This window comes from Clarias gariepinus, chromosome 6, assembly GCF_024256425.1.
Source record: "Clarias gariepinus isolate MV-2021 ecotype Netherlands chromosome 6, CGAR_prim_01v2, whole genome shotgun sequence".
Classification (NCBI taxonomy): domain Eukaryota; kingdom Metazoa; phylum Chordata; class Actinopteri; order Siluriformes; family Clariidae; genus Clarias; species Clarias gariepinus.
The window spans coordinates 11,544,670-12,117,073 of record NC_071105.1 but is presented as its reverse complement, the minus strand read 5'-3'; the positions used below and the strand labels follow the sequence as shown (position 1 = coordinate 12,117,073).

Genomic DNA, 572,404 nt, shown 5'->3' with positions numbered 1-572,404 from the left:
ACATTAAAAATAGATTAAACCTCTGGATCGTGATCATGATTAAACCTCTGGATTAAATCTCTGGAGCTGTGAAGCATCAACACCACCCACACCATCATGCTTTTATGATGATGGTGAAGATGATTAAAACTTCTTCCAACATTTTCTAGTCAATGAGTGTATATCAGTTGAGTATACTGTGTATACTATGTATACTAGTCAAATGTTTGGACAACCAGTCAAAAGTTAGATTAACTTTCTACATTGTAGAACAAATACTTATTCTAAATGAAATAGCATTCTTATTCTTATCATTCTTATGAAATAGCACATATGGCATTAGGTATTAAGTAACACCACCACCAACAGTTAATTGTTAGGTCAGTTTTAACACATGAAGGTCTGGAATATTCTGGAATAGTTCTTGCAAGAACAGTATTGTCAAATGCATTTGTAAAAACCATCAAGCACCATTATGAAACTGACTCTCATGAAGATCATCCCAGGAAAGCAAGACCAAAACTTCCAGCCTCAAAACTCACCAATTAACAAACAGCACCTTAGATTACAGCTGTTATAAAGGCTTTACAAAGCATAAGTAGCAGACATCCTAATATTAAAAGTTAGAAATAATTGCATATTTTAAATGTTTTCAGCATTGTTTGACAATTTATCTAGAAAGAAAAAAAATTTGATATTATATGGTGTATCTAAACTTTTAACTATGAGGGTATATGTAAATATATTTGTATGTATTGTAGGAGAATACTAAAGACATGGAAACTATTAAATAACACAAATGGAATTATGTGTTAAACAAAAATACTGAAATATCAATTTTTAATAATTTTTTTTAAAGCCACAGTTTTCCTTAATAACAGCTTTTTACACTTTTTGATTTACTTACTTTTTTACTTACTACCTAATCTATTATGTCATAGTGTCCATGCCTTCAGTATTTATTTTACAATGTAGAAAATAGTAAAAATAAAGAAAACCCACGAGTATGGTGTCTAAACTTTTGATTGATACTTCATAACGGGGGTTTCATTTAATCTGGCAACCTCCTCACGACTCACCTTACTGGTTCTTTTCAAGTTCAGCTGAGTCTAATGGTGAGAGTTGCTTCTGTGATTCACCCTACACAGTGGTACAGTACTTACATTTTTTTTAGTTAATTACCACCCTACAGTATTAACATTTACACTAACATTTTTTAGTTTATATTCAACGTATAAAATAAAAATAACATCAATAATTTATAAGATTAAGTGTTTTAGGAAAAAAAGGGTTAAAACTATTATAAACTGTTTATTTAAACCTCCTCATTAAAGAGTCGTTAAATGAATGAATGAAGGTGTTTGGTGGAGTGGGAGGTTGGGAGCAAGATCTAAAATTATGATTAATAACTAAATATTATTTTATAAACTACTGATCAGCCATACTATTAACACCACATAACATTAACACATTAACATTGATTCTCAATTATATACTGTATCTGTAAACTGGTGACAGGATCATGGGAAGCTAGGGCTCACCAATTCCTGCTGGAACCAAAAGCCAGCCCGTCCAGTTCGATCCCACAAAAAAGACAATGGATCACAAATTCACAAAATAAGTCAATGCTGGCCATAGTAGAAACACACCAGAGCACCACAGCCCATGCAAAGAGCCCAAGACTGCTGACGCAACCTTTCAATCCCCAACACCATTATCTGATTGGACACCCATGGGGTACAGCAGACAAACAAGCCTGATTCACAGAGTTCCCCACCCACCCAATCCCCAGCATGACAAGATCCACTGCCAACATCCTGGTGCCAGACACCACATAACACACTCAGATGCCCTGCGGAGCCACAGCCCGAGGGGGCAAAGCCACCCTGGTGGCACAAGGGAAACCAACCCAATACTGTTTTGTGTTGTAATGTTATGGCTGATCAGCTTCTACTTTACATTATATTAGATAACAGATCTGTCAGATCCCTCTATCTAAGATGCTTTGGTAACAGTAAAATATGTACTTTAAAATTTAATAATTTTTATATTTTTACATTTTTATATTTTTATAATTTTTTATAATTTTTTTTAATTTTTATATTTATATATATATTTTTCCTTCCCCGCCATATTCCTATATTTCTATATTTTGTAATACTTTTATTATGCCCTTACTTGTACAGTTTATTTTACTAGTTAAATTTTCTTTCGTATTTCTTTTTTATTAATATTTATTCCTTATATATAGTTTTTATTTTCTTTTTAAGGTCACTGGCAGTCGTACAAGCATTTCACTGCATATCGTACTGTGTATGACTGTGTATGTGACAAATAAAATTTGAATTTAATTTTACTTTTATGTATGAAGCACATTCAAAACAAAAAGAATTACCCAAAATATTCTAAAATCTAATCTAATATAAATTTTAATATACAAAATATTAAGAATAACTTACTAATAGAAACACAAAACACTGATAAGAGAAGGAATATTCCTATCACAATCACAATGTTTAAAATGCTAATTTAGAAATCTACAGTATGCATTTAGTATTGATTTACAGACAAAGACAAAGGGAGCACATCTGATGTCCAATGGGAGGCTGTTTCATAACCAAGGCACAGTCATTGTAAAGGCACAGTTATTTTTGAGATGGGTTCAGGCTGTTACAGCCACATGAAAGCTATAATATACAGTAGCATTGCAATATTGCTGATATACAGTATTAAACAAGTCTTAGCATTTCTATTACGGTGGTGGGAGTGTGTGAACATGTCAATCAGTCCCTTGCTACATAAAGGCTGGGTTTTATTACATACAATTTCAGTTTCCTCCCTGTGGAAATCCCCATTGTTACTGTAAATGCAGTTTCATTACTTTAACAAGATCAAGTTATCTTTGTTAGTTTAACCCACAGAAGACTGAAAAATCAAGGTAACCTAAAGACTAAAAATCATTGGAAAACTATAAAATAAACAGGCAAATATAGTATAAATGTAAGCAGAGACATTACAATACTTAATCATTTAAAAACACAACATCCGAAGTGTTTTGTTTATAAAGGTTTTGATGGGACCAGATATTCCACTAGTTAGGAAGCATATATTATACAATAACCACACATATTTTGATGAAAATTGACAGTGCAAATAGACAAGGAAATTACTTCTAGTAAATAGGTGCCTGGAGCTAAAGAAAAAATGCTTTCCAGCAAAAAAAAAAAGTTCCTTTTCTAGCTGCAAGTCGGTCACTTTTGTGACCCAGGATATGTAAGCGTGTAGATGATAGGCGCTTCGGTGAGAGAAAGATGATGAGCCGTGTTGAAAACAGTAATGAAACAGAGCTTAGAATTTAAACTGTAAAGGATGTATGCAATACAAATTAAATCAGTTCCTAATGATCCCTTATATCTGATCTATGTGGATGCCCACAGTAGTACTTTCTGTGTTTCGTTACACAGTGGGAAACTCTTAATAGGAACAAATAGGGTTGTTGTACACTATGCATTTGGCCTTGAAAATTAAGCTTTGAATTAAGCCTAATTTGTGGTCTGAGAAGAAAAAAATCTAGACAAAATGACACATGAAAGGCTGCATAATGTATGAAAAATATGCATAAAGTAAAATAAAAAATGTAAGTGGGGCAAATACTTTTTCATGGCACTACATATATATACACGACCAGATATGATCTGGTCCCATCAAAACCTTTATAAACAAAGCACTTCGGATGTTGTGTTTTTGAATGATTAAGTATTGTAATGTCTCTGCTTACATTTATACTATATTTGCTTGTTTATTTTATAGTTTTCCATTGATTTTTAGTCTTTCGTGATTTGCTAAATTATGTAAAATTGTTATTTTTGGAAAGCTGAGTAAAATTTATTTTGCCACACACAGGTCTGATTGCTGCCAGACCAATTGAATCAAGAAACTTAAATAGTCTTAAATCAATACACCTAAAGCACTTTCAGACAGAAACTGTCTGAAAAAGTTAAGCTAAACCTAAAGGAACAAAAAAATTAGCACATTATAAATACTGTAAATTCAAGAACACATGAGAAACAAAGTAATTTACAAGTATCAGTCTATAATTTGTTACTAAGCAATTTCTAAGGCATTGGGACTCCAGCAAACACAGTAAAAGACATTATCCACAAATGAAGAAAACTTAGAACAATGGTGAACCTTCCCAGGAGTGGCCGGCCGACCCAAATTACTCCAAGAGCACAAACAATGACTCATCCAGGAGCTTATAAAAGAACCCAGAACGACATCTAAAGAACTGCAGGCCTCACTTCCCTCAGTTAAGGTTATGATTCAGCAAAAAGAAAGGGGCTGGGTAAAAATGGCATCAATTCAAGAGTACCTTTTTGAAGTTTGGAAGTGCACGGCTTTAAATCTGGCGTAAAACTAAAACAGCGTTTTAAAGAAATAACATCATACCACAAGTCAAACATGGTGGTGGTAGTGTGATACTCTGGGGCTGGCTCCCAAGTCAAAGGCCCTTTATGCTGGAAAAACCCTCCAATGGTGCTGAGTTAAAACACTTCTGCATCATACGTAGAAGATTGGGCCAAAATTCCTCCACATGTGAAAGCCAGTTATCACTAACGTTTAGTTGCAGTTGCCGTAGGGCCAGGCAGGGTTATTATTTTTTTCCTTAATAAATAGGGTCAGGCAGGGATATTATTTTTTTCCTTAATAAATAAAATCATCCTGTAAAACTGCATTTTGTACTTACTTGGGTTATCTTTGTTGTTGTTGTTGTTGTTGTTGTTAGTCAATCTTCCCATTTTATCTGGGCTTACATCCAGTGGACGGGGTTTGGGCACTAGTTGGGAACTGAGCCAAGACCGTCCACATATAATATATATATATATATATATATATATATATATATATATATATATATATATATATTCAGGTCATTTGACCTGTCTTAAGAGATCTTTATTTGTTTTATGTAGAAAAAGAATAATATAGGAGTTTGGAGCTCGGCCATTTTTAATTGTAAACCTGAAAATGAAGGATGTGTCACAGCAAGTCAATAGTAGATGGAATGAAAAAGGTATGCGTTCATTAACAGTGGAACTTGCCTTATAACATAAGATTAATCCTGAAATCCCCCTGAAATATGCACCTTCAAGAGTGCACTGATTAAGTGCCTCAAATATTTATAAATGATCTTAAGAATAGAACATTTGGTTCATTATAAAGATCCATCATAAATGTATGAAGTCTCCGACTGCTTTGAGTCTGATTAATGACCTTAATTAAAATTGTATAAAGTCTATTTTGGGGGACACATTATATGGGTTTACATTCTCATGAATGTACTGATGTATAATAATTACTGTATGCTGCTATAGTGAAGCCCTCAGAGACACATATAATATCATTCAGGTATTACTGCATACAGTACACCTGGCACAGATCAATTCAGACAAGGCTGCTTCCAGCCTCAGAAAGTATGAATTCAGGTCACATTGTGTCTCAGAGGTATTAATATGTTCTGTCAACACAATCCAATCATTATGTAGTATGTACAGGTATAGAGAACACAGCACAGCCACTGAATGTCGCTTGTGTTTGTGTGTGCTGTTGTTTGGCTATTAGATATGCTATTGGCAGATCCCCAGTGTATGACAGTAATACCTTCAGCTTGGAGTGGAGAGTTTCCACGGCAGGATGGGAAAAGTGACACCACAGCATGATAAACAAATCATTTAGAGCCAGGAAAGATGGGAAGTGTGCCTGTCATCACTTTTGACCTCACAGCAAATTATGTTTGCACAGACTAGTTGTAGAAAACAAAAGAGGATCATGAACTGAATTCTAGCACATATTGTACTGTTGCAAATTTATATTTATAAGTGTTTTGTAATTAGCCAGTGTAATTCATGGTGGTAACAATATAGGTTTAATTAAATGGTAAATGAAAAGTGATATGATCTGATGACCAATAAAAGTCAAGAATAAAACAAATAGGAAAAATAACTAAAAGAAACCTGTACATCACTCATAGTGTACATACAATTTTATAATGAGGTTTATGGTAAAATAGAATTAGTTAAAAGTTGTATAATTCTATTTTGAATTATATCTGTAAATAGCATACAGTTGCCATAAAATAAAAGTGAGGCGTGTTGTGGTTGCACACTTGAATGGCCATTGCCCACAGTTAACTTAGAGTTGGAAGGTACCAGTCAGGAGAAGGATATAAAATAATATGAAAGCAATTAAATATACTATGGGGAGGTGTAAATACTATATGGAGAGTGTGGAGAAAATGGGACAATAATGTTGATGACAGAAGGAGGAGAGGAATTTAGGAATTACTAGTCTCATGAAAATAACAACAAATATATATATATATAAAAAAAACACCACAATATAATGTCACAAATTTCTGTTTTATGGTCATCTTTCACAGTTTTTTTTTTTTTTACTACACTATACATGATTGATGATCTGTAATTGCTACTACATTGCTACTTTTTTGTATATTATGTGCCTATATTTGTTACTGGATGTTGGAAATTTTCTTCAAGATCATTAAAGTATCTGTCGATCTATCTATCCATCTATTTAGTATGAGTGCATTGGATCTTTTTGTGCAAAAGCTCACTGAGTCAACGGTAAAAAAAGTAATAACAAGAAAGATGATGCAGGAAATAAACAGTAGAAAGAAGCTGTCAGACTATACTAAACATTATCTAGTACTATAATATGGTATATATTATACATGATCCCCAGATATAGAACAAAATTTTCAAACTGCGCTTTTCTTTAGGTTTCTTTAAAACAAACTTTAAAAAATATATATAAAAAAAAAATAAATATATATATATATAAATATATATATATATATATATATATATATATATATATATATATATATATATATTTACAGCGATCAAACCATACACGGGTGAGGCAGACATGCTATTTTTTTTCCCCTTTCTTCTTTTGCCAGCAGTCTGACTGTGGCTGGAAAGAAGCTGTTTTAGAAAGATGCTTTTTGTGTGATTCCACTGTGTGTGTCTTCAGTGTCTGAGGTTGTGTGTTGTGCATTTGTGCATGACCTGAGCTGATGTGTGTATCCCTAAAGATACTTTGTACTTTGTTCCTTGTACGCCGTGTTTATAAATTTGCCCATAGATGGGAAGTCGGATCCAGTGATCCTCTCTGCAACCTTTATGACTCTTTGAAGAGCCTTCCGTTCTGCATGGTATTTCCAAACCAGAACATAATTCCACATGTGATGATGCTGTCTGCAAGTCCTCGGTAGGCCTGAATGAGGAGTGACAGCTGAGTCCATCCTTCTTAAGCAGTCTAAGGCTGTTGCTGGGCCCTTACTGTAGCGACTGCGTTTTTGGTCAAGCTCTGGTTTTCTGTCATATGAAGGCTCAGAAACTGATCGATCCTCTCCACCCCTTTGATGATGAGAGGGAGCAAGGGTGGGGTTTCCTTCTGAAGTCTATGCTTATTTCTTTGGTCTTATCTTTGTTGATGATGAGATTGTTTTCTTCTTCAGAGAGAATAATGTTATTGACAAGCCCACAGAAAAATTCCCACAGAAAACATAGAATGTATTTGATCTGTTTTGCCCTAATAGCACTAATATATTGGTTGCATTTGAACCAAGTCTTTTAGTGTCTCAAGCATCAGTGTCTGTTTAGATGCCAGTGGTAACATAAGCCTGATTACTGAGCCTGGTTTGGAAATTGAGATGGTATTGATATCCCAAATAAGCATGGAGAGCATGGGGGCATTTATTCTTACTTAAAATTTATGAAGCACAATAAAATCAGGATGAGAAGAGTTAATGACTGTTATGAATGCTGTCTGCCTCTGTAACTAAAGTTTATATTCACCAGTGATGCTTTAAATTATTAAAGTAATTAAATTACTATGTGCATCTTTTCTCAGGAATATTAGCTTCCACTATGGGTCCATTAAAGACTCTAAAAACCTTATAATTACATTCTGGCATTTAGATGGGCGTTTTCCTCTGATTTGAAAGCCAAAGCATTCATTGTATGTGGCCTACTCACATCCTTCTCTGGCATTAAGCTAGCACCCTAACTGTTGTGAAATCCACACCAGTACACTGTGATCTCATCACTGTGATCATGTTGTCAATGTCAAACAGTTCAGTTTACAGTTACCTAAAGCATTGACACTGTGGTTATCAATACCATTGTTCAGTTTCAAACAGCAAACGTCTAGTAGAAGATAAATAAGATAAGAATCTTACCCCTAATAGGATGATAGGAAGGAGGGTAGATAGCCACTGAAAAGGAGAAGGAAGTCGAATGGAAACAGAAAGAATCCATGTGTACTGCACATCTCCCCCATTAGGGCCTAAGCTTCATGATGAACCTCTTGCAGCTTGTCACCAGGGATCCAATCACTGTGGAGGTCGTCACTGAGAAACACTCACCTCCCCACTCACACTCTGACAGAGCTGTAATTAGCTGTGCTTTCTTACACTAATATATAAATTTTTTTTATTTTTCCAGTAATATATATATACACTATATATATACACTATATATATATACACTATATATATTTATACACTATTTAATTTTATATATATATATATATATATATATATATAAATATATATATATATATATATTTGTTGTTTTTTTATTAATTAATTAATCTAATTCAACAGTTCTTAACCCAATTTTAATAGTTTGTGCAAGTTTTTTTCTTGGCTTGATGAACCACAATAATTACACCATTCTAAAACAGAGTAACACCACTGCCTCAATAACATTATATGTCTTTTGTTTTTTGGTTTATGATTGTTTTACAGTTAAATAATTAGTTGCCCGCTGATCAATTTTAATCACTGCAGTATTTATCCAATTGAAAGCTTCATTTGCTTAGTATATATATATATATATATATATATATATATATATATATATATATATATATACTGTATATATACAGTAAAAAAGTGACTGTGTAAATACACATATGACTGTGCGGCCACTTCCAGCACCACCACCATCATTAAGTTTTGCCTGATCTCTGACAACGAGGAGTCGGCCTACCTGAAGGAAATTGGGAATCTGGAGAACTGGTGCCAGAGGAACAATCTCCTCCTGAACGTCAGCAAGACAAAGGAGCTGATAGTGAACTTCAGCACTAAGCAGGAGAGGAACAGGTGAAGGACCTCAGCCACCCCAGCAATGGACTCTTCTCTATGTTGAGGTCAGGAAAGCGATTTCACTCCCTGAAAACCAACACAGAGAGACTGAGGAGGAGCTTCTTCCCGCAGGCGATACGGGCTCTCAATCACCACTCAGTACTGATCCATTTTGCACATCCACACACATGGTTTCTGCACTCACTGTGGACATTCTGGACATTCACTTACACTAGTGGTCACTGCACAACACATTCGTGGACATTAGTTAAGTTAAATTATCACAAGTCACTTTAAATATGTCACTTCAAGTATATTTGCACAACCCCTGGACATACTGTTACCCGGATGCACAGTCACTTTAAACACTTTAAACACTTTAAATCCGTGACATTTCTATTTATACTCAATTTATATTCAACCTCATTCCCACACATAGTCCTAAATTCTATATCTTTGTATTGCACAGCTGTTCTTATTTTCTTATTTACCATATATGTTTCTAATATTGTATATTTGGTCCTGTACAGTACAGCTGTCACTTATTTTTCTATATTTTTCATATACGTCTCTTTTATTGCATATTTTGTACTGTATAGGTATGTTATGTTATTTTATTTTAATTCTATATTTTATTTTATTCTTTCTTAGTAAAATTTACCTTCTGTTTTCCTTTTCATATTTATTTTTCTATTTCATAGTCTTTTATTTTAAGGTCACGGGCAGTTGTCTAAAGCATTTCACTCCATATCGTACTGTGTATGACTGTGTATGTGACAAATAAAATTTGAATTTGAATTTGTATATATATATATATATATATATATATATATATATATATATATATATATATATATTACAGTTTTATTTACTGTATGTATATAAAACTGGTAAAAAAAATTATATTATATATATTGTATCTACATATACTGAACAAAAATATAAATGCAACACTTGTTTTTGCTCCTATTTTTAATGAGAGGAACTCAAAGATCTGAAATGTTTTCTACATAAACAAAATAACCATATCTCTCAAATATTGTTCACAAATCTGTCAAAATCCGTTACGATGAAGACCTGGAGTCAAGTCGAGACCCCAATGAGGATGACGAGCATGCAGATGAGCTTCCCTGAGACTGTTTCTGACAGTTTGTGCAGAAATTCTTTGGTTATGCAATCTGATTGTTTCAGCAGCTGTCCGAGTGGCTGGTCTCAGACGATCATGGAGGTGAACCTACTGGATGTGGAGGGCTGGTGTGGTTACACGTCGTCTGCGGTTGTGAGGCTGGTTGGATGTACTGCCAAATCCTCTGAAACACCTTTGGAGACGGCTTATGGTAGAGAAATGAAAACATTCATTTCACGAGCAACAGCTCTGGTGGACATTCCTGCTGTCAGCATGCCAATTGCACGCTCCCTCAAAACTTGTGACATCTGTGGCATTGTGCTGTGTGATTCAACTGAACCTTTTAAAGTGGCCTTTTACAGGTGGCCAGTCTGTGCAATAATCATGGCACACCTGTGCAATAATCATGCTGTCTAATCAGCATCTTGATATGGCACACCTGTGAGGTGGGATGGATTATCTCGGCAAAGGAGAAGTGCTCACTATCACAGATTTTGACAGATTTGTGAACAATATTTGAAAGATATGGTTTTTTTGTGTATGTAGAAAATGTTTTAGATCTTTGAGTTCATCTCATAAAAAATGGGAGCAAAAACAAAAGTGTTGCGTTTATATTTTTGTTCAGTATATATATAAAAAATTTATATATGTTTATGTGTGTGTGTGTATTGTGATGGATTGACATCCTGACCAAGGTGTCCCCCTACCTTGTGTCTCCTAAGATAGGCTCCATGCCCCCTGAGATCCTGTACACAGGTGTAGAAGACAACACGCACACACAAACACGCACACACACACACACACACTGCCTGGCCAGAAAAAAGTCACCATCAGGATTTAACTAAGCAAATAGAGCCTTCCATTGGATAAATACTGCAGTGATTAAAATAGTTCAGCCGGCAACAAATTATTTAACTCTAACTGTAAAACAACCATAAACCACAAACAAAAGACATATAATGTTATTGAGGCAGTGGTGTTCCTCTGTTTTAGAATGGTGTAATTATTGGCATGCATCAAGCCAAGAAAAGAAACTACTTGCACAAACTACTAAAATTGAGTTAAGAACTGTTGAATTTGATTTAAAAAATCAAAAAAAAATTTGAAATAGAGTAATCTTAGATCACTTAAATGCTTTGTGATATCAAATCATAAAAAAGACCCCAAAAGTAAAACTGTTTATAGTAAAACTAAGAGCATTTCCACATACACAATGCAAAAAGGGGATTGAAACTAAATGGCTGTGTAACCTTAAGAAAACTACTTATCAGTGAAAGAAATTGGAAAAAGCAGGCTTCAGTTTGCTAAAGTGCATTAAGAATGGACAGTGAAGCATCGGAAACACGCCTTGTTGTCTAATACATCCAGATTCATTCTGTTGCACCCATCATGTCTAGTGCTTACCTTACAAGCATGTGGGAGCGGTGTTATGATCTGGGGTTGTTTTTGTTGGTCAGGTCTAGGTTCAGCAACATTATTATTATTAACATAAGGTCAGCTGACCTTATATATTTAATAAATATATTTAATGACCGGTATTTTCGTCAATGTATTTTTATTTCTTCCCTGATGGCACAGGCATATTCCAAGATGACTATGCCAGGATCTTTTAGGTGTAAATTGTGCCTGACACAACATTTTCACACATGAATTGGCCACCACAGAGTCCAGACATTAACCCCATTAAGAATCTTGGAGATGCCCTGGAGAAGGCTTTATGCAGTGGTCCAACTGTCCCATCATCAATAGAAGATCTTGTCGAGACATTAATGTGACTCTGGATGGAAATAAATGTTGCATAAACCTTTTAAAAATATGCCCCAACAAATACATGCCGTAACCAAAGTAAAAGGTGGTAAACAGAATATTAAAGCATGTGACTTTTTTTTTTTTTTTTTGTCTGCTTGTGTAACTCATAAAGGTCACATTTTTGCAATGGTTATTTAAATCCTTTAAAACCATACACTGTGAATAAGTATAAATCACCTCACTGAGCCCTTTTTAATATCCCTTGCACCAATTTATTGTGCCAGTAAAATAAAAAGACATATGCACACCAAATGAAGGGCAGCTTTATGGGAGATTTACAGCAGGCGATATACCTTTCCTTGCTTTCTGTTCTAAGCAATTTTGACCATAAATTAAAAAACAAAAACAAAAACATAGTCCCGTGCAAAGCTACAAATGAGTCTACGTGAGAAAGCTAATGAACACTAAAATAAAAGTGAGTGTCAATTGCTAACCCAAACATTCACCTCATTCCACACCCTCATCAATTCTGTTATTGTATTTCAACCATGGTTGGAGCTCATTAGGAAGCTCTCATCAATTCACACATGACCAAATGCTTTGACACACCATGATTTTTACCTATCAATCACCCTTGCAAAGGGTACTACAAAAAAAGAAAAAACAAACTAAGGTAAAATCAAGGCAACTTGATACTTTAGTAATTAAATTGTTCATGATATGCCAATGTACTGCATACTCAAGATTCATGAATGGTGAGTGCTATTTATTACATCTGTAGATAAACATTTTAAAATGTAACTAGAAATATGTTTTAAGGTATGTCCCTTTTCCCAGCCTCTACATCCACACAATTTACAGGAAATCAGTTCATCATATGAGTTGATTTTCTGATTTCTAGCAGATACAAAAACATGCATTACTTTGGTGTTAAGGGAGATTATTATATAAAGCCAAGAGAAATGGTTATGCATTATGCATTATGATCAGCATGTTAACATCTTGTTACACATTTGGTGATCTGAGGCATGCTTGTGTAATGGGTTAAGGTCATTTGCAGATACTGGTTATGTCAATAGATCATTTTGCTTAGCATGTTTTCATATTCTTTACTCCCCTTTCATACAATTAAAACAATAAAACAAATAAATAACACTCAATATGGCAAATGATGAACTTATTACGTATTCAATAATCCTATTAATAGTCCTATAAGAAGAGATAGCTATAATTCTGTGGAGAAAGACATCTTTAGGTTAATGATACTACATGCTACCCTAGGAAAATCCTACTCATTTGGGTAGGGACATCCATAGTCTTATGGGCAGAGATATCTATAGTCTCATGGGCCAAGTCTTATGATGAAAGACATAAGACTGTACACACACTGTAACTCTAGTTACAGTGTGTATAGAGCAACCTCAGTAGTATGGAGGGAAGATATCTCCAGTCTTACATAGAGAGATACGTAGTCATTATTTCTTATCGCTTATCCTGTACAGTTATAGGAAACCTGGAGCCTATCCAACGGGACTCGTGGCACCAGGTAGTATATGTGCTGGATAGGGTGCCAGTCCATCAAAGGGCACAAGCACACATTCACTTACACCCTACTGGCATTTTGATAACATAAGTTAGTCTAATCTACATGTCTTTGGACTGTGGGAGGACCAAGCATGGGGAAACAACGTACACACACAGACGCAAAGGCAGGACAATACCCTCGACCCTGGAGGTGCGAGGCCACAGTGCTAACCACAACACAACCATGCATAGCTCTTATCTTGAGGGAGAAATATTGTAATATTGTCAGTGTTGATCAGATGAATTGGGTTTGGTTAGATCCATCAATATGTAAAACATGCAACAAGAGTGTCAATGCATGGTTCATGTGCTAGGATTAGGCACTTTTAACAGAGCACCAAGAATGCTGCACACACAAGTCCTAATCCTCATGATAAATAATTATTAACATAACAAGGTTTATTACAACACAAGTTAAAGAGAAGCCCAGCGCTGAAGGATAAAGAACCTGAGAGGCAGTGATTACAGAGCCGGTGTACATAACAATTACAAATCACATGCCATAAAACAAGACAAAGCGCCTGACTACTTTATATAATTACAATGGAAATGTCTTGGTGTGTTGCCAATCAGAGATTAATTGTGGAGAATTTTCAGCAAGATACTCCAGAGTTCTTACCGAGGGATGGCTAATTCAGAGCTGCAGGAGCCAAGATGGATTTAGGTAGACAATTTAGAAAATTAGTTAACAGCCAGGCTCTTATCATTTGCCTTGAATCGGTACGTTTAAGAAAATGTGAATTTTGTGGACGTGAATATTGTTTTTTAGATTTTGAACAGATATAAAGAAGTGAAGAAGCAAAATAGGAAAGTTACAGAATAAAAGAAAGAAAGATTGAGCCAAAGTTTTGTTTTTTGAAGCATTATGCAAGATATTAATATCCTTCTTGAGCTCAAGTGTTTATATCTCCCATCTGTCACCACATTTGATATAATCCTTAAAAAATGAGACTGATTAGAAACACAACAGCACTCTTTAGAGCAAATTAGTAACAAATGACAAAGTAAAGCCATTTCCCGTAACTCAGTAACAAAAGGCTGTACCCTTCATAATAGTAAGATTCAAGATCGATGAGGACATTTATATAATTGATTAAATGTTAAAAAAAATTCAATCACACATTTCCACAGATATTTTTTGTTAAGTGTATTCTGAAAAATTAATCTTCTTTTATACTTTAGCATTCCTGAATTCTCTAATTGGATTGATCAGCTGGTTAATTAATTTTGTGTTTATAAGGTGTTTCAGTTTTTGCAGTCAAAACAACTCATGTACAACCTACGATTCAGATCTTTAATCATGACATCATGTAAGTTTGGTAATAAATAGTTAGTCATGTTATTTATAGAAAAGTATATAAATGGTTAGTAAATAGAATTTTTAAAAATCCTTACAGGAAGCTGAAGTCTAATTGTGGGTTTGGTGAAGACTTCTCTAAATATGCTAAATTTATTTAACATTTTATAGAAAGACTCACCAGTTTCAGCATTTTTTTTAACAATCAGTAAGTTTGTGCTGTAATTAATTTCACTAGAGAGAAAAAAGAGTGGATGGTGAGAAAATGGCTTTTTAAAGCTGTTATACTGCATGTGAAGACTAATTTGGTTTAAATGCAGCTATAAATTGTTAAAAAGTAGGACTCCTTATTCAGTAATACAAATGTAAAAAACATAAGTATTAATTAGAACAGAATACAGAAGTTTTAATAAAGTGTGCACTGTGAGGAGAAATGTTTGTGTGTGTTTATGCATGTATGTGAGATGAGTGTGGTATAAGAAGCCTGAAATCCAGACAGACTAATTTTCCCATTAGACCTTATGCTGACATTTGCGCAATTTGGCTTACTTGAAGGGAAAATTGCTTTACCTGAAGAAAAAAGGGCATCTTTTCTGAATATTATCCACAAATGAATATACATGTATTGTATTTATATTTAAGGATGGATTGACTAATATGAATGATCATGTATAGGATTATATTTCCATATACAATATACTTTATATAATGCCTAGCCAAAAAAATTATTACATTTTTAAGATTTCACCAGAAGTTTTTAAGAAGTTGACCACCATTAGCTTCGATACTAGTGCACAGTGCGGATGCCAATTTATATGTAAAAATGATTCCTCCTGATTCCTGGTATGGTCCTGGTTCCATCAGGTAAAAAAAAAAATGCATTGACTTTTTTTATTGCCACATAATGTTCCTAATGTAAGTCTAGACCTAAACAACTGAAACAACCCCAAATCATAACACTGCCTCCAGAGGCTTGTACAGTGGCCACTATGCCTGATGAGCCCTCATGTCTGTTTCCTTCTGGCTCTACCTTTTAGTTATGCTGTCATAGTTAGTCCTGCTGGAGTCCCTGCTTGCACTCTGAACTAAATATACATTTACCTTATACATTATGTGACTGTGACCATACTGAACTGTTTTCTCTTCTCCTCTCCCCCATCTCCTCTTCTCTCTCTTTCTTCCTCTCTCTCCCCCTCCCTGTCTCTATGTAATTGAATTTAATTGAATTGATGAGTGCTGCTTTTCTTCTTGCCCTGATGCACCAATCACTCCAGAATAGGGTCAAACTGGACACATCAGACCCCTGACCATTTTCCATTACTCATACAGTACAATTGTCACTAACAAGTGGTTTTCTTATGGCCACACAGCTGTTCAGTTCCAGTCCTGTGAGTTCTCATCACTTTGTGCATGTGAAAATGTTTTTGCCTTCATTATTAATAGTAGCCAAGCATTTACATGGGCTCCGATCTCAATCATTTATGAGTGTTTTCTTCTGAGAAGTTGACGGTTCAGCACTATCCTTCTTATCCTTAGATGCACTGATATGATTGCAAAGCATGTTTTTAGCCCGGAACATTATAAACATACCAAAACATTTACAGCATGCATTCTTGCTGATAAGGCAGACATGCCATAAAAGTCATATAGTTTGACGACCTTTAGATTTCTTCACTGATTTGACAATTGCATTTTTCCAGTACCTTTTCATTACCAAACAGCACTGTCTAACAGTTAGCCTATTTAACCTCTACAAATTGACTAAACAGTAAGCAACAGCAATCTGTCTTTATATCCTTTGTCTCTTCCATTTTCGCCTCATGAGTTTAAAAGATGAATCTATAACATCAATCGCTTCAGTGACTCAGCTTCACAAGGATAACTTGCATTTGTTGATCTCTTTATTGCACAGTCTATAAATTAGAAGGCTTATATAAATAGACATTCGGGCTTTAAATGCTAATATTGTTTAGCTTTATCTCTCGTGACACTTTGCCATTCATTATCCTGCCTCTCTGCATGACCTCTCTCAACCTTCGAGTCTGAATTCTGATGGGGAATCAAAGGGAGAGTGTTCATTGTGACATGGAGGGATTGTGCTGATTGAATTTTGATCCTCTTTGCTAATTAGAGTCTGTTCCTGCATTTGAGTGGTTACTGAAGATAGATTTGTGCTGTCCTAAAGGGGCAGAATTTAAAAAGAAACCTTGCTGGCTTGTGGAAATAAAGTAAGCATTGCAAAATCAAGACAAGCTGCCTCTAGAGAGCTTACGGTGCTTGTCCAACTCAATTTTACTGCATGCTTGCTTCAATGCGTTTGTTCCTTGCCAGGTTTAGAGAGTAAGTTCAAGCAAGAAAATCATTAAATTTCACTGGACTACAAACAGAGTTCAGCTTGTCATGTCTAGGCTAATACTAAAAAAGTGCTAAAAGATGCTTTACAGTGGTCTCAGCATTGGGCCCGTTTGAGCCGTTATACCATTTTTTTTAAATTGATTTTCCAACAAAATTGCTCTGATTCATTAATGTTCCCACACACTATGAGTGGAATAAAGTGGGAGCTTTAAACATCTATACAAATGAATGTTTAGTATTTGAATCATTTTGTAATACATATACTTTTGTTCCAGTGTGACCCAAGAGGATTAACCTACCTTTGGCGGCACAGTCGAGTAGCTCTTGAGATAAATAATCAGACTGGGTGGCAGGCTAAACTGTAAGTTCCAAGTTTAGCCACAGACCAATTCACATTCCAGACCTCAGTGGAGCTACAAAGCAATTAGCACAGACATATGCCTGCCGATGCACGACTGAATCAGAAAAGGAAAATGACTGTGACCAGAGTGGGCTCTGTTAATGGCTTTCTCATTCCCTTTGACAGGTCTGAGAAAGTAACACTTCTGGGGATAGAAATATACTCATTTTCCAGCAGAGGGTTATTGCTAATTTGTCCCGGCCTGACCTGGTTTATATTGATACGTCAAGCAGCAGCAACTGCAAACACTCAAGAACAACTGAGAAGCATTTTTTTTCTCCTTTTGCAAAATAAATAAATAAATAAATAAATAAATATGGACATTGTTACATATAATAAGTGAGGCTTTGTAATATATAATGCAATAATAGATCCCCAAGTACAGTATATCGCATACTGTATGCATATTATATATACAGTCAACATTTTGGACACACCTTTTAATTTAATAGTCTTTTCTGATTTTTGTTTCTTTCTACTGTACATTGTAAAAACAATACTAAAGGCATCCAAAATATGCAATAATCAGTTGATATTGAGATGTGTCAGCTATTTATGCTCTGTAAATCCTACAAAATGGTTCTAATCTGAGGTGCTGTTAATTAGTGATTCCTGAGGCTGGTAACTCTAAATGAACTTCTCCTCTCCTACAGAGGTAAGTTTATTCTTGCTTTTCTTGGATGTTCTTCATGAGAGCCAGTTTCATCATGGCGCTTGATGGGTTTTATAAACGCACTTGACAATACTGTTCTTGCAAGAACTGTTCCAGAACAGCTGTTCTCCATGTCTTAAATTAACAACTGATTGTTGTTGTTGTTACATAATTACCTATATGTATGTATGTATGTATGTATGTATGTATGCACTGTGTGTGTGTGTGTGTGTGTGTGTGTGTGTGTGTGTGTGTGTGTGTGTATTCACACTCCATCTGTTAATGAACATAAGTTAATGTACTAAATCTGGCACTTCTTAATGATACTTATAAATGCCATAAAGCCAGCACAGATTGTTACTAATTATGGAAACTGTAAGAATAAATAATAATAATAATAAAGTTTTTTCAACTGCAGATTCATTCTTTCCTTTTGAATATCTGTCTTAAGAAGATAAGCTGATCATGATATAATTTAGTCACTCTTATTAATTTTAAACACAACTGCATGATGACACCTTATTTTAATTGAAAAAATAGCTTTTTACATCATGTGTTGATTTAATTCACGCCTAAATCTCAAGTGCACATTTCTAAATGTTCTCTAAACCCAGATATACTCTACTGTTTAAAAATTGTGCTTTGTTTTGACATTGTTATGTGTCTGATTAGGGTTGTTGTATGAAGCATATCCCAGGGATCACCAGCTGTGGGGTATATATACAGGCTGGATTGGACACCCATCCATCACATAGCAGCATGCACACACACTCATTTACACCTTGGGAATATTTAGAATAACCAACCCACAGACTGGCATGTTTTTTGGAGGTGGAGGGAAGCTCAAACCAACACACTGAGAATGTGTGAACTCCATGAAAAAAGCAGCTGAAGCTCAGGATTGAGCCTGGGACCTTGGAGCTGTAAGGGGGCAACACTACCCGCCGCACCACCATGCCACCCATTTCTGTGCCATGATGGTCATATCAAAAATGATTATAAGAGGCAACCTTGCCATGTAATTGGTTACTATCTTTATAGAACCAAACTGAATAATTATTTCTTATTCTTCACTCAAGTGAAGTTCAAATCTGACTCCTTGCATTTAAATAAAATATTCTTTGCTTCTTTTATTAATATTAGGTGTGCAAGGCACTAAAAGGACAGGCTCGATTTATATCAGAATAAAGCAGGGTTTAGTGATCTTTTAAAGTGGAATTATACTTTGAAGTCTTTTCTCTTTCACTATTTAAATATAACGATCAAACACTGGCAAAGAACTTTTATCATTCCATGAAGGTTAAGCATAATAGCGCTTTGATTTTCACAAGAAATTCCTATATAAGAATAAACAAAGATTAATAACGAAGATCCTTTCATGAGAAAATATGCCGCTATAATGAACTCTATTTTAAGTTTGGAATGATAAAATTCAGGTGTTTTTACTGTGGCTTCTAGCAAAAATAAATAATAAAATTTTATAGACTCTAAAAGCCCAAAGAAAATGAGGGCTTAAAAGCACTGTGCACATACAGTAACATATGCCATGTATTAGTTTACCCCGTGCACAAACCAGGTAATGTCACTAACTAGTTCTCGCCCACTGTACTGTACAGTATATGGCTGAAGAGATGTGTTAATTAAAATCAGTTGGTTTATTTCATGGATGGAGCAAATATATGGCAGGAAATTTTACTTTCTGAAGCCAATTGTCCACTTTTGCACAAAAATGGCTGAAACTAGGAAATTCTCAATTGACTTGCGAACTTGTGTGGCAAATTTCTGCACATCATCTTCAGAAAGCAATCAATCAGGCACTAAGTGAGTGACACCAGAGTATTGCAGACATCTTTCTGGCTCTATGCCTAGCAGAATCCAACAGGTCTTGACAAATGAACATCATACTAAATATTGATTGGCATAGCAATCTCTTTGCCAATTATTCTTATCTTCATTGTCATTGTTTAAAAATAAATAGTGTCCTTAAAACATTTAATTTCAATTATGTCTTAATACTTTTGCCCACCAGTGTACATGCTACAATTTTTTATTTTTTTTTACTTTTCCGTCCAGTTGTATTTCAATTTGGATGTATATGACCTTTTGCACAAATGTCATGATAGACACCTAGAGTAAAGGGCCTATACTGTAACTAAAGTAAAGTTATAACTTTTAGAAAAACAAATATATCACACACTGGTAAACTGTACAGAACATGCAATTAAATTAAAATAAAGAATTCATATCCTAAAACATTTTTGCTGAAGATATAGTGTTCTTATCCATATAAAACCAGACGGGAACTAAAAAGCAATAAAACTGCAAAGGAGGATAAGGGACAGGTAACGTGGATGTTGCTTTTGTTATGGTTTGATTCTTATAATCCCATCACTCTCTGAGCCATTAGATTTCTTCTGAGGAGGTTAAGAACCTTGTCAAATGACTTGCTATGAATGACAGTGAATACTACAGACTCACCGCCTAGTCTGCCTAGCAGATGTTCACACTGGTTGACAAATTGAGTTTATTGGTGAAGAAAGAGAGAGAAAAAAGATACTGTATTTTAGCTCTGACAAGAAAACTGTTCCACACACATTCTCACAGCTATTGTAATGCACCACTGGAAAGAGTTGCATTATTCGAAAGCCCAAGCAATGTATTTTTTATGCCACATTGATAAAAACAAAACAATAATAAATCCAGTGGATACAATGTGAATATTTCCCTAATGGGTTACACTTCCATACTTGGACTAGTTCCAGGCTTGCTGTAAATAAGTGAAAATACAGAATGTTTGAATCATATTAGAGCTAGGGCAATATAGGTTGGAAATGAAATGTCTGATGTATAGGTATTCTTCATTCTATATATAGTGAAGCAAAAAACTATTTAGTCAGCCAACAATTGTGCAAGTTCTCCCACTAAAAGAGATAAGAGAGGCCTGTAATTTTCATCATAGGTATACCTCAACTATGAGAGAGAAAATAAGAAAAAAAAATCCAGAAAATAACATTGTAGGATTTTTAAAGAATTTATTTGCAAATTATGGTAGAAAAATTGGTGGCTGACTAAATACTTTTTTGCCCCACATTACATGCTTGTCTCTAATTCTACTACTTGTATCCTGTCCAGGTCTGTTCAACTGCAATCAATGAATACCAGCACTAAACAGAAAGAAGCCCATGAGTCATCCTCTTGCAGAGGTCTAATTAGATCACAAATTTGGGATCACCATGATGGCAATTCCCAGAAAAAGCAACATGCTTCAGCTGAAGTGTTAGGCACTTCACAATGAGGAGTGCATTTTTCTCACATGGTAGTTCTAATAAATTAATTACCAGGTGCTCAATCAATAGGTGTTCTGCACTCTCATCAATTTGATTATTTTTTTCATTTATATAACACCCTTAACAACAAACAAGTCTACAAAAATTATTCCATCTGAGAAAACAGATTTGTTCATTTTCTGTACAGTCTTGATCTCACTTCAAAAGATTTTTCCATGTTTGGGACATTAATGGAGTTCCTGGGAGGCTAGTGTTTTAGACATGAAGTGAGCAGCCTCAATCATGGCTTTGTTCAGAGAAAACTTTCTACCTCAATGGTGTCCAAGCACTGGTGAAACGCTTGACTTTGAGCGTCACGGTTTGACTTAAATGCCGCTCATACATTTCATAGTCAGTGGGTTGGCACAAAAAGAACTTTGCAAAAATTACCTTAAAGTCATCTCAAAGTGTACCCAGACCCAGCCCAATAAGAAGGAAAATAGTATTGAAAGTGTTGTATATGAATTTTATAATAGCGGGGGAAGTTTAATACAGGGGTAAATGTACAGTACATTCACATGCATAAATTAACAATAAACTAGCATTTAAAGAACAAGGCTAAACCCGTCAATATCTCACAATATCTCTAAATAGGGGGAGGTAACAAAGCCCTGGTACAGCTTCAGATCAGGCGATAGTGATGGTAAGGCTAATGATTAGTTGGTCACGGTTGTATCTGTATGGGAAAAAAATCAGTGACACTTTCTTGTGACATTGAATAAAATGTGCTAAAGGTTAATATCTACGCATACTCAGTCCATATCCATGGTCTGTATACAGGGTTGCGGGGGGCCTGCAGTCTATCCCAGGAGGGGAAGCACATAGACACACTTACATGCTTATTCACTAACTAGGGACAATTTGGAAATGCTAATTAGCCTTGGTGGCCTTTGGATGGTGGGAGAAAACCAGAGGAAACCCACCAAGCACGGGAAGAACATGCAAAGTGCATGCACACAGACCCAAGGCGGGATTTGAACCTGGATGGTGCAAGGTGACACAGGTGACCACTACACCATTCCATATTTTAAATAATCTATACGCTAAGGACTTTAATATGTCACAAGGGCTCATTAATATTTTATAAGAATGACATGGGGGAAACTCTTAGCCACACAGCGAGTCTTATTTGCTATATATTTTTATTTAATAGTCCATAAGTATCTACTTTACTTCCTCCAAATACCAAACAGATAAAACTTACAAATATCCTTTTTTTATTGTAGCACAAATACATTTAAAGTTTTTAACTTATAAGCAAAATCAACACTTACGACAGTTTTAATAATAGTCTTCATTTAGGTAACACAAATTATGTCTAATGCAAAGCTGTGGACCATGAAATGTGTCATGGCAGCATTCCTCATTTAAGCTGTTTATCGAAGCATACAATGCACATATTATTTTCAGAGTTGTTTCTATCCTGCACTTTTTCCATCCATTATCAGTACATACAACTTTCGACTGAGTCACCTGACTAGACTACATGATGATGTTTTAATTTTCTCTTAGGCTAAGAAACTAAACCATGCCTTAAGCCAAGGCTTGAGTAGAAAAAAAAATTAATTGCCAGAGGCTACTTTATAAAATGAGACAAAATACAAAACACAGAACAAGTTTCTCCAATACCAGCTTGTTATTTTGTCAGATATAGATTTTTTTTTCATTAGGTGTGCACATACTAAGGCGTCCGATGTATGTCCTGTTTAAATTTCTGTCAGAGATATAAAGACAACTTAGCACCCAATTACCTAAACATTTACTTACCATTCATAATAATTTGTAATAATTTCTGATGAACTTGCTGTTGTAAAGTTGGACATCCAATAGAAGCCACATGGGGAGGTTTGAGGTCTGATCTGGTTTGGAAACAGGGATCTCTTGCGATTCGGTAGGTTAGTGTAATTTATACTTTAATTGTAGAATGAGTGATTGGTTTATCTGATTTTAGTTCCTTATCCAAAGGCTTTTTCTAAAGAAGTTTCACCTGGCAAGAATGTTACTGATGGGCTGTATGGTTCTACAGTCTTGTCCGGACAGAATTCAGCTCCAGCCTATATGTATGGCTTCATATCACCAGTCAACCGAGGCTCACTTTTGCCTGCAGGGACCAAAAGCCAGCCCATCCAATCTAATTCTGCAGAGAAGTTAGTGTTGAACAAAGTCAATGCTGGCCATCTGAGAGAGGTTTCAGAAGACCCAATGCACCAGGGCCCACCATGCTTGGGGCCCAGCAAGAAAATAAGCCAAATAAACTGACCCAGCCTCCAAACTCTGCAAATCCCAATCTTATTAAACACCCATGGTGATACAAAGGGAACCTACACAGTATTGGGCATAACATCTAACAACTTAATATCATACCTGATCAGTGCATTTGTATGCACATTTTTTAAAATTGGGATTAGTTTTGAAGACAAGAGGACTTTTGCTTATTCTTATTTCATAATTCTATCACGCACACAAAACTTAAAGGCATAATAAATATGCAGGATAACTATTGTAATTATTTTTTCTTTTATCCTGTTTTTAATGAAAGTACATCTATCATGTAATTTTTAAAATTAGATAATGTACGACTGGGCTTTTCAAAATCATCCCATGTGTATTGTGTAAGAAAATGGTGTTTGATTTCAAAATGTTTTCTCTGATCAAACAATGTTATCTGTTTTCATGAATAATAAGCTGAGTGTGTGATGCCCTGAGTTCCAGTGGAACATTTGCCAAATGTTGGCTTTTGCATAAATTAATCAACATCCAAAGTACAAACCTCATTTGAGCTTGGCCTGTGTACAGTGGACTGAATGAAACACCTTTTTAATCTTGCATGAGAGCAGCTCAGCATAAACTATTGTCTAACCCTTATGAGGGGTCATATCTCAGGGTGCTTGGAAAGAGATTCCTGGGATGTTTACAGATGTCTCTATCAATCCAGCTGCTTTAAGCATTTCACATTACAGTTTCATATTGCATGCAATTTTGCAATTCAAATGCATATTTTTTGTAAATTGTTAAAAAAATTAGTCTGTCCTTTACTTTTTGTTATTGGAAAAATGAAAACATGGAGGATAGGTTACTGAACATTAAACTCGCTGGGGAAGACCATGAAGTTTTGCAACGAAGATCATTAAGTTCACACTGCATCCTAAAAATACTCAAGAACCCAGTGGGAATGGGGTCCAAATGTGCATTGATCAAGTTCAAACTATTTCCTATAGCCACATCCTTGTCACTCTGTCTGATCAGTTCACATCGCTCTCTTTAAGGGCACTTATTTCTTGCTTTTCAACATGAAGTGATGATGTAAGGTACTGGATTCAGGATTTATACTAAATTCTATAGACATGAAATAGATTAACTGATAACCTGTTGCATGCGCGTCATAAACATAGTAAGCAGTAAAATAACGTTATATAAACTAAAGTTAGTGCCCCTCCTTTTTAATTTTCTTTGTTTATTGTGTAAAAACATAAATACAAATATACAAATCTTCTTATCATAGTAGGTCTCAGTATTAGGCAAATACAATCTCAGACAAACAACTGCAGATTACTTTTTTTCAGTATGCCATCATTTGTTTAACAAAATGATGCCAAAAGAAAAACACTGTATGTAATAAGTATAGGGTACTTAGTATTTGGTCTATGATTTGATCTGCCTGTGGGACATTGTTCCAGAAGTCTTGTGATTTGTTCAGATGTAGTTTTATAAAGATCAGTTGTGCTTTCATGTTCTTTTTAGACAAAAGAGGTTTTTTCTAGCAACGCTTCCAAACAAACCATACTTGTTCACTGTAATTGTGCTATCATGTATTTTAACATTTAACATGTTCACTGAGATGTTGCTCTTGTTATTTATTTATTTATTTATTTATTTATTTATTTTTCTCTGTAACTGTCTTGAAAGCTTTTCAGTTGTGAATAATCTTTCTCACTGCAGAATGTTGATTTCCAAATTGTTTTTTTTTAACCCTTTCCAGATTGATTTGCAGCAACAATTGCTTCTATTAGACCACTGTGTACAGTATGTTATTTTCTCTTGGCATTGTGTTAACACACACCTGAATGCAGGAGACCAGCAAACAGCCAAAACACCTGCTTTTATAGAGGTCTGCACACCCGCTGATGATCATTTAATCATAGACTGATGATTAGCAGCACCTGCACCTGCAACTAACTTAAATACTGTGGAAGCAGTAAGGAGGTACCTAGCATTGCCCGCATGTTTTTTTGGCTTTATTTATTTGAAATAAATAATGGCATGGTGAAAAAAGTTAGATGTTGTTCATTCGAGGTTGTATTTGCCTAATGCTAAGATCTGCTATGAACAGATACAAGTAAAGATACTATTCTATATAAAAGCTATTCTTTTCTTTTTTAAGACATGATCTGGCAACCTAATTATTTAACAAATGTTTTAAAAATAATTAAATGTGCAAGAATCAGACACACATCTTGTTTTGATTTTTTACATCTTAATGTTAATTAATATTAATTTACTGGTTTCCTAACATTTAGGATTTTTTCTTACAGTACGTGCACATTATGTTGTTTGATGTTAAATGAAAAACATGCAGTTTTAATAGGACAAACTCTTTACACCCAACCATGTTAATAAATGCAGTCTTGCTTTGTCATGCAAGCTTCATATGTGACCTTTCTCTCACTCATGAAAGTCATATCTGTCGTATCTTTGTTTCCTTTACAAGCTTCGTATTTGACCACTTGTGATTTTTTTTTGTTGCATCATGTAAATGCGCACCTCTCAACCACACGTCACATGAACCTTTCTGAATGGTGCGCCTCCTATTCATATCTGTATTTGTATCTGTTTAGAACACCTTATCGGTTCATTCTGAATAACGGATTGGTATTCAGTTGCATCCTATTATTTATAATCCCATTAGACTGTACGCTACATTTCTGCAGCGGTGCATATCTATTTCAGGGGCATGACCTGTGTGTGTCAGTTATGCTTAGGTGTTCAATAGCGCCTTCATCATTGTCTCTTTGAAGTATGGTCAGTGGAATTGGCTTCCTGTTATATTTGTGCTATAACAGTGAAGGATGTTCAAAGGGATCCGTCTCTTAGTTCATATGAAGCAGCTGGGTTTGCACCTGTTGCATGTTGTCTCCATGGACACATTAAACACATCCTCAAAGGCCTGTTTCTGTGTGTGCTATATGAGGAAACACTAACATTAGAACTACAATACATTCTACTCTAAATTTTTCGATGGAAACTATATGCTTAACTTTAACAACCAAATATTAAAACATCGTTCACCATTACCATTAAGCAGATACTTCTAAAATAAAATCCAAAGTGCAAACATCATATTATATTGAAGGCAATGTGTTCAACTTGTGTGTTGAAACTTGGTACACCCAAGCTAAAAGCTGTAAATGATTATAAACAAATATTTATTTCTTTTTTTTCCTAACTCTAGACAGAACACACAAGAGGCGGTGATGCCAGGCACTTTGCCCAAGGAAAGCACAGGCCAAATGAAACAATGGAGTCTCAGGACTGTTTGTAGAAATGTTCCAAAATGGAGTGCAGAAAACCAATTGCTTCAGAGGGCACTTACTGAAAGGGCCAAGTCATGGGTAATTTGCTTCCAAGATTCTTTGCAGTGTTCGACTAGCCTAAATGAAAAAAAAAAAAAAAAAAAAAAAAAGGCAATGAACAGGAAAAAAGATTTCAAGTTTAGGTATAAAACATAAAAATGTTACATTTAGTTTTGGTTGATTGAAAAATCAATTCCAAACAGAAAAAGAAACATTGTTTTTATACATACTTTGGATAGTTTGCACAGTTTAGGTTTAGCTATTTGTCACTAAAAGACCACAACTCTAAGAAAAAGAATGAGGACAAAAACAACAACCAAGCAAGCAAATTATTTAAACTATTTTAATGGAGCATTTTACTATATCAGACATGTCTCAGGATAAAGACAAAATCCAGCTCTTTTCAGGAACATTTCTAGCAATAATGAAAGTAAACAAAGATGCTTTGCAGTCTTTTTATGGCTTAGAACACTAACAGTGGAAACAGTGAGTGCACTCTTTAAGGCTGATTGATGACTGCAGTAAATCCTTTCTTACTATTTAGATACACTGTATTGTTGTACATTCTACAGTCATTTACTGGCAATTTACACATGAATCCAGTACATTGGATCTTACTTTTAAACAAAGTGACACACAACCAAAGAAGTACTGTATACAAACTGAATATAAGTATACTCTATATAAGTACTGTATACAACTGAACCAGAACACAATGGCTGTGGTTAAGGACACAAATGGTTACTCAGTTGTGCTAGGATTCGATCACCCAACCACCTGTTTTTTTTATACATATCCTTAACCACTGAACCACCACAACTAGTGCAGCTAGTGTTTGCTTTGATTTAATCTTTTTGTGCAAGTTTGATGAACGTTATAACTTGGTGACTTTCTGTAGGTTGGCTAAACAAGTTTTGATGGCTTCAGCTTAGCATTACAGATACAAAGGTCTGGATTTAAATCCCATAATAAACTGTCGTGGTTAAGTCCTTAAGCAATACTCCTAACCTTCAACTAAGTCATATTGTGTATCAAATAGAAATTATTTTAAAGCATCAGGCAAATAAGTACATTGTGATTTTATATTATGTAAGATAGATAAATATGTTGAAAGTTTACACAAATATGTTTACAAAAGAAATCTAAAGATCAGGCTACCTTAGGCTTAGCAGAATTTTAGCCATGAATGCACTTATAAGAGAAAATGTTCTTTACCTGAGAAAAATGTTTAAGTACCATAAAAAAACTGTTTTGTAAATGACTAAATTATTTTCGATGTAAAACTACATGCTATTTAACTGTACATAAGTTATATGAATTTACAAAGTCTGCTCTGTTACAGCTTATAATCCAGTTTTAATAAGAGGCTATGGCTTACCTTAAAATCTGAGCCACATTAAACAGGCTCCCTTTTAAACCAAGCCAAGACTAATTTTACGCATCATTTGCAATTAGACCATAAGTAATGGAATTACAGAATTTTCCCTCCGTAGAAGAAACAAATACGATATTCCAAGTAGGGTGTTTCAGGAGTTTATTAATTCTTACTGGGTTAAGGGCACAGTTCAATATTTATTTTTACAGAAATTATATGTACTTCTTTTATATGTACTTCTAATTATATGTACAACAAAAGCAGAAACGTTATTAAATCTTGTGCAAAACAGTTTGATGTGTACTTTTACCATGGTGAACTTTGTTGTTGAATGTGTAGGACCTGCATTAATAAATTATATAAATATTATGTCATAAATAACAATGATGATGTTAGACATTTATTAAAAATAAGTATAAATGGACATGATGCAATAAGTTATACAATTAATATGTTTCCAACAAATGCAAACACATTGATGCTAATAAATAAACATACACGTCTCACAAACATTCACATAAACATGTTATAGAGAATGTTGTGAAATCCCACAGAACTTGCACTCTACCAGTAATAGAATTATAATCTTGGCCATGTTGAACTATCCAAGGATAATGTTACACTCTTACTGAAGTAAAGCACACCTTGCATTGATAATCATTATAGTAAATAACACTTACTTTAGGTGGATTGTTCCCTTAATCAAGACAACTTCGTTAGCAATGCAAAGATAAATTAAAGTGTGTCATAATTTTGTAAACAGCTCGTAAAGTCATGGTCCTGAAAATGAGAAATGAAACCAAGCTTTTTAGCTGACTCCCCGTATTTTAGCCATAAAAATGTTCCACATGATCATAAATTAGTTTAATGGGGATTTTTATTTATTTATTTATTTATTTTTGATAATGTGGATTATGTATGCTCTTGCCTAAAGCTTATATATTATACATGATGTCTTCCAGGAAAATCAACCAGCCTTTTTTTTCTCTATTTTAGAACACTTGTGAAGGCAGAAAGTAAATCCAGCATAGAGATACTTTGCCATGCATGCTTAATGCATTTCCCCCAAACACCATGTTCCTCGCAGTGGATCTGCATAGAGTGTAAAAACGCTCATATGAATTTCATTCAGCAGCCACTGTAGTTAAACCGTGAGCACTCCTAATCACTGTATATTTTACCATATTTCATGTTAAACCTGAATCCTACAGTACTCCACACAGATTTACATAAAACCTAACCAATCAAAAGGAGCTTACTTGCAACCTGACTTCATCCATCTGGGTATTTAAATGGCTAAAATAATCCAATTTCTGTAATAAATCCTGTTAGACTTCCTGACACAGTTTCCAGACTCACAGTAGAGTACAAATGTATTTGTCATCTATTTTATTAAAACATTACTTAAAAAAAAAATTCTTTTACAACATGAATAAAGATTTATCAAAAATATGTTTACTTATTAAAAGCAATTACATCACATCACATAACACACAATGCATAGAGGACAGTCTTTTTAAAATTAAATATATTGTTGGATGCCACAGCTTGGAAAAACAGCTTGAAAAAAATATTGAAATGGTGTGGACTGGATATTCAGATATCTCAGATTCAAATTAGCTAAAAGCAAACTGGTCTTAGACTTAACTTATGTTTTAGTGAATAGTAAGTTAAGTAAAGTGATCCAGCTGCCAGTGATCCAGACTTCCTCTGCCCTCCGGACCTGTCTGACCCATCCTGGTGCCCCGCTTCTGGTTGGAAATCTCGTCACATAGATGCCCCATGTGTCTCTTTGGGATGCGTCTGGGGATAGTTTCACTCTACCATGACGATGGTTTTGACCTCGACTGGTGTTAACAGCTGTTTCTCTGAGGACTTAACAGTTCGATAGTTCAGGACTGGAATTTCCTACAAGTCTACCTAAGTCTCCAATAACTACCTGGACTCCATATTAACATTAATTACCATCAACTGTTATACTTAACTGGTTGCCACCTTACACACTGTATGAGTGCAGATCAATCTCTGCTCTCTGTTTCACCCAAATGGGGATGGGTTCCCTGTTGAGTCTGGTTCCTCTCAAGCTTTCTTCCTATTACCATCTCAGGGAGTTTTTCCTTGCTACTGTTGACCTCGGCTTGCTCACCAGGGACTATCTGACTATTTTGATTCATACACATTCCATACAGACTTAAATAATTCTTTGATTGTGTAAAGCTGCTTTGCGACTATGACAATTGTTAAAAGCGCTATACAAATAAAATTTAATTGAATTGAATTGAGTTAAAAGTTTTTAACAGTGTCCAGTATTAATCAGATTAATCCTTAGAGCAAACTATGGCATTAATAGTTGACGTCTTTACACTGTGGCTCCTCTGTGACCTTTATCTGTCTCCTACTTAGAACTGGATTAAGACTGCACTCCTGGCACACACAACTCCCTCTTCACTTTTTTGACCTTTTATTGACAACATACTTAATGCTCATCTACACACTTCAAATTATTTTAGTTTCTCTTGTGCACAGGATTCAGAAGTCATGCTCAGTCTCCCTTAACTAACGGAGCAATGTTCGGAAACATACTTCTGATAAATCACTACAGCCCTGCTCAGGATAAAACCATGTAAGGTCATTATTATATTGCATGTTGGATCACACACAAACACAGAGTGCTGATAAAGATGTCCAAAGCCTTGGCTGTAATTCACACTGGCACTGTACATCTGTCTCTGTTATGTCCTGCCAGGAGCAAAGACAGGAACAGCAGGTGGTCAGACATAAAACATTCCCAAAACACAGCGGACAGTAAATGGATTGGACTCCATGAGACATCTTCAGTGCATCACAGAACATGCTTTCCTTATTGTTTACATTCTGTCAATGTCATTAAATTTGCAATTGTGAACAAATGAAATGATTAATTCAGTTAAAGACTGACATATTAAATGATATATGTTAATCATCCAAGATGCCACAGCTTTCACCTGTCTTGTTTCATTTAACGATAGGTGTACATTTGTTTTCCTCCAGTTAGAGTCATGATGTATAAGCAACCTATCCTGAGAACACTGGATCTATGGTTGTGTGCAACAGAACACCTAGTACACGCTAGAAAAATGGCATTTATCACATTTATTCATGCACAGCTGTATAAAATGGATATTTATAAATCCTACACGTGCTAAATTGCTCTGCTTGTGTGTTCAAAATCCTTAAGAAAAATACCCATCAGTCTTTTGATACACCTTTTTATATGCACCATAATTAACATGTAGTGTTAATATTTCTGACATTATTGACAACCTGTCAGATGGCATTTAATCATAATCAGTTTACATGCAATTACATTATGTTCCACTAGGGGCTTCTGCATATACATGGTCAGGAATATTTCTAAATATACTGTATAGACATCGTTGCACACAAAAATAACCCGATTAATTACATTTCTGCACAATTTATTTGCAAAATTATGTGTGAACGCTAATAAATGAAACTTATGTTCAGTTTTAAGAGAGATGTTGGAAGACATCTGGACATAATCTTGTAGTGACATATTCATACAGCTATAGCATAACATTATCAGTTTACCTTTTACGATCATTAGATCCAGATTAGTACGTATGTACAGTATATTTATCATCATACTGGTATACCAGCACACACTTATCCTATTGGTTCTCATTAAACACCTTGCTTGCAGATGGACATAAAAACTTTACTTGAAGGGAATGGATTGTAATGTTGCTGACTTGTATCCATCAGCTTTTGAAGATGATGCAATTTATGGTACAAGATGAGAAAATACTCTATATGCCGAAGTTGATGGAAATTTGGGAAGGTTGTGTACACTGTAAAAAATATTTTAGAAAATGGAGAAAACAAATAAGGAATATCATGTGTTCCTTAAAGTTGATGGGAACAGGAAAAACTGAAAGAAAGATAATGCAACCATATATAATGCAACATCTCTTGACAATGACATGTGCAAGTTAAAGGAAAAATAAGGATTATTTGAATAATGCAGATAATATATAGAGGAACTAGGCTTTAAGTGTATGTAGATATTGGTCTAATTTATAGCATTAGCTGAGCTTCACAGAGAAGAGGGTGTCCTGTTCGTCTGACTATTGAACTTAGGAACATCTGAAAGATAGGAGCCTCCATTACCTACCTCCTTACCCTCCTTTTAGAGTTATTTTTAGTTTAGTTTTGCTTTCAAAACCATTATGGCCATTTTCACCATTACTGGACAACAAAACAGCCGAATGATGTTCAGCTTGGAGAGTACCATAACTGAAAGAACATGGATTCATAATAACAGTAATAATATACTCATGGCCAAAAGAAACATTGCACTATAAAAGATTATACAGAAATTTGTACTTATTTTGTACCTATTTTTGTTTAATAGGCCTAATATAATTTAGTTTGCCCTGTTAAATTAAGAATAAAGAGCATTACTTTATTGTAACAATCTAACTCGCATTGCATTAAGGGACATGTGACAAATTTACTCCAGCAGAAATGTATTGCAGTTAAAAGTAAGGAAACCATTCTGACTGTGCATTTTGTTTAAACACTCTTAAGGCCTATTTAGACAATGCTGCACATACAGATGTTGCCAGATGGTTTGGAGTTGCCAGGAATACCATTTCCAGGCTAGGGAGGAGATTATGAACAACTGGTTGTCCTGCTAATCGCCACGGGTCTGAAAGCTCAAGACATTTGATGTCATTTAAGAATCATAAGAAAGATTGAAGCATAGTTGCTAAAAACATAATAAATCATGTGCATGCAAGATGTATAGTAGGTGTGCCATTACAATCTAACTGCTCTTTTTTATTGTCTGGAAAGTCATGTGAAAAGTTAAATGAGACACCCACTTGATCAAAAATGTTACAGAGAGTTTACACAGAGCAATGAGAGGGAGAAGGGAAATGAGATTTGTGGGATCGTAGCCACCATAATGGAATTTTAGGAGCTGATTAAAAAAATAATAATTATTATTATTATAAAATTCACTCAAGCAGAAAAGGATCCTTGGAAAAAATCAACATGTCTGTGTTATGGAGAGAAGCGTCCTTTTCCATTAAGCAACAGCTGATTACCAGATGATGATATAATTCACGTTCAAGAGGAAAACTGACAGATGCAGTTGAGCTTGAATAACACAGTTCATTACAGTTTCTTGTTCTCCATGTTACTGAAAATGTTCACTATCAATACTGTAGACACACTGTGCATATTCACTATGAGCTGTTTTAGTCTAGCTACTGTAAATTTATTTTGTTAGTCGTTAGTTTTAAAGAGCCATTATGCTTATTAGCCCTAATCCTGTCCAAAAAAAGAAACTCGACATTCAATCAAAATATTTATATCAATCACAATTTGATCATTGATCTTATTAGGTTTTTATAGTTATTTTCATTGTCCAGTTTATTAGTTATCCTTTTGATTTTTTTTCAGGAGTCACTAAATATGTTTCTAAAATCTCAGAGCATTGAAGTGCCTTCCTCCAAACCATATTGAACTTTTGATTCTTTGAACAGTTCATGTTGTAAAATAAAGAAGCTGGCCACAGAAACAATGGATTCCTTTAATAATGTATTGAAGATTTGCAGTGTTTAATAAAGGCAGGAATAAAAACATTCTCAAGGTGACTTTATAAGAGACTGTATGAATTTTTTAATTACTCTGTTCTTCTTATGCTATTGTCATAAGATGTGGTAAGAGAAAAGTGTTATTTCCAAAGAGAATATCATTACGGGGAATTTTAGATAGAGATGAAAAGATAGAGAGAGTTTTTTATCAATTCCAGAGACGATTCTAGGATTCTCAACTCCTAATGAGAATGTACCATGAATAGCAAATATTATTTTATTATTGATATTATCTTATTACTCAATCACTCACTCACACACTCGAAGGCCACTCACTGACTCACTCATTTATTCTCTATACTGCTAATCCTGTGTATGGGGTCACAAGAGTCCTGGAAACTATCCCAGGGAACTTAGGGCACAAGGCAGGCTACACCCTGGACAGGGTGCCAATCTATCACAGGGCAAAAACTCACACACTCACCCACACTATGGGCAATTTTGCCTGCATATTCAAGTATGCATATACAATTTTATTCTTGTTAATTGTTGTGACTGATAATAATAATGGTTCAGAATGATCAATCACAGATGTTAATGTTATAAAGCAGCTACTTAATGTTAAAGTGCATTGGCACTGTGAAATTAACATTACATCAGAACTGATCTTTAGCAAACTATCCCTAATGTACATCAGGTATCACTTACTCATGTTTTAATTTATTTGCCTTTAATCCATATATAACACAGTTTACCTGTAATATAATTTCTATCTCCCTTATATCAACCACCTGAACCAGAGTGGTAGAAAAAATTCTAAACGTTTCCAACTTGAACCATCCAATAATTACTTCTTCCCACTGGCCTTTGTACTACTAACATTGTACAAACTATGCTGTCACCTACTATGTTAGGGTTCAATGTCACACCAAAATACGTAAGACATTAAACTAGAGCACAAAAAATAAAGATAAAGATTTTATAAAATAATGATGCATTATTATTATTATTATTATTATTACTTAGATTATTATGGATGCTTAAGCAAACTTAAAGAAATTTCTAACATAAATACCAATAAAAAATTCTATATTATGGGTAAAAAAATAGTCAACATAAATACAAGATCACAGCTGACACATGGCATTTGTTGTTTAAAAAGTTAAATGAGCTCGACTTGGATTGAACCTGGTTCTGAACACTGGCCCTTGATCCATACATTACACACCTACACCAAGAGACAAATTCACTACCACCCATGAAACAAAGTATTCAGCCAAACACATGCAAAACATAAAGAAAGGTAAAGAAACACATGTAATTAGAAATTACACTAATTTCAATGAACTAGAATATTGTGAAATTTAGCCGACATGGATAATGGGAAGAGGCTGGAGAAAACAGAATGTGCTTGAATGTACTCAGCAGATTAGTTGCTTTCTAAGGAAAAAATTCTGTTACAAAAAAAAATTATAAAATCTGGCTTTGTGTAATTCAATTTATACTTAATTACAAATTCCCATTTTTACCAGTATTTTTTTATTGTTTATTTTGTTTAACATAAATATTTTACTTGACCAGAAATGCTGCCCATAATTTAAATATTTTGATACGTTAACATTTTTTTGTGATATAAAATTAAGTTTACAACATAGGAGTCATTCCAGCTGTTTTGGAAGCTAGCAAACAAAAAAAATAAATCATGATGGCCTAAGGATCATTTTAGATTATATATACTGTATATATTTTAAATAATAATAATAAAAAATAAAAAATAAAAAATCTGATGCAAACAAATATTCTTCTATTTTAATAGTTTTACTGATTATTTTTTTCTAGTCAATATTTTTGCAGGCTCCACCACAGTCATACATTCTCTCATTTTAGGCTATAGCTGTAGTTAGTGTTCCTTGTCATTGCTGCTCGATAACTCCAGGTAACGAGCTGTTTAATAGAGCCGTCACAGTCTGCTTATCTTCCAGCTGCAACACCCTGTCTTAATGAGCTTTACTTCATTTCCCAATTTCTTACTCCCCGTCTTGTTTGGCTACAACATGCAATTTTCCCCCTCTCTCTCTCTCTCTCACTCACTCAAACACACACACACACACGCACACACACACACACACACACACAAATATACATAAACACACATACATACATAAACGCACACATACATAAACACACACACACACACACACACACACAGTACATTACCTGTGCAGCTCCATTTCCGAATAACATTAGCGGATTCAATGTCTCTAGGTACAGAGATTTTAGCGATAAAGGAATATTTTGGTAATTATTAATTTTTTCTGTAAAAATGGCACAAATAGATACCTGAAATTGTGTGCAGATGTTGAAAACTTTTGCAGATTTGGTATAGACTAGGCAGGCTAAAATGCACATACGTATAAATGATAATAGAGGCCATAGAGTAACATGAGTGCAAAAAGCATAGTTGATAAGAAAGTTAAATTCCCCTCACCCCATCCTGAACAATCAAATAGATATACTGTACATGAGGAAGTGATAAGGAAATTAAAAAAAACTTGTAATATCTCTGTACTCAAGAAGAAATGCCTTACATAGAAGCAAACTTTGTTAAAGCTCATGCATTTATTGCATTCTCTAAAATTGTAGCCTAAAGCAAACTTTTGTTTCCTGATTCTGTTATGCTTTATTTTCGGTATAAATACAGTATATTGTAATTCCAAAGAAATTATCACTCTACTGGTCACATTTGTAGAATTGCTTAAGGGCCAAACAATGGTTCTCTTGCTATTCATGAATTTGACTTTACAGAAAACTTCTGCCCCCAAACTGCTGAATTAAAGATGGTTTTAGACAACACAGTATTTTGCTTAATTTAATAAAACTTTATTATGTTTATAACACTATGACAGAAACTCCAGAGACATAAAATCATGTTTCATTTGTCTGTGGTATAATGCAATATGTGTTTTTTTATGGCTAATGTGGACACAGTGAACACAGTATGCTAAGCTCTAATATGTCTAATAAATAATGAAAGACACACATAGACAGTAACAACATTTTTTTCTTTAGTTGATAAAAGTAAACTAAAACATAAACATGCTCTAAATCTTCCTATAAGCCAGTGGTTGCTTTTTGTTTAGCATACAGGAAATTGCACATAAGTGTTGCGCTGTAATTAACTTCATTTCTCTTATTCTTGTTTTAACCTGTGATTTATAGACTTTATTTATATGCTTCTTATATATCTTGTGTTTTTTTTTTTTTTTTTTTTGTACCTAACATTGCACTGGTAATGTCTGGTCAGTTCTCACATTACCATGTGTATAACGACATATATGTAAGTGTTATGACATCTACAGTACAACCTGTCTTTGTGTTATTGTCTCTATTGCTGCTGGTTATGTGAAATTTTCTTTGGGATCAATAAAGTGCCTATCTACCTACCCACCCAACCAACCTATTTACCTACCTACCTACCTACCTACCTACCTAACTAACTAACTAAGTAAACATTAAAAAATAGTTGTGTAGATAACTTAGCAATGTTCTGTAGTAATGGATGTCTTATAGTTTTTAAGAAAAAAAGTTAAGGTTATTTAAAAAAGAAATCCTCAATGCATTTTTCATTTCTCCTTTCACCTAGTTCTGAACTCTTAAATAAAGGCTTTTTTAATTTAAATTGTTAGTTTTCTGCTTTCATGAATAGGCTTTTTACCCCACAGAAATTTAATAGAACTTGGCAAATTGAGACATGAGAATTGTCTTAATATACAATAGCATAGACAAAAATCACTGCTTAAGCACAAGTTGTACAATAATGCACAATAATCTCAGCACCATGTTGAATATAACATGATTTCATGGAGAATGTATTAGGACTGACTGTATTTCTGTGTACTGTCCTCTGCATTGTTTAATACAACTGGCACAAAGAGATTTGTTAAGCTGTTGTTTCACTTTTAACCACTCAAATAGGATATATATATATATTTTTTTTTTTTACAGATTTTTGGATTGTTAATTGAGCGTGAATTGGTAGAAACCTATTTAGACCTTTAATTTAACGGTGCATCTATTTTATGATAAAAATAAACAATTCAGTTGACCGGAAGTCCTACCACAAATGGTAATACAGTATATACACAGCACCTACTGTATACACAGGTTTCTAACAGGAAATGGATGGAAACAACTCAGTCATGTTAGGAAGATGGGGTCAGAGCACAGGGTCAATCATTGCCTCCATGAAGCAGTGGCAGCTTGGCAGTGCCTTAACTTGAACTTTCTTATCTTATCATTAAAAGCCACCAAAGAGGCTGCAACATATCTGGACGTACTGCAATACCTAGTCGATGCAAGGTGGATATGGAGAAAGAGGCAAAATAATCTAGCACTAGAACAAATTTTGCGTTACACATAAGATTCAATAATATTAGTCTGGCAAAAAAATACAATGTTTGCCATTTAGATTTAAGTAAGCAAATACTTAAAAGCTTTTGATTCTCCTTTCTTAAACAATGTCAAAAGACAAATCTCATGGCTCTTAGAGGGATTAGATTATTAGATTCATTGAAACCGACTCATTTCTCTCCAACACGAGCACACATACAATAGGGACATTTTATACGTACACACTGAAAATATTTACATTTAGGAGACGCTCTTATCCAGAGCGACTTACATTTTTATCTCATTATACATTTGAGCAGTTGAGGGTTAAGGGCCTTGCTTAAGGGCCCAACAGGGACAACTAGGTGGTTGTGGGGTTTGAACCTGGGATCTTTCAAACCGAAATCCAATGCCTTATCCACTGAGCTACCCCTATTATACTTTTATAATTGTAAATATTGGTATCTGATGCACTGCAGTATCTATTTTTGTAAAATACATATTAGCTACTTCTGCAATTTGTTCGCATCTACGAATGTTTATAGATAATAGATCACAGACTGTTCGCATCTGTGGAAATTTATAACCAGTGTTGGGATAGCTAATTACATAAAAAAAATTACTGTCATTAAAAAGTAATCAGTTACATTACAGCGTTAATTTCTGATGAAAGTAACTAGTCAAAGTACTTTTCCATTGCAAAAAATTAAAACTCCTTTGTGATTCCTCATGCATGTTTTTTTTTATTCAAGACTTTTTTAATTACTCTATCATCATCAATCAGCGAAGTTTGGCCCATAATCTGTTAACTACTAACAGCAGGAATAACAGAGGGGGGCGGGTTATCGGGGTGGGGGCAGGGCTTGTAGGACGACCTTAACACAAACACACACACACTAACGGAATCACTGCTGTCTGTCTCACGGATTACATAAATTGTCTGAATAACAGATTACTTTTTTGAAAATACAACTAAATAACTACTTAAATGGCAGACCTAATGCGTTAGATTACTCGTTACATCAAAAAAGTAATGTAATGCTTTACTCCCAACACTGTTCATAACTCAAATGTTCGTAACTCGAGACTTACTGTACTGAATAACCAGGTTATCACATCATTGGAGTTTTTTTTCCCTTATGGTATGGGTATATTCCAGGACTCAAACTGTGGTTCTGAGAGCATGAGAAATCATTTTCACAAACAAACTGGCCACCATAATGAAACACTCTATTTCTTATTGTTTTGGGTATGTGATGGATTTATTTTCCCTATCATTGATAAAAGATCTCAGCCAAAAATTGGACACACGTTACTTGTTTTGAACATGGCAAACACGGTCCCTTCTGAGGCTGGTTTAGTTCCTGTGTGGAGTTTCACATAAGGAGGTTAAAGTGATAGCAAGTTCAGATTCAGTGGGTTTGAATTTGACATAGTTATTTTTTATTAATCTATTTCATTTAAGTGACCAGTTAATTAAACATATTGAAATTGAAAGTAAACTCATATTACAATGGTTAAAAAATAATAATCCCCACAGTAAGCCACTCTCACCTGACTATACGTCTCATTTTCCCTTATCTTTTCTCATTATAGGTCTCTGGTTTAAAATTCTTATTCTTATTCCCTCAGTTTTCAAGATACCGTTGTTCCATCCATCATTGACAATCTCCACCTCGGCCACAAGAGGGCAGCGTCACTGCTTTTTTTTTTCAACATTATATGTTTTTTATTATCATTATTATCATTATTACATTGCTGTTGTCTGTAATTACTTCCTGTGTTTGTGCACCAGTTTTATGCTCTCTTTATTAGTTATCCCATATATAGTCAGGTATTTGGACAATTACATTTTTGTTCCTCTGTAAAACACCACAGTGCATATGAAATGAAGCCATCAAGATGTGACTAAACAATAAACTTTTTTTTTTTTTTATTTTGGTTAAAGGAGTTTACAACCATTTTTTAAAACAAAGGGTCTTAATTTTCACAGGCCAAAAATAATTGGACAGTTGAATGACGATCAGCATGATAGCTATTATGTGTGGACTGCTTGCAGGAATTTAAAATTTTATCTGTGTGTTGAATTTGGATTTGGTAGCTGTTTGTGGGAATTCCTAATAGGGAATTAAGTACTGTCCAAATAGGCATTGATGCAAGTGAAGAATACCATCATCTGTCAAACATATGTAAAGCATGTTGCAGTATGACTGTTGATGGAACTGTGTCACTGGGGTTTACTAATGATATGACTGCTAGAGCTACATTTAATGCTTACATTTAGATAAATGATGCAAAACGTATAAGACAGTCTTCACAGTATTCAATTCAATTAAATTTAATTTGTATTGCGCTTTTAACAATTGACATTGTCGCAAAGCAGCTGTACACAATTAAAAGAATTATTTAAGTTTGTATGAAATGTGAATGTGTATGAATCAAAATGATAAGATTGTCCCTGAAGAGCAAGTCGAGGACGACAGCGACAGTGGCAAGGAAAAACTTTCTGAGATGGTAATAGGAAGAAACCTTGAGAGGAACCAGACTCAACAGGGAACCCATCCTCATTTGGGTGAAAACGGATAGCAAGGATTGATCTGCATGTGAGACTGGAAGTTTAGTATAACAGGAGATGTGTTAAATTAAATGGAGTCCAGTTTGTTCCTGGAGGCTAAGGTAGACTGAAGGAAATTCCAGTCCTAAGCTATTGAGCGACTGAAGTCACAGGTCCTCGAAGAACAGCTGTCTGCATTAGTCGAGGACAGGACCGTCTTCGTGGAAAAGTGGAACCATCCCCAGTCACCACACGCATCCCAGGCAGACCACACGGGAAAACTATGCGACAAGATCTCCAACCAGAAGCAGGACTCCAGGACGAATTAGACAGGTCCAGAGGGCAGAGGAGGTGGATCACTGGCAGCTCAGGAGCAACATGTATAGCTCGACAGAGAGATAGGTAGAGAAAAAAGGAGAGAGGGAGAGAGAGCGAGAGGAGAGAGCAGAAGAGGAGAGAGCAAAAGAGATGAAGAGATGGCAGTATAGATGCATAATGACCAAAAACATACAACAAAAGCAATTAAAGGCAAAGTAATGGAATGCTTTTCAATGACTGAAGGCAGAAAAACCCACAAACAAGCAGAAACTGAAGGCTGCTGCAGTATCGGTCTGGTAATGTATCTCAAAGGTGAAAACTCAACACAGAAAGAAAGCTAAAATCACATCTTGATTGATTTATTTCTTAATGCATTTTGATAGTGTACCGAAGCAAAATTTGGAAATTGTGACACAAATGTGATCTTACATTAACTTGTACCACATGATAATGAAGATATAAGGGCTTGATTATAAAAATTGTGAATCTGTCTATCTTCTCTTGTAACCTAGCACCCTTCTGTGGACATATTGTGTAATTACAGATCAAGATAACACTCTCTGAAAGAAATTAACGCCTAAAAAAAAATACTTGGATACTGTAGCCTACAATATCCAAGGCCTTTAACACCACTGTAGTAATACAGTAAAAAGTGAATACACTAACATTATTTTTACTGTAAAACTATTTAAGAGCATTCACCTAACGAGCAATGGAACCTTATTGAACTATTGTCCATTATTTATATTCTACATTTGTTGTTGTGTCCACTCTTCTTGGAAGTCTGTCCACAAGATTTTGAAGTGGTTTTTATGGGAACTCAAATGCCCATTTATGCCCATTAAATGCCCATTTATTCTGTAGATATTTTTTTTAGGTTAAGCACTGATGTTGGACGAGAAGGCCTGGCTTTTAAATCTCTGTTCCAGTTCATCCCAAAAGTTGCTTGATGGGGTTGATGTTAGGGCTCTTTGTTAGCTGGTCAAGTTCTTCCATACCAAACTCATCAAACCATGTCTTTATAGTCCACGCTTTGTGTACTGGAGCACAGTCATTTCGGAATAGAAAAAGGACCTTCTCCAAACTCTAGCCACAAAGTTGGAAGCATAGCATAAGGGGTCTGATTGAAGGGAATATGGGGTCTGATTGAAATGTATTAAATTCGATAATTTTAAGATTTGGCCAAATATGTTGTCCACATAGTGTATCTTTACTGAAATATGTGTCTTCACACTCCAAACTTTTAAGGCCTGTAAAATCTAGTTCAGGTGTGTTTATGTGTTGGGATTAAAAAAAATAATAATAAAAAAAAGATGTCTGTGGGAAAGGACTTGAGCAGTCAGGGGTACCAACTTTGTTAGCGAGAGAATAACATTTGTTGTTGTCCCATACGACTTGCCGTAGTTTGCATCCGAACGACCTTTCAGTTGCCATCGGTGACGCGTCCCTTGTCAACCGCAACCCGCCCCTAGTCCCGCCTCTTGACGATCAATGGACAAGTGCTTACACAGGCCTTCATATGTTTGGGTGATTCAGCTGTCAATCTCAAACGGAGGATCTATTTACAGTAGGTTGAGAAGAACGTTCGAGTCGATCCCTGTTCAGATTAACGCAGCGCTGTAGATTAAAAAGTGTTATATCCGACTGGGTAAATTATTTTATATTATTTTAAAGAAAGGATTTAGTTTTTTTTAATTGACCAACGCGGACTGTTTTTTTAAAAATATGTCTTCGGCTGAAGACCGAGCAAAGGAGATTCTGAAGGGCTTTAAACTGTATCCTTTAAACTTGTGGTCCAGGCTTGGGCTGAATCCCAAACGGCTGTCTAGTCTGCTTTTGAGGGCAGTACATAGGACGTGAAATAACAGCATTCTAGAGGTCATGTAGTGAACTAGATCACTAACAGGGAGCCGTTTGGAATGTAGCCTCTATCTGTTAGCGGTACCAGTTAGCTTAAATGAATGGCTTTGTCTATCTTAGACAGCTAAACTTTTTAAAACATGGAGTAAATTAGACATTTGTGTATAAAACAGAATACCTAGTTATTTAGTTTGCCAGACTAGGCATATTAGTAACGTGTGTAATTAATGAGTTAATGTGTATTGTGAAGCTAGCTAACTCTTAATGATGGGTCACCATCAACGCATCCTGCATCCCTGCCTCTTGTGCCTGCGGGTTTGTGATTTTTATTTTATTTGCACTTTAAGTTCTTTTGCATCTAAAGGTCTATTGTTAGCTAACCAGCTAAACCAAACCGCTTTTCTCTTTAAGTAGGCTAATATTCCTTCAATATTCGCCCTAACTCTAGCTAAACTGTGATTTAACTTAATACCTGGTGATACAGTAGTTATATGTATATGCATGTCGATAGTGACTTACAATCTATTATATGTTATTAATTATATTTTATACTAAAATGATTCTTGTTTTTAAATGTCCTTGTCACTGATGTTTAGCTTTAACCTTACTTACTTACTTTTTGCACCTTTATCTTTACTCTAAAAATAGGTATATATTTTTTTATTCTTAAAAAATGTAATATATATTTTTTTAAGATGCACTATATGCACATTTCTACGTTACATATTAAAGATACAGCATATAAACACACAAAGTATTTAATTGATTACTCAAAATGTGTCAAGTTTTTAAGTTTGTCATATTGTTCTTTAAAATAGTCTTGTTAACTAATTAGTTTTCTGCCGTGGTTCATCTAAATCCAGTGATCAGTCATTAAGAAGTTCCTGGATAAAACATGATCCAGGAAATATTACTGTTCATGGCTTTACATAACACAAGGCGCACATGATCCTGATTTTGTCCTGTTATTGACCTGAGAAACTAATATACTGTACATTTATTAGTGAAGCTTTGATATGTTCAGTACACCATTGTTTTTATCTAATAGTTTTCCCAATGTTCCATTTCATGTCTTGTGCGTGTGACCTTCCTCAGTCTCGTAATTCTTAAATCCTTCAATGCAAGGACAGGGATTTGTTGCCTTATGTTCCTCGCTGGCTTGTGTGTGTGTCGCTTAACATTCTGTTGTCCTGTTTACTTTAAGTCATTAATATCGTAAATTTTATTTTAAGTATATATAGATACTCGTTTCAATTATTTGGAAGGAAGCAAGTTCTGATTAGAGTTAACTTTTATCCTTTGGGATATTTATGAAAAGCTCTAAAACATGTGGAGGGTTATTCCCTGTGTTTCTTGGATCATCTGTTCATTGCATAACATTGAGTTCACTATGATGAACATACGGTAAAGTATGTTATTATTGAAACTAGACATTTTGGCCATTCTATTCTATAAAAGCTCAGGCCTCATGTATGGAGGTTCATAAAGTTACGAGGATGTGTTTGTTTGCTCTATTATGTGTCTGAAGTGTTGTGCAGCTGTGTTTCTCCGACCATGAGCCCCAGGAGTAAATGGAATGTATCCTTAGAGAAGTTCCAAGTAGCATGAGGGTAGAAGCTACATAAAGATACAGAACTTCCTGTGATTTTTTTTTTTTTTCTCATTCATTGAATATTTTCAGCATTTGTAATAAAACAAGTTAGTTTCTTAATTAAAAGATATCTGAATAATTTGAGAGCAGCTGAAACACAGGAGATGACTGGGTTGCCTATAAAAACAGAATTATTTATTTATTTATTTTGACCCAATTTAGGACCAAACATCTAAAAGGATATTGCATGTATCTGTAACTAACCAGGCAAAGTCTTGAATCCTTTATTTTTCTGTCAACACCTCATTCACCTGCGTAACTGTTAAATCAGAAATGCCAATGATTTAAACCAGTAGGTCACTTCTTTTAAAAAATGTATGCTACTTCCATGAAAGCAGTGTCACCCAGGGACTAATTACCTTGACTGTGTCATTGTTTGCAAGTAAAAGGCTCCCTCCCCTGCGGCACTCACTGTGCATCACTGCTGTATCTCAGCAGGTGTGATCCCACAGACACCTGTCACCACGAGCACTAATCTCCAACACGATGGCCTAGCCTGCTAGCAGCAGAGCCGTCCTTTTAATCAGTTCTGCATTTTAGCATCTTTATGCCATTTTTACACACAAAGAAATTTGGGATGTTCTCACAGGCTATTAATAGTGCCCTATAATTTTGCGCAAAGTTTAAGCATGTGTTAAGGAAGTCATTAAGTATTTCAATTCAAAAGTGATGAGTATAAAGAATTTTTTTGTTTGTTTTTTAACTAAGTGATGTTCTTTAAAAGAAATGTTCTTTAAAAACAAATTTTGAGCCAACTTTACATGAATTTCAAAGTGCTCACTAGCAAAGCTAAAAATAAAAATAAAGCTATATGGAACGGGTTTGTAAATGTCCTATTTGTTAGCCATAGGTCCTTTGGTGGTTGGTTTCCAGGGCGGTGTTGTGGCCTGGCATTGACACACTCAGCCCACTGCGCCTGTGTGTCTCATGGAGAGGGCAGTGAGTGACACGCAGGTGGTCTAATGATGGAGGGGTCAGATGTCCCTGACATGAAGCATGGTAGATTGTGACATGCCATTGATCTAATGTCTTTTACTTCAGGAAGACTTATTTAAAGTTATTTGCTTTCTCATGTTTGGTGATCATTTTAGGGAGTGAGTAAATTCAGGGTACAAATCTCATCAATTCAACATGAGGTCATGTTGTGTAATGGTAATTAATAATATAACATGGTCTTCACCGAACAACACATTTTGAGTTCTTTAGCTTTAACTTCTCTGCAGAAACTGGATGAACCTAAGGGACGCAGAGACGGGGAAAGTTCTCTGGCAGGGAACTGAAGATCTCTCTGTTCCTGGTGTAGAACATGAAGGTATGAAACCTTTTAGGCTGTAACACTGAACCTGAGAAGTCACATACTTTATTAGTAATTGATTTATTCACAGTTTTACTATTATAATACTGTGTAGAATTTATTTATTTTATTGTGATGATTATCATTATTATTATAATTATTGCTTTATTAAGCTTTGACAGTTCATTGGCTTTTGGTTTTACTTTGGTTTAAGTTTAGGAGGAAAAAGAAAATACATTTAAAACTGGGTTGCGATTCCCAGTGGACCCCCTCTATTTTTACCCCATTTTAATTTACAGGCTAAGCATCCATTTTGGACTGTCTCTCTCATCTCTTCTAGCTCGAGTTCCCAAAAAGATCCTCAAATGTAAAGCTGTCTCCAGAGAGCTTAATTTCTCCTCATCAGAAAAGCTGGAAAAGTTTCGCCTGGAGCAGAAAGTTCTCTTTAAAGGCCAGTGTCTTGAAGGTTGGCATCTTATTGTTTTTATCTATCTTCTACTTGTGTTTCAGCTTAGACAAAAACAGCAATTATAAAACCACACAAGTTCTGGTTTACTATTTTATGTAAAACGTGTTCTCTGCTACATCATTTTAATGTGATAGAGTATTTGAATATGCTACTTTATTATTATACTGCATGAACAAATCAAGCCTACATCAAGATTTAAGTTGATGGTTTATTATAACAATTATTATTTCATTTATTATCTATATCGGTACATTTTTCGTGTCTTACCTTGAATATTTATCCCTCTTTTCCTCATTAGAGTGGTTTTTCGAATTTGGCTTTGTGATCCCGAATTCTACAAACACGTGGCAGTCCTTGATAGAAGCAGCACCTGAGTCACAGATGATGCCTGCTAATGTGTTAACGTAAGCCTCATTTACTTATTTTCATAGGACTTTATAGTTTAATAAGATATCTCTAGTAGGTTCATTAAAAAAATTATTGTATAATGCCTGGCCAAAAAAGTCACCACTTAAGAAAGGTCAAATTACATTTCTATTTATTTTCAACTTAATTTCTACACAAAAATTCCATAAATTCTATATTTTCTATATTATACAGCTAGGTTTTTCTTATTTTTCTTATATTTTTCTTATATTGTATATTTTGTATTGTACCGATATTTAATTCTTTGCTAGTTAAATTTACTTCAATTTTCTTTTTCATATTTATTTCCTAATAAAATCCTTTTTTTAGGTCATGGGCAGTTGTCTAAGCATTTCACTGCATATCGTACTGTGTATGACTGTGTATGTGACAAATAAAATTTGAATTTGAAATCATTGGCCTGCATCACTCACCAAAAATCAATTAGGGAAATTTGAAATTGCTGGAATTGCTTTAAGAGCTGTCCAACACACTATTAAACCTGTAAGGACTGCTGAAGCAGAAGAAAATAATGGATGTAGATCACTTAAATGCTTAGTATAGATACATTAGATACAGTAAGAAATTCATGGTAAAAATCACAGCTATGGTTAGTGGTGAAAGTAAAAGCATTTCCGTAGGCATACAATGTATTAAGAACTTACATGATTAGAACTAAACAGCTGTGTAACCGTAAGAAAACTAATTGTTGGTAAGACTCATCAGGACAAACAAACACTTACATTTGTTGGGGATCATTAAAAATTGGAATTTGGAGCAATGGAAAAAGGTCATCTGGTCTGATGAATCCAGATTGACCCTTTTTCAGAGCGACGAGTGCATCAGGATTAGAAGAGAAGCTCATGAAGTGATGCACCCATCATGCATTGTGCCCATTGTACAAGCCTCTCAGGGCAGTGTGATGATCTGGGGTTGCTTCAGTTACTCAGGTCTAGACAATGTTATTAAGTGAGCTAATGACCTGAATGTACTGAATCACCTGATTATCACACCAATGGAGCTTTTTTTACCCTGACGGCACAGGCATATTCCAGGATTCACATTATAAAAGTATGGTTCTGGAAGCATGAGGAATAATTTTTACACATGACTTTACCACCACACTGTGCACCACAATCATGGCTAAAGGTAGTCAATTAAAGCTTTGAGTATGTAATCCTTTTGGCCATGCAGGGTTTTTTAGATGCTTCTTTCCATGGTCTTTGCAGATGTTTCAAAATATTAACTTTTTTTCCCTTTGTTTTTGCAGTGGAAATGTTGTCATAGAGACAAAATTTTACGATGACGAGCTTCACGTCAGTACCTCTCGAGTACGACTTTTCTATGTCTGAAATATGGAGCCTCTCCTTTTTGGGAATTCTGTCATTCAAAAGGATGCACATATCGCTCGAGGTGTTTTTTTTTTTTTTTTTTTTTTTTTTGGCCAGATGAGACTCTGCTTAATGAGTATTTCCGTGGCACCATGACAACGGCACTAAAGGAAACAAGTCGAGCAAACTAAATTTCAGGTTAAACAGTCACACCAGTTTAATGACGGATAAAGACTTGGAAACAAGGCCAGGGATGCTCATCTCAACCTGACATTGTAAATTGTTTTATTTGTACTCCCCCCCCGCCCCCCCCTTCTCTTATCCTTTTAAAATTTTAATTTCATCCTGCACTGTATACTGCTTCCATGCATTCTGTTTTTAAATATTTGCTGCCAGTTTGTGTGGTTGCTAATATCATTGTTTTTTTTTTTTAACTTGTAAGATAGGCAGTGTTTAAATACATTATGTAATTATGGGTTTAAAACTTGATATCATTAAGTGATGCCTTTTTCATTTGTCTCCGCTGTTGTTGTTTTTAAATGGGTATATTCCTATACGACTATCAGTACCAGCTGTATTAGCTCTTCCATCTGGGGGGGAATAAATCTGTGTAAAACAAACTACTCTGTGTAACCTGGCCTACCAGATTTATTATAATAAATCTTTCTAGCCCAGGATGCTCAGAGCAGCTATTCATTACAAATTGTCTCACTGTTTGTCTATTTGATCATCTTTATTAAAAGCAATGAAATGTTGTATATTAATGAATGTCTCGGTTTGTGGATCTGATCAGTGATTATGTCTGAGGGGGATATGGCATTGCAGTTTGTATTAACTTATTATAACAGTTTATTCAAGAACAATACACAGACATTAAAATTCACCCACGTAAAACTATTCATCTTAAGTAAGTACATGGTTATAGCAGATCCTGAGGCCAACCCAGGTAACGCTGAGAGTGAGACAAAGATAAATCTCCGGTCTATTCATCTTAGGACCCTACACACACATTCTCACATTTGCATCTAGGGGCAGTTTAGCATAGCTGGACTGTTTATGGACATGTTTCTGGAAGATGGTAGGAAAATGAGGAGAACAAGAATGCTACACAGACAAAGCTCTTAATCAAACTGGACCCCTTTCCCATCCAGCCTTGCAATGGAAACAAGCATGCGCGCGCACACATTAATCTGCATTTCTGGAGGAAACCCACCAAGCACAGGTAGATTCATCCTAGGTTAGTATCGGACCATCAATCCTTGCAGTGTGAGGCTATAGTGCCACTACAATGGTAAGAAACCATGCAATAACAAGCCTTATGGATCACATATTGTAGATAGATAGATAGATCCTGAAGACTAGCATGTGCATGAGTTCCTTGTTAAACACCTAATTTAGTTAATCATCTCCTAAACAAGGCCTTGTTAAGATGGATTCAGTGTGTTACAAAGTTACAAACACTTAATCTCGACAAAACTGAGTTTGTGTCCCTTAAGGACCTTGAGTGTGACGTAACTGTGTGAAACTCAAAGCAATAAACTACATATCCCAGAATCCTCCGTGCATGCGGAAGTTGTCAGGTGCCGACCTTGGGAAAACTACAGTGGGAAAGCATGGCGAATAAAGAGCCAAACGTGAGTAACTTACACTTTGAAATTATGTTTTACCGGAAACATTTGATTTTACGGATATGTTCAGATAACCTGAGTATATTTGATAACGTTAAGAGAATTATATATTTTTTTAAAAGCGAAGAATTAGCTACTAAGTCACACTGTAGCACTGGTGCTTTAAACTAGCATATAGGACTACAGTGCCGAGCTTAAATTACGGTCTATGGAGGTGTTTAGAATCTGTGTTGGATATTCGTATTAATTTATTACAGTCTTTCCTTATATGCGTCCTCCTGTGTGAAACACCAGACAAACTAATGCAGCTCTACATCATCTCCAAATGTCTTAACTGATCACACATACTGTATATATGAAGGAGAAACAGTGCAGTTTATTCCACAGGTTCCTAATCCTGGTCCTGGAGAACTCACTCACTCACTCACTCACTCACTCATCTTCTATACCGCTTTATCCTGTATTCAGGGTCACAGGGACCTGGAGCCTATCACAGGAGGCTTAGGGCACGAGGCAGGGTACACCCTGGACAGGGTGCTGACTCATCGCAGGGCACACACGCACACACACACTCACACAGTCATTCACACACCACTGGCAATTTGGGAACACCAATTAGCCCAAACTGCATATCTTTGGACTGTGGGATGAAACCAGAGTACCCGGACGAAATCCAACAAGCACAGAGAGAACATGCACACAGAGACGGGAATCGAGCCTGGCTGGGAATCGAACCCAGACCCACCATACCTATTCACACAAGAATAAATTATTTGTGTAGAACTGGAACAAAATCCATTCATTCATCGTCTATACTGCTCTGTCCTGCATACAGGGTCACAGACGGCCTGGTGCCGATTACGGGAGACTTTAAGCACGGAACGGGGTACACCTGCAGATCTACTGCAGGGCACGACATGCACAAACGCACATACACACGCATGCACACTATGGGCAGTTTTGGGATCACCAACCACCCAGCCTAATCTGCATATCTTTTGCACTTCTCACACACAGACCCGAGGCAGGAATCGAACCCCATCCATAATGCTTTTTGTATTGGGTAATCTCTGATGATTCTCATCCCTACTAACCATTGTAAAAAATTTTCTTATGCAATAGATTTTTCAGCATTTAAGGGATTTTGCTGGCCGCATGTCCTCTGGCCCTCGGGGTGCAGGGCTTGGATTGAAGTTACTAATCGGCGCAGGTGCACTTGCTTATGGAATCAAAGAGGCCACATATACAGGTACTGCCCATGTCTATATGTTCTTTTATCATTTGTACACTAAAAGGCCAAAAGTATGTGAACACTTGACCATCACACCCATACATGAGAGAAACATGCTTTCCTAAATTACACCCATTTTTAGCTTTCCTAAAACTTAATTTGCACACACACACTTGTATAGCATGTCTTTGTATATAATTTCCATTCACTGTTACTAAAAACTTGTTTAGACCGCCATAAAAAATTATTAGATTTTTAAAAAAATCCGATCTGAATCAAATCCAGACGTTTAATATCAGATTTTGATCGGATACCTAAAGATGTGTCTCAGTCTGGACACTTCACCACTCTACTTTAAGATGTCATATCCAATTACGTTACTCACAACCTGAAGTGGAATTTCAAGCCCACACAAACACATGTATGAAAAAAGGGCAGGCAGACAATAGAAGAAATGAAGATGAAAATAAAAATATATAGTTTTGTAGAAAGTTAAGTTGAGTCCACATTTCCCACATTCCATTGAGTCTTTTTCCCCTTTCGGTGCTATTACCAATTAATATGTAAAAAAAAAAAAAAAAAGCCCCACCCTTGAGATTTCATTAAATTAATTGTGTTTAATTAAACACAATATATATACAATGTATATATAATTATAGACAATGTATGCTATATATACAATCCGATTTGGGCTGCCAGTCTGAACAGGGCCAAATCCGATCTGATTACCATTAAATAGCAGAGTGGATAGCCAATCTTAAAGATCAGATTTGTAAAAAAAAAAAAAAAAAAAATTTGCTTGCAGTCTGAACAAGGCCTAAGGAACCCACACCAGTTCCATTATGACACTGCCCCGGTGCATACAGTGGGCTCCATGAAGACATGGTTTGAGATTGCAGTGAAAGAGTTCAACACTTTTGGAATGAACCACTAAATGCTAATGCTTTTTACTGCTTTGAGATGTAATACAAGAACATACATACAGAACAAGAAAAACAAAAAGTACTCTTCTCTGTTAATTTCTAATTAGTTTAATCAGTTTAATCTGCAGAGAGGTGCACACATCAGTGAAAACTACGTGAACGATTTTTTAACAACATTTAGTCAACACTATTGTATGTTTGTCCTGAAGTGGAGGGCGGTCAGCGAGCGATCATCTTTAACAGAATTGGTGGAATGCAGATGGACACGGTCCAGTCTGAGGGGCTACACTTCAGGTAGCAGTTGTACAAATTACAGTTTCTTTCACTTTACTACTCCGATGTATCAATCCTCATCATTACTTAATCCTTATTGTTTTCTTCCTTCCCTTAGGATACCATGGTTTCAGTACCCCATTATATACGATATCAGAGCAAAACCACGCAAGATTTCATCTTTGACTGGAAGTAAAGGTAGATGACATTCTAAAGATTTGCTTTATTAGCCTTATTCTGAACTACCCCAAAATATCTCATCATATATTATAAGGAATTACCAAGGACATAAATAAATTATATAAATTTAGAGCTTCACTTATTCAATATCTTTTACTAGAGAATTCGCATATGTTCTGAAAATGTTTTGTTATTGTTTAGTATAATTTATTTAAACACACATCATGGGAATTATGTTAAATAAAGTACATCCATTACTAGTATGTTTTGTAGTTACACTTTATGTTAAATTATACACTGGTCCTTTATCTGTTAATTAAACTAATGTAACCTTCTTAATGGCAAATCACATGTAAATAACAGATTTTTTTAAAGTAGCAGTTTTTCTAAATGTGTTTTTTTTATTATCTTTTTTTAACATCCTTTGGTAAATCATTTATAAAATCTTCTGTTTAAATATTTGAGAATGTAGCATGTATATCACTAAATGGCAGACCGCCTGACAGTATGGATACAGCCCGAGTGACAGTTCTATTCGGATCCTGATGCTTTTCTGATAAATGAGAATAACTAATGTACCAGTAATATAGCGCTTTTTCACTTGAATGTGGCAATATGCGTCACTTAACAGATCGAATCAACACGTTAGTTTACCGTGTACAGTATAGCCAGAGTGTGCATAAGAAACAGAAACAAAAGCGTGACACAGCATGGCTTATTCCAAGAAAAGGAAAGTAGACCATGAAAACTGAAAAAAGTGAATGGACAGATCAATATATGTTTATACTTCCTGCAGGAAGTTTAAAACCAGTTTTTCATATGTTTAGAAATAATAAAAAGCAGTAATGTTGAGCACCACTATGAGATAAAACACAAGTTGTTAAAGCAAACATATCCACAGCAATCCAAGGTGAGGGAGGGTATAATACCCGAACCTAGAGCCCACTCTGATGAAGCAACCAGAGTCCTATTACATTTATTTACAGCCCAGCAGTGTGCAAACAAAGATTCACTAAAGATTAATGGAAAATTGTTGTGTATATTTCGTACAAATACAAGGAATTATATGAAGTTCCAAATGTCCACATGTTTAACATAGTTACTGAAAACTGACAATAAATATTATTGAAATGCTATGGACATTTTTAATTGCAGAAGAGTTTAGATAATTAATTTTCTCTTTTCTGGTTTGTTTTTCACGCCGATTGTTTTTTATGCATTTGTGATTAGACCTTCAGATGGTGAACATTGCGCTACGTGTGTTGTCACGGCCCGTGGCCTCCAATCTTCCTTTCATGTACCAGCATCTGGGGCAGGATTATGATGAACGTGTCCTTCCATCCATAGTCAATGAAGTCCTAAAGAGCGTTGTAGCCAAATTCAATGCCTCACAACTCATAACGCAACGAGCTCAGGTACAGTAAAACAATATTATATATACAGTAGTACAGTATGTACACTCGTATTGTAAGACCTTGCAGTAGTTGACATAAACTACCATACAGTATGATGCAAGGATCATATTTGACTTGATCTATTTCAATAAACTGATCATAGATGCTTTAGTTTACATACGATTACATGTTTGGTTAACAAATTCCCATATGAGATTACAGAGCTTTGCATTACACTTCACTATATCGACACCTGTTCTCAGATGTCTTTGGGGCTTACAGATAATATCACACAAACATGTCACCCTAATGCAAACAGGGCTTAAAGGAAGGGAATTTATTCATAGAATAATTAATTGCATAAATGCAGAGAATGGAGCGAAACATTTTAGTAAATGTGGTCACACAAGCGTGTATGACCTAGCAATGATAAGAAATCTTCCCCCAGATAGCTTTTACTTTCAGTTTTTTGTTTACATCAGCAATTAATTTTTACATGATCAATTTCATGTCAAGGTTCCTGACTCTGACCTGTACACGCCAATCTCTCTGCATTCAGGTTTCATTGCTGATCCGTCGGGAGCTGTTTGAGCGTGCTAAAGACTTTAACATCATCCTCGATGATGTAGCCATCACTGAGCTGAGCTTCAGCAGAGAGTACACAGCAGCTGTAGAGGCCAAGCAAGTCGGTACGTAACACGCAGAGGTGCATAAGGGCAGCTTTTAGGAAGCATTTCCAGTATGAAGGGTTGCAGGCGGAGGGTTAAGATGGTCTTGTTGTCTTTTAGCCCAGCAGGAGGCCCAGAGAGCTCAGTTCTTCGTGGAAAAAGCTAAGCAGGATCAGAGGCAAAAGATCATTCAAGCTGAAGGAGAGGCCCAAGCGGCCAAAATGGTGGGAATGATTTCTCTTAAGTTTTAATAATGATCTAAATATTATAGAATCTTACCTAGGATGTGTTCAGTAGAGGAATGGGGATATAATGATTTTATTAATGTTTGTTTTTACAGTTGGGAGAGGCAGTCACAAAGAATCCTGGATATCTAAAACTCAGGAGGATCCGAGCAGCACAGAACATCGCTAAAACCGTATGTTGATCTATAATGCTTACTCGTCCTAGAGCTGCAAAGATTTTACAGTTTACCATTTAGCATTTTTGGGTTATTCCTTCCTGTCCATATAGCCTACTGTTTATTTAAAATAATGTTATCTAATACTAGATGATGATAATGATGATGATACCATGCTTTACAGTTAGTAGTTTAAACCCGTGCATGTTTAATGCTCTTGTCTAAAAGCATTTCTTCTTGTATTTCAGATTGCATCTTCCCAGAACAAAGTATATCTGAACGCAGACAGTCTAGTCCTGAACCTCCAGGACGAGTCTTTTAATAAGTATGTCTTTTGTCTACTTCATATTATTTTACTTATACTTAATATTTCTAATAATAGTTAGCGCTGTGTCCTCCCATCTCCTGGGTCAAGGGTTCGATGCCCACTTTGGGCTTGTGTGCATGGAGTTTGCATGTTCTCCCCATACTTGGCAAGCTTTTTCCAGGTACTCTCGTTTCCCCCCCACGCAGATTAGACTAATTGATGTTCCCAAATTGCCGCAATGTATCCCGCCTTTTGTCTGAGGTTTCCTAGGATAGGCCCCCGGTGTGCTGCGACCCTGAACAGGATAAGAATTATAAAAGATAAATTAATGAATGAATGAATGTAGATGTTATGTTTGCTTCATGCCCAGTTCATGAAAGGTGACCTTTGTCTCATTAGCTGGCCAAAATATGGAGAAGTCACTAACTTACATTTAGGCATTTGGCAGACACTCTTATCCAGAGCGACTTACATTTTTATCTCATTACACATCTGAGCAGGTGAGGGTTAAGGGCCTTGCTCAAGGGCCCAACAGCAGCAACTTGGTGGTTGTGGGGTTTGAACCTAGGATCTTCTGAACCGTAGTCTAATGCCTCAACCACTGAGCTACCCCTGGTCCTCAGTAATTTGCATCAGGGTCATGTTAAATTTTTTCTCATCTGAACAAATATTTACCTAAACATTCCTTTAAAAATTACACCCATCAAATGCATATGCATTATGTGGAGTTCAACCACTACATGTTTTATAATTTATTATATGAACATAGAACTGCTTCATTCCCTGACACGTGCTCTCAACCCCTTTTTTTTTTTACTTTTTGCAGTGAAATTTTCCCTTTCTTTTCTGTCTACCTGCTTGATTTTTCCTCTTTGCACCACTACTGCCTGCCCAAGCCAGATGTGTTGTCTATATGATAATCTGACATGATTCAAATAATACCTCATTTATAATGCCTGCACCATTATGTTCCAATAATGCTCATAAACGGCAATTTTGAAATATTCTTCTGAAGGTAATCTTAATATCTCTGTTTTGTTTTTCAGCTTGTCACTGGATAAAAAAAAGAAGTGAGCTTCCCAGAGAGTGCTTTCTGTATGAGGTGTGTGTGCATTGACATCAATGTCGTTGCAGGATCATATTCTTCAGATGCCCCTTTTTGTGTTTCGGAGGGCGTAATCCAACAATCACTTTGAATTCATGACACACATTTGTCAGTACTTATTAAACAAGATTTATTTAATGAAGTTTACTTATATATTCAGTTGTATATTGCAGTTCTATGCAACAGACATTTATGAAGTTGGTAATGAAATGCCCCCACCTCACCATCACTTTAATGATTTTTCTCATCTCAAATGTATTAGCGTGATTTACCAATTTTACAGTTTTACCAATTTTCCAAAAATAGTCTTTGTCTTTGCTGTGTCCCTGTGCGACTTAGTCATGAAAGGACAGCAAAATAAAACCTGTTTGTGTCCAAAATGTCACTTGGAATGTGTGCTTTTTTAAAAAAAAAAATTTTTTTTCGTTTTAAAGATGAAATGGTCAGCGCATCAAAAAGATGTGAAATGTCAGTGTGTATACTTGCTTGACCCATTGCCGTTCTGGATTTATGTAGCGGACATGTGCCCGTGACTAGGCCTGGGTGAAAAGGACAATGTCTTTCAAAGGCTATAAATCACTACATCATTCATTTATGCAGCTTAACAGTTCGTAAATGAAGGTTGTGAGGTTAAATGTATGGAGCCTGTGTGGGCTGCGCTATGCTATGTGCGTGAATTATGTTGTGCATCACCTGTAAGCCGCTGAAGATGAAAGTCCTCATTACTTTCGATCCCTCTCAACCTCACGCTTGCATCATTCAAGCGGGAACTAAAAAAATTTTAAAAATCACTAGAGAATCACCTGCTCTGTATGTATGGATCTGGATCAGTGCTCAACACATCTCATCTGTGCTTGTTTCCGTGTCTATTTTTATTTTTCTGTTCACAGATAAAACTACTTAGTTTGTCTCCACATCTGTCTATCATACTGACGTATGCGAAATATTTTCAGCATGCGAAAACATTCTTATTTTCTGTGAAACTTTGTCTATTTTAACCTGACTTTTTATAGCAAACTGAAGCAAGTGGATGAAGACAGGAAAGTTGCTGACTAACTGTTTAAGAGTTCGTCAGCACTCTTGTTCAAATTCTTAACAAGCATTTATATTGTCTTTATATAATCAGATTGTTTTGACTTTTTTTGCACATGTAAAATCTGGGATAATATGCCAGTGGCAACACAACTGATGTGATAACCCGGTCAGAACATTCAGGAAGCTGACTTCATTGTAGTGCCAGATAATATTGCAACTGAAGCAAACCCAGATCATAACACTGCCTCCAGAAGCTTGTACAGTGGCAATATGCATGATGGGTTCATCACTTAATGTGCTTCCCTTCTCACCCTGAAGATCCCATCGCTCTGAAATAGGGTAAATCTGGACTTATCAGACCACCATTTTTCTGTTGCTTGAAAGTCTTAATCGTTATGCTCCCTAGCGAACACAAACCTGATCATGGTGTCATTAATCTTATGGCCACACAGCTGTTTAGTCCCAATCCTGTGTACTAAGTAAATTATATTAATCTCACCCTCATGGTTCAAGAGAGCACTAGGTGGAGCCAAACACCAGTTCTTTCAGTCCAGACATCCTCCAGTCTGATTCACGAGTGGGTGGGATTGTTTATTTATGGACTGTAGCATAAGCAGGGTTTTACCCAAAGACACACGCCTCTGGCTCGTGCATGTAAAGAAGTGTGTTTGTTTCTGTGTGCATGTGTGTGTTTATTGCCTCTTGTTTCTAAGGCATGCATTCATCTCTGCTGGCCCCCATACAATATATGTCTGATGAAAAGCCCTATTGAGTGTAAGAAGGTGGGGCCACATGCTTATTCATGAAGGTCTGTTGAACAGAAGCCTGTGCAGACGTCCTGCATCTAATGCAGCCTCCTCCTGCATGGATAAAAGAGAATGCACTTCCTGTTGATGCTGGATGCTGTGTCGTATCCCATTCCATAAACATCCCAGTCAGGATTGATTATTATCTAAGATTCTTTATTATTCTAAATCCATCACAATCTGATTGTTTAAATTGTTCCACAGATTCACTTACTCACTTACTAACACAAGGTGCCAGTGTCCTTTTTATCGCCTCTCGGATGAGCTCGGTGCTTCAGCTGGTGTGTTTCCATAGCAACACTGCTGACCTCACGCTGCGACAGCCGCTCTGAGGCCGGTTGTCATGGTGACTTGTCGTGATATCAGAACTGAGCTCCGGTTGCTGTGGCAACTACACCTCCTGGCTCAGCAGCTATTCCTGCAGAGCCTACAGGCAGAAGTACTACAATGTCAGTTTTTTTGTGTACATGTGTGTGTGTGCATGTCCATGTATGTGTTTATATCTTGGTGGGGACAAAATGCCCATGTAATTAGAGGAATATCTAGCAGTTTTGACCTTTCGGGGATGTCTTTAAAAGGAAAACCACTTTTTTCCCCACTAAGGTTTACTAAGGTGTCTTTTTTGTTCTTTAGGGTTAGGGTTTGTTAATGAAAGCTCCTCACAAGGTCAGTATGTCAAAAAACGTCTGCGTCCCTTGTCAGGATCCCTTCACTGCTTTTATATTCACCTTATTTCCCTTTCGTGCATTTGTGTGACATTGTGCAGGGATCCAGGTAATCTTATCTCCACTATGGACGAACATCTGAACACTTATTTGCAAATGCAACGTTCACCTTTCAGTCATTAATGTAGCTTTCACTTGTCACTTATTAGTTCTGTTAAATCTAAGTTGCAAACAGCTAGCAATGTCTAATGCGTTCATTTATTTTGATCCTGTTTTAATCCCATTTTAATCCTTCCTGTTCTTTATTTACTTCCAGTCTTTCAGACCGCTCTGAGATCGGCTGTGTTGTGTATGAGAGAAAGAGAAGGTGTAAATGCAAGTAAGCCTCATTGAGCGGCAGACCGTGAGTCACTTAATGCTTCTCTCAAATCTGAAGAGCTTTTCAAGGGCAGTGAGTTAAATCTAAAGATGGCGCTCTAGGTTAACTAATACACAATGGCCATAGCGCATCTTTATGCAAAGGATATAATAGTCTCGTTTTCCTACTGAGTAAGCATCATAGACATGTAAATGACTGTCTACACCACACTAGGTGTCCTTTAAAAGATTGCTCATGTTTTTAAAAAGGTAGCTTGGTGACACGAAGAAGGGAACATTATTATGTGTGAGTGTGTGTGTGTGTATGTGTGTGTGTGTGTGAGAAAGAGAGAGAATGTGAGCCAGTTTCACATCACAGTGACAAGTCACGATCACGTGTACAGTCTGTGTGCCTGTATGGTTTCTGTGGCTCATTAAAGGTGTGTGTGTGAGTGTGTGTGTATGTGTGTTGGGTCTCACATGGCAGAGGTGTGGGACACAGTGCTGGCCCTCCCCCTCTCTGACACGGTGATAAAGGAGTCCGGTGTATCTACTCTGTCTGCCCCCTTTCATCCTATTCTTTCTCCCTCCCTTGTCCTCTCACTGCCGTCTTCTTGTCACACCACCTTCTTCTTCCTCTCCTTTTCCATCTCTCACTTTTCTCCATGTGTCTTCTTCGCTGAATGCTGTACAATAATGTTTAAGTGGCTTTGGTGGCAGTAATCAGGCTAAAAACGTTTCAGCCCGGGCTGTTAAACAAAAATCTTCATGTATTTGAAAGAATACACTGGATGCATCGATACTTAATCTTGCATGAGTATGCATAAAACCGATCATAAATACATTATTCAGAAGAAACAGATAATGTTCTAAACTGATAAACTTACAGATATTAATAAGAGGCACACTTTTCCTTTTTGTTTGTTTTAAACGAAAGCTTGAAAGTATGAGCATCCAGGATTTCTTTTTCTTTTTAAATTGCATCCAGGTCAGCAGTCAAACATAAAGCTCATTTGTCAAATATAAAATTCATTATCATTCATTATCATTATTAAATTCATTATCATTCATTATCATTATTCATAGCATTGCATTTATATTATGTTCCTTTTTTCCTTTATAACCTGATTCTAGCCTGATCAGTGTTTTATTGATTAGAAATAAACTACTACTTTGCAAACAGTTTTTGGCCCTTTTTAAAACTAACATACAGATGCAAAAAAAAAAAAAAGCTAATGCACATGTCTATTTAAAGAAGGAAAGGCAGACAGATAGACTTGTGTGATAGGCCATGCACACTTCTGGTTTATCTTTGACTACAAATACAGGCATTTATATTAGGAGCACAAATGAGATACAGTGAATATTTGAATTGTGTTAAACCTCTAGTGCACACGTAAGAGCCGAAATGTCAGCTGAGTAGTCTTTAACATAAACATAATTAACCTGCTTTGCATGCTCATTACCAGAGCAGACAACTGTGTCCCAGGTTGGAGCACATCACTTGAGCTTATTCCATTCACATTCATCCCCATCTCCTTAATAGAATGTAGTTTATACATATATGTGTGTGTTTATGTGTGTGTCTGTGTGTGTGTGTGTTTGTGTAAAAACGCTTAGCTTATGCACCTCATATCTTAGCTTCACCTGACTGCAGAGGTAATGTGGTATACTGTATATAATGAGTGTTCAAGTCAAACCAGGACTTTTGATTGTGCAGAAAAACAGAACACAGTTATGTGACTAAAAACAACCTTTATTTCGCTATAGAGTCCCCTGCTACACTGCATTTCATTTCATTAGTGATTGGATACCGTCAAGGTACAAAGTTTTATCAGTAAGCCGGAGCCATCATTGCACTGTCTTCTTCATGTCTGAAACTCTGGCCTCCCAGGAACTCCTTTAATCGCAGAAACATGTAAAAATGGCTTGGTGTTTGATGGTGCTTGGTGTTCAAAGTGGTGTTTGTGAATGATTGTGTGCATAGTTTCCAAAATCGATGGACAACTTGTTTCTTTAGCAAGTTGGTTTTCCATCAGTTTTCAAGGATCAGGTGTTTCCCTCGCTGAAGTTTCACAGAAACAACGATATCGGTCTTCAAGCCAGTTTGAATGTGATCATCATTCATGGACTTACAGGTTCTTTAAAATGTTTTACCCATTTAAATGTTTTACTGTAAAATATGAACCTAAAACCAGGTCAGGAATAAAACATAAAAAAATATTTAATTTATGAAAGTATAGGATAAAGTTGTTGGGTAATGTTGGACAGTGCAAAATGGATTTCCTTTAACCTTAAAGTTGATGGTTTTCCAATAACAACACATCATAAAGTATTTTATTCTACTTACACCACAGCCATTATTATTATTTTATTTTTTATTAAGAAACACTTTGTAGTTACATTTAATCATGCACACCATCCACAAGTCACTTTCTGTAGTGACTTGCATTCAAGCAGCTAAAAACTGTAGTACCCTGACTTTCTCTTCAAGCTAATAAGGCAGCTTGTAAAACTGCAGCTTGTCATGTTGCCAAGCAAAACAGAAAGCACAAAGTCCCCTATCCTGAAAACATTCCTGTGGTGTAAAATGTAGTGACTGTTACAAAGCACTGATGATTACACCATATGTTTTTTTTCCTATTAAATTTAGGACCATTATTTTATTTATTATTAGTCATAGATTAGTTTAGTGTGAAAAGTGTATAAAACAAAAATATATTATATTATGAAGAGAATAATATTAATAACGGTATAATAGAATAACGGTTGGTAATTATAAAATTAATATTACTATGTTATGTGACAAAACATACTTATACAACCCATGAACCAGAATAGAATGTTATGTAAATTATGGACCGATTGTACTATTATATATTTATACTACAATACCATTCTAGCTAATAGAATGTTGCATAACTGTTGATTCATATAAGAAAATCTGATTTGCTTGTTTTACGCAGTAATTATTGAGTTATGTTTATTTAAAGGGAAGTCACTGATTTGTCTTTGGCCTTAATGGTTTGCAGATATGAGCAGAGATGGGTACATCCTACAATCACACAGTGGCAGTAGTGGTCTAATGTCTGAGTCTAGGAGAACTTCCTGTTTTTATGTGCACTGCTTTCCTGTGGCAAGGACAAGGAAATAAGCATATGACCAATCATAGCAAACACACAGGCTGTGGTCAGCGCTGAGGCTCAAAGCTGCAGAAGTTCCACGCGTGTATAGAAACAGCACTGTATAGTCAGGGCTTGTTAAAGCGCTGAAAAATTATACTTAGTTAAAATATAGATAATGTGTCAGTAGTACTCAATTACTCAATTAAACCCAGGAAACAAAAACAACCTGCTGATTCATCTCTGTGCTGAACTGGACTTCATGTTAATTTAAATAACTTCTGTTCAATTGAACTTTCAGTTGCATAACACACATGATGTTATATAATTTCTATCCGTTATCACCCAAATGAGGATGGGTTCCCTGTTGAGTCTGGTTCCTCTCAAGGTTTCTTCTTATTGCCATCTCAGGGAGTTTTTCCCTACCACTGTCGCCGTCACCCTTGGCTTGCTCATCAGGGACAATCTCATTATTATCTAGACACATTTTTCTCACACACACACACACACTTCCATAAATTTTCTTTTCATTTTCGTGAAGCAGCTTTGAGACAATGACTATTGTTAAAAGCGCTATATGAATAAAATAAAATTGAATTGAATTAAATTAATGTTTGCAAAAAATACCATGAGCATGATTTTTGTCTCCAGTGATCAAGTGCCATCAGTGTGTTTAGTAAAAACTAACACAGTAGACTCGTTCCCACGGATATTTGAGAAATGAGAACAATATTCAGCAGCTGAAGTTTTTATGAGTACTCCTTATACTAAATTTTACTCTCATGTCTGTTTATAAGCAAATAATTACTGTCTTTGTCGAAAGGAATACTCCTTACATTTTTTCCAACAGCTCTATTTTTGACTACCACAAACAACAATTTGCACTCATTCCCACGTTTATTGAGAAATACCTTTTTCTTTTTTTCTTTGACTGTATTAAAATGAGTTTTTAGTTATGTTCAATATGCTTGTATCCAAAATTTTTACTTCCATCTAAAAAATTTTAAATGTCTTTACCTGTAAGTGTCAGGATATGTAGGACATAAACATTTTAGGATGTAATTCAGTAGTGATTGAGCATTTTCACCCTGTGACTTTTTTTCCACCGAAGATACACTCATAAGACTGCCTTTTAAGTTGATATAAACAAAAATCCTTATAACCATAGCAATGCTCTTATATGAATTATAACAAGTATTAACAAGAGTTAACTAAATAACCTACCTAGTCACAAACTCCCCAAAACATCGGAAAAGGAATTACCTTCATTTTTGGCCTAATTTACTAATACTTTTAAGGAAAATATTCAAAAAAAAATTTGTTTACTATCCTAATATTAGCAGGTAGACTTCTCTTATCACCGTGTTCAATCCAAAGCTTTTTTTTTTAATTACAGGGAAACATGACAAATTGTCTACAGTGATCACACATGCCCTAGAGATGTGATTGAAAGAAACACTTTAGTATTCCTTTAATCACTGTTGCTTTTCTTCCTTTGAGCTCAACTGTTTTTTGCCTTCTAAACATACATACAGGGAAATCTAGAAACTGAACCCTGTACAATTGACTATAAATTTGTATTTACTGTGCACAAATTCATTCGTCTTGTGGCTCTATTTGATATTTGCATAATGTTTATCGCTTCTTGCTTATCTAAGTTTGAGGACATGATTTAGCTCTGATTATAGAAGTGCTGAGTACATCGCTCATTCTCAGTAATGACCGAAAGAGTCTTTTCCCTAAAAAAGAAATAGCTAACTACAGTATGAGGTTAAAGCAGCATGGAAACCAGCTTGTTCTTATGTCTTGCTACTGAGTCATTACACAAATACAAAGTTCTACATGCTGACTTAAGAGGAATGTATGAAATCCTGTCCAAGTCCAGGTGTGTAGAAAGTGTTTGGAAAGAGGGTGTTCCTTTACTGTTTTGTTTTGCATATTTATTAAGATCTTCGTTAGATTTTTCCAAGGTTGGAAAAGTAAAGGTGCAGTCAAATCCTCTTGCTTTTGGAGTGTTAATGGGGAAGTTTAAGTATTTACCATGAAACTGACTTTGTTATATACAGTACAGTAACTGTAAATCTCCAGAGGTCACCAGTGTAAGTCATTTTTCAATAAAATAAAAAATATTTAAAATGTATTTATTTATTTATTATTATTATTGTTGTTGTTATTATTAATAATTTTATACACAGCAGCCATGTCTTCTTTTTTTTTAGTGGATTGTTTTGCTGGCCTTCATTTAGTTAGAGAGCATAATGATAGCTCTGTTGCTTCTGGCCACATGTGTAAAATGAAGCTGTGGGAAAACTGCCTTGTAATGATGAACTGCAATTCACCTGAAAAGCTTGAAAGCTTTTTGTCTTAAGTACAGTGGTGGGTGCAAAAGCATTATGTGCTCTATTTCAGTGCTGTGTTTGAGGCACTTCAGCCTTTTCAGGTACTGTAGGTTGCATGGCCATTCATTGTATCCATTTATTCTTTTTTTTTATGTATTTGGCAGCTACAGCCTTTTAGAATCTGAATGCCATTTGAATGACATTTCTAAAATAACAAAACAGAAAGCATACTCTATTTCTCTATTTATATATTGGCCATAGTAGGCAGTCCTTTAAAGCCTGGTGGAAGATCACCCTTACAGGATTATGTGTGATTACTACTCGCTGTGTTTAGCTCGTCTCCAGCTGCTTTAATCGGCCCTAATCCTGATTTAATTCTCAGTGTTTAAAAAAGGAGGACACAAACACAGTCATATACTTGAACCTAAAATAATGGTCTTTTGTCCTCTAATGATGGCAGGTGATGTAAAAACCAAATCTCATGTGTTCACACACAAAATACTATGTGGTTTTTGAGAAACAGTTGTTTAGTACAGGAATCAGTCTATAGTGATGGTAGAGCAATGGTGGCCCATTCATAAATATCAGCTGTTTAACAAATGACAACATACTGTACATTCACGACTCCATGCAGTTCACAACTCCATGCATTTTAACAATTAAACCAACAATTAAAGAAAAAATATATGTTACTAACATATATAAAATAATATTTCATTAAGTTTCTTGCCTCTTCAGATGGTGTATGATCGTGGGAAAGCATGCTTACTGATCCAAGTAATTCTATAGAGTTATAATTGCTTATAAAAGTGTTCAAAAACATGAACTGTATCAATGACCCACTGTGTCAGGACTGACACAACTCCATGCTTCCCCTATGAATATTTTAGTAGAGGAGGAGTAGCAGACAGGACAGTAAATTGACGGGGTTGCCAGGTTCACAGTTTATACCAAATTAGGAAAGTTGCTGCCAAGGTCTCGTCGTAAAGCAAATAATAGCCTCATCACTTAATTTTGTTTAAGACTTTCTGCTTCACCATGATCAGAGCCGTTGCTAAGGTAGAGCAAGAAAATGTGTTTTAGCTGCTTTTTCTGGACTCTCATTTGCATAGTGTCAGCAACCTGCTAGACCAGAATCAACAATCAACACATCATATCTGCAACTGGGTCTGTAAATATAGTCCTTTAAATTTTCCTTTTGTGCAGTTTACCTGATCACGTTCAAAATGAGGTCAAAATTACTTCACACCTTGATTTCAGTTTGACTGAACCACAGGTAGACTGCATACTAGACTGCATAGAAACTTCATAATAATGCATGAGAGAAGGTGTACTGCCATTGTTGTTTTTTGACATCTATTAACCTCCGCACATTTCTTCCATTTCAAATAGACAGAAATGAAGGAGCAAAGCAGGACCAAAATGTATGTACTGTATAAAGGAGAATAAAAGATTTTTTTTCTTTAAAAAAACTGCTAGAGTAACATCTTATTTTATTATTAGCACAGTATCAAAAGGGAGACAAACAGAGGTGTTTTTATGTTCCATATATGAGACATTTCTGATTCTGAAACTGATTATCTCCATTGTATACAGGCTGCATTTTTTTCTTACTTTTTAGCACATTAACTTTATATTACTTTATTAAGGCTAAGCTTATTTATTAATTCCTCGAGACCCTCTTTATACTGGTCAGAGTTTGTGATGAATCTGGACCCTATCCCACGAACACTATGCACACCTGGTTAATGTCATTTTAGTTTTGTGTCATCTACTAAAGGAATCTGAAGGACACCCAAAGGGGGAAACAATCTTACCCAGAGAGTAGTACCCTGATCTCAGGATCAAAACAGGGATGGTTTTAGGAGGTTTTAGATGGCTGTATCCAGTGTGTTTGGCAATGTTTCCGTAATCATCTAAAAAACTTTTCTTGTCAATGCCACCCTCAGATTGCTCATCAAGGACAATCTGATCATTTTGATTTATAAATATTTTCTCACATCCACATTTTCATGATTATTGTTAAAAGCGCTATACCAATAAAATTTTATTGAACTTAAAAATTTATCACCGAAAAGTTACTGTAGCACAAACTGCATATTATTATATTAAACTATTGAGTAAAATGAAAATTGACACAGGCAGTGTGATGCTCCAGCCAATTCCTGGCATTCTTGTGAATGTTACTCATATTATCTACCTAAACATTGTTACAGACCAAAAACACCTCTTGACTGCCAAGGTATTCCCTAATGGCAGTAGACCCTTTCAGCAGGATAATACAGTCTGCCAAACTGCAAAATTGTTCAGAAATGGTTTAGGAAACATGACAAAGTGTACAAGTGTTGACTTTGACTCCAAATTCCCCAGATTGCAATCTGATACACCATTTTTAGGATGTGTTGGACAAACAGTCTGATCCATAGAGGCCACACCTTACAACTAACAGGACTCAAAGGATTTTAATGTTATGGTTGGTTATGGTAATTTTATATATACATTTATTTTCTGTATCCAACATCCTGCACCATTTACACATTCCATTGAAAGTAATAATTTCTGTAGAAGTATAACCATAATAAAACACTAATAGCTCAAACAACAGCCAAATGCCACTTTTTATGCTAACGTGTGGACAACATGATTTAAGCAAGTACTCCCTCCCTCTATCTACATTAACTGGTAATCATCATATTTTCTGCGTCTCATTTGGGCCAGCCCTGCTTAGGATCTTCTATCTCTTATAAGATAGATCAAAAGGGCTGCATAAATAAAAGCATGTTAGGTTACTGGGAATGAGATGTTTGTTTCATACAAAAAAACAGCTTTGACCCTATCTTGTGTCTAAGTTAGTCAGTTATGAGAACTGCAGCATGGTTTCCTGCATCTCATTCTAACAGATTTATCATGAATAGATTTCTATAACACGAGAGGGTCTTTGAGTTGAAGCTAGAGAAAAAGAAACTGCAGGTGACATATCTGCTTATTATTTCCTTCAAAATTATTTAGGTTGAATTAAATATTTATGAAATAGCAGAAATGTGTGTGATGTAAGGCCAAGTCATGCTAGTTCTCTGACAGCATATTTTATATTTCAATAACATGCAAACTTGGTAGAATCGCCCATACTCCCATAATGTAATCTATTAATATGCACAGAATATTCTTTATAAATGTTTGTTTCATAAAACATAATAAAATGTTTTTGGTTCTTTCTGGTGTGAGAATTATTGTACTGTATAATGATTCAGGAAATTAGCAGAATATCAAAAATGATTGCACATAACCCAAACTCTGATAATAATTAAATGCTCATGGCCAGCTCATGAAAGAATAAAACCCTCCTGAAACTATAAGTTATATCATGTTCATTGAAATATTTATGAACTACAGTACATACTTGAAAAGACGTTATAATCATCTCTTTAGGCCACTGTGTGTAATAAAGGAAATTCCTTCATGAAAGTATGCCAACCTGAGGCAATATTGCTCAGTGAAGCAAAAAAAAAAAAAAAAAAAAAGAGCCATTACCTGAGCCAACAAAACCACTACAGTGCATTGGTTTTTGTGTTTAAATGGCAATGACCAAAAGGGCCTAAAAATAGACACTGGTACTGAATGGATGGATGGATGAATGAATGGATGGACAAATGGATGAACAGATGAATTTGTTTTGAAATGAAGGGAAACTCCATTAAAATACTGTATTGGTCACATTGGGCTGTTGTTCAGAATAACAACACTGCTAGTGGGCAATGCAGAGCTATCAACAAAGCCTGATTGCCATGCAGAGGAAAGTTCTAATAGTGTGATCCTTAGCATGCTTTTGCTAAAAGTGTTTTTCTGTTTAAGTGTTATAAATGGAATTTAGGTCATTGACGATAATGGCAGGCAGCCTCCAAAAAAAATCCAGTTCGAGCCATTTGGGCCCAACTACTGACAGGTGCACCGATTTAAAATATAAATTGTTCAACTGCAAGGGTCCAGAACGTACATAAAATAGATATAGATGTTAGTTGACATATTATAAATAGGATAAAAAATATATGCTTATGACGAAGTGAAGCAGAAAGTATGTATAAAAAGAATATTATATAGACATACACACTCAAGGAAGCACAGTGGTGCAGCCAGCTCAAAGTTCCAGGGTTCCCAGTTTAATCCCAATCTTTAGATATGATCTGGGCTTTCATTCTAAGTTTCATGTCTCTTCCTTGAATGTGTATGAAATGCCGGATGTTGCATCCAAAGTGTATTAACATTTCATGTTCAGTGTTTCTATATAACCCTAACCAGTAAATGACAATAACTGAAAATAAATAAATTGTAGATTGCAGTATTTTTAGAGACCTAAAAACAGTTTACACAATGTTGTATGTAATGTGTTTGAATTACTTTAAGTTCTGTATCATAGTGAATAGAGGGATTTGGCTGATGAGAGAAAAAGCTCTTGGGAAAGGCTGTTTTAGACATCTCTAATTTAATCCTGTTGTTGCATTAAGATCAAGGCAAAGACATATCAAGCATGGGACGACTCACTTTCAAATGCTTTGAAAGTGAGTCAGTCATGTGCATGTGTTACAGTTAAACTTTTATATCCACACCCAGAAAGTCCAGGAAACTCCCTCACAACTGTGCATGCTACGATGGACGTTCAAGTCTTTACAGGTCGGGAAAGAATGAGTGATGAAATTTTGGTTTCATCGCAGCTACAGTTTGTGTATTACATTTCTCCGGCACTTTTAGCTGTGTGCTTTTTTTATTTCTGTCTATGAGGAACTGTAATTGGGCCACAGCAGAGACGTTTTTGTGGATCCTCCTCCTCCTCCTCCTTTTCATGCACAGAGCCGTTTGAGTGGCAGCTTGCTGCTTCCTGAAGCTGCCTTCTGCACTTCGCTCCTTTCCTCAACCAAGTCCATGTATGGTAAGGGACCAATAGAGTAGATGGGAGGAGGGACAGCTGGGAACAGTCAAGGCCCTAGAGGTAAAATTAACTCAAGAACAAGTATTTACTCTGAGGAATAGCATATTAAGGACCGAAGAGGAATTGGAACACTAGGAATACAGGATCATACAAAACAAATAGGGGTAATATGCTTGTTTAAGTTACATAATATATTACAAATCCTTAAAACAGCTTTCCAAAAATGGATGAAAGTAATGTTCATGACACCCACAGATGATGGTCATAAATGTTCCCTAAAAGGTAAAATTATAGACAAATTGTCATTGGACCAAGACAATTTGTCTTAGGGAAAAGAAAAGTAAAATCATATCCAAGTATGCAACAGGATTGGATGGGTTTGGTGTTGATCATTTCACTTTCTCCTTGGCATGTCTTGGCTAGTACAAGACACCAGGGAGATTTCTCAGAGAACCAAACACCACAGCAGGAGAAAGCGGGGTTTCCAGTGTGTCTGTGGTGTGTGCACATTTTTTTCCCTGCTTTACTGGCATTTCAGTCAGATGTCTGAAAGAGGACATGAAGGACAATTCTCTTCATAGAAACGCATCTCGCTCTTTTTTTAAGGAATTTGCATGAATATAGTCCTTCTCTGGTGATAAAACATTACTTGTATAGACTTGTGAAAAAATTATTCACATTCCTTAGTTTACCATGGCTGGGTTGCCTATATGAAGCTTAGAACTTAGATGTGGAGTGCTGGGAATTTAGTGCTAATGGGGAATTTGCGTATAAGGATGCCACAAAAAAACATTTATAGTTAGACCAAGACTTTGAATCCACATGGGACAGAAGCAAAAGTGTTTTATTAGGGTTCATATTCATAACATCGCTTCTCATCCAGTGCTTTTCATCTCAAGTCCTGAGGAAACTCAAACAGGACCTCAAGGTGATGTTTAAAAAATATAAAACGGAGCAGCATAGTCATTGGGACTAGCGCAGGCGCGCAGGCCATAATTCTGTACAAGTCCAGATCCATGAGAGGAGTTTTATCCATATTTTCTTTTTATCCTCTTTAATGGCTACCGACACCTGCGCAGTGTCACGTTTCCCCCTGTCTCTGCCTCCCTATTCACGCCGCGCATGCGCGGCAATACAAATTTGCGCGTGCGTACTGACAGCTCCCTCCTCTGCGTCCGCCATTTCGCAAGATCACGGCAATGAGCTTTGGTCTGCCGTGTCATGGTGGGGGAAAAGCGCTGTTACAGTGAAAAAACACACACACATACTGCACGTATACGCTGCCGTACAATTGTTCAAGCAACTAAAAGGCATGTGTTTATTTACTTATTAGGGCTAAATAACAGTTATAAAGTACAAATTGTACGATGACATTTCAGGCTTGTTCACGCGCCTCCCGCCATTTTCTCGAATTTTCGCGCGCGCAGGTGTCTCGCTCTAATAGCTTTAGTCTCACTTCAGGTTTCATCCAGCTGTATTTATTTATTTATTTTCTGGCACCTTTACATAACTAGAGCATTTACATATGCTTATTCCAAAATCTATATGTTTTTAACACTAAATTGACATAAGATATGCTTAAACTAAGGGAGTTTTTAAAGGGGTATGTGAGGTTATTACTGGGGTAATAAACCGAGGCAATAAACTACACCCCCGACCCTTCCCCCACCCAAACAAATGTCAAGGTTAAAATAAAAGTGCATGAAAACTTCAAGAAGATTAGGGTGATCCTCACTCATCGTCTATACCACTTTATCCTGTATACAGGATCACTGGTGGCCTGGAGCCTATCCCAGGAGACAAGTCAGGGTATACCCTGGACGAGGTGCCAATCCATCACAGGACTCGCTAACACGCTTCGGGAATGCCAGTTAGCCTAATCTGCATGTCTTTGGACTGCGGGCAGAAAGCCACCAAGCATTAAGAAGTACATGCAATCTCCATGCACACAACCGCCCAAGGTGGAAATTGAATCTGGACACCGAAGGTGCAAGTTTATAGTGCTAACTGCTAAACCACCATGCCTATTCTAATCCTAATAAGGAATGATTTCCTGGAACAGTAACTGCATCATACTAATTAGGCATAGATATACACAGTAAAACTTTAGGGTTGAAATTATTTAGTTTGGTTAATGATAAGCTTATCTCTGTAATTTTATTTAAATACAGACTATAATCACATGCATCAAACCTTTATTAAGAACATATATATAAATAAAACAGGTTTATGGTAATTGTGGCATGGTGGCATAGTGGTTAGCACTGTCCTAGTGGTTGAGTTCTCCCCGTGCTTGGCGGGTGTACTCCGGGTACTCCAGTTTCCTCCCACAGTCCAAGGACATGGAGATTAGGTTAATTGGCATTTCCAAGTTGTCCCGTAGTGTGTGAATGAGTGTGTGGGTGTATGTGTGCGTATGCCCCAAGTCTCCTGGGTGAGTGAGTGAGGTTTATGGTGTATTAACATGTGCCTTTTGTTAGATGGTATGCTCATTGTAATATCTTTTGCACATTTACTTCAGCGGTATCTTATAGTTTTATTTGAATAACCCATCCAAAAGCCCACTAATGTACCATAAATAATTTACAAATGCATTCACATTACCAGGTAAGGGATATACACTAAGGGTAAAAAGATGTTCCTTGTGATATACAACCCTACTCACAGGGAAAGGCATCCTGTTTCGAGGAATGCAAAGATAAAGTTGAGTTATTTATTTTCTTTCATCGGCTATGTATAATAAGCACTTACTTATAAACAGTAATATTGCAATTTATAATATGTAATTTCTGTACCCTGACTCTAGGAAAGTGGTTTGCCATGGGTGTATGTCACCTATGGCACTACAGGCATGTTTCATATGCTGAGATTTGTTTTGCAATTAACAATAAAAAACAGTTATTCACACATTCATTCAAACAATACATGTAAACACAAATTGGTAACACAAATTAGCCTAACCTGAGTGTCGTTGGCCTGTGGGAGCACCACCAAGCACAGGGAGAACATGCAAACTTGCAGAGGAATCGAACCTGGACCCTGAAGGCAACAATGCTTTGTATAATTCCTATAATCTGGTGAATTTGATTTACAAATGAGTTGTTCTTTCTATTTTGTAAACACATGGGAGTCTGATTATTTAGACCTTGTGAAAACTAAAAGCTCTAATGAGACAATTATATAGGCCTATTGTGCAGTAGTGAATATGCCGCGCAGAACCACTAGATGGAGACAACGTACACAATATTGTCTATATTTGATTTATGTCATGCCAATGATCCCATGATTAAAAATTGTTTTGGTTTTGCATAATCATATTTTGTACCGTTGTTTTCAGGGGCATCAGTGGCTGTTTCTGACCACGTGACCAGTGAACTCATGTAAAGAACAATTTTTTTTCTAGGGCAAAATAATAGTAAAATCAATAGAAATCAATAGTTTTTTGCACCTGTTATTAAAATGGAACACTGAGTGTGCACAATACAAGACAAGCACTGCACCACAACTCTGTTACATGTTATAAGAATAAGTATTCATGTGTCATGCATTCATAAAGATTTGTCTAAGCACTACATATAGATTTGTGTTCAGTGAATATACCCATTTATAAACAGTTGGTGTGTGTGTGAGAGAGACTGATAGAGACACACACTTAAACTTATTTTACTGTTCTGCCCTTTAGGAAAGAGTGGTGCTACTCCATGGTTGTGCGCTGAAGGAAGCTGCTCTAGATAGCTCTTGTCTTTAATTCTGTATTTGCAATAAAATCAAGGTGTTCTGGCAAAAGATCCATTGAACATGCTATGAATTGTTTTAATGTTAGTCATTTCACGTTAGTCATGCGCACCTGCAACAGTTAATAACTTTTACATCCACACCCAGAAAGTCCAGTAAACTTCCTCACAACTGTAAATGCTACAATGGAAGTTCAAGTCTTTACAAGTTGGAAGGAATGAGCGAAGAAATCTTGCTTGTATAGCAGAAGCTATAGTTCCTGTGTGACATTACTGCAGTATAAATATACATACTGTAGTGTAATAATGAAAAAAAGGAAACAAAACAGTACAACAAATAAACGATAACTATTCTTTTGAATCTCTGCATACTGTAGGCGTGTGCATTCTTTTTAAAAACTTAATACAACAATGTTACATTATACATTGCCTAAGTTTTTAGCACAGTTGCATTTTTAAAATAAAACTACATTAGAAATTGAAGCTATGTTTAATAGTGAAAGTAAGAGTATTTTTACATGAACATGTGACAAGAACTCACAGGACTGAACTAAAAAGCTGTTTGGCTATAAGAAATCCACTTTTTAGCGAGACTCATCATGAAAAAAACATTTACATTTGCAATGGAGCACAAAGGTGCACCCGTTATGCAAAACACCCACTGTACAAGCCTCTGGAGGCAATGCTATGATGGGATTACCTCAGTTTATCAAGTTTAGGCCCAGTAAAATTATGTGGCAGTAAAATGATGTCAGCTGACTAAAACATTCAGAAAATTTGCTTCTATGTTTTGTTAGGATCTGACATGCTTGTTGTCACTGAAGTAATCAATTATTTACTGCTAATGTCATAGAAAAAAGGAGGGGATAAGAATATAAGATGGCATCAAGTCAGTTAAGATCAATGTCATTTGATGTTTCAAGATTCTCACTTATACCTCAACATTTTTTAATAAGTAATATTTTATTTTAGTAATGAATCAATGTATTCAGTTCTCACTGAGTGGATTTACTCCCAACATTTAATGACAGGCGTCATGTGTCTACCACTAGAAAACGGCCAGCTATATAACTGTGTCTTGGTGTACTCTATGGTCTTTATAGTGGTCTTCTCTACACTATCGGCAGTGGCAACCATTACATCCACTGTCAGACATCAAACACATCAGATACCCCTGTCTGTAGCTCAGACAATATCTAGCCTCAGACATCTGTGTCATGAGTAAAGGTCGTAACCCGAAATGGCTTTTGATCCTATTATCAGTGTCATTTTATGTCCTGTGTGAGGTGAGTAGAGATGGGTTGTGTGTGCCAGAGTGCTCCTCTGTCATCCATGGTGTGTCCAATCGGACCAGATTTAGTATCACTCCACTGCTCGTCTGTCTTGAAAGCCTATTTTTGTTTCCATCTGATATTATATACCTGTTCTACAGTATACAGTTAATTTTACAGTAAATTAGTCATTAAATAAAATCTAAGACATTTCAATGAAATTTTAGGAGAATCTGTTTTACTTTACCTTAGCATGTACTGTATCATTCTCTTAACCTTATATATGTCAGCATATTTCAGTTCCTCTACAGTTTGCAGACACAGTCTAGGACAGGTTCAAGCACGATTAGACTCATTCCTAAATATCACATAGGCATCCTCCAAACATCCTGCAGCCAGAGCTTTACGAGAAGTGTTTTGTTATTTAACCCAATCTGTTAACATCTTTATAATCTGTTATATAAGTATACCACTGCTGATATGCTCTTTAAGGGCCAGCATCATATGCCAAGTACTCCTTACACACTACACCATGTGCTGTAGTTGAGAAAGCCTTTTATGACGGTACTGTACATTAGCATTTGTCTAATGAAATAGTAATGACTGTTATAATTGTTATTATATACTCTTTAACCTCAGGGTTACTAGATGACAGGTTCAGAACAGCATGCCAGATAAATGTTTGTTGTGTTCTTTATACAAACCTGTCAAGGTTAAAGTTCTTGGTGTGTATCTGTGCCAGCTGACACAAGGTTCCAGCCATTGTGTCACAGTGATTCCAGACGAATTTGTTCACCGTGGATTGCAAACTGCTCTTTCTGACCTGGTTCAGGCCATGTAGTGAGATTGCGATGCGAGGCAGGTATTTACATTTGTGGATCATGAACCATGAACTACAGTACATTGATTGAATTGCACTCTTTATAAATGCTCAAGCATGATCACCATAAACAAAAGAAAAATCAAGAAGAAGACTTATTAAGTACTTCTAATCATTATGCAATCAGTTACCCCTTCCATATGGGTAACTCTGTAGGTTTATAACTATAGAAGAAATGGAAGCTGTTGCTATGTACAATCCGTCATCTCCATTATCAGATATCATACTGCCAGTATTGAGAAGATTTCCAGCACAGCAGTGAAACCAACATGTTAGAGCTATGTCATAACTCTGATTTGCTTGTATTATAAATTGTTTATGTCTGCACACACAGATTGTAAAAGTTTTTGTTCATTTTCTACTGTATGTCATGTTTCTGGTTGGTAATGGACTGTTTAAACAGTGTCGATATCAAGTACAGATAAATGTGCCATTATAATTTATTGCAGTACATCTTTCTGATGTATCATTCAGTCTCCTCATGTGTTAGTGTAAGTAAAAATATACATTCCCCACTTTTCTTATAATGATTACTCTTATGTCTTCAGGGTGCCCTGGAGTGCTTGTTATTGTTTGCAGAGCAGTAAACGACACATAATGAATAGATTAAATATATATTAAAAAGCTATCTCTATCATTAGCTTGAGGTTAAAGTTTTCATTTTAGCATTACAGACATCACAAGCTGCAGCTAAAACGTGCTGTCTAAATTTGTTCTTTGTATTTCAGATGATTGTCTGTTCCAGGAGATCTCTAACCACAGCACGAGGCCTTTAAAACGTCTCTTCATGCTTTTCTGTTTTCTCGTGTTTGACAGTTAAAGAGTTGTGTAAGAGTCAGTAGCATCTGCATCACTCGAGTGTGTGTTGTGGGGCACAGCTGCGTAGCATCTTGATTAACACCCGTGACTGCAACTGTATATTCCGTTCTCTGAACCAGAGGCATAGCCAACAATGTGACAGATGATCTAAGAACACAGCATTTTTAATGATAATAACAAATTAATAATATAGTTAAATAAATCTTATTCATATAAAATAGTATTAGCAGTAATATTAATATTTAAAAACCTCATCAGTCAGAAGATGTTGATTAATTGTCTATAACAACAGCTCTCATGATCATATTTTTATATTAATAATATTTTATAGTTGTTTATAATTACATCTTACTCATAGGAACTTCTGTAATAAAAAGGTCTAATATCTGAAATAGTGAGACTGATTTAACCTTTGAACACCAAGATGTTTATAAACATTTATGGAAAGAGTCTCTAATGTCTGGCTTTGTAGTTTTCTGCCACTGGAAGATTTTCAGAACACATGAGTCCGTGACATCTTAGTAACAGCTGCTTTTATTGTCCTTTTAAACTTCACAGAAGAGATTAAATAAGAAGCCCATGATGGAACAATCATGTATAGCTGCAAAAATATAAGAAATGAATTGTTTCATGGCTGTTTCACAATGTGGTTTTTTATTACATTTAAAATGGTATTGCTTTTGTACAAAAAATTAAGGTTTCCTTCAGGTTTTATTCTTTATGTGTTATATATTCTGGGTCGACAGTTTATTAAACCATCTATCTCAACTCATTGGCCATTTGTACAAGAATTTGTTGGTAAATGATGTAGCCCATATCTTGCTATGCACAAATTGTCACCCCTTACCTTTACTGTAAAAGGACTGCTGACACAATATTATTTGGGTGTGGCCCTTTTTCAGCATAACAGAGATTGCAGTCATAGAAGTTTGCTTGTAATGCTGATACAGGTATATCAGACACAGCTGGAGGTTTTTAAACACTGGTATGTACTGTGTTTGTGTACCTTTAGACACTTTGTGAAAAACTATCTTGTTGCCCTTTATTAGTATCAGTGCATGGAACCAACATCGCTGTTGTCATTCTGCTGAGGTGATATTATATGATCAGTGGTGTCCCTATACCATATATTAGTATATACAATTAGTAAAATAAGTCAGGGGTACAGAAGGAAGTTGAATTTTACTTTGCCATATAGACTTTTGTCAGGACACATAGCTTGCTTGTTTTACAGAAAGTTTACTAAAGCATTGATACCTGCAGTTGTTCCTGTCATATCTTTAAAAATAGCATAACCGTTCTCTTATTTCAGATATTTCAATTTTGATGAACTTTTAGCTACTGTTTTACAGTAAGTGGTCGTTTATTTTTCTTTATTCAACAGAAATCTGTATATATATATATCTCCTCGTTCAGTCTTTCACTTGCCTCTTAGGTCACAACCACAAAGAGCAACTCAGTTTTGTTCTAAACGAGCCAACATTATGGCAAAGGAACAATGTTCCAGTCATTTAGCAAAGGAGAGGAAGTGGTGCGAACAAAGCACCTTTATCTGTGCCCAGTGGGAAGTGCTCCCGATGAGACCACCTACAGTTCACTGCCCTGCCTTACATCATCATTGTCATTTGTTTACAGTTGCTTCACTGAGCACTTACTCCTGACTGACTGATGCATGAATAACATGTGCCAGTTTAAAAGTAGACTCAAGACACATCTCTTTAATCTGGCATACACATAATTCATCCCATAACCTCATATTCCAGTACATCTATCCTTAATGGCAACTATGCTAATTCTTTCCACCTGTTCTTTATTTTTCGACCCATCCCGAGCCACCTGGAGATTGTGCCAGCTTCAGTAGACAAAGGCCAACCCTGCGAGGATCCTGAGGCATCCAGAGAAGGACCAGCTCCAGCTGGATTCTGCTTTATGATGGTTGAAGCTACACATGCTGCTTCTGTGCTCCCAGTGATCCAGACCCCATCTGCCCTCTGCACCTACTGACTCATCCCTATGCTGAACTGGACTTCATGTTAATTTAAAGAACTTCTGTTATATTGTACTTTCAGCTGCATAACACACATGATGTTATATAATTTCTATCTGTTATCACCCAAATGCTGGCTTATTAGGGACAATCTCATTATTATCTAGACACATTTTTCGCACACATACACACTTCCATAAATTTTCTTTTGTAAATTTTCTTTTCATGTTTGTGAAGCTGCTTTGCGATAATGACCACTGTTAAAAGCACCATATAAATTAAATTGATTTGAATTGCCATTTCACCCAGTCCAAATCAAAATGCTGCATGAATGTTATACAACTTCAAGCTTCTGTAATGTAATATCTACTGCTGTCTATTATTAAATGTATGAGGCAGCCAGTGTATAGAAACAGTTAAATCTATAATATTATTCAAAATTACATTTACATTCAATTGCCTGTCAGTTAGATAAATATGCACTGGGTTTGAGGTACTGTTTGTATTGTATTTTTCTGCTATTGCAGAAAAAGGTCTTAGTGGCATAAAAATTCTGTCTTGTGGAAAGGTTTGAGACATACATTTAATTATATAACTATGGTAATTTATTGTTGTGACGCATTTAAGCAGTGAATAAACTTTGCCGTGTCAGCCTCATATATGGGTGCGTTGCTTTTCTTATCACTTTCGGCATCTGAGTGTGTGGCATGAACTAGTTGAGATGTCAAACAGCTATTGGCAGTGGGACTATGGAAGAGAGGATTATGTAGACTTGGTATTCTGCTTCCACTCTATTACCCTCTGAGGGAAAGTGGTGTTGCCCATTTGAAAGGTGCCCTGAGGCTCTCAGAGGCTTTTCCGTCAAGCTGCAGCTTCTGATGCGGATAAGCATTAATCCAGTGTGTTATCCAAAGCGCTCCAGCTGAGTCAGGTGGGAACACTGTTCATAGGGAACTCTTCCTATTATAGCAACATCCTAAATCCTTATTGTGCAGACATAGTACTAATACCCAGAATGAGAGAGAGCTTGTGGCCCTGCATGATGCTTTGCGAAATATTGATTTCCGATTACTTTAACGCTTGGAATGAATTGCTCGGTTTGCCAAAAATCTGATGTTAAAAACACAAGACCTACACTTTCACTATTTATCAACAGCAGCCTATGATTGGAGAAACATACAAATCTGCCATGATGCAATCGTCAGGACTGGTTGCCATGGCAGCACTTAGCATCATTTCTCTTCAGCTTCAGCACTCCCAGGAGCTTCATTACACCGCCATTAGAAGTAGAAATGGGATCGCATGATGTAACATTCATTGCTCTTACAGGCAGGTCATATCACTGTAACCACAGAAGAACAAGAGGAGATGGAATTCATGCTTAACATTAAAACTGTATCCATTAATATTTTGTATAGACTGAAATGATATCTCCTTTTACTAGATGGAGTAACCAGAGCTTTGACAACCAGTGCCTGGATTGCTATATGGAAAGGTTTACAAAGCAATAAGACCTTCACTTGTTTCTGCCAGGCAGAGCAAATCCCTCTTAGTGATCAAATAGAACCTGTCAATAAATAAATAAATAAATACAGTTGGAAATCAGACATTTGTGTTCCCTCTTTGGAAATTGCAGCAAGGTAATCTGCAATCTGCTGCAATCAGCCTTTCGCCTGTCTCATTATCAAGGTCAGCAGGTCATAGCACTGTCAGTACACATATCACATGACTGCAAGGTTGAAAGCAGAACCAGATGATAACATGCAGCTTGGTGCATTTTATTCCATTGTTACTGCTACTGTCCATGCAGGGAAAGATTGCATATTGTGACTTAAATGTGAATTGTTACAGAGAGTAAACACGTGAGATGTTTGTCCAGTTCAATACGATTTTATTTTTTCACAGTTACAGTTAGGGTTGACTATAATCCAAAGCATTATAGTGTAATTAATCCTGCTAACTAAAGTACATTTCTGACAATAAAGCGAAAAAATAAATGTTCTTATACACAATTGTACAATTTAAACAGTAGATGGAAATGCATTTCATATCATACTGTATCAGTATTTCAGTTTATTTTTATGCGTTAATATTGTATCTAACATACAGTATACTGCACGCAGAACTAGGATTTATTAGTGTGTGGTTTCTGTTGTTCTTACAACTATCTTTATGTCTGGGTTTTTTTGTACTAATTCTACCCCACTTTTTTCACAGCTCTATGCTTAGACTGCACACTTTGTTCTCTTGTGATTAAAAACCTCTGTAAAATGTAAACATATTTCACTCACTGTAGCATTTGCTGGACATGTACACTGTAATTCTTCGCTCTCTGAAAGAGATTCTGTCTTTTCCACAAACAGCTATTTAGAATATGTTCAGTGCCCAATGCAAAATGTAATACTATGACTGTAATTACCATGTGATTTCTTGCAGTTTCCTTAGAAGATCGCCACTGATGAAGCACTCCCATTTCCTGTAATTGCTTTTTATCTGTTGTATAGTTTGGGAAACTGATTGGGAAGAAAGAATTTTTTAGCCTCGTCCAAACAACAATCTTTACTAACACTTTAATTAAAGGCAATCTTTATAAAATCACATGACGCCTTTATAAGTTGTGCATGACAACTAGATAACAAAATATCAAAGCTGGTTACTTTCCTACAGAGAGTTTTATTTCTCTTAAAACACAGCACTTTGCCCTCGCTTGTGATTTTTATTTTACTAACGAACGTGTCCTACTTTTTTTTACATTTGGTGTTTTTCAAGTCATTTCCTTGAAACTAATCAAAGAAAGAAAGAAAAATGCCATTCGTCATGTCTGGAACAATGAAATCAAGAGAAATCTCAAATGGAAGCATACTTTTAAAAACATTATCAGCACCAGATTAAGTGCGCCATCCTGAAAGTGCCTCTGAATTCACTTGTACTACAAAAATTATAACACATTAGAAGGAGCACATAATTATAAACCTGTGATTTAAATTATAGCCAGCATTACTGTCAAATCTTATTTAAACACGCAACAGCGTGTCCATCAAGTCCATCAAGAGTCAAGTCCATCAATATTCATCACACCCTCACTTACATGACCACCAAACTCATAGCTTAGTGTATTCCATGTTATTCTTAAGTTATTTTGTTTTTGTATACTGCTTTTCCCCCTCTAAAGTTTTACACTGCTTTATAGTAAAAGTGTTAGGACAGTGTCATGACATTTCCAATCCCTTCCACTATGTGGAGCTGGAGCAAAGCAGTAGAGAGGAAAAATGGATAACTTATAGGATACAAGTGAGAAGCTACTCATGTATGTGTATACTCTCTCTCTCTCTCTCTCTCTCTCTCTCTTTCTCTTCCCCTCTTAAGATTAGATCTAGATATAGGCATAGCTTTAACTAACTGCATCAATAATTTTTGTTAATGGTGTGTGTGTGTGTGTGTGTGTGTGTGTGTGTGTGTGTGTGTGTGTGTGTGTTTTGGACAGTTGCCAGCTACCTCAGGATGTCTTAATATGCCCAGCTGCCGAGATTGGGTCTTTTCTGTAAGAAGCAGAGATCCACAGGAGTTAGAGAGACTTACAGTTGTAATATTTTGTTATAACAGTTATAAAGACAGGCAGAGAAAGAGGTTAGGCAGGCAGAATACAGACTGTATTCTGTAGCTCACTAAAATCTCATCGCTTCACTACATATATTACTAATAAAGGAGCCTTTTGTTGTTGCATTCAAAGTACATCTAATTGAACTGAGTCATTTGCATCAAATGATTTATATCATTTGGAGCATCAGATTATAAAGCATTAAATCATTACAATCTGTCCAAATAGACAATGTGTTGCATGTGATAATGACCTTTAAAATACAGTATAACACAGATATGTTTCTGTGTAAGTGTGGGAAATACTGTATGAAAGACTTGGAAATCTTCAAAATAAAATCATAACCTAAGCACAATAACAATGTTTAAAATTGACTTACCCAAAAAATCAGGGCTCAGTGTAGTCATAAGGATGCAATTCTGCCATGCATGATGAAAACTTGCTGTGAGCATTCCTTTTACCTGTCACTCGTGAATAAGAGCTGAAACTGTGAGGTCTGCAGCTTTATACTGTTCCAACGGCTCTCAGTGCTCACCAGCACCATCTAGGCACTTGAACAAGGACAACTGGTTGGTTACTGCTTGTTTAGGATGTGCTCTGGACACTTAAGATATTTCACAATTATTTACTGATTTGTTTTCCTGTATGACATGGAAGAATGACACACAACAGAGTTAATCTTGTTAGCAACAAATAATTCACATTACATTAACAGGACATCAGAATAATGTGCAATGTACATCATTTACATGCACAATATCTCATACAAGACCAGCCAGAAGAACATCTGTGTTACAGTGCATTATTTTTTAATGCAGTAAAGTTGATGACTTGCCTTGACCTGCAATAGCTGTTTTTCTAACATGCAAAACGTTGCACAGGAAGGAATTGCGTATCACACCGAGGCCTCAGTTCAACTATTTTAGTTTCATTTTGAGACTCACAGCACCTCATTTTTTTTGAGTAAATGGCAAAATAGGAGCATATATTAAAGTTATATATTAAATAGTATATAGTTTTCACTGTTTAGACCTAAATCCAGGTATGAACACTTAACTTTTATTTATTCAGATAGCTAACAATAACACTTATGTTTGGGTCTCTAAATTGCTTTTGGCACATTTAATTAAAGGAAAAGGACAAACACAGTTTTGTTGTCTTTTGTTGCTCATTGCCTGATATGGTGGTGGTTGAATCTGTTCTCCTTTGCTCCTTTTTCTTAATTTACCAAATGATTTTTTTTAAATAGGCCTAATTTAATCTAAATTTTAAGAACAGAATTTTAAAATGGAGTGTGCCAAAGTAATTCAATTTACAAATTCATCTAACATCAGGAAAATACGGATGTGTACACTTTACATTTAGCTTGAGTAATTGTATAATACATTTGTTGAAAAAGCATAAGTGAAAAAGCCTGGGTAAAAAAAAAACCTCAAACATGAATAAATGCAAACATGCTTATTATGCTTATCAGCTTTATCATTCCTCCAGCCCTCTGCTACTCATAATAAAACCAGATGACAAGCTAGACTGAATTAGAAATGACCGTAATGCAGTTACAATGGCCATGCACAATGTTCTGGTCTATTCCAGGAGAGGTGGTTTTGTTTGTTTTTGTGGGTTGGAGGGAGGAGACAGTGTGCACCCGGCCTGAATAATCCTGTCCAGAGTTTAGGGGACGGCCTTTCTGCTGCTCTCCTAGCTGTGGGAAAACTGTGGGAGCAGCTGCTAGAAGAATGAAGTCTATATTTAAATAAAAATGAAAAATGAGAGAGGGATAAGAGGCAATGGGGCAGAGTCTTGGCAATACTGCTACTTCAGTGGAAGAGAAAGCAAGAGAGGGAAGAAGGAGAAGAAAAACAGCTCTGGAAAGTTTTTGTCGTCCAGAGCAAAGCCCAAGATGAAGATTGTTGACTGTGAAGAGCATTCAATCCAGAGGAAACGGTGATCCAAACACGGATGCTACTGATATTTAGCACTGACATTATGTGATTTCAGATGCTAAAAATAAATGTACCCACAAAATTGTCTACACACTGCATCTATATATAGTATTACACAATGGAGTTTTCTTTCCTTCTACCGATCTCTGTTTCTAAAACAGTACCAGATGCATGCATGAAATATGATATTAGATCAAATCCACATACTGTAAGAATATGTTTTCTAAATATATTTTAATTGTCTTTTAGTATATCACAGAGGTTGTAGTTTAACCAGTATGTTTAAGGTTGACAATATTCATTCTAATGACAGTTTTAGTGACAGTGCTGAGTGCATGATTTACTAAATATACTAACTGAATGATTTTTTTATGTTTCCTCTGTGAGTCTTCCCATAATTAAATGGGAAAATACCATTACTTGCTATAATTAAATGGGGAAAAAAGATTGTAATAAATCTAAGCAGATTATTTAAATGAACACAAATACACTGGTCAATCTCCCACATCGTGAAGGGGCAGTGCCTGTCTACTGATAAATGCTGGCGCTCCACATTCCTCCCAAGAGACGTCTGGTCCTGTTCAGGAGTAATAAGGGTGTCTCAGAGGTAGGGGGCAGAGGCAGATGGGGAAATGAGGGCCTTCAGAACTCTGTGCCTCTGGGACTGGTTAAAATCACGTGACCTATCGTACCAGACAGCAGCAAGGCAGGGGGATTTCCAGCCAGGCTATTATTGTAACTCAAAATAGTCCTTATAGTAGGAATCTTACCCCAGATACTGCCCTCTCTTGGTTCGACTTTAGACCAGGCAGAGTTCTAAGAGAGGGGAGGGAACTGAGAGTGTATGTTCTTTCACATTTCAGTAGAGGGCAGCCAATAAGCCCTTTTCCTTGCCCTGATAATTCGAACTTAAGTAGAACAATCGTGTATCGGCTATATAGTGCACAGTTTTTTGCATGTCAACTTTACAATGTGGGTGTGATCTCACTATATAAATGTGTATTTTAGAGTCAAAATATCACTTTCTCCTCTCACTGGGCACCATACAAACACACACATACACGTACACCTGGGGCAATTTAGGGTCACCAATCCACTACCAGTATGTTTCTGTAAATTGGGGGAAAAACAGATAATGCAGATTGAACCAACATGGATATAAGGCAGTTCAGCTTCACACAAACAGTAAATCACACTCAGGGTTAAACCCAGCTGTGAGGCAGCAATTCCACCCAGCACTGCTGCACCACTCTTGATTGATCATGCAAAAAAATCACTGATTTGGATCAAATACACAATTACTTGTATTTGAGTATGAAATCATAGTTTAATTCATTGTTTTTTTTTTTTTGGTTGTTTGTTTGTGTGTTTGTTTTTGTAAATACAAATCCTAAATCTGGGCAACAGGGTTTCTGTGGCAGCCTTGTGATAGGAACTTACACTCACCCAAGCATTCAGAACCAACACTGAAATAAACCTCCCTTTCCTGTGGAGTGTGTAGATTCTTGTAACTGCTCCTGGAGTTGTTATTTTAGAAATGCTGCTATATTTCCACCAGGGGGAGAGCTAAGCAAATGTACAAATATAAAGAATAGTAAAATAAGATGAAAAAATTGGGGAGTTGTCTACTTAAATATATATTTAAAAAAAAATACTGAAAGCCATGTTATTTATTAATATTTATTCCCCTTGAATAAATTTAAACCCATACATAAATAGTTGTATGAAAATTATGGTTAGTGTTAACAATAGTTTGTGGAAACTAAAGCAGCTTTAATAAAGAATAATTCTTTACTTTTCCACCATGAATCTAAACCCTAGAAATATATCTACTGCATTGTAAAATAGAAAAAAAAGAGTCCTGGGAAATCTTTACATCAATTTACTCTATAAACAGTTATATGGAAATGTATGCAAACTAAAAGTGAAAGTTTTCCCATCAGAATGGAAAATGTGAAAGTTGCTGCAAAAAAACTGACTAAAGCACCGAAAGTAAAAATTTGCAAGCTTGGCTGCAATGGTTTTACACATAACCCCAAGCTTTTTTTTCACTTCTTTATTCTTTAGTTGTTATCACATTCAGATACATGTATATTGTTAGGAAATTGCTTTACAAGTATGTGTGAAAATAGCTTCCACAAATGCAGTAATCAGTGATATTGTATGGGGACATTATTCATTCATGAAATTGTATTCATGAAGTGGGTAAAAAGAATTACATTCAGTGAAATTATATTTTATTATTTATGCAGAGAGGCGAATACAAAACAGTGTAATATAATATAAAATGTTTAAGATGTTAAGCATACTCTCTCTATTCCAAATAATGTACTCAGGTCTTACAAAAATGTACTTAGCTGGAACTTTTCTTGTCACTGGAGTGGTATTAACTTTAATCTCACACACAAAATTATTTAGGTACATAACTACATAACATAGACTGTAATTACATTACAGGGTGAAATTTTACAGGTACACTATTTACACCTCTTTAGGTAGAGCACAGAGATTAGTACAAATGTGTACTTTTGGGGCACCACCCTCGAAACAAAGTAAGGTAAAGCTTCGTGCCATTTTTTCGAAGAGTGTAATAGCATTCAGTTTATCAAGACAATACAGAATTTAACCCACTGAGTAAATTTTTAAAGGGTTTCATTAAAGATTTCGATGTTCCCCTTTGAGGTTTAAAGATCACCCAGACCCATTCCGGACAAAAACAACACCTCCACATTTTCCATGAACCTTCAGCGCGGTATCGTCGTTTAATTGACATTTTTTTATCCAATCCTTTTTCGCAAAGCGTCAAGCCTGCGTTCGTTCCTCAATACTGTCCAATCAGAAGACTTCAAGACGCCATGCGGAGCCGTTAGTCGGCCATCTTAGTGAGGAACTATGTTAGCTTCCTTTTCTTTCTTATTTGCGTGTACGTGTTGTAAGGACTTGTTTACACCTAATATGGTGAAACAATAAAATATTAATACGATGTCTACAAAATGGAAACAAAAAATTGGTCATTTCAATCGTTTTTATTTTCGTTCACCAGGCGTCAAGTCGTCCATTTTTGTTGTTGCAGCAGGAATTCGAAAGCGAGGCGTTATAAAATATGGACACCGTCTTATGGATGGTCCATAGCTCACGGACTTATCAAATTGAAAATGAATTCGTGGATATATTATTAATCGTACTCGCTTTTTTCCGTAAAAAAAATTCGCTGTTTTCGATGGTTTTCGACGTTACCCCTGGTGTGTTTCTGTACCGCTTTCGGATCAGTTTCATCTCGCCCATCGACACCTGTGGGTGATTAAAAAAAACAACAGACAACTGTTCTGAGACCTGCACTTTCCTCTAACGTTAAATATTTACCCAACCGTTAGCGGCGCGCGCAGATTTCGGTAATGGGCGGAGCCAGCACATATCAATCAAAAAAGAGGCGGTTTTAACTAAAGCAGTCGTGCTAAAGTACTGCAACGTTATCCTCTGATCTTTCAATATGTGACCTTGTTTATTAGACATTTATTTATTATTACATAGTGTCATTTTTACGATAAGAATGTGACGTCTAAGCGTTCTGGACTCAACTGTGCATTGTGTAACGATCACCTTCTCACTTTGTAGGATAAATTAAGTTAACCAAACAAACAATCACGGGCAATTTTAATAGGATTTAAAGTTGTACTTTTCTATAGTGTAGCTTACACTTTACACATAGGTTTATAACATATGCACAACAAATGCATCATTTTATATGGGGTAACTAAAACCTAATTAACACGATTTGAGTGTATTTATTTATTTGGTGGACTTGTTAGTCCATAGGTCATCACCTCCTTACCGCCTCCCCGCCTTTCTCTCTCTTTCTCTCTCTCGCTCTCTAAAAAAATGCATCCTAGATCTAAATCTCTTTCTTATTGAGGTGAGAAAGCTCATACAAGCTCAGAGCTATCCATCACAAGCAGACAGGAGAGCAGCAATACAGTTACTATAGGCACATAAGTGACCCAGAAAGGTTGGCTTGTAAGCACTGTAGAAAAACTGTCCATTGTTCCAGAGTAGCGAATTAGACACACGGACTACGGGACATCTCGCAATATCGGCCAATCAGCAAACGCCGCCCGCCTCTTGATCCCGCCCCACGTCCTGATACCGCTGCTCGAGCCCACGCCCACTCGTAGACGCCACCGCCTTCAGGCTCCGCCCACTTGTCTATATTAAGCGCTCCGCTGGCGGAGGAGTTTCGCCACAGGCACCAACTAAACGTTCATTTTTTCCGAAGCGGCTTTTGGACATCCCTTCTTTTCCCCATTATTTTTATTCCGTGACCCGGATCACATATTTTTCACGTTCGGACAGAAATGGCTGACACTAAAGTCATCAACTCGGAAACATCCGCCAAGGTAGGTTAAAAAACAAAAAGCAGGAAAAATAATAATCTCTCTTGTTTGAACTAATCTAATGGTCTTGGGAATATTACAAATGATGGCACAGGATGCATAAACGAGATTAAGATTTTGTTCCAGTCTTTTAATATGTTGTTGTTTTTTCTTTTTCATTGACGTGGACGCACGTTTTCTTTCCGTGCACCCTTGTTAATGTTGAGGAAATACAGCAGCCGTGTATAAGATGCGCTCTAAAGTTGCGTTTGCTTCAAGAAAACCAATGCATTGTCCTAATCTAATCCGAGTCTTTTGTTAGACAAACGTTTCGGTTCCTTTTTTTTGAAAAGTACCTTTCAACCTTGGATATCATATCATCAACTTCCGTTTGATCGAGTGTTTTCGTGACTGATCGCCCGCCGGGTCGCACAGCGTTACAAATGTTTCATTTGCGGATCGGTGTTTGCACGCGCCTGCGCTCCCGTATGACAAGTTCCCCACGCAGCTCTCCCTCAATCCTTCGTGTCTCCTTCCTTATGATGATGATGAATGATGCCAGTAGATCAGATCGGGGTTTATACTTGTCTATACGATGCCTTGTCCTCGCTGGAGAGGAATGAGAATCTAGTCGTTATCCATAGTTAGGGGTTGTTTAATTAATTTGGTGCCCGCACCTCTCATAAATAATCTGGCTCGGATTTGCGCGCGTGCATTGGAGATTTTGTGCATGCATCCTGCATGACGCATTTCATCAGAAGTTCATATCATGGTAAACACAAGTTTAAGAGTGAGAAATAGCTACATAACCGACCTAATGTTTTTTTTATATGTATATATGAACCTTGCATATTTATTAGACTATTGCTGCCAACCTGTCGGGTTAAATCTGGCATGCATACGTTGATGCAAAGCGATTAAGATGTCTTTTAATTTCGAAAGGAAAAAATATGCATATTATAGCATGTTTTTATTTTTGTTTATTTGTTTTTTCACTCGTTTCCTATGTTGAGTTTGCACGCGTTTCATACATAGAGCAACCGCCAAAGGCAGGATGCAAGTCTGGTTCTCTCGGTTCTAATCTGATTCAAGAAGTTCGTACCTGTTTGAGGTTTAAAGAAAGAAAGAAAGAAAGAAAGAAAAAAAAGGGAGCGCAAAGTAAAGTAGCGTTCACGATCAGTTAGTTGTCCTTTGTTAGTCTGTTTGCCGTGCGCCTTTACCTTGAGCTGTCTAATCTACCGCTCCGATCAAGTGCCGATCTGTAGATCACTTTTTTTGTTTCGCTTTTTTTGTTGTTGTTGCTTCAATAGGAGGAATATTTGATTTTCCCCCGCGAGAGAATTCACCGGCAGAATGTGGGCTGTGCAAGATTTATTCATCTGAGTCATTAGGGTTTCTAGTGTTGGTGTGAGCCTACAAAGCGTTGGCATTACATGTAATGCAATGGGGATGGTGTAAAGGAGGCGTAACTATAGCACTAAACGGCTTAAAGCCCAAGGATTACCACCTTAATGTATTAATACGAGAGATCTGCCACATCTAGAGTAGAGACTATGCCATGAAGCGTTTCTGAAGGGTAAAACCTGTTCTGGTTTTTATTTTGGTTGAGCGAAAAAAAATAATAATTCCACACCTGAAAATTATAAACTATATTTATAATCACGAGATTACAATTAATCATAAAGAGATTCGTTTTAATTATGAATAAAGATAATGAACATATCGGTTTTATGCATGTCGCTATTGTTCTCTCTCTCTCTCTCTCTCTCTCTCTGGTTAATCTATCCGAGCCTCTTTCTGGTTGTTCTTTCCAGCGTTTTCCTATTGGCCATGCTAAAATAATCCCCGCAATGCATTCCGGGAGTTGTAGTTTTGACGCGGGCGTGACTCCCCCCACACCCCTCCCAAACCCATAATGTAGTTCCCTTTTCTTTGGACTACAGCTCATTGGCGCTAACGGGAGCGACCTATCAGATTACAGAATTTCAGAGAGGCAGCGTCAAGTGGGCGGAGATTGAAATGTTGACCAGCCAATAGGCTTCGAGAATCGAAGTTTAGCGGGAGTTTTTTTCTTTGATGAAATAAAAACAAAAAAATGCAAGCCGGAACATGAAGTCTGAATCCCACCAGCGTTAACCTGTGTCATATTTCACCCTCCAGGACCTTAAAGAAAAAAAGTTGGTTGAGGAGGAGGAAAAAAATGGAAAGGACGCACCAGCCAATGGGAACGCAGTAGGTTTTCTTCAACTTCTCTCTTTTTCCTTTGAATGTTTCGACATTAATTCAGGCACATCCATTAGACAGGCTCCTGCTTAATTACAAAGTAATAAATAAATACTAACACTGTTTTGACAGGATAATGAGGAAAATGGAGATCAGGAGAATGAAGTAGAAGATGAAGAGGAAGATGTTGGTGAGGAAGAGGAGGAAGATGATGATGGAGAAGGTGAGAAATTTTAGAGGCTATAGTGGCACTGGCTATATATACTCATACACGCACACCAATATGAACCTGTCACATTGATGCAGGTGATGAAGAAGAAGAGGAAGACGAGGCAGAGGGTGGAACTGCGAAGCGGGCAGCTGAAGATGACGAAGTAAGTAGAGTTTGTTTGTTTTGACAATGTTTTGCACAACCTGATACAAGCGCAACACATTTATAATCCTTTAATTTTCAGGATGATGTTGATCCTAAGAAGCAGAAGAAGGAAAATTAAAATGAGGACATCCTGCTGAACATCCTCCCAACCCTCCTCTCCTTAACTCGTCCTCTGGGGGAAGACAGAAATGTGGTCATCATCAAGTAGAGTTCAGCATCTGTGTACACACACCTAACTGCAAATTTTGTAGAAACAACCAAGACTTCAAAGCTCTACCTTCTTACAAAATACTTTAAAAGGAGAATTTGTTTGTATTTTTATTTACATTTTATATTTTTGTACATATTGTTAGGAGGTCAGCCATTTTTGACAGTGATCTCTGGTTACCAAACGGTGCTTTGAAGTTGAAGCCTCTCTATGAAATAGATTTTACTTGTGGTCTGACCATGTCATGTTATCTCAAATGAAATTGTAAAAAAGAAAAAAAAATCGAAAGCCGTTTAATTCAAAGCATTCCAGTACTTTGTGTATGTACATCAGTTGTACCATACGTAGTTGGTTTGTATGAGATGGCAAGGCTGAGGAAAAGAATTTTCTTTTCTTGCTTGTCTATTAAATTGCTATCTATTGTGGCCTGTTTGATGTATGTGTGAAATTGTTGTGCGACAATAAACCGAAATTTTATTTTGTGAGTTCCTAATTTATTTTCTCTATTTTTTGGTTTTGTTTTTTCCTTTTTTTTCTTCTTTTTTTTACATTTTACAAGAGCTTTTAACGTTGCAGGTGTTGGAGACTCATAACCAAGCATCATTTTCAGATATGCACTTCACATATTTCAAAAATATGTCACAGGGAAATGTACGTCAATGTAAATTATTCATGCCTTAAAACCTCAAGATCCGGGATATAAATTATATTGAATTAAATAAATTTGGCTGTGTGAATTCTTCCATTTATGTACACTTTATTTCTTGTGAAGAAATTTGTCTTTCAGAGGATATTAAGTATTTTTTCTCTCTCTTGTGCAGCAGTTCCCAGTTCTGCCCCTTGGAGGTGATATAGCGCACAATATACTTACTCCCCTGTGTTTTTCACACTTGATTACTCTCTTCAGTGCATCATAATCAAGCACTCAAGGGTTGGCAGGTTTTACAGATTGTTGTTATGCACTCATCTCAAAGGATCTCATAATATAAATGATTTACAGAATTTTTATAGGATAAAGCATTCTAGAAATACCTCTTTTAAGAATGTTATTTCACGTTTACACTGAGATTAAACTGGAAAAAATTAATAGAGGAAATATTCAATTCAATTTTATTTATAAAGCGCTTTTAACATTGGTCATGTTTCAAAGCAGCTTTACAAAAATGAAAGAAATTCTTTAAAAAAATAATAAAATAAATAATAAATTGTGTATGTGTGAGGAAAATGTGTCTAGATAATAATTAGATGAATGAATGAAATGTCTGATGAGCAAGCCAAGGGTGATGGCGACAGTGGCAAGGAAAAACTCCCTGAGATGGCAATAGAAAACCTTAAGAGGAACCAGACTCAACAGGGAACCCATCCTCATTTGGGTGATAACAGATAGAGATGATATAACATCATGTGTGTTCTGCAGCTGAAAGTAAATATAACAGAAATTCTTTAAATTAACATGAAGTCCAGTTCAGCACAGGGAGTCAGTAGGTGCAGAGGGCAGATGGGGTCTGGATCACTGGGAGCACAGGAGCAGGATGTGTAGCTTCAACCATAATAAAGCAGAATCCAGCTGGAGCTGGTCCTTCTCTGGATGCCTCAGGATCCTCTCAGGGTTGGCCTTTGTCTACTGAAGCTGGTACAATCTCCAGATGCCTCGGGATGGGTAGAAAAGTACAGAACAGATGGAGAGAATTAGCGTAGTTGCCATTCAGGATAGATGTACTGAAGTATGAAGTTATGGGATGAGTTACGCGTATGCCAGATTAAAGGGATGCGTCTTGAGTCTACTTTTAAACTGGGAAACTGTGTCTGAGCCCCGAACACTGTCTGGAAGGTTATTCCAAAGCTTTGGAGCTAAATATGAAAAAGCCCTACCTCCTTTTGTAGATTTTGAAATTCTGGGAATTACAAGAATTCCAGAGTTTTGTGATTATAATTGCCATATCACAGCTAAATTACTTACATACTTACTTCATCTGTAAGCTTAACAGATAAAGAATGCAATGAGTAAAAAAAAAAAATTAATAAAAAATGTCAGTTTCAAGAAATACTATCATAGCACTTTTGTGCCTGATCTCCAGGTTTTTAAAATTGTGCTTGCCTCTTGGATTCTGAAAACTGTACGGACGTGACCGAGCATGCCTGTGTATCATGGTATCGTCACTTTTCCAATGTCTATGATTTCTGGACAACAAATGAATTTTTTAACAAATTAACTAGCCAAATTTATTACTCAAAAACAGTTTCAGTAAAACTATTGTTACAGACATAAGCATGCTTATAAACCACAATTTAAGTGTTTTAACAACGCTAAAATGATATAAAAATGTATGCATTTGTTTTATTCACATTAAATGTAATCTTTTTGGCGCTTTTAACAATGGACAGTGTTGCTTTCTGGAAATTCAGATGACTGCCTAATAGACAAACTAGTGGATACTGTGGTAAGAAAAAGATGATCTAAGGAATAAACCTTGAAAGAAACCAGGAACTCACTTTCTTCTGCAACATGTCATTGGAGTATGCAGGCAAATAGTGGGCAGATGTATTGTGTGAAATTTGTGGGACATCCACATGAAGTAAGGTTTGAGCAACTTGTAAAAAGGAATCTTGAGATCAACAAGCAGATAAATTGACGACATAAAAAGTTGCGTATTTCGGTATGGCACTGTATCTGCTAGTAACTACACATGTGTCACATGTTAATTATGGTAAATAACATAGTTACACAATTACATATTATTATTATCAGTAGTAGTAGTAGTAGTAACCTTTCTATTATGGCACAGTACAATATTATCATACCGTTACACCTCACCCCTACAAACAGTCAGTCAGGACTGAAACATGCAAGCATGGATTCCAAAATTTGTACGGTGGGAGTGGGGGTTTAACACTTTGTGTTAAAGAGTCCTGGCTGCATAAACTTAAATGAAATCAGACTACATCACACGTTGCCATGGATAATTCTCTGGTGTCTGATAAATGCTGTAAATGTAAATGAGAGCTCCTGTTCTAATTGTCTAAATGTGGGCAGTCAGGAATAATGATGCAAATTAGCTTTTTTTCTAAAGAGAAATGAAATTCTTTTTTATCAGGCATCAAAAACATGGCATAGGTCTTCTTTCATGTACAAAGGGGGCCGTAAAGAGCTGGTATTTACAAAGCGTAAAAGTTAAATGCATAGCTCTTTATACACAATCCTAAGACACATTGCTGTTTGATTAAATTGACCAGAATATGGTGATGAAAGTAACTGGATACAGACGTAGATGTTAAACACTTACCACTACACAGTGAATGCAGAAATGTGTTTGCATAAAGTACGTGCACAGATTCATTTTGCATGCAGTTCAGTTTTGAGCCAGCTCTGTGGGACAGAGACACCAACAGTGTCTCATATTGGCTGAATAAATTTTGCAATTTGCTCTCAGTAGGTAAGATGTGACCTCTCTTAGGCAAATACAGACAGGAAACCATAATAAAATAATTAAGCCTGGAACATGTGATAGCATGATGACAAAAATCTATCAAATTAAAATGGGAAACAAGTAATAGTAAGGGAGTGATAGTATGTTGATTGTCTTTGGAGCTCACTCTTGTGGTGATCATCACTGGCATACAGCAATGCTTGAGCACATCTGATGTATCCTTGGCCAGTAAGGACATAAGTAAAGAAATAATTGCAGAGGCTTTAATATAATTACATTATTACATTAAACTTAGCATAAGGTGATTATGTGAAGATGATGATTATGTGAAGAATTTAAATGCTTCCTACCCAAAAAATAGATGGAGACTTACTGTAGACTTACTGGATTTACATTATCAGGAGGTATGAAAGGGCAAAAGTGGTTTAAAGTATTAGTCAGGGGGAAAAAAACAGATTAGTGTAAGGATTTAGAACTAAAGTCTTAAATTATACATAACCTTTATCAATAGATACAATTCTGTCTCATTTTATGTTCACTTTCTGTTACATTTCTTGAAGCAAGCACTATCTGTATAACAGCGTTAAACAAAATTGCAAAAAAATACAGCATCATTTTTTTTTCATTAAAAGTTTATGTCTTTTAAATTTCATGGTATTTTATTAATTAAAAATCACAGAGCACACTGACTTCCAAAATCTGGACCTTACGAGAAACATGATGTAACAGTCCAGTTACAGGAATCATATTTACATGTAACTCACATTTCATCAAATTCCTCCTGCTTAAAGATCCAGTAGTTTCCAAAGTCTCTGAGCCTAGATGCAGGTACTGTGAAGCCATGTGCTGGATCAGTGGATTGCCTCCTATACTGCTGCTCATGCAGAATAACATCTTTTGTCCATAAGCCTAGCATGCGCATCCTGCATTTAATCAAATATAACAATATTCTAAAATGTTATTAGAGAATCAATCCTTACAGTTTTGCACTGAGAACAAATCCCAGTCTCACTCTGTGCTCTGGTCTGCTTGCAGATTTTACCAGCCAGCCTACCCAACCCTCGCCTCTGGAGGGCATTGATGCCAGTGTGGCACCTCCTCCTGCATCAGTTTTGCCACCTGGTGGTGAATAAAGGTCTCTGTTTCAGCTGCAATTTAGAAGTATATAGACACTATCTTGAAGATGTATTGGTTATCTGAGTCTTTTATTTTAAACAGATTATATTACAAATTTAAAACGTTATAGTGATGGACATTCAAACAGCTTTGGCTAAGTAAAACATAATTAAATACTTCACTTATGTAATTCAACTTCTGAACATATACATTTTAATATGTTTTTTAATGCCCACAACGTCCATAGTTCATTACAGCATCATGTGTATGTGAATGTGATTAACAGCAATGCTTGTGCGTTTCCTCATTTGCATTCTGCAGCACATGGCGCAACATGACTTTGATGAATTTGTGCCCTTTCATGTACGTTGTAAATGATAACAGGCAATGCAAAGAACAGCTCAGGGCACTGCTCAGATACAGTACCTTTAAGCATCTACCTAATTACAGAGAAAGATGCCTGATAGAGGGAAAGTATTATTTATGTAAACTAATATACACAAATTGGGTGTCAAACACTACACTTAAGTAAGTATGCCCAGTGTGTGGCTTTACAGGGCCTGTTGGGATGTGCTGTGGTGTCTGGCACTAGGATGTTGGCAGTGGATCCTTTGGATGCAGTGGGTTGCAGGGAGGGGCCTAGGTGGATTGGACTTGTTGCTCCAGTGTATCCCATGGGTGCTCGATTGGATTGGGATATGGGGAGTTTGGAGGCCAGGTTAGGCTTTTTGCCTGATGGGCCCTTTGCATGGTGGGCTGTTGTGCCCTGGGTGCTCTGGTGTCTTACTATTGTGGGCAGCATTTTCTTTTTTTCTGGAATTTGTGCTGGATTTGCTTTTCTGTGGAATCAGCCCAGTTGGGTTGGCGTTTGGTCCCTGTGGGCATGGGTGAGTCTTGGGTGCCCATGATCCTGTTACCAGTTTCCTGGTAAATAATAATCATCATGTTATTCAAGGGTAATGTGTTAATGTCATGTGGTGTTAATGTTTGAAGTTATTATATGTTGTTTGTGTATTGGTAATTGCTCTGAACTCATTATTCATCTGAAAGGAATTCTCTTCAAGCGAAAAATGCCTATGTTGTGCTTAGTAATGGACAGACCAGTTGTAACAGGAGGTTGAGTCTTACTTGTGTTTTCTCATACTGTCATTTGGCTGTATGAAAAGAAAAGCTTCAAAGGACACGAGTTTGGCTGTTATTATCCAGAAACCAGTTTTACGTTATTGACACTTACAGTTTAATGTGTGTTAATAGTAATACCTGTCAGTCTGGTTTAATACTTTGACAAGTCATTTCTATTCAAACAGTATAAATTAAACTAAAACCATTGTGTGAGAGGTTTAGCTGAAAAGAAAGAAACACAGGACAAAAAAAATGCTTAGACAATTTATGTAAATTTTTATCAGGTTAAATTGTCTCTTGCTATGATTTCCTTTTGTGTAGTTGTGTATTTCTGCTTTGTCAGTAGTAAAAAATAACTTCTTGACAGTGTGCTTGCTATTGACACACTCAGAAACAGATCTGGAAAAGCTGTCAGTGCTTGTTGGTTTTTGGGGTAGATTACATATGGTCACAGACTATGGCTGATATATCTAAAAGAGGACTGAAATATTCTTAAATAATTGCAGATCTTTAATATTTGTCCTGCACAGAGACCTGAACACCTTCACTCTACTGAACACATTCTGGATGAATTTTCATCCCAGAATAGTGTCAGGAATTATAACAGCAAACTGAGACTAAATCTAAAAGACAAACTTTTGGCCATATATAATGAATTTTGCTATCATTTAAATATCATCTTAAACACATCGAACAGAACTTAATGCATGAAATGTCTGATAAAGAGAAAATCCATTATCTGTGTAAACTGATATACAAAAATCGTATGTCAAACAGTAGACTAAAGAATGTATTTTTCCAGTCGATTGATTTGTATACAATAAAATTGCATATAATTTTACTCCGGGCACAGACAGAATATCAAGGTTATAAGGAACATTAAATCACTTATAGGTTTTGGGTTCCCCTTGTGCCACCAGAGCAGCTCTGGCCACCTGGAGCGTGGCCTTACAGGGCCTCTAGATATGTGCTGCGGTGTCAGACGGGAGTTTTGGAGGCCAGGTCAGCAGCCTTGCATGGTGGGCTGTTGTGCCCTGGTTGCTTTGGTGCCTGACTATTGTGGCCATCATTACCTTTTTCCCGGAATTTGTGCTGGATTTGTGCTGTTTCCCTTTGGATCGGACCAGGCGGGCTGGCATTTGGTACCTGCAGACATGGGTCTTTGTATGCTCAAAAATTTGTTTTAGCATAATAATGTCCCTGTGTACAAAGCCATAATTTGCTGTGGTCAAAATAGAAGCGCTCAAATGTCTTGCACAGAGCCCTGAACATTACATTGGATAAATTCTCAAAATTCTTACTCCACATCAGTGCCTGATTGCAGTTATGCTCATGTAGCTGAATGATCACAAATCACGTAATGGTAATTTCAAAAACCTAATAAATTGTAAAAATGTTTTATGTTTTGGTAAGTACTATCAGCACCAAGTGCTCATATTGAGGATGAATTTAACACACTAAGTACTGCTTAACTTTACTCCTCTACACCTGATTTATAATCCCATTCTCCAAGGTTACCCAGAGGAGGAAAGGCTTCCTTTGGTGTTTGGTTCCTTTCAAGTTTTCTTCTTCTTGTCATCACAGGGAGTTGTTTCTTGTCATTGTTGCCTCTGGCTTGCTCATTAAATCTGCATCTATATTTTTGTAAAGCTGTGTTGTAACACTAGGTATGGGTATAACAATGTCTAAACTCGCCATACCAATAAAGATTCAAATGAATTTAAATGAACAGTGCCAACTTCATGCTCATGTTGCAAATCCTTACAGCAAACGGTTTCACGTGCACAAATATACAAAAATGCATTTGTTAAAGTTAAAACACTTTATCTTATCATTACAGAAATGGGCTTTGAAGCTTAAGCCAGACTGACTGCCTGAACCAGACTGTCTTTTTTAGGATGCAGTGTTTCAGCTCCCTGCATACAATGATTTTACAGTAAGGTCTCTAGTCTAGTGTTGAGATGGTATTATGAAGCGACTAATCATGACTAACAGACTTTCAACATGTAGAAGACAAAGACACCTTTATATCTTTGTGCTATGACCAGAAATTAACCAACAGCTAGGTACAGTATATAAATGTAAATAACCAGTAAAAATGTACACCATTGTGTTTACATCACTGTATTTACAGAGCCTTAAACTTTTCCAACCCTTGAACTCATTTTGTCATTTTTTTATGATAGACCAACACAAAGTGGCACATAATTGTAAAGTGAAAGGGGAAATTATAAATGTTTTTTTATTATGTTTTTTTTACAAATAAAAATCTAAATACCTAAAACCCCCGTGATACCCCTAACTAAAATCCAGTGGAACCAGTTGTCTTCAGAAACCTACCAAGACATGGCTGTCCACCTAAACAGCCTGGGCAAGGAGAGCTGCAGAGATCCATAGCTCAGGTTGAAGAATCTGTCCACAAGACAACTATTAGTTATACACTCCACAAATCTGGCCTTTATGGAAGGGAAACATGAAGAAAGCCATTGTTAAAAGAAAGTCATAAGAAGTCCCATTTGCAGTTTGCGACAAGCCATGCGGAGGTCATGTAGAAGAAGGTGCACTGGTCAGATAAGAAATTGAATTTTTTAATCCTTTAATATTTAAAGGAAATTTTTAAGAACCATGTTTGGCTGTTTTTGCAATGAAAGGTTTACAACATTGGGCAGAATACATATAAAGGCCACATTTTCCATATTTTAATTTGTAATTGTTTTTTTTGTTTTTTTTAATGTTACCTTTGGAAGGACTTTGTAAAGATTTGGGGAAATGTCTCCCTCTGGTGGCAGAATTAATCTTTTTCCTTACAGTAGACAGTAAAGAAATCCACTGGCCAGATTGGAAATAGTTTAACTAACATTTAAGGCTTTTTCTATCAAGTTTTAAACATAGTACATCACTTAGAAATACTACATTACAAATACTTAACACGTCTCCTATAATCAAAGCCTAGTTTATTGGTACAGTATTCTCTTTATTTAAGAGGAAACAGGAGCACCATGAGGAAACCCATTGAGCATGGGGAGAACATGCAAATTCCATGCATGCACACCGGAGACAAGATTCAAACCTCAAACCAAGGTTTAAACCCTGGAGACGCGTGTAGACAATGCTAACCACTAATCACTATGCCACAACATTAATATTCTTCCATATTTTCATAATAATCATGCAATCATTAAGCTTTCATAACATGCAGGGAGTTTAAACACACCACATCTAAAGGTAGTCAGGCTCTTTGTTATGTGACATTTTTGTTTTCATATAAACTGACAGAAATGAAAACCACACATTGTTAAAACTTTTATCTGTTTCCTTCTTTTCAGATTATAATATACCTATCTTTAAGCATGTCTTGAAGTGCAAACTGTAAAGGAAATTCTGATTTAAAAAAAATGACTAAGGGTGGAGTGCCAGAACCACTTTTAACATAATTATTATTTAACATAATTAATAACATGAAATGACTCATGACCTGGTCTGCCTGTGTCTTATAAATATATATATATATATATATATATATATATATATATATATATATATATATATATATATATATATATATATATATATATATATATATATATATATTTATAAGACACAGGCAGACCAGGTCTTATATATATATATATATATATATATATATATATATATATATATATATATATATATATATATATATATATATATATATAAACTCTCATTCTTTACCTAGACAGGGTGTTGCTCTCAAAGATGCTAAAGACAAGTCAACAAGTTACTTAAAATGTATTACATGTTTAAAAATATACCACATTTTAGGGTATAAGTTTTATCATAAAATTATGTGTGTCTGTTTACTTCTTGTATATGTGTGTGTACTTGTCTGAGTTTTTCAGCTGCTTAGGTGTGACCTATAAATAGAGGCAGATGAAAATATTCTCCTGTCAAGATATTACCATAGAAAATATTATCATTAGTCCCAGATGTAATTCAGGTCACTGGCATTTTTATTGGCAATAAAGAATGCTATATCAGAGTGACGTGTAAGCCTATTACACTGCTGTCAGACAGAGAGTACCAGCACATCACTTTTCTGGTATAATGCAGCAATACAAGGTGTAATAACATTGATCAATAATAATAAAAAAAAAAAACTATATCTGCATGGTGGCTTATAGTGGTTAGCACTGTCGCCTTGCACATCCATGCTGAGGGTTCATTTCCCAGCCAGCTTTGATTCCCTCCTCTGTGTGCATGAAGCTTGCATGTTCTCCCTGTGCTTGGTGGGTTTCCTGACAGTGGTGAGACCAGCAATGCTCTACAGCTTAGAGACAGTGGCACTAAAGAAAAGACAGGAGGCAGAGTTGGAGGTAGCAGAGATGAAGATGTTGAGGTTCTCTTAAGAAGTGACAAGGATGGATCGGATCAAGAATGACGGACAACCCATGTTAGATGTTTTGGAGATAAAGTCAGAGAGGCCAGATTGAGGTGGTTTGGACATGTTCAGAGGAGAGATTGTTTATATATCGGTAGAAGGATGCTGAGGTTGGAACTGCCAGGCAGGAGGTCTAGAGGAAGACCAAAGAGGAGATTTATGGATGCAGTGAGAGAGGACATGAATACATACATACATACATACTAAATAATATATATTTTACATTTTTACATTGAACCAAGGTCTGAATGGTAATGTCACATACTTCATGGCCAGTAAAAATATAAAAACATACATCAGGTTCATACAGAAAACCTTAATGGACCATATATACAGTATAAATATATACATTTGTATGCTTAATTAGTTGGAATTTTTCACTTATTTTCACAATATTATCTATTGACTAAATCCTCCAACCACACAGCTTGTGTTATATGCAGATGATACCATTGGGTGGCAGTATAAACTCAGTAGTTCATTTTTTTTTTTTACTTTTGACATGGTAAAAGCATGGCAAATAAAACTAATAAAAGGTCTACTGGAACAGAATAAAGATTTTTTTTTTTTCTAAAACAAAACAAAAAAATGGAACATCTATCACTATAATTATTATTTCATAAGATGTGGTAAAGCTTATTGGGTATTTATTGTGTAATAACATTGAGTTTCTACTAACAGATTCCAACATTTTCTTCCTATTTGCAGATGAAGTTTGAAGAAGAGGTCTATATTTGCCACATATACACTACAGCACAGTGGAATTTTCTCCACATATCCCAGCATGTAAGGAAACTGGGGTCAGAGCACAGGATGAGCCATGACACAGCATGATAGAGTTAAGGGCCTTGCTAAACAGTGGCAGGTTGGTGGAACTGGGGCTTGAAAAACTGACCGTCTGATCAGCACCCGAGGGCCTGAACCCGCTGAGCTACCACTCCCCCATAGTTTGTCAATGTTTAATGTGCATCATCCTAAACCGTGAGTCTGTTCACCTGGGAATATAAGATTTGGTGCTTTATGTCCACTGAGTTGTCTAACTATTTCACGAAATATTTCATGCTTTTCTCTCTGGTGTGACATAAAGACCCTCTAATACCTACAGTATATAATATTAGGAATGTTCTTCTAAACTGCACTACCAGCCATAATTTAAGTTGTTTTACCAACTTTCCATGTGACTGTCATGACTCAAAGCACATCGTCTGTTTATCAGATTTTGAAACATCATATTTGCCTTTCTATGGTTTTGAGAAATAACAGATCTGATTAATTGCCACCCTGCTAATTAGAGATTTCTGGTTTGTCCATTTTGTCATTCTAATTAATATTTCCTGTCTCTCTCTATCTCCTTCTCCTGTTTATTTATGGTATATATGAACATGGCAGATAATATGCACTGCCAGTTTGGTGTATAGTTTGATGGATCCTCTTAACTCTGCATGCAGTATATTACTACTTGAATATAATACAAAATTCTACCATAAGATGTTTTGTTGCTTAAGGATATTAAATAATGATGATCACTTTTCTTGTCGTCAGCACATCAAAGCATATTAAGAAGTTAGGAACTTTAGAGAATGTGCTGTCTATAAAATTCATAATTATTCAATATTTAACGGAATCTTAAAAAAGTAATAATCAAGACCAATTCATTTTTAGGTCTTGGAAATTCTCTACAAATGAATCACACCCACTTTCATTCTGTGACTCTTTAGAATAAATGTATATTTAAACACACTACAGTACTGAAGTACAAGACGCACTTTGTTGGATTAACTGTCATTTAAATAGTCATCTAAATGAACAAAGTGCACCTTGTTAAACTTTTACAGGGTTTAATAGCTGCTTACAATCAAATACGTCAGAAAATTTATATAGTTGAACGGCTGGCATTGTGTGTTAGCCACAGATGTAATGAGCTGGTTTCTACCATCAAACCCATAGTAGGTGGCTCAGAAGCAGTCTTTGTTGGTTCCAAAAATCTCTAAACTACTCTCCAACCACAGCCAGGATAAGTCCTTCAGCAAACTAGTCTTGACATCTGTCTTGACATCTGAAGTGTCTGAACATTTGGAACAAACCTGAATTGTAGAAAGCTTGATAGGCTTCATAACCGTTTTTCTGTTACATGGATTGCATGCATTAAACATGTAAATTAATTAATTAATTAAATTCATTCATTGTTTATACCACTTATTCTGAATAGATTCCTAAAGTAAGGAACACTCTGAATGGGTTGCCAACCCATCACAGGGCACAAGCACACGCACCCAATCATGAACTATGGGCATTTAAAAACACCAATTAATCTACAGTGCATGTATCTTTTGATAATATGAGTAAACTGGGTTATGTAAAGGAAACACAGCAAGCACAGGGAAAACAAGCAAACTCCACACGCCCAGACCAGAGGCAAGTTTCAAACAACAAACCCCAAACCCCATAGGTGTGAAGCAACAGTGTGCCATAATGCTCATTTTAAATCTTTTACATTTTATTTTGTAATGCTTTTAAGAATGCACATTTTAACAAATCAGGATAAATAATATTAAATGTACATTTATCCTCTATAAGCAAGTCAGAGAAAAAGTGGAAAGGAAGCAATCCTTAAGACAACATAAAAAAAAAGACAAAAAAGTAAACCCATGCTCATGTGGGTGACGCTGTAGTGCAATTATAAACAGCATCCAACAACAGAGAGTGTTCTTCAGGTGATCTAAAGGGATTGCACTGATTAAATAAACCTCAGCAGAGGCTTCTCCTTCTCTGCTTTGTGACAAAATGTGGAAAACATAGCCAGTTGTGCAGACATGATACCTGTCTTAAGACAAAAAAGAGAGGGATATTCCATTATTTTCCAAGCCAGGATCTGCTTCAGGAATACTAATTCGTATTTTTTTTTTATTTTAAATTGTATCCCTTGTTTTTATATACATGTTTGTAACATATTAATTCTGATTGCTTCATCATTTAGACTTAAAAAATGCTTCTCAGTTGCCTTGCAGGAATAAATGATTGTTGGCATGAAATTCTGTTTGAATAGAGAAAATAAATAAATATGAATGCTGTAACAAGACCAGCAGTTCATTTTTTTTTCACATTCTAGCCTGCCACTATGATCATCCATATCATTGTACTCTTTGTTAACCTACTGAATAAATGCTTTGTTCTTTAGGTGTTAGGGGAAAAAAGAGTCCACTGTCCTCTGTGTGTGTCAGGCTTCATCTCGCCCAAACGGGCATTGTGTTGAAATCATGTGACTGGCATTCATCTCTTACAACAGCAAATAACAGACTAATACAACTACTGGACGTCAAGTCATGAGACACCAGCTGGGACATTTTATTAAATTATTATTCATCATTTATTAAATATACTAAAAAATCTATATATTTATTACACCAACATAAAAACATATTTCATTCTAAAGAGTTAAAAAATGCCATCACTTGATATTCTCACTGGCAAAATCCATAAGTACAAATCTCAACTTCAATACATTTGCTTAGTTAAATCAGGCCCACTGAGACAGCTCAATAGTTAATTATTTTAACTAGCCTCAGATAAAAATAGCTTTACATTTGGAAAGAATACAGAGTGTAATAACATAGGTATAACAATGCCTGCTTGCTCATGATTTATTGATTGATTAATACAGCTGTAAATGAAGGCATGAACTTAAAAACAATTTTATACCATCTGAATGACTTTTGAAGATATCTATCTATCTATCTATCTATCTATCTATCTATCTATCTATCTATCTAGTACATATTTTTATTATTCTCTTTGTTTTTTACAAACACATTCTGTAAATCTGGTAATAAGATTATAATAAAAAGATGTGAGTCTTCCAAGGAAAATGTGTCACATGCCTGACCCTGCCTCTTAAAACAAAACAAAAAAAACCCTAATAATAATAATAATAATAATAATAATACATCCATCTAGGAACCTCTGTAGTCCAACTTAGGACCACCAATTAGCCTAATTTGCATGTCTTTGGACAGTGGAAGAAAACCCAGCAAGCACAGGTAGAACATGCAAACCCCATGCACACAGTCTCAGGACTCAGGATTTGAACCTGGGACCTGGAACTGCAAGGCTACAGCGCTAACCATTAAGCCACCATGCCGCCAATAATGAATAATAATAAACATTTTTAGACAAAAATGTAATTTATTAGAAAATGAAATGGCTTCTGTAAAGGTTTGTTCAAATAGCCATGAATGGTTTAGGATAGTTGTGAAGAGAAGTTGCAGACATGTTACATGTCACATCGCCCCAGCCTAATCTCCCAGTACCAGCTGCATAAAAAAACATCCCCACTGCATGATGCTGCCACTGCCATGTTTGACTGTAGGGATGGTATTTATGAGGTGATGCGCAGTGTCAGATTTTATCCACAAATGATAAAATGAATAAAATGGTAAGCAATTGTGTGATCAGACCAGAGTATTTTGCTTCTCATAATCTGAAAGTCCTTCATGAGCCTTTTGGCAAACTCCCAGCCAGCTGTCACGTCCCTTTTAATGAGAAATGGCTTTTGTCTGACCACTCTACCAGAGACCTCTTCCATCTCTACAACGTTACTCAGGATCTTATTTATGGTGGCTCTTTGTCCCACCATAGTACAGATTACTAAGTTTGACTGGGTGGACAAAATGTGAAGAGAATAGACGCTACTGTGAATTTTCTTTTTCTGTATTCTTCCATTGGACAAAAACCTGCCTCACAGGTCTACAGATAGTTCTCTCGAACTGATGGCTTTGGCTTCACTTTGACATACACTCACACACTGTGAGATGTTATATAGACAGGTGAACGCTTTTACTAATTATGTCCAGTAAATTTAATTAGGCACAGGTGGACTCTTAACTAGTGGTTAAGGCTATGGGTTACTGATTGGAAGAACACCAACACCACCAGCACCACCAGGCTTCCACTGTTGAGCCTTTAAGCAAGTAGCAAAAAGAAGAATTATGTAAATGAAATATTTTACTCATTCCCTATATTGCTTATGCTGTACAGAGTTGTGGGTGGCCTGGAGACCATGAGGCAGGGTCCACCCTGGACCAGGTGAATCCGATCACACTCACATGCTGCCAATTCTCCATGTCTTTAGAGTTACCCGCAGGAAGCCCAAGCACAGGGAAAACATGCAAACTCCGCACATACCACAAACAGACCCGCTAGCAGGGGGTAACCCACAACATGCATACTACATACACACTATTCAAGGAAATCAAACCGTCGACTCTGATGGGAATTGAACCTAAAAGTACTGTATTTGGCCCAAACTGTTAATTATTTATTTCAGGTGTTTCAATCAGGCCCCCTATCTTAATGCTTAAGCTTACCAAGCCATTTTGGACAACATTATGTTTGCAACTTTGCGTAAACAGTTTTGATTCCAACATGACTGTGTTCCAGTGAACAAAGCAAGAACTGTATTCTTGATGTTACCTGTCACCTCAACCCCATCGAGCACCTTTGGGATGAACTGGAATAGAAATTACGAGTCAGACCTTCTCATCCAACATCAGTGCCTAACCTCACACAGTAAATGTACTACAGAATGAATAAGCACTTTAAAAATCAGTTTTAAAGTGTAGCTATATATTTGTGTACATTGTCACTGCAGTGTTCATGTGTATAATATAGCGTGTGTGTGTGTGTGTGTGTAAATCACTGAAATACCATTCAGTGATTTATTAGGAATGCCTCACTATCAGTAACTAACCCAAAAATCTTCATTTACTTCTCTTACATTAGCTAATATGGCTAATGAATTAGGGCTGAACCCTAAATACTCTTCCCGTAAGGTGTTTAGTGCACTCGCTACGACCCTGAACTCTCTAAAACACGCACTACAGAGTGCACCTCCGTAGGTAGTTAAGTGTATATTTGGGCGTGCTTTATTTCCATATCCGCCATTTTGGAGGAAAGTTTGGCTTTTCTGGAGGCAGGAGAGAGGAGCGCGGAGGCGGGGCAGAGCCCGAGAAGTTTGTCACCGGACCGTGTAGCGCTCCATGGACAGGGTACAGGCGGATCTGTCAGGACGAGTCATTTAAAGGGACGAAAAACTTTCCGTGGCTTACTTACTTTATAGAGAAGTTTGACAGGAATTAGTTTATTTTTTTGTTAATGCATTTTGAACAGTTCTCTATTCGGACATCACTGGGACTTTACTCTTTGAATGGTTGAAATGCAAGTCTTTGCAATCTTTACACTGAGTGTTTGAACAGATCCTGATCCTGATCCTTGGATGTGATCATGCCGGTGAGGAAGAAAGGTGAGATTGCAGTCATCATTTACATCTTCATACTAACATGCACATTTATGCATTTATGTCTGTAAATGACATTGGATTTAACTCCAATTTAAGTTCTCCTTCAATAAGAATGTGAAGCACAGTGTTTGTGTAACTGCGAGTCTTTTATCTTGTTATTTATTGTTTCAATTAATGATACAATGTATATACACTCACCAGGCACTTTATTAGGAACACCTATACACCTGCATGATTATGCAATTAACCAGTGAAACAGTCACGTGACAGAAGTGCTGTGCATTTTGTGGAAAAAGTAGGCGGCATGGTGGTGTAGTGGTTAGCACTGTCGCCTTGCACCTCCAGGGTCCGGGTTCGAATCCCAACCAGGCTCCATTCCCGTCTCTGTGTGCATGGAGTTTGCATGTTCTCCCCGTGCTTGGTGGGTTTTTTCCCACAGTCCAAAGATATGCAGGTTAGGCTATTTGGCATTCCCAAATCGCCCGTAGTGTGTGTATGCCCTGCGATGGGTTTGGACCCTGTCCAGGGTGTACCCTGATAGATCCTTAATACAAGATAAAGCGGTATAGAAGATGAGTGACTGAGTGAGCGGATTGTTGCTTGTGCCGGATGGACTGCTCGGGTGGCAGGTTCGCTTAGTGGTAAGCCCTGTTGTCTTGCACCTATAGTGACAAGGGTTCGATTCCCACCTCGGGTCTGTGTGTGCTGCTAAGTATAGTCTCCAGGCCCCCCACAACCCTGTATACAGGATAAAGCAGTATACACAATGAGTGGCTGACCCTGTTTAGATTCTCATTCATACTTTTCTCTAGAGTTTTAAAGTATAAATGGTGTAAAAATTAAACAAACATCAGTGGTGGTTCTGCAGGCAGAAGCTTATTAATAAGAGTTCACAGTCTTGCTTGAGTTTACAGGAAGGCTATAGTAGCTCAAGTATCCACACTTTTCAGATCAGAAAAGCATCTCAGAACACACAACACATCATAGCAATGAGGCAGATGGGATACACCAGCAGAAGACCATGCCAGGTTCCACTCTTTTCAGCCAAGAACAGTATTCTCAAGCTAGACAGTTAAACACTGGAAAAAAAATGTCACCAGATGGTAAGGTTAGATCAAGGCATCAACAGCAAGAATGCATGGACATGCAGACAATGCATGCAGCCTTATGTCAACAGTTGAGGAGGTGATTGTGGTGTAGTGGTGTGAGGAATGTTTCTTGGCATACATAATATACCTTCATACAAATCAAAGTGCCTACCTGGGTGTTGTTGCTGGACACATACAGTAGCAGTCAAAGGTTTGGACACAAGTGTGAATTAAATTTCTACATTCTGGATCAATATTGGATTTTTTTCTTTCAAAATTAGTGTATGAAATAACACATATGACATTTTAATAAAAACAACAAACAAGTCAGTATTTTATAAAACAATGGTCAGCTGTTCTGGAATAGTTCTTGCAAGAACAGTATTGTCAAGTGCATTTGCAAAACTCATCAAGCACCCTGATGAAACTGGCTCTCATGAAGATCATCCCAGGAAAGCAACACCAAAACTTACCTCTGCTGCAGAGGAGAAGTTCATGTAGAGTTATCAGCATCTCAAATCATCAATTAACAAACAGCACCTCAGATTAGAGCTGTCACAAAGGTTTTACAGAGCATACCTAACAGACACATCTCAATATCAACTGTTTAAAGAGATTCCTGTACATTTTGGATACCTTCAGCGTTGTTTTACAATGTAGAAGGAAATAGAAATCAGGAAACGCTATAAAGTTCAAACCTTTGACTGGTAGTGGATATCTCACACAGCATAAGTGATTTCTAACTGCTCTCATGAACTAAACAATGATTTCAGTGTGCCTCAGTAATCAGATCTGAGTCCAGCGGCATGTGTTAGAATGGTAGATTTGCTCCATTAATAGGCAGGAAAATCTGCACCAATTATGCCAGCATGGACCAGATTCTAAAGAAAATGTTTTGAACAACTTGCGAACTTATACTATGAAACAAAAACTTCATAGATAGGATACTTTTGCAAACCTGTGCTCCAGACCATAAGTCATGTCGTGGTTTGTGTCCTGCCTCTGTTTGTGAGCTTTTATATTTGGATATTTCAGATACTCAGCGAGCGCTGAAACTGCTTGAAGAATACAGGGCAAAACTCAACCTGGCGGAAGATGCCCAGCTTCAACACTCCATCGACAGAGTTATCAGCGTATTTCAGAGCTCGCTCTTCCATGCCCTGATAGGTAAGCATTCGTGTGACGGAATTAAAGTCCGCTGTTGTGCCGTTATTGTTTTCTGCATGGAAAGAAATGGTAAAACAGGTTTGACCTTACCACTGCATATTTCACACACTCAGCAGCTGGTTTCAGCAATGTCAACTATTTTCCCCCCACCTGCAGCAGGTATTTGCGTTCAGTGTTCGAGGTGGCTTTAGGGTTTGCTCTTAAGGCTGTAGAGCAGTAGCCAAAGATGAAGGGAGAAATGAAAATTCAAAACAAATGTGTCAGTAATATACCGGCTTTTTTGGAAATTAATATGAAACAAGGTTCAGTTTCACTTCAAGGGGTTGGTTGCTCATGTTAAATGGAGTCAGTAAACTGTCCAGTAGGTAACTAAAATAATTTTACAGTATTTACGCCAACAGAAGAGGGTATGGAATGCTGAATAATTAATATTAAAATTTCAGGTTTATTCTTCCATTAGTGCTGCCTTTTATTCTTAGAGATGTTAGTAAACAATACATATAAGTATGGAAATAACTGTGATACCCGCCTCGTGCCCTAAGTCTCCTGGGATAGGCTCCAGGCCCCCACAACCCTGTACACAGAATGAGGCGGTAAGAACGATGAATGAGTGAGTTTGGAAATAACCTATTTATGCAATAGTTACTTTTAAATGTTTATCTAATGTAAAATATATTTTTAGTAGGGAGAAACTGTTTTTTTTCTGTTGATTTTACAGCATTTTGGTTTGATCACGTTCTTTCCTCTTTTCTTCTATGACTGTAAAAATATCTGCGTAATATATTATATATAATGATTGACGAACTCTATGTTCTTAAATTAAGTTTTAGTGTCAAGTGTATTAGCCCATCTCTGCTACATGGTGCTGTTTTGGTGAGCACAAAGCTCATTCTTTTTCTTGTACAGTATGAACTGGCATGTGCCTGATATACAATCTCTGTATACAGTATTCTTTTTGATTATGGAAAACTTTGTGGTTTTGATGGAAAGTTTTAAAAACAAGATTCAAAAATCATACATTTCAAAACCTTCAAAACACCAGGAAAATTGTCAACTCAAAGGTTCCCAGGGATTTAAATATAGACATTTTTAAACAGTTTAGAGCTTTTTAAACTGGTCTTTAAAAACGAAATGCAGAAATTGAAACTATTATGTAGAACGACAACAAACTGAAGTAAGTATGTGAATCAGAAATTTAGAGTTCAACCAGCAGTGTTTAAATATAACTCTAGGTTTCCTCCCACAGTCAGCGTTTCTGAGTTGCCCACAGGGCATGATTGGTGTGTGAGAGTATGTGTGTGTGTATGTGTGTGTGGTGGCTGTGTGCCCTCCTATGGGTTGGCTCCCTATCTAGGGTGTCTCCTGCCTTGTGCCCTAGGATCCCTGGGACAGGCTTCAAGCCCTTACAGTACAGAGGATAGTATAGTATAGACCATGGAAGAATAAATGTTTAAATGATATTAAGGTAATATAATGTCAAAGATTGGTAATCTAATTCTAAGGATTAATATTACTGATAATGTTAATGATTGCTTTTTTTTTTTTGACAATTTGAGCTTGCTCTGTTTAGACTGAGGTGTCACACAGTAAACTCTTCACACAACAAATAAAATAAATTTTATTTCTTTAATAAAATTAAAGAATTATTATTACACGCCCCCCCCCCAGGTTTGAACTCGGCAAACAGAAAGGAGAACGTGCTAGTCGTTTAGTAGTTGAAAGCAGGTCTGTTCTAAAATTACATTACACTCTCTGGCCAACTTTTTTTTCCCAAGAAAAGAACAAACATTGACTCTTTGTCTGTTTTGAGAGTTAAACCCACAACCTGTCAGTAACTAGCAAAGAGTGGTTTACTGGCAAGTGAAAGTGGTCAGGTCTGTACCTTATTTCCAAGCAGCAGAGCATTTGGCTCTGTTTACTTCCTTGAGCATTGTTCTGTTCTTTTTAGAGGGATATTTGGAACTTGTGCACTATGGCACTCAGTGTGGAAATGAATTACTTGCTAGTTTTGGGTTTTTACAGTCTTTGGTTTGTTAATATATCAGATAAGAGTTAGATTAACATCTGCTATCTGTGTTAGTATTGTATTATGGTTATTAAGAATTTTTTTGGCAGCTTAGTCCTTAGATCTGTTTCGCGACACCTTCAGTGTTAAGGCGTTTAAAGCTTTCCTCTGGTCTGTGTGTGGAGTTAGTGATGGGAAAAATCGATTCAGTTATGATTTGCGATTCTTTTGCGTGGTGATCAAGTATCGCCACACTGGATCCAAAATTGCAAAAAAAAAAAAAAAAAAAATCAGTTTATAATGGAGACGATTTGGTCAATCGGCCATTGACAAGAATTGGCTGGTTTTCAGTTTGATTGGCCATGACCGGTCTATCAGCCTCAGATGTAAACTGTTCTGCACTGAATGCACAAACCTCTGAGTGCTGCAACAGAAACAAAGTTTTTATGGTGTTACATTATTAAAAATTGTGTGCATTAAAAGCGTCTTTTTCTCCAGACTCTTTAAGCCTTACTTCCAAACCCACTCAATACACACGCTTATACCAGTCTCAAAACACAATAACCGCAAATCTTAGTCGAAATTTGCCTGCATTAGAAGCCCCTCGTGCCGGGAATAGAAGCCGCACAAGCCCGCATATTTGCAGCCATTCAACCCGCGAGCTCACTGTCAAGTTAAGTTTGGAGGCATTTGAGGCGGTAATCCTACAGGTGATGCACTCTGAACTATTTACTGAGTTCTTTACTAAGTTTGTTTTGAAATACTAATTATGGCGGCGGACAGTGACACATGCTGCTCAGTAAAAAAATATTTTGTGATAAAATGAATGTCGTAAGGAACAGGCTCCTGTACATATACAGTAAACTTTTTTAAAAAGTTTAAAATTGTAAGAAAAAATTCAGTATCAAATATTTAATATCAAACCCTTGCTTGAGAGGTTTTCTCCAGTTTCCCCCGGTTTCCTTACACAGTCCAAAGACAGCCGTCATAGGCTTTTCCACTCGTCCGAATTTCTTATAGCCTATGAATGGATGTGTGACCGCATGTGCCTGTATGTTGGGTTAGGGTCTTTAGCAAGTTCTCTTCTTTTTATAGGACTGACCGCAATAAATAAAAAAAATTTTTAACAATAAATTCATAGGTGATTGCAGCTAACTATCAGTCACGAATTATGGTTTAGGAATAGAATATAGACATTTTGAATTATGTCACAGTGGTGCGGTGGGTGGTTAAAGAGACCCATAGGTCCACGGTAATCACTTTAATCCTGAGCTTTAATGATTGTGTGGTGTATTCGTCTCATATTCTCCTCAATTTTTTATGTTTTCCTGGGAACATGCTTTTATGTGGATTGGCGACAACCGGCTTATCCTAGAATGTGTGTGTGCATTTTATGTCTTTGCATGTGTGCATATGTGAGTGTGTGAGTGTTTGTGTTGTCCTGTAATGGAGTAACGTGAGTAACACGGTGTGTTCCTACCTCTTGGCCAGTATTCCTGGATTAGACCCTGGATAAACCATAGCCTTGATCAGGATAGAGCAGTTCCTAGAGACAAATTAATATTTTAAATTGAGGAATTGTATTTGTCGTTGTGTGTTGCTTTGTGGCGTTATGTTGTATTTGGAATTTCTGCACATTGGCCAGGTCGTGCCTGTAATATACTGAACTAACTGAAGCTAGCCCGAACTGCAATACGTTGGTTAAATGAAAAACATGCCTCAGTATTAATAAACCATAAGTAAACATAAAACTATATATATTAAATAAAACTGTAAATTTCATAGTACAACTCTACTAACACTTTTCTATTTTAAGTAAACTTAACACACAGATGATATGCTCTGTCTGTGGGGATGTGTGTGTGTGTGTGTGTGTGTGTGTGTGTGTGAGTGTGTTTGAAGTAAGTAAGCTGAGCTGTTGAGGGATTTGTAAGCCAGGATGTAGAGGCCTATCAGGTTGACTTTCCATAGAGTGAGCTATTACCTCCGAAAGCCACTTGGCTCTGTCGCTTTGCTGAAGTACAGGGATTTTAACAGATTTTTAGGTGTATTAAAAATGGTTATAGAAAATAGGTAGAATCTGACACTTTAAAAGAGTAAAGAGTCAAGATTTTTTTTAGTATACAAAATCTCCATAATAAATTAACTGTAAATCTGAGAGTTGATATGAATTATAAGGATATTTGACTTGTAAGTGATTTAGCTGAGATTGACAACCATATGATTTATATGTTAATGTTAATATACTGACAATGTGTGCCACTTGCAGCGAATGTTCACATAAAAATTGAAAAAGCATTATCTTTTTTTAATGTCTGCACATATAATTCATTAAAATGTTGCGTCATTCTTGTTTTTTTTTAATGTATAAATTATGTGACTAAATATTTAAATGTTTGAATACTGAATGTTTGACCAGCTCCTTATCCAAAAAAATAAAAAATACTAATGCATTATTGGGTGCATACATGTAATATTCCATCCATCCATTTAGGGTCCTCTGTAGTCCAACTAGGGACCATGGAGGCCAATGGCAACCATTGTATTTATTACCACTTTTGTACGACCATGGAGGGATCTCCGGTCAACATTCACACGCAACGGGCAATTTGGGAAGGACGGTTAGCCTAATCTGTATGTCTTTGGACTGTGGGAGAAAACCGGAGAACCCAGGGGAAACCCACCAGGTAGAAGAGGAGAACTTGCAAACTCCATGCACACAGATCTGATGCAGGTATTGAACCCAGGATCTTGAGGTGCTAAGTGCTGACCATTAAGTGATCATTCCGCTACATGTACTATTGAGCTGCCTATAATGTTGCTTGCATTGATACATTGCAACTATTTAAAATTAAATAATAATTCTGAGATGGTGTAGGATCTAAATCAGTGTTGTAAGATATTTAATATTGCTTTACTTGGGTCAAACATTTTTGATAGCCTTTCACAAGCTTCTTAGAATAAGTTGCTGGAATTTAAGCTTGTTCCTCCTGACAGAACTAGTGTAATTGAATCAGGTTTGTAGGCTGCATTACTTCTCAGCACATGCTTTTAAGTTCTGCCCACAAATTGTAAATTTGAATCATTCTGAAGCCATTCTGAAACTTTGGAGGGGTCATTGTCCATTTGAAAGAACCATTTGTGACCAAGTTTTAACTTTCTGGCTGATGAGTTGGCATGTTGTTTCAATATATCCACATTATCTTACTTTGGAGGAAATCACCCCCTAATGCTGCCACCCCGGTGCTTCACAGTTCAGATGGTGTTCTTTGGCTTGCAAACTGAAATATAATTTTAGAGATGCGGAATTTATGCAGGTTTGAAAAGTCAGAAGAAAAAGAGGTTTACACTAAAAAAAGTGATATCAAGTGAAAATATGTTAAATCTAGTCGAATTAATCTACAGGTTCTTAATACATACAACAACAAATATAAGATTATCAATCATATTTTAAGACAAATGTTGCTAATGTTTTAAGCATAAATATCTGGTTCTATTATAATTTATTGGTTTTAATATATATATTTGCATAGATTCACATTTTATAGTTTAATGTTCAAAAGTTTAAAAGTACTCTCAATTCAGATAAATTTTGAAAATTATTTAAGAAATATCATAGACTGTTTTATTTATTTATTATTATAATTATTATTTTTTAGAATTTAGTGTTGTTTATGTTCATTATATGTTTATTATATATTACTTATATTTACATTTAGTCATTTGGCAGATGCATTTTACCAGATCGAGTTAAGGTTTGTTTATTTAAATAGAGTACTTGCCAATCCTGACTCTACATACTGCCCTCACCCACTGGAGAAGAAAGATACGTATGTGAGAATGCTGCTAGTAGATTATAGCTCTGCATTCAACACCATCGTTCCCTCAAAGCTGGACAGGAAACTACAAGATCTAGGATTGAGCAGCTCTCTCTGCAGCTGGGTTCTCAACTTCCTGTCCGACAGATGGTCAGACTGGGCAGCATCACCTCATCCCCCGTCACAATGAACACGGGTGCTCCACAAGGGTGTGTACTGAGCCCTCTACTGTACTCACTCTACACATACGACTGCACGGCCACTAGCAGCTCCAACATCGTTGTGAAGTTTGCGGACGACACAACAGTGGTGGGTCTTATCACCAACGGTGATGAGACGGCATACAGGGATGAGGTCAGTGCCCTGACACATTGGTGCCAGGAGAATCATCTCTCCCTCAATGTCGGAAAGACCAAAGAATTGATAGTGGACTTCCGGAGGTGTAGGGGTGCACATTCCCCCATCATCATCAACGGCGCTTCTGTGGAGAGAGTGAGCAGCTTCCGCTTCCTGGGTGTCCAAATAGCAGAGGATCTCACATGGTCAGTTCATACTGACAAAACAGTTAAGAAGGCGCAGCAGCGACTCTACTTTCTCAGGAGACTAAAAAGATTTGGCATGAGCCCCCGCATACTTAGGTCCTTCTACCGCTGTGCCATCGAGAGCATCCTCACTGGATCCATCACGACCTGGTACGGCAACAGCACCGCCTACAACCGCAAAGCTCTGCAGAGAGTGGTGCGGTGTTCCGAAAGGATATTTGGAGGTGAGCTTCCCTCCCTCCAGGACATCTACAGGAAGTGGTGCCTGAGGAAAGCGAGGAGGATCATCAAAGACTCCAGTCACCCCAGTAACCACCTATTTAAACTGCTCTCGTCAGGCAGAAGGTATGGAAGCATCCGGTCCCGAACCAGCAGGCTGAGGGACAGCTTCTATCATCAGGCCATCAGACTACTGAACACTGACCAATAGGTCTCCACTTGTCACTTTCACAATGTCACTTTACAGTCACTAAGCCACTTTATGCACTCCACATTGCACATAATTGCCTTTTTGCACAACATTCATTGCGGACATTCCTTATACATTATACACGAGTAAACACTCCCACAATCGTGTGTGTATGTGTATATACATGTATGCATATGTGTGTATGTGCATATGTAGATATACTGTATGCATATATATGTATGTGTATATATATACATAGACGTGTATATGTGTGTATATTCTGTATGTGTATATGTGTATACTTATGCTCACTTTTTTATTTATTTATTTTTTTTATAAATTATATATATATATATGTATATTTATTTTTATAATTGTACACCACTATTGCTTGTGTAGCTTGCACGTAAGAATTTCACTCACGTGTACGGTACCAGTGTACCAGTAACGTGATGTGACAATAAAAGCGACTTGACTTAAATTGCATTGGGAAACATTAGTGTATTTTTTTTTTTTTTAATGAAAATGTATCATTATCACTTTAATAAAGCGTGGGTGTGGCCTAATATAGGAGTATTTTGTAATATTGCGGGGTTTCAGACTTCAGGCAGTCATGGACTACACTGGATTGAATTCAAGTACTTAAAATAGTTGCTGCCAGTAGATTATTTGTATGTTTAACATTTTATGTTAATCTACATGTTGTTTTAAATGTTGGGCCTGTACGTCCTCAATGTGACATGTGTTTTGAGGAATTCTAGAGCTCGGAGATGCGCAAACAAACAGATCTAAGACCAGTTTAGAATTTCAGATCTGGTTCAATTTAATAGGACCCAATTAAAGAATTAAAGTTTTTTGTTTTCGTATCTACGACTTGTTTCTAGAAGTTTTACAATTAGATGCTCTCTGTGTCACATTGAGGAAGTTTAGAAAATTTCTATTTATTTTCCATTAATTAATTTTAATGCCTTCAGGGTGTAAAATTAATTGCAAACATGAATATGTTAATAGTGACAGCCCTAATTAAATATAATTTTACAATAATTATGCTATAATATTTAATAATATCACTTTCTTTCAGCTAATAATAATAATAATAATAATCATCATATTTAATTACTTTTGAGCATGTGAAAATTGACAGACTATGAAATATATGGCTGTTATTACTAAATGGCTAATGTACTAATTTTGTCAAACCCCTTTGAAATGAAGCTCAAATACTATGCCTCTATCACATCTTGATTGCTTCATTTTGAATCGTTTGTGTTGTGTCTAGATGATATACAATATATTTTCTAATCTTTTTGTAGATATCCAGGAATTTTATGAACTGTCCATACAAGAGAAGCAGAACAAATTTACAGCGCCCATAAAACCAGCAGAGCCTTGTCCTACTGCTACAAATTTTACATCACAACCCAGCACTAATAAGGTAAGTAAGCATGGAACATATTTTCTTTTCACCAGTCTGGGTGAAATTACTTGCACAATAATGTAGCCTTCAAGCAGGACAACTGAGAGAAGTGAAAGGATAGTTTTTTTATACTTCTTTGAGGTCAGATAGCAGGAGAAAGAGAAGAGATGAGTGACAGGGGCAGAAAAGGAGCAGTATTGCAGAAATGAAGTGCTTTTTGAATGGCAGCTGATCCACAGCGGCAGTGCTGGCATGGCTTGGGGCCGGTGTGGCGGAGGACAGTGGCAAGTTTTGGCTGTGGCAGTTCCGTGATTCATTACTGGCTGAATCAGTTCGTTGACACGTACAGTAGCTGGCATGGGGGAAGCTGTTGGCAGCATAGATGTATGTGAGACAGATGGAGACAGCATCAGCATGTACTTCGCACTGTCGAGACTACTCATCTGCCTGTCTTTGAGACATCATTTTATATTGAGTTGGTTTCTGGATGAGGTTGGGTGATTACTTGGTTTCAGCTGTGTTGGTTTGTCTCACCCCGGGGCTGTGTGTTGTTTTGCTTTCAGCACCACTGCAGCAAATAAATAAGGAGTATGGAGTCCAGTAGGATAATGTCCTAAAATTGGTCCACTAACATCCCAACATCTTTTTCTGGGTAGTGAAGATGTCTCCTGTGGAGCAAGGTAGATCTGAGGAGACACTGGCCAATGCTGAGACAGCAGGCATGGGTCCTATCCATTTTTAAGAGATCAATATGATAGAGCTGGGGGTTTTCCACTTGTCTAGGTTTTGCTGGCAGTAGGTCAAACCTCTCAGTGATTGTGTAGGGGCCTTGGCAGTGGGTCCAGAACTTTCAGTTGGCACTGGGGAGTAGCAGGAGCTCCTGGTCCTCCAGGTTGGGATTCACGGGGTTGGGCTCGTTGGTTGTAGACATGATGTTGGTCCACTTGAGCTCACTTTGCATATTGATGGACAGAGGGGTGGACACATGCTCTACAACAGACTGGTACTGGTTGACTTCTCCTCCCAGGCCTGCCAAGCAGTCCTTGCAGCCGCATCCCAAAGAGGAGCTTGTATCTTGGTTGGTGAGCAGCTTGTGAGGCAGGTGGATTCTACCAAAAAGAAAGACCTGTTTTTAGGTGATGTTCCTTGATGTTGCTTTGAGGAGGTGGGTGGCTTCACTACCAGCCAGTAGTCCACCATGGTGTGGATATATCCGAGGCCACAACCAGACCTTGGCAGGGGTCCCAACGAGGTTCATTCCTATGTGCTTAAAGGCCTGGTGAAGCATTTAATCCTTACTTTGCTTTCAGACAAAATTGCCCTCAAGGTTGACTTGTTCCTGGTGAAGCATTTAATCCTTACTTTGCTTCCAGACAAAATTGCCCTCAAGGGTGACCTGATGAAAAATGAAAGACAGGAGATTATTGGACTGAGCGAGCTAACCTTTAACTTCTGTAATCCTTTGGTTCCTGGGCCAGGCAGACTGAGTTGCTTTCCACAAAGTTGCTTTCAGTTTTTCGCTCAGGTTTTTCCCAGGCTTGTAGGATGAAGCCATTCTGTCACATTACGGTATATACATTTGATTACAGCCATGTTCATTAATGAGCCTCTAAGAGGTGCTTGTAATTTGGTCTTTTTTTCTGTTGTTTTTGCTGATGCAGCATCATTAGCTGCTCTCACTAAAACAAATTAAATTGTTTTTGATGAAATATAGAAGGAAGGAGCAAGGTGTGTCTAATAGAACTAGAGTGTGTATTTTCAGTTTATCTTCTGTATACAACTTCTAGAATGCTCAGTGCTACAAAATGATATGCTGTTGAAATGCCTTGATGAACATAATTAAGATTTAAAGGTCCTACACATCATATTTTTCATTAAATGTTAATATGATCTTTAGGGTCCTAATGAAAAGTTTGTATTATACGTTAATTAAAAATTCAAAAGGATTGTGTAAAAAAACACTACTTTTACCTGGTAAAAACTAGCTCTGTTCTCAGCAACCTGTTTCAGTACATGCTAATTTAAATGCTCATGACCTCTGCTGACCTTTGTAACGTTAGGGCACCATCTAACGTTACAAAGGTAAGCATAATATAGTTTTCCGACTACGTACACAGTTTGCAACTAGACAATCACCTTAATGCATTGTTTATTATAAACGGGCGATTAGGGATTATATAGAGACGGATGTACATAGAGAAGAAGCCATAACCATGTTCTATGAGAGTACAAGTTAACTTACACTCCGCATTCATCGTGATTATTAGAAAAGGCAATCTGCAAAGACTCATAGTAAAATAAATTACACTCACCGAGCCTGGTGAAGATGAAGCAGGAACACGAAGCGTTAGTACAGATCCATTTTTTAGGAGCAGCTTCCTTGTAAAACCTGCTTCATATTGACCCGCGTTTATAAAGCAGTCTGGTGAAAAATTATTATCGCAAACATGAACGCATTTAGGTAAATCAGCGGGGACGTTAGCTTTAAAAAATAAATTCAGCCACTGCCTCCTCAGTGGCTCAGATACCTAACTCTAGGTAGGTACCCTAGGTCACTAACCCCAGGTAGTGAATGATGACTGCTGTGTTCGCTATTACACCCAACAACTGTACACAACACTCGCTTAGGCAACATTTTGCTCCAGCGGCGAAAAACAATGGCCGACAGCTTCTTCTCACTCGGGGCGGGTCTTTGCTAAAACACCAGTGTCAATCAACTTGTGTAGGAGCGGCCTCTGTCGGTTTGGCGTCACATCTACAGGCATTTGTGATTGGCCTGATTTCAGAAGGGGGATGTTACTGTAATAAACGAAAAGAAAACTACTGGGCGGCTCTTTATCATCGTAGAGTGGTTGTGTACGCACTCTCCTAACACACAGTTCAGTCCAAACAGCTTAAAATAGTGCATGTAGTGCTGTATGACCCCTTTAAAACACTTGTATAGACTTGTATAGATAGTGATACAAAACATTTGATATGTACACTCACCTAAAGGATTATTAGGAACACCATACTAATACGGTGTTTGACCCCCTTTCGCCTTCAGAACTGCCTTAATTCTACGTGGAATTGATTCAACAAGGTGCTGAAAGCATTCTTTAGAAATGTTGGCCCATATTGATAGGAAAGCATCTTGCAGTTGATGGAGATTTGTGGGATGCACATCCAGGGCACAAAGCCCACGTTCCACCACATCCCAAAGATGCTCTATTGGGTTGAGATCTGGTGACTGTGGGGGCCATTTTAGTACAGTGAACTCATTGTCATGTTCAAGAAACCAATTTAGAATGATTTAAGCTTTGTGACATGGTGCATTATCCTGCTGGAAGTAGCCATCAGAGGATAGGTACATGGTGGTCATAAAGGGATGGACATAGTCAGAAACAATGCTCAGGTAGCCCGTGGCATTTAAACGATGCCCAATTGGCACTAAGGGGCCTAAAGTGTGCCAAGAAAACATCCCCCAAACCATTACACCACCACCAGCCTGCACAGTGGTAACAAGGCATGATGGATCCATGTTCTCATTCTGTTCACGGCAAGTTCTGATTCTACCATTTGAATTTCTCAACAGAAATCGAGACTCATCAGACCAAGCAACATTTTTCCAGTCTTCAACTGTCCAATTTTGGTGAGCTCGTGCAAATTGTAGCCTCTGTAGTGGAAATGAGTGGTACTCGGTGGGGTCTTCTGCTGTTGTAGCCCATCCGCCTCAAGGTTGTGCGTGTTGTGGCTTCACAAATGCTTTGCTGCATACCTCGGTTGTAACGAGTGGTTATTTCAGTCAAAGTTGCTCTTCTATCAGCTTGAATCAGTCGGCCCATTCTCCTCTGACCTCTAGCATCAACAAGGCATTTTCGCCCAGAGGACTGCCGCATACTGGATGTTTTTCCCTTTTCACACCATTCTTTGTAAACCCTAGAAATGGTTGTGCGTGAAAATCCCAGTAACTGAGCAGATTGTGAAATACTCAGACCGGCTTGTCTGGCACCAACAACCATGCCACGCTCAAAATTGCTTAAATCACCTTTCTTTCCCATTCTGACATTCAGTTTGGAGTTCAGGAGATTGTCTTGACCAGGACCACACCCCTAAATGCATTAAAGCAACTGCAATGTGATTGGTTGATTAGATAATTGCATTAATGAGAAATTGAACAGATGTTCCTAATAATCCTTTAGGTGAGTATATGTACAGTATATTATGAATATCTTTTGTGCAAAACAACTCTACTCTTAAATTTATTTCACACCTTACCTCTACACTTGGCAGGGATGTTCTTTATGTATATATTATGGTTTACAAAATGCTATAATTAACTTTGTAATCAATCATATTAAGTACTCAACAACAAGTTTTGTATGTAGAAAATGATCTTGTATGATCTTGTAAATGAGTACAGGGCCAGTTTTGCAATAAGGCACACTGGTAAATTCAGTTCCAGCGAACTGGAAACAGAAAAAATTATAGTGTAGCAATCAGTGAGAAAAGTTAAGCTGATTTTGATCTTTATGCAAATTTATAGCAACACTCATATAGAAGGTACCAGAAGAAAAAAGTTGTCTTTGCCAATGTTAAAAGACATGGACAAAAAATGTATTACTGTCAACAATTTTGTATCTTAACTAACATTTGAGCATTTTATTTCTGTATTTATGGACAAGTACTGTTTTAATAGCATCATGAGAAGGGAATGGGAGTGTGCATCGTTGGCTGCTACAGTAAATGGACAAAAAAAAATTAATAAAGAATATTTCTGATTTATTTGTCACATACACAACCATACATAGTATGATATGCGGTGAAATGCTTATAAGACTGTCTTTGACCTAAAAAGAAATATTTCACTACGAATTAATAAAATGCACTAGAAAGTACAATTAACAAAAAAAAGGAGAAATTTAAACATTATTTTTTATAGTCAAAATTACAAAAATTTTAATTTTTTTATATTTACAAAAGATAAAAAAACAATTAAAATAGATTGTTATAAATTTGAATGGTGTAAGATTTACAGACTGTTGTTGTGGACTTTTAGCTTTCAGGGATCACCACAGTAGACCATCTGATCCGTAAACAACTTGGCACAGGTTTTTACGCCGGACGCTTGTCCCTTTGCAACAAGAAGCCATTTTATCCAAACTTGTGACCGGCACTGCAGGAAATTGTAAACTATGAGTTAAGAATAAAATATATATAAAAATAAAATTGTCTGCTATTTTCCACAAAGATATTTAATGCAGGATTAATTTTTAGGAACTTAGCTTATGAGTGCGGCCCAGTTGAAATACTGTATTACACACAGGCCTATAACTGTAATAGCGCGAGAAATTAGCTTTTTATGAAGTTTATGTGCTCTAAAGCAAATGAAACACTTGCTTTTACAGATGCATCCATGTTTTATTTTTGACTTTGCACATCAAACGTGCTGAGGTGGGAATTGGCCTTATTACAGCCTGCAAATTACCACTTACAAGGAGTCACGCACGTACCATTAGTCGCGTCTTTTTTATCAAGACAAATGTTTTATCTTCACAAGCACAGAAACAGTCCTAGCTTTTGAAGTTTCCTAATCCTAGTTATCCAGTCTTAGCTTTTGAAGACTTTAAATAGTTTTTCATCTTTTAAATGTAACTTTTGCAAGAGGAGGACTTTGTGTGTCTCGTCCTGGAGATACAGTACTATACTTCACCACTCAATGGTCGACACTTTGTTTTCAGGGGACGCTCTTCAACAGTACTGATAAAACCTCTCAAGTGAAACATTTTTCGAGATACCACAAGTCCAGACGTGTAAACATTGACACACATGACAGCCTCTTATTCTCAAGGTGAACTATTCTCACTCATTTTAGCACAGAAGTCTCTTTAGGTCTTGGACTTTTGTAAACCTTTCCTGCACATTCCTTTCCATTCAAAATGGCATGTCACAGCAGGGTGTAAACTCCATTTCATGCCTAATCAAATTCCCCTGTTGAACAATCTAATTATATTATTTATAGAAAACGGGAGACAATGTATAGTTGTTGTTTTAGGCATGCAAATTAGATTTTATAGCAAAAAATCCACTTTACTTGAACGAGGATTCAGAAACGCAAAGCAACAGGGAAATACAGATCAAGTGCTTGCAGTTAAGCATGTTTTCATTTTAACACTCAAGATATTCTGCTGTGGATAATTCGCTTATCAGGATGTTTGCATATCAGCACTATAAAATGTGAAGAATTCCCAGGGGGGAAAAATGACGATTGTACCTTTTGTCTTGGAGGTATTTTCAAAAATGCTGGCTACAATTTCAAATGAAATTTGCCTGAATTTAATTGCAGTTATGCAATTTTATGGTTAATGGTGTGGCGCAATGAGTGTTTCTGCTGTTACTGTGTCTGCATTTTAAAGCTTAACAAAATCAAAAATCATTATATCAACAATTGGATGACTGAAATCGCTCCTTACAGTATGTGATCTATTATGATATTACAATCTTATTTTTAAAACAATACATGTGCTTACTTATCCCGCACAAGACTTTTGCACTTTTTACACTCGTTGTAGTTCGAACCCCTAAAAAGAAAGACTTTCTTTTTTAGTGATAAAAGATTGAGCCCTTTTAAAACAATTTTAGAGCTAGTAAAAACCAAAAGAACAATTACGTAACCATTTTCCCCTGTTACCAAAAGGACTCCCGTTAAGTTGATCAAACATCATATTTTTTACCTTCACTTTGTTTATTAAGGGCAAACTATGATTTTTTTTATTTTTAGCTAACAAGCCAAGCATGAGTGAATGGAACAAATTCCAGACAAGGTTGTGTATTTAGCACTGCAATGGAGAAAAGTATATAAAAGGATTTTTGAGCCACTAGTTGAGTTAACAGAAGACTACAGCACCTTGTGAAAGTATTCACTCCCTTGGTGCTTTTCTTGTTGTGTGACATGTGACAATTTTTGGCAGGGGTGTATGATTTGATTAACACAACTTACTACTGTGAAGGTGCAAAACTTATTTTTCTCAGGACACAAAGATAAGGGGAAAAAATGGATTTTCATTGTGTAGTTTCAAGTGCTCTCAGATTCTCAATTAGATTGATGTGTGGGCTTTGAATAGGCTATTTCAATAAATTTCAATAAATTTAAATGTTTCCTTTAAAACAACTCTTGTATAGATTAATCGGTATGTTTAGGGTCATCTTGGATGAAGAGGAAACTCCCTTCTAGTTCCAAATCTCTGGCATATTAAAACAGGTTTTTCTCAAGAATTACCCTGCCATCCACCTTTTCTTCCATTCTGACCAGTTTTCTAGTCCTTGCTAATGAAAAGCATATCCACGGCACTGTGCTGCCACCACCATGCTTCACTGCAGGATTGGTGTTCTCAGGGTGATAGAAAGTGTTGGGTTGGGCCTTCGAGTGGCGCAGTGGTAGAGTGCTCAGAGATTGCAAGTTCGATTCCCGGGTGATGCTGTAACCTCTCGCAGCCGGAGGTCTAGAGAGAGCTGTTTAGCTGAGCTCTCTCAGTGGGGTGGGATGAGAGGTCCTTAGTGCTCCCACATTAATGACGGCTCTACAGCCAATCAGGGGCTTCTGTGAGCTTATGCAAGCTGAAGGAGCGGATAGCACTGTCCTCCGAGTGTGTTATGCCGCCCAACTGTACATGAGCGAGCAGTTCGAAAAGTTGCGGTCAGCTGGCGTCACGTGGTTCGGAGGAAATACGTGATAGCCTTCGTCTCTCCCGGCTGAGTGGTAGTAGTAGCCTTAATTTGGGAGCCCCCTAGTGATGGGGAGGAATTGGACACGACTAAATTAGGAAGAAAATTGGGGGAAATCTCCCCCCAAAAAAGTGTTGGGTTTGACCCACACAAAGTGTTGTTTCCCATGATGGACAAAAAGTCTTATCTCACCAAATAACCTTCTTTCCTGTGTTTACGGCGCCACCGCAAGTGTTTTGCTGAATTCAAACATGAAGTACAAATTTGAGATTAGGCAAGGCTTGCCATCTTTTCTGATGAATTCCACCTTCCCCATTTTGATTTGTTACAAAAATTTTACGTCGGTAGATGCTTTATTAGAGCCACTCAGTGCTTCTTCTGCAGCCAGACACCCAGTAAATGAAAGTAAAGAGAGATAGGAGAATTGTTCTAATAGAATTTCCCGTTTAGAAATGGAAGAACATTTTTCTTTACTAAAACCCATTAAGTCACCTAATATTACCTCTATGTGGCCCCTATGGGAAAGAAAGTATTCATTTCAACAAGAGGAAAAAGATCGGATCAAGGGTGTACATGGCTAATATCTACCTACAGTATTACCTATGGATTATCAAAGGTTTCAACCACCCCACTCCTTCCTATTGAAAATTTATTCAAACATTGTTCAGTAGTTCACACAATAGATTTTTATTTTAAATGGCCAGTTTTTCATATTATTAGTGCATATTAAAGATTCCTCTTTTATCTACCTACTCAAGTTTTTCTTTTCTAAGCAAAGATGTAATGATACAAGGATTGCTTTGTAGGATTAGTGCAACAAATCGATTTCTTGTGGAGTTCATCTATTTTTAAGACCATTAAGTCATTAATAGTCCCTCATTTAATCCTCACACTGATGTGAGCATGCTTGAGATATCTCTCTCTCTCCCACATTCTCTCTCCCTTCCACACAAACAAACACATACACACAGGAACGTGTGCGCAGGGTTTTCCTCAGCATCCTCTTGTGGAAAAACCACCAGTTCACACTTGGGTCTTTTGAGCAGCATATTTTGTTTAAACCTACATATATCTTACTGGACTATAACTAACGACTATGGTAATATGCGGTGGTGATGTGTTTGAGCGGTTGTTTCATGCGTCAGGGTGCGGTTTTGGGACAGAGCTGGTGTGGTTGTGAAGAGCTGGATCAGATGAGAAGTTTGTACCGGGCTTCATGTTTCTGTGCCTCACGCGCACACTCCCGTGCAGCAGCCGCTCATGCTGAAACACAGGGATGCTAGGAGGAGATGGTGAATGCACTCAGCACAATGGACTGCTTGTGCATCGTTAGTACTAAGGTTAAGGTAAGGCTAAAGTAAGGCTAAAGTTTCTTCTGATTGTTCTTTACTTTCTTAAATCTGGTTATAATGAACACTTTTAGCATTGACTAGGCATTAATTATTCATTTATCTATGTTAAACAAGAACGTTTTAATCATTAAAAAGACATTTTAATGTGGAAAAATGGATCTAATTCTGTATATGCTGTATATTCAAAACTGCATTATGCAAATTGTATTAGCTTTTAGTATTAACGTATCTATATTTGCTTTATTTCATTGTAATGAATTTTTTTTTCAAACCAGAATTTAAATTCAGTACTTTTAGAAAGTGATTTTATAATTTCTTTAGTTGAATAAGTTGATATTCCATAACACATGGATTTTTTTCAGTTCATCTTTTTTTATTTTTGTTAATTCAGTCAGAGATGATGAGCATGTGTGATGCAGCAAATATTAAATGTTTATATAGAAAGTTATTGTAATAATACAAAAATATGACTTTTATGTAAAAATTTATAAACTACACAATGTCCATTAGATGAATATATGTTATGATAAGTCCCCAAGCACAGGATCGAGGTTATCCCTTCCTCACTCATCGTCTATGCTGCTTTGTCCTATGTACAGGGTTGTGGGGGGCCTGGAGCCTATCTCAGGAGACTTAGGGCATGAGGCGTGGTGCACCCTGAACAGAGTGCCAATCCATTGCAGGGCACACACACGCACATACAGACAGTCACACACTCATTTACAAAAGGGCAGTTTGAGAAAGCAAGTTAGTGTAATTTGCACGTCTTTGGACTGTGGGAGGAAACTGGAGTACTCGGAAGAAACCCACCAAGCACGGGGAGAACAAACCCAGACCCTGAAGGTGCAAAGTAACAGTGCTAACCACTAAGCCACCAGCTTTGACCAGTCAAAGGTGTCGCATATGCTTTTTTTTTTGTCTTAGTAACTTTTATGAGCATCTAATATAGATGATTAGGAAATAGATTCAAACAGTGTGTCCTAAAGATTTGCCTTTGTTGTTCCAGCATAAACTCAGATGAAGGGACAGTTTTTCTGTTTTAAATTCATTATGCATTTATCGTTCATGAAAGCAACCAGCCTGGAAAAAGTCTCTCTCCTACAGATCACATATCAGTAACTGTTTAGTCTTTTATTGTAAGTGATATAACTGAAGCACAAAGTTGTGGCTGAATCTTTAAATAGCCATATCCGTTTCACGAACTTGTAGATGATTTATAATTTAACGGTGCTCAAGCCTACCTGTAAAGGAATCTCCAGTATCCTTTAAGCAAGTGGAATTTGTAACAGAAATCATTTGGGTTTGAACGTTGCTAGCTTGGGCATGCCCATGCCTACTTCTTGCGTGCACATGAAATATATAAAAGCTTGATTTTATGTAATGTGCATCAGACTTTGATGTGTTTGCTTCTCGGTGAGTGAGTCATACTTATGTGCAGGGGGTGGAAAGGAACATCTGTGCAGTGAAACAGAAGTGCAGGTCACTTTAATACAGAGCTTCCCAAATTTCTTTAAAATCACTTTGGCTCGTATAATATTGCATTCCCTGCCTTTTCCTTTCCCGTGCAATAGGACTGTCATTTTTGTAATTACAATTTAACGTAACACCAATTTAAGATCTGATTAATAGCGTGTTGCTGATGGATAATTTGCTTCCTTGATTCCAGAAGAAGGGAAAAAAGCTGATATTTTGTCAGGTTTTTTTTTTCTTTTACCCTTTTATCAAGTGCACAGTAAGGAGATTGAACACCCATGCATTAGTTTGTCTTTACTGAGTGCTTTGGCCTTTTCATGGTGGTCTCTAAAATGTATAAAATGTGGATGCCGCTCTAAAAATATAAATATATATATATATTTTTTTTCAACAGAATGCAAAGTGTGTAAAAAGCCACAGCTTTAAACTAAAGTGACCAACATTACATTTGTTTTGTACCGCAGCACTGTTCTATTTAAATCAGGTTGACAAGAGAACGTTTAATATTTCTGCCTCCACCACTTGATTGTTCCTCCATCTGTGCGTCCGTCTGTCTGTAAGTACATCTGAGATTCCTGTTGGGGTAATGTGTCACGAGCATGTGGTTGAATATTTGTAGGGTTTATTTAGAATGATCACTATAACCTGTATATGAACGAATATGATTTTGGAAATGATCTAAACTCAAGGTCAAGGTCACTGCAAGGTCAAATGTCAAATAAGATTTGCCCAGTCAGCCAGAAGAGCAACAGTGACGCCTGAGGTGCACTCAGCTCTTCAGGGTGTTAAGATGTTGAGGCTTTTTGCAGACTAATTTAGTTTTTCCTCTTCACACTTCAAGCCATCGTCATGCTGTAACATGTTTGGGCCCAATTGTAATACCACAGCATACAATGACATGACCCTGGGGGTCGAACTCAAATTCTACATGAGCGACATAAGCATTTATGTAGAAACATGTAGGGTCTCTAATCGAAGCATACACTGATAAGCCATAACATTAAGACCACTCAGAGGTGACGTGATTATGTCGTTACGATGGCGCCTAAAAGTGGGTGGGATATATTATTCAGCAAGCGAACACGTTGTCCCTGAAGTTTATGTGTATTTGAGTGACTTTGACGAGTGCCAAATTGTGATGGCTAGACGACTGGGTCAGAGCAACTCCAAAGCTGCAGCTCTTGTGGGATGTTTCCTGTCTGCAGTGGTCAGGCCCATCAAATGTGGTCCAAAGAAAGAAAACCGGTGAACCGGCAAAGGGGTCATGTCGCCAGGGTTCACTGATGCGAAGTCTGGCCCATGCAGTCCAATCCAATAGAAGAGCTACTGTGGTTTAAGTTGCTGAAAAACTTAATGGCGGCTCAGTTAGAAAGGTGTCAGAAAACACAGCGTTGCTGGCAGAGATGGCACCAGGATGCACAAGGTTTTGAGCCTTATTCCTGAAAGAACATTGCCCTTAATTAGGTGATCAGTTAAGTCAGGTGTGCTGGGATCTGAGAAAGCACTAGAATCTGCAGATTAGTGGTTCTCCAAGACTGGAGCTGAGAAAGACTGCACTAGAATGTTCTGCTGGGAAACTTTGAGTCCTGCCATTCTTGTGGCTGTTACTTTGACATGTACCACCTTTGATGGTAAACATTGATGTTGACCTACCTATCTGCCTGTAAGGATCATGTGGTATAGCTTAACAAATGCATTAGTAAAACAATCAATCTCCTTAATTGATTACACTTTGATGCAATTAATGGATATCTATGTGCTGTAATGAAACAGACATACAGTAAGCCTCATCAAGTCAGTGTGTGTAATCAGATCCCTGCTGTCAAAATATTGGTGAGGAAAAACGAGTTTCTAAATGTAATTTTCCCCTGTTTTACTTGTTGTAACTTGTACTTGCAGTTCAGATACATGCAAAACAGCTTATAACAACCAGAGTAACTCTGTGTGAACTGCATGTCTAAACGTTTATGTGGTTGCCTACGGTTAAATAACCTCAGACCGACTCGCTCATTTGGTTCTTTTCTGACACATTTTTACACACGTTTTTCCAAAAACAAGCATTATATCATATATCTCTGCAAATAAGTATCTGTCACAGGACAGAGTTTTGGGGGGGTTAAAGGTGATTATTAAGATATTACTGTAATTCCTAATTGAATCATCTAGATGTCACTTGGAGCAATTTCATGCAAAGGTCCATGGAGGAAAAATAGGCATCGTTCATAGGGTTCTTACAAATCGTACTAGACAAGTACATCTTCTTGTACTTACTAAAGTTTTACAGTAAACCGTAAAACGTCTAATGCTAAGCATTAAAAGCAGAAAAAGGCACAAACATGATGAAAACTGCAAAGAAAGAGAAAGAAAAGGAACAAAAAAAAATGTCAGCAATAGATCCAGGTTCATTTAATAGATTTTTTATAATGAATTTTTTTTTTTACTTTTTTTTAATTAATACATTTTTTATAATTACTATTCCAAATGTTTTTAAATCTTGCAGTTGGTCGTGGGTTAGGGTAGCTCAGGGGTTAAATCATTGGACTTCGGTTTGGAAGATCCCAGGTTCAAACCCCACAACCACCAAGTTGTCGCTGTTGGTCCCTTGAGCAAGGCCCTCAACTGCTCAGATGTATAATGAGATAAAAATGTAAGTACTGTAACCTGAAGATGAACTTATTTGATTTTGGAAATGCTCCAAACAAGGTCAAGGTCACTGCAAGGTCAAATGTCAAATAAGATTTGCCCAGTCAGCCAGGAGAGCAACAGTGATGCCTGGGGTGCACTCAGCTCTTCAAGGTGTTAAGATGTTGAGGCTCTTTGCAGACTAATTTAGTTTTTCCTCTTCACACTTCAAGCCATCGTCATGCTGTAACATGTGTGAGCCCAATTGTAATACCACAGCATACAATGACATGACCATGGGGGTCGAACTCAAATTCGACATGAGCGACATAAGCATTTATGTAGAAACATCTACAGTATAAACGAAGCATACACTGATAAGCCATAACATTAAGACCACTCAGAGGTGACGTGATTATGTCGTTACGATGGCGCCTAGAAGTGGGTGGGAAATATTAGGCAGCAAGCGAACATTTTGTCCCTAAAGTTTATGTGTTAAAAGCAAAACAACAGGCAAGAATGAAAATTGAGTGCCAAATTGTGATGGCTAGACGACTGGGTCAGAGCAACTCCAAAGCTGCAGCTCTTGTGGGATGTTTCCTGTCTGCAGTGGTCAGGCCCATCAAATGTGGTCCAAAGAAGAAAAACCGGTGAACCAGCAAAGGGGTCATGGGTCGCCAGAGTTCACTGATGCGAAGTCTGGCCCATGCAGTCCAATCCAATAGAAGAGCTACTGTGCTTTAAGTTGCTAAAAAAATTAATGGTGGCGCAGTTAGAAAGGTGTCAGAAAATACAGCGTTGCCGGCAGAGATGGCACCAGGAGGCTCAAGGTTTTGAGCCTTATTCCTGAAAGAACATTGCCCTTATTTAGGCGATCAGTTAAGTCAGGTGTGCTGGGATCTAAGAAAGGACTAGAATCTGCAAATTAGTGGTTCTCCAAGACTGGAGCTGAGAACCACTGCACTAGAATGTTCTGCTGGGAAACTTTGGGTCCTGCCATTCTTGTGACATTGATGCTGACCTACCTATTTGCCTGTAGGTAGGATAAAGTCGCTCTGGATAGAGGCAGCTGCCAAATGCCTAGATGTAGATGTTAAAAATCATTATTTAAGTATGTTCTTTATTTCAGTCTGTAAAAAGTGGATAGAGACATGTCACATCCATAATGTCAGTCTATCCTAAATCTTTTATTCCAAACATGACAAAAAACAGACATTTTCAATTCTATAATTTATTTGTATGTGTGTGTGTGTGTGTGTGTGTGTGTGTGTGTGTGTTTGTGTTCATTCGAGTCTTTTTCATGGTGGAGGTTTAAGGTTTACATTGTTGGTATAAAATCTGTACTCACCCTTAAGAGTTTGTTCATTCAATCTCACATTTAAAACTGATAAAACGCTGTATGCTTTTCAACATGTAAATAAATTCTGAGTATTTCTCTGTTTTTAGCTGTAGAGATTACATTAGAAGTTATGCAAATTAGTGCTGCACAATTACTCACATAAACATAGAAATTGCAGTATGGACCTGTGCAATTATTTATTCACAAAAGGATGTACTTTGTTACAGACCAGTGTTAGTACCTGTTGTTGACGGGAAAAAGGTTAATGCTCAAAATAAGCTGATCAGCTTTAATCTAATTAGTGATCTTTCTGCATTACAGACGAGAAATCGGAAAAAAATTAGATCGGATAAAGATCAAGTTTTGCCTTAAAAACTCCAACGCGTTAAAATTCACTTATACCACTGTAGCGCTATTATTTAAGTGGTAAAAATGTAAAATAATCCCAGTAAAAATATAAATTTTATCTAATTAATATCTATTGGAGCAGGTGTTTACATTGAGCAAGTATCTTATAAGTAGCTTATTTGAATATACAGCGGACGCTCTGCATATAAATGCCCTCTCAAAATTTTTGCAAAACATTTACATCAGCATATGACGCATTTTTAGCATACGAACAAACCGAACTAGGCGCCTCCTGGGAAACGTTTAAAACTTGTGTCAGTGGAAAGCTAAGCCAAGCGAGTTTCCGATTTTTAAGATTTTTTTTTTTGCATCAGTGAAAGCTATGTATGTATTTAAAAAAAAATAATATTGCTAATATTTTTGGGTGGTTGAAGCGGATTATCGGCATTCACAATTTTTTATAAGGAAATTCGCCTTAAGAACGAATTAAAATTGTATGCCAAGGTTACGCTGTATATTATAACCTCTAAATGGTTCAGGTGATGTTTAGTGAAAATATCCACTAAACAGAAGTATGATGATAAGTTATTTATGTCATCAGTTATTTATGGTCCATTTTGCATATGTTAGAGCACTGGTAATGTAAACTGGCAGACACCAGTGTGTGTGTGTGTATGTGTGTGTGTGTGTGTTCGGAAAAAGCAGAGTGTGTGGCAGCGTGCTAATCTTATACTCCTTCTTCTCAATGAGTCACAGTCTTCTTGCTCCCTGCTGTTCTTGTGTATGCATATTACACAATATTACTCACACTCCCTACACGCACATCGTTCTCACTCATTTACACACACAAACATATACACACACTCATGATGGGATGTTTTTTTTCTGACACACTCAAGGACGTGCTGCGAGAGCCAGGCAGAGATTGGACAGCGGGTGAGGGATGTAAGAACAACGTTCTGGTTTAATGAGAGCCCCAGCTGTCCTGTGTTGAGCTTCATGCTGTTGTTTTCTGATCATGTGCTTTTTTTTAAGGAAGACACATTTGCACAGTCTTTGCTCATAAAAATGATTGAGAACTAGAAGATTTTCAGAAGCGCAGTGCTTTGTGTGGGATAGGGAAATGTAGGGAGGAACATATTTCATGATGTCTTAACTGTCTAGGATTTTTTTTTTTTTTACAGGTTATAACAATAGCGTAACACATTTACGGGTGTCTGTTTTGTTGGAATGGGTTTTTTCCCCCTGCAGTGTTTCTTCTACATATGGAAATGCATTCTTTCTTCCCAGAGCATTATGAATAATACCAGGATGTTGTCTCAAGATTTGGCTTAATAATTATTATTTTAGTAAAAGTTTACAAAGACCTTTCTAATCAAATCTTTTGTTTACGTTTTTGAAAAAAATTTCAGGTTTGGAAGTGTATTTCAGGGTCAAGGCATCAATCTGGCGATCTGGTGGTGTAGGATCATTATGTACGATAAGTATGGACCAGGAGTGGATATTGCCTTCAAAGCTGGATCGGAGAGGACAAACTGCCGTGACATGCATTATGCTGTAATCTTGTGTAATGCCATTTGAGACACAAATCTCACATTAAATATATGACGTAAAGTCAGTGTCCACCCCGTCTGTGATATTTCACATACAGTACTGTGCAGCAGAAGCTTAGAGAGATTTGTCTCAGTTATTCGCAGGATAGACTAAAAAAATAAGTATTAGGTGTGAGCTGATTCTATCAGGAATCATGACCTGCTTACTGTAAATAATCCATAGCCAGGATAAAGTGTTTCCAGAAAGTGAGTGAGTAATATTGTTTATTCTTTATTGGTGTTATGCAAAAGTGTTGTAGATTTCTATATTCTGGTTGGTCAGGTGGCGTTTGATAAATTTTCCATAATCACTCAGACTGTACTCCTGGCTGCGAGGCAAATCACAGATTTATTTTAATGCACTTGTTTTAATATGTTATTGTTTCTATATTAACAACTAATTCATAACCTCTCGGGAAGGGAGCGATGTCATACTCCCTGTTAATCACTATGGAAGCTTTTTTAAAATTTTACTTTAGATTACAGTAATGGATTATAATATCTATTGAATAAAATACCAATTTATCAAAATAATCTGTGCACAGTACTGTGGAAAAGTCTCAAGCCACCCATAATTTCTTCATAGTGTGCTTTCAAAGAGACAGAATTTCTTGTACTGTATTTTGTATTTTTGTGTCATTTTAAGGACTAGTTCTCCATACTTCCTGAAGTAGTGTTTTTTTGGCTCTTATTTTTGCCAAGTTTTTGACTCTTGTTTTCAGTCCAGTTCCTGTACCTGAGCAGTTTTAGAGGAATGCTTTTTTATGTTAAGGCCTATGAGCCATTCAGGCATTAAAAAAGCATCTAAGTTTAGGCATGAACCAGTGAGAAACAGGTGCAGACGAGGAGAGATGATCAGGCAGGTGATTAGTATACTGGTGATGCTGAATGCTGAAACAGGCGAGAGGGGAAATGAGGCTGCTGCTGAGGTTGTTACACAAACAACCAGTTTTTAAGTTTAAACATTTGTTCTCATTTCTTTAATTTTATCTACTATATTTTAAATGTAATATGAAGAAATGATGGGTGACTCAAGAGTTTTGTACCGTACTGCACATCATGAAATAATATAAATTAATAGTTAATAATTCACCAATATCTAATTATGAAAAACACACAAACATTGAACGATAAATGTACATTCCTATTAATGTTAAAAGTCCCAACAGTAAATAAGACGTACATATGGTGAAAAGCCAACTGTTACAACTGTTATAGACAGGTCAAACAACAAGTGGTCATACATTAAATAATAAATATAGTTATGGAATAATTTAAAGGACCTTAACAATAATTGTTGCAATTTCATTATTTAATTAAGACCTTTATTATTCACTGCTGGCGCATTCCTTAGTCAATGCGGTTGTTATTTGGCAAAGTGCCGAACCAGTTTGTCTCATATGTTCTCAAACTGTGGTGTTAATTAAAGCAGTGGTGTGATGCGCCACTATGGGTTTAAAACATTATCAGGTCATTAGAGAGAACATATCCGCAGCAGTCCGAGGTGAAGACGTGTAAAATATCTTGTTGAGAAAAAGTGATGTTATGAACATTTATGTGCCGTTATGATTCATCATAATTCACCACGAGTTTTGGCGCTGTGATTATAGGTGGGATAAAGGTACAGTATAAGGATGTACCCTTCCCATAGCTTGTTGCTGGTGGGGCATGGCTTTGTTGTAGCTCAAGAAAAAAATGCATTATCTGTAGGATATTTCAGCTTAAGCATTAACAGATACACTTTGGGGGATTGCTAAGACCTGTTCTAACTTGTTTAAGACTAGTCAAATATGCGACCTTTAAATACCATGGATTCGAAGACAGCAATGACACTGTCACTACTTTTTTTTTACTATATATATATATGCATGTCACTATATTACCTGTAAGGTTTTGTTCAGGCTTTAGAGTATTATTTGTTTTATTTATTTATTTTATTTATTTATTTTTTTTACTTAAATGTCATCACATTCAGGGTCCATGTCTATCTTACAACCTTCAGTATGTGCAAATTGATTCCACTAGCTCTTATGTGGCTCCGAGTACACACAATCATCTTCAATCCTCAGGCCGAGACTCCTCACCATTTGATCTAATGAGACACCTGTGGTCTCACTCGAGGCTGATGCCCATCCGAGTCTATGTGACCCCGCTGGCACGAGTCGAATTAATTACCTGTCCAAGTGTGAGTGTGCTCAGCCAGAACGTCAGCATGTTGTGTGCTCCAGGCCATTGTTCCTGTTCTATTTTAATTCTCGTGACTGTCTCTAGCATGGTGGAAAAGATCTTGTGCAAAGTTACCTAAAAACCAACTGCTGTGTTAAAGGACGTGTGCCACATCGGGCTGCCAATCGGCAAAGTCGTGCCTGTTGTCTTATTCTTTTCTCAGCAGGTAGCAACGCTCCACATAAGCAAATGTCATCTCCTCTGAGTTTGCACAGGGGTGTAGATAGAGAGCAATCTCTTTATTAGTAGGGGAGCAGAGGAAAGCTGGTGTGTGTGTGTGTGTGTGTGTGTGTGTGTTAGTGCTCTGTGTTAAGTCAGGTCAGGTTCAAACATTTCCACCCTTTAAAGGACACCTTCCCATCCAGATGCTTCCTCCGTTATGAATATTTATGAGTAAGAACTACTTTTATTGCATCAGTGAAGTTACAAACGGTATTTGCTCATGGTAACTTTGAGCATGCTGCACAATTTTAAAAAATAAAATAAAAATCATGAGGTAGTTTTTACATACTCTAAGTTAAGTGCATTTGATATAGGATGATAAAATTGCATGAAGAGAACATTAATAATGTCTTGTCTCTACAAAACAACATCATGGGTTATAATTTGCCTATGAGCTGCGTTTTTGTCTCGGGGTCGGGGTTACAAAAAACTATTTGTACCCGTATTTATTGTTACTAAACGTGCTAGTACAATAGTTGCATGATAAGTTTCAACACACTGTTCAGTGGTAGAGTGACACTGTGGTACAGCGATTAGCCTCGCTACTTCACACCTCCAGGGTCCTTGGTTTGATCCCCAGCTCAGGTTGCTGTCTCTGTTGACTTCTGCAGTTGGCTTTCGTCCTGGCTCTCTGGTTACTTTCCGCCACCCAACCTCAATACCAGTAGATGAACTGGATATGATAATTTGCCCTGAATGTGAATGAGTGTGTGAATGTGTGTGACAGACTTGTGTCCTATACAGGGTGTATTTCTGCCTTTCCAGGATGGGGTCTGTACCCTGACCAGAATAAAGTGTTTACTGAGGACAGGGGCATAGTGATAATAGTGTGTGTGATTACAAGGGTTGCAGATTAAATAGTTCTGCGGTTAGCTTGCTTAAGTAAAAAGTTCCATTTTGGAAAATGGAAAAAATATGCGATATGAGCATGCCTAAAAATAAATGAATACTTATGCAGCAAAAGTTTGCAGTTAAACAAGCAAAACATATATATATATATATATATATATATCTTTATGATTTATTCATACATCACCTTTTTTGGCCTGAGCAATGCAGACAATTTAAATCAGCTAGACCCAGCTGTCCGTGCATGTCAGGGGTTCGGAAGTGGATGTCATCACTAGTAGGCTTTAATCTAATAAAATACTAGCAGCGGCGACTGCAATACTGCCTTATCTTAATATACAGGTCCATAAGTAATTGGACAGTGAAGCAATTGTGTATTACTGTTACAGGGGATTTGAGATGATGCAATCAAGACGTGATTGGTGTGTAGACTTTCAGCTTCATTTCAAGGTGTTTTACAAAAATATATTGTAGTAACTATTTAGGAATTACAGGGATTTTTACTAAGGCCCTTCATTTTCACAAGTTCGAAAGTAATTGGACTGTCATGTCGGTACACTGAGGAGGCGAACGCAGATGCAGGGTCAATATAAATGAAAGTCCACACAAACAAAAAAAACACAACGCTGGTTTAACTCCCCAGGCTGGGTCTGCAGGGGGCTTAGCAAAAACAAACAAACAGAAAAAGGGAAATACAAAGGAACTCGCTCCCTCCACCTTGCGTTGGGCACATAGGGCTGACACTCTCTTGGTGGAGATCTTCAAAAACACAACCAGTCGGCGTCTGCAAACACTGTTCAGTCCTGGGGGATAAGACACACAAACATACGAGATTTAGACGGACAAACATAAAGGTGCACATCAGTGAACAGACAAAGGGCTACGGGCTCGACTGGAATAAATAGGGAGACACACGGGGTAGACACAGGTGAACTTGATTTGGTGCTAAAGACATATAGTGAAACAAGTACACACGCAGACACACTAGGGGGAGACAAAGTGGCAGCTCAGTACTCCATTGAGCCAGATCTTATTCCCCAAGGCTGAGGTGGGCCAGGTGTGACATGGACAAACTGAAATCAGTATAAAATAAAAACAATTTTTAATACTTGGGTTAGATGGGACATTCTGATTTCAGTTTTGTCTTTAGTAAATAAAAAGCATGCTCAGTTGGATTTAAGATTAGGTACCTTACTTTTTCGAACCTTGCATTTTTTTGCCTTAAAGAGGTTTCAAGGTATGTTTTGGATATATTTTTTTGTCTGTATTACAAAGCATGGTCCTTTCAGTTTTGCAACGTTTGCCTGGCTCTAAACAAAAAGTATAATGCTGTAAATTTTTAATTCCTCCTGTTACTTTTGTCTCCTTGATTTGTTGTTAAATAATGAGGAAAACGGCTACAACAGGTCATGAAACTGCTTATTAGTGAATTGTTCAATTACTTTTGAGCCTGTGAAAATGAAAAAAAAAAAATGGTTGTAATTCCTAAAAGGTTAATGTTTTTTTTTTTTGTTTTTTTTTTGCTTAACCTACAGAGACAAATATATATTCCTGTCGATATTCAAATATTTACGGACCCGACTGTAATCACTTTTTGTGCTTCAACAGTGGAAACAGTTGATCAGCGTCTTTCATGACACATTTATGTAATTAGGAGGTGTGTGCCAATCAGCATGGACAGCGAGGGGAAAAACATTCAGTGCAAAATGTCGAAACAACCTACAATTTAGTGCGAGCCTCATCTAAGTCTGGGATTGCAGTTTGCCAAGTGTTGTCATATTTTTAACAAGTCTGGAAACTTGGATTATTTTCAGGTTAGATTCTTATAACATTTGAAATAACAGGTTATCCCCCCATATTTTATTTTCGAAGTAATGAACTAAGGTACTGCTTTTTTTGTTGTTGAGTGTGCAGTAGATCTGGCCAGTCTGGTACTGGTGGACACTTTTATCCAAGTAAAACCCATAACCCAGTCATGCCACTAAAACGTATTCACTGTGATTTAAAGTGAATAACATGTTTCACTAACTATCCTGTTACAGTGGCTTCTGTCAACAGCTGGGATATATATTAGTTCCCACTTTTTGAAGTTGATGTGTTGGAAGCAAAAAAAATGGGCAAGAGATGCTTTTCTGACAAATGAGAATAATTGATACACTAGTAATCTATCTGGTCTATCAGTCAGCTTAGTTACTGAAATTGTCAATAAATGTTATTGGAATAAATTTTTTATTGCTTTTTTTTAAAATATAGATTTACAATGACTGTATATATAGAGAGATCTGAATCCTAACATAAACATAAAATTTGGACCTTAAATAAAATTTTATTGACTGGATTTTCTTACATTTTTTATTCAGTACCCCTGGTTTAGAGTATGCAGTGACATGCTTAGTCGCCTGTTGTCAGTCGATAAACCTCATCCTACTTTATACTGTAGTCTCAGACTGACTTGAATGTACCCAAGTTTGATAATCTTCTTCTACTATCACTTGCCATCAACCAGCAGAAATAAAATCCCTCACTTACTTCCACCATTTGTGTCTGGTCTCTTGTGATCACTCTAAAGTAGGTTCAGATGGCTGTTTAATGGAAATTAATGCTGCCATCTACTGTACTGAGAGGAAAACTGGAACAAAGTCCCAGAGAGAGGGAACAAGAGAGAGAGAACATGGGCTTCTTTCCAAATACAACATTGAGGTCTTCATGACTCCATTACAAAAGGCAGTCTTTGTGCAAATCATGTGATAAATCACAAAAATCTTAATTTTTTTATATTAACACCTGCTACACCAATCCCAGCGTTTAACTTGTGCCTGGATACCATAATAGTAGAAAGGTTTCCCAGAACGACAGCCCCATGATCAGACTGCCTGCTTTATGTCTGAAATGCTGGCCCCCCAGGAATTCCTTTAATGGGCCAAACATGTGAAAATGGCTTGAAGTGAGGTCAGCACTGTACAGAGATGTGGCAATAATCGAGTTTCTGTTAGTAGTGTTTGTGAATGATTGTGTGTACGGTTCCTACAGACATATGTATCTCTTCCGCAAGTTGGCAGCATGTTATCTGTCTATTTGCAAAGATCATGTGTCCTAAAAGCCACGCCTAATGTAACCTGTTTGATAAGTTGATCTTCGCTGTCAATAGACTGTCAGCTGTGGCTTCTGCTTGGTTGGAGTAAAAACTGCACCAAGCCCAGCCCTTTATGAAGATTGAAAATTCCTGAATTAAAATAAGGTACTCCTGAGAGCAATTGCTGTTGTTGTTTGGCTTTTGGCTGCTTCCGGCAAGGGCTTGCCACAGCAGACCATCCGATCTGCACATAACCTCGGCATAGGTTTTTCGCCACATGTCCTTCCTGACGGAACCCTCCCATTTTATCCAGGCTTGGGACCTTCACTCCACCTAGAGACTGGGGTCTGGGCTTGGGCTGGGAATCGAACTTGGGCCTTCTGCATGGCAGGCGAAAAACCATTTAGTATCACCATTGCTAATATTCATTACGTATAACAGACTGGACTATTTACAGAACTGTTGCTCATCCCACAGTTTTTGTGAAATTAAATCTTGTTTAAAAATTATACTCAATGTTTGCTTTATTCAACATAAACTCACATATTTAGTGTTACTGTTATTGTCCACGTTTAAGGCTCACCTGTATGTTTTTTTGTTTGTTTTTCGCCTTTATTTATTTATTTATTTATTTATTTATTTCACTTTTTTTTTATTTCATTATTTACCCAATTTTCTTACATCTACATACAGTACTGTGCAAAAGTCTTGCACCATATTATCTTTAGTACAAAATTTGTTATATGTGTTTCTAATGCATGCATTACTATGTACACTAGTTTCTAATATAACTTACAAATGAATAAATAAATGAATACCATTACATAATATTTGCATGCCTGTAAAGAAAGCAACATTTGGCATGAAAATCCTTATTTAAGGATTCTCGTCCATTATTATGCTTTTTTTTAATCAACATTTTATTGTCACTAAATATGCTGTTTTATTATAATGTTTTTTTTAGCATTGTAGATGGAACTTGCTGTTAAAACACCAGTTAGAATACCACTAGGTGGCACTATAGATAACCAAATTTAAACACAGCACAGCCTGTCGAAATGTTATGATTTCTAAAGAACCATATTCCACAAATTAACTTTAGATCAAATAGATTTTTTTTTAATTAAGGAAGTGTGTCAATCGGTTTTTTAAATGTCTAATTTGCTGCATATTACACGTTAACCTTCTTTGCTGAAAAGGGTGACAAAAACCGAATGGACAGAAGCAGAGATTGTTTAGTTTATTGCATGTAATTCTTTATTCCTTTATTTTTTTTTTTATAATTCTTCAGTTTTTCCCACTGTTCATAGTGAACAACATTCAAAGACAGCACAGAATTAAAGCAAATGAACACATGCAACCCACGAGACACAGCTTTTAATGTAGGTGTCCATCAAGTCTTTCTAGAATCAGACAAAGGAAGATTTAACTTTCCTTTTATCCTGCTAGTTTGTTTTGTTGATTAGGTGTAGAAATTTTAAATTTAAAACCTATTAAACATGCAGTATTTTTTGGCGTATTGTTGACCATTTATGTTGAAACAAGTACATAAATATTACATTTCTGAGCTGGCGAAAAATGTTTGCAAAAATTCGTCAGAAATGTCAGGTATAAATGAAGTCTACAGTGTGACATATGCACATTGGTACGTATGGAATGTATAATATCAGATGAAACAGTCTGTGTTCGCTGAGATTTACTTTCTTTTTGTAGTAAAGCAAAATGTGATTATTTTTGAGATGAGTTTTAGTGTTTCTCAGTTTGGCCACTGTGGGGAGGTCGTCTTCTTTTTCATCAAAAGCACCTCCGGGATGTTCTCAGTGCATTGTAGGTAAAGCGAGAGTCCCGTGTTTAGCTTCAATCAAACAGAGCTGTCACAGTGGCCTGTCCCAGAGAGCAACAGTGTGTCTGTGTCAAGATGTGTGCAACATCCTTGATTGTTAAGAGACAATCAAATCAGAAAGGAAAGCACACACATACACATACACACACATACACACACACACACACAATATTCCTCTTAGAGATTTTTCCCATAGGCAAAGAAAGGATGGGAAAAAGCTTTGTAAATATTCACATTTAAGCATGGAGCAGAAGGGTGTAAAAAGGTGTTTACAAATAAATACCTTGATTAGGCTTTAGATAAAGTTTTTTAATGTGGTTGTGGATTTTTCAAAAAAAACAAGCAGGCTAAACTTTATATTGATTTAATAAAATTAAAAGACTGAGTCATTTAATTGAGTTTTTTTAAATACTGATCAGACATAACATTATGACCATCCACTTAATATTGTGTAGGTCTCCTTTTTCAACAAAACAAATAATAACACCTTTATATGGAAACCAGCATGAACCCTTTCAGCAATTCGAGCTACAGTAGCTCTGAGTAGTTTTTTTTTTTTTTTTTTAGCAAAAACGACTCAATATTAGGCGGGTGGTCAAAATCTTATGTCTGCTGCATACTCGAACATATAACAGAACTGAATAGTTTAATTGTAACTACAGTTTTGTGTGTGTGATTTAATGCTGTGTTATTTATATTTATCATAGTATGATTTTTTTTATGCCTTATAAAGGAGCCTCTAAGCTGCTGCTTGAATAGTTGTTTCCATAAATGAACAAAAATGCTTTGCATAGCAGTAATGTCTAAAACAAGATGAGGAACGTACAGTATATAGTTTTTAATCAAGCTTGCAGTGTTGGACATTGCAGAAGCAATCATTATGCAAATATTTTATATAAAATTGTTTTATTTTGCTTTTTTTTTTTTTTTTTTTTACAGTTAATTGGGTTGCTTTTCTAAAAATTAAGTACATTAAAATGAATGAAGGCTGATCGTTAATGGTGACAACCCACAGGTACACAGTTTGTGTTTACTGCAAGGCATGTTTTTAACATATTGTCCAATCCTGGACTGGACGCTCCCAACCTTATACATGTCATAGCCTACAGGGCTACGCTATAACTCATTGGAGCTCACTGAACTGTTAAAAATACTGTTGACACAATAATCAACGTGAGTGATCAGCTGAAATAGGCATACACCACTACAGTGTGGCTTTCCAGTGACCTCATATTGATTGGAGATTGATTACAGTGGGATTTTTTTTTATTATTCTTTCTCTGGCCAGAATCCTGTCTTTGCCCATTCCCACAGTCATTGTTGTTCGTGTTGCTTTTAACCTACCTGATTAAGATATATTCTATGGAACTTGGTTGGACATGCTTTAAAAGAAAAGTGGCACTTGTCAGGTTATAGTAGTTTCTAATGATAAATGAAGGAGTGATTTAAACAGGGATGAGACTCCAAAACACTCACAAAATTACTTCCTACTAGGATTTATACTGTACAGTGGTTAAGTGGTAAGCACTGTCGCTTTGCACCTCCAGGGTCGAGGGTTTGATTTCCGTCCCGGGTTTGTGTGTGGAGTTTAAATGTTCTCCCTGCACTTGCTGGGTTTCTCCTGGGTATTCTGGTTTCCTCCCACAGTCCAGGGTGTACCCTGTCTCATGCCCTAAGACTCCTGAGATAGGCTCCAGGCCTCCGCGAATCTGTACGCAGGACACGCGGTATAGACAGTGAATGAGTAATGAGTAAGGTCCCCTTTCGAATCCTAGTCTAAATGCACACATACAGGACAGAGCAAAAAGGACAATAACATCTTAGCATCCATTATCTATATTGCTTATCCTGTGCAGTGGCCTGGGGGGGCCTGGATCCTATCCCAGGAAACTTGGGGCATGTGGCGAGGTACGGGGAATAAGTACTCACACACTCGCACTTTGGGCAATTTGGAAATAACAATCGGCCTACACAATGTGTCTTTGTTTCTCCAGGGAGAACATGCTGTACAAACTCCACACATCCTCCAGATCCACCATCTTGGCAGTACAAAAACAATAGTTAAACAATATTTACAAATGTATATTTACTGCTATAGAGGATGAAGAAGTTCCTCAGTCTGAGTGTGAGCCAGCCTACCTGTGACTAAAAGGCCCTAAGCAGCAGGATGAGCTGTCAATCCTAATGAGAGACAGAAAAAACTCTGAATCCCTCCAGACAAGCAGTCAAGTGCTAATCTGGTGGAAGCTAAACACGCTCAATCAACCATGGGCCAGTGACATTGCAGTGTATTTTTAGAAGTCTGTATAGCAGATTATATATTTGTTTCTATGCATACAGAGCAGCTTTAATCTGTGTGGCAGAGGACTTTTCATAATATTCAAGCGAAATTTACAGAAAGGCCTAAAAAGGCATAGAGCAGCAGAGCAGTTGGGACGATCTGCCCTTGCAAATTGTTTCAGATTGCTTTCTAATGCTAAATCCTCCCCGTAGAGCTCCATGCTGTTGTGAAGCCTCTTTTTTTTGTTTTCCACTAGCAGATGGTCTACCCTTGAGGTTAATAACCAGACCAGTGGATTGTTACGAATGGTTTCCAGTGTAACACTGCAAATTCTATTCAGATCCAGGTTTTTTTTTTCCCCCATTAAGCTTCTGTGCCACGGTGTATTTTGCATTGTTCTATGTGTGTCTGGTGCATGCAGTGCATTATGGATGTAAGCCACTGAAAAGAACCACACATTATTCTCTTTCTCTCTCTCTGTTTGTTTGAATATATTTAGATGACCTGCATATAGTTAAGGAAGTAAATGAACATATACATTACTACTAATACTACTTCTACTACTGTACTACCACTACTGTAATCCTGTCTGCTGCTGCCTGCTTGTCACTGATGCTGGTGTTCTCTAGCCTTCAGCTGTCATTAATGGCAATGACGTTTGATAGTCTGGATGTTGGTCCAGAATAGGATGAGTGTGCAAGTGACTTGTTCTTGCATAGAGTTCTGATGTCTTTCTTTTACTATTTGATTTCAGTAACCCTTTAAGTGATCTTCCAACACCCTCATTCAGGATGTTTTTTTTTTTCCGACCACATTTCTTCCTTGAAGATGATGGTGCACCTCATCCTTCCAAGTTTTAATAATGCATTTTATATATTTTGATCTGTTTGAAGTAGAATAGAATTAACCACAGGAAATCCAAGTTGTTTAACCCAAGTTATTTAGCTAAAAATACATTTACAGTTACGACCTTATCCAGAGCGACTTACATTTTTTATCTCATAATACATCTAAGCTATTAAGGGTTAAGGGTCTTGCTCAAGGTCCCAACAGGGACAACTTGGTGTTCATGGAATTTAAACCTGGAACCTTCCGAACTGTAGTCCAATGCCTTAACCACTGAGATACCCCTGACCCCCATCAGAATAGTATGTAAGCAAGAGCAGTTGGTATACAAGATTCAAGTAAAAGTAAGCACTAATTCTAATCTGTTTAGATTATCCACCTTGCATCTCCAGGGTTGGGGTTCGCTTCCTGTTTCGGGACTGTGTGCGTGGAGTTTGCATTCCTAATGCGTTTCCTCCAGGTACTCCGATTTCCAAATACTCCAATAGTCCAAAGACATGCAGGTTGAGCTAATTGAAATTTCTAAATTGCCCATAACTTGTGAGTGTGTGTGCTTGTGTGCAAGAACTGCACAGATTGATCAGAACATTTACTGGTTCATAATAAAAACTGCAACGGCTTATTGGACCTGTTTTGCAAATAAAATGGAAACGACTTGTCCATCACATATGCGTCTCATCACATCACCGTCTTTGTGCTATACTGATAGAATTAAAAGTTTGATGTTTTTCATCATAGCAAGTCTGATATGTTAGATTCCATTGCCGTGTATATTTTGGAAGATGCAAGTCTTATTCAGCACAGTTACGTACACATACAATCTGTATGAATTCACGTGGGTTTGTTTATATGAAATATTAAAATAAGTCATTAGCATTCAGTTGCTCATCCAAGTTTATTAATACTTTATGGGTTTTTATTGCCCGTCTCTATATAAGGTATGTTTGGATTGGATTGTAATAGAATTAAAAGGGTATTTTGTTCATAAGAACCTTTGGTGATGTGTGCTATCCAGTGGGCCGTGCAGTGGCTGCTTCCCAAATCCAAGGTCCTTAATTTAATCCTGAGCTTGAGTTATGTTGTATGTTCTTCCTGTGTCTACATGGGTTTTCTCTGGGTTTTCCAGGTTTCTCTTAACTTTCCAAATATAATATGACTGCTCGGGATTTGTAAAGGTGCCCTAGTTGTAAAAAAATGTGTTCCATATTTACAATTTAAAATTATTTTTTGTGAACAAAATAATTTTGTGAATTATTTTTAGTATAGATTATGGTCTATAGTATAGACTGATTTGTTTTAAACTAGGAAAGTTTATACGTTGGTATAATCCGTGAGATAAATTGAACATAATCTACCAAACTGTGAATTAAGTGCCTGAAACATGAGTGTTAAATGACTTTAAGGAATTTACTTACTGTTTTTTTTTTGTTTCATTCACCTTATGCTATCAGAGTAAGAAAGATTCTTTAGAATCAGCTTTAGAAAAGCCATTCGAAAAAAAAAGCAATGAATGGAAATACAGTACCAGCCCTATAATACACGATGTGTTCTTAACGCTATCATGAGCATTCAGCATTTTACGATCTTGATAAAGTTACTACATGTTCCTTCAGCTACACCTCAGCGTGATTAGCATCAGCCTACACACACACACACACACACACACACACAGGAGAATTCATTGTTCTTTATAGAAAGTGCTGAGCACAAGGCTGAATGAAAAATGTGTAAACAGTGGAAAGGTTTATGGATGTTGCTTCATAATGTTTTTACTAAAACTTGTATGACATTTGTTGAAAATATTTTTAATTAATCAGTTGTAAGAATCGTAACTGATCTAAGAAATGGAGGTCATGGTCAGAATTTCTCTGAGTGCCATTATTTAGAGGAGAAAACGAATGCATGGCCTGCTTGTTCAAAGAGTTGTGGCTACACAACAGAAGATGAGAAGCAACATAAAGGAACTTTCTGATTCTAAAGAAGAGGAACTGGCTGCATTAGTTAAGTCCATTGCCTATTTTAATCCATGTAGTGATCTGTTCATTGGCTGGGGAGTGTATGGGGAAAGTATTTAGCTGAACTTTATGGTTAGTAACCAAGAGCAGTTGGTACACAAGATTCCATTAATTTACTGTATTTATGTCCGAAGTATAAAAAATAAACAAAGTCAGGCAAACCTCTTCATGACTCCCTGTTTGTTTTATAACCTGTTCAACTGCTCAGGTTCATGTAAGTTTAATACATTTTATATATTTTAAAGATTTAACATTAATACTGCTGTGGTCACAACCATAGCATGTAACACCATCAGTTTTAAATGATATTAAATATGGGGTAATTGTTTGTAAAATGAATGAATTTCAAGCGCATTAAATATGTATCTAGCAAATTATGTGAAAAAACAAACTGGCTCCCACATATATTCTGTAACACCCGCGCGAAGGGCAAATCTTCTGACAACCTCACACATTTATAGGCAGGCAGAGTGGAAGACGGGCGTGGTTGCCCGCCATGTTGCCAATCAAAGCCAATGCGCTACACCTGTCCGGTAGGTTATTTAAACCCCCAGAAACCAGCACACTATGTGGATATTTAGAGAGCGCCAGGTCTGGGAGCAGTGCTCCGGTATAGGAAAAGAGAAAACTGAACATAAAAATAAAAAGCCAAAGAAAAGACTAAAGAGAAAACTGAAAAGAGAAGTGAAAAGATAAAGAGAAGAGAAACCTGAAAAGAGTCCTGAAGGATAAACAATATATTTCTTTAGAGATAAAGAAATAAATGCTTGGAAATAATAAATAAACATTTTTCGTTTTACAAAAAAGGGAAGTATGTATATATATATATATATATATATATATATATATACTCAGCAAAAAAAAGAAACGTCCTCTGACTTTCAACTGTTTTTACTTCCAGTAAACTTAATGTGTGAATATTTATATGAACACTAAAAGAGTCAACACCATAAGACATAAACTAAGAATGTTTTCCAAAGTGTCCCTGAATGAAGGGAGGCTCAAAATCAAAAGTACCAGTCAGTATCTGGTGTGGCCACCAGCTGCTTGAAGTACTGCAGTGCATCTCCTCCTCATGGACTGCCTATTGCGGACAGTCTGAGCACTGATGGAGGGATTGTGTGTTCCTGGTGTGACTCGGGCAGTTGTTGAAACCATCCTGTACCCGTCACGCAGGTGTGATATTCGGATGTACCGATCCTGTGCAGGTGTTGTTACACGTGGTCTTCCAATGTGAGGATGATCAGCTGTCCTTCCTGTCTCCCTGTAGTGCTGTCTTAGGCGTCTCACAGTGCGGACTTGGCAATTTATTGCCCTAGCCACATCAGCGGTCCTCATGCCTCCCTGCAGCATGCCTAATGCACGTTCACGCAGATGAGCAGGGACCCTGGGCATCTTTCTTTGGGTGTTTTTCACAGTCGGTAGACAAGTCTCTTTAGTGTCCTGCGTTTTTAGAACTGTGACCTTAAATGCCTACTTTCTGTAAGCTGTTAAGGTCTTAACGACCATTCCACAGGTGCATGTTAATTAGTTGATTATGGTTAATTGAACATGCATGGAAAACATTATATATATATATTTATATATATATATATATATATATATATATATATATAAATAATATAGGTCAAGACATACATGGTTTACAAGACACTTCCCCTTCTTAAGTTAAGTTACAAAGTGGCGTAGAAGCGCCATTTTCTTAGCACTGCGAGGTGCCTGCTCTAACCAATTAATCCCTGCCAAAATACACATACTGTAATCATCCTACATCTAAACACTCCTCTAATTCCTGCGTAAGGGCTGCCACACTTAACAAAATACTGTATTCGGTGGCGCCATATTGGAGCGCCCCCTCATAACACATTTCAGAAGTTATCTAGCATAATGTGGAATTTTGTCAACACCGTCAGAAAATTCATCTGATGGTGGTAACTTATTGGTGAAAGTGTTGACAAATATAAACAAAGTAGGTTTTAGTTCTCTGCTTAAAATACTTTTTACATTTTTTTTAGCAAAACATTCGTTTAAAACCTGATTCATTGCTTTAAATGGGCACACATACAGTACATACACGCTCATTCACACACTATGGGCAATTTAGGAACGATCCTGATTCCATTACCTATGAATGGAGTGTGCGGTCAACCCACTGCCACTCCTCACGCTGCTCCAATGTTTCAGCAGCCCCTACTCCTGCCTGTTCTATGTGCCTGGCACTGTAGACACTCTTCAGTCTAGTCCAGGGTTTCAGTAGCCCTGAGCTCAGCCTGATGCACCTGTTTTTATTGCAGACGTCTACTGTTACATTATTGTTATAGATTGTGTCAATACCGTCAGGTTGGAATTTTTGGTGTTCGTGTGTTTATTTTTTAGCATATTGTTCCCGCAGTAGTTTGTCTATGATGAAATATTACATTTCTTAACATTAAGGAAGATTTTATTAACAGGATTTTTACTTGACTGTTTTTAGGTAAAAAGCAAGGATATTTTTTTCATAATAAGTCAGTTTTTTACCCTAATTAAAGGGTGCTGGATTAGATTTTAAAATAATTATATGACAGTTATAATAAAAAAACACTTGTTTAGACAAAACCTTTTTTTAAGAAAATAAATATAATTTAAATACATCTTTCAATGTCTGACGACATTGACAAGAATGTAAAAGTAGTTAAGTAACGGATAGAAAGACATTATTCCACCATACTGCACTCGTAGTAAAATTATATAATGGGCTTGTTTATAATTGCTCTCAGCACATGTAGTGATAGAACAAGTAATTAAACAAATTATTGCACTAGTCATATAATATTGTGCTAATCATAAATTAGGCTATGACAGGTTTGGGACCACTTCACTAGACGTGAATTTTTGTCCACTGAGCGAACGGAGGCTGGCGCGCACTGAGCCGAGAGATGAGGGTGCGTGCCGTGATCAGTCCGCGGGCAGCGTGTGAAGAAGCACACGCCAGGGACCTGTTCGATCGCTGACTGATCGAAGTCGCCTGGGCACGGAGAGCATGTCTCCCAGCATAGTTTGCCATCGCAAAGTAGCATGAGCACCATTTCGCTCATGTTCGGATGCAAGGATGCATCATAAACTAAACAAAAACAACTAACTACACCTAAAAGGCAGCACTGCTAGGCTTCATGAAGCATCTTTCTGATTCTGAAAAAAAATCTACAGTAGGGGTTATTAGTTATTTGTTGGTTCTCCACTCCTTATTTCTGCATTATTTTGTGGCCGAAATGAAAAAAAAAACTTTATTCTTATTATTCTATTTATTTTGATACATTAACACATTTATATGGTTCTGTCTCCCTTTTGTTTTAAACCAGGATATAGTTAAATAATGCTAATAAAGTCATAATGGGTTTATATGTTTAGACGGAAAGGAAACACTTTATTCTTTGCTGTATTCGACTTTTGTAGGAACTGGGAATGACCACTCTAAAACTCGGAATAGTCTCTTAAATGTAGGAAGTGCACAACTTTTTTTTTTATTTTTATCATTTGCAGTTTAGTATAGTGACATTAAACATTTTTTATTACTAGAACAATAAACCGTCTGTGATTATATTGCTTGGAGCATTTGTAGTGTTATTTTAGGCTACTTCTTGCATAATACAGCAGCAGTATTACATGTCCCTCTCAGTTCATGTGAAGGACTTCTTCGCCTGTGCTGCTGTTACACAAATATAAGTGAAGAGGTTAAGGATGAGTTGTTTTTTTTCCATCAGTGAAACTGGATCCATCAGCAGATTTGGCTGTTAAAGCTTATTCTGTTCTCTTCACCTTTGCACATTGTGCTACAGAGCTCACGGTCCCTGAGCATCCTGACTCTGCAGATTGCTGAAGGCACACTTTTGCTCCTATACATTATAAATTAATGCTGTCACCTTTTGTACCAGTTCCACAGAGGTTTAAATGCCTTTCTCTGTCTCATTCTTCCCCCACATCAGCAGTCGGATTATTAGCCTATTCCAAAGGTCACCGGAAAACTTTTTAGGCACTAAACTCATATGTGTATATATAATGTCCTCTTTTCTTTTCTGTCCTTGAAATAAAAACAGATAAATAGTCATTTCGAGCAGCTCAACCTGGAATACTCCACTTTTCCTCTTAGACTGTCCAATCAAAGACTCCCGACTTCAGAAACAGTTTGAATTCTCTCTAAATCCCCACGATGCGTCAGTTTGCCCCTCCTCTTTCTGCTCTCTCTTTCCTCTGTGTCTGTATTTTCCTGCCTGTGCCTTGTTTGGACAGTCAGTGGCAGGAGAGGAGAGTGGCAATCCCTCCATCTCTCATCTGGGAGTAAAGCATGGCAAAGGCTGAGCTTCGCATTCAGCGCTGAAGCGGATCGTCCCACTCTGACTCGCCTCGCCTCTAATCCTTCTTCTCCCCCCACCTTTCCATCATCGGCCCTCCCAGCGCAGGGCTCTCCACAGGCAGCATGGCTGCTCCGGAGCTCCCTGCTCAGCCACTCTTTCCGCGAGTCCACTGAGCGCACGGAGGCTGGCGCGCACTGAGCCGAGAGATGAGGGTGCGTGCCAGGATCAGTCAGCGGGCAGCGTGTGAAGAAGCACACGCCAGGGACCTGTTCGATCGCTGACCGATCAAAGTCGTCTGGGCACGGAGAGCATGTCTCCCAGCATCAAGAACTTGGATTGCGTTTCGCCAATGTTGTGCCATTGCAAAGTAGCATGCACCAACAGCACCATTTCGCTCATGTTTGGATGCAAGGTAGGAAGAAATACTGTAGCAATGTTTTCTTTTAAAGCTGAGCATCAGCTCTGTTAATCAGCTTAGTTAATTCTCTTCCTTCCTGAAGTTAGAATTAAGATTTATTTTTATCATACTAAGGATCACTGAGGCGATGGGATGTATTTTCCAAGTCTTACAAATAAACACGTTCAGATTATTTTCAGTAGCGTTCAATATTTTAGTATGAGAGTAAACTCAAGCACTGAAGCTCTGCCTTCATGTTTCTAAACCCCTCGTGGCAAAATGCAAAGCTTCAGATGATTTCTGACAGATGTGTCAGCCTGTAGCGCTGTTCTCTTTCCATCAGCTATGCTGTAGGCACTCGAGCTTCAAGTAGATACATACTGTATATCTGTGTTTCATTTTTGTCTTGCTTCAACGTCTCCTCTGGGACGGAAGTCATGCTTGTTTGGTGAAGAAAAATCCTGTTGATTTGTTGTCCACTCACGCAGTCATGTTTGCCAAAAGTCATGTTTCATAAAACATGACATACTGTCCTGACAGGACTTTTAATAGTATCTGTGTCAGTCTCAGTAACTAGTTTGAAAGAGGAGGGCAAGTTAGTGTAGTTACATAACTGCCTAGTCCTCCGGGTGTCCCAGCCTCCGGTATCTGAATTCTTTCTTTGCACAAATTGGATGTGGAAGTCATTGTCCTTCTCAAACACTTTCATTCCACAATTTATTCTACCTCATTATGTCTGCACACATTATTGTACATCATTATTAAAAATCTATGCACCCAGGTATTCTGAATCGTAAGGGTTTGTTTAACATGTTCGTCTAATCTGTTAACAAGACTTTATGGCTTTATGATTTTTTTTTAAGTTACAAAAGTGATGCAATGAAAAGGTCTTGAGCCCCCCTCATTTATTCATAAGAAATTCAATTCAATTATACAATGAAAAAATTGGTTGTATAAAACAACCTCAGCAGCAACCTCATTTCCCCTCTCGTCTGTTGCGATTACTATAGCATTCAGAATCATTAGTTTACTGTACTGATCAGCAGCCTGGTCATCTGTCTTCTATTGCATCTGTTTCTTTTTCGTTCAGGCATTAGGTTTGATGTTTTTATGCTTGAATGATTTATAGGTCACTGTGTGGCTTAATGAACAAAAAAAAGAAACTGGTGGGTACAGGGACTGGATTGTAAACAAGGGACAAAAACTTGCCAAAAAAAGTCCCTTTGGAAACCTGGTGAACTATTTCTTAAGACCACATTAAAACTCTTTAGAAGCGAAATCTGAAGACATGAGGGGTAGCTCAAACCTTTTGCACCGTACTGTAAGATTTCAGGCACTTTTAAAACACTAATAATTAATTCATCACTCAGATATTTGCCTGCAAGAGCAAATTACAACCTTAAGTGAGTTCTGGCAGCATTATGAATGAATGAATAAATCAATCATAACATGCAACATGTGTCTTGAGCAACGTAGAGGTAGACCAAGATTCTACCGTTAGGGATAAACGATAATTTCCAAAACATTCCTATTAATTTTTTATATAAAGAAATTATACTCTTAGTTTGTCACCACGGTTTGTCATTACATGTAAAATATAGGTATACGCTAACTAATTTAAAGCTGGAGTAAAGTGAAAGTCATGATAATACTTAAATGTGTCATATCCCAGGGTGTATGTGAAATTTCAATGTTTTTATTTATCTACAATATTATTCAATGGAGTTGCTGAAGCTTTTTTTTAATTCAGCTCTTAAACTAAGTTTTTAACTTGAATTTAGCAATGTTACGTTAAAGATTGACTCAGACTATAGTACATAAGTATACAATAAATAAGAAGAATATTTGTAAAAATGACTATTGATACCGTTATTGACTTGACCTTGAACATCTATGTATAAAAATTTGTTTTGTGCAGCCTGTACTAATTAGTCCCAACCTTTCTTCCATGCCACTGAGAACACATGACCTGAGACCTCACAAAAAAGACACATCTTTTTACGGAATAATCTTCACTTGTATGGGTTTCTGACATCTTTTTTTCTTTTGACACCTTGTCACTTGACAGTTGCATTTGCATACTCATTAATATTCATTAGGATCTGCCAAAGATGGGCGTGTCAACAGGCGTTCAACTATTTCAATGTTTATACAACACATTGCAGCTTTATTTTTTTATTTCTCTCTTCATTTTAGCATACATTTTTACACATGAACATACATTTTGAGAACCATGTGTGGTCTGTGTTAATCTTCGACCTTTCAGCATGAGCTGATGATAAAGGCTATCACGTTTCATTCTCGCACGGACTGACGACATTGAGATCTATAGGTAAATGATTTCTAGGAAAAGGTTTCTGACCGACACTCATCTACAGTACCAGTTTTACATAAACTCCTTGACTTCTTCTCAGTAGTGCAATTGTCCAATCTCAGAACAACCACGTGTCAAACTTAAAGGAAATGTTCTATGTTGAGTTTTGGTGAACTTGTGGTCTCTGCAGCCTCAGATTCTTAATGTTGTTGTTTTACTCTCTTTTACTGTTGGCTGCCTGAGCTAGTTTGACCCATCTCTCCTGCCCTGTATTTTAGACCATTCTGTGTTAAGTCTAGAGAGAATTCCAGGAAAGCAATAGTTTCTAAAATACTCAAACCAGCAGTCACACCACAGTCAGAGTCATCGATCACATTTTTCACTGCTTGGTGTGAACATTATCCAAAGCTATTAATCAGCATATACAATATTTTATGCCTTGTGTTGCCACCTGAACAGCTGATTTAATGGGTAATTGCAGAAATATTCAAGTACACAGGCGTACCTATTAAAGAATCCAGTGAGCGTACACATTAAATCACATTTCTCTTGAATTTCTTCCATGATACTGGCCTAAAGGTAGGCAGTTAGTTGTCCAGGTTTGTGGTTTGTTAGTGTGTATGAGACGACAGTGATTGAGAGTGAGTGTGAGCTGAGGTTACAGCGCTCTGGCAGTGTGTTTGTATATCTCCCTTAAAAAAAATAAGAAAGGTGGAGTGTTGGACAAATTATAAATTAATTAGCTCACCCACTGGGTAAGTGCAAGCTCCATTGTGCTGCCAAATCCGTTTTTTTATTTTTTTTTCTCTGGAAACTGGATTATGCTAAAGTAGTGGCTAATGTAATAAAGGAGAGTTAGTTAGCTCTGGCTAAGTGCATTAATACAGACTAAGAGAAGCAAATGGCTTGTTGTATGACAGCCTAGTGCTGGAGTTAATTTTGCTTGACTTTGTCAGATTTTACACATACTGTAGCAGTCAAAAGTTTGGACACCCCTTCTAATTTCATGGTCTTTCATGATTTTTGCAGTATTTCTTTAACCATCGTTAAACATTGCTGAAGGCATCCAAAATATGCATACTGTATGCTACTTATGCTCTGCAAAGCCTGCATGTTCTGGGCTACTGACTTGCCCTTCACTTTGAAAATGAGTAAAGTCCAATTTCAGGTTTCTGAAATCCCTTATAGAATGGTTACCGTTCATTACACAGCTATTCTAGACAGATATCTTCATCTTTTTTATTATTTGCATCTTTTTTATTTTCGCTCTGTAATTAGTAACTGCAACTGACTCTTGTACATCTCCAAGCTGCACTGGTTTCGTTGCATGTCACTTTGTAAAGGACTGCTGGTCTTTCTGGCCCAGTGCTTCGAATCGTGAGAAATAAGGAAACTTTGTCATTTTAAGTCCAATGTACCGTCTACTGACAATCCATCCATACAAATCCATTTTCTGTCCAAGCCATTGAACAGATTGTTGGTTGGACTAAAGTGAACCAGTGTTGCTGATTATTACATATTACGCCTAGAGGTGGACAGTAACTAAACACATTTACTTTAAGTACATATTTTATGTATCTGTTCTCTACTTGAATAGATTCTTTTTACTTTCACTTAGCTCCATCCTATATTAAATATCTGTACTTTCTACTACACTACATTGGGCAATGCATCACAACCACCGGGGTGTGCAGTATTTAATGTGGTAATATCACCACATAATAACTATTTTGCATAACTGCATGATGTGTTTTTCTTCCATGAAATGCTTAATCAGGTGTTTGAAATTAGAAGTGGAGTCAGTTTCTGTCAACATTGAGAACAGAGAGAGAGAGATACTCTTTAATGATTATTTAAAGCCTACTGTGAGCTAATACATATTAAGTAATTTTGATACTTACATTTAAAAAAAGAAAAGTAAAGTACCTTATTAATTTGATTAATTTGACTTTATTTAATGGAGGACTTCTCCTACTTTTACTTGAAAAAATATTTACCTAGGGTATCTCTACTTGTACTTAAATAACACCTTTGAGTACACCCCACACTAGCTGAACTAGCCTTGTGGAAAATCAATAATTTACATTAAATACATTTTCAGTTCACCAGACATGTGCTGTGTTTACACTCTTCCTTTGCACTTTTACTCAGCAAATATGTATAGGTTGTAATTGCCTATACCATATTTTTTTGACCGCTGTGTTTAGTGTTGTAAACCGTTACCATGGATAAACTCCAGTGTTGCATTAAATATACAGTATTTAAGGGATAGGTTGGAATTCTCAGTGTTTGATTTAAAAAAATGAATAAATTAATATTTATATATTTATATATATGTGTGTGTGTATATATGTGTGTGTGTGTGTGTGTATATATGTGTGTGTGTGTGTGTGTGTGTGTGTGTGTATATACACACAGACGGGGAATCTTGCCTGCCTTACACAACTGTGTGATTACAGACAATTAATATGTGAAGAATAAAAAAATGCAATTATAGGACAATAATAATTTATGAGATCCTTGCGATTAAACTTTCCTACAGCAGCTGGAACTGAAGTGTTTTATTCCTATTATATTCTGTTAATTAATAAAGATGCAGCATACTTGTTACTGGTTTTACAACTGATACTTGGTTTACTTCTAAGTGAGTTACTTGTTATAGTAGTTGTAAACAAGCATTTTCCTGTTAACCTCTTTGTGATTTAGACGTTAATAAGACTGAAAACCTGTTAAGACTTTGCTTTGTTGAAATCCTGACTGACTGTAAGTGCTGACTCTGAACTCTCCCTAGGTTTCACAGTAGTCATTGTTAATCAAATATCGGAAGAAACATCCATCTGCAAAAATCCATCACCTCACTGACGAATCCAGACTCCAGTTTTTACTTACTTGTTTGAAGCAGAATTCACTTTTTGCTCTCTCTTTGAAGAAGAAGCTCTTTTTCTCTTTGAACAGTTGTTTTTTTTTTCCTTCATACTTCAACATTACTTTTGATCCAAATGATGGAAATTTGATGGTTGGTGAAATTGTAAAACAGAACAACAGAATGTGATTTATATTTGCCATTCTGTCAGGTCGCCCAAATCAAGCAACAAAAATAAGTGTTGCAAATTAATTGAAGAAACTCTTACTTACGCTTATCTAATCTGTCAGTGTCAGCCCATTAAGTTTTTAATCCTTGCCTGCTTGTTTCTGAGTATGCAAGCTGCTCTTTTCTTCTTGTCGTTTCTCCATAATGAGCTGTGGAACAGCTGCTGGTAATCCCTCTAGACTGACACTAGTGTGTTACTGCATGTCTCTGCTGGCTGTGCTCGGAGTTAGCTGTGCTTTATAGACCTGCTTTCTGCTGAGCATGAGGTAATTTGGGGCATTTCTCATTTAGTGGTTTAATTTTCCGGGTCATTCCGCCTGGCATCTGAATGTCACAAGATTAATCCATTAATGTCCAGTGTGTTGATTGAAGTATGAAATACAGTAGTGTTTATTAGGCCTTTTATTAAGTGGTTTTTTTTGGGATTTTTTCCTTGCCGATTCCCACCCACTCTCCCATCAAGGCTACTTAGCCAGCTACAGTTATATACCTTCCCATACTCAGTATAACAAGCTGAGCCTCACTCTTTTGCTTTGTGTTAAACATCAGCTGAAGTACTAGAAGTGTTTTTTTTTTTTTGTTTTTTTTTTTTTTTAAAGATTTAAGCTTAAAGTTTGTTATATTTTGTGTCATACAATTGACCCTAGCTGCTGTTAACTGCTGCTGCACATCTGTTAAAGTTGGCAACTCTCTCATGCTGGATCTCTTTGTGAGAAACAGACAAAAATAACTGTTTTGTCGTAGGTATGCTTTTTGCTTTTATCTAAATTTCTTTCTAGTTTCCAAACGAGCTGGAGCACATATACAAAAGCACATTACAGTACAGAAAAAAAAATTTCTTGATGTATACCGGCTTGTTCAGAAATGGATCAGAGTGCCATTCCCAAGGCCCACCGTGAGACGAGAAAGGGTTCTCAGCAGTACCCTTTGGTTCTTAGAAAATCAAGTGCCCTATTAATACAGTACAGGAGTTACAGAAGTATCTTCATGTGTCTTGTAGATTTGATTCCCTGAACACGAGCCTGTGGAAAAAATCAATCTGTGTCATCCCTAAAGGCAGTGGGTGCCAGAATAACAGCAACTCATATTGGGTCATAAATGACATTTTATCAAAGTAATTTTAACTTTCAAAAACAACCTAACACCCATGATCATTATAATTACATTCATATTGATAAATATAGAGCACTGCTGGATTTAGGGGCTTCCTCAAGACAGACTTGAGGCTTGATCTCTCATGGGTCTGATTAGTTACCCAGACTCTTAACCACTAAGGCCTGTTGCTAAGTGTTTACAGCTCTTAAGTGTAAGATGCACAAGGCAGGACAAAAGAACCGTTATCCTTCCTCCAAATGACACAACAGGCATTTATCAACGAGCCACTGACTGATTCAGCCAATCCTGCATTCCACCTGTGCTTCTCCTCCATATTTCATTAGGTCTGGCTTGAGGTGGTAGGATTTTTCTCACATTAAAATGCGTTGACTGGCAATAACTAATGCAGTATTGCAGAGTGACTTACAAGTAAGAAAAGCACAATCTGGGCATACAGTGAAAATGAGTAAACTTCACAGCATGATCCTTATGGATATGTTTCCGTTTTAGGAATAGTGGAAGATAATCGCAGGCAAAAACCTACAAGATAAATATGGTGCAATTGAAATCAGCAATATATAGTGAGAAGAGAATTGCAGTATTGTGCAATGTACAGCGCTGTGTAACATCACCAAACAATAAGGCACAGAGGAAATATTATTGCAGACCTCGTGGCAGGAAATAGATCTAAGCCCAGGTAATAGAATTTAAACACACATGAGGAACATTTTGTGTTTGTTAAAGATGCTCAGTTGTAACTGTATGGCCTTAATGTAGCCATAAAAAAGACACATGCTGCATGAGGCACTAAGATGCTTACCCTGACTGGGAGATTTGTCCATGAAGGCCAGTTAGAGGGTCACTCCCCTGAGCTTCCTGAATGGTGATGCTGTAATGGATCATAGCTGGGACTCGGCCATCAGAACCAGTTTATCATTTAGTAAAATCTAGTGTTGCTCCCACTTTGTTACGTATGGTTTGTATAATGAAGTATTTTTATGTTAGGTTTTAGGGCATGATAACCTTTTTTAATCTATCACAGGAAGCTTGTATTAGACACATCCTGCTTTACATATTTACAGTAGCCAATCTACCAACGTGCATGCTTGTGGGAGGTGTGAGGGGAACTCAAAAGTGCAGACACAGCAAGCTTAGGATGGGAACTGGGAAGCTGAAGCTGTGAGGCTGCACATAAATGAGCCACCATGTGTGTAATTTTTAATGTACAGTACTAATACAGTATGATGGTGGCTTAAAGGTTGGCACTGTCGCCGTGCACCTCCAGGGTCCGGGTTCGATTCCTGGCCAGGTTCGGTGACATGCAGATTAGGCAGATTAAAATTAATTTCCAAATTGACTGTAGTGTGTGTGTGTGTGTGTGTGTGTGTGTGTATTTGTGTGTGCCCTGCGATGTACTAGCACCCTGTCCAGGGTGTACCCCGCCTTGTGCCCTAAGTCTCCTGGGAGAGGCTCCAAGCCCCCGTGACCCTGTATACAGAATTATGCATCATAGACAATGAATAAGTAAGTCAGTGAGTAATAACTCACTCAAAGGCTGAATGGTTGTTGATATGGTAGCAGCAGGATGAACTATTCTGGATCCACATCAAAGCAAACGGATTGTCTCTGTCTCGTTATAGCCTTTTCTATATTGGAGTCCCTCCCAAGTCACTCTTGGTAGGAGCTTCCTATGTAGCTTTTTTATTAGTGAGTCAGGAAATACTGGCAAGATCAGGGCATACAGTAGGTGGACAAAGCTTGTATATTTTCCTTTGCCCTGAGAATGGACCACCCAATTTACATGGACAAGACATCCACCTGGACAAGAAGCTGTGAAGTAAGAACAAATAAGAAAAGCACAATCTGGGCATACAGACACAGCATGTTCCTTATGAATGTGTTTCCATTTTAGGAATAGTGCAAGATAATCATAGGCAAAAACCTACAAGATAAATATGGTGCAATTGAAATCAGCAATATATAGTGAGAAGAGAATTGCAGTATCGTGCAATGTACAGCTCTGTGTAACATCACCCAAAGAATAAGGCACAGAGGAAATATTATTGCAGTTCCAGTTCCAAGAAAAAGGTCCACATCCACATCGAGGCAAATGTATTGTCTCAGCCTCTTCATCTTCCTATTCCTATTTAGTTTTAATATCGGTGAGTCTAATGTCTCTTTGCCCTGAGAATGGACCACACAATTTGCATGGACAGGACATCCACATGGACAAGAAGTTGTGAAAATAATGAAGACTGATCAATCCAAGATTAGATAAACAAGATTGAGTGCTGAGGACTTACTCCTCATTGGATCGCTGCCATCCTTGCTTGTGCCAGTAGTACATGGAACGAAAATACAACTGAACACATTGTCTCAGCTTTGTCCACCTATGCCCTGATCTTGCCAGTATTTCCTGTTTTGCCCACACATACACACTTCTTGGCATACAGTGTCGGCCCTGCCTGGTTTAGTTTTGTTTAGGATACTCCGGAGCTCCTGGAGGAGATACTTTATCATAAAATATAGTCAGGATGTTGTTTTAATATTGATTATTATGACTTTATAGAAATAGGCCAAGTGTTTTATAAAAAACATGATGTTTTTTGTGCCTCAGTTAAAACTTTCTCTAAAGAATGTATATAATTGATAATTTAAAGTAAATTTCTGTGTCTGAGATTCGTAGTAAAGTGATTACACCGATTGATGAATTAAAGTTGGAAAAACCATGTTCAGCAAGTAATTGTTGAAAAAGTTGCTCATTTAGCAGTGGGTGCTTATCTGGCAACGTAAGGAGATAAGCCTACCAGAGATGGTTCAGTGGAAGTAGAAAGTGTTTTTTTTTCTGTCAAGACAGAAACTGAAATCACGCCAGATAAAAGAGACATCTAGGTAAGCAATTTGTGCTACATTAACTTTTCTGTGGGATTGGATCAGACAGGCTAGCCTTTGCTCTCCACAGGTATAAATGAGCCTTGGGTTCCCATTATCCACTAACTGGTTTACTGGTATATAATTGATAATCAATGGTAACTTTGTGGCGTTAATATTATGGCTGATCAATTATTTTTAGTCATAAACTTTAATGTCCGGTTATAGAGCATACTGTATATTTTAGAATGAAATCAAGGAGTAAAACACATTTGTGCGATGCGCCTCTGATGTGAAGCGGAGTAACTATCACCACTGCATATTAGATTATTTTATTAAGTACACATTTATTTTATTCTTTTGTAGTTAATGTGAATGCACTTTTAAAACTTAAAATATCAACAACAATAAACACATTTTATATCCACCATGAAAATTTCTGTATTTTGCCGTAGAATTATAATAAAAAAAACTAAACCGTGTTAGAACAGGTATTATATAAACATGCACTTTGGCATCAAACAGACCTTCTAAGCTTCCCAAGGTGAAGTATTAATTAAATGCAGTGTGCACTGAACTCTGAACCTTATCTTACATCCTATCTATTAAGCAGACACAAATTCATGGCTGGATTATGCCTGCCTTTATTCAAGGTTGCAAACCCAGCAAATATCTGAGTGAAAGTGTAGAAAATAGGGCAATTCGCTGTCCTCAGCGGCCTAAACAGGACGAGCCACCATCCCTCTTACTGACTATGTACTTTCCTGATCAACCCGGGTTAGAATTGTGTCCATTTTAGGATATCGGACCCAGTAGCACTGGTGTACTTTAGTTGAATAGTTAAAATAAGACAGTTGACCCATTGTTCCAGCTCATTATCTGAGCAGTCTGGCCTGACAGAGGGTGAGTCGGGTGGCCTAGGGCTCTCTGGAGCACACAGGAGTGTAATCCTTCTCCATCTTCTATTTCCATTATAGTGTTATAATCCAGTTAGTGTAGTGACCCTGCTCCTAGTTACTGACCAGAAGGTCAGCTGTTGGGCCCTTTAACCTGTCTGCTCCAGGGATGCTGTATCATCGCTGACTCTGTGCTCTGACCCCAGCCTCCTGATAAGCTGGGACATAGTTTCACTGTGCAGTTATGTAATGTGAAAATAAAGACTTAACTTAAAGGTGTTGCTTTGGCTCAAAACTTGATTGATGTGTTATAATGCAACTTCAGTCAAATTAGGGCTGACTTGTTAGTGTTTACGAAATGATTGCTTTTATTTCAAAATAAGTTTTTTTGGGAAAAAAGTTTTGGAAGTGCATAGATACAACATATAGTCTGTTATTGAACTGTAAAACTTTCTTCTTTTTATATAAAACCACATATAAAATGCATTTTTTGGGCTGTTTTTAACCTGTGGGTGTCTCAGTGTGTACTGCTAAACACAAAAGAGAATGGATTACAAATAAATAAATAATAATAATACGGTGGTAGCACAAAAAAACAGCCTTAAAAACAGAAAATTTGCAAGAATCTTGTATACGAATGATTAAACCATGCCGAACCGAACGCCGGCTAAGCTTTGCATACGTCTGGGAGCCGTTAATAACTTGCTTGCGTCAGTGGATAGCCAATTAAAGTGAGTTTACAGTACATATTTTTGTATGGGTTTCTATTTAGCATTTTCTGCAAGATTTTTGAAGATATAGCATCATGGGTCCCACGAATGTTAGCAAGGATGGTAGCAAGAAAAAATGGGAGCTACTTTCAGTTTAGTTTTTACAGCAGACGGTTCCAAGAGGAATCATAAATTAAGTTTAATTGATGTTTAATGTCTATTCATTCACTCACTTACTTCTTGTCTATACCGCTTTATCTTGTATTCAGGGTCAAGAGGTCTGAAGACTTGGGGCATGAGTGCCAATCCATCACAGGGCACATACACACGCACGCACGCACGCACTCACTCACTCACTCACTGACTCACACACTACGGGCAATTTGGGAACACCAGTTAGCCTAATCTGCAGGTGTTTGGACTGTGGGAGGAAACTGGGGTACCTGGAGGAAACCCACCAAGCACGGGGAGAACATGCAGACCTTTTTTTTTTCTTTGATCGATTTTATATGCAAAAATATGTTTATAGTGTTTTTTATAATGGTTAAATTTTTGGGTGGCTGGAATGGATTATCTGCATTTACATTGTTTTCAATAGGAAAATGTGTTTTGCAACGCAAAATTTTGCCTTAAGAACTCGCATAAAATTTGTATGTCGAGGTACCGCTGTACCAAATCTATGGGTAATGGTATGGATAAACAGTAACGGTATGGGTCACAGCATCAGGGGTCAGGATTTGATCTTTTGCATGTTTAACCTTTCCCTTGTATTTTTTCATCACATACTGTACTTAGGTTTGTTCTTCCCTCCAAAAGACTTTTTTGGTTAATGGACTAAGTATGGTGGTGATACTTGGTGATATACATCCTAAGTATATTTCTGCTTTGTACCTCATGTTCATGGGACAGTTTCTGGATACACCATTTGCCACAAAACATAATGAAGTGGATACTGAATATTGGATACAACTATTGGATAAATAAATTGCATTGTATCAGTGTATTGTTTCTTTTCAACCCATAGTGAAACTGCATCACATCCAAACACTATTTCATCATTACTGGATTAGATATGTCTAAACATAAGATACTGTAGGCGTGTGATATCATTGGCGTAACTTTGTTGTCTCTTATTAAAATAGAGCTGCAAAATATATGTATACATATAGTACATTATATTAATGAAATAGGCCATGTATATTTACATTTAAGAATAAAAATATATGAATCAAGGTAGACACATTTTGAGAAGAGCAGTTGGCAGTTCAGCTCATGGCGAGGTCTGACTAGACAGGCCGTTGCAGGTTGAGAGGTATTGAGTCTGACACATTTTAGGGGCTTTGGGTGTTTTAACAGTGAGGCCAAAGTGGACTAGTGAACTGCAAGCAGGTAAAAGGAGACACCGCAGTGTGGCAGTGAATCTAATCCACTCATGCTGTGACTGTAAACCTGCTCCATGATGCTGTCAGACTTTCTGCTGAACGACAGTGTCGACTCACAGCTCTATCTCTCTATCTGGTCCTGTAGGGATCAAAAACCTTACTATTCCATCAATATGATTTTTTTTTGCCTTTTATTGCTCATCGGATATGATTACCGTGTTTTAATCAGTCTTCTTATTAAAACGACAACGCAGCAATATTTACTGTAGCCGTGTAAGAATACGATGCTGAACAGTATGGGTTTTCCTCACACACTCCTGCAGCTGAATATATCAGATCATGCGTGGCAGTTTGAGGTCATCATAATGACTGTGCACAGAGAGCAAGCAGGGGGTTTTGCTCATTAATGCAGTGTTTCCCATCTCAGCACTACAACACACTCATCCATCAGGGAGTTTCTTTTTTCGAAAAACGCTCGCCTTTTGGCTGCCTCCTAAAGGACGTCCAGGCTCGCCCCGTATGCTGCTGCACTGATTTATACCATCAGGTTGCTGGTGCAGATATCACTGTGAGAAAGTAGGTCTTGGCAGAAAGCTCAAAAATAGTTTCTGTGTCTCAGATGCAGTGTATGTTTATGAATAGATACTGAGATTCACAAACTAAAACTAGCTTTCAGTGTTTACATGGGATGAACCCTAACCCTAACCCTAACCCTAACCCTGGTTGTGAGCTCAAGCCCTGTCACTTCCAAGCTTAAATGGTGTCACTCCTAAATCTCACTGCCCTAAGGGGTGCTTTATCATCATTTGAACCTGTGTTCTGACCCTAGATTCCTAACAGTGTGAACGAATGGTAAGAAAAGAATTGCATGTAGTGCATTTGTACAGTATTTGCAAGAATAAAGGCTGATCTTTCGCTATTTCTTTATGTCACAAGGTAGACTTGTAAAAGTCTTTTTGAGCCTAGAGGAAAATCATCATCATCATTATCATCATCATCATCATCGTTCTTCTTTTTGTGCTTATTATGTCCTTACAGTTGCTTCCATTTGGGGTCACCAGCGAATTTTCCAATTCAAATATTTGATTTACTGGCACAGGTTTAATGCCGAATACCCTTACTGATGCCACTTTTTAAGCCATTTTATGATCAGCTGTTCAGTGTAGAAAAAGGCACATTGAAAATGTTTAAAGCTGTATCACCTGCCCGATGTGAGAGGGGTGAATAGTCCATGATTGGGGTGAGTGGTATCTTGGATAACCCCTTTCGCCCTTTGCAGGCAGCATTTCTTGTACTGTAAATGTCCTCCAAGGTGGGTAGATTTGTGCTCACCTTGTGATTTCCACCACCCTCTGAAAGGCTTTAACAGTGCAGTTGCTGTACCACACCGAGATGCAGTTTGTGAGGATATTGTCAATAAGACATTGGGAAAAGTTATCCAGTATCCTGGAGCACATCCTTTTAAACCTCCTTAATACAGGTGCAGTTGTGCCTTTCTAATCAGGAGAGAAAAGTAAAGAGACCAGGTAAGATCCTCGGAGATGTGGACTTCGAGGAACTTACAGTAAAGCTGGGCACACGCTCAATAACAGCTCTGTTGATGTGAATGGGAGTGTGAGTGTGATCGCCAGCTCGTCTAAAATCCTCAATGACTCTATGGTACATGTGACCGACAGTTTTAAATTACTTACTGGTACTAATGTACCAAAAGTAATGTAGCTAAAAGGTGAAGTGAAACACCATGAAGGTCGTGGTAATGATACTACTACTACTACTACTACTACTACTACTACTAATAATAATAATAATGATAATAATAATAATAATAATAATAGATTGTTAATGCACTGTGGCACAGTGGATACTGCTGCCACCTTCCAGACCAAGGCTTGTGGTTAATTTTCATATCCTTCTTGTCCCCATGTTGCTGGTTCCCAGGTTCTTTGGTATTCTCCCACATCTTATCTTATTTGCCTTAAGGTGTGAATGTGGGTGTTCATGGTGACCAGTGTCCTATTCAGGTTGTGTCACACCCAGTGTCCTCAGGATGAATCCATTGCAACCCTGACCAGAATAAAACACCTACAATAAAAAAAATGTCTGGATGAATGTTCTTGGCATTCAGTTACTACAGAGTTCTAATCATTGTTACTATCTGTCTTAGTGGTTAGCACTGTCTTTTTGCACCCCCAGGTCCTGAGTTTGAGTCCCACGCTGGGTCTGTATTCATGGAGGTTGTGCTCCCCCGTACTTGGTGGGTTTCCTCTGGGTTCTCCAGTTTCCTCCCAAAGTCCTAAGCTATGCAGATAAGGTTAATTCTCGTTCCCAAATTGCCTGTAGTGGGTGAATGTTGACCGGAGGTTCTACCACGATCAGACAAAATGAAAATGAATACAATAGTCACTACTAGCTTCCACCATCCATAGGTAAACTACAGAGGTTCCTAGATGGATGGATGAATGGATATATTTAAGCAATATCACATGAGAGCGAGCGCTGTATTGCTGCATAGCATGGCTGTGACGCGGTTATAGGCACGGGGGAGCTCTGCCCACATATATCTGACTGGGGAAAACATCTACTGTAACTGCGTCTAGTGGAGCTGACGACCGACAATTTGGGTGATTTACATGGCCGGGAAATGGTTTTAAATTCTTACCGGTACCATGTATCTAAAAAGTGAGGAGACTATACCATGGAAAAGCTGAGCAGTCCTGTAAATCTTGTACGTTTCTCTTTATATGTCTGTTCATTCCATTCTAGAATCTTGTTTTTTTTTTAACTTCCAGGGTTTAATCCCAAATAGTGTCATCTAATAGGAAATCTAGTGCTCTTTGTAGGGTGTATAATCCATTGTCGCACACACAAGGTAGTGCCCTTTATCAAGTGTTATAGAGGAATTTAGCATTCAGCTTTATGTTATCTAGCTATCTTTGTAGTCGTGTATAAAAAATATTTCAGAAAGACTCAGAAGCGATTATTAAGGAATCAAAGTGTTGTTTAGGATGAAATAATGTTATCACGTGTGTTTTCAGTATGGTGGACCATGGTACTTTCACCCATGTTGCAAATGAGCGTCAGTTTAATGGTTTTTTAGAACACCTTGGACGTGGCGTGATACATGTAGTTTAACGTCCCAGTGGTGTTACAGTCCATTATCACCCCTTGTTGAATACCTCTCATCCAATCAGATTGCTCAGTGGGAATGACCTGCCGTCATATAACTAAGGGTTAATAATGTCAACATGACCATAAAGGAAGAGGTCTTGTTCAGGACTTGCTCCAGCGTTCTTTGTTGCATCTTGATGTCAGAGTGGAGCGTGTGTACTATGAGGTGTTTAGCAGAGCAGCATGCTGTGTAATACACCTAGGGCCCCCTGCTAACGAAGCCAATCAGGTCAGGCTGCAGGCGCAGCGTGCAGCAAACTGTTCTGTTTGATCCGATGACATTCATCTGTGTGTTTTTGCAAAAAGCTTGCTGCGTGAGACTTTGATCCTCATTTACAGTCACCTGCAAGATGGAGATTAGTGTTGGGTCTTCCTCTTCATTAGACTGTTGTGTATTATCTGTTTTCATTTCCTGGAAATCGAGCCCTAATTAGAAGTACTTCGATTAGCGGAACTATGTCGAGAATGATCATCCTCACACTGTACACTTTACTCCTACTGAAAGTTCTACTGACAGTACTAAATTTCTTTTGCCTTCTTTGTCAGAAATACAGATATCAAGATGAGGACACCACCTCTCCACCAGAGCATGGCTCAACCCGCCTGCCAGGGGACTTCCAGCCTCCCGAGTTGGTGCAGGTGTCGGAGAAAAACATCTCCCAGATCGAGAATGTCCATGGCTTTGTCTCTCATTCGCACATCTCCCCTATGAAGGTAGAAGTCTTTTCGACCTCCTTTTTGGATTCCACTTCCTTAAGCATGTGAACAAGTCTGTGTCTCATCCAAATCATGCATAAACACGGTGTGACAGATTCCTTAACAGTGCAACACAACCATTATAGCAGTCTTTATTTGTCATTTCCTCCCTCATTCTGATGTAATACAATGCTTCTTGTATTACATCTTTGTCTTTTTAAAGTTTAGAAGCTGTCCAGTTTCAGTGATTCTGTGCTCACATTAGTTTCGGGCTGATGAGCCCAGTGTATTATATTGTACGATGGTGTAGTGGTTACCTTGCATCTCCAGGGTTGAGGGTTCGATTCCCGCCTCAGTTCTGTGGGGTGTGCTTGGGGGGACAGTACAAAGACATGCAGATTAGGTTAATTGGCTTTTTTGTGTGTCTGTGTTTGCTCTGTAATGTATTGGCACTCTGTCCAGGATAAGTGGTATAAACGATGAATAGATGAATGTAAAGCAGGACATAAACTCTTCCAAATGATAAGATGTTAGTCAATTAAAGACCCTCAATACCCCAGAACCTAATACAGAAATCTGTAATCTTCTGGTACAAACATATTCACATTCACAGTAATTGGCCGGACTTCAAGTCCATTGATTTTTCTCCCTGGCTGTCCACTGAGGCCTTTAGCTATGATGAGATTGGCAGGGGTGAGATCGACCCCTGACCATGAGATCCTTAGTGCTCAAAGAAAGACTAACCTTATTCTGTAAGCATTACACAATCCTCTGTCAGAACACGCTGGAGACACGTAGGGAGCCCTACTATCATCGTCTCGCCTGGAACAGGAAAACTGCATGTACATCTTTATTTATTTCTTTTTTTTATACCCACATGGAACAGAAATGCCAGATTGGCAGTACAAGCTTTTTGTTTTTTTAAAAAAGGAGAGCGTTTTGGCTGAGCTCACCCCAGTGCAGCTGGATGAGTCGCTGTGCCAGGATGGGCTGAGTTGGGACCAGGCAGCCACAGATCACTGCAGCTCCATTCTCTCCCACAAAGCAGACTAAAAAGCCCCGCCTGTCACCTCTCATCAGCCTCAAGTGCACAGAGCCAGAGTTAGTGCGCACACACACATACACAGAGGCACTGTTATCACTGTAAGCCTGCATTACTCTTAAATCAGCCCATGCATTCAAGGCTGGTGAAGGTGCCTGGCTGCTCGCCCAACCGATGCCCTCTCTCTACTCAAATTCTGCCCATCTTTTGTAATTGGATCTGAGAATATGAGAAAAAATGTGCAACATTTCAGCATCCCTCACTTATAGAAAGCTGTATGAGGATAACGGCTACAGAGATTGAGACGGTGATTCAGATTGATTTGTTGTCGAATTGAGCTGACGAGGCGATGACGGGTCAGACTCCTACTTTAGGAGATGCCGTACAGTATAATAGCTGTCTTACCCCACCTTGTGGCTGATGCTTGTAACTGAAGGATATGAAGGATCATTCACCATGCTTTGATAGAGTATTTAGCGTCACCTATGTCATACTGTCTGTGTAGACCGCTGTCCCATTTTCTTATCTAGCAATTTCATGTTTTGTCTGGCGAATTGTGAGTGTGTGTTATTGATCATGTTGTACAGTGGTATTCTCTGGTTTAAATCTAATACTTTAAACAGATTTGCTAGAGATTATCATTTTGTCCCGGTGCATTAAGCCAATGTCTGAATGCTGCCGGGATGACCAGAAACACTGTGGTTTAACCCACCTACCCATGATGCACCACTGTCCCCCTTCTATTTAAAGAGAATTGCCTACAGGCAATGGACCCATTTTCACGTGCTGCCAAATATTTTTCACAACCAAGCTCACGTTGCATTTTAACATAGAAATAATCGAATGCGGTATTTTAATTATTAATGATGTATTTCTGTGTATTTGTGAGAATTTCTTGCCCCTGACTGGGCTTGTACGTTTGCACTCTGTGAGCGTTTGGCTTAAAAAGGCAGGACAGATGGAGATGACATCTTGTGGCACTCCAGGTTGCTCAGCTGAGCCGACCTGTGACTGGCTTATGTACCTGTAAATGTCTGAGCACGGTGTGATACACACACATGTACACGAACCAACACACACACTATGTATCTCCATATGGGTATCACGGGTGCCATCCAGTCACAAAAACACTGTACATTGAAAATTAAACTTAATCCTGAATTAATACTCAGCCCTCTCGCCAGATTTGGGTATTAATGTGGACAGACATCTATCAATTCATTTTTATTTACATTTTTTTTTTTGTTTTTTTTTTTTTACAAATGTGTAGACATTTCATGTTTTTGCTGTGTATCACCCTTAGATCATTCGCGATTCTTTACCCATTTTGCGCTTTCCAAGGAATCGTATTACTTTGTTAGTCCTGCTGATGGTTCAAATTCATGACATGACTCCCATGTTTTCCCATAATTTCAAATAATAATCTATGCATTTTTTTTTATCATTCAGTACATCATGCATCATGTCGATTTGTGCTTTTCACGTCTGAACTCATAAAGCATCTTGGTTCTGCTGATGCGAGCTAGGCTTTAGCTGTTATCACTCAGAACCAGCTTTTTTTCGGTGTTGTGCGTCTGTTCTATGGCTTTTTGTGTTCCATTTTATTTGGGTTCTACTGTGCATCACTTCGGCTGCATGCTTCCTCTGTAGGTAGAGTCTCTGGAGTGCGTTTTTGAGAGCTCGTCCCCAGTAGGAGGAGAGGAGGTGCCAGCCCCTGCCTTCTCCACGCTATACTCACGCAATGAGGCGCTCATGCAGGTAAACACCCAGAGTCGTGTACACAGTCGCAGTTAGGTCCTTTTATGTTCACCATGTAATTTGAGTATGTTGTGTAAAAGAAGTAGTGGATGGAGCTTAGAAAAAAAGTATAATATTTAAAAAATTGAAAATAAATGCTATCTGTTGTAGTATCCATTTTAGGCACTAGATGGCAAAGATGTTACAGTGCTCATTGGGTATTACAAAACTGTTTTTAGGTGAAGGGGCTAAACATTTCCTGTAGGCTTTGGACAGTCCTGCATTACTGAAATTATTTGGACAGTCCTGTATTTTAATTGTTTGGACAGTCAAATATTATTGTACTGTAGGTAGTTGGACGGTCCTTCATTATTGTGTGTTTTTTTTTTTTTTGTTTGTTTTTTAATGGAGTCCAGCATTGACTTAGCTATTTAAACAGTGTTAACAGACTTTTTTCCTTTGTTTTGGACAGTCCTGCGTCGTTGTCGTTCTGGACAGTCCTGCGTCGTTGTCGTTCTGGACAGTCCTGCGTCGTTGTCGTTCTGGACAGTCCTGCGTCGTTGGTGGTGATTAAAGATCATTCAAATATTATTGTGATTATTTCCTGAGTGTTTTCGAATTAGTAAGGAAAGTCCAGCTTTATTGTATACTTTTAAACAGACCTGCATTGTTCTGCATCATTATGAGTATTTGTATTTTCCTGGATTATTGTACTTATGTAGATATCAAACAATTCTTGAAGATATTGCGACAATCCTACATTGTTGCTAAAAGTCCAGCATTATTGTAGGTAATTGTGGTATTCTAGCCAAAATGATTTGGGCATTCCAGCATCATTGTAAGTATTTGGACAGTCCTGCCCTCTTGTAGTGATTTTTTTTTCTTTTTTAGTAATACTGTAGTTATTTGGCCAGGCATGTGATACTAGAGTTATGTAACTTTTACTGTATTATACTGAGTGACTTACAGTTTGCACATTTTAGTTGGTCAGATTTCTTTGCACTTTTTTCTCCTTTATATACGTAAGCTGGATTTTGCTTTCCCTCTAAAGTATATGTATGCTAAGTGCGGCTATGAATTATTAAATAACCAATTGTTATGATTATATGAAAACAAATGTATGTTATGGACACATTAACTGGACATGCTTTGGGGACCCATTGCCCTTTTTTTACTAATACATTTTTTTAGGGTTTATTACCAAACTCGCTGTCCAATTTCATACTGTTTAGTATTGTGAATTGGTATTTTGTGGGCTTTGCAATATGTTTGCAACATTATATCATTAGTTATATGCCACACGTCTAATAACCTTATTAAATTAAAACACACAATTAATTTAATTTAAAGTTTAATTAATTAAACACAATTACTGCTTTTCGAGGGAATAATGGTATTTAACATGCTAGTATTCAGCATTAGATGAATTGCACCCTGCTTAACGGAGGGGTTCTTTCTTTTTCTTTATTTTTTTGAAGATGAAATAAAAGGCCTACTTTATTATTTACACCAGAGGCCTTTGTGTTACTCCCCTGCCTATTGAATAGAATATTCAGTCTTCAGTTCTTTTTTTTTTTTTTTATTTATCCCCCTTTTTCCGAATTTTTCCGATTTTCTCCCCTAATTTAGTAGTGTCCAATTCCATACCGTTACTGAAGGCTCCCACATTAAGCTTCTACTGCCAATCAGTCGGGCGGGCCGCAGACCGATCCACGTGTTTCCTCCGATCCACATGGCGTCACCGACCATCTTTTTCGAACTGCTCGCTCAGGCACCGTTGGGGGCGGTGTAACACACTCGAAGGACAGCGCTTTCCGCTCCCTCCGCCTGCGCGAGCTCACAGTCGCCCCTGACGGGTACTGAGTACCTCTCATCCCTCCCCCCTGAGAGAGCTCAGCTAATCAGCTCTCTCTAGACCTCCGGCTGTGAGAGGTAACAGCATCACCCGGGGATCGAACCAGCGATTGAATAAAGCGACATCCATGAAGACCTCAACCAAACTGAACACATTTGGAATGAGTTGGAATGCCGATCACATGCAAGGCTTCCTTACCCAGCATCAGTGCCTGAACTCAAAAAAAAACAAAAAAACATACAGTATACAGTAGTGATGGGTCGTTCATGAACGATTCGTTCTTTTTAAACGAATCTTTAACATGACTTAGAAGAGCGAGTAGTCTCGGAGATTAATTCGTTATTTTCTACTGGACGCGCTTGCGCAAATCATTGCAAAACCTGCGTAGGTTTTGTACAGGAAACAGAATTGAGTGATTCCTTCTCAATGATCCTTCTACTCCCGAGTCCTGCGAACGACTCAGACTGGAAGATATGAGAGGTGAGCTAATCATTCTGTTTATTATAATATATTTTTAGTTGCATTGTAATATTTTCATTACTGGAACTATAGCCAAAGTTTGTGTATGTAGATGTATTGGGGGTCTATTTATTGAAAAGATTTGAGATTCAAAGAACCGAGTCACTAAAATTATTCAAACTTCGGGCAGGTACGGTCAGGTATCCATATGCCTTGGGTCGTGATGTGAAATATTTTACATGGATACTTACAGATGTAAGTGCTACATCATGTAACATACCCTAGTGTTTTCACTATTTTTTAATTTTTAACCCTAATTAAAAAAAATATTCTGCAAGTACAAATGTTTATCGTTGTTTTTTTTTTTCTCCGATTTTCTCACTTAATCTCATAAGAGTCTCTTATTGTCCTCTGAAGATGGGGGGGGGGTGGAGCAGGTGTAAAAAGATTTCTCATTAGATTGAACATCTATTTATCATTGGAAGTACCTCTTGATTATAGCTCTCTAAGGATTTACATGCCTTAAACATGTAAATTCTAAACATTATAAAAATAGACAGTTTCAGAAGTGCTCTTTTCCCCCTCCTTTTCTGTTCCATTTTCTTGATCATGACTGAAGCATAGTCATATGTTTTGAGATATTATGCCAAGGGCTTCGGGGCACTAAGTGCATTAGTTCTGTTCAGCCATACTAAGTAATGGGACCTGGAGGAGAGCTCATTTCTCCTGCACACTGCCCTGAATCCTAATAAGCTCTTTTCCAGCATAAGGTTTGGTCCAGTCTTGTGCCAGCGTATAAAACTCTTAGAGCTTATCACCGTGTGTGGTGTCTTCTTTCATTGGCCTTTTAATTCCCCATGATTAGAGTGTTAAGGAATGATATGATCAGACTGTTCCACTGTGTATGTCTCTGTCACTTTTAACATTATTTAACGAAGCATAGCATGGAGGTGATGGTGTGGTCTCATAGTGCTCAGATTAAAATAATTGGAGCACCGAACGGTCATGTTGTCAAGGTACAGTAGTGTGTCTTTATTAGCATGTTGCTGCTGATCGTAATCACAGGTTCAGTTGTAGGAGTCATACTCAGATGCATCTCTGCCTTTGGAAACCTTGTTGCTGTATGGATTTACACACTCATGAGTGAAGGGCGAGTGCTCTCACCATTAGTGCAAAGTGAGAACATTTAAATCAGCTTTATTAATGATGCGGATCATTTACTGCACTGGCACCTTGTGTTGTGATGATGTCATTAACAATGTTCAGTGTAGAGGTGAGACAGCACCAGAGATTCAAATAAAACAGTAAATGTGAAGTTTAAGGAGTTTTGATACTCTTTGCGCTAGTGAAACTTTTTTGCTGAAATGCTATTTACATGTTCACTTTTTCTCAGACCACCTTGCAAATTATTGTGGTAGGTTTCTCGCCTGCCATGCAGAAGGCCCAGGTTCAATTCCCCCAAACCTCGAACGAACAACAACTTTCTATTAAATTAAAAGTGTGTACAGTGACTTGCAGTGATATGCAGTTTCGCCTCGCACCTTCAGGGTCTGGGTTCGAGTCCCGCCTTGGGTCTTTGTGCATGTAGTTTGCATGTTCTTCCCGTGCTCTATGGGTTTCCTCCGGATTTCGAGATTGGCATGCTTTCTCAGGGACATTGGCATTCCCAAATTGTCAGTGGTGTGTCCTGCGATGAATTGGCACCCCATCCAGAGTGTACCCTGCTTCGTGTCTTAAATCTCCTGGGATCGGCTCGAGACCCCCATGACCCTGTATATAGGATAAAGTGGTATAGAGGATGAGTGAGAGTGAGTAAAACTGTTTTGTGCATCTAGCTGATAATGCATTTCATAGTGTGACAGAGTTTAGGGGAAAGGTGTAGAGTTGGTGAGCTTCATGCTTTGATTTCTTTTTGACAGCTTTAGCTCTTGATCTGATTTGTTCGGTCATCAACCTAATTTATCCCGAATTCTGATACACCTCAAACTTACTTCCTGCTTCATAATTGTCTCAGACCTCTGCTGTAGACTTCTCAGCCTGACCCATTTTGCCCCACCTGCCTCACATTTTCACTTTTGTTCCAGACTGCCCCAGATCTCTAAACCTGTTGCACACGCTATAGACTTCTCAACCCACTCCACATTGCCCCACCTGCCTTATGACATACATTCACATACCCTACATAGACCTTCTACCTGCCCAAACTCCCCCCTACCTGCCACACACTTTCCCTACTTTACCCCATGACGTAAACATCCGTACATCCCCAACGTTCCTTTACCTGCCTCAGTCTACCCCCTTCTGTCGTAAACTTCCTCATATGCCCTAGGACATTTCATCCGTCTTCATATCACCGTTTTGTGATCTGTGCTGCACTTCATTTATCACCCCTTGTTAAATTGTATCCTCCCTGCCTGTACCAGCCTGGCTCAGGATAGATGAGGACTACAGGGGAGGAGGGAGGGAGGGAGACGGTGTTTGTGAAAAATGAGCTGTGTCACTCCCGGTGAATCGGACAGACTGCGAAGTCCCTAGCAGTCAGCATGCCTGCGTGTGAGCTCTCCAGCAAGCCTGGCTGCTGGATGCAGACAGGGAGAGACTTTTAAAGTGTTACTGCTTCCCTTTATCAGCTCCCTGAACTGTGGACTCACCCAGTTACAGCTCCTCGGGGAGAACAGTTCGGGTCAGAGCTCAGCTCCCAGAGTCTACGCAAGTGACATGCTCGCCTCCATCTGGTACGCCAAAAAGATGGGCCGGCGCTTAATGAGGAGTTTCAGGAGGAGCAGGAGGCTGCAGCTGCAGTTCTTGGTGGGTAGACGGTATCAGATATGGGAGACTGCTCTCAGAAATGCATGCCAGCAGACTGACTCCGCTCCATGTGCGCTAGCTTTAAGCTCTGCATGTAAATCATTTGGAAGGATGAGCAGGAGAGAGAATACGACACCTTAGGGACAGATCTGCCCCTCACATCTTCTTGAGTTTAAGGAAGATGTTGATTTCTGCGGGTTGCTGTTAGCTTTTTTTTTTTTTTTTTAGAATCTGCATAATGTGTGTTTGTTTCTCAGTGCTGCTGCTGATGTATCTACTTTTTTCCTAGGGAAACCACAAATTCAAGCAAGCATTTATGTTAGCTTAGGGCTGCTTTGTAGTTGTTTTTTTTGTTAAGATCTTAGGTTGACATTATTATTGCAGTATCTTTGCAACTGTTTCTTAGTTCCTCACTAATGTAGCACTGATTCCATTTCAGTATTCGAGTGTTATAATCATTGTTGTGGTAAACCAGGTTGTTTTTAAAATGAATGAATTTTATTTTCCCCATGGCGGTCCTATTTCGCTAATATGGAGCCATTAGTTTTCTTGTTACTGTGTAACAGCATAGAGAGCACATCCCATTTCTAATGCCTTAGTCGTTTCTTATGCAGCACCTTGTGGGACAAGACACGTTTTCTGAAACCTTGTTTGTCTTTTTTCTCGTGCGCTTGCAGAATTTACTGACCCTGAAGCTGGAAGCTTAAAGCTAGTATCAGGGCCATTCAGAAGCACTTTGTCCTCGTGTTACATTATCGATCGAATGCTCTGAACTCTATAGGTTGGGAGCAGAGGTGCAGAGGGGCTCAGGGACCATGAGGCAATAAACACTGCAGGCTGAAGGGCCATTTGAAGAGGACCTTTGGTATTTCTTTTGTGTGTGTGTGTGTGTGAGGGAGAGTTTTGTGATGGTTTTATGATTTGGACATGTGGATTGGATGCAATTTTATACCAGTTTAAAAATAGCAGGCTTGACCGGTGGTACAGTGCCCAGTCTGGTCATATCGCATTTATAAAGGGTGTTCAAGTCAAACCGGGACCTGATGGAATTTCTTATGAATGAATTCATAAAACCGATTGACATTTACAGAAGCACTGAACAGTGATGAGACTCTTAGTCGCATTTAAACATTTTTGCGGTGCAAACATTTTAAGAAAGCCGTGAATTCCTGTATGATCCAGGTGGCTCCGAGCCCACTACAGTCATTTCTGTGAACATTCAGTGAGTAGATCGCCTGATCCTTGTGTATTGACTGATACCTTGTTGTCAGCTTGTGGGAAGTGTACACACAATCATTCACAAAAACTTTACAGAAACTCGACTGGAAGTTTTTGCCACATCGCTCGTACAGTCCTAATCTTGCTCCAAGCTATTTCCACATGTAAGGGCCATTAAAGGAGTTCCTGGGAGGCCAGTGTTTTAGACGTGAAACGACCAGTTCGATCGTGTCTCCAGCGTAATGAGAGAACCTTCTACCTTGTTGGTATCTAAGTATTAGTAAAACACTGGGATAATTGCGATAGTGTATCTATATAAGAGTTTTTTCTCTCATAATTGCGTTTTGTTATTCCGCACAATCAAAAGCCCTGGTTTGATTTAAACGCCCCTTGGATTATTTTAGATGAAAATTACTTTACATTTGTATCATCCCTTTTATGCTTATTACGCTATAAATAGACGAAATTGTAATAAAATGGTTGGATGTTAATTAGCCTATCGATGCAATAACAAAAGTCTAAAATCTTATGTCTTAATAGGCGTAATATAGAATGTGTTAATTTTAATGTCTAGTTAACAATTAAAACATATATGAGTAACATATATTTTTGTATGAAAGTGCAAAGGGAAACACAGAGAATGGTTTAACAGAGCAGACACTTGTTGCAGAATTGCATGCATTTTTTATTATTATATGACTGTTAGCCAAGAGTTCCAAACATTCTTAAATGAATAAGCATATAAATATATATTTTTCTAGCATTAATGTGAATATTTAGTCTATGACAAAACATACACAATAATCAGGCTATTTGTGGTTTAATATATAAAAAAAAATCTTTTAGCCTTACACACACACAGTTGATCATAAATGATGAAAATAGATATCGTTTTTATTATTATACATGTTTGCCACACAGATTGATTTAACTGCATTCATTATAAAAAAAATATTCATCATTTGTTTTGATGTTCATGCTCATAGGAAATCATCTAACATACAATGTCAAATACAGAACGCTTTACATTAAACAGACATGATGATGGTAATCCTTTTTTTATGTTTATGATGATGGTACCAGTGTACATTTTTCGCATTTTAAAATAGCTAATACTGTAGATAAAACTGACAGATTGCAGTTTGTTCTCGTTCTTTGTTTCTGGACCCATATAGACTGAGCAGAAAGAAGTGCACAAGCTCTGTGGGTTTGCCTGCTTTATTTGATGTGAAAACTGTTGCCATGGTTTTGTTCCTGGGGGAATTGAAGCACAAGCTGTGACAATGTCTGTTACCTCATTTGACACCTGTGGCACACCTTGGACAGTGTCAGCCGGCACACAGCCGTCTTCATCAGGCTGCGATGCAGAGGATCGCTGTGCTGTGAGTCTGCGGGCGTTCCACTCGTATTAACAGAAGCATGTGGTTATTTTTGAATTTGCTTTCTCTTTTTTTTTTTTCCTTCTCTTCCCTGCCTGTGAAAGCACAGCCTTTTGTCTCCCCCTCACTGAATCGCGTGCGCGCACGGTAGATAGCGAGAGACCGCAGTGTGAAAACTGATCTAAATCGCAAGGAGCGAGCAGGCATCTGCCGAATCTGGAGTGCTCACTCTCCTCTTGGATTTACCTTTTTACGCCGGGGCTTGCTTTTTTTCCTTTGCACATCTCTCTCATTTGGAGTCGTGAGTATGTTCATTAGCATGAAGTTTGGTATGTATAATTCGCATCCTCTTAACCATTAGCGTGATGAAGCGATCTGTCTTGGGTATTTCTGATGAGCTCCTGTAGAACTGCACTCCTCTCAGACTAGCCATGTCTTGGAAAAGGAAGATACAATGCCTATTTTTCTTTCTTACTTATTCTACATTGCACCACCCTGAATGCCACCATTCATATTTAATGTGCCCACTAAGGCTGTCCGGGGCTGTTAAGAATGTGCTGTGATTGATAACTGGGCCTGGCCGATCTACTAGCCCGAGTCCATTTAGATTATGAATCCCTGGAGGCGTTTGTGGGCTTTCGCCTGCAACACATGCCTGATATTTGAACCCATTTCCTGCCTCTTAGAGCTCTTAGAGTTTTCCTCATATACCGAGAGCTCCACGTTCCCTCATTGATCTCCTTTCTTTGGTCTCCACTAGTCTGGAGCCAGAGCCCAGAGCGGTGAGTGTTACTCGTGGGCAGTGCCATCGCACTCCTACATCCAGCTTGCTTCCCACTTTTCTCAGCAGCGTTCAGCTGCTGGATGCTTGACCTGTCGCTCGATTAGGACTCACCAGATTCACCAGAATTCTGCAAATCGGATGGATATTGGAGCCTGGGACTTTATTTGGAGTTTCGCTCGTGTGTTTTGACTTTGTAGAATTCAGGAGGGGATGCTGTAACTTTACCCAGATGCGCTCTCCCTCCCCCTCTCTTTGCTCTTGCTCCTCATTTTCCGTGGTGCCTCGTCGCTTGACAGCTGTTGGAGTTCCTTTTCCAGTCGTGAAGGTTCCAAAGTGGTGATGAATTACATATTCGGTAACAGCACCCTATACCCGCGGGGAGGCCGGGCGAACACTGGCACAGCTCACAGTGCCCCGGGGCAGAAACAGAGGCACTGGGCCAAGCGCAGCTCCAGTGAAGAGCTGCCTTCCTCATCTCGCTGGCAGCAGCTGCTCGCCTTCTTCACACGCCGTAATGCCTTCAGCGACTGCATCACAGCCGGGGCTGGACAGGTAAACTCTACCATGCCTACCACCTGTTGCAGGACTGAATATCCTTCAGCAGGATGTGTAGTGATGTTTATTATGAGCATTTAGGTTAAAGTTAACTTGATTTAACGCAAATTTATTAGGTTCCTGTTTTTTTTAGCTAACTTAAATAAAATCTAATAATCTCACAGATAAGTTATGTACATATTTGAAAAGGTTGCTAACATTATATGATAAGCTAACTAAACTCAATGTACAATGTATAATCACAACATATATTATCACAACCTTCCCGATATGTGTATCTATAACAATGTGCCACAAATTCAGAAGTTCAGATTTTTACCTTTTACTCCATATCTAAAGATTATTTGTTGTTTACATTTATGTTCATTTAATTCCCCTTTATTTCATGATTGCATCCCTGTTTATGTCACTTCTTCCATGATACATGTCATTTGCTCTTTGAACGTGAATTGTCTCGTCATGGCGGTCACCATAACTCAGCGTTTTGTCTAATGAGATTGGAAGTGCTTCATTGTTTCATAAGCACTCAGAAGTCCTTCGCAGTGAAAGACACACGGAACAATCACTGCGGCCTGCTTCTCTGAGTGGCTGGTTCCCACTGGGACTAAAGCACTTAGTGGGAACACGAGTGATGGCCCTATACCTGGCACAAGATTTAATTATAGGACGCAGTTAAGAGGCTGGAGTCGTGCCTCCTGCTCCCCCTTTGTGACCTTGATGTCCAGCGTGTTGGCACAGAAGGGGCAGTGAAAGGGGCAGCTTTAAATGGGCTGCACCACGTGCACACTTCTTGTGCCTATTAAAGTCTGAACGCCGGTTAATAGGGTCATGACCTGAAACGAAAGCTGCAAGAATGGATCGTGCAACAAAAGGGTTTCCAGTCTACCGCTTTATTCCTCCCCTCGACTCCGTTACCACAACACTAGAACTTCATCTCTTTTTCATGACCGCCTTTTAAAAGGCAAAAGCGGCGACAAGTAACGTTATTCACTTATATTCATAGCACAATGCATGACACCGACAAGAATGGAATACGGTTGGACCGGTCGTACCGGGATAAAAGTCTGCACGCACTTTGTGTTAATTATATAAAATAGCAGAACACTCAGTGGAATAAGGGTTTTATTGGCAGGACGTTTGGCAATGGAGAGTTTGGCAGTATGTCGAATTTAGTGACATTTAAAAAAAGATTCTTTAGTAACCCTTTAGCGCACTTTACATCACAAAATTTTCCACCGTCTCTCTGATAGTGATGTAATGGATATCTCACTTTAACTACGCATATTGGATAAATATGGAATAAACCCTTGGCAGGCCATATGTTCTAGAAAAATAATCAGTGGAGGGTGATGTGGTGTAGTCTTACACAAAGTCCCACTAGGACTTGAAAGTTGATTATTTTTCAACTAACAGCAAAGTGTTTTGTACTGCAGCAATTTCACAACAGCTTATAAGCAGGTGTACCTTAATAATTAATTAGGCGGAAAAATTGCAAACTGTTCTCTTCTGTCACTCAAGATAAGCATAAAAAAAACCATCCATGTACAGAAAGCTCGTCCATGTCAAAAACTCTATTGATAATTTAGCAACAATAGAAATATTTTTAACAGTTTATCACTTAGATCATCCGGCATACAGGCCCCCGTGAATTAGCTGTTACTATAGAAACTATAATATATTAGAAAGCATGCGTTAATATAAGCCTGTGATGACGGACTTTACAGACAGCACTCTTCTCTCTTCTGTACGAGATCATTATGTATCAGTATGTATATGCAAGAGGACCTTTGTGACACGAGAGTAAAGGGAATCCATTTTCACTTTACTTTGTGTGAGAAATAATTGATGATGTATAGGATGGAACTTGTTCTTAAATCCAGATGACAGTTTCTCAAATATAGAGAAATACTGTATGGCTAGAAAGAAGATGGATTTGATATAAGGCGTGAAAACCAGTGCTTATTATGTACTGTATGTAAGACAGCCGTCTTGCTGCGATGCTGAAATTATTTCACTCGCTTACTCATCGTTTATCGCTGTATCCTGTATACAGGGTCGCAGAGGGCCTGTAGCCTATCCCAGGAGATTGTGCACATACAGTAAGGTGGGGTACACCCTGTACGGGGCACACACTCACACAGTACAGGCAATGCCAGGTCACCTAATCTGCATGTCTTTGGACTGCTGGAGGAAAGAACATGCAAACTCCATGTATGCAGACCCCAGGTGCGAATCGAACCCGGACCCCGGAGGTGCAAGGCGATAGTGTTAACCACTACGTCACCGTGTTGCCTAAAATGATGTCAATAATAATAATTTCATGGCTGATGTCAATTTAACTGATACCTCCAATAATGCTTATTACAAGACAAATAGTTGTAGGCAACTTGCTTTATAATCCAACCTCAACATTTCTTTACTAGCCTGTTGCGTGATACGTTCGTGCGTTAAATCAATCAGCTCATGCACTGAAGGCTATGTGAAGCAGAATCTCATTGTCAGTCCCTGTTGTTCTTGCTCATGCAGATCTATTTCTGGCAGAGGCGAACCTGCAGTGCTACTGCTGAGCTTTTCTAACCAACATATCTGCACAAACATACACATAATGAGCCTTTGCTCTCTACCTCACTCTTTCCCAGCTTGTGGATTTGCAAATGGTGGATCCAGACAGAGATCTCAAGTCTATTGCAATAATACAATCTACTCTTTCTAAGGATTGAAGTCCTTGATTCACGCTTATTTTTAAATCGACAAATTTAAGTGTGATGATAGTGTTTTCTGAATTTCAAATTCAAAGGACAAATTCTGTTCCTAATCAGGCAAGTTCGCAGTCTGAGATAAGACACGAGCCTCCTTTCGTCCTGAGGAGGTGCATAACCCTCCTGGACTCGCTGCAGCTTCTGCTGTTGCCATGGCGTTGCCATGGTAATCAGCAAGCAAGGAAGCACAGTCATGTGGTGGTACTTGTTTATTTATTTCTCTTATCTGTCGAGCGCAGCATTCTGAATGACAGTGTGTGTGTGTGTGTGTGTGTGTGTGTACTGTGCGTCTGAGTGATTGAAAGGTCCTCAGTCCACCATCTCCAGAGCCTTTTCCTGTAAAATAGTGCATTAACCCCCATCGTCCCGGCCAGGGCGAAGACAGCGACACGCTTCGCTGTTTGTGACATAGCAAGGTCAGGAGGAATTAGAATGGGATCAGTGCTTTGATGATGCATCGTTCGCATCTCGACTGGCTCAGCCGTTCGAGCAGAGAGTTGTGGGCTGTGTGGGAAGGAGTTTCGCTCAGCTATGAATCACAGCAGCAGGCGTGAACACTCGCCCTGCAGACAACACAAGCATGAGTGTCTCCCTGCAGAGAACGCAGCACCAACACACTGGACCACCTACAGCTCTCTTAAAAAACTGTACACCCACTCACGGCTGTTTTCAGAGTTGGTACGAGGTGTACATCGCTAGAACTAAGCAGGGATGTTAATGTATTGTGTTACAGAATTGTGTTTCACCATTTTAGCTTTCATGAGCTGCATTTAAAGTGAACGACGGGTTGACGACTTAAGCCGAGTAGTGCTGAAGTTACATTTTATGGCAGATCTTTATTTATTGGTTTAAAAATATGCATGAGTAAATGAAAAAGCCAGATTACAGAGGAACCTCGGTTCACAAACGCCCCCGAAGATGAACAAAATCGATTCACAAACTAAAGATTTGCCTAAAATTTGTCTCCTTCTCGGAACACGACCCATCGCCAAACCGCCAATATCAGCTAAACAAAGGCATGAGTACATCATCCAGCATCAGTTTTGTTCAGTCCACAGTCAGTTGGGTGAAGTTATCACCCAAACCAAACTGTGACGAACACCTTATGAGTGCTACACCTCATGAACGATAATGTTGTGTCTTTTTTTGTGCAGTGCAGTTGTACAATTGTGCGGCACAGAAAAAAACAAATAGATTTTTAGTGAGAACAACTGCCACGAATGAAACAGAGGCCCAGAAACAAAAGAGAGAAAAAACCTTAAAGAGAATTACCCAGTGTTGTAGTACCCATATGTAAGGGGATTCTCCTTCCTAACACTAACATTCTCCCCACCCATCTTCCTTTCCTTCATGTCAGCGAGTATCCCTAAGAAGGATGCACGGACACTGCAAGAAAATATAAAAAATGAAGCGTGCACTCTCTCCTTTACAGTTTTTTTAAAATAATTTGGAGCTGTATTATTTTTATATATTTAAGGCATACTTTGTTTTATATTTCATGAATATTTATTTTTGGATTTCAAGTAATCCAAAGCACTTGTATATCAAAGCGAATTTCCCCATAAGAAATAATGGAAACAGATGTTCATTCCATATCCCCAAAAATATACATATAACGATTATTAATGCAAAATATAATGTAAAAATAAAACTAATTAACCTGCATTTTACCTTTGAAAACAATCGTGGCTGGAGTAAATCGAGACGACTTTCTCTCTCTCTCACACACACACACACACACTAACTGGAATCACCGCTTTCTAAAAGGGTTTTTGTCAGCAAACCTCTTTAACAAAGAACCTCTCTAACGACATTTGCTTTTGCCTCCTTTTAAGGATTTTACTGAAATGTGACGTTGCTTTGTCGTTAAACAGAATCATCAACATTGCTAAAGCCTCCTAAACTTTTTTCACACGGATGTTGACTATACGAGTGATGCGCGCACACACACCAAGGCTAAACATGGAAGAGGATTACCCACAATTCCACACAGCGAGAGAGAGAAGCACTATTGGCTCAGTTGTGATCATGTGACACTTGGCAGAAAGCGTAAATATACTACAGTACTCGTATTTCAAGACCTTACTCTTTTATCAAGTTAAAATGTATTTTAAAAATTTGTTATTAAACCAAGTTACACTCAATCAAAGATCTCACTGTACAACTAAAGTTAACTGATTCAAGGAATTGATTCATTCTTTTTGAATGGAAGTAAATGAATGGGTTTACAACCAAATCGGGTCATGAACAGAATTTAGGAACGAATTACGTTTGTGTACCGAGGTCACACTGTGGTTGGTTTTATTAAACAATATAAAAACACTATCATTATCATTTAGCTTATAAAATGCCACTTGATCAAATACAACCTGGTTTTAGAAATGCACTCAAGCATGGCAAAGAAATGATATTAAGAGTTGCGGGAAGTTCCTCCACAAAAATATTTACTGTGGGCTAAATTGAGATCATGCCTTATCATATATGTGATATAGGTTACTTTTGCTTGCTTTTATTTTGCGTTTTTTTGATTGTCTATATATTTGATATAATAATTTCAGTGTATTATTGACGTGAATGTGCTTTTCTTCGAGAAAACATGACCACGGTTTAAAGGATAAGTCGAATAAGCACTTTATAGATTAAAGGTCCAGGTCATAATCTTATTCCTGTAAAATTCAGTCTTTTAGATAAGGCATGCTCTGAATAAACTGCCATTTCCGCCGATGCCTTTCATACAAAAATAAATAATTAAAAAATTATATTCATGCCAATGTTGCCCTCTAAGCTTTAAGTGACTTTTCATTCCCAAAACATTTTCAGCGACATACTGTGGTTACAACAAATTGTCAAACTGAGCTAATTCTACCGTATACACGCAAGGAAAATGGGCTTAAAGCTACCAGGTGAAAGATTTTGGAATTTCATACTTTGTAGTGAAAAGTGCTGTTGCAAGCTCTTTGCAGAGGAACATTAAATAACGTGGGTTGTTCTGTGCTCTTCATCCACTGCGCACATTAATCTCACAGCTGCAAGTATACACATTTAGATTCAAGGCTGTGTCCTCAACCACATGACAGGCAGACAGACAGATAGCACTTTGCTGTCATTGCGGAAGTACAGGTCCAAGGCAGTAAATCATGCAGATACAGTTAAAGAGCTTCTGTAAATGTTCACGTTAGACATCAGAATGGGAGAGAATTGTCATCTCTGTGGTTTCTACCGTGGCGTGGTTGTTGGTGCCTCATGGGCTGGTTTGACTATTTTAGAAACTCCTGACCTCCTGGGATTTTCACATAGAACGGTCTCTAGAGTTCACATAGAATAGTGTGCAAAACAGGTTACAGCCTATGTGAAGAAAGTTAGTAACAGGCTGAAACACCTTATGAGATTCGACTAGAGCGACCTGTCCATTCTGGCATGAAACTCACAGAAAGTTCATAGTACAGTTCATCAAATAAGCTGTATTAGATTTTATTTTGGGTGACTCCGTGCCGACTGTAGCCTCAGATTCCTGTTCTTTGCAGACAGGAGTGGACCTCAATGTGTTCTTATGCTGTTGTAGCTGATGCATATCAAGGTTTGATGTTTTGTAAAGGCCGTGTTACACCATGAAACCAATAATTCAGCAATAATTCTTAAATAGGGTGTGGCATTCAATTAATGATGTTGTAGGTTCAATTCAATTCATGCTGCAGGTGCCAAATTCTGAGCCTCCAATCTGTGTGCCTGAGCAATAATCGAAATTCATCAGACCAGACTGTGGGTTGAAGTCGGTGAGCCTGTGCTCACTGTAGCCTCAGCTTTGTGTTCTTGGCCATTAGAAGATGGTTAAATTACTGTATGGCCACAAAGTGACACATTAGCAGCATTTATACTGAAATAGTCTGTGGCATTCAAGTGATGAGTGATTGGAATAAACAAGAATGCGTTCCCCATACCATTACACCACCTCCACCAGCCTGGATTGTTGATATCATGCCGTGGGTGCCAAATTCTGAGCGTTAAATCTGTGTGCCTCTGGAGAAATGGCAGAGTGAGTTTTTTTAGTCTTCAGCTGTTGGGTTGAAGTTGGTGAGTGAAAAGAAAACTGATGTGGTCTTTTATTTTTGTAGTTCACCCTAGTTCAGCTTCTCTGTTCTGAACCAGATTGGCCACCTTAACTCTATCATCACCAAGGTGTTTTCGTCTTCAGAACTGCCGCTCACTGGAGGTTTTTTCTTTGTTGCAACATTCTAAAGATGTTTTCATATTAGTGCCCCGGGATTGGGTAAGAACACAATCGTTCCAGGCTTGAGAACCGGGCCCGAGTACGCAGTCTTCTGCCTGAGATCACTTCAAGCGGACTTGGGCACGGTTTCCAAGCCTGGAACGATTGTGTTCTCCCCGGGCACTGGTCGAATCAGATATGGAAGGCAATCGTACCCCGAGGATGGAAGTAGATCACTGTTTGGACACAATGTCATCAGTGCTGTCAGTCTCGCCTGAAATCTCAGTGTGCATGTAGCACATGCCAATCTCATCTTCTGACCTACACAGCCATAGCTGATAAACTTAGGCAGTGAGAGCGTCACTCCTGCCAATTTTTTTTTAAATATCAATAATATCAGGGATACTGTAAAAGTTCTCTTCACTTGTGTTTAATGTAGTTGCATCCGGCCACCTGCTGTATCGGAGAATGTAAATACGCAAGTTCACTCGAGAACTGAGAACAAAAATAAATGTAGACACTGGCTAGCAGGGAAGTGGAGAGGGGAAGCAATCACTCCTGAACATGGTACGAATTAATTGTACCTAATGTGAAAACGCTATAAGTAGGCCGAATAAAATATTTAAAAAATGACAAAAATGCAGATCTGGCAACCAGAAGGCTTGAACTGGATATACCTGATACAATTAAGTAGCTCTGAGTAAATAAGAAACCCACCAATGTCTCCTGTTGGTCATTAGTCATTAATCATGAGTTATCCAGCTGAAACAACCTTCAAACCGATTAGTGATACAAACTCTACAATAAAGACGCATATCAAGAATCCTTTTCTATTTAATAGGATAATATCAAATCTTTTAGTCTTTTGTTTACACTCTCATGCTCTGACAGTGTCCATGTTATCAGACTTCTTTTGTGATTTGACCTGGCATGCAGCATCCTGCCAGTTCAGTCCCAACGCCCCTGACACAGCACTGACCTTGAATAATTACTACAGCGCTTTCCAGTTGACTCTCGACAGCGTAATGTAGTTACATCCTAATATGTATATTAACCAGTATTATCCTTCTTGATCAATCATCACATTTTTTTCTTTTTTCTTTTTTTTAAACACAGTACCTGCACACTGTTACCAGTTACCAATGTCTCCACACATCTCCAGTAATGAGAAGCCCGTATATCAGTTATGTCTAAGGTCTGAATAAAAATGTACCCAATTTTAGTACTAACCCCTTTGCTAATGTGTGTATAATCCAATCCTGTGATCCTTTTAGATACCATTTCGATATCTTCTATATATACTGTATATAAAAGATTAGAGAGAGTGGTTTGTTGCTTTAAAGATTTCCGGGCTTAATTACTGCACTAGGTTTGGATGTAATGTAGTTTCAAAGTGGAGTGGAATAACTTTATTATACTGAATTTGGCGAGGATAAAATTGCATTCCCATGTTTCTTACTAGCTTTATTTTCTTTGTTAGCAACTTCCACTGTCATCGCCATAGTTACCAGAGCGGTAAGCAAAATCGTCTGAATTACAGGCAGACGTGCATTCATGTCAGCATTTATCAGCTGATGCGCTTGTCAAACTGAAACTGAGCAAGTTTACACCGCTAACGCTAAGCACTGTAAGTAGGGTAGGATTACCTTCTCTTATTGTCTAGACTGCATTACAACAGCATGCATGCCGTGACTCAAAGCTCTCAAGATGCACCAGAAACTCTGCAATTGCTTTAAATACTGATTATACTAAGATTCAATTGATTTTCCAGACTAGTGTGGTGTCTCAACACCATCGATTTGGATCGTATAAAGCAACAAGACACTGGGTAAGCAGCTTCGAGCTGAAACGACTGTGTCATAGTAACGGCTATGATAAGTTATTTGTAAATTCTACTGTCAATAATACACTATTGATGATTAGTCGTAATTTATGAAGGTGACGTGTACAAAGTGGAAAGTTTAGCGATTTATCAGTCCATAGATATCGGCTAATATTGTCGACATGTTGACAAATCTACTAATAAAATGACATGTACCGAAGCCAGTGGCTGATGTTAGTCAATTACAACATCTTACTATAATATCTCTTATAGAAGCAATGACGTGAACTTAAAATGTCAGCCGAGTATTTTACTTTCTTGAAGAAACATCCGCAATATACATGTATACAGCAGTTTCTAAGACCTTATAGTTCCAGTGACGATTAAAAAGAAGGCAATGCAGGGAGAATTTTATATTTTGTTTTTCTAATAACTTTTACATTTACATTTTATATAAAAAACAGAGGTTTTTGTTGGGCTATGTAAGTACTGATTTTTTTTTCTAATTGATAAAAAAAAAATTGGTACAGTATAGTAGGCTAAAATGGCTTCTGAAACCTTTTTTTTTTGAGAAAATACTATGTTTTGTGAAAGAAGCTTATATTAAAGGTTATTTCATACATTTAAATGATGGATCTTATTTAAAGATGCTGTGATGAAGGGCTTAAAGACAATAAAACTTTTTTTTATAATACATTTATATACACGTTTTTAACCTGAGTGATGCAATGAAAGACGACACAATAAAGAACGAATGAAAAAATAACTATTTGTTCTATATGTAAATTAGATCTGGAAATGGAAAATCTTATTCAGAGAGAAATGTAAGATATATACTGTATACTCTATGCAAGCAGTGGAAACCTGACTGTAGCCTTTTGACCGACCTCACTACACTCAATGTTCTGTTACGGTTATGCTTTGCCTCAAGCACAGCTAGGGCAGAGAAATGGAAATGCAAGCGTAGATGTTAAAGGGTGCAGTCATCAGGAAACTCTCTGCCCATGAGCCATGGGCCTGTGTTAATCACAGGATGGGTCTAAACTTTTCCACACGTGAAAAGCCACCGAGGCAAATGCTTTAAAAAGGGAAAAGCGTATGTTATTTTTAGAGTAGGTTATTTCTGTGTGCTATTTCTTTCTCTCATATTGCTTGACAGCTACCTGCCAGGGAAAGAATTAAAGTAATATTACATTTCTTTTTTACAGCTCATGCAATGTGAGAGGACAGCTAAACATGATTGGAAGAGATGATCTAATACCAAACCTCTTTTATACAGTACATAAGAACTAGGCGATGATCGTCAGGTGCTGGTCTCATTTCAGTCATCTGGGCGTAGAGGAATGCCATCAGTCCCAACGACCTGGGTCAATAGACTGCCTTGAACTCATGAGGAAGCTCTTTACACTTAGGAGTCCAGGAGATGATGTTTGGAAGTTCTGTGCTGTTTACCATAATGTGATAGGATTCAGTGACTGACCTGTTGTCCTTCTGAAAGTGCCAGTCTAGGACTCAGTAGAGTACATGGCACAGGGTGATACGAACCCAGGGCTGGCTAGCGGGTGATATGATGCGTTCTTGCGTCATTAAGTCAGTGGTGGTACTGTACAAGGCAGATTGAAGTTTGTAAAAGAAATAGTTTGTGTCATTCTAATGCACATTATGCATACCGTAGACATTTATTCTTGCATTCCGCATCCCTGACCTAGTGAATATACAGAAGGATGCGATCTTGACAGAGACTAGAACGTCTTCAGTCACTGAATTGCCGTAAATGTCAGTGATTGCCATCAGATACAATCTTTTTTCTACATAAACAGTTATACAAGTTATTATAGTCTCAGGTACACTTTTGTAAGAAATCTACAACATAGGTTTTAGGCTACGTTCACATTACAATGACACTAATGTGGACGCACGTATCTGCTGAAACCGCATCCATGCACACATTGATACGCGTTTGCTCACGTTACCTGGGTTAAAACACTTTATATTTGAGCGACCACTTGTTCATTTCAAACAATGAATGTGATTTGAGCAAAATATATTTGGGATTTCGCTCTGGACGATGGCAAGCAGTTTGTCAGTTGTATTTGTTGAGGTCGAGATGCAGGACGAAAGCCTTGATTTAGCTGTTTTAACAATTTTGCTAGCACTGAGATAAAATCCCCGAACCTGACTGATGGCAGATATTGTATGTGCAGGCGCAGAAAAACTTAATTTTTGATCTGCCTGTTCTCATTCAAGTTCCATAACTGCGAAACGGATATACAGTATATTAGATGTAGGAGCACATACGAAAGTGACTTAAAAAAAAGACAGCCTAAAAAAAAACTGATTTTTGTTGCATTAGGGTAAAAATCAGAATTAAGTCACTTCAGGGTGGTAATGTGAACGTAGCCTTACTTCATGCCACAGTTCTTCTAGAGATTTTGCATGCCACACTTGCTTCTTCCTGTCCATGCAAAACCCAGTTGTCTTCATTGTGTTTTTGTCTGAAAATGGGTCCGTTCTGCGATGTGTTTTATTTTGTTGCTGACAGAATTTTCTTCTTTGACATTTCTTTTTAGTTGGAAAAGAATTGTTTGGAAATAATATATTTCCTTTGTGACTCCTTTTGTACTGACTTCAAAATGCAGAAGTCATACAATTTACAAATCGTTGGCATACTGTACATTAATGTACAAAAGTCATGGCACCCATGTACTGGTGCTTTAGATGTTTATGTTTACAACATTTTTGTGCAAACATTATATGTAAAAACAAACATAATAATAAATTTCAACTTTGTCATCACCTCCTTTGCTATAGGCATATATCTACCATACTATACAGTACTGTAGGTTACCAAAGAAAAACAAAAAAATGTATTTAAATGTAATATGCAAGCACATTCAATTCCTCTCTCAGGGTATGAGGGACGCAGCCTCTTAGAATGCTAATGCTTGTACATTCGAGGCAATGGTGCTTCCAGATATTGTTCATAAATTGCTCATATAGTGTTAAAAGCCATCTATTGGAGTTACATAAGTGTCTATTTACAAGGCTTACAGGAAACTGTGGCATTTACTGGAAAAAGTATTGTAAAGTGCAGATAGTTAAAGGTGTGCATACATCCAGTACACCATGCATTTATTCTCCATGACCTATTTATGACTTGTGCTAATTCCATGAAGGAGAAACACAAAAGCCGTGTAAGTCAGAAAGGCACTGTGCAAATCTCCCTCCACTGCACAGGGGCAGAACTTATCCCAGACGAGTGCTGAATGCCTGAACTAAAAAATCAAGAATGGAGCATTGATTATTCATGCCTGTTAAAAAAAAAAAAAAAAGAAAGTCTGTGCTCTGTCATGTGTGGTGCCCATTGGAGCTCATTAATTGGCAAGCAAGTGCAGGGGGATGAGGGCTGAGGGCGAGTAAGGCAGAGGGAGAGAAAGAGGAAGAGAAACACAGTCCAAGAGAAGCTTGGCAGAACAGTGGAAGCACGAACAGAGGGGGCTGGAAGCAGAGGAATGGACTGGATTTACTGCCACTCTGCGTCTGCTTTCGTGCCAACAGAAGGACAAACGTCATACTCAAGGCTGCGCCCTTTTCTCTCTGAACCGGTGGAAACCTAATGCCTTTCGTTGGATCCCTTCTGCCAGGAGGATGACCACCTACTACCACAACCATGAGTACTGCGCAAGAGCTTCTGAGGACCGCGGAATCGGTGTCGCCAAAGTACCTAACTGCATTCAGCCAAGGATCCATCAGAATATCCAGGCTTACCAGAGCATTCTTATTTACCCACAGAGACAGTCTCTTCAGCTCCAGCTTCAGCAGCAGCCACAGTTCCACCAGCCACACCTCCACTTCCAAAGCCATAGCCATCAGCAACACCACCAGCATCATCTTACTCATCATTACCATCATCATCACCTGCCTTACCAGCCTCAGCCTGCCCAATCCAGCCAGCAGCAGACTCCTCTGGACTTCCACCCCCATTACAGCTCCTGCACCTTACCTGCCTCCACCAAGAGCAGGCACAAGTTCACCACCCTGAGTGTTAAGAAAAGCCCGACGAAAACCAAGGGCAAAGTGAGAGCTACTGCCAGTGCCTGGGGTCTTGAATATCCACATGGTACTATTTTATTGGAGAAGGTATGTGTTCTTAGTGTAATTCTGTAAAAGGTGGTAGTTGAAAAAAAAAAGTTACGAAACTGTGTGCAGTGGTGTTTAGTGGAATACCAGGCCTGTGCTGTTTGTACTTTAAGGTGTGTGTAGTGTTTGGAAAATTATGCATGGTAGATATTCAGTTTTTATTTACTTTTGGATAAAAAAATACAAGTAAAAAAAAATAAAGGCAACTCTTTATCATACTTTGGTATAGTATAGAAACTGGAATATTGCATGTCTACTGTACATTCCTTTTAGTGCTTGAACTAGAGTATGTAAGAGTTGTCAATTATTGCAAAAAAGAATGTAAAAACTATTAGGCCTGCAATATGTAATATGCATGCTAGATAAAATAATGCACTTTTTATCAGTAACATATTAAGTATGAGAAAGGTTTGGCTATAACTTTTTATAAAACATCCTATATAAGAAATCAGCAGTACTGGTGGTCATACTATCCACACTGTCGGCATGTAAAGGTAACGTCTAGGGGTAAGAATTTGTGGTTGAGTGCTAAGAAATCTTTGGGTAGATGCACTGTAGAATGAATATAGGCCATTAGGAGTATTGTTTAGGTACTTAAGGACATTTGCACTGTAGGAGCTTCCTCTGGCTCTGTCTTGGCTCTTAATTCTTCCTTGGCTGGGTGGTTTGTCTGTGAATCAGCTGTTATCAAATGCTGAAAGCTGGGGAATCGGATGTGCCCCACTGCCTGTTTCGCTCCTTCAGACGCCTGCTCCGCATCCTCCCTCGCAGCAGGTACATACTCAGCTACAGCTTCATGTACCTTCAGAAATGACAGGTACACTGCTAATGAGAATCATAAGAAGCTCTGCTTTCTTTGTTTCTAAGGAAACCCAGCCGAGATTAGAGCCTCGTTTCCAGTAGGGTGCTATGCACACATAAAAATTAATTAAGCTACAATTCAAGAGCAGAATATGTTTATATACTCCATGTACACTGTGTAGCATATTGTATAAATAATTGACATTTTTGTATAATTGAGGCGTTTTTCAAAGCACAATTATTTTAAAAGCACATTTAAGTTTGGTGGTTGACTGATTAGGGTTACAACAAACAATTAATATAATCCACTAAAATTGACAACCAAATTTGTTGGCAGGAAGTTCTGCTGTTGACTAGTTGGTGACGTTAACACATGAAGTTCCAGCTGATTGACATCACCGTTACTGGATTATCAAAGCAAGGGCAAAATCTTCATGACCAAAAACCTTCAAAGAGTGGGAGCAATTTGTGAGTTTAACTCGGCCAAAAACATCCTGAACCTCAATATTTGCACAACTGACCTTACCTGGCAATGGAGCAGATTTATGCAGGATCGTCTAAACACGAGGCACGCTCGCTGTCTGGGTGATACAGTAAAGTCTCATCTCAGTAAATTAGATGGCTAGTTAGCTAGATAGCCAATGCTCAAAAGTAAAACTTTGGAAAACGCTGTGGTTGGCTGTCGCTGTTCCTAATGCAGTTGTCATGGCAAGTAGATGATAATATTTTGCTCTTTTTTTTATCCATTTAGCAGAAGCCCCCTTTTAATTTGATTCTGTTAACCAATCAAAGGTTACGTTCCTGACTTTCTTGACAATTCAAATGCTGCGTTTTGGACTTCATGGCAGCGCTGATTTTCAAATTTTAAACACCTAAATGCCTTATAGCAGCTTTAAGCAGCTATATATATATTTAATTTTAATTAATATTTCATTGTTTTTCCTTTGCTTATTCTTGGTTTTAGATTTTGCAAAAGAAAAAAAAATCTATTTTTGCAAGATTTTCTTTTGTATCATCAGAAACTTTTATTAAAAGACAAATTTGTAGATGCAGTATTCCGTTATTGCTCGCTCATGTCATGTCCTAGACAACCACAAGCAAAATTTAAAAGCTAGTAACTAAATAAGTCTTTTAGCTAGTCAATTAACTGTGATATTCGTAATCTGAATTATTTATATCAAGCTTACATACTGTATTGTATCCCCTTATTTTTTGATTATTCAATGATGTCATTGAATTTGCATTAATAGAACATGATTGAAATGAATTTATTAATATAAATAATTTCTGAACGATTTGACCAACTTTGCTCGGAGTCTATTATAGTTAGTTACTCTTGATTTGCAAATAATGTAGACGCAGTCGTGGCTTAGTTAGGCATTATAACAATCTGCATTGGAAGGACAGATTTACATTTACAGTACTATCCACTTTATTAGGAACACCTGCACACCTACATGCACATTCATGTAGTCATCTAACCAGCCAATCGTGCAACTGCATCAATCAATCAATCAATCAATCAATCAAACAATCAATCAATCATGCAGGTTTCCTGTTTAAATGGTTAATTAATGTCTATTTAAATACAGTCCATGCTTAAAGCTTTAAACATTATAACATATTCTAGAACTTTGTTAGAAACCTAGTTATACTCCTATGGAAGTACTGTATAACAGTGCAAACATTCCTCATCCTTGAGTATTTTCTGCTAAGAAAAAGGATTGATTGCTTGTTTCTTACGTCAGTCACACAGCTTCTTTCCATTTTCTTAGCAATGTGTACAAACTTAAAATACTTGACTTGCATCTTATAGGTACAAGCTAGCTTGCAAGCCTAGATGCAAAACATTGATTATTCTCCAGAGGCTAGATTGCATTAAGTTGAAAATCCATGATAATAGCTTGGAGAGTTTAGTGACAGACTTATATAGACAGAGAAGATCAGCTTGTACAAGATAGTTGGAGAGTAGAAATCAGTGAAATGATCCACAGTATAGCACTTTGTCGAGGGCAAAAAGTGTCCCGAGCGTACATGGTTGCCAATGCCAGTTGATTTAGTTGATGATGGGAAAGTGATTATGGCAGAATCATGTAATCCTATGTTTCCAGGGGAACAACCTGTTCCTTGTTTCTACTCATGGATTTATGGATTGGTTCATTTGATTGCACAAGATTGGGTGTTTAAAGACGGTGATAACATAAGGACATAAAAAAAGAAGAATCGAGAACAAAGATATAATAATCTTATACAAAGTCAAAGGGGAATTCTGTCACACACTGTTCATGCTGTAATATTGTAAAATATGATTTAACTTAGTGTTTTCCTTTTTACGATGTAGCTTTTATTCTTTTATTTTATGAGGACGTTTTTAGATGTTTTTTAATCGCTTTTCTTGCTGAAATAGCAGTCTACATTGAAAAGTAATAGAAATGAAATTTTATGTGCTGAAAAGCGAGAACCAAGTCTAAATCCTGATGATGATTTCAACTAGTAATGTGATTATTATAATAGTAACTATTTGTATTGTATTAATATTGTCTTTTCAAAATGACTGTTGTTAATCATGCACATTTTTAGTTTTATTTTACTTCTATTTAGAGAGATATGAGGATAGAATATTGATTTAATATGCAAATGCACATACCTGAAAACACAGATGTTATCACCACTGCCCTTTTTTGTATATGAACCTCTTATGTAACTTCTTATTTAATAGGTTAAAAATGGAATACAAACAACACCCTGTTATAGGTGTGATAAAAAGAAAGATCTTTTTTCTTTTACAGCCTGTCCCACAGCCACCGTCAATTTGCCAAAGAATGTTTGTGGGTGAAATGTTGTGGAGCTTTAAATCAACCAGTTAGTTTCTGTTATCGCTGTTATCTTCTATCCTGAAGATTGTTCCATGACTTAAAACCTACCGACTCTTAAGAGTACTGTTACTGAGGAAAATGTCAGTATATTAATGATTAGACATTTTTCTTGCTTAAATATTAACCGATTATTATTATGTAATGAGATCATGTCTGCTCTGCAAGTCCCTGTGAATTAGCTGTTACTCTTAAAAGGATAAATTATTACGGTAGTACAGTATGAGCACATTAAAATAAACCTGTTATTTAAATTATTGTTAATGCTACTGTTATCACGTACAGTACAAATAAAAAGTTGATACAGTTTACACCTGTCTGGTGACATAAAGGGAGAATTTAGTTCAAATCTAAACAGATAAAGTATAGATAGAAGAAAAATACGCAAACTGTACATGGGTTTACAGTTATATACAGTTCTGAAACTGATTTGTGGTGTATTATAAACTTGTTGTATGTTCTGTTGTCATATTGTCCATTCCCATTTTTATTCATAGTATTATTTATTATTTTTAATTGATCATTATTATTTATTTATTTATTTAATTTTTGTTTGTTTCTAAGCACCCCTCCTCTCCCTGTTCCGCTCTGTCTCCCTGTGCTAGCTGTCTTCTATTCTACAGCTTTGCTGCTATAGGATCTCTCATGATCTTCAGTACGGCTGAGTGACATCTGGGCTGAACTTTGACCTCTGCTGTTTATTGTTTAGCAGGCAGATGCCGTTCCTCCCCCTGCTCCCATAATCCCCGTGATCCCTATCGCGCCAGTCCCAGCTGAGACCACTGTCATCCCTGCACCCACGTCACAGGTCTTTTCTCCCTCTCTCTCTCTCTCTTTCTCTCTCTCTCTCTCTCTCTTTCTCTCTCTCTCTCTCATGTTCACTCCTCCCACTTTCATGTTGCTCATGTTAAATTTGGGAGATTAATGCGAGAATGCAATGTTATGTTACTGATGTGCACTTGTACCCCAGGAGCAATCACATGCGTGATGCAGGTGGTGTCTGTCTGCAGACAGGTTTAGTTTGGCTTGGCTTGTGGCATTATTGTATTGAGTCGTATATTTTGCAGTATGCCATGCTGTTTATGGACACAGTCTGTGCTGTTAATCTGTTGCAAATGCCTGTTTAAGACTCTGTCAACATGCCTCGAGTAAGTGTCTTTTGTGTTCTGTTGATGATGGTGATGTAGATGCTGCTGCTTGAGCCTTTTCCCCCCCCATCCCATGAGAGAATGGAGAATGTGCATTAGTGTGGAGTATGCATGCTGGTCTGTGCTGATCAGGCTACAGATGCTGACTTTATATGTCTGTTTTTTTTTCAGGCAAGCCCGGCCCCGGTGTTGGTAAACACAGACAGCATTGACACTTCTCCCTATGTGAGCCCATATGTGAGTGCCATTATATTTACATCTCTTTCCCCATAGGTCTAGTGTTTTGTGATTGCATAAATGTCATTATTTAAGTCATTAAATATTTGATATTCTGTTATATTTCATTTTAAATATCTTTAATTTAACGTGAAAGGAGCCTTTATTGTCATTCCTCAGTCTTCTTTTATTTATAATGAATCTCCTAGCTGTTTTTGACCTAACCTTTTCCATAAAGACCTTTTCAACTGTTTTTGCAGAAGAAACATGTTTTTGGCTCTTTAGCTTTAATAAGATATTTAATAAAATATTTTAGTGAAATAGATTGTCTATAAGTTTAAATGCTAGTTGCCACTTGATAACGTCACACGCTTTACAGAAGTGACCATAACTCACACAGATGCACTCTTTTTTTTTTCACTCACTCAATTACTTACTCACTCCCTGATTTATGTAAAGTGTAGATTAATTGCTAAATGTAACTAACATAGTGCAAAATAAAATTGTACTGCATCTGTATGACATGATAAAAAAAACGTTATAGGATCCACATTATTTATAATTTAATTTATTATAATTCCAAATTATAACCATTTATTTCTTTGTTTGGGGATGTGCAGATAATAGTCTTCATATGTGTTTGTTTGTTTTTCATGTTCTTTTACATGCCAGCTTTCACTTCACCTTCAGTAGTGTACTGTATAATAATCCCTGTCCTCCTAAGTGCCAACATACCCACTGTGTTCACTGTTGTTGTCCATCCCCATTACTGAGAAGAGCGCCTTTAGCCAGATCACATAGCACTGCATCTTGTGTAAATTTCAGGACAGAAGGATGTCTTCTTTTTCAAACTGTTTGGAGTAATCATATTAAATGAGATTTGAGATGAAAGCATGACTTTATTTTCCCATCATTTTTATTTTTAGAATTTCTAAGAAGGTGCATCAGTGTAGGGTATCTGATTCCCCGTGTGATTGGACTGGAAGCCACATAGTCCTGACAAGAGAAGCGTTAAACATTAGCTGTGTTGGCTGTATCACTTAGTCCCTTAGCCACACTAGAATAAAGCATGGATGGTAACATGGTCTAATAAGCTGCTTTCCTTCTGTCAGTACAGTAATGTGATATGTAAAACAGCTCCTGAACTCGTTCTGCTAGAAGGCGACGTTTTTCTGGTAGTGCTTTTAGAGGTTACTTTTACAATGACTTTAAGATGAATGATCAGGATTATCAACTCTAAGTTGTTTCGTATCATTATTTTGTTCTGGGAAACTGAGCAGTTTTGACAGCTGGTGCTGCTGGCTTGAGCACCTTGTGTAGTGAGACAGGTCCAACCCGTATTCTACCATGCTTAATGTTAAAAAGGTTTTTTGCAGTCGGTGCGCTGTAGACATACGTGTAAAAAATTACAGCCGTACTGTCAGGGGTAAAGGGAGAATCCATAAAAAGCCAAAATCCATATTCAGTATAAATGATGCTGAAATTTTTGACCCTGATTTCAGGCTCTGTGGATACAAACTTTCAAGATGTTATAGATTGCAATCCTGGTGTACTCTGTTTATTCATGCTTAAGTTTATTCTGAGATTTTTACTGACTAGTGAATCAATGGCTAAGCAATGTTTGGGGAAAATGTTGTTTTATTGAATTCCCTTTGTTATGTACTATTAGCATTAAATCAAATGCTCGTTTTTGTGCAGTACTCTGTGTTATAATTAAATGATGCGAATGTCATCACTCCATATGTAAACTCATAATGATGTCGCTGTAATATCCATTAGAAAAAAAAAATTTTTGCTAAGGAATATGATATTCAACATGTACTATTTGGACCTAATTATAATAAATATAGAAATAATTATTTGTCCTACATGATAAATGTACCAGGAGCGCTCAAGTCAGACTGGTGACATTTCTTGTGAATGGTGTAAAACTGATTGACATTTACAGAAGACTTTAAACACAGCACAGTGATGAGACAGCCACAGTAAAACATTTGAAAGGTGCAGACGTTTTATAGTTATAGACGTTTTATATAGGCTGTACATCCATGATGACGATCCTGCTGAAGGTGCGTTGGAGTCATTCCCGTAAACATCCTTGAAAATCAACAGATAACTTGTCTTCAACTTGCGAAGGAGACGCATCTGTCTGTGAGAGCTGTACACACATTCATTCAAAAACACCAACACTTGACTGGGAGTTATTGCTCCATGTTTGGACCATTTAAAGGAGTTCCTGGGAGGCCAGCATCTCATGTCATGTCTGATTATGGCTCCGGCATACTTGGAAAACTTTCTACCTTGGTAGTAGCCAAACACTAGTGAAATGCTGGGATACGTGCATCAGTAAAGCAGGAGATTATATAGAGAAATGAAGATTAGATAATAAGATAAATAAAAAAAAAGGTAGTTTTTACTCTCATAGCTGTGTTCTATTACCCTGCACAACCAAAAGTCCCTGTTTGACATGAACACCCCTGATTACAGATATAAGAGAAGAATTGCACATAAGACAGAACAGACTGTCTGCATTCTAAAGAAATAATTTAACCCAGATTGAACCACGTAAACTGTTTAGCCATAAGATTATGACCACCCACCATTTGTGTAAAATTGCCGCTGTTTTAACCTCAAAATACTGAAGTGTTTTGTGTTCTGACATCTTTCTAAGATAACCAGCATTAACCTTTTTAGCAATTTGAGCTACAGTAGCTCTTCTATTGGATTGGACTACAGTACATGGCTTCCCTCCCCATGTGCATCAGCAAAGTCTTTATGCTTGCCCATTTTTTTCTGCTTCCAACACATCAGCTTCAGAGACAAAATGTTCATGCCTCATACTGTATATCCCACCCACTTCCAGCTGCCATGTAATGAGATATTGAACCTGTAGCCACTGTAACAAAGGCCAAATTGTGAGAAGTTGTGTGTGTGTGTGTGTGTGTGTGTGTGTGGGATCTACTCAATATTCGCCAGGAGGTCAAATGGTTGGCTGATTGGTTTATTGGTCTACAAGTTATAATGATTTTCCACGTCTCTTATTTATAGTTACATGATTGATTCTTCTTAGTTTGTTGAATTGTTTTACTGGAATATTATTAATATCTAAAATATTTGATCTTCAAGAAAAAAAATCTAATATTTGGTAGAGTGGCTAAGCTCTTTAACGGATCTCATTAAAATATGATTTCTTTTTTCATCTTTTGATGAAGTTTCAAATGTGTATTGGCAGAATAAAGCTGGTGTTGAGCAGGGTCAGTAGGGCCATTTAGCTGTCTGTCTCTGTCTCTCTGTCTCTCTCTTTGCTTATCTGCATCACTGACGGAGCAGGCTGTTCTGTATTATGAGGAGGGTTAGGGAAGCATTTAGCATTTAGGGCCTTAAAAAGGGCCATTTGGGAGCTTAAAACCCAGCCTGTGAGATCACAAAAATAACATGTTGCATAACCAGACTTTTTAGGGCTTCAACATCGTATACGATTCAATCTGGGTTAAATTATTTGTTTCGGATGCAGGCAGCCTGGTCTGTCTTGTGTGTAATGCTTCTCTTGTATCTGTTTCCATCAGTCAGTGCATTATTTAGTAAGTACTATGCTAGACCTCCTGTGTGTGTGTCTGTGTGAGTATAAGGATTTCCTTTATATTTTACAGCAGTGTTTCCCAGGAAGCTCAGTTCTTGGGGATACCCAGATGCTCTACATTTGTGCTCTGTATCAGCTTTCGGTATTTCTTGTGGGCAAAGCAGTGTAGAAAGTTACCTGGTACTGTATAGCTATGGCGGAAAAGTAGAGTTGAGGCCTGATCTCTTACCATGATCGCAGGTTCTGTGAAACGGAGCAGTTTTAGTGTAGCTTGTGGTTGGTTGCCTACTGATGCGGTTGCCTTACTGGTTGGTTCATGGTCCAAGCTTTTAATGTTTTGATTTAGGAAGTTGTTCAGGCATGCAGTATACAGTATTTCTTCATGTTCCTTTATTCATGAATATAGTAAGTTTTACAGTACTCATTTGAACAGAGAGGTCAGATTAGGCAAATTAACCTCAGCTACTACTCTCTGTGTTGTGGTAAGGTTTGCATGCAGTTACATAAAAACGTTAGCTAATAATGATTGCAAATAAAAGACATCTACTTTTGCCATCATCTTTTACGTTCACATTGAATTGCATTTGGATGGTATTAACCCCATCTTGACCTCTTGAAGGCTTTTCTGCTTCATGTTGCTGCACAAACTGTTAATATTTATGTGTCTTGCAGGTAAATGGAACAGAAGCTGATTATGAATATGAAGAAATCACGCTTGAACGAGTAAGTGCTATTCGGTCTGCCATCCTTTTTTTTCTTTTCTTTTTTTTTTTTTAACTACAACTTATTTAATCCGTCTCCAGCCGGTTGGATGCCTTAGTCACAGTGTGCGCAGACGTGTGGAAATGATGCACTATGCATCTAGGAAGAGATTTAACCTTTACAAAAATGAAATGTTTACAGCAAGTTTTCAGCAAATGTGCGGCTAATTCCTATTTTAATACTACTGTAACAGTCATACATGTTTTTCATGGCAACATTATTAATATGCCAGAACAGTACATACAGTAGTGCTTTAAATCATCAAATAATAAATAAGAGTCATCATCGCTCCTACAGTACTTCTCTTTGGCATCTATCGCGCCTATTTAAATGTACAGATGAGAAAATCAATTTTAGATTTTATTTAGTCTATTTCCTAATTCCTCTGAATTCAATGTAGGCCCACTAGTGTTTACCTTTGGACGAATACTCCTTGTGACAGATTTTGTACATCACTTTCTTTATGTTAAGATTTTGCTTAGGTGGTGGTTTACTGGTATCTGTTTTCCCAAAACCGAAGTACCCCCACATCTGGGAGCGAGCTTTTTTTTTTTCAGGAAAAATCATATAACAGGCCAGCGTGAGATACATCATATCTGTATATGTATATGCTGTATACTGTAACAACCTGTTAAACAAAAGATTGATCAGAGTGATCAAATCAGATAATATTTTACAAAATTAAAAATCCTATTTGTTTACTCGTTACAATCCAACAGAGACAGACAAGCTTTTTGTTGTCATGGTGACATGGACACCAAATGCTGCTTTTGGCATGCACAGTTTAGGGTAATGAAACAGTTTATTTGGATTCAGAAGGAATACATTTCTGTGGATGAAAATGTTGATATCAAGTGTATATGAGCAGTCCATCAAAGGTTCACGCACACACTACATTTTGGAGGAAGCCACCTGTGTGTGTATTCCCTTTTCTTTGATGAACTTATCAGGCTGAGCTCGTCTTACTGTATAGCCACAGACTTATACCTCTTAAGTCTGCTTTAAAAAGCAAGGTTGTCTAGAATAACATGGTTAATGCCTTTTACAATACACACTATATAACTGTTGGAGTAGTAATACTAATTTGGATTTTTTCTAAAACACGATGTGGCACTGCTATCTGGCTGTTTAGTAGGTGGACATCTTGGTGTTTTGTTCGTCTTAAATAATAGCAACCATTTTTTCCCCATTAATTAAACAATAGTACAGAATGTCATGTTTTAGGAATATTACACAAAAGGGAGTGTTGTTGTGCTGGTTATCAGCATGGGCCGATATACAGCACAATCTAAAGTTTAATATAGGTTTTAAACAACAATTTCAAAAATACCATTTATTATCAACAGATTATAATGCTCTATCTCTAGTATGCTCTATCTCTAGTATGCTCTACCAACACACACTTCCACGGCTGGTGGAACTAACTAACCGTGCCTGCGGGAGTTGGCGACCAACAGTTAGTGTACAGGGCTAGAAGTTTTAAATTCCTATTGGTACTATGTAGCCAGAAGGAGAGGAGAATAAACCATCGAGGTGATGGACAGTCCTGTAAATTACATATGTTTCTCTTCTAATCCCAGCTAATCCGCTTTAGAATATCAGCTCCCGGGTTCTGGGGTTAAATGCTCAATAGTGTTAAATGGAAAGTTAATGTGCCAGGGTGTACAACCATTTGTTCCACACACCAGGTAGTGCCCTTAATAACGGGTTAAAGAGGGATTTTACATTTGGGATTCCTGTGTTAAAAGCTCTAACCTTAGGGGTAATAAAACAACACAGAGGTAATTCAGAACATTTTTAGAAAAATATTAAGTAGACGAAGTACTGTTCAGGATGACATAATGTTATCAGATGAGTGGGTTTTTCTTTCTTCCTGAAAGTGCTTCTGTGACTGGTTTTAAATGTGGGTTTTGGCAGATAGCTGCTCTCTCCTCAGTACTGAGGACTGTTACTTTCAGCAGTGAGTGTAATTAAAGATTCGTAGAACACCTGGGACATATGGTTAAACATCCCAGTGCTGTTAACCTATATTATCATCACTTGTGGAGAATCTCTCATCCAAATACTGTAGATTACTCAGTCAGAATGAGCTGTTGTACAATTATTGTAGTTATTTTCAATTTGATAAAATGTGTATAAAATCAAATTATAGTTTAATATTATATACATTTAGTTATTAGTTTCTGGTATTACTCACATTATAACATGAACGTTACTCCCTTACCAGCCATCCTTGTTTTACCAAAAAAGCTAAAAAGCTCAAAATCTTTTGTAAAGGCAAATCTCTGACAAAGACTTCATCCATGTAAACGATTATACCTTTATAACAACATGTTTTTAATCTGGTTATTATTAGTCTTACATAGACAGTTCACCATATCAGTCCCTATGAAAACGCTGTTACTATAGAAACGTCAGTGCATTATTATAACACTGTGATTTGCTTTGTGCTGTTATATAAAATTCCTCATCTTTTGTCAAGTCAAATTCGAGAAATCAACAACGATATACAGTAGTATAATGATTTTATAATGACTTTGTTTTCATGCAGTGTAATTTCATTTCAGTAATGCACAGTACTAGTGACAAGTTTGGACTCACTAGTTATTTTTTACATGCTGGAACAATAGTGAGGATTTCAAAACTATGGAATAATACATATGGAATTATGTAATTAATTAACACTAACAATAACAGTGAGTTGTTGTTTTAAGACCTAAAGGTCAGCTCTTCTGGAATAGTTTTTCCAAGAACAGTTTGTCAAGTGCATTTGCAAAACCATGATAATAAAACTGGCTCTCATGAAGCAAGTTCATTTAGAGTCACCAGCCTCAGAAATCACCAATTAACAAGCAGCACCTCAGAGCACATTAGAGCCGTTATGACGGATTTACAGAGCATACAGTACTACTATTACAGTAGCAGACGCATCTCAATACCAACTGTTTAAAGGAGATTTTACAGGAGATTTGCATATTTTGGCTGCCTACAGTATTGTTTTACAATATAGAAAGAATCAGGGAAAAATGTAGATTATACAGCATGACATCTTCAATGCTAATGCATCTAATACTATAATATAATATGTGTTAATATTGTTTGCAGTTGTTTAAGCTTGAGTCTGTTGTATTGCGTCTTCTCCTGAGTTGTATTCCAGTGATCATTTTTATCCCTTGTTTCTCTTTTCAGGGAAACTCTGGTCTGGGTTTCAGTATCGCGGGCGGCACAGATAACCCTCACATCGGGGAAGACCCGAGCATTTTTATCACTAAGATTATCCCAGGTGGAGCTGCTGCACAGGATGGGAGGCTCAGGTCAGGCAGCATGTCTGGACTACAGTATATACAACTTCATGCTGTTTTGTATGAAGGTAAAACAGTAGCAAAACCCGAGAGCTTGCAAATTCGAATGTGAGAACTTGTAAAATTAATATTTGTATTTGTAAGTTGAAATTTATACTCACAGCTCTGATGTGAAAAGCTGCATCTATCGATTTGCACACCTGTGTTTTGAATTCAAAGTTGCAGATTAATAGTGACAAATGTGTAAAGTGTCATTCACATAAACAAAATGACAGGCACAATTGTGTACTACACATTTATATTTGCGCTTTACTTCAGTTTCGCTGTACAACCACAAGTCGGCGCTCACAACCTCTCAGATCTGGCAGTACAACCTCAAATCCCAGCGCTCTGACTTTTGCTACTCATTTTGCGATATTCCTATAGCAAAACTCACTTGTGCACTTGTAAACGCGGGACTGGGGTGGGAATAAAGTCATTTTATTGGTCGATGCCTCACCAATGAACATTTAATTGGTTGGAGCCAGTCAATGAAGTGGGACGTTTTGTGCGCGATGACGTCACAGACTACGCAGAGCAGCTCACGCCGTTTCGGTGGTGGTGGTCGTCTATGCCACCCAATTAAACGACATTGCTGCGCTTTTACTAGTATATAAAATCCAGTAAAACTAATAATATTTCATTAAAATATTTTCCAAGCGTTTAAAAACAAAATAGCTATTTTATTAGCATCGACCAATAAAATGACTTCATTCCCACCCCAGCCCCGCCCCCGCGTTTACAAGTGCACAAGTGAGTTTTGCTATAGGAATATCGCAAAATGAGTAGCAAAAGTCAGAGCGCCGGGATTTGAGGTTGTACTGCCAGATCTGAGAGGTTGTAAGCCCCGACTTGTGGTTGTACAGCGAAACTGAAGTAAAGCGCAAAGATAAATGTGTAGTACACAATTGTGCCTGTCATTTTGTTTATGTGAATGACACTTTACACATTTGTCACTATTAATCTGCAACTTCGAATTCAAAACACAGGTGTGCAAATCGATAGATGCAGCTTTTCACATCAGAGCTATGAGTATAAATTTCAACTTATAAATACAAATATTAATTTTATAAGTTCTCACATTCGAATTTGCAAGCTTTCGGGTTTTGCTACTGTTTTACCTTCATAGTTTTGCCATATACCTTTTAATGTTGCTCTGTGTTCTTAAAAAAAGTGTTCTACCTTTTATTTCTCTATATATTGCCCTGCTTTACTGATGCACTTATTCCAGCGATTCACTAGTGCTTGTATACCATCAAGATAGAACGGTTTTTTTTTTTAAAATTATAGCAGAACCATGATTAGACTGCCTGCTTTACATCTGAAACGCTGGCCTCCCAGGAACTCCCTTAATGCGACAAACATGTGGAAATAGTGTGGAAACGACTGCAATGGGCTCAGAGCCATCTTGGCCAGAGGTGTGGACTCGAGTCATGTGACTTGGACTCGAGTCAGACTCGAGTCATAAATTTGATGACTTTAGACTCGACTTGACAAAATATAAAAAGACTTGCAACTCGACTTGGACTTTAACATAAAAAACTCGGACTTTCACTTGGACTTGCGCCTATTGACTTGTAAAGACTTGCTACTTCCCATAAAAAGCCCAAAGATAAAAATTATGTTAACACAGTCGGGGCTATCTCTGTTTATGTGTCTGTGCGCGTGTGTGTGTGTGACAGAGCGCATGCGCGCATTCGGCAGGACATCCAATCAAAGTATCGTAGATTCTTTTGATTCGACAGCGTCCAACGTGACAACAACGTGCACGCGCCAGTTCGCGAAATGATACCGAAGGTAGCTTCGTTTGGCTATAAACAAAATTGGCTATATGCGCGGACCACTGAGCTTCTACAGAACGCAGTAAAGGCCAAAAAGGAAATTGTTAGCGTTTTTTAATCCCCTGACGAACTCTAGCCATCAGGATGTGTTTCCCTTGGTATCTTGGACATATTTAGAATGATGAACCTCGGCTGGATCACTTGTAGGCTGTAAACATGTCAGTACATGTGTTGTATTGTTTATATTTACATATTTATATCACTGGTAGACACTACCCATGATTTGCTGATTTCTTTCATATGCAGTTTGGGTTTATTCAAATAATGTGACCTAGTGAATTGACATCACACGGATAAAATGCTAATTATCTCGCATAATAATAATAATAATAATAATTATAATTATTGTTATTATATAATATTTAATTATAATAGTACGTATTATTATTATTAATATTATAACATATAATATTTAATTATAATATAATAATAATAATAATAATTATTATTATTATTATTATTATTAATTTATATATAATAATAATTATTATTAATATTATTATTAATGTCTTGAGACTGTATTTGACGGGTCTCTATTTTGGCATTATGGTTTTGCTGAAAAGGCATATTTGATATGAAATATCAGACAAAATACTGACATGTTTACAGCCTACAAGTGACTCAGCCGAGGTTCATCATTCTAAATATGTCCAAGATAACAAGGGAAACACATCCTGTTGGCTAGAGTTCGTCAGGGATTAAAAAACACTAACTGTCCTTTTTATTCTTTACCGCGCTCTGTAGAATCTCAGTGGTCCGCGCACAACCCTTCGTGGGCAAGCCTTCTCCTAAATGCGCGTTCCCTGTGGCCTTTTCACGGGGGTGGGGCTAAAAAAACGCATCCTGATGGGGGAACCAACTTCGACACAGCACCTGCTTGTTTGTATGAGGTAGCCTATGTGAGTGTATCACACAAGGTAGGGAGCAAAGTTCTTTAATGACTTGAGACTTGTTGGCTTTGACTTGGGACTTGACTCGGGACTTGCCTGTCTTCATTCGGGACTTGACCTGGGACTTGAGGGCAATGAATTGAGACTTACTTGTGACTTGCCAAACAATGACTTTGTCCCACCTCTGATCTTGGCCGGGATAGTCATTTACGTATAAACAGTATGAGATTCTTTAAAGTGCTTGCATAATTTAAATGTTTTACTGTAGCTAAGTGACTTATAACCATACAGTACTTAAAGTCTTCTGTAAATGTCTGTCGGTGTTGTATTACAAGTCCCAGTTTGAGTTGAACACTCCTTATATTTTTAATTTCTGTTTTTAGAGGTGTGTGTGTGGGGTCGGTCCAAATTTTTGTTGCAGCAGTAAGGATGGATCAAACTTTGTGGGATCGGTCAGGATTTTTCAAACATTTTTGGAGGAACAGGCACGATTGGTCAGGAGTGTCACGAGTGGGCGGCATTTATTAAACCTTTCGTGGGCTGAGGAGGGATTGGTCAAAGTTTCTCCGATTCTTTTTTTTTTTAGAAGCAGGCATGATTGTTTAGAAATGTAGCAGAAATGCTCAACTTTAACTTTTTTTCAGACACGAGACTGTTCACCATTGTTTCTCTCTTCTCCTCATCTCATGCAGGGTAAATGACTGTATCCTGCGGGTAAATGATGCGAACGTGAGAGACGTCACTCACAGTAGAGCCGTGGAGGCCCTGAAGGAAGCCGGCTGCATCGTCAGGCTATATGTCAGAAGAAGAAAGCCCAGCGCTGAGAAAATCGTGGACTTAAAACTTGTCAAAGGTCCCAAAGGTAAAGACGTCATTCTTTTTTTTTTTTGGAGAATAAAATCCTGACTTTCGCTTTAAGTGGTTCGTTTTCATTGGGTATGTTGTCTTTATATAGAAGCTACTGAAAAGCATGTTTCACTTTTACAGTAGTACCTAGGCATACAGTATGAATTCCCCCTCTCACACATTTTTGCCTTAAAAAATGAAATTTTGCAAGAAATTTGATTCGGCATAAGAACAGAATACCGGCCAAGTTGCGTGTCCACTAGCCGTTCAGAACTGGTTTGCCTCAATAGAAAGCCAAGCAAAGCCAGTTTACATTTTTTTTTGTGTGTTTTTTTTCAATTTGTGCAAGATTTAGTGATAACATACATGGGTCGCAAGAATTTTGGCAAGAGGAAAGGAAAGCCACTTTCAGTTTTATTTTAAAACAGCCGGTGCCAAGAGGAATCATAAATTAAGGTTTATTGATGTGTTGTTTTTTTTTGGATTTTTTCCAGATTTTCTTCCTAATTTAGTTGTGTCCAATTCCTCCCCGTCACTAGGGGGCTCCCACATTAAGGTTACTACTACCATGTGTGTACACTATCATGTGTTTCCTCGTGACCACGTGACTCCATCCTAGCGCATTTTTTCAAAATGCTTGCTCACACACCGTTAGGGGTGGCGTAACACTTTCGGAGGACGGCGCTATCTTCTCCTTTCGTTTGCGTAAGCTTACAGACGCCCCTGATGGCTGTAGAGCCGTGATTAATGTGGGAGCATGAAGTACCTCTCATCCCTCCCCTCTAAAAGAGCTCAGCCAATCAGCTCTCTCTAGACCTTCAGCTGCGAGAGGTTACAGCATCACCCGGGGATCGAACCAGCAATCTCCGATAGGGCGAACACTTTACCACTGCGCCACTCGAAGGCCCGGTTCAGTGATGTTTAATGTAGGGCGGCTAGGTGCCTTAGTGGTTAGCACTGTCACCTTGCACCTCCGGCACCCAGATTCAATTCCCGTCCAGGCTTGATTCCCGTCTCTGTGTGCATGGAGTTTGCGTGTTCTCCCCGTGCTTGGTGGGTTTCCTCTGGGTGCTCCGGTTTTCTCCCACAGTCCGAAGACATGGCGATTTGGCGAATTGGTGTTTTCCAAAATTGCCCATAGTGTGTGAATGAGGGTGTATGTGTGTGTGTTTATGCCCTGTGATGGATTGGCACCCTGTCCTGGGTATACCTCGCCTCGTGCACCAAGTCTCCTGGGATAGGCTTCAGGCATGGGTAAAGTAGTATAGATTGTGAGATTAGGTTTATAGTCTATTTATTTCATGTTTTACTTTACTTGCATGTCTTTGTTAAATGTTCTGTGTTGGAAATGTGTAATAATGGTATAAATGAGACTTTTCTGTCTCTAAAGTGTTTCTCCTTTTTCACACATCTGGGCTTACCAGGTTTAGGCTTCAGTATAGCTGGTGGAGTGGGAAACCAGCACATTCCTGGAGACAACAGCATCTATGTCACTAAAGTCATTGAAGGAGGCGCTGCCCATAAAGATGGCCGACTCCAGATTGGGGATAAACTTATTGCTGTGAGTCTGTTTTACGATGCCTATTTGCCTTACACATTAATACAGTACAATCAACATCTTTAGGATCCATCTTTAGGTTGTTTTGAACCTATACTTATTTAAAGAATGTGTGTTTTGAATGCAGGTGAATGTTGTTTGCCTTGAAGAGGTGACTCATGAGGATGCAGTCGCAGCCTTGAAAAACACGAGTGATGTAGTCTTCTTAAAAGTGGCAAAACCCACCAGCGTGTTCATGAACGACAGCTACGCGCCCCCTGACGTCACCAACTGTGAGTGTGTTCACACATGCCTTGAAATTTCTGTGACCCCTTCATCAGAATTTCCAACATACACCCCGGGGTTTTATGCTAAAAAAACATCACCTACAGTATAATAACTATAAAACCAAGTAATTCAACAACCTTGAAGGTGTGAATTCTGCAGTTTGCTCATTTCTAGACTGTTGCCTTTTACCAAAGCAGCATGCCGATGAAATCCTGCTAGGAATTTTTCACACAACACATGTCACTTATGACTAATCTCAAAAGCTACCAATACTCAAATCAGTTTCATCCGACACAAATACAAAGTCACTGCTTGAATTGTATCCCAGTTTTTGAATTTTTTTTATCTCATGTTGTTTCAGATGTGTTATGTTGTATAATTTAGGTAGGTTATGCGTGGAAGAAAACATGACAGAGTGGGCTGTACGGGGGAAATAATCAAAGATGTACAGTAGGGGTCGATTATTAGATCATTTTCTAATAACGTGTTTCAGCGACAGTTCATTTTTTTTATTAACGAATGAAAGAACATCATTTTATGTTCATAGTTACATTTAATGTCATTATGTTCTCAACTAGTTTGTTCCTGTTATCACTGTTAAAACATCCATAAAGTCGTTCCTTCACTATCCTCTCTTTTTATATTTCTATTATAGTTAATACGACAAGTTTTGCAGCTCGTAATGCCACAGAGAACCCACATCCCACCATCCAAAAGATTTAAATGAGTGCATTAATATAAACCTGTGATATGCTGCTGGCATATTCTGCAGAAAGTGGGCAGAAATGATCCCATCTATTTTTCTGATGAAATCTTAAAGCAATCTATTATTTCTGTTTTTCTTGGACTTTTTTTCAATACAAGGAGTGTTCACATCAAAATTCAGTCCTGGCACAATCATGATCTAATTAAGGAGTTTAATTATTAAATTTTTTAAATAAAAGGTTTCCTTTCATAACACTTACATGCCGTTTTTCCCTCAACACCTGTTTAACCGCGGAAAATGTATAGAGTTCTTATTTATCTTCTAAAATTATGCATGCATTACTTAAAACAGTAGTTACTTTAGTGGACAGGATATTTTTTACTCGTTTGAGATATATTAATGCAAATGACTTACTTACTGTACAGCTGCTGAGATCCCTAGTCTTTGCGCGTTTCTTCCCTTAATTCTGTTTCATTACAAGTTTAAATACCCAGAATTCTTCCCAGATATTAGCAACAAAGTGTTCATGAGTAAAATTTCCTATGTAATTCAGTGTTAGTATGAACAGCGAGGCTGTTCATGATCAGCAATGTTAAGCAGGTGGACAGACAGAAATCCAGATTATTTTTTATAATTCATTAATTAACTCAAATTTAATCATGTAGATGAAATTAAGGAAATGGGATCGAAGGTTTTACTGCGACAGCCTACAAAATGCATAAAGATGCAATTAAAAAATTTGTTATGCTAAAAATCCCACCAACAACCTCCTTTCCCCTCTTGTCTGAACTAACCACTCAACACGCAGCATCACCAGTATACTAATCATCAGTCTGATCATCTTTCATTATCATCTGAACCTGTTTCTCACTGGTTCCTGCCTTATGTTAGATGTTTTTAATGCATTAATGATTTATACAGTAGGTCACTGTGTGGCGTAACAAACAAAAAACATCCAACTGAAACTGGTCAGGTACAGGGACTGGACTAAAAATAAGAGCAAAAAAGTCCTTTAGGAAGCCTGGAGAACTGTTCCTCAAGACTATATTTAATATACAGAAAATGTTGGCTCTTTAAAAGCAAATATGAGGAATTAAGGTGTGGCTCATGTACTACATTACGTTTACAATCGGAATAAAGCATTGCTTTCAGGATTGTGGAATAGTTTTTTTACTTTTAAAGTATTTCTTGAATATAATCATTCTACCTAAAAAATTATCTAATCTAAAACCACAGTGATTAGGTATACATGCAACCTTTAATTTCTTTAATGCTAAATCTCTCATATAATTTTTGTTGTTGTTGAATAAATGTATTTTCATTTGTTTACAGCACAATGCCGTCCGTACTGTATGTCCACTCTCTGTAGAATATACAGTATCTGCTGTTTATTAAAAATAACCAACAGCTTTTGACCAAATCTTCCAGAATCAAGATTTTAATAATGCTGTTAACTGTAAATAATATCCAGTGAGTGATTATAAGAGACATGAGTGATTTCTTTGCGTTTTGCTCAGGAACAATAAATCCATTCCCCAGGTTATTTTAGGAGGAAGGTGTTAAAATATAAAACGGCATAGCCGAGCACTGGAATTGATCCGATTCCCCAGGGCTCACCCTCGGTTCTAATCCCAGCCAAAACCAGCGGTGCACAGCGTTTCATTCTGAATGCCCCCAGCATTGATTTACACTGCTACAAAAGTGCTGAGTGATGGTAATCAATGCTACAGCACCTCACTGGTGTGTGAGCATTAGCATAGGCCTGAACATACATTCTGCCATTAAAACGTAAAGGCATGAAGAGGAAAAGCAAATAATAATATATATATATTTTTTAAACTTGCTCAGCCATTCCCTCAACTCTCCAATCTAACATCAAGTATATATAATTACAGTGGGTGTGGTGAGTACTGTAGATGGCCAGTGTGTAAATGTCTTAATCGCTCTTTGGACGAAGGGTGACGCTTCTTCCAGTAAATAGTGCTGAGCGTCTTCTTGGAAAGCTTAAACCGAGGGGTTTTATTTTGGCTTTAGTGTTTTAATGCCAGTCAAACTGTGCAATCAGATTTCAGCCCATCTCTCTCGGGGGTGATGCTGTGCCGTTACTTGAACAGTTTTATGAGGGCTTAAGAGAATGGGATTGCTCTAGTGTTTGCCCATGAGTACATGCTGTATAGAGTAGAGAGAGAAAAAAAAGTCACATTTTATTGCAGGAATGGACACAGATAAAGCCACACCCAGTCTGTGAGCGTTCAGGGTCTTTTTTTTTTGGGTTTGTTTGTTTAGTCTTAAGCAGATTACTTTTTCCATGTATGGACAGCTATAAAAAATGTTTTAATATCATTGATTTGGTGTCCTGACAGCATGGAAAGGGTGAACTTTGAGCTTTTAGCATGAAAACATTCCAGTTTATTGAGGGATTATTGTAAAACACAGTGGAACATCTGCTTGAGGTGCTTTTGAAATGCATTCAAAATTCAAATGCATTGAAATGTAGTATAAAGTACACTAGAATATATGGTATATTTATCCAAAATGTGTTTGTTAATTAAAATAGATAGCTGTATTACCAGGCAGCACGATGGCTTAGTGGATAGTACTGTCGCCTTGCACCTCCATGTTCTGGGTTCGATTCCCGCCTCGGTTCTGTGTGCATGGAGTTTGCATGTTCTCACTGTGCTTGGTGGGTTTTCTCCCACAATCCAAAGACATGCAGTTAGGCTAATTGGCGTTCCCAAATTGCCCGTAGTGTATGACTAAGCGAATATGTGTTCATTCTGCAATGGATTGAAACCCCGTGTACCCCTCATTAAGTCTCCTGCGATAGGCTCCAGGCCCCCGCGACCCTGTATACAGGATAAAGCAGTATAGACGATGAGTGAGTGAGTGAGAGCTACAGTGTATTACTAAATAGCTGAGGTGACCTCTGTGTTTACATTTAAAATCTGTTTAATGATTTTGATATTTTTTTCAGCCTACTCCCAGCACATGGAGAATCATATCAGCTCCCCGAGTTATCTGAGCCAGCCCACAACTCCAGCCACGCCGTCACGCTTCTCCCCCATCTCCAGTGGTTTGCTGGGAGACGACGAGATCACAAGGTGCCTCTCTCGCATGTTATGACGTTAACGTTATACGAGTTGCTCTTGTCTTGCCTTTCAGCTTTATCTCACGCATTTTATTTCTGCTCCTCAGCACCAAATTTATTGAAATGACCCCCGGTAAGTCAAGTTCGACTTGACACGGCTCGTAAAATGTGCTCCTCAAATGTGCTCCTCCTGCCCTTCAGCAGTGACTTGAGTGCCGTGACATGCTTTTTTTTGTATGCTTTCTCTCTCTCTCTCTCTCTCGCTCACTGACTCTTTTTTTTCCATCTTTCACATTCTGTCCATCAGTCTTTATCTGTTCCCGCTCAGTCAGGGCTACTTAGGCAGCTTTTTAAATCGGTACAGATATCTCGTGGCTATAGGCCTTGAAGATGTTGGTATCTTTCACTCTCTGTCAGAATAAAGCTGTCCAAGGTCATTAGTGTTCTTAGTCTGCACTTTGTCACTGTCTAGTAAACCTGTAGAACAGTACTGTATGTAGTGTGTATACAGTTGATGTCAAATATATTGGCATTTCTTTGGCACCAATTCTTCCATGAAATATACAAATGTCCAAAATGACTGCTGCCAACATACTGTATGTATTTCCTTTAGGTGTATTTATTTATTTCACACATATTGAGAAAAATATTGGCACTCCTAATTTAATATTTGGTGAAAAAAAGCTTTGAGAAGAAAAACTGCATTCAAGCATTTCCTGTAGACATGAAAAGTTTCATGCAACTCTTCTACTGGAAATTTGGACTATGTCCCTTTTACAAACTGCTTCACAATAAGATCCAGATCAGCACTCATTGCTGGCTACTTTAAAACAGTCCACAGCTTGTTTTGGTTTTTCAAGTGTGCATTGGATCATTGTCATGCTGAATGACCCACGTCCCTCGACGGAGGCTGAGATTTTGTGCACAGTACTTCAAAAATTATTTTTTTTGAGAATCTTCGGATTTCATGATACTATGCACAGGTTCAGGGCACTCAGTGCCGAAGGCAGTAAAGCCACACCAAAACATCAGTGATCCACCTTTGTGTTTGACAGTAGGGATCTTGTTTTAATTAATTTAAAGCTTTATTTTTCCCATAAACATAAAGCGTTTATCAAAAGGCTCTAATTTGGTCTTGTCTGTCAAGAAACCATTTTCCCAGAAAGACTTTGGCTTGTTGAAGTGTGTTTTGGTGAACTACAGTCGGGTCCTTCTTGGGTCCCCTATTGTTTAGAGTGACAGATATTGTGAGAACTTTGGTAGCTCGTATCTGAAGGTCAGTTTGGATCTCTTTGGCAGTTGATCAAAGTTCTTTCTCCTCAATTTCTTCTTTCTTCAATCTTTTAGCATTGTTTCGCTCCCGTCCACATCCAGGGAAGTTGCGTACAGTGCCATGGACCTTGAACTTTTTCATAATAATATTGAGTACAGTGGGCACGGGAATTCAAACATACCTGGAGTTATACTTGTAGCTGCGCAGTTGTTTATACAAGGGTTGTTCAAGTCAAACCGGGACCTGTGATGTAATTTCTCATGAAGTGAAGGAATGAACTCATTTTGACATTTACAGAAGACTTTAATCACGTACTGTACGGTGATGAGACTACTGAGGCATACTGAGAAAACCCTTTACCTTGATGGTACACTGTGGTTCACACAGGCACAAAAACCCTTTTTAAGGATTTTGTGTAGAAAGATTTGATTAAACATTTAATACTTTCAGTGCAGGTCAAATGTTTGGACACACGTTTGATTGAATTTGTCTACATTCTAGAACAATACTGGAGATTTTAAAAACGATTAAATAATACATATGGAGTTAGGTAATTAAGTAACAACAACAATCAGTTGTTATTTTAAGACCTGAAGGTCAGCTGTTCTGGAATAGTTCTTGCAAGAATTGTATTGTTACTGTAAGTGGATTTGTAAAACCCATCAAGCACCATGATGAAACTGACTTGTATGAAGACCATCCCAAGAAATCTGTTTAAAGGAGATTATTGCATATTTTGCCTGCCTTCAGCATTGTTTTATAACGTAGAAAGAAATCAAAATCAGGAAACGAGCTTTAGATAAATTAGGTGTGTCCACTTAATTTTTTACTTGTCTCGTATGTTGACGCCAGTCATTTTTTAATGTTCTACATTTTGTGGAACAATTGGTGCATTATAGAAAAAAAAAAGAAATTATTATGATAAAAATCCTGCCGCATAATCATCATAAATACAAATATTTTTTTTATACAGCATGCAACAATTTATATGCACTTTTCAAATACTGTACAGTGTCCTTTACTACTAATGATCATGAAAATGACTTATTAGTGAAAATATTATCCATTTTCTGCAAGAGTCATTTATAATACTGACAGTAATGCAAATGAATAATAAACACCCTTGGCTTAAGATCTTTTTAATAAATGTAATGTTTTTTATGAACACTTAATTTTAATGTTTTTTTTTCCTGTCCGGAAGGAAATCCTATGCATTTTAATGACAATCTGCATGGCCCACTTATACACGTTCTAACCTGATAACACAGAAAATCAATGAAACTCAATAAACTTTTTAAATATGAGATATTTTCAAGGTCAGTCGGGTTTTAATTTTTGATCGTATTTCCTGCCTGTTTTGTTCCACTCTGCTTTGTAAACAAATGGATTTGGTTGTCAAAAAGAAAAAAGAAGTATATATTCATTTACAATGTGTGATATCTATTTAGAGGTTAAGTGCTTGCACCGTAAGGGCATTAAAGGTTTTTAAAAATTCATGCACCCCATAAGGCGCTGCGTATAAGGAATGAGTTGTGAGTAAAGAAGGAGGAATATTTTAGTGCTAACTTGACTTGAGGGATTGCCATGTTCGTGTAACTTAATGCTTAATTTACTATGGATGCATCTCTATGAACACATCATGAATACATACAGTATGAACTGGGTAAAAGTGTGGAAATTTTGCATGTCACTGTAACTTTGATATATACTGTATATAAAATGTATAGCGTGGCATGATGGCATGTTTGTGTGGCGAGCCATTACATCCAGTATTCCTATGGCATGTAAGGATGTACAGCTTATTACTTTAGAGTGCAGTCTATTACTATTCATGCTTTTATTATTAGATTTTTTAAAAACATGAGTCACTAGTCAGCATGGCCACAGATGGCTGAGCTGCATTTGTTCTGGTGGCGGTGGGGGTCATATCAAACACTCTGCCTTAGCAGCCTTAATCCACTTTAATGGAGGGATTTATTATCAGAAAAGTGCCATCATCATCATCATTCGTCACATGTCAAAATAAAATGAATGAACGTAGTTGAAGTACTACATAAATCTGATTAAAGTATGATATTGAAACCCTGGCAAAGTTTAAATAAAGACTTCAGAAAGCAGTCCCATCATTAAGATGTGCTATATAAGGATCTACATCATAGTCCTTGTACCAAGGCTGCACTTCTGTTTATGGATTTTACTCAGCAGTTTTTAATTGAGAATGCTGGAAGTGAAGATGTTGGAAGGAGAATGAAGTCATGTGGTGGGACTGCCATCTAGAGTTTGAGACTGAACAGGACTTGTAGTAAATGTCCACTAGAGGGAGACATATCCATTTACAGAACATAAACAGCCATGTACAGTAAAGTACTTACTTTCTCACAATACATCCTTAGGGCAAGGGCTGTGTTTAGAAGAATTTAAATTATGAGCTGTGTGTATTTATAAATTGTTGTGGTCGTAGTTATAGTTGCGTTTCCGTAAAAAAAAAAACGTTTACAGGACCTGAATTACTTACTGGCCCAAAGATTATGTAGACACCGGTATTCATTGTTTTATAAATGACCTTCTATGCAAATAACTTAAAGCTCTATAAAATTTACCATCAAAAGATTTAAATTTATTTTTACAAACATGTTGAAAGTATTCTACCCTTTATTTCACATTTAATACTAGATCCATATTTTACACAATGATCTTTGTTTTATTTTTACCTGCAAATTAATTTTTTTTACATGTTGGAAAAAGATTTTACTCAAATTCTCATACGCTCCTACCAAACATGTGAGTTTGTTTATACAGTTTCAATAAAAATGAGAATGATGAACAAGGAACTTGTGGAATTTGCATAGCTTAAAGAAGATTTTACTTTTTGCAACTAAAAAAAAAAAGGCGTTGTTTGCTTAAACTATCTATTCTTTGCTGAAATAACAAAACCAAATACAAGGTATTTAGATACAGTACTGTCTTGAAATCCAGCTGCAAACTACTGCCACAAAGTTGGATGCATACAATAGTGTAGGATGTATTTGTACAGTATATAGGAGAATTACAGTTTCCCTTCACTAGAGCTAAAGGTTTGCTACGTGGTTTGGTACGTTGGAGTGTTCTGCACAGAGCCCTGACCTTAAGTGCTGTGCTTGTCATACTCTTAGGGCTAAGCACAAATCCCTAAAGTCACACTTTAAAATGTAGTGGAAACCCTGCCCTGAAGAGTGGAGGATATTATAACAGCAGATGAACTAAATTCGTTCAAATGTTCAAAAATCCCCAAAATAAGTGTAGTAGTGGTGGTTATGGTGTGCGCAGATTTGGGGTATAAAGTCTATAAACCTGCAAATTAATGTGATTTCAACTATGGATACTGAAATCTGTAATATATATGGCATTGGTTTAATATGCAAAATCCTGTCTAAGCAGGGAACCCCGGAAGGTTGTGCTACACCGTGGCTCCACGGGGCTTGGCTTTAACATTGTGGGTGGAGAGGATGGAGAGGGCATCTTCATCTCTTTCATCCTGGCTGGAGGACCTGCAGATCTCTGTGGAGAACTCAGGAAGGGAGATCGCATCATTTCTGTAAGAATCACAGAGATTCATTAAAGATTTTCAGTCAACTATTACAAATAGCCTTATTGTGTCATGTACTTATTAACAATGTGTGTGTTTGTGTGTGTTGCAGGTGAATGGAGTGGATCTCCGCAGTGCGACTCATGAGCAGGCAGCTGCTGCTCTGAAGAATGCAGGACAGACCGTCACCTTAGTGGTTCAGTACAGACCAGAGGGTGAATAATCATTTTTTAAGGGGAGTTTATTGACTTTAGGGGATTGAGCAAAAATTATTACAGAAAATACAATTAAAAAATAAATAAATACAAGGATACTTTATCTTTCATAATTATAGGAGAAACCAAAGAGTTTTAACCCAAAAGCATACACACCGGTAGAAGTGATCAGGTACAAGTCCTGTAATTAAAAGAAAAAAGAAATCTAAGCATTTATGATTAGTATTAAGCACTCAGTACATTATGTTGCAAGCAGTTGTTTCAAACAGTTTGGTATTTCCAGGAAGAGGACACTTGAGCCTAATTTCTGACCACAAATACCATTAATATGTTTGAAATGGAGACTGTATGAAAAGAGACAGGGAAAACCACCACTTTAAAATATAGCAGAGGATCACTGATAGGCCAAATAAATATTCACACAAATCACACATTTCTGTTTTGCATTGGAGATCTTATTCTCAAGATTCGATTCCTGTTAAAATCATGTTATAGCATGTGGAGGAAACGGATAAGGAATTCCACATGAAATAATGTTTTTGACCTGGTTAAAGTTTTAACAAATATTAATTTTGGAAACAATTCTGTTGTCTCTGATTGCATGTTTACCACTGTAGAGGTTAATTATGCTCATTGTTAATGAAATATACTTGTTCTGTAATTCCAGAGTTGTGTATACACTTTTATTTTTAGGTCATACAAGAAAAACTTTATAATAAGGGAAAAAATGCCAATATGATATGGGTAATATTCAGACATAAAGCAGGTCCCTTTTTTTAACAGAAACAATACCCAGGGCCATGATCAGTAGCCACCTCCCTCCTTTCCTACTTTATGTTGAGCCACTGTATCATCAACGCATGGCTGCTATTACTCGTTTTTAAATCACTACTAGTCCTAAACAAAAGGGCTGCATGTTTAATCATATTTTTTAACATTACTGTAATGAGAGTTTTGATGAACACTGTGATACAACAACATTTTAAAACTGAGAAATAATGGTGCTGCTGCTCAAGCGCCATTACATCCATTACACTAGATCATTAGGGTAGGACTGTATTGCTCGAACATGCCATTATTACCTAGTACACTGAAAAAAGATGAATGCTAAGGAAAAATAACTAAACACAGAGGAGATTTAGTGAAGGAATTGTTTAAATAGAGGGAATGGTACAGAGTATAGAGAGAGAATCATTTTGATAATATGTAAATATAGAAATATATTTTACCAGGTTACATTCGGGTACATTTATGTAGTGTGTAGTGTTTCCTGCTCATTCCTCATGCACAAAGGCATATAGTCTATCAGCTATTCAAATGTAATGCTAGTTGTTGTTTTTTTTAAACAGAAAATTTTAAATTGGTAAAATTGACAGATTGATGGGTTTATGCTGTATTTAATGGCCCATTTAAATTGATAGAACTTTTATTACATTACATTTTTATATTACATTAAATTATCAATACCCCTTCTATGAATTTATAGTTTTCAGTCTTTGTGTAATTGGAAAAGAAATCATTGGCATTATCTGAGGCGATGGTGGCAAGGAAAAACTCCCTGAGATGGCAATAGGAAGAAACCTTCAGAGGAACCAGCTAGTCAAGACTGTTAACTATCGGCAACTATAAAAATTATAATTACAGATTACGAGTAACGCGGGTTACGAGTTTTTCGCAAGACAAGAAGATTTTTAATATTTTTTTACTTGAAAAATGAGCACTGACTTTGTTTACAAGTACAGAGTTTCGTTGAGCGTCACGTGATCACAACTGAGCCATTCAGTTTTTCTCTCTCTTGCGCTGCGTAATTGTGGGTAATTGTCTCCCCTGCTAGGTCTTAGTGCTCGTCTCTTACTGGTAAAATCAACATCCGTGCACGCGTGCACTGTTTACTATAACACTGTGACCACAAGTATGTGTTTGTGTAAAACATATTTTATTTTGTGTTTGTAACACGTGTACACGTGTTTTAAAAATCTATTCTTTCTCTCCCTCTCTGTATCAGCCTGTCGTGTTTCACTTTACCTTCAGTTTTCACTTCACTTTTACCTAAAGAATCGTGACAGAGCAGAGTTTCTGTGTAAGGCAGAGAGTGTGTGTCTGTATGTGTGTGTGTAAAGTGCAGGTTAATTTTTTTTTTTACTGCAGTGATTCTGTTAGTATGCGCTCATGCGAGTGTGATTAGCGATGTTTCTTGCTATTTTTTCGGATAAAACAGTCTCTCCATTAATATATGCTTTATTTAATAATCTAACCTAGACTTCAGGATTTTGGAGCGAATACCACACCATCTTTGTTTAGAATCTTCAGACGTTCAGAGGTTTCGAGGTGGGGCCTATATGGATCAAACTTGTTTGTCCAGCATGTCTCATATAAATTTGTCAGATTGAGATACGAGGTTAAATGAAGTCAACACCTTCAGCTTTTTGTCAAACCATTTGTGTATAGTTTTGAGTATGAACCTGCTCAAAAGGCTACTTCCAGCAGGGAATACGCTTTTCGTGGAGGGGTGTAACTAGTCTGCAGCGTCAAAGTAACCTCCGCATGATTTCCACGTCCCAGGGTTTCCCAGCAGAACATTGTCGAGAGCATCATACTGCCTTTGATGGTTGCCTTCGTCATAAAGTGCAACCTGGTGACATCTCTTCCCAGGTAAGCCATGCAAAAGCACATCATTTAGTCTTGGGAGCCTATGACTCTATCGCCATTTCACTGGTTGGTCCATTATTAGGTTATAGTGGTTTGTACTGTACATATGTAGCAGAAACACCCCACAATACCTGCTGTTTTGGAGATCTTTATGCTTTCCTATTTTTCAAGCTTTCAACACATCAATTTCGAGACATGTCTTTTGACTTGGTGCTTAATATATCCCACCCCTTGACAGGTGCTCTTGTAACATGATAATTAATGCTGTTCAATTTTACTGCCGCCTTGCACCTTTAAAATCCGGGTTCATATTGGCCAGGTTTGATCCCACCTTTGCGTGCTTGGAGTTGGTATGTTCTCCCCGTGCTTTTAGGGTTTCCTCCCACAGTCCAAAGACATTCAGATTAGGCCAATTAGCCTTCCCCAAATTGCCTGTAGTTTTTTTTTTGTGTGTGTGTGCCCTGTGATAGATTGGCACCCCATCCAGGGTATACATCGCTAAGTCTCGAAAGGCTCCAGGCCTTCATGATCCTCTACACATGTTAAAGCGAGTACACAGTATAGACGATAAGTGAGTGAGTTTGTACTTACACTATCCAGTGTTCCAGCAAGTTTTTATTTTTTTATTAATTCTGGGTACTCTGCAGATTTCTTCCTTGTGTCATCTCAAGGAAGTTTTTCTTCCCTCTGGCTTGCTCATTAGCACTCTAAAGCGACATCATATTTGCATTTAAGAATTCATAAGACATTATAATTTGACAAAATCACACAGCAGTATGCATTAACATTATTGCACACTGTGTTTTTCTTTCAAAATTGTTTGGTTCTGCTAATCAGGGTTCATTTAGTAATTAATGTACACTAACTAATTAGAGTTTTTATTGATGAATTCAGGTGTCTAGGAATAAACCTGGTGTAGTATATATCAGTATGGAAAAAGTGTTTATTAGAAGTATATAATTTATTGCCCAAAATGCAAACATGCTATGTTCTTGTCAGTCTTTTTTTTACACTTGATGTGGTCTGAATAGTAAACTGTGTCTAACAGTTCATTAAAAAATTCTGGAGAAGGCTTTTTCATGCATAATGGCCTTTGATAATGAAACGAAAAAGACAAAGCTTGGCTCCTGCTGATGGGAACAAGAGATCTGTGTTTAATTAGAGAAGCAAACTCTTTAGCGCTTAAAAGGTTAATAATTGTGTTAAATCCTGTAAGGTACCTGAAATCGGGTGGGAGAAAAAAAAGGTCTATTTTTAGCAGTATGCTGTGATCTCGATGGTTTAATTATGAGCATGTAGTGGTCACTGAGGACCAGGTGACTAAGGACTGATACAGCTCCATTTGGAGTGTTTGTCGTGACTTGGATCATCTTCATCTCTGAACCCTGGCAAGTGCTGAAGCCTTGCTTTAATAAAGAGATACAGGCTTGGAAACTGTTTATGAAAATGCAGTGGGTCATGTGGTGATCCTGCAGAGCTTTGGCTGGAGATATCCATCTAGGACCGATCTAATTAAAGGTACGCGCACATGATTATTTCACTGCAATGCCATGTGCGCGTGTCTGAGTGCTCGGTTATTTGTGCCAAAGTTGGACGAAGTTTGGGGAAAGCTGTGGTCTTAGCATGGCTCCTGAGTCTGGCTTCCTGAGCCCATGCCTCCCCCTTTTTTAGCCAGCTCAGGTTTATCGGTTGCTCCCACAATCTCTCTGCTTACCAAAGGACTTGGTGCCCCAAAGCCTTAGCTCACCAGCCAGGCTTGGACAGGATTGGAGGCTCCATGAGGGCTGTGCAGTCACTGCTATTTTTGTAAGCCGTGAGACAGCATGGTGCATGGGGCAGAAGTCGACGCTGTAGGGGGAGTTGTTTATGTCATTTTCTCTCCTCATGCTTTCTTTTGTGTGTCTGGTGCCTCCATGTTGTCCATCCTTTGTGGAAAAAGAGGGAATTAAAGGAAAAATAGTAATTGGTACTGAATAACGTAGGCGACTTAGTATTTCCTTTTTGAACAAGATGAATATTTTATGTATTATGCTGCTTGGAGTCATAATTGCATTTTGTCATTTTCTGCTAGTTCTATGCAGTGTATTTTATTATTTTTAATAATTACAGTGCTAATGATGTTCATTGTCTCTTCAGTGATAAAACTGACATTGTCCTTTTGCCTTTACAGTCTGTCTCAGCATGCCTGCTCTGTTAAAAAGACGTTTGCTATATTAAAATTCTTACTGTTGTGTCAGCCACAGAATCACATGAGGAGGTTCGGTCATGCTCTTAGTAGCGTTTCATTACCACTCTTACTGTAGCACTCTAGTGCTGGCTGAGCTGAGTGTGGGCTCAGGTGTGTAACGGTCTCAGTGTTTGTCCTGTGGGAGATCTGTAGTGAAACAGCGCTCTTTGTTCTCCATGAACTAGGCATGGATGCCTCATCGAGCAGGAGATGCAGCACAGACCCACATGGGAAAAGTGTCAGGGGGAAGCCAAAGCGTTAAACTTTGCCATATTGTCTTTACAAATTATATTATTTGGTTAAAAATTTATAAAAACAAGGTGCTTTTTTTTAAGCAGCGCACACCCAACTACCAAAACAAACATTATGCTTTGATCTGTAGGGCTTAATGACATTTGAAGAGTGGTACTTCAGGGGCATTCACATCTCTGTGTGAAGTCGAGAGCGGAGGGACGTGCCTGCTCATTCTCCTCCAGGTGTTTACTGTTACTGTAGAAAAACCTGATTTACTCAAAGAACCCTGGAGATAAAAAAAAAAAGTTTGATCTAACACTGGGATGGTAGAAAATGCACAAATTGTACATTTTATCACTTTAGAGGCACTTTCTGTACATCACAAAAAGCCAATACTGTCAGAAGAAGCCATTAAGCTGCATATTTTTGGGGAATTTTTCCTTTTCTCAATATGCCTGTCAACTAGACTATTTAAAGATGCGTGATCATAACTTGCTGAAATGCATTAGCAGCAGCAGCGCTGAGATTTCACCACACTGTCACACTCAGGAAAAATTTCCTTTCAAGTGTAAAGAAGATGAGTACAGCATTAGTCAATATTTTGCATGAAGAAGATGGGCTTTTGCATTGCATTACCTAAAGCACCAAAGATTATCCACTATCGCTTTGGATTTGCTCTAAAACTAACGTATTTGCAAAATGTCTGTGTCAGCACTTTATTACGTGACTTTTAATGATCGGCTTGTCACTTTGAAAAAAATGACTTTTGATGTGAATATAGCTTTGATACGTTGTCGTAATGTTAAATCACGCTTTGTCTTTAGGGCTTGTAACTCTTGAAACTCAGCTCTGTCAATTTCATCATCTCGTTTGTTTCACTTCTTCTGCAATATTCATAGGAAAGATCTCTGCTGCTAATTTCCCAGATACGGCAACAACACTCATTTATTTTTCCCTAAACACAACTTGTGTATTTAGAACAAAGTGTTATTGATCAGTCAGTAGATTGAATTTAAATGTAATTTAGATAATAGCGTGATCTAATCTTTTCATTTCATTGGATGAACGCTCTTCCCCTTTTGGTGCTTGTGGGTATTGAGGGCATCGACTGTAATCTGGAAAGGATTAGCTGTCTCTTCTGGCGAGCTGTAGCTCTGCAATGCTCTTAGCCCGGGATTGCTTTTTTTTTTTTTTTTTTTTTTTTTTAAACACAGTTCTGCTCTCTCGGTCTGCCATTGGACATTTTTTTTCTTGCCCAAGTGTGTAAGTGTACTTATAGTGCATCTGTGACACAGCTTTAATTAATGATCTTTTTGTATAATGCATTTTGTTCTGCTTAGCCATGCACTTTTAAAATCATAGATGATATTGTTTCCAAATATTCTTTAAAAATGCACCATTAATAAGGAGTTGAACTGGCAATAATTCTTAGATTATTCTTTTTTTTTAATGCAGTTAATTCACAGCAGACGCATCAAGTCAAACGTCACATGTAGCGTCACACAGTGCAGCGTCACACAGTGCGGCCCGCCCGTCAAGACCTCCAACAGTTCTATTTTAAGTGTTTCAATCAACACCAGCACGTCACTGACACGTTATCGAAGTGTAAATTCCAGCTTGTGCATTTGTATTACCCTTTAAATCTTACATTTTATTTTCACTTGCACATGAGTCATTTGTGTAAACGCCATAGAAACCCACAGAAATCTTGCTGAAAAAAAAATCTACTGAAATACTGTGTATAAATTTGTGCCATAGTGCTTGTACTGTATGCTGTCATAATTATTTTATACAGTAGCTATATGGGGGAAACAAAAGGAACATGATTTACTGGTTAATTTAGTGGTATATAGCAGTAAAAAGAACCTTTTGCAATGTAAGCTTTGCTTCTTTTGATTTTGGGGCGGTTTACATTCTAGCTGTAAAACCTTTAAGTAGTTCTGCAATTACTATGACCTCCAATACTTTATAGGGTGGCACGGTGGCTTAGTGGTTAGCACTGTCGTCTTGCTCCTCAAGGGTCCATGTTCGATTTCTCTCCTCTGTGTGCATGGAGTTTGCATGTTCTCCCCGTGCTTGGTGGGTTTCCTTTGGTACCTTGGTCTCCTCCCACAATAGAAAGACATGCAGATTAAGCTAATTGGCATTCTCAAATTGCCCGTAGTATGGGAATGAGGGTGTATGTGTGTGTGCATGTGTGCCCTGCGCTGGATTGTCACCCCATCCAGGGTGTACCCCACCTCATGTTCTAAGATAGGCTCCAGGCCCCCTGTATACAGGATAAAGCAATGTGGATGATGAGTGTGTGAGCGAGTCTGTGAGGGAGTGATCCTATATGTGGTATATTGTGTAAACCTTGCATTATGTTCTTTTATGCAATTATATTACCATACAGCGTGAGTTGTAAACTATGGGACATGTATACAGGAAAGTAAGCAGTAAATGAGCAACCACTGAGAGTCATAAGTAAGGTGCTTAGATAAGAGCGGGTGTGACTGGAAGGATGTGATTCTAACCTGGGAGATTTTGGAAGCTTTTAAGCCAAACATGTTCTGTAAAGTATTAATATACTGTTATATACAGAATCGAGCAAAAATGAGATGCATATGCAATCTTGCTTTATTTGCTCATATAGAAATGCAACTGAAAAGTATTGATTGACCCAGAGCTTGAAACACCGCCTATGCAAAATGTCCGCTTTGAATCCTCAGCTCAGAGGATTTCTTTGCGTCGTTATTCTTGTGCAATTTGCTTTAGATATATTTCTGTAATTAATAAAATAATGAGCATTATTTAGAAATAGTTAAGCATGTTTTATATATATATATTAAGTATAATCTGCATTACAGGCATCTTTGCCATCACTGGCAGTTTGAGCATATTGCATCATTGCTCTCATTTTATCAATGTTGTGCAATCTCGAGGGATCGAGGGTCTGTACGAGCCACTGTTCTTTATGAGCACCTCTTTATCTTTATGCTGTTTTTTGCTGCGAGATCGATTTTTCACCATAGATATGATCTTGCTTCAAGTCTATGTGACAAAATGCTTCATAATGCCCTTTTTTTTCCCCTACTGAAATTGTGGAGAGAAAGAAACTTTTCAGAGTGCCATTGTGTATGTGGGTATTAGGTTTTTTTTCCCCCGTTCCCTTTTGAGCTACAAAGTCGAGGTGAAGATAATACGGTCGATATTTGTAGCAACGTTAGATAATTTTGCATTGATTGCTTTATTTACTTCATTGTGTTACTAACCTTTTAAAATTATATGTAAAATATATTAGGCTTGATGCTTGTTTATTTGTTTGTTCTAACTGAACTCGTGGTAATATGATGTTTCTGATGGATTAGAGTTTTGATGACGAAGATTCAAGAATGTTAATTGACCTTTAATTGGGGAAATGTTACTCACTCTACTCAGTCAGTTACATAGAAATATACTGCATAAGGAGGAATATATATTATGAGACGAAAACGAGGTGGGTTATTAATAAACAAGAAGTACATGGTAATGCTGCAAAGGAGGGGTGAGGTAGAGAAGAGCCCACGGGAACCCTAGGGAATGAATATTGTACAAGAGAATAATAACTGTCCAGGGATCTAAATTGGATATATATTAAAGCAGATAGATAGTACGGGGTACAAATAAGCCAAAAGGGTTATTTTGTATAAATTTGAAGACTCAATCAGAAACTGACTTAACCTGAGGGAGAGGAGGAGGGTGCGCACACCTAACACACACTCATACACAGAGAGAGAGAGAGGGAGGGAGGGAGGGAGAGAGGGAGGGAGGGTGGGGCTCGAGTGCTTGTGTATAGTTTATTAGCATCTGTTGTGTTGCCCTGATGTATGTTTTCAGAAAGAGGCTTTACTCCTATCCACAGCGAGTCCAAACTCTCTCTCTCTCTCTCTTTCGCTCTTTCGCTCTCTCTCACTCACAAACACACAGAAATACACACACCCCCCATCCTCGAGCACATAGTTTAGCTAAGCGTGAATTGGGAGTTGGCCTTCAGCACCACAGCATCTTTCCCCTCACACATGAGCGAGTATTAGCAGAAAGGCTTTCACAGCGCGCCCATCTACACTTTTATCTGAACCGCTCGACCTGCAGAAAGCAAAGAGAAATGTGAGTATGTAGGATTATACGACTAACCCGATTTAACAGGGGATGAAATGTGTTGTTACGTACCTGTGTCAATTCCTGTGTTCATTTTCATCTGAGGTCGTGTCGCTTATGTTTGTTTCGTGTGAAATCACGGGCTTTGTTTTTTTTTTTTTTCTCCGAGTTTGCTCCGGATTTAATCCTGGCTTACGAGCTAACGCATTTAGTTTGTCTTTTTATTATATTTCGCATTCTACTGAAACAGATATGCAATTTGTATTGATTTAGAACAGTGCTCAACAGACAGGAGGAAAGGGCATTAGCAAACAAATCGGGTTAAATCAGTTAAATAATTTATTGAGAACATTTTGCCAGTCTTGTGAAAGTACAACCTTTTCACATGGTACAGCTAAGAGTCAGCTAGAATAGCTCAATGTACTAGGCTGTCCTCCGGTTATTATGAACCTGTCTGATCTTATTATCACTTCAGAAGTAAGAGCCACTTGTGTGTGTGTGTGTGTGTGTGTGTGTGTGTGTGTGTGTGTGTGTGCTTGTTATTTTTAGAAAGGAAATAGGGTTCAACAAAGATTTCAAGTACTATTCAGTTTGAGTAGTGGTTCTAGCCTCTCTCTCTCTCTCTCTCTCTCTCTCTTTATTCCTCCCATTCTGTTTGCTTAGACTGTTTAAACCTATTGATGTTGATCATGCATCATGCAGGACAAATATATTATGTTACTTGTTTTTCTTTCTGCGTGCAGAGTACAGCCGTTTTGAAGCTAAAATCCATGATCTCCGGGAGCAGATGATGAACAGCAGTATCAGTTCAGGCTCCGGCTCACTCCGCACCAGCCAGAAGAGGACACTCTACATCAGGTGAGACCTCACCGGGTTCTCTGTTAATTACATCGCACCTCTTGTGACTTTGTCCTGGAGGTCAAGTCACATTTTCTCTCCTGTTGTTTTCAGTTTTTACAGGTTTTATTGGTGTTCTTAAATGATTTTTTGCAGATATTATATATATATATATATATATATATATAATTATTATTATTATTATTATAACTTTTATTTTGAGCAGAACTCTGGATAGAAATGACATTATAAAACAACAAACAAAAAACAGGAGAAAATGTTATATCTTTTACACTTTGCATACACATATTAAACTCTCATATAGGTAAATATTTTAAAAAATGTAAAAACTTTTTTTTTGCTTATTTTCCATAATTAGGATGATATCCAAAAATCCAATACCTCCAAATATTTCCTAAGATTAATCAAAAATAATTTACAGAACATAATTTCAGAAATTGATGTAAGTCAGGGCTCCTATAGCATGAAGTACTACTGTACATCAGTGCAGCATGGCATGGAGAGGACCAGCTTATCTTCCACTTGACAATACATTGTAGATTCTCTATGGAGTTCAGGTTGAGGACAATCAAGCACAGTAAAATCATGGTCAATAAACCAATTAGTAAAAGTTTTGGCTGGAAAAGTCCTGCTGGAAACGAAAATGGGCATCTCCATGAGGTTGGTCAGCTGACGAAAGCGTGAAGTGCTCTAAATTCTCCTGCTAGACGGCTTAGTTCACTTTGGACTTGATAAACCAACACATGACATGGCTCTACAAATCATCACCAGCTGTGGGACTCCACACTGGACTTGGATTCTGTAGCACTCCACTCTTTCTCCTGGGATTCTTGATTTCCAAATAAAAGGCTAAATTATCTTTTATTTGAAATGAGTACTCTGGACCACTAAGCAATGGTCCAGATCTTTTTCTTGTTAGCCTTGCTGTCTCTGGTTCAGGAGTGGTCTGGTACGGAATGCTTCATTTTTAGCTCCTTTTCTGAGGATGTCTGTGTGTGGTGGCTCCTGATGCACTGACTTGAGCCTCACTCCACTCGTTGTAAAGCTCTCCCAAGCTATTGACTCTGCTTTTTTTGACCATCTTATTAAGGGATAGTCATCCCTGTTGCTTGTACACCTTTTCCTACCACAATTTTCCCGTCTAGTCAAGTTTCCATAAATATGCTTTAATACAGCACTCAGCGAACAGCCAGCCCCTGCAGCGATGACCTTCTGTGGCTTCCCCTCCTTTTGGAAAGTGTCGATGATCATCTTCTGGACAACTGTCATGTCAGCGGTATTCCCCATGCGCGCATTAAACTAAACAGAGAGATACACAGTATTTATACTGTATAAATTGTAATTTACTCAAACTCAAAATTGAATATTGTAATATTTTGAGATACAGGATTTTTTTATGTTCATAAGCTGTAAGCGGTAATTTTTTTAATTAAAACCAGAAACACTTGAAATTTTTGAATGTACATGCAATACATTTCTGTAATTCTAGAAAAAACAAGACTATAAATATATACACAAAATACCTGTGCATTTATTTAAATGCAAAAGGCTCAAATTTATTACAGGTAATATACAGTATGCACAGGTGGGAACTTATGTAGTGTTTCGTCAATGATTTAAGTACTTGTTTTAATACTGTGATATATATATATATATATATATATATATATATATATTGTTTTTTTTTATTATTATTTTTTGCGTGATTACCTATTGGCAAACATCCTCTAAATAAGATCGTGTGCCATTATTTCCTGTTAGTCTAGATAAATACATTTAAATGCAAAATGGCACATCAATGTGATTTTTTTTTTTTTTTTTTTTACAAGTCGTGCAGTCCTAATATATACAGTGTGTGTGTGTGTGTGTGTGTGTGTAATATGTCAGGGATTTGTTTTATTTTTACTTACAGCAGTGATTCCGTTAGTGTGTTGCTTAATCAAGTGGCATTAGAGAGATTTCTTGTTTATTTGTCCGATAAAGTGTTTCTGTTGTGTGCGTGCATGCGTACTGTATGTAAAAAGAGTAGAGGAAGGTTAACTGTGTAAGACAAGAAGGGGGAAAGGGGCTTCACCCACATACACACACGGCGCCTGCGCACACAAACAGAAACACTTAAGGTAAAGTGCAGGACTTCCTAATTTAAGGAGAGAGAAGAAAAGGAAAAACATTTCTATACTTTTCAAAAATAACCTCCGAAAAATCTGGACTGAAGAATGTTAAATGTAGTACAGAAACACTGATGGTTTCCAGGATGAATGTGCTGACACTCCCTTGCTCTGAATAAAGTATGGTCAGTTGTCCTAACGCTTAAGTCCGTGTTATCACTGCAGAAAACGAATAATAATGATTAGAAGTGGTGCTGAAGCTAATGGTCTGGGAACAGCTGCTGGTTAAGGCCAGTAACAGCTGATACACCTGGCTTTTGCTGCAGTGACAAAACTGCTACATTAGGACTTCATTAATATATCTTGATTTTTTTTTTTTTTTTTACTGTATTGCTTTGGAAAATTCTTGGACGAGCTGAAGCCTAAAAGTGCTTGTGTGTGCATTTATGAATACAATACGAATCCAGACTGTAGCTTTCTCTTTCCATTGCATCCGTTCCTAGGTACAATGCATTCTCCTGCTTTTAAACTGGAGTGTACGGTATGCGTACAGTATGTTAGATGCTGTTTTCACACTTAGAATGACATTTAACAAAAGAAATTATTTAAAAACTTCCTCATAAAAGATTAAATACATTTTGTATATTTTATAGCAATATAGAAGATTTCAGTACTATGAAATAACACTTATGGCATTAGATAATTAATGAAGGTCAGTTGTTCTGGAATAGTTCTAGTATTATCAAGTGCATTTGCAAAACCCATCAAGCATCATGATGAAACTGGCTCTCATGAAGACCTTCCCAGGAAGGCAAGACCAAAACTTACCTCTGCTGCAGAGGAGGAGTTTATTTAGAGTCACCAGCCTCAGAAATCAGCAGCATCTAAGATTAGAGCCGTTATGAAGGATTTACAGAGCATAAGTAGCAGATACATCTCAATATCAACTGTTTAAAGGAGATTATTGCATATTTTGGATGCCTTCAGTATTGCTTTACAATATACAGTGGAAATAAAGAAAATCAGGAAAGACCATGGAATTAGAGGGTGCATCCAAATTTTTGACTGGTACTGTATATAATCATTGTTTTTAATAAATACATAGTTCTAATTGCTGTGGTGTAAGAAGAATAATGTCACAATACACTGCTGTACAAGGCATCATGTGACTGTTGATTATTTTCCTATAAATGCCCTCTATTGTGCTAATTTATGGATTCCTTATATATTACTGTACTCCATAGATCAAATAGGTACAGTACAATATACTATACTGTTTTTATTATTAAATACATACTTTATGGGGTTGGACAAACATCAAAAATACTTCAGTTATCATTACATTTCATTTTTGTCTCGTCACTGACCCCATACTCACAGTGGATGGTTACTTTTACTGTACAAGGCTAAGAAGCCAAAATCTGGTAGTTTGCACAAAATGAACTCTGTAGGATAGGGAAAAAAAGATTCACTGCCCCGCTAGTGACACAGACATCTGTTATTACTGTCTCTGCCAAAATTTCTAAAACATATTTTTTTAATGAAGGAGATTTGTTTCTTTGTCATACCGTGTAGATTTATATTAATTTAGCTTTCTCTTAGATTAAATATATGTTACATTATCATATAATTAAGATAAATAAAATATACTGTATTGTATATTGATATGTACTACTCTCTATAATGGTATAATGTAAATGTAACACCAAGGTATTATTTTCATACTTTTTAATGTAATATAATGCACTAACGGCAGTCAGTGCTGTGCAACATTAAAATACATGTTTGTGGAATTTATTTCTAAATCTAGAGCCGCATATTAGTGTTTAAAAGCATTAGGCCAATAACATGACATGTATTATAGTTCTGCCTGTGCACAAAACAGGTCATGTCACTTATTATGCTAATTATAGTAAACAGTTTCAGTTAATTGATTAAACAAATATACAGCGTGGCAGGACTTTTACTTTCAAACGCCAGGGTTTCCACCTAAATCGAAGGAATTTTCTGTGACAAATTTTTATAAGGTGAAAGCTATTTCAGCTATTTCAAAAATAAAAAAATAAAACTCTGAACACCATCAAGAGAGTTTGGAAAATCTCTCTGTTGGATGTTGATGTCTTTTAAGCAAATTATAGAAATCGAAAACCTTGAATGAAAAATAATCTTCTTGTGACTTTCTTCCTCCATTTTGAAATGCACATTTTGACAGCACTTCATTACTGATGAAAGAGCTGAGAGCAGCAGCTGCTCCGGACAGTTCGGGAATACAAGCGTGTGCTTGCGTAAAAACTTGCCGACAAATGCATACAGTATGTACACTTTACATAAGTGCATTTCAAACGTGGCCTAATTACAACTCCTAGTAGAGACATACTGTATAAGTGCTGATATTCAGCATAACCACACAACTGCAAATACAGCACTTCATTGATGATGATGATGATGATGATGCTTTTACAGTTTTTTTTGCATTTTGTTAATATAATCTATATAAACAAAAGAGAGGTTTTGTCCATACATAGGTCAGAACTCTTTCTTTAATTGATATCTTTAATTTTTATATATTGGAGGACCAAAAATCAGTCTCTTTCTGTCTGTCTGTCTTTACAGTATGTATGTATGTACTGTATGTATGTCCAGCCAGATTTTGTTACAGCATCACACATAACTGGACAGTATTTTATTAAACTTTGCCAGTCTTTTGGTATCTGCCTAAAGTTTAATTAAATAATTTTTTTTGGGTAGAAGTGAAGTTATGCGTAGTTATGTGCCAGATTACGTCACAGCAACTAGACCTTTTTTTTTTGGACGTAAATAGCACTTTTTCCCACCGGGGTGGGCATGGCTATACACATCAATTACAGAGCCAATAGTTTACTGTATATACGCAGAGTATGCAGAAAACACAGAAATGAACATAATACACCTACAAGCTGACAAAATCCTCAATACACACCTGGCTATGAAAACTTGGAACCTTGCACCATAAATTTCATCAAAATGTTAGGTATAAGGGAAGTTATGAGCATTTTAATCACCAGTTAGTGCAATATTTTGTTTCCTATTGTAATATATTTAAATTGTTTTATATCCTTGTGCTTTTGATAACCTTTTACATTTTAGGTCAAAGCTTATGTTCATGACAATTGTACTATTTCTCATGACCACTGATGATGTTACCAATACTACTATGGGAACTGTTTGGATCTAGAAAGTTTTTGAAGAATTTGAAATGATACAGTGAAACATTAGTACATACAGTATACCTGCACAAAGATTTGCACTCTGGCAGTGCCACATTGTTGTATAATTCATTGTATAATTGTATACTTACTGCAACACAGTAAGAGATAGACTGACTTAACTTTTAACTTATCTTTTTTTGGCTCTAGAGCCCTGTTCGACTATGACAGGACGAAGGACACTGGTCTCCCGAGTCAAGGATTGAACTTCCACTTCGGGGACATCCTCCACGTGCTGAATGCTTCGGATGATGAGTGGTGGCAGGCTCGCCCTGTCACCGCTGATGGAGAGGTGGAAGAGATCGGAGTCATTCCCAGCAAGAGGAGGTATTGCAGCCAGTGTTGGGGGACGTTGCTTTTTAAAGTAACTAATAACATTACAAAATTACTGTCATTAAAAAATAATTAGTTATATTACAGCGTTACTTTCTGATGATAGTAACTATTTAGAGTACTTTTTCATTGCAGAAAATGAAAACTGCTTTCACTGCTTTCATGCATGTTGTTTTAGTCAAGACCTTTATAATTATTCTACCATCATAATCTGTTAACTACTAATACCCCTATCTCACCTACACGGTTTCGCGCGGTGGCCACGATTCACCGCAAGTTTTGCGCTGTGATGAGGTTTCCATCTTTCCACGTGTCAGTCCTTGCATAGTCAAACGGCACAGGTGAGATAGGGGTATAACAGCAGTAATAACAGGTGGGAACGAGTTATCGGGGACGGGGCTTGTAGGACGACTTTTACACACATACGATAACGAATTGGGAATGACTGCTGTCTGGCTCACGGATTATACATGTTACGTTTTTGAGAAAATAACTAAATAACTGAGTATTTAGTACTCGTTACATCAAAAAATTAATCCAAGTACTCTAATGCGTTACTTTGTAACGCGTTACACCCAACACTCATTGCAGCACTTCGCTTTCACATGAACTTTTCTCCCAAGTTCCTTTACCCCAGTCTTTATTGTCTCCCTGCATAGCAGTGTTGGTTTTACTTGGGAGGATTTTAGCGTTATACCAATTTGAAATCATTTTAGAAACCAGATTTTTATTAACAAAAGGAAACTAGCCAGGGAACTAGATAAAACAAGGGACACACCAACCTGTCGCTAGTCACAAGCACACACGTATACTGTACACACTTACACACCCAATCAGTTCATATGTGCAACTTAGAAACACCACTCAGCTTACAACATGTTTTTGGACAAGAAGCTGGAGATTCAAATCCTTAACCCTCGAGGTGTGGAATCCGGTCTTTTCTTAATCCTTAACTTTACCTTTTTTTTACTTTTTTTGCTACTGAGAAATGTTTCTAACGCCACTGTCTTGAGGTAAGATTTAGCAAAAGGAGATTAATTCCTTTAGCTCCCGCTGTGTGGCGAGTGGCAACTAAACTCTGGGTGACAGCCGATATGCAGAGCGACTGTATGAGTCAGTGTGAGAGCAGCTTACAATTCCAACTCAGACTTTCTGAGGAAAGAAGGTATCTTGTAGGATTTTTTTTTTATTTTCTGTATGTATGTAGTATAACGCTGTTGAACAAAACTCCACAAGTCCAGCTTGTTTGCTTTGTGCCAGGAAATTTCAGTTTCCCTTAGTAATTTATTGACAAGTCATTTATATTGTTATAGCTATGCTAAACAGAAAGTGCTAGAAGTAATAAATTTAATTATAAGAGACAATCTTGATACACCACATTTTTGTGCTTTAAATGAGAATGTGCACGCATTCATATTCACAGAACTACTTGCATTTATCTTTTTGTCTGGGACGTAAATCCAAATTTGAACATTTATACTTATTAACTTTCTTTTTTTGGTGAAAAGCGTTCTAACGTCAAAACCAGGATGTTTGATTTCGCAATATAAAAGAACAGTTATGAGATTCAAAAACTCTCTTTATTTCTCTATATAATCCCCTGCTACACTAATGCACTTATCCCAGTGTTTCACTAGTGCTTGGATACTATAAATGTAGATAGTTTTCTCAGTATGTCAACGCCATGATCAGACTGTCTGCTTCACTTCTTAAAACACTGGCCTCCCAGGAACTCCTTAATGGTTTTTAATGGGGGATGCGGCAATAACTCCCAGTCGAGTTCATGTAATGTACAAGTCGTAGCTTGTAAATGATTGTGTGTACACATCCAGCAGACAGATGTCTACCGCAAGCTGGCCACAAGTTATCTATCGATTTTTATTTATTTTTTTTCAGTGATCAGGCGTTCCACTTGCTGAATGTTCACAGGAATTTCTGTGCTCCGAGTCACCTCGGCCATGAATGTCATTCACATCTTTAAATTATTTGCACCATTGAAATGTTAAACCGCAGTCAAGAGTCTCATCACCGTACTGTGCTTGATGTCTTCTGTAAATGTCGATAAGATGCATGACTTCATTAACAAGGAATTTCATCACAAGGTTGACTAGAACACTTCTCATACTATATGAAATCCCTACACACGACTGGATTATAATCTTTAGGATAATCTATATTCTTGCAAAAAAGAAGAAGAGCATTCAGGTTAAGGCAAACCCACTGTGTCTCCGTCATCCAATAATAGACACTTTAATTAAAGTATTTTTCCAGTGTGTGATAAAACAAAGTTTGCTCTCACTTTCTGTCTTCAGTCGAGGCAGATTAAGAGCTGATAATTGACTTCTCACCCAGTTCTGTTTAGCTGATGACGCTCTTCTGTCTCTCACCTGCGCCGCGTGTGATCAGATGTCAGAGTCGAACGAGTGCTGCTATGTGAGATATCTCACCGTTTTGAAACAGGGGAGCATCTGGGAGCAGTGCTGTCTCTCTGAACATGATGGCATTTTTAATGTGTACATAGTGTTGGTTTGGGGAAAGATTAATGAGTAAGTTATAGTCCTTATTCTAAATGCAGGGTGTTTTAACATGTATGCGTTGTAATGTCGCAAACCAACTGCATGCTGCCTGCAAGTACAAAATATATAAAACATTACTGTTGTGTTTTTTTTTTTTTATTTAAAGTGAAAATCGCATTTAAAGGTGAAGGTTAATACTGTAGCAAATAGGCACAATATGAGGGATACACTATGAGATATATTTAGCTTACACATGACATGACACATGCATATGTTCAGTAAGTATTAGAGGTTTACTGCAAGAAGAGGCAATAGATTTATTTCAAGATAAAATAGAATTTTTTCTATTACTAACATTTTACTGAAACTGTAATAAATATTTTATCGACATGTCACGACCGGCTTATGGGAGATCACGATTAAAATAGCAAATTAGTGAAAGTATTGCTTTTACTTTATACTTGCCCTTAATCACACATAGTTAGCATGGTTTTAAACATCTTTTTCCTCGTTTGTTAAACTGCCACCTTACTAGACATAATGTTGCCAAAAACATAATGATATTATGACCATAATATATTTTTAAAAAACTTAAATAAGTATAGAATGCTAACCTCCTAAAGCTGTGTCATTTCTTTTCGTTGTTTTTTCTTATTAGTTTTTCATAACGATTGAGTCTAATCAATGTCCAATCAACGTCTACAAGCAAGAAGAGGTTCGGCAAAAGCGTACTGTAATACCCAGCCGCCCTCATATGGAGATCTTACAAGAGTAAACACACAATGTAGTTGAGAGATACACTGAGGGCTTGGGTCTCATAAGGCTATTTTGAGTCATACATTGCAACAGTTGGGGTATATATATATATAAGATTTGGGACCCTGTATGTGGTCTGGTGCTTCAGCCGTGCAAACAGCTGCTGTGGAATGAAGATTTGCCATCTGTAATCTATTTTCTTCTGTTCTTTCATTGACCATCAGGGTGGAAAGAAAAGAGAGGGCCAGGTTAAAGACGGTCAAGTTCAACTCCAAGTCTCGGGACAAAGAGGTAATGACTGTCCAAAAAAAATTACATTTGTAAAATGCTTTTCAACTCAGACATACAGTATACAGAGCATATAACCATCTGTATCTATTTATATAATGTATGATGTAAGCTATAAAAATAAAATTATAATCCGATGAGGTGCAGAACTGTGGTGGTTTTAGTAATTATATTTAGATAAACCATATTAATGTTAAATTCATAACAAAATGTTCAAGACATTTTAAGTCTATTGTAGCATTTTTCAAAATAAATCTTTAAAGATTTGCTAAGTAATGCTAGTGCTGTGTACCAGACTGAGTGTACAGTACTACAGTATATTGTGCTAATCCCTCCTTCAGACGGAGGCAAGACTAGGAGAGATCCTCATTAAAAACATGTGACAGGTTAACTTTCACGTCTTTCCTGCTCTGCACTGCACTGCATTAATGACTTTTCAATTTCAATTGCATATCCCAGAGCAACACCAAATTATATGCATGAACTGCTGGGATAAGCAACAAAGCGACAAACACAATGCAACATGCTTGCCATTGACAGAAATCTGCTCTGATCTCGCATGGTGGCTTCTTTAAGCTTTCTTTTCTCTTCTGTATCCTCTTTTGCTTTCTGATTGATTGATTTTCATTCATACTGACACCGTTTTACATCTTGTGTTAAAATCCATTAATTATTCACTCAGCTGTAGGTTTGTTTTTAGAATTTTGTTTTTATAAATTAGTTTGTGATTATCAATATATTTCATTGACTCTATTACCACAAACATTTTAGCAATTTAAAATTGTCTAGGAAATTTCATAAATCATGTAGTCAAGGCTCATAGGTTACTTGTATATTTTAATGTATAGGGTAGTCCAAGAACTCAAAAAGAATCTAATGTTGACAATAATCAAACAATTTACCTACATTGAGTTATATTACTAATGGGGAAAATCTTTTTATTTTCTGAAAAATTTTAATTCAGAAATATAATCCTAATCCTAATATCATTACCTAAAGCACTGTGCAAAAGTCTTAAAACTGCCCACACACCCCTGTTTCTTTATTTTACTTAAAATTAAATGATGTACACTACATTAAAGAAATAGAAACAAATGTTTTAGTGTGACAGGCTGCACATTGCCTAAAGATACAGTTAAAAAAATTGGTTGTTTTTAGGTAACAACCTCAGCAGCAACCTCATTTCCCCTCTCATCTGTTCCAACCACTCAGCATTCAGCATCACCAGTATACTAATCACCTGCCTGATCATCTGTCATCATCTGCACCTGCTTCTCACTGGTTCATGCCTAACATTTCTTTTTCTTTTTTTTGCTTGAATGTTTTATAGATCAGTGTGTGGCTTAACAAAGAAAAAAACATTTCTCTAAGACTGGTCACTGAAATTGAAAGCCAAAAATTCCTTTAGGAAACCTGGAGAACTGTGTTAAAAGTATAAGAAAGTCTGACTCTTCAGAACCAAAATAAAAATAAATGAGGGGTGGGTTAATACTTTTGCACAGTACTGTATGTCCAGCTATATTTTCATTAACTATAAAGTGACAGCAAGTTATTTGTTTATTAAGTTTTACTAGTGAATCTTTATTTAGGGAAATACATCATATTTTCCAAAAAAATAAAGGTAACAGCTGCTAATTGTAAATACATCGCTGTATTCTATAGGCATGGACACTGAGGGCTTCTGATATAACAATGTTCAGATTATTAGTTTGCGTGTGAACGTGCCCAAAAATGGCGTTCAGTTTGTTTAAACCTGTAGCAGCCACCCTCCCTCCCATCCTTTTTTTTTGTTCTCCTCCCTCCATCTCTTCCTCAGCAGTCGGTCAATAGCAAGTGTAAAAAGCACATCTTTACACAAAAATTCCCCTTCTACAAGATCAAGGAGCAGAGTGAGCAGGAAACAAGTGATTTCGAGCGTAAGTACTGTATACCTGTGCCGATGGTGCACACAGTGCAGGACAAAGCAGCAACTAACCGCTGGATAAAACACCTCATACCCGTACTGCAACCGTGCCAGGCACCAATAAAAGCCTTTATACTTCATCTCCTGCTGTGTTTTTATTCTGAAAATATATAAAACAAGCAAACTTCATGTAGGTTTGTTTCTTTGGGGAACTAATTCCTGTTCTGTTGCAGTATGGGGGTTTGGTTGTTCATCTGTAATGCTATGTGCACGTTCAGTAACTTTTATTTTTGTGGTTCTTTTTTTTATTTGTGTGCTCTCTGACGACTTCTTCACAGGACCTGTGTGACGACAAAGGCTTCAGTAAGTCTTCCCGGACTCCTGCAGTCATTAGAAGGCCATGCCCAGTTCTCAGCATGACCTCATTTTAGTTTTGCCTTTCTTCTTCCACCTTTCATTTTTTAATCATCTACTAAGTAAGCTTTTTATGAAAGGCTTCACTGGTTCAGCTAGGCAGATGATTTTTTGTTGTTACAACATCTGGAGCCGTATAGAAATTAATTTTGCAGGTTTATAAGCTCCGTGACTAATCACACCTGACCTACAGATAAGGCGACTACAGTATGGGGTTATAGTCTGTGATCCAGCAGCCTCACTTTTCATCACATGAAGCTTTGGGTTTAACAGATTGTAAAAAAAAAAAATAAATAAATAAATAAATATGGAATGGATCATATGGATGACTTTAAAGTTTGTTAAGTCATGTCAGTCCACATTAAGAGAGTAAAATACAAAAATTTAAACTCTCTCAAATGGATGTGCAGTACACATAAATATTGCATGAAATGAGTTTCATAATCTATAATTCATCATTTCCTTCATCATTTCCATTATCCTCTGCAAGATTTAAATCAGATTTTATCATGTCTGGTGTCTCAGCACATTTTGTCTATTTGAATGCTTATGTAGAGTATCTAAAAATAGTGCTAATGCACCTCTACTGCATCATACACCGCTAAACAGCTTCCTCATGAAGAAATGGCTGTGAAGAAGTACAGCATATAGTTGGCATTTTTACAGCGACTCCAATTTTTGCCATTAAAATAAGTTCACATTAAGTACCTAATACACTGATTGTCCAAAACATTAAAAACCACCCAGGGTTTAGATTCCCTTTGCGCTCCATAGAGCCTCTGGGGGTCATGGATCAGGCTGGATGCTCGATAGGATTAAGATCTGGGAAGTTTTGAGGCCAGATCAACTCTTTGCCTGACAAGTGATGCACTTGGTGTTCTGATACATTTTTGTTATAGCCAGCATTAACAGCAATTTGTGCTACATTAGCTTTTCTGCAGGATCGGACAGGCCTGGCTGGACTTGGGTCCCCAGAGGCGTAAATGAGTCTTGGACGATCATAAATATTTACCAGTGTACTTCCTCACTCACTTACTCACTCATCGTCTATACTGCTTAATCCTGTACACAGGGTCGCGGGGGGCCTGGAACCTATCACTAGACTTATGGCACGAGGCTGGGTACACCCTGGACTGGGAGCCACTCACACGCTCATTCACACCACGGGCAGTTTGGGAACACCAGTTAGCTTAAACTGCATGTCTTTGGAATATGGAAGGAAAACAGAATACCCGGAGTAAACCCCCCAAGTGAACCCAGACCCCGAAGGTGCAAGTGTTAAAACCACTAAGCCACCGGGCCACCCCGTCACCAGATTGCTTTATGTAATTGATAATCAGTGCTATTTAATTCACCTTGCAATGGTGTTAATGTTATGGCTGATCAGTGTATATTCGCTATTGTATTTTAAACATGTTTTATTAAGCTGTGGGAGACATCAGAGCACCATCTTTTTGTTTCTTAACAGCTGCAGGAGGGTTATTACAAGATTGACATTACCATTTCCACCGCCGTTGTCTCTCATTTGCATTTCAAAGGCTTTTACACAACACATAACACTAGTGTGCTTCTTTGGGGGACAACTAAAAAAGATAACATCAAGTTATGTTTGTTTACAGAACAAACACCCCCACATTATGTACTTTTTTTCATATTCACATATGTCATAGATCATAGCACACATCCAAGAACAAGCTAACTTGTAACGCATTGTGAATTAAACGCATTGCTTTGTGACAGATGAAACAGGTTTTACACAAGATAGAAAATGTAAAAAGTGGTGGCATTTTATCGTGTTGCTGATAAACTTGGTTTAGCTTGCTGTTGTAAGGATTACCATATACTGTAGTCTGTCCATAATTCAAATCACAGCTTTGCAGTAATGATCGTATTCTAATATGTTTAGCATTACCATAGAAACAGTAACTTCTTTACTGCAACGTGTATGGTAGACACTGTATAGTACTGTGCAAAAGTGTTTACCCACCCCTCATTTCTTTATATTTTGCTTTTTGACTCTTATTTTTGCCAAGGTTCTGACTAGTTTCTGAGGAATGTTTTTTGATTGTTAAGCCATGCAGTGACCTATAAATCATTCAAGCGTTAAAAAAGCTTGAAGCATGAACCAGTGAGAAACAGGAGCAGATGATGACAGATGATCAGGCCGATGATTAGTACTGGTGATGCTAAATCCTGAGTGGTTGGAACAGACGAGAGGGGAAGTGAGGCTGCTGCTGAGGTTTATTACATAAACAACCCATTTTAAAATGATACCTTTAGGCACTTTGCTGCCTGTCGCAGTAAAACGTAAAAAGTAATTTTATTCAATATAATGAAATGAGGAGTGGCTCAATAATTCTACATAGTACTGTGCATAGAAATAATTGGCATTTATTTTTGGAACAATTTTTAAATAGCAAAGATAAATGTCATCATTTATTCTAATAAGATTTGTTAAGCTTGGTTAACATTTATGGAACGTTTCTTGGGTATCAGCTGACTGTAGTGGTCAGGAGAGTTCATACCATGGGAAAGTCTTCAGGACAGAGGAATTTGAGATTTTCTAGTCCATGGGTAACATGGCCAGCTGCTTTGATAATCTTATGACTTGAATAAAAAATAAATAAATCAGCGGTGGTGGAAAAAAAACTGATTGTAGTTACTATAACATGAATGATGACAGACATGCAATTTCAGACTTCCTGTCCTCTTTAAGAACTGATTATACTGTGCTGTGGGTTATTAATTGTATTGTTTAATTAACTAAAAAATTTTCTTACTAACTTATCTGAATTTGGCCATAACTATGACCACCAGATTTACAACTTATAACAAATATATTTTCTGTTTTCTGTCAGACTAGTGTCTCACACTTTTAAACCAACCTGAGTTTTAAAAATGTTATTGTGTTGTCAATTTTAATGAAAACAGTACCATGCCAGTGATAACCAGCACTAATATGCTTGCATCGGCATAAAATTAAGATTCCTACATCAGAATAAGTTTGCCCTACTTGCTTGTCAGTCATCTTGCCTGTTGATTTAAAAAGCTGCACTTGGGCCTCCGAGTGGCGCAGTGGTAAAGTGCTTGTCACTGGTTCGATCCCCTGGTGATGCTGTAACCTCTCACAGCCGGAGGGCGAGAGAGCTGATTGGCTGAGCTCTCTCAGAGGGGAGGGATGAGAGGTACTCGCGCTCCCACATCAATCACGGCTCTACAGCCAATCAGGGGCGTCTGTGAGCTCGCGCACGCGGAAGGAGCGGCTAGCGCTTTCCTCCGAGTGTGTTATTCCGCCCCTAAAGGTGCGTGAGCAAGCAGTTCGAAAAGATGCGGTCGGCTGACGTCACGCGGTTCGGAGGAAACACGTGTTAGTCTTCGGCCCTCCTGGCTAATTGGTAGTAGTAGCCTTAATGTGGGAGCCCCCTAGTGACGGGGAGGAATTGGACACGACTTAATTAGGGAGAAAATCGGTAAAAAAAAATCCAAAAAAGAATTTTAGGCTAAACGCGTTGATTTGGGTGTTTTGCCGGTATGGCTTTAAAGGGAACACTAAACGGTTCCACTCATTTAAGCAAACTTTTCCCCAAAAAAACTCCATAGTATATCAAAGTGGTTATGGTACTTAAATCAGTCATATTACAGTATGTACACCGCCAATGTTGGATTAAAGGGTGAGCATCTGTGTTTAAAGCCTCACGGAAACATCTGTCTATGGTGAAGTTGTGTCTCAATGTGCAGTGTACTGTGGCAGTGTTAAGACCTTCTGGAGACCATATCGATGCTGCTATCAAAAATATAACAGAAAGAATATATATATTTGGAAAAACTTGAGCGTCCTGTTTTTTATTAATATTATTTTTAATATACACTGTTGCATTTACAGAATAATAATTAAAAAAAAAACTTTGAGCTCCAACACTGTGTGTTCTATTTCTGTGCTGTGAGAAAAAAATGGCAATAAACTGGAAAGTGCGAGATGATTTGCATTTTCCTGGGTCTCTCAGATCCTCAACACTGCCATCTGCTGGTCACTGACATAATTTCTGTGTTTTATCTCAGTTTCAATCCTGAAGGCATTTTTTTCGTTAGTTTTTAACTATGAACTATTTATTGATGCATGATTAATGTATGCTAGATCACTGGAACCCTAGCCTTCACGACTGGAATTGAGATCCTGTGGTTTGTATCCTGGTGTGGCTGTGTAGTGCTGCTTATGTTGCCCTTTTTTTGATTTCAGAGCATGTAACCTCTAACGCCAGTGATAGTGAAAGTAGTTACCGTAAGTGTTTCCCTTTTGATTTCCTCTCCTGTTTCATCTGTCTTTGTCAGATCTTTACCATGTTTTTATTTTCCCAGTCTTTGATGTACAAAAGTTGTCTTGTTATCCCATACAAATTTTAGAGCATAAATAAATATAAGGGAAAGAAAGTGGTTAAATGCCTGTCACCTGGGCACAAATCGAGGAATATTCACCCCCAGGTGTGTCGCCCAGGAGAGGGTGTCTGACGTAAAACCTAATACGCCCTATAACCCTGGGTTCATCAGTAATGAAGTGTCCAAGTTGAACCATGTGATGTTTCAAGAAACTTAATGAACTTGTTTTTAAAATCATAGCTCTTAAACCTGATAAAGCGGATATTACCTCTGTTATCAGTGACCTGGCTCAGTTATCCAGGTTGTTTCTACTTTATGACAGGAGTTCATACTTCTCTGAATTGTTACCTAATCACTTGAACATTGTGCATGAACAGATTTAAAGTGCAAGGCCTTTCTGAACGTTCTTGTCTACACTTCATGCCACACCATAATCCTATTCTTCTCTTTGAATGAAAAGCTTTTTTATCAAATACAAGTTTTGTATACGATTGTTGCAATGTCAGCATTAAATTACTGACATGCTATTCAGGCAGATTTAGATCAGATAATTGTAAAGGATAATTGGGTATTTGCTAAGGGCTTGTCTTTTCTTTATTTTACCAGGTGGACAGGATGAATATGTTCTATCATATGAGTCAGTGGTTCAGCAGGAAGGTAAGTATATTTTTCAAACTAAGAGTTACTTTGGGAAAAAAAAGGCTTCAGTTTGTTAAAAAGCATGAAGTGGACAAAATGGACTGTAGAGCGTTGGTAAAAGGACATGTGGGACTGATTAGTCCAGATGTCCAATTAAAGCACAAAACAACAGAGGACAGAATGAGAATTGTACTGTTAAGTTTGTGTAATAATTTGGAAAACACAATTCCTTTTTGTTTCACAGATCAGATTACGTAATACTGTATATTGCATTTTAAAATTTTGATCATTTCATCATTCATAAATCAACTAATTGATTTAAAAAAAAAAACCTTAACAAATTGTCTCTGACTTCACAGTGAATTATACTCGTCCTGTAATTATCCTGGGCCCTATGAAGGACCGGATCAACGATGACCTGATATCAGAGTTTTCTCATAAGTTTGGATCCTGTGTCCCACGTAAGTAGCATGTGTCCTGCATCTTTATCACTCCTCTCATATGAACGTCCAACCCCGGATTTCAATAATAATAATAAAAAAAAATTGCTGTTTAATCTTAATTCGGGTATCAATCTTCCTCCCATCCTCTTCCTCCCTGTTGCAGATACAACCAGATCAAAGCGAGAATATGAGGTCGATGGCAGAGATTATCACTTTGTCATTTCCCGAGAACAAATGGAGAAAGACATCCAGGATCACAAGTTTATAGAGGCTGGCCAGTACAACAATCATCTGTATGGCACAAGTGTACAATCAGTGCGAGAGGTTGCGGAAAAGGTGAAGATCTCTCTCTCCTTTATTTTATCTAATACTCCATACACAGCAGATTTAGTGTTAATTTCAGAAATAGACATTGACACTAAACATTTGCTTTCCTTTTCCATTTCTGCAAAGGGTAAACACTGCATCCTTGACGTCTCCGGCAATGCTATCAAACGTCTCCACCTAGCACAGCTCTACCCGATCGCTGTGTTCATCAAACCAAAATCAATGGAAAATATTTTGTGAGTCTATATTATTAAGGTTTCACTTTACATTTTGTTTCGAATAATCTCTTCATTTACTGTAGACCATCTCAGACATAAACTATATAGAGAACAAGGGATTTGAAAACTCTAGAAAATGTGTGTAATGTTCTCTGAAGCAAATGATGAAAAGTGCAACAATGCATTTCTAAAATTTGTCATTTCTGATTCTTTTTTTTTTTTCTTATCAGAGAAATGAATAAGAGGCTGACCGAGGAGCAGGCCAAGAAAACATTTGACCGAGCTATGAAGCTGGAACAGGAGTTTACAGAGCACTTCACTTGTGCGTAAAATATATGGTTACGCCACATGCCACATGCATGTCTCATTTTATATTCTCTTGTCTTATAATCAGAATCAGAAAACTTTATTGATCCCGCAAGAAATTGCTTATGTGATGACTGCCATAACACACAAAGACACAGAGACACAAAAACAGTATTAAATAAAACTAAATAAAATAGAATGAATCTAAATAAAATCTGAATAAAATCTGAAGTACTTAAGGTACTTCTCAGTTCGTCCACCACATTGTGGAGTGGGTGATCTACATTGTTATACACCTTATTGCCAAAACTTTTAGGACACCTGACTTTCATTCCTATACAGAATGTACAGTAGTGCAATTTACAGGCATAAACCTGTTCATGAATGGTTTATCAATGTTGATATAGTGTATCATGCACTGATCTAACCCCAATTCGACAGCTTTGTGATGAACTGGATCACTGTATGCACCCCAGACATCCAGTGACCCCAAGTGTCTGACCCCAACACTCCAACCTCTAGTGGAAAGACTTCTTAAATGTGTGGAGGTTATTAAAACAGAAAGGGGGAATCACATACACCTATACGATAGTTCGATTTCCTCTAATATTTGGCCACTCAGGTTAAACAGGTTTAATAAAAGTAGTGAGCTTAATTGAAGTAATACTGTAGTTTGTCCTTTAATGGCATTTTCTTGTTGTTTTTTACTATAATTATGAGGAATCAACAGATTTTACACAGGTGCAAGATCATATGAGGGGCGTTACAGTCAAACCTGGACTTTTCATTATACAAAATAACAGAACATAGTTATAAGAGTTAAATATGTGATCCCCTGCTACACTAATGCACTTATCCCAACGATCCATCAGTGCTTAAATATCATCATAAAAGTGTTTTCAGCATGCCAGAGCATGATATCTCCTTTAATGGCCATTTGCTTTAATGGAAATAAACAGACTGATTTGGTCAGCAAAGACGTTCTGTTTTTGCAGGACAATGCACAGCCTCATGCTACCCACTGCACTACTTGCATATTACAGTACTGACCTTAATGGTGTCCAAGCACTAGTGTATAAGTATTAGTATAGCAGGGGATTAGTATAGCAGGGGATTATATAGAGAAATAAAGGTAGTTTTTAGTCTCATAACTGTGTTCTGTCATTCAGGACAATCAGAAGTCCCAGTTTGACTTGAACACCCCACACTTCTATATACCACAGAAACCAGATTTACATATTACTGTATGTTGTCTTAACTGGTTCTATCATCCCTATGAAATGTTCTTTTCTTTTTTCCCAGCCATTGTACAAGGCGACACCCTGGAGGAGATCTACAACCAGGTTAAACAGATCATAGAAGATCAGTCTGGACCGTACATCTGGGTGCCATCCAGGGAGAAATTGTGAGATGGCTAAAATCAGAGAAATCATAATCCCTTCTTCTTTTTTTTCTTCTTTTCCTTCTTTTTTTCGGGTGAGCTGAAATAGGAAATGCTCCAAATATCCGAGGACGTGCTTGTGAGAGTGGGCAGACAGCACATCTTATTAAGACTTGATTCCAGGGAGAAGTGCTACGCCTAACCAGGGCCGAGATTATTCAGTATAGTACAGCTTCCTTAATGTTTAAGGCAGGTGATCTTATAGATGGAAAAGATTTTAATGCATATACTTGGATTTTGTTTGGATTTTTTCTTTCTTTCGCATAGCAGAGCATAAAAAGTGCACTTGTGTACGATCACTTGGAGCAAAATTTTGCACGTTTCAGCACTAAAAGCATGTTTTGGATGGTTTTGTTCTAGTTAACCTACATTGATTTTTATGTTTTTTCTTACACATATATTTGAGCTTCATTAACCACAGCCACAATATCTATTTTCTTTTTCTCCCCCTATCATACTGTATACTGCTTATGATCTTATAAAAGGATCAAAAGATTTAACTTATGCAATTATCCAGCTTTTAAACTGCACAAACTTGTGGATGGTTCGAACGATGACCTGGCACAAAATCTGATCTTGATTGAAGGATTCCTGGATGTCCTCTGCAGATCTGGGTGTTTATGAGAGTATAAATTTGAGGTTTACAGTGGCATGGCTGAAAAATGTTGTTTAAAATACAGGTGAATGTTTTATTTTCGGACATAAATTCACAATGCAAATCTAAAGAGAATTTACTGTACACTGAGATTTTAACATGTATTTAACCCTAAGTATACTGCCTATTTTGTTATAATAAAAAACTCTATATTGAACTTTAACTAAACTAAAAATATGGGAATAATTATCTTTATATGGAATAATTATATGTATGAAAATATATCAGTCTATATAAATATAAAAAAAGAATATATTTTCCCTTACTTTAACAATCATCTCTTGGTTGTTGTTGTTTTTTTTTCTTTTCTTTTTTTTTCATGGCCCTTGGTGAAGTCGAACTTGGGCTGATTGGGCAGTTTTTCAAATGCATTTGCTTAGCAGTTCATTATCCTTTGCCCTCTCTTCCATGTGAATCCTGTCTCACGTGGTGTGCATGGTTTTAAAAGCAATAGTATTTATAAAACGTGTGTAATCAGTACAAAAACTGGAACACGCCTTTTGCATTTGTGAAGATGCCGGGTTTGTCGTTGAAAGTTACGCAGAAGCTTGTAAACCCCATCCTTTAGATACAGTGGTCACTATTAGCTGGACAGAGGGTCCCCGAGGCTCTCCCAAACACAAGCCTTTATTTCTCCACTCGAGGGCGCTCTCACAGAATCCAGCTCTCACTTTCATTCCCATTCGGAGATGATTGTTTTTTAAAAAACTGACTCGCTTCCATTGGACCACTGCTTTCTAACACATTTTTGACTGGACATTGTAAATATTCTGATCTGAATTATTCCATTGGTCAAACGACAAGAAGTGCTAATAAACAAATCACACACTGTTTTTTTTTATTTTATTTTATTATTTTAGTAAATGCATCTTTCTTTATGTCATCACAGGATGAGCATTTGCCATTTCAATACAAAGATAATAGGTCTAGTGAGGAACACGGTTAGATTCTGTTTTGTTTTTTTCTACATAACAGCGGTTTTGTGTTTAGAGAATATAAATATTGTTTTATCTAATAAATGATGTTGTTAACGAGGAAATCTAGATTTACTTTGAATTTCTTATGATCACTCTCGATCATTTTCTCTTATACAGTATAGCGTGCTTGTATGGAATAGTCTGATTAAATAAAAAGTAAAAATGTATGAATGCATAAAAAGAATCATGTTTGCACGTACCAAAAAAAGGAGTAAAATAATTGGACAAAAAAAAAAAAAAAGGAAACAATGATTCACTGCGTAATGATAGTAAGGATTAAAGATTAGTCAGACACTAGGACGCTTTTTTGTGTTTAGCTTGCTTTCTCATGAAGCTATGCATATTTTACATTTTCTCCCAGACCCAGCTTTAAATTTAACAAGCAGTCTTGTTTCATCGTTTACAATTAATCTGTAACTGTTCAAGAGTATCTCTGCTTGCCCTGATTCTGTGGACGTTTATGATGATCTAAGCAGGCAAACTTCCTGTTATAAAACAATAAACCAGAGCACCTTCATAATCATCAGTAACTTTATTTTATGCTTCATGTTACTAAAGCAAATGTGTCAATACAGTATGCTGGGGTTGATTGGTCGTTTATGACACAACACATTTAATTATATTTAGTGAATTAAAATAGTGCTACTAGGGAAGTAGTCAGTAATGGGGCGTCTAAAGGGTTAATTTGAAGTTATTTAGATAGAAATAGTTGAGTTTTATAGGAGCTAATCAAGCATTGGCTCATTTTTGCTGTGCATTATTCGAATGCTTATTTAAAATCAGGTTCGTCCTCTAAACGTTGGCTCTCCAGGTCTGGATTCTGCTCGAGCCCTGATGTTAGTGACGCCCTTCACCTGAACGACTTCATTGTACCCACTGTGGGCCTCATAGGTGGGGTTTGGAGTGTGAGTGTGTAATGAAAGCCTTCTCTGTCTCTGCCTCTCTCCCTCTCCTTTCCACTCCCTCTCTCTCAATCTTTTTTTTTTTTAGGGGGGACGAGATGATGACGTGTTTTTATATGCTTTTATATCCTTATGTCCCCCATAAGAATATGAATATCTTCCAGTTCTTTTTTTCTCCTTAAACTAGGTTTTATTTTAAAAACTAAAATAGCCACATGGGTATAAAATGCTATTTATTCCATGTTTTGGTAATGAGGTTACTTTTTAAACTTAAAGTTACTTCAGGCTCTACTTCTGTATTTTTATTTGTAGGCCCCAAATTAAGTAGCAGTACTGTATTAGTGATCATGTTTACAATAAATGAAATAGCCTTTTAAAAATGCATTAGTATAATTCAATTAAGGCACATGCTAGATATGAATAGAATGTTCAGGTTAAATTAATTAATTAGTATTAAGTACATGTACAAACTTTTATTTTATTACAATACACTTAATATGTAAAAGCTACACAAGGACAATTTTTTTGCTGCCCATGTGATAGAACAGCACCAGAAATACTCTCTCCCTCTTTCTCTCTCGCTTTCTCTCTCTCACACACACAGACACATTATGTGTGTGTGTGTGTGTGTGTGTATGTGTGTGTGTGCTCGCTTGTCCGCTTTTCCCTTGTACGTGTCACTTTAGGTGTACACTTAATTTGATGGTCCCATTGCACCCACAGTCTTGAGAATTTGAATTAAAAAAAAGATTAGAGATTAAGATTACTAGATCACAAAAAAGAAAAAAAAAGTTCTGGACTTTGTCTCGAGTTGGACTTTGTGCTGCTGAAGGCTTAAGAAAGCAAACGGTGTTGTAAAAGCAGCAGTTTGGAGTCATGGGCGTGTGGAGTACACTGACCGCGCTGCTCCTCATCACACACAGCGGTAAGCCTTTACCCCTCTCACCCCATCACTAACCCCATTATACACACTTTACCTTATTATATTAGTCTTATTTATTCCTTTTGACTCATTTTATGCATTTAATGCATTTTATCCAAAAAAGAAAGGCAGGCGTGCGTCATCATCCCTCATGTCTTAGAATTCCTGATCTAAAATGACTGTTTTTGTTGTTGTTTTGTATAAAATGAAAAGTAAGACTTTTTATGGATACAATTTTAGTAATTTCTAGTTCTGTGGCTTGTGACACCAAAACAGGAAAAAAAGAACATTCATGTCTTTTAAATAAAATAATAATAATAATAATAATAATAATAATAATAATTATTATTATTATTATTATAAGTGAAAAATTCAAAAACAACTTTACTTGGGTATTATCACCTTTTTTTGGTCATGTTTAATTAGAAAAAAATACATTTGTAACTTACTATATATAATATAAAAATATTAAATGTATAATCATTTTGTACTCAAATATATGTATCTAGGCTAAGAGCTGATAATAGCACAAATTATCTCATTAAGAGGATGTTTTGCCAATATTTATCCACTCAAAATTATAAAAAAACATACAGTACAAGTATTTAAATTATCAATGAACTACATCAATTCCTGACTATGTATACATTACTTGAAATAAATTGCAGCCTTTTGTGATATAAATAATTGCACAGGTCCATATTGCTTTTTTTAATTTTATTCAACTAATTGTGCAGCACTACTGGTAGATTCGGTTCACTTTATTAGACTTAGGCTTATACAGTATGTTAAAAAACATTCGAGATTACCATGTTACATGTTTTAGGTTTAGGCCACACAACCACGACGGGCAACAAAAGGAACAAATTGTTGATTTCCAACACAGGGTAGTAATCTATTGATTTCACACCAGGATGTGAAAGTATTACAGGTATTCAGCTGTGAAGGCCTCTTCTGATTTCTTTTTTTGTTGACTTTTTAATTGTAAGTAAACTAATAAATGCACAGAAGTAGAATATGCTATATTATGATAATCATAATAGTTGTAGCAAGAGTATTTACTTATCATTAGTGTGTGTAGCTCTTTAGCTTGACCCATAGGCTTTATATCATCATGAGGGTAATTATACTGTATATTCACTTAAGGTTAAATATTTTCCCACCCAGTGCCCTAACCCCAGCCACTAGACGCAGTGCCGGTCCCAAGCAATGATAAAGTGGAAGGGTTAAACCCTGTGCCAAGTTCTGTCCAGATCAGATGGTCTGCTTTGGCGAACTCTTAACAGGAGCAGCTGAATAACTAACAATATATATACACTATACTGTATACATACATTAATGCTTAAAAGTGTGAGGTCACTTCCAAGTTTCTTAGTTTTTGTTTAGTGACTTATTTTATGTACATTCTACAACAATACTGAGTATTTCAAAACTATAAAAAAAAAAAAAAAAAAACATATAGAATTAGGTAAATATGTAACAACAACAACAACAACAACAGTCATTTGTTATTTTAAGACGCTCTGCCTTTCTGGAATAGTTTTTGCAAGAACAGTATTGTCAAGTGCATTTGTAGAACCCATCAAGCACGATGATGAAACTGGTTTTAATGAAGAATATTTCAGGAACGTGAGAACAAAACTGCAGAGGAGAAGTTTATTTAGAAAGTTAACAGCCTCAAAAATGACTAATTCACAATTAGCACCTCAGATTAGAGACGTTATGAAGGCTTTACAGATCATGAGTAGCAAATAATGAGAATGCTGAGATGCATATGTTTAGATGTATTTGCTACTTCAATCAATGTTTGTGATTCTCATAAAGAATTAAAAGCCTGTATTAAAAAAATGGAAATTGGGCAAAATAGGACAATTAGACACAGGCATGGGCCTTCTTATGATAGCAAACACAGTATTTTATGTTTCTTAAATAAGTTAATAATACAATAATACAGTTTATAACTGTAACACTACTAGCTTGTATAGATAGATAGATAGATAGATAGATAGATAGATAGATAGATAGATAGATTGATTGATTTTAATGACTTTATTGTGTGTGTGTGTCTAGTGTGCAGCCAAACCAGCGTAAGATGGTGTGCAATTTCCCCAAACGAGCTGGAGAAGTGCAATGCCATGGCAGCAGCGTTCAGCAGCGCCTCTATCCGGCCTACGCTGCGCTGTGTCCTCGCAAACTCAGCCACTGAGTGCATGCAAAAACTCAAGGTAACATCCTCTACATGAAACCATCACTGCTAATAGAGTGAAGTTAGGTCATGACATGTACATGTAGCATTGCAGTGCTTTGTCATTCCTTTTATTGTCCTTTTCAAGTTTTTGAGCACTAAGAAAACATTGTGATGACTTTTACACATGTATGACATTAACTTTCTAAAACTGACAAATTACTTTCCATGTTAGAAAGACAGTGTGGTTACGGTCATACATTATTGATTTGGCAGTCTGCATTAGTAAATGAAAAAGTACAGCTTATGGTTTAGCCAATCTCTTATGGTTGTCCTTAGGAAAATGAAGTCGATGCATTTTCTACCAGTGCCAAGGACGTCTATGATTTTGGAAAGGAAATCCAATTCAAAATTGCTGCAGCAGAGTCCAGTTCTGATAGTATGAGTTTTTTTTTTATATAATCCCACACATATTGCTATCACTATACAGTATATATATATATATATATATATATATATATATATATATATATATATATACTATGTATAAGAATACATGTTTACGGTTAGATTGCATGGCATGAGCCACCAGTGTGTTATCTTTAAATATTACCTGTTCTTCACTGTTAAGGCAGAAGTGAGCTCATATTGGCTCTGTGAATCTCTGACTTATAGATGTAGGAACATCGTATTATGCAGTTGCTGTGGTGAAGAAGACGAATTCATACATTAACATCAACAACCTAAAGGGGAAGAAGACATGCCACACTGGGATTGGGCGTACAGCTGGGTGGAACATGCCCATAGGCTATCTGATCGACGGGGGAAAGATGTCTGTTATGGCCTGTAATGTGACACAAGGTGCACACATCATGTCTAAGAACATTATTCCATGCTTTATGTTTATGCATGATATGTAAAGATCGTTCGATAATCGGTTATCAAAAAATGACCTCACAGAAAAGAATATGTGTGGATGAGACACAATGTTGTTGGGTTTTTTATTTTTTCCCGGATGTCTAGGAGTTGCAGAATTCTTCAACGCTAGCTGCATTCCTGGAGCAATAGGTCAGGCTCCGTCTCTGTGCCAGCTCTGTGCAGGAGATGGATCTGGAGAGCATAAGTGTGAAGCAAGCAACAAGGAGAAATACTACTCATACAATGGAGCCTTCAGGTAATGTACTTTTCATTATGCTTTGCAATTACTGCCGTAACACGTTTGCTCACTAGGCAAGAAAAGTCATTTGTCATTTCTGCACAGTAAATATTCAGGACAATGAATACTCAGGGCAATAACTACACAATACAATAAAGAAACAAGACAGGAATATGCTTAGGGCAGAAGCTATACAAGACAATACATACTCAAGGCAAGGATTCAACTCAGGAAAGCCCTGTTAACTTTTACGGTTTCTGCTGCAAGTCACTACTGATTCAAAATCAAGGCTTGCTGAGGTTTGGACATGCTCTGACATCATTAACTATGGCTTAGGATCAAGAACAAGATCCTAAAGGCAGAGCTACAGAGAGGAATGTGAAGGCATGGTCTCTTTAAATAAAGACTCTTTGTGAAGGTCTACAGCTCTCTATGGAGAAACCTGAGATAACCAACAAAGTGCTATGGTGTTGTATATCTATTACATGAAATGCTCAGACCTAAAATGATTAATCCCACTTTTTCATTAAACTAAGGATGATACTTGTTAATGGAAATGATTGTAACATGCACAACTTATCACAGTTATAAGAAAAACATACTGTACTGTACTGTATATAAGCCATAGATAGCATTCTGATACTTGAAACCCAGATACACTGTTGAAAAGCTGTAAAATTTCGACCTGAGCATTACTGTGGGGGAAACATTAATATATATATATATTTTTTTTTTTTCTTTTCCTTTTTGCAGATGCCTTGTTGAGGATGCAGGAGAAGTAGCATTTGTTAAGCACACCACAGTTGGTGAAAACACTGATGGCAAGTCCATTTTTACTACAAATAACAGTTTGATATCACTCCCATGTGGTTATGGTGGCACAGTGGCTTACTGGTTAGCACTGTTGCATTGCACCTCCAGGGTCGGGGTTACCGCCCTGGGTTTATGTGCGTAGAATTGGCATGTTCTCTCCATGCTTGGTGGGTTTTCTCTGGGTGCTTTAGTTTCCACCCACAGTCCAAATACATGCAGATTAGGCTAACTGGCGTTCCCAAATTGCCTGTAGTGTGTGAATGACACCTGACCCCTTTGGTAACTGCCACAGAATGACAGATACAGTATATCTCCAGGGTGGGGAGTATCCATCCCCAAAGTGCCGGATGGCATGTGGACGGACCCATAAGTGTAGCATAGGACAACAGACAGAGTACTAAACAGGTACTGCAGCAAGAAGAGTATTATTACTCTTACTATTATTTCACATAGTATTTTTTTTTTTCTTTTAGGAAAAGGGGACATTTGGGCGCAGGGTCTCAAGTCTGCTGACTTTGAATTGCTCTGCTCAGATGGAACGCGGAGTCCTGTTTCAGATTACACACGCTGCAACTTGGCCCGAGTGCCATCCAGAGGCATTGTGGTCCGCTTTGACATGGACAGGTCTGCGATATATAACATGCTTAAAGAGGGACAGGTAAGAACCTTTCTCCTAAATGTTATGTGATGAAATGCTTGATACTGTTTTGTTTGATTGTTTCATTTGGCTCATTTTTATCTGAACCAGCATTAAGTCATTTTCAACAATTTGAGATGAAGTGTCTTTTCTAAGGCCAGCCTTGACTCACACACATGCATCAAATAGCCTTAACTGCCCGTGACCCTGTCGCTGGTTCACTAGTTTTTATTCCTTGGATTACTTTTTTTTGGTAGATGGTTAATAGCATGCTGCTATTTTAAAATAATGACACAACCTCGACATTAATTATTATTCTGTAATAGCATTGCACAACACAAAATATTTTATTATTTACTTATTGTTGATTTTATTATGTTAAATATATATTGAGCTCATGTTAAAAAATGTCTTTATCCCCGCAGCAAAAGTCTAGCTTCCCTATTTTCTCCTCGATTGAATTTGACGGTGAAAATCTATTGTTCAGTGACAAATCTACAAGCTTTATCCATGCTGAGCATGAGGACTACATTGCTTGGATGGGACGAGAATACTATAACATATTGAAAGCTATGGACTGCAATGGTTAGAACTCTTCTTTACAGTAAATTAATCAGACATATGTGTACTGTATGTGTGTTGTCACTACACCAAAAATGTTTCTTTCATTACTGATCATAAATTTGATCTGTACAGTATCGGTATCTTCTTTTGAGCCAAAAGCACTGGACCTCAATGGTAGTTGAAAAAAAGTGTCACACAATTGTGGTGATAAATGTGTTTTAGCAGAAGGCCTGATTAGTGTGTGAGATACCATAACCCTTATTTGATGAGACTAGATATAGACGAGATATTAATGAGATATATCATATAATGTATGACTAGGTTATGTCGAAATCATAAAAATTAGTTGAGGTTTATTTCTGTTTGTTTTCAGAAAACTTTTTAGCAAAAAAAAAAAAACGCTTTTATACTATAATAATAATAAAAATAATAATAATAATAATAATAACCCCTCTGCACCCCTATTTCGAATTATTTAAATAGTTTACTTTAACTACTTTTATACTTGGCAAAGTGCAAACACACAACAGTTTCATCCTAATTCACATTGTAACCTTTACTTGAACAAGCTCCAGTATAGACAGAGGTGACTTTATGGGACCTACTCTCATAAATATTAGATACAAGCATTGCCTCATCTTTTGGCATTGAATATTTCCATGTTGCATGTATGGTGTATATTAGTACACTCGTGTATATGGTGTGTGTGTGTGTGTGTGTGTGTCTGCGTATTGTAGATGTCCCTGAGACCCTGACCTGGTGTGTGCTGTCCTTTGGTGAGCAGCAGAAATGTGGAGACATGGCTCTAGCCTTTAAAAAAAAAGGACTCGCACCAAACATCCAGTGTTTATATGGAACATCCGTGGAGGACTGCATGGAGAAAATAAAGGTAGATGCGAACTACAAGTTATTTGTCTCTGTTTTTTTTTTCCTTTTTAAAGACTTGTTTAAATGTTCCGCTCTGTACACACAGAACAAGGAGGCAGATGCCGTCACGCTTGATGGAGGCTATATCTTTACTGCAGGAAAAACGTATGGCCTGGTGCCTGCTGCAGGCGAAAGCTACACGGGTTAGAAGCCAGCCTTATCTCTTATTATTCTCATCAAATGAACACTGTAATAGTACAGTGTCATAATGTAATCACTGCTGTCCTCCTCTGTATACTGAGTTGCAAAACACTTATTGTATACCAAGCCTGTAAGACAATCTCAATTCATACATCACAGTCTTCACACAGCAGACCATGTTTTGTCATTTCAGGGGACAGTGATGGCAGTATCTACTACGCTGTGGCTGTCATAAAGAGAAGCAATAGAGACATCCAAAGATACAGTGATCTGAGGGGCCGGACATCGTGTCACACAGGCTACGGCAGGACTGCTGGCTGGAACATTCCAGTAGGCGTGCTTGTTGAGAAAGGCCTTATCAGGGTACAGAAGTGCCAGGCTGCTCAAGGTTGGTTAACAGAGCTTCTCTTAGGTATCACTACTGCTGTGGCTCAGTTCAAGGTCTGTGTGCAACGTGCACTTGAACTTGCATGGTCAACATAATGGTGAATGTATCAGTGTATTTTAGGGGATGTGTTTGGGTCAGTTAATGTACAGTATTACACTTTTTCCTGCCAATGCCAGAATCAGCATTGATTAGTGTACTGTATATACAATAAAATGTTTTAAATTTCATTTATATGTTCAGGAAATTGCTGAATGTCCTATGATCAGGTGTTTTTGTTTTGCTCAAATTTCAGCAAATTTCAAACAGTTTCAGAAAGTGAGCCTTTAGTTTCTGATTCTGCTTAATGGTATTTTAACAGTGTTTTTATCTTTATATGTACTGCTGGACCTGATTTTTTTGCAGGTCAACAACCATTTCTTTCTTTCAACCGTTTCTTTCATATTTCATGGTAATGAATGACAAAGGGACAGATTAATGTAATTCCCAGGGGAATAGAGCAGAGATATGAGGACTTATTCTTCAGTAGTATCAATGATGTTATATTTTATAATATCAATAAAATGTAATATATGAGTTAACCTTTTAATATTTTTTATATTTTTGTTAGTTTTTTTCTTTTGTTGTTTGTGTGCAAAATTCTTAATTATTCTATAGTGTTTATTTTGTGCTAGATGTGACCACGACTTTGTTCTTTTTTATTTTTTTTGCACACTCATAACCGTTTTGTAAAAAAAAAAAAAGTTCAACGCCATTTGTTGAATTTTTTCGTATTACAGTGAAGTGCGCGGAAAGTTTGAGTTTATAAAGTAGCATATCTTCTCTTTCTGTGAGCCAACTGCGATCAAACAAAGCCTACTGTATATGTTACCTCAAGCTCGTCCAAATACTCCGCAAATATTTTCGCAAATATGTCAATGTACAGACACGCCAATTTTGCAGTTTTATTATATTTATAGATAATAACTTTTGTTTAAAAAATATCTTGCTTCATGACAGGTGACAATTATTTTGGAGAGCATTATTTTTTTTTTGCCTGTTTTAAAAAATTTATGCCTGGCTATAAGGGCATAGGTACAATCTATATAATGTAAAAAAAAAAAAAAAAACACCCAAATTCCAAAATGCGGACTAAACAATTGCTTGCAGTTTAAAACTAGTCCTGTTTTACAGGACAATTGTGCATCTGACAAAAAAAAAATGGGAATCGCTACTGGCCAAATCCACATGGAATAAGTGAAATTTCCAATAACTAAATTTTTTTTGCACTGAATTCCTATTTTTTTATTTGTGTTTTATTTTCTGCTTAGTGCCCCTCTTAAGCTCATAAGTTACATAGTTGTTTGAAAAAGCTTTCATCATAATTGTGTGCAAAGTCATTAAGTGGGGGTAAAGATTATCTACTAAGCCACAATGTTTAAATAAGAAGTGTTAAAATGCATGGATAAATATTTACTAGAATTAAGACCTGCTTTTTGCCACACAGTCAGTGAGATCATATCCATGTGTATTTTTAACCCAGCTGCTGGAGAGTTCTTTAGAGCAAGCTGTGTACCAGGTGCCAATCAGCCTGGATTTCCCAGCAACCTTTGTACCCAGTGCATCGGAGATGCCAAGGGCCAGAACAAGTGTGTTAAAGGCCAGGATCTCTTTGATGGTTACAACGGAGCCTTCAGGTAACTTACTAATATTAGAAATGTATTTGAAAATTTGTATGCATTTCCGGATTTTGTAAAGGAAAAAAATATATCAGTATAAACATATTTTAACGACCTCTTGTTTCAGGTGTCTGGTTCAGGAAGCAGGCGAGGTTGCATTTGTGAAACATTCCACCGTTTTCCAGAATACTAATGGTACATCACACTTTTGAGTCGTTAAACTTACTGTACATTATAGAAGCACAATCTCATAATCTAATTTCCTAATACAAATAAAAATGTTCTTTATCAGGTAATGGTACAGATCCTTGGGCCCTCAACTTGAACTCGAAAGATTTTCAACTGCTGTGTCCTCAAGAGTCTCGTGCTGAAGTCAGTCAGTATAAACAGTGTAACCTTGCTCGTGTCCCCTCCCATGCTGTAATGGTTCGGCCCGACACCAACCCTCACATCATCTTTGGTCTTTTGGACAAAGCTCAGGTGGGTGTACTGTATAAAGCCTTAAATATCAGAACTTGTTTGTGATATAAATGACCAATAGTACACAATGCTTACTATCTTCAGCAATTCTTCGGAATCAGCACTAACACAGACTTCAAGATGTTTGACTCCAGTCAATATGAGGGATCGGATCTGATCTTTAAAGACTCCACAGTGAGCATAATTGGTGTTGGTGAGAAAAAGACCTATGAGGATTGGCTTGGCCAGAGCTACATGGATGCGCTGTTAGCCATAGAATGCGATACCTCTTCAGCAGGTAAACTCATTTCTGTTCTCTAAATAGGGCATGGGTGACCTTTTTATATTTATCTAAATAATACGTGGGTGTAATAGTGGTATAGTGGGTAGTTTAACCATTTCATATCTCCAGGGTATATATACTCTACTTATATATATAATTTTTTTTTTTTTTATTAATTATAATTTTTTTATGTTTGGGAAGTTTTGTAATGGTTTTGCTTCATTGCATAATTTTTTCCCCCTTTTTTGTGTGTCTGTTTGTATGTGTTGTTTCATCTGCAGTGGTATCTTCAGCCTCTGTACTCCTGGTGATCAGCTTGGCTGTGCTCTTCTCTTTATTGGTTGCGTAGTCAACTGAACGGCCCCTCAAGGCATCCTCAGCTATTTCTCTACTTCATCACGATTGTTTTTATTATATATATAATATATATGCAAGTCTACTGTAGCATAGCTACTGTAAATTATAATCACAGAGTTCTTTAACATCAAAAAGCTTACACACTTACACTTTGATGTATATTCTGACAATTTATCAAAACCAATTAACATAAATCAGCATTGCTTTTGATGTAAAAGGGGTGTTTCAATCAAACCAGGAATTTAGATTGTGCAAAATAACAAAACACAGTTATGAGATTAAAACCTTTTTTATTTCTCTATGATCCCCTCTACACTAATGCACTTATCCCAGCGTTTCACTAATGCGTCAATCCCATCAGGTAGAACGTTTTCTCAGTATGCCAGAGCCATGATCAGACTAGCTGCTTCATGTTCTAAATGCTGGCCTCCCAGGAACTCCTTTAATGACCCATACATATGGAAATGGCTTGGAGTGAGGCCAGGACTGTACGGGGAATCTGGGCATAATGTTTTGCATTATAATGTTATAACTGATTGGTGTATACAGTATGTATGCTACATAAAGAAACTGTCTAAAATGACATTAGATTAGCACACCTTAAAAATTTTGCACTCATTTATCCATAGTAAAGCCATTTCTCTGTTTATTCTTTGTACAGATTAATCGGCCATCTGCTGGTAATCTTGAAACTAGACATTAATGTAGAACTTAGCGTGGAACTTGCACTTCTAAACTGTTTTGTAAAGTAAAAGCTCTTTGATTGTTAAAACGATTTTGTGAGACTAGGGTGCCCAAACTTTAGGTGCATTTTCTTATATTGACAACAATGATTTCCATTTTTTTTTGTCTTTGTTGAAAATGTATCACTGCACAAAGACTTGTAGTAGTGCTCAGATACCTGAGGGCAACAGCCATATCAGTGTATATGCTTTGCCTGTTACATATTTATTGACTTCAGTGTTCTGTGAATGTCTCTTTTTTAATTATGTACTTGAAGGCACATGGTGTATTAGGGAATATGCACATTCTAGCCAGTCTAGTATACATTAGTGTATCATTTATAAGTAGAAAAAGACAAACTTGATTTGCTTGTTTTGCCTTATGTTTCTCATGGTTATATTTTCCTTTTGCCATTTGAGAATCTAAATTCAGGATCATATTTTCAATGCAACTCTGTGTTTAACTCTATGTACTGATTAGAATTAATTTGCAACAGAATAAAGCAATACAGATTTTAGTTATACATTTTGCTGCAGGAGAATGCATTGATATTGCTATGTCATTAATTGTTTATGCCTAATGAGAATAACTTAATAATAACTTATCGACAATTATCTAAATTTAGCACCTTCTCATCTTTAATGTTCGTACTATCTGCTGCAATTAGATAAGACAAATCTAGATTACTCCTTCAGTTACTCATTAGCTCATGAAGACCCGCACTCATTGATGCATTTGTTTGATTTTAACCAAGAGATGTATTTTTATACAATGTTCAGTTACCATATCAGTGTATACATATGTAATGATTCTTGCTTTGATGTATTGCGATTTTTTCAATGAAATGATGCATATGTAACTAATATTTAGTTGCCAGGCCAGTGAGTCTGCTAAAGTATTATTACATGTTGCCCACATAGGGTTCTTTGCTGTTCTTTTCAATAAACATGCACATCCAAAAATTCTTGTCATTTCTGTTTTGCGACTTGTTTAGTCATCAGTCCTCAAGGGCATTGGTGACTCAGTGGTGGGTTTCTCATCGCCATGCAGAGGGCAGGGGTTTAATTCTGAGCCAATAATCCAAACCCAGCCGCTGGATGGTGGTCCCAAGTCCAGATAAAAATGAGAGGGTTGTGTTAGAAAGGGCGGAAACCTGTGCCAAGCTAAGTATGCAGATAAGATGGTCTACTGTGGCAACCCCTAAATGGAAGCAGCGATAAAAACAACAATGGATACTTAGTTTTTGTAGTTCACCATGTCTTAAACACACATACTGTATGGTTACCTCTTGGTGCTACAAAGGATAGCCCTCAGCTGAAAAAAATAATAAATGTTAAAATTGCTCATTCAAAGAGACATTTACATTTACTGTAAGATATGAAAAAGTATGAAAGTGTGATGTGAATGAGCCATAGGCCATGGAAAGGTTTTATGATTGAACAGTTATACAACTTGCACTTTAAGATCATGCACTCATGCTAAATTATATCATGTACTGTATTTTGTGTTCTGTCATCAATTAGGTCATTTCAAAAGAAGTCAAAGTTCAGGTATTAGAGCTTCTGGTAAAGTTCAAAACAGAGAACAACAGTTGTGTGATTAATCAAAAATATTGCAATGAAGAACTGCTGTACATTACGACATATACAAAGAAAGTGTAAAGCACTGGGTTTGTTTTGTAAAATAGCAACAAAAAAATAGGCATTTAGTATTCTTTTTCTTTTTATGCACATTAACAAAATTTTGGTGACCACGTTGTCAGTTTTATAAAAGCTGAACTAAAATATTTATCTCAGTCACTCACCGTTTATACCGCTTCATCCTGGGTCGCAGGGGGCCCTGCCCATCCCAGGTGACATAGGGCATAAGGAGATCCAATTCATTACAGGACACACGCACATGCTCATTCACACACTATGGGCAATTTGGGAAAGCCAGTTAGTCTAAGCTGAATGTATGTGGGAGCAAACTAGAGTACCCAGAGAAAACCCGCTAAGCACAGGAAGAACATGCTTGAGATCCATGCACACAGACCAGAGGTGGGAATTAAATTCAAATTTAAATTCAAATTTTATTTGTCACATACACAGTCATACACAGTACGATATGCAGTGAAATGCTTACACGACTGGCAGTGACCTTAAAAAATAATAAAAGCTTAAACATAAGAAAATAAATATGAATAAAAGAAATACAGTAAAAATAAAATTAACTAGTAAAATATGCTATACTAAGTAAAATAAACTGTAATAAAAGAAATACGTTAGAAAATAAGAATAACTAGTGAAATGTACTGTACAAAGTAAAATATATTTTACAAATAAGAACAGAATATCAATATAAGAACAAAATATCAATATAACAAATATAGAAAAGAAAATAGAAATAGAAATTTTTCAAAAATTTCTATCCCTCAACCCTGATTGAAGAAATCGAACCCTCAACCCTGAAGGTGTAAGGACACAGCGCTAATCAGCGGGTTTTATACTTGCTATCCACAGGAACTGTTATCCTTAACCTTTTTGTAAAGATGTGAGAGTAGTCAATATTATATTATTAATATTATATAATACAAAACAAAGTCAATAATGTGTAATACAGTGTGTGTGTGTGTGTGTATATATATATATATATATATATATATATACATACACACACATTATATATGTAAATAAATTTAAATAATATTTCAATATTTTATTATATATATATATATATATATATATATATATATATATATATTTACAATTATATATGTAAATAAATTTAAATTTTATTTATATATATATATATATATATATATATATATATATATATATATAATAAAATATTGAAATATAATTTAAATTTATTTACATATATAATTCAATAAAAATAGTTTATATTATATTGATAATTGTTTATTAATTTTAATTAATTTCTTACAGATAATGAAAACCCAACATTCAGTATCTCAGAAATGTTTAATTATCCTAAGACCTATATATATATATATATATATATATATATATATATATATATATATATATATATATATACACACATTATATATGTATATAAATTAAAATTATATTTCAATATTTTATTATATATATATATATATATATATATATATATATATATATATATTTACAATTATATATGTAAATAAATTTAAATTTTATTTATATATATATATATATATATATATATATATATAATAAAATATTGAAATATAATTTTAATTTATTTACATATATAATTCAATAAAAATAGTTTATATTATATTGATAATTGTTTATTAATTTTAATTAATTTCTTACAGATAATGAAAACCCAACATTCAGTATCTCAGAAATGTTTAATTATCCTAAGACCTATATATATATATCCCCCTCCTGCCTGCTCGTGTACTGTAACACTGGCGATGGTGAGCGTTGAAAAAAGACTTTTAATGTGTAAACAGAAGAGTCAATGTAGTTTCTGGCTTCTCACACACACACACACACACACGGACTTCATGCAGTGTGTTGCCTTACAGGTGTGTGTGTATTTTTATTTAGCTGTAGAATAGTGTGTGTGTGTGTGTGTGTGTGTTCCATGTCTCGGTTTAAGAGAGGAGCTGTAGCCGACCCTCGGGCTGGGTTCAGGCAGGACACTCCGGAATGTCCGGTACCGGCAGGACTCCTGAAGAGCGCCAGGAAGAGCGGGCAGCTCAACCTCTCCGGCCGCGGGCTGAGTGAAGGTACACACAGTGCAAACACACCGCGGAAAGGAATTAAATAATAAAATAAACCGGCTACACTCACACTTACCATGGAAATAAATGCGAGTTTGTCATCAGACGGGTGTACTGCAAGTCAGCTGTTTGGTGCGCTCTGATTGGTCGATAAAAGTCGCGCATACGTCATCAACCGTCGTGCGGAGGACCGTTGAGCTGTATGGAGAGCGCGCATAGATATATAATGTAATAATGCGCTTCATATGATATATTGGGCATGTCTGAATTTAATAAAATTAACACAGTACGGTATGAAATGTTTCACCTCATTTGATGTATTTATGTCATCATCAGCTACTGAATGTATTAAGGGTATAATTAAGGTTGTCCAAACTAGCTCAAGAGTCATTCAGAGCAGGCCCAATGATCATTGAAACTCACTCATCCATCATTTTGTTTAGCCTTCTATTCATTTATACTTTCAAGCATCACTCATCCACCCGATTCACCCATTTCAACCATTCATCCATCCATCCATTCACCCATTTCACCCGTCCATTCATTCGTTTTACCCATTCATCCAACATAATAAATGTAATCTATCTATCTATCCATCCTTCATTTCACCCATTCATCACTCTATTCACTCATCCCTATTTACATATTATTTCCTCAGTTTACCCATTATTCACCCATCCATCTATTCACACATCCACATTCAATACTTCATCAATCCACAGATTCATCCATTCATGTATGGTTTTAGTTATCTGAAGATAGTTCCTTTTTACTTAAGTTCCTCAGAGTGTTTGGAGGATTAATGTGGACCCTCCAGAAGAAGCTCAGAAGAACCTGTCCTTCAGTGCAGCAGAGCGATGGTGGGAGCAGACAGATCTCACCAAACTCCTGCTCTCCTCCAACAAACTCCAGACAATCTCTGAAGACATCAAACTCCTGCCTGCGCTTTTGGTTTTAGACGTGAGTTGAACACTAGACACTAAGGGTGTTGTTTGTTTTCTCGAACAAGGTTTAGGGGAAGGTAATAAATGGGTATTAAAGAGTTGTGAATCAACTCTTTTAGATTCATGACAATCAACTCACAGCATTGCCGACATCTATTGGTGAGCTGGAGCAGTTACAGAAACTCATCCTGAGGTATGTTTATTGAGAATGTTTTGTGGAGCTTGAATTTTTCATACTTTTTTAATGGTAGCTGTTCTGTTCAGTCATAATAAGTTGACAGAGCTGCCCACGGAGCTTTGGAGCCTGACAAACCTGCGATGTCTCCATCTGCAGCAGAACCTGCTCGAACAGCTGCCTGCAGAATTGGGCCAGTTGTGCCAGTTGGAGGATTTTGTGAGTATGAAAACTTTATACAGAAATTAAACACTAGGAACTAAAAAACGTCTCAATAGTTGTGATACAAGCTTTAAAAAGCCATATATAAAGTTAAACACTTTTGGATTGTTCAAGCGTTAATTGGATTGTTAAAAGCGTTGAAGTAAAATAATGGATAGTTTAAAGATAAAGATAAATATTGGTCTATGTTTAATGTCATATAATAAAAATTATAACATACTGTACAAGGGGCATTTAAGTAAAACCAGGACTTGAATTTCTTATAAATGAAGCCATTAAACCAGTTGACATTTCCAGAAGACTTTAATCACAGTACGTTGATGAGACTCTTAGCCGCAGTAAAACATTTTAATGGTGCAAACGGTTAATAGTAGCCCGTACGTCCTTGACTGGCCGAGGTGTCTCAGCACCCCCTGCAGTCGTTCATATAAACATTCAGTGAGTGAAACACCTGATCCTTAACAGTCGACAGATAACATCTTGCCAACTTGTATGTGAGAACTGTACACATAATCATTTACGAACACTATTTACACACTACAACAACTCAGCTGGGAGTTATTGCCACATCCCTTATATAGTTTTGACCTCGCCCCAAGTAATTTTCACGCGTTTGGCAATAGAAGGAGTTCCTGGCAGGTCAGTGTTTCAGACATAAAACAGTCAGTCATGGCTCTGGCATGCTGAGGAAACTTGAACCTCGATCTTATCCAAGCACTAATGAAACCCTGGTATAAGTACATTAGTCTAGCAGGGTTTTTTTATAGAGAAATAAAGATGTTTTTCACTCAAATAACTGTGTTAAATTATTCTGCACAATTAACGTCTTGGTTTGACTTGAACTTCCCTTGAACTTTTATTAGTAGTAAAATTAATAAACTTTGCTGTCAAGTTGATTTCCAAATCATGATGTCTGAAATGAAATTATAAATCAGGTAAAAGTCGAAAAAATTAAAGGTTATTTTATGGAATTAATGTTTACTTTATTTTTGCAGCCATTCGACAATTTTATAAATTAATAATTGTCTTATTACTCAGTTACTAATGGAAAAGGAAAACATTTTTAAAGGAAAATAAGGTTCTTGTTTGGGTGTATTTACTGCTTATTTGTTTTCATTATATTACAGTAAATAATCCTCTCTACTTTAATTGTAACTGATTTTCCAAATTTCCTCCTAAATTAAAGGATGTCTCCAACAACAAATTAATGGCTCTACCAGACAGCCTGGCAGACCTCAGCAATCTCGTAAAACTGAATCTGTCCTTCAACAATCTGAAGTGCCTGCCCCCTTCAATCAGCGGAATGAAAAGTAAGCATCAGATTGTTCCTGGTTTAGCTGATGTCTTTTTGGGAAAGCATTTGTTAAGCTTTTTCCTTCTGTAGACTTGAGAATGCTGGACTGCTCTCGGAATCAGTTGGAGAGCGTGCCGCCTGTCCTGGCACAGATGGCATCTCTCGAGCAGCTGTACTTGAGGCACAACAAACTGCGCTTTCTTCCGGAGCTGCCCTCCTGCAAAACACTCAAGGTATTTCAGCTGCATCGATTGAAACTGGTTTCTATGGAGTGGTTTGGGGAGGCTATTAACCATAAACAACAATAAGGCTTGTTTGAATAATTTTTAATAAACTAAAGGTAAACCGTCAATGCACCTGTCCAGATATTTCTAAACGAGACCATACAAATTAACTTAATATAAAACATTTTTGCCAGTGCCTTTATTTAGCATTAATATAGGTTAGTGGCTTTCTTTCTTGTTTTTAATTTAACACTGGTTGCTGTTTTTTTCTGTAGGAGCTTCACTGCGGGAATAATCAGATTGAGGCATTGGAGGCAGATCATCTAAAACACTTGAGTGCTCTGAGTGTTTTGGAGCTGAGAGATAACAAGGTGAAGAGTCTTCCTGAGGAAATAACTGTACTGCAAGGCCTGGAGCGCCTGGATCTTACTAACAATGACATTAGCAGGTGCTTCCTTTTTTTCCTACAATCATTTAACAGATCAGCTCAACTTAAACATACCCCATAGGTTCACTTACATAAAGGAATAGTGCAAAGTCCAAAATAAATGAAGTAGCTGAAGTAAATAATAAATAGTATATGCTGAGCTCAGAAAAAATAAACTTGATGTTGATCTACACTACAGGTCATACAGTATAGGCTGTGCCTTAAACTGCACATTTTTTAATATGTACAGTAGTGCACTATTTTCTATGGTCTGCTTTTTTACAACACAGTGCAGGGTATCCTGGGCATTCTTTCAGTCCCACAATGTACCATGATATACACTGATCAGCTTTATTTCACCCAAAACAGGAAGCCCAATATTGTGTCTGTTTCCCTTGTGCCCTTAAAACAGCTCTGGCCCCTTGAGGCATGAATCCACTTGGTTTTCCTCTGGGATCGAACCATAAATGATTCTGTCACCAGCTTGTTAATCATTCATAATCAAAGTTAATTTTATGGCTGCTCAGTGTATAGTGTATATTGTACCAAGTCAGTGCACCTATAATGCATTGTGTTGGTTTCTTGGATTTGCATTCGTTTTAACTGAGAAGGACAGTCAGTGAATATTGAAATATGGAAAGGCTTGCCCTGACCCCTGAGAATCTCACTGATGCAAGGATTAATGCATTAGTGCAGTTTAAAGGCACAGCCTATATGAGCTGTGGATCACATTATTTAGTTTTATAGTCCTGATTAGTATATTAAGCATATTTTTTTGTGTGATGAGAGTGATCAAAGTGATGAGCTACAAGATCACGACAATGTGCAAGAAGTCCTGTGGAAGAAACATTTAGCAGTCCACTGTGATCCAACATGATAAAAAATGCCCACTACTGCTTCAAGAGTAAAAACTCTACAATATCCAGGTGGTGACATTCCTTTTTCTAGTCTATAAAATGATTTTCTTTTCTTTTTGTGTGTGTGTGTGGAGCAGTGTGCCCTGTGGTCTTGGAACTTTGCCTAAGCTGAAGTCTCTGGCACTGGATGGCAATCCTCTGAGGGCAATCCGCAGGGATGTTCTGAGTGTAAGATTTCATCTTCCAGCACTAGCCTCAGGAGCATTCTCCTAGACTTTAAAAATTGTCTTCAATTTAAATTCCACTGGTGTTTGAACAGAAATAACTAATTAGATGTTTTATTGTCTATCAGAAAGGCACCAGTGAACTCCTGAAATATCTAAGAAGTCGAATACAAGGTACAAAATACAATCTACTTTATACATGCGAGGAGAATTAGATGGAGTTTGGTTCAGATTTTTTTTTTTTTTTACCCACATTGTGTAATGTACAGAGCAGCCTGATGGAAAAGCCAAGGAGGAACCGAGCACAGCGATGACCCTCCCTAGCCAGGCCAAGATTAATGTGCATGCCATCAAAACGCTGAAGACATTAGACTACAGGTGCATCATCTTATTCTACAGTATTTAGCAGCAATATTATTTTGCTCCACATTAAGTATTAGTATCAAGCTCTGTAGTGGAAATGCAGGTTCTGGCATAGTTCGTGAATCTGATTGGTCAGAAGGTTGATTAATGCTTTAATTGCAGTGGTGGCTTAAACAGTTAAGGCTCTGAATTACTGATTGGTACAGTAGGTCCAGGGTTCAAGTCCCAGCACCACCAAGCTTCCACTTTTGAGCCCTTGAACTTAACTTTTAAGACTCTTAACCCTGTCTGCTCCATGGACACCGTGTCCAGGCTAACCATGCACTCTGACCCCAGATTCCTACCTGAATAATAATAATTGAATAATTAAATTTAAGCAATTGAATCTTAATCTTGTACCGGAAGCTTTAACAGTAGTGCCAGCTGTAATTAAAATCACAGGTTAATATTAAAGTGCTTGTTCTAGTACATTATCATGTCCATATCAACATCTATTTCATAGGGACTTGACTTATGTGACATCATAATTAATTATGCTCCTAATAATTGAAATAATACATGTTAGGTTGTTTAAAGCAAAGAGAAATTTATAATCATTGACGCATACTTAAAATGGTGATGCGACTGTTTGTAATGGTCAGTAAGTTTTCTACTACTGGGAAATCTTTAGGTTAAAGGACTTTTTACTGCCTTTTTTTTGGGGGGAAAGAAACTCTCTTTATAGTTACTGTATTGTGAATTCTTATCTTACAGATGTTTCACACCATTAAAAGCAACTATTGTATAAGCAGTAGATGTCCGACATGCCATACATTAATACCGTACAGTTAATTGGGGGTTCAAATCCCACTTCCAGTCCTGAGAGCATGAAGTGCGCATGTTTTTCCACTGTGCTTAGCTTAGCGGAGTTTCCTTCATATACTCCGGGTCTCCTCCCACAGCCGAAAGACATATGTTGTAGGTTGATTGGTGTGTCCAAATGATCTTTTCCATTCAGGATGCACCATGTGCTTTGCAAGTTCAGAGAGTTAATAAAAACATTTCTTACTCATTTTGGTAAAAAAAAAAAATTACGTTTAAGTAGAACAGCTGTTTTTGGTTGTCTAATGCATTTTCCCAGATGGCCACATACGTTTCTCATCCTTATTCCTGTCAGTTGTAAAAACAATTGTTATTTTTTAGTGAAAAACAAGAGGCCACTATACCTGATGAAGTCTTTGATGCAGTCTGTAACAGTCATGTTGCCAACGTGAACTTCAGCAAAAACCAGCTGACTGCTGTTCCTCCCAGGTAATAAGTGATAATGATTATTAGTTCTCAAAATAGCGGACTATGTGGAGATGACGTCTGTTCATATTTGTGCAATAAATGTTTCTTCATTCTGTAGGATTGTGGATCTGCAAGACACTCTAGTGGATATCAATCTCGGATTTAATAAACTTTCCATGCTTCCTCTTGACTTTTCCAAACTACAGCAGCTTGTACACATAGACCTCAGGTAGGTACTGTGATCACGCTGCTCTGAAAGCATTTGAATCATTATTCAAATTACATAATTCTGTCACAGCTGGAATTAATAAGAACAAGCTGCATGTTATTGGAATTCTCCCTAGAAATAATCTGTTGACATCACTGCCAGATGAGCTGGTAGCTCTTACTAAGCTGCGGGACATCATCCTGTCATTTAATAGGTAAGAATAAAAGTGTTTAAATGTTTCTCATTTGGCAAATTCCTTAAATTCTTGATATAAACCCATCTGCTGGACAACTAATCCATTTCCAAACAGTTTTGTAGCATGTAACAGTTAATTCTGGTTAAAATCCTATTCATAAGCTTTATCTTTCTCAGATTTAAGTGTTTCCCTGATGTTCTGTACCGCATCTTAACTCTGGAGACAATTCTAATAAGCAACAATCAAGTTGGAGCCATTGATCCTGTGAGGCTTAAGCTGCTGGACAGGTTATCCACTCTGGACCTGCAGAACAATGACATTATGCAGGTGCCACCAGAACTGGGTAACTGTACCAGCCTGAGGTACGGCACCAGTACTTTATAAACTCTATACTGTAAACATTATACACCGATCAGCTATAACCCTAAAACCCACCTACATTTTGGATTCCCCATGTGCGACCAAGTTGGCTCTGGCCTTTTGATGCCTGGTTCTTTAGGAGCTCTGGGGATGTGCTCTGGTGTCTGGCACCAGGATGTTAGCAACTTCTGCTCCTGTAGCTCTTTTGAGGGATTAGACTGGCTGCCCATGAATTAATGAGCCTTGGGCACCCATGACCCTTTTATTGGTTTACCGGGTTTTTTTTTTGTGATTTTTTTTAGACTTCTTTTGGTAGTTACTAGCCGTTGCAATGCCACAGGGCCTGCTGTTCCAAAGATGTTCTGACTCTGTCATCGCTGAAATCAACACCACCACCAGGTGAACTAAACAACATGGACAAACAGGACCATGGGCAACCAAGGCAAATCCAAATCCACTGCACGGGGCCCATCAGGCAAAAATCTGAATGAGCACTTATGGGATGCACAGGTCAAACAAGTCTGGTCCGTGAAGGCTCCACCTTACAACTTATATCTGGTGGTAATACTGTATGTTGGTGCATACCTTCAGGGGTCTTTTGAAGTCCACATCTTAACGTGTCAGAGCGATTTTGGTGGCACAAGTTAGACATGCACAATATTATCCAGATGGTCTTATTTTTATTGCAGTTTGGTCAATACTTGTATTTTAATGTTGAAGCTCAATGCCGCAGTTTATGTATTTTCTTTAGGGTTAATGGGTATAAACTTTTACCAATCTCATGCTTTCTGTTTTCTTTTTGTTTTGTTCATTCAAAAGTTTCTAAGCAAACTGTTCACAGTTTATTTTGTACCGTTATTTAAACAGTCTAACAGTCTAATAAAACTGACCAGCTATTTATTAATTTTTTCCTTGCATACTTACTTATTTATTGGATCTGCTGTTTACCCAAATGCTTTGTTATTTACAGTATATAGGCCTCTAATTTCCTACTGTAAAGTTCTCTGTGTATGTATCTATTTTGAGAATTAATGTTTTGAAGAGGGAAAGGTGGAAAATTTTGGTGCTTAGGTGTTCTTACATTAAATTATAGTGACACCTAGTGTTTGCACCAGAAACTTCCTTTTTTAGTTCATTTTAAAAGTTGGCAAAATTTCAGATTTAATTATGGCTAATGCGTATTTTGTGAAGTGAATGAAGAATTAGATCTAAGTTAGAAACATTTTCTGCCCAGTTTGGGACTGTGAGTAGCTTTGGGACAATCTTAATATCTTAGGTTTAATTCCAGATAATCTAATACAAATACTCAATTTTCTGAACAATAAAAAAAAATCTGCCCCATATTTGTATGTTGTATGAAGCTTAGTAAAATTTTGAATTTGTTTTACTTTTGTTCTTTTCAGGGCTCTAATGCTTGATGGGAACCCTTTCCGTAACCCTAGAGCTGCGATTGTAGCAAAAGGAACAGATGCTATCCTTGAGTATCTACGAAGTCGCATTCCTACATGAATCTATCGTCTTACAGGGCTGAGCGACTGGCACTGCCACATAACTAAAGCACTATTAGACTAATTCTGCAGGCAAGACACAACACTTTTCTGCCATAAACCTGGGATTTTTGATAGTCATAAAATCTTGTATCCTAGTGTAAATGTTATATACATTTCCCGGAGTAAACGTCTCGAGAACTTAACGTAATTTTTTTTTTTTTTTTAATCCCAGGTTTATGTTTACAACTTGTCACAACTCATTTACCATACTCACTTTGTACTTTCTGACTGACTATACAATAAACAGCACTGCAACTGCATTTATTTTATTCATAGGTTGCATGTTTAGGATTAGCATGAAGACATGATTTAAAGAATCTTTGTGTTTATTATTTTACATTTCAACTTGCTTGCTCCATTAAAGACCTTCTAGAGTTGTTTTGTGTGCCGAAAATATGCACTATATAAAATACTTTAACAGGGAAAGCCAAAATTCATCGTCTTATCTATTGTTGTATCCATAAAACCAAAAACTTCTTATTAAATTTTTAAGTTGCACAATTTACCGTATTTCAGGGTAAACTGGTCAATCTAAAAAGGTAGAAATCCATTCAGGAACATTTCCAGTTTAGTTACACAGTCTCAAAAGGAAACGGAGAACAACAGATAGTAACAATAGTGACTTTTTATTTGTACAATAAAGACTTTCATACATTATTCAAAACACGGCTTAGATACTGAAAAAATTCTGTACTCCCAAAGCCGAAAATGGCTCCGTTATTTGCTGCACAGCTTTGAATTATTTTTTTTTGCTGTTTTGGTTTTTATTATTAAAATTTATTTGAAATATGTACATATAGCATCTGCAAAATGCATTCTAGACACAGAATATATATTCAATTACATTGTTTTAATTCAGAAAAAAAATAGGAAGGAGTAAACTTGCGTGTGCAAATAAACTGCATGATAAATTGTCACTAAAATCTGTTTAACTAAATGGAATAATTGTATTATTCTATATATATATAATTACTTTTTGCACAAAAAAATGAAACAGCATTCAAGTCCAGTAAGTCTTCATACTGCGGAAAGCTTTTGAGTACATTCACAATTTATAGGAATAAATTAATTTAAATGATTTCATTCACAGTTATGTACATCAATACTGCAATTAGACTGAATAGTACCATATATTAGCGTTTATATTCAATAGGATTTAAAACACATACAAAAATGACCATTTGTATACCCATATACATGTTTGACACAAATTCACAATTACTGTAGAAATAGTTTTGATTTATTTAAGTGTTCTCTCATCATCTAAATATTCTTTATCCATACTGCTTTTTGTAATCTTTATTAAAAAAATCTCACAATTTGAGCAAAGCTAAGTATGTCAATATATTATAAATAATTACTCCAAACATTTGGTAAAAATAATTAGTTACATTATCAATGCTTTGTCCCAATAGCATTTTAATCAGTTTTTCATCCAGACTTCAGGTTCTATAATTACATTTCAAATAAAATCGAAATGTAAAAATAAATAAATAAAATAAATAAATAAATACAATATGATTGGGGTCATTCTAATGCTACATTTATGTACAATATTGGACATGGGCAGGGCAGATCTGTCTGTAAAGTTCAATGAGCCTTCACTGTTTTTGTGAAATAAAGCAAATAAATGTTTAATTTAAAAACACAAAGCCCCTTCACTGCTTTTTCTAATAAGACAGCTTTAAAAAAGTGAAAGCATGCTATAAACATTAAAGCTTCTTATGGATATCTATTACATAATGATGTGAATTAATTTCTTTATATCAGTAGATGATTAACAGGCCTTAAAGCAGAACATCAACTAAGCCTTGAGTGTAAAACTCCTTTGTACAACTTAAATGTACACACTAAAAACTGAGATTTTTGTATCTGGCGGATATGGATTACATACACACTGCAAATAATAGGAATCATAATTAAACTATGGAAATGCTCATGTTGACAACATGGCTAAAATGAAAGAACTGGGCTCCACCCTGTATGAACCTAAAGCAAAGGACGCTCTCTACTTTACTATTATTATTATTATTATGAAGCTGTTTGCTGACCAGCAGAGGGCGCAGTAAGAAAAGCCAAATAGCAACAATATTGCTTTTGGATTTTTTAAATTTGATTTGTGCAAAACTCTGAATATGAGCTGCACACAAACCGTAATCCTAACGCGGTGGTAGATGCCTGCTTAAGTAATTAAAATGAAGTCAGGGGTCAGCAGGAAAAAACTATCTTCTGTAATGTTATATATATTTACACAAGGCATTTACAGAGTTGAGGCAGTGTTATGATGGATAAAATGTCTTTAAAAGCAAATGTGCTTTTCATGCGAAGGGATTGAAATGAAATGAAAAGCTGCTTGGAAAAATAGGTACAAAATAACAGGCGATATAAATAAATAAGCAACGAAAAAGAAACAAAACACACCCACCTACAGCCACAGGCTGAGAGATAAAAAGTAATTTCACATTAGTGTAAGATTCTAACACGCATACACACACACACACATATATATATATATATATATATATATATATATATATATATATGTGTGTGTACACGTGTAAGCCATATGTCACATTATTCGATATGTTCTCTATTGTACATTTGGCACTAGAATTTGCCATTGGTCCAGCAATTGGCAAAATTGTTCCTAGATAAAAACTTGATGTACAAGGTCCTGTGTTCCTTTTGAGCAAGAAGTCAGTGTTATAAAATTATTTACATTGTGCTCTCCCTTAAAATGACCAAGTCCACAGCTTTCGGGAAACTCTTCAGAAGAGACACTGCCGTTTGGTGTTCGATGTGTAAAAAACTATGTCCGTTGGCCTGCAATGCAAGAATGAAGCAGAGGATGAATAGAGGGCAGTGTGGGAAGTGAGCTGGGGCGGGAAGAGGCGGAGCGGCACAGGAATGCTGGGAACAGGCCTAGCTCAGAGAGGATAAAGAGACACACACTGTCAGGAAAAGAGAAGAGAAGAAAAAAAGCAACCAGAGAGATGCAGACAAGTAGAAGAAGAAGGTCATGCTGTAAAGGAGAGAATGTGGAAAGAAGCTGGTCTTTGGAGAGATCTGTTCCTCAGCTAACTGTGGATCTGTGGAAAAAGAGAGCGCAGAGGGACCTGCGTCCTGCAGGCCAACGATGAGGCCATGAGACGCTCCTAATGCATTTAGGACGCACAATTATATATAGTGACATGGATAATCAAAGACAGACCAATAACTGCTGGAGCCTTTCACTCCTATACAGTTATTTTTGGTAGACAAAAACAGGCTTGCTGATGTTGCCTTTTTACGACTGACATATGACAGAGGGTTGAATGGAACATTGAAAACTGATGGCTTAATAGTCACTGACTACATCTGTGTATGCTGGGAGTTAATATTCTATGCTTTTATTCTCTGATAACTCTGGTAGCAGAGTTAACGTCTTTATCTCAACCCTGGAACTTTTATTTATCTTTAAAGGTATGATTGTGGAAAGGTATGGAAATTCAGTGTGTATTATTGTAGATTTTGGACTGAAACAAAAGACCAGATTCAATCTCTGCTTAGAAGAGTTAGAAAGATTTAAAGGAAAAGTTAGGAAGAGGAGTCATATGACTAAGAGACATTTCAAGTTCTGCAATTCACTGTTTCAAATGCTCATGCCATCAAACACTTTCAAATTAAAAAAGAGCTGTCCAATATAATAACCAAATTCTCAGTAAGAGACACACTGCAGCTTTGAACAATCAAATGCCATCCTTTAAGAACCCACAGGCCAGTAACGTCAACATTTGACACATCATAACAGAAGACCATGCTCACTTCGGACACCACACACCACACACACACACGCAGACACACACCGGACACAAAATGGCACATGCAAAGCTTTCCCGCTTTGGTGCTGTCACACTCTCACTGGACAATGTGTGGTGATGAAGGAGAGTGTTACCTTCAGAATTTTGTCCCCCGGTCGAAGAACATTGGAGGCGGGTCCGTCAGGCTGTACCCTAGTAACAAAGATACCCTATAAGTCAAAATGATATGAGGTTAGGAATCACACTGTGGGGATGGTTTAGAATCTTTGCCTTTTAATCTGGAATTGATTTGTTCTGTGGCAGAATTCACAGCTGATATGATCTTATGATGGTACTTAAGCTTATATTCTTATTGATAATATCTTAGTATAAATATTCTTGTAAAAGTTGGAAAACATGTACATATTCGTGTATTGCTGAATAGCTGTTGTGTGTACATGTTGAGGCAAAGATTATAAAGCATTCGGTTATGTACCAGATGTGTGACCTAACAGTAATGCATCCTGCTAGACAACATGCTGCGGGTCAACCAACGTTTACGTCTCGTCATTGATTCGGGTGACGCAAGGATCCGGCGTCACAGATTCCCAGAGCACTCAGTACAGCAAAGACGATTAACTTAGAACTGAAGTTTTACAGGTTGTGAACCAAGTAAATCATCAATTCCATTAACCATCACATTAACATCACAAGATCTCCACGATACACACAGATTAACTCGATATAAAGTCACAAAGGTGTTGCAAATTAATTGGCAAACTGGTAGTTATTCAGTTATATATAATTACCATGAAACATGATTACTGACAGGATACTAGGCAGTGAAGAGGTTCACACGTAACAAAGGCTTCTGATGTGCAACGTGTGCATTGCAGTAGCGCATGTTTCCATGGAAACCCTACAGTAAGATCTAGTCTGCTTACTAAAGGATAGTCTTTATGTTTATTCTGTTAGCGCTGGATTGAATGTACGAACAGTGTACGGAGAACCATTTCCATTCATTAAATTGTGCTCTCTCTCTCTCTCTCTCTCTCTCTCAGTCTAGCTGAGGGAAAGAAGGTCTTACCATGTCTGAGGGTTTGAAGGGGTTCCCCTGCCCACTGATTCCCCCTGAGATGCTGAAACCGAGGCCAGGGTTTTTCTCAATCCGAACACAAAACTACAAACAAGAAGAGCAAGCCAGCATTATCATTTCTGTCTATCATAAATGTAACTGAAAAGAAATAACTGTATACAAAGACATTTACAGTCAACCCAAAAAGCAGCCAACTAATATAGTGTCAAAGTCTCTTGGTGCCTTTTTCCCAGCAGGAACCCTAATAAACCCTATTAAACCCTATAATAAAGTGGATGATGTCCACTGTCGAGATAACAGTTTTTTGAATGTTCGATAAAGTGATGTTGAAATAACTGACGTCTGGGCTTTTACTGCATAAAGTGGATTCCATTATTCACCACGTCTGCCGAGGTCACATCATTTATCCCCACAAATACAACAACTTTGAACTAATCCGTTATAATGAGACGACTGCACCTGTTCTGGAAAGCCGTCCATGCTTTTCTGGCCTTTAGTCTGGATGAAGCAGCGGGCACTCTGTGGTCGGGGGCTGGTGCTCGTCACGGCCATGGCCAGAGGTGACTGGTACTGCTGGATGGACACCTTGTTTATGGCTCCCTCGTACTGCTGGGGTCCTCTGTGTTGTGCAGTGGCCCCACTTCCCATCATGCCTTGCTGTTGGTGAGAATGATGGACCACAGCCTGCGAAAGATTTTTTAGTAGTAAGCTGTATATACTGTATATGCATTGCATCAGATTCACTGCGGCTTACAGCTCATGAAAATCAAACATCTATTATCTAGTATCTACTATATTTTTCCTAAGATCAGCCTAAAAAAAAGGATTTACAATACAGAAATTCTGAAAAATATTGTTCATTTAAGCCTTCAATCTGCAGAAGGGGCTTTTTTTAACCCTAGTTGCTGCATCAGTGTGGCATGGCATGGATTCACTCAGCATGTGGCACTGCTGAGAAGTTATTAAAAACCAGGTTGCTTTAATAGCAGCCTTCAGTTCGCCTGTATTGTTGAGTTGGGTTTTTCTCATCTTGCTCTTGACAATACCTCATAGATTCTTTATAAGGTTCAGGTCAGGCTAGTTGCTGATCCATTTAAGCGCAGTAATATCATGGTCATCAGATATTAGCACTGTGGGCTGGTGTTAAGTCCTCCTGGAAAAGAAGATACTTTCGCATCTCCATGCAGCTTGTCAGCAGAAGGAAGCAAGAAGTACTTTAAAAACTCTGGAGAGGCAGTTGAATTGACTTTGGACTTTTTCTGTAGACTTCACGCTAGACTTCAAGCATCTTGGATTCTATATGCATCTCTATTCTTTTTCCAGCTTTTGGGACTTTGATTTGCAACTAAAATGCACAATTTACTTTCAATTTATGTTTGGACTTGGGCCCCCCTTTTCCTTAGCCCAGGTAAGGTGCTTCTGGATGTTATCTCTGGTTCAGGAGTGGCTTGATACTATGAATGCAACAAATATGGCCTATTCCCTGAAGACGGCTGTGTGTGGTGGCTCTTGATGCACTGACTCCAGCCTCACTATACTCCTTATGCTGCTCTTCCAAGTTTTTTGAATCGACTTTGCTTGACAAACTTCTTCAGTCTGCAGTCATCCCTGTTGCTTGTGTACCTTTTCCAACCATACTTTTCAAACTTTTCCCTTGGAGTCAACGTTCTATAAACATAATACACCGTATTTACAGTGTATAAATGGAAATTTCCTCAAACTCGAAATGAAATATTCTAATATTTAAAAATACAGGATTTTTTATGACCTGTAAGCTGAAATCATCAAAATGAAAACCAACAGCCTTCAAATATTTCACAATGTATGTAATGAATCTAGACTGAGTTTCGCTTTTTGAATTAAATCACAAAAGAAAATAACATATAGATTATAGATTCAAATCCTTTTTTTTCCTTTATCATTCTGTGCACAGACACTGCCCATCCAACCTGGTTGATTCTGCCAAAAAAGAATGTAAGAAAAAGAAACATGTGCCAAGCTTGTTGCATCACTTATGAGCAGATTTGGGTCTGTCATTGCTCTCGAAGGTGCTTTAACAGTACTAAGTACTGTATGATGGCTCTAAATACTTATGTAAATGGCATATTTTAGTCTTCATGATAATGACACAACCTCCTGGCTAAAGCCTCCAGTCATTACAAATGACTTAAGGAGAAGCATCCAAAGATGTATGCTATTACTGAAAAATGAACAAAACACTCCAAACCCATATTTTTAGTTTGTGACTATGAAGTATTGTGTGTAGAATGATGAGGGGAATATATTTTAAGTTGAGGATTTTCGAAATTTTTTTAATCTGAAAAGGTCTAAAAACTTTGTCAGCACTGCATATACTGTACCAGATCAAATAGTGTGACATTATATAGCACCCATAATTTTTTTACTTGTGATTGATGAACCTCAGGTTTATATTGATTTAGGAGAAAACAAATACTGAGCTACCATAAACCTTAGGGAAGCTTGAAACTAGCTCATCTTATTGCACCGTCTTCTATTTTTGTCACTCTGCAGCACTGTTTACTCAATGCGATCTAAAAAAACTTCAGGCACTAGAGATGGTGTGAACACACGGTATGGTCCGTCGTATACACATGGCTCAAAGCAATGTGCATTGTACTCCATTAGATTTTAGTACTGTAGCTCTGAAAAACTCGGTAGCTTTGAGTGACAGGCTATGAACATATACAGACTGACTAGTTGCTAAGGAGACTGAGGAAGAATGCGAGCAGAGAGAATGAATGACTCAAGAGAAGCAATTAACCCTGACATTTCAAAACATTAACACAGCAATCATGACTAGATTGAGATGCAATTCTGAGATTGAACAGCTTTACTAGAGCAGCAAGCACAAAATAATCAGAGATTATTAGTTCGAAGATGTATTGTGAGGGAAAATATAACGACAATAAAACACGCTGAGTGTCGTGGAGATTCATAATGAGAAACAGCACGAGTACTTTATTTTTAGTAAGGGACATGTTTTATTTGCCTGTTTTCTTCATATTCCTGGGTCCAACCATGCATCAATTGATTTAAAGTTGATTCTTTACTCTTTTGCTATCCAAGCCAAGGATGAATGGAGAGTAACACATTAACATTATCCAAACATTCCAAGCAAAAGTCGAATTGTCTCTAAAAATATCTTGATCCACACATTCTCTTTCATGATTAAAGAGCAACCACAGGTTCTGAAAAATATGCTTAACACACAAGTGCCAAAACATGTAGTTCTTCAAATGACCACTAGGTGCTGGTTTCAAAATTGAATCAATCTTTGTAGAGTCCCAAGTTAAAATGTGCAACTTAATAACAGAAAAAAAAAAATGGTTTTGGTCTCCATAGTTCTTTTCCATTTATGATAACTGTGACACGGTGGATTGGTGGTTAAAAGCGTATGAATTTCAATTAAAATCACACTGAGCCATTAAATTCTGCATAATTAGGTTTATGGCCAATTTGAGTGTCTGCTATGCATCGCTTCAGCAAACCATCTAACTACAATCATTGTAGTTTAAATAACCACAAGAAATGTACACTTCCATGGTCTTTGCTTTGTACATTGTAAAACAATACTGAAGGTGTCCAAAGTATGCAATAATCTCTTTTAAACAGTTGACATTGAGCTACTTATAAAGCCTTCGTATCGGCTTTAATCTGAGGTGCTGGTTGTTAATTGGTGATTTTTGGGGCTGGTGACTATAAATGAACTTCTCCTCTGCAGTAAAGTAAGTATTAGTCTTGCTTTCCTGGGATGGTCTTTATGAAAGCCAGTTTCATCATGGTTCTTGTTGGGTTTTGCAAATGCACTTGACAATACTGTTCTGTGCAAGAACTATTCCAGAACAGCTGAACTTTGTGACTTAAAATGAAAACTAACTGTTGTTGTTGATGCTAATTAATTACCTAATGCTATATGCATTATTTCACAGTTTGGAAATACAGTGGAACCTCGATTTACGAGTAACGCTGTTTACGAGTTTTCCGCAGGACGGGCAAAGATTTTTATTAAATTTAAACACACACACTCGCTCTCTCGCCTTTTCAGTCCCCCTCCCACCCCCTCCTTCTCTCGGCTTTACACACACAAACAGACACACACACTCTGCCTTAGACAGAAACTCTGCTCTGTCGCAGTTCTTTTTAAAGGTAAAGTGCAGGTCCATTTGTTTTTTTTACTTTACAGCAGTAATTCCATTAGTATGCGCTCACACGAGTGTGACTAGCTATGTTCCTTGCTAATTTTTCTAATAAAACACACACACACACACAGCAGGTAAAGTGCACGTTATATTTTGTATTTATTTTTTGGGGCTGTGGAATGAATAATTTAAGTTTACATTATTTCTAATGGGAAAATTTTATTTAGTTCACGAGTGCTTTGGAATACGAGCCCACTTCTGGAATGAATTATGCTCGTAATCCGAGGTTCCACTGCATCTAGTATTGATCTAGAATGTAGAAAATGAATCTAAATTTGTGTCCAAACCTTTGACTGCTATATACAAATGAATCAAATGTAAAGTAATGTTAGCATGTAACTTAACAGTAACCACCTTAGCATTTTAGGCTAAGCTGAAGCTAAGCTAACTAGCTTGTGTTAACTGAGGTAAGTGTAATGTTCCAACCAATAGCTCCCTTCTTTCTGCCTATTTGTCTATTTCTGGATTAACTGGGGTTTAGTTGGAGTCAGCTCCTACTAAGGAAGAGACAACCAGAGTTCCTACGATTGAGCTTCAAAACTCAAAACCTATGGATGACATCATGAAGGGGTTGTCCAGTTCTTACACAATCTATGCTCATGATATTGCTTACAGTCTGTCTACAATTTGGTTATATTCCAGCTTGCATCATGTCAGTGCGAGGTAATTAAGAGTAAAAATGTGGGCTGCTCCAGGAGTCCCTAAGGACTAAAAAGTGTATATCTGCTATGGCACTACTGTAATATATGATGATAGAACATCCAAAAAAAAACTGACCTGTTGACATTTCATATTATTAAGTGAAAAAGCAACATTGCAGGTACCTTTTTGATGATGGTGTTGTCAGGAGGTACGTCTCTTCGTCCTAGTGAGTAGGGGGCCCACTGTGTGGTGGGAGAGACCACCTCTTGACCATTATCTAAAATATTGCTCTGTTGCGATGGAGTCTGTGAAGAAATTATTCAGTAAATCTATGCACATACGGTACAAGACTAAACCCTTATGGCAAATAATAACTCCATGTGGTTTTCTCTGTATATGATTTACTGTATATGTCTTACTCCATATATTAATTACAGCATTTTTTATTTGATTTGCATTTTACTATGGTACTGATTCATATGGCCCTCATATGTAGCAGGCTATACCATTGATTAAATATGGCTGTGCATGTGTGAGCATTTAAATGAAAATTGATTAAATCATGAGATGATGTATCTGAAGAGGGTGTTTACAGTTTGTTGTGTAATATCATTCGCAGATCATATTCACAGTTCATCTGCACTGCATAACTCTATGTGTGAAAGTAGTGGAGTTGTGTAAAGCATGATTGCGCTAACTTCAAACTGCTGCTACAGTAAGACACGGCTAGCAGCCATTTATGTGATTCAGTGAAATAAAGGTTGTTTAAGGGACTAGGAGCTGCTTTTAGTGCTAAAACACTTACTCTTATATTACTAGCATGTATAAAACATATGAGCCAGTTACATATGTCCTAACAGAACTTTTTCTCAGGTTATCATATGCCAGTGTTTCTGTAGGCCCTGAGAGAGACAGAGGCAACATAAAGTCCACAAAGCAAACACAGACACTGCACCCATGCAACACAGACACCTGAAAATACAGTATTCACACAAGACTGAGACAGTACCTAGACTGAAAACGCTCACACATGAAGTGTTAGATTCGTGTTAAACAGTGAAATATGAGGAATGACTTTTCACAGTGAATTATTTCCAATTATACCACAGCACTGTCGAATTTGATAGGTCAGAATATGCAGATTAATTTAGTAACATCACACTCAAGGTTGTACTGTTGCACTAAATATCAACAAAACCTCGACTGTGATATTGCTTTTATACAACAGTTCCATCAACACCATTTATTATCAATAAATTTGTTAATTTGACCAGTTATTTTTCTCCGCCAACACATATCCTTCCTAACTAACAAGCGCGACTGGCAGAGCTGGCGACTGTGTCATTTTCCATAATCGTGTTCCCAGACTGATTCATTGAAACTGATTCATTGAGTCTGACTCATTTCTCCTGCACCCCCAGACGCACACACGGACAATATACCGGAATCTGGACATTTTATACATTTACTTACACACTGAAAATATGGTATATAATTGTAAATATTATCTGGTGCATCTGGTGCACTATTTTGTACAATACACGTCAGCTACTTTCGCAATTAGTTTGCATCCACGAATGTTCGTAGATCACAGATGTTCGTAGTTCCGTTTGTGTCTGCAGAAATTGGTAACTCGAATGACAGTATATATGGCATTGCCATATATATATATATATATATATATATCCAGATTCCTATATATCGATATATATCAAATGCCATATATATATCCAGATTCCTCAATCGAAAATAATTGTTGCATAATTTTCTACAGTAGGACTGACAATAGTGTCGTCTGCACAGGTTTATATTAGTGCACTTCTTCTAATATGCTCTTGTTTCTATGGTAACAACTAATTTAGCAACAACTAATTCACAGTAACTTAGGCCAAAATTTTTTTTTTATCTGACAAAGACACCTCCAGTTGCTGATATGATTGAAGCTTTTGTAGGAAGACAGTTATTTCATATTCATGAAGGGAGTCTCTGGTGTCCACAGTATGTTTTCTGACACAAAAAAGCCTTCAGGACTTGCCTGTAGTTCATTAGTAACCTGACAAAGGTGCATTTCTTTATTTTAATAACTAACAGAGGCAGGAAGGTGATGAGGAAAAGACTGTTTATAGCTGTTGTAAGTGTTTCATGAACATTCCTCAATATAAACGTTCTGTATTGACGGATTAAATGAACACAAATTTGTCATTCTTTAATAAATTTGTAAGCACATTTGTAATCAGTGTCAAACTGCAGTGGTATAAGAGGAATAAAACACATAGGGATGTGCTGTTACTGGAAAACAATCGATTCCATTATCAATTCTTTCCCTATAACAGCACAGGCTGTCACGGTTTATTTACCTTAATCCTTATTTTAATTTAAATAAAAATAATTTGGCTAGAAGATCCCGAACCTGTCTTTTTAAGCAGAAGCTGTTTTCAACAGATATTATAAATGTGTTTATTAAACATCTGGCCTCGTGCTCCACTAAAATTGGAGCTGATGGTACTTTTTTATATACTCACATTTGGTAGAGGTAGCCACTGAGTTGTTTGGTTTTCATGCTTTGTGTTATTGTAAAAGTTTATTGTCATGCTTCTGCTGGCATGCGGTGCAGCATAGCCTCCAGAGTACAGCATGCCGAAGTTTACTGTGTTGTGCTTAAGGACAGCGCTCTGATTGGAGGGAAACAACCACATGACATGAATGAATGGGTGTGCCACATAGAAAGTCAAAGGCTGCTGCTGGGGTGGAGGGAGGGTTACACTCGACTGCACCACACACACTGCGTAGCTGCAACAGAGTTCAGAAGCTTGACCGACAGAAAACAGTACAGAACATCATTACTGCTGACACAGCAAACACAAACAAACATTTATAGAAAACTAACAATACCAACAGTGTTTGAATAAGATTGGTGGACAACATTTTCCACAGAAACATAGCATCAACGGTTAACCTTTATTTTAAGTTGCGTGTAGTCTCTATTCTCCTCTACTGTATATATTGTCCAAAAGGAATTATTGCCTTGATTGGCGGCACATCAGTGGTTTGTTAGTTCTTTTCCACTGGACAGTTAAACATGGCTTGGCAAATATTATTTAGCATAAAGTAGCACATTTTATTACTGCTTTTTCAAGCGAAAGGTTTTTAAATAAAAGTTTTTAAAAGTAGTGACTGCCACACTTGTGACTATAGAAGATAACACGTGCTTCAACACCATCTTTAAGTTAGACCAAATCCCAAATGGCTTTGTGTTCGTGTATTTGATCCTGAAATAGAAGATATTACAATGGTGCTGTACACTCCATTAACGCTTATCAAGATACAGAAGCGAAACATGTGTTACTCATTACGTTGTATATTTGTTATATTAGAACATTGTCTAATGATGGTAAAGCATTAGAAAAACCTGTCTTTATACCGAACTTGCTTTGTGTGTGAGACTGGTTTTATTTTAATATGTTATTCTTTCTTACTCTTTTTAATACATTTCATATATTTGATGTTTTTAATACCTCACTATCAACCAGTACTCAGCCTCATTTCAGACTAAAAAACAAGAGGTGCATTTTTCAGCATGTTACAAATAGTTCTGGATAATGATTTGTCACAAGGCCATGCCGGTGGAAAAGATTTTTATGACAACCTCCAGTGAACATTACAACCACTGACAAAACATCTCGCTGGTTGCAAAAACAAAAATCATTCGATTAAATGGATCACTTACTTTGCCCTCTGGTTTTAAAGGTAGACCAGTATCCATGTGATTTTCCAGGGCCAAGTTATAATAAGTATATGTGCCAGAGATGTACATAAAAAGACATCGACATGTTAATATTAAGATTTACTTACCCGGTCTAGCCGTTTTGCCTCTATGTGCCTTAGGAGCTGTTGTCTCCAGTCCACTGGCATTTTGGAGGTCATGTCCTCAGGTTTCTGTGGAACAGGCCTCATCTTCATGTCAGCGTCAGGGTTCTTCTCAGTGCATATACTCATACCATAATCTGAAGGCAATTTCTCTAGCAGGGCAGCCATGGTGGGACGTGCAGACACTGGCCGGGCTTGCGATGCCCCGTAAGTCTCTGTGCTGTAGCTCCGTGCAGACAGCGGGCGACGCTGTGTCAGACTCTTTGTGGGGTATCCCATAATAGGCTTTTTAGGTTCTTGATAAGATGAGTATTCCTCGTCATACCTACCATTTCTCTTGTGGAACTGGGAATCAGCCATGGTGGCCAAGCTATTCTGTGCATCCATCATGGCTTTAAGCTGTTGGGGTCTGTTGTAATGCTCCTGTTGTAATGCCATTTGGTGCTCCTGGGCTTCTGCTACTCTGCGGAACAGTGCCATCTCTGTAGAACTTACCAGGGAATCTGCCCGCCTCAGGAAACCTGGACGAGACCGTTGAGGCTGGGCAGTAAACTGTTGAGGAATTGCATCGTCATTGACGGGTGGATGGGGAAAGGAGAACATTTCCTCCATTGGTTGATAGCCACGGTAACCTCGAGGGCTAATAAGCTCCTTTGGCAGTGTCTTGCCTGGTTGGTTCACATATTCAGGGGTATTAGGGAATGGTGGAGGGATCCTCCGTTCTGCTTTCATCACATCCATGGCTCCTTGAGGGTTAAAACTTTGGTCAAACTGATAAACCTTTTTCGGGATAGCAGGTTTCTGCTGGTGAGAAGATTTATTTGTGCCGAAGCTGTCGAGATCCTCATCCAGCATGGGAGCAGACTGGCTCCTAGACATGCTCTGTTCCAGAGGTCCTGGGAGGTCAGCTCTGTCCACACTACCCTGATTCTCTATGCTAGCGCTGTAGTTGTCCAAGGGAATACTGTACACTTTGTATGATCCAATATCAATTTCATCTATGCTCTGAGACTTTTTAAATTTCGACTTCACCTCCCTTATCATTGGTGAAAGTCTTTCAGAGCTCTTGCTTATCATCATGGTGTTTCCCTTATTTGGTTCATTACGACCCTGAACATGGGCAAAGACATTAGGCTGACCTTGCCCTGTCCCTGAGTCTCTGGAGTCCAGGAAACCCCAGGCTCCTGAAGAGGGGAAAGTGCCAGGTAGTTCACCCATCTCCTGCTCAAAGTCTTTGCGGTCTGGGTTGGGGCTGTTTGCTGGGGTTATTTCCAGTTTGGAGGGGAACGCTGTACGGTCCTCAAATGGGCTGGGAGTCCGCGTCCAATTTTGCCAGGGGTTTGGGGGAGGGGGAGGAGGCACTTCAGCATCAGGAGCTGTACGGAAAGAGTGTGGTGTCTGCTCCAGCTCTAACGGGACCCCCATGATGCGCTCCTGTCTCATGAGAGGCCGTCGCCCATGCGCTACTGAGGCACTACGAGGCTTTGTGCCTAACATGGGGTTCCCACTACTGCTGCTGGGAGTGTCAACTGGCGTCTCCTCTGATACGAACCCTGTATTGTCATAGTGGGGGGCATCATTCCAGCTGTCGAAGGTGTCACTGAGTGGTCGTCTCTCACCCCGCTGCTGCAGGGTACTGGAGGGGGGTGTCTCTCTGTGGCTGAGCAGAGGCTTTGTCTCTATGGGCTTTGGGAAAGACTGAGCCAGTCTGAATAGAAAAACAAAAACAAAAGGAAAACAGGGGAATGAGATTTCATAAAGAGCACAAAAACAAGAGTAGCTATTAGAGAGAGAACTAATTTCTGAACAAAATAGCTAATAAAAACCTTCTAGGCATAATCACTTCATGTAACACATCACTGAAATGCTGGTTTTCTGTCAAATGTATGTAGCATTATGAAATATGTGTCCATTTTACGTGTAAACCTTATTTACCACAAATGCTAGTGTCAAAATTCTGAAATCAAATTGTAATTTTAAAACCATATGCATTTCTATGTTAAAGAACAAAAAAAAAATTTTACTTCTTAATGGCTTGCATAAACAAGTATGACGTTTTATGTGTTCTTTCCCATCACTATTCAAAACTATATTACAAACGGAATGCCTTAAAAATCTTTATCACTGTATTCACATTAGGTTTTACTGACAAGACACTCTTATTCCAAGTCTTGGCCTGGCATTTAGGTTTTCTTTGCTTAAACAATCAAGAACTTATTTTTAACCATGAAATTAGAAGGTGTGTCCACATTTATGATTGGTAGTGTATATAAGAAGGCTTGGGGCTTTAAGGATTCTTGTTAAAATGAAAGATGACTTGAAAGTGAGACAAATTCGTTATCTTGGCATGTTAGCAGGCCACCACTGTTCTATGAGCTGTCATATCACTGAACCGCACAGGTGTGCTCTCAGCTCAGGAACGCCCGTAGGCAAGCAATTTCTTGGTCATTACCAACCTGTTAGTCCAGTGGGTCTGTGTTGGACCCTCTTTGGCAGCATTCTGCATGGAGCTGACATTGCCAGGAGGGTTGGAGGACCCAGAAGAGCCCTGTGAGGGGGAGTAATCTGAGTAGGTGGCTGATGAGCCACTGTTGTTCAAGCAGTGCATTTTGTCTGGGTCTGAGTCATCGATGGATTCTGAATGAGAGGAAATTCATATCAGTACTGTATACTTCATGCTCATAACAGCGCTCTCTTTCTGTGTTGGATTTAATGCATGTGCTCTAGGTGCATGAGGAGGTTATAAAGTGGAACAGTGGGACCTGTCTTTAAATAGAATGGCAGCAATAATCCTATTGCCCTAGCAATATTCAATATACAGAAATCTAAAAACATAATAAGATGGTCTAATGTGTTAAGAATGCTGGAGGTAAGAGAAGCAAAATATAAATACATATACAATACATGTGTCTACTTGTTTCGAATTAGATCCTATTCAGCATACCTTTTTTATCTTTTCCCAGCAATACAACCTTTGGCTTGTACATAGGGGGTTCCACCAGAGTCGGCCTCATGTCAGAAATCCGGATATCATTAGGTGAACCTCCCATGGAATCCTGGGAATATAAATGTCAGACATGTTTTTTGGGACAATGTTTATTACGTGCAGAATTTCTAACCGAGGCACTATTTTATTTATAGTACCAGAGGAATAAATGCAGTTCTTATTATTATTATTTTATTTTTTTTGCTATTTATGCATCTGTGTATTAATTATATGTTTATACCACAGTGCTGTTTAATTTATATCTCACTGGTCAAAAGGTGTTGATTAATTTTCTATGACAGCAGCTTACAGTTTTCAGCTGTGCGTTTGATTCATTCTAATGCGCTGAGTTGATATTATAAAGCTCTCTTTAAGTGATCAATTTATTTAACATATATAGAAAGAGTCTCTAATATTAGCACTAACGGTAGGTAAGTTTGCAGACAATCTGTTTTGATAACAGAATACAGTACGTTGCATTTCTGGTTTCTCAGTGACCAATTATGATTTTTCTTTGACTTTGTTACATCTGCTTAACGTAGCAGATGTTAAATAACATCTGCATTTTACAGCGTGGTGAAAAGCATGACATCAGTCAATAATAAATTCAAACTTCTTGTAAATACTACCATATCACTATGCTATAACAGGAATAAAACATTTTGGGACATGCTTTTATAGGAAAATAATAAACTTTGGGTGGTACTGCATTACACCAACCTGCCATGGATTATTTTTAAAATAGCAGCATTCACTATTGTGTTTTATTCCTTACATAACAAATGTAATAGATGCTTCGTTCTCATGAATGTTTAGTCCTATTTATATGACAGAAACAATGTTCTAAATATAGGCTCATAAACAGCTGCTTAAGGGATTGTAGCATTTTTCTTTGCATTTGAAATGTTTTTAGTGTTTCTACTGTAAATCAGTTGGACATGTTTATTATATTTGTGAGAGCGGTAGAAAAATGTTTATAGTATATACACTAAGTAGAGGAATCACATGAAAAATGCTCTGCAAAACAGATTTTCATTTGTTTATTCGATAATATCTGTATGTTGTGTTTAAATATTTATATTTACTGAAATGGCATTCATTTTTCAAATGTCATAATGAACATCTGCAACAGGACTTTATATAATAAACCTATGAAGCATCAGTTCACAGTCAAAAGAATCAACTGCTGGTTAGTTCTTCACTCCTCTTAAAGAAGATAAACAGCAGTGGAAAGACCATGAAGGCACTGAAACCATCAGATGTCAGGACGACAGAGGCCCTGACTTTAATCATTTTATGAATTTATATGTTAAAGCATACTTAACCAGCAGATTGATCTGTATTAAAGATGAGTATAAATACATCACAGGTTATAAAACCTCAGACATAATGAAGTGATAAAAAAAGCGATTTCCCAAAGGCTTTCATTAACTGCAGCTTAACAAAGATGTAAATCTCAAGTCAAAACATTTATTAAAGACAATTTATTATTCATTCTAAAGATTCAGTGATTCACAGTCTTCTATCAAAGTCACGTTCCTGCTTCTGAAACGCGCCAATCAGCCCCATGAATTTATTCTGATTAAACGAGATATGTCTGAGCTTGAACAGTTATTACATATTTAATGCATAAACTGCTTTATTTGACATCTTTGTCTCGGGTATGAAGTTGAACTAGTGCTGGAGCTGACCAGTAAACTGCGCTCACATTTTTCTCTACTTTCTGTACACTGGATGCACAGCGCAAACAGAGCAGACGACACGCCATCTGATCACCCCGACTTCCTAAACATATCTCTGTTCTCTCATCTTGTTTCAGACCATCGCTTCTCATTTCTCTTCCACATTCTCAGCCTCAGGTTATCCTGCCCCAGCATTCCATACAATACTTTGAAAACCTTGTAAGCCTGATTTATGCTTCCTTCGGAACGGCTCTTGGGCCTTCAGCAAGTTGAGAAGAGGCAATATGAAAACGGCAGTCCAGATCGAATCTAAACTAGCCAGTAAAGACATGTGAAGTGTGGCAGGAATACATAGGTGCGAGCTCAGGACTTGTCTCATACCTCCTTTTCAAACACAGATTTCTCTCATCATGCAAGAGTGTTGAATACATTTGTGTGTGTGAGTGTGTAAAAACCTTATAACAACAAAATAAAAGCGCACAAGTTAATTTATTAACAAGCCGGATTGCACATTTCAAATGAGGAAAAATAGCCCGTCCTGCCAGTTTTGCGTGTTTGCCTCAACCAATATGCAAGCTGTTGTATTTATAATTTAATGTGTACAATACAAGATGGTGTGCATGCTAATTAAAAGATTTGGCACTTCCTTGAAATTCACTTCAGGAATAATGTGTGTGCAAATAACAAGGGTCCAATATGGACCCTTATGACTTATGATGAAATTTCATGTGAATAAAGGTGTTTAATTAATTGACATTTACACAAGACCCCAAGCACAGTACAGTGATGTGACTCTTAGCTGCAGTAAAACATTTGAGGGGTGTAAAACCTTTTTAAAAAAGTCCATACGCCTGTGAATGACAAACGTAACCGAGGTGGCCCGGAGCCCATGAACATTCAGTAAGTAGAACGATTAATCCTTAAAAAATCAACTCGTGGAGGAGATGCATCTGTCTGTTTCATGGCAACATTCACAAACACCGCTTGCAGATTACAGGAACTTGGCTAGGAGTTACTGCCACATCCCCTGTGCGCTCCTGACCTCGCTCCAAGCCATTTCCACATTTTGAGGGCATTAAAGGAATTCCTGGGGGGCCAACGTTTCAGTCGTGAAGCAGGCAGGCCAATCATAGATCCGACATGCTGAGAAAAACATGCTACCTTGATGGTATCCATGCACTAGTGAAACGCTTTGATAAGTGTATTAGTGTAGCAGAAGATTAAAGAGAGAAATAAAGTTTTTTTCTTTTAACTTTCATAACTGTGTTCTGTTATTCAGCACAATCAAAAGTCTGGTTTGATATGAACGCCTCTTATACTGTATGACCTTTTGAAGACAAAACACCCAGTATTTCACATACTTTTCATAAAAGTGCCACGTTTCCGCACTTTAGTGTAATAAGCATGAGCTTCAAGTCGTGACTTTTTATTACTGTTTTATATTCAATATTCACCACACCTTCACACACCCAATAACAACAGCAATTAGAGAACGCTTCCAGATATTTTCCAATATTGCTTTTAGGAAAATCCTAGAATAAGAAGCGGCTCATTCAATTTTTTGGTCACTTAGATAAAGTAACTGCAATTACAAATCTTTCCTGCTCCATGTTTTTTCCCTTTCAGTTAAGATTGAGAGATAGAATACTTTTAAAATCCCAAATGGAAACCATAATTAATCCTAATGCAAAAAATTAACGGAAGTGCAATTCCTGCTGGGTAAAGGTTTTTAAAATAAAAATATTGGTATTTTTTTTAGTATTTTTTGAATTTTGGTCAGACCACTGCTTTAACTGAGAAAGCAGAAAAGCATAGTTTTCAGATGTCTTCCACATCAGTGCTGTCATAAGGACAAACATGCTGCAATTACATCAGATACTTTCTATTGAACCCATAGTGTTGTGGTGTACAGTATACTTAACCGACATCATGTAGACACAGTTAAGATGATGAAACCATTATTCGTATGAATATGAATACTTCATAATTCCATTACTTCTTTCTCAATGAGTCAATGATTTTGTTCTTGTGGCTTAGACGTATTTTGAACGTTCAAGATTAAACAGTAAAAAGTACTAAAGTAGCAGTCAAAGGCGAGTCGTAAAAAGGGTTCAACTTTAAACAGTCCGTAAAAGCCTTAAGTCACACAAAAGCCGCCAGGTAAAACTACAACACACTGTCACCCTTTTTTCTTTAGGTATATGCAGTGTGATTAGCTGTACATTCTTAAACATCTGCATCTCAGATGGCAACAAAAGCACGCACTTAGTTCTCTTCTTCCTGGTTACGATCCATCCTTGATACGTGATGGATCGCTAAAATGCTTTTAATACTTATGGCTTTCTGAAGTTTGTTTTGAATGTTTCTCAGAAGCAGCTCGGATGAAACATAAACCAGGCTTCAATGACCCATGGCCAAATTAACATGCTAATGAGAATTAATCAATTGCAAGCAAATTTCCCTAAGCAGCAATCAATGCTGGTGGATGGAATGGCAGCAAATTAATTTAACATCTTATCCAATACCACTTTAAAGCTTTTGACAAAAAGTGCCTATATTGCATCTTGTATTTTTTTTTCCCTTTTTCTTATCTCCCCAGAAAGAGAGTCAGCTTGTGTTAAATAAATCACATTGTTCAGATAAAACAAGTCACTCCACCAGTAAATTGTCCGCTGTCTGGTCTCTCAGCCACTTACTATGAGGCAGAAACAGGAAGAGGAAGTAAGGGCCAGGCTTGTATTCTCTGGCTGTTGCGGCTTGGGAACGATGCGATGTAAAGCAATCTAAGCAAAACAAACATACACACACACACATACATACATACAAACACACAGAATGGAGGATTTTCTATGGAGGTCTAGAAAGAAAAGTATGTGCAAGAAGCATGGGGTCATGACCATAGTCCTCCCAGCGTCCCCTCGTGTGGATCATTATGCAGCTGGACTGCGGCGTATCTGAGGCTGTGGGTGGTAGCACTGTAAGTTGTAATGCACACAACGCACACATGTGTGTAATTCTACACACATAGTGCAGCTAATGCACGAAGCAGAGGAAAGGCTGGTGTTAATGAATGCGCGTAAATTGCTGTGTCTTGATGGTGTGAAGACGCCTTTGTCATTTTACTGCTTTGCTTTGAAATCATTCCATCATCATTTAAAAAATAATTTTTTTTTTAATTGTTAAGGCGTATTATTCATTGAGATTGTGTTAAACTGACATTTATAGCAGAAGCGATTTCTTTTTAGGTCCCTGCGATGATGATAGCAGCAATTTAACCCCATCGCTAACTGAGACAGTATGTTTGGTGGTGTCATTTAATCTACATGAACACGGTCACTGTCAACAAGGTAACAACTGTGCTTTAAAGATTTCACTACTGGAGCCTGAATTTTAGAGAATTGCACCTTTACACATGTCCATACTTATATAAATAACTCTCAGTGTGATCTAAAGATCCGCTGATTGGGAAATTATGGAGTCCCAATTTAGAAAGCTAATTTATACCCGTAGGAACCTTAATACAAACTTTCTGTCAAACATAAAACAGGGGCAAGTGTTACAAAGCTATGTCTTATTGTACTATTCATCAGTTTATCCATTTTCAACTTCTCCACAGATTTTTCTCCACACTTTCTCTCGAACAACTCGGCCGACATCTTCAGATTTATCATACAACTTATCTTTAGGGGTGCTCCGATCGATCGCCTGCCGATAGGAATCACTTAATCATTTACTCACTTAATCTTTACTGAACGGTTATCTCTCAAATGGCCGATCACATAAACGGATACTGTCATGATGACGCCACATCAACATGCCATCTTCACTCGGGGAATATCACCAAGTCTCTTTAAAAGACCTCAAATTTGCAAAACCACTTGGGATAATGTGCCAAAAGATTTAACACCGAAAAATCGTTGTTTAGAAATAAATAATAAAACACAAAAAATAGAACATTTTAGCTGGAAGATCCCATTAACCCACATACACCTGTGATCAGCGGTCGGTGATCAGTATCAAATTCGGAGGATTCTGATTTCTGTGACCGGGAATCGCTGATCTGCCCCAAAACTAGTGATCGGAGCACCCCTTCTTATCTGTGAATTTCTCATCAGACTTCTCTTCAGACGACTCCTGAGATTTCTCCTCAAGACTTCTCCTCAGGCTTTTCTCAGAAATTTCTCCTCAGATTCCTCCTTAAGTTTTCCTCAAGACTTTTCCTTTAGACTTCGCCTGACTTCTCAAAATTTCCTCAGAGTTCTCCTCAAGACTTCTTCTAAAGACTTTTCGTCAATCTATCCCCAAGACTTCTTCTTAAGACTTCCCTTCAGAATTTTCCACAGGCTATATCACATATATGTTGCGTGAAATAATTTTTTCATAATTTATAGCTTGGTTGCTTCATTGTCTTTAATAACTGTGTGAATAGCAACATTGTACGTATCTACTAATTGGACTTGTGAGCAAATGCTAGTAATGGAGCCCATGGTGTCATTTAGTTCCATCAAGAGTCCTGTTTCATACATAAGTTATATTAAGGTCAACATTGCCAGAACCTCATGTTTGGAACAATCCAATCTGTCCTTAATAAAACCCAATAAACCTCTCACATCCGTTAAGATGCACAGAAGCTAATGTAGCTTTCTTTGAACATAAGTTTCGAGGCCTTAACCCACTTAAAGTTAAATAGTAGCCACCTGACCATGCAAACCCCGTTCTGTGGAAAGGCAACACTGTTTACCATTGTTCCTCAATGGGAAAACACTCAATAATGATGTGGACTGAAACCTGAATCCTAGCAACAGGAATCGTGGCACCACTAGGCTTTTAATGGTTGCCAATCAGCAGGCTTGGAGTGCACTTGACATTTCGGACTGACCTTTTTCACTGTTTGCTCAGTGATCTCAGCTGCAGGATGAGCAACGGTCTGAGGCGTACCAAAGGATCAGCTATGTGAATGTGCTTCTGACCCTGTCCTGTAGGATCACATGTCCTTACCCAGTGCACTTTGTCTAATACACACCTTATTTAAGTATAGAAAATGCATCCTCAGTGGCCATCTTATCAAAATTCAAACACGTGCTTTAAGGATTGCAAAAACAAAAAAAATGATTTTATCCTGCAAAACTAATTCAGCAATTATGCCTTGCCTCTGTGATTTTGAATCCTTTGCTCAGGAACGTAGAGGGAAGGTGCTAATGAATTTATCATTCTCATGACTACTACACAAAGCAGCAATTCTGGCATGGCCATCAGCAGGTGGCAGGCTTTGAAAGATGAAACGTTCCCATTGATTTCTCCTCACTTCCTCCCTACAGCTAGTACTCCAACATGTTCGCTTTCATATGACACCCCCTGACTTTGTGTTGTGCGTGCCAACCATTCTAAGTCACAACAATGACAATACTGTACATTTGTGTTAAGTGTTTTGTCCCAGGCTCATATTGTTTTATCAAATCGATTTGACCAAGAGCATGAAACCATAGATATGAAAATGTAGATGCCACAAAACCACGGGATTTGGGATTTAATCCTGGAGTTAAGGTCTAGACAAGATTTAATTTAATTTAAATGTATTTGCATAATGCTACTGGATGTTGATTTAGATCCCCAATGAAATGATGCAAGAAAAATTTCCCTGAGATGGTATTAAGACAAAATCTGGAATAGAACCAGCTTTAAACAGGAACCCATCTTCTGTAGGGTGACACTGGACAGTCTGTCTAATCTATCCTTATCAGGGAACCTGTGCACATACTGTACATTAATGCCATAGAGATCAATGCTACCACTCTATCACAAGGCACAAGCACGCAATCAACCCGCCAAGCATGGGGAGAACATGCAAAGTCCATGCTCACAGACTGGAAGTGGGATTTGAGCCCCAACCCTGGAGGTGCAAGGCGCCAGTGCTAACAGTAAGCACCTATTTCTTAATATTTGTACACATGATTATGTAATTATTGGTACTTAAGTGATGTCCTCTTTTCTTTGTCTACACAGTTCAATGTTTTTCTTTACACTTCTACACCTGCATACTGTACATCTGGTGCCACACAAAAGATGATGGTTTCCCTTTACGGCCTGGTTTCTTTTTAAGCCTTTTTTTTTTCTAAATTGGTCTTAAAAGTTTTTGCCCCACTACCGTTGCCTTTCTTATTAGGAACCTAATGACAAACCAAGTTACACCTGATTTAATCAGCGTAGACCAGCCTCTCTCCACAGTTTCGATTCTGTCCCTTCCCTATGCTCTGATGTACAACAGTGTAAAAAGTGTGGCATCTTTTCTTAAATCTATGGTTTACACCATTTTCTAGCATTAGTACGACATAACACTGGCAGAAATGTACTTAAAAATGCATTTAGTGTACAACAGAGCAAAAGCAAAGACAAACAGCAGTACCTCAGAGCTCTCATTTAGATCCTCCTTGTCCTTCCGCTTTGGGATGTCGATTGCCGAGTTCATGACAACTCCTTGTTCTGGCAGAGAAGGCTTGGAGTAATCTTTTACCTCCCTCTCGGTCATCTGCCAATACACATCATGTAATCAACAATAATTAAAGTCAGAGTAACCTTAAATAAACTGTTATTTCCATATTTAAAATGGTGTGGTGTTGGTACAACAGAAAGACAACCTACTGTATAGCCACATGAGGTTACCTCCTTGGGCGCCATAGGCCATTGGGGCTCATATGCATCTGTGCTGTGGAGCTCCATGTTGGTGCCTGAGGAACATTTTTCTGTGCTGAGCGGGTGAGTACTTTTCCCCACCATGTTCTGCACTGACTTCACCATGTTCTTCAAGTCCTCTGGGTAAGGGGTGGGATAGCGTTTTAGATTAATCTCAACCTACACAGAGGATGAGAGAGAAAGAAAGGGTTAAAAATAAACAACTCTATGAATAATTATGACCCTAAAAAAAGATGAACAAGAATTATTGTACAAAAAAAAATTAAAAAATCCACATAACAACTAAAATAATTAACATTTTATCACTTACTAGGAAAAACAGTTAATATTCGATTAATAAAAAATAACCTTGAATAACCTTTTATGTTTTAGGTTAACCTTGAATAACCTTTCATGTTCCTGGTTAAACATTATTTTTAAAGAAGGAACTACTGGTTTTATAATAATAGTATAATATTCATGTAGCAAAATTATTAAATCCCTTAAGAAAAATTTACGTTCAGCAGTTGACCATGTCCTGTTTCCTCTAGTGAAAAATACAGTATATGGGCAAAAGTATGTGCATTATTTATCACCACATTGAAAAAAATCTATATCAGTGCCATAACAACTGTCTGTAAGACTTGAAAAGGTCTTAAAATTAAGACACAGACACTGTCCCACCACTCATAAAGACAAAGATCAGTCTGCCAGTCCACAGGAATGCGAACTTTGTACTAGGACACACATACAGTATGTCACACATGTAACATTTGCACTTTTTGCACACCAGTGTGCTATGAACTTTGAACTGAAACTTTGCATTCTGCACATTATCTCACCCATAACTGGACACAGTTCTACACTACACTACACCACATTACATTACATATTATTTTTAACTTTGTACTGTCCACTTGCTGCCGTGGCAAAACAAATTTCCCACTTGTGGGACTAATAAAGGTTTATCTTATCTTATCTTATCTTATTTTAACTATGTATAATTTTATTATATTATTTTATATTTTCTATATTTCTATTTTTATTCTACTATTTTATTTTCATTATGAAATTGCTCATACATTATGTAAATTTAAAAGTCCTTTACATCCAAGTTTATTTCCATATTTCTCTTATATTTCTAATTCATCAATTCTCTTACTTTTCCTATTTTGCACTGAAACTTACTTTTTGAAATCTTGAGGTCATCAGCAGTCGTATGAGCTTTTCATATCATATTATACTGGTTATGACTGTGTATGCGACGAATAAAAATTTTATTTGAATTTAGTTTAGTTTATTCATGTAATTATTCCCTTTAAAAATCTTTTTAAACTGGTATACCTAACCTCCATAACATGAGCTGTTTGTAAACTCTAACTCTAACAGCTTCTCAAAAAAAGCTTCGTCAGCAATACAACTGGCATCATGTGTCAGATTAAAATCTCTGGTTACTCCATCAGCATGTTTAGTCAAAAAAAGGGCTGCAAACATGGAAATACACCTATTATCCACTATTGAACATGAATCATTGATGCTTAAGGGGACACAAAAGAAGTCTGTTTAACCTTGACTTTTGCAGAATTGTCCTCCTCCTCTTTCTTGTCCTCAAAATCAAACGCCACAGTCATCCTCTGCTGCCTCTGTTCTTCCCAGAGAGCGGGGTTAAAGCTGTCGCTGTCTGACTGGTAATCTGTAGACCCGTCATGTTTAAAGTCAGTTCTTCATACACATAGAACAAATTCAGGAATACTGATATGATGTGGAATGATGTTCTGATATGATGTGGAAATGCTAGACATGTTAGTCAGTGGATAAATTTAACTTGAACTTCACCTTCATCGTGCCGTGGTTGCTGGGGAAACATGTAGTTTGTAAGCACCCTCTGTTTGGTCTCGGGATGAGCCTCTGTTTGCAGGGGGATAAGGGCTTTGGACTGCAGGGGATCAATGGAGAAAAGATATTGAATGTCAAGAACATGTTTAATTTCATATCAGGGGTAACTGATATAGATGAGACAACCTGGCTAAGCCTTCCTGTCTTTCACATATTCAAAAAATAAATAAATAAATTGTTGAAAATACGTTTCATTTAATGGAATCCACATTAAATAATCTGCTGTTTTTGACTTTTGGAACGAAGATCAACACCATAACCAATTCTCGTAGGGAAATAAACAGAACGGCATAAATAACCAAAGTTGTGGCTGATTACTTTCTGCCCCAGACTGTAAATTCATTCAGTCTATCAGTAACAGTCTGGGTGACTACACACAGTAAAACAACCTCTAGGTTCCATATACCGTACTTTAGAGCAGCATGGACATATCCATCAAACATCATCAGCAAAGCAGACAAAAAATGTGCTTCTTGCACCAGTTTACAAACCCTATAAATAATTTATATTCAGTTACCTTCGCATTTGCAGGTACTCATGCAAAAGGACATGCAATGTATTCAAAAGCTCTGTTTGAGAGTAAAATAAAAATAATAATATTAAATAATAATAAAAAAATAAAATAATTTTTCAAACCTGATTGCATAAAGGTGACCCATATAACCGATCAATTATTCAATAAAATGTATTCTATCTATCTACCGTCATCATTAACCCTATGGTTGGCTGCAACGAACTTTGACATAGTGTTAGCTCATCACGAATGGGTCATGCCAGAATTTTTTCTATGTCAACATACAGTAACTCTGCGATTATCAGCCCGTCCCCAAACAAGCCCAAAGTCAATCATGTGTATAAGAACCCTATCTGACCATATGTGAAAATTCAATTCATTCACCGTTCATGTGTACCACACTTAAAGCTGAAAATAAACCAAAGCAAGCACCTGATTGTCAGATAGCCAGAGTGCAGCCAAATCTTTCAGTTTAGTGAAAGTGTAGGGAAGATTCTTCAACCTAATAAAAAGATCATTCAGAAATTAGAATACAGCAACATATTTTCAATACATAAGCATACATAGTCTAATCAAAAAATGTTGAAGACTTAAATATACTTAATTAGACTACCTTAAGATTTAAACTATGGCATCTATTTATTGTGGCACTATTTTAACAGGTTTATGCAACATCAATTAAACACCATTTAAAGAAACCACAGGCTTATACAGTGGGCACTATGTGTAATGTGTGTGTTACTTCCCTTCTTACCCTAACATCTATGTTTCTTAGCCTATCACTATGACCCTTTTTCTGTTGCTCCAAAGGCCACTTCCAGATCTTCACCTGATTGCAGTAATTTCAATGATCTCCTTAGATAAGTGACAATTTTGTGGGTGCGTCTTCCAACATGGTTGTGTAAGAAATAGGGTTAAAAGAATTGTTGCCTTCTGAATTATATTAATCACTGCAGTAATTATCCAATCAAAAGCTTTTAAGTATTTGATTACATAGTGTATATACATATACATATTTTCTATGCACATATATTTCTTAATGTAAACATATAATGGAAAAAAAACAGTTTTAGAAAGCATTAATGCATTAAACAGTATTTAACAGTGATCCTCAAACTGCTGCTGTGTTAACTAATGGTTGGATTTAATTAGTTTAGGTCCAGTGCAGTGTGATCAGAGCACCCGGCACCCATCACTTATAAAGATCCCACTTAATTAATCTACGCACAGTCTACTCATCCCTAATGCGGTCCATCTCTAACTGAAGAATATGAGATACCAAACAAAGTCCTTATTGTCAAATAATACACAATTTCACAAATCTGTTAATTCTTGAATTTGATTGGCCAGAATATTTTACAGTCGTATCAATAGTATATCAAATATATTAATGTGTTTATCCCAGTATGATATAGTTCCCATGTTCCACATAATCTAAGCCAATTCGTACTTAATAACTCAGCTTTGTCAGATCTTTAAACCATTTAGTAAGTTTTCCATAGCAGAAACTGAGAACGTTTTGTAATTTCTAGATTTTTTTTCATAATAACATTGATAGCTGTTATAATGTAACTCCACAACATTTTTTTTTTTTAACCTCCTCTGTCTCCTCTGGTCGCCACAGCGGACCATCCGATCCACACACACAGGTTTTACACTGTATGCCTGCTTTCTGACACAACCCTCCCACTTTATCTGGGCTTGGGACCAGCACTGGAAGTAGAGGCTGGGTAGTATAAGGTTTGGAAACCCATGATGGTGAGGCTTAAACCTGGATCATCAGATCCCCAAACCAACAACCTACTGTAGAGCCTTAGCTGTCTCAGCCGCCACTCCCCTTACGCCATCAAATGGTGTAAACATGTGATGTACTGTTAATGGGAAATAATCAACTTCGCGTCATTAGATGTCTAGCCACCTGAGTCAATAATTACAGTTTTTTTATTCCATATTTAATCAGAATTAATATAAGTTTCCATGTATGTATTTATGGAGAATATATATATTTTCTGGCAGAACAACGGCTCTTACAGAGTACTGTGTAAAAGCCATTTCAGGTAAATTCATACAGGTAAAAGAAGAGCACTTGAGGTTACCTATTGTCACTGAGATTGAGAACACGCAGCTTCGTCATCTGTCCGATTTCATCAGGCAGAAATTCCAGCTTATTGGAGCGCAAGGACATAACAGTGACATTCTTGCAGTTTCCAATCTGCAATAAAAGTGAAAATAGGAACATCTCTCAGAATGTGCAATTTTGTAAAAGCGTTCTCTCATCTGTCCTCATCTCTTTTACTTTCCCTCTCTCACTCTCTCTGTCTCTCTCTGGCCCTCTAGTGTCTTCTCTCAAAATAGAAATGACAATGTAATCTGTCAATACCTCCAGGATAGTGGGGTTAGTAAGGGGCAGAAAGAAAGAGAGAGAGAGAGAGAGATGTGTTGATGAAAATAAATGAAAAAGTCCTTTACTTTAGAACTTTTTGAAAATACAAAGATGACGGATGCCACAGCTACCAGCGTCATATACAACATCACGGAGACAGAACCTTCTCTGTAATGGCTTTGGTGGAACAATTGGCATGGGTTTCTTGGAAAGCCCCGACTCGGGTACTAAACACACAAACACTTAAGCACACACACACACACACACACACACACACACACACACACACTACACAGTTGGATCAGCTTCTCCTTATAAAGAAGCACTTTGTAAAAGGTTATTTAAAGACCCATCAAAAGTGCTTCTACCTGACACTACATCGCTTAATCCTTAACCAAGAAGCAGGAAAGTTAATGAGGTGGTGGTGAATCTTTTCATCCCAACTTAGCAATTAGTGCTTTATTCAAGGGTGCAATGACAGATTACAGTGAAGAGCTTAAGATAATACAAACTCTTTCTCTCACTTCACCTCCAACCTGAGACTCTCTAAGTACGGTGCTTCATTTTACAACAAAGGACTTTAAGTACAAACTTTTTATGGTTACGCCACGGTATTATATATAGGAGGAAAATATGATTCAAGACAATGTGCTTGATGTTATACCTTTGCTTAGGTCCCTTAAACATCTGTCTGTTTCTGGAACGGACAGAACATCTCTACGGCACTCACCTCTCTGGGCAACTCCGTCAGGAAGTTCTCATCGGCTGCGAAGGTGCGGAGATTGTGCAGGTAGCCAATAGTCGGGGGTAAAGACTCCAGTTCATTACAGCTGCAGTCAAACTCCTCTAAGAGCGATAAACTACAAAAACAAGCCAGACAATACAACGGCTATGATGATTGCAATATTGTCGCGCTACGATGCCACAGTAACAATCCGTATGGGTAGTACACACACACACACACACACACACACACACACACACACACACACACTGTTAGTACATGACTATATTACTAAAATGATTATTATTATTATTATTATTGTTATTATAATCTTAAACATCAGAAGGTGCTTTTTTAACCATAAACACTTAACCATTATAACAAACAATTAATAGTTTCAGTTGTATGACACTTCAAACAGCAGATTAATCTAGTGCATACAGTATTACAATTATAAAATGTCGTCTAAACAAGCAATTCATACTATATAAATTGTTTACAATTATAACCCTTTTAAACTCTTTACTAAGTCAATACATTTGTCTTTTACCTTTGTACATTAAACCTCAATGTATAGCATCATTATTTAAATCCTGTGACAAAGAAACAGTATACTGTAATGAAGCATATGAAAGAGCTATGAAGAAACCACATACTGTTGATAATGTCCACTTAAAAAAGATCTGAGTGTATCTAAAGGCCTGGATACACTTAGCTGTGCGTACTCTGATGAAGTGGTTGTCTTTAAGAGAAATTCCTTTAAGGCATCAATCCTAATAAGACGCCTGCTGAAATACGTTAAACAAAACGGATTATGCGGAAACTGCCATAAGGTCTGCAGCTCTCTTGATAAAAATAAGTCAACAAATCAGGATAATTTTTATGGTATTAGAAAGTCCATTTTATTCGCATATCCACTGATTAATTTGCTTCAAAGTGGTATACTGTATCCAGGCCATAAGATACAGTGGTTAAATGATGACTTATAGAATGAAGCGGTCAGTCTGAAATTCACTTTAACGTCAACGTGACTTAAAATAAATAAATCTGAGCTTTTCAGTAACACTGACACTTCTGAAATATAAGTTGGCTTGAAAAGGAAAACCGGTGGTGCATGTCATAAATTGGCATAACCTACAGTATTGTAACCCTTTCAATAAATTGTGCAGTATGCAGCTATTAGTTTGACAGTGTAGGCCATATTCAGAGATCATAATCCAAAATGTTTTCTTGTAGCAGAGCTTTTAACCACATCTGGATTTTGTTTTGCGATACAATGTACTACAAACTCCCCTAGATGTTCAGATTTACTTACTGTGATGTCATAGTACATGATTACTAGGATATTATTTCTCATCAAATCATATTCGGGCGGCATGGTGGTGTAGTGGTTAGCACTGCCGCCTTGCACCTCCAGGGTCTGGGTTAGATTCCCGTCTCTGTGTGCATGGAGTTTGCATGTTCTCCCCGTGCTTGGTGGGTTTTCTCCGGGTAATATGCAGGTTAGCCTAATTTCGCGTTCCCAAATTGCCTGTAGTGTGTGAGTGAGTGTATGTGTATGTACCCTAAGCCTCCTTCCTGGGATAGGCTCCAGGCCCCCACGACCCTGAATACAGGATAAAGTGGTATAGACGATGAGTGAGTGAGTGTGTGAGTGATCAAATCATATTCACTGAGATATCATGCACATGTGATCAATTAGTTAAACTTTGTATTGATTTACAGTGACAGGCGGATGTAACCTGGGCCAACAAAATAATAACAAATGGACCCAGAGCCTTTAGTTTTTCCTTTTAATTTATCACAGCCTATATTTTATGATTGGTCCTCAGCATGATAGTCATCTAAAGTTGCCAGTTTTGTTCTTAATTTAGAATTCCGGAATCTAACAACAGGGTACCAGGCGTTAAGACAGCATTTTGAAACCACAGCAGTATACAGGACGTCTTAATAATAATGCACAAGCAGGCAAAGTCAAGAAAAAGCATGCACAAGAAAAGTGCATTTACATGCAAGGTCAAAACTGTGAATAATTAAATATGATAAATCTACTTTATCTTATGCAACTGTCTGTTTTAACAATTACCTCCTGATTATAAACATTAAACTCTGAATATGGCCACATACACCCAAAGGTACAAAATCCTGTGTGGGAATTCTTCCAGTTTCTACAGCCAAAAACAAGCTCTTCACTTTAACATACTTTACTCAGCTACTCAAACTTTATAATTCTCTTTCGGAAAAATGTAGCTTTATTATCCCCATTGAAGTACCCACATTCATATGCTATTCCCTTTTATAATGTAGCTTTCTAACATCTCTGTACGTCTGCAGTCGTACTGAGTCGTACGAGGATTCACAAAACCCCAATTTGTTTAATCTACAGTAACCTTTATAAACTTGGTCTTTTCAAGCAAACTTAAAGTACTTAATCCTGTTTACTGTATTATACCCTAATCCGCCACAGTGTTTACTGAGCCAAATGCTTTGCATTCCAAAATCAAGCTGCCTAGCCACAAAATGAACAAAGTAATGAATAAATTAAACAGCAAGGTATTGCATTTGACTCTGCTCGCAGAACATTTAAACATGATTAACAAACGGAATCAATTTCTCTCCATTTCGCAAACAGCTGCAATTAAGAGCTAGATTTATTTTTCCTTCTAAGGGTCAATGTATATTTATCATGATAAACAGAGTCATTAGCCTGACATTTGTACAGCAGCCCGTCCCAGCTGGCCTTCCATATGCAAGGCTTTTACTGAGGCGCTTCTACAGTAGCTGCACATACAGGAGATGCAAACGGATGCCCTTGCCTAAATAAACATGCTGTGGCAGACGTGTGGGGAATACGGGCGCTTCGCTGGTCTACTTACCCTAATTTGGCGCGTGGACTGAGATGCCCATTTTAGATGCATGTTTGATAAACACAGCACACAGAACCGACCAATGACAAACCAAGAAGAAAAGTGCATGGAGAGCATTATGCCAGGAATGGAGACATTTATGATGAATGGGGGCAGCAGACCTGCTAAAGGACTTGAGGTCTAAGAGAACTGAATCAAGCCCTGAATTTCTTGTCTGGCTTTTATTTAAAGTACATAGCAAAAAAAGAAAAAAAAAAGAAAAAAAAAAGGAAGGATGAGAAATGCAAAGGACATTTCCACTTTGGAACTCTTTAATTCTTTATTACTAAAGTACAGCATATTAAAAGTGCATTGAAAGTCTCGATCTATTGCAAAGATTTATTAAAAGCTTGTATTATTAAAACAGGGAATTATATAAAGTGATATATTAAGACATAAGAGAGGGTAGCGTTGCAGGGAAAAGATTGCTTAATGGACTTTTAATCAAACTAATTAAAACCTAAACTTTTGTCTAATTCAACTTGACAAAAACAAAAAGATTGGCTTTATCCTTAATTTAAATCTCCTGATAGTTCATGTTCAGACACAGAATGCCATTCTCAGTTGACATGTTGCCAATCAGTGTTATCTCACAATGAGGTTAGAAGGTCTAACATCGTGGAGGTGACAGACAGCTGAGTTGCTGGATTATAAACAATCAGCCGAACACTGTCGCTGTCAAAATCTCTCAGCAACGTACAATCTAAATTAATAGGAAAGGGTAATGAATGCCTTGCAGAACACAAACCAATCATCATAAAACAAGTCTGTTTTAAATGGGCATGACCCAATAAAACAGCAGCGGATGGATGTAGAGGGATTTGGATCTGAGAGGGTGTATAAAGTAAAGGTGTATGTGGTCACTTCCTGTCTTGATCTGCTACTTCATGTCCTGGAAGGAGTGTGTGTGTGACTACTCACCTTCCGATGGTGTTAGGCAGTGAGGTGAGCTGGTTGTCATCAACTTTTAATGTTGTTAACTTTTTCAACATTCCTGTGAAAGCAGAAAAAGTCCAATTACTTCCATTAGTTTTATTATTAATTATTCTAAAGGAACTGAAAAACACAGATCTGTAGGACGAGGGGAAAATAGCGGGACAGAGATGTTACTTGTAAAACGGCACCCTGGAGCGTGTCCGGGTATATTCAGTTTGAAACGATTTAATTGATTAATTATGTTCAGGAAAGAATGCGACATAGGTATTTGACTGAGATATGAACAGTGTTGGGTAAGTTACTCAAAAAAAGTAATCTACTACAAATGACTAATTACTACTTTTGCAGAAAATATGCAAAAAGTAATCAGATTACTAATAACGTTACTTTCAAGTTACTTTGAAAACGTGTCACGGCGTTTGCCTGTGATGCACATGCGCCTTAACCTGTTGTCGCTCCTCGCTCACTCTGTAATCTTCCTATGTAGGTGCCCCCAGCAGCCCCCCCCCCCTTGATCTTGGTCTTTGATCTGCAGTAAATGTTTTAGATTAACTTTGATAAAATGCAACAAGAGGAAATTATTATTATTTTTTTTTTTTTGGAAAACATAGTAATGTAGATCAGTCCAGGAGTTGTATGGAACACTGTAGGCTCAATGAACATGCAGATCATGATTCCTCCAAGACACAGTAAAGCATAACACACTCGAGGAAAACCATCTGCCCTGTTCCTCCTACATGAGCTTAAAGATGCTCACCATGTGAAGATATTATCAATGATGACATTTCTTCCACTTATAGATTATTTTAAGGTCATTTATGCATTAGTAAGAAGCTGGAACAATAGCACAAAGAACAACAGCTAGTCAGACATCTGAGTCAGATTGAGCTAAAAGGTGTGGAATGTAGCGAACCACATTACGGGCGAGATGGTGAACTGTAGATGACAGGACTAGTTTGTGCCTTTTTTACTTCTAATGCCTACTATCTGTAGTTGTTGTATTGACCATAACCAGAACGTGTGCAATAATATATACCCCAAGTGTATGTTTCAGATCTGTTGGGGGGGGGGGGGACATAGCTCGATTTGAAAATGAAATTGTCCTCACCTATCGTATCAGGCAACTGCTGCAGCATGTTAGACGAGAGCAGGAGGTCCTCGAGAGACTCACACCCAGAGATGTCTGCATCAAGACTCTCGATCCTGTTCTTGGCCAGGTCAAGATAGCGCAACTGCCTCAGTTTCCCTATAGACTGTAGCGAGAGACCAAGAGGGTTGGCAGGGGTCATTTAAACACATTGCTTCATTGTTATCACGGTCCATGAAATCTATTTAGCATCCTTAAAGCTTTTTTTAATAAAATTGATAGCAGGTCAAGATATTTCATGTATAGTGTCATATGTAGCATATAGTAACAACTCTGGTGGTATTACATTTACCTATTTTAGACCTCAGATCATAACATCAATGTACAGTCGGCATTATGCATGATGGGTGCACCACTTTATGCTCGTCCCTCCTTATCCTGATGCACTAACGGGAATAGGGTTCATCTGGACTCATCAGACCACTGGACATTTTTCGATTGCTCCAAAGACCATTCACTCTACAGTTTGCGACTGTGCTAGGACTCTTGTGTGTGTGACATCGTTGTGTGTTGCTTAGCTGTAAAGGTTGCGACTGTGCTAGGACTCTTGTGTGTGTGACATCGTTGTGTGTTGCTTAGCTGTAAAGGTTGCGACTGTGCTAGGACTCTTGTGTGTGGCACTTTGCTTGGTGTCTCTATTCTGCACAAATTGCGGGTGTGCTGGGACTGCGGTGTGTGTGTGACTTTCCTACGATCTGTTGTAACTGTAAATGTAAAAGATTGTTTGGTGCTTACCCCTGGTATCGTCTGTAATGAATTGTTGTCCAGCCACAGCTCTTTTAGGTTATGAATCTGCTCCAGAACTTCTGGCTGAAACACCAAAATACACAGTTGATGAACACTGCAGATTTTTATCATGACACAAAAAAATACATGACGACCGATAACACAGCTTTCTAATTAATTATTATAATTTCTATTCTGAGCACTGCCCCATGCCATCTGTCGCTGGAGGACAGGGAAACAGCACTTGGCTGTGATGCCAGGGGAAAGGAGGGACAATAACGGGCATTCACTCGCTCATAAAGCCATGTGGTGTGTGCTCTCTCTCTCTCTCTCTCTCCAAGCTTACTGAGCCTCTCTGCCACATGGCAGCAGCAGTGTGTGCAGCCTTTGCTCTCTGAGGAAACTCTCATGACATACGGAAAAAAGACTTACAGCGGCTGGCATCAGGGGTGAGCTTGAATCATGTGAACGATAAATAACTTCAAATACAATTTGTAATGTATAGTAATGGAATCTAAATGTATGTTCAGTCTTCTTATGCTTTTATTCCCATGACAGGCCCCTATAGATAGATCGAGATCTAGATCTTGATCTAGATCTAGATAACTAGTACAGTACATTTTGTGTAGTATAAACCTGTGAAAAACATTCATTTCAGACAGTGCAATTTTTTTATTTAAAAGCAATTGTTTTGTGTGTGTGTGTGTGTGTGTTTGTGTGCCACCATGATGTTGTCCATTCAACAGATTGGGGTACGGAACAGACTCTAATAGCGACAACACAGATGCTCAGTGGAGTACAACAAGCCAGCAGAGCAAATGACTTCATCAGATTCCTTTTGCTCTATTCATTGCTCATTATATCTTTTAGTGTTGAGATGTTTTATCTGATGTGGCTCCTTTGCTTCTATCGATTGAGACTGGGAATTGTGAAACAGAAGTAATCAGTCTGTCTGTGTCTAGTGGTCCCAAACCAGATGCTCTGAGAGCACCATCTTACAGCAAACAAACTCTATCTGGGAAAACTAAAAGCACATCTTCATTTGCTTGAATACAGAATCATATTCAGTCAATTATAAGCTGTTGAAACAATAAGCCACTATTAATTTAACACTGATGGTTACTAGTAGTAGGGAGCCTTTGAATTGAGTTGAACGTCCCCTCTGTGTATAATGGATGCCTGTGTCATTTTTTTATTTTTTTATTTTTTTATCAGCATGGCTATTTCCTGTTCATTTCTTGTTTTGAGCTCCAGGATATTTGCCCTCCGAACTGCCTCAGCATGGGCAATTGCAATTAAGAAACTTTTTACAGTGCAGCCCCATAGACCAGGCAGCATCTGCTCTGATCCCAGTAGGCTCTTACACTGTAACACACAGCTAGAGCCAATCAGTGTCTCCTCGTCACAACTTTCCGCTCAGGATGTGAGAATTATTAGAGGGAAATGTGAATCCACAAAGCAAGACACAGATTGTGCCAAAACAAATTAGAGCAGTAACAGATGCTGTTGCTACAGAAGATACTGACTAGTATAAAATATAAAAATACTAGGAACTCCTGTATAAGATAAGACTTTAAATATTTGTCAGACATCCTATACGGTAAAATAATTTGTTCGCATATCCCAGTTAGGAAGCTGGGGTCAGAGCGCAGAGTCAGCCGGGGTACAGCACCCCTGGGGAAGATAGGGGTAAGAGCTTTGAAAATAATTCCTCATGCTCCCAGAACCACATTTAAATAACTTAAATCCTGGAATATGTTTTCGTTAGGGTGAGAAAAAAAAATCTAAATCCAGATAAGCTGGTCATTCAGGACATCCAGGCGTCAACTGACTTTATTTTATTATTATCTTCAATTTATTGCCACATAACATTACCAAGTCTAGACCTGACCAACTGAAGCAACCCCATAATACTCTCCCAGAGTCTTATACAGTGGGATTTTTTTTTGGCCAAGCAGTGTATTCTTTACGTGAGTCTCTAAGGAGTTATGGCAAAACATTTTTTTTTACAAAATCTCACAATATCGGGACACATCCTGAGAAGAAAGCTATTCCACTGCAACACATGCATACACATGTTTATTCACACCTAGGGAGGAACATGCACAGAAAGTGCACGTAGACGATACCCCAGGCTCTGGATTGAACCGGGGACCTTGGAGCTGTGAGGTGACAACGCTTCCTGCTGCACCACCATGACACCATTGGGAAAACAGTTATATATGCGCTATGCTTTTGTGTGATTGAGAATGGCACTGTTTTTACACCCTCTGAACCAGTTTTAGTTCTCAAAAAAGTCTCAGAAGACTTTTTAAAAGTTTGCTTACTGCTCTAAGCCTCATTTAAATATAAGTGTCACATAGTGAAGAAGTACTCTAATCAAAACTAAAGCTCATCGTCTGCATATTTCAAAGACAGAACACTTTAAGTATTCAGCTCCTAAAGGTAGCACCATGGCTGAGGCAATGATGCAAGTGCCAACATCAAAGGTCAAAAACTGCCTTTCCTGAAGTGGGAAAGGCAGATTGGAGGTCCAGACAGCGGAACCATTAAGTGTCAATGGGGTTCTCTCATTACTCCAGGGCTCTAAACAGTAAAGCACGCTTATTGCGATGCCAAACCATCTGTTCCCTTTGGAAGCACTGAAGTGAGCATGCTTTTTTTTTACCCAAGGACAAAGTGCCCTAGATAGTGCAAACCTGCACATGATGCCGATGGGGGAAAAAGAAAAAAAACCCTTTGGGAGCCATTAAAATGTGTTGTTTTTTTTTAAACTGTTGGTCACTACAAGAATGACATGTCTGAGTCATGCTTGGTTTATTTGCTCATTTGCTCCTACTTCACTTTACAGAAGACCTCTATCCTGTAGAGTTCAAATTGCAATATGGGAAACAAACTCATAGAATGTTAGTTTTCTTTCTTTCCGCCTGTTATAACAGCTCTGCAAATCCCCAAGCAGGGTTACTAATCTTCAAAAACAATATAAACTTCTGTTTCGACAGATTCATTAATCATTACAGTATGTCATTTTTTTTTTTTGCACCAGTAAGTCACAAGCTGGACCTTTTCAAGATGTTTTTTACTTACAATAAGCAACTTTTAATGACTTTTTACAGTAAGCAAGCATGAAAATTCATTAGTCTGGTCTTATCTCTAATACTGTATTGTACTGTACATATTGTATTTGAATATTGCATTGTTTAATCGGTAATCCTCTATTTTGAGACTGCCAGTGTTTGCCAGTCCTTTTGCTTCAAATAATTGAAGAAATTTTAATTACGAGTTCAAAATGCATCCCCTGTAAGTGCTTCAGCGGTCTAACCATCCCCTTTAACACAACAGTAATTTGCCAGCTCATGGACTGGGCATTCACCTGAACCCTGGCTAAATAAACACATCGGTTGAGTAAATGATGGTGTTTATAGTTCGGAATATAACTTTGAAAGAAAAGAAAAGAAAAAAAAAACCCTGGACAGATTTATTGCTATTGTTTACTCCTAACTGGGTGAGCCAAATTGAAAGTCACTCAGTGTTGAGCTCGCTGTCAAACCAAGTGCTGCATGTTTGAACCGATTCATAAATAATACATCAGTGCATGATGCAAGCAATGCAGCACAGCACTGACGAATTAATGAGAGGCTCAGAATGAGGAGGAGGATGAGAAAGCTTCAATCCCCATCAAGCCCTTTTGGGTCAAACACTGCTGGGTGAGATGACAGCTGCCCATGTGATGTCTCTCTTCACAGTTAGACCTTTTTTCTTACCAGCTCAGTGAATTCATTGCTTCCCAAGTCTAATCTCTCCAGCTGTGACAGCCTGTGAATTGACCTGCAGCACATTTACAAAGAGAGGAATTACATCAGCACATCATATTAACTACAATAGTAACACAATGGCCTGCATCTCACGCTTCTAACATAGTAACAAAGAAAGGCTTATATCGTTAAAACCCTTATGGCTTTAACAAGCCTTGTGTTATACATTAACTTGATGTGTTATGATTGATGATTAATAGGGTAATTCATTCATTAATTAAGACTAAAACACGACAGCAAAACAACTCCTATACTCAAAAACATAGATGTCGAATTTCCCCTTTTTCTAAACACTTTGGGGAAAATATTAGTATAAATCCTTGAAGCTCAGCATCATAGCAAATAATACCTTCAAATCAATTGTGGAGTTGAAGTGCTAATAACGAAATACTTAAAAACACCAAATTCATAATTAATGTCCCAGTTTTTAACCACAGCATTTAAACTGCTGAAGTATGCGCATTCTAAAACTTGAACAATTGCAATTATACATAAAATGCTTTTTCATTGATTTTTTTTTCTTTATAGGATATACCAGTGCAATAATTTCACATTCTACCTTGGGCATTACAAAATCAAAGAACATGAAGGCAAAGCTCAGTCTGGTTTTGATGAAAACACGGGGCTGTATTAAATGACAGAATATAAAGTGTTGCTAAGCAGGGCGACTGAGCCAATCATTATGCAAAGACCACAGTGTGCAGTATGTGTTGTTCTGTAAGGGCCCCTGCAGTGATGTATTATGGAATACATTACAAGCTCTGCTGCCTTTCACAATATGAAACACCTTTACATTCATTTTCATTTTGAACATGTATAAAATCATGATTAGTTGGAAATTATATCTGTAGGCCATTACATGGTTATAAAACCTTGGACAAGCTGCATTTCCCTGTTCATCTCAATAGTCCATACCTGATATGTGAAGAACTGGAAATACCATTTTCCATTTAAAGAGATCTTCAGATACGTAGGTGACGGCTATCAATTAGTTATTAAATTATTATAAAAATTATTATTATTATTAACATTAACAAGATTTTTGGCTGAAATATTTTTGTAATATGTAGCTACACAAACAAGTGCATCTACTTACAGTATTGACCAGATGAAATGGAAGTACAAGGCATTAAAAGGTCAAACATTTGCATGGGTGATATTCAAACATGTTTCCGCCATCTGCCCTTAACAGGATTTTATGGAATCATGTGAATTCATTCTTTGTACAGTATGCCGGGAATCTTCCATGTACAGTACACTGTTAATGTATCAGTAAATATAATGCACAAAGTTCAAAAGTCAACTATCATCTGGAAAATTAAGGCTTATAGATTTCTGGGTGAGTATTGGAACATTATTAGGAAAAATGTTCAACCATTAACAGTGCTCGTTACAGTGAGATCTTGCATGTCCGTACACTTCTACCCACACTGTCAACACCCTGCACCTTTGTTTTTTGAGGTGTTAAAGCATCCTCCCAATAGGCCTGAACGTGCTTCACCAGACCTTCACCTGAAAGCAGCCGTAAGAGGACGTAAGAAGCGGTGCATGGCCCACAGCTCAGCCTAAAACATTTTATTAATGAGGGAAAACGAAAGCTTGTTGACAGATGGACAAATTGTATTGAAAAGCAACTCTAAAACTGCAGCTCTTGTGAGATGTTCCCAGTCTGCAGTGGTCAGGGCCTTAAAAAAATTGGTCCAAGGAGTGAGAAGGTGACGGGTGGCCAAGACTCAGTAATGAACATGAGGAGTGAAGTCTGGCCCGATCCAATAGAAGAGCTACTCTAGCTTAAATTGCTGAAAAAGGCTAATGCTGATTAACAGAAAGATTTCAGAACACAGTACAACGATATTTTTTTCCTTACTTTTTTGTCAGCTCTTGTGTTTTTCATGTTCAGATTCTTTTCATGATTACTATGCACATTTTAAAAAAGGTTAGGGTTTTTCTTCACTGTATTTTGTCCAATGAATGTAAGGTTTTTACGCCTGCACGCCCTTCAACAAGTTCCATTTTGGTTAATTACAGTGTTTCTCAGTCACTTTTTAAAGCTTTTCAAGGCATAAGTGAAATTCTCTAAAGAACTTGGACAAACTGTACATCATCTAGTCACTTCTGCACATCATAAAAGCAATTTCTCATTCTTTTCAAGAAATTGCAAAGGCTTAGGCATATTCACGTGAATGATTAAGTTTAATTGTCTACTGGTCCCTACATTATCATTTGCTCATGCTGTATTGATCTCAAAATGTTTTGCATGGTCTCCCTGTTGAATAATCTTATGCCACAAAACAACAAGCCATTGGTTCACTGTATATTGTAGATCATTACATGCAAAACAGTCAAACCAGTTGTCATCATCTGTCAAGCACCTATTCCAGACATTGCCATTAGTCTTTATTTTCTGTAAATCTGTCCTGAACTGATGAACTTCTCTTTGGTAAATCTTGACATTTTAAGTTTTAGAACAACCACTGATTAACCAGTTCTCTAAAATAGCTAGCTAGCTGACATGGATGCAGTATATGGACAACACAGCAGATACCTGCAGAGGCTTATTAAGACATTCCAAAAGATTTTGTGCTGCACTGTAATGTGGAAGAGAATCTGTGAAAACTGAGGAACGTCAGGAGGTGGAGAAAGACTGCAATGCAATTCCCCATACTGTACTGCACTGCATTTATTTTGTATTATTATTATTTTTTTTGCTATGCAGTGCTGTACAGCATTCCTGTCTTGTTCTTTTCTGTAAAGTAGTGACATGATCTGTCAAAAAAGAACAAAGGAATAAAGAGCGCAAACAGTAAAAAATGTAAATGCGAATTCCGTCCAATCTCTTGTGATCACTCTCCCTCATACAGTACAGTAATGCATAACTTTGAACTGTTGAAACTGATATTTGCCATGCAGAAAAAGTGCACCCTTGTGCGTTTTAAATGATTGACATAAAAAAACTTGAGCCACAGTTTCAATCGGAAAAACTCAGAGAAACTTTACTAACTATACTGACAACATATAAGGATTGTGAGCGATTTACAGGCTTTTGACGGTCACTCATTGTGTAGGGCTGTTTGAAATAAGTGTTATATGAAATGCACTTACAGTTTTGCAAATGTTAATGTTTGTAAAAAAATCTATTTTCATGTTGTGTTTTCTTTATGCTAGCACAAAGTTTACCAAGAATTATTTCCTTCTTTCAGACAATATAGCCGGAAGTATCGAAAGTATCCATTTCACTTTAATTAAGACTGAGCAAACCCAGTGTGAAGAGTGTCGGCATAAAAGTTTGTATCACTGCGCCAATGCTAACATCTTTAGTTTGAAGAAAAACCCACATCACTCACTTTGGCATGGTTTTCAAGTGATTCTCTCGAAGCTCCAGGATGCGTAATTTGGATAATCTGAAAAGTAAAATGCTGAAATTAGTTTTGTATGGAAAACAATGTTTTGTTAAACCTTGTACTGTACCCACTGTATATGGCTTAAATCACAATAAAAGCTACTTTGACTTATAACTGAATTTATTTTAAAGCCATAATCAAGCGGAACTTCATGGGACCAAATATATTTATTTTGTATCCTTGCTTTTATTTTTTACGTCTCTCTTTTTTTAATTTGTTGTAGCATTGCACTCATGTAGGTAAGGGCTCCTATATACAGTACAGTGAAACCTCGGATTGCGAGTAACACAGTTTGCGAGTGTTCCGCAAGACGAGCAAAGATTTTTAATACATTTTGACTTGTAAAACGAACAAGTCTTGATTTACAAGTACCGAGTATCATGTATCACGTGTAAAGCAAATCTCATTAGAGAGGTTAAAAATCTATAGAAACACTGCTCTGTCGTGATTCTTTTTAAAGGTAAAGTGCAGGTTAATTTGTTTTATTTTTTACTTTATATTTTGTGTTAATTATTTTTATGTATTTATTTTTTTGGGGCTGTGGAATAAATAATGTGAGTTTCCATTATTTCTTATGGGAAAATTAGATTTGGTTTATGAGTGTTTTGAAATATGAGCCCACTTGCTGAACTAATTATGCTCGTAATCCAAGGTTCCACTGTACACATATACAAGTGCTATTAAAGTTAAACCAGGACATTTAATTGTGCAGAATAACAGAACACAGATATAAGGAGTAATAACTCCCTTTATTTCTCTATATAATACCCTGATACACAAATGCACTCGCTCTACCTCGCTCCAAGCCATCTCCACATGTTTGGGGGATTTAAGAAGCACCTGAAAGGCCAGTGTTTCCATAGTATCTGTATACCATCATGGTAAACCTTTTTCTCAGTACACTGGAGCACTGATCTGCTTCACGTCTAAAACGCTGGCCTCACAGGAACTCCTTAAAGAGTGGGCTTGACTTGGAGATCAGGACTGTACTGGGGCAGTGTGGCAGGAACTCTGAGCCGAGTTCCTGTAATGTGCAAATAGTGTTCATACATGATTGTGTGTTCAGTTCCCGCAGACAGATGCATTTCTACTGTAAGCTGGCAACAGGTCTTTTGTCGATTTTAAAGGATCAGACAAGGCACTCGCTGAACGTTTTCAGGAAAAACTGCAGTGGGCTTTGAGGACTGTGCTTAAAGTGTTCCGTAAATGTTTTTCATTCATGAAACATTTCATCACAAGTTCCTATTCGACTTAAACACTATTCTTATATAAAAAGGGTTTAAAATTGAAAACAGCTACATTAACGCGAAGCTTTATAAGTCTAGCGCTCAGTACAGAGTGAGTAGATGGAGCTGATGGAGCTCTTACCTTCCAAAATTGGCGGGTAGGTACTCGAGGAAGGCATCGTTTAAGAAGAGCTGTGTCAAATTGAGGAGCTGAGTGAAGCCATCTGGGAGTCTAAGGGAACAGAGAGGAAGGCCATCAGCACATCGCTCAGTAAGCTTTAAGTACCTCCAACTCACTGAGAAGTTAAACTTGGCACGCTGTAATCCCATTGCACGTACCCTACCACCACCCCACTAGACACGACAACATGACTTATTAAAGATTATTAGTCAAATGTAAATGTGATCAAGAGTTGTGGAACATGGATATATGTGACTATTTATATGCTGAACTCTAGCCGTGCACTGTAGGTCCTCTCCCATCAAACACAATCATATACAATCACAAGATGCTAACAATACATAGTATTTAATTACCATATATCTCTATATTTTAATATAATCCTATGGTGCAATACATATATAACTCTACTAGCCCAATGTACAGTAAAGTTTCTGTAAATGTGCAATACACTATGTATAGCTTGCGTCTAATTCTGGCATAATATATCTCTGACTGCTCTTATTTATATTCATGTATATACAGTATATACATCCTCATATTTATATCACCCTGTTATTAAACAGGACCTGGGTACTAATTTTGTACCATAACATGGAAGTGTGCTGATATGACAATAAAGAATCCTTGAATCCTTAAATTTTTTTTACTTTAGCAGCAAATGAATTCACGCTTAGTTATGGTGTGAACCTTGTTTTAGTTATAAGGAATATTTCAGCTTAGAGAAATACAGTAAAGCACAACCTGATATCATTTTTCCTTGAACAAAAGTTAGTTAGTTATGTAATAGTCTCATATTCTCAGTTTTCATTGGGTGATATTAAAGAACAAAGCTTATTAATAGAAATGGTTTTTAAATACAGAAAAAAGAATCCACAGATTTATGGCATCCAATTCAATTCAGCATATGAATAAATTATTCATACGAATTTCAAAACTGATCTACTAATATTTCTAAACCATCGGGAATACAGAGGTACAGTAGCTTGACATACGAACACCGTGCATCACAAATTTTTGCCTTAAGAACAGAAATTTTGAAAAAAAATTAGTTGGCTAAGTTGCATGTACATTCAAGAGCTGTTTAAAACTTGTTTGTGGGCTCCAGGTGGCGCAGTGGTGAAGTGCTCGCCCTATTATCACGAGTTTGATTCCCGAACTCCCAGCCGGAGGTCTAGAGAGAGCTGATTGGCCAAGGTCTCTCAGAGGGGTGGGATGAGAGGTACTTAGTCGATCAGGGGCGTCTGTGAGCTCACGCAAGCGGAAGGAGCGGATAGCGCTGTCCTCCAAGTGTGTTACGCCGCCGCCAACTGTGCGTGAGCAAGCAGTTCCGAAAAGATGCGGTCGGCTGGCATTACGTGGTTTCGGAGGAAACACGTGATAGCCTTCGGCCCTCCTGACTGAGTGGTAGTAGTAGCCTTAATGTGGAGCCCCCTAGTGACGGGGAGGAATTGGACAGGACTAAATTAGGGAGGAAAAATAAATAAATAAATAAACCTGTTTCGTCAGTGGAAAGCCAAACGAAGCAAGTTTACATATTTTTGTGTTTGTTTTTTTTCTTTTCATTTTGTGCAAGAATTAGTGAAAATATTGCGCCATGGGCCCCAAGTATGTTAGCAAAAACGGCAGCAAGAAAGAAATGGAGCCACAGCTAAGAGGAATTATAAACTAAGGCTAAGAGGTTTAATGTCTATTTATCTCATATTTTACATGTCTTTTATTAAAGTTTTTTCAAAATTTGTTCTACATGCAAAAATATGATCATAGTGTTGTAAATTGGTAATAATTTTGGATAGCTGGAACAGTTTTTCTGTATTTATATTATTTTCTAAGAGGAAAATGCATTTCACAATAAAATTTTGGCCTTAAGAACTCGCCTCCGGAACGTATGCCTTGGTATTGTACTGGTATAAACTGGTAAATCTGTGCAGTAGTACAGAACCAAGTCACATTGAACTGCAGATGATCCCACCAAAACTGACTCCTTAATGTAAGAAAGCCCACAAATCTCTGTGTACACATTTAAAGGTTGCATCATCTAATGTAACAACTGCACAATTTTAAAATCCTTTAAATAACAAAAAACGGATATTAAAAATTCACAAGACATTTGCTGTTTAATAAGTTTGTTATGTGGGCCGCGGTTGGTGTACTTACTTGGTTATGGGATTTACGCTGGCCTCTACAACTGACAAACATTTACAGCACTTGATATTGTCAGGAAATTCTTGAATGCCTGAAGGAATGAGGGATATATTCATAAATCAACACACACACAGTGTTAGGCACATAATCACATAAGCACATTACATTTTGGATCATAAATCAACAGATCAGAATATGCAGAAACAAAGCACGTACCGTTTTTACTTATATCTAATTCTTTCAGGTTTACAAGGCTAGCGATGGTGGTTGGCAGGTTTGAAAGGTCGTTGTCAGGAATACTCAATTTCTTCAGGGCTTGACAGTTGAAGAGTTGCTAGCAGATAGATAGATAGATAGATAGATAGACAGATAGATAGATAGATAGATAACAGAAAAAAGTGTGCTAAACTTATAACTTATAGTAGTTGTATACAGTGTCTTGCAAAAGTATTCATACCCCTTGAACTTTTACTCATTCTGTCACTCTACATCCATAAGCACATGGCACAAAATTGGGAAGTGGAAGGAAAATGATATATGGTTTTCATCCATTTTTTTTTTGGTTTACAATTTTACAAATACAAATCTGAAAAGTGTGGCGTGCATTTGTCTTCAGCCCTCTTTACTCTGATACCCCTAACTAAAATCCAGTGAAACCAATTGCTTTCAGAAGTCACCTAATTAGTAAATAGAGTCCACCTGTGTGTAATTGAATCTCAGTATGAATACAGCTGTTCTATGAAGCCCTAGAGGTTCATTAGAGAACATTAGTAAAAAACAGCATCATGATGCCCAAGGAACATACCAGACAGGTCACAGATAAAGTTCAGGGTGAATCAGGGTTACAGTAGGTTATAAAAAAAATAACTTTAAACACCTCAGGGACCACTGTTCAATCCATCATCCGAAAATGGAAAGAGTATGGCGCAACTGCAAACCTACCAAGACATGGCCGTCTACCTAAACTGACAGCCTGGGCATGGAGAGCATTAATCAGAGAAGCAGGCTGATGGTAACTCTAGAGGAGCTGCAGTGATCCATAGCTCAGGAGGGAGAATCTGTCAACAGGACAACTACAGTATTAGTTGTGCCCTCCACAAATCTGGACTTCATGGAAGAATAGCAAGAAGAAAGCCACTGTTGAAAGAAAGTCATAAGAAGTCCTGTTTGCAGTTCCACATGGCTTAACTGAGCAATGATCAATAAGGCTTATAATGTAAACATATCCCAGGTATACTGTCTGCCACACAGGTCCCTGTCTATACAAGCAATAGCATATTAGAATAATCCTATTTATGTAAACCAATGCCGCTATTATTAAACATTAATTAACTAACCTTCTGACCAATCAGATCCCATAACGCTTCAATGCCATGGCATCATTTATCATGGCATCACATTAATGTGTTGTTGACAGAGCTAAACAAATCCATTAAACATTATTATCATGTATTAAAAGCAATTTTAAACTAAAGATGGTCTTTATAACCAGCAAAAGAAGAACGAGCAGTCCAAAGGCACCAATCCCATAAGATCACCACCTTTACAAAAGTAGCACTTAATACCACTCAAAATACTTTTTTGGGCTTTTCATTGATGAGTCATATGGGCACAAAGCCCTTAGAAACCCAGAGCTTTCCCAGCTTGCATAACTGTCTGTTCATTCAGAATCTTTCAGTGCTTTGCGGGAAATCTAATTTAAGAATTTAATCGAAGAAAAGGACGAAAGCTAAAGAACTGACAAAAAAAGGAGTACCAGTCAAAAGTTCGGACACAAGTTTGGATTTATTTTCTACATTCCAAAACAATACTTTTTATTATTTCTATTATTATTTTGGATTTTTTCCTGATTTTCTCCCTAATTTAGTCGTGTCCAATTCCTCCCGTCACTACGGGGCTCCCACATTAAGGCTACTACTACCATTTAGCCGGGAGGGCCGAAGACTATCACGTTTTTCCTCCGAACCGCGTGACGCCAGCCGAGCGCATCTTTTCGAACTGCTTGCTCACGCACCGTTAGAATAGTTCTTGCAAGAACAGTATGGTCAAGTGCATTTACAAAACCTATCAGAAAATTGATGAAACTGATAAAACTGGCTCTTATGAAGACCACTACTGCAGAGAAGAAGTTCATTTACCATCTTTAAAAATCCCAAATGAACAGCACTTTGGATTAGAACTGTATTACAGAGCATAAGTAGCAGACACATCTCAATATCAACTGATCACAGGAGATTATTGCATATTTTGGACGCCTTCAACATTATTTTATAATGTACAAAGAAATAAAAATTACCAAAGACCATGGAATTAGAAGATGTGTACAAACTTTTGATTGGTGTATACTGTAGGTAACATGCTTAAGTGTGGAGGATTGTCAACACCTCCAGTGTGTCTTCAAAATGGGTGTGTAAAATAGCCTGTTCTGCCTTGCGCAAAACAGTGTTTGTGATCATTTACTTCTACAGTAAGTGGATTAGTTCCTACTGTATCAGATTTAGAAAGCAAAAAAAGAAATATTTCCACAACCCTAAGACATGAAAGAATGACATCATCAAGAATCAAAGGCATCATCAAAACTGCTCACATGTATAAACACAAATTCTTTTAACCTATACCCCTAAAGCCCTTAAACATGTTCGACATGATGCGTTGAAACCAAACCTTACTGTGCTATAGCAACTTTATTATTATTATTATCATTATTATTATTAATAATATAAAGTTGCAGTTGCAGATGCAGCATGTGACAGGTCTGATAATGACATAATTGTCTATGCTTGTATAGCCATCATGGAAAAAAAGCTGAATGTAGACGCAGGACAGAGACCGTTCTGAAGTAGTGGTGAATAGATTCGTTGCTACGCTGACATAAATGCTTCTAAAAATATGAAATCACCAAAATTGCATATAATGACAGGACAGGATTAGCATAATTGCCGTGACAAAGGATGAACAAAAGTCTCTAGCGCAGATAATACATGGCTGCTCACTGTAGTGCCACAGGGGGCCCAGAACTACACTGCCCATCAGCCCCAGCACCTCTCGTATCACTACAACTCTCACCTGTGTCTTCTATCACCTCGATTAGCACTACTACTTAACTTCTACTGTTTAGTATCTCACTGGATATATTTGATTGTATTTGAAATTTGTTGTAACGTTTGTGTATGGACACTTGTCCAGAATAGTGGTGTTGTCTTGAATCTACTCTTGCTTTTGCTTAAGAAATGATCTAAACTTGCGTCCGCCTCCCCTATAAATCTCTGACAGAAAGCTACTTTAAGGCTAGTGTTAAGAGAACCTTGTCAGCCTAATGGCCCTTACATAATAAGAGACATCTTGCATGAGTGTCCAGGACCCCTTTTAACTCTAATTCCCACTTCGCAAGTCACTTCAGGGGGGATCTGTCACGGTAGCGCCACAGGAGCACCGAACTACACTACCCATCATTTGCAGCACGTCACATGCCATAATCGTTATTACTTGCTTCACCTTGATAAGCAACACTATTTAATTTCTAGTATTTTAAGCGTCTGGTTGTCAAGCTACTGTTATTATTGACACTATTGTTGTTATCAGGGCTGGTTGTTTTCATGTGTGCTACAGTATCGGTTACATTCTGTATATGTTTGGCCTAGTCTTCATAGTTCATATACATTGATCAGCTATTATACTAGCATCACCAAGTAAAATAAATAACACTGATTATACATTTAGGCATTTGGCAGACGCTCTGATCCAGAGCAACTTACATTTTTTTTTATCTAATTACACATCTGAGCAGGTGAGGGTTAAGGGCCTTGCTCAAGGGCCCAACAGTGGCAACTTGGTGGTTGTGGGGTTTGAACCTGGGATCTTCCGAACCGCAGTCCAATGCCTTAACCACTGAGCTACCCCTGACCCCATATACAACTATACAACAGTTCCAAACGAGCAATATGATTGGACAAGAGACATTTAGCTATATGTATCGCTCCCATCCCAGGTGGTCTAATAACCGTTAATTACACTAACTCTCGGTCGGAGCATGGGTAAAAGTAGGTCTGTACAGTAGGCTGTACTGACAAGAGAGCAACTGCCTGCCAAAAACCACATTCAAAACTAGTCACAGATGCTGTAGCCTCCCGCGGCCGGGGGCCTGGAGAGAGCAGATTGGCCGAGCTCCCTCAGAGGGGAGGGATGAGAGGCACTCTAGTGCGTCCACATCAATCGCAAGCAAAAACATAGAGTGAGTTACGCTGCTAACAACAGTGCGTGAGTGAGTAGTTCGGAAAAAAAAGAGGTTGGTTGCCAACTATTTGGAGGAATAATGTGATAGTCAGGAAAAATCCCAAGAGAGAAAAAAAAATGGTCTCAGAAACACTTTGCAAGAAAACACTTACGTCATCTTAAACAACACTTCCTTCAGAATCGCTTCTGGACCATTTGTGTTCTTTTATTTACGGCTACAAAGTTACCTAGATCCTAATTTGAGTTCCAAATCAATCTCTAATCCCAGATCAAGGGCACTAGTTGTTATGGAGGACAAGTGATTGTACACCCTAGATGGTACACTAGCTTCTCATTTAATGCTATTTGAGATTCAGCCCCAGAACCCCGACTTAAAGGAGCTGATATTCTAAAGTGGAATAAGTGGAAATAAAAAATTAAACTGACTCGATTTACAGGACTGTCCACCACCAAACTGTTTTATTCTCCTCATATTTTGGCTACATACAGTAGTAAGAATTGAAAACTACTTTCACCATTGTTGATTAAACTGTCCCAGCTGTTTATTTAACTGATTAAATGAACAAACAAATCATAATCTGTTGATAATAACTGATGGTTGTGGAATTGGCTGCGCTCTCGTGCCAATAACTGCATCACAGCTGTGCCGATGACCAGCACAACTGCACACCCTCTCATGTGATATTGCTTAATTATCAATTATAAACCAGTAAACTGGTGACAGGCCTCATGGGTACCCAAAGTTCAATGAGGCCTGTGGGAAGCAAAGGCCAAGTCTGTCTAGTTTAATCCTAAAAAAGCCAATGTAGCACAAATTTTAACATTTAAAACATATAAAATGCTTTGGGAAATGCATTATTTGGCCATACGTGTGGGAATCTGAGAATCACAACCATACAGTATGTGGCTCATCTCCAAACTGTTGCCATGAAGTTGAAGGCACAGACATGGATAGAACGTCTTTGTATATGGAGACTGTTCCAGCATGACAAAAGCACGGTTCATGAAGACATAGTTTGTCAAAGTTGGAGTGGATGAACTCCAGTGTCCTGCACAGATTCCTGACCTCAATCCAAGTGAGCCCCTTTGGGATGAACTGGAATACTGAGTCCTCACCTGACACCAATGCCTGTCCTCACTAACCAATCCCCTCAGCTACGCTCCAAAGGCTAGTGGAAAACCTTTCCACAAATGGGGAGGTTTTATTACAGCAAAAAAGAGAGACGAAAACTGGAAAGGGATGTTGAAAAAATAATACATGTATATCATGTTCAGGTGTCCACAAAGTTTTGTTCATACAGTGTTCATTTACTGATGCCATGAATGCAAAATAAAAAAATAAAAAAAAGCGGATAAGTTTTGTCAGGTACCTTGGGAAGCTCTTCGATTTGGTTAGCGTCCAGATAAAGCTCCTCTAGAGTGCGCTCGAAGCTGAAGATCTCCTTGGGCACCTGCTGCAGGCTGCAGTGCGAGTAATCCAGCACAGAGATGACCTCCTCCTCCCCGCGGAAGCATCGGCACGGCACCAGGCGCCCGATGATCTTCCTCTTGGTAGTCATCTCCAGACACTGCACTGTAAGTCAGAGAGAGGGCAACACTTAGCTTATCCACAGTGCAATACATTTTTCCCCCTAAAATGCCTTGTAGAAAGTGAAAATAGATAATTAAAGCAAACCTTACATTCAGTGTTAAACTTTTTCTTTTTTTTTTACCAACATGTTCAATGTCCTGCATACTTTGTTTAGTATTCAAAGTAAACAAGGCATGAAGCCAGTAGAGCATTACGTTTATGCACATGAGACAATTAAAAACCGCCATCAGGAATAGAGCTATATAATAGCTTTCATCGATTGGGCAGTGGCGGCTCAGAGGACTAAGGCACTGAGTTACTGATCGGAAGACTGGAGGTTTAATCCCCAGCTCCACTAGGTTGCCATTGTTGGGCCCTTGAGCAAAGCCCCTTAACCCTATCTGCTTTAGAGGCGCTGTATCATGGCTGACCCTCTGCTCTGACCCCAGTTACGCTTAACTTATACTGTATCGTTAATACATGGTCATGTTCGGAATTCATACGCCTTTTTACTTCTGTGCATGCTTAGAGTGTTGACGTCATCAGTCAGCACCAGCAGCGTCAGGATTTCATAGCAGAGCAATCAATAGTTGCTAAAAGGTGCTTTCTTTTTTATTCTGGATGCCAACAAATATAACCAACTAACTGATTGCCATCCTTCAGAGCAAAATTCCAAGAATATTTTTTGCAAAAATCGCGAAAATTGTTTGAAATGAATGAGCGTTCACGTAAAAATGAGGTGTTTTAACTCAGATGAAACAAGAAAAGAGAGATTGATATATGCATGCATAACCTTTCAGAGGACAGACATGTCCACATTAGAGTCAGATAAAAATCACTTGTAGTTACAAATGTAAACCACCATCAGGGCAGTGGGGGCTCAATTGGTTAAGGCTGTGGGTTAATGAATTACTGATAGAAAGGTCGGGGGTTTGAGCCCCAGCACCGCCAAATTGCTACTGGTGGGCCCCAAATCCAATCTGACCAAAAAATCGGAATCGTCCCATAGTTTCCTCTATGTTATTAGTTGCATTGATGAGACCTTATGATATAATTTATTGCTTAACGTCAATGGAAGTGGGTTAAGGCACCAAATTACTGATAGGAAGGTTGGTGGTTCAAGCCCCAGCTTCACCAGCAAGGTCCTTAACCCTATCTGCTCCAGGGGTGGCATGGCTAAAAGAATTTCACCTATTTAAATAATAATGATCGCAGAACACATTGAAATCTGTAGAAAAAGTACTGTGCAACATTAATTTGAATATTTTCTATACATTTTTTCCTCTTAGGATCATGCAGTGACTGTAATCAGTAGTGATTAATCAGCAGCCTGCAATCTTCTCATGCCACACATGCTGAGAAATGGGGTTCCATAAAAGCCAGCTGTGATGAATCAATGCTACATTTTATAACTGTCCATGATTCATAAATATACATAATGAATAGAGTGGATGTATAATCCATCAAAAAGTACACATCAGTAGTCCTTCAGACCCTGTCAATTAAGATGGCGGTTTTCCCTTCATACCAGAGTTTTAACTTTATATAACACATGCAATTAATGTGACATGTTGCTTTGCTTTAAATAACGCATTTTAAAAAAACTGCACCACTTGCATTAACAGTGGAATGTTTAATAAATATCACACATAAAATAATTTTAAAGGAATTAACTGTTTTGCAGTTTGTGTCATCCCTGTAATCATTAAAGAATCTTAATGACACTATGTTTCCTGACTGGCTTTAGTAGTTGATTTACAGTATTTCCTTTCACATTTGCTTCGCCATTCTTCAATGCATTACTTTCTAAAAAATGAGTTTAATAAAAGCTAGCCATGACAAACTGCCAGCTTTCATAACTATCCATGACAAACTTAAATGCAATTAACACTGGACATAGTGCGGCCTCAAGTCACAACCATATAACTGCAAATTGAGCTGCCAGCACTACTTAATTACTTGTCATCTGTGTCGTGGTAGAAAATAGCCGACTATAAAACAGGAAAGCATGATCATTTCAGTCTATAGTGGGCAAAAATCCAATCAGTCATGCTGCAGAAAGCGGCACTGGAACCGCACGCAAGGGAAGAATAATTGAACATTAAAGAAAACTTCTTTGAAAAAACGTGATTTTCAATATTTCTCAATTTGAGCAAAAGGACAAAAGCCATGATACTAAATTGGGTTCCATATAATAAAAAATAAAAAAGAATCAATAAAAAGTAACAACAAAAAAAAAGAACTAATCTCACAAAAACAAATCAGCGATTTATTTGACTTATTGGAAACAAGGTGACCCTCCTGGGATTTAAACAAAGTGCACAACACAACATCAACACAAAAACTATTTCTAATATAAATCAAGAACTTGTACTGTCACAAAATAGTGAAAGAACAAAGAACATCTATATTGAGGGATGTGCTAAATCCCCAGGGATGTTAATGTGAGGCTCTCTGAGACAGCGTGTGTTCTGGCATTAGGGAATAAGTGATAGATTGGAAAGCTAATTCCAGATGCTTTTGTTTTTTTACATGCAAAAATACAGGACTACAATAATTAAAACATGGCTTAGACAGAAGCACAATTATGGCATTGGTGAGATAAACAAATGTTAGGTTAAAACTGGAGGAAAAAGACAAGCACATTACAAGACCAAACAGCAGCCACCATTTACAAATTATACATCAGTTCACTAAAACATTGTGAATGTACAGAGTTTAAGTTTATTATTAAAGCATTTTGGGAGTATCACTGAACTTACTTACCAGTATATTTATTACATTGTTAGTACACTAAAGAGGAAAAAGACTCCATATCCAGGCATATGCAGCACTACAGCACTTAAGTCTTAAGTCTTTTATTACAATTATCTTGCAGATTTCCCATCAGGCATTAATAAAATGCATCCATACATCCATTCTTTTAGCCATCGAATGATCAATTAGCTATACCTCCATCCATTTATCCATCCAGCCATCTATCCATTCCTCCATTTCACTATCCATCTAGCCATCTTTCCAACCATCCTTTTAGCCATTCCTCCATCTACTCATCTATCCACCCACAATTTTGGCTATCCCTCCATCCATCCATTCATCTTTCCATCCATTGTTTTAGCCATCCATTAACCAATATATTCATCCATAAATCCTTCCAGCCATTCATAAAATTAAGAAATCTACCCATCCTTTTAGCCATTTAATCATCCAGCCATCTATTCACCCATCCTTTTACCTACTCATCCATCCACCTACTCATCCATCCATCCTCCCAACATCAATCCATAAATCCATCTGTCCAGTCACATATCCATATCCTTACAGTATATCCATTCATCAATAAATCCATCCATCCATCCAGCAATAAATTATTTTAGCCAACTGTCCTTTTAGCCATTCTACCACAGATCTATCCATCCATCCAGCCTTTTATCGACCAATCTGTTTAACCATACATCCATCTATCCAATCCATACCAACATCTATCCAGATATCTGTTTAGCCCTTCATCAATCCATCCATTCTTTATTGTAGCCATCCATCCATTCATCCATCAATCCATCCATCTACTCATTTCCAGATCATTTTCTGAAAATGAAACAGCTCCTTTTCCCTTTTTACCATTTGTATAGAGATCTGTGTTTAAAAGCACAACTCAGATTTTCCATTTTTCTGACATTACTTGGAAAGAAAAATAAATAAAGGAGTATTTTGCATAAACCCTTCTCTGGCTCTATTCTCAGCCAGGCCCAGGAGTTGACAGTTTTTAGTTCTTCTATACAGGAGACTGTACAGAACAGCAGCCTGTCAAAACTCAAAGTAAAGCACAGTGGATACTCTATTGTTAGCTGTAAAAAAGAACACCGAACTCTCTTTTCACTCCCATCCACTGAAAAAATATTGACACTGGATGTCATTTGTTTATGGTGGGAAATCTTCATGCATGTAAGACAGTCCAGATAGAGTACTGCTTAAAGAACTGTTGTTGTATGTACAGTAAAACATTACAGGCAGACAATAGATCAATTACTACTGAAATGTCTGAAAATATGAAATGCCATAAAACAGCTGGAGAAAAGTAAGGGGTAATATGCTCCATACTGTACATTCCAAGGAATTCCCTTTACCTAAAATTTAGACTTCCACAAAGAGGTGTATAAATATTGGTATTTATCCTTTTTAACACCCATGTGACTCAAAACCATGCACAAAATCACTTCTTAATATTTCTTGCTTAAAAACGAAATAATAAAAAACTAAACAAAATTTTTTTTTTTCCTCACAACTGTGAAAATGGATTTATCTCATTTTGCAGTCCAAGCCTCCAACCATGTGGTAGCTGCACGATCAATAAAATCAATGCAGATGCAGGTTAACTAGGTTTTGGGTAATGTTCACATCAAACACACACATAACCGTTGCATCATTTTCCGTGGATGTTTTGACTATTTTAGAAACCTTTTATCTTTTTTTACAGTCTACAGTTTTTACAAAATGGTGTGAAAAAACAGAAAACTGGAAAAGAAAACCAGTAGACTGAAACAGCTCATTGATGAAAGAGATCAGAGGAGAATGACCAGACTGGTCTAATCTGACAAGAAAACTAAAGAAACTCAAATAAGCGCTCTTTACAACTGTATTGAGCAGAAAAGCATCTCAGAATGCACAACTGGACGAACCTTGAGTTGGTTAGGAAACAGCAGCAGAAGATCAAATGAGGTTTCAATCCTCTCAGCCATGAACAACAATCTGAAGCTATCAGACTAGCAAAACCTGAACAGCCGAAGACTGTAAAAAGACCAGGCGATGGTTTTTGCTGGTTGATGCATGCTGAGATGATTTTCTGCTCACCACATTTGTTAAGAGTGATTGTCTAAGTTACTATATCCTTCCTGGTAACGCAAACCAATCTGGCCATTTTCCTCTGACCTCTCTTATCAGCAAGGCATTTCCACCCACAGAACTGTCAGTTACTCAATGTTTTTCACACCATTTTGTGTAAACTCTAGAGGCTGTTGTGTGAAAATCCCAGGAGATCAGCAGTTTCTGAAATACTCAAACCAGCCCATCTGGTCCCAACCACCATCTCACGTTTAAAGTCACAAACCTCACACATTTTGATATTTAGTGTGAAAATTATGTAAAGCTCTTGATCAGTATCTGCACAGGTTTATGCTTTGTACTGCCATAAATTGCACTGTTTAAAATTCAAATGAAAGATTCATGATGTAAACATGCACACAAAAATTGGGATAGAGAGAAACATCCTCTTTTACCCCAGGAATATTATCCAAAACAAAGAGAAGACTTAATACTTAATCAAGGCTACAGTAAATGGTCATTCCTGCATATGAAACCATTATTAGCTGGAAGTGCTTTAAATATACAGTGGTACCTTTTCATACAACGTCCTGCCTTTAGAATTTTTGGCCCAATGGACGAAAATTTTGTACGAAATTTGCTTCAGCATACAAAGCATTTTCATCATACGAGCGAACAAACCAAATCGAATCAAGCAAATCTTTGCGTCCGCATCAGTATTTGAGCTTCAGTGGTATGGATAAGTAAAAAAATATGTACATTTTTTATCTTATTCATTCCCTGCAATCTTATAATGGACAACTGGTAAAATTTTGGTATAAATTTCTTCGAAAAACCACTGCTGAGTAAAAGATGACTCTCCAAAAAAAAACTATTTTTATGCAAGGTTCACTCATCCAAATGAAATGCATCCAAATGAAATCCTCGCTTTAAACTGAAGCCTAATTTTCCTCCGTTTTCAACATCTCACTATTAACTTTCTTTACCTAGTCCAAATACATCAGGATGATATAAAAAGCACAGAATAGCATTTTTTCATACAGGACAAAAGCAGAGGCTGAAAAGATGAAGCTATCCAAATAAAAGTAAGATAAGAGGGCAAATAGTTCACACTCCGCAATGTGTCTCTCACCTGTTTCCAGGTTCAATGATTTGGCACTCTGTAGGTGTGAATGTGGAACAATACTGGAGCCAGCTAGTGTGAGTTACACACACCATAGAGTTTTCACACAAACGCATGACTTCTGGTTGCTTCAGCAAATAAAGGAACCATTAAAAAGTTTAAAATAGTAAACAGCAAATGCATGCATTCTGTATGTTTAGATATTTCTATTAATGTTTAAGACATTTTATACTCAAAATATTCTTCTTTTTTTTTTGTTTCATTCTAGAGTGCTTTCCAGAGTCTTTATCACTACACGTCCTCCACCAATGGCTTCTATTTGTTACTTCCTTTCGAAACGCTTACTAGAACATATATCTTAGACATCCAAGAGAGATTCAAAAGATTTTTTTATCTGCCATTTGTACACATTTGAACAGCATGAGTGCACTGGAATTTTTTGTGCAGACCAAATTTTTTAACCTTTTTTTTTTTTTTAGAAAAAGTTTCTAAAATTTTTTGTTCACAAAACAAACTTTGTTCACAGTCCCAACACACAAACATTTTCGAGTTACAAACGCCTTACATTGTTCGGCATACACTGTGCATTCCAGAATGTCCGGAAGCAAGCATAAGTGCAGCAGTGATAAAGAAGCACCAAGCAATAAGACACACTTAAGACAAAAGTGAAAATAATTGAGAAAATGGAGCGAGGTGAAAAGATGGCAGACATTGCTCGTTCTTTTAACATGAATCGTTCAACCATCTGTACGATTCTAAAGAACAAGGACAAGATCATGGAACATGTTAGTTTTACAGTATATTGTGTATAGCCAACTGTGTTAGTACTATATGCTAGTACCTAGACAATGCTTTTTGGACTAAGAACAAATTGGACTTACAAACGAGCTCTCGCAACAAACCTCGTTTGTATGTCGGGGACTTAAAACAGAAGTCATGCTTAACAGCCATACTTTCCTGTATAATGCAGTATATAGTAGTGCTGATTCACCACTATGATGCACACTTTAATGCCACACTGCATCTTTCACTTATGTACTGATGCAATTGAATAAGTAATTGATGTTGCACATTCCCTAGGTATAACATCATATAGCTTTAATCCTTTATGTTTCTTTTCAGCATGTGTAGCCTATGACCTTAGAACCTGATGAGCTTTTCTTTTTGTTCATTTCACTGCTGAGTACCCAGGGCAAGTTATCACCTTGTACCCAGAACTCAAAGGCACAGCCAATACCCCACTATGTCACACTCATCCTCTGGCCATTTTCATGCACCAGCGTGACCTTGATGGTTTGACAGATTCCCCCTAGCCACAGAACCACATCACATACGCAAACATCCATTCTAGATCTTTTCTTTTTGGACCAGAGTGTTTTTTTTTGTTTTGTTTTTAGAAAGTAGTGTAGAATGTACAGTATATCAACATTATTACAAGGTTTCCTGACAGCACACCTCATCAGCCAATACCGGACATAATAAATAAACTGTGCAAATGTTAATATTGTTTCATATTCATGATGAGATTCACTCAATATGTTAATATTATTCCTTTGAAAATGGAAAACATTCATATGTTAATGCTGTTACTTATTGAGAATAAAAACTACTTAACATCTTGAAAGGTTTCTTTACTGAGGTTGAAAATTACTTAGTGTGCTTTTACTATATTATATTAAGGATAAGATCAATTGATAGGAATTGTAGTATTATTTTTTCTTTAAAGATGTCCATAGTCGCACCTTCGTTGAGGCTGTCAAATGCGTGCTTTACTTTCGAGCAAAACAAGATTATTTTGAAGTGGTGTTGTACATTTGTACACTGTAAATGTGTACACTGGCTGCACTACGGGAAGAAATTGAAGTATTCTGCAGAGTAATCCCTGTAGACACTCTAGTTAATGTTGTTCATACTGTAATTGAATTGTAACAAAAAAAATAATTAAAAGTGTATAGTAGGAGTGTCTATTGCATAATTCAAAAATGACAGACAGCTACCCTTTGATGTTTATATAAATTTAGTAATCAAATTTATATATACTGTATATATATTTCATGTTAAAGTGTATACATTGTTTAATGGAAAAAGCGACTCTTGTTATTCATTCAGGTATGCTTGTGCAAACATAAAGTTTACCTGTTACGCCAACTTGTTCCTAAATAATAAAGCCACTTATAGTACTTCCCAAAGAATACAAACAGAAGGTCACTGAGCCATCATTCCCACATAGGTGAAACTTGAGAACCCCAACTGGACATTCTAACCTGTATGAGCAGACAGACTTATTGATATACTGTAACATCAATACCAGAGTTCTGCCACAGCATGAGACGACTGAACTATTTTAAGCAAAAGCCCCATTATATACAGTACAAACATGATCCATTCATTCATACTGTATGGCAAGTCGCAGAAAGTGGTTACAAGGAAATCAAGATCCTGCTTTGAGGTCATTCCCATGAAAACTGAAAAGGTTTCAGACATTTTAGAAAAAGTTGTGCATAGTTTATTTGCTCTTAGGGGAAACCATCAATCTGTGGTTATAGAGTAGACCTAGAAGATGCTTCAAAACATTGTTTACACCGCAAGATAAAAGCTTCAAGCCTAGGGTTTCACACGCTAGAAAAAAAATAAATACACTTGCCAGCACACAACCAGTACATAGAGATTATTATACATGAAGAAAATACTGGATTTTTTTTCAGCGACTGCAATACACAGCTTTAACAATCTCTAAGCTCTTACGAACAAAAATAAGAAGCATATTATAAGCTATAAGAAATGTCTCATTTTTATTGAAGTGCAATTCAGTTTATTACTGTCATTCTTATTACAATGGATGCTTTTTTACAAGGATTCGTGAACATTATGGGAATGTGGGAAAGATTCCTTTAAACCCATATCCATACTGTATGTGCTATGCAATCACTCGTCGGCTGGAGCGATGGGGGCCTGGAGCCTGAACCAGAGAGCTCAAGACAGGAAACACCCTGGATGGGGTGCCAACCCCTCACCGGGCACAAGCATGCACAAACACACACAATCATACATCCTGACTGATGGCAGCCCATCCTTGCATAATCAATGCTTGGAGTTTGTCAGAATTTCTGGAGTTTTGTTTGTCTACTCACCTTATAAGGATTGAGCCACTTAGTTATCACTTTTTCCTTATGGCACGGTGCTCCATCATGCTGGAAAAGGCGTTGTTCATCACCAAACTGTTCCTGGATGGTTGGGAGAAGTTGCTCTCGGAGGATGTTTTTGTACCATTCTTTATTCATGGCTGTGTTCTTAGGAAATACGGGCAATTTGGAAACACCAATCAGCATGTCTTTGTACAGTTGGAGGAAACCTGACCGCCACAAAGCACAGAGCAAACATGAAAACTCCCCACACACAGAAATTTAAATCTCCAACCCTGGAGGTGAAGGTAATTCTTCCCCCCATGATCTAACTGTAGCCATCCAGGCAAGATCACAATTCTAATTATCTTCAAATAAAGTTACAGAAAATGATGACAATCGTTTCCAACAGAGCGAATAAAATGCCACATGTCTCAACACAAATACACTGGAGGAATCGCTGACAGAAGTGAAGCATTCTGTTTTCTGCCTTAATAACTTTGAAAAGCCTTTCTTTCATTTTTATACAAAGAGTGAAGAATTAGCACATGCTAATTTCATCTATTGAATTATTAGGATCATAATTCATCTAAAGACTTTGGTTAATTACTAAATTTGACAAATGAATTACTGGAATTATTATCATTATTTCAGTTGTTTTACTGCTGGCTTTAAGTGCAGGCATGTCAAAATGAGGAGACTTGGGGCACGAGGTGGGGTACACCCTGGATGGGTGCCAATCAATTGCAGGGCACACACACATACTGTACACACTCTCACACATGCATTCACACACTACGACCAATGTTGGGAATGAAAATGAGCCTAATCTGCATGTCTTTGGACTGTGGGAGGAAACTGGAGTCCCCGGAGGAAACCCACCAAGCACGGGGAGAACATGCACACTCTGTAGCCGGAATCAAGTCCAGACCCTGGTGGTGCAAGGCCACAGTGCTAACCACTAAAGCACATTACATTAAACTTTTATTATCAAATATTTACACATTTACTCTTTTTTAATTTGGTAAAACCACAGTTGTGTAATTAACTTTCTAGTTTACACAGTAAGGTATTGCGTTTTTTTGCCGCAAGGCCTCAGACTACAGACGAGTTAAGATGCTTTAACACAGCTAAGACAGTTTTTCACTTGCTGTTCCTTCTTTTGAATACTGTCATCGGTGACAAGCACAGCTCTTTCGGCTCTGGGTATCGAACACTTACGCTATCACTATCTTCAGATAGTGAAATCAAGTGTATCTATGAAGTATACAGCAAAGCAAAGTGCTGCACCGTCTTCCACAGTCATGCCTGGTTCCCCATAGACCGCAGAGCAGCGGAGTGAGGGAGCGGTGTGTGTGTGTGTGTGTGTGAATGTGTGTTTGTGTTTGTGTGTGTGTGTATGAGCTTAGTACAGCTAGGGCTGCTATGGAAACTGCATGACGCAAGAGCTGCTTCTGCAGAGGCGAGAGGACATGTTCACAACTTCTAACTGTGCTCTGACAAAACGGCTCACATTTTGGTTTGTAAAAAAAGAAAGAAAAAAGAAAGAAAGAAAAAAGCAGGGTACGTCCCTGGTCCTCGTCTCCAGTTTGGATATTTTAGACTCCTCAAAGTAAGGTCTACTTATAAGATACAATAATCTATTTTTTAAAAAAGCCCTGGCATGAAGTGCTATAAACTGTAATAAAGCTTCAATTAAAAGGTTTCCTTTTTTACATTTTTATTATGGTTTAATGTCTTCTCAGAGGAAATCTGTAGCATTAGATGGTACAGGCTTATTAAAAATGCATATGGATCTACCACTGACATGTAGTAATCACTGAAATGGTTACCAAGGCAACCACTGCTTCAAGGCAACATGCACAGTATCATATAATTTTTTTTTTCATTCCTGTTAGTGTGTTCCATTTCTGATAGATTCTGTATATATATATATATATATATATATATATATATATATATTAAAAATAAGAAATCATCCTTTTTTCATACTGAAAATAAGAACATAATGATAAATGATAATTAAATGAATGAATAGGATAATATAATCATATAATGATATATATCTATCTATCTCTCTCTCTCTCTCTATATATATATATATATATATATATATATATATATATAATTTACCACAATTATCCTATTTATTTTATTATCTTCTATACTGATTGTCCCATCAATCAGTATAGAAGATAAATGATTGTTCCAGATGTGAGTTATTTTTTAAATTACAAAACTATTAAATAACAGACATGGAATTAGATAACTACAGTAAGTCACCACAATGGGCAGTTGGTATTTTAAGACATGAAGGTGAGCTGTATTGAATAGTACAGTAAAGTGCATTTGTAAAACTCATCAAGCAACATGATGAAACTGGCTCTCATGAAGGCTGCAGAGGAGAAGTTCATTTAGAGTTACACAGACATCATATCACATATCAATATCAACTATTCAAGGGAGATTAATGCATATTTTGGACGCCTTCAGCATTGTTTTACAACGCAGAAAGGAATAAAAATCTGAAAATACCATGCAATTAGAAAGTGTGTCCAAACTTTTGACTGGTAGTGTATGCAATCACTTTAACATGATTTTAGACTATAAAGCACATGGACCTTAGTGGTCAGTGACATACCAGCTGAGCAGGTTGACATACTGTGATGTCAATATCTTTAGCAGTGACATGTTTAAAGCCAAGCCAATAGCGCACACAATTAATTCATCTACCTGTTAAAAAACAATATTTGTATTTGTCTTATTGTAACTGTCGTACTGTTTTGAATGCTTTCTGCAGTGCATACAGATCCCTGGATTTAGGAAGCTTAAAGCATAAGTTATATATCAGGTTAAGTGAGACAAATCGTTCATGCATTAATAAGATCAGACAGGATAGAGCTAGTTATTAGACGAGAGTCATACAACAAAAATATTATATACTTGCAGCCAATTTACGATACATGATATGCAATGCAAAGTACAAGTTCACTAACAAAATATCAGCATAAAAAAAAACATAAAAAAGGGTAATTGTCTTTATACAGTATTTTAATATATACTTAATACGTTGCACTAAAATGAAAGTGGAAAAATGCGTTCAGAATAATTATTTGTCATATTAATGTTTTGGTTAATGCACACTCTTAAATGCATTGCAGATTTTATATATAAGCAATGTGTAAGTTTTTTAAATGTAAAAAAGAAAAAAAAAAGTAAAAAGACATTTCAGGTGCTCTCTGCCATAGCAGTGCAATCTGTTTACTGCACTGCCACACCCATTCCTTAACATATAGTTAATAGTTGTGACGTAACTGGCATGCAACCGCCATGCAGAACTGGCATTAAAGCTGTTTTCCCAAATGTAATTCTTCCCTACAATTTTTTCTCCTGAATCATCACAACAGCTCAAGCTCAGCTCAAACTCAGCATGTGGTTACTGATAATAAGACGGAGGCATATGCAAATCCACAAAATAAAACAGAACCTGGGACCAATAGTAACTTTGTGCTTCACTTAGGTGCCAAAATTATGATTATATAATTACATGTTGCAGTTCAATAATGATGGCGGCACAGTGGTATAGTGGTTAGCACTTGCTCCTTGCACCTCCAGGGTCCAGGTTCGATTCCCGTCTTCTGTGTGCATGTTCTCCCTGCGCTTGTTGGGTTTCCTCCGGGTACTCCGGTTTTCTCCCACAGTCCAAAGAACTCCAGATTAGTCTAATTAGCGTTCCCATATTGAATCCTGGATAAAGTGGTATAGACGAGTTGATGATGAGTTTAATAATGAAGCGCTAACAGTGCATTATGTAACTACAGTGTCAGTCTGTCTTTATTTGAACAACAACAAAGTGACAAGTGACCATATAGATATGTGGTTTTGCACCATGCTGACAGGCATCTTCTATTATTTACTCTTTAAAGATGTGTGCGGTTACGGATCATAACCATCAGAAACATCAGAAAGACAATGACAGCTTCTATATTCATCAATTAAATTTCCTGGAATATGTACAGTATGTTTAAACACATGTCTGCATGTGCATTTCAGCAATCTTAACTTGATCGATATCAGTCTTATTAATTAATTTTAAAAGCATAGCAAGTAGAGCAGCATAAGTAATGGCGATAAAAATAGCGAATAACATCCTGCGCACAAAGATGTAATGGTTTAAAAGGCAAACCTGACTCATGCATATTTATAAATCAAGTTTTAATGTGACCTATTGAAATAGCTATACCACAGAGCAGACCTACCTCCAGGTGAGGTTGGAAAATCATTTTGTTTTCTACTTGATTATGACCTTAAACACTTTCACTCACTCACTCATTCTCTATAATGCTTATCCTGTACAGGGTCAAGAGGAGCCTGGAGCCTATCCCAGGAGACTTGGGGTACTAGACAGGGTGCCAATCCATTGCACTCACTCACACACAATCGGCAATTTGGAAACGACAATCATGTCTTTTGGACTGTAGGAGCCCATGGGAAGAACATGCAAACTCCATGCACACAGATCCAAACCCTCTGCATTGTCAGTGCGAGGTTACTGTGGTAACTACTATGCTGTGCTGTTGTACCTTAAACACCTTCATTTTTTTTAAATGTACTCCCATAACTGTTTTAATTTGTAGCAACCTCAGACAACAGCAGGGGCAATGTTAACTCAATAGTTAAGGTGATGGACTCCAGATCAGAAGGTCCACGGTTTGCCAGGCTGCCACTGTTGGACATTAAGCAAGGTCGTTAACCTCAAGTGCTCAGTTACAATCGGTGAGGCCAAGCTGGCAACCCAAGCCCATAAATAAGATGGCACATGGACAGACCCTATCATATACGTAGTGGGTCAACAGTTTACATACAGTTTGTGACGTTGCTTTTTTGCTTAACTTAAAGCAACTTTTTTTTGGTAGTCTTCTAAAATATTCTTATAATATGTAAGAGACTTTTTTTTACTCATTCCTCTTGACATAACTGGTGCAGGTCTGTCAGGTTTGTGGGCCTCCTGGCTCAGACATGCTTTTTTAGTTAAGTCTGCAAACTGTCTGCAGGATTCAGGTCAGAGCTTCATGATGGCCACTTAAATACTTTAACTTTCTTGTTTTAAAGCCATCGTGTTATAAGTTTGGAGCTATGTTTAAGATCATTGTCAGATTTTCAGAAACCAGTATCAGATTGCTTATTTCAGCACTTAAATTCAACCAGGTTTCAAAAATCAACCTGAAGAAGTCCAAGGCTACGTTCACATTACAAGCCACGCTGTTTTAATTCCGATCTCTTTGGTCAAATCTGACTTGTATGGCGTCATGGTGGTTCACTTTATTTCATCTCTTTCATATTTCAATCTTTATCACATACAAATTGCCTGCAGTGTGTGAGTGAGTGTTTGTGTGTGCCCTGGTATGGATTGGCACCCAGTCCAAGGTGTACCCTACCTCGTGCCCTAAGTCTCCTGGAATAGGCTCAAGGCCGCCCGTGACCCTGAATACAAGATAAAGCGGTATAGACGATGAGTGAGTGAGTAGAATTTTCATGGCACTTTTTTCCGTCCATACAGATGTGCTTACTCTAGCCCTAATTATGAGAACTGGCAAATCAAATTTTTGAAATATTCCACACAGTTAAGGAGACAGTCAACAGACCCACTTGACATTAGAGAAAGCTAAAATAAATCTATCACTAATAATCTCTTTAATTTATTTTGCGAACAGTGTACATGCACTAACTGACTCGCTAAAAGAATTAAATGTTAACTTGAAATGCGTGGAGTTGTGAAAAACTGAGATTAAATATCTCGGCCTTGAACGCAGTGTGAGTTTCCTTTAAATTAGAAGCATATAAAAGGACTAGTGGGCAGCAGCTTGCATCCACACAGCGGAAACTGATTCATCAATCACGCTCGAATGTCCGCTTGTTTTGATGTTGTACAAAGGTTTCATGAATCAGACAAATTGTTCATGTTATTCTGTGCACTCAAATCTGCACTGCTTTCCGCTCTGTGATGATGTGTTTGTGACCCGATATAAAACCAAAACAGCCGCCATTTTGTCTTGCGGTTTTACAACGCTGGACAGTTTGTGCGTGGGGAACGACACAACATACGAGGTCAAATACATGAAAGACAGTTTTATCGGTTTCCCACTCACATAAAGAAAAGTGATTTGTGGTTAACTGCTATTCAGACAGGAGACGAAAGGAACCTTGGTCAAAGATGAGCGCTGCTGGTGATCACTAGGGCATGTGTGGTCACCATTTTATCTCAGCTAATGTAACCATAAAATAAATCTTTTGCAAATTTACCAGAGTAAATATCCAATATACATCATGTACATGTGGTACGTTTACTAATATAGACTACATGCAAGGGTTAAACTGGGCTAGGGCTGTTTTCAATCTAATATTAAATCTCACCAGTCATAGCATACATACCAAACTGCTAAACACACTGTACAAGCTCATGCAGTGACCTCAGTAACTTGTCAGAGTACACATTGCAGAGTGACAGATGGATGGCAAAAGAACCCATATCATCCTATGATTTTAGGTATCTTAATAGACATGTTATACGTTTGCTCATTATTGGGTCAGTAAAATCCATGGGGTAGATTTAGCCAGCGATTCATCATTATTTGACTTGACTAGCAGGCATGATTGCCATACAAAATGGTGAATGTTTGGATTATGGATTACATGACTGCAAGTGCTCTATTGCTGATGACCAAGAACTGTCAGACAAGCTGCATCCCTAACCCACTACCGTCCACATGTCTCCTTTGACCTTGTGCCATTTGCCATGATGAATACATCACTATTAGGAAGTTCTTTTAATCTTTTAGGCTCTTCTTTTATCGTCAAGTCTGCTTGAATCACACATGTCCTTAAGAAGCCCAAGCTTGAGCCCACTGATGTAACTAACTACAGACTACAGTTTCCTTCTATTTCTATCAAAGAATCTGGAACACACTGTCCATGCACGGCAAAATTCATATCTTCAACAAAAGCTTCTAGTATGCCAACTAGTCCGGATAGAAGGGCATGCATTCCACAGAGACAGGCTCGTGTTTCATCACTAAAGCTTCAAACAAAGCCCGAGAGAACTATACTGTATGCATGCTGTTATCATGTTTTATTTTCCCCAACCAGCTAACTACTTTTGACATTGTTAATCTCTAGATCCTCAATTGTACTTTAGGCCACTCTGATTAGGTTTCAATCATATTAACAGGATCAAGTCTATCAAATACAGTAGCTTGTAGAGATTCAGTGTAATCACATCACAGTGGGAGTTCCTCAAGGGTCAGTACTTGCTCCACTCTTGTTTTCCAACTATATTAAAATCAAAAAACAAATCATTGCTCTCCATGATGAGACCCCTTGTCTTCTCTTAAGACTCATATGCTGCTGCTTTCCTGTCTTTTCTCTACATCCGCCAAGATACAGGATAGGCGAAGACCCATCATCTGAAACTCAACCTTGTACAGTATAGTCATCAGTTAAAACTCCCATAAGGTAGACCCATCATTCATGACTGCACCAACTACAAATTTTGAGGTGTGTATCTACTTTTTTATTATTATATCTCATTAACCAGAAATAAGATTCTTCAGGGTAATTTTTTTTCATAACATGTACTACAACTCTCTCCCTTTTGCTTTGCTCTTTTTTCTTCTCCACAAGATGCTAGTGTCTGCCTTCTATGTACTGTAACCTCTCTATGTTTTCTCATGTGACCTTCTTGCACATGCTTTCTGTTAGGCCAAGAAACAAACAATTGTTTTGACATCTTAGGCAGGTAAAGGTTTTGCCCTACATCATATATACATATGGTGCAAAAACAGAGTACTGTGCAGAAGTCATACTGTGAAAATGAATGCTGTGGAGCAAGTATGCCTTGAACAAAAAAGTAAAATTTATTCAGTTTTCTAAGGAAATTAACTAATAAGTTTTACTAAGCATCCTGCAGAACCACTATAACGAAGACTGTAATAAAAAATGCAGGGTGCCTAATCATTTTAGGGTGCCTAAGACAGTACAGTGGCACGACAGTGGCTTAGTGGTTAGATTCCTGCCTCAGGGTCGGGTCATGGAGTTTGCATGTTCTCCCCGTGCTTGATGTGTTTCCTCTGGTTACCCGCATATTCCACCACAGTCGTGAACTAGGAATAAAAACAATGGTAATCACAATTGGCCTCAACAGCCCATAGTGAAGCTACCATGGTATGGTCCTAGATGAATGGAAGACACTACTATAGAGCACTGTACATACCTTGCATGCCAACAAGGTAACTGGCATATCCTTCTCTGGTGTCTAAACATGGTCATTACAGCACTGCCTAAACTCCACTTTTCTTCTTCTTTGTGCATAGTCTTTGTGCTTCCCTGAAATCAGTACCTACAGTATGAGCCTGCCAACTGTTTATTATATTTATTATATTATTATTGGTGTACCTAGGTTTTAATTTATTTTCTTACCACCTAGACCACTCTAGCGCTTGTATCAACTCTTGTCTCTGGCTATCCGGTTACGAATCCTTACAGATTCACTAAATGCTATTGATTTATTTTCTACATTCTACAACAATACTGGGGATTTCAAAACTATAAAATAACACATATGATTAGGTAATTACGTAACAACAAGAAAAACAACAGTTGTTATTTTAAGACACGGAGGTCAGCCTTTTAGTAATACGTCTTGCAAAAACAGTATTGTCAAGTGCATTTGCAAAATCCATCAAGCACCATAATGAAACTGGCTCTCATGAAGGCCATCCCAGGAGGACGAGACCAAAACCTACCTCTGCCGCAGACGAGAAGTTCATTTAGAGTTATCAGCCTAAAAAATGACCAATTAACAGCACCTCAGATTAGAGGCGTTATAAAGTCTATAAAGTCATAAGTGGCGAATACATCTCACCATTAACAGTTCAAAGGAGATTAATGCATTTTTTGGACGCCTTCAGCATTCCTTTACAATGTAGAAAGAAATAAAAATCAGGAACGATCATGGAGTTAGAAAGTGACCCCAAACTTTCGAATGGTAGTGTAAGTAGTGCTATCAGTTGCTTAATGCTGTTCAGGTGAACATTTTTTCAGCATTGCCAAGGTACCATTGTTGGTTCCAACAGCATGGTCAATGGTACTTAAGTGCTTGCACTGTGAGCTGCTTTGGAACAATATAAATAAATATAAAAGTAGGATACCTTTGTTCAGAACTGGCTCTATTTTTGACTACGTTGACACCATGTGGATTACTTTGTGAAATTGATAGTATAACTGTTCCTTTGTTTCTTCATTTAATTTCATTTTCTTTCATCATGTTTACCTCCAGGAACAAAACACGAGGCTGAAACGAAACAGGTTGCATGCAAATTCAGTGTTGCTTCGTTCAGACTATACAAAAATATACCTGTTACAGTATTTAACTTACAAAATACTAATTGTAGACAATACAGTTGCCTACAATACAGTTACAATACCACACTATTTAACTATTATCAAATAATGAATGATCAGCTTTCTAAAAATCACAGGCACACTAATATACTGGGTGAAGAAACGCAAGGAGGAAATGCAGTAAATGTGTAAAATGTGTTTCTGGCTGTTTTACATTGTAAGTTTCTTTTTTTAAGGATAAAATATGGTCTTAGGCCACCATAATCCACAAGCCTTATGTGTGCCTAGGAGTCCATATGTCTCTGAATCTACACCAGAGGGATGAACATCATTTTCAATAGGATAAAAAGTCTGTCAAAAACTCATATACCTGTAGATGTTCAATTAGGCTGAGATCTGTTGACTGTGAATTAGTTAATATTAATCCATATTAAATTATTAAGTTCTATAAGGCTATACACTTTTTTTCGAATACTATTCCTGAAACAATGGAGGTCTCGCGAAGGTCAGATCTGCACTGTTTAGAACAGAGAAATCCGCAGGCATTCTGCACAGTCAGATCCGAGGTCACCCTCACGAGCAGTCCCGGAATAAAGCTAAAGACAAAGGCAAAGACAAAGATCCAGTCAAGCCAAGTCATCAAAACTAGGTGATGCTCATGAGAGAGAGAGAGAGAGAGAGAGAGAGAGAGAGAGAGAAAAGCATACTTCCTGACAAGCGTATACTCACTAACCCCTTAAAAAATAACCTCGTCCTGATCAGAGAGAGCATTATTTTCAGTTTTCAAAGCTCTGTCCTGTCTTGAGGAGACGGAGAAGCTTTGTTTGTTTTTTTTCTTTCAGTTCCCTTTTTAGTTTATTATTGTAATACTGCATTAACTATACTTATTTTGATATATCAAAAGGCTGCAATATAAAAATGAGTGCCCTAACCAATCGAAAAACTGTGTTGTGGACATTGTCGCCCAGACTAGGGGAGGCTGCTCTTAAAGGTTGGATAAACAATGCCATTCGCATAATGAAGCAAACACAAATTAACTGCATCTTTAACCTTTAACAAGGCCACATCCTGGATTAACTGATGACTCAGAGTACTGTATAATACAAGGCATACTGAAAAATTTATATTAAAATAGTCATCCACCTGTAAGTCATATGCCAATTTTCTACAGTATATACTTATTTAATATGACAAGAATGATAACTAGGAAGAATTAAATTGTGTGGCAACAAAAACATTACTTTAGCTATAGAAAAGATAGTTTAATAGCTTTCATTTGGCTAAAGACATAAGTCGATACTGTGTCACATGTCGGTCACAGATTGTTAAAGTAGGTATAAAGAAGGTGTGCTTTATTTATGTTATCGAACAAAATGTTGTCATTGAACATAGTTGTCGAGGAGAAAGAGTGTATAAAAGTGCTGATAAAGCAGGTGAAGAGTTCAGGACAAGAAAAATCAAGACAAGCTCAGGAAAGAAGGCATTAGACATTTTAAGGAAGACTGGACTGGAAGATCGGCTTTGCGAGGCCAGGAAGATGAGAGAGAATGAGACCTAGTGTTGGCGGTAATGTAACCTACTGGATTCCAATTGCCGTTAAACAACAAAGAAAAAGCAATGTTGTTATGGTTTCCTGTGTCTGTCAATAGAGTGTCAAGGTGCTTTAAAGGGTCTTGCATTTTTTAGCTCCAAAAGAAACTGTCATTACCGTGTCATGTGTCTGTCATACAGGGACAAGATAGTTTAAAGGGACTTGCCTACTTTGCGCTATAGAAGAAAATGTCATGTGTGTCATGCGTCTGTGATCGAGTGGGAGAAAACCTTTTAGGGGGTTACTTATTTTAGCTATAAAAAGTTATTATTGCATTATGTGTCAAGATAGTTTAAGGCATCAAAATAGTTTTAAGGGGCTTGCTTTACTTTGGCTATAAAAGTAAATGTCATTACGATGTCATGTGTCTGTAATCAAGTGTCAAGATAGGTTACGGCGGGGGTTGATTTACTTTAGCTATAGAAGAAAATGTCATTATTGTGTCAAGTTGAAACTGTGTGAACTAAAATTCCCAGTTCAGCTTTATGCAGCAGCTCATGGTAACATGTGACTGTTGTACACAAACTGGTATACCAATCTGTCATAGTGTTTATAATACGTTTTCTTGTATAGAGATTTACAAGACAGTATATAATGGTTACATACCACTTTAACTAATTATTACAACTTATGACAGTATATAACATTATACACATATGTCTCTGCCATAACATAAAGGTTCAATAAAGTGTTCCCCTTGTTTTGGTCTTTACCTTCTTTTTAAATCCAGCATACAGTAAAGTGTCAATATAGGAAAATATTATAGCTCAGTATCGCAAGTACCCCATGATAAACAATGTACATTATAATGTTTAGTTTTGCATTAAAAAGCAGAAACAAAATATTGGACCCATATTATTACCACACTAAAGTTTCTTACTTACACATATACACACACACACACACACACACACACACCGCAGCTTGTCATTCTACTAAAACACGAAGAAAATGGAAAGTTTCGTTCATTTGATCAGAAATAAAATAAAATGTTACAATTTTAATAAACAGACCCCCAGCATGTCTACATACACAAACTTTGGCTATAGTTCCAGTAATGAAAATATTACAATGCAGCTAAGGACATATTATAATAAACAGAATGAGCAGCTCACCTCTCATATCTTCTGGTCCAAATCGTTCGTTCTTTTGTCACATGACTTTTATAGATGCTATACAGTGCATTATACAGGAAACAGAATTGAGCGTTTCTTCTCATGAATCTTCTGGTCCGAGTCGTTTGTTCTTTTGAATCTATTGCACTGCATAGCGTCTATGAAAGTCACGTGACAAAGGAACTAACAATTCAGACTATTCATTTCTGTTTCCTGTACAGGAGGACATGCAAACTACACACACACACACACACACACACAAACCCAAGGCAGGAATCGAACCCTGAACTTGAAGGAATGAGACCACAGTGCTAACCACTATGTCACCATGCGGCCTCTGCTTATTATTAGACCTATATTATGTGGAGTGCCTGTGTATGAGCTGAAACAATAACATAGTTAGAAGCAGTGGATTAAACCTCTGAATATGAATATTATGCATACCTTCTGACAATTCAGATTCAAGCATTTAAACATGCTATGACACAAATTTTATTTATTTTACACTCTCCCATCATATGGTCATCTTTTAGAGATCTTTTATACTGAATGATAAATTTATGCTAAATGGAAGATGAATTAAAAAATAATTCCATACCTAAAGGGCAATAAGGTCAATTTATATGTAAACATTTACAGTAAAAAAGCCTAAGAAATCCTTTGTTTTTTTTTTCCCCCTACACAGGTACCATTATTGCAACTCCCATTCACTTGCTTTTTGAAGAGCTATAGATTTTCGATCATGTTGTTACTGTTGCAATCACATGCCCTTTACATTGCTTTTTGCTGTCACATTCAATTCAAGCAACAATATTTTAGCCTGTATTTACTTTTAGTTATTTTTCCATCTGATATTCTGGTCCACCTTTGGCATGTAACGATCCTGGGTATCAGTTCGGTGTCATCTTTAATATTCATGTAAGATTCAGTGGAAATGCTCAAGTCGGGACACAATCGCTCACTTTGACAACAGGGACAGAGACACCAGTTGCTGGGAAACAAGAGGGCAAGTGAAGGCAGATTGGATAGAAATGGTCACATCATAGTAGAGCGATAAGGATCTGTGTGCACTAGTCCATAAACACTGCTATAATCTACTTCATCACGACACCGGAAACTCTTTGGTTTAGAGTGAGCCATCAGAACAGAGATGGGTTCAGTCGAGAGGAAATAAACTGTGTGTTAACAGTGATAGCAGCATGAAGACGACAAAGGCTGAGATTGTGTGCTTGACATAAATAGGCTACAATCACAAGTTTTCGAAAGCGATATACTAATGTTGTGTTTTAGAAATAAGATTTGCTCTAAATGTGAATGCTTAAGTGGATGTGAAGAGGAAACGATAGAGCACACTCCATATTACGATCAACACTGGTGTGTGTGTGGGAGGACATGGCATCGAACATTTTGTTCAGCTGTACATGTAAGTTGTTCATTCATTTCACAGACCGACAAAAGAGTCAAACCAGAAAAAGGGGCAGTTGCACAAGGCACATTTTAAAAATTTGAAAAACATTGTACTGGGATCATCATTTCTTTTAAAGCCTGTTCTTTTAAAGGTATATCCATCTTGTTCCGACTGATAAAATACTGTAACATTTTGAATGATTTGTACTAATACTTATACTAATACTAATTGTATAATCTATTAAAACAAGTTTGATGGTAAATCATGTTAAAATGTTGCATATGGGTGACCCGTCAAATCAAGGCATGTGTTAAATTATATGTATTAGTTTTGCACTATGGCCAGTAGTAGATGAAATAGGTGCAGTAGGTGAAATATTTTTTAATAAAATTTTCAATTTGGCAAAAGTCTGTTAATAAATACATTATATTACCGCTATTTTTACACAATTATGTAGTAGTTTGTATACGCTTTGTCTGCCGAGCGTCACGTGATCACAACTGACCCAATAGTTTTTCTCTCTCTCATACTGCAGGATTGTGGGTAATCCTCTCCCATGCTCGGGCTCAAGGCGTCAACATCCGTGCACTCGTGTACTGTTTACTATAACATTGTGACTATGTGTGTGTGTGCAAAACATTTTTTTTTTTTGTCCAACTTTTTTTAGTAACTGTACTGCAACAACCTTCCCCATGAAAGAAAAAAAAAGTTAAAAAGTCTGTAGTAGTGCGGTAGATCAATCTGTTTAACTATAATGCAAAGTCACATTTTCCAGAACCCTTAAATGGAGGCAAAAGCAAGTTCCATTAAAGAGGTTTCTTGTTAAAGATTCCAGTTTGCCGACAGAGACTCTGTCAGAGAGCAGTGATTCTGTTAGTGTGTGCACATGTGTGTGTAAAAGTCATCCTACACAGTGGCCCCCTTTCCTCCTCCTCTCCTCTCTCGTCTCACACTAGCCATGATTCTTTTCAAAGATAAAGTGCAGGGTAATTTCTACTATTTTTACTTTATATTTTGTATAAATCTTTTTAAAATTAATATTTTGAGTTGTTGAACGAATCTTCTAAGTTTCCATTATTTCTTTTGATATATGAGTGCTTTGGATTACAAGCATGCTTCTGGGTTAATTCATACTCACAATCCAAGGTTTAACTGTATAAACATATACATATATAAATTAATAAATATATGTATGAATATATAAATATATGTACAGTGGGGGAAATAAGTATTTGATCCTCTACAGATTTTCTGGTCTGGTAACCCGCGGACCCCGTGGGTAACCCGCGGGTTGGGTAAAAAAATTTTCATTTTATTTGTGGGGCGGGTTGGGGCGTGTCATTTAAAAAAAAATTTTAATAAAAAAATCCATGTATGTTGCGTGCAATTCCCTATAGCCTATATTAAATATTTGGGAATATCTATTTTCATATTTTATTAAGTTCTTTGATAAGGTTACATCACGTGACAAATCACGAAAGCATCAAGCAGCTACCGCTGCCAGTCACAACAAAAACAAAGAAATAAAAGTGAAGATGGAAGACGAGGCGCAGAAGAAATTGAGAAATACATCATTAAAAGAAAAAAAGGTCAGGCTGTTAAGTCTAATGTTTTAGCATTCTTTTTTTGCACAGCGAACGTCAAAACACTAAATGAACATTTCCGTGTGATAAATGAAAAAAAAAAAGGCAGTGGTCATTTAGCGTAGGCTGTAAACTGTACTGTAGGCCTGCCATATACAAATCTAAAATAAAAAAATTGTTTAGTCTAGATTACAAAGGCTGCTTTGTAAATGTTGAAAACGTGTATCATTATCTTGTTATTAATATGACCTGATTTATCGTTTATATTCATAATCATATGTTGTTGCCAGTTTACAGGGCGATGTTTCCAAGCACTTTCAGGCTGAAATAAAGGCTGTTTTCATTTGAATTACAATGCCTAGTATGTCTATTTAATGGTCACGGGTGCGGGGCGTGGCGGGTTGTAAAAATAGATACAGTGGTGCAGGGCGGGCTAATTTCATAAAAGAGGGACCCGTGGGTTGGAAAAATACCCGACCCACGCATCACAAGTACACATATTAATTTAAGAAGGTGCTCCTAACAACAATGTGTATGTGGTATGTGTATAAAAGCCACCTGTCCACAAAATCTCTATCTTCTATTCAAACCTCAACACCATCGGCAAGACCAAAGAGCTGTCAAAGCAAGTCAGGAACAAGATTTTAGACCTGCACAAGGCTGGAATGGGCTACAAGACCATCAGCTAGAAGCTTGGTGAGAAGGAGACAACTGCTGGAGCGATTATTTACAAATGGAAGAAATAGAAAGGAACCATTAATGGCCCTGTATGCAAGATTTCACCTCATGGAGTAAAAATAATCATGAGAAAAATGAGGGACCTGCCCAGGACTACACAGGAGGAGCTTGTGAATGATCTTAAGGCAGTTGGGACCAGAGTCACCAAACAAACCATTGGTAACACAATACGCCTGCATGGATTAAAATCCTTCAGCGCAGCAAGGCTTCCCCTTTTCAAGAATTTTTGAGATTGAGCTCTTTGTCATCAACTCGACTTGCTGTTTTCGGAGGAAGAAAAATGCTGACTATGACACTAAGAACACCACAGTCGCTACAGTCAAGCACGGAGGTGGAAACATTATGCTTTGCGGCTGTTTCTCTGCTAAAGGTAGAGATTGACTGAAGGGCCAATGGATGAGGCCATGTGTTGTAAAATTTTGGATGAGAACCTCCTGAAGATGGGTTTAGACCTTAATCCAATAAAAAATTTACGGAGAGAGCTGTAACTTCGTTGCCAAGCAACCTTAACCATTTAGAGAAAACCTGTAAAGAATAGTGGATCAAAATGCTTCCCAAGATGTGTGCAAATCTGGTAAACAACTACAAGAAACGTCTTCCCACTGTGCTTTCCAGCAAGGGTTTCTCCCTTGCAAATACTTTTTTCCCCTCATTGAAATGCAACTTAATTCATAACATTTCTATCATGTGCTTTTTCTGGATTTTTGGTTGATATTCTGTCTCAATCCTTCACCATAAACCTATGATAAAAATTATAGACCCTTCATTTCTTTGAAGGTGGGCAAACTTAGTTACCAATGGTTATATATATATATATATATATTTTTTTTTTTAAATTAATTTCCACACAAACGAATAACAGTATTGAAACGAATTGATTTTCATTTCTAGTATCCAAGCTGGTTACTCCAGTTGTGATTGAATCGAGCTGCTAGAGAAGTTATATTTAGGGATAGCAGGGAAATCCTGGTGTTAAAATGAGTCTGCGGGTTCCCATTATGTTATCACGTTACAGAATCCTAAATTAAACATTCTAAAAATAGGATTTCACCTTTTTTTTCCAAGGCTCTCCTCATAAACAAGTTCACCCTAGCTATATCTCAGCATCTGGACATGATACATAAATCAGCCAAAATGCAACTTAATACCTGATGTAATGTCACAGATCACATATTATTGTAACAACATGCTAATTTTATTTTGAGTATTTCAATTCTTTATACTTAACAGACACGTAAAGGTCCTCTTTATTGAGAGTGTTACAGAAAGACTAGGAAGGTCAGAAACAGAGCATGAGTGTCCTCCAAAACTACTTTCATTCAAATGAGCACAAAAGAGAAAGAAAAAAATAAAACAAGCAGCATGTGGTAGGTTTTTAAGTAGAGCAATACTTTTCTACAAAATGATCACAAGCCTTAAATTAATAGTACGTGTTGCCTGCCCTGGAGGGGATACCTGCAGAGACTTTTCATGTAATTCTAACAAATTCAGAAATACTTGAAAATGAATCTTGATTTATCCATCAATGCAGAACATTTTAAACTCCTTAATATTTGTTCCTGGATGTGAACATCTTTCTGCAATTCACAGGATTTAAGCAGGGTTTCAATACAAAGACTGAGGCCCCATGCACATGTATTACCGATATTCTTAGAAACACACAACAATGCGTTGTTAGGAGTTTGTTATAATGAATGAATGATTAATTATGAGAGCTGTGTATTCAGCAGCAGGCAGACAGAACATGAAAATGAATTAATCTATGCATTTTTAGTAACTGCTTTACTTTGGTCAAAGTAAAAAAAAAAAAGTTATTTTTTTCAAACAAAAAAATTATAAACAGGATGATTTATACAGTATACTGTATGTTTGCATTTATGATGAGGTAGAACTGCTGACACAATTGGGTGATGATGCTAAATTTCATTTTCCAGCAGGACTCACTGCCAAACGTATTAATACCTGGTTTAAGGACCATCGTATCCCTGTGCCTGATTGGCCAGCAAACTCGCCTGACCTAAACCCCATAGAGAATCAACGGGGTATTGTGAAGATGAAGACACCAGACCCAACAACAAAGAATAGCTAAGGGTCGCTATGAGAGCAACACACACACACACACACACACACATACACATACACACATACACACACACACACACACACACACACACACACACACACACACACACACACACATCATCTTAATCCATAGTCTTTTTTAGTTTTTATTTCTTTCCACATTGTAAAAACATTGTTGAAGGCATCCCAATATGCGGTACTCTAGTTTAATATTATTATCAACAGTTGATATTGAGATATGTCTGCTACTTAATCTCTCTAAAGGCTTCCTAACGGCTCTAATCTGAAATAGTGTTAATTGGTGATAGGCTGGTAACTCTAAACTTTAAATTAGAAATATAATAATAATAATAATAATAATAATATATAAATATAATATACATTATAATATTTTTCTTTTCCTGAAGTGTACATACATTTCTTTTGTCTGACTCTATTTGTGGGAGGCTGAGATGATCATTGCACAATACAAATTTTGTGCTTTCTTTAACTCATCTATATATGGTCAAGTTGTAACCTTCTGGCAGATGCAACCACATTTTAAGAAGAAAGATCCGGTACTTAGCAAAATTCATGACGCCATTAATCTTAACAAGAGCCTCTTAACCACCAGCCATAAAACAGAAAACAGCCCCAAAGCATAATTGGGCCATAAATATACAGTATTGTACATTGGGTACATGCCTGACAATGTCTTTATGTGTTATATATTTTACTTTTCAATATCTATTAACTAGAACTTGTGCAAGTGAAAAACCTTCTGTTTCCTCTTGAAAGACATCAGTTTTTTCGGCAAACTGGGTGCAGAATTAAAATAAGATTGATAATTTCTGTGCATCAAATTATAATATTCCTGAAGGATATTATTTAGGGATATTATTTAATATTTTTCCCACACACATTTCTGAGCTAAATTATTACCAAATATTAATTATGAATAGTTAATCTAATATTATTAATAGTTTCAACAAACTATTAATATGCTTGATGGTAATGAGAATATTTTATGAATTGTTATGTAATATTTATCTGACACAATCATTTCAGTCACTTTTCTATAGTCATGTGTAAACGGATAATTAAAACTCAATTAAAAAGATCGGAAAATCCAAAAATTGCTCCTAGATTTTTCCGTCCGGCTGATTAAACACCACAGGGCTGGGTGCAGACTTGCCCAACTACCCTTACAATTCCCTGCTAGCCATGCAACGCGTGTCCTCCTGATTTCAGTCTGTCCTCTTTCGGCTCAGTGACCATGATTGCTCAAGCGCAGTGGGGGACAGATAGTTAAGAAGGGGACACGTACCCAAATCACACGTCTCAGAAGCGTTTTGAAATCCACCCTGCTTATAACTCAAGGCCTAGCTGTGACTTCACAGGGTTCACATTAATCAGCTTGGTGTTAAAATGCCCTTCAAATAATACTGTTGAACTTGGAAATTTACATCCTACCTGATTAAATCTCACTGCCATTGACAAAAATGCATTTTTTAATATGTTGTAGTATTAATCATGAGCGATTTGCACAGATGTTAATTGTAGATACTGTATGTAAGAGCCAAAATTTTTAATTGCAATTGCAATTGAGGCCAAATTTAAGTTGCAATTATCTGTCCTAGATTCTTTTAGTCACAGGCTGTTCTTAGAATTATAAAAATCTTTTGATCTCCAGTCACAATACATATCTTTCATGTATGTAACTGTGTTTACACACAATTTTGTGTAATTTAATAACAGTGTGGTTTATTTAAAGATTAAATTCATGAAAGAAGTTAAAAACCATGCAGACGTGTAAAGCCAGTGTATAACCATTGTTGGGTATGCTACGGTGCAATTGTAAGATGTCAAGCTACAGGCTACTCCAGATTTAAAGGTCACATATTATACCCCTGTTAAACAAGTTGACATAGGTCTCAGATGTCCCCAACATGCGTCTGCTAATGTTCGAGCTGAAATACCACACAGATCATTCTGGCATGCCTGAAGATTACTCTATTTCACACCTCTTCCAAACGAGCTGTTCCAGTGTCTGCAGCTTTATATGCCCCCCCCCCCACACACAGACATAACCCTTTGGAGAAGCATCTGTAGTGTCTAGTGTCTGTGAATATCCCACTCAGAGCTCTTGTTGTCTTTGCTGCTTGAAGGACTGGTATTTTAAACAGCCAATGCACCTAATGGCCTCGGAACAGGGACACCAACAACAAACAGGGGGAGGGTCTATGCAAATTCCATCTATGCAAATAGTTTTTTTATGATGTCGTTATGTATAGAAATTTAAAAAGCATGTTCAAGCACTCGTTTCTACAAAGACAGAAAGTGAAATTGTCTTTTTAAAACATTTTGTACAATATTTTGTACACCTGAGATCCATGTGAATCCAAATTTATTTTTTAAAGCTTTAAAATAGCCAAGCTAGGGCCTCCGAGTGGCGCAGTGGTAAAGTGCTTGCCCTATCATTCGAAGATCGCTGGTTCAATCTCCGGGTGATGCTGTAACCTCTCACAGCCGGAGGTCTAGACAGAGCTGATTGGCCGAGCTCTCTCAGGGGGGAGGGATGAGAGGTACTTTGTGCTACCACATTAATGACGGCTCTACAGCCAATCAGGGGCGTCTGTGAGCTCGCGCAGACGGAGGGAGCGCATCGCGCTGTTCCTCCGAGTGTGAGCGAGCAGTTTGAAAAAAATGCTCGGAGACACCACGTGGTTCGGAAGAAACACGTGGGTCGGTCTGCGGCCCGCCCGACTGATTGGCGGTGGAAGCTTAATGTGGGAGCCTCCAGTGACGGGTGGAATTGGACAGTACTAAATTAGGGGAGAACAATCTGAAAATTGAAAAGGATAAATTAAAAATAGCCAAGCTACAGTCAAACTACCCTTAAAATAAAGCAGCTAGCTACTACATAGTTAGATAGTAAGAAAAAGCAGCTAACTACATTGGAGTCACTTTTTAAAACTGTGACACGTTCATGCACATTTTTCCAGCATGCAGTACCAGTCAAAAGTTTGGACACAAGTTTGGATTTAATTTCAACATTCTTTTCAATACTGGATTTTTCCAGTATTGAAAAAAAACTTTGAAAACTATGAAATAAATATAGAATTAGGTAATTAATTCTAAGGTTAGCTGTTTTAGAATAGTTCTTGCAAGAACAGTATTGTCAAGTGCATTTGCAAAACCCATCAAGTGCCATAATGAAACTGGCTCTCATGAAGACCTTCCCAGGAAAGAGAGACCAAAATGTACCTCTGCGGCAGAGAAGAAGTTCATTTAATGTTACCCGCCTCAGAAATCACTAATTAACAAGCACCTCAGATTAGAGACATTATGTTTAATCAACTGTTCAAAGGAGATTATTACATATTTTGGAGGACTTCGGAATTGTTTTACAATGTAGAAGAAAATAAAAATCAATAAAAGACCATGGAATTAGAAAGTGTTTCCAACCATTTGACTGATAGTGTATACCATAATGAAGCTTTTGATTTTTGATTTATAATCAAAATATGTTGTTAAGCAGCAAGCTCCTGCAGGTCCAGAAACAGGTTAAACCACTACTCTTAGTTTGGATAATTTATAAAAACATTCATTCATTTGTTGCCTATTATCACCGATCCCCTAAAGGGTCGCAAGGCCTGAAGGTAATCAATGGGAACCCAAGCAGGGTTGTAGGTGTCGCAGAGCACACTCACACCACAAACCTACAATGCATGTCTTTGGACTGTGGGAGAAAAAAAACAGAGTAACCGAAGGAAACGTAGAGAACAGGCAAACTCCACACACACACACAAACTGAAAGCAAGATTCAAAACCCCAGCCCTGGAAATGGAACTACATGAAACAACCATGGAACAATGCTTACCACTAGGCCACCATAGAAATACCTAAGTAGATAATTAACATTAACATTAATCTATTTATCGAGTCCTGGCCAGGCTCGATTCCCGTCTTTGTGTGCATGGAGTTTGCATGTTCTCCCCGTGTTTAGTTGGTTTCCCCAGTGTATTCCGGTTTCCTCCCACAGTCCAAAGATATGCAGGTTAGGCTAACTGCCGTTCCCAAATTGCCCGTAGTGTGTGTGAGTGTGTGTATGTGTGTGTGCCCTGAGATAGATTTACACCCTGTCCAGGGTGTATCCTGCCTAGTGCCCCAAGCCTCCTGGGATAGGCTTCAGGTCTCTGCGACCCTGAATACAGGATAAAGCGGTATAGAAGATGAGTGAGTGATTAATCTATTTAAATAGTTGTGTTTGGGTGTTTGCCACAATATGGAAAAATAATAGGTCAGCTACTGCCATTCTATAAAAACTCCAGTTGGTAGCCTCTAGCAAGCTGCTCTCTAACAAACATGTCAAGTATTCTGAGAGAGTAACAACACATCAAAGAGAATTGGTAGGGTCAGATAAAAATGAAAACATTTCAAAGCTTCTTTCAGGAGACAGGAAGGTTGTGTGGCATTATAAAAGCAAAAAGTAGCTACAGATATTTGGGATTCCTTCTTTTTAACATGGACCTGCATAATTGCAATATTGGTGCACCAGATCCCAATATTTACATTTATATACAATATTTCAGTGTGTAAGTGAATGTATGAAATTTCCAAAGACTAGTATATTGTATGCACGTGTGGGGGTGCGGGAGAAATGATTCGGCCTCGGCAGTTTCAATGAATCAGGCCGGGACAGTCCAATACAGTGGAAAACAGCTCAAGCTGGCTTAGGCAGTTAGGGATCTAGGTTGTTAATTTGAGAATGGGTTCGGGCCCTGTTTTCAATGGGTTGCCACACCCCATACTACACAGCCACTGAATGCAGAGCTGGTCCCAAGCTAAGTTAGAAACAGGGGAGGGTTTGCCAGGAAGGGTATCCTGTGTAAAAGGGAGTCCTAGCTGTCTATATGGAGCTCAGGGCCGAGAGATGCTTGTGCTTATAGAGACTGATTTAAAGTGTAATGCAGGAAAGAGAGAGAGAGAGATTTTTTTTAAATATAATAGAGCAATAAAATAGAGAAGTCATAGAAGCTTGCCAATTTTTAGGGCAGTTACTTTAAGGAATATGAACTTCAGATAATGATAAAGACACTCAGAGCTCTGATACTGGTATCACACTTCAGGATGCCAGGGGTACTGTAATTCTTCAGATTGCTCTGTCGGTCTGTACAGGATCACCTTCTCACCTGTCACTGGTGGCACAGTAACTGCTTAAGGACACGATTTCCACAGAGACATGTTCATTTGTGGAAATTGTTACTGTGAACTAACAGCCACCACGGCCCATCAGGGGACGTGTTAAGATTCAGCACATGTACCGAATTCATTTGCGTTAGGATTCAACACATGTCACAGTTCGTCACAGTTCACATGCTTGGACACGACGGAGCACCCTTAACTCCTCACCATTAAACCCTTGGATCTGAAAAAGTGACAGGTACTGCATGGATGCTGAAAATCAAAGATGGATGAGAAAATGACATTTGGTTTCTTGGCAATGATAACCATGTCCATGTTGGATGACAAACAGCCCATGTGCCATGGGCATGGGCTGATGAGCAACTGGCTAACAACCCTGTCATCAGCCAGGTTCCATAAATCTGCTTTCAGCTCTAATAATCATGCCCTGTTTTATACCGCACTGCATTAGAAACAGCCTGAAACACTGGAGATCATTCCGAAGGCAGTGGAAATGGACCGGAATTCATTGATCTGCTCATGTGCCATTCATGAAATTCAAATAAGATGTGAATCCTAAATGCTGCTGTAAAAAGTAATTAAATGGTGACTAGTTTATAGGAGCATTTTCTTGTGCATGGCTAATGGACCGCATGCAGTTCTGTATTCGTATATTGCTTGCAACTATGGACAAGGAATAAATCACTAAGGAAATAATGGGAAGCGCTTGAAAATGGCTCTGCTGGAAAACAGCCAAAACGCAATGTCTCGCACCATTTGTACAAACAAGAGATCATTCTGTGTGTAACCAGTGACTTACATAATGTCGTGCACAAAAAAAGATGAGGCGTTTCTTTCAGCTCATTTAACACCCCTGGCTCTTGCATTAAGCTGAATGAATTCACACAAGTGAAAACTTCACATTATAGGAAAAGGAGCTAAATTTAAGATTTTATAAACATGGCTAAGGGATAAGATCAATGGTCTATACTGGTTTTATAGTCTGTTTGCGGAAGGGAATTGATGGCTGTCATGTGACCTGTTTTACAGTGTGTCCAAATGTCAGTGTTGCTGTAATTAAGAGATGAAAATTTTGAGATAATAAACCAAGATGAGCAATGAAAGTGTTTCTCTTCTCAAGCTTAGAAATTATATACTTTTGTATGAGTTTTATTATTGTAAACAAAATATTTGGCATATACACCGATCAGGCATGATAATTTGACCACTGACAGGTAAACTGAACAACCTTGATTACCAATTACCGGTATACACTAGCAAAGTGCTGACCACCAGATCACCCGGTACACCACAACCCGCCATGCATGGAGCCCAGCAGGAAAAGAGCCCAAGGTGGCCGACCCAGCCTCCAAACTTCCCAGATCCAGTTTGCACGTTTTTCCTGGTGGGTTTCCTCCAGGTACTCCGGTTTCCTCCAACAGTCCAAAGACATGCAGATTAGGTTAATTTGCGTGCCCAAATTGCCCATGGTGTGTCTGCCCTGCAATGGATTGGGATTCTGTCCAGGGTGTACGCCACCTCGTTCCTAAAGTCTCCTGAGAAGCCCTCCCCACGACCCTGTGCAGGATAAGTGGTATAGAAGATGAATGAATGAATGAATGAATGAGTTTTGCAATTCACATCAAAACTTCCTAAGGGTTTAGGAAGAGGTTTGCTGCAGATAAAAACCTTTTTATGTATGAAGTTTTTAAAAGAAAAACCTACTCTTACAATACTTCATCAGCTTCCTCCTCTACAATGATTGCGGTACTTACAGTGCAGATGTGTGTGAGCATACATTTCTTGAATGTTGTAGCATTTCATTATCACGCTTCTTAATTTTCTCTTGTAAACATTTCTTTCCTAAATATTAAAGTTCACCATGACTCAAAAATGCAACAAAAACAGTGAAAGTGATGGTTCCAAGCTTCTAAAAAAAGAATATATAGCGATTTGCAAAAAAAAAAAAAAAAAAAAAATGTTTTGTTGCAAATAATAAAATCATTTAGACATTTATAAGAAAATAATTAATAAACAAGTCTGAAAATGGGGTTTTTGTATGCAGTCAACCAGTTCATTTAAACAAACTGAAAAAAACTTAAAATGACTGGGTGAGCAAATCACACTCAGCTAGGTAAAGTTTTATATAACTTCATTATGTCAAACTGATCATTTCTACTGCTGCATTTGGGAAAATGACTTGATTTTTTTACATGAAATCACTATGTGCATTAATATCTGTAATAATAGGTTAATAATAATATTATTTTCATGAAATTTGGTGGAATTAAGAAATGCAATGAATTCTACTCTAAAACTTTTGATTTTTTTATGAGCTATTAGCAGAGCTGGCACTGGTCAGCAATTAGGTTCAGTCTGATTGGGGCACTTTTTGTCACGCAGCAACCAAAAAGGGACTAATGAGAATGGTCTGTGAACCATTTGAAATCTCCATTTGAAAGGGGTTTGCACAAGAAGGTAATCCCTTCTGACTCAGTGACTCAGCTGACTCACACAGAACAGAATTCAGTCCATGTGCTCTCCTACACAAGCTACAGATCAATCCAAAACGGGACTTATCCTGCACTATACACAGCATAGACGCTATCATTTTATACCTGACAAAGTGCACTTATAAAAAAGCATGGAGCCATTTTGGATTCCTTTTATTTACGAGATGATTATAAGAAGAAGTGATGTGTCTATAGCTGCCAGCAGAAATCTACTGTATACAGTATACAGTATGTAAATGTAATATGACATAGGGAGAGAGGGGGGGGGGATACAGTGTCCTCTTAATACATTCTGCAACGGCATGCTGCTGCTAAAATAATGCTGCCACCACCTCAGGAAAAAAAAAGGGCATGAAATAACTTATCGCTCGCTGCACACTTTATATTCTACTTAGCTCCAAAATAGGCTGAAATAAAACAGCATGATCAGGTGCTGCCAGAGAGGCAGGACGCGAAGCCCATAAACCCCTGGAGACAGCAGAGCACAGCGAGGATGGCAAGCACACACACTCCCAGAGAGAGAAAGACTCTCACATACACATATACTGCTTGTTAATACAAACCATTCATAAAGAAGAATTTGTTTTCCCCCAAATTTTATTTGTCAGGTGTTATTTTTAACAGCACTGTAGGAGCTCTGATATAGACAGTAAATGTGTAGGGTACGGTAAATTACATGGAAATTATGCTGCACATTATAACTGCCGTTTAATTATTTACCGTCGTCGCTTCCTGATGTCAGACAGCTTACACTAGACGTAGCGACTGGTGATATTAATGAGAAGCCCGAACCACAGCAGTCTTTAATGAGCTTATATCCTTCAGTTAGATAGGTACAGCATAGCAAGGCTTGTAATGTTTTTATGTCGCGGACAAGATTGTTGCTCTATAATGGGCCAATTGATATGAGCAGGTTGGCAAATAAGATAAGACAAAATAATTGCAGGAAATAAACATGCAGGGATAAATTATTGTTTTGTAATACTTGTATAGAGATTGACAGAGGAATGAAGAAACAGACAGTAGAGTAAAAATAAGAGACACAAACAAACACAACCCATTGGTTTATATTATCCCCGAAAATTACGGCATGTAAATGTACATTATTATGATCTTGTGGACAGCCTTCCAAGATGAGTGGAAGCTGTTATAGTTGCAAAAGTGGGAACTCCATATTGAAGTATATGTATTTGGATCCAATATCGTTGCAGGTTTGGCCAAATGCTTTTGTTCATATCAGGCCTTAATGCTATATGAACAGTTATCACATATATACACTCATGCTACTCATACTACTTATAATTACAATGAACTACAATTAATAAACCCTAAATTGGGCACTAGTCCATCACAGAACATCCTTCTTAAACACTTTTAACTTTTAATTTATATATATACACACCATACCAATGTTTAAAAAAATCTTCAAACATCAGTCTTAACATTGGAGTGAGCATAAAATTGTAATTTTGGTCAGGCAATTGTAACTTTCCCTAGGTCTTCATGGAAAATAAACTAATCTTTCAGAAAGATGAAGGACTTTTTGGATGATAAAACATAAGTCACATGAAATTAGGATAAATGCATATTATATGGTTTCTGAGGTTCTGATTCAGCAGAAGTTTTTTTACTTTTTAAAATATACCTTGGTCAGCCATTTCCTCATCTATGGTGACAGGCATACGAAGATGAGTACTACCTAAATTCAGACATCATCATCATATTACCATGAATTTGATACAGTTATTTAATTAGTCCTATCACTAGGAACAAGCTGATACAATATCACAATACAGTGATACCTTAAATACAAATTGAATCCGTCCTGGAGGCAAGTTCTTAAGGTAACATTCCGTACTGCAAAATGCATTTTTCCAAGAGGAAATAATGTAAATGCAGATAATCCTTTCCAGCCACCCAAAAAATATTACCAACATTACCTATTTTCAACACTATAATCATATTTCTGCATCTAAAAACAAAAACAAAAAAGACATGTAGTCTAAGTAAAATATGAAATAAATAGACATTAAACCTCACTTTTTCTCATGCTACTGTCCTTGCTTCTTGCACAAAATGCAAAACACTTTCTGGCTTTCCACTGACTTAAACCAACTGCTCCTGGAAGTTTGCGCTACTTATGCGCACATGCAATAGAGGCGCAAACGGGATGTACAAGCTGGCGTTCGGTTCGGCTCGGTTCAAACGCTTGTATGCCGAAAATGCAGTACATTAAAAAAAGATTTATTCAGTATCGTGATACATAAATTGCCACAAAAAAGGAACTGCGATATGTAACTAAATACATTTTTCCCTCGTCTCTACTTATCATATTAGTAAGCGTACTAGAGTCTTTGTTTATCACAACTTTACAACTAAAGTGTATATGGAAAATTCAATTGGATTTAATAAGGTCTTGATCAGCTTCATATTGATAAGCCCAATATCCAAACATCATCCCAGATTAACTGTCGCTACATGATATTTCGAAAAAATATTTTTTGTGGCACATCTAGCCATTTGATGCATAACTGAAACACTAGCTTTTTATAAGCCCACTGTGCACATAGGGAACTTTTCAACAGTAAATATTAGCATATCTATAGATAGATTTTCTTTCATACGCCTAACTCTGCAGACAGAACTACACTACATGAATTCAGGCTCAGAGGACAAGGCCTAGCATAGGGATGTTAAACATGATATATCTATAGTATATTGCAAAGAAAAAAAAATCTGTGGATAATTTCTTAAAAATTTCAGTCACTGTAAGCTTACATGGCAGTTTTTAGACTACTTAGATGTCCTTAGGGAATAATTTCATAAATAGCAGTCATAAAAGGTCTCTTGAGTTACAGTACGTTTAATCCTGCACCATGTTCAAAGCAATATTTGACTCTGATCTGTAGAGTTGTCACAGGATGTTGTCAGACTGAGACAAACATGACATTGCTCTTCTTACCAGTAGATGAGTAGGCCTTCATCTCTCTTCACGCCCGAGAAAAGTGCTTGGGTTTCCCTAATCTCAGAGGCGGGTTTAAACAGCAAAGTTGTAAAAGCTTCTTTAAATGCAACTGCAGTGTCAGCATTTCCACAAACCCCAGCACAGAAGAAATACAGTCTCTTGTATGGCACAGCGCACAAAATCATATGGTACAAAGCAGCTTTGATGTTACACGACTTGACCTATACAACCAAACAGAAATATATATATATATATATATATATATAGTCAGTCTCTGTCTTTTTTAGTTCTTGTTGTTGTTGTTTTTTTGGTTATTTTTTGGATGCTCAATACTTTACAGATTTCAGATTTCAAATGCTGGTGATCCTTAATGGACTAGAAAGAACACTTAAGAATACCAAATGAACTAAATTTGTGTCTGCTCATTAGAAGTACTGTTTTATAAATATCAGTGCCTAATTCTAATTCTGCATCAGACACAAAACACTGCAGGAAGAAAAAAACAAAACAAAACACAAAATACATTTTTTCGGGATAACCAATTAGTGAGAGCACAATTAAAGCTGCCCAGTAGTGGCGTATCGCCTGCAGGTGGAGGCATTGAGCATAGTCTGGAGAATTACTATAATAAAGATAGGAATATAAAGGATTTTTTGGATGTGTTTTAAAATAGGTAAAAATGTAAAACCTTGCATAGAAACTGAGGCTGCAGTTCTAACACTCATGCATATATGTCAATGATACAATCTACTAAACACAGCACATTCCCAGTCAAACAAATGACAAATGACCAGAAGCACTCTCCACTGTCTATAATCTTTGTTTGCATTTACACTTTATCATACATTTACGCTATAGATACACCTTTTAGGATACATGAAACATCAAAATGTGGAAAACCTGATTTCTGTGACATGGGAGTTGATGCCATGTAGGATGACTTGAGTATTTCAACAAATTATCTGCTGATCTCCAGGAAATTTCACATGACAGTCTCTAGATTTAAGACAATATAAAGTTTCATTCATATCAGGCAAGAACAAGTGGAGACTATAACGAGCAACTTTTTTTTTAATTGCCAACTGTTTAGCAGTTGTTCTTGGCTGACAGAAGTGGAACCTGACATGGTCTTTTGCTGCTTATCCACTTAAAAGTGTGACGGTCACGTGCATGCTACTATGCTTTCCTGCTTACTAGGGTTGTAAAGAATCTGACCTTTGACCTCTCTTATAAACAAGGAGTTTTCCCCCAATAGAACTGTCACTCATTTGATTTTTTTTTTGCATGCATAATTTTGTATACTCTAGAAACTGTTATGCGCAAATTTTATAGAAGAGCAATGGTTTCTGAAATACTCAAACCAGAGCTTCTGATACCAACATCATTGGCATGATAAAAGTCACAAAGATCAAACTTCTTTCTGATGTTTGATCTGAGTATTACTCAAAGCCCTGTTGCCATTTTTTTTGCAAGGCAGTGCTGTATGATTGGGTGATTGGATAACTGTATTAGGTGGATAAAGTGGATAGTTAGTGTACAGTATATTGTGAATTGTAAAAATTTTACAGTACAACCTGTCAGCGCACTTTACAATGGAAAGAAACAAAGAATAAAGTGTCACATGACTGTGACTGGTTAAAAAAGTCTGCCAAACAGCAACCATGAGATCATAAAGTGACCTTGCTAAAAATGTAGAGGAAAATAATTACAAACTGATGAGATGGACTGGAGATGGCTTTGCATACAGTAAAAGATTAATATAGTAGTACTTAGTAAGTAGTCATGAATATAGTAATTTCACTTCAAAAATGCTGATAAGTAATGAATTGAACATGATGCAGCAAATATATATACAGTATATATATATATATGTGTGTGTGTGTGTGTGTGTGTGTGTGCGTGTAAACGTCTATATACTGTATATACAGTATGGACTTGTATAAATATTTTAATACTAAATTTATTGCTATATGGTATATATTGAATGATATGGTAATATAATGACAATATTAATATTATTATATTAATATAATATACATCAAACATTTTTCTTTTCATGATGTGAATTTTTTTGGGATGACTTTGTATATATGTTTATATATAAATCAGTGAAAAGTTGATGTGATACAGCTTGATGTCAAACCTAAACATTAAAACATGTTTTAATACTATAAATTATCTACTACATAATTACTACAACACTTTTATTTGAAATTATGGTTGCATTAATGTTGTGGAATGCCCATTTCCTGTTATCACCTACATTTTACCAGCCAAAAATAGTAATTTTTTTATCAGCCTCTTTATTTTAACTCAATTTTTTTTTCATGATACCAAGAATTAAATATTAGAATCCTATATAAATGCAGGCCTAGAGGAACGTCTCCTAGATTTAGCATACGGATACCCTACTATATACTTTCACCTAAAGGATTATTAGGAACACCTGTTCAATTTCTCATTAATGCAATTATCTAATCAACCAATCACATGGCAGTTGCTTTAATGCATTTAGGGGTGTGGTCCAAACTGAATGTCAGAATGGGAAAGAAAGGTGATTTAAGCCATTTTGAGCGTGGCATGGTTGTTGGAGTATTTCACAATTTGCTCAGTTACTGGGATTTTCACGCACAACCATTTCTAGGGTTTACAAAGAATGGTGTGAAAAGGGAAAAACATCCAGTATGCAGCAGTCCTGTGGGCGAAAATGCCTTGTTGATGCTAGAAGTCAGAGGAGAATGGGCCGACTGATTCAAGCTGATAGAAGAGCAACTTTGACTGAAATAACCACTCGTTACAACCGAGGTATGCAGCAAAGCATTTGTGAAGCCACAACGCGCACAACCTTGAGGCGGATGGGCTACAACAGCAGAAGACCCCACCGGGTACCACTCATCTCCACTACAAATAGGAAAAAGAGGCTACAATTTGCACAAGCTCACCAAGATTGGACAGTTAAAGACTGGAAAAATGTGGCCTGGTCTGATGAGTCTCGATTTCTGTTGAGACATTCAAATGGTAGAGTCAGAATTTGGCGTAAACAGAATGAGAACATGGATCCATCATGCCTTGTTACCACTGTGCAGGCTGGTGGTGGTGGTGTAATGGTGTGGGGGATGTTTTCTTGGCACACTTTAGGCCCCTTAGTGCAAATTGGGCATCGTTTAAATGCCACAGGCTACCTGAGCATTGTTTCTGACCATGTCCATCCCTTTATGACCACCATGTACCCATCCTCTGATGGCTTATTCCAGCAGGATAATGCACCGTGTCACAAGGCTCGAATCATTTCAAATTGGTTTCTTGAACATGACAATGAGTTCACTGTACTAAAATGGCCCCCACAGTCACCAGATCTTAACCCAATAGAGCATTTTTGGGATGTGGTGGTACGGGAGCTTCGTGCCCTGGATGTGCATCCAACAAATCTCCATCAACTGCAAGATGCTTTCCTATCAATATGGGCCAACATTTTTAAAGAATGCTTTCAGCACCTTGTTGAATCAATGCCATGTAGAATTAGGGCAGTTCTAAAGGCGAAAGGGGGTCAAACACTGTATTAGTATGGTGTTCCTACTAATCCTTTAGGTGAGTGTATAAACATATTGTATAGACATACGTATACATAGATAGATTTCAATCACTGCAAAATGCTCTGACAATCTCTCAACTCCTAAAGCACATGATAACTGCACACAAAGGCACACAGAAATCACACTTGAACATGAAACATGCCCTGAAGCACTGAGGGGAAAAACTGATTTAAAATGTCAGCCCAAATGCTGAGTGTTAAAATTCGGCAGTGAAACTGTACTTGAGAAATGTCAGGAAAATTAAATAGGAGAATGTAAAAGAAATCTGTTTACACATGGGATTCCTTTAAGTACTCTAGTTGCCTCTACCTCCCAAAGCTTGGGTGAAATATGGCATGACTTTTATTCCTACTTAGACAGAAGAAAAGCCATCGGATAAAAACTTCAAAGAGTCGGCTCAACATAAGGTTTTGTTGGAGACGGTAATCAGAAATAGTGACAGGTTAAGGGTGTGGTTTCTTAAAAATCCCATATTCTACCATTGCGTTAATACCGTAACATATATCTCAGAGGTCCACAAAGTAGGCCTTTTAATTCTCAAGCTAAAATACCCCACTGATAATGCATACTTTACAGCGAGCTACCACTGAACAACTCTCCACCTGAAAACAGCAGCACTGAGCAACAAGCCAGGAAAGGGGATTTTTTTAAAATATGATGTCACATTAAGGGGAAAATAAAATTTGCTTGTTAAAGCCAAGGCCAAAGGAAAGGACAAAAAAGCACGAAATGTATTTTCACATTTCACACATTTTTTATCTCTGTATGCACACTGGAGACCCAAATCTGAATTTCTAAAAATTACATAATTTTTTGCATAATAAATAAAAACAAAAATCTTTTTTCTTTTCATTTAAAATAAACACCCTCTAATTACCGATTATAATTCCAAACGTAAGTTAAATGGTATTTAGCCAAGGACACAAGGTTTAAAGGAGCTTATTTTACGCAATATAACAAAACTGATATAGACACTCTTGGATTATGCGGCCTCCTGGGTTATCATTATTATGCGATGGATTAGTACAGTAATAGATTGGTACAGTAATTAGTAATGGATTGCTGGCAGGCTGCTGATAAATTGCAGTTCTTATGGTCTCTCTTTTATTACTGAAGGAGTCTGAAAAATCCTTGCTGCTAAGGTCTGAAGGAATAAGAACCACGGATAGCCTAGGTACTGTGTTAAATAACAACCATATATTGTTTTTATTGCTTTGTATGGGGTTGGGAAAAAATAAGCTTTTCCGGCTGAGCCAAGGGCCTTGGTGGTGCTTTTTGAGAGTTTCTCTTTATGCTATTGGATAGACATTCATCTTATTTTTTCACCATCTTCACTCAGACTGTCAGGAGATTAAGGAACATGTAATTGTTTACTGTACCTAGAGAAAGATCTTCTAATTACTGTTTTTCTCATATAGGATGGTGCTTCACTGTCCAGGGTAGACCACAGAGATATATATTTAACTCCTCAATCATTTAGTTAAGCTGGAATCTATCACATGACACACTGCATAGTTGACTTTGGTATGGGCAGATTATCTGTGAGTGCTGCAGCTGTGAGTGGCCTAAGTACATGTTTCTTACCTAGGAAGATATGCTAATTTTAGCCAACTGAACTGATATAACTGACCTGCCAGTGTATTTCTCTGGTTTAGAGAGTCCTTTTTATGGCTTTGTATGTCCTTCCTTGGATATCTTTTAATTGACTGCAAATGCTTAAACCAATCTGCATTTTCATCCCCATGATTGAACAAATACTAACCATAGTTTGATAACAGACTTTGATATAAGACAATAATAAATTATCATTGATGCTAATCAATAGGTGCTCATAAGCTGATATGTTCCTGGATACACAGTTGCATTTTTTATTGCAAAGTTTACAGCCATAGAACAGAAATTATTTATGATCACACTATCCAGTAAAAACCAGAAGAGGATGGGTTCCTTTCAAGCTTCCTTCCTTGAGTCGTCTCAGGGAGTTTTTCTTCTTGGAATTTAAAAATACTTTTAGGACTTTAAAAATACTTTTTTTAAATGTATATATTTCTGTAAGGCCACTTTGTGGCAATGTTCATTGCTAAAAGTGTTATAACAATGAAACATGTTGCATTCTGGTGTAGTGGTTAGCACTGTGACCTAAAACGATTGGCTGAAACGATTCCTCGAGTAACTCGAGTAATTCGATTACAAAAAATGATCGAAGCAAAATCTTCTGCCTCGAAGCTTCTTTTAATTAATTTTAAAAGCTTGCGTTATGTTTTTGTGCAATTATTTGTTTGGCCTGACACAGCACATGTCCGGACACAAGCCGCCAGTAAATACGTGAGAAAAAGTGCTTACGTCACCCACAAAGCGGAAGGAGACGTTAGCTGTTTAAGGGAGTGTTCTGTTGCGAGCTGCAAAATGGAGGGGAGCGATAAAATTATATTAAAATTTATTTTAATGTGTGCCTAAGTTTTTTTGATACTTAAATTCATTTGAAATACCTTTTTTTTTGTTTTTCCATCTGAGAAAATCCTTTAAAATAATGTATGGTACTGTACTGCACTTAATTCATCTCAGTCAACTTTAAGCTATTCCTTGTATTGTGAATAAGGACAATGTTTATTTTTGATAAAATGCTGTATGCATTTAAAAAATAAAAGTTAATTTTTCCAAAAGAAAAAAACAATTAATCATTGTTTCTCTTATATATTTTACATTGCTGTTTAATTAAGCAAAAGTACATTCTATCCGAATACTCGATTGATCAAATTAATTTTTTTGGTAGAATACTCGATTATGAAATTATTCGATAGCTACAGCCCTAATGTGACCTCACACCTCCACGTCGAGGGTTCGATTCATGCCTCAGATCTTTGTGCATGGAGTTTGCCTGTTCTTTTGGGGGGTGAGACCGATTTAATGCAGCTAGTGAGAGGTCATTGAGTGGTGTTTTAAATATCAGCCGCTAACTGTAGCATCAACTTGCAAGAGGCTATTTAGCAAGCAACAGTACCTACCCAGATCATTAACTTTACTGTTAGCAAGCTCTTATTAGTCTGGCTAGAATTTCCGTGCATTACATACATACTCGACCAATCAGAATCATCAGCATTTAACGATTTATCTAGAACTTTAGCTCACTAGAGATTAGCACACTAACCCTAGCTAGCTAGCTAAAACAGTGTAAATGATGTCTGAATGCTGCTAATGCGTACATTGTAGACCTAGGAATTACCCATTCATAAGTCTACAATGTACTTTGTTAATGGTTTTTGTAGTTTGTTCAGCAGCCTGTCAAACACAGACACCCAAGTCACATAGTGTTGCCACACTAGCCAAAACACCGAGCAATAATGATAAGCTGCACACCCAGGCCAAGCAGATGCCCAAATGACTCACTCTTGCCCAATATAACTGGTTTTAAAATATAATGAGGACGCATTCCAACACCTCTTGTTAGTCACTAGCTAGTGACTAGCAAAAACACCTTTACAAGTAGGTAAAGATACAAACGAAGCAATGCAAATAAATTACCTGATTATTATTAATTATATTTTTACAGAGTCACTCTTACATACCATAAATGAGTTAGAATTTTTATTTTTTTTTTCTAGCTACAGTACTTCACATCTGGGTAATGATACAAACTGCTTAACGAAAAATTAATCAGCAGATTCTCAAATATATTGTTTTTGGTTTGTCGATGTGCCAGACGACGAATACACCACATTCTGGAGATATATCTGTTGTTTCTGTGGCAGTTAATTAAGGGGTCAGGTTTCCAGCTCCATGGCTGATTGTCATTCAAACATTTGAGGTTGAACACATTTGGGAATGGCATTTAGCCTAACCTGCATGTCTTTGGACTGTGTGTTTGGACTGCATGTCTTTGGACTGGAGTATGCGGATGAAAACCACCAAGAATGGGGAGAATATGTAAACTCCAAGCACCAGTTACTTAAGGGGTCGGGTTGCCCGATTGTTATTTCACACTAATCTATATGTCTATGAACTGTGGGAGGAAACTGGAGTACCTGGGGAAAACCTGGGGTGTACCTGGAGAAAACCCACCTCCATGCACACAGACTCTCACAGACAGTGAGAATCGAACCGCAACCCTGAGGGTGCAAGGTGACAGTACTAACTACCAAGCCACTGTGCCTCCATTAAGGTTGTTAATCTGACCTCAAAATTCCCCAGAACTCAATTCAGATCAAGCACCCATGGAACATGCTGGAAAAAAACTGATCCATGGAAGCCCCACATTGCAAGTTACAGCACTCTAAGGATCTCTTACTAACGTCCCAATACCAGACAACACAGCTCATCCTCAGAGTTCTCGTGGAGTCATGCCTCAATGGGTCAGATCTGATTTGGTGACACAGGGATAACCGAAAGTGTATGATATATATGTACACAATGCTTGACAATTTGAAGCCTGACACAGAACTGAGTGTGAATTACTAGAACTACGGTATTACAGAACTACTCAAAACAGTTTATTTGTTCCATTTCAAACACTATAGCTTTACAATGGATAAGTGTATATATTCTAAGAGAATGCTTTTAAAAGGTATGCACAAGGATGTGGGAATAATCGAAGGACTTGGGAATGAGGCTGTAGTTTTGTTCTTCTTTTTCTTTTTGTACCCTTTTGTCTAAGGGGGGAAAACTGTTAATTCATCAAACCAAGCACAATAAGCATTCAAAGCAGAAACAAGCTCCATTTATTCAGTCGAGATGTTATCATGTAATCTAGTGTATTGTGGCAAAATGTTACTAAATGAAAAAGTGATTGTAAATTTTCAACCACTGACCTGCAATAGTATTCAAACTAGGGGGAAAAAATCCCTGCAATGGGAGCAGTTTTGCTGACAAGAGTCTTGGGGCATATGACAAGAATCTGTATGTGAAAAAAAAGCTTGATGGCTGGATATGTTTTTCAGACAGAACAGCATAGACAGCACTTGGCATGAGTGCACTGTGTACTAGGACTGCAACTAATGACTATTTTGACAGTCAAACAATCTTTTGATTATTGAAAAAAACAAAACAGCTGACTGTCCGGGTTGTGAATTGTGGCATCATTCGAAGGCTCTTATTTAGCTATTTGTAGTATTAGCTTTTTTTAGGCTTACTACCCTAACGCTTAGACCCCTGCATCTTTTTTTTCCTGATGCTACTGGCTTTTTTTTCCGATCAGTGCTAAAAACTCCTACAGTAAGATCACCACCTAAACCTAAATTAAATTAGCTGTCAACTAATTTGCTAATCGAATTTACTCGAAAATTATTCGTTGCACTCCTACTGTGTAATGCTAACGATCATCTATAGTCCTAGAACAGTCGGGACCATCTCCAGGCCTGGTGTCTAAGCCTAGCCAGCAGAAGGAAGTCCATTTCTGTCTTCAGAGCCACAGGCCCATTATAGACACATCAGTCCACAGGTCCTGTCGTTCAACATTTTGTTCAGCTGTCAAGTCTTTTCTTCTTCTATAGCTCCAGGGACCAAAATCTGCTTACATCTGTTCAGAATGTTATCTGCACCTCACACTCTTTTTAGAATAAAGCTTGGCAACACATGACAAAAGAGTGAGTATAGTGCTACACACAAACCCTAAGAATACAAATTCACAATACCATACGGTTTCAGTCAACATAATGCAAATTCAGGTAGTGCATGTAAACGGTGTGTATCTATGGATAACCCAAGGTAAATATTACTACACTACAACAAACTGTGATTGATCTCTAAGCTCTAGGTTTTGCATCTGAGGTAGGTGAGCCTTCTGTATTGGAAAAATATATATTCAATTAATTAGATTTCTGTGGCATATATTTGTCTTGAGATGACACTACTATCAGAACTTTGCCGTTTTAAATAAACAGTAATGTGGTACATCTATGATGTGGCACAAAATCATTATTTACTTATTACATTATTTATTATTACTACCACGTGTAGGTTTTTTTAAGGTAAATACTGCACTAATAAAAGAAAGAAAAGATAAATGTTTGAATAGATAAATATAGTAAGATGCTGTCTACTGAGAAATGATGGACCACACAAGTTTGACCTGACCTTTAGTAAATTGGCCAATAAATATATGATTCTATTGATCTGTTTTTCGTTTGTGTTGGTCCACCTTCATTTGGCAGCTAAATATAAGAAGCATTCAAGTCAACCTGGGACATGATGGCAAAAAAAGGCTGAAATTTACAGAAGACTTCAAGTACGGTGATGAGACTCTTAGCCGCAGTAAAACGTTTGAATAGTGCAAATGTTGTAAAGAAGGCAAGACGTCCGTGAATTACGATTCTAACTGAGGTGGCTCGGAGCCCACTGCAGTCATTCCTGTGAACGTTCAGCGAGTGGAAGACCTGATTTTTAAAAAATCTACAGATAACTTGTTGCAAACTTGCAGAAGAGCAGCATCTGTCTGTAATACCTGTACACGCAATCATTCACCAACATTACTTGCACATTACAGGAACTCGACTGGGAGTTATTGCCACATCCCTGTACAGTCCTGACCACGCTCCAAACCATATCCATATGTTTTGGCCCATTAAAGGAGTGCCTGGGGGGCCAGGATTTCAGACATGAAGTAAGATCAGCCTAGTTCAACCTTGATTGGGCTTCAAGCACTAGTGAAACGCTGAGATAAGTACAGGAGTGTAGCAGGGGATTATATAGTCCTAGACTGACTTTACCACCCCGCTTAATTATTAAGCTTGACCTATTCATTCATTCATCTTCTATACTGCTTATCCTGTACATGGTCGCAGGGGACCTGGAGACTCAGAAGATCTCAGAAAACTTTGGACACGAGGCGGGGTATACCTTGGATGGGGTGCCAATCTATTGCAGGGCACACAGACATGCCCATTCACACACAACAGGCAATTTGGGAAGTTAGTCTAATCTGCATGTCTTTGGACTGTGGGAGAAAACCGGAGTATCTGGAAGAAACCCACCAAGCACGGGGAGAACATGCAAACTTCATACACACAGACCTTGACTTATTCAATATGAATACATTTCTTTTGTTTTACTTGTACTACAAACTTTCATACTGAAGAAAACCTCTATATCCACTCAATAATTTTTTTTTTCAGAACAAAAAACATTTCTATGCTCCCTGGAGCATAACTTTGTTTCAAACGTGTATCATTTAGATTTGTACTGTACACCAATGGTAAACTACACCCGTAAATCAAATGTGGAGAAAAAAAAGAAGTAATGGTGTGAGAGAAATGATTAATATAATCTATTGCGACTCAAGATTGATCCATGTAAGAAAAGTTGAACTGGTGTTCTTTTAGCTCATTTACATCAGAAAGGAAACAAAAATGCTGCACCCTTTAACATGAATGCTTTGGAAGAACATCAGTCACATTTGCACTGCAGCTTGTCAGCACCCTGTCACTACAGGGAATGAAAATGAGATGTTAAACATGCCACAGTAAGATAAATAACGGTAATAATAAAAGCACCAGGGTGGTTGGAGGGCGCCTGAGTGAGGATCGAAGCCCCTACAACCTCGGTAAGTCTCTGTGAGACACATGAGACATATGAGACAGGTGAACACTTTGCGCATTGCCGGCACAAGCACAGTATGCAATGCATATAATTAGAAATAACATGAATAGAACATGAATATGAATATTAAAGCAGTGAAAGACTTACACTGAATGGTGGAGTAATTGTCCATTGGACTATTGTGTTTTATTCCGTTCGTAATCCAGGTGTTGAGAAGAAAAGAGCAGGAGGATCACGGAGCATCACAGCAGCACATCTCTCTCTCTCTCTCTCTTTAACACAGCAACACTCTGCACATCATCCGCATGCGCATCTTACTCTCAAGGTTCAAACCAAACCGTTTCCTTTCATCTCCTCTACAAGATTGTAACAAAATTGCGAGTTCATGTCCGATTGATGAACCGCAGCGCTTTTCCTTTTCACGCAGCAAATGCACTACTCTGAAATAAAAAACATTTTGCCATTATAATTATAACAGTAATAATAGTATTAATGACACGGGCCGTTCATTCTGATTTCTTCCTCCTGTCTAATTCCGTCTTTAGCCATATTCAGCTATTTATATCCATCCACACTATCCAGTGCGCACGAAGCGGTGAAGTCCTCTCTTCTCCACCTTCTTCACCGTTGGGATGACGGGAGGAGGAGGAGGAGAGCGGACCAGTGTGTGTGTGTGTGTGTGTGTGCGCGCGCGCGCGCGCGCGCGTGTAGTGTGCCAAGAAAAGCCGACGCTGGCCAAAATAGGCGCTTTAAACCGTAATGCGCATGCACGCTAGGTTGCGCGCGCACCCGACGACTAGCGCGTGAAGTTGCACCTGGAGACAAAACCTAGCGGAGATGTAGCAAACTGCTAACGTTCTGACAAACTCATACACCTGAATTTATCTACTGTATGTGTCATGAAATAATAATTATAATAATTATAATAATAATAAAATGTAAGATTTAATAAAGCAATAAAATTTAAAGGAAAAAAACAAATCAATAATAATGAAAGTTAAAGAACAAACATCTTCCGATTTGAAAGTTACATCCTAACCCTAACTACAGAGCATTTCAGTGTAACGTTTTTATTTATTTTATTTATTCATTTTTATTTATTTAAGTATTTGGCCAAATCTGCAATAACAGTGATATATCCAGTCGGTCCCCCTATTGCAGTTATAACAGCTTCCACGTTTCTTGTAAGTCTGTCCACAAGATTTTGGAGTGTTCCTGTGGGAATTCGAGTCCATTCTTTCTGTAGAGCATTTATGAGGTCGGGCACTGATGTTTGACAGGAAGATCTGGCTCGCAATCTTCATTCCAGTTCATTCCAAAGTTGCTCGATATGGGGTTGAGGTCAGCGCTCTGTGCGGGTCAATCACACCAAAATCATCAAACCATGTTTTTATAGTCGTTGCTTTGTGCACTGGGGCACAGTCATGTTGGAATAGAAAAGGGCCTTCCCCAAACTGTTGCCACAAAGTTGGAAGCGTAGCAATGTCCAAGATGTCATGGTATGCTGAAGCATTAAGATCGGCCTTCACTGGAGATAAGGGGCCTGATTGAAACACCTGAATTCAATAATTAACAGGTTTGGCCAAATACTTTTGTCCATATAGTGTATAAAAATAAATGAACTGATATGTAATATGAAATGAAATGCTATGTACTTGGTATGTACGTATGCATAAGATGTAACACTATAACATCAAGTTATTTCAAATCCATATACACTGATCAGTCATAACATTATATTATACCATTTTCCTTAATTTTTGCTTCAATAGCTCTTTTATTGGATCGGACTAAAAGGGCCAACTTTCATTTCCCATGTGCATCAGTGAGCCTTGGCCACCTGTGACACTGTTGCCAGTTCACCGGTTACCCTTCCTTGGATCACTTTTGGCAGAGAACATCCCACAGAGCTACAGTTGTTGCTCCGACTAGTTGTCTAGCCATTACAATTTGGCCCTTCTAACAGTAGCTAAATTTTTAATATCTCGTTACAATGGAAGTGGGCAGGATATATTAGGCAGCAAGTGAACCTTTTTTCCTTAAGTTGCTGTGTTGTAAGCAGGAAAAATGAGCAAAATCTTTTCAATAATAAAATGAAATCCTAATTATGGGAAGAAATGAAGCCTACATGAGTGGCGTACATAAAGCCCAGAAAGAAAAACAGAACCACATGGTTGTGGAGGTCACATCCACAAACTTTTGACCATATGGTTTATTTAAGATAACTTGATGTTATAGTGTTAGATTCTATGCATATGTACATACACAGGAATTGTAATAATTTGACATAATGGTTTTTGAAAATGAGCTCAAGGTCATTTCTTTTTATAGTTAATGTTTAGATGTTTAGTTTTCTTAAAAACCCCTACCCAAACTTTTTATTATTTTTTTTTTATAAAAAGAAATGAACTGACAAAACAAAGAACCACACATTATATTATTAACACCTGATGTTAGGCGGCACTGTGGCGTAGTAGTTACAGTAGCCTTGCATCTCTGGGGTTGAGGGTTCAATTCCCGCCTCGGGTCTATGTGCATGGGGTTAAAAACATGCAGATTAGGCTGTATAACTGGAGTTCCCAAATTGTGTGCGCATGCGATGTGATAGATTGGCAGTATAAGCGATATACAGTAGTTGATCAATCGGAATGGTTATTACCGTCGCGCTCACCGCCGCGTAAAAACGTCAGCGGCCAAAATAAATTAGTTGCATTTCAAAGTCATTCGTAAAATGGCCGCCAGGTGGCGCAAAGTGACATTTTCGCTCGTTGCCGTAAATACAACAGTGACCGTTATACAGCGTATCTCTGTATCTGTTTATTGTTATTTAAGTTCTGGATTATTTCAGGTACTTTAAACACATTGTTGGGTTGCTCATGTTGGCTCATATGAGATGTAGTTTACGAATGAACACCTGGTTGGGTTATTTTGACCCAACAACTGGTTTATTCATTATTCTTTGCTTTCTCCAAATATCAGCCTGCAGAATGTTTGAAATATTACTGTTATTGTGTCACAGGTGTAGTTTTAAGAGTTGTTTAGGCAGGAATGCGTGTGTATACAGCTCAAAACATCAGTTATTAAAGATAGCGGCTATTTAGAAAAAATGCCCAGTGATTTCTGAGCTTCAGGAAATCTCCCGGCGCTCTGCGCATAACACCGGGCCAACTCATGTCGGAAAGAATTTATAAACGGTTTCTAAACGTGGGCTATTGTTTTTTTTTACTTATAGTATTTGTTAATTTAATTTAAATGAGGTTTGGGCTCAGGACTTCAGAATCGTGATTCTATCCTTTAATTTACTCCATAGTTTTAATCAGCGCTCAGCCGCATGCATTAAGTTTTCCAGAGCGCACCGGCAGAAGTAGAATAATGATTATGAACGCGTCGGGAAAACAGCAAGCAGACTTTAAATAAACGTTTGCGTTCATTTTCTGACGCGCTCAAGGTTACCAAAAACAATACAGAGCAGCACAGCTTACAACACTTACAAAATCACAACGTTTTTTCGTTATTGTGAGTGCGCTTAAATAAAAGTTGAGTCTTATAAAGGCATGTAGTCTTATATAGTTTTATTATATAGTTTTTGCACATTAATCTGACAACAGTTTTTTCAGCCTGTCACGGCGTGCGCCCAAATCAATATCGCTCCTCGCTCACTAGTTAGGCGGCCTCCCCTTTGGACATGCGAAGCAGCGGGACCGCAGAATTACACATGACTGGTGAGCTATCGTTGCCCGGGCTTGCACTCCGCGCTAGAAAATACTCGGGGTTTGTTGGGCTACAGTGGATTTTACTACGCGCTGTGTATGCAGCGCGCGTGCAACAACGCGGAAGTGGGGCATGCAAGCAAGGCAAATGGAACGCGCCCCAGTAACTTCAAAGGAGCGAGAGGTGGGAGGGGGGAGCAGAGTCAGCGCGAGCAGACGGATGGCCATTGCACTCACACCGTGTAGTAAAATCCACTGTAACCCAACAAACCCCAATCATCACCAGCCGTGCCTTATTCCGTCATGTCATGTGGGCATTATAAGCTTTGTATTGAAAACTTCCAACTAAAAAGTGGCAGCTGGCACGCCTTATTTTGTTAATAGTCTAAATAAAAACCCTCCGATTTAATTTCCTATAGTCTAACCAGCGCTCAACCGCACGCATAGTTTTCCCGAGCGCGAGGAATTTTTTTGTGCTAAATAATGTTTATGCAGTATAAGAATTCCTATTAATCCTGGGTTGTTCTTTTAGTGTCACTATAGTGCTTTACAATGCCAGACAACATTCAAATACAAATGATTCACCCTCCCCAGGTGTGAATCGGCTGTTCTCACCTATACATTCAGAGGAACTGAAATGCATTTCTCCCCACTTTAAAAACCTCTTGAATCTGAGGCTCTTCTGGAGACTTTCAGTGATTTCAATTTGTGTAATTTTAATCTCCTGGATTCTAGATTCTAAAGTTGACATTGTTACCTTTTTTAATCATTGGAATGGAAGAACTTATTTTCCTTATGATAGCATAAATTGCATTGTTTTTAATCAGTCTATACACAATAATATTATTTGTTTTTTTTGTTTTTTTTTAACGGGTATCTTGGTTCAATAATCTCCGTGCCTGGTTTAGGTTTAGTATTCAGTGCGCATCTGTTATATTACAACTATCATAACACTCAAATACCTTTTATTGGGGGTTAAGTGACTGATGTGCCTAACATTTTTCAGCTGAGCCTTTGTTTCACTGAAAACGACCGCGACACCCCCCTCTCTCTCACACACACACACAGAGCCGAACAAATCATTAGCACGTCCCTCCCCCAAACAGCACAGACATTTACTTACACCTGAACTGAGTTGTTTGAGTAACATGGGTCGAATCCGTTACAGATCATATCAGTCTACTGCATTTCATTCTTATAATAAACGCAAAAACACAAGCGGGGCTGAATGACCAACATTAGCTGACGCAGTAGAACGTCCTGACAATGTTATAATTTTTATGGTCATTTATTTTAGTTAATAAATCTACTATAAATTTAAAGAACACAAGAAATAAGATGACACAAATCCATACACGCTTTTTTTCTAATTACAAGTGATAAAATCAAAAGGCTCACTGCCTCACTGGCTCACACATTTATTGTGCTTAAATTTGATCCTAATAAGATTTGATTTAATTTGAATTTTAGAACAGTGGCAGCTGGAACACCTAAAACAGATGCAGGATTATTTTTTTATAATCTAAATAAAAATGCTTTTTTAAACGTGGGCTATTGTTATTTACATGCAATATTTGTTAATTTAATTTAAATGGGGTTTGGTCTCCGGAATGTTGAGCATCAGGATCCTCTTCTTTACTTTCCTATGTACAATCAGCGCTTAATCGCACGTATAAAGTTTTGTAAATTCGTTTAATGTTTAATAGTAAATAATGACCCCCGTTGCGCTGTACCACCGCTCGGAAAACCTTATGAAATACAAGTTTAGGACAATTATGATGATCTGCCACGGCGTGCGCGTGTGATGGGTGTACGCCCAAATCTACTATAACTACTCTCTCACTCCGTAGGCTCCCTGAATAGGCACCAAAGGGACGGGGCCGCTTATTTGTGCCGGCTGGCGATAATTAACGTTAATATGATCTCGGGCTTGCTCCGCATTATAAAAGCAAGGCGCGGAGGTTTGTCTGAGGTCTGGGAAGTACGTGATGTAATGGAGAATATGAAAGAAGCATGTCAGTGGGGAGATGTGACGCGGCCAGGCACTTTAAACAAGGACACTAGAATTCCGCCCTTTGATCTCCGCGCTGAGGACAGCGCGAGAAAGAGCTGCGCGAGCTCCCGCGGCATCTTCACTCCCGCACCGTGCCCGCCCTCGCAGCCCCGCTGCCGAAGAGGAAAAGGCTGCGAGGACGTTTGTGTTAAGTTTTTTTTACGTCAGCGAGGACTCGCGCCGGCCATCGACAGCGGGAGAAGCGCTGCCTCCGCGTGCTCAGTTCTGCCACTCCGCGCACCAACACTTATTGTCAGCTGTGTGCCCGCATGCCAGTGTGGCACAGCCCCCGGAACTGCACATGCACAATCTTTATCCCTTTCTTTCCATTCTCCCTCCTTCAACACTTTCCTTCCCCATTTTACCTAAATAAATGACCCTTTTCCCGTAAGACCTCGCCTCGTGTCCGTGCTTTATGGTGCCGCCCGTGCAACATGGGTCGAATCCGTTACAGATCATAACAGTCTACTGTATTTCATTCTTATAATAAACGCAAAAACACAAGCGGGGCTGAATGACCAACATTAGCTGACGCAGTAGAACGATGACAATGTTATAATTTTTATGGTCATTTATTTTAGTTAATAAATCTACTATAAATTTAAAGAACACAAGATATAAGACGACACAAAACCCTACACGCGTCTTTTCTAATTACACGTGATAAAATTTAAAGGCTCACTGTGTTAACATTTATTTTGTTTAAATTTGATCCTAATAAGATTTAATTTAATTTGAATTTTACATTTGTACTGTGATTTTAGTTCTGTGATTATGAATTTGTTTAACTACAATGTTTTACTTGATTTTATCCGCTACTACGTGCAGTTCTAAAACTCTGTGTCTCATTAATCCAGCAGAGAATGAACTAAGGCATGAGGCGTCAGCCTGTAGTTATATAGCGCCACTCAAAGGTAAAAGCCAGCAAACGCACAAAGCCAAACGGTACCGCCGAGCGCGGCGACGGTAGGACCTACAGTCCGATTGATTAACCACTGTAGAAAATTAACTTGATGTTATACAGTAACGCTTTGTGCATACATACGAAATAAATCTGAGGAATGTGTTGCTTATGATACCTTTACATAATAATAAAATTTTTGGTCAAATATTAATATTTCCAAGACAATATGCATTGTATGAACACTATTAAAATGATTGAAGTAATCAAGCAAATATAGTTTACTTTGGTGTTTATTGTATTTATTCCCTCTAGTGTGCACTGTGAATAGTAATTCACATTCTGTGTTGCGTTTTATACTATGGATTTTCCTTTAAAACCAAAGGAGAGGCAGAGGAAAACCCTGCAGTAGAGGAAGAGCGGTTGCTGAGGTTACTGCATCAGCATCACTACATTTTCCAGATGGTTACTAAGTGGAGCTTAATGTAAAATGTAAACAAGACAAAACACTCAGCAAAAATAAAGCTTAGTACATTTATTCTACATAATCAGGTTCAGACGATCTGATTTCACAAAGAAAGCAGGTTTTCAGCTTTTGTTGGGTCAGAAAAAAAGAAAAAAGTATCTTCTGTCACATTTGTTTACACCAGTTGCCCCACAAGTCATGCAACCAATTACAGATGCATATGTAGTGTTTTATACTGAGAAATAAGCAATTAGCTTTACAACACCCAACCGAAAAGCCAGACAGCGGGGGGAGTGTAACACATAAACATGAACATACATAATTGCTTAAAAAGGCAAACTTGTCAAGCTTCATTATATTTGCTCTTTGAGAAATGTTAAAACTACTAACAACAATCAATTTGGCACTGTTATTGAGTCAGACAGATACAAACTAGTGTTTGTAGTTAGCCATATTCCATGTAGTGGTTAGCACTGTAGCTTCGCACTTCCAGAGTTAAGGGTTTGATTCCCGCCTCTGGTTTGAGTGCATGGAGTTTGCATGTTCTCCCCGTGCTTGGTGGGTTTTCTCTGGGTACTCTAGTTTCCTCCCACAATCCAAAGACACGCAGATTAAGCAATTTTCATTTCCAAATTGCCCACATGTGTGGGCGTGTGTACTGTATGTCCTTTCCAGGGTGTACACTGACTCATGCCCGAAGAGTCCTGACCCTGTATCAGTGGTATATTATATGAATGAATAATTTACCATATATTAAGATGATCCTTACTTAAATTTTCTCATGTTAAAGAAAATCATGTTGGCAATACATAATTTAGTTGTGTTCATCTGTCAATAATTCGAACTGCCACTGAACAATTGAAAAGGATGAGGATGGTTCCCTTTTGAGTCTGTTCCTCTCAAGATTTCATCCTTATAACTCATAATTTTTCCATGCCATCATCGCCTCCAGCTTGCTCATTACAGACAAACCGATTGTTGTTGTTGAGTCCTTCGGCTGCATTTTTCAATTCCTATTCAATTTTTTTTTCGTAAAGCTGTTTTGCAACAGCAAATGTACATACTAAATTTCGTTTGAGCACTGCCAAATTAAACTGGCAGTACTCTGTCTCATTGCAAAAATTACAATATTTCTGGGGAAATCACATTTCATTTGCTTAATGTTACTTTTGCATCTTTTTTTTTTACAGCTAAAACTGTAGACTCCTTCCATAAATACTACATGTAATAAACGTCTAACTACACAAAGCTTCATCATATCAACAATTTCAGGGTTTTATTTAGTATTTTGTATGTTATTTGTAACCTATAACGTAACCTGATGAAACCCTTGACTACAAGTATTCTGCCAGGTTAGCTCATGTAAGCCATTAGTCATGTAAAATATGAATATTTATGAATATCTCACAAGACCCTTAAGAAAACCAGTCAGGTAGGCTTTTGTTAAGAAGCTAAATACTGTTATCAGTAATATTGAACATATGAACATAAATTTAATATAAAAACATCTCAATTATATGGTTAGATTAGATTAGCCAGTAGTTTGCATTGACCACAGAAACTATAAATATTTATGACTATAATTTGAAAATCCTTTTAGAAATCCAGTTGAAGAGCTTAAGTTAGCTACTTAAATTAAAGTCAGTTAAACTGTTATGTTAGCTATTGTTTCAGTATGTTAGCTATGTTATGTTAACTATGTTAGCTATTTTCTATAAGGCTTACCCTGTACATGGTCGCGAGAAGCGTTGAGCGTATCCCAGGAGAATTTGGGCACAAAGTGGGGTAAAGATGAAGATCATCTGCCTTATTTATGCAAAATGCATAAAAAAAATATATGCTCTGCATAACTCTTGGAAAGTTCTAAAGTAAAAAAACAAAAATTACACAAACTTCATTTAGATAGTTTTAGCTTCCCCTTGAGTTTTTGACTCAAAGCCGGCAAGCCAATATACAGTATGATTCTTCGGTGAAATGCCTACAGAGCTCCTAAAGAGATTACATGGTCCAATGAGTCCAGCAATACACTCGGTGGTGTGGAGTGGTAAAGTAGAACATCGTACAGGAAATAGGATTCTTCATAAAATTACTGAAAGCAGAAGCCATTCCTTCATCACCATCCATTATTTGTGTAAAATAACCGAAATGAGAAACCATTAAAAGCATTTCAGCATCTGCATTTCTTATTTACATATACTTATATATATATATATAATGTATGTATATGTAATAATGTATAGATGTACTGTGTAGTTAGTCAGACGTTCATCCATGTTGTAATATGATACTAGAGCAAGGTTATATACTGTATGCAGATTTTTACCACAGGAATGCTGCAAGCTCGATTCTGTTTCATTCATTTGTGGATGAATTTTCTATAACAGCATGGTCAATGTATTCATTCTGACACTCAGAGGATGCACCATATCAATTTTAAAGTGGGTGTAATCTTTGATCTGGTAGAGATTTTATGAGAAGACATGTATTTAGCTTTCTTGACATTTAAAAAGCTGTTTAAAAATTATTTAAAGTTTTCAGACACAGGAAAGTCTTCTCCTTTTAAGCTTGTGTGTGTGTGGAGGGGGTGGGGGTGGGGGGGTTGTTAAGGGAACGTTATTCTAGCTGCTATAATAACAATCATAACTAATTTGTTTCATGAATATTTCACAATATTAAATGGTAGTAATACTTTCATATTATTATATTATTTCTGTATATTTTAGTCCTCTCTGCCTGTCCATCTATTCATGATTCTCATTAAGATAATAACTCTAAAAAAAAAAAGTGGTTAAATGTTTGTAAGATTTACATGAAATTATCATTATAACCAGCAGATGAACGGATTAGACTTTGGAATAGATTCTAACAAGCAGATGTGGATTTAGGTATAGGTGACATAGGTAGCCGGCCAAGGTGGCACAGCACACCCGCATGAAAAAAAAGGGGGAAAAATCTGGATGGTAGTGACATTTGTGCGAGTGGTTTCCTATCACTCATTTGCACATCAATGATGTCATGTCACTGTTTGGGTCAATTATCCTTGCCATAGTGCATCGAAATTCTCATTTGTGAGCAAGGCATGGTAGGGTACCGGTTGGGAAGTTCTCTCGCTCAGAAGTACTGTACATAATGTGGTGTGGGGGATGGGGGCTTGATGGATGTCACCTCAGGTCCCCTGGATGGAAGCCTGACCATCTGGGTGGGGGGCATTTTAGTGTTGCCTCTTACTTGACAGAGTTGAAGAGATATGAAATGCCCTAATACTCACCAAATCAAAAAATAGAGTTTAATATTGTTCATATAATGAAGTGGCGGTACGGTGACTTAGTGGTTGGCACTGTCCTTGCCTCTCCAGGTCCTGAGTTCGATTCCCAGGACCTGGAGAGGTTTCATCCAGGTTCCTAATTGCTGTTTCCAAATTGCCCGTAGTGTGTGAATGTGCATATGAATACCATGGTTGTACAAGATGGAAATAAATACAATGATCACCATTGGCCTCCACGGTCCCTTTTTAGACTACGGAGGTTCTTGGCTGAATTAGTAAATGTTCATTCAGGAGACATCATAAAGTTTTCCTGTGATTGCATTGAGGTTCTGAGCTCAGTCAATGGAATTTCTAATGCTGTAGGCTAACCTAAAAGAGGTCTATATTATGCTTACATTGTGTATCTTTTGGAATATATTGACGCTTTGATGTGCCTATGCCTATAAATACTTAATGATTTAACTGTTTGTTGATACCACTGTCTGAAATAAAATATTAAGGCAAAGTTCATGTAGAATCATGTTTTTTTTTGTGGCTGGATCCTGAGGGAAAGTTAAACCCAGTAATCCCAAAAAAAGTTAAAGGTCACAGCAAGGTCAAATGTCAGAAATATTTTTCCTGCGAATTCTCCTTAGCCATCAACACTGTCAGTATTGCGTTCTTGTAGTATAAACGTATGGTATTTCGTTTTACGGTAAGGTTTGTGCTTTCTGATTATAAAATTAGTATATATATATATATATATATATATATATATATATATATATATATATATACACACATATATATGAATGTATTGTAGATCATTTGAATCTTTGTGGCATGGTATATTTCTTCATATTTAGTTAGTTAAATTAATTTGATACTAAATTTAAAGAAAAATTAATTGATTAATTAATAGAAAATTATGACAAATTGTTAAAAAGTTAATTAACTTGAATTAAACCTAATAACTTCATCTTCGACTTCTAATACCTGTGCGCTTCATTACATTCCTCTTCTCACATGCAGTCCAATTAAATACAAGGATTGAGAGAAAACTAAATAAATGAAGCAAAACACAATATCTAAACAATAATCAGTACTAAATGAGAATGATTCCAAATCAAAACAGAAAGCAGAAAGGTTAGACCACTGCAGCAACATCACTCCAGTCCAAGCTATAGGTTTCAATCCCCATAAGAGCACTCAGCCAGCAGTTGTTTTATTAAAAGATCAGCATTATCTTTCCTTTCTCCAGAAAGGCCTTTTAATGCTGAGATCAGGATCTTGGCACGGTACCTGAGAAACGTGCATTACAGATGGATGTCTGTGCAGAATTTGGCAGGGAGTTCAGTTAAGTGAACGGTTCTCTAAGGGCCAATGTATTACTCCAGCCTAACTGACTTACATGACACTTCTCAGGACGCACCAACACTTACTACGTGACAGTTATTAATGTCAGTAAAATAACCTTTGTAATTGGTAACCATTTTATGGGTTCTTAAGCACATGCCTGCCATTCAATATGTATGTATGAGTTCTAGTACTGACATTATCTGGCTACCCAGATAACAGCCTATCCCAGGAGATTTAGAGCACGAGGCAGGGTATACCTCTTACCCTGGACAGAGTGGCAATCCATCACAGGGCACACCCATAAACTATGGGCAATTTAGGTTATTGCAAATTAGGTTAATTGGTGTTTCCAAATCACCCATGCACTATGGGCAATTTGGAAACACCAATTAACCTAATTTGCGCGTCCGTGGACTGTGGAAGGAAACTGGAGTCCCCGTAAGAAAACCCAGCAAGTATGTGGAGAACATACAAACTCCGCACAAACAGACATGAGGTGGTAATCGAACCCCATCCCTCCAGGTGCAAGCCCACAGTGCTAACCACTATGCCACTGTGCCGCCATAATAAATGAAAATGACTGCATTAATCAGACACTATGGCACGAAAATGTGTCCTCTAGCAAAATTGATTGGTAATCGATTGGCTTACAAAATGTACATAAAGCATACAGGTCTTAGCCTATTAGGTCTTCTCCCAATGTATACCATTTACTTTCTTAGCAAAATAATTCAAATGCAGCTCCTAAGTTTACTTTTGCATTGTTTTCTAGTCTCTATACACAACACAATAAAATTCATTCTAATTCGAATACATTGAAAAAACTTTAACATGACCTTGAAAAATATTTCTGATCTGAGCAGTTACAGTATTAATGGAATTCCAAGATAAAAGGAACTTTAGGTTCAAACTTTTTTATTGTGTAATCATCATTACTGATATAAATTTTAAGCGATTGTCCATTTTTAACAATATAAACATGACAAGAACAATAAAACAAGCATCATGTACAATCAAACAAGAATCAACAACCAGACCTCAAACATTAAAACAAAAAGAAAGAAACAAACAAAAATAATAAAATAAAATAATCCTTTTTTTTTTTTTAATAAAAATAAATAATTGGGTGGGAAAAAAAACTGAACAGAAGTCATAGATTTAAGATATTTAAAATATGAGATAAAAGATTGCCATTTCTTACAAAAGCTACATCTCCGAGAGCATCTTATCGTTTCTAGTTCTATAATTTACTAATTTAAATAATATTTTTCCCAGTTTCCACAATCTAACATCAAGTGCTAGACAGAAATCAGATCAAACAATTAGGTAATCTTAAAAAGTCAAATAAAAAAATGTTTATTATCAGCGTTATTAAAGGCATTGATGTAGTTGTTGCAGTTGTACATTACTGAGGGAATATTTGCAAACTTTAACAACACTATTCAATTATAATTACATTGTGTGTGTGTGTGTGTGTGTGTGTGTGTGCGCACAAAAACGCTGAGAATATATATAGATAGTTTAGCAATAAATGTATATAATATCTATATATAACATGCTAAAGCAAACCATTAATAAATTTATTTTGTATTTTAAAAAGGTGTGCTGTTATGTAAAAATAATCAACAATAAATTGGTGTTGTGTAGCCTGGAATAGTACGGCTGATTAATATCTGGAGTTGATTATTTCAGTGTTTTACTCCTTTACAACAGAAAGCAAGCTGCCAACGATATCAATTCTAAACCAACACATTATATACAATACTTTTTTTAAACTTTCATATACAAATTTCATGGTATGAAAGTCAAACAAGACAGGTAAGTCCCTGTTATCACTTATCACATAGAACCATGATCACTTGGTGGCATGCAAACTCCATGCACACAGAGACAGGAATCGACCCCGGACCAGGGAGGTGCAAGGCGACAGCGCTAACCACTATACCACCATGCCACCCAAGTCTACCCTTCAAGAGGTTTTAATTTAAGGTTTGTTAAATGTTAGAGATATTATGAAAACTGCATAATCTGTTTCCTCTAACCAGTTTGTCATGCTTTTCTTTATTCCAACATTGCACATTTATAATACAAGTAAATCTGAGAATTTTAAAACTGTGATTAATCACGATGATTAATTACAGTTTATGACTGTGATTAACTGGATTAATTTGTTTAATTGATTGAAAGCACTATTTAAATCGGTAGTTACTGTACATTAGATGTTCCTGAGTAAAAAGCAAGAACTTGCTCGGTTAGGCTGGTCTTGTCTTCCAGTTATTATTATTACTACTACTACTACTATTTTTCAAATTTAGAATGACAAATTTGTCTGAGTGTTACCCTTGTGTGCCCTTGTGTGTTTTGAAAAAAATATGCCTTGTTTGACAATGAATCCTGCTACAGGTCTATATTTACTCTGCAATTGCATCCCGACGCCCGATCCCCCTGCCTAAGGACTTACCAGGCAATTCAATAACTGCACACACAGCAACCAGCAACCGCTTTTCATTGATCCTGCCTCATGAATCTCTGTTCAAGGTATTATTAGAAAGACTCCTAACAAGGGAGCTGAATATAATTAATCCCAACATGACTATTAACTCAGCACTTCTTTTTCAAGCTTTGCAAAAGTTCTCTCATGTTGAACCACTTAGACCTGATTAATTGAGTCAAAAATGTCCTGAAAGCTCACACATTCACTAAGTCGTTTATTAATATTTTAAAACCAAACAAAGATTTGATGTTTATTATTGCTGTGATCACTCTGTAGGGACCAATCAAATCAACCAAATCTGCTAGGGGTGCCTTGGGCATTTGGGGATATTTCCTAGTGTAATTAGTATACATTCGTTTAAAGTTCCCAGTCACAAAAAGTTTACATTTTGCAAATCAGATTTAAGATTGTAAAGTTTTTTTTTTTTTTATATACAGGAAATTAGGATTCCTCCAATATAGAAGGCCGCCAGACTGTCATTCTCAGAATAAGAAAGATAAAAGAAAAAGTAAATTTCTCACATCGTAGGCAAATATATGAATGTGTTAAAAGAAAGAATGTATCCATGGTATATAATCCACCTAATTCCACCGAAAAATTCATCCTAGTAGACATCTGAACGGTATGAACACAATAGTCATATCCGTGTTCATATCTTTCTAGCTGGCTCTCTGTTACCATGGTAACCCCATTCTCTGAGGCTGACAGCACCAGAGTTAAAGTACACTACAGAGGAATGGGACAGCAGGACATAATGGTTGTCCCATAGCCTTCAGGTCAGATAAGTGATGATCAGGGAAAGAAAAAAAAACCCACAGCATTTACCGGATTCAAGTTCAACTTTATCCAATGTAAGGTTCTTTTTTCTGGGTGGGAAAATACATTGAACTTGAAAGTGCTTAAGGCTCCCACTAAGAAACAGATAAAAAAAAGTCTCTGCTTTACCAGGAATGCCTCCCCAAACAAGCTCTGTAATAAAGAGTAATAGGCATACAGGGACAACTGTGGTAAACTGCTGGTTGTCACAGAGGGCAAGGAGAGGATAGAGCTATACCTCATAGATCTTCCAGGTTAGACCTGTCCACTTTGAGTAGAATATCATGTAGCGGATATCCTGGGATCATCGTCTCTTTCTAAAGATTAATGGCTGCCTTCTTTTTCTGTTCCTTTTTTTAGATAACTGGTAGAAGTCTGCCTGGTCTGGAGAGCTGACTATTTCCTGGTAAACCCCTTAAAGAAAAGTGTTTTAGGTTCAAGCATTTCGTTTTGAGGAATCTTTAAAGAGTTCTTTTTTTTTGTGAGTTAGATGACACTCATTTGATCTAAAATGGATCATAAGATTTTGTGAACTTGTGGTCCATGCAAGCTCAAGTGCACACTGTTAATAAAGCAAAAAAAGGACATAGAGGCCAATACTCATGCAAATATTTCGCAGATTCTCTTTATTTTTTTTTGAAAAAAAAAAAAAACAGTATAATTTGCAATCAAATTTGGAATTAAATTAGTTGAAGCATTTTTACTAGTGCTTGCACACTATTGGACCCCACTGTATATATAGCATGCTACAGTGTACATATGCAAATTTTCCTTTACTTAGACTGGCCAAAGATTTGCCACAGGTCTGTTTTTTTTTTTTAAACATGATAAAGCGTGATTCCAAGTAAAAGGTCATTCAAAAACTTCTGGCACCCAGTCGTCACTCAGCTGTATGGGTGATGAGAGCAGCTTAAGTGATGTTTGCGGTAATGGTTAGCTTATTCGAGTAATCCCATTTCTAATCAGTGCTTCTTGCGCTATGGTTTGATCAACAGTTAAGATCTAAATAGGAAGACATTTTGATATGTTGAGAAACTTCACCTTGAAGCATCCCAGAGCTGCTTTATATCCATTCTCTGTGTATGATTTATGAACACAGACTGGAGATAGTTCAGGGTCCTCAGGCTATATTACAAGGTTTTTGAACCTCTTGAACAAATGATATATCAGATCGGCACGATTAACTCTAAAGCTTTGCTTTCTCCTCTAATGCAGAATTAGATTTTTTGTACATTTTAGTAAACACTGGACACATTGGCTGATTTGGAAATGGGAGCAATGTTTGTGATTGTCCATATAGTTGGAAAACTTTTTAAGCTTACTTATAGCACAAAGATCATTATGCCATGCCGACCATCAGCGAGAAGAAAATAGCCAATGAATAAATTTCAATTACTTAAAGCTGAATGCTGATGGCACGCGATCATTTTTTGCATCTTGCTTCTTAAGTGCAAAATTATTATTCATTGTCAGACAGGTTTGTCTGTATTAAACTATTAAATTTGAAAACTGCTACACACCCCTTTTTTAGCAGCTTTAAAGTTCCACGTTTTGAGTAATGACACATAGCTGCCAGATACTGGTGTACAGGCCAAATGCCAAAAACCCTACATTTGTTATAAAGTTTATGGACCTGTGCAACACAACCACAAGCTGCTGTGAGCGCCTTAAATGTGTTCAAACGGTTTTTGAAGAATTTTTACGCCAAGAAGATGTTTCCTCCCATTGCGGTCACTCCAGCGGTAATGTTTGCGATACTTTCTGTGAAACAAGACATTATGGGATATAGATGTTGTTCGAACACCATGTTAAATTTTTAACATGACTTTGTGGAATACTGTAGTGTAAGCACTATGGTGAAGCAGAAAAAATGTACATTGGTATACTTTGCAGTACTTTTTCCGAGTGTTCAAAGAAGGTGAAGAGGCAGACAGCCAGATTGAGGTGGTTTGGACATGTTCAGAGGAGAAATGGTGAATATATTGGTAAAAGGATGCTGAGGTTGGAACTGCCAGGCAGGAGGTCTAAAGGACGACCAAAGAGGAGATTTATGGATGCAGTGAGAGAGGACATGAAGTTAGTTGGTGTGAGAGAAGAGGATGCAGAGGATAGGGTTAGATGGAGGCAGATGATTCGCTGTGGCGACCCCTGAAAGGGAACAGCCGAAAGACAAAGAAGAAGAAGCAGTACTTTTTCCGTCATTTGAAAAACTAATTTTTCACAAAAGTGGACTTTTCTTATTTTGCTGTCAAACTGTTAATTCGTAGATTAATAACTTGCCATTAGTATTACGATAGCAGTATTAAAGATTGCAAGCATTTTTTTTTACCTATAGTTTTGGTATAGGATGCAAATAGTTCATTTTTTTAAAATAAAAATACATGCTAAAACATCATGATGATGATAAAACTGTGTATATTTGCACACTATGAGTAGTGAGTAGTGTGTCAAAAAAGGCATCATCCTTCCTTAAAGATTATTTACATCATAGTTGCATACAGTATACTGTACTGTAGTGGCTCATTCTCAGGAAGATACAGGTTGTAATCCGACATACTATCCATCTAATTATTAATGGTACAGATGTTACTCACATCTGTTCAATTTTTATGTTATAGTAGAATATATTTAAGCCTTTAAAGCTGTCAGTCATTCCAGAGGCAAATATCAATCGACTCATTTGCCATGTTAATGAAGGAAAAAAAAAAAAGACTGAGCTGCAGGTATCATGCATATTCTGTTCATAAAGTGCAGAGTGCTTGTGCAAAATGTGTAAAAGTTGGCAGGTCTACAGTGCTACAATTTGTGCATTTTACAGACCTGGCTTATTATTTTTAATATGGAAGAAAACAAATTTTAATTATGAGAACATAAAAGACATTTATTGTCTCATTACATCTCTTGGCTTATTAAGAGACTCTAAGGTAGATTTGTTAATCATTTGTCTATGTGCCAGAGCAGTTCTCTCTGGCAAAGCAATGCTTCAGTCTCTGAGGTGTTTGGAAAAAGTCACAGTCTCTCTGATCTTTCGGCTTTTGTTTAACGATCAGATGTGAGCCGTTGCTTTCGGATAGCAGCGCCTCTTGGAAAGCAAGTGTGTATGCTAAATGAAATATCCACTCTGATTAGTTCAGCTTCAAAGAAGCAACAGATAACACATTAGGTCAACCTTGTATATAATTACACAGCTTCAGAAAGGGGTGTCTAGTGTCACTAATGAATAACTCACTCGGCTTACAAAAGACGCAGCAGAATGTTCATTCTCGACAAGATAGTCCCTTTTTTTTTTTTTTTTGTAATGAATGTACTGTAGGGCTCATGCTCCCATGGTCCTGAGACCTGACCATCTGAAGCAGAAGCAACCCCAGATCATAACACTGCCTCCAGAGACTGGAGTACACTGCTTCCCTTCTTACCCTGACACTGGAATACGGGCAACCCGGACTCATCAGACCACATGACCTTTTTCCATTGCTTAATCCGTACGCTCTGTAACAAACTGAAGCCATGTTTTAGATAAAAATCCCAATAGGAAATACACATAGGCCGCACAGCTGTTTAGTCCCAATCTTGCGAGTCCCCGGGAACACCGTGTGTCATCTCAGAATAATACACCCTGGATGAGAGAGTGGATCGCAGTGTACCATGCATACACACACAGTCACACACTCAGTCACACCTAGGGGTGATTTATCTTAGCCAATGCACCCTCTGGCAAGTTTCCGAGAGGTTGGTGGAAACTGAACAACCGCAGGAGAACCCACGCAGACATACTGTACTGTAAGAAGATCATGCGCAGAAACATGCACAGACATTAGCTCAGGCTCGAACTTGGAGCTGTAAAGTACTGTAAGAACATTTCTCTACTGAAAAACTGCCAAGTGCAAAGTCCGCTCCCTTCTAGACTTTGCTGTGTGGAGAAAACTCTTGTTTTTTCAGTTTCAAATAAAAATCGCTGTAACACACCCCCTCTTGTGGCCTACTGCTTTATTTTATGAGTCGAATCTTACAGTCCTTCGCTTTTACGCCTATTCTGGCAATTTTAGAATGGAATGTTTTGCAAATTGAGCATGGAATGGATATAGTAATTATTCAAATTATCACAAGGTGTTGTGGTCCTAGGCAACCAGCCGTTACGAGCTTGATAATTTGCTACCATTCGGCGGTTAGATTAACAGCATTCACCAGAAGGCAGAGTTCATACATGCTGCATTGTTACGTCTCTTCAATCATGTGTTTTGTTTTAATAGGAGAAAAAAATGAATGAATTCCATTTTACTGGAAGATAACGTGGTGGCCTAGTGTCTTTTACACTATAACCGCCTTGGACCTGTATTGCCAGTTCCCCACATTTTCCTAGAAGGTCACTGGGCCAATTAAATCTCGTTTCCAAGCTGGTATTTTAAAGGGCTCCAGCATAATAAAGCATAATTGAGGATGAGTAGCGGGAGTCTTATCCTTTTCATCACACACCACATGCTAATTATCAGTATTGATTTAATACACTTCAATATCGTTTTCATGTACAACAAGACTCGCTGTTCTGTCCTAATTCATAAAGGAGAAAGTATAATATTTACAGACTTAGGTATATCTGCATCGAAATGTTCAAGTCTTTATGACAGCTTAGCAAAAGGCTCCTGCTGACACACAGACAGTGAGCGGGTGTCAGATAGAAGGAGCGACTAGAGGAACCAGCGTTACACCACCTACCACGTTCTCTCTCTTCAGAGACTCCAGACTTTCTCTCCTCTTGGCTTTACCGCAGCGTAGCTATGCGCCATCTGTCGCTGTTGCCATGGCAACAGGGCCCATTGATCTACATAAAACCACAGACGGAGATATTCTGGTCTGATCCATTAGCATGACTCAAACGGCATCTCCGTCTTGGCTAACTGGCGGACAGTCATTTCAGACATCTTTCTGACCGTAATTACCATTACTCTGACCTTTAAATGGAAACCAATAATATAGCTCTTAATTCTAATCACAATCGCTTTTATTCATCTTTAATGCGGAGTTAGGAAAGCCATCCCGAGCTGGCGAGAGACGTGGAGACCTTAAAACTAGTTGGAATTAGTTATAACATCATTTATTACCAACCTCAGTGTTTCAAGAGGTAATCATTTCTATCCGGTTGTGAATCGCTTCATTAGCCATGACTAAATGACGTGTCAGACATTATTAGCAGGAATACTGTAAGGACTAGCTTATCTGTTTTCTGCTAGAGGTCTAAATTATGATGTTTTGTTCAGAAAGACGTCTGACACGACTGCCGTACAGTGATGCAGTACAAGCATTCTTGAAAGAATTGTGTCTTGTGAAATATTAAGTCACTGCTGGAAATACACAACACACACACACACACACACACACCTCATAAAATCTGCAGAATGTCACAGCAAGGAATTTCATTTCTTATGATATTGTTAGGGCTTCGAGAGCAAAGTGAATGTGGAGAGCTCAGAGTAGGAAAAGCTAATAAGGCCTGAGATTTCTCTGTAGATTTCTTTTTGGATCAGTGTAACAAACATGAAGAGAACTCTATAAAGAGATCTTACATCATTCTTACAATGCTCTGGTGGAATCGGGGGGGAAAAATCGCATCAAAGCTAGAATCCGCACGATGGATGATTACACCACGCCTTCTACGCTCTTGTTTCATAAATATTCTACTGTAGTTTTATCAGAAGGAATTTGCAAGGGAGTAAAAAAAAAAAAAGCTGTTTCTTTGCGAGTAAATAATTATGCAGGCAATGTGGAGAAATTTGCAGCGAAGGAAAAGAAAAACCTCAATACGTTTAGAGAACGAGCGAGGTGAAACTAAACAGATGTGTTCAATAAGACGCAGGCATCTCTGGGCAATTTCTCCAATGATTAAAGTGACCAATCTCCGAGCTCCAGTCATATGTCTTAGTTAGAGGTCTCTCTCGTCGGTAGGAGATGTCTGATAGGACGCTCCCTATCTGGAGATGCAGAATTATCGATGTGATTATTGATCATTTGGTGCATTATATTCATGCAAGCTAAGTAAGATATAAAACATGCTGGAGCGTGCCGTTACAGGAACCACCAATGGAGTGGTGGGACTGCAGCTTGACAAGAAACGTTTGGAACACCAACAAGTTGAATATATTACAAGATATAGCACTTAGATCTGACCAAGTAATGTGATTGGACAAGAGACATTCCATGAGTGCTGATATAAAGCGTAACAGTACTGGGACGTTTAACGATATGCGTTAACTCCTGAACAAGGGCGATACTTGGTGTGTGGAACAATGGATTTTTTTTACACCCTTCATAGCGGACTTGCATTTATGCTCTTTGGAATTCAACCCTGGAACAGTTTGTTAGCCGATATTTCACAGCGAAACAAGTGAAAGACAAGGTTGGGGTAGCTCAGTAGTTAAAGCATTGGACTATGGTCTAGAAGGTCTCAAGTTCAAACCCCACCACCCCTATTGGGCCCTTTAGCAAGGTCCTGAACCACTAAGAGATAAAAATGTGAGTTGCCCTAAATAAGGGTTTCTGCCGAATGTTGAAATGACTGTCCACCAAAATGTGTTTGTAAATGAATATGTTGTATAAAAGCAATATCACACTCAAGGTCATGTTGTTGTATTAAATATCAGCACGGATGTGATATCTTTGGGACTCATTATACAGTACGCCGAATGAAACACATCCATGCTGATATTCAGTACAACAGGACAACCTCAAGTGATGTTGCTTAAATGCCAGCATGTACCCAAGTGTTTTTCATCTTTAATCACAACAATTTGCACACAGAAATTATTTTTTCATTAATGAATGATAGATCATACTTCAGATATGCATATACAGTAGTTTATCACTCGATTCCCGTCTCTGTGTGCATGGAGTTGGCATGTTCTCCCCGTGCTTGGTGGGTTTCCTCCGGGTACTCCGGTTTCCTCCCACATTCTAAAGACATGTAGGTAAGGTTAATTGACATTCCCAAATTACCCGTAGTGTGAGTGTGTATATGTGTGTGTGCCCTGCGATGAATTGGCTCCCTGTCCAGGGTGTACCCTGCCTCGTGCCCTAAGCCTCCTGGGATAGGCTCCAGGTCCACCTGAATACAGGATAAAGCGTGAGTAAGGACTAAGAGTGAGTTTATAATTTCTGTAGTGTATATATTTATGGCATTTATCAGACGCCCTTATCCAGAGCGACTTACATTTTTATCTCATTATATATATCTGAGCAGTTGAGGGTTAAGGGCCTTGCTGAAGTGGCCACTACATACATACAGTAGTGGTGGGGGGTTTGAACCTGGGACCTTCTGATGATCAGGCCAATGCCTTAACCACAGAGCTACTCCACATTACATTGTGCGTAGTGTTCATCACATTACATTACGGCATTTATCTCATGGCATTGCTTAAGGGCCTGACAGTGGCAACTACGTAAAGGTGGGGTTTGAACCTGGGACTTTCTGATCATCATTCAAATGCCCTAACCACCTTGAGCTTACACACAAGGTATCAGGCTATGTACACTAGAGATGGTTGTTCATGAACGATTCGTGAACAAATCTTTAACATGACTCAGAAGAACGAGTCGTCTCGGAAAGTGATTCGTTTATTTTCTACTGGGCGTGCATGCGCAATGAATCGCAAAACCTCCGTAGGTTATGTACAGGAAACAGAAATGAGCAATTCTTTCTTAATGAGTCTTCAAGTCACGAGTCGTTCGTTCTTTTGTCACGTGACTCCCATAGACACTATGCGGTGCAATAGATTCAAAAGCATGAACGACTCAGACTGGAAGATATGAGAGGTGAGCTACTCATTCTGTTTATTATAATAAGTCCTTAGCTGCATTGTAATATTTTCATTACTGGAACTATAGACAAAATTTGTGTATGTAGATGTATTGGGGGTCTTTTTATTGAAAATGCAACATTTTATTTAATTTCTGATCAGAAGAACAAAATGAACTAAATGACTCAAAAAAAGATTCGTTCATTTTGATGAACGAGATTCAATGAACCGAGTCACTAAAATGATTCAAGCTTCCCATCACTAATGTACACAGTACATGGATAGATATTTAAAGGTGTGCCAAAAGTGAGATAGAGAAAATAAAATTCTATTTTAGATTTTTTTTTTTTTAAATAATTGTCATTTCCTTATTGTCCAACACATGTTACAACTGATATAATCACCGGACTAGCGATCTAACCTTTGTTCAAATGCATTATTCCAAATAAACAGATAATGTGCCTTAAACAAATACAAATGTTCAAACAATGGGCACACACTATGTAGCTTTTTTGTAAGCAGGCCCGTGTACATCCAAAGGTTTTTCTTTCATGTAGGAGTGCTGTAAGATATGAAGGTTGTGGGTGTGAGTGAGCGCTCCAACATGAAGCTTGCAGGATAAAAGGAGTTGCTGTGTTATGCATTCATCATGTTCATTTGTACATGCTTAGTAACTAACAGGTGAGGGTTTAAATGTGGGTGAAATGAGGCTATTTGAGAAATGTGAGCAGGTGCAAAAAAACTGTGAGTGTGATGACTTTGACACAATGCTGTGAATGTACACCATGGATTGGATGCCAGTCCATTACAGCGCACTAGGCATAAACACTTTGACACGCTCATTCACACCGAGAGGGTCAATTTCTCCTAGGCAATCCACCTAACGAATGTTTTTTTAGGAGGTACGGACCCCCAAGGAACACGTAAAAACAAGTGAGACAGTAACCCAAGCTCGATTGATCCGGGAGCATCGGAGCTGTGAAGCTGCAACATTACAATTTCCATTATTGCTCTACCAGAATGCCCTCATTTTGGTTTATTGACTTAAAGACAGACAGCGCTGGCATTTTAATTTCCCGTCTTCTGATCAGTAGCCTTTATCCACTGGGCCACCACTCTCCATATATCTCCATGGGAACAAGTCTTGCTAATTGTGCATATAGAAATATCAGCATGCTATCAATAACATTGTCCAGATTGAAGAGAGGTTGATGAAAATGTGTGTGTGAGAAAGAGAGAGAGAGAGAGAAAAAGCAAGGGCTCTTTTGAATTACAACAAAAATGTGACACTCAACAGTCACCATACAGATTCCCGCTTCCATCAATCAAGAAAATTAAGCTGGTATGATAAGTGACTCTACTCACAAACCGCCTGTCAAAGCACACGTATTAAAATGCCACGCGCGAAACAGACAGTGACGGTAAACCAAACATTACAGCCAAGCAAGGAATGTTAGGTAATAAACCTCCCCTCCTATTTGTGAGAGGATAGTGTAAATGTCGTCCTCAGCCACCTCTCTCCTCCCCGAGGCCCGAGGAGAAGGTGTTAATGAGAACACCTGGTCAAACTGCTCAGAGCAAGACATGTTCTCAAGACCATCCATTACAGCCCCATTCACTTAGGGAGATCACACTGATCCGTTCCAGTTCCATCCATAACATTTAACACAAGAAGATTTTTTTTTTTATCCCCCCAGAAAGCAATGCATATCATCTTAGTAAAATTGGACGCACCACCATGGCAAACATTAGTCATGCTCTAAATTGTCTCTGGTCCTGTTGTTTGACACCTGAGGCGAAATGTGAAAAGAACCAAAAAGCACTGAAACTGCCTCGCAGACTCTGAATTTACTATTTTAGACAGCTGCACTGCCAGATATCAAGAAATGGCATTTAGGAAGCTTTGTCAAATAAAGAGCAATCACAGGTTTGGGTAAAAGTTGCATCAACAGATATCTGGTGTAAACCTTATCACCTTCAGTAAAATCGCTTAAAGTAAATATCTTCTTACAGTATTATACCTGGTGGAAACCTGTTTCCTCGTGTTAGTCACGCAAAGAGGTCAGAGGTTAAAGAACTGGTCATACATTCAACCCTTTATCAATTGAGCAGGTTATGGATTTAGACCACCGGGTTGCAAAATGCCACAATTATGGACACGTCCTTTAGGTCGGAATAGGATGAAATGAGTAAAGTCAATAAGGCAATTTCTTTTTACATGAAATATGATGCTACTGAAACAGGACTCATCCTGTTGCCGGCAGAAAACTATACCAGATGGGCCACAGCAATAATCGTTCTACTCACCGTATTAGAGATGGGATGCCCTTTAGAGTTTTCTGAAGCCTGCACTCAGAGTTTGAGCCCAGGCAGATCCAGACACGGCCTCTGAAGAGTAATACTTATAGGTAAGTACAGCCGTCCAGCTCCTTTTATGTGTATTCACTCTTGTTGACCTGCCACATCTTCAGCCTCCTATCCAAATCCACTAAGCTCTGATTAGATGTCCAGTTAGATCATCCATGCCTCCAATTTCAGTCCTGACATGATGACAAGCAGATGCTGCCTCTGGAAGCCACATGAGCCTGTAAAATTAAGATTTAAACAGCAGGTTAGTCTCCCTGTTACCATTTGCAGAATCTCACAAAAAGGACAGTCAAATAAATTAGATATAGTGTCCTTATCCATACAACCAGAAGTGTGAGGAAATCTAGAACATTTACTTCCTTCCTCTACATACTGTAAGGACATATTTCATAGACTGTGGGTTAATACGATCAAGATTTCCCCCCCAGATTTTCTCCCTAATTTGGTCGTATCCAATTCCTCCCCGTCACTAGGGGCGCTCTTACATTAAGACTACCACCACCACTCAGTCGGGAGGACTGAAGACTATCACATGTTTTTCCTCCGCACCACATGACGCCAGCCGACCGCATCTTACCGAACTGCTCGCTCACGCACAGTTGGGGGCGGCGTAACACACTCGGAGGACAGCGCTATCCGCTCCTTCCACTTGCGTGAGCTCACAGACGCCCCTGATCACAGAAGCACCTTTCATCCCTCCCCTCTGAGAGAGCTCGGCCAATCAGCTCTCTCTAGACCTCCGGGTGTGATAGGGCGAGCACTTTACCACTGCGCCACTCGGAGGCACAATCAAGTCATTCTAACCTTTTACTCAGGCACACAAGTAAATTGAGGACTTGTACTTTTACTTGAGTAATATTTGCTCTAGGGAATCTCAACTTTTACTCAAGGTTAGGATTTGTCTACTTTTTCCATCTCCCACCTACAACACCTTTATGCACTGTACATGAGAGTTGATGCTATAATACATAACTGATGACCCATCACTTTTAAGAAATCATAGATTGCTGTGGTATAATATAACATTAATTCAACAGGCCATCATGTTGCACATAAAAAAATATTTTAGGGGTAAGAAAGTGAAGCATATTCAGTTAGCATATTCATTCGCATATACTGTAAAGTATACTATTCTTAATATACTGTTATGGATATGGTCTGTTCCTAGAGTACATATACAATATCCAGCTGTGTATTGGAATTGTGCAATTAACAAGAGACTAAAGGATAGAGACAATGAATATCTGGTTTCCTTTACAGATAATGCACTTGTCAATGTTGTTCATTTTCCACACACCCTCAGGACATCATTACTCTAAATCAGCCCCTAATAACATGCCTGGGGTCTTAATGTGATACTAATCCAGAAGACGAAACCCATACCACAGGATAAACAAATAAGAACATGAACCTACAGCTGTTTCTATAACATGGATCACAACGGGTAGCCAATGTATCTGAACATGCCTTCAGAAAGTCATCTCAACAGCAATGAGATGTGATTGTAGAAAATCCCTTTAAACTTCATCATGAGGATAAAGAAGGTTATGTGAATGATGTTAGAGACACCCTGCCATGGAGATGTGGCTATTTGTGGATATGTCCTGAAAAACCCAAATCCAAGGCCTAAAGCAGGAGCTATTTTTGTGATATCAATCCAGAGGATTCACATGCCTTACAAAGTAATAACATTCAGCTGCTGTAAAATCAGAAGTGCAATTGGAGGAAACAATACCTAGGCATTATGACTTTATGATTGTATACATCAAATATATGGGAGCTCTAAGCAGTGATTAAGGGATCCAAGCACCATGTGTTGTTGCAGAGGTTAGAAGTTAATGATGATGATGACAATGATGATGATGTAATAATGTCATCAAAAAATCTGCAGTTTAGAGATATTGAATTAACTTCAAGATAATCCTGATAGTGCAAACAAAGATTAAATTTTCCTGGTAAGCATGGTAATACCATACTCACTCTCACTAACTCATCTATACCTATATCCTACTCCAGGAGATTTAGGGCACAATCCATTGCAGGGCACACATTTAAACACTTTACAGTAGGCAATTGGGGAACGCCGATTAGTCCTATCGGCATGTTTTGAACTGTGGAAGGAAACCCACCAAGCACGGGGAGAACTTGGAAACTCCATACACCCTGGAGGTGCGAGGTGTCAGTGCTAACCACTAAGCCATTGTGATGCCCGGTAACAAACATATATACCACATTTGTTGCATACACAGTACTGTGAAAAGGTTTCAAGCTACTTCTCATTTCTTTATATAAAACGTAATTAAATTGCAATGTGCCTAATGAAACAATTAAAAAATTGGTTATTTATTTAACAACCTCAGCAGCAACCTCATTTTTCCTCTCAACTCTTCCAACCAGTCAGCATTCAGCATCACCAGTATACTTATCATCTGTCCTGATCCTGATCATCTGTCATCATGCACCTGTTACTCAATGGTTCATGCCTTAAGTTAGATGTTTTTGATGCTTTTTCCATAGGTCATTGTGTGGAATAACAAATAATCAGCCTAAAACTTGGCAAGCCAAAAAAAAGCCCTACAGGAAGCCTGGAGAAATATTCAATAAAAACACAAGAAAGTGGCTCTTTGGAAGCAAAATATAAAAATTTTCATTTAGTTTTTAAAACCAGGTAGCCCACGGTCACAAAAGCACATTGGTATTATCACAACATTTCTATTGAGCAAACGTATAGCCAACATCGGGACTCTCAACATATGAACTTTATATATGTTTGTATATTATGCATCAAGGAGATGTGGAAGCGGAAGTCGTGTTTTTATATTAAACTCTCTCCTTGAAATGTTTCCTGGGGAGCACTGCTACAGATTCCAGGATGGCCTCCAAATGCCAGCTGGTTTTCCACACCTGAGGCTCTGACTGCATTTTATAGCTACCCAAGACACACTGAGTGTTCAAAGGCATCCGAATTTGAGAGAGTCAAAGGGATGACTAAATTACAGCTTCCACATTTTAAAAAATGATGGCGATCAGAGCCAGTATCTCAGCCAGTCTCATGGACCCCCTTCAGTCCTAATGGGAGGATACTGAAAAAAAAATTCCATAAGCAAGGATAGAATGCGCCAGTTTTATTTTTATCGAAAACAAAATTACGTTATTTTGTCATATAATATATGTATATAAAAAAAGACACAGACGTCTATTCTTTCCAACAAACCGTTCTTGAAAATGCAATTGAGCTTCTTGGGTCCAAGTTTGTCCAAGCCTGGCAAAAATAAAACAGAAATAAATAAATGAAGGTTGCAGAGGGAAAAGTGGAGCAACCGTCCCCCAGGTCCTGCATTTCTGGGACGTACCATCAACACGGCTTCCACTGAGGTACTGCACATCTTGAGACACGTTCATATGTTTATCAGAGAGGCTCACTCTGATCTGGTGCTAATGGCCTGGGGCGAGCGCTGAGGATTACCGAGGGTGTCACATGAATGCTGGGGTCACTGAATCACTGAAACAAGTGTACCTTCCGGCATTAAATGAAGCCCATATGGCCTCTCACAAAGTAGATTTCTTTCATGCACCTGCCTGGAGCATCTCTCTGTTTTTTGAAGAAAAAAAAAGAAGAAAAAAAAGATATGGTGTCCCTTCTGTCATGTGAATATGACTATGCTTGTGCTTCTGAAGGACGGGATTTTTTTTAAAATAGATGCATGTATGCCTCTCTTTAAAAGTGCATGCATATTCAGAAATCACAAGCAATTAAACATGTTGTTGCAATGCAATAATCCTATTTGTATGATTATACTTAATTGCATTCAGTGACCAAGGTGACTGAGGCACTCCCATGACAAGTGTTATGAAAGTTATATGAATATGAATATCCTTGTAACATGACATGAGCGAAAGTAATACTACAGTGCATAGAAAACTGTGGACAACATCCAGAAGACAATATCCGGGCATCCCAGACTACCTTGCGCTGACCTATTTTGATTTCCAGGTGTCCTGCATTTTCCGACTGAAATTTATATTCATTTATAATTTTTTTTTCAGGAATGGTACACTTAACAAATGAGCCTTGGAAAGATATCCTCATTTATCTTCGGTTAAAGGGTCAGGGTTACTGCCTGTGAGGAGTTTAGCATTTTCTCCTCATGTCCACATGGATTTTCTTCGACACCGGGAAAGAGGTGGGAATACAACTTGAATGAGACGTCATGTTCACATTCTCTACCTGTATACGTGTAAGCTTTCGCTCCATTCTTTAGCTTGCTCCTACGTTTCTGAAAAACATGCTGGATTGACCTTAAGTTGCTCTTAGATGTGAATAAGTGTGTGAATGTTTGTGCGTGGTGCTCACGTATTTGCTGTGACCTCTGATCCCTCCACAGTGATATTGGCAACAAAAATATAAGAATCCATCATCTTTTGAAAACCAAATAATGATTCTTCCACGGATGCATCGGTCTAACAACAGTTTCCGGCACTTTTTACAAGACTGTACATCAGTCTTAATAACTCTCTTAGCATGTTCTATGCACAGCGAGATTACTGTTGTGGCTTCCAAACAAAAATCCCATTTAGCCTGAAATGGAAGCTGATATATTTTGCCATTACTGAAACTATTCATCTTGGTCTGAAAAGCAAGAATGACTTTCTAATGGCAAAATAATGTGTTGGGCCCCATTTTCTTCCGAGCTAGAGCGGAAACAGACAGAAATCATCATCTTGTCATTGCAACCAAATGCATGCTTCTTTCGGTTTTGAAAGAGCAAATGTCATGTACTTAATCAAAACTCAGCATAAGAGCTCAGAATCATGGCCTTCACGCTACACAATGACGAAATTACACAAATAACGATGCTCCATCCCCAAATACATAAAGGCAATTCAGTGTCTGCAGGATCCTTTGGAAATGTAGCCGTTAAAGGAAATATAGCTGCTTATAGTTCTCGTCCGACTATGCTGAAGTGTATAGCAGAATATTAGCACTACAACAATATATACACTACTACTTTATTTACTTTATTTAAAAAGTTACATGCAGAATAAAAAAGTCTAGTCTTCACATACACTGGAACTTCAGCATGCAAATGCTTTTCCCAGGCCCTTACACCAAGAAAAGGATAAGTAGTAGTGCACTTAAGAAATTTAGGTGGAAAATGTAAACACGCACACTGTAAATGCATAATAACTTACTGAAATATTTGAAATTATGCCAAATCTTTACTTTTCCATTGATGTTTTTACTATGTTAATACATTTGAAATGTTTTTTTTTTTCTTGTTTTCTTTTAGGACTGTGACTTTTTTACTTTTAGACTTTGGTCTAGTGAAAAGGACTAAAAGCATTAAATACCTTACCTGAAACATAAACGCATTCAAACACTAAAAGTCTCATGCATTCTCAAGGCAGTTGTTGATAGCTGTGCTGTCCTAATGTTTTATTCCCCCATGCTAATTTTTTATGTGCCCCAGCAACTGTATTCTTAATGTTATGGACGTATACTCTCAAAGCATGATATAATGATATAATCTTAAAGAATGATATAATTATATAATCTGTGAGCATGGTACAACATCACATACAGAGGTGGTCATAAAATATCCATCCAGATCTAATCGAGTCGAATCGAATCGAATCGAATCGAATCTAATCATCAGTGATTGTTGGTATACAGTAAATGTGCTAGCCGGAATAAGCCCTTCTTGTCTTTCAGTAATAAAAAATGCATGCAAAAATATTATTATAATTATAATTATTATGAAAATATTTGCCAAATATTTTTCTGTGGAAATGGGTATAACAGCAAAAGAAAATTGGTGCAGAGACTGATTTCTTTCCTGCCCATACTGTAAACTCACTGTAAATGTCACACTTTTTAACAACTTAACTCTGAAATCCAGAAAAAAACAAGCGGAACGGTAATTTATATATATATATATATACCAGGAGACTCTGGGGCATGAGGTAGGGTAATCCATCACAGGGCACACACACATACAAACACATACTCACATGCTCTTTCATACACTATGGGCAATTTGGGAACGCAAATTAGACTTATCTGCGTGTCTTTGGACTATGAAAAGAATTTTTGAAAGAAACCCACCAAGCACGGGAGGAACATGCAAACTCCATACACCACACTGACCCAATAGAAGTCAATAAAAGTGTTCCATCAATCCATCATATGGGCTACATCAGAACACATGTATATAGAAAAAGAGTTGAGTGTTTTACATAGTTGATAGTGTTATGTTCTGATGTAGCCCATATGATGTAATGACAGGACACTCATCATATTAAATGTTAATTATAAACCTATATGTGTTTGAATTAGGAAAATTATTATTTTTATAACATATTTAAATTTAGGGCAGAAATGCGACTCCAGTAAAATATGTAAGCTGAGAAAAAATAAATAATGGTAATTAATGGTAATGACTGATTATTGTTTATGTCAAACTCATTAAATAGAATTAGGTACATTAACTTTTTATAGTAAAATTGACATTTGGAAATGTAAAAGATATACAAAAATCGAGAATCTTTTTTAAAGTGTATAATAATTACATTATGTTGTATGTTTATTTATGTTTTAAATCAATTAAACCATAATAGTACCATCTTGATTTTTAATCTATCTATTTCAAGCTATATTTTACATTTAATCTCAGTCTAATAGATTGCAAAATTACTGTCATAAAGCTATGAAATAAAATCAAAAATAATAAAAAATGCTTTTATTTTTGCTGTCCGTAAAGGTATATTTGTCTGGAACCGCCTCTGCCTATCAGTGACAGCTGGGTCAGGTAATTACACGGAGTGAAACAGTCTGTAGGTTTGTCACTGTCGCGCTGTCACTGACACATCTGCAACACGTCATCAGCGGTGATTGAGAAAAGCAGTTGTGAAACATGTGAAAAACAGTTGTGGGTGTAATGAACACCAATGAGGTGGATCGTTTTTTATTCTATTATCCTTTTCGCCCAAGATGCCTTGATGGGAACAAGTAAAAAAAGTGATAGACTGAGCACGCATCACCCAAACAAATTACAAAATAGACAAAAGACAGATGACAGAACTGGAAGTTAGTGTTCTTTTAGTTTGAACAAAAGGGTTACAACTTCTCCGTATGTGGTATGATGAGGAAACACGGCATGAAGCCACAGATCACAAAAAATTAATGAATGCAGCTGCCTATCTGCTTTAGTGTGTTTGTGTGTATGCGTGTGTAATAGTTTGTCCTACATTGTTATTATTTCATCAGTGAGACCTTACATTGCTCAACTCCAATAGTTTCACTGTCAAGCTATTGATAAATATTAGAGTTTCGCCTTCCCATTAATATCAGCACCAGCTATCACTGCATACCATAATAGCTGTCTTACTGTAGGACATGATAACTAGACTTGTTCAAAGAAACTGAAATGCATTCAAAATGAAACAAAGCCATCATAACATTTACCTGTTATATCACTGGACGTGGCAACCTATGACAGAACATGACACATGTGATACTGTTACGGAAAGATGCACTATTATAATTCGAGTGTTCTTATAAGCGCTGAGCCAAATTATGGCCCCAAGACGAATGAAGTCACCTGATAAAATTACAGTGCAAACACTGTATGTGACACCATAGCTGTCTGCACATTTTGGCGCTGACCTTAAAAAAAAAAGATGAGATATCACTTCAGATAGACATTTTTCCTTTTGCACTGCTTCCCCAGACCGGAAAAAAAGAAGAGGACCGAGGGAGAAAGATAGATGTCTGGAGGAGCTGATTAAGTGCACGGGTCAGGCGGAAATGCCCGAGCGTGTGCTGCAGTGCTCACGACGAGGAGCACGGAGACTATGTTTCATTCGTGACTTCAACAGAGAGCGACGCTGCCTGAGTGGGCCGAAATGCGGCCATGCTGCATGGAGTTGCCATGGAAACTGCAGGGAACGGGGGAGAAAGTGCAAGACAGCGGATGTGCATTAAGTTCTGTCATTTTATCACCTACTGTAGAACGCCAAGAGCATGCAAATCATGACGAGGCCCACGAAAGCATTCACTTTTAAACGTGAAAGAACTGCTTTACAGAATACTATGAGGAATTGTTTTCTTTTTTTTTTTTTACTGCACCGAATGAATTTTATCTCTGAAGCACCGAGGCTCTGACTTTGTCTTTCCGCATGTACAAGTAGAGGCGATAAGATGCTGAAGGGGGCCAGCGGTGATGTCACACACAATCTCAAAAACAGGAAATAAGCAAGTACATCACTATTGTTGATATTCTTTATATATAGACATCATAATGCAGATATTGTCTGCAATAGCAGCAAAACCAGACATGACGGTTTCCTGAATGCAGCCATGGCTCCATCTACTGAGCAGAGATGGACAAGAGATGGACAGTATACTGCTGATTCTCAAGTCCTGCAGATCTCCATCAGTTTGCTCAACCTAATATCATTTTAATACAAACCACTTTCGGTTATTATAAAAGACATTTTTAAATGCTTTCTAACTAAAATTATAGTTAACACTCCAGTACAGATCTTCAAAATCCGAAAAACAGATCATTACTTATTTTAAGAAAAGGCTTACAAAAAAGATAAAACCTAGTTGAATATCTAGTTTTTGGCAACATCTCTTTTAATACCCGAACCCGAATTTTTAGTGCATTCGCCTTCATACGCCGATTGGTACTTAGTACTGTCTTGTACATGTGACCCGCAATAGTGAACTGTTACTGCATTGGTTTTCCTGAAGTGTCTTCCTTAAAGCTCGTGCTTTCTTCCTCCACAAGGTCGAGGAGGAAAAACATTATTAATTAAATTAGCAAATAATGCAATAATGCAAATTTTAATTGTTATATGCAGTGAAATGTTTATACAACCATCTGTGACCTCAAATATAGAACTACATTGCAAATAAAATTTCTACACTAGAAAATACATTTAACTTTTATTCCTTGGGCATTAACCCTTTTATCCTAGTGGGTGCCACATTGGATCATTTGATCGTTAAGGTCTGGCAAAGGTTTTACAGATTTTACATGGCCTGTCACATCCCTCACATTTCCTATCCGAGCTTGAGACTGACATAGCATTCAGTGGCTGGGTTTGTATGAGGCAGAAGGTTAAGGGACTTGCCCAAGGACCCAACACTGGAAACCTGACGGTGGCAGGGCTGGAACCCCCAAACCTCAACCCCAGTGCCGGAACTGCACGAGCAGCCCCTCTTCTAGAAAATACAATCAAACCAAATATAAAATTTGAAATAAAATAAAATTTAAACTAGAAAATGAGTTACAAAATTAAATGAAATTAAAATAGAAATGTTAATTGCCCAGAAACCAAGATAAAAATAACAAAAAACAAAAGTATAAAAATGTAAGAATAGCTTGAGTGTGGAATATCATAGCAGCAATACGATTTAAAAACAAATAGTATGAAATGATTAATGGCAAAAATAAATATTTTAATCAATTAAACCTTACCATATATATATATATAAAAAAAGCCGTCTATCTGGGGATGTGATATCGCCTCTCACAAACGGATTGCAGATTCATCACCGAAGCAGAGGTAATAGCTGATGTGGGAGCTCTGACGCAATCACACTTTAAATGCTTTACACGCCCAGGACATGATCAGGTTACATGAATCATGCCTGTATCTGCATAGATTTCCTGTTAGTTTCATTGTACTGAGTGAATAATTTTCTTTAAGGCAAATAAATGAAATTGAATGGGTTAGCCAGAACAAGGGGAACCAAATCGATTGTTCGGTTAGAACAGGGGTAGCCAGCCAACTCTGGTCCTCGAGAGTCTCCAGCCCTGCATGTTTTCCATTTATCTCTGCACTACTCACTGCTGATTACATGGATCAGGTGTGTTTAGTCAATCAGAAGCTGGAAGATACCAATTCACTGAGAACATCTAATTCAAAATAAAATGATGTTTCTCATCATATCCTAGGTCTAACCTAGCCTAACAGCTTCAGAAATAGATACCATTTAAGAAAAAAAGGTTTTTAACAGCAACCTATAGGGTTTTGTTTAACTTTTGTCTCCCTTAACTATACATGTTCTATGTATAGCCCCAGATGGGTTTTAGGTTAAACCTCTTCATGAAGCTAAATCATTAGCAGGTCCTCAATAACACCCTCAAGGCTTTTCAGTTTATCCCCCTGGTGAACCCTTATAGATTACATTTAGAACCAACAGGAGAGGGTTTCTGTCTAAGAAAAAGCCCTATATACAGTAGATAGAACATTTTTACAAAGTTTAAATACCAAATACTTAAAGAACTAAAGTACACTTAATCCTAAGACTATATTAAAACAAATCCAGCTAGCACCCCTAAAGGGTCTTGGGTTCATTCACATAGGGAAGCCCTAAAAAGGCTTATTGTTAGAAATCTATAATAAGGGTTCCAAGAAGAAGAAACTTCTTTTCCATCTGAAAATATTGATGTATGCACTTTTTCTAGGAATGCAGCTTCAGAAATGGCTATCATTTCAGACGAAAAAGGTCTTTAAAGAGTCCTAAAGTGTTATTTTTGTCTCTGCAGAACACTTAAAGGTTCCATAGCGACCCCCCCTCCAGTGGTGCAGGGGCCTAGCGAGAGCTGATTAGCTGAGCGTTCTCAGAGGGGACGGATGGGAGGCACTTAGCATTCTTACATCAATCATGGCTCTACAGCCAATCACTGGCGTCTGTGAGCTCACACAAGTGGAAGGAGCAGATAGTTCAGTCCAGTCAATTGGATAGCGCTGGATAACACAGTTTCCAATGGTGCACGAGCCAACAATTTAAAAAGATGTGGTGGGCTGGCGTCACGTGGCTTGGAGGAAACACATGATAGTCTTCAACCGTGCCCAGTAGCCTGAATGTGTGACTGTCCCAATGAGGTGGGACTTGCCCATTTAAAATCTCTTCATAAAGCTTAACCAATAACCACTCAAAGAAGCTTTGAAGTACTGTACATGTCAAAAAAAAATTATAACTAGGAACTCTCAAAGGTTCTATATAAAAACCTACAACAGAATGATTCCCCACAAAAATGTAAGCTAGAACTATTAACAATCCAGGGTTTCAAAGTTCAGAACGGGGACCATTTCAGGAAAAAGGTTTCCAATAGCACCCAAAAGCAGTGCTCAATTTGTCCCACTGGGGAACACATAAAGACTGGATAGAGGATTGGCTGTTAAGAGAATGTTCCACATAAACCTCTTCATAAAACTAAGCAACGGCCCCTGGGGTACACTTAGTTTCAAGAATGTATTAGAAATAAGATTCCAACTAGCAGCCTAATGTGTTCTCAGTTTTTTGTCCCACTGGGGAACCCTTAAAGGTTGTGCGCAGTATCTTCAAATGTAGGGTTGCCATTTCAGAAAAGGTTCCAAGTTGAGGAGGAGTACAGAGACATGTTGGGTTATTGTATAAAGACCAGATTAATCAGAAATATTAAGCAAGGCCCAGTTGACCAGGCCACAATTTCTACTTTTGTGAAAACAAATCCTCAGCCTTGATCATTTCGGTGGCCTCATTATCATCTATAAAACAGCACACGTTAAGCAGTGCCAAAATTCATTAACAGATGGTATTTGCTGGTCAAACATTACTCGTTAGGGAAGGACTTAATGAGAGGGAAAATCAACATCAAATTTCTCTCGCTCAATTCACAGGGACCGGGAAGATGTTAGTGCTAGTTAAGTAGAGCTGCTGCATGCTGCTCATGGCAGTTTATTTGCCAGGGGAACAGATAGATGATTGGATATATATTTTAAGTGTTTATGATTAGTTAAGCATCTGATCCAATGAATGATGCTTTCTATGTTCCGAGCCTAGACACTCGTTAGGTCATTACAAGTCTGGTTTGTTACTGAGAAATAGAGTCAAGATTCATTAAACCTTTTGGAAAAATAAGGAAATCATTACTGTAACTGGTGCATTGCTGGTTCAGTGGTAGGTTTCTCACTTCCCATGCAGGAAGCCTGGGTTAAAGTCCCGCTCAAACCCCAGCTACTGGATGGAGTGCCGGTCCCAAGCCGGATAAATCTGTGTAAAACCTGTGCCAAGTTGTGCGACGCCTCAATGATAGCATACATAACAACATTGCTGTTATGTAACTATGGAGCGATGTGGTGAAGAAAAGAAAGTATATATGCAGTCCTGCGCAAAAGTCTTGAACAACCTCTCATTTCTTCATATTTTGCTTCCAATGAGTGTCATATTTTCTCGTATTTTTTTAAATATATAGTCTTAAAGCATAGTATTATATGTATATATATATATATATATATATAATATTATATTATATAGCCGTTATAAAGGATAAATTTGGGTTTACATTTTCTGTTCAGTCCCAGTACCTGACCAGTTTCGGGGGAATGCCTTATGTTTGCTAAGTCACACATTGACCTAGGAATAATTCAGCATAAAAACCATCTAAATTAAGACATGGAACCAGTGAGTAACAGGTGCAGATAATGACAGATGATCAGGCAGGTGATTACTGTTGTATAATGATGATGCTGAACGCTGAGTGGTTGGAACAGACGAGAGGAGCAATGAGGCTGCTGCTGCTGAGGTTGTCACAGTCAAACGTTTGTTCTCAATTTTGTATTTTAATCTAAATCGTTAAAATCTGCATAAACAAAAAAAATATGGAATAAAACACAACAGGTTGTGGTGTTATAAGAAAACAAGTAGCAACAGTGTGGTCCAATGTACTAAACCCAATTGCTTTCTAAAAAACATTTATGCAATTCATTTTTTTAATAAGAACATTTATTTATTTCATTTATTCAATAGGTAATTTTAAGATTGTCCCTGATGAGCAAGTCGAGGACGACCGCAACGAAAAAACCTCCCTGAGATGGTAATAGGAAGAAACCTTGAGAGGAACCAGACTCAACAGGGAATCCATCCTCATTTGGGTGATAAGGGATAACTGGGGTTGATCTGCAATGATTTATGAGAGTGTTGTTCTCCTTATACCACCAAAAATTTGGTCAATGAATACAGTTTTGTATAAATTAAAGTATTACATGTTTTGTACAGTACTTTTAGACATCATTACAGGTACTTTTAATGCTGTGGAACCCATATGAAACAACTTACTGTAGTTCCTCTGATCACTTCGGTCATCCCACTTAACAGTTATTCTTGCGCCAGCCTATTTTTTTGTCTCTTGATGTTAACAAGGTGGAAAAACCCACTGTCACAGCTACTGAACAGAATATAAATCCATACCTTCTGACCAATCACAATCCAGCATTTAACAGCAGTGTGGTAGAAAGTACAAAAGCCTTCATTCATGTATACAGAGTTTTCTGCCCCACATACAGTACCATACAGCCTCTGTTATTCCAAACACCTATAAATATTCATGCAATCTATGAATATCTGAGTACCATGTAAAATTGTGCGAAATCTGCTTCTGCCGAATTGATGAGTGAATATGAAATAGGTAATAATGAGTCTTTTTGCACATCCTGTTGCTTCCAAAACTGTGTAAAGAAATTTTATTTTAAATGCCACAACAGAGAAGGGCGATAGAAGGAGAAAGATGTGAGAGGAATCACTATGCATTCCAGTCGCATTACTCTGCTCTCTCGCCTCTCATTTACTTGCCTCTCCTCCCACGACCAGGCTGGCTCCAGAGTGTTTTAATAAGGAGCCATGAATTGAAAGATGGTGGGTTGCTTTCCAACTGTGGTCCACTCAAGTTTGATGCAAAACCACAGCAGCAGGGGAACGCTGTCACATCACAAGCACTTTCAATCTGGCTTTCAATATATATCCTGTATTATATACAGTTATACCAAAGGGCTATATACTAGGTTCTAATTGGTCCAATTTTGACGAAATAGCATGAATACTAGATATATCTGCATGGTAAATTATTAATATGTTGATATTTGTACAGTAACATTTTACACAGACATGCCTCAGAAACTGATTTTACTTACTCATCAACTATACCACTTTATACTGTATACAGGGTCACGGGGGGCCTGGAGCCTATCCAAGGAGACTTACTGTATGGGGGAATGGGTTGCCAATCCATTAAAGGGCACAGGTACACCCGCAAACTACGAGCAATTTGGGAACGCCAATCAGCCTAATCTGCATGTCTTTGGACTGTTGGAGGAAACCGGGGTACACAGAGGAAACCCACCAAGCACGAAGAGAACATGCAAGTTCATGCACACAGACCTGAGGCAGGAATCGAACCCAGACCCTGAAGGTGCAAGGCCACATGCAGGGCTAACCATTAAACACTGTACCACCAGGAAATCGATTAGAAAATTATTATTATATCAAGATGTTCTCTGTAAGGAAATGTTTAGCATTTTTGAAAGAAATCTCTAGTGCTTTGACAAACAGATATAAAGCTATGACGTTAGGTTTTTATGTATGTAATACCTTCCAGGTATTAACTCTGGGTCTGTTTCAGACCCATTTCCAATACTCTATAGTTGATTAGTTTTCTATATCGTCATGTCCCGGCATATTTTAGTCCTTCAATCCAATGGCAGCAACTGACAGCTGAGTAGAACAGCCGTGAGTCTGAGGTGACCGTGTGAGTGAGTGAACAATGAGATAAGCATGCTCCAAAACTTGAACAATGCAGCTGAGGTCTACCACTAAAACTCTCTGTGTACTGCAACCCTGCAGCAGAGCATAACCATAAGCCCTTACTTTCCCTCCGCAGAGAGCGCACTCCCGCTTCAGACGCCCACTCATGCTTCAATGAAAGCTCATCTGTAGGCTGAAAAGCCAAAATGTTGCAAAGAGAGAAAGAGTGCATCAGAACGAGAGACAGAGAGAGAGAGAAAGAGAGAAAGAAAGGGGAGGGATGCAAAAGAAGGTTATGTTGCATATTCATAGCCAAAAACAGCACTGCTAAAAAAAAAACTGAGGGTATAGACTTAGAGTCTCCTTCCTGGCCCAGTCGAATGAAGTAAACTACCAGACAGGGTCAAAGAGAATATTGCAGTAACTCATGCACATCATCTCGAATCTGACAAATTACCAGGTGAAAATAGTGCTAGATGGTGTCGCTTTCCAGAAATGAAACACTGCATTATGCTTAAAGGCCTCGTTTTCACAGCTGATGGGAAATAGACTGTCCTACATAAGGAGCAGAAACTGTTTGGAGAACCCAAATACGGCTCTGCGCAGGTCACCTGTTAGAAAGAGTAGCCATGCAGCAGTTTTCCCTACCGCTGAGTGTCAGGGCCAGATTTCTCAGTCTCTTTGGCAGCCACACAGTGTGTTAGGACACGCCAAACCCGCAGTAGTAGGTGATAATCATAATAACGTGCTAAAGCTTCAGCTCTGCACTGTTTGTGTGTGTGTGAGTGTAAGTGTCTGTGTAAGTTTGTGTGTGGATGCGCGCGTGTGTGTGTGTGCGTGTGTGTGTGTGTGTAGATGTGTGGGCTGGCCTCTTTGCAAAGAGAGGATGCTGCACCATGGAAACCTGTGCAGATATTCACAGCTAATTATGCAGCGACCCGCTGACAGATATGAGTGCGAAGATGCACCATGGAATTAAACTGCCAGCTCCAGTAGCCATGTTCAGCTGAAACGAGAGGGAGGCTGAGAGAAAGAGATGCTCCGGTTTACACTGGGAGACTTAATCAAACTGCCTCGGACTGACAGAGGCTCAATTTCAGCGTGTAAATCATAAAACAAAATGAGAAAGGAAAACATTGTAAGAATGAATCTTCGCAGTTTTACTAATGAGCTGATGACAAACAGAAGCAGTTTCACATTTGGAAACAGTGGGTGCATTTATTTGTTTGTTTGTTTATTTATTTATTTAATTCTGTTTCAAAACATTTTTATAAACATAGTAATAAAAAATTATAAAACTCAGATAGGTATGGCCTCCGAGTGGCGCAGTGATAAAGTGCGTGCCCTATTGGGAGATCGCAAGTTCGATTCCCAGGTGATGCTGTAACCTCTCGCAGCCGGAGGTCTAGAGAGAGCTGATTGGCCTTTGTTCTCCCACATTAATCCCGGCTCTACAGCCAATCAGGGGTGTCTGTCAGCTCGCACAAGCAGAAGGAGCAGATAGTGCTGTCCTCCGAGTGTGTTACTTCGCCCCCAACGGTGCGTGAGCGAGCAGTTCGAAATAAGATGCAGTCGCTCATGCATCATTGGGGGCGGCGTAATACACTCAGAGGACAGCGCTCTCCACTCCTTCCGCTTGCGTGAGCTCACAGACACTCTCCGTTCTTTCCGCGACCTACAATTAGCTATAGAGCCATGATTAAAGGGAGAGCACACTCGCATCCCCTCCCCTCTGAGTGAGCTCGGCCAATCAGCTCTCTCTAGGCCTCCGGCTGCGGGAGGCTACAGCATTACACGGGAATTCATATTTATCAAGATGTCTTACTTGAAAAAAATTACTTTAAAGTACTATGAGACATTGTAATTGTATGTATTTTGACTGATTTGCTGATTATTAAAAATCTTATCTATATATGGTATTACCTAATCAACAGGAATAGTTTATGTGCACGGTTCTACTTTGCAGGCATCGAATCATTGTTGTGACGTCCAGTGTCAACACACAGCTGAGCATTAGTGCTAAAAAGAAATGGAAGCATCCATATACTTTTTTTTTTCCAAAGGTGAAAACATAAGCAGACAAAACACTGCACTAACTCTACTAATGAGCCATGGCTAGAGCTCAGCCCTTTAGTGATTTGTATTTAAAAAATTATAAATAGAAACTGGGTTTACTTTCAGTAACACACTGAGGACAGTCCTAATCACTATGCCACCAATAATGGCCATGTTCGCAAACCAATGTGATGTCAGTGAAAGAGGTTCATTTTCTAAAATTCTGCTTTAATATTATGCGCGTTACTATTATCAGAAGGAAAGCTGATTAATTTCTTAGAATAGCGTGTCTCTGTATAGACAGCATTTTTGTATTAGAGAATATATCATGCATTCTGTTCATTTACATTTATGATTTGTGGAACATTGACAAAATTCCTCCATACAGTAGGGGAAAATCTTATTGTAAAATCTGATAAAACGATGTTACAATGTCCTTGCATTAAAGACTCCATAAATATTAAACAAGCATCTCCTTACAGAAAACTTCACCATATCCACAATGACACTTTTTTTTTATCTGTTGGATTGTCTTCAGTATAATTCCCTATAAATCTGTAACATTTTTAAACAAGTGCATAAATATAAACCCTATGATTTGCTTCTCTGCCGGCATTACTGTCAGAGCTGCTATTATAGAAAATGTATCAATAACCTGTTCTAATAGAATCGAGCATTCAAAGAGAATTTAGATTAAGTACAACAGTGCCAAAGGAACACAGCATGAACATACAGCATACAGGGTTTCTTTTTTGGGTGTTTGCAGTGTATGTTAAACACATTGTGTATGCTTTAATGTTTGGGATTCCTCGGACAAGAATCTGGATCTTCTCTTTGGAATAAACTTTACATAGAATTTCTAAAGAACTCCATAAAACCAGGTTTACGGACATGTATCCTGGGACGCATGCTTGTTGTAACAGATGCTCCCTTTCCCAGCCAATCTGGAACATGCATTCTGGTCTCACCCTCAGCTTAACGGCTATTGGACGGTGATTTTGAAACCATCAGTGAGGTTCTAGGAATGTCACTTAAGCCCTGTCTGCTTATAACTATATTTGGAGTGGCAGCTTTAACTAGGAAAACCAGAAAAAGGGGGATCTGTAAAAAAGTTGTCTTTGTAATGAGAACCTTTTTGTTGCACTTTAAGAGTCTTAGGGACCTGCTTGCTGAATATGGACAAAAATAAAAATAATTGTATTTTTTTTCTTTCTTATTCTTTTATGAAAGTTAATATTGACGCACTCAAAGGTTGGCTTGTGGCTTACTGCTTTTTAACTGACTGTACTTTAATCCATATTGTAAATACTGTATATACAGTATGGACTCGTCTTTTTAAATTGAGTAGGACTATACCTAAAGGCTATATAATTATATTTGTAAAATGCTGTATTGCATTTATATCTGGTGCTAAGGTGTGTTTGGGAAGGGTGAGTGAAGGGAATTTTGTTTATAAAGAAACGGAGGAAGAGGTAATGCTTTACATAACCCGTATTGTACTGTACAAAAAAAACTCCATAGAACCTTTGCTTTGATGTCTCCATGTTCTATTGACCTTCTACTTCAAGATGCATGGTCTACTCAGTTCCATAAAACACTACAGACGTGAAATACTGTAGGACTCTATAGCACTTCCGTGACGCTGCGGATGTTCTACAGAATTTCAACTGAACTATGAAGACGTCCATGTTTTATTTTACTTTGTTTATATAATGCGTTCTTTTAAAATGGAAATCCCATCCATCTAAATGTTTCACTTCTACACTGCTATAAAATATCCACAAGTTCCACAAGAGCTCTTCTTGTCTTTGCCAATAATTTAAAAATGATTGCTCAGTCAGGCCTCGGATGTCTTTAGATTCATTGACGTGGAAGCCTGTGGACATTTCTTTGTTTAAAATGAGTCTTTTCACCACACTGATTCTATTCCCTTCAAGGTGCACTGTTGACATTTTGCTTGTTATTATCACATGATTCTGTTGACAATGGTGCAGGAGACATTTGCCCTTACTGATTATTTTGAAATGACAGAGGTGAAGACAAAGTACTTCATTACCACCAACACACCATCCCTTTACCTCTTGAGACATGAGCTGCTAGGATTCCTGGAGGAGCAGTGTTTAACACTCAGCTCTTAACACCGTGGCCCTGGTTTGATTTGCAGTCAGGGAGCCAACCTCGGGCGCTGGGCTTTACACAATCCGGTCACCCTTAGTTCCGGACCCAAGCCCAGAACTGTACGTACTTCTATACAGTCTATGGGTTTTTTTTTTCAACAATACGTAAGTACTAAAGTCCCTATAGGATTTAAATATATATTTTCTTCTATAGGAGTTTGATAAATTTGATATCTGGGAAACCTGTAGAATATTTTGGTAGGCATTTTTATCTGCCAAGATTATCCGGACATTTATGTTGTGTAATAAAACTAGTTAAAAGGCTACTTTTAATAAAAATTGGTAGATGAGCAAAATTCATTTCATCACCCAACATTACACATGCCACATATCCCACTATGCTCTCATGTGCACAGGTTGTAAGATCTTTCAAACGGGATGTAAATCCCATATAAAAGTTTTTAAAAACTGTGTGGGTGCACAAAAGAGGCTAACTCACAAGAGTGCATACGCAGTGGAGACTACTGCACATCTGACAACTGTATCATGTATCCTGTATCATAAGGAACCCTTGTTGTCCAGACTTTTTTTTGTATAATTATGAAATCAGTAAACATCAGCTCTCCTTGATCTTTCCTGCTGAGGATTTTCCATGGGACGAGTGTATATAGGACAGGGTGACCTAGATGACAGAAGACCTACTTTAATCTGATTGGCTTTCTTAAGGCAATCCACTCACATGCTCAGTAGCTCAATTTAAACCAGGTCTGTTTGGGCTTCTGTTGTGAGCATTTCATGCATAACTCATGTTCAGCAAACCTATACACTGTACATACAATTGTCCCGTAGGGATTATAAGATTCTATCAGACTCACTTGTCAAAATCAAGTTATTTACATTTTTTAATGTACTAACATAATGTGATTTTATTTATAGATTTCTTGTGATATGTATTTTTGGACTCTATCTGGAGTGCAAAAACTTTGAACCTGGTTAGAATGCAGACAGAACCTTATAATTCCAAAGTAATGGAGTGTCTGTCAAGGGTGAAAAATCTGAAAAAACACATGGTTTCTTAATTTTTTTTCTGAATTACATAAGCAAATAAATTGATTTTCTAATATCTAATGTGTCTTTAATTTAATGCAAACACAGATAAGCTTGGGAAACACCGAGAGCAGGCAGACAGAAGTAAACCCTAAATGAACTGTCATGTCTTGCATGTTATGGCTGTGGCACCATGGGATATCTCTGGGTTCTTTGGTTTTCTCCCAAAACAAAGTAGGAGTAGTAGTGGTCTACTGCAATGCTTCCCATCTCCAGATCTACCACAAGGCTACTAAAGATGAATGAATAAATGAATGAATGAATGAATGAAAATGCCCTATGTCTATATTGGCTTATTTTGCTATGCTAAGTGATCATAGTTGATCTAGTTGATCTATGAATCTAGTAAAAATGACCCATTTAAAATGATGCTGGATATAATAATGAAAGTTTACAAAAGGCATCATGTGCATTTCCAAGATGCCGGATCTCCCTGTTTCCAAATAATAAACTTTTCCTGTTAATAAACTGTTCCTGTTAAGTTGTACTGTTGTGAATCAGAGGTCAAACATTACATCATAACTCCTTTATTGATTATCTGGAATAAGCTATTTAAAAGTTGCAAAAGTTACTTTTTTACATTTAATTTTTTTTTTTTAATAAATCCTTTTTTTTTTTTTTAAGAAAAAAGTCCTATCTGCTCTAGAATTTCAGATTTCTATTTCAGATTTCTGTTTTTCACAGACGGAAAACGATCAGTAAAGTCATTTCACTCCCTGCTGTCGGTTCGGCTTCTTAAAAATCAATATCCACAAGGAGAAAGTTCTCCAGTATTTCTTATCAAACGTTTCTTGGCATGAATAGTCTGACCTGGCAGCATCGGTTATAAAGAAAGAGGAAACTTGGTGCCCCCGTGGCAACACTGGCTTGGATGTTGCTTTAGTATTTGGATTATGTGCATGTTAGACATTATCAATGACAAAAAGTTAAAGTTTTTTTTTGTTTGTTTTTTGGTTTTACAAGCAACAGCAGATTCTCAAAATAATTTGCTTTGGTTTATACAGATTACAGTTTGGACTGCACAAATAATGAAAAATGGAACTAAAAGAACTATTATATTTATACCCAATAGGTAATTTTACACTGGACCTCTAATCAGGCATCGTGACTAATAAAAACACATACTGTAAATAAACTTTAAAGTATTTCTTCAATAAACTACAGTTACCCCATGCTATTGTAAATTATATAAAACCAGTTTCCTTTAATGAACATATTGGCAGTAGATCTACTCAATGCAGCAAACTGCGACTTAAACAAGCCAGAAGCTTTTAACAGCTGCAAGACATGGGACTGTCTACACTGAAATGTACACAAAAAAATTCAGTAGAACCTGAAACGTCTGTCAGTCATTATGAAAATAAAATCGGTTCAAACCGCCGATCTCCAGATGGTAGTGCAGGCACTTTTGCACCACTTGGTGCACCGCTTAATCCTGTATCTTGTTTTGATAGATTTTAATTTTTTTTTACACCTACTCATTAAATTTTCTAACACTGCCTGGCCAAAAAAAAAAAAAAAATCCTTCATGGATTTAAATAAGGAAAGGCTTAAGATGATGCTTTGATTGGATAATTACTGCATTGTTTTAGCTGGCAACAATTCTTTGACCCTAAGGTGTGCAGTGAATAGCTTCTAATTTCTTAGACATCCATAAGATCATATCCTGTAGTTGCAGGGAAGCTTAAGCAAAGAAAACAACTAAGGAGATGAAATTACTGGAAATGTGTTAAGAACTGTCCAACACAGTCATGAATTGGAGACCACTTAAACACTTGTTGAAGGTGCATCCTACAAAATCACAGCTATGTTTAATAGTTTAAATACGCACATTTACACCAAGCAATGCAACAAGAGTTCATATGATTGGGAATAAACATCTGTATGGCCTTAATTAAACCACTTGTTAGACTAATAAAAAAAAACGGCTTCAATTAGTTAGGGAACATAAAGACTGCACTTTGGAGAAATGGAAAAAGGTCATATGGTCATCATAATCCATGACTACAATGCCAAGATTCATCAGGATCAAAATTTTAAAGTGTGGTTCCGGGAGCAGAAGGAATCGATTGTAATCAAAGCTAAAGCAGCGCCAACGAAATATTAAACTGTGAGACATTGTTCTTGCCAGGAAGTGTATTTACCACAATATCAGCAAATAGAAACTTAATTTAAAACACCGCAATGATGACCAAGCAGTAACTAAGTGAGAGAAATGGACACTGGATGGATTGTGCAGTGCTCGTTCATGTTAATAAATCGAGTCGCACTTAGTGAAGCCCAAAGAAAATACTTTTTGTTGTTGCTGTTCTCGGATCCAGCTGTGCTCTGTATTTGTATTCATTTATAAGGCATTATCCCTTCTTCCCAATAATACATTCCTATACATACATGCTTAATTTACTAATCAATTTTAATTTCAGTATGGTGTTTCAATAATAATTTGCCAACCTAAATGATGCTTCTATCAGTTTGACTGAATTAATTCCGCTTGGCTTAGAAAGTCTTAGAAAGTGTTTCCACTTGAATCCTTTAGAACCCAAAACCACACATAGTCTACTTACTAAAAGCTTATTACACTGGAAAGCTCCTGATTTTTGGTTCGTTCAATTGTAAAACCTGTGGCCTTAAATTTAAACAACACTCTGCTTTAGTTTTTTTTTATTTTATTTAATCAAATGTTGAATAAAAGACTCGAAATTTCACTTATATAACAGGTGTGCTTAAAATAAAGTGGTATTACAAAAATCTGGCATTAAATTTAGGTTTGAATACCTTAAGAGCATGCTAGAGCGATCAAATTAGTCTGTATTTATCTGTCTATTCAATCCTTTGCAGGAACACTGATTTCTAAAAACCTCTTTTATGGCTGGTGCTTATGCATGCTTGTTCGTCACTTTATTAATAAAAAAAAAAAGATACCTTGCTTTTTGGAATAAAAAAATATATATACAGGACTTTGAATTCATTGTCCTGTGGAGGAGTCAGTGTAAGTGGCTATGTTATTGTGTAATAATGCAGTGGTTTTCAAAGTGAGGTCAGGACTTCATAACCTGTCATTTCGATCTTACATTTATTAGCCTGGTTCAATTAATTGGGTTAAATAAAAATAAAGCAAGACTGTACTTGTCAAAATGGACCAAATGTGTTCTGTCAGGTGAATGTCCCACAGTAAAAAGCTCTATGGCTTCAATAAACAGCTATAACATTTTCATGCCCAAAATATGGTCTGATGATTCAGTGCATCTCACAGTGCTAGGATCCCAAATCCGAACCAGAGTCTGGGTTACTGTCTGTGAATACAAAGCAGAAAAGCATTGGGGTTTCTACCCCCTGGAAGCTGTCTATTTGGTAGCACCACACTATGTGGTAGCACCACACTGACTCCGAAATTGCTTTTTAAAAATATATAAATTTTTAGTTTAGATATATGCATTTAAAATGTTGCCGTTCCTCTTTAATCCAACAGGTGGTGCACTCTAAACTATTCACATATTGGCAGCCGAGTGGTGGTTAGTGCTGTGGCCTCACACCTCAGGGGTTGAAAGTTCGAGTCCTGCCTCGAGTCCAGGGGAGTGGAGTTAGCATGTTCTCCCACAGTCCAAAGACATGCTAAATTAGATTAGGCTAAATAGTGTTCCCAGATTGCCTGTAGCGGGTGTGATGTTGTCAGGCAGCACAGCATCCTATGTGGTATGAGCAGAGTATGTACCAAGTTTTTTTATTTTTTATTATTTTGAACAGGATTATTCATAAAATCGTGATACTTACAGAATCGCTATGCAAATCAAAGCCGCACTTAGGTTTCGTGATAAAATCATATGAGGTGGTCCCTGATGATTCTCATCCCTGCTAGTTTTTCCTTTTTGACTGCATCAAGCAATCCAAGACTTTAGATTTTCAGTAACATAGATTCAATTTCAGTGCTCAAATTTCAGGAGACCTCGGTTGAGCTTCCTCCGGGTCCTCCGGTTTTCCTCCCACAGTCTAAAGACATGCGGATTAGGCTAATGTGTTTCCAAATTACCCATAGTGTCTCCGTGTGTGTGTATGACATTCTCAATCAGAACAGCATCTGATTGGTATGAGCAGATTATTCACCAAGTTTGTTTTAAAAATATATATATATATGCAATGGGGATAATTACAAAAATCTTAATACTTACAAAATAGCAAAGCAAATCAAAATCGGCACCTACTGCAGGTATCGCACTTGATAAAATCGGATCAGGTGCTCCCTGATGATTCCCATCCTTGCTGATTTCGGATTTTTCAGGACCGTAGGTAAAAATATTAGCTCGGCGGGTATCCTCAAATCTTAGGGGACCTCGGTTCGATCCTGAGCTTGGTTAGCAAAAGGGAGGCAGGAAGGAATACACCTTGGATGGAACACTGTGTTATCCATGTTCTATCAGTGTATGTGGGTTTCTACCAGCTTCTCTGGGTTCCTCCCACATCCCAAAAACATGCGTGTAGGTGGACGGGCTATTTTAAAATTTCCCGTAGGTGCAAACGGGGAGTGCGATGGACTCCTATTCCATTCATGGGTGTTATCTTGCCTTGCCTCGTACCCGCTGTTCTCAGGATAGGACTCGAAACCAGATTGTACGCCCAATATCAGGACACCTAATAAAATTAATTTATGTTGAAGATTGATTGATGAGTTTATATATATATACATTTTTTTTTTTTTTTTTACAGGAGAAGGGTTGAAAAAGTTTTAGTACCCCTGTTGTAAAATCCTAATGTAAACCAAAAGGGGGGGAAAGTGGACAAGGATTTTTACACCTGCAGCATGCAGTGTTATTCAGGACACTGAACCAGAGCAGGCAGTCTCTCTCCGAAACCCAACGTACAGTAACACGATGCAGATGCACACACACACAGGAGATGATGAGGACAACATTAAAACATGACGTACTGAGCTAGATCGTGAGAAAGAGAGAAGGAAAAACAGATCTACATACCGCATGAAGCTTTGTGATCATTTTGCAGCCCAAAAGCGTTAAGATCGCCCGGGCGGAGGTGCCGAAGGTGCCGAAGCTGATACTGGCCGTCGGAAATCCGGCTGAGGGAGAAAATCGCGTTTTCAGTGGACCGAATTCTGTCTTTCATCCGTCCCGTAAAGCACAGTGCGCTCACTGCTCCATTTCCGTGGTGTGTGTGTGTGTGTGTGTGTTTGTAGCAGTAGGCTTTAATGGCTGCACTGGCGCGCGACGCGACACGGTACGCCGCTCCTCCTCACACTCCCACACCGGCGAGCACACAACCTGGAGTTTAGTCTCGCTCACCTCACCAACATCTTTCACATCTTTTTTTTTTCTTCCTTCCTCCAGCTGACAGCAATACACACTACCACTTGATCTCCTATAACATATAGAAGAACATCTGGGGAGGGAAAAAATCACCAGTGTGCATTACGCATGGCAAGCAATGCAGATCATCATCATCATCATCATCATGGGAGAGCTGTACACGACCATCACATATGTACAGTGTGTGTGTGTGTGTGTGTGTGTGTGTGTGATATGTCCATGCAGTCTGGTACTGCCATGGCAACTAAACTGTCTAAACTGTCCATTTTATCTAAAAAAAAAAAAAAAAAACAGGAATAATTGAATATCCTATTATTATAATAATGATAATAATAATTATTATTATTAATTATTATTATATTTATTATAAATGAAACACCTAGATAAAAGTATATCTGATTTAGATCTACTCTATATGTATTATATCTATATACAGTATCTATAATATCTGTGATCTATCTATCTATCTATCTATCTATCTATCTATCTATCTATCTATCTATCTATCTATCCTCATACATTACCTTCATCCATCCATCCATCCATCCAGGACCCTCTGTAGTCCAACTAGGAACCATAAAAGCCAAACGTGACCATTATTTCTTACCATTTTTACGACCGTAGTAGGCCAATTTTCACATACGCATTCACACACTACGAGCAATTTTGGAACGCCAATTAGCCTAATCTGCATGTCTTAGGGCAGCAGGAGGAAACCAGAGTACCTGCAGGAAACCCATCAAGCACAGTGAGAACATTCAATTCAATTCAATTTTATTTGTATAGCGCTTTTAACAATTGTCATTGTCGTGAAGGAGCTTTACACAATCAAAAAGAACATGCAAACTCCATGCACGCAGACCCCGAGGCGGGAATCGAACAAGCTGTCTATCCCTCAAAAAATGTTTGACTGAATGTTTGTGATTCTTTTGTGTGGCAATTGATGTGACTTCAAAATCAATTTTTTTCAAACTATTTTTTAAATTTGTTTGCATTTAATTTGGTGAAACGTTGCCATTTATCTTTAATCCGACAGGTGGTGCACTCTAAACTATGGACACATGGGCATGCGGGCATACAGTGGCGTACGGGGTAAGCACTGTGGCCTTTCACCTCCAGGGTTAAGTAATGTATCCCTGCCTGGAGTCTGTGTGCATGGAGTTTTCATGTTCTCCCCATGCCTGGTGGGTTTTCTCCAGGTACTCTGGTTTCCTCTTATAGTCCAAAGATTAGGTTAATTGGTGTTCCATGGTAGGACCTCCAGTCAACATTCACACTCTACGCGCAATGTGAACACCAATTAGCATAATCTGCAGGTCTTTGGACTTTAGGAGGAAAACAGAGTACACAGAGGAAACCCACCAAGCACGGGAAGAACATGCAAACTCCATGCACAGAGACCTTTGCTTCCTGACAGTGTTCGTGGCTCAGAGTCACAGTCTCACAGTTTAAACGTAGACTAAAGATATACAGTACCTCTTTAGCCTGACATACACATAATTCATCCCATAACAATATATTCCAGTACATCAAAATTCACATTCAATGCAAACCAGTGCTGATATTATCCTGAACGGCAACTACGCTAATTCTTTTCCACCTGTTCTTTTTTCTACCCATCCTGAGGCATGTGGAGATTGCACAAGCTCCAGTAGACAGAGACCAATCCTGCGAGCATCCTGAGGCATCCAGAGATGTTTCAGTGTTTCTGATGGTTTGGAACTACTCCTGAGGTCACCTTCGCCCTTGGCACCCATTATGATTTATACACATTTTCTCACATCTTATACAGATTTACATATTTTTTTCAAATTTTGTGAAGCTGCTTTGAGACAATGATCATTGTTAAAAGCACAATATAAATAAAATTTAATTGAACAGACTCCAAAATGGAATCAACTCCAGACCCTGGATGTGCGAAGTGACAGTGTTAAGCACTTAGACACCGTGCCACCATACATGGTATGTTAGGCAAAAAGTTTGGATTCAACTTCTTATTCAATGGTTTTTCTTTATTTTTTATTGTTTTTAACATACGGAAGACATTAAAATCCTGACAGAACTAATATGGAATTATGTTGTTGTTAGTCTTTTGGCTGCTGCCATCGAGGGGTTGCCACAAAAGACCAACTGATCCGCACAACAACTTGGCACAAGTTTAACGCAAGGTGCCTTTCCTGAAACAACCCTCCTGTGTTTTTTTAGCTCGGGACCGGCACTGGGGCATTGGGTGGGAATTGAACCCGGGTACTTAAATAACCCAGATTATGTTATATTTTTGATTCTTCAAAATAGATATCTTTTGCTTTGATGACAGCTTTGCAAACTTTTGGAATTCTCTCAGTCAGCCCCATGATGTAGTTACTGTATTTGGAATGGCTTTCCAACTATCTTGAAGAAGTTCCCAGAGGTTAAGGACACGTTAGCTGCTTTCCTTCACATTCAAATTCATACCAAACCATCTCAATTGGATTTAGATGCAGCACTCTATTACTCTCCTTCCTGGACAAATAGCACTTACATAACCTAGAGGGGTGTTTGGGGTCATTGTCCTGTCAAAAAAAACAAATGATGGTATCACTTAATCCAAACTAGATTGGATGGCATGTCGCTGCAAACTGCTTACTGTAAGTGTGCTCTCAATTTTGACTAAGTCACCAACAGTGTCACCAGCAAAGTGCTCACACCTCCTCCTCTATACTTCACAGTGTGAACTACACATTCAGGAACAGTCTGTTCACCCTCTCAATGTCTAACAAAGACATGGCAGTCAGGGCCAAAATACTTACATTTGGACTCATCAGACCAAATGACTGATCTGATCCATTTCTTGTGTTTCTTGGCCCAAACAGGACTCTTCAGCTTGTTGTTCTTCTGAAGTAATGGTATCAATGCCTCAATTCAACCATTTAAGCAGTCTCCTCTGAACAGTGGATGTTGAAATATGTCTGCTGAGAAGCATATATGTGGGCTTTAAGTTGTTGATTTCTGAGTCTGGTCATTCTGCTACAGTAAATGCATCCTCTGCAGCAGAGGTAGCTCTTGGAATTCCTTTCCTGCGACAGTCCTCATGAGAGCCAGGTTCATCATAGGGTTTGATGATTTTATTATGAAAAATCTGATTAGCGTTCATCAGAATGTGCTTGAATTAGTTTAAGACTGTCTGTAAGATTTATCCTTGCTCTGGGTAACAGGTATTACCAAGATTACTGAGACCTCACATCAAAATGAATAGACTAAAAATCTCTGGATATGTCTGTGGTTTCACATAGGAGTCTGACGTCCCCTTTAAGTATTGCCTCCACTAATAGTTTCCAATAGTTTTTTCTGTTTTGTCAAAGTGAAATTCGCCATTTTCTCTTTACCACACGTATACTTAATCAGCCCGATCTCTAACATGGAGCAAACTGCTTATCTAAGTCATTGACCTCTTGCCTCAAACTAAATTAAGCATAAATCTAAAAATCAATGTGTTTGTGTGGTCTCAGTCACTCTGTGACATCCTGTTGTCTACAAAAAGGATCTTATGGAGCTAAAAATAGTTGTTGCTAGACTCATTTTCTTCCTCAGCATATTGTTGGGTATGACTTTAGATGTCACATTGGAATCAGGCAGGAGGTGTGTCATTGTACATTAGGAGTGATTCAGATGATTATATAATTCGAGCGAAGAGGTGGACAAATGATAAGCTCATTAACTCACTCACTGGGCAAGTAAAAGTGCCAACGTACTGGCCAGTCCAATGTGTTATTAGGATAAAAACTGACTAGGATAAAAAAAAAAAAAGTATATTTCAACAAAAAAACTGGTTGTTTTTTTGCATGCATTTCTACGGTCTAATGATAAGCTAAGCCTAAGCAATAGGCACATCATACTGTATATAGCACATGATGTTTTTATTAGATAACATTTCTGCCATGACCTGTGGTGTTCTGTGACATAAAAGTTATTACCTCTTTATTATCTTATCCCCATTTTAACTCAAACATGAGTTAAATGGTTGCAGGTAGTAACATTAGCACAAGAGTTATATGAAGACTTTAAAACATCAAAGAAGACACTTTAGTGTTTCCACACTGTTTTTCATAATAAAAAGATTGGCGGTCTTGTATAATTAATCCACCCTAATGAAAACTATTCTATCTACAGCCAGATCACTCCCTGACCGATGTGTGTAGTCCAGCAGGTGATGGGAATCAGAATAATTCAGAATGGGATTCAGGTGTGTGCTATCACACATTCAAGGTGCGTCACAACCATGAAACACATTTAAGGTGGAATAGCTGATTTTTCTTAATCATTAATTTCCTTACTAAATAACCAGGAACGTATGGTTAATTGCTCAAAACAAAGGGTTTAACTGTTGCTTTAGCGAAAGTTTATACGAGGACCATTCCACCTTTGGTGATAACAGACAGTAACAGCACTGGAACATGTAGTGAAATTATTTCATGGTGAAATTAGGTCTGTATGGTCTGCAGTACTAGAAAGAGGAGAGAGCAGCTGCCTGCCAAAAACCATATACAGTACAAAACCAGTAACAGAAACACTTTCAGCAAGAAAACACATCTGATAACTACACAATACTTGGTCTATTTAACATTTTTGTTTTTAAGTCATTCTGAATTGCCTCTGAACTGTCTGACTTTTTTATTTATTTTTGCTAATATCTAACTCATACTACAAAGCTGTCTAGCGTTAACATGAGGCTGAATCACAAATCTTTCTTTGGCCCTGATTAAGCACACTACGTGGTGTGTAGAACAAGGCATTGTACACACTAAATTCAATTCAATTTAATTCAATTTTATTTGTATAGCAATTGTCATTGTCGCAAAGCAGCTTTACACAATCAAAATAATTATTTAAGTCTGTATGGAATGTAAGTGTGCATGAATCAAGATGAGCAGATTGTCCCTGGTGAGCAAGCCGAGGGCGACAGTGGCAAGGAAAAACTCCCTGAGGTGGTAATAGGAAGAAACCTTGAGAGGAACCAGACTCAACAGGGAACCCATCCTCATTTGGGTAAAACAGAGAGCAGGAACTGGTCTGCATTTATACAGTGTGTTAGATGGCAGGCAGTTCAGCTATAACAGTTGATGTTAACTGATGTAAATATGGAGTCCAGGTAGTTATTGGAGACAATTGCAATTTTGAACTTTTGAGCAACCGCAGCCAAGTCAAATCCTCAGAGAAACAGCTGTCAACACCAGTTAAGGCCAGAACCGTCTTTATGGTAGAGTGAAACCATTCCAAGAAACCAGACGCATTCCAAAGAGACACATGAGGCATCCATGCGACGAGATCTCCATCCAGAAGCGGAGCACCAGGTCCCTCAGAGAGGGAAGAGAGAGAGGGGGAAAGAGAGCAGAAGAGGAGAGATAACAGTTAGGTATGGTCGCAGTCACATAATGTATAATGTAAATGTATATTTAGTGTAGAGTGCAATAAACAGTGCAATAGCTTTACATATGGGATTCAACCCCGGAAACCGCTGATGTTCTGAAGTGGAATAAGTGAAAATATCTTGTAAGTTTTTCAGGACTGTCCAAAACCTGCAAGTTTTATTTTCCTCACCTTTTGTATGACTCCATCACAGATGTGCTGATATTCTGCACGACAGCACTCCCTCTCATGTGACATTACTTAATCAAGACCATGTAGAGACTCATATGTAAAACTAATGTCAGGTCCAGAATGCTTGTTTGTTTTTGAATGTCAGTCATTTTATAGACGCTGTGTAGCATACATGCTGTACCTTTAGGTTTAAATATAGCTACATATTAAAATTAAATGTTCTGTTTTACTTTTAAGTCAGTAACCTTTTTCCCCCTTTTCTGGTTGTTGTCTTTTAACCAGATACAAATTAAAAAACTAATAGCCTTGCCACAATTTCTGGGCTGTCAGCTCAGCCCAGGTGCTCAGGCCACTGATTTGTCCACCCTTGTAGTAAGTATGTAAGTATGTAAGTATGTAAGTATAGGGTTAGGGTTAGGGTTAGTATATGTGATAATGTGAAAAATCTTACTACATATATTTTTAAGGTAACCATAAAAAAGAATAAAAATTAAGTAAACCTGTCAGTTAAACCTCTTTAGAAAAATAGTCCATTAAAACACACAAACCCAGATCTGTCCTTGAAATAAATTATTCAACTGTGTTAAATTTCACATCCTTATTGAAAGAACAATAATTATTCCTTGTTTTCTTATAATACGTTATCTCCTCATGTACACATTTTTATGTATTATTTTTTTTAATGGAATGCCATGCTTATACCATGTGTAGTCTCAGCACCAGCACATAACTGTTCAGAGGTTATCAAACTTACAAGGTTGCTGCTTTATTTTTACAGTTGCCTAGCAACAGTCAGATTTCTCAGAACTGCTGAAGGAAAGGAATGAATATACAAAGTCTTAAGAGCTGTTCATCCTTCTTTTATATCAAGTCATTGACTATAAGAAAATCATTTGTGTTGGGTATTTATCATATCTGTGATTTTTGAACTAATGCAATGTAAGATTGGAGAACAGATTTTAGTTAATTCTAAAAATAAGGGCAGTGAGAGGTTTTAAAATGGTCATTGCATTGTAGTTTTTATTTCAGGACATTGAGTGCCTTACATAAGTTTTTAACCCATTGAACATTTCTATATTTTTTAAATGTTAATAAACTGTACCTGTAGATGAAGCATAATTGACATTTATGCAATATGTTTAACAATTTAGGTCAGGGAGGATGAGCAAGGTTTTTGTCTGTCTTAAAAATGTGTAATAAATTTAACCTGGGTTTTAAACAACAACAAGAACAACAAATAAATAAAAAATTAATAATAATAATAATAATAATAATAGAAATAATACTACTACTACTACTACTACTAATAATAATAATAATAATAATAATAATTTAAATAATCATAATTATATTTAAAAAATGGTCGTCTTTGAGTAAAAAAAAGTGAGATCACTTAATAACTTAAACATTTTGTGAATTCCAATCATAAAAAAAGAACAGCAGTAGAAGCTATGTTTAATAGTGAACCTAAGGGCATTTCCACACACACACACAGTATGGAGTGAACTCAAGGGACTGGGACTAAACACCTGTGTAGCGTTAAGACTGGAATGTGAAGCAATGGAAAAATGTCATGTGTTCTAATAGGTGATGCGCGCGTCAGGGTACGAAGAGAGGCGGAAAAAGTGATGCCCTCATCATGCCAAGTGCCTACTGTACAAGCCCCTGGTGGCAGGTATTTTTATTGGTCAGGTCTAAGTTCAGCAATGTTATCTCCTTAAAAAATGAGTTCACCTTACTACCTGAATATACTGAAAGACCAGGCTGTTTCCATAAATTGATTTTTTCCTATCTGATGGCACAGGCATATTCTAAGTACGCCAATGCCGGGACTCATTGGGTTCAAACTGTGACAAAGAGCGGTTCAGGAAGCATGCGACATCATTTTCACACATGAATTGGCCACCCTAGAGTTCAGACTTTAAAATTATTAAAAATCTTTGGGGTGTGCTGAAGAAGGAAAGGGATTTATGTACCCGTCTGACTCTCCCATCATACAAGATCTAGTAGAGACATTTATGTAAATGCGGCCCATATACTGTGTATATATGGCTGGGTAAGTTAACTTTCTCAATGAACCTGCCAGAATTTCCCTAGGGTTTCCTCTGGACGTTGTAGCTTGCTGACTATCGCATGTTCAGCAGTTTTTCCTCCACCACTATCTGTAAGTAGGCAATTTACAATGAAATTAAAGCACCTTTTCAGAGTGTGCTCCCAGCAGCATATTGCTGAAAACAGCTGCACCTGTAAATCTACCCATGGCACTATCTACCAAAACACACACACACACAAACAAAACAAACACACAAACAAAACAAACACACAAACAAAAAACTGCCAGTCTGTATGAAATTTGAGTTAATGTAAGCATAAGAATAATTTCACACTATTATCGCACCAACATGAAGAACTAATTGTTTCGTATAGCTTTATTTTTTAAAAACAATATGTAAAACATAACATGTACTGTACATGTAACAATACAACCACCTATTTTCCCATTTCTTAAAAAAATAAATAAAATGTAAAAAAAAAAAGAATAAATAAATAAAATAAAATAATAAATAAATAAATAAATAAATAAAATTACATTTAAAAAAAATTAAAAAGTGGGTGATAATAACAACAACAACAACAACACACCAACAACACCAATAATAATAATAATAATAATAATAATAAGAATAATCATAATCATAATAATAATAATAATAATAATAATAATAATAATAATAATAATAAATACACATGTATTCATACATATGTATACTTATATATACATATACATACATACTATTTATTTTCCTTCCCTTTCTTCCCACCCCCTCCCTTGTATCTAATTTACTGTAATAGATTATATGTTCTCCAAGAATGAACCCCAGATTTTTTGGAAAGTTTGCTATTTCCTAACATTGAAAAGTATTTTCTCAGAAGTGCAGTATTATGTGAGTTTGTTGATTTATTGTTTCCTTGATGGGAAGTGAGTCAATTTCCAGTTCTTTAATATGCATTTCTTTCCTGCAGTTACAGCCAGAAGGATGAAAATTTTTGTATGATTAGAAATGTTTAGTGATTATGTATCTCCTAATATCCAAATTCTAGGGTCACAGGGACTTGGGGTATTTATCATGTTTGAGGAAACATCAATTATACTGTATATTTCTAAAGAGAACTTGACAATTCCAAAGCATATGTAATAGATTTCCTTCATATAATGATTTCTTATTGTTCTATTGATAACCATCTAACATTAACCTTATCAGGGTGTAACCAAATCCATTTTGATAAAATATTTATTTTGATGACCTTGATTTTGCCTATTAATGATATTGGTAGGTCCTTCCACTTCTGCATATCATCTTTTACTCTGTCTAGAAGTGTGTAGTATTTTTTTTTGTTTGTTTGTTTAATATCTCGTTAAATGTTGATTCAATATGAATTCCTAAGTATTTAAACCCATTATTAAATAGTGTTAATGGTTTCATTATGTTTTTTTTCTTGTACTGATATATTATTGGGAAAAGCTATACTTTTATCATAGTTAAAGTTGTTTCCAGATTTATCACTATGATCTTTAAATACTTTTAATAAAGGGGGAATAAAGAGTTGTGGATTGGTTAGATAAATTAACAAATCATCCGCATATAAATATAATTTGTGATAATTAGTACAGATTTCACCTCCTTTTATTCCATATTGAGATTTTACTGCTGCAGCGAGAGATTCGATGGCCAAGGCAAATAACAAAGGAAAAAGGACAACCTTGTTGAGATCCTCTAGATAAAGTAAGGGTATTTGACATGGCGAAGACACATCTGTCTGTGGGAACTCTATACACATTTCTCGAACACCCCTTGCACATTACAGGACCACAGGATGTGGAGTTATTGCCACATCCCCCATTCAGTCATAATCTCGTTCCACATGTTTGGACCAGTAAAAGAGTTCCTGGAAGGCCAGTGTTCCAGATGTGAAGCAGGCAGTCTGATCATGGCTCTGGCATACTGAGAAAACTTTCTACCTTGATGGCGTCCAAGCACTAGTGAAACACTGGGAAAAGTGCATTAGTGTATCAGGGGATTATATAAAGAAATAAAGGTAGTTTTTACTCTCATGATGTATTCTGTTATTCTACACAACTAGAAAAAGTCCTGGTTTGACTTGAACGCTCCTCATATATAACCTACTCAGTCCTTGTTGTGTGTAATGACCATGAATGAAGGTCTACTCGTAATTCCTCTGATCAGGCTCTGATAGGTCATAGAGTAGCTGCTGGATTTGTAATGAAGCATACTAACAAGGCTAACAGGCTCATCCACAGTCTATTGCACATTATAGGTGTCATCTAGTGTAACGATTTTCGAGAGAAGCAATTTGACCCAGTTGTATAATGGAGACAACTTTCTTTAAGCAGACTTTTTGTTCATGATTCCAATTAGTCTGTAAAGCACAGCATGAGATTGCATAAAAGATCTCATGAAATTCTAATCCATTCAAATTGGAGCTTGTGCAACTGAACAAATTAAGGCACATAGTGGTGATGAAAGAGCAGGGAGAGGTCACTAAAGTTTGTACCGTGGAGCCAAAGCAATTATGTCATTTTTCTTACTCTATTATACAGTATCTTCCAGCTTGATTGAACCTTTAACTTAAACCTACTGACTACAGTATGATTTTCACGGATCATATGTACTACCAGTCAAAAGTATGGACACACCTTCTAATTCCATGGCTTTCCCCAGTGAAGGGCAATCTCAATGCTTCAGCATACCGAGACATCTTGGACAATGCTTTGCTTCCAACTTTGAGGCAGCAGTTTAGCGAAAGGCCCTTTTCTATTTTAACATGACTGTGCCTCAGTGCCAGCATATGCTCGCACACCAACCCAGGATATCATATGCTCTCAAATAAATTTAGAAACTACAGACAGCCTTATTTTCCCTTTTAATATATACAGTATATTAAAGTAAAAAAACACTGCAGCATAATCAGTTTTTTTTCTTACAGGTGCATGTACTGTATTACTAAGATGAACAGTTTTATTTCATTTTTTAACTGCTTATAATATTTCTCCTAAATTTAAAATATAACTATTGTTATTTAGAGTGTATATTTAAAGGGAATTACAACATCACAACTCATCAAAATAACCCAAGATCATGCATTTGCATGATAACTCAAATATAACAAAATGCTAATAATAAATAATATATAATAAATAAAATAATAATACGAATTTGTATTCGTAAACAAATTGTGTTAATGCTTTGGCTAAATAACATTAAGAAATCAGTATTTGGTGGAATAACCCCTGTATGCAATTACAGCTTTCATGTGTGTTCATTTCTTAGATACCCAAATTAGCAAAACAATCAATTTTATTCTGTATGTTATAGGCTGACTGTCTCCACATTCATTTGAAAATAAGAAGGGAAAAAGGTTGTAAACCTCATAAATTAGCAGACATAAACTTATAAGGTCAAAATTAGAGCAATAATGACTACATTATGACAAAATATTTTTTTTAAATCAAAGTGAAAAATCAGACTGCACTATAGCTCCTGTCTTCCTGTCCCCTTCCTACCTATATAAAAGAATGTGATATTTTGTATCTGATAAAATACTCCTGTAACTTCAATACAATAAATAGTATTAATGTCTTTTAGCATATACTGTAGTATTTTATGTGATGATAGTATGGCGCTACCTTACATGTAATATTTATTTGCAGTTCAAATTCAAAGAAAAAGCTACAGTTATTTATAGATGAAACTGACTGCACTTGAAGCCCTGAATAAATCTGAAATTGTGCATAATTTCACTACTTCTTCTGGAAGTGCTTTATTCTTGCATGCCACTCTGGGGAGACGTGGAGCGAACATAACATAAAGGTGCCAGTCAAGACCAACAAAATCAGATTAATGAACAGATGAATATTGTTATTATTATTTATTATTAATTTTGGCAATCATCACTTCAGTACACAGGGTGGGCAATAATATATATATATATATATATATATATATATATATATATATATATCCTTATATATATATATATATATATGTGGACATCCTTCAAAGAAAAGAAAAGTGGAAGCTGTTATAGCTGCAATAGGGGGACCTACTGTATGTATTTCTATACAATGTCATTTCAGGTTTGGCCAAAAACCTCTGTCCATATAGTGTAGCTGTACAGACATAAAAAATAGCCCATCAACCAATAATAATTTGTGTGTAGTATTTGTAAGTAACCAGCAGGGGGAGACACTGCATCTGATTTGATAAGGAACTACAATACAGAGCCACAGGTAGACTTCCCAACCGCGCCTCTGCTGGTCATTTCAGGGTTTGAATCCAACATGGCCCCCTACTGGATATAAAGTGTGCTACACAGACTACAAAAGCCGTTGCATTCTACCCTATGTAGGAGTCCTAAATAGGGAGCATGGGGAGATTTGGGACTCAACCCAGGTTGTCTCCCGTAATCCAAAAGGAGGCTTGGCAACAAGTACTCCAGAGTTTGATTAAGCTGCTAACCGACGAGCTCTTTATCATTCGCAGCGACTATTTTTCTTCATTTTGCTTCGTTTTCACTGGATACACGCTTAGGAATAATGAATGTATTTATTTGTTTGGATAATAATAGGTAATTTACCTTCTTATACGGCGAAATAGCCAGGCGTTCGTTTGGAAAACGTTTTACCGGCTGTGCGTCCATACTTTAGTGTAAATGTTTGTTTATTTTTTGGTTAAATACCGACTAGTCTTTGTTACCGATTTGTTTTGTTTTTGTAAATACAATATAAATCAATATTAATGATTGAATCTGTTTCATAAACATTTAACAGGTTAAAGTTTTACTTTATTTTATGGAGGAGCTAACAGGCTAACTGCATCTTTGCTAACGACTAAAAAAACAAGTGGCGTTTAAATAATAAAAAAGGCGAAGTTTATTGGTGGCGTTTGGTTTCCTTATTTGTCTAATATGATTAAGAGTTATTAAAACACAGCATGGATGCGCTGACTGCTTTTAAAGCACCACCTCGTCGAGAGAGGTAAAAAAAAAAAAAAGAAGAAAGAAAGAAAATAGGAAGAAAGGGGGGAAAAGACTATAAGGCGTTGTTGCGCTCTGAGACTCTGGCCTTCAGCATCAGTGTAACTCTGACCGAGTCACCATGCAGGCGGTTAGTGCTCACACACACTTATACACACACTTGTACAGGTTTAACACAAGCTGTTGGTAGAGCCGGAATCGCAGAAAGCTTCTAAGGGAAGCTCGCGCCTTAATTTTTCTTTTAAACCAGGGACAATTTGGACAGTAAAGCCAGCTGTTGTTAAAGTGAGAGTGTGTGTGAGAGAGATGGACGCGGTGGATCCTCCTCTGGGTCTGGAGTCGGACTTCAGTGTCCGGGATCATAGACTACTGAGTGACTCGGACAGAACTTCCGCTCAGAATGGACGCAGTGAGGACGCGTGGAGATCAGTGTGTGTGTCTCTGTACGGAGGAGCTCCGTGGGGGTTCACCCTGAGAGGAGGACGAGAACACCGGGAGCCGCTCATCATCACCAAGGTAAAGCACACCGACTCCTGGTGACTTCAGTCTGTCTCTGTCTGCATGTCTGTCCTTCCATCGGTCCCTCTTGTATTCTGGAATATCACAGTTATCTTACACTATCAGCTGTCTGTCTGTCTGTCTTATGGCAGATCATCAGCTTGGTTCCTTTACAGTTTTCTTTCATTCTTACTTTAATGCTGCATGTTTGTTTGCCCCTGCTTATTTATTAAAGGATGAAGAAGCTACAAAATGTCAGCGTTTGTAGAACTATTCTAACCATAAAACACCTACATTTGTACTGCCCAAGTTTTAATACTATAAGAAAACAATTTCTACCAGAACAAGATTATATATAAAACATATTCTGCCAGACAAAACCAGAAAAAACTACCGATTTTATCTAAAGTGCACCTAAAGCATCTAATGTAAAATCTTGTTCTTCTGGTCAAGACCATGCTATAATGTAATATTTATTTATTTGTATCTATTTTTATATCCCTTTTTTTTTTTACTTTCCCACAACTCTCTAATCATTTACATTATAACATAATATAAAATTGGTTTAAATAAACCAGCTTAATATTTGATATGAGTATTGCCATAAAATAGCCTGAGAAGCTGATATGGCAATAAAACCTAATACAAAGAAACAAACATATCTTTTTGCATGTCACCATCACATTCTCTTTATAGTAATAGTTATATTCCTGCCTGAGTTTGTCTTTCTTTTTTTGCCAAGTATTAATAACCTTAGTTCGGTTGCAGTATTAGCTTTCTTTCTTTCTTTCTTTCTTTCAAATGTTGGTCTATCTTTTGGCATGTCGCCCATCCCACCTTTTTTTTTTTTTTTTTTTTACAGTATTAATTGTATTTCTGACTGGATATTGTTTTTTTTCTTTCTTTCTTAAGGAACATCACACCTTACATTCTTTAGGGTGTTTTCTTTCTTTCTTTATTTCCTTCTTTATCAAGTATTCATAATCTCACTTCCCTTATAGTATCAGCTAAAAGAGTGATATGAGATAATAAATACTTTGTAAGAAAGTTTTAATAATCTCACTTCTCTTACAGTTTTAGCTTGCTTTCTTTCTTATCCAGTACAGTAGAACCTCTGCATACGAATGCCCTCCCTTACAAATTTCTGCATTAAGAAATTTGCATCTGCGCACAAAGCATTTTTCAGTATATGAATGAACGAACTGAACCAAACTGAATGCCAGCTAAGTTGCACATGCGTCCGGGACCCGTTAAAAACTTGTTTTTAGTGAATTTTATTTCATGTTTTACTTCATTTACATATTTTTTCTAAAGGTTATCCAAATAATTTTTATATACAAAAAGTATGATTATAGTGTTGGAAGTTGGTGAAATTTTTGGGTGACTGGAATGGATTCTTTCTTTTTTTTTTTCTTTCTTTCACATGCTGCATGTATGTCTGTCTTTTGGCATATCACCCATCCCACAGCATTATTTTATATTTCTGTGAATGTCTCCTTTTTCTTTCTTTTTTACTCACTTACTCATCTACTTAAAATCACCCATCTCAGTTGGCTTACAGTATTAGCCATGTTTCTGTTTACATTATGACATTACTCACTGCTTTTACACCACATTGAAATCATGAGCTCCTTTTTACCCCTACTTATCCCCCACAAATCTTTTAAACATGTCTATGATGAACAGAAATTGTACTTAAGCTACACTTCATGTTACAGCTGTGACCAGGTATTTTGTTAGCCCCATGTCTTTGAGCCTGTCAGTCTGTATCAGTATATACTCAGGAATTCTACTAAGTTCAAACATTGTCAGCCTTTCCTTTTCATGTGTGGCACCTGACCATCACATTTTGTGCCTTTTGAGCACACCAGTCCAGATTAAGTCTCCTTTTTTAACTGTTATAATAACCTTCACTCATGTGGGAAAGCATTCCACTAGGTGTTCGAGTGTGGCTGTGGGGATTTGTAATCATTCAGCTACAGGATTGTTAGTGAGGTCAGGTACTGATGTTGAGTGAGGATATCTGGGGTGCAGTCAGTGTTCCAATTCATCCCAAAGGTGTTCAGTAGAGTTGAGGTCAGCGCCCTGTGCAGTGTGTAATTCTACTTTAACTTTGGCTAACCGTGCTTACATGGACCTCACTATGTCCACATGGTTATTTTGGAACACGTTTGAAAATTTGTAATGCTACAGCATACAAAGACATTGTATATAATTGCTTGTTTACAAATTATTGGTTTGATGGTCAGGCATTTACAAACATATGTCTATTATATAGAGTATTTATCTAATAAACTAATAGTCTAATTGTTGATATTCTTATGGAAGATCTATTTCAATTTTTGACCCCACCGTCCTCCACATACTGTAGCACAAGACCTTACTTGATTGTTTGATTAATAAAATTGGTGAAATCTATATTTTTATACACACTATATGTTCAAACTCAAATATACTGTAATGGATTTTTAGAACTTTTAGATTCAATATAAATATCAAAACATTTGATAAACATTTATTCGAATATTACAATTATTTAGTAAATTCCTAAATTTACTAAAGCTGAATGTCGAGGTTCAAACTGATCACAGGCCCAAAACATTTTGCACTAATGACAAATCAGTACCAATCAAGGCTGACTGATACTGTAAAGACAAACTCTAAAGACAACTGATGGCTGATGTGTTTTTTTATTTTTTGTTTTTTTTTGCTTGTGGGAAAGAAAATAACCTTATATAGCATGAGGTGACTAGTCTACATTCATAATTTAAAGGAAAAGAAACTTAAGGGCTTGGTGTTCGAGTTAACCAAGTTAGTTTGCTTTTTTGAAATGGGTCCAGATGTTGCGCTTGGACGCAAGTTTGGATTTATTTATTCATTCTAGAACAATACTGGATTTTTTTCAAAACTATAAAATTACACATATGGCATAAGGTAATTAAGTAACAACAATAATAACAGTCAGTTGTTATTTTGAGACATAAAAATCATCTAAACTAGAATTGTTCTTGCAAGAACTGTATTGTCAAGTGCATTTGCAAAACCCATCAAGCACAATGATAAAACTGGCTCTCATGGAGACCCAGAAACCAAGACCAAAACTTGCCTCTGCTGCAGAGAAGTTCCCAGCCTTAGAAATCACCAATTAACAAACAGTACCTGCAGATACATTTCAACATAAACTGTTCAAATGAGATTATTACATATTTTGGATGCCTACGGCACTGTTTTATAATGAAAAGAAAGAAAAATTGAGGAAAAACATGGACTTAGGTGTGAATTCATATATCGCCACGCTAACTCCAAAATCGATTTTCTTAAATTATTTTTGTATTTATATATGTTTGCATTTGTGGTGGTGAAATGTTGCTTTTCCCCTATAATCCTACAGTCTTTACAGTTTACACATTGGCAAGCAGCACAGCATAATGTGTGGTAGGAGTGTAGTCTTTGCAACACAGATCACAATCGCAGTACAAATTGAATCTAAAATTTGCTAAGTGTCATGAAAATATATCAACTGGTTTCTGGTGAATCCTTACTAAATAGGGTTGCAACTTTTACACATTTATCTTAATCAATAGTTAAAAACTCTTAAAAATGTATTGATTATTAAGGGCAGCAAGACACTTTTTCTCACTTTTTCTTAGTTTTATTGAATAGTTCTATTGGCACAATCCCATCATTGTATTTATGCCATAACATCCAAATAGTTTAAACAAACAGATTTAAACAAAACATCTAATATTGTAAATTGTGTGAATCGCAAGTGCTCCCTCTTGTGATGTACAATTAGAAATAAGATGCAAAACCGAACAATATCGGTTACGATATCAGTGTTACTTCATTTCTAAGGTACTGGTACTGCTCTATTTTACTGTTTCTGTAAGAAGGTAGTATACTGTAGGTCTCGGAGGTTCCCTAAGGTGTGCCTATTAATGCTCCAGCTGAAATATCCCTTAAATAATATATTCTTCGTACCTTGTGCTTTCCTTAATTTATTCCTCCTTCAAATACGCTGTTTCAGTCTGTGTAAATGAGCTGCCGTGGCCCTCCAGAGAATGAGAGAGCTAATCAACAACAAGGGCTGGCGGAGGGGATGATCTTATGAGGTCATATAAGGGGGAAATCTAACTGACTTGTTTAAACCCTGGCCAATACAAAAATGGAACCAGGACAAATAGCAGAGAATGTTTATTTCCCAAATTTGTTTTTGTACATGCCCACACCCATCTGAATGTCTGAAAATGACTAAAATGTGAGTTTTGCATAATAACTTGAAATGTAAATGTTGGATGACTCAGATTCTTTCAATGAACTGCCCTGTTTCTCAAGAAATTGTGCAATGGTAGCCTGTTTTTCCCAAACTCTTTTTTTCAAACTCCTATTTCATAAACGTTTTACTCACTGTATGTTGTTTTACTACAGAGCGCCGGTTCTTTCTAGTTCTTTCTCACTAGGATTTTTTTTTTCTAGATCTTCCAGTTTCTCAACATAACATATTTTAAATAAGTGAACTTAAGGTGTTTTTTTTTATAGCTAGAAATCGGAAATGTTTTGTTTTGTTGTGATTATCAGAGAGTTATTTGTATTCAATAACAATAGGAAGAGGATTAATGATTTGCTTTACTGAGGGAGAAAAGGAATAAGTTTAGAAGCTTCAATTCAACCAAAACAGTTCGCTCTGAGGTAATAACACCTCCAGAAGACCTGCTGTGTAGTAAACCTCATTTGCCCTCCTCAGTATGTAAATATAAACATGAGAATATGAGTAGTTGTTCAGGCCCTAAGTCATATTGCCGCAGGGCCACGTTCTTAAACAAATTATCAATGCATTAATTTTTCCCTGAACGAAAGCTTATTCACAATCCTAAAATGTTTTAATGCTGTGCTTCAGTTTTGCTGGTTAATTGAATAAGAAAAGCAAAATCTCATACAAACATTGTGTTCCAAATCGAGTACTGCAATATGAGATTTTTTTCATATCACTGCAATAATATAAAAACATTGGCACACACATTCGTCATTAAAATAAATATATTTTTTATTGGTTTCGTAAATAAAGTAAGCACTGAGATTATTTTGCGATCACATTTTTAGGTGGAAGTGCTGTAGTGTTGGAAAAAGAGTTGTTAATGATAAAATTTTAATCAATTATTTGTCATTAAGGATGTAACTGCAATAACAAATATGATTTGTTTTGCGTGTATGGGTGGCTTCGACACCCCAACTGTAATCTAATATTAGATTCCTAGCCAGACTCCTTACATGTTTGCTAACAATTCATTTGAAGAATTATTGCATGTAAGAACAGTTTCCAAGATTCCTCTTGTTAACACCGAATCGAGTCGGCCTGATTACAATCCACCTCCACTCACGCCATTTTTTTTGTACAGAGAGTGTTCAGGAGCGCTTCACATACACATTAGATTTTAAAATGCATAACTTTACAACCCTGATGTTCCAGATACATAATCTGCATGTCTGGGGTGTTGATATGTCTCTGTAACATAGAATTGATCATTCCATTTGGAGAAATATGTTTTACAGGATGTAACTTGTCATGAATGTATAAAGGACTTATTTTCTAAACGCATGTTAAACCTGCTATGGGCTTGCTTTATATGATCTTTTAGAAGTTAGAGAGGAAGCGTAGACGAGACGGTGTGCGGAAAAGGGGCCCAGAGTGATCTGAATCTATTCACATGGCCTGGAATGGAAACTTTGCATTTTCAGCCTTGAAACACATTTTTTTGGCACCTCGTTTAGAACAGAGGTCGAAACTCCACTGTGTTTTGACTGGTTAATTATCAACTCAGAAAGACCTTGCTGAGAGATTTGGGTGGTATCGCAGTCTATATATATATTCAGTGTAGAATGACATGTTTTAACTTTGTGCTCTTTAGCTCAAACCTTTTGAGAAGTCCAACAGCGTATGTTCTCTAGCAACAGTTCTTCTCGACCTCCCCTGAGAACTCGGCGTCCTTTTGAAAGCCATGTGACCTGCAGAAGTAGAATTCCTGCCATTGCTGAGGTTCTTAAGGAGATCAGAAGTTTAACCTGGATCCTTTTCCTCTGAGACGTTCTGAATAGTTGGCGGTGCTAGAAGATGCTTTTGAGTTTGTAAAGTTGAATGGATATTCTGTTATTCGGCTCCTGAGAGACTTACTCAGCAGGAAACGTTGGCATTTTTCCATACCTCCCAGAGCCCTGGTCACACCTCAGCAGGTGGTGAGATAAGTTAATATTATACTCCTATGTTAGCATGTTGTTGTAATTGTCAGTTAAGTCTTTCATGGAAATCACTCAGTTGGTGTAGTAACATTTCAGCTTGTTCAGGGAAGTTTACATGTCTGATCTGTTTATTGTAGTCTTGAGATTATTTCACCTATATTCCCCCCACCCCCCTTTTTTAACATTATTAATGAATTGATAGACATTTGTGATGGTAGGAATGTCGCTTTAGCTGGTAGGGTTTTTGTTTTCAAAATGTGCCATTGATTTTTGGCAAGTCAAATACTTTTAGCTTATCTGTTGCATTTCACAAGGTCAGTGTTTAAGCTACACTGGTATCTGGAGTGTTTCCATGGCCATCTCACATTTACTTTTGTCTTCTTATTGGCCTTTCTTAACATGCAGGTGCACACAATACTGCTCTGTATTAGGGCTTGCAGAAGTACGAAGTTTTAGTAATCAATGACCACTTTAAAAAGTCAACTAAAGCATAAACGGTTTGTGGAATTGATGACAGGCTGCAAGTATAATTTCTAACTTCTATGCCAACTTAATAAGTAATGAACCTTGGCTTTATATTGCTTTAATTAAAAACATACCAGTTCTTAAAACGGTGGCTCAGCTGAAATTGTTGAGTCTAAATAAAAGGTGGAGAATAATAGGCCCGCTTAATTATGACAAAAAGCATAATAATAAATATAATTACTATAATTTTTGTTCAATATTGAGATCACGATTTTTCAACATGCTTATTCATTGACTTTGGAAACATTGTGTTTATTGAAGGATTTAAAAAAAAAATTGTTTTTTAAACAGGTAAAGTTCAAGAAAATTCAAGTTAAAAAAATGCCATAGCCAAGCTGAGGGTGAGTTTGGGTGCAATGGTTCCCAAAACTCACAGTTCATTTGTATTATGGTTATTTGATTTTTCAGATAAGCTAAAAAATGGAGACCAATATAATTTTGCTTTCCATTTATTGCTTATAGATAGGGCTGCAACAACTAATCGATAAAATCGATAATTATCGATAATGAAATTCGTTGTCAACGAATGCCGTTATCGATTAGTTGGGCTGCTTACGTCACTGAGGCGCGCGACCACAAGATGCACAAATACACACAGATACACAGCCGCTCGCGCAATGGAGGTTACAGAAGCGCCGGCAGGAAAAAGCGCGCGCCCCGAGTCCTCCAAGGTTTTATAGCAATTTACATTAAACTCCTCTAAGAAGACGGTAACCTGCACGCTATTCAAGACTGAGATTTCATTGCATGTCATGCACGAACACTTAAAAAGAAAACATGTTGGTGTTACGGATGGCGAAACGTCAGCAGGGTCGGTAAAAACTGTATCTCCATCGTGTAAAAGTTGTGTAAGTTGTATAGTTTAAGTGCTTTTATTTAAACTGTTTGCTAACTTCGGGACAGTCGCGTCGCGCTAGATCTGTTCACGTGTATCTCGCTAGCATCGCATTGCGCAATCACCTCATGAGCAATAGTGATTAGTTAAATGGCGCTACTTTAGATTAGTTTAAATTACACGGTGTGAATAACAGTAGAATATTACGTTTAGTAATTGTTGTGGTTTTCAGCGAATGCAAATAACAGTATATTTGTGACTATTAACTTTTTGCATTTCTACAGTTTTTTTTATAGTCCAATAGATCAGTGTATTTTTTAAACTATATATATATATATATATATATATATATACTACATTTCATTTAAGGTTTAAAATGTCAAAATTAAAGATTATTAAACTCTATATGTGGCTTTTGCATTTTTAAAAGTTTTTTTATACATAAATAATACCCTGATTTATGTTTTTTTTTTTTTTTTTAATAGTTATAAGCAAAATATAAAATTAAAGAAGCGGTTAAGTTTTATCCGATTAATCGATTAATCGAAAACATAATCGCCCAACTAATCGATTATCAAAATAATCGTTAGTTGCAGCCCTACTTATAGATCATTTAAACCAAGGAACTTTTGCCTATGGTTAAAACTTGTTTAAAATGAAACTTAATTTAAATAAAATAGTATTCAAGATGTTCAATAAAAGATAGTTGAAGCTCTTTTATAGGTCACATTCTTCCTTTCTTCCTGACGACGACGACCGTCACATGGGTCTCATTTTGATCTGCTTGCTCACGCCCCGTTAGGGGCGGCATAACGCACTCTGAGGACAGCGCTATCCGCTCCTTCCGCTTGCGTGAGCTCACAGATGCCCTTGATTGGCTGTAGAGCCCTCATTAATGTGGGAGCACGAAGTACCTCTCATCCCTCCCATGTGAGCGCTCGGCCAATCAGCTCTCTCTAGGTCTCCGGCTGCGAGAGGTTACAGCATCACCCGAGGATCGAAATCGCGATCTCCGAATGATAGGGTGGGCACTTTACCACTGCGCCACTTGGAGGCTATAAGGATGTTTTTAATTAAAATTTTAAAGTCGCATATCTTCCCTTCTCGTGGGCCAATAACAATGAAACAAAGCTCAGTAGTTTCTACGTGATGCATGCACAAACGGACATATAAAAATTCCCCAAAACATCCTGATGTGTTCTATTACTCATCTTATAATCCTTTAAATTATTTTTGCCAGCAAATATCTTTAATGAACAATATAGTGAAGGCAACTTTATAGTTTTATTATATGTGTAGAAAAATGGTGACGATGATGATAATAATATTGTACTTTGTCATTTTTGGCTGAAGATGTGTTTTATGTAGGTTATACAAATCTAGGCCAGTTTTATTAAAACAAATTAGGTGCATATGTATTTTTTTATTTTCTTTTGCACAGTGTGTGCAAGGGTTCAGGATTATCTGGCAACCTAAACGTGGTTCAGAGTTATCTGTCAACCCCGAAAGAGCATGGTAAAGACAGTGATGGGGGAGACCATGGCTGAGCGAGGAAAAAAATGCAAATTGTGCGTGAGAAATATCTACCCTGATCACAGATCAACTACAGACTGTCGTCACTAGCTCTTAGCGAGGGTTGAACGCACAAGATTTAAAACACACTGAGACTATAATCACTTGATGTTGATTATCTTGTTTTTATAATCGTTGGGAGCCAAAATCATGATTAAGTGAGGCCTAAACCAACATCTGGATTTTTCCCCCCCCCCAAAACTAAGTGTCTGGATGAGCTTCTTTAAGCTGGCATGCTGCTCATCTCCCTTCAAACTAGCTGAGTGGGATTGGGTTGTGATGTGCACCCATTGGCCCAAACAATGGAATTTACTACACCACAGTGCAAGGATGTTATTTAGCTTTAAAGGACAACATGCATGTTGTGGCCTGCCACGCTGAAAACAGTGTAGTCGTTACTGATAATCTAACTGAAACCACACATATACATATGCAGTAAAATGTATTTTCTATATAAAATATACCAGCAAGAAATCAAAGAAATAATTATGCATTGTTGAGTTAGTGACTGTTTATTTTATGTTGTAGCTCTGTTCAAGGACAACAAGGCAAGGTGTGCTATAATAGACACTTATTGACATTTTAGGATGCGGTAAAGCGAGGAGCTCCAATAACAGCACATCCCGGTTACAGTTTGTATATCTATTATGGAAGGACGCGGCATGTTTGTGACTCACTTGTTGTTACATTCATCACTGTCAAATGTAAAAGAAGCAAGTTAGTTCCTGTTATCATGTGCATTATAATAACTATAAACAGCCCTCCGCATAAATTCAATTATTAAAAAAAGCACCTTGTGATGTTGTGAAACCTCATAGCCGTTTATTCTGATGACTTTGCCATGTTACACATTAGACCAAGTGCTTTCCTTTTGACTGTTGACACTGGATCCTCTTTCCAAAAATGCAAAATAAGCAGCTTCTCACATAAAACTTCCCCAAATCACACATTTTTAAATTCAGCATGTATTGAGCATCTGCTAGTCAGATCCCTGTAAAGCAATTGTATTTATACATGGAAGCAGTTGTAGTTTACAAAATGCATTTTGCACTACAGGATTTAGAGATGTCATGGGTTTCTTCAGAATCTGATAAGGTTTTTAGTAATGTTTACAGAATACCCTGGCAGGTTAGTAAAAGTTATCGTTATCATTCGGGAATAACTGTGTACTGATATATGGAGTTGTAATTCACAGACAAGTTTGTCCAATCAATTGTTTATATGTTTATATATTTATATAATTATATGCCTCTCTTCTGACGATCACGTGATTTGCATCAATGATGGTGCGACTATTATTTTACTATTTACTATTTTTACTATTTTTAGAGGAAACATATTGCACATTGCTGCCATAATTCAATTTGAGGTTTTAAAAAGGGCATAGATAACTGTTAAAGTGATATAATGTATGTATGTATGTATGTATGTATGTGTATATATATACTTTATATATACACACATTTTTATTACTGTTTTAAAAAAAAATTGTGCCATTCCCCCGATTTCTCTAAGGGTTCATTGAGGTTCGTAGAGTAAGCTGGCAGTGCCAGGAACATGCATGGAATGTCAGAGCTTTGCAGTATTCTCCAAATGTACTGAATTATACCTGACAGCCCAAAGCCTGTTGGAAAGGCACAATCTAGCATCTGGGATAAATTTAGCTTGGAGTAGAGAGACCTGGATAACTTTATAGCTAGCCTTCACTTGGAATTTGGCCATGAAATGTTTAAATGAAGGCTGCACACACGCTGTGCTTCACTTCATTTCTACTAAGAACCGACTGAGATCTTCATAACCTCTGAAGGACCCTCGCGATTTTTAAGGCCTTAAGGTTCCCATTATTTAGGGAACTATGCATTTTGTATTAAGGCATCGTGAAACAAAAATGTGAAAGTTCTTCTCATTCATAGAGTTGGATAAATGGTATTAGTGACGAGCTCACATGTCTCTGTGTCCTGCTTCTTTACTTTAGATACACCTAACTATTTATTACTAGATTACTGTGAAAAAAACTTATCTTACATTAAGAGGCTTTGTTTATTAACTTAGTTTAGTTGTTCAAAGTTTCACAAATTAACAGGAATAAAAGTTCCATCATATCAAAGTTGGCTTTATTTAAATGGAAAGTATTTGGAGTAAAAAAGGAAGAAAACTGGAACTAATTAAAATTCCCCACATTCTTTTCATACCTTTTGGTTCTGCCAAAGGTCTTCATTGTGTTTATTTTAAGCCCCTCTTTTCAATGATCCCCAAGTAATCCTGTTTAACACTGTTTACACGCGGGATGGACACTTTTACACACCCCATCTGTCTTGAGGCTCAGTATGATTATACTCATTTGTAGAGAAATGGATCAGATCACACACGTTAATGTTACACCATCGTATAAAAACTTGCCAAGACTGAGACCAAGTAATAAGCTTATCTCATCCCTGGCTTTTGCGTTCATCACAGAAAGCAAATATCATCTGTTATGTGTTTAACAAAAAGCAAAATTAAACATACTAACACTGGGTAGGACAACCGCTTGCTCTCCGAAAAGACTTAGATTCTTCAAGATGTTGGATTCTACTAGTACTTTGAGAGGCTGGTTCATGTCGACATGATTGCATCAAAGAAGTGCTGGAGATTTTTTAACCGCATGTTTCATGCTGAAAATCTCAACTTCCTACTCAGTACCAATGGAAGTGCAACGAAAACATCCCACACACCATTACGCCACCATTAGACTGAACTGTTAACAATAAGGCAGGTTCTGTTCATGATGTTAACACCAAATTCTCACCCTACCATCTGCATGCCACAGCAGGAAACACGATTTCTTACAGATTGCAAACATTCGTTCAGTCTTCCGTCATCCAGTTTCGTTCATGCAATGCATATTGTATTTTCAGATTCCTGTTTTGCTCGATGGGAATAGATCCAGATGTTGCCTTCTGCTGTTGTAGTTTTCCTTCCTCACGGCTTGTCCTAAGATGCTTTTGTGCTCACCACAGTTGTGAATAGGGCTTATTTGAGTCGCTGTAGCCATCCTGTCTAGAGCTGGGTATTCTTGACTTCCAGCTCCTGATTTTTTAATTTATTTATTTTTTATTACCAATTTTGTAAGATCCATTTTAACAAAAGGCATATTAGGGTATCTTTTATCATCATTTATGATATCTTTTTATTCTGTTCTCACTTTCAGTTGTTCATGTTTACACATGTAAAGCTTTTTCATAACACAGCTTTATAAACATTGTCCTATTTACCCCAATGTGGTTTAACTTGTGTGTTTTACCTCTTTAGTTTTATTTCTCTGCAACTTTTAATCATTCAAATCAGTTTTACAAAATAAAAAATGACACCCATTTACCACAACTTGGAAATGTCTGTCAATATCAGGAAAAAAATTATAATGTTATGGGAACCTTCATATTACCAGATTATTTCTGTATTTCCCAAAGCACAAATTTAAAACAGTTTAGATTTTTTTTGTAGATAAAACTACATTCAAACAATATCTAAATTTACAAAGAATACCCGTTTAAGTCACCGGAGTCATACTTTTGTTCAGGCACTTTTACTCCTACTGTAGGATGAGATTTGCTTCCCAAAATGTAACACTGAGTGACCCGGTTATTCCATCAATGCCTTTTTTTTTTGTGATTCTGGAAACATGAATCATTTTTACACAGAACTGGCCACCACATTATGCGCCACAGTCACAATGTTTGTATAAATCATGCCATAGTGTTTTAATTAGTGTAAGTATTTACGAACTCTCATGAGAAGCAACTGATGTTTTTCCCGTGTTGTTTTTTTCTTTTATTTAATTTTTAATCGAAGCGTCACTACACATTTTTTAATCCTACAGTATTACCTGTAATATGTACTACATATTTTAGAAATGCTTTGATTACATGATTATCTTGTCATATCACCACACACCCCATGTGACCAGCGCTGGAATAATCAACCAAGTGTGTGATTAAGTGTTAATCTCTACTTTACCTGCTTACCAGCTCTAAATGTTGTTTTTTCTGGTGCTGAAAGAACTCCCTTGTATGGTATCAGTCAAAATATGTAAAACATGTGGGCAGTTATCCCGTGTTCTCAGAAAAAAAAAAAAAAAAGTTTTGAACTATCCTGTTGTCATTGTTTGAAGTCTTCCCACAGACAGTGACAGTATTTCCTTATTTGATTCTCGGTACTTCATTTTCATAGTGGAGGAAGTTTTAATGATTCCTGCCGAATATGCCACCTAGTGCACGTTTTTTTTTTTTTCAATTTTATTTTCTATTTTAATAAATGACGTATGAGGAGTTCTAATACAGTCATATTTGTATTAGTTTTTTGTTTGATTTTTATATTTTGACTGCTTTTTATTTTTTATTTTTTTTTTTTTAAATAAATTGGTTTCAGACTTTTTAGGATGAACTTTTATAAATACATGTCTCTTTGCCTGCGCACATGTGGTTAGTGGTTCATGTCAGTTTATGCCAAGGAAGCAGGACACAATATAGTATTGTTCTAGTATACATATGCAAGACAAAGGCATTGTGATGTGTGTATTTGAAGCTGTGGGATAAATTGTGAGCAGTGTGTGTGGGAGCGCTGCGGGACCGAGGGAAGCTGTCAACTCAGCAGTGCACACAGGACGACAGTCAGCACAACACACACATTCCACAGATCCACATCCTTTCCCCTTACCATAACGAATGCCAGAATGCACTTTCAGCAAGTTGCAGTACAAAGACTTTCGGCTAGGTATATACCTGTAGTCAAGTACAACACCGTATCATGCTAATATAGACAGTTGTTCTTTTTTAGTTCTGAAATTTGTTCTGTGATTTAGTAGACATGAGGATCACTAGTCACCTCCCGATATATTATCCCGATACCTAGGTGCTAATTTGTAAATATCCCAATTCAATATTACATTTTTCCCCAAAATTCGTTAAAATGCAAAAAAAAAAAAAAAAAAGTTTTAATAAATAATTAAATGTAGCACATTATTTATATCATTAGTTTTTTTACTTAAATTCAAAAATAGCATTTAAACAATACAAACTAACCTCTAGTACAGGAGTGTAACATTTAACTGAGAACTCCAGTATGTCATTCACCATAATTTGCGATGTTCGTTAGAAATGATAATGATTCACTCCTACCACACAGGATGAAAATGTGTTAATAGTTAAGTGGACCTTACCTTGTCCTATCTGTGACATTTCACAAATGAATACAAGTCTCCGGTTTTCTTTAATATTCACAGCAATGACATCAAAAACATAAATATCAAAAAGTGCATCCCAGTTGTTTTTAATAGATTTCTAACCTTCATACTGCTCGACCTTACTTAAAATTCTACTGCTGTTTTAGCATCTTATTTTGAGGAAGGGTATTGACTTGTCTTTGTTTTTAATCTGTAAAACATTGATGTACCTTCTACTTAATTTTAATTTCCTTGTGAGATAATAAAAAGCGAAAGTGTTTTAACGTGGTGTAATCAAATGTCTTTCGCATCAATTAAATTTCCCTTGTGTCTGTGGCAGTGCATGTTTGTCTTCGAATAAATTAATGAACAGAAATATTCAACACATTGAAAAAGTGTTAGTCAATACATCAACTTGATACTTAGCCAAATAATAAAAGCTAAAAAAAGTTAAAAGGCTGCACCTACTTTAATTGCATGCTAGTTACTAAAGCAGTGAATGAAAACAGAAACGAAGGCTTCACTGGTAGAGTAAAATAGGATTGATCTGAAAATCTGTTGTACCCATGTTCGTTTCACGATTTAAAATGCCGTTGAAGTCAGGTTTATATAGGTTATGATTTGCCTTCTCTTACCCACATAAAACTGTCTACACTCAAGACTTCTGCTGCTTTCATTAAGGCTGTATTATATTGTATATCTGCCACAACTAGTCAAGAAATTTTACGAAAAAATTATTGGAATCATTGATTCATTGGAACCTTCAGTATGTTTATGCTCTAAGAGACTAATAAAGGAGGTGTGTTACACAGAGTAACTAGTGATTAACAGCGTAACAGTGATTAGTGAAGCTAGGTGAAACAGGTAGCTTGTAAGTGGTGGCTTAGCAATTGTGTCGATTGTAGCGAAGGTCAGGGGTTCAAGCCCTCTGTTGACCCCTTGAGCAAGGCGATTGAGTGTCGATTAAACCATATCTCTATTTTGTTGTGTTTTTATAAAGCAATGAGAAAATCTGTTTGTCTATCTTTCTATTCATTCTGCTTTTGGAGTCGATTCCACATGCTCATTTGACCATCAGAGGGTTTGAGGCGGCAGGACATACAGCTGATTTATTTATCTTCAATTTGTCTCTGTTAGGAATTTAACTGAACCAATCAGGTCTTGAACTGTGCAGAAGTCTCATAGTTGTGGGGAAAAGTGTGGGAAACCAGTCTAAAAAGTACAGAGTACAGTCAGTTAGATTGAGTGTCTCGACTGGTTGACATCGAGACAACGTTCTCATTGTGTGACATTATCTGATAATTATTGGCCAAGGGAAATCGAAACCCAACATCCAGCACTGCAGCCGCCCCATCAGCGGGAATGTGAGGGGGCAGGGCTGCCAAATATGACACGGCTGCTGGTACATCTTGGCTGAAGGCCTTGGGATGGGGAGAGATCAGGGCTAGAGATGGCAAATGGTGAGTGCTATGGTGCGTTTGCGTGGTCTTTCAGGCTTCACTGCTAAGGAGTTTAATTCAGAGAGGGTCAGCCACTAAAGCAGTGTGATCGCTGCCTCGGCTGTTCCGCCTGTCTGGCCGGTTTTTGAGATTCAGTCGCCGTTAAGAAATCAACCTCTGCCTCAACTTCTACACCTCCAATTCTGGTTTGCCGCCACCACTACAGGATTGCGACGCCTTCGCTCTAGTTTCCGGATTTCCTCAGTCACTGCCAAAGATTGGCTTCTATGTGTCAATTCCAGTCTGCTGTCATCGCTTCCAGACTGAGATAACCATGTAGGATTTAACTCGTCGCTGCTGACATAGAATTGTGATTGTCCCCTTTGACATACCATGCAGACTCGCTGCCAGCAAACTTGCAATTACTGCCTCCATTTATTTGCCCATCTCTTCGGCCTGATGCTGCCACCAGCACTCCAGCTTTGTGCCATCATGCCCGATATACGGTGCTCCTAATCCAAACTTGCACACAGCCTACTTTCTCATCAATTTCTTATTTACCCTCCCCTCAATTTCCAGTCTTACCTCGCATTTATCCCAGAGTCAAGCTCTTACAATATGCAATGAAAGAAATCCCAGGTGCATTTGGTGCGCGAGTATGTCACAGTGGATTGTGCCATCATGCTGCTGGGTGACTCAACTGCGCCTGTTGTGCATAGCTACCTTATGGTGTTTCTGTTGTGTTTTTTTTTTTTTTTTGTCATTTATCCTCTCAAATTGGTACGGTATGCCAGAGGGGGGACATTGACTGGAGCGTCTGCTTTCGATTAGCTTTTGAGGGTATTTTAAACGTCTGCTTGTTTAGGCATTTCAAATCATTTTTCTTTGTATTATGTTCTCTACATGGACCCTGGGTTTACAAAATCCTGAACATTTTGTAATAATAAACACACTGAAGCATGCATTGTGTACAGGCCAGAAATGAAACATTGTCCATTCTTAACAAGAACACATTTTTTTTTTATTTGATGGTGTAGGATGTTGTTCAGGAATCTCCTGGAGGTTTGAGCCAGAGTTTACTCTTGCAAATCCGAGAAAACAAAAAAGAAAAAAAGTTTCCTAATATCACAAACACAATTGTTCAGCTAAGACATGTTTGGTGCATGAAGGTTTTTTTTCTTGTCTGACTTTAATGTTGTGATCAAATTTGAGTTTAATTGTTTTTTTTTTTCTTCCCCAGTTGTACTTAGATCTTGTCATTGTTTTCTTTCTTTGCTGAGTAATTTATAAGTGTTTTATTAATGCAGATACAGACAGTGGTTAAAAAGCTTTAGCTTGCCCCGAGACTGTTAAAAAGGCACTCTTCTGTAATCCTGTCAGTTGTAATGTTGTAAACCATAGTACTGTAAATGAAGCTTGGCAGAATTCAGTCATGTTCATGAAGAAGCATTCTGTGCTAAAAGGTATTTGTTTTTTAATCCTGTGCTTGGTGTGAAGCCAAATTCCATTCTTTTTAGTAATGTGTTTCATAGGAATGAAGCCTGTGAGCTTTAGGATGACCTCATTAGTTTGGCAAGTTGGAAAGCACCTTCAACGTGCCGACGTCATTGTACCTTACGATGGAAAAAGGAATGCTGCCTACCTAATCTCTAAAACTGTTCAATAAATGTCTGCGAACAGTCCCCAAGTGAATGTTAAAGCTACCCGAGAAGCTCATAGCACTATGCTGTTACAAAGCCGGGCATTTCCCTGGACACGGTATGATTTGTGTGTCGTATGTTTAGTCTAATGAAACAGAACCTTGCCTTGACCCCAGGTAGCATTGTAGCATTTTAGCTTATTGCACATTATTTCAGGAATGCACTCCGACCAAAAGCCCTTCACCTTCCCCATGGACTTGTCCAAATCCACCTTCATGAGAGAATAAATTAGAAGGCATATGATTAACCTGTGCTAACAGACTCTGCTGGAGCCTGACCCCCGCTGTGCTCATTTAGTAAGCATGCCATTCCAGTTTAGTCATTCAGACCACAACTCTTCTAACAATAACTTAGAACAGAGCCATCGCTTGGAGCTTTAAAAGATCCTGCTTTCATTTCAGAGGGAATTTAATCCATAACACATTTTAACTTGAGCACAGTGGATAAGCATGTTTTGTTACTGAAGCGCTTGCTCAGCTGTAGGTCTTTTGAGTTTTTTTTCTTTATTCCAGAAAAAAGGACAAAGGGACAGGATGTTCAGTACATAGTAGTGAATTAAAAACCCTCATGTCAGTCCTAATACCCTGAGTACATGGCATGAATCAAAATCCCACACTTACTTGATCTTTTCTTTTTGGTTGAACTTTTTAAAATGTTAAATTAATTAAATAAATACATGAAATGGGACTGATATTGCACATATGCAGCTCAGCTCATGGTGTTATGTGCAGTGCTGTAACAAGTGCCTCATTGTTGTCCGGTTTGTGTTTCGTAAAATGATCCACGCTGCTTTTGAATCCTACATTTGCCGATGTCTAATATTACACCAGCCCGGATATAGAAACCATTATAATTTCCAGGCCAGACACATTATCTGCAATGCTATTATTATTATTTTTTTTTTTTTTTTAACTTTTGTTGTGTTTTTTTTGATGATGGTTGAATAACAACTGTTCTCAATTATAATACCTTGATTTATTACAAGATGTGCACACTCATAAGCCTGTTTCAGAAATGTACAGCGCCATCTGTTTATATTTAAAATGAACTAATTTCTTTTTAAGATTTCTTTTTTTTTACAGTTATAAAACTGTAAAGTTGACTTTTGGACTGTTGGAAAACACCCTTATATCATACAAAAAAAAGAACCTGACCGCAACCTTTAAGAATATTAGTTTATCTCAAAATTCAACAAAAGGAGCTTATGAGTGTGTTATTTTTTTCATAAATATCTTCAATGTACTGACAAGCCAACTTCACAGTTTTATACCGATAAACTTTTTTTTTATTAATTGATTTGTGGTTTTAGTTTTCGTCCAACAAATTTATAAATTAACTACTTTTGAACACCATATCAGATACTTTCATTCAGTTTGTACATTTGAAAAAAAAAAAAAAAAAAAAAAAAGTTAGCTTGCTTGCATTTATTTACCAAGTGTGTTTATCATGAGGGACCTACATGTGAGGATTTCCACAATCCTAGCACAGAGCTGGACAATGTCCCTGTCTTGTATCTGTATAACGCATACAATATGCTTTATATATTGTAAGCACTATGCATTTCAGATCTTATTGTATGATGAGCGCCAATAATTCTGAAGGGCATATGATTTACATTCATGTGTGTGTACTCTTTTACACAGTGTTTGTCCATGTTCCTAATCTGCTCATTATTTAGACACGCATTCACTATTTAACCCCTCCATCATTGTGTAGTCCATAGATATCAAATTTTATTGCAGTGCTGTGTTTAAAAAGATCATTTACACATACAGAATTTTGTCCTCGCGTTTCAGGTTGAAGAAGGCAGCAAGGCGGCAGCGGTGAGACTCCAGGTAGGAGACGAGCTCGTAAACATCAACGACTTTCCCCTGAGCGGCTACAGACAGGAGGCCATCTGCTTAGTCAAGGGCTCCCACAAGACTCTCACTCTGGTGGTGAAAAGGTAGTCCGCACACATGCATACACAAACACGCACATAAAGAAGTGCATGCAAAACCTCACACACACCTGTTTCCTGCAGTGACATCTCCTATCTCCCATCTCCATGGCCACATTTAAACGCCGCTACCATAGTGATGAATTGTGGTGGTGCAGGCGGTGATGTGATGTGATACGCAGCCTGCCTTTGTGCCGAGCTCTGTGTGCTCACTGCGTGTTTGTCATGTTCTACATGTGCTTTAATTTTTCCTATATTCACATTAATCCTGAGTTCAGTACCAAGCTTTGTTTTTATTTAACGATTTGTCAATTTTTTTGTCCGATTATTCTTAGCATTTTGAAAATGTACTTTGCGTATAACACAGTGGGGTGTGCTGTTATAAGGAAATAATCAACAACAGCAATGATGAAATGGCATTACGACTCCAAAGCGTATTATTTTACTATGGCAGCAAAGCCTGTACACGTCTAGTACCACAATAATTAGCTGGCAGTTATGAATGACACTTTATACTTTCATTCAAGTATAGTGCTTGTTGAATCAGTTGTTCCAGAATTACTGACATGTTTGTGGTTAGGAATAATGAATTCACACAGTCAAACCAGTCGGATTAAAAAAATTCAATTCAATTGTGCTTTGATGTAGAATTGCTAAACGTAATTACAAAGCTAATGAAGTTAACTGAGCGAAATCTTCCTGTGCGTGATCTTTTTTCTTAATTTTTTTGGGCCAGGCAATGTATTTCAAAATATTAAAACCTTTTTTAGGTTTTACCTTTTGCTAATAGTGTATAATAGATATTTAGGAAATATAATTGTCAAATATACTGTTTGTTTTTTTCCTTCAAAATAGGGCTGCACGATTTGGGAAAAGTGTCATATTGCGATTATTAAGGTCAAAATTGCGATTTACGATTGCGATACGATAAACAAGTGGTATGACTCAACTTGCTTGTTATCAAGGAAAATCCACCCACATTACTAATAATGCAGAAATTTAAATTTCTCAACTGAGATATAGTGTACAGTGCAATCTAACAACTATGAACAAATGAACAATGTTTTCTAATTAAAACAAAATTGTACAAATTTAAATAACAGTAACATCTTTACATTATTGAATTAAATTACATTAAATTAACTTTAAAATAAAATTAAAAAGTAAAAAGTACAGATAAATAAAACAAATACCCATTTAATTTTTTTTTTTTTTTACATTTTGTCCCAAAACAGGGACATTTAAGGAGGATGTAACATATACTTTATTGGTATTCTTATTAAATTACTCACCATTTCTAATCTAATGATGAAGAAGAGATTAAAGGAAAAAAAAGTGTCCTTTAAACATATTAATTTTAGAGTCATACACTCTCATACACTGTATTTCGATTTATTCTTAAATAAATCTGTTAATAGCTGTCCTCTCTAACATACAGTTAAGTAGCTTTAAATATGAAAAGATTAAATTAATTTAACTTACCGATGGCCAAATAAAGTCTATGCCCGAAGCACTGTAACCTAGTCCAGTGATTAACCCCCCCGTAACTTGCATTTTTTTCTGGGCACAAGTTCAGCGTCGGTCTCTTCTGTATCCATTTTCTTCCGTCTCCACACTGCGCTGCGGAAAGTCACGTGACCACCAGCATGCGCGCTACACGAGTCTGACTGGTAATTTTTTATTTTTGACATAAGAAATGGCCATACAGCTCTTAGAATGAATGTCTTGTTACGTCCGCAAATGCATTTGTTTATTTAATATAATCGCAACATTTGCTGTAATGTAATCGCATAGGCTGACATCGCGATTGCGATATCATTAATCGTGCAGCACTACTTCAAAATTTAAGTTCTGTTTTAGATTCCTGCCAAACCTTATATAATCCATTTTACTTTAGGTTTGATTTTCATATTTCACAACTAGATCTGAGTAATTTAACAGCTCAAAGACACCTGCTTAATCCGATAATTACGTGCAGAGGTAAATTAGGTCTTTCTGAGCAGCGTATTAGCACTGCTGGTCCATGGAGTTGTGCCTAACCCTAATCTAACCCAGTTAAACACGTTTTTTAATTAGATTAAATAACATAATATAAATTCTATGTAATTGACCACACTTTATCTAGAATATCAGTTTTCGTCTTAAGTAATTACTTTGGCCATGCAATAAACACTTCCTTTACTGATGCAGTTAAATATATAACTGCATAAACTCTCTTATGCGCTGTTATGCCTAATTCTTGCACTAATAAATCAGTGCCATGATTTACAACTTCTTGTTTTAAACTAGCCTGTTTTTCATGCCTGTCTGCTAGCACATTTTTCTCATTATGTGCTGAACCCGAATATGTAGGCGAAACACGCAGGCAGCGTGTTGGCACTAGTAATGATGTACAATTGTTTATCAAAAGGACCTGTTATGTAACACTGCGAATTTCTTACACCTGATTTGTCAGAGGGTTAATTAATTTTCTACAACAGCAGCTCTGACGGTGGTGCTCGTCATAATTCATACTATGGTTTTACTGTATATTAATGAAGTGGTTATGATGGCGTTTAGCTAGTAATAGCTCAATCCTAGAGACTTGTTTGGCAGATTTCATTGATATAGTTTTATTGATTGCTGATGTGGTGAAGCAGTTTGAAAGGAGTGATTTATACAAGGGGTGTCTCTGGTGTCAGCGCTTTATAAAAGTAATGTTTCTGCTTCTTCAGAAGCCCTCAGGGCTGAGAATAAGCTGCATTTTTTGTGCGTTTTATCATCTTGGAGAGTGACTGTTTATAGGTGCTATAACATGATTGATGAAGCGATGATTAATGAAATGATCCTTCATGGACATTCAACATTTGCATGTAAACTGTTATGGTATAAGAGAAATAAATCTCCCTGGGATGTGCTGTTGCTCAGTGAAGTCCATTTCCTGCTTTCACAATTTTTACTGCAGTGGTTCCAATGGTCTGGCCTGCCTTGGCACCGGCTCTGTGGCTCTGCCCCCTCTATTGTCAAGGGGTTCTTTTTAAGGCCATCATGTAGTAGTGTTGACTGTTTTGCTTAAATTTCTTTTGCACATTTCATGCCAAAACTTGTTATAGTCCTTGGCCTTAGTTGTGGCTCTTGTTTTTTGTACGAAAGTCCATGAATAGGCCTCAAGAGACATACGATGGACCTAATGCAGCTGTAGCTCCCACTCTAACTTTTGGTGCATGTTCAATATACAGTATTTGTAGCCTATGCCAACAAGTCATAGACCACTAAGATGCATGTTGACGCACACAGGAAGTAAATCCGTATGACAAAAATTGGGCTCGACACTACCCTTACTTCCTATTGAGCCACTCCCTCATTGATTATTTCCCTATCACAGCACAGCCCCAAGCAAAGCATATGTTATAGCAGGAAAATGAGGTAAGAAAATGGTTAAGTGAGAAACATTTTTTAAATTTGGAATCACTAAAACCTTTCATGCTTTAAAACATTCTTGCTCAACATTCATTATGAGTTCTAGGTATTATTTTTTTTCGCACACACTAAACGGAAATGCTTCTCAGACATTGAGCAACTGCCATTCATTTACAGTTGGTATGTCATTTTCAGTTGGTTTATCCTTAAATCCTGGACAGGCCAGTTCGGCTAGATTCATTGAGTTTCTAGTAAGTGTTACACATGTGTCATGGGGAAGTTTAAAGAGTGAAAGTGTGTGAAAGTCTTGATTTATTTGAAGACTATATGACTATCATATAGTCACAAAAATCATATTTCATTATTAGTGCACAGATTATATAATAAAAAACTTAGCGTGGTGTCATCACCCTTTTCTAGGAAAGCATCGGCAGTCGCAGTTTGCAGCAATTTCTTTTTTTACATAAGATATTTGATTCTTGGGTGGATTTTTTTATTGTTGTTTTTTTTGGTATGATTAAACATAAGGTGACTCTGTTGTTCTACTAGGAATTAGATGGGAACTTTGTGGTGAACTTTATCTTACTTAGTTTTGTCAGTGTTTACAAAGTCGTATGCCAGTTTTGCGTACTTATTATTCATCCAGTAAAAGCTGACATGTTTGGTGCTGCAGACGGAAACACAGAGTTACAGTATTGTCACTGTCAGGTGCACTTTGCTATATTATACATACCAAATTTAAATTTTTGTTTTGCCCAAATCACTAGTGAGTGTTTTTGTTTTTTTCCTGGTTGTTGATTGAGAAAAAGCAAAAAATGTTGTCCCTGCTTAGCCTACTTAAACATTATGCATGAAAAACTAAGGTCCCTGACCGCAGCAGGAAAACTGGAAAAATGTTGTGTATCAAGTACATCCTACTTCCTAGCCACGTCCCTGACAGATTCTTAATGTGTCTATCATATAGTCACAAATTTCCTGTCACGGAAATAATAATGCACTTACAGTACTATGCCCATTAAGATCGAACTGAGATATTGCAATGTCTAATCAGATCGCAACAGGCTCTTACCCGGCCCTTATTATATGCTTATTACATTGCCATTGTGTCCAGCCAGTTGGTTTAATTACTGCGACACGCATAGTGCTTTTCAACATGAAGTGATATTGTGACGGATTAGATGTAGTGTTTATACAATATTCTCGAAAAGTGACATAGATAACCTGCTGCAAGCGTGACATAACTGTGATAAGCACCAGAAGAACATTATATGGACTTAGCGCAGTCTTCTACTGAAGAGGTCAGTGCGAGAACTCAGTCAGCTGATGCTCGTGCTAATTTTTTTATATATAAAAAGGGTGTTGGCTAATGTTTAATGCCTGCATCATCCTATGTATTGCTTCAACCACATCTTCACCAGACTTTTTATTTTATTTATTTATTTATTTATTATTATTATTTTTTCCAATTTTCTCCCTAATTTAGTCGTGGCCAATTTCTCCCCGTCACTAGGGGGCTCCCACATTAAGGCTACTACTACCACTCAGTCAGGAGGGCGAAGACTATCCCTTGTTTCCTCCGAACCGCGTGACGTCAGCCGACCGCATCTTTTCCAACTGCTTGCTCACGCAACGTTAGGGGCGGAGTAACACACTTGGAGGAAAGCGCTAGCCGCTCCTTCCGCGTGCGCGAGCTCACGGACGCCCCTGATTGTCTGTAGAGCTGTGATTAATGTGGGAGCACGAGTACCTCTCATGCCTCCCCCCTGAGAGAGCTCAGCCAATCAGCTCTCTGTGCCTCCGGCTGTGAGAGGAAAACAGCATCACCCGGGGTTCGAACAAGCGATCTCCGCATGATAGGGCGAGCACTTTCCCACTGCGTCACTCGGAGGCCAATCTTTTTATTTTTTTTAAACATATTACGTCCCTATTGCATTCCTGCTACGTTCTTAGTGCAATCACTCAGAACAGTTTTTTTTAAGCTTCTGATTGGAAACTTCTTCATTAGACAAATTTTTTGTTTTTTAAATAAATCAGATTAGTTTTTTTTTTCCTAGTTGTGATTGGTTTTTTTCTGCTGTTGTAGCCAATTTGCATTCACACCGAAATGTCATTGGGTTCAAACTAGAACGGGTGTGTGTCAGACCTCTTTTTTTTCCCATGCAAATGGCGTGACTGTATGTGTTTTGAGATCGTACTTGTGTTTATATTAACCTGTTGAGAAACAGAGATCTGTACAAGTTGTCTAGACCTGAGACTGTCTAGCCCTTAATCCTTTTTTATACTACTGTTTTGACTGTATATCTGTGCAGATACTCCATGTTCATCAGGACTGGCTTATCTCTGACTAATGAGCAAATAGGGCTGTCAGAGCGCTGTTGGAACTTGCTCAAATCTGAGGGCGTTGTCTTTGTTTTGCATCTAGTGACCTCATTTGAAACTGTGAAGTCATACAAAAAGGAAACGAATCGCTTGTTCACGTCAAAACTCAGGAGGCGTGATGTGTAGGTGAAAAGCCGTTTTTGTTTGACCAGATGAAAAAATTCCTTGGTGGAAGTAATCTGAGGAATTCATCTATAACTGTTACTAGCCTGAGTAATAGTTTTTGCGTGGGATCCAGGTTTTAAAATGCACCTGCGCGAGGATGAGAATGCTGCAACAGGATTACAATGAGACTTGTCGCTGTTTATTTTGCAAAATTTCTCACAGACTGTCTGGATTGCAGCTAAATGAAATGTATAAAGGATTAAATAAAATGGAAAAGACTGCAATGCTGCTTCTGTATCTCATTTCCTACACAACCTAACTCGACCATCGCAAATGATTCGAAGTAAAAGTAACTGACACATGATGGCCACCACGTGACTGTGTTTCTCTCATCATACCACAAAAGAAGTCTCCGTTCCAGTCGAGCAAGTGCACCACACACTGACCCACTGAAACAAAAGTGGCCTGTGGATCGCTCTGTTGTTGCTCTGGGCAACCGTAGTGCCCAGTAGGCATTTTTTTCATCTGGTCATCTGAGGCGCTCATGAGCTTGTGAGGACACATTAAGCTGGCAAGCGGCTGTCCGATTTACCTCACATGACCGCACAATGGCCAGCGTCTGTTCTCACTAAGTGCATCAGTGCACCTAACAGCTTAGCTTTCTCATAAGCTTGGGTTGTTACATCATGATCCCTTTATTTGCACACTGGGATGGATTAATTGTATTGCCAAGTCACACTATAAACGATTAGCATTTTATCAGATGTGGATGCTGATCAGGTGCAGTCAAGAAGGCTGTAAATATTTTACCTGTCTGATTTTTTTTTTCACCCGTATTTTGTTGTTATTAACACTAATTTGATTTTGTTTATATAGGAAGTAGTTTGTAAAATATTCTCATTTTTATGTTAGTAAATCATCACTTCAACAAAAAAAAAAAAAAGAAATCACACAACATTTGCTAGTCTTGTGTTCATCCAATACATTTCAGTTGGTGGCCACCTGAACATTGCATCCCAATTTAATGCTTTTTAAACACCCCACTCTGGGGTTTTTGTTACCCTTCACTTTAATGGGGGAGGCTTTCACTAGATTTTAGTGTATGTTTCTTGGGATTTCTGAGGCCACACACTTGGGTACGGTGAGTCATCCCAAATTCAATCTGGAAGTGTAAGTGTGGTTGAGGTCGGAGCTGTGTGAAAGCCACTCGAGTTCTTCCACTCCAACCTTGGAAAACCATGTCTTCCTTGGGCTCGCGTTGTTCCCAGGCACAATGCCATGCTGGTAGTACTTGGAGAAGCATTGGTGATACTTGAAGAAAAAATGGGAAGAAGAAGAATCACATTTGAATGGGTGTAAGGTGTCCTCAAACCTTTGGCCCTACAGTTTTATACTCGATGTTGCCCAAAGTATTTCCTCACCCATCCAAATCATTGAATTCAGGTGTTTCAATCACTTCCATGGTTACAGGTGTATGAAATCAAGCACCTATGCATGACGGCCGCTTTTACAAACATTTGTGAAAGACTGGGTGGCTCTCAGGAGCTCAGTGAACTCCAGCCTGGTACTGTGATAGGATGCCACCTGTGCAGTTAATCCAGACGTGAAATTTCCTCACTACTAAATAAGATAAGATAAATATTCCACAGTCAACTGTTAGTGGTGTTTGTGGCTGAGTTGCTGTCCTTCCCAACTGCTTCAGCACTAACAGCACTAAGTTGTAGGCCACATAAAATCACAAAGCGGGGTCAGCGGATGCTGAGTGCAGAGGTCACCAACTTTCTGCAGGGTCTATCTTTGTGAGTCTCTTCATGTGGCCTTCAGATTAGCTCAAGATGAGCACGTAGACCTATGTCTTTCAGAAGTTGGGCTCGGCCAACATCATATTAAACAACTAAGAACTAGATGTTACTGAAGTTCATAAGCATGTGGAGGCAGGCGAGCGAATACCCAGCAATGAGTCCTCCTATACAATCACCTCGAACATGGATTGTGCGTGTCGAGTTGAAAATTTGATCAACCTGTCTGTCACACTAAACACATTCAACAAAAGCACTCATACAGTATGTCTCGTACATTAGAGATTCTTTTTTTTTATACTTTTCACTGTTTTCCATATTTATGCACTACTGTGGGATGTAAATCAGACAGGCACTGAAAAGGAAGTGCATCAGTGTACTAAAGCAAATCATATCTCTCAAGGTGTTTTTTTTTTTTGATGGAGGGAAGCAGGGACTTTAAGCACAAGACTAAATGATCAAAGGTATCTTTGATCAGTTTTTTTTTTATTATAAGAGTTATTGCTGCCATCTGGTGGCTGTGAGGAAATATGGCCATGGAAGCACTATTAAAAAGTATAAATTGTGCCAGGTTACATATTTATGGAGTACATTGGTTTTTTTTTTATATTTAATACTTAATTACAGCACAATACCAGCCAGTTACCTGCCTCAATGACCTTTCAAATTTTTTTGGTACCTGGTTAAATGTGCACTTGAATATCTCAGCTTAAGCATAGAATCATCTAATGCAATATGTTCCTTATGCTTTATTCTATTTAGACTGTTTATTACTTTTCTATGACAAAATTATAAAGGTAGAAAGGAGAACCTGAGTACTTATCGACTTCAGGTTGTGATGAGACCTGGTTTCTGTGATCAGATAGCATTTGACATAATCATAAAAAAAAAAATCACAATGTGATAGAACCATTCAGGTCATCTCTGGCAGTCGTCTGACTGGTAGTGTAATTGGATTTCATGCTGGTGTAAATGCCGCCCTTACCGTGTGCTTGCATTAGACGCTAGGGGTGAAGCACCTGCCCTGGATACAAGGTCTGACGCGTTCAGTATATACAAAGCATAAAGAAGCTACTGTGAGATCCAAATATCCTTCCACAGCTATGTTAATTTCACAATTCGGATTACTCAAAAGGTGCAGATTTGTTTTCTGTATTTCATTTCCAATAACAGGCTTATATTAATACACTAATTCTCTAGTAACAGTTAATTCACAGTGCCTTGTCGGTATCTGCATAATCTGTCACTATTAATAATAAGCTGATGTATGATATGTGATATTTAACAAAGGTATATAATTGTTGATATGTTAAAGCTTTCTGTAAGCTTATTTTACCTTCAATGGAAGGAATTTCAAGAGTCTGTGAATAAGTTTTTTTCGCTATGGGAAAATCTTCAGGACTGGTGACTTTGTGCTTCTCAGTAACGCGAGCGATTATGAGCGGCGGATATGAGAACACCTGTTTATAGTTGCTCTGTTATAAGCAATAACAAGAACTACCTTGACTTGTAAGTGTTCCACAGCATTAACAGTAAAAATGATGGCATGCTGTTCATTTAATACACTTTAAATATTTTGCAGCTCACAAAGAGCAATAAAGCAGATTGTGACCTGTTGTTAATGGGAAAACATCAGGGTTGTAATGCCCTACCGCTTCATGCATAGCATCATGCTGCATAGTCGTCTATATAGAGATTATAGAGAAATGTTCTATATAGAAAATAATTAGTAAAACTTTCTTCTATATTCCTGGTCAGTGCTATTAAAACTATTAAGTGCTGATGAGGATTAAATAGATTAAAGTTGTTTTCGTCTGCAAGGTAATTTAGAAGCTTTTTCTTTTTTTAAATTAGGTGAAAAACCAGCCATACATATAAACAGATGTATCAAATGGGGATGATTGCATCTCGCTCTGATTCCTGACTAAAATTTTTTTTAACTAAAAATTATTGCTTGGGAATGATTAAAAAAAAATGTTTTGTTCATTCCAAGCGTTATATCATTATTAAGCGAGTATGAACCTGTTTCACCTTTATGTAGTGCTGTGATACTGGAAGCACAGGGATGACATGATGAGGGATTTGTCTGCCTTTACTTGGCTCAGTCAGTACATTTCAAAGGCGTGACGACCCATCTTTGACATTTCACTTACACGGCTTCATGATAAGGCTACTTCTCATGTTGGGCCAAAAATTTCATAAGGGTGTAGGAGCTGCGAAATAAGGTCATGCTAAAAGAAACTTTTGACATGTAAAGGTATTATTCATCAGCCAAGTGAGTTCACTGAGGGCACATCTTTATTGATCCTGTGAATATTTCATAAAAAATAATAAATGAAGCAGTGCCAAGCAGACATACTTTTCACTAATAAATTAAGGAATTGTGGACATCTTCAGGCATCTTTAAATGATCCATGAAGCATTTTTGGATTGCTCGTGAAACAAGAACAAGGACCTGTGTATATGAGTAGTGATGTTGAAGCTATGTCATGTATAACGTTATAAACAGAAGAGCTTTAGTTTCCCAAAGCAGTCAGAATCAGCCAAGTGTGCAGCCGCGATCGTGGCTCAGCGTTTGGTATGACATGCAGCCCAGGAATGTGTCGGTCGTTATGGGCAGCATACGCTTGGCCTCTCTCGGTCTTGTATCAGAGGTCTGATTCAGGTGGTCGCTGAAAAAAGCTTTTGTGTCCGACATAAGAAACTAGATAAATGGCTGAATCTTATATAGCTTCAGATTCGACTTCAGCATGTTTTTATCCCCTTCATGCTAGCTGGCTAGTGTTACCATTAATTAAGTTATATTTCTGTTTTCACCTGCTTATTGCAATTAAATGTGCACCCACCATCTTTGTTGTATACAATAATTTCAGTTGAAAACTGTTTTTGATAAATAAGATAAGGCAAATGTTTTTTGAGATATTTGTTGCAAACCTTGAAATGTCGGTCTGCTTTGTCTCTTTTGAAGCCACAAACTTAGTTTTTAATGATGTTGATACCAGAAAATTTTCATTTCTGATTCTCATGATTCTCAGAGGGTGTTGGTTATTTTTTATACGGCACAGCTCTAACACATACTGATTGGTAGTTATACAGTATGGTGGGTATTTAACGAAGAAAAAATATATGTTTGGTTCGATTATATTTTTCCCAAAAAGGAACAAGCATGTGGGTCTCTAGTGTCAGCAAGATTTCCCTCAGGTTTCTGCACATTTTCGGTTCTTTTCCGTTCTTTTCTCTATTCTTATTCACTTGGGATGGAAAAAAAGAGGCTTTAGAACGCTTGTGATTTAGAGGAACCAACAAAAAGCTAATTTTGTGCAACATTAAATAGTTATATAACCCAAAAACCTATGTCATTCTTGAATTAAAAGAAATGTACAGGTTGGAAAAATTGCTTTCATATAAGAGTAACAAAAACCTGGATACTTAAACAACTTTATTTGTAACTTAAAGAAACTTCTCATAACAACCCCTTCAAATTACTGTACATTACTGCTTGCATATTCTTCCTGCTGGGAATGCGTGTCACTTTATTGTGCATCATTTTTCTTTTATTTATTTATTTATTTGTTTATTTATTTAATTACCTACCTATCAATTGTATGCTTTAATAGTTTGTGACCTCCCAGGCCACTTTTTTAATCAAGCACTAAACTGTATAGGTCAAGTCCTGATCACTGTTTGCCATATGCCCTCATCTTTGTCCCTGCCCTTACAGGTTCTGTACAGTGTGCGCTAGTATAAAAGAGCAAACCTTTGTAGGTTTGATCGAGGTTCTAACCTGCTGTTAATCGCAGATGGCCCATGTCAGAGCCTGAGACATGCAGTCTGACACAGCAAAGTCACTTGATCTGAGTTGGAGGGGTTAAGGTCAGGGGACATGTTTGGTTTGAGTCTGCTGCAGCCAGAAAGAGGCACTGCACGCAAGAAGAGGGCAACTCTGGTGTCAAGTAGCCCAGAGAAAACTTTCGCTTTTATAAATGTTATGCTTTCATCAACTTTATAAGGTTACTGCTTTTTATCATGGATTTAATATTCAGTCTATAAGTATTTAAATATTGATACCAGTTCTTCTTTCTTTGTTTAAAAAAAAAAAAAAAAAAAAAGCACCCAGCAAATATCTCCATGTTGCCATGGAAATAGAAGACGCGTAGGGTTGCAGCTCAACAGGGGATGGTCCGAGTGTGTTCAGCCTCTCAACTGCTCATTAACATACCATTTTTGAGCCAACCAATGGGGCGGTGCAAACTTCTAGATTACTTAAAGGGGAATGGCTATTACAATAGCTCTCTCCCCAAATCCTTGCAGAAGTAAAAATCCACCACAGTTTTAAATGGATGTCTAACCTGGCTCAAAGTGTAAAAACTTCACTAGACTACATAACGTATCGATTTTTACCCTCCCTGTGTGTAAAGTAGCTTTATGATCTACATCTTCCATAGAAAAAAAAGAAAGAAAAAAGCCAACGTTTGAAAAGACTCCCACTTCTCACAAGGGACTGGTCATCTATTGTCCTTTCACCGTCTTTGATGTGAATGTGGAATGCTGTGCCTGAGAAGTCAAATGGAGCAAACCCGGAATCAGTGTTGCTTTTCTGGGAAGCTTGATTAGGAATTTTGTGTCTCCTTCTTGCCTTGAGGGTTCTGCTTGGTAAGTTTAGAGACTTATTAGCTTCTTGTGTTTCTCATAGCCGTCATATCTTCATATCTAGATATCTGATTGGCTTAATCTTTTAAGTAATGGTGCAGCTCTCTTTCCTCACAAGCAGAAGAGCCGGGGAGCGGTTGTTCAAACATGCAACCTGTTGCATATGCATCTTGATCTGACTTTCGTAGACTTGACCTACATAGGAAAATGTTTAATATTCTCTCCTGATAGCTGAAATGCTTTTTTAAATGATATTTTTTTATGATTTTGGAATTTTTCTTTCAGAGGACCCACAGTTTATATGAAAGAGTTGAATTATTTGTTCCCTTTTCATTGATTTGTTTGTTTTTGAACATGTCTCTGGGGGGAAAAAAATGCAAAGCGACTTTCCTTTGCTAGCCCCCCTCCCTGGCCTCCATTCTGCCTGGGCTCTGCTGATCCAGTCTACTGGCATATCTGCGCTGGACCAGCTGTAGCCCTGACAATGGCAGCCACATTAGCATCTGAATGGTTAGCGCCATGTGTGGCTAGCACACAGGCACTTGAAGCTTTGCACTGTGAAACAGAACAGCAGGGGAAGGTGTTCAATTTGGACATTTGAATCTCTCTCTTTCCTTAATTTGTTGTATTAATCCGTTTTGAAATCTTTGTTACACGAAACATGACCATCTCATTTAAGTAGCGGGAGAGGTTTTTTATTTTATTTTATTTTTTAGGCATTTTAGCAAACTTGAAAGGTCTGATATCTAATAGCAGACAGATAAGTTGTTAGGCAGGCTCACTGGCCAAGTGTAAGGGGAATTTTCAGTGTTAAACAATAGTTTGAATTGCAGAGGAATCTTCATTCCAGTCCCTGACCCTGTGGCTTTGCAGTTTTATTACAAAAAAAGTTACTCCACTTAAAAAGTAAGTTACTATTAGCAAGTTACTATTACCATCAATTTTATATATTCCTTGTTATGCCTTTCTTAGAATTAATTAAAATTGCTATAAGTAAAAAAAAAAAGTAGAAATTTGGCATTACATACAGAATGTCTTGTCTAACTTTTAATATTGCCTATTATTTCCATAATATATAAAGTAAATTCTCAGTTCAGACTGTCTATAGTGTTAATGGATTAGCTCAGTCTGACTGTTTCATTAATGCCTTACCTCGGACATGTGTAACTTTTATGGAAAATAACATGATAATATGCACATACATTCAGGTGCTTTTAAATGATCATGGGCACTACAGACAGAAGGTTTCCAAGGATTTTGTGAAAATTCAGTAGTAGTATTAGTGATATTGCAATACAAGTATTCCCCTTATGCCTAAAACAATGCTAAAAATGCAAGTAAGTATTGATGTATAAATTTGTAATTGCTTCGATTTTGAGCAGGTCCAGGTCAACACCATGTAATAAAATAATTTTTTTATCATTATTATCATAATGTTATAAATTTCGGGTTATGTTCTAATGATAACATGACGAATTCTGCATTTCTCTAGTATCTGGTCTGTTCTATGTGGCATGATATAATTTTCTTTAACTTAATCATGTTTTAATTGTTTTAATTGCATGTTGAGTAGAGTGTCTGCAAAATCTGCACTGCAGCACTGATGAACATGTGACTGATTTAATTAGAAGGTGTTGATTTCATTTTTCAATACCTAGTTGCCCATTCGATTTGTTTAAGGATTTCATTAGTAACAAGATTTTATGAATATCCCTAGTAAATTTTTATAAATTTGTGACTGCTGTCTTTAAGCCCTGGCTTCGCTTTAGAACTCTAGGATTGCTTCATAGTTCAGAGCTGTGGCAACCTAGCCAATCATATACAGAGTCTCATTCTTGTAACCAATCATAACGCAGAAGGTGGGATTTGTCAGCAAAATGCTTTTACATCTTACTACTGTTAATGCTAGAATGACTGCAGCACTGTCAACTGCACTTTAAAGCACATAAATATTTTAAAGTGATTTAAAAAAGAAAAGCTTGACACTGCTGATCTGTCTCAATCTCAGCTGATCTTTCAGTTCATTTTTCTTCTGCACCACAAATTTAGCACTGTTCTAAGTGCTGTGGGTATGTTCAAAGTTTAATCTACTCTCAGTAGGTTACCTGCTGAATGTTTACTGTTTATTGAACCTCCCGCTAGCATGACAAACTTCAGGTTCCTGGTTTTGAGATGGTGTTTATTCCCATTCATACAAATCTCCTCTTTCTGTATCACTACCTTTGCTCCTGCCATGTTAACAACAACCCCCCTGATTTCACTTACTTTCTTTTTGTATAGAACACTGATGGTATAATATTCCGGCCCTGAACTGGCTGTGTGAATAAGGCTATAGTTTTAGTTTTGATGAAAAGGAATGAAATGGGTAATAGCTACTGAATAAAATGCTCACTGTAAATGTCACTGTAAATGAATTTAAAAGCTGTATAAAATCATTATAATCTATATAACGAGACATCCATTTTTCACCACAAGATGGCCCCAGGCTCTTAAAATTCTTTCCAGTTTCCCATGCATAAGAATTCATACAGCGCTAATAAGCCTCAAGGTGCCTCCAAGACTCTTCAGGTGCTATAAATACTTTCAAGCTGAATTCTCTTTGGGACTATGTGGCTGAAAAGTCTGCTTCTTTATCCATATCATATATAGAGGGGAGAGTAATACATTTAAATTCCAGTATGGTTGGAAGCTTTACGTTTAACCTATTTTGCACATATTTTTTTTTCGTGTTGATCATCCATAGCATTAGTTTGTTCTGCCATCCCTTTATTGCCTCAGCCTGTCTGTTTAGTGTAAAAGCATAGCACTGTAGTTCCTATCGATTGAACTCCATTGAGGTTCAGAGATTCAGTTTGTGTGTCCTCCCCTCCCTTTAACCCCCTTCAGGAGGATGAAAATGGTGGATATTGTAGCACAGAAAATGCCGTCAGAGAGTGACGTTCATGTGGCCCGGAGCTTTCTAACGAAGATTTTGCGAAGTTCAATGAGGTACAGTATTGATGTAACCACCGGCCAGTCCACCTTTTTTCCTGTGCCATCCCGTTCCATCCAGATCTTCTCCATGACTTCTTCCCATGTTGTCTTTGTCATCCTTTCTCCAAAAAACCTATTTGCAACTATTCCTAAGGCTTTTATTGTTGCTCTGTGTGGTAGTTTGTAGTCTTTCCTAGGGGATTCCAGTAGGATAGCATTCATGTTGTTAATGTCATCAATAAAGTGTTACATGTGCGTTTGTGTTTGGTTTATCACACTAATGTAATATATGCTTATTGACTTTTCTCTTGCATGCATTGCAGAAAGAACCATTTCAAGGGGTATGTTTTAATGCAGTTTTTTAATGTTATCATTTATTTGACTTTATTTGGGAGAGGTGTGCATCAGAGCATTGTTGGTACATAAAGTTTCTTTTTGTCAGTTTAGTACTTTAGAAAGTAACAACAACATTGATTTAGAAGGATGTTTCGCGAGTAGCTAGCAGTTTTGTGTTTTTCCCTCAACATCATATACCAACACTGTTATGATTATGAATGTAGGTTTTATAGTGACTGTTGTAGTTGCATGTACATTGCATTTTCCTCACTGATCTTTCTTTATTTCCCTTTTCTGTCCCTCTTCTTTCAGGAAAAATGAACCCATAAGCAGGCCTCACTCCTGGCATTCCACCAAATTCAATGAGAACCAATCAGACACTGCCAAAACACAGTCCACACCCTCACCAGTCTGGCAAACAAGATATGATGCAAGGTAAAGAACGCTGTTTAAACACATCATTAAACCACTCTTAAATTAAGTAGTTTTCTTCCACTGTTATGTACTCTTTATGCAATCCTTCAGTGTCAGTGCAATTCTAAAACATGTGCTCATTTCCTTAGTTCATTCTCCTCCGACCTCACTACTGGTTGGGACCAGCCTAATTTGCGCAGGGTATCAGACCAGTTCAGCTCCTTGGGCAGTATGGATAGTTTAGAACACGGCTCGTACCCATATCCACCCGGACGCCTGTCTCCAAGCAAATCTAACGGCAACAGTGTTGAACATTTAGTGGGTGGAAAGAGAGATTCTGCCTATAGCTCCTTTTCAACCAGCTCAGGGACGCCTGATTATACACTGTCTAGAAGCAACGCAGCCTCTACAGAGAACATGCTGTATAAAGTTAACCAGTGGGACACAGGAAGTCGTCCTAGTAATGGCAGACATAGTCAAAGCCAAAGTGAAGCGGTCAGACAGGATGACAGGACCAGTTATCTTCAGCCACCCTCGGTAAGCAGTGGCCGAGAAAGCCCAAGAATAGAGGAGCAGCCAGGCTACCGCCATTCTGCTTCGGGAAGGTCCAGCATTGCACCCGTTTGGCATGTGCCAGATATCAAGAAGACCATGGCCCCATCACCCCCACCGCCTGCACCACCAACACGTAGTGATAGTTATGCTGCAACCAAGATTCATGAAAAGGGTCTGGTCTCCAGCTACCCTGAGAATCCTGGGATGCATGCCCCATCCAAGATCCAGGCCAAAGGATTAAAGATGGCAACAGAGATGTCTGAAAATAATCAAAGGATTTACCATGCAACCGAGTCGCTCCTCGAAACGTCTCAAAACTACAACCCACAACTTAAAAGTGGCACGGTCAATCCATATGACAGCTATAGTCAACAAGTTCCGCTTCCAAACCCGAACAAGAAATGCTCACCATCCAGCGCTGAACCGTCCTACATTCGCGTGGCCTACCACCAACGTCAGTACAGTGATGGAAGCCCTTTTTATGCACCGCCTAAAACCCCAGCTACAGGAAAGTCTCAGAGTTGTTATAGCAGCATGCAAGAGTTATCTAACAACCATGCTCCGAGCTATATCCAGAACCAGAACAGAAGGCATGTTTCATCGCAGTCCAGCACTGCTATTGACCAAAACCCAGACAGTCAAAGCTCCAACAGTTATTATTGTGTCACATCTCGACAAACCTCTCAGGGAGCAGCCCAGGCCTCTTTATTGCGGGTGGATGACAGGAATGCTAATTCTTTGAGTGAATTCGCCCAAAGTGAAGGTGATAGAACTTCCATAAGCTCTCAAGGACAGCTCAAGGACAGGTTCAGTACATCCCAGGTACTTCACAACCCAAAAAACAAAGACAGCTATTACAGACAAGTTGACAGTCAGCAACGGGTGTTCACACCAGTTAAAAGGTCTTCTTTTGATGAAGCAATAACTAAACCATCAGAGCATGAGGTCAGAGGACAAACCACTATAACAAACTCGGATGGCCATTTCATCAAGCACTTGGAGCAGGGAATGGTCTCAGACTCTTACAGATTAGGAGAGTCCCATAAAGAAAATTTACTGTCTACAAATGAGACCACAGTAAGCCCCCAGAGAACCCCAATGCTGCACTCTCTATCACATGAGAGTAGTAGATTGGTTGAACTACAGAGTGAAATGGGTAGTGGTGAAGGACAACAGGAATTTGTAGATTCCCTGAATTGCAAGCAGGCTCGGCGTAGCGATCGTTTCGCCACAACATTGCGAAATGAAATTCAGATGAGGAGAGCTCAGCTTCAGAAAAGTCGAAGCGCAGCAGTCTTGAGTGGGCCGGCTGATCGTGAAGAAGAGCCTTCAGTTTGGAAGTCCGCAGATACATCTTCACCTTCATCTGATGGTTCCTTCACTAGTGCCTATAAAGACCATCTGAAGGAGGCCCAAGCTCGCGTCCTTAAAGCGACTTCATTCAGGAGGCGGGACTTGGAGCCAGTGCTCATGGAACACCCAGGAGCTGAAGTGCTATCCTCTTTTAACAAGGATACACCATCTCTGCCAAGTGTCTCTGAGCTCCCATCTAGTAAGCCTGCTTCGGGTACAAACCACGTGTCCCGTATATGCGGCCGAAAACGGTTTCCAGTAGAGAAAAAAGTAAGATCATTCTCTGAGCCTGAAAAAATTAATGAGCTGGGTGTTGCTGAGGAAATAACCCCACAAGATAATGACGTATCGATAGTCAACAGGCGTAAAGTCTTTGAGGCAGCGGGAAAACCTGCTTACAGTAAACCCATGCTGAAACAAAACCTTCACATATCTGAAGACTCCCGATTGGACAAGCCTGGAGAATTGTCTGAGTCTGGACAAAGTGAGAGCGCCAAGAACGATGGTGATAGTAAGACATCAGATAGTGGTCCAAATTCCTCGCAGAGACTGGGCACATTTGCAGAGTATGAGGCCACATGGAACACACAGAGAAAAGTGGATCCAAGGACATCTGGAAGGTACCATTCAGCTGATAACATTCTTGATCCCGGAGCAGATGAGCGACGTAAGCCCTCCTATTTCCATGAAAGGTCACGCTCCTCTCCCTCAGAGGACTTCTATGGTCAGGTAAGAAAATTTTTACATTTCCAAAAGCTATGTTTCATCTGAAACCCATTACTTATTGTTGTGCATTACATGTTTGTAGATTAATCTCTGTTTCGCCCTTTTAGAAAGCTTGTTTGATTTTAATGCTGTTTAGACAGGGTGGCTGAATGACTAGTATAAGAATAAAGGCAGGACCTTAGTCAAACATTAAGCCATGTCTAAACAAAAAGTCACGCCCTCAAACCAGAAAAGTAGCAAGTGTCAAGGTAGTCACACGGTATATACTGTAGTTGTCTTTCTTTGAAACTGTAAAACCCTTCCATTGTTTGATACAAGACGAGCATGCACCGATACATGCTTTAAAATATTGATCATCTTACGTGCTGTATTGTTTTCAGAACATCCCAGTGCAAGGAAGAAAGTCAGCGGAGTGCTGTCGACCTGAGAGAAATCTCTCTGATCATGACAACTCCACATCAAGGTGGGTGAACGTGTTTTTATATAAACAAAAGTTTAATGTTCAGACTAAGCTTACGACACGCACTGAGTTTGTTGATTAAAATGGGCATCTGTTGAAACAATTACTTTAATTATCTAGGTGTGACAAATTATGAGCCTAATAATTAACAAATTAAACATTGTTGTTTAACAAATAGAAAAAAATCTTAATTGTTTTTATGATTAATTTAAGAAACATTTTATTTTTAAACATTTATGGAAGAAGTCTCTCATGTGAGGGCACTGTATCAAAGATAAAGTTGTCCCTACAAGTTTAGACAATGAAAATGAAATTTAACACTTGGTATTAGCAGCTTAATGTTTTTTTGCAGTCATTTTGTGTTTTAATTATATACCTATGGTACCAGTCAAACACCTGGACACACCTTCTAAAGCCATGGTCTTTCCTGATTTTTATTTCTTTCTACATTGTAAAACAATACTAAAACAATTTTTTGTCCAAAATATGCAATAATCTCATTTGAACAGTTAATATTGAGATGTGTCTGCTACTGATGGTCTGTAAAGCCTTTATAACGGCTCTAAGGTGCTGTTACTTGTTTGAGGCTGGTAACTCTAAATGAAGTTCTTCTGTGCAGCAGAAGTACAGTAAGTTTTGGGCTTGCTTTCCTGGGATGATCTTCATGAGAGCCAGTTTCATCATGGTGCTTGATGTTTTTTGCAAATGCACTTGATGATACTGTTCTTGCAAGAACTGTTCCAGAACAGCAAACCTTCCTGTCTTACAACAACAACTGACTTGTTGTTTTTAATTAGTTACCAAATTCTAGATGTTATTTCATAGTATTAAAATATCTAGTATTGTTCTATAATTTAAAAAAAAAAAACATTAAACAAAAGCATTGAATTAGAAGCTGTCCTGAACTACCGTGTATCTGTATATCTGTTTTGGAACTAACTTTGTATTCTCTTTTCAAATATGTATACATGTTATTGCGATTTTATACAATAACTCTTTCATCCTATTAGTATTTCTAAATAACACCCAATTTAATTCTTTACTTATTGTGTTGCTTAGTTGTGTACCCTTGGCTCAGTAAAACAAAGCCAATAGTATGCTGTTGGACCAAACTGCAGCCCCTTTGTTGACCTCACAGGCATAACTAGAGTATCGCTTTGACTCAGCTGTGACAACACAACCATCCTCAGTGCCTGAGGTTTGTGTGATGACATGAGTTTGAGGTGCAGATATTTGAGTGCCTGAATTGGTTAAATGCAAAACTTCTGAAAAGAACCTGATTTCACATCATCAGTGAGAACACGAAGCTATGTTAAAAATCTTTAGTCAAGCATCGTTGAAAATAATCATTATTATTGTATCCTTTTGTTATGTTTCTCGTCTGGAAGATTGTATTGTATTGTTGTTGACTTTTGTGTAATGAAATGCAGGATTCTACACTATAAACATTTCTTAAGGGCAACATGGAGATAAGACTTATTATGCAACATAAAAGCATGTGTGAAATCTTGTGCTGTGTATACATTATAATAAAAGTTTAGTGGTCAGTTCCATTACAGGATTCAACAAGCAAATCTTACACATACAGTATACATACAGTATGAGGTACTGTGATTAATATGCAGTCAGAAGCATCAGTCCAGAAATAGTTCAGTGTCTATCTTTCTGCTTACCAAGCATACACACCTTTAAGCAAGCATTTAATTCATGTCAAATTGAAAAGCTCTTAATGTTTAATCTAAACATACTAACCTTAGACTGAAGGAGCTACTTGACCCAACTTTCAGACATACAGAACCTTAGTTGATATCAAAACCATTTGAGACCAAGAATAAAGGGGTTTTGTGTGATACTGTGCTGTGGTAATCCATTAAGCATGCACAAAACCAGAGTCGGTGCAAACCGGGGGTCACATTTTTGCCTTTATTTTCTAAGAGACTGGTTTTGCTCCAAACAAATGCTTTTCTGTGAAGTCGTCCTCATTTAAATTTGTTTAGGGGAAGTTTCCAAGCTTGCAAAGACAGAGATTTAACGTTTAATTTCTCTTTTATGATGTGTTCGTTTTCCTCAAGTGGTATTTTGATTACTGTCGAAGATGATGGGAATGTATTAAGAGCTGTTACATTCAAGCTTGGTAGCAGTAATGGATAATGTAATGAAATAATCTTAACATCTTTGTGATGATCTAGGAAAACCTTGGTGTGAAGTTTTTTTTTTTTTTTTTCCCTGCCAAAATACATATTTATCTGTACAGATATAACCAGTTCCATTATATTTTTTTAAAATGTTCTGTATAAGATACATTTCTGCTTCTGTATGTTATTTTTTTCCCCGATCGCAGAATTGACCTGAAAGGTATTTTCCTTCACTCTCAATCTTTCCGCATCATCCATCAGACTTGCAGCCTTCTCTTCATTCTCTGTGTGTCTTTTGGGTAAAAGTAAGGGGTGGCTCACTTTAATTAGCATCTTGCCATCTAAACCAAACATCCATCATCATAAGCTTGTTAAATTGCACCCTATAAAATTGTCATGTCTTCTTCTGCCTGTAATTAAGGTGTTGTGAAGAGCATGTTTACTGGTCGCTTTGAAGCTAACGGAAGGTTCAACAGCAGCCTTTTATATCGCAGTCGGATAAAAATCGTTACCCAGACACGTCATTAGTCTTCATCTTTTTACTAAGCCTATATTTTAGTAATAGAAAGATATTTTTGTCTGTGCGTTATGCATGCAGGTATTTGTTTTTCAGCTTTTGTTTTTTTTTCCCCTCCACATGTTGACTATAAGCTTTTTCTGGTAAAACTGTTAAGAATCCAGTTTAAATAACTTGCTTCACATAACATTATTGTAGAGCGCAACCTAACTTGCATGACAAAAGCTAGCGCAAACCAGGGTTAAGCTGTAAGCAGCCCCACCCAGGTAAGCTTAAAGATCCATTGCTCCAGGAAGCACCTGTCACTGCTAGGTCTTTCGCTACTATGAGGCAGCCTTGGTGAGTGCTCTTTTTGTGATATTAGGTTTTAAGTTGTGAGAAGTTGTTGCTGATGAAAAGCTATGCTTCAGTTTTAAATATATATTTTAGTTGTTAATGTATGAATTGCTGGCCAGTGTTGTGACTCTTCCTGTCCCCGTAAGTTGTTTTTTAAAATTTTTTATTACAGACTGTCAACACTTAATCGGTGGCTCACTGCATGTCTATGCATGCTGACATTAAGTACACAGTATACTTTCCAGCACATGTATTTCACACAAATAACAAGTCGTCTGTATGGATGCATACTCTTACCAAACTATACCATTGCCTTCTCTAATTACAGCATGTGTGTTAATGTTGTTCATGCTCTTCGCTTGCTTTGTTTTAGTAATCAGTCGTACAGCCTGTGCATGCCTATGCATGTCTTGTCACTTTTCCTGACAGAAGATATTCCTTTACTCTTTTTTTCCCCCACCTCTCTCTTCTATTCTTCAGTCAAAATGCCACTTTGTTTCTTTCTGCGAAGTCCAGCTGCCCCTTCTTTGTGCCTAACAGGTATTTGAACTGGCTACGTGGATGTGAATTGTGGTCAGGCATGTTTGTGTGGTCAGGCTAGAGTACTACTTCAAATGATTTTTTTTTATTTTAGTAAAGTAAAAATACACTCAGTCCTTAAAATGAAGTGATGTACATTATTTAGTTAAGCTGTGGGATTGAGAGAGAGAAAAAAAATTGAGTTTTATTTTTGTAGAAATATTTAGTCTGTCTATATCTTTTGTTTCTACCAAGCTTCTTTTGCATGTCAGAAATGTTCTATAAAAGGCCGTCAGTGTCCCACTATTCCTACATAAAACAGCTCCACAAGTGGCTCGCTTGTCCCTCTTTGTTGCCACGACATATAAATCTACAATCACTGACAGCAAAATGAGTATTAAAAAAAAAAAAGAAAACAACCAAAACAATTGAGGCTGGGTGGAGAAAAGCGCTCTGTTGGCCAGTGGCTGCGGGGAAAGAACATTCATTACCCAGATTGTGACAGGCTTGTGGGAACAGAAATATGCGGGGTATGACAACCAGCCCGGGAGTTACCATGGAGAGATGGTGAAATGTGGGAGAAATGTCTGCTCTCCTATCGATTTACGCAGCACACAGTGAAGCTTTGTGCTTTAGAAAGGACAAACACATTCAGGGTTTTAGCTTTTCATATGCTTCTGCAGAGCCACTGTACATATACTGAAATATCTGTACATATTTTCCCTCAGGTTAAGTGACCAAGCATATAAGGATTTATTGCCCAAGGCAAATCAGGAACCAGCATCACATTTGACAGAAGGAGAGTCAGAGAGAAACTTCTCAGGTCCACCATCCACTCATAAATCTCCTGCCAGCCCTGCTGGTCCTTCTCAACATTTTACTGATCGTAGCATCCTCACCGATCCCTCCTCCAATGCAATTACTGAAGGCTCAATTTCTGAGAGACCTATTCTGACACGCCTGGACAAATACAAATGCTCCGAAGCCGCCGCTCCTCTTTTCACCTCACAGGGCGGAAACCGTGTCTCTCATTCTCCCGTTAGGGCCACCGTTTCTGAGGACTCCCAAGTTCACACCCCAGTATCCTGGAAGGACGCAGAGCATAGCAAGGGCCCCAAAGGAGAGGAGGAGACTCAACCAGAGACCATACCCCTTTCTCCTCCTCCACCTCCTCCTCCTCCTGAACCTCCTGCCCACCTAACTCCACCCAGCATGGAAGGGCAGCGTTCACCATCACCTCACTTCGCTCCCCAGAGGCTGACAGATAAGCCCCCAGTTTCTGTCTCTCAGCAGGATGAAGCCACAGGAAGGTAAGACATTCCTCCAGATCTTAGTAACACCACCAGTTAATGCCAGCAGGATGATTCTCAGCTTGTAAAGGTTTTCTACTGGCCCGGCACAGCTGGGTTTCTGTTTCAGCTGCACTCTACAAGCGATCACTGGAAGCTGTGCTCATCTTCAGAGCAGTGATTTAATTATGACCCTGCTCTTGTTGTGCTCAGTCTCGTACAAGAGGCTTATTCACGTATGCGTGTACTGAAAATGACCTTCTTGCTACAGTAATTCATCATGCATGTCTCTCATTTAGAGACTTTCCTCGTCTCGCCTTTTGTTAGTCTCTACTTTTTTTTTCTCCTGAACCGCAGCAGGATTTTTGTACAGGCTCACATTTTCTGAGAGTTCTCAGAACTCTTGTGACAGGGAGGAGTCAACGTTGGAGTGTGCTGTTATATTGGGCATAGAGGGAAAACCCTGTCATTTCAAGGAAGAAAGATATATCAGAAGCAGAATATACACTGCCTGGCAAAAAAAAAAAAAAAAATCACTGGTTTGGAAGTGTCAAATTATTGACTTACATTGAGCAAAGAAAATGATAAAAAAAAGTATTAAAGTTTCGGAATTGGGTTAAGAATTTTCCAACGGATTTTAATACCTGGAAGGATAGTACTGTGAGCTGTCAACTTCTTGGAGGAATCGAGGTCGGAAAAAAATCCTTAATGTACTTTGTGGCCATAAGTAAAAAACGCTGTTAGTTATATTAATTATGGAAAAGAAGCATAAAGATTTGACTTTGGAGCAGTAGGGAAAAAGAGAAGCGCATGAAGCAATGCGCCTTTCATGCATAGTGGCTACTGTACATATCTCTGGAGGCAGTGTTATGATCTTCGTTGCTCTAGTTGCTCAGGTCTAGGCTTAAAAATATGTGACAATAAAATAAAGTGAGTTGACTACCTGAGTGTACTAAATGACCAGGTTATAACGTCAGCCCTTTTGGCTAGTGCTTTTGTAATCGAACAAAATTGAGTTTTTCTTTTTTTTTTTGGCTTATTTTAAGATTTAGAGATATTTAGAAATAAGTGGTTTGTTTTGCTAAACTAAATGATGTGGAACGGTATTTGAAGTTCAACATCAGCATTGATTATTCTCTTCTTGTATTTCTAATTAGTGAATGATGTGTGTTAAATATCGCTGATGAAAAGGTTATAATTAGGTTGTGTAAAGTCATCTGTTTTTCCAAGAAATTGTGGCAATTTCTATTCCGAATTTTTTGATGATTTATTTATTTATTCATTTTTTGGCTGGTTTCTTATCTTATGTGTTCTGTTTTTAGGATGGACAAGGTGATTGATGACAGCAGCACAGTGAAAAAAGTGCCCATCAAGATTGTTCATTCTGAAAGCATTACGGAGAAAGAAAATCGACAGTACCTTCACCCAAGCCCCGAGGCGCCTCACAGCTCACAGCCCACAGTCTTGTCTCTGGCCTGTCTGGGATCTGTCGAAGAATCATCCTCTCCATTTTGCACATACACACGTCAAAGAGAGCAGGAAAATGAAGCTATGGGCCCTCAGAAGGAGCAGGAGCTTTGTGCTAATGTCTCAGGACCTCAGGAGCCCCCAAAAGACCCCTGTGTGGATCAGCGCACTAACGGAGTCTCCGCAGGCAGCCATAGTGCATCCTTACACTCTGAGGAAGACGAGAAGAGAAAGGTCTTGGCCAGGGACATCATGGACAAAGATAAGTCCTTGGCAGACATTTTAGACCCGAGTAAGAGAAGGACCACGATGGACCTGATGGAAGGGATTTTCCCAGAAGGAGAGCAGCTGGTTGAGGAGGCTCACCAACGCAGGAGAGCTGGACCCAAACTGACTTCCTCTCGCAGCTCTGAGGAGAGGTCAGGCCATGGTTTTACATTTTTTACACAACCTTCTTACCCCTGGAAGACCCCCGCTCTTCAGATTTTAGTGTTTTCCCTGCTCTACCACAACCATATAATTTAAGAAAAGGCCGTTAATTGGTTGATTAGTTAAATCTAGTGTGCTGAGAGAAAGCACTAAAATGTGCAGGGCAGTGGTCCTAGTATGTCAGTTTGCCTTTGCCATCCATGACTCTGTCGCCAGTTCACTGGTTTTCCTCCCTCTGAGTACTTATGGTAGATCCTGACCACTGCAGACCAGGAACATCCCACAAGACCTGCAGTTTTGGAGTTGGGCTTTTCCTTTCTCTATCCATCACAATGTAGTCCTTGTCAAAGTCACTCAAATTCTTATGCTTGCCCTTTTTTTAGCTTTTAACACATCAACTTCAGGAAAAAAGGTTCACATGCTGCCTAATATATTCCACCCACTTCCAGCCGCCACTAAAACGAGATATTGAAAATATAGCTACTGTGAGAAGGGCCAAATTGTAATGGCTAGACAACTGGGTCAGAGCAACTCAAAAACTGCAGCTCTTGTGGGATGTTCTCAGGCTGCAGTGGTCAGGACGTACCAAAAATGATGGAAGGAAGAAAAACGGTGAACTGGCAAAAGGGTCATGGGAGTGAAGGGTGGCCGATGTATTCCGATTCAATAGTAGAGCTACTGTGTGTGTGTATAATCACAATGTTTATATTTAAGCATTGCTATTTATTAAATGCAAATTAATTATATGACCAAGTTTGACCCTAATGCCTTCCCATACTTGCAAGCGTGGTTACTTGGCTGTGTGAGATAATGGCACGTTTAACGCAGATAATAAGATGACTAAGGAAACATCACCAGGTGTGCTGAATGGAAAGTTTAATTATTACCTTCAAGGGGAACTATTTATTTATTTATTTATTTATTTATTTTTAAGTGTAAGACATGGGAGTTGTGGCTTGAGCCTCGCTGTCGCTGGGTTGCCACACCCCATATTACCCAGCCACGGCATGCTGTGGTGTTCCCACTTAAGAGACTGTTGTTGTTAATGTTTGAGATCTTATAAAACCGCATAATCTGTTTCCATTTCTTTATTCTGTTTCTTTATTCTGTTTCTTTAATCTGTTTGAATTTATTTATTCCAACATTGCATGTGCAAATACAAGTAAACCTTGTGCTTTTAACTAATTATAATTTTTTATTAATTGATAGCACTAATACACACACACACACACACAGGATATAATCTATTACAAAATTTATTCTAGTTAATCTAGACTGTGATTAATCACAATTTTAAAATACTCAGATTTACTTGCATTATAAATGTACAATGTTGGAATATAGAAATGCATGACCAAATGTTAGAGGAAACAGACAGTTTTATAATATCTCAAACATTAACATTTAACAATTGTTAGTCTCCCCAATAGTAAACTCCTCGCAGCAGCACTCATATTTTAAACCCCCCTGTCTGCTCCTATAGTGGTGAACATGTCTGTCATTTCTTCTGTTTTACCACACCCAGAGTGAATGAGTGCAGTTGCCGTTTGTGATCGATTAAATATGCTATTATACAGAGTTAGTTGTGGGTATTATATTGGTATACTTACTGATGTTCAGTGGTCTCCAGTAAGTGCAATAAAGTGAAGCGTCTGACAACTGCCTCACTTTTACAGCCTTTACAGTGTCTTGCATTTAATATATTCTTGTAAAAATCCTTCCCCTTGAAGGTAGCTAGCACACACAACTTTGGCTTTATCCAAACTTCCATCTAGAAGTTTATAATAAAATTTTTCGATCGACACTCCTAGTGATGTTTCCTCAGTCATCTTATTATCCGCGTTAAACATGCCTTTATCTCACACAGCTGGGAACCACGCTGCTAGTATGGGAAGCCATTTAGAGTTACCAACCTCAAACATTACAAATTACAAATTAGAGATTTATGAAGGCTTTACAGAGCAAAAGTAGAAGACACAATACAATTAATATTAACTGTTCAGAGAAGATTATTGCAAATTTTGGATGAAGATGTAGAAAGAAAGAAATGGAATTAGATGTGTAAAAACTTTTGACTGTGTGTACAGTATGTGTGTGTAAAAACATAATAAAAATTAGGCAAATACAACCTCAGACAAACAACGTATACTGTAACATTTTTCACCCAGCCATTATTTAACATAATTGAAGGCAAGCAGGCAATGCCAAGTACCTCCCATATTTCAATAGTTTTTAGATCTACCCTTAGCAGCAATAACTTGATGTAATCATTTCCCCCCCCCTGCATGACAATTTCTGTCATGAAATGACAAACTTATTGACGGGGCTTCTAAAATTGGTTATTAAATTTTGTTACAAATTTAAACAAAAGAATGTTTTCTGTTGTTAGTTAAGTACACACGTGCTTACACACACAACCTTTGTCTTTTTTTTTTTTTGTTGTTGGTTTTTTTTGGGTGGTGGGGGGGCAACAAATTCTTTCGGCCTTATCGTTCAGTCCTGATACCTGTGCCCGTTTCCTCAGGAGGGAGGAGGACAGCATGGCGGCAGCCGCTGCAGCAGCTGCTGCTCTGGTAACCAGCTCGGCTTATTACAGCACGTCCGCTCCCAAAGCAGAGCTGCTCATTAAAATGAAGGACATGCAAGAGCAGAGTGAAGAGGTCGAATCAGAAGATGAGCTGGAGGCGGAAAACGACACTGAGCTCGCCAACAAAAAGGTAGTGCTTGCAACATTATCTCAAAACAAACAGAAACTTGTGTATGTTCCTAAGCTATAGATCTATGTAAAGTTTACTCACTGGTATGTTTAATGTACTGCAATCAGCTGAAATGTGCCATTTAAATGTGTTCACAATAAACATTTAAATTTAAACAAAGTGCTAACAGTAAGGTATGATAGGGTTAGGGTTAGGATTATTTAAATTTTGAACCCTATTTATATTAAACATTTGGAAAAAACATTGATTGCTGCTCTCTAAAGCTGAACCCTAGTGTGTAAAAACCGCTTCACAACTAAGGCGCAAAATATCAGATTTTTTTTTTCTTTCCCCCTCCTCCCAGTTAAACTCCAATGATGTTTCAGAGAGAACTGTAGTAGGGGAATTTTGCCCGTGTTAACACAACACTTCTCTGTTTGCATTTGCAGCAAGAGCTGATCGAGAGCCTGAGCAAGAAGCTGCAGGTGCTGCGGGAGGCACGAGAGAGTCTGCAGGAGGACATTCAGGACAACAACGCTCTGGGTGAGGAGGTAGAGACCACCGTGCAGGCCGTCTGCAAACCCAACGAGCTGGAGAAATTCCGCATGTTTGTCGGGGACCTGGACAAAGTGGTCAGCCTGCTGCTGTCCCTGTCTGGGCGTCTGGCACGTGTAGAGAACGCCCTTAACAGCCTGGAGGAGGATGCACCGCTCGAGGAGAGGGTAAGAATGCAACAGTGGAACAGCTGGGGCACAGGCTCTGTGGATTACATGCTCAGAACTAGTCATTTGAAGTGAAATAAATCCACTTTAATATCATCTAATTATGAAACATATTGATTGTTAAAAGAGCAACATAGCGTCACACAGTTAGGACCCTTAATTAAGGTGCTTTTATACATAGCAGGCTATAAACATAAAACTGCTTGACGTTATATACTAATGATTGTTTTTTTTCTGGTTCACTTAATCATTTTAGAGATTTATGGTGGATAGATTTTAATATTTTAGGTTTTTTTTCCCTCCTAAAAACTCCTGATCATTCCACTGTTGCCTCTACAGCGCACGTTGATGGATAAACGCAAGCTGTTGATCCGTCAGCACGAGGACGCCAAGGAGCTAAAGGACAACCTGGACCGACGTGAACGCGTCGTCTACGACATCCTGGCCAGCCACCTGCAGGAGGAGAACCTGGCCGATTACGAGCACTTCGTCAAGATGAAGTCGGCCCTCATCATCGAGCAGCGCAAACTGGAGGATAAGATCAAGCTCGGCGAGGAGCAGCTCAAGTGTCTTATGGACAGTTTGCCTCTGGATCAGAGGTCACACTACTGAGACAAGTGGACTTTACAGTGTAAAGTGATAGTGTGTCCAGATTTCAAAGTCAGAACAGATTTATTTGGACTCTGGCATTGCTGAGACCCTGACGCTGCCAGTGTTTTTGCTCTTGCTCAGAGCCATACCACTGTTTTTTTTATGTTTTAGAACCACACCCAACTTTGGGGCTGCATCGTTATCACTTAATACTGTGTGATTATTCTGATTATTGTGATATAAACTATTCTGTACTGAATGAAATGAAAATTTCAAAGCGCTTATCGTAACTTAAGACCCTGAAACCGTTTATCTCATGTGTTACCCCAGCTTTGTCCCAGTTACTCTTTCAGTATCCAATGTTTCTGTAATTATGCGTTTTGACCACTAGTGGGCAGTGGAAGATGGTTACATTTCCCTTGACGACATGGTACAAACCACTTTCTACTCATCCTTTACACTAGCATACACATAGAAGACACTAACATGACAATTCACTGCGTATATTCTTAAATCTTCTTCAATATATATATATATATATATATAAAAAAAAAAAAAAAAACATAATTTTGTCTGTCAATGCTGAAATGCTGATGTGAAATGCTGGTTTTTGATAATGGTGCATAATTTCATGTCATCAGTCCTTGCTCTTGTCACATCTAAAACAATTTCATATTGTTTTTAGTAATTTATTGTAGACTTTTAAATCTGTAAATAAGACTAGAATATGTTAGTATTTACCCTTTCACTTACTTGATCTTAGACAGAAAACATTCCTTTTAGATTTTATGCGTTTTTATAAAGAAATAGAAATATGCAGTAAAGTATAATGTTTGGATTTAGAGCCACGTCAATGCCTGCTTTTTGTAATGTGCTTGAGGGACTACCTGAGAATTACAATTTTCTCTCCGAGAATTAAGTGCATGTCTATAAATTACTGAATGCCTTTTGCTCTATGTCGTCTCTTGAGTGATGTTTTTTGCCGATTTTTTTTTTTTTTTTTTTTTTTAAGTCAGTTGTTTAAACTAGAAATCCAGACCATGCAATAGTGTCTGGTGAAAAGTTTTACACATTGAAAAAAAATACATATATAGGTCTAATCTCTATTACTTGCTGCTGCATACGTTATACTGTAGCTTGCATATCAGAAATATTTTTGGTGTCTTTTAAAATGAGTTTATTCATGAGTATATAAGACCTTGTAGTTAATTATAACAATGTATAATGTACAAAAATACTATTGTAATTTTGGTATACTGGCATATGTACTTACCAGCCACTTCATTAGACACATCTCTTTAACTGCTTGTTAATGGAAATCTTTAGTCTGTGAATCCCACGGTTGCAACACAATGCATTTAGGCATGTGGTCAAGTATAAAAAAAAAAAAAAAAGGCTAAATTTCAAACCAAACAAAAGAATGGCGATGAAAGATCATTTAAGTCACCTTAAACTTGGTTGTTGCCAGCCAGGCTTGTGTGAGTATTTCTGAAACTGCTGAACTATTGGGATTTTCAGATAAAACCTCCAAAACCAAGGTGCTACGTACCGTACAACATGAATATACAACATACATTAATCAAACTACCTTAGACAACAAATTAACGTCACATAATTAAATAAAACTAGCTAAGAACTATACAAAAATACAAAATAATGTGCAATAGTACAAATGAGTTACAACACGACACATTGCAATTCACTGTGATGATGTAACAGCGACCAGTACACAGCTGAATTGAGGTAAAGCATATAAATTGTCCATAAGATCTCAAATGCAGTAAACATTTTGTGTTGGAGTAGCAGAAAAGAAAAAGTTCTTGTGCAAATAGCCTCATATTGTGCAAAAGAAAAACAGTTGAGCAGGTTGGTGTGTAAAATTATGAGATGATTGTTTGAGAGAATGTGTATCAGTCCAGTTCTGTTGGATTACGGTCATTGTGTTTAACTGAGTGTGTTTATCAGTCCAGTCCCGTTTTATTGAAGAGTCTGATAGCTAGTGGAAAGAAACTGTTACACAGTCTGGATGCGAGGGCCCGATTGCTTTGGTACCTTTTCCCAGATGGCAGAATGGGTGAAAAGTGTGTGTAAGGGGTGTGTCTGATCAGCCACAATGCAGATGGTTTTACGAATGAAGCATGTGGTCTAGATGTCCATGATAGAGGGAATAGAGACCAAAAGTGCAAAACCATTGCTTGAGCTGCTGAGTCTTGATTTCTGCTGTGACCTTTTCCCGTAAACAGCATGAAAGCATGGATTCAGCCTACCAGCGATGGTGTAATGGAGCTGGGGGTATTTTCCATGCACACTTTGGGCCTCTCTGAGTATATCGTTGACCATGTCCATGAGGATAATGTGCCGTCACAAAGCTAAAACCATTTCAAATTGGTTTCTTGAACATGACAATAAGTTCACCGTAGTCAAATGGTCTACAAAGTCACCAGATCTCAATTCAATCACCTTTGGGATGGAGTGCAACCAATAAATCTGCAGAAAAGACCTCATGGTATCATACCAAAACCTCTAAACAATGTTTTCAGCACTTTGTTGAAGCTTTGCCATGAAAAATTAAGGCATTTCTCAAGATACAAGGTTGTCCTCCCACCCAGGGATATACTGTAGATACCACAATTTATTTTGTAATTCCTGTTAACATGATGCTCAGAGTAACAATGCGATAAACCTTTATTTTGGATTTTTTTTTCTGAAAAAGTCCTAAATAGGTCCAGTGCATTCTTGATAAGCAAGTCACATGCTTTCCTTCATCAAGCCAGTAACCTGTGTATCAGCTTTAAAGCTTTAAATGTTGCATCACTTCTATTTCAGTAGGTTCAAGGTTTCATTTGCTCAAAATAGTGGAGTGTGCAATAAAAGTATATCTCACACAAGACACGCTTGGAGAAAGTCCTCCTTGACCTTTCTCAGTATTTGACTTGAGTCTTTCTCAGAAAAATACATAATGTTACAAAAGAGAAATGAATTCAAGGATAAGTGGAAACCACCCTGATCGTCTAAAAGTGATGGGGCTGAGCAATTCCTTACCTGCTTGGCTTTAGTGAATGTGATGATTAATCATTAACTACACTTCTAATCTTTACATGCCAAGTCAGGGTGGTGATTTGCGTGACTTAAGTTCATTTCCAGTTCAGAATCGATTGAGACGTGATCTGTTGTGTTATGAATGTGCGGCTTTTGTCACACCAGACCTTGAAATTTGCTAAGGTAAAAGTCTCTTTTATTGACTGTTGTTTGTTTTTTGTCTTTTAATTGTAATAATCTTTTAATGAAATTTGCCAAACAAAGTTGGGTTTTTAGTAAAATTACGTTCGGTGGTTTGATATAATCATCTGTTACATTAAATACAGCTAGAAGCTTTTATTCAAGGTCTCCATGGCCAACAAATGTGTCACATAATAAGACTTATTAAAAATGTTTTTTTTTTTTTTTATTGGTTCCCACTCTTCATAATTTTTGCTGCAGATTGCTAGGTTTGAGTAAGACTATTGCTTAATGGACTATGAATTTCTTGAGCATTTTAGACACGAAGCTTTATATGACACGTAGACCCACTGTATGTGATCATTTGTGGCTTTCCTTGGTTAATTATAGTCAGTCGTAGTGTCACATGACAGTAAGGAGTATAAAGTAACAGGATGGGATCTCTGGTAAGTGAACGTTAATATTCTTCCTGTAATTTTTGTTAATAACTAGGATAAGTTGTGCATTTTACAATCAATACCATCCTCGAGTAACATCTGCAAGTTAATGAACAGCAGCATTATTGACTATAAGTGCACTTTGTGTAAAATAAGAAAAAAGGACAGGTCTAAGTCATGTCTAGACGACTAGGTAAGAGCATATCCAAAGCAGCAGGTCTTGCACGGGGTTCTCATTATGCAATTGTTAGCATTTACGACTAGTTGACGAAAGAGGAACAACTAATGATCCAGCAACACTGTTATGGGCTCCCAAGATTTTAAGCATCGGGTATTCCAGTTGTTAAATGTTCATGGGAACTGCAGTGAGCTCCAAGCTTCCTCAGTGGAGATTGCCATTCACAGACATTCTTTAAAGCTTTTGCAAATTCAAATGTTTTACTGCGTTTAAGAGTCCCTTTGTGCCTGAAGTCTTCTGTAAATGTCAATCAGTTTTATGCCTTCATTTATAAGCCATTTCATGAACATCCCTTGTGTAGAGCATGTCTGGGATGCGTTTGACAAACAAGTCAGATCTCTGAAGGTCCCACTTCAAAATTTACTGGACTTGCTAACCAGCTGCTAACCCCTTGGTGCCCATGTCTTGTTGGGTCCTAGCTGTTTTAATGGCACCGCGGGGACCTATAGAATATTAGGTAGTGGTTTTAATATTATGGCTATTCTTCAGTGGTTATTGCAGGTCTTCCCGTAGGGGTCTGTTGACTCTTGTAGTAGAGCTATTTAAAGTAATTGACATTTTACTGACGTATTTCTCCTTAGCTCCGCTTTTAGCACCTTGTTGATCAAATGGACCGCTATGGCGACCCCTCAACGGGAGCAGCCGAAAGATTGACTAACTTTTGTTATACTTAGCCAGACTCATGCATGCACAGCTTTTTTTTTTTTTTATCCCTGTCTATGTTTTATAAATTTTCTCCTGATATTTCTTGTATCAATGTTTTCAATGTTTTTTCACATTAAAGCAAAGTTCTGTTATTATCCTTTAAGAAAAAAAAATCGTTGCTTATCATTCCTTACAATTAAAAGTTGATCTTCAGTCAACTAAGATTTACTTTTCAGCCAAATTCTGACTTGAATTTGTGGTTATGCATTTTTTTTCAACATGCTGGTTTTCCCGCTTTACCCACAATGCAATTCGACTGCCTGCTGATAATAGCTCCGGCAACAGTTTTCGAGCTTTTCAAGTCTTCACTAGTACACTTTGTTTAAACCCGCCCGCATTCAATCATCTTTCATGCTGATATCACCGCCAAATGCCATCATGCTTGTTCTCTTGTTGATCTCTAAGTAGTCGAACGGACCTACTGCTTTAAATGTGTTTAAAAGCGTGTTGCACAGTGTACAGTATCAGCATTGCATTCTGGGATATACTGTACAATCCACCATTTCTACAGTATCTCCTCTATGTCTGTATTGCATCTGGTCTTAAACATCACTGAAACAAGAGCTAATAATTATACTTTATGTTTAAGGTTTTGATGATGTCATTATTATTATTATTATTATTATTATTATTAATAAACACCATTGTAAGTGCACAAACAATACCAATGGCCCCTTGTGACATCACACTAAAATACAGCACCAAATAGCAAATGTCAACATACTTTAACATACAGTACTCATATTTATATATTTGAGGTCTTCAACCTTTGCCACTTACTGTAAATGTAGCTACACTTTATGTTTGACAGTGATTCTGATATTTTGTTCATAGGTAGCCCAATGACAGAATGTTTCAGAAGGCTACATGACGCAACGTTTACAGACATCACTGACTAAGTTCTGGTTTATGTACCCAAACGATGATCTACCTGGTCCACACGGCCCATTGGCAGCTCTTTGGTTTGGTGCTGGCAGTACTGGGATTGATCCTGACAGCTGCCACCAGTGGAGTGGATGACTGGAGAGTGTGGTATGTGGACGACGTGTCCGTTATCACCTCTGGCACGGCCTGGGTTGGCATCTGGAGGGCTTGTTTTTATAGCAACGTCCTGGACCAGGCTAAGGTTTGTGGACGCATGAACATCAAAGACTCTTTCATTCCCCTGGAGATTGCTGCAGCGCAGGTGCTGTGTATGACGGCCATCCCGGTTGGAATTGCTGCAAACCTGTTTGCAGGATACGCCGTAAGACTCGCCTACTTCAGCATCGATGAAGGGCAGGTCAGATTTTTCTTCTTATCAGCAGGCGCTTTGTATTTCCTCACCGCGACGTGCACGCTGATTCCTGTTTTTTGGAATGTGACTTCGGTGCTGCAGAATCATACGATTGATTTCCCGCCAGAGTTTCTTCTACCTCCTGCACCGTATAAACAGGAGCTGGGCCTGGGCATCATAACAGGAATTGGGTCCTCTATCCTGCTTATTATAAGTGGCCTGATCTTCCTGTCCTACAGGCAAATGCATAAATCCAAAAAGCACAAAGTTGAGGGATCTAAGGAGACAAACAGAGGTACCAAAAACCTTAGAACTGCTGCCATGGGCACTAATAGTAGGAGAGAAGGAACAGATAACCCAGGATTCAAGGTAGAGGACAAGCTGTAATGTCCTGGACATTTCGACTTCAATGCTTTTTAAACATGTTTACCTTACATTTACCAACCAGTCCACGTCAGACTACATTCCACTTTCTCCCACATTTTATCTGTCACTAGACATGAGATATGCTATGTGCTTTATATGGCACTAGACATGAGATATAGGGCAGGGGTAACTCAGTGCTTAAGACGTTGGCCTTCTGATCGGATGATCGTGGCTTTACGCAAGGCCATCAACCCCTTAGAGATAAATGGAGATCACACAGGATAAGACAGTGTACCACAGGACAGAACTATAAATATATGCCTGTGATCCTCATCATCTCCTTCTTCTGATTATGGTCTTATCCGTACACTATGTCCAATAATAAGCAAGCAGCATCATGCATTAGATATGCAATGCACACTCAGAAAATCTGGCCTTTCTTGCATCATGGTTATTTGATTAATTCGCTTGTTTTAGCGATTTGACATTTTGTTTTGTCTATTAAAGTGGCTTTTAGCACTTTCAGAGCTTCTGTGCCGCAAAATTACCGGATGTGCAGCATCGTGCAGAAGAGATTGATTTAACAGAACTAAAACATCCTCTTTGTTTTTTCCGTCTAATGACGATGAAAGTTGAACTTAAATACAGCAACGGATTAAATCTATACTGTAAAAGTTTTTAAAAAGTTTTCTGAATGTACATTTTCACACCAATGAGCTGTGGGGTTTATTTGTCATCCTACTAACTTTGAGGAAAGAAAAGAGAGACGGAGGGAAATTACTGATTGTAGCAGCTCTCACATGCTGTAAGTGATAACAGTAACTAAGGTGGATTAGTTATGGATTTTATGTTATGTTATGTTATGTTATGTTATGTTATGTTATGTTATGTTATGTTATGTTATGTTATGTTATGTTATGTTATGGATTTTCCACAACATTAAATTTAACTTTAAACAGAAAAAGTGTGCAGTGTCATTCTTTTATAAATTAAGAATGTTCATTGCTGGTCAATGCTGTTGTGTAAGATGAAAAAAACAAACACTTCGTGACTTGCTGTTATTGAAAAATTATCAACTTTTGGATGGGATTATTGTTAAACTATGGTGATATGTCAAAATGGTGGTGATAACATTAATAATGTAACAAATGTTCACATTACTTTATAGAATAATGCACTCATTGTCCAATTAAAGAAGAATGTATCTATTTTGCTAGCTAAAAGACTTTACTAAATCCGGTATCACTTACAGAAAAGACTTAAAAATCACTGATAGATAAAATAAATAACCGTGTTTATCTTCTAACAGGGCAGCACAGTAGTGAAGCGGTTAGCACTGTCACCTTGCACCTCCAGGGTCTGGGTTCGATTCCCGTCTCTGTGTGCATGGAGTTTGCATGTTCTCCTTGTGCTTGGTGGATTTTCTCCGGGTACGCCGGTTTCCACCCACAGTCCAAAGACATTCAGATTAAACTAACTGGCGACTAATATGCCCGTAGTGTGTGTGTATGTGTGTTTGACCCTGAAGACAGGACAAAGCGGTATAAACGATGAGTGATCTTGTTACAGTAGCACCTGTCATATCATGCAGCAAGTGAACAGTCAGATCGAGATATATATATAATTAAACAACTAGGCGGCACAATGGCGTAGTGGTTAGCACTCTGGTCAAGCACACAGGCCTGAGGCGGGACTCGAACCCTTGACCCTTGTGCAGGAACACAGTGGTTAGCACTGGTGTAGCACCAGGTTGTGTACTTGTGTACATTTAAAGTACTCCTCATAATAATAAAGAAAATGCAGTGACACTGTAGGTGAAGTTGCCCCAGATCTTATAACCTTAATTCCATTCTTATGTTGTTATTCTGTTTATGACAATTGTTTGCACAGCCAAGTAGGATAATAGTTCTACAAGTTCTACCCCTTTTATCATAATTGCAATAAAGTTGTTTGGTTTAATTGCTCCTGTTATTGTAATAAATCTCCTATCTGTAACCATGTTTGTATGATTGTGCCAGTACTACAGTAATTAGAAGCTTGTTTTGGGTTTGGCTCCCAGCCCACATATCTCCACGTCATTGCCAACCGCTGGTTTGTGGTGGTGTTTAGTGATATGGGCTTGTTTAAAATCATGATGTTTATCTGACCATAATCTTATGCGCAGAGGCAATGGAACTAAACCACTCATCTACTGTCGACTTTCCCTCATGTAACTCAGGGTTAAGTTCAGCTGATTTGTGAGCAGAGGGATAAAATGCTTTCTACCTTGAACTGGAGGCTTTTGTGTCTCCTGCTAGGACTGGAATGAACTTTGTCATTACCTCACAGCATGGGACCATCCCTTATTACTGTATTTTATTGCTGCTTTGCATGACTTAATCTTATTATTATTATTACAACAATTCAATCATAAATCCCCAATGTGAATTACATGATTTTCCCTTTATATAAAACAGATAATCCTTCTGATTACATGATAAAGGGGAATTATTGCTTGTAGATTTAAGGTGATTTTGTATTCAAGGGTCTTGGATAACATAATAATTAATACATTCAATATGTCTAATTGTATTACTTTCGGATTAAACAATATTTTCAAACATTTTCAAACATTATTGTTCCAAAAGAATGCCACAGAAAAATTTTATATATCAGAAAAGAAGGCAGATAGCCAAAAATAAATAAATAAATAAATAAATAAATAAAAAGATCCGATTAAATATAATCAGTTGGATAATTTCATCAACTATAAACAATGGTTCCTTGATTTGGGAAGAAAAAAAAATCATGTTTTGAGACATAGTTCCATGGCTTATTCCATCATGCAGATAAGAAACTTTTCCAGAAAGCCCCATGGGTCATCTCTTTAACCCTCAATAAGAACTTGAGTGATTTTTGCTGATAAACCATAAAAGTTCAGAAACTGAATAAATATGTCCTAAAATTCCTCTTTGTTGTTAGATATTTGAAATGTAAAAAAAAAAAAAAAATCTAGTTTCTCATCTTCTCTAATGTTTCTGAGGCATAATGGTAAAGTTAACATAAAAAAGAAAACTAATATTTTCCAAGCCCACTTTTACTTTCAGGTCAGTTCTAAATACATACCGTATAATAATTTTTTGCTTGACCCAACTAATGTACGTCTTTAAATGCTATTCCATCCAACCATCCAGGAACGAACCTATTGAGTCCAACTAGAGACTGTGGAGGCCAGTGTGACCACTGTATTTTTTCTATTTTGTATGACTGTGGTTGGACCTCTGTTCAACATTTACAGACTTATTTACACACTATGGGCAATTTGGGAACACCAGTTAGCCTAATCTGCATGTCTTTAGACTGGGAGGAAACTGGAGTACCTGGAGAAAACCCACCTAGCACAGGGAGAACATGAAAACTCCACGCACACAGACTCGACTCAGATTCGAATTGGACCTGGGACCTGGAGGTACAAAGCGACGGTGCTAACCACTAAGCCACCGTGCCACCCATGTGCTACTATTAGTGTCTTAAATTCTACAACCCATAATATATAGTATAAATGTATAGTATTTTATTTCAAAATCCGTAACTGGTGCAGGCACCCAAGCAGAAGTCATGCCTGTTTAATTAGTATTTTTTGGATGCTTTCAACAGACTATAAGTTTTAGCTTCTGCTTGGTTTGAATGAAAGCCTGCACCTTCATGGACCCTACTGGATCCAGTTAGACACCCCTGCTGTACAGGGTTTTGGGGGTGGGGGGTGGGTGATGGTAGCTTTAAGGGCACTCTAGGAGCAGGACATGGTACATCCTGGACATCCACTCCAGTGCAGGGCACAGGCATTCACACACTTGCTCATTTACTGTACACCCTAAAGAAAATTCGGAAATTCCAATTAGCCTACGCCGCATGTCCGTACAGTAGGAGAAAACCGAAGTACCCAGAGGAAACCCACCAAGCATGGGGAGAACATGCGACACAGTCTCCAAGCACACAGTCCTGAGGAGAGAATCGAACCTTCAAGCCTGGAGTTGAGAAGCCACCGTGCCGCCATAGCAGTACAAACAACAGCCTGTGTGCATTTGTAATACATTCATATCAATACATCACATCAGTCGATGTAATACAGGTGATATGTCTTACAAATATGTTCTTCAGTTATTTTCTGCTTTATTCCTCACCCGTCTGACTTTACCTAAACATTGATTATTTTTCCTTCAGTCGAAATCAAACTTAAATAACAAATGTTATGATCTATACAATAAACCAGTGATTACACATTTACTATGGGTTACATAGGTTATTTACATAACATACATAGGTTTACTTTTACAGTCATCATCAATAACTAGAATAAAGAAAAGGGTGTGATGTGTTGATGTTAAGAAAGTTCTAGTACTGTATGAATTTGAGGAAACTTAACAGTTACTTAATGGTACATGATTCATGGAACATGGTACATGTAATATTGACCATATGTATTATGTTGTATCTGACCGATATTTATTTAAATAGATTCCAGGCAAGACTTGTGCGCATGACTTTTTAACTCTTGGCAGTCCCTTCAGTCTACTGTCACCACACTGATAGAGATAAATGTGTCTAAGGGTTAAGACTGATATCTTTGGTGGAATTTGTCTGCAGAGATAGACAGATACTTTATTGATCCCAAAGGAAATTCCAGGCATATATGGAATAATTAGCTAGGCTACGTGAACTGCTAGATTAGTTTGTTTAGCTGATGTTACCTAGCAGTAGGAATCTGACTTTAGTACCAGATCAAGTTTAATAGCAAGCTAATGTTATGTTAGGCTAAATGTTAGATCACATAATAAAGAAATTTCATTTGTCAATTGGCTAAATGTTTGCTAGGTAGATCTTTTGCATAATGAAATTTCTAAAAGTATATATTTATATATTTAAATTGAATATCCTTTCAAAATAAATATTTTAAGTGTGTGTGTGTGTGTGACCTCATGTAAAAAGTGCCACTGGAAGCGCCATGCTATTGGTATGTGTCTCTACACACATGAAAAACTTTTGTAGTGTACTGCTTGTAGAACTTTTCTTTGAGATGTAATGTTATGGCTATATGGTCTGTAGGCGCACTGTGGTGTAGTGGTTAGCATAGATTTTGATTCCCAGCTCAGGGTCTATGTGCATGGAGTTAACATGTTATTCCCATGCTTGGTGGGTTTCCTCCAGCTACTCCGGGTTCATCCAACAGTGCAAAGACATGCAGTTTGGGCTAACTGGCGTTCCCAAATTGCCAGTAGTGTTGACTGGAGGTCCTACCACAGTCATAAAATGGGAATAAATACAGTACAATGGTCACCATTGGCCTCTCCAGTCCCTAGATGGACTACAATGGTTTCTAGATGGATGGATGGATGGATATGGTCTATAGAAGTGAAGCATTTACCAAGCTGAAAGAAAAGAAAAAACATTATGAAAAATGTTCAACCAATATTTTATTATATAGAACCTTATAATTTCCTACAAGTTACTACATTTGGCACAGCCATGTGCCATGTGGCAGGCCCAGGCTCAAGTTCAAGCCAATGGGGCTGCAGTACCTTAGTGCCAGTCCCAAGTGCAAATAGAAATAGGAGTGTTGTGTCAGGAAGAGCACCTGGCAATCTGGCGACCACTAATGAGCAGAAGTTAAAACAACAACAACTACCTTCTTTTTGGCATTGATGGTATGAAATTTTCCTGAAAATATGCCAGTATGTAAATTGGCTCTAAATTGCCCGCTGATGGGGATGTGGGTGCACAGTGTCAGATGTGAATTCCTGATTTACATCCAGCATTCTTAGGGTAGGTTCTGCATGCACTGCAAGCATGATAAAACTTTTACTGAAAATAAATAAATCATGGAAATTAACAACACTTCCTTACAAATGGAAAAGATCATTAGCACACAAGAGATTTGAGGCCAAGTCATGGCACAATCAGCTAAGGCATCATGTTTGTATGATGTTGATGTTTTTTTCCACATTTTCCCCCCAATTTGGTCACCAACCCATCATAAAACAATTACCATCTGGTGAGGGTGAAGGCTAACATGTGCTTCCTCTGGGACACCACAGGGCAGCGTAATACACTCAGTGTAATGCGCTATCTGCCATCTTTATCATACTTACTGAGCTCACACGCGCCTCTGATTCCCTAGTGCGACTGTGATTAACACTGGGGAACAACAACAAGCCATTCCTTCTACTGTATAAGCACAGACAACTTTGCTCATTTGGCTGCTTACGTACAACAGAGGGTCATCAAAGTGATTTAAACTTGTTTGATGGTGTTTAGAGTATACTATTTAAAATTCAGCAATCATATGTAGATTTGACTATTGCATAAAACCCTTTTCTAATAGTAGCTTATGTTTAGTCATTTGGCAAACGCCCTTATTTAGGGCGACTTACAAATTTTTCTCATTATGCATCTGAGCAGTTAATGGGCAAGGGCCCAACTTGATGGTCATGAGATTTGAACCCGGGACCTTCCAAACCGCAGTCCAATGCATAAACCACTGTTTTGTCACAAGGACATTTCTACAGTTCTGGCATTTTTCTGACCAGTTTATGAATGTTTAAGGCGATGCAAACTTTAAATGATTGCCTTCACTCCTCTAGTAGCCTTCTACGCATTCATTCACTGTAAGAATAGCTTTCATGGTGAGACGCTCTGTAGTGTAGATGTGTATGGGTGGAGCTGTGGTTGGGTTGGAATTACATGGACCCAAGGACTGAGTAAGATTGATTAACGGTTTAAATTACAAAGTGAGTGTTTACTACATCTAGGTCTGTTGTATATGTTCTTTGCATTCAACGCTTCAGTTGCAACAATTCATTTCAATTCTGTTTTCACAAATACAGCAGCCTGTGCTGGTTGTATTTGTTTTTCAGATTGTTTTTTCGTGAGTTTCTTCCCTGTAATTGCATTCTAAAAAGCATCTCATAATGATGTGTTGAAAATGCATTTCCCCTCCTCAGCAGATGCCCAGTTTCCCTCCACTGGGAATAAGCGGCAATCAGAGGCAAATTCAAAAGACTGTTTATGTTCCCGATAGCTGTGCGGCTCTTCTTATCTATTCTCGAATCACAGGAAGTTGTAAGTGTACCCACCCTTTTATCTGGCGTCTTGTGGTCTGATGACGCTTGGTCTCAGCTGGGATTTTCTTCCCCCCTGATAGAAAAAGGATAACTCAAGAAGAAAACAAATAACTCGAAATATAATCTGCAATATATATTTTTTAGCTTAAACACAAAGCACAAGGCAAAGATGGTGCTGTTTATTTGTACAAGAAACAAAAGATTTATTGGGCAAAAACATGTATAATAACACACTAGCAGTGAGTAGATAGGTGTTTTAATACAGTGATTATTGAGACAGATGTTTCCTTCATTTTTTCAGTATGGGTAATGCAAAATATAGAATTTATGTGTGCTGTGAAAATCAAACTAGTATTACTAGTATTAAGTCATTTCTTGTACATCATTGTACCGCTATTTAGCCACCGTTCTCAATCTCACATTTAACAATACAGTTATTTCAAAGCTTAGTAAAGAAAATGGGCTGAAAAAGTGATTATTATTTTATGAGCCAGATGTTTCTTTGCCAAGTCATTCAGTTTCTCTTGTAGTTTTCTCTTCTTCCAGGATAAACTGGGCAGTTGAATTCTTAACCAGGTCATATCAGAGTAATCAACATAAAAAGGAGGCAGCAAGGTGGTTCTGTTCGGCATTCCTCATTAGAACATGCTGTTCGTTAGAGGCTTCATTAAACACAGCTTAATCTACTTGTTGATACAGTACAGAGAGACCATCAGTTGCAATTAAACTCAAGCACAACCGTAACCTTATTCCAAAGTACTACAAGTACACAGCAAATTCCCCAGTGTCCAACTGGATTCTATTAAACTCTGAAAGTCCTAAATCCACAGTAGGGATTTCACTGTATCAAGTTTGCTAAGTGATGTGCATGCATTTAGCCCAAATCTGACATTTAGTGACCCATTTTCATGTGGTTTATTGTGAAATGTTTGCCATTTTTTTCTCCCAGTCACTTATTAACAATAGCGGCATTCGTAATTAACATGAAGAGGTTTTTAAAATCAGTTTTCCTGCCTATTTATTTTATTATTATTGTAGACTAATAAAAAAGTATAATATCTAGGTATATGACAGTATCTACAGAAATACACTCAAAAAATATGTCAGTGTTAATATCAAACTATAATATTGTACATTTTTAATATATCACCAAAATTTTATTAGATGCACTGTTGCACACTATGAACTGCTAAATCAAGCAGAAAATCAAAATCAGAAAATATCTCTTGAGAAAAAACATAAATGCATATATTTAAGCAGTTTAAGGGCATGGATTTAAACCAGCTAATAATAATAACAGTAATAAAAAAAAAAAAAAAACTAATACTAATATGAGTGCAGTGAAAAATATTACATAGCAACAGATTTAATCAAACAGGTTACCTGCTGAACCAAATATAAGTGAAAGCAGTGTACATTATAAGGGAAATTTCATCAGTTTAACGGTTCTGCCACATTAGAGAATATTTCTTGACACAGAATATTTCTTGGCTCGTGTTAAACATACTCAACACGCTTTTTGGACAGGCTGTTGACAGGCTCGAGCTTTTCCTGGTGCTGGTATACAAAGTGCATCTCGTTCTCTTCTAATCCACAACAGGAGGTGAAGAACAACACTGCAGAGACAACCTGAAACAAACCTGCAGCCCAGCCGACGAACAATGCATCACCAAACTCCCAGCGAGGCACAGTATGAGGCACGGTGTGGTCATGGAACTTCAAAACTGTCTCATGGGCGATACTGGAGACAGGATAGAGGACAAGGATGCCAGCCGTCAGGGCAAACACCCCTGCCGTGATCTTGAGGCCATTCTTCACTCGCCGTCCCTGCGACCCCCCACAACTTTTAACCAGTCTCAGACCGGGGACAGCAATCAGGAGGCCCAGGAGTCCTATAGCGTCTGACATGCACATGAAAATTCGCGCCAGTGTGATGTTTTGCGACAGACCCAAAATGGTTTCAAAGGCACGGCACTCAGTACCTGCCACCTCCTGCACCACACAAGACTCCCAAAGGCCACGCTCATAGCTCTCCACAATCAGCAGCTCAGTGGAGAGGCTCAGCCAACTGGGCATGAGTGTAGCAGCAAGTGAGCAAAGCGATGCCCCCACCCCCACAATCATAGCCAGCAGCTCCAGAGTACTGGAACACGTATTCGACATGGCACTCCTCCGGCCTCACGTCTGGGTAGAATTCTGGAGCTCTTGTTTAAGGAGAGAGACACAGGCAGAGAGAGAAATAGAGAGGGGTCTTTGAGCCAATTAGTCCTGACCACTCCAACTACTTCACAGCCGGTCAGTTTCGCCTCAAAAATGCACATATCATCTCAACTAGAGAGGTAAAACACTAAAAGGAGGAGGTGAAAGAAGAGGAGGAGGTGAATGAGAATGGGCAAAAGAGGGGACAGTGACTTAGCCCTGCCCTCCAAACTCAAAAGAGAGAAATTGAGCGAGTGAGAGAGAGAGAGAGAGAGAGAGAGAGAAAGAGAGACAGACAACAACAACAACAATAATAATAAAAATAATAATAATAATAATTATTATTATTATTCTATAATAATAATAATAATAATTATTATTATTATTATTATTATTACTTTAACTTTTTCTGTTTTATACATAATTAGTATTTCTTTCTGATTGTACAGTTAAATGTATGTATGTAAGTCCAGATAGGAAAATAGCAGTTTAATATTTAAAGATGAAGAAAGGGAAAATTTTTCTCCTCCATTTGGCCTTAAAATGGAGAACACAGTACTGCATTAGTACTGCATTAATTAGGTGTTCGGAAATGTCACCTGGTTAAGCGATGGTTGGCTGTGAACGCTTTCACAAAAAGTGTCATTTCAGGACACGAGGACAGCCTTTAGGAGGTTACACACCAGGAGGACAGCGGGACCAGATGGCATCTCAGGTCTGGTCCATAAAGTCGGCACTGAACGGCTAGCACCAGTGTTCACTGAGATATTCAACCTCTCCCTAGCACAATTGGTAATCCCACATGCTTCAAACTGTCTATTATTGGAGCGTTGTAGTTTTGAGGCTCTGTTTTTTTAAACAGGGTTCGAAATAAAATCAAAACATTAAAAAAATTATAACTGAGAGCATTATCATGATACCATGATAGGTTGATAGAAACAAGATTAGACATGAATTAAATGAATGGCAAGTAGTATTGTTAGCATCTTCATTTACTTTGGTAGTTAAGCTAGTTAGGTACTAACATTGCCATCCTGTATAAGCATGGGCATCCTTTAAGCATAGAGAATACAATAAGATTAAAGGACACACCAAAAAATTATTAGTTTCTTATACAAGAAGTGGCAGCATAAACGCTCAAGTTTAGATTAGAAAATCATTGCAATTGTGTGTGATTATTATTTAAAATTAATAAGTATCTGTATAAAATCTGTCAAAAACTGTAGTGAGTAGAAATAAAAAGCATAAAATATGGAAAATACTTAAGTAAAGTCCACATACAGGAAAAAAGAGGTACTGTTCTGTAAGAACAGTAACAAAGTAGGCAGCACGGTGGCTTAATGGTTAGCACGGTCGCCTTGCACCTGCCACTGTGTATGGAGTTTGCATGTTCTCCCCGTGCTTAGTGAGTTTCCTCTGGGTACTCCGGTTTCCTCCCTTAGTACAAAGATTAGATTACTGTAATTGCTGTTCCCAAAAATTGCTTGTAGTATGTGAATGAGTGTGTGTGCCCTTCAATGGATTGGCACCCTACCCAGGGTGAATCCCACCTCATGCCCTAAGTTTCCTGGGATAGCCCCTTATCATTGGGTTCCCCAGTGGAGAGAGCAGACAGTTTCTGATACCTGAGTATTCACATTACACAGGACCTTTCATGATTTTGTTACATCAACAGCATCCGTGTCTTTACTCCCTCACTTTAGATGTCTGAAGGAGTTTAGACTGCTCTCCGACATGCTTAGGAGCTTTTATATCTGCATCATAGAGCACTTCTTGACAGGACGCATTGCAGGCTGGTTTGGAAATAGAACCAAACGGGACCAGCCGGTGCTACCGAGAGTATTGTGATAATGCGCTCCCAAACCTGCAGCCAGGCTACAGCAAGCAGTGCTGGAACAGGGCCCGGAAGATAGTAAAGGACCTAAGCTATCCGAACAATGGACTTCTCTACTGTATCAGTTATGGTCAGTTAAGTGCTTCTGCTCTCTAAACAAACACACACAAATTCCTTTTGTATGTGCACAGTTTTCCATCAATTTGCACATACGGTATAGACAACATGGACAAATTTGCACTTTATATGTGATAATAACCATAACTGCTCCACCTATCCTTATACACACCCCTGTACAACACCTGTAGGTTTTATATTTCTATTTCTATTTACTTTGTGAATTTTATCCTTAACATAAATTTTACTTAAATTTAATTTTTCAATAAACTTTATTTATTATGGATTTACTTAAATCTATTTGTACTTTATTGTTTTTTGGTCAGGACAGCTGCAAAAAGCATTTCATTGAATGTTCTACTATGTATGGTTATATGATAAACTTTAACCTGATTTTGATGTGAAGAGGCTAATGGAATTTCAAGCAAATTGGATTGTACAGTATGTCTTCTATAACCATTAAACTAACACTAATCTGGAGTTGCATTTATTCAAGCCTGTATTTCCTGTATGTATAAAGAGTCCATATAATTCTTAATAATTGTGGCTATGTGGGCATGCTTGGGCATCAGCTGCAGATGGAGAGAGGCAGTTAAAACATACAGGTGAGGGGTAATGCTGTCCACCTTAGGCTGACTCCATACGAAGTATATTTATTTGTGTATTTTTGTGTCTGCAGGAGAGAAAGAGGCAGTTGAGAGCCAACATAAGGAACAGAGAGAGAGAGAGAGAGAGAGAGTATGTGTGTATGCTAGTTGATTTGAGTTATGGTTGCAATAATAAATTAACTCCTAGAAATGTGTCAGTTCAGGAAATGCTTTCATTTCAGGAAATGCTTTCATTATCTCAGAACAAGACATGAGGCCAGCCTTCAGGAGGGTAAACACAAGAAAGACTGCGGAACCCGACGGCATCTCAAGTCTGGTCCATAAAGTGAACAAAAAAAAAAAACAATGAACATAATCATTCTGCTGTGACTGTAGTTTCATTTATTAATTCAAATTTTTAGGTGCTAAAAATACATTTTGATTAAGTTTTTTTTCAGTTAGTTTTCAACACCCAACACTCACAAAAAAAATATATAACTGACAGCATTACCATAATAATGGTAAAACAGGTTGATAGAAATAGGATTAGATATGAATTAAATGAATGGTAAGTAGTATTGTTAGCATCTTAAATTACTTTGGTAGTTAAGCTAGTTAGGTACTAACATTGCCATCCTGTATAATGCAAATAAACATTGGCATACTTAATAATCATAGAGAATACAATAAGGTTAACATTGTTTTGCACAGTAATGTGCAATAATAAATTACCTACCAAGAGCCACAGCCTGCTTCCCATCCTTTGTGTCATAAATCTGTTACACTGGTACTGAAACCCAGGATCCCAAAGGATATACAGTAGGTTGGATGGAGTCCTTGCCCCGATGAACATCGATTCGCAGGGTGCAATATCTAGAATGCCTCTAACTGTGGACAGAACAGTGGAAGTACTTCCAGGCCCTGCTCTGGGGCATGTGGAAGATCGAGCCACTGATCTCAGGCCCCAAGTTGTGCTTACAAAGATGGGGCTGTTGGATGAGTTGGATGGCATTCCTGGAGGTCTTTAAACATGCTGCTGAAGCCGACCAGATACAAAATACTGCAAAAGTAAAATTTATTACTAATACTACCAGCCTCATTCTGTTATTTGGGTCACAAATTGATCACACTAACATTTACAGCTAAACATCCCGTTGTTCTTTGATACCCTTGGATGCATCTTCATGATCCTTAGATTTCATGTCACATGGACCATCATAAAATAGCCCACCTCCTTACATACTTATTGCCAGTTATTTACTAAGTTACAACCTCAGTTGAGAGCTCTGAACAACCTACCACAGTTAGGATTTCTAACATCGAAAGAGGTCAAAACCAGAGACGGTGGGCTTCCTCCAGATTGTGACAAGGTTTGTGGCATCAACCCAAAACTAAGTATCTCTGCCATGAAGTTGTAATTATCCTACTGTATGTCCATGACTAAAAGCAGCAATGGTTGAATACTTTAACAAAGCCCCACAGCGGAGTTACATCAGTTCATCCACATGACCTGCATCTTTATGGAAAACAAGGAAGAAGGAAAAAAACACTGTGTACTCAAATTCAAATTCAAATTTTATTTGTCAAATACACAGTCATACACAGTACGATATGCAGTGAAATGCTTACACGACTGCCAGTGACCTTAAAAAAAATAAAAGCTTATACATAAGAAAATAAATATGAATAAAAGAAATACGTTAAGAACAAAATTAACTAGTAAAATATACTGTACAAAAAAATACTGTAATAAAAGAAATATGTTAGAAAATAAGATTAACTAGTGAAATGAGAACAAAGTGTCAATATAACAGATATAGAAATATAGAAATAGAAATTTGTCAAACAGAAATTTAGAAATATAGAAGTTTGAAATGGCTCTGGTGTGCAAATATGCATAAAAAGTGACTTCATAAGTGTCTTATTTAAAGTGATTTGTGCAGTGGTACTGTAGATTCCCATGAATTTAAGCTGTTACACCTTTACCGTGTCTGTTGTTAAGAAGTTAAACTTTCCTGACTGCAAACATGGATGGCAAAGAGTACAATGTTGTAGGAGGTTAGGATGAAACAAAAAGAACAGGGGAAAAATGCAGACAGTAATCCAAGCTCAGAACTTGGCACCCTATGTTGGAAGACCTCCCACTGTGCAACTAATCAGACTAATAAAATAGATGATTTAAAGACAAACAGACACATTAGCAGTGTTTATGGTACCTGCATGTGTATGTGTGCATAAGCACACATTCATTTGTGCATGATCTAAGCAGTGTATTTCCTTTGGATATTTAAATTTTACAGAAATACAGTTCTATGTGGATTTAATTTGCAGCAGTAATATTTTACATGCTGTTGATAATAACTTTATACTAAATTGTTTTTGCATTTATATTTCTTTCATTGAAAGAAATTTTTTTAAACATTGTATTAGAAATATTAAAGTATATGTGTTTGGCATAATTTTGTTTGATTCAGACGTTAAATCGATATAGATGATTAGAAGTTGAATAAATGGACTAATCCAGAAGGCCATTTTTGTGTTATATCTCAATATGCATCTCGATTTTTGTAAAGGAGGAGGTGATGTATTTGCCGTGCACCTCCAGGGTAGGGGATTTAAATGCAATCCTCCCTTAATACATTTGAGGAATGCATGAAGGATATTAGACACTTCCTTCTACTATACACTGTAAAGAAAGTACATGGTACTAGGACCACATGCAGTAAGAAGTAAGCCTTTTGATCACCCAACACTGAGATTGCAATATTAATAGGAAGGCTATCATGTTGGTGCCTGTCCTGGTCGCACCTTAAGTACCCACTTGTAAAGACCAGAGGTAAAGGAAGCTGTCTGGTGAATTTTGTTGGTTGGCACGACTATGCATGACAGTGCCTTTGGAATGGCAAATTGGGGTTGTGGTCACCATCTTTAAGGGGACTGGAAGATGTGTGCCAATTACTGGGGTATTACTTGAGTAAAGACTATCAGGGTCGTTTTTTGTTAGCTATTAGCCCAATACTTGTACTTAATATTTTGACCAAGATATACTTAAGAAAATGTAATAAAAAAATATATTATTTAGAATATATGCATAATTTAATTTTCTTGTTTTTAAAAGATAGATGGATTGATATGTAGATAAATAGATGTTTTTTGTGCACAGCCACCAAGGTAGAATGTTTTTTATGACTTGTAGAATTGGTTTCTACAATGTCTGTGATTTAAAGGTGTGGTGTTTTTTTTTTTTTTTTTACATTATAATGTATTTAAACATTGCGCCAATATGCGCAGTAAGAGGAATAAATCCATTAGTAACTAAAGAAACATTGTGTGGCATGTTTCCTCAACGGAGTGATATAAATCATTGGCTACAACCCGGGACTGTTATCTCAAGCAAGCCACTCCAAAGCAAAGAAGACCATGTGAAAAGTATATTTTTTTGTATTCAAATTCAAATAAAGTTGGTTTGAATTTTAGTTAAAAAAAAAAATCAGTTCATTCTGAGTATGTTGTATAAGCAGCATACATAATTAATGGGTAAATGTCTATGAAGCTGCTTACTGTGCAGTAATTGAATTAATTTTTTTCTCACAGCTCCAGGATTCCTGGTTCAATCCTAAGATTTACACCTTCTCTCCGTGTCTATTTGGGATTTATTCTGTTATCTGGTTCCCTCAGACTTCTCAGAATAATGGCTTTTATCTTTGTTCAAATTTAAAATAAAGCATATTAAAAACAATTGTTTTCATCTCTAAAAAACACATAGTCTATGTCAATAAATCACTCCAAACTGAAACTAATTTTTCTAACATTTTTGTAATATTTGTATTCTGATTTACATATATTATTATTATTATTATTATTATTATTATTATTATTATTATTATTGCTTTCAATATTATTATTGTTGTTTTTATAAACAACTTTTATTTTTTCAGGCATTTATAAGTAGTTAACCTGTGTGCTAATGAGCCATTACGACAGAAACAAGCAATCAACAACAACAAAAGGTTAAAGAGCGCTCATTGCTGAAAGATACGGATGAACTTTGACAGGAATTCTTTGACACTTCAAATTGCACTGTACTGTAATAGATATTATAAAATAGAAATAGTGCGCCCCCTGCAGGAGGCACGGTAGACAGGAAGAGCGTCGGGCTGAGTTTCCTCAAACATCACAGAATAACAAAACTTTTTTGTTTGTTTGTTTTTTTCTTTTGAAGTTTTTTCTTTATATATATATATATAGAGAGAGAGAGAGAAAAATTATTGTTAGAGATAGATTTCAATAATTAAAGCTCATGGTGAACATGGAATTTAAGACATAACTTAAGAACTTAAGACTTATAGTCTCATTCACATTTTTCATTACACAAAAAAATTGCCACTTTATTATAAACACATGTATACCTCCACAATTTAGCATTTTGTCATTTATTTATCTTGAACCAGTCTGATCAGTTTGATTATTGAGACAGCACAGCTAAATAATGATGTAATGGTTATCACTGCCGCCTTGCACTCTAAGGGTCTGGGTTTGATTCCCACCTTGGGTCCATGTGCATGGACTTTGCATGTTCTCCCTGTGTTTGGTGAGTTTCCTCCCACAGTCCAAAGACAGAGAGATTAGGCTAATTGGTACTCTCATAGTGAATGAATGTTGACTAAAGGTCCCCACCATAGTTGTAAAATGGGTATAAATACGATGGTAATCACCATTGGCTTTCAACATCCCTAACTACACTAAAAAGGTTCATAGATTGATTAATTTATTTTTTGTGCAAACTTTTAAACTGAATCTCTCAGCATTTTTTGCAATGCTCAAACCGACACCACGAACCATGACATAATTAAAGTCACAGAGATAATTTCCCACATTCTGATATTTGGTGTAAACATGGATTGAAGTTCTTGGCCTATATCTGCATGATTTTATATCATTTATTGCATAATTGGACAAGTTCATAAACCAGCAGGTGTGCAGGTGTTCCTAAAAACTAAATAGTGGACGGTGAGTGTAAACCTACAGTTAACAGTACTTGTTGTACAAAGTTTCTGTATGTTTCACACAAAAACAAACCTCTACACAAGCCATGCATATGCTTTTATTGCCATCATCGGACACATGATGGCGCTCTGTCCATACAGAGAATGCCTTCATGCGTATGTACAGTATGGAATACGAACTTCTTTTCGTATTCTCATATACATCATTAAGAAATATGGGCAAAAAAGTTGAATCAAGCTGAGTATTAGAGTCAAGGTAAACATTACGAAAAACAAACAAACAAACAAACAAACAAATTTTCCAAATTATAGAATGGAAACTTCTGCACATTTTCATAAAACTTTAAATGGTGTTTGTTTGTAGGCAAGTATGACTTATATCATACTGTTAATAATCATTACAGGTGGCTTTTAATTAGGGTAATGCAAATGAGTACAATTTCAACATTACAATATGGCAAATCAGCTTTATTACTTTGATAACGTTTAGCTTTAAACGTTGTTTGTAGCGCTTGTTAAGTACTGAAATGAAAGATCAAACAATGCCTTTAATCAAGGTTATGCAAATAAGTTCAGCTCAGTGTTGCCAGGTTAGTTAATTGCGTATGCAAAGGAGCTTTAATACGCTGGCTGGGGCGTGTGGGCGGAGCTTATGTAAATACATGTCAACTTCGAGTGTGCGTTCTATTTTGTGGGCGGGGTTTATGCAAACGAGTTCTTCCCAATATGGAGTCTGTGGAATGAAATATGGCAGAAGAGGGCGAATATGGTGGACCGACGCCGAGAGTCATGAGAGCGCCGCGAAACTTTTGGAAAGGCGGATGCCGGACGGTCTGCGTCGAGTTTCATTCCGTTTGTTTTTTTTCTTCCCACCCCCTCTCCCCCCCTCCGAGTCGTGCTGTTTGTTACGAGAGTAAGTCGTTTGTAATGCATTAGGAAACTTGTTTGAGAAGTGTGCGGTTTGTTTTTGGAGAGAAGGAGAGCGGGGGTGGGGGGGAAGGAGAGGCGCAGGCGATTGCCCCCGGTGCTGCAGCGTCCTGTCCCGGCGGCGCTATGCCGTGGCTCAGCGGCTCCAAGCGGAGAGAGAGCTCGGAGCTGCCGCTGCCCGCCGGCTGGGAGGAAGCCCGGGATTACGATGGCCGAGTGTTTTACATCGACCACAACACCCGGCAAACTTCATGGATCGACCCGAGAGACAGGTAACGCGGGCTTTCTCTGTGTTTAATTCTCAAGTTCGGAGCAGTTCCCTGCGTCCATTACAGGACCTACAGGATTTAAATGATGAACAAGGAGCTAAAGAGCTAGCTGAAGAGCTAACATGTTTCCCCCTAACTTTATTCTAATAGCACACACAGTTTGACACAAATCTTTTTTGTTTTGTTTTTGCTTATCAACTGATTTATAATAGAAACGTTCCATACACACGTCAGTTTTGTGCTTTGAATGAGATCTAGATCACTGGTCTTGACACTAGGGATGCATTTTAAGTTTGCAAAATTAATATCTACTGATATAATACATCTAGTGAGTGATACTGTGAACTATCAAAGTGTCATAGCATATGTTGTTGTGTGTTCAGTACATGATCTGTGCTTTTAGTCAACAGAACACATTTACATTGTATCAAAACCTTCAAAGGTATGCTTTGATACATTTGAAATGTATCAAGTCTGGTCCATGATTCTAGCCTCAGCCCATCATCTCTACACCAGGGCATCCTTCATACAAGCACATTCAGAATGAAAACCAGTGGAAAAACCCCACTCGTAATGAGGACTGAAGATCATTTTGATACTGTATGGATAATTTTTTTTTAAACCATCCTCAACAGGGGAACTTTTGAATATACTGCTGCCTTGACATTGTTCGTCCATGAAACTTGGTTTTGTCAGTCTATTAGAAAATGACCAGAAACTGTTCAGCTATTCATAACATGAAAACATTACAAAACAATTGATTTGTGTGGGTTATTGTTTTTGTTAAGGTAATAGACATGTACAGATCTGGGCTTTTGGAGAGACATGCACATTTACACATCAGTATAGTTGCTCATACACATCCATCGTGGATGGTTAAACCAGGTTTAAAGCAGTACATGACACTTAGCATATGATTTTCTTATATATGCAAAAGATCTAAAAACTTGATTATACTTTAATACAAAGGTAGTTTGTACTTAAAACCCAGCAAATGGGTAACAAACGGTTTTGTAACTGTAATGTATGTTGATTCATTTCTGTTGTTGCATATCAGTTTTATCAATTCTGACAGCTTTATTAAAGGAAGGTAGGGTATTGTATATCTCTTATCAGTACTTATTAGGCAAACTTTTTTTTTTTTCTTCTTCTGAAGTTCGTTTGAAATTATTATGCTGTTGATAAGCAATATATGATATTTTTTTGTGTGTAAAAATACTTGGTTACTCAAGTTTGATAAACCAGTATGATGTTTTATCATAATGTTTGCACTGTCTTGTAAAGGATGTTGTTTTTTTCTGTTCGATTAACAATCAACAAACCATCAAGTAAAAACCATCAAGTAAAAAAAAGGGGGAAAAAATCTACTTATTTTCTCATGATTGGGCGTCATTGTCATACAAGTGACTGGCTCCGGTCTTTTTTCAGGTTTTTTTTTTCCTTTTTGAAAAAATATGCCCGCATAATGTAAACAGAGAGCAAATGAAAGAGAGAATTGAAGCAGAGCTCCCAGAGTTCCATGTGCAAATATGTGAGGAATGCTGCACTGGGCCACTGGGAAGGCAGTGTGCATGGGCTTTGTGAGGCCTGCATTTTTACCAGCGCAGAAACGGTCTGAAAAGCAGACTTTCAGCCGGCTTCGCTTGCACACAAGTTCACTAAAAGCTTGGTGTGAATTATTTGTTGTGAAAATGTATCAGCATTTATCATGAGATTATTTGCGGATGTTAATGTCATGCAGGCTGGTTTTTCCTAGAAATCCAGCACATGTTTTGTACACAGGGCCGATATTTACCAGTAGATTATCTCTTATTTCATATGTGTCCTATTTTTTCTATTATATTTTTACTCTTAATATATTTACTTACTCTAAACCGTTAACAAAAAGCTGTCTTGGAACTTTTTTCCTCCACCAAATTCTTAGACTTTCCAGCTGAAAGTGAAAGAAAAAAACAAAAAAATTTACAAATTTTATAACTTTCTTCTAGTTAACAGTAATTCACTTTCATTTTTTTCATTCTTGTTCCACGGTGTGGGAAAAAATGTAGCTGTTTGAATGGCATTTAATTACACAGAAGAGACAGCTGCACAGGTAGAGCTGAAATGCCATTACTCTAATGATCTCAAGTAATGATTGAGTCAAACTGTTTTCTTAAGCCGTGTGCACTTTGGTTTTAAGATAAAGCGCATATTTCTGTGTGACATGCTTTTTGCTCCTCTGTCATGGCCGACATCATCAGTCATCACGCCGCTCCAGTTCGAGCTGACGCTGTGTTTTCAGGCTGATGTGCTACGTGCTTCTCCCCCTCATCGTTCTCTGCTTATCTACTCACAACGTGATTCATCTTGGCCAAAAAAAAAAAAGAAATGTGGACGCCTCATTAAGAACCCGTGTAAAACGGCAGAGTTTAATTCTCTATTTATCTTAAATCCGACAGCTGGCTTTGAACATGAACACGGTGCTTGAGTAATATTACAGTTTATTTCTCTCTCTCTCTCTCTCTCTCTCTCTCTCTCTCTCTCTGCTGTACGAGTGTGTTGATGTGTTGTATTTGTTCTGTAATGATCTGCTAATGCCTTAGTCTCAGGTTTACAGGACTTTATTAGATAAATTGTGTATTTTCAGGAGAGAATAATGAAATCTAAGGGAGCTAGATGCTGGTAGAGCAACACTAGTATGGATGCCTTTCAGCAACCATTTATTTTAGTGTATATATAGTACACATAGTATAAGAATTTATTCAAAGTTTTTTATTTTTTTATTTTTACTATACAAGAGAAAAGCAAAAACAATCATTAAACTGTAGGAAGGAATGATACGATTTGATTTGTTTTCCGATTCTTTAAGTATCACTATTTATTTCCAAAATCCTGATTTTATTACTTTTTATTTCTTAATTTTGTTGCAATTCTGAATGAATTTAGCGAATAATTCACTTTTATTCTAAATTCTAAAATAAAATAAAAAACTAATAATAAAAAACAAATTTGGAGTGTGCTGATAAATGATTTGCCACACAAAAGAATTGCAATACATAACTGAATTGATTGCCCCCCCCAAATCTCTATTAAGCAGTGGCTTAAAACACAAAATCCATTTGGAAATAATTTGATTTCCAGTTCGGAATGCTTGCTCATGTGGCTTTGAATGAGCCACCTGTCACTCATTTATAGTTTATACTCCTCAGACTGGTTTAGATCCTGGGAGCTTGAGAACATGGACAGCAATTATTGAAATGTTGAACCTGTTGAAGAGAGGGGGCAATTGTACTGGGGCACAAAACGGTATAGGAAAACGCCCTTAGGCTCTGCAGTGTTAACTTGCATCTTAACGAGTTCAAGTCAAGTCAAGTTGGCTCTTATTGTTATTCCAACCATATACAGTTTAGTACACAGTGAAATGAAACAACGTTCCTCCAGGATCAAGGTGCTACATACTGTCCACGCGACAACATAAATTAACAACACACTTTACCGGAAGTATTACATTTTTAAGTTAACATAAAAACTATCTATTTCTATACAAAAAAGAGACGACAACAGACAACAAAGTGCAATGTGCAAACAAGAGCTACAGAACAAAGTAACACGACAGCGTAACACGACAACATAACACGTTACAGTACTTTTTTTTTTTTCTTTTTAGTAAAAAAAAACCTACAGAAACTCCTGAAGCACACACAAAATTAGTGTTTTTACAATAATAGAATTTAGTTTTGGTTCCAAATAATACTGTAAGTCCCGATGGTACATTTCAAATACTGAGTCTTGTTCATATTTACGTTTAACTTTATTTTATTATTTCTTGGCTTTTTCATTTTTATTATTAAAACAGGAATGCACCTAGTCTCAGGAAGCTAGATAAGAAAAACCTGATCTGCTTGTAATGTGATGCTGATTGTTATGTCAGAAATCTGCCGTTTCCCCTCAATGACTGGAAAGCTGTGTGTGTGTGTGTGTGTGTGTGTGTGTGTGTGTGTGTGTGTGTGTGTGTGTGTGTGTGTGTGTGTGTGTGTGTGTGTGTGTGTGTGTGTGTGTGTGTGTGTGTGTGTGTTTGTGTGTGTGTTGGGTCTAACTGCACTTGGTGTATACTGTGTGACCTGAGGAAGCACAAGTGTAGGGTTTAAGTTTGAATGTGTGTATGCTGGGACCTTTCATTTTTCTGAGGATTAGTGTCACAGTCATGGGCGTGTCATGTCTGTGTAGTGTAAAAGCAGGATGTATCACTTTCCATCTGAGTCTTTACTCTGTTGATCTGCAGAAATGTTTTTATTAGCCGTTAAGTAAAATAGAAGTGAATGAATCTGTTAAGGATTCAGTAACGGGTAACGAATATTGTGCACCATACTGTGTGAAGGTTTGGTTCGATGAGATTGTTAGTTAGTTATTCATATTTATTTTCAAACTGCTTCATGTGAAAAAAGGGCTTTGATTTGATTTATGCTTTCCTTCTTTATAGACCAGGTCCATGACTGTGTTAGCATGTTGCCGCTAGTTGTTCTTTGTCGTAAAACGTATCGTAGCAGTGGTTTCACGCCAGAGAACATGGGTTTTTGGGTTTTGCAGCTAAGGTGACAACTTGTTGTGTAAACTCCGACTGGTTTGTGAATTTACTGCAGTCTGTTGGGAAAGATGTGGAGTTACCCTGTGAAATAGGGCTGCACTCCAACAACCCGGTCCTCAATCCTCATTCTCTCTTACATGCCACCCTACCTACAGTAAACAACACACACACACACACACAGGCGTAATTTATAAAGGGGCAGAATGGAAACAATCACACTCAGCCAGTCCAAACCCCCCAAATGACATACCATGATGAATTAAAATGACTGAAAAACTGGTTGGTTTTTCCCCGATTCAGTGTAATCGGCGAGGAAGGAGTAACACCCCACAGTGTGAGAGGGCTATATCCAAGCCATCGTCTACGTCTTCTCAAGCCCTCAGCAGTTACAAGCATGTAGACAATGAAAAGAGGACGAAGAAAAGACCAACCAGTAATTTTAAGTTAGTTGGTCAACAGAAAAACAGAGAACAGGATGTATGCTATTTACTGTTACTGGACCAACAATTTTAAATTTAGCGTTACAGATTTGGTGCTGCCATACAAAGTGAATGATTTTATGCTATTCACCTGCACTAGCTTTGCTATGTAGAGCATGCGGGTTTGGGTATGTCTCGTCCTCTTAAAATAAATGTTAGACAGACTAATTGCAAATAAGTAATTAAATAAATAAATAAATAAATTCTGGCATTTCTGGACACTCCCTGTATGGGTGGAGATCTCACTCCCCCATGTTAAAGTCACAGTTATTGCAACTTCCCCCTTATATATAGTTGTGACCCCTTTCCACATGTTTGGGCCATTAAAAGAGTTTCTGGGAGGCCAGCGGTTCAGACATGAAGCAGGCAGTCCAATCATGACACTGATGAGTTCTGAGAGAACTTTCTACTTAATGATATCCAAGCACTAGTAAAACTCTGGGATATGTGCATTATTCTATCAGGGGGTTATATCAGGTGGTGTTATTCTTCACCAGGCTTCAAAAGTCCCGGTTTGACTTGAAGACCCCTCATATAATAGACGGCAAGTAAGACGTTGGGGCTAACGCTGTTTGTTAGGGTTATGTGTTCCTGTCTAAGCTATTTATATCGGGGAATGTTTTATTCTACTGTGTCATGCTACCGAATGAAATGCCTTACATCCTGTCATTGGAGAGTGGCTGAAACGCTGCCACTGAAACGCTGTTAAGAGAGATGAGTTTTGGAGCAAGTTCAGTTCTGTGGAAACGGTACAACACAAGACATGATGCCCTCCTCAGGTAGCCTGGACGTTTCTGCTGAGTTTCTGTGGCAAGGCTTTTGTGCCTGTGGAATGAGCACAATGTGAGGCATGCCTACGCGAATGCCTGCGGCCCAGTAGCTGCCAGGGGCCTGAGTCGCAGCTGGCCGGCAGAGGCAGCACTTCCCACACGCGCCCCCCTCCCTCTACTTTCTCCAGGCTGTTGCGGTCCTGCTTTACTTTTTTTAAATCGCCTCTATCGGATCTACGAAGCACAACACAGTAATTAATTGTAGAAAATAGGTGATTGGTTTAAACGGTATCACAAGCTTATTCACATAAACTCCCTGCCTATGTTGCCTCTCATGCTGTTTTCTGTGTGTGTGTGTTGCTGTGGGAATATCTTTTGTGTTTTTGTTTTAAATGGATCAGCCAACATGCCATTGTTTGGTGTGTTATCAATCTTGTGTGTACGTGCGTACATGTGTGATTGTATGTTTGATGTTTTGCTACCTACAGGGAGAGTTTCGTACCTCTTTGTGTAGCTTATCCTCTCATTTTCAGGATGTTATAGCTGCACGGTCTGACAACAGACTGTAGAGGTGTTTCTTTAGTAAAGCGAGAAACTTTTTCTAGGGAGTTTATGGAGCAGGTGTCTTAATGCCATCACGAACTTTAAAGCACTTATAAAATAAAGTCTATTAGTGATGATGAGTAGTGACAATTAAGGAATAAATCATGATGGAGCGGTTTGTTATAGAAAACTAATGAATGTTGGGGTTAAACTCCATTCCATGAAGAGTTTGGTCAGTTTTTAGATTGAGCAGTCAGACCTTTTATCAATTTATGGACTCACTTTAATGCGTTTTATTATTATTTATTAAATGGTGCAAGTTTTATGTTTTTTGCATATAATTCTTTTGCATCATATCTGTCTGTGTGGATTGTCTGTCGAATCTAGCAATTATAGTATTCCCTAATTTACATATTGCATAATGCAAGAGTAACTTGATCCTCGTGTTCACCCGTGTGGCTGTGTCTTCCTTTTTTCATTATTTGCTCTTCGATGAATATAAAATGTGCCATGTTGGCAGCAGAGTCACCAGGTTCAGGACAGAGCTCGAATAAAGACGGAATTCATCTTCGGTTTGTTTTTCATAAAGTCAGATTCTAGCATGCCAAGGTTTAGTGTGGCTTAATTCAGCCTCTGAAACGATGCCAGCATGACCCTCAGAGCCTCAGTGTGTTCTGAAAGCTCTGATCTCGCCACTAACACTCTGGTCACTGACTCGCTCGGTGAACGTGTAGCTCGCCCTTACTTGAAGTTTGTCTGGCTCAGGGCTTATTTGCTGTAGCCGGGCACGCTCAGTCGCTCACAGGTTATGCCAGTCATGTCAGGAATGGTATGCTCATCATTCTCCTGACTCAGGAATCTTTGCACCTGGGTGTCGGAGGAAAGAGATAAAAATTTCGCTGTTCCTGATGGACAGGTGTTTTTTTATTATTATTATTATTGCACAATCCTTATTCATAAAGCCTACAATAATGTGTCGGGTGGGAAAAGAGCAGCAGCCCTAAATATGCAAGTCAGTAACCCGTTAATGATCAGACTGATGCATGAAATGGAACTAAACATTCATGTACAGTATACATTAAAGCTGTGCAGATTACGCAATTTAATCGCTCTTTTGTTGACTAGTTAATTGAACTAATGGTTATTTTATTTTCATAATTTTTTTTTTAATGATTATATTCTCAATTCTTTAGTAAATGCTGTTAGTTTTTTTTTAGATTTTATGTGAAATGTAAAGTGTTTTTGGGTATATAAAAGGGGTGTATAAATAAAATGTATTATTATACTGTATATTTAAACTTAATGTTAGTGTAACTTAAATGTTAAATAGATTAAAATTGATTGATTTAATAAAATTTGCCAAAAAAACAACAACTTCTGCATCTTCCACTCACATTTTGCAATAGTATTGCCGTTTCTTCTTTTAAGTTTATGGAGGTTGGTGCAATTCTGCCTCCTAACAGGCTGGAGTGTGCTGCACTAAATTGGCTGGAAACATCATCATATGTATTGTTTATTGTTTAAATACCAAGTTACAAAGCAGTTATGGAGACCATTTTAGTGGTTTTAAATAGCATTAAAAACCCTGTAAAGAATATACCTGCTTGAGACAAAACCGACAGTAACGTTTGGTGCTGTTGAATAGAATTCTGCAGTGGCCAGAAATCACATCGAAACGCCCATCTACAGTACCCGTGATTCACAGCACTAGTATACATCTCATTGGAAACAGAGAGAAATTTAAACACAGTTCTTGCAGAATAAAGTTCTATTAAGAACTGTTGCAGAAATATTATACATAATTAACGTAAAATATATGGGTGCATGGTGGGATTAATATCATAGGAAACGTTATATAGTTCATACAAGTCAAAAAGCTACAAAGCAGTAAAATTAGAGTTTGCCAATGTCAGGGACAAAAAACCAGCCCATCTAGTCTAATCCCACAGAAAACCCAATGTAGCACAAAAGAAAGACAATGCTGCCTATGATGGAGAGACAACGTAACACCCACTGCACCACATCCCACCACACACAGGGTCCGGTCTTGCAGACAAAATGCCCAAAGCTGCTTACCCAGCCTCCATACTCCCCAATCCCTATCCGAATGAGCATCTATGCTTTAGAAAAACAAATCCTACCCTGTAACTTACAGCACCCAAAAGGATCCTCTGCAAATGTCCTAGTTCCAGACACCACTGCACACCCCTTGAGGTCTTGTGTGGTCATACCCCGAGGGGCCACAGCTGCCCTAGTACGAACCTTCACAATACTGGGCATTATGTATATCTGACTGGTTTATATTGATGAATAAGGAATGATTTATCTATTACAATCAATAGTATGTGTGTGTGTGTGTATATATATATATATATATATATAACTGTATTCATAAACGACAAGCAATGAGGTGCTATGTTAATGAATGGCAACCACACGAAGTTCTGCTAAACATTTCAAATTTACACAAAAGATTTAAGCCAGAAAATGTTTAGCAGAACCTTAGAGTGTAAATCGGATCAGTAACAGATTCAGTGTTGGGCTTGTGAGTAAAACTTCATTTTTAAATAACCATCTTCCATGGATGAGAGCTAGCATGATGGATGGTCTCCCTGGTACACACGCCTGCAGACAGTATCTAATTGCATCTGGAGACAGGTCTTACAGGCTACTTATAGTAGACCTATTTCCATAAGATGCTGGACATAATGGAAGGAGGGGACGTCGACACTGACATGCTCAGCTGCCCGGGGGGTCGCTCCCTCGCTCTTCCTAAAACGGAGCAGCAGCAGCAGCCTCTCCGGTGGGGGAATACATAAATGCCATTCCTCCCAAAGTTGTAATCTCATGTCTTCTTTTAACCCAGCAGTGGAATTTTAAGATTGACACTTGTGGACGTTCCCTCCATATGGAACCGTGTTAACCGGCATGTAGAGTAAGGCGACGATGTTGGCGGTTATTTGTGGTCCACATTGGAGTTAAAAATGGGCTGTATTGCATTTTCTGACACACTTCTAATGCCTTGTATGACTCTGTCTAAACTCGGGGACGCTGCACATTTGTTGTTTTTAGAGCCGCATATTTTGCGCGTCATTCCTCGGTACACATGGCAGTCTAGAGCATGGAAGAAAGCTTAAAGCCTGCCTTGGGGGTAAACATCCCTTTTGAACTTTGCTGTTTTAGTTATGAGTTGGGCTGAGACTAATGAGTGAGGGGTAATTAAGTCCTGTCTAAACAGCTGATGGTTAAGCACTAGACAGTCATTTAAGTTATGAATGGCTATTCTTTTGTGTGATTCACGTATCGCCACACTGACTATAAAAACGATAAAAAAAAAAACAATAATAATTTTACACTTATAATATAAGACACCGGTCATTGGCTGGTTTCAGTTTGAACAGCAATGACTGATGATGGGCCGATCAGCCTCAATATAAACGATTCTGTATGCAAGTGGTGCAACAGAAACGCAGTTAGAAATTGCACATTTTAAAAGTCTCTCACTGCCGCCTTCTCCGAACTCTATAAGGAAATTAGGCACAAATTCAATTAATACACACACTTACACTAGTCTCAAGTCTTGTATGGTGCGCACTCGAAATAATTTAAGACAAAAAAATGTATTGTCGCAATTTCTGTAAGATGTTAATTTAACATTTGAGTGAAGTAAAAAGCTGGCAGTAACTTGTATTATCAATTTTTTTCATGTGGCTATATGGCTTGCCACATGTCCAGATCGTTACATTGCCTGGAATAAATCCAGACTTGAACGTGTATGAATATACCAAGAACCCAGATGGACAGTGAAGTGAATCACAGAAATAGTGTAGGGTTTTATCGCCATTTCAGATAAGACGTAGTTACGAGGTCCTTTTACTCTCATGCTGGATCCAGATGTTGTTGTACATCTGTTGATCGCAGCAGTCCAGACTTTGAAATACATACCATACTTGCCGTAAATGTAATCTGACCCCTTAGTTCGCACTAATAAACAAAACAAGCGAGCGTTCACTTTCTGTTGCCGTTCCAGCAAGACATTGAACTGAGACGTTCTATGGTCTGTGTAAATTTGTTAGGGTGCAAAATTTATTAGTTCAGGCACCCAAAACAAGCAGATTACTGTACATATCTTTTGGTATTGGAGTTGAAGACGTTGGAGTAATATTGTATGGATAGACCAGTCATAGCACGTGCTTCTGAATCCTGTGGATGTGGAAACGCTGCTAAAAAACAAATGCAGTATGAAGCCATCGTATAACTCTTCTACTGATTACACGCAGTCACGTCACAGGTGAAATTATTGAGAGATAAATTACTCTTGAGTCATGACTTTTGAGCCAAGTCTGTTGGTTCCTCTTGTTTCCACTTGCAGATTAATTTCTGATTTGGTGCTCAAAAAAAAAAAGTAAAAAAATTACAATAAAAAAAATATATTGCCCGCAGAATGTGTCATCAAGGAATCCTTTTTTTTTCACCATAATCTCCAGTGTTGAGACCCAAACCACACGCACCATTCATTAAACTGCTGATGTGACGGCTGTCCCACAGTCACTGTAATATCTAGTACTTAACCACCTATCTGGCTGTTTGCACCATGCAACGGTTTGCATTGCGTACCACCGAAAGTGAGTGACGAGTTGTTTTAACAGTTTTTAGCTATTACATCAGCAGCATTAAAGCATGGCGTAAAGTCCCACAGAACTGAGGCCACCCTTGCCCATGGCGGCGCTTTGTCTAAATGTAGGCAGCGGATTAATTAAGGCAGTAAAAGTTTCCTTGTAAAGTTGTACAGAGCTGATCAACCCGCATAAAAGTCTACAGCAGCAGCAGCGCTCGCGTTTATTAGCCTCTTAACAGACACATGCGCATGTAGACATGTGGTAGCCAAATCCGAATCCCTGCTGCTCTGTTTTGCAAGAAAAACAGCACCAAAAGTGACAAACATACTAAACTTCAGCTGCTATAATTAAGTTTATTTGGGAATATTTTAGGGAAACAGGCTGTCGAGCAGGAATGCAGAAGCTGTTGTTTTCTGAGCATCTTAATTTGTGCCTGGAATGTTGCTCCATGCTTTTGTTGAGGAGCGAAGGCTGAAGCTGGAGGAGAGACAGCGTGGATGTCCAGACTAGGCCTGGACACTCGTCACTCGAAGCGGGCTCCAGTTACGCATACCTTTCCCACCAGGGAAAAGCAGAACACTCCAACCGGATGGAAATATCCACTGGGGAACATCAACGAGGCCGCACCAGAGAGCAGATTATAATAGAATTAGCAAATGTCTCTCTGTAAATATGTCATGTTGGAGCTTGTTTTTAATTTTTTTCTCTTCCTGGAGGAAGATTTCCTGAGAATCTCTTTCTGCCTCCCTGGTTAGATGACTTAAAGCGAAAACAATCCCATCATTTGGACACCCGGTCATAAAGTTTGTCTTGTAGCTTTAGACTAAAAAGGGTGAATCACCTCCATCCTGTGCTGCAACTTTTCCTGGTGTCTTTCAGGGTGAGTGAGAATGGTTTGATGAGTATGAACATGATGTAAGTTGTATGTTCTGGCCATAAAACTCACCAGATCTTAATACAGTTGAAGGTTTATGGAAGATTTTGGTTTAACGAGTGAGACAGAGCTTTACCACAACCAGCAAAACACCAACTGGGGGAATTTTTTTAATTTTTTTTTTGCAAGAATATGGTTTGTCTTCTCCAGTTCTGTTCCAGAGGCTTGTCTAATCTTATCTAAGTCTTTTATTAATTTGTCACTTCTTTTGTCTTCTGCATTAAATAATTTTTATGCATCATTGATTTCTTCTACCAAAAGTGTTAACATTTCTCTATTTGTTTAGAAGTCACGCATTTCCCCTCCCCTGTCTTTCCTGCTGAAAGAATCTTTGAGAAATTCCCAAGTCTTAAAATAGCCCGCGGGCCCATAGCCCTTTTTTCTTTCTGATGCTGGCGGCTTCAGCGAGTCGGCACACTGAACGCTCTGAGAGCTGTACTTCTGGCAGCGCCGGTTTCCGCTCGGGAAGAAAGGCGTGGTATGGGAAGATCGGCTCTCTCAGCTCACACTTGGTCTCTGAGGAGCTGAAAGAAAACATTGGACGAACTAGTACACTCCTTTAACAGCGTTTGGCTTCATAGTTCTAGTTTACAGTCGGGGGCAGCATGTTGTACTATCGGTTTGCGCTTCAGTCCTGGGCTGGACTTGTTTTTGAAATCAACGCTGAAAAAGTAACCTCTTGTTGGCACATGTTTATGATTTAAGTGCATCTGTGAGAAGCAGGTGTTTGGGTGTTTTCATGGTTTCGATTGATCCCTTACTCGTTTAAAAACACCTTAGTGCAACCTTCGTACCGCTCCACTAGCGTAGAGCCTGCCGTTTAGAGAGCAGCACGCTGTTGTTTTTGAAAGCTCTACAGAAAGAGGAAACTGGCCTGAAGTTCCTGGTCAGAACACGGGGTGGTCCCGTTTCCTGTCAGTGGCTCACATCTCCCATTATGTCCTAGCTCATAGTGTGTGTGTGTGTGTGAGAGAGAGAGAGAGAGAGAGAGAGAGAGAGAGAGAGGAAAAGCGCGGTCTGTGTATATCGTCTTTTTGAAAAGGATTCTGCGATTTTTAGAAAAGCATACTTTATTGTAAAGCTAGTTTAAAAAAAAAAAAGTGGGAAATTGTCAATTTGGTGTAATGTATCATAAGGTCACAAATTAACAAATCATTATAACATAACTGCCAATTAACTTTTATTACCATTTAGTTTCCTGTGTAATGAAGTATGCCTTGGTATGCCTTCACTCCCTCCAATACGGTTCATGTTATTGATGGTGTTTAACTCAACCCTGATGCTTATTTATATTAATAACATTTTACAGTACCGCATCGCACTTTCACCATATTTTTTTAAATATATTTATTATAATTTTGTTTCTAATGTTTAACTATGTGTGCTGCAGGTGCAAATAAATTTCCTCTAAATTGAATATCAATTTATTCATTTATCCTTCCATCCACAGCCTAAAAACACATTTGTAGGGAAAGGCAGCGCACAGATAAAGCACCTATTTATTTATTTTTACCATTACTCCGGTTCAGTAGGGGGCAGTATTGTCTCAAACACCCTTAAACTTCAAAGTAGAAGAAGTGTGTGTACAGACTGTATTTATGTTTTGGAGAATTTATTATTTAAAAGTTCAAACGTGTGAATCCATTCTGAATTAAAAACTGACACATCCTTTCATGTAATTGAATTAATTTATGGGAAAAGTGTGGGAAAGTGATAAAACCATGGAAGCCCAATGTCTTTCCTCAGGCTACAGTTACGGTCATATTTATCAGTCTTTTCTATTATGTCAAAAAGCATTCATTACTGCGAAAGAAATCAAGTAAGGCTGAACCCTGGTTAGACAAAGCTCATAAGTTAAATACTTTCTTATAACTCTAAAGAGTTTTCTTTCACTTCTACCACAGCATTTTGCTTGTAGTTGCACATTTTTAATACATTAATGAATGTCATGAATACAGTGAAAAAGTATTATATTTTAAAAAAATGTGCGTATCTGTCTTACAAATGATTTCAGATCATCAAATAAATTTTAATATGAAACATAGCATGCAATTTATAGATGTTAAAAAAAAATACGGGTAGGGGAAGGACGGGGCAAACACAGGAAGGGGGCAAATACTTTTTCACTGCATTGTTTTTGATATTATGTATAATGTTATTGAGCATCCATGAAGCCAGTTGGTTCCCATTGTCACTTATGTCAGCTTTATAAACAGTCTCATCAGTCTCTTTTTTTTGTTTTTGAGGTTAATAATCGGCTGCGGATTAAACTGTGTTAACTGTTACTACATGGACACTTCAGTTCACGCTGTGTTGTTTATACATACGTTACCATTATTTTATCCAATCATTTCCAAAATGGAATTTTTTTTTCTCCCCAGCTGGAAAGTAGTCTTCCTTGAGTAGTGAGTAGGAACTGGATCTTGATAAAGCAGATATTAAAGTATGTCCTTTATGCTCGGTGTGCTTGAAGGGTGCACGAGGGCTGAAGGTAAGCACTACAGTAGTTCCACACCGCGGATGGGACTCGGCTAGCACCCTATAAGGTCTATATTAAAGTTGTGTTTCTTGATTTATCTAATCCATGTCCTTTTCACATGATCGAAACTCTCAGACCATTTTACAGCATTGTGGGTAAAGTGTTTTTCTACCTTAAAGCTCATTTTGTTTGTGCGAGTGAAGGAACCATAATTTGTGCTGTTGAATGGCTGTGTTTTTACAGTCTGGCCTGAGGAAGCTGTGTGTTTCAGTTTCACTGATTTTCCTGATTAGGTGAAGGAGATCTAGTGAATGCAGTTCCTGATATGTGAACTTCTAAGAGAAGACACGAGCTTTAGGACAAGCGAATGCTTTTTATTTACAGTGTTCTTGATATGCAACCTTTTGTCTATTTTAACTTTCTTGATAGAAAACGGTTTATGTGGTTAAAGTGAAAGAAACTATGCGAATGATGCACGTCTTGTGTCCTGGGGCTAATGTGTTAATTACTTTTTATTTACAGTAAGTGATTCTTGGAAAAAAAAAAAGAAAAAGTACTCAAGCCAGACATACACGTTTTATTTCTCTATATAATCCTCTGCACAAGTGTCATCAACAAACTTGAGAACATTGAAGCCATGTTTGGATTGTCTGCCTCATGTCATAGTCGCATCTAAAACACTGGCCTCCCAGGAATTCCTTTAATGGCCCTTTTCTTTAATGTGGAAAAAAAATGGAATTCTGTGATTCTGTGAAATCTTTTTTATCCGTATAGTCCTGACCTGCCCATTGACCATTAAAGAAGTCCCTGAGAGGCCAGCTAGTCCAATTTGAAGCGGGTAGGCTAATCTTGGTTCCAGTATACTGAGAAAACTCTTCACCTTAATGGTATGCAAACACTAGTGACGCTGGGATAAGTGAATTAGTGTAGCATGGAATTATATAGAGAAATAAAGTTAGCTTTTACTCATACACATCTCATGACTGTGTTCTGTTATTCGGCACAATCAAAAGTCTCAGTTTGACTTGAACGCCGTGCCTAAATAGCATTATAGCAGTAGGATAAAATTAAATTAAACCTCAAGACTGAAACACATGCCCATACAGGAAAAGAATCAATAACAAGGTGTGGGTTTTTTTTCTTCCAATAACAACATCAATCTAAATCTTTTATCGCTCTTACAGCTAAACAATTTGGGAACATATTTAATAGGCTCATGCATATTTTCGGTCTGTTTATAGTTGCGTTTAACGTTGTGGAACATGTGTGTGTGTGTGAAACAAGCTATTTCTTGTTATCACTTCCATTAACAGTTACAAATAAATTCTTTTGCCAGCTTTTCTTTTTGTTGCTTAAGTTAGCAAAACAACTGCACGTTATGTAATTTTTTTCAATTGTTTTATAATAGAAATGATAACATATACGGTACAAATGAGCTGATTAATATCAAACAGCCCTTGGCATTGCAATGGTACTACTGTCAGATCTGCTGTTAGCAAGAATTATTCAGTATCTTCAAAGGGGTCGGATTCAAGAATTTAACAGATCTGTGGTATAAAGATGAAATGTGATGGCAGATGATTATTGATTTTCATTTTGCAGACATGAGTCATCACGGTGCAAAATAATTTATGATATGAAAAATATTGGCATATTACGAAAGACTATATTTGAATTTAGTCCAGCAGATAGCAGTTCAATGCACTGACGTTTCTTTTTCTAGGAAAAAAAAAAAAGTCTGACATGTGCCTACAGGCACAACTGCCGCGCATTCCTGGGGCACTGTAGATTTCTTAATTCCTGTTGTAAGGATTGAAAATGTTGGAATAAACTGGCCACGGTGTGCATGTGTCCTGAGCAGTGGAGACCCGGATTAGACACGAAAATGTGTGAAATATATGAACTTTATGAAACATTTACATTTACATTTACATTTAGGCATTTTAGCAGACGCTCTTATCCAGAGCGACTTACATTTTTATCTCATTACACATCTGAGCAGATGAGGGTTAAGGGCCTTGCTCAAGGGCCCACCAGTGGCAACTGGTGGTTGTGGGGTTTGAACCTGGGATCTTCCGAACCGTAGTCCAATGCCTTAACCACTAAGCTACCCCTGTCCCCCCAAGAAACAAGTCTTCTGAAAGGTGCAAAATGCTATAAATTAGTAGTTTAATGAAATCATTAGAATTCTGTTAGCGCTCACTGAATAACAAACATAAAAGTACCAAAACAGTGAATTTTTGTGTAGCACTTTTAGAAAAGATAAGTCCGTAATGCAGATTTATATACATTATGCTGCCTAATGAGTAGGCCAGAGGCCATGGTGGCAAAAAAATAAAGAATGACAGGATAAGGAGTTAAAAGGCTTTTAACTTCTGTAGGTACATAGTACATTTTTTCCAACCAGCAGAAGTCTCGCAACACGACAGGGCAATACCCAGTGATATGGTGTGGTGGTGAGTCCTGATGTGAAGTTATGACTACTGTTACCTTCGCTGTCCAGAAATTGAGGTTGATATGATGGACAATCTGGCCAAGTTCACATTACCAGCCTGAAAAGACTTGTTTTTTTTTTTTTAGGGCTGTCTGAACTCCCAAATCTGATTATTGCATTGGCTCTGACTCACTTTCATGTGTGGTCCTAGATACTCAGTCATGCAACTGGAATGAGAATGGCCGAATCAGAATTCTTGCTACTTGTGACTTGTATGCGTGGGGCGTCCGGTGAAGTCACTCAGCACCCGCGGGGATTTCATTGCATCGCTAGTAATCGCTGTAAAACAGCTAAAGCAAGGCGCCAGGCTTTTCTTTCTAACTGCTTGCCATATTAAAATGATTGAGTGGCTGCACAAATATGACATGTTTTTAGCCCAGACGGCGCAAGCAAAGAAGCATCGATGTGCACACACGTGCCGTGTCCAAGGACAGACGCATCCACATTAGAGTCAGATAAGTCACTTGTAGTTATGGACATGAACCGTCATGAACAATGTGGCTTGTAATATGAACATTTGAAGCCTCGGAAAAACATGTTAGTTCGTGTTAACATGTATGGTTAAAAGCAAAAAAATTTTCCCCTCCGATTTCCTTTCTATGGACATGAATAAGATTTAAGTAAAATGTTGGCACGTTACAGAGAAACTGAAAAGTGCATCAAGTTACAGACTCTCTTGTGCGCTAAAACTTTTTTTTAAAGGGTATTGCTGACTCTTTAAGTGCTTAGTGCTGACACTGGAGACTCATTCCGAGAATGCAGCATAAATGTCCCCTTATAGAAAATAGAACAAATGTGTTAACGTTAGCCTGTGATATGCCGTATAACCAGAATCACTCCTGTGAGCTGCTGTCAGGGGAAAAATAATCATGTTTTGGCTGATCAGAATCAAGGACTGACCCGTTGGGTCTCCTACTAGCGTGCTTATCATCCTATATTTGTTGTAAAACATTTTGTAAGCAAAAGGTGGTGTCCCGCATCCACTGACTGTTTCCATGATGTATTATATCTCTCAAATATCATCACGAGCAGTGAACTTTCATATCCGGGCGAAGGTTTTAAGTGAGAACTGGTGCGTATTGTGTACCCGAGCTCCTTCTGCACACTATGTTGAGAATGATGAATAGCTGCATGGCATCTGTAGTACATGAAAATGTCAGCAAAGCTTTCAATCTAGGAGAGAGTGAGCGAGAGATGTGCTTTGAAACATGATAGCATTAGATTGGAGTGACTAGACAGGGTTGGGTATGAGAAGCCTGGCTGTTATGTCTGACTGCTAATCTCCAAGTTGCTTTTTCGAATTAATGGAATAGCCTCGCATCTGTTTTAAATCGGGTCTAGAGCGTGCCATGTTCCAGCGACCTTCCTCAGGCACGATGGTCAGAGGTCAGAGGTCACGAGCTGCACTAACCAGAATCGTAGCACAGACTTTTTTTTTTTTTTTTTGCTTTTTGCTGCAGGGCCGACTACCAATCTGAGGTATCGCATTCTTTTATTCAGCATGTTGACTCGAGACGGGTCAGTGCGCTCGGAGTTTGACCCTTTTATCACAAAAAGCTATGTGAGAAATGTGTTTAAAGATGAACACCGTGCTACGGAGTGCTCAGCTGATAAACCTGCACTGATTTGCAGACCTAGATTCAATTTAAAATCTCTGTCTTGCGTAATGAAGGTTTATCTGCCAGAGTATGATGTGGGTAAAGTAAAAAAAAAAAAAAAGTCACACAGTTCATACGTAAGTGGATTTTGTGGATTGGCTCTGCACCCGAGCACATGGGATTTAAAACAAACTGTGTAAACAAAGAATGTCAGCTTTAATTTGAGCTTGTTTACATCTACATTAGTGAATTACAGGAATATCCAGCGCTTTACAGCCTTCAGGCAGCATGTCCTCAGCTGTAAAAGATTTACTGCGAACCTGACAGCTTTATTTAAGATCACTTCGCAAACTTTTAATCCTGACGCTATGCAAGTTATGTTCTTGTACCAACTCATAATGTTCTTACAGACTTTTTGGTTAAACATGAATCTGGTTCATTAACACTTTTGAAATGAATATCACTCCTTTTCTTGCATGGCTTTCCTTAATTGCATGGTTGTCATTATTTGCTCTGACAGAGTTTGAACTGTATTGTGTGGTAGAGATGGGGAGGGAACTCGTTCAAGTTCTGTATTACAATTCTTTTGTCTGGCAATTCACACAATGACTGACTCATGGTTTATTAAAAACATTTTTATATCTTTTAAACAAGACCATATGACCCACATGCCCACTGTTGTTCTCGTGATCATTCAGAGAGCGGGGGCGCCTTGATCCTTGAATATCAGTGGATAACTTGTCACCAACTTGTGGCGGGTCACACCTGTCTGCTGAAACTGTACACACAATCATAAAAAAAAAACTACTTGCACATTACAGGCACATCCTCAATACAGTCCTGACCTCCATTTCCACATGTTTGGGTCATTAGAGGACCTCCTGAAGGCCAGAGTTTTAGATGTGATGCAGCCAGTCCAGTCATGAATACCTTGATGATATCCAAGCACTGGGATAAGTGCATTAGTGTAGCTGTGAATTATAGAGAAATAAAATTATAGATATCAATCTGCACAATCAGAAGTCCCAGTTTAATTTAAATGCCTCTTGTATACCAGTGGATTGAGCCCAGTCCTCCAGGTGCATTCTACAGTACTACTCTTTGATGTACAGTACACTATATGGCCAAAAGTTTGGGGAATCGTCACACCAATGTGTACCAGTTCATTCCAAGGTGTTTATTGAGGCTAAAGTCAGGGCAGTCCACTCGAGTTCTTCTACATCAAACTTGGTAAAACCCTGTTGCTTTGCGCACAGAACATTGACATGCTGGAACATGTTTGGCTCACTTGCTTCCAGTTGAAGCAAAATTGTAGGCACTGCATCATTGAGAAATGTCATCAGGTGGATGATGACGGATAATCAGGCCTGTGATTATTATACTTGTGATTCTGAGTGGTTGGAACCAGATGAGGGGGGGGGGAAAGGCTGCTGCTGAAGTTGATGCATAAAAAGCAGTTTTTCATTTGGCTCTTTAGGCGCTTTGCAGCCTGTCGCAGTAAAACATTTGTTCCAGTTTTCTTAATTAACATCATTTAAACTCATTTAATATAAAGAAATAAGGGGTAGCTCAAGACTTTTGCACAGGCCTGTATATCTCTAAGGAAGCACATGCTAGCTCACACCCTCCCTGTGGCCTTGGTTCCTGACCAGGGTTGCCAGATCTTTGTGACAATCAGACCACATGGCAAGATGTAGTAAGAGACGTAGTTTCCGTAAATAGGTATTTCATCAGTTGGTTTAGAGTGATTGTGCAACTGAACATTTTTAGATACACATCTAAAAATAAATGTGCCAGAATCATGTACAAAACAAGCAGTAAACAAAGAGTTGAACAAATACCACGAATATAGCACATTCCTGGATCCCAGATTTTTAACCTGCCTCAATGGTCTGAGAGTTTGAACAGGATTAAGTGGGAGAACTTGCTCTCATTGGGCTTCAGGTAACTGAGGTGATGGGAGGTGATGTTGTTTTGCACTGGAACATGGATTAGAAATATCCACTGGGAAAATCAGTGTAATTACAACAATGCAGTCGATAATAGACTTGATTTAACCTAAAATTTGTTACTTCAACTATTCTGAAGCAGCTGAACCGAACACATGCTTAATGACTGCCTTATTATGTTATCCGGTTCATGCGAGGACGAATACTTTTATTTCTGAAACTGAGGTGCAACAAATTGGATCGAAGATAAATTGACATGTTAAGTGAAAACATGCCTGCAAGTTTGTGAACTGGATTTGTTAAATAACCCATTTAACAATGATTCTGTTGGATTAGATGTTTGGTTTGAGGTCACGGCAGCGGAGGGTGTCTCGTCCACGTGTTTAGGGGGTTTCGTTTAGATGTAGTATTAGTTTTAGGTTGTTTCTTTGTATTCAGGTGGTTTGTTTGTCTTTGTCAGGTAGTTTGTGGTCAACAATTTTTTTTTTTATTTAAAGGTTTTGTTTGCTTTCAAGCCATTTGTTTATGTTCTTGTGGTTTTTGTGTCCTTTAAATTTGTTTATTTTAGTTTGGTGTTTGTTATTTCAGGTCTATTTTCAATTACTACATTTATTTGTCTTTTACTGTAATTTATTTAGCTTATTTGTTTATTTGTCTTTGTGTAGATATTATTTCAACTAGGTGGTTTGTGTTTAGGTAGGTTGTGTAGGTTGTGTGTATGTTCAGGCTTTATTCGTCACACGTACATTACTGCACAGTGAAATTCTTTTTATTCTTCGCATATCTCAGCTTCTTGTTAGTAGGCGGCGGTCAGAGCGCAGGGTCAGCCATTATACGGGGCCTGACGGTGTTAAGGACCTTGCTCAAGGGCCCAGTAGCGGCAACCTGGCGGAGCTGGGGCTCGATCCGCCGACCTTCCGATCAGTAGCTCGGAGCCTCAGGGAACACGCTGAGCCACCTCTGCCCTAACATGTAACATAACTTATTTTATGTACCGGTTAATTGTGTTCATGCCGGTTGTTTTTTATTCAGTTACAAAAAGATCAAAAGTCATGATCCCATTCATTTACCCATATTTTGCTTCCAAAGAGCCAGACTTTCTTGTATTTTTAAAGTAGTCTTGTGCAATAGTTCTCCATGCTTCCTGAACGAGTTGTTTGGCTTCCGCTTTTTGTGAGATGTTGGCTCTCTTTTTTTAGTCCAGTCCCGTATCTTAGGAGTTTCAGATGAATGTGTTTTTTGTTTGTTAAGCCACAGAGTGACCTATGAATCACTCTATCAATCACCAAAAAAGGCATCGAATCTAAGCCACTAACCAATGAGAAACCAGTGCAGATGATGACAGATGATCAGGCGGTTGATTAGTGTACTAGTGATGCTGAATGCTGAGCGGTTGGAACAGAGGAGAGGGGAAATGAGGTTGCTGCTTAGGATGTTACATAACTAAATTTTATCTTGCAGCTTGTCACAGGATAGTGTTTGTTTTTATATAAATATAAAGTATAATTTAATTCATTAAGAAGAGATGAGGAGTGTCTTAAGGCATTTGTACAGTTCTGTATGTTGTTTGCATCCAGGCAGGTTGCTGTTTACTTTTAGATAAGTTTGGTTGGTTGGTTGCGTTCAGGTAGTTTGTTTGTTTTCATGTAGTTTTTGTGTTCAGAAGATGGTTTGTGGTCACCTGGCTCACATTTTGTTTGTTTTGACCTAAATGCAAAATCCAAAGACCGTGCAGACTAACCGTGGTCTGGCAATCATATAACAATCACCACAGCCCCGGTTCCATCTTGAGAACACGCCGGCTTTAATTCATGCAAGATTCAGCGTTGTCCTGCTTCTGACCAAATTCTCCAGGCCAGTGTAATTGGATGTTTTTGTTTGTTTGTTAGATTTTTTGCTCTGCTCCACCACATGGGATCAGGCCCTTGAGGAGATCTAGACCAGGGCAAACATAGGAAACACAAAACAGGAGCCTCTCGGTGGATGAAGACCAGCGAGCCCCAGCGCCGCGGATTTACTGCCGAGTAACGCCACACCGGGCCTGATGGAGACCTGCTTTGTTCTGCCTGGAATGTGTTTATGGGCAGCCTCTTCCTGCCGAGCGTGTATTACACCCATTTCTGACCCGTGGGTGAAGAGATCAGCAGCCGCTGACAGACTGAACATACATTTGTTAGAGATTGCATGGAATTTTCAGATGCCTGTGCCGCTTTGTTCTCCTAATGCACAGCCTTTCAGATGCAACTTTTCTGTGTCGTTCACATGTTAGTGTGACACAGGGTTACAAATATGTTTTGCGCTCTGGAAAAGTTTGAGCGACATGGGTCCTGTCTATTTCACAATGTCAGAAATGATTCACTTTAACCGGCTTTTATTTGTCTTGGTGCACAGAAGGTTATTAGAGGAAAAAAACTTTTTTTCCCCTCCCTTTAAGCACACTTATACATTTCTCTGTCCCTCTCCTGTCTGTAGGATTACTAAACCCCTGACGTTTGCCGACTGCGTGGGTGATGAGCTTCCTCTGGGCTGGGAGATTGTCTATGACCAGCAGATTGGAGTTTACTACATCGACCACATAAACAGTAAGTTTGACTCCTGTACTTTTACTTTCCCTCATGACTCACACAAGCCAGAACGTTTGGACCACGCAGCATTATCACGGGGGTGTGTCGTAATAAATAGTTTTATTAAAATTCGTATGTGCAGTTGAGCGCAAAAGTTCACAACCTCCATTGTTTCAAAGGAGGAAGGATACAGCAGAAAGGCCATCATGGTGTCACCTCATTCATCATTTTTCTTTAAATGGCAGGGATGATGTGTCGACACATTCCTGACGCGAATATGTATTGCTTAAAACATGCATTTATATGTCAATAACTTGACTATACGATAACTTAATTAATTCATATCTAATATTAATATTATGAATATTATACATATTGATATTCAATATTAATATGTATAATGGAATTAAATTAAAACATATTAATATACTAATGAATTTAGCTATTAATAACGTACATATTTAAACATTAAAACCATAAGAAGGCACTGGCAGAATTTATGTTGCATGCAGTGTAATATTTACTTGTTATTGATGCTTATTTTTCGGCAGACTAGACGTACATAATTTATTATCCAGTATATTGTTTGTTTGTTAACACAGTGACCTATGAATCGTCCAAGCATAAAAACATCTAACTTAAAGTATGAACCAGTGAGAAACAGGTGCAGATGAGCAGCCAGCGATTAAAATTAGAGGTCAACCAACATTATTTATTTATTTATTTATTTTCAGAACAGATATCAATTTATAGTAACACAGGAGACGGATTAACCATTATTTCAAAAGATATGTATTTGCTGCAAAAATGCTAATTTTATGCACAGGTATACACAGTATGTTTATCATATCTCTAATATTATGTACAAAACTATTCACTATTTCCAAACATACATTAAAAATGAATGAATAAATAGCATTACAGATTAATATTTGCGTGCCTGTAAAGAAAGCAATGTATTAGATGACAGGACAGTTTTCTGATGGAAACAAAAAACAACAACAAAAAAAAACCCATAATGTTTTTTGCTGGGTTTTGCATGAAAATAGAAATGGAATGAGTCTGACAAGGTTACCAGAAGAACTCTGGCATATTCTTCAGCATGCTCAATAAAATCTAACAGATCTTTTACTTACAGTACTGTACAAATATCTTGGGAACATAGAAAAAAATGCCCCAAGACAAGCTTCTTAAAACAGTTCTACATCAAAATAAACTTATATAAAGGTCACTAAAGAGTAATCAAATAAATGCAGTCAGTATTTGGTGTAAAAAGTCTTTGCTTGAAAAAAATCAGTAGTATTAGATACAAACTTGTTCAGTTTTATAAGTGAAACAGCTTGGAGGTTTTATTGAGCATGCTGGAGAATATGCCCGAGTATTTCTCGTAACTTTTTCATACTTCACACAAGACGGTTTTTTCTTCGTCGCAAAAATTGCAGACTTCATTTAAGACGTGCTCACTCAGAGCAAAAGTGAATAATAACCTATAACTGTAAAAATGCTAAATGTCAGCTCTAGTAATTGTTAGGGCTGATAATCAGTTGACCCCTGATTAGTATACCGGTGATGCTAAATAAGTGGCTGGAATAGAAGAGAGGGGAAATGAGGTTGCTGCTGAGGTCGTTACATAAACAACCAGTTTTAAAATGATATCTTTTGGCACTTTGCAGCCTGTCACATTAAAACACTTGGTCCAATTTCCTTAATTTAATCAACATTATTTAATTTAAATACGTTCTCTAGAAATGAGGAGTGGAGTGGAGACCATTGCATGGTATTGCATGTAGGCCTGTGTTTTTATAGTTAAACACTGAAATTCAGTCTGCTTATAAATAATACAATAATTAGGATCAATCTCAACACTGAATGGGGTAATGTAGGGAAAATATACATTATACAGGATCTAGATAGCACAGCGTTTAACTTTGGAGCATATCTATAATTTTCCTGAGCACATATACCAGCGCCGCTGTTCTTACAGAAACCACGCAGATCGAGAACCCACGGACGCAATGGCGCCAGGAGCAGGAGCGCATGCTGAAGGAGTATCTGGTGGTGGCACAGGAGGCCCTAAATGCCAAGAAGGAGATGTACCTGATCAAGCAGCAGAGGCTAGAGCTGGCTCAGCAGGAGATGCAGCTCTTCAACCAGCTTAGCCAGGACGACAATCGCTCCATCACCAGCTGTGAGATCACACACACACACACACACACACATATAATCACTTTCACACTGACTCATGCGCATACACAGCTGGTTGTATTGTGATTGTTTTAATTTAAGAGCTGTATAACTCATTGACTGATAGAGCCCGTCCGTTTCCTCACCTCGGCTTCTCTGACCTCCTCCCTTCCTCTCTTTCTTTTTTTCTCCTCCTCCTCCTCCTCCTCCACAAGTGCTCTCACTGCACCCGCAGACCCCTCCTTTTCCTCTTTCTCCTAAACCTCCTCCCTCGTTACCTCTTGCTTTTCTTTTCATTCACCAGCCAACCACAAGTTGGTTGTAATATACTTACATGTGTTTTATAAAGGTGTTACATACAGTTTCTCCTCACACAATGCAGCTGTTTTACTGCTGTTGTATTATGAGAGAGTACAGTGCACACCAGGACGATTAGAGAAAGTTTAAATTTAAAATGCAATTATTTCGTCGGTTTAAAGCTAAAATAAATAAATAAAATTAATATCTTTACAAAATAGCAAATTAAGGAATAATTTCCTAATCATGTCTATTACGGCTTTTTATTTCTTTTTTTCTTTTCACTCAAGTAAATGTACTGGAGTAAATATAACTCCTCTGATCAATTTGCATACAGGTGGACTCTTTACCTATTAGGTAACTTCTGAAGACAATCGGTTCCACTGGATTTTAGTTAGGGGTACAAACGCACGCCGCACAAAAAATCTGAAAAGCATTGATCATTTTCCTTTTACTTTACAATTATGTGCCACTTCGTGTTGATCGATCACATACCATCCCAATAAAATACATTTATGTTTGTGGTTTTAACCTGACAAAATGTGGAAAGGTTCAAGGGGTATAAATACTTTTGGAAGGCACTGAATGTCGTAGTTGTTTTTGTTCGAATTCTCTGACAAAATATTTAATATTCAACAGGCTTTTTATTCTCTTTCTGGTACATGACTGACCCTGTTAACATGTTATCTATTTATACATAATGAGTATCAGGATTATACCTGGATTAAAGATGATCCACTTAAATGTGCAGGTGTAAATAAACCTAATCTGCATTTAAAGCAGATTCAGATCTGTTTACATGAACCACTTCGAGAGAGTGCATTTTTTTGCCAGATGTTTTGCAGCTGTAAATGTCGTTTTTTACCAGAGTGCTGCTGAATGCCTAAATATGATCAGTGAGAAGGTGTTGATTAATATTCTATAACGGTAGTTCTGATTGTATTGCTAGCTCTATAGCAGATCACAAATTCTCTCATTCTAGTGCGTTATTGTTAATGTAGTAACATCTTGCTTAGGGGTGTCTATAAGCAGAGATCAACCTGTGACGGCTTGTTAACGCTCTGTAAAATGACTCGCTGAATCTTTGTCTTATCAAGTTTAAGCAAGCAAAAAGAGCAAGTATTGATGGCTTTTAAGTGTTAAGAAGTAAGTAATAATGGGTATAAAGTAGGGCTGCATGATTTGAAAAATGAAATATATCATCTTGAGACAGAGATTGTGATTTAAACTGTGATACTGTATTAAAGTTTGTATTCAAATGTATTTCTCTAGGACGGCACCAAATAACTGGACAAATGATCTTATTGAAATTTTTCAGCTCAAAATAAAAAAATGGTTAAATTATTGACACAAATTCCAGACTGTGTATATTACCTGTGATATATTGCAGCCTTTTGCAAATATACTGCCATATTGCGGTTTTTGATTTTTATGCAATTAATTGTGCAGCACTAATATTAAGTTGTTCCATGGAAAGTATGATCTACTGTTCTTTAATAAAATATTATTGCCACTGGCAAATAGTTGGGGTATATTAAACGGGTGAAGCCCTTCATAATGTGATGTCACGGGCGATGACCAGTTGATTATTACACTGTCATTGATTATTTTTCATTATATTTATATCAGCACGCGCAAAAGTGTTTTACACATTACCTTAGGAAATAGGCAACACCTAAATAGATTAAATTAAAAAAAAAAATTTGATCTTTCATATGGAGCACATGGAAATATAGTGGTAGAATAAAATGGTTGATTTTCAAACACCCCAGTTTTTAGTCCATCTAATCAGAGACCTAATTGACCACAAACTTTTGTTGTTCAAAGCTTTTATCAGAATACAAAAAAAAACCCTAAACATCCAAACAACTAGGTCTGGTGCACAGCGGATTTTTGATTATCGTCGCTGCACGAACGGATTTCACGAGCATGACAAGAATGCACTTCAACCCTCGCAACTGTCAGAGCTGAACGCAGGAGTAGAAAAAGGAGAGGGGGGAAAAAACGAGCACAAAGGCCTTTTAATCATATGACACTGTATCCCCTGCTTTCCTCTTTCTCTGTTTGTGTGACAGCCGAGTACAATGGAATTGGATTTCAGTGCTTGCATTCGTTCATTCATTCATGTTCTCTTGCTCACTCTGTCGATCAGTCTTACCGTCTTACTCTTTCTGTCTTTTTTTTTGCAGCACACTCTGGCTCTTCGTCAAATGCAAAATATGACCCTGACCAAATCAAAGCGGAAATCGCCTGTAGGCGTGAGCGGGTAAGTCATTATCCTCTCAGAACAATGCCTCAGACGTCATGTTGAGCAGGAGCCTGTTTGGGAAGACGTTGGGGTCCCGTCTATGTTGGGGGCACTTTTAGCACTGATTAGTAGACTCCCCCGGTTGAAGTTATAATTGTTTAGATATACAATATGAGTTCCATCACACGTATGCTGTAACAAACATTTCTTCTTACTTAACTGCTGAAGAATTCATTCAGAAGATCTCCGCAGCAGAGTCAGCTCTCACTGGAGGGCTTAGGGTACTGTTGGAATGTGTTTTGGAGGGTGTGTGTGTGTGGATGTGTAGGCAGGGCCCTTTCCTCTTCCTGTGTGGGTGGGTTAGGGGTGTTGGTGTGAGACCTTTCTGTTTAGTGATGACTCTGCTTCCCAAGTCTGCCAAGCCCACCTCCTTCTATTGACACATATTTGTGTGAAATGTGTGAGAGAGTGATCTGTGTGAATGTATATTATAATTCCAGTTGTTGTGTCCTCAGCTTTCCAGGCTCAAACAGGAGCTGGCCCAGATGAGACAGGAGCTGCAATATAAGGAAATGGGAGTAGAGACACTACAAGAGTGAGTTCTACACATACGCATGCATGTAGAAAGTGAAAAAGCAAGTTGACTCATTAACAGTGTGTGTTAGGGTTCCTGTACCGGCTCAGTGCCCATAGACCGTAGTAGGATTTAAGCTTTTTGGTCTAGACTGAATATCTTTTTCCAGGAAGCCTCACTGACTTCGATAAAAAAATAAAAAATAAAAAAAAAGATAGGTAACGTAATGGAAGAAAATATGCCAAGCTATTTATTCCAATCATGCAGACTAATGGAAAAAACAAGTACATGCCTATTATCCTTTGCTAACAAAGTTTCAAAGGAAGAGCATCTTTTTTTTTTTTTTTTTTTTTTTTTAAAGCCCTCAACAAAAGGTTACTACATGAAAGGTTACAAGTTTTTTTTTTTTTTTGTCCTTGCACCACATTTAAAAGCCTTTATTTCAATTTGATTAGCGTTCTCTTGATATGAGTGCCCATAATGTTAACAGAGCGTCATGCCATCAAGCGAACTCTCGCCATACAAATTTAATCCATTTTGGGTTCTAATTCATTTCAGAAGTGGGCTCGCATTTCAAAATACTCATAAACCAAATCAAATTCTCTCATAAGAAATAATGGAACCTCAAATTATTCATTCCACAGCCCAAAAAAACCCCATAAAGATAATTAACACAAAATATAAAGTAAAAATAAAACAAATTAACCTGCACTTTACTTTTAAAAAAAAAGTAAAAATAAATCCTGACAGATTTGTGTGTGTGTGTGAAGCCCTTCTCCCCTTTCTCGTCTTACACTGTTATCCTTCCTCCACTCTTTTCACACACGCGCGCGCGCACACTGTTTTATCGGAAAAATAAACAAGAAATAAATACTGCTGTAAAGTAAAAATAAAACAAATGAACCTGCACTTTACCTTTGAAAAAAATCGCGAAATAGCAGTGTTTCTGGGTAGAGCAGGGAGAAAGAGTGTGTGTATCTGTAAGGGCGAAAGTAGGAGGGGTCTGTGTGGTGTGTGTGTCGGGCACGGTGTCCAATGACGCGCACGCACACACAGCAGGTTGATACAGAGAGAGAAAATGGATTTTTAACCTCTCTAATGAGACTTGCTTTTGCTTTACACACACACTGTACGCACCCGCATTCAGACACAAAATAAAATATGTTTCACGCGCGCACACGTGGTCACAGTGTTATAGTAAACAGTACACGCGTGCACGGATGTTAATTATAACAGTGAGCAACGTGCACTAAGACCCAGCAGGGGAGGTGATTACCCACAATTCTGCAGGGCAAAAGAGAAAAAAACCATTGGCTCAGTTGTTATTACATGACGTTAACCGTCAAAACAAGACGCACATGCGTAATACATGATACTCGGTACTCGTACACCAAGACTTGCTCGTTTTCCAAGTTAAAATTTATTAAAAATATTTGCTCGTCTTGCGGAACGCCTGAAAACCGCATTACTCGCAATCCAAGGCTTCACTATATAGCGCAAGTGCATTTTCCCATAGCCACAGCTTTTTTTTGTGGGCCATTTTGTTTCTCTCCCATCTGGTATGTTGAATGCGCACCTTGTTAAAAATTAATGCTACTCATCCGCATGGTGCAATACCAGTCCGAACAGTAGAGACATTGTAACACGTTGTGATGCAACATCAGCAGGAGCCTAGAACAAACTGGAGGTTTCTTACATGCTATTCTATCTTAGTGTATTGTTAATATTATGTTGCTTTCATATACTAACCAATTATAATATGTTTTTAGCAATATTTTTAAAGAGTAGACTTTAAAAATCATTACATACAAAGTTGTTAAATGTAATTTGAGACCCAGCTTATGCCAATTAATTATAATCACATTTTAGTCATGTTTGTGACGTCACAATAAGGTAACAGCAACTATACCTGAATAGACACAATGAAGGGAACAGAGTTTATATTTACAGCAGGGTGGAAATCGCACTACTTATGGACAAGCTGATTGTGTTGGAGCTATTAGTTTATTATTTATAGCGACCTGGTGGACGAGTAGGCTCAGTAGGTTTTAGATTCTTTTTTTTCACGATTTTGTAACAAATTCTCATAATTAAAAAGTATAAGTTTTTATTTAATATATGCAGTATGTTCAAGACGCATGAACATGCAACACAATGCTATAACTATAGTGCGCACTGTTTGTTCTGAATCTCTTGTGCTATACACGCCATCCCGAGACATGCTCTGTTTGTCTGTTAGTACAGATTAATTCCATTACACAGACCGGATTAGGAAACATGGCCATGACTGAGCAAAAGAGAGTGCATTGCAAAGCGAGCTCTCTTGCCAGCACAAGTGGATAAAACTGCAGTTGATAAAATGTATCAAAATACATAAAAGCTAGCTTGAGAACAAATATCTTTCATATCCAATGCAATGAGAGAAAACACCGGACAAGGACTTGCTGACTTGTTGAGGGGAACGAACACTACAAATGACCACGACTACTCCATGTACTTTTCTGCATGAGAGGCATTCAAGTCAAACTGGGACTTGTAATGAAATTTCTTGTGAAGACATACAGTGATGAGACATTTAATCACAGTAAAAGATTTAAATGGAAAAAATGCGCTGGTTAGATCAACAAAGAGGTTCTGTTTTTGCAGGACAATGTCTGACTTCATAATGTCCACCGAACCACTTGCACATTACGGGAACTCAGCTGGGAGTTATTACCACATCCCTGTACTATCCTGACCTCCCTCTGAGCAATTTCCACATGTCTGGGCCAGTGCAGGAGTTCCTGTGTTTTTAGGCATACAGTATAGCAGGCGGTCTGATCATGGCTCCAGCATACTGAGAAAACTTTCTACTTTGATTGTATCCAAGCACTAGTGAGACGCCGGGATAAGTGCATTAGTGCAGCAGCGGATTATATAGAGAAATAGTAGTTTTCTGTTGTTCTACACAATTAAAGTCCTGGTTTGACTTGGATGCCCCCATATATACACCTGTCTATTAATGCACTTAACTATCCGTAAACTTGGAGCATCACAAGCAAAAAACCTGGGATGCACACAGGACTGAATCTATTATTTTTCTACGTTTGCATAGTTAAAAAAGTAAAAATACTAATTTGTGTTGCTTTGACTTTTCCTCTCATTAACATTAACCAGAGCTGATGTGCTTTCACTGCTTTTTGACCTACTGTAGCACCAAACACGTTTTAAAGAGAACCGCCTTTGTCAGAGCAGCTTTAGGCCTTAAGCCGCCCTAAAAAGCCATTTCATCTTTCTATTGCCAAGTGACCACCTTTTTATCGCAGACCGACACCACATTTACACTCCATATGGAAAACACAATACACATGTATGCCAGAAACCAGTAGTGGGGCTAAATATGGGACTGTTTATGTAGCAAACCCTAAATGCAGGGTGATTATAGCACACAATATTCAAGCCCATGCAGCGCAAACAATGCTCTCACTAAGTTTCCCCTCACACTCTTACCTCACTCGCACACTACCTACAATACACTTCAACCTTGTTTTTATGGACAGTGCAGTTCAGAGTAAGTAAATTATGTAATTGTGAGTATTACTCAGTTCAGTGAAGCAGCATGAGCAACATTTACCTCATAGTAGAGCGCTCTTAAAATAGTCGCAGTGGACAGGGCCTGCTTAAAAGCTCACGTCTCCTTTGTTTCAGGGGTGTTTAAGGAGATGTTGTGTGTGTGCGGTAGGGGGACATGTTTTTGTGTGTTGTTACAGACCAGATGTCACCACAAGGATAGGAATGTCTGACAGATTTGACGTTATGGAGACATTTGGCTGGTCCTCACAAGAAAAGAAACGAAAAAATAGTATAAAAGCTTTAAATTCTTATGGTTACTGAGGGCTTCACTGGAATATGACAAATGTAGGTGCTTTTTCTGAAATGTCAGGACCAACAAAATCGCCTAGACCGTATAAAGCCCTTTTTTTCCCCCCTGTAATTTTTTTTTTCAACTAAAAGGGGAAAAAAAAATCCTGAAATATATGTTCATATTACATACAGGTTATAATATGCTACATATGTGAAGTTATGTCTTGAAATGTTACAAAAACAAATGTGTATTTGTGTATGTGTGACATGGTGTTCTGGAAAAGGAGACTCCACCTCAGGAAGAGGATGCACCAGTGCAGTGGAGAGAGCCAAGGCAGGAAAAAGAGAGCAAGCGAGAATGAGAGGGAGAGAGCGAGAGACCTAGAGAGGAGGGAGTTAGAGGGGCTGAAAAGTATAGTTTGAAAAACAGAGATATCTGGCAGCAAATTCCTCTCTTCTTCCTGAGTCCCAGTGAGCAAGCTTATCTTTTAGATAGAATACAACTCAAGTGCCTCCCAGAATAGCACCTCAAAGCAGTGTTTTAAAGAAGATAGAAGTGCCGGCTCTGCTCTTATGTTATTTAGGAAAAAAGGGTCTATGTGGTTCGAGTGTGGCGCGGGAATCTCCAGCATACTGTGAAGCATTGCCAGGAGACGGCCCTAATGTTTGTTTTTTTATTTGTATTTAATTTTCATTACAGTAATGGAGCACAAATCAATTATTAAACATTTTATTGTTAATTAAATAATATCACGTTTACATATTTATACAGTGATCATCCATAGCATTAACACAACATAACACTGGGTCTGTGAAGATTTTCAGTCATCCATGTGAGGTTATATGGAAGTTACTTGGACGCCACTTGGATGAGTAGTGAAACGTATCTCCTGAACAATGACTCAACTTTCAGATGACATAACATTACTACATTAACACTAATTATCAATGATACATCTGTAAATAATGACAGGATGATAGACACCGAATAGCTAGCCTGTCCGGTCCGATCCCACAGAAATACCAATGAAGCATAAATCGCTGAATAAAACTCATTACTGGCCACGACAGAAAGGTATCCGAACACCCAGCATATCACAATCTGCCTCTCACGGCACCCATCAGGCAAAGCAGGCCACTAACCCCGTCTTTAAACCCCTCTAAACTTCTAATCTTACCCTAGGACTCTTTCATAAAGGCTGCAACTCCTAACCAGGGCGCGTGAAAGCTATCACATGTTTTCTTCACGACACGTTATGCTAAATCAAACTGCTTGCTCTCACAACTTTGTGGGCGAAGTAACACTCAGAGGATGGTTCCATTTGCTACTTCCCTTTGCATAAGCACAAAAAAGCCCATAATTGACAAGCGTCACAGAGAGTCGGCTAATCAGTACTCACTAAGCTCATATCAGCCAATCAACAGGCTGCGGCATCACTCAACCATTCAAACTTGCAATCTCCAGATGATATGGTGAGCTCTTTACCACGTAGTGCTCCATAAATCTGATTTTAGGGCAAATCATACCTTTTATACTGCTGCATCATTTGTAATTTGTCACTGTTTCTACAGTATAGTAACAACTCATTCAGGGACCTGTACGGTGGAATCTCTACATTCATATAAAAATGACAAATAATACATAGACTAAATACTGTGTTATTTAACAATTACAAAAATTCTACTCAATAGGATTATGGTGAAGCTTCATATAATGAGACATCCAGTCACCAGTGTCAGAACTTCCAGTCAGTTTTCCCCCAGGGGGACGTCTTTAGAGCAGAGGTTCCAGTTTGGATTTTTTTTTTTTTTGTCTTTCTAACTTGCTGTTATATGATAATTAATAACAGGAGGTAACTTGTCTATAACATTTAGTGACACTAAAGTAGAAGGCCCAGGGTGTTGTTCAGTAAGATATGTATACTTACTATCTACTACTACTAATTTGTTGTTTGAATTGAATACGTTTAATCCAAACTTATATCAAGCAACGTTATTCACAGTAACAAAAGGAGGAGAATGACCTTGTACATTTGTATGTCTAATCACGTCTCAGACACTATACAGTTTTTCCCCCCAGCTGTGGTTTGAGCCTAATGTGACAGACAGGCTTATTTCTGTCCTAATGAGAATGTCTGGGCTTGTAAGTCAGGCCTCTAATGAGGCGGCTGGCTTAACCAGAGCATCCGCATGACAGCAAAAGCAGCAGAATCACTGTTGAGTCAGAAGTGCCTAGACGGCGTGAAGAGCATTTCCGACCTCTACTCTGATTTAGCGCGGGTTCTTATGGGGGCGGCCAGCGTTCCCAGGTTGTGTATTTGATCTATCACAAGCCTGAACTTTATTAGGGATCATTATATGGTTATATGTCTTAAAAATCATAAAAACCGAATTTTAAGGTCAATAGTTTCCTGCATTGTCTCTGGTTGGAAACGTTAAAGGTAATTAAACATGCAGAATATAATAATCTTATACTCATAGACTCTTATTAAAAGAACTGGACAATCCCTCCGTGACGTCACCCATAGGTTTTTTTGAACAGCGGTTTTAAAACTCTACTGTAGGAGCTCTGGTCATCACCATCTTGGCAGGAGCTGACTTGACTTAAACCACAGTTAATTCAAACCTGAGCTAATAACAAGAAGGAACGGACAGTGTCTGTTGCTGGGAGGCTATCTAACAAAACTTAGCTTTAGCTCAGCTAAAATACTAGGGTTCAGTATTTTAACCAACCTTAGCTTTTCTTAATTTTAAAACGCATTTGATTAAACTGCTATTCCCTACTCGTCGCCTACGTCAACTCATACATTTCTTCTGTTAATTTAAACTACAATGACTCCAGCTAGCTAAAGTGATGCTAAGAGACAGCAAGGAGTTTGACCCTTGCAATGTAGCCACCACTCAAATTTGCCTTGCATTTAATTATGCATTATCTTATGGCTAAATATAATTTTAACTGAGGAGTTACTTCAAAATTCACATCATGACTAGAAAGTCTAGCTATATACTTTTTTTTTTTCATAGTAGGCTAGGCTGCAAATATTTCTTTCTGTAGTATACGGTAGTTGGCATTTTAACATGGATTGACTCGCTTTTAGAGCCAGCCCCCAGTGGCCATTTAAAGAATTGCACGTTGTGGCACTTGGGTTCTTTTTTTTCGTGGGTGTTGGGTTCTTTTTTCGAGAACCGGAGGTTGTCCCTTGTTTACATCACAGCGCTGTTGAATTCTTGTACCTGATTAGTTGAAAGGCATGGATTATAATTTAAATTAATGTGTTCACTCTAATCTGTAGAAAATGGCTCTAAAGCCTAAAAAAAAACATAGCGTATAGCGCCTAAGTAAAAACATGAGTTAAAAAAACTTTTGTGGACATTATGTATTTATTGGAAGTTAATTCACTTCACCCTATTGTCTTTCTTTTTTCATGCACAGCAATTATATACATGAATGTCTAGCACAGTACCAAGACAAATTTTACATGACTAAATTTTATGGAAGGAATAAAGTACAGGGGCATTCCTCCATGTGGGAGCTAGTGTGGTGTGGTAGCGCAGAACTATGCGCATGTGTGTGTGTGTTGAGGGTGGGGTGCTCAGTGTTGGGCTAATGGAGATGTGGAGCAGACTGGGCAGGGCTGCCCATGAAAGCTGCAGGTTTGAGGGGGAACAAAGGCCTGCTTGTGTAAGGAGCATTGAGGAGGAGGAGGCGGAGGCAGTGTGAGTACCTGATGTTGGAGGAAGGTGGCTACAGGAAGGAGCACGTGGCAAGAGCTTGGGAACACGGCCAGAAAGCGGCTGATGGGGAAGACGAGTTTATCCATGATTGTTCTCAACTGATCCCTTTCTTTTCTCTTTAGCATGGTGGTTATTTAAAGAAGGCTGATTATTGGCTTTAAATACCTGAAAGAAAGAAAAAAAAATAAACAGGATTCTAGGGTTAAGTGTTCTGATGGCTCTGCCAAATCTTGTACAAGGAAATTTTACTTGCTGAGGAAATAATCGTGTGTATTTTGGCTGTTTAAATAATGTGTAGCACAGTGTTATGATGAATCAAATGATAATTAAAACAAACAACAACTAAAATCAATCACTTGAACGCAGTTACTGATCTAACCCTCAGTTTTTTTCCCATGCTTTCTAATAGCATGTTCAGTCAAGATTGGTAAAATAAAAGCCAAAAAAATCACGATCATCGTGTTGGCACATTCGGTGGATCTGGACCGAGCTCTCCAAGTCAGCATTTCTGGAAGTGATCATGTGTTTTTAGTTGTCAGTGACGTTTCCTGATGATGTCTTTAGCTGAAATTTTTTTCTGCTTTTTCCATTATTCTTGTTTCTTTTTCTGAACCTGGAATTAAACAGAGCCAGATGTTGGTATGTTCACCATCGTCATTGAAATAACTACATTGTTTAAAGAAGGGGAAAAGCAGAGAAACTAAAGCTGGGTCTCAAAATTTGCCATAACTTGAATATGTCCAAGTGTGTCAAATGCACTACAGGTGTTGAAAAAGTGTAGCATACATGACGGTACATTATGGAATGCCATTTTGTTTCTCTGCTCAACATTTCAAGCATAACCCAGATGCACGGCCAAATCACGTCTTTAACCACGCAGCGTTACAGACATGTTTTCTGTTTTTCTATTCTTGTTTAGTTCGTGTAAGTTTTAGTGCTGTGTGCGTGTGAGAGTAATATAGATGTCTTGGTACAGTAAATAATGTCATGCTTTTCACAGGTTAAGTATCAGGGTATCGCAAGAGAGAAACAATTGGTTCACTCAATGAAAAAAGTAAAAAAATTTATATATATATATATATATATATATATATATATATATATATATATATATAATTTCAGCGTTAATAGTGGGTTAAATGTTTTATCCAACTGAGTCCTTAAGGTCTTTAAAGTCTTTCACAACCCTGTGCCTCTTTCTGGGGAAACTGTACTGATGTACTTTTATTTATTTTTTTATTATAGTTTCCAGGATGTCTCAGTCATTTTGCTGGAAATAAATAGGTGGGAGTTGTTTAGATGTTCACGAATCATCCTGGTTTTGTTGCAGAATTGATCGGAAAATGTCCAGCAGTCAGACAAATTACAAACTGGACGAAGCACAGGCCATCTTTAACGAGCTACGCAGCATAAAGAAGGCCATCAGCTCGGGCGAGAAGGAGAGGCAGGACCTCATCCAGGTGAGCTGCTGTTCTAACTCTTCCATCCACTCTTTTCTTATCTTACACTCTCACAAAATACCCCATGCACATTTAGGTGTGCTGTAACCACTATTCAATTCAATTTTATTTGTATAGCGCTTTTAACAATAGACATTGTGGCAAAGCAGCTTTACACAATCAAAAGAATTATTTAAGTTTGTATGAGATGTAAATGTGTATGAATCAAAATAAGATGAGAGATAACGCGGACCTGACATCATAAAGTATTTGAACATGCGTATGTTAGGGAGGGAGCTAAGCCTGTGTTCTTGATTGCTGGCCTTAGGGTTGGAGGAGGTGAGGCAGGACTTGAGATATAATTGGGTTCTCCTGAACTTTTCTTGCATGTATGGCTAAAGAGAATCCCAATATGATGAATAAAGACTGGAGAGAAATTTTGATTTTATGTTTTGAGGGATTGGTGCTGGGAAACTCTTCCCTATTTTTTAGATTTTCATCTAAGCTTGTTCTTTGCTCTTATTAGCAATCTGAATTAATTAGGATTTAACGTGTACCAAATGTTGTGTCCTAAAACAGAAGAGTCGTACATGAGCTTGCAACATAAGCATTAACTTCAAAAAGGATCTGGACCTTAGTAGGGTTAGGAGAGTTTATCTTTTTTGCTTTTTTTGGTAGTATTAAAATGTCAATTTTCTATTGAGGCACATTTCGTGCTTCAAGGGTTTTCTCTTTACAGCATTTTTTTTTTTCATAGCATGCTTAATACTGCCCCCATGTGGTTAATATTTCTCCCCATCTTATAGTATAAAGTACACTTTAAACTTTCTAAATAGGTTGTCTTTTTTACTACTGCTTAATAAGGGAGGACATTAAAGGAAATTCTTGCTGTGCCTTATAAGATATTGGGAAGTTTTATTAGGAAATCTGGACTTAGGATTCAACATTGGACAAGTGTTATCGTATCATAAAATATAAGAGCTAGTCATGTTCTGATATGCAGAAAAATATAGACTCATGAAGATTTCTGATAGTTTAAATTTTTATTTTTTTTGGCTAGGTTTTGTGCTTTTCTGTAACCTATTGACATTTTTTTGGACCAAAATATCAAGATTTTTTTATTTAATATAGAATTAAACACCTTTCAACGCCATTTATGCCATTTAAAATGTTTTACCCGTCTTAATCATTAATTAAATTTTTTTTTTCTCCCCAATATTAGTCGTAGCCAATTCCTCCTCGTCACTAGGGGGCTCCCACATTAAGCTACTACAACCACTCGGCCAGGAGGGCCGAGGACTATCACGTGTTTCCTCCGAACCGCGTGACGCCTGCCGACCGCGTCTTTTCAAACTGCTTGCTCACGCACCATTAGGGCTAAAAGCGCTAGCCGCTCCTTCCACGTGCGCAAGCTCAGAGACGCCCCTGATTGGCTGTAGAGCCGTGATTAATGTGGGAGCGCGAGTACCTCTCATCCCTCCCCTCTGAGAGAGCTCGGCCAATCAGCTCTCTCTGTGCCTCCACTGTGAGAGGAAAACAGCATCACCCGGGATTCGAACCAGCGATCTCCGTATGATAGGGCGAGCGCTTTATCACCGCGCCACTCGAAGGCCCATTAATTAATTTTTAAATATGTTCTGAATACGTTGATGGGCCAAAGGAGTTCAAGTCAGGCTTGAGAGACTTGTGCTGTCATCTTGAACACATTTAATGAATTTGTGAACTTGTTTCATAGTATTAAATCTAAATGACTGGATTTGCATCTCCTGAACAAAGTGGAAAGTCTGTTGCATTACCCATCACCTACTTGCAATGCTGTTCCAACATGTTTTACCCCAGTGATTTCAGGCTGGTTCACACCTCCAGACCATGACATAATGTTTACCCCGTAACAATAATGGTTTGTTCAGGTGCAGCAGGGATTCCCCACTGTTTAGTAGAGGAGTGATGCAATTTAGTGCAAGTCTATTTACAAACAAATGTACAACTACAACGCAATGATTGATTTCCCATCAATACACGGATTTACAAAAACAATCTCCTAGACAGCTGGTGTAATAAATTAAAGCTTTATATACAGACAGAGGTCTACCATTTACTTTAGTTGCCTTGCCTCTTACTTGACCGTAATGAATATCCATGATTACTTTAAAATAATGTATGACATTTTTTTTTTTATTCACCTCTCCTCTTTCTGTCTTGTGCAGAGCCTGGCGAAGCTAACGGGGAATTTTCACAACCTTTCTATCAGTGACTCTGTGAATGAGGTGGCCACCAGCTCCATGGCTCCGGGTGACTCAGTCAGTGGGCATCAGTACACCGACGCCGGCTGTCAGACTGACCTGATTGGAGAGGTCAGTGATGTAAAAAAATAATAAATTGAAAGAGCCTGGAAAGTGTTATACAGTACAGTAAAATTAGAAAGCAAAAAAAAAAAATTTTTTGGCACTGACACGGTGGTCTGTATGTAAGAAATAGTGTGCTGTTATAGGAAACTAATTAATGTTGTTTATGTGATGTGTTCCTGCTCAAAGCTGTTGTTTCCTATAATAACCTGTCCTGTTTTCTTCCTTCTATACCCCTGCAATATGCCAGTGATTAATGCCTTTTAACCCACATGCCTAAGAAACCGAGTTCTTTAGACATTGTTTAAAAGCTGCGAGTGACTCAGCTGTACACACATCTAAAGGAAGTTCTATCTACCTCCTGGGCCCCAGAACAGAAAACAGTCTAGATTCCCGTATTCCTCGATATGGTTTCTCGATTCCTTGAGAGATGCTGAAGGAGTCAAGCAGTCCTGGAGGATCTTAGGGAATTAGTGAATTGCAGGGTGCGAGGAGTGTGTTGAGGTAAGTTGGTACTGGGCCATTTTTGGCTTCGTAGGCAAGCATCAATGTTTGGAATCTGATGCAGGCAGCTGCAGGAAGCTAGCGGAATAGAGTGGGAGAACTGAGGAAGGTTGAAAACAAGTCACGCAGCTGCATTCTGAATCAGCTGCAGAGGTCGAATGGCGCACAGAGGCAGACCTGCCAGGAGTGAGCTGCAGTAGTCCAGTCTCAAAATAACAAGGGATTGAACAAGCACCTGATTGGTCTGTGTGGAGAGAAATGGACAAATTCTTCTGATGTTACAAAGACGAAATTGACATGCATATGTAAGGACAGCTGAGTGTCCAGGGATATCCCAAAGTTGTGGGCATTGACTGAAGGTGTAATCTGAGATTTGTCCAGGGAGATCATAAGATTCTGATGATGGGATGAATCGCATGGGACGAACACCAGTTCGGTTTTGCTGAGATTACGTTTCAGTTGATGAGCTGCCATTCAAGATAAGATGTGTGCCAGACATTCTGTGATCGGAGCGCAAACATGAGGGAGGAAATGAGAGAAGGATTTAAGCGAGAGGGAGTTGAGTGTCATCCACGTAACGGATGGTAGTGTAGGGAAAAAAAGAAGACCAAGAATAGTCTGCATGAATCAGACTAGTGATGAAAAGCGGTGGATGACTAGTGATTAAGAAGGGGAGTCCTGAAATTGTACCATTGGGGTGGGAGTAAAGGTCTAGCAGGTCTTCCCACCATAAAAGGTGGCAAAGTTGACAGCAGTCAGAGAGAAGTGAGCGGGAGGAGCCCATGGGCTGAGTAGTGAAGAGATGATGTGGAGCTTGCAAGGATCATGAGCTGAAAATTAAATGTTTTTCCCTGGTAGAATGCAGTTTTAGTAAAAGTTACTTCACAAGAGAATTTAGTAAGAAGATAAGAGAGAACTTTTGATCGCATCGCAGTACATCCCATAGGCAATGAGCAGGGCAAGACATCGTCTTTGGTTTAGAAGACCGAGATTATAGGAGGTCCATGGATAATGAAATGGGAAGGAAATCTCCAATAGTCAAGGAGAAAAGGAGCCAGGGTCTTATGAGAAGACGTAGAAGAAGGGGAGATGGAGTGGAGGTTTTTGCGGATAGATGAGAAAAGTGGATTTCATGGTGAAGGAAGGAAGGTGATGATCCATGGAATTCCATGTCTTGTGTGGGAGGGTAGGTGATAAGTCTTAGTAAGAATGAATTAAGAAGAGGAAGAGGATTGGAGGTTGTCTGAGAAGTCTCAAAGAACTTCAAGAAGTTTTGTTAGAAGGAAAAAGACTAAGAAATGTGTCTATTTCATTAAAGAAAGTCTCCTAGGGGCCCAGGAGAGCTACAGATAATGATGTGAATGTTGATTGGAGAGGTTGCCTTAACACCACGGAATTCCAATAATGAAGTGTTGAAAGGAGACATGGGAGAGGTGTCAAAGACCATATCCTAGACAACAGCAGGCCTGAACTTCCACCTCTGCCGGTTTCTCTTGACGTATAGGCAGAAGATGGAGCAGTGAGTTTAGATAAGTTTTGTGCTCATACCTAGTTCTCAGTTAGAAAATCAAAAGTAGTAGGCAGCTAGGGCTGAAATAAAATCTGTTTTCTTTACATCCGTGTTTGAGTGTGAGACAACAGTAAAGAGTAGATAAGGGTTTCTCAGAGTTCTTAGACCTCTGCTTTGTGAAAGAATGTGTCTTGATAAATTAAAAGCTACAACAGAGAGAGGGTTGAGGCACATCCTACGTCCACAGCCTAGTCAGGAATGATGTCCGCATTCTTACTACTGAGAAAACAGTCAATTCCTCACAAGATTATGCAGGAAATCTGCTTCTAACTGCTACAGACATTGAAATATAGTGTCTATAGTGGAGACTCCTTCGATATATCTTGTTAAGCCCTGCCCACAATTCACACCTTAAGGGTGACTTCTGTTGAGTAATCACCTGAGAACTGTTTACCACAAACCTACAGACACTTCAGTCAGCACGATGGAAACAACAGTTTTATGTACAGTAATATACAGTAGGTCCACCCAAGTCAAAGTCAAAAACCTGTCTTACCAGTAGAGAATTATTCCAAAGCACTAAGTGAATTGCTAGTAAAAAATATGAGAACAAGAATATTAATATAAACCGGCTATTTAAGCCATATTTTGTAGGAAATTAATTAATTCTGACCAGTAAGACTAGAGAAAATGATGCAGCATATTCTGTGTAGTGTACTTGACTACACCAATTCAGTTTCTATATTTCACACAGTAGGAGTTTTGTTTTTAAAACACAAACAGACTGAAAGCATGCATCTAAAAGTCTATTTTTTTTGCTCGCAATTCTATAAAAAGCACAACTGCACGCTCTCGTTGCCCCAAATCTAATTGACTGGAGATTCAGTTATGTTTAATTAAAGATTAGAATCTGCTTTTTCAGCTGCACCAGACACGTTTGCGCTTACAAAATCGTTCCCCTTAAAGCAAACCAAGAAATGCGTCCTCTGCTCAATATTTAGCTCTGTAAATGCAATGCATCTTTACATGATTCAAATAATTTACTGCATACATCGACTCTGAGACACCAGATTATTATTATTATTATTATATATATATATTTTTTTTTTTCACAGTTCACAGCAGGATTATTACTGTCATTGACGAACTTGTTTTTCCACTTTGATTCCCAGGAATCGTCCCCATTAGTTGACAGAGTCAGGCTCACCTGGCAGTATGAAGAGGCCAAGAAAAAGTAAGTCCAACTTTCCACAAGGCACCAGGAGAATAATGGATATTTTTACCCAATAAAATGTATTAATCTTAGTACATTTTGTCTAGTTTAATTTGCCAGTGAACATTTTGTTGTATGTCTCCATTTAAAATGAGGGCTAGAAGTCCAGTGTGTTGTGTAAGAATGTTTGTTTTTATTTGCACCATCTCTGTGTTAAAGCTCTCATCTGCCTCCAACAGAAGAGTTTTTGAAGATTAATCTTTTCTGGGCGGAGAGTCTGGTGATCACACGCTTTATCAGCTGTGTGACTCTGTCTGGCTCTGTCTGGTTTTTCTGTGAAACGTAGACTTGCCGAGGGCAGATGAGTTTTCCCAGTCATGTTCACACTGCTCTCATTAAGGGTCATTTAGATTCATTCCGCCTCGTGCCCAGCGCCGATACTGATTTAATGTTTATAGGTTTGACCCAAAAACGATTGTTAACACCTCAATGTATTTTATCCTCCTGTGCATCCTGTACATGACCATTAAAATAGCACTAGAGACAATGCAGGACTGCTGCATTTATTGCACAGACACCAAGTGGACCTTCCTTATGAGTCGCTTGTTGCCATAGTGACGGCGTACGCTAGCTATGGAAAAATGAGTGCACAGGGAAAACGTGTGGAAACTTGCATGCTCTCTGACTGAGTCATGCCTTCTGAAAACCAAAACACACATTTCAGGATCCACCGATGGCTCATGCTTGTTCTACTACATGCTGTTAGCAGACAGGAGTTATAGAATCCGAACTGACAGACGGCGTGTCTCACCTTAATGATGTGGACCTGTTTTTTTGGACTTTTTAGAACCGAGTTATCTGCTATACAGTTTTATCTCGATTCTTATCTTATTTAATTTTTTAGGTTTGACTCCAGAAGCATCACCAAAGCCATGCTCAAGTGTCATGCTCAATTTAGTTTTATAGAAAGGGAAAACAAAATTTCAAAGAGTTTGAAACTCTTGATCTATGGACTAATCTATATTTGTGAACATGATGGATGAATGTTTTAGCTTTTTTTTTGTTTATCAAATCTACAGTATAATATATGGGGAAATTGCTACAAAATAAGAATTTGTCAGGAATCATTGCCACCTCACAGCTCCACAATCTCTTCACAGTGTATGGTTTACTGCTGGCGTAGAGTTTCAAATGATCTGTTCTCACATCTCCCTAAATGGTGGATGAAGGTGAATTGGCTATGGCGAATGTGTGTGCCCTGTGATGGACTCCTGTCTCAATCAGGATTGTAATTTCTGTCTCTGGGAATGGCTTCAGATACACCTGGATCCCCGATCAGTATCGCAGAGCCTTAACCGTTAAAGGCCGCCTCTGCCCAATGCACTAAATGAAGATGAATGAGTGAATGACCGAATCTATTAATGAAGACTCTTTGTACCGAGGAAGAAATGGAAAACCACCTTATTAGCTTAATTTTAAATTTCTCTGTTTATCATGGCACATCTAGAGCTTCGCTTTTCTGTATATACCCTTAATTATGCTCTGCAGATCCCTGCCATGGAAATATGCAGAGCTGGAACTGTTAACCATCTACTAAACCCATGAAAGATTACAACATTCCTCTTTAGAATTAAACATATCTGCATATCCTCACTATAACCATCATCTTCCTTTCAGGGTGTCCAGTATTCAGCACCAGTTGGCCAAGTTGGACAGTGAAAGCTGGTCGGGACGTGCCGAGGCCGATCGGGATCGTGACTGTCTGCAGCTGCTGAAGGAAAAGGAAGCACTCCTGCAGGAGCTCACCCTTCTCAGTGAGCAGCATCACCCCCAGGAAGTGCTGGTCCAGCTTGAGGAGGAGAGACATCGGCTGGAGGAGGAGGTGCAGAAAGCCCAGAGTGCACAGAGCCAGGGGGCCAATCAAAGGTCAGCATCCAAATACTAACCAAGTAAGGTGATGAGTTTTGAGATGAGACTGCAGTTATATGCATGTTCCGGTTTGTTGGGTTGCATCTGGGATAACTGCTGGCTTTTAGAATAAATCCCGGAGCCTCCATGATGAGAGATATCATCAGCAAGAAGACACAGAAAAGCAGTAAACATGTGATATTGCATTCCGAACCATCATCCTGGAGGCATTGTTGTGCAGCACAATCACTCAGCCATGGTGGTCTAGTGTAGATGCTTTTGTGTAAATAAAGGCACCCTCATTGCCTTAGCAGGAGCGAAAAGAGAAACCATAAGGCAACGCTGATTTGCTGCTTATGATATTGTGGCGCCAGTAAAGTGTCCATGAAAGGGTTTTTTCAATACTAAAATGTCATTTAACACTACGTTCATATCCATTAGATAATACACGTCACAGATGATTAGTAGTAATGTATATTTATTTTTATCATGTAATGGCAAAATTTGTAGTTAATAAGCCAATAAACTTGTTTTTCCATGTAAGACATGGTTTAAGACCAGTCTAAACCAAACTGGGACCAGTTCACTTGGACTGCATTTAGTCTTAGCGCTTGTGTGTTTGTGTGTGTAGGATACTGCAGCAAGAGAAGAGGAATGTGTTACTGAGACAGTTGGAGGAGGCGACCCGCATCACAACCTATCTCCACTCCCAGCTTAAGAGGTATCTTATATACTTACATACTGTATATAATGCAGTCTACAATGATCTTGGACTTAAGGATGCTTTCATCTCTATAACCAGTCTAATAATAGTATGCAGTGTTGAAAAGTCCACTGCGACAGGTTCCATACATGTACCAGCATCACACATGCTACCATAACCCAAACAATTGTCACTTTGTCCTATGTTAAGGTTTTTAATTTGTTCATGTTGTCAAAAATAAGCTTATATTCTCTCTTGTCTCTCTTCCCAGTCTCTCGGCCAGCACCCTGACCGTGTCCTCCAGCAGCAGCCGTGGTTCTCTGGCCTCAAGTCGGGGTTCATTAGCATCCAGCCGTGGCTCCCTGAGCTCATTAAGCTTTACCGACATCTACGGCATGCCTCAATACGAGCGCCAGGAGGCCTGTCTGGACATTCCTGAGTCCACCTGGCGCTACCCCATGCCTGTTGAGCCTTCCTGCAGAGACGTCTCATCTGTGATGGGGCCCAAACGGATCCACGAGGCTCCGCAGTCTCTCACCTCCCTTTCGTCGCGCTCTTCTCTCTCCTCCCTCTCTCCCCCCAGTTCTCCCATGGACACGCCGTACCACTCGGGCCCTCCGGACTGCCCCTTGACACAAATGACTGAGGAGTACATGGAGCTAGCCGGCCGAGGCCTGGTGCTAGAGGGCCTTCGGGGTCAAACCCACACTCAAACCCAGCAACTAGCCGCTCTTCCTGGAGAAGGAGACACGGGAGGCTCTACGACAGCTCACTTACTGGAGGGCAAGGGGAGTCGAGATGCTGGTGTTCAGGGCCTGTATAGCTCTGCAGGTATGGGATGACATCAGAATAAAATTAGGAAATCCTCACTTTTCATTTGCCGTCTCATTTTAGAAGGTTTAATTTTGTTGAGATATACATTATATATAAATGATTATATATTTGAACGTAAAAGTTTACACACCTTTCTGAGCAGAAAACTATAGTTCATGGTAAACTATTAAATGCCTAATGTTGTGCTTTGCGCCTTTGTGTCTTTTTTCGGTGATGTTGCAGGAGTGACTCTACGCTCCAACAGCGTGAAGCGGAGCGGTCGCCGCAGGGCTCGTCGTATCTCTGCCGGCATGAACGAAGACGTATTGGCCACAGACAGCGGGGTGTTTGAGGCCTGGAGCAGAAGGTTAAAATGGCATTTTAATAAAGAAATGCACACGTACATCACACACGCACTTAGTAAAAAGAATTTCTTAAATGCGCACGGAAGAATTTTGGCCAAGCATACGTTTTGTATGCCATCTAGAAGAACATGAACCACAGACAGAGTTGGTCCTTCATGATATTTTCACACCGAAATCCATGGAGATTGTTGGTCTACATTTGTTAATACTATTCAGACTTTTATTTATTTAGATTTACCAGCATTCTAACAATCTGCGAATTCACTCTATAATGGATTTATTGAATAATTTCGGATGTAAGAAGGCAAGAGAAACCTTGTTCATGCCATGCATACATTTCTCAAATTAATATACCATACTCCTATACCCTGTTTCCAAACTGTAGTTTACTGAATGCACTCTTCATATGTTTTTCATGTACATCAGTTTGGAATATTTTTGTTTCTTGTTTAAATGGTTGTCTGTTGTCGTCATTGTATTTTTTCCTGTTGACATGTTTGTAAAAAATGCGCAAAATGGTTTTTCCCAGCAGGACAGAGGAGACAGACGAGGTCGTGCTTAGCCGAGATGCAATCAGCACTCCAGAATCCCCTCAGGTCCAGCTGGGACTCCTGTAAGCATGTCTATTTCACCCTTTCTTTCTTTATCTCTCTCTCTATCTCTCTCATTTTCTTTGTAGTTCACCACTCATCCCACAGACATGTTTTTGCTCCTAGGGATCATTTTCGCTGTAAAATAATTTTGATAAAATGACCCGCTGTTTACAACATGGATTTTTCAAATATTTTCAGTTATATAAACATAATTCTTCCTGGTTTGTTTAAAAATACAGTTAGATGTAATTTGACTTTCCGTACTAAAAATACTTTTGAAATTAAAGTTTTGCACAAAAGTAAAAAAAAAAAAAAAAAAAAGCATTGTAATAAATTGTCATTTTCCTACCCACTGCGTATTTGGTTTCACCATTTTAAAATCTAAAATCCTGATCATATTGCAGAGTATACGGTATATTATGGTTTTACATTTAAATATAAAAACATCTTGCTTATATGGAATTCCATGTGGAGGTATTTGAAATAATATATATACTGAAAATTATTCAAATGAAAACCTTAAAGGTATGCATCAAGTTAAAATAATCTTGATTTTTTTTTTTTTTACTCTTCCTTATAATAAAATTAAAAGCATCAATTACATCAGTTATCTTTTTTTTTTTTTTTTGACTACTTTGTAGTATTAAATAATGTAGTAATTGATTAATTCCTTAGTATTTTTCCTTACTGCTTTTTTTTCCTTTTTCCAGTTCAACACTTTCACCTAATGATTTTTGTTTTGATCCTCCACAACATGCTGGCCAAAAAAAACAAAATCACACCCAGATTTCATCCGGTCACTGTTTGCTTTGATTACAGTACACAGTGTGGTGGCCAGTTCATGTGTGAAAATGCTTTATCATGCTCTCAGAACCACTCTTTCACAATTTGAGTCCTGGAATAAGCCTGTGTCATCAGGGAAGAAAAATTGTGGTAACCTGGTCATTTAGTACATTCAGGTCGTCAGCTGACTTCATTTTATTGCCACATAACGTTGCTGAGTCTAGACCTGACCACCAAAAGCAACCCCAGATCATAACACTGCCTCCAGAGGCTTGTACAGTAGTGACTATGCATGGTGACGCATACTTACCCTGACACATGCAACGCTCTGAAATACAGTCAGTCTAGACTTACAGGATCAGACCACATGACCTTTTTTATTGCTCCAAAGTCCAATCGTTATACTCCCTAAAATATTCAAGCCTTTTCCCCCTGATTAGTCAAAAAATTATTATTAGCTGTTTGATCCCAATTCATTGAATTCTCATTACATTGTGTGTGTGTGTGTGTGTGTGTGTGTGTGTGTGTGTGCGTGCAGATGATCTTACTTTCATTATTAATCTTAGCTGGTTAAGGTTTTTTTAGGGGGTTAGATTTATTTATTTATGTATTTATTTTTAACCGTGCAACTGTGTTTAAATGATCTATGTAATTTTTTTTCACATTTAGGTTCACCCCTGTCCCTTCAGGTTTTGATAATGTATTGAAAGGTTCTTAAACCAGTTCCAGTAATTTCATACCTTCCTATTATTTTTTCTTTTTTTTTGATGCATCCCTCCTGAAATGGTGACTTTTTTGTTTGTTTTGGCCAGGCAGTGTGTTTTATACTCATTTAATTAAAGAGACTGGACAATTGACATTTATTATTATTTTGACCGGGCGATTCTGGGTTTATTTTTGCAGGTATGATTCTAGTTCTATGTCTCTGCTGCTTCATGTTCTCCAACTGAGAAATCTAAGCAAGGCCGCTGTAAGAGACGGCTATAAAGTGTAAGTTTGCTTTTATTTAAACATGTACTTGTGTAGTCCGAATGCAGGAGGCATGTTTAAAAGTTGCCCATGATTGACTCTAGCTGTTTTTTTTTATTGGTTTTTAGCTTTGTGAAAGTGCACGTGCTGCCCATGGACTCCAGTCGGCCGTGCACATACTACTGCTGCAAGGCACAGGAGCCGCGCTCAAATCTCAGCTTTAACGAGGTTTTCCAGATCCTGCTGCCAGCAGGGGGTGCCATCTCCCATGCCCTACACTTGCAGCTCTGTGCCCTCGGACCCCTCGGGCATGATGAGCTACTGGTGAGCTGAGAATACAGACACAGTTGCTGATCTAAACAACTTCAACCAATATTAGAAATAAATGATCATTTTTATAAACTTGTCTTTTGCTTGGTTTAATAGTCTGACCTTTGTGATAGTAAACTTTATATTGGTGTTTAATTGCATTTTGCATGTGTATATGTGACAGGGCTCAGTCCAGGTGCCACTGGCGGATTGTGCGGGCAGCACAGAGATGATGTTTCAGTGGCACCGTGTGCAGCTGCTCCAGCAGGAGAACCACCGCACCGAGCCTAGGAGTCTGTGCCAACCCGGACACAGCGTGGATGAGGAAGAGGAGGAAGATGAAGAGCATAACAGACCACAGGTAAGGACATAGATCTGTGAGAAACCTTAGCTCGAGCCATGCATAGATTTTTTTCCAAGAGGTCTCATCTTGTTTGTCTGTAGGTGTCGGTAGCTTCTCAGATGAACGAGGGGAAGAGAGAGCTGGATCTGAGTGAGGAGGAGCTGGAGAGGAAGGAAGAGCAGGGGGAGGCTGTGTCTGAGAGGTACATCCTGTTCACACAACATATGCTTATGATATCACTTTTAGTACCGTAACATAGTTTTAAAAGACTGATTTTGTGCACCTCGGTGTCTTTATGTCTCCGTCTCTGTGTGTGTTAGGAGCTGGCAGGCTGAATCAGTGGACAGTGGCTGCAGCAACAGCACAGCATTTGTCTCCCCATGTCATGAGGGTCTTTGTGCCGAGGGCTTGTGTATAGCCACCGGGGGGCGCTGTGTCCCGCATTCAGACAGGTCTCTCTTTGTAAAGGTAACAGACTTTCATACTTGTGTACAAAGAACTTTGTACTGTTTTCCTTCCAATTAAGGCAGTTAAAAAAGCTGGAAAGTTACTTATTTATTTAACATTTTAAAAGGTTTGGAACGTGCCAGGGAAATTACACAAGACCCGCGTTTGTCTTTAGAAAATTACAAAATTGTCCTTAAAAAAAAAAAGAATGGGAATAAAAACAAATTATATGACATAATAAATGGCTTTGGTGTGAACATCGCTCAGTCCTGATATTTCCGTTGGCTACATGGTTTTGTTGTTTCTGTGTAACACACACACATACTTTATACACCCTTAGGTTGACAAGGCAACTAACACAGAGCTAATGCGAATGCAGCCTAAGGAGAGACCAGGGCGATATGGACACGGCCCCCCTTTCCTGCGCACCAGCACTCTGTCACGCTCACACACATTCTCACCTGGAGCCCGCAGCCAGTATGTCTGCAGGGTGAGTGTGAAACAGACAAACATGCATTTGTGCACACACATACACACATACTCAAATACACTTTAAAAACCATACTCTTGCAAACCTCTTGGTGCTTATTTTCTCTCTCTCCCAGCTTTACCGCAGTGACAGTGACAGCTCCACACTACCAAAGAAGTCCCCCTTTATCAGAAACACTCTAGAGAGGAGAACACTAAGATACAAACAGGTGAGCAAAAGAATCATTCTGAAAAGACACCATGATGTTGTTGTATAGGCGAAAGGATGGTTTATGCACTTTGATGCGCTTTATTTGTGTAATTCTGCTGCCTATTTTTTTTTTTTTTTTTTTTTTAAATGCTAATTTGGCAGTAATAAAATAGAAGAAATAAAATTTTATCCATCATGAAAAGCATTAGGTTTAATGAATTTCCATTACATATGTATGAGTTGAACTTCGACTTATGATGGATTAAAACTATTTTATTTCTCTATATAATCCCCTGCTACACTAATGCACTTATCCCAGCATTTCACTAGTCCATTTAGGCATTTGGCAGACGCTCTTATCCAGAGTGACTTAAATTTTTATCTCATTATACATCTGAGCAGTTGAGGGTTAAGGGCCTTGCTCAAGGGCCCAACAGTGGCAACTTGGTGGTTGTGGGATTTGAACCCGTAGTCCAATGACTTAACCATTGAGCTACCCCTGGCCCACTAGGACTTGGATACTATCATGGTGAAAGTTGTCCCTGTACACCAGAGCCATGATCAGACTGCCTATTTCATGTCTGAAACACTGGCCTCCCAGGAACTCCTTTAATGGCCCAAACAATGCACCTTGGAGTGAGTTTAGGGTTGTATGGGGGACATGGCAATAACTCCCAGCCGAGTTGCTGTAATGTGCCAGTGGTGTTGGGAAGTGATTGTTTGTGGGATCAGTTAGTGATCAGTTGATTTTTAAGGATTATTTTAATTTTTTAAGGATTTTTTTTTTTTTATTACAATTTTAAATATGTAAAAATTTTATTTTTTCGTACATCAAAGCAGAGGCTTTCGAGAAAAAGATTTGTATATATAATTTGTGTGTGGTTGACTTGCAGCAGCCTCACCGTTCCTCCCTGGCTGAGCAGCCCACCCGTACCTCTCTGGATCTGGAGCTGGACCTCCAGGCGTGCCGCACGAGGCAGAGGCAGCTGAGCGAGGAGCTGAATGCTCTGAGAGAGCTGAAGATGAGGTTGGAGGAGCCAAGTCAGAGCGTTCAGGGGCCTCAGAGTGTCCGTGGTCCAGTGGATGTGCCTCACTGGGCCCTGAGGGACGAACGCTTCCGCAACCTCCTGCGAGAGGCCCACAGACAAGTAATGCACACCTAAATATATCATCACAGCAATGCAACAGACATAACAGATCAGTGTTATACCTAATGCATGTAAACACGGAACTCACATGTGTACCTTCAATAAATTAAAAAGACAAACTTGTGGCTGGTGGAAAGTGGGGAGCCATAATATAACAGTCCATCAAATTTTCGTGTCTCTAAAAGGTTTAAGAACGTTTTAACTAATGATGTTGCTCAGAAATGCAAACTTTGAACTTAAAAATGACATAATGTCCAAGATTGTCCTTTATAAAAGCATGTTCCGTTAGCAACAAGCCAGTTAGCCAACGTTAGTAATAAATTCATGATGTCTTTTGTGTTGTACTTTCAACAGTGAAACATATGGCCAGTGTTATTATTATATAACCAACTAGTATGTTACGTAGATAGATCTACACTACATACTGCTAAACTAAATAATACTAATACTAAATACAGTCTCAGTGCAAACTCATTTAAAGTAGTGAAGTTAGAGTTTGTTTAATGTTGACAGTATGATCATCTATGTAGGCTCGGATGCTGAACCTGGCATTCAGGACACCTTCATGACTAAAGTATTCCTAATTCAGAAAAGAATGGTATTTTCCTTGTTTTTTCCAAGTTGTAAGTACAGTAGCTTTAGTCGAGCGCAGTATTAAAAGGTTAGCTATTTTGGTTTGGTTGATGTTGAACAAATACAAACAAGGTGCTAAAACTGCTCTCTACAACCTATGGACATAAAGTAATTATGTACTAATGTACCATCTAGAAGAGTATATTATGTTTATGGGAAAACTAGATTTTAAATCATTTAATTAATGTTTGCAGGACTCTAATGTTGAGGAAGTTTGGTATTTAATTCATGAAAGTATTCTTCAAGGGCTCAGCGGGTTATTGCTTTGAGTTACTGATCAGAGGGTCGGCCGTTTAACCCTCAGCTCTACCGAGTTGAGACTCAAAACAGCGTGAGATAAGCGAATAAAGAATTTCACTAAGTAGGAATGTACAGTATATGTGACAAACAAAAACTTGTGTTCCTGAATTACAGTTAGCATTTTCCGCTTCTTTCTCTCTCAGGCAATGCAGAGCAGACAGGAGCAGAGGCAGGAGGAGGCAGCTGAGAGGAGGTTGCGAAAGGCCTCCAAAGAAGTGCTGCAGATGAGGGGCCAGAGCCACAAAGAGCCGCTCCCCGTGCACACTTTCAGGTACGGCCTCCAGCTCCATACCGCATGTCAATATCTCTGTACATTGGCTTGAATTAAAAATGTCTTGTGTGCATTTTCTCATCTGATTAAAAAGGGTGTAACGATTCACTGATTTAAATCAGACCTGGTGATACCCTGTCTAGAATTTTTAATCTTTAGTCAGGTAGCAGTCGGGATTTCAATCCTAAATAACTTGATACAGGCACATTTGTACTGTACAATTTGATATACAGATCTTTTTTTTTTTTAATGATAGTCTTATTTTTTCCATTTAATATAAACTGAGATACTTTATAATAACCCTTTGTTATGCACTAGCTATGATCACCAACCCTGTTACAAGTTACAACTCGACTGTTACAAAGTGACAGTAACTTACTAACTAAGTTAGTAAGGGGGGGGTCAGGGGTAGCTCAGTGGTTAAGGCACTGGACTATGGTTCGGAAGATCCCAGGTTCAAACCCCACAATCACCGAGTTGCCACTGTTGGGCCCTTAAGCAAGGCCCTTAACCCTCAACTGCTCAGGTGTATAATGAGATAAAAATGTAAGTCGCTCTGGAGAAGAGCGTCTGCCAAATGCCTAAATGTAACTAATAATCCCCTTGTAGAACAGTTCACAACTATTTGTATCAGCAACAACTTGACATTTTTATTTTAAAAAATATTTTATCGGATACGTTTGCTATATAAGAATGAGTTATTATGGTAAAAATAACATACTGGTTGTTTAACAGATTGTTTATTATAATTATTGATGTAATTAAGTTTTCTCTTAGGAGACATTTATTTAACTGGGTTGTAAGTGTTATCAGTCCAGATATCGCTGTTTTCTTACTAAACTGTGTAAAATGTGCAACATGTCATTCATCAATAAATTAACACATTTTTAATTGTTGAGGAACCAAAAAAAAAAACACTCCAGACTGTGCTGATATACAGATATAGATTTTTTTTTGTTCAATGCAAATACAAAAAAATGTCATTCATTACTTTAATCAACACCATCTGGCCAGTCAGATAAAAAAAATTCCTCAATGCTGTGGTGTAAATCATCCTGAGTTATAGCCTTATTCAAATTCCGTTCATATCCTGCATCAGTGATGGATTGTGATGCTGAGATCAAATCAAGTCAAATCAAGATGTATTTATGAGGCACCTTCTGAAAAGTATTATTAAGAGAATGCTTCACCAAAATGGTTCCATTTACTGCAATGTAAAACATGCACGAGAGATGCCCATTTCTCAATATCCACTTTGATTAAAAGCCAGAGAGTCTTCATTTGTACAAATACTTAAAAATATCCAAATTTGTTGCTGACCTTAGGATGAAAGGAAACCTGTTCTGCAACGTCGGAACAGCCACAGCAAAAGCTCAATTATCTCTATTTTTATATTTGGTCTTTTGTACTTGTACAGTAAAAGGATCTGGTTATATGATTTAAACATGCGAATTAAAGAGGAGAGCTGCAACAAATCAGTAAACCATTGGTGGTACAGTAGGCCAAATTATACAAGTCTTATAAATGGGGTAAGAACCTTCAAATCAACTTTTAAAAAGAATTGGAAGGCAATTTTAGGATGCTAGGATTGGGGTTGGGTATAATTTTTTTTAAACTGGCTCCAAATCAATATTTTTAAAATGGTACCGGTGCTTAAGTGGTGCTTGACCTGATACTTGTAAATAAAAAAGACTCTCAAATAATGATGGATAACATTTAAAGAATTGACTTTTATTTAAAAAATATATATATATATAAACGTAAAAAAATAAAATCTATATTTTATATTTATATATTTACATACATACACTACCGTTCAAAAGTTTGGGGTCACTTGCAAATTTCTTTGTTTTTGTTTAGTGATTTATTTTCTACATTCTACAACAATGATGGGGATTTCAAAACTATAAAATAACACATATGGAATTAGGTAATTACAGAACAACAAAAACAACAGTTAGTTGTTATTTTAAGACACGGAGGTCAGCCTTTTAGTAATACGTCTTGTAAGAACAGTATTGTCAAGTGCATTTGCAAAATCCGTCAAGCACCATAATGAAACTGTCTCTCATGAAGGCCATCCCAGGAGGGCGAGACCAAAACCTACCTCTGCCGCAGACAAGAAGTTCATTTAGAGTTATCAGCCTGAAAAATGACCAATTAACAGCACCTCAGATTAGAGGCGTTATAAAGTCTTTACAGAGCCGAAGTAGCAGAAACATCTCACCATTAACTGTTCAAAGAAGATTAATGCATTTTTTGGACGCCTTCAGCATTTCTTTACAATGTAGAAAGAAATAAAAATCAGGAACAATCATGGAGTTAGAAAGTGACCCCAAACTTTTGTGTGTGTATGTATTTTATATATATATATAATATACACAATACATTTAAAGTATACATAGATACTTAATAAGTAGATTTAAAAAAAAAAAAAAAAAACTACATTAGTTTGACACCAATAACAGCAAAGTAGTTGGTACTCTTGGTATGCAACAAACCAGCTTTAAAGGTCAGAAATTCTTTCGCAGAAATATGACCATGTTTGCCTCATCTGGCAAAATACAACATTTCTCCTGACTTTGCTAGGGTTGGTGTACCTGGGGTGGTGAATGCCCCCACACTGTCAACTGATGTCCTCAAGCTGTTAAACATGGTGCAAACCTCTGCTTTAAACTTCGTCCCGTGTGTCCTCAAATGTTTCATTATATAAATGTTCCACTTCTGTTTTATTTTTATTTAAATTAAGAATTGATACCAGGTGTGATTTAAACTGTAAATCTCAATTTAATTGGACGAGAAATCTGTTGCTCATCCACATAGCAGTGGTCAAGAAGACCATATTTTCTAAGAGTTAACCATAAAAAAAATTGTGAGAAGAGAAAAGAATGGGGCCTAATATTGATCCCTGAGGCATACCACAAGTGAGTGGAGCAGAAAGGGATAAAGATTGCTTTATTTGCATGATTTGAAAAGCAGACATGCCCGCCTTTACTGTGTCATGTTCTGCATCGCTCTTTAGCTCTGCTTCTTCATTCTCATAATGTCCTTTACTCTAACAGAGAGAAGATGGCTTTCTTCACTAGACCAAGGTTCAACATCCCACCACTGTCAGCTGATGACGTGTGAACCCCCCTCTCCTGGACGCCATATTATAAGATATGAAGTATTTGTGTTTATTTTATTTTATTTTAATTTTTTGTATCCAAGCCCATGAAGTAATTAGAGCAACCATATAGTTATTTCAGCACAAAGAGCAAAATTATGCAAATTTCAACAATCAGCTGCAAAAAAGGTGTGCGTGTTTGCATGTGGGTGTAGATGTAACACTGTGTATGCACGCATAAGTGCACACACCTCTGTGTGTGTGTGTGTGTGTGTGATTGTACAATGTTTTTATATAATTATTGACATCCAGAATACTGGTTTCCCTTCCTGTTTTAGGGGAATCGGATCTTTTATAAGAGAAGAGATGATCTTTACTTCTGTACAATGTACTTCTGAAATCGTCTGTGCTTATATGAGGCTGGAAGACGGGAACAAAGTCAGTTTAGACAAATTCACTGTACTGTAACTTATTTTATAGTACTTTTCCTTGAAGGAAATAAAACTGCTTCCTGCTTTTTTAATGTATTTTATAAAGCATAAAACAATTAGCACTTATTGTAAGTGTTGGACGTACAGTAGAATGAAACTTTCAGCTGATTTTGTTTCTGTTACCTGATTGTTCGGTGTTATTTGCATAAAATGTCACTTTTTTTGATCCACTTTTATTACAGTTTTGTATTGTAATTTGTGCTATTGTTTTATTAAAAATATTAATATTATTACGTCTACTTTTCAATATATAGATGACTATATGAAACACTGTTTTCAGATTTTTTTTTTAATGGCGTCTGTAGGAACATCTGCAGTGTTACCTCTTTTGTAAGGATAAAAACCATTAAACAGTAAAATGCAGCTTTTCTCTTGTTGTCATTTACAATCCTGTATTTGCAGTTACTGGATTCAGTTTAATATAAATAAAAATAATTATAAATGTCTACATTCACAGCATTCAATACAGTGTTAGTCCTTATCAGTAACATGTCCATACTTTTACTAAAAGATTATGATGTAGAACTTTTATAACGCTAAATCCCTGAAAAGGGCAATATTTTGTGTAGTTCCCTTAAATATTAATTAGTTCATTAATAAATGAAATACTATCTTAAATACTAATTTTAACAATGTAACAGAGCATATGTAAAAGTAATAATGTTTTTAACAGTTAATTTAATTATTTGTGTCTTGAATTAAAGTTTATTGAATTCATAATTAACCAAAATTAGCAAAATGTTGTTTGCAGACCCTTTTGATGCCCATAAATTTACAGCAAACCTTTAAATAAAATCTATTTCAGACACTTGATCTTGCTGAGCAGGTCATCTCCTAGATCTCTGGACATTTTTTTTTTTTTTTTTTTAGTTGTTTTGGTTGTACAAGGGGCTTTTCAAGGGGGCCATCCAAGCACCTCAGCCAGGATGAATCAACACTCAGAAGTACGGCCTTTTTAAAGATTTTGCACCATTTAAATGTTTTACGATACCATGCTTGAAATCATCTGTAAATGTTAGCCGGTTTTACACCTTTTGTATTCATCAGAAATTGACAGGTTTAACTTGGACACCCCTCTTAATAATTTTTTTTTCCATTATAACCATTTTTGTGCACCTACGTATCACCTTAGTGCACTGGAGATGTTGTTGGTAGGTATTGTGCAGGAGAGGGCGCTGTCTTCACTGTATCAGCCACTGTGTTTTGATTTAATCAGCACCAGAAAAGGCCAGATTCTGGGTCTGATCATCTCTCTGCTGAAAGTGCTAAATCTTTCACTGATGATCTGAAGCCAAAAAGAAAAATATTTCCTGAAGACAAAACCAAGCAATGTAGCTACTTACACTGAACAAATGGAGTAATTTGTATCCCATCTGTTGAGACAACATGATCCCC

The 572,404-nt window shown here is 37.7% G+C and overlaps 11 protein-coding genes and 1 long non-coding RNA gene across 46 annotated transcripts; 9 read left to right on the top strand and 3 right to left on the bottom strand.

Annotated features, from left to right (window-relative positions):
• The first annotated feature begins 43,018 nt into the window (after window positions 1-43,018).
• pde6d (phosphodiesterase 6D, cGMP-specific, rod, delta) lies at window positions 43,019-49,226 on the top strand. 4 transcript variants are annotated; one of them, XM_053497741.1, is made up of 6 exons: window positions 43,234-43,627; window positions 44,841-44,890; window positions 46,187-46,275; window positions 46,598-46,723; window positions 47,025-47,130; window positions 48,402-49,226. In XM_053497741.1, the coding sequence occupies exons 3-6, from the start codon at window positions 46,194-46,196 to the stop codon at window positions 48,481-48,483; spliced, it is 396 nt and encodes a 131-aa protein (XP_053353716.1). In that variant the 5' UTR covers window positions 43,234-43,627; window positions 44,841-44,890; window positions 46,187-46,193; the 3' UTR covers window positions 48,484-49,226. The 4 variants fall into 4 exon arrangements, with proteins under 4 accessions (XP_053353712.1, XP_053353716.1, XP_053353714.1 ...); XM_053497739.1 differs by lacking the exon at window positions 43,234-43,627 and adding an exon at window positions 44,039-44,716; XM_053497737.1 differs by lacking the exons at window positions 43,234-43,627; window positions 44,841-44,890 and adding an exon at window positions 43,019-43,227.
• Window positions 49,227-51,192: 1,966 nt separating this feature from the next.
• Window positions 51,193-56,951, top strand: phb2b (prohibitin 2b). The gene is made up of 9 exons (XM_053497744.1): window positions 51,193-51,339; window positions 52,454-52,538; window positions 52,636-52,715; window positions 53,928-54,112; window positions 54,651-54,780; window positions 54,880-54,983; window positions 55,100-55,177; window positions 55,408-55,484; window positions 56,513-56,951. The coding sequence occupies exons 1-9, from the start codon at window positions 51,246-51,248 to the stop codon at window positions 56,538-56,540; spliced, it is 861 nt and encodes a 286-aa protein (XP_053353719.1). The 5' UTR covers window positions 51,193-51,245; the 3' UTR covers window positions 56,541-56,951.
• A 19,036-nt stretch (window positions 56,952-75,987) lies between these two features.
• Window positions 75,988-82,882, bottom strand: LOC128526089 (uncharacterized). The gene is made up of 4 exons (XR_008360765.1): window positions 82,488-82,882; window positions 80,930-82,049; window positions 80,025-80,077; window positions 75,988-79,852 (listed from the first exon to the last, which is right to left on the bottom strand). It is a non-coding gene; the product is annotated as an uncharacterized LOC128526089 (long non-coding RNA).
• A 5,388-nt stretch (window positions 82,883-88,270) lies between these two features.
• On the top strand, window positions 88,271-91,713 carry ptmaa (prothymosin alpha a). The gene is made up of 5 exons (XM_053499498.1): window positions 88,271-88,445; window positions 90,582-90,653; window positions 90,777-90,867; window positions 90,951-91,018; window positions 91,100-91,713. Exons 1-5 carry the CDS (start codon window positions 88,404-88,406, stop codon window positions 91,136-91,138), a joined length of 312 nt encoding a protein of 103 aa, XP_053355473.1. The 5' UTR covers window positions 88,271-88,403; the 3' UTR covers window positions 91,139-91,713.
• A 15,630-nt stretch (window positions 91,714-107,343) lies between these two features.
• Window positions 107,344-252,026, top strand: dlg1a (discs large MAGUK scaffold protein 1a). 15 transcript variants are annotated; one of them, XM_053498126.1, is made up of 26 exons: window positions 107,344-107,609; window positions 109,730-109,861; window positions 117,949-118,070; window positions 168,639-168,806; window positions 171,481-171,588; window positions 197,937-198,035; window positions 198,547-198,612; window positions 202,844-202,894; window positions 206,123-206,247; window positions 209,698-209,867; window positions 211,276-211,412; window positions 211,537-211,681; window positions 215,357-215,483; window positions 220,161-220,317; window positions 220,421-220,523; window positions 230,496-230,610; window positions 236,114-236,290; window positions 239,793-239,859; window positions 241,673-241,772; window positions 246,411-246,452; window positions 247,154-247,204; window positions 247,546-247,647; window positions 247,793-247,965; window positions 248,083-248,192; window positions 248,405-248,496; window positions 249,783-252,026. In XM_053498126.1, the coding sequence occupies exons 1-26, from the start codon at window positions 107,591-107,593 to the stop codon at window positions 249,887-249,889; spliced, it is 2,865 nt and encodes a 954-aa protein (XP_053354101.1). In that variant the 5' UTR covers window positions 107,344-107,590; the 3' UTR covers window positions 249,890-252,026. The 15 variants fall into 15 exon arrangements, with proteins under 15 accessions (XP_053354101.1, XP_053354091.1, XP_053354090.1 ...); XM_053498116.1 differs by lacking the exons at window positions 171,481-171,588; window positions 241,673-241,772 and adding an exon at window positions 242,098-242,122 and having other exon boundaries at window positions 197,940-198,035; window positions 220,158-220,317; XM_053498115.1 differs by lacking the exons at window positions 171,481-171,588; window positions 241,673-241,772 and adding an exon at window positions 242,098-242,122.
• Window positions 252,027-253,132: 1,106 nt separating this feature from the next.
• On the top strand, window positions 253,133-264,621 carry meltf (melanotransferrin). The gene is made up of 16 exons (XM_053497626.1): window positions 253,133-253,380; window positions 255,448-255,602; window positions 255,902-256,001; window positions 256,238-256,423; window positions 256,586-256,736; window positions 257,472-257,539; window positions 258,005-258,189; window positions 258,594-258,753; window positions 259,470-259,621; window positions 259,706-259,802; window positions 259,994-260,188; window positions 261,708-261,861; window positions 261,971-262,038; window positions 262,136-262,323; window positions 262,408-262,600; window positions 262,867-264,621. Exons 1-16 carry the CDS (start codon window positions 253,332-253,334, stop codon window positions 262,932-262,934), a joined length of 2,169 nt encoding a protein of 722 aa, XP_053353601.1. The 5' UTR covers window positions 253,133-253,331; the 3' UTR covers window positions 262,935-264,621.
• Window positions 264,622-267,140: 2,519 nt separating this feature from the next.
• lrrc40 (leucine rich repeat containing 40) lies at window positions 267,141-275,956 on the top strand. The gene is made up of 15 exons (XM_053498281.1): window positions 267,141-267,389; window positions 268,162-268,343; window positions 268,447-268,520; window positions 268,592-268,721; window positions 269,911-270,034; window positions 270,109-270,251; window positions 270,518-270,690; window positions 271,664-271,754; window positions 271,879-271,924; window positions 272,020-272,128; window positions 273,296-273,403; window positions 273,501-273,611; window positions 273,727-273,804; window positions 273,963-274,148; window positions 275,550-275,956. Exons 1-15 carry the CDS (start codon window positions 267,245-267,247, stop codon window positions 275,653-275,655), a joined length of 1,806 nt encoding a protein of 601 aa, XP_053354256.1. The 5' UTR covers window positions 267,141-267,244; the 3' UTR covers window positions 275,656-275,956.
• A 2,257-nt stretch (window positions 275,957-278,213) lies between these two features.
• lrrc7 (leucine rich repeat containing 7) lies at window positions 278,214-427,381 on the bottom strand. Of its 15 annotated transcripts, XM_053498268.1 has the most exons (29): window positions 427,211-427,381; window positions 402,327-402,604; window positions 328,241-328,443; window positions 322,854-322,971; window positions 322,650-322,728; window positions 320,454-320,543; window positions 319,029-319,085; window positions 315,634-315,697; window positions 311,879-311,953; window positions 311,105-311,249; window positions 309,982-310,054; window positions 309,031-309,048; window positions 306,161-306,290; window positions 305,144-305,259; window positions 303,480-303,549; window positions 302,474-302,573; window positions 302,206-302,330; window positions 300,608-300,817; window positions 300,372-300,494; window positions 296,665-296,751; window positions 292,245-292,356; window positions 291,757-291,937; window positions 289,286-291,008; window positions 287,956-288,105; window positions 285,616-285,738; window positions 281,031-281,255; window positions 280,563-280,655; window positions 279,631-279,705; window positions 278,214-278,618 (listed from the first exon to the last, which is right to left on the bottom strand). In XM_053498268.1, exons 3-29 carry the CDS (start codon window positions 328,427-328,429, stop codon window positions 278,412-278,414), a joined length of 4,758 nt encoding a protein of 1,585 aa, XP_053354243.1. In that variant the 5' UTR covers window positions 328,430-328,443; window positions 402,327-402,604; window positions 427,211-427,381; the 3' UTR covers window positions 278,214-278,411. The 15 variants fall into 15 exon arrangements, with proteins under 15 accessions (XP_053354243.1, XP_053354240.1, XP_053354245.1 ...); XM_053498265.1 differs by lacking the exons at window positions 402,327-402,604; window positions 427,211-427,381 and adding an exon at window positions 377,337-377,742; XM_053498270.1 differs by lacking the exons at window positions 402,327-402,604; window positions 427,211-427,381 and adding an exon at window positions 377,337-377,742 and having other exon boundaries at window positions 278,214-278,519.
• A 12,280-nt stretch (window positions 427,382-439,661) lies between these two features.
• Window positions 439,662-490,939, top strand: shroom2a (shroom family member 2a). 2 transcript variants are annotated; one of them, XM_053498437.1, is made up of 10 exons: window positions 439,662-440,707; window positions 459,991-460,139; window positions 476,087-476,209; window positions 476,338-478,825; window positions 479,203-479,285; window positions 483,518-484,099; window positions 485,401-485,964; window positions 488,499-488,691; window positions 489,120-489,392; window positions 489,732-490,939. In XM_053498437.1, the coding sequence occupies exons 1-10, from the start codon at window positions 440,498-440,500 to the stop codon at window positions 490,002-490,004; spliced, it is 4,938 nt and encodes a 1,645-aa protein (XP_053354412.1). In that variant the 5' UTR covers window positions 439,662-440,497; the 3' UTR covers window positions 490,005-490,939. The 2 variants fall into 2 exon arrangements, with proteins under 2 accessions (XP_053354412.1, XP_053354413.1); XM_053498438.1 differs by lacking the exon at window positions 483,518-484,099.
• A 913-nt stretch (window positions 490,940-491,852) lies between these two features.
• On the top strand, window positions 491,853-497,112 carry cldn34a (claudin 34a). The gene is made up of 2 exons (XM_053497644.1): window positions 491,853-493,205; window positions 495,417-497,112. The coding sequence occupies exon 2, from the start codon at window positions 495,505-495,507 to the stop codon at window positions 496,243-496,245; it is 741 nt and encodes a 246-aa protein (XP_053353619.1). The 5' UTR covers window positions 491,853-493,205; window positions 495,417-495,504; the 3' UTR covers window positions 496,246-497,112.
• Window positions 497,113-503,494: 6,382 nt separating this feature from the next.
• On the bottom strand, window positions 503,495-505,676 carry cldn33b (claudin 33b). Its single transcript, XM_053499068.1, has one exon. The coding sequence runs from the start codon at window positions 505,485-505,487 to the stop codon at window positions 504,822-504,824; it is 666 nt and encodes a 221-aa protein (XP_053355043.1). The 5' UTR covers window positions 505,488-505,676; the 3' UTR covers window positions 503,495-504,821.
• Window positions 505,677-513,810: 8,134 nt separating this feature from the next.
• wwc3 (WWC family member 3) lies at window positions 513,811-571,372 on the top strand. Of its 3 annotated transcripts, none has more exons than XM_053498687.1 (23): window positions 513,811-514,266; window positions 537,165-537,274; window positions 539,241-539,444; window positions 541,927-542,003; window positions 542,501-542,580; window positions 551,468-551,597; window positions 553,784-553,930; window positions 557,108-557,169; window positions 558,826-559,074; window positions 559,688-559,777; window positions 560,031-560,590; window positions 560,816-560,939; window positions 561,470-561,550; window positions 563,217-563,303; window positions 563,411-563,606; window positions 563,776-563,952; window positions 564,036-564,136; window positions 564,255-564,402; window positions 564,722-564,871; window positions 564,987-565,079; window positions 565,954-566,208; window positions 567,285-567,412; window positions 570,475-571,372. In XM_053498687.1, the coding sequence occupies exons 1-23, from the start codon at window positions 514,121-514,123 to the stop codon at window positions 570,539-570,541; spliced, it is 3,462 nt and encodes a 1,153-aa protein (XP_053354662.1). In that variant the 5' UTR covers window positions 513,811-514,120; the 3' UTR covers window positions 570,542-571,372. The 3 variants fall into 3 exon arrangements, with proteins under 3 accessions (XP_053354662.1, XP_053354663.1, XP_053354661.1); XM_053498688.1 differs by having other exon boundaries at window positions 561,467-561,550; window positions 565,957-566,208; XM_053498686.1 differs by having other exon boundaries at window positions 561,467-561,550.
• The last annotated feature ends 1,032 nt before the right edge of the window (window positions 571,373-572,404 follow it).

Bases quoted from the DNA above. Each gene is read 5' to 3' on its own strand.
- dlg1a (XM_053498126.1), top strand. The intron at 109,862-117,948 runs GTAAGCATTCGT...ATCTTTTTGTAG, and splicing joins GCTCTTCCATGCCCTGATAG to ATATCCAGGAATTTTATGAA. The intron at 220,318-220,420 runs GTAAGAATCACA...TGTGTGTTGCAG, and splicing joins AGGGAGATCGCATCATTTCT to GTGAATGGAGTGGATCTCCG.
- lrrc40 (XM_053498281.1), top strand. From the start codon at position 267,245: ATGTCTCGGTTTAAGAGAGGAGCTGTAGCCGACCCTCGGGCTGGGTTC. The intron at 268,722-269,910 runs GTGAGTATGAAA...CCTAAATTAAAG, and splicing joins TGTGCCAGTTGGAGGATTTT to GATGTCTCCAACAACAAATT. The intron at 273,805-273,962 runs GTAAGAATAAAA...TATCTTTCTCAG, and splicing joins ATCATCCTGTCATTTAATAG to ATTTAAGTGTTTCCCTGATG.
- phb2b (XM_053497744.1), top strand. From the start codon at position 51,246: ATGTCCTCTGGCCCTCGGGGTGCAGGGCTTGGATTGAAGTTACTAATC. The intron at 52,539-52,635 runs GTAGCAGTTGTA...TCCTTCCCTTAG, and splicing joins TCTGAGGGGCTACACTTCAG to GATACCATGGTTTCAGTACC. The intron at 54,113-54,650 runs GTACAGTAAAAC...CTCTGCATTCAG, and splicing joins TCATAACGCAACGAGCTCAG to GTTTCATTGCTGATCCGTCG.
- pde6d (XM_053497737.1), top strand. From the start codon at position 43,178: ATGTCTTCGGCTGAAGACCGAGCAAAGGAGATTCTGAAGGGCTTTAAA. The intron at 43,228-46,186 runs GTATCCTTTAAA...ACTTCTCTGCAG, and splicing joins ATTCTGAAGGGCTTTAAACT to AAACTGGATGAACCTAAGGG. The intron at 47,131-48,401 runs GTAAGCCTCATT...TTGTTTTTGCAG, and splicing joins ATGCCTGCTAATGTGTTAAC to TGGAAATGTTGTCATAGAGA.
- cldn33b (XM_053499068.1), bottom strand. From the start codon at position 505,487: ATGTCGAATACGTGTTCCAGTACTCTGGAGCTGCTGGCTATGATTGTG.
- meltf (XM_053497626.1), top strand. From the start codon at position 253,332: ATGGGCGTGTGGAGTACACTGACCGCGCTGCTCCTCATCACACACAGC. The intron at 258,190-258,593 runs GTAAGAACCTTT...TTATCCCCGCAG, and splicing joins ACATGCTTAAAGAGGGACAG to CAAAAGTCTAGCTTCCCTAT. The intron at 262,601-262,866 runs GTAAACTCATTT...TTTCATCTGCAG, and splicing joins ATGCGATACCTCTTCAGCAG to TGGTATCTTCAGCCTCTGTA.
- shroom2a (XM_053498437.1), top strand. From the start codon at position 440,498: ATGGACGCGGTGGATCCTCCTCTGGGTCTGGAGTCGGACTTCAGTGTC. The intron at 476,210-476,337 runs GTAAAGAACGCT...TCATTTCCTTAG, and splicing joins CAAACAAGATATGATGCAAG to TTCATTCTCCTCCGACCTCA. The intron at 485,965-488,498 runs GTCAGGCCATGG...CCGTTTCCTCAG, and splicing joins TCTCGCAGCTCTGAGGAGAG to GAGGGAGGAGGACAGCATGG.
- cldn34a (XM_053497644.1), top strand. From the start codon at position 495,505: ATGATCTACCTGGTCCACACGGCCCATTGGCAGCTCTTTGGTTTGGTG.
- lrrc7 (XM_053498265.1), bottom strand. From the start codon at position 377,361: ATGGACAATTACTCCACCATTCAGT. The intron at 311,954-315,633 runs GTAAGAAAAAAG...TTGGTGTTTCAG, and splicing joins GCAATGAATTCACTGAGCTG to CCAGAAGTTCTGGAGCAGAT. The intron at 292,357-296,664 runs GTAAGTGGCTGA...TTATATTCCCAG, and splicing joins CTTCCTGTTTCTGCCTCATA to GATTCCATGGGAGGTTCACC.
- ptmaa (XM_053499498.1), top strand. From the start codon at position 88,404: ATGGCTGACACTAAAGTCATCAACTCGGAAACATCCGCCAAG. The intron at 90,654-90,776 runs GTAGGTTTTCTT...CTGTTTTGACAG, and splicing joins CACCAGCCAATGGGAACGCA to GATAATGAGGAAAATGGAGA. The intron at 91,019-91,099 runs GTAAGTAGAGTT...TTTAATTTTCAG, and splicing joins GGGCAGCTGAAGATGACGAA to GATGATGTTGATCCTAAGAA.
- wwc3 (XM_053498686.1), top strand. From the start codon at position 514,121: ATGCCGTGGCTCAGCGGCTCCAAGCGGAGAGAGAGCTCGGAGCTGCCG. The intron at 563,304-563,410 runs GTAAGTTTGCTT...ATTGGTTTTTAG, and splicing joins GTAAGAGACGGCTATAAAGT to CTTTGTGAAAGTGCACGTGC. The intron at 564,872-564,986 runs GTGAGTGTGAAA...TCTCTCTCCCAG, and splicing joins GCAGCCAGTATGTCTGCAGG to CTTTACCGCAGTGACAGTGA.